This window comes from Pristiophorus japonicus, chromosome 10, assembly GCF_044704955.1.
Source record: "Pristiophorus japonicus isolate sPriJap1 chromosome 10, sPriJap1.hap1, whole genome shotgun sequence".
Lineage (NCBI taxonomy): Eukaryota > Metazoa > Chordata > Chondrichthyes > Pristiophoridae > Pristiophorus > Pristiophorus japonicus.
Genome location: NC_091986.1, coordinates 97,367,706 through 97,944,421, shown reverse-complemented (window position 1 = coordinate 97,944,421; position 576,716 = coordinate 97,367,706). Strand labels below are relative to the sequence as shown.

Here is a 576,716-nt window from a genome sequence, read left to right as displayed (position 1 = left end):
TTCCATAATCTATAGAATTTTGGAAGATAACAACCAATGCATCTACTATTTCCATGGCTACCTCTTTTAATACTCTGGGATGCAGATCATCAGGCCCAGGGGATTTATCTGCCTTCAGTTCCATTATTTTCTCCAGCACTATTTTCTTACTAATTATCATTTCCTTTCATTCCTCTTGCTCACTAGACCCTTGGTTCCCTTGCATTTCTGGGATGTTATTTGTGTCCTCTTCCGTGAAGACAGAACCAAAGTATTTATTTAATTGTGCTGCCATTTCCTTGTTCCCCATTACAAATTCGCCCATTTCCCTCTGTATAGGACCTACATTTGTCTTCACTAATCTTTTTCTTTTTACGTACTTGTAGAAACTTTTGCAGCCGGCTTTTATGTTCCTTGCAAGTTTACTCTCATAGTCTATTTTTTCCCTCTCAATCAATCTCTTGGTCCTTTTTTGCTGAATTCTAAACTGCTCCCAATCCTCAGGTTTGCTACTTCCTCTGGCAATTTTGTATAATTCCTCTTTGGATCTAATACTATCCTTAATTTATTTCATTAGTCATGGTTAGGCCACTTTTCATTTTGTGTTTTTACACCAGAAAGGAATGTATAATTGTTGCAATTCATGCATTTGTTCCTTAATTATTAGCCATTGCCGATCCACCATCATGCCTTTTAATTAATCTTCCCAATCTATCATAGCCAATTCACTCCTCATACCTTCGTAGTTTCCTTTGTTTAGATTTAGGACCCTAGTTTCGGATTGGACTACTTCACTTTCCATCTTAATAAAGAATTCAATCATGTTATGGTCACTCTTCCCTAAAGGACCCCGTACAACAAGACTGTTAATTAACCCCTTCTCATTATACAATACCCAATCTAGGATAGCCTGTTCCATAGTAGGCTTCACAACATACTGGTCTAAAAAAAATCTCATACACACTCCAGGAATTCATCTGCCACAGTATTAATACTAATTTGGTTTGGCCAGTCTATATGTAGACTAAAGTCACCTATGATTACTGTAGTACCCTTGCTACATGCATCTCTAATTTCCTGTTTGATAATGTCCCATACACTACCACTACTGTTTGGAGGTCTATAGACAACTCCCACCAATGCTTTCTGCTCGTTGGTGCTCCTTAGCTCCACCCAGACTGATTCTATATCTTGATTTTCAGAGCCAATATCCTTTCTCACTATTGTTCTGATTTCATCCTTTACTAACAACGCCACACCACCCCTTCTTCCTTTTTGCCTGTCCTTCCTAAATATCGAATATCCTTGGATATTCAGTTCCCAACCCTGGTCACCTGCAACCATGTCTCCGTAATTGCAACTATATCGTATCCGTTTACATATATTTGCGCTGTTAATTCGTCTACCTTATTACAGATGCTTCATGCATTCAGATATAATGCTTTTAAATTTGTCTTTTTAACATTATTAGACATCAACATTATTTTGTACTATAGCCCTATTTGTCTTATCGTTATTTTTTCTTACCTGGACCCTATTTGCTAGTGCACTCTTTTGTTTTTATGCTCTGTCCCTTCCTGACATAATCTGGTTATCCTTACCACAATCACTTTCCTGCATTGCTTCCTTTTCTTTTCTCTTTAGCATTCTAGATTGCTCTCTACTGCGACCATCCTCTCCCCGCCCCACCACCCCTCCCCGGTTTTATTTAGTTTAAAGCACTATCTGCCTCCCTAGTTAGTCGGTTCGCTAGAACTCTGGTCCCAGCATAGTTCAGGTGTAGTCTGTCCCCATGGAATAGCTCTCACTTTCTCGACTATTGGTGCCAGTGCCCCACCAATCGAAACCCACTTCTCCCACACCAACCTCTGAGAAGAACTGTCATTATGGGCATGGTCCCTTTAAGAAAACCGGCTGATGACGCCTCATCAAATGATGTCGCCTCATCAAATGATGTCATCAAACCAATTTCCTCTTAATTGGCCAGGAAGACTATAGGGTGGGCTTAACAAGTCCAATCAATGGAAGATTCGGGAGCGAGAGCAGCATGGAGCTAGGAGTGCGTTTTCCATTCTCCTTCAATCCCAGCCGCTCCGATCTCGCCTCGCGTGGAGAAATCGCGGCCGATATTAGGATAATTGATGTCCTCCATCATTACTACTCTATAGTTCTTGCATCTCTTTATAATTTCCTTGCAAATTTGCTCCTCTATATCCTTCCCAATGGTTGGTGGCCTATCGAATGCACCTAGTAGTGTAATGGCACCGCTATTGTTTCTTAACTCTAACCAAATAGATTCTGGGGCAAAATTCCCCTGTTGTGCACCTCCCATAAGCACCTCCGGGGAGCATTATCAATGAAAGTGTCCTCGCCCGGAGTAGTAGGGGCACTACCAACGTCCGCAAAATTGCACGGGAGTTAGCGGAGGCACGAATCCAGTAGCGCCCGGGCCACTGCGCCTCCAGCGATTACGTCATCACCGTGCGCGACAGCCACTTTTCACCCTATGGCGGCGCGTTTCTGGCCCACAGCAGGAAGTGGGCATTGCCCTGTGAGGCAGCTGTGGGTCATGCCCGCGCCAGCCTTATGGGCCATGAACTGGGCTGCAGGGCGAAAGTTAAAGGGGTGTTGTGCTGCGCCCTGCGTCGCCATCTTTTTTTTACCCCCCTTATCGGTCGGGCCATTATCCAATGATTTTGCAGGATCCGGGCCGCAATCGTGCAGCCTGACACTTTGTTTCAGTGCCGGGCTGCGGCCACGGCACCCCGCATCCCTGGTGGAGGCCATCGAAGGGCCTGCAGAGCATGCAGCTTCCCTCCCCTTTAATGGAAGGGGAGCGACTTTAAAAATTCATCAGTGCTACGCAGAGAGGCTGCCTGGCACACCGTGATGCACCCGGTTAGTGCCCCAAATCCTGCTCCGAAAGGAATTGGAGCACGTGACATTGCGCTCCATTTCCTGTGAGGGGCGGTAGCCACAATTTCGCTTCCGGGGTGGGACTTCGGCCCTCAACCGGGGCGATAGCTGTTTGATATGCTAACTATGGATGTACTCTATGTGTAGTCATTGTGAGATTGTATAAGATGGAGACTTGTTTATCTGATGTACTTTAATAAGGTTCACACCATGTACATACATGCTGGCACCACTAGATGATGCAACCGGTAAAGACTGGGGATTTCCTGCCCTGGTGGCAAGGCCCTGTATAAAAGGCTGCACACCATGCATGCACAGCACTCTCAAGTTTGGAATAAAAGACCAAGGTCACTACAGTTCAAGTACAACACATTGCCTTATGGAGTCATTCATAAGTACACTATAGACATAACAACTGGTGACGAGAATAAGGACTTACACGTGATCATGGCTACCTTTGGCACACTAAAAGACTTTGCAGAGGATGATGATTGGGATGCCTTCACGGAAAGGCTCAAGCAATATTTCATGGCAAATGACCTGGCAGGGGAAACGGACACATTGGCGGAGAAACGCAAGGCTATACTGCTAACCAGTTGTGGGCCCGAGGTCTACCGCCTCATTAGGGACTTGCTGGCACCCACGAAGGCCAAGGATAAGACATACAATGAGCTGATTGAACTAATTCGCTACCAACTTAAACCAAAAGGGAGCATCCTCACAGCCAGGTAAAGATTCTACACGCACTGCAGACCTGAGGGCCAGGAGATTGCAAAACATGCTGCTGACCTCAGGAGACTTGCGGCACTGTGTGATTTTGGCACGCATCTCAATGAAGCATTGCCAGACATCTTCATTATAGGAATTGACCACGAGGGCCTCTTTCACAAGCTACTATCTGCCGACACCACAGTCAACCTGCAGAAAGCCATCGGCACCAGTCAGGCATTCATGACCTCGACCTGCAGCACCAAGCAAATCATTCAGCCTGTGGACTCAAACCAGGCAAGTACTGTACACAAAATGGTGCCTTTCACAGGCAAGTCTGTAGAACGTGGCTCTGCCCAGGGCAGAGAACACAGACCTCAGGGTTCCAGAACTCAGAGTCCACCAAGAGGTGCTAATTGAATAGCACCATGTTGGCATTGTGGAGGAAACCATAGGGCTCACCAGTGTCGGTTTGCCGAGTACGTATGCAAAGCCTGTAACACGAAGGATCACCTCCAGTGCATGTGTAAAAGAAATACGACACCGTCTAGCAGAGGAGTCGGTAGATGACTTTGAATCCAGCGGAGAGTATGATGATTTGGCCAGAGAGGCAGCTCAGCCTGAAGAAGAAGTGTACGGAGTATATACCTGCACCACCAATTGTCCTCCAATGAAGATGGAAGTCGAGATAAATAGCGTTCCAGTCTTCATGGAAGTGGATGCAGGAGTGAGCCAGTCAGTGATGAGCCAGGATGCCTTCGAGAGGCTGTGAAATGAAAAACGATCCAAACTGGTTCCAGTCCAGGAAAAGTTGTGCACCTACACCAAGGAGCCAATCCCAGTCCTTGGTAGTGCGGATGTAAGTGTAATCCATAATGGCGTGGTGCATAAGTTACCTCCGTGGATTGTTGCAGGTGATGGCCCAACGCTACTCGGAGGAAGGTGTATGGGGAAGATCCAGTGAAAATGGGAAGACCTCTTCACTCCAGCAATCGATGTCCCCCATGCTCAGAGGCAGAGCAAAACCTCACCTTTGCTTGGGCCAGGCATCAGAGAACAGAGATGGTCACGGCAACATCACGAGGTGCAACGCTGAGGGACCAACACATGGGGTCCAACAAAGGATCGGATTTGGGTAAAGCTAGCAGGATTCTCTTAAAGGAGATCTGCAACCAACTGAAATTAAAGAGACATTGTATGCATGGCAATCAATGTAATGAACCGATTAAGATTGTGAGCAGAATGTTGTTGCGAGATGTCAGTACCAGTCCTAATATAAAGAACAAAATGTTATTGCGAGATGTCGGTAGTAGTCCTAATGTACATAATCAAATGTTGTTGTGAGATGTCGGGAATAGAATGTCCCCAAGAGCAGCAAGCGAGCGAATTCGGGAGGATAAGGGCACTGAGCCTGATACCCTGCCCCAGGTCTATCCCACGCTGCAGGCACCCGATGGCACCATTCACCTCGGACCTGGAAATGAAAATGGTGCCAATACGCGCAGTCGTCCACCGTTGTCCACTACCCAGGTGGAGACGGCGCAGCCCCCAGACCCAGTCGCTACCTCGGCCATGTCCGGGAGCGAAAGGTCAGAACCAACGAGTTCCCCAAACGGGACCTGGAACAGCCAAGTTCCCAACACCATGAGAGAGCAGGCAGAAGACTCTGCAGCCTTCAAAGGAGGACAGGGAGGCTACACACATCTGTGGCTCTGCCCACCACTAGGCAATGGCAATGGCCCTGAGTCCTGGCTCGGTGAGCGAACCAAGCCCTCCCTGCGATCAGGGGGCGCAGCGCCGCCATCAGACGATTAGAACCCCGTCCGGTTGCTCTGGAACCAGCGTCCTCACATACCTGTACTGCTACCTGAGTGCTGACCATGACTAAACCATGAATACAATCTACCCAATCCTGGCGCATGACCGTAAAGCGTAACAAATGTAAGTCACTGAACCTAGGTGCCATGATACAAACTAAAAAAAAAAATTTTTTTTCTTCCTTTCTTTGTACTTGCACTGTGTCTGACCCTGTATGTTAATGTAACGGGCCAGCTGCATGATCTCGCTGTGGGGTGGGTGGTGGAGGGGGGGGGGGTGAAATGGATGTATGTAGCCATGGACTCACACATGGATCACACCCAGAACCCTCTGGAACCTCTACTGCATCATCGAACCATCCAATCTGATAACTACTACCCAACGTTGTGGCAAAAGGACTTGGGGGTTAATAGGGAGTGGGCCAAGCCAAAGCACAGCCAAGGTGCAAGGGCTATTGGCACTTAAGTCTGGGGAGAGCTAAGTCAGAGCTCATAGTGCAAAGGTAATTGGCACAAAGGACTTGGGGGAGAGTGATGTTGTGTATGCTGACTATGGATGTACTCTATGTGTAGTCAATGTGAGATTGCATAAGATGAAGACTTATTTACCTGGTGTACTATCAATAAGGTTCACACCGTGTAGATACATGCTGGCACCACTAGAGGGTGCAACTGGTGGAGATCGGGGGTTTCCTGCCCTGGTGGCAGGGCCCTGTATAAAAGGCTGCACACCATGCTTGCACAGCACTCTGGAGTTTGGAATAAAGGACCAAGGTCACTACAGTTCAAGTACAACACATTGCCTTGTGGAGTCATTCATAAGTACACTATAGACATAACAATTTCGCCCCCTCTCTGACCCCCTCCAGCTCAGCCTCGCTCTCCAGATATGTAAAACTCTCCTTAATAAATACTGCCACCCTGCTGCGTTTCTTTTCGTCCCAATATTTCCTGAACACCTTATATCCAGGAATATTTAATACCCAATCCTGCCTTTTATTGAGCAAGGTCTCCATTATCGCCACAGCATCATATTCTCATATGGCCATTTGCGCCTGCAGCTCACCAACCTTATTTACCACGCTTCGTGTGTTTACATGCATGTACTCTAAACTTATCTTAGACTTTCTTGTATTCTCTCTTAATCTGATCCCACCTTGTACCGTACTATCTCTTAATCTAGTGCTATCTTTCTCTCCCACTACTTTGTGCACCTTGTTTCTCCTTTCTAATGCTATATCCAAGTCATCAAATGACCCTTTGGGATTGCGTTAAATAGTAACTTCCTATACAATTTATTTTCAACATTCAAATGGAACTTTTTCCAAAAAATAACTATAGAAGCCCATAATATCTAATAGGATTATTTGAGAGACTATTTCACAGGACATTTGGACAGTTTGGTTTGACATTTTTTGCTAGATACAAGTTTCACACAGCACAAAATGTCAGAGCATCCTCAGTTGATTACAGGGAAAGTTCTCCACCTTATCTCTTGATAAAATACTGAACTACTGATGAGTACTTTTTCATTGCCTGGAGCATTATCTTGCTTCTAACTGAATGTATTGATTTTTTAAATTGGCAATAAGCAATTGTATTATAATCTATTTCCTTTCTTAAACACAATATCTTAGTAATAAGGTTTATACTTCAAATGTTTCAATCCTTTGATGTGAAAGGAAGCAATTAAATATGCTACAGTAGGCAGGTGTAGCATGTGTTCAGTTTGTTAAAATTGAAAAAAGCTATTAATATTTCTTCAAAAAGTTCCCTGCTTGAAGGTTAGTGTCGCAGCACATACACACTGCCCTTTCTGATCCAGACAGATGGAATTAAAGTCTTATTTCTCTGATAATGATTAAGCGCTCCAAATGGAATCAGTTTGGGCAGTCTCAATCAAGCCCACAGCACAAAACCACCTCCCAATTCAGCACCGATTGGCGTGCAATTCAGAAGTCTAATTGAAAGCATCGACAAAAGATGTCTTCTGATGTGGGGGTTGTAGCACATTGTCTGGATAATGTGGGGGAACCCTTTGTTGCACACAGCCTGTTCCTTTTCCAAAGGTGGTCATGCCTGATGCGATCACTGAAAACGGAATGGAAAATGATTCTATTTTCCAGCACCTATGTGTACAAAAGCCAGTAATAAGCTACAACTCACTAAAGTTCTTTGAAGAAAGTAAGGGCTATACATTTTTCTGCTCAAAAAAAACACTCTTGTTTTCCTTCACAATGAAATTTTCAGACGAAATAATTTTGCAATTCATCAAGATATCAATTGTTCTAGTTATAAAAAAAAAGAAAAAGCAGTCATAAAGCACCTGTAGTAATGAACTATTAATTTTTTTGAAACAGCTAATGTCAAAAAGTCTAGTCATCCAGCTGTGGAGGGTGGAATATGCATGTTAAACACTAAACAGTGATTTAAAAAAATCCCATTTTATCCATGAGATTTGTATGCATTGTGCATGAAGGTTAGTGTCGCAGCACATATACACTAATTCCATCTGTCCGGATAGACCCAGCCTGGGAGCGGAGGACAGACCCCGCCCGGGAGCGAGGGAGAGAACAGGTGTGGTGGTGATTCCCAGCCCTTGTGTCCTGCCCTGTACTGCAGTCTTGCAACTTAGGCCTCCTGGCTGGACCTCCTGCGGCAACTGTGAAACATTCTGCCCAGGGCCGGCATCGAACCGGTCAAAGGGACTCTGGGCCGGCGCTGAACCGGTTGAAGGGACTCCGGGGCCGGTGTTGAACCAGCCGAAAGGACTCCGGGGCCTGCGTTGAACCGGCCGAAGGGACTCAATTTTTTAAACTTTTAATCAACTTTTAAACTTCTTAAACAATTCAGGAAAACTTTTACATTTTTAATCAATTTGGAGAACTTTTTTTCTTTTTTCTAACTTTTAAACAACTTGATTTACATTTTAGATTTTTAGCAACTTTATCAACCTTATCTATTTATTAAACCTTCAATCAACCTGTGTACATTTTTTTAAATAATTCAGAAATACTTTTAATCTCTTCAACTTTTCGTTGGTGAGGCCTATAAAAGGCACAGCAGGGAGTCCGGGGCCCAGCGTCGGCGGCAGTCGGGAGCAGCATCGAGGAGGTCCGTTGGTGAGGCCTATAAAAGGCGTACTTGTGCAGCTACAGGGAGAAGGCAAAAAAAGAAGTAGAAAGAAACAGAAAGGTGATGTCACAGCCAAGGGGGTAAGTGATTGGCTGGATTGCTGAGTAGTTTTTCATTTTTTCTCTTCTATAACAGTAAGTAACGAGTTAACATTGTTGTTGCCAATTTAAGGATATCTAAGGGTTAAGTCATGGCAGGAGAGCTCGGTCATGTGATATGCTCCTCCTGTACCATGTGGGAACTCAGGGACACTTCCAGTGTCGTTGACGACTACGTATGCGGGAAGTGTGTCCACCTCCAGCTCCTGACAGACCGCATTGCGAAATTGGAGTTGAGGGTGGATTCACTCTGGAGCATCTGCGATGCTGAGAATGACGTGAGTAGCACATGCAGCGAGCTGGTCTTAGCACAGCTGAAGGGTCCACAGCCAGCTAGGGAATGGAAGACCAACAGGAAGAGCAGTGCAAGGAAGGTAGTGCAGGGGTCCCCTGCGGTCATCCCCCTGCAAAACAGATACACCATTTTGAGTATTGTTGAGGGGGATGATTCATCAGGGGAGGGCAGCAGCAGCCAAGTTCATGGCACCTTGGCTGGCTCTGCTGCACAGGAGGGCAGGAAAAAGAGTGGGAGAGCGATAGTGACAGGGGATTCGATTGTAAGGGGAATAGATAGGCGTTTCTGTGGCCGCAACCGAGACTCCAGGATAGTATGTTGCCTCCCTGGTGCAAGGGTCAAGGATGTCTCGGAACGGGTGCAGGACATTCTAAAAATGGAGGGAGAACAGCCAGTTGTCGTGGTGCACATTGGTACCAACGACATAGGTAATAAAAGGGATGAGGTCCTACGAGACGAATTTAAGGAGCTAGGAGCTAAATTAAAACGTAGGACCTCAAAAGTAGTAATCTCAGGATTGCTACCAGTGCCACGTGCTAGTCAGAGTAGGAATCGCAGGATAGAGCAGATGAATATGTGGCTTGAGCAGTGGTGCAGCAGGGAGGGATTCAAATTCCTGGGGCATTGGAACCGGTTATGGGGGAGGTGGGACTGGTACAAACCGGACGGTCTGCACCTGGGCAGGACCAGAACCAATGTCCTAGGGGGAGTGTTTGCTAGTGCTGTTGGGGAGGAGTTAAACTAATATGGCAGGGGGATGGGAACCAATGCAGGGAGACAGAGGGAAACAAAAAGGAGACAAAAGCAAAAGACAGAAAGGAGATGAGTAAAAGTGGAGGGCAGAGAAACCCAAGGCAAAAAACAAAAAGGGCCACTGAATATAAAGGGGCTGCAGGAGGGGTCAAAACTAAAAATCATGGTTTAAAAACTAGGATTAAAACATTCTACCTAAACACACGCAGCATTAGAAATAAAGTAAATGAGTTGACGGCACAAATCATTACAAATGGGTATGATTTGGTGGCCATTACAGAAACGTGGTTGCAAGGTGGCCAAGACTGGGAATTAAACATACAGGGGTATCTGACGATTCGGAAAGATAGACAAGAAGGGAAAGGAGGTGGGGTAGCTCTGTTAATAAAGGATGATATCAGGGCAGTTGTGAGAGACGATATTGGCTCTAATGAACAAAATGTTGAATCATTGTGGGTGGAGATTAGAGATAGTAAGGGGAAAAAGTCACTGGTGGGCGTAGTTTATAGGCCCCCAAATAATCACTTCATGGTGGGGCGGGCAATAATCAAGGGAATAATGGAGGCATGTGAAAAAGGAATGGCAGTAGTCATGGGGGATTTTAACCTACATATCGATTGGTCAACTCAAATCGCACGGGGTAGCCTGGAGGAGGAATTCATAGAATGCATACGGGATTGTTTCTTAGAACAGTATGTTACAGAACCTACAAGGGAGCAAGCTATCTTAGATCTGGTCCTGTGTAATGAGACAGGAAAAATAAACGAACTCCTAGTAAAAGATCCTCTCGGAATGAGTGATCACAGTATGGTTGAATTTGTAATACAGATTGAGGGTGAGGAAGTTGTGTCAGAAACGAGCGTACTATGCTTAAACAAAGGGGACTACAGTGGGATGAGGGCAGAGTTGGCTAAAGTAGACTGGAAACACAGACTAAACGGTGGCACAATTGAGGAACAGTGGAGGACTTTTAAGGAGTTCTTTCATAGTGCTCAACAAAAAAATATTCCAGTGATAAAGAAGGGTGGTAAGAGAAGGGATAACCAGCCGTGGATAAACAAGGAAATAAAGGAGAGTATCAAATCAAAGACCAATGCGTATAAGGTGGCCAAGGTTAGTGGGAAACTAGAAGATTGGGAAAATTTTAAACAACAGCAAAGAATGACTAAAAAAGCAATAAAGAAAGGAAAGATAGATTACGAAGGTAAACTTGCGCAAAACATAAAAACACATAGCAAAAGCTTTTACAGATATATAAAACGGAAAAGAGTGACTAAAGTAAATGTTGGTCCCTTCGAAGGTGAGAAGGGGGATTTAATAATGGGAAATGTGGAAATGGCTGAGACTTTAAACAATTATTTTGCTTCGGTCTTCACAGTGGAAGACACAAAAACCATACCAAAAATTGCTGGTCATAGGAATGTGGGAAGGGAGGACTTTGAGACAATCACTATCACTAGGGAGGTAGTGCTGGACAGGCTAATGGGACTCAAGGTAGACAAGTCCCCTGGTCCTGATGAAATGCATCCCAGGGTATTAAAAGAGATGGCGGAAGTTATAGCAGATGCATTCGTTATAATCTACCAAAATTCTCTGGACTCTGGGGAGGTACCAGCGGATTGGAAAGCAGCTAATGTAACGCCTCTGTTTAAAAAAGGGGGCAGACAAAAGGCAGGTAACTATAGGCTGGTTAGTTTAACATCTGTAGTGGGGAAAATGCTTGAAACTATCATTAAGGAAGAAATAACGGGACATCTTGATAGGAATAGTGCAATCAAGCAGACGCAGCATGGATTCAAGAAGGGGAAATCATGTTTAACTAATTTACTGGAATTCTTTGAGGATATAACGAGCATGGTGGATAGAGGTGTACCGATGGATGTGGCATATTTAGATTTCCAAAAGGCATTCGATAAGGTGCCACACAAAAGGTTACTGCAGAAGATAGACGTACGCGGAGTCAGAGGAAATGTATTAGCATGGAAAGAGAATTGGCTGGCGAACAGAAAGCAGAGAGTCGGGATAAATGGGTCCTTTTCGGGTTGGAAATCGGTGGTTAGTGGTGTGCCACAGGGATCGGTGCTGGGACCACAACTGTTTACAATATACATAGATGACCTGGAAGAGGGGACAGAGTGCAGTGTATCAAAATTTGCAGATGACACAAAGATTAGTGGGAAAGCAGGTTGTGCAGAGGACACAGAAAGGCTGCAAAGAGATTTAGATAGGTTAAGCGAATGGGCTAAGGTTTGGCAGATGGAATACAATGTCGGAAAGTTGGGAAAAAAAACAGTAAAAGGGAATATTATTTGAATGGGGAGAAATTACAACATGCTGAGATGCAGAGGGACCTGGGGGTCCTTGTTCAGCTAAGCCCGTGTGGTTGCCGGTGTGCAGCGGCCACCCCACATTAAAAGAACTCATGCACAGGCATCTTCCATTTCGCTAATATGAAGTACCCTCATGGACAATTCCAATAGCAACAGGCTGGAACGCTGCACCACCATAGTTCCCCGGGAACTTAGACATTTTGACATTGACATCACCGCACTAAGCGAGACCCGGCAGGCAGGGGAAGGCCAGCTCAAGGAACATGGTGGAAGTTACACCTTTTTCTGGAAAGGAAAACCAGAGGAGGAACGCCGCCTTCATGGAGTCGGCTTTGCCGTCAAAAATGAACTGGTCGACCACCTCAAAGACTCCCCCTGCGGGGTTAACGAATGCCTCATAACTCTGCGCCTTACCCTATCCCGGAACCAATGTGCCACAGTCATCAGTGTGTACGCCCCTACACTCGATGTAACGGATGAGGCTAAAGAGGGTTTTTATTTCAACCTCGAGACATCCCTGTCCCGCGTCCCCACGGGCGACAAATTGATCCTCCTAGGTGACGATAATGACAGCCCTCTGGGGAGGCATGATTGGCAGATAGGCTGTAGAGAAAGCCAACTCCAGTGGTACCCTAGTGTAATGTCTGTAAGCTTGTAATGTTTATAGCGCCACACTGTGGATGTAGACATATTGTGTACTGCAACTACAGAGTTAATAATTAAACAGACCAGGCTGTTCCGGAGGCTTCCGACAGAGCTGCCTGCCATGTTAAAAGCTTTGTGTGCTGTGCTCTGTGAATATATCACATTTGGCGGCGAGATGGGATTTTACAGATGATTTAAAGCTGAAATTTTGTTGGTGAAGGATTCAGCCAGCTGACAGAGAGACTTTGGGAGCTTCTCTGTCTTTGGAAACAGGTACAAAATCAGAGGAAAAATACAGCATAGTGTGAACAGCTAAAAATTAAAAATGGCAGCACCCACAGGTGTAATGGGACATTTGGGTGAATATAGACACGACCGGGAATGGTTTAAAGCGTATGTGGATCGGCTAGTAATGTATTTCACTACAAATAACATAATTGAAGTTCTAGCCAATGCAGTCCAGAATCAGGCAATATTGGAACGGAAGCAAGCTACCTTCTTATCAGAGGCGGGTCCGGCATTGTACGAAATCCTTGTAAATCTGCTTGTGCCTGACGAGTCAAAGGACACAATGCTTAAAGAGATTTTAACGAAGCTGGAGCAGCACTATAACCCCAAACCATTAGAAATTGCTGAAAGCTATCATTTCGGGATATGGAATCAAAATTCTGATGGAAGTATCAGTGAATACATCGTAGCATTAAAAAAGCTATCGATGCACTGTAATTTCAGAAACTTTCAAAACCGAGCATTACGGGATCATTTTGTTTGTGGGGTGAAAAATGATGTGAACAGAAGGAAGTTATTGACGTTGGATGACTTGACTTTTGAGATTGCTTTTCAGATAGTGAGGTCGATGGCCATGGCTGAACAATATTCCCGAGAATTAAATAATAATTACGATCGTCAGTCAACCGAGGTGAATCGCTTGCGGATTCAAAATAAAAGGTGGTGGGGGCCCAAAGTTTCAGAAACTGGAAATTCTAACAGAGCGTTGAAGTTGTGCTTTAAGTGCCTGGGACAACACATTGCTCAAAGATATCCATACGTGAAGGCAGAGTGTTTCTTCTGCAGAAAGACTGGGCATCTTGCGAAGGCATGCCGACTGCAGGGTAAATCAGAGTTCAAAGCTATGAGTAGAAATCCCAAGAGACTACATAATATGGAAGAACAACAACAGGATGAGGAGATAGAAACATAGAAACATAGAAAATAGTTGCAGGATTAGGCCATTCAGCCCTTCGAGCCTGCACCGCCATTCAATAAGATCATGGCTGATCATTCCCTCAGTACCCCTTTCCTGCTTTCTCTCCATAACCCCTCGATCCCCTTAGCCGTAAGGGCCATATCTAACTCCCTCTTGAATATATCCAGTGAACTGGCATCAACAACTCTTTGCGGCAGGGAATTCCACAGGTTAACAACTCTCTGAGTGAAGAAGTTTCTCCTCATCTCAGTCCTAAATGACCTACCTCTTATCCTTAGACTATGTCCCCTGGTTCTGGACTTCCCCAACATCGGGAATATTCATCCTGCATCTAACCTGTCCAGTCCTGTCAGAATCTTATATGTTTCTATGAGATCCCCTCTCATCCGTCGAAACTCCAGTGAATAAAGGCCCAGTTGATCCAGTCTCTCCTCATATGACAGTCCAGCCACCCCTGGAATCAGTCTGCTGAACCTTCGCTGCACTCCCTCAATAGCAAAAACATCCTTCCTCAGATTAGGAGACCAAAATTGAACACAATATTCCAGGTGAGGCCTCACCAAGGCCCTGTACAACTACAGTAAGACCTCCTTGCTCCTATACTCAAATCCCCTAGCTATGAAGGCCAACATACCATTTGCCTTCTTCACCGCCTGCTGTACCTGCATGCCAACTTTCATTGACTGATGAACCATGACACCCAGGTCTCCCCTTTTCCTAATCTGCTGCTATTCAGATAATATTCTGCCTTCATGTTTTTGCCCTCAAAATGGATAACCTCACATTTATCCACATTATACTGCATCTGCCATGCATTTGCCCACTCACCTAACCTGTTCAAGTCACCCTGCAGCCTCTTAGCATCCTCCTCACAGCTCACACTGCCACCCAGTTTAGTGTCATCTGCAAACTTGGAGATATTACACTCAATTCCTTCATCTAAATCGTTAATGTATATTGTAAAGAGCTGAGGTCCCAGCACTGAGCCCTGCGGCACTCCACTGGTCACTGCCTGCCATTCTGAAAAGGACCCATTTATCCCGACTCTCTGCTTCCTGTCTGCCAACCAGTTCTCTATCCACGTCAGTACATTACCCCCAATACCAGGCACTTTGATTTTGCACACCAATCTCTTGTGCGGGACCTTGTCAAAAGCCTTTTGAAAGTCCAAATACACCACATCCACTGGTTTTCCCTTGTCTACTCTGCCAGTTACATCCTCAAAAAATTCCAGACGATTCGTCAAGCATGATTTCCCTTTCATAAATCCATGCTAACTTGGACCGATCCTGTCACTGCTTTCCAAATGCGACCTGTTCGCCATGCTAGCTGGTGGAAAGTCGTTCACTATACTGAATCTGACGTCGGCCTATATGACACAGGAGCTTGTTGACACGTCGAAGAAACTCACCTGCATCAACACCCATAAAGGACTGTTTGTCTACAACAGGTGCCCTCTTGGAATTTGTTCAGCTGCAGCCACATTTCAGAGGAATATGGAGAGTCTACTGAAGTCCATTCCTAGAACTGTTGTGTTTCAAGATGACATTCTGGTCACAGGTTGCGACACTACTGAACAATCTTGAAGTAGTCCTACATCGTCTGGACAAAGTGGGACTCAGACTGAAACGTTCGAAGTGTATCTTCATGGCACCTGAAGTTGAATTCCTGGGGAGGAAGATTGCTGCTGATGGCATCAGGCCTACTGATTCGAAAACCAAGGCCATCAAAAATGCACCCAGGCATCAGAATGTGACAGAGCTGCGTTCATTCCTTGGGCTACTCAACTATTTTGGTAATTTCTTACCCAGATTGAGCACTTTGTTCGAGCCACTGCACGTGCTCCTCAGAAAAGGCGACAACCGGGTCTGGGGTGTGTCTCAAGATAGAGCCTTTGAGAAAGCTAAGTATCTGCTCTGTTCAAACAAGTTGCTTGTTCATTATGATCCGTGTAAACATCTTGTATTGGCCTGTGATACTTCATCATATGGGGTTGGCTGTGTACTCCAACAAGCAAATGAGTCGGGTAAGCTACAACCTGTTGCGTATGCTTCGAGAAGTTTGTCAAAGGCGGAAAGAGCTCACCGCATGGTAGAAAAAGAAACTTTGGCCTGTGTGTATGGGGTCAAAAAGATGCATCAGTATCTGTTTTGGTCTTCGTTTTGAACTCGAAATGGATCACAAGCCACTCATTTAATTGTTTTCGGAAAACAAAGGTATTAATACCAATGCATCGTCCCGTATTCTGAGGTGGGCGTTGACATTGTCTGTCTATGATTATGTTATTCGTCATAGACCTGGCAGTGAGGATGAATTCCAGAGCTTAGGGCCCAGGCAACAGAAGGCACGGCCGCCGATGATGGAGCTATTATAATCAGGGATGCGCAAACGGCCAGAATTGGAGGAGCGAGGCCATGGAGGGATTTGAAAACAAGGATGAGAATTTTAAAATCGAAGCGAGGAGCAAGAGAAAAAGGAATTAACAGATTCTCATTTCAAAGGAGCATAAAAGGATATGGATTCTGCCATTCCCATTAGTGTATATTTATGGTTGCATTGTGCAACCAACAGGACATTTATAAAATAAACATTAGACAGGAAGTTCTATTTACCATAAATATAGTTTTTTGGAATCGTTTCCTCCACATTTACCAGCAATACAATTCCCTGCTAAATTTCTGGCAATTGTCCAAACTCCTGGCAGCCTATGCAATTCAGGTGGACGGGCATGGAGGAATACAGGGAGGCAGTGATCATATCCGATCCCCAATGCATTTCCCACTCATTCTTTGACAGTCGAGGAACACTTGAGCGCCGGCCTGTACAATCATTTTTTGCTGATTCAATGGATTTGGGCATGTGCCAGCCAAGAGGAAATTTGAGCTAAGTTTAGAAAGGCATTGTTTCTTGCAGGCTCAACACTGCTTCATGCATAAAATAATTTCACATTTTTGACTTTCAATGGAGCATGAAAAAGTCACAGGAGAACTTCTGACCATTCTTCTCTGTGCTGCTGAAAATTCTAAATAATTTCCCAAACATTTGCAGGTTGTTAAGAATGCCTCCCAGCTTGCAGAGTCCCACCCAAAATACCTCAGACTCAAATTTGTTCAAGATTACAGAGTATATACTGTTCCAAGTTTACACAGGCCTGTGGTAGCCCTTTCATACAGCACTCCTACTATGGCAGTGCAAGTTTAAGAAATTCAACAGTTTGGGACTGTCCGCTTCTGCCAAATATATTTCTGATTAAGAATGTAAGAGTTACACGTGATCAGGAGCACGAGGTTAACGGACAGCGAAACGGAAAGTATCAAAACCGACATAGATGTTGTGGGATTCAAGGTACCAATGGAAATCGACACGTGTGCATCAGTGAGTGTAGTACCGGAGTCATTGTATCTCGACAAATTGCGTGATTTCCAACTGGAGAAATCCAAGATGGAGATGCGAGGATACTCAGGAGAGAAAATTTCTGTGGTAAGTCATATCACCGTACCGGTGAAATATAAGGATCAATTTCAGAACTTGCCTCTAATAGTAGTGAAAGGAGACAAGTCTGCCTTACGAGGAAGAAATTAGTTGAGATTACTGAAGCTGGATTGGAGTGAGATTTTACGTGTGGAAGCGAGATTTTCATCAACGGATGAGGTTATCAAGAAGTATCTAAAGGTGTTCTGTGAAATGGGCAGTCCGATCCAAGGCTTCAAGGCGAGTGACAGGGTACAGAAGGATGTTAGATCGGTTTACTACAAGCCACGTTCCGTATCATATGCACTCAAGGAGAAAGTTCAGCAAGAACTCAAAAGACTAGAGACTGAGAACATTATTTGTATGATACATCGATGTAATTGGGCTACACCCATTGTTGTTGTACCTAAGTCTGATGGCAAGGTCAGATTGTGTGGTGATTATAAAGTAATCGTAAACCAGGTTCCCGAGGGTAATGCCCCAATACATTGCCAAATATAGAAGATTTGTTCACAAGACTGACAGGTAGTCAGATCTTCTCAAAACTGGATCTTACGGATGCCTACTTACAGCTTTAACGAGATGAGGAGTCCAAGTCATGTTTGACCATAAATACGCATCTGGGCCTATATCAATTTAATAGGCTACCGTTTGGAGTGTCTTCCATCCCTGCCATATTCCAAGGGGTGACGAACCAGATTTTGCAAGGTATTGAAGGAGCAGTATGTTATTTGGATGACATACTAATTTCAGCACCAAATAGGCAAATTCATAATAACATATTGAATGAAGTCCTCAAACGGCTAGAGAAGCACAGAGTATGAGTATCTGCTCGTAAGTGTGAGTTATTTAAAAACTCAGTGGAGTACTTGGGGTACAGAGTAGACAAAGATGGTTTACATCCAACCATGGAAAAATTGGATGCAATTAGAAATACACCCACTCCCAGGAATATCACTGAACTTCGTACATTCTTGGGTCTTTTGAACTATTATGGGAAGTTCCTACCAAATTTGGCTATAGTATTACATCCACTGAATGACCTATTGAAAAAACAGGTCCATTTGAAGTGGTCAAAAGAATGACATACTGCATTCAAAGAGTGTAAAAACAAATTGGTAGAGAGCACCTTGTTAGTTCACTATGACATATCGAAGAAGATTAAGCTAGCATGTAATGACTCTCCGTATGGAGTTGGGGCAGTAATCTCTCATGTATCACGTAGAGGGGAGGAGAGACCAATTGCTTTGCTTCACGCACTCTCAGTGCCAGTGAGAGTAATTATGTGCAAATTGAAAGGGAAGCTTTGGCATTAAGTTTTGGGGTCAAGACGTTTCACAAATACTTGTATGGTCGTAAGTTTACCATCGTTACGGACCTTAAGCCTCTAACAGCAATCCTCCATTCAAAGTCCCCAGTTCCAACATTAGCTGCAGTCCGAATGCAGAGATGGGCTTTGATTTTGTCAGCATATACATATGAGATTGAATACAGATGATCAGCTGATCACAGTAATGCTGATGCAATGTCTAGATTGCCTTCCCCATCACAAGTTACACCCAATAGGGAAGAAGTGTTTTATTTTTCATACATTGATGAACTGCCAGTTACAGCTGAAGAGATTGGTAGAGCAACCAAACATGACCCAGTGATGTCAAAGGTGTGTGATTATATTACAAATAGATAGCCAAACCATGTAACAGACAAATTTATACATCCATTCTTCATTCGTAGGAATGAATTATCAGTCGATAAAGATTGTATCTGAGGAAGGACGTTCTTGCTATTGAGGGAGTGCAGCGAAGGTTCACCAGACTAATTCCAGGCATGGCTGGACTTTCATATGAGGAGAGACAGGATCATCTGGGCCTTTATTCAATGGAGTTTAGAAGGATGAGAGGTAATCTCATAGAATCGTATATGATTCTGATGGGACTGGACAGGTTAAATGCGGGAAGAATGTTCCCGATGTTTTGGAAGTCCAGAACCAGGGGACATAGTCTAAGGATAAGAGGTAGGCCATTTAGGACTGAGATGAGGAGAAACTTCTTCACTCAGAGAGTTGTTAACCTGTGGAATTCCCTGCCGCAGAGAGTTGTTGATGCCAGTTCATTGGATATATTCAAGAGGGAGTTAGATATGGCCCTTATGGCTAAGGCGATCAAGGGGTATGGAGCGAAAGCAGGAAAGGGGTACTGAAGGAATGATCAGCCATGATCTTATTGAATGGCAGTGCAGGCTCGAAGGGCCGAATGGCCTACTTCTGCGCCTATTTTCTATGTTTCTATGTTTCTATGTGGGGTGCAAAAGTGGTTATACCAAATAAATTCAGGTCCAAATGATTAGGAAACCTCCATGACCAGCACCTGGGAATGTGATTGACCAAGAGTTTTGCACGCAGTTATTTATGGTGGCCAGGTCTTGATAAAGATATAGAGTACATCGTGAGTCAGTGTATGACATGTCAATCTAAAGCAAGCAAGCAACCACCATCAGTACCATTACAGCCATGGAAATGGCCTCCCAGGGTGTGGCAAAGGCTACATATCGATTTTGCTGAGTTAGAAGGACAACAATTGTCCATTGAGATTGATAGCCATTCGAAGTGGGTTGAGGTGTTCCCAATGTGGAAAATAGCAACAAGTAAAACATTGGACATTTTACAAAGATTATTTTCTTCATTTGGCCTCCCAAAAGAAATTGTTTAGGATAATGGACCACAATTTCATTCAGAAGAATTTGCACAATTCACGAGCAAAAATGGTGTGAAACATACCAAGGTTCCACCATACCACCCTGCTTCGAATGGTGCAGCAGAGCGCACTGTACAAATTGTAAAACGTGCCCTCATAAAACAAATGTTGGATCCAAATCCAAGGAAATGACAGTTGTCATTGGATCACAAATTGGCTAATTTTCTAATTATATATCGTAATACTCCTCATACAACTATTGGTAGAACACCAGCGGAGTTGTTTCTCAAACGACAGCCACGAACCAGATTCTCGTTGTTAAAACCAAATTTGGCACAGTCCGTAGAAGAAACAGAATTAAGACAGAAAGAGAATCATGATAGAGGTAGATTAAAAGAGAGAAGTGTGAAATTAAACCAGAAGGTGAGAGTGAAGAACCATCACCATAAATGGTTAAAGTAATTACTAGGAAGAGTGGTGAAGATATGTGGTCCTCGCGCATATTTGGTAAAGATGTTTGAGAATGGACAGGTTAGGTTTGTTCATATTGATCATATTTTACCTGCAGACATGGAAGGAGTTGAAGGTGGGAATGATTCAATTATTTCTGACTCATCAGATAGTTTTGATACACCAATAGCAAATCCTAAATCCAATGTACTGGAAACAAATCCAGGAGAGAATCAGAATGAAAGTCTGAGTCCGAGTCAGGAAAACAAAGAGCCTGAAGTTAGAGTGAGTTCAAAAGAAAATCAAGGAAATTCCGTTGAGGAAAACGTTCCTCAGGATGAGCCTTGAATGAGTTTAGATTCGACACCATGTTTGGAAGGTTCTGTTCGAGAGCGAAGGTATCCTCTTCGAAACAAAAAACAAGTGGTAAAGTTAAATTTGTAAATATGGAAAAAATATGTCTATATCCTGTGTTATGTATAAACATGAAAGTTATGTATGATGCTTGTTATGATGGCTTCTTCATTAAGGAGGGAGAAGTGTAATATCTGTAGGCTTGTAATGTTTGTAGCGCCACACTGTGGATGTGGACGTATTGTGTACTGCAACTACAGAGTTAATAATTAAACAGACCAGGCTGTTCCGGAGGCTTCCAACAGAGCTGCCTGCCATGTTAGAAGCTGTGTGTGCTGTGTTCTGTGAATATATCACACACTACTCCTGACAAAATATCTAGAACACGAACTCCTCATCACCAACACCCTGTTCCACCAGAGGGACAAATACAAGGCATCGTGGCAACACCCTCGCTCCAAACACTGGCACCTGCTCAACGATGTCATCATCCGAGCCAGGGATCGCAAGGATGTGCGCATCACCCGCGCCATGACAGGAGCTGACGACTGCTGGACGGACCATCACCTAATCCAATCCATCATCGATATAAACATAGCCGCAAAGCAGAGGGGACAACAGATGCAATGCCGCAAAAATGTTAATGCCGTGGCACTTAAAGACCCAGCTAAGAGAGCCCTATACAGCCACCGCCTCACAGCTAATCTGGCGTGCCTTGATGACCCTGAGATGCTGAGTGCCTACAGCACTTGGTCTGCCCTCCAGGTCTCCAAAACCAGTGCCTGTGAAGAGACACTTAGTTATTCAACCAGAAAACACCAGGGCGTTAGATGAAAATGATCAGGAGATTCAAGAACTAATAGATCGTAAGCGCAGAGCATTTCTGAGACTCAAGCAACAACCCAACTCAGAAACTGCAAGGCAACATTACAGACGGCTCAAGGCTGAGGTCCAACCAACAACCGGCGATCTAAAGAACAGGTGGTGGATGGAGAAAGCACAGGAGATACAACAACTGGCCGACAGCCACGATATGCGAGGATTCTTCATTGCAGTCAAGGCCACCTACAGTCGAAACTCCCAAGGTCACCCCACTCAGGCCAAGAATGGGGAAACACTCATCAAGAACATGGAGGCTGTCTGGGCCCGCTGGAAGGAGCACTTTGAGGATCTCCTCAATTGAGACTTTGCCTTTGACTTGAGTGTTCTCTACTCCATCCCGCAGCATGCGACCCGCCACTACCTCAGTGAAACTCCAACGCTGCACGAGGTAGGCAAAGCCATAAAACAGCTCAAGAATAACAAGGCTACGGTTGCGGATGGAATTCCTGCAGAGGCGCTAAAGTATGGTGAAGAGGCGCTGTTGGCATGGATACATGAACTCATCTCTCTCATTTGGAGGGAGGAGAGCATGCCGGGAGATCTCAGAGATGCAGTGATTGTGACCATCTTTAAAAAGGAGGACAAGTTCGACTGCAACAACTACAGGGGAATCTCCCACTATCAGCCACTGGGAAGGTTGTTGCTAGAGTTCTCCTCAACCATCTTCTCCCTGTGGCCGAGTAGCTCCTCCCAGAATCATAGTGCAGATTTCACTACGGGGCACAACGGACATGATCTTTGCAGCGCGACAGCTGCAGGGAAAATGCAGGGAGCAACGTCAGCCCTTATACATGGCCTTTTTTGATTTTACAAAGGCCTTTGACACTGTCAACCGTAAGGGCTTATGGAGCGTCCTCCTCCATTTTGTATGCCCCCAAAGGTTTATCAACATCCTTCGCTTGCTCCACGACGACATGCAGACCGTGATCCTTACCGGCTGTTCCATTACAGACCCAATCTACATTCGGACTGGGTCAAACAGGGCTGTGTCATCGCTCCAACCTTCTTCGCAATCTTCGTCGCTGCCATGCTCCACCTCACAGTCAACAAGCTCCCCGCTGGAGTGGAACTAAACGACAGAACCAGTGGAAACCTGTTCAACCTACGCTGCCTCCAGGCCAGGTCCAAGATCACCCCAACATCTGTCGTTGAACTGCAGTACGTGGACGATGCCTGCATCTGCGCACATCCTGAGGCTGAACTCCAGGATATAGTTGATGTATTCATCGAGGCATATGAAAGCATGGGCCTTACGCTTAACATTCGTAAGGCAAAGGTCCTCCACCAGCCTGTCTTCGCCGCACAGCACTGCACCCCAGTCATCAAGATTCACGGCACGGCCCTCGACAACGTGGACCATTTCCCATACCTCAGGAACCTCTTATCAACAAAGGCAGACATTGATGCAGAGATTCAGCATCGTCTCTAGTGCACCAGTGCATCTTTTGGCCACCTGAGGAAAAGATTCAAAGACCAGGCCTTCAAATCTACCACCAAGCTCATGGTCTACAGGGCTGTAGTAATTCCCGTCCTCCTGTATGGATCAGAGGCATGGATGATGTACAGAAGACACCTCTAGTCGTTGGAGATATATCACCGTCGATGTCTCCGCAAGATCCTGCAAATCCCCTGGGAGGACAGGCGCACCAACATCAGTGTCCTCGCCCAGGCTAACATCCCCAGCATTGAAGCACTGACCACACTCGATCAACTTCGCTGGGCAGGCCACATAGTTCGCATGCCAGACACGAGACTCCCTAAGCAATTGCTCTATGCGGAGCTCCGTCACGGCAAATGAGCCAAAGGTGAGCAGCGGAAATGTTACAAGGACACCCTCAAAGCTTCCCTGGTAAAGTGCGACATCACCACTGACACCTGGGAGTCCCTGGCCAAATTCCGCCCTAGGTGGAGAAAGTACATCCGGGAGGGCGCTGAGCTTTTCGAATCTCAATGCCATGAGCGTGAAGAGGTCAGGTGTAGGCAGCAGAAGGAGCATGTGACAAATCAGTCCCACCCCTCCCTTCCCCCAACGAATGTCTGTCCCACATGTGACAGGGTCTGTGGCTCTCGTATTGGACTGTTCAGCCACTAAAGGACTCACTTTAGGAATGGAAGCAAGTCTTCCTTGATTCCGAGGGACTGCCTATGATGATGATGGCATGGTATATGGAAATTATTCTTTGGAAGAACAATATGCAGGTAATCTTTATATATGAATTCTGATTTCTTGGAAAGTGTTTTCTATTTCTTATGTGCTTCCTCATATTTTTTCTTGCATATTAAGAAAGGATGTGTTGTGTAAGGAGAAATAGTCAGACTGAACACTGTGAGCTTAAAGTAAAGTGTGACCTTAGTCTTTTATTGCAGGTCTCCAGAGTGCCTCTCCAACCTGTGAAGCCTCCTTAAATACCTGTGCTCCCAAGAGATGATGAGATCCCTTGGGACTCCAGGAGATGAGCCCTCTGGTGGCTGTACAGAGTAAATACAAGTCCACATATATAACAGAAAGAACTTCCATTTCTATATTACTTGTCACATCCTCAGAATTCCCTGTAATGCTGTACAATTAATAAATGATTTTTGAAGTATATTCACTATTGTTTTGTAGGCAAACATAGCAGTCAATTTTCACCCGGGAAGGCCCTACAAAAGGCAATGAGGCAAATGACCAATTGGGTGACCACTTTGCAGAACACCTCCATTCAGTCCATAAGCATGACCCTGAGCTTCCGGTCGCTTGTCACTTTAGTTCTCCACTCCATTCCCACTCCGACATCTCTGTCTTGACCTCCTACACTGTTCCAATGAAGCTCAACACCAGCTCGAGAAACAGCACCTCATCTTTCATTTAGGCATTTTGCAGCCTTCTGGACTCAACATCAAGTTCAACAATTTCAGATAACCCCTGCCCAATTTTGGCTCCGTTTTCTCCCCCTGCCCCACCCTCACCCTGATTTTATGTTTTTTTTCTTTTTGTCTCCAATGGAAGTTGGTCATTAGTCTGCCATTCACACCCAATCTGGACTAACCTTTTTCTAATTTTTGCCATTACCATTTCAATTTGGCCCATCATCCCTTTTGTCTCTCTAATCTTTCCTGCCTTGCACCCGATCACAGACCTTTCCTTTTGTTCTTTCTTCCCCTCTCTCGTTCAGTGCTCCTTAAGAATGTTATTTTTGAACATTCGCCAGTTCTGATGAAGGGTCATCGACCTGAAACATTAACTCTGTTTTTCTCTCCACAGATGTTGCCTGACCCGCTGAGATTTCCAGCATTTTCTGTTTTTATTTCAGATTCCAGCATCCGCAGTATTTTGCTTTTGTATAAATGACCAGTTAATCTACTTAATGTTGTTTTTTGAAGGATAAATGTTGGCCAGGAGAACTCCCTAGCTCATGTTTGAATTGTGCCCTGGGATCTTTTACATCCATCTGAACAGGCAGACAGGGACCCAGTTTCACATCTCCTCTGAAAGACAGCACCTCTGAGAGTGCAGCACTCTCTCAGTATTGCATTGAAGTGTCAGACTCGATTATGTGCTCAATTCCAGGGGTGAGGCTTGAACCCCTGACCTAATTCGGAGTCAAGACTGTTACAACTGAGCCAAGTTGGCATTATATTGGCTAACTATCTATCAGCCAACTGATCAATGGACCGTACCTGTCCATCACACTTCAGATGCAATGTTCTGACTAAAAGAAAGAAAGAACTTGCATTTATATAGCATATTTCACAACATCAGGAGGATGCAAAACACTTTACTACCAATGAAGTACATTTGAAGTGTAGTCACTGTTGTAAAGTAGGAAACGTGGCAGACAATTTGTGCACAGCAAGGTCCCACAAATAACAATGGGATAATCTGTTTTTTAGTGATGTTGGTTGAGGAATAAATGTTGGCAAGGACACAGGTGAGAACTCCCCTGCTCTTCTTCGAAATAGTGGCATGAGATTATTTACGTCAATCTGAGAGAGCAAACGGGTTTTGATAGACGATACCTCCAATAGTGCAGCAGTCCCTCAGTACTGCACTGGAGTGTCAGCATAGATTATGTGCTCAAATTTCTGGAGTGATACTTGAACCCACAACTTTCTGACTCAGAGAAAAGATCATCATAGGCAGTCCCTCCGAATTGAGGAGGACTTGCTTCCACTCTTAACATGAGTTCTTAGGTGGCTGAACAGTCCAATACGAGAACCACAAACTCTGTCACAGGTGGGGCAGATAGTCATTGAGGGAAGGGTGGATGGGACTGGTTAGCCGCATGCTCTTTCCGCTGCCTGTGCTTGTTTTCTGCATGCTCTCGGCGATGAGACTCGAGGTGCTCAGCGCCCTCCCGGATGCACTTACTCCATTTATGGCGGTCACTGGCCTGGGACTCCCAGGTGTCAGTGGGGATGTTGCACTTTATCAGGGAGGCATTGCGGGTGTTCTTGTAACATTTCCTTGGCCTCCTTTGGCTCGTTTGCCGTGAAGGAGTTCCAAGTAGAGTGCTTGCTTTGGGAGTCTTGTGTCAGGCATGCAAACAATGTGGCCTGCCCAGCGGAGCTGATCAAGTGTGGTCAGTGCTTCAATGCTGGGGATGTTGGCCTGGCTGAGGATGCTGATGTTGAGACATCGTTGATGGTATCTCTCCAGCGACTTGAGGTGTCTGCTGTACATGGTCCATGCCTCTGAGCCATACAGGAGCACAGGTATTACTACAGCCCTGTAGGCCATGAGCTTGGTGGCAGTTTTGAGGGTCTGGTCTTCAAACACTCTTTTCCTCAGGCGGCCGAAGGCTGCACTGGCGCACTAGAGGCAGTGTTGAATCTCATCGTCAATGCCTGCTCTTGTTGATAAGAGGCTCCCAAGGTATGGGAAATGGTCCATGTTGTCCAGGGCCGTGCCATGGATCTTGATGACTGGGGGGCAGTGCTGTGCAGTGAGGACAGGCTGGTGGAGGACCTTTGTCTTACGGATGTTTAGCGCAAGGCCCATGTTTTCGTACGCCTCAGTAAAAACGTCGACTATGTCCTGGACTATGTCTATGACTACGTCGCTACAGTCCTTTTCAACTGCCTTTTCCCAGTGGCTGAGGAGCTCCTCCCAGAGTCGCAGTGCAGATATCGTCCCCTACAGGGCACAATGGACATGATTTTTGCAGCGCGACAGCTGCGGGAAAAATGTAGGGAACAGCGCCAGCCCTTATACATGGCCTTTGAAGCGGGCATTAAAGAGTTAAACATGTACTATGTTAGTGAGAGTAAAACACAAGTTGCTGATGTTGTATAATTATCAGGTGCAGCTATAAAATAATGGTGCGCATTCCTGTTATTCAGAGCTAAGGTTGTGAGCCTAGGAAGTGGCTTCCTGTTGTTATTCAGAACTAAGAAATAAATTCCTGTTAATGGCTGGATACAAATGTTCATACCCAAGGAGGATGCTGGAACAATTAACAAAGTTAAAATTAAACAATCTGTAACAAAGCGAAAAAAAATTGTCATGCGGTAGAAAGACTAACCAATGATAATGTAAATGATGACTTTGCAAAAATCTTGCATAAAGAAGCAGTTCCGAATGTGTTAAAATGAGAACGGTTGGTAGCATATTCAGTTGAGGAACTGGTGTAGCAGTATTTCCCTTGATTAAGCAATGAAATAATTATTTTCTCCACAACAGGCCTGTGTTGAGTGTCTTTGTCATACTCCACATTATTTTGGCGTAGTCAGCAGGATACGTTTGGGTGAATGACAGATGGATGTCTACAGGCCATCACGAGTGTGTGTATTTAAACTACTACTCAATAATCCGATGTAATCTGTTATGAAATGTGTCATTCGCCCGGAGTATCTGAATCTGTGAAAGGTCTGTAATGGTATAAAAGATTTGAGGATAGTTAAGAGGTCACAATAGTAATTATCAAAGTAGGATTGGCTTTGTAGGTTTGTAATTGCAGACCCTAGGTTCGAGGAAACCAGGTTGAAGGGGACAATGAACCAATGGAGGGGTAGACATACCAAACATAGATGGCATGCAAAGATATGTTAGATTGGGGGCCGGTAGGTTCACTGAGTAGGTATTTTGCCGACGACCATAAAAAATAGATAGTTACTATGTTAAGTGACGGATGAGATCCCAAAGAAGACCCCGCAAAACAAAAATTATGGTGGGAAAAACAAAAAGACGGCCAAAGAGGGTTTGATGGTGGTCAGTCAATGTTTGCAATATAAGACCATGGCCAGGCCTCAACTAGAAGAATTACGTAGGTGAACGGTAGAAATAAGTAGTTTAAAACAGCAGACGGAGGGACACTGTGGTCCCCTACGCAATGACCAGGATGACAAGATGGACAGTAAGAGAAATGATGTGCCCCCGCCCTATGAGAAAATAATCTCAGCTGCCCCGAAAGAGGACAGCAATGACGATGAAGACAAAACCTCCGTCGCACCCATGACAGTGACAGTAGGAGGTCCCAACACAGGGGCACACAAATATAGGGCCTTCACTCCCCTGGAAAAACAGGGCATACTTAAGGATTTGGGTGTATTAAAACCCTGCAACAGAAACAGAGTTTTGGAAGTTCCTGCAAGAAATGTATGACATTCATGATATGCATGAACGGAACGTTCACCAACGAGTAAGGGCAAAGTAGCCATGTGATAAATGGCATAACATTTTATGGACGGGACCTGGGTTCCCAACATAAATGCCGCCCGGGCTGCAAGGCAGGCTGCATACAACGGATTCAAGACCACTGTGCAGTCTGTCTTGGGACCATCACAGCCCAATTGGGGCCTTATAATGTTGGTAAAACAAAAGAAAAATGAGAATAATAATGAATATGGTGAGCGTTTATGGACAGCATATCAGGAGTCATCAGGCCAGGCCAACCCGGACTGGAACGATATCCCCTTCTGTAAAATGTTTAAAGGTGGGTTGTCGGCAGAGCATCAGAAAATTCTCAAAATGGGGGTAATAGCAGCCAATACATACGATGGATTGGTAAAATGGACATGTCAGGTAGATAGCGAGACAACAAAACAGATAAAGACCGAGGTGGCGGCCGTGAGAGTGTTATAATTATGGAAAGATGGGACTTTGAAAAAGCGAGTGTAGATCATCCCCACAGAAATGCCGGAACTGCGTCAGAACCGGCCATCTCAAGGACCATTGCTGGACAAAAGGGGGTGGGGTGGGGGGGGGGGGGCGGTGGCGGCAGGAAGGACAGGGACCAGATAAGGAAACCCCACGGGCTAACCTAACCGGAGCAACTAGGCAACAACTACTCCAGGCCTTGAAGGAATTGGGGCGTGATTGAAGGTCAGCGGCCCCCCTACGAAGTGAAGGTGACCCGCTTATTCACACGACAGCAGTGTTAGGGGGCCGGCAGTGTGATATGTTAATGGATACTGGGGCATTGGTCTCCATTACAGACATCCCCTTGCCAACTCATGACGGTAAGGGGGTGGAAGGGACCCATTTGACTGCCAAATTAAGCAAGTTTGTATTATTGGAAGTAGCTGGGATCTTACTACCGGCCCAATTTTATGTAATGCCCAATAATGAGGGTATGATACTAGGAATAGATTTATTGGATCAATTAGAGGCGCTGGTGGACCCCCGGGGAAAGAAGGTAATTTGGGTAAAGGCCAATGGGCAGGAGACGAGTGTGTCAGGGAGGCAAGATAGGTTCGATGGACATGCTAAAGTAGGAAGTGCCCAGATCATAACAAGGGATTGGGATGCGCTAGGACAGTGGGGGGCCGTCTGCCGGCACATCAGAGGAGTTTGGCCAACGTCCAAGCAAGACTGCGGGTTGGTGGGGGGAACCCTTTGCTGATCCCAGGACCCGAACATACCTCACATAAACAATATCCCATTAAACCAGAGTCAATGACCGCCGTAAAACAAATCATAAAGGAATTATTAAATAATGGGATACTTAGAGAAGTGGAAGGAACTAACAACTTCCCAACGTGGAAATGAGGCTGTGGACAATGCCGCTCGAGAAGCGCCCACATCTGCAGACATAAAGATAGAGTCAGTCTGTAGCATTACCACAGAGGACAACATAAACATAATTAAACTGCACACAGGCACGAATGAGGAAGAAAGAACAGAATGGGAGAGGAAGGGAGGATCACCTGGTATAGACTCCGTGTGGAGAAAGGACGGAAAGGTGTTGGCCCCTTCCTGCATTCGGCAAATGATCATGGAGTTACACCACGGCATTAACCATGACGGGCGTAACGCCATGATATCCAATATCTCACAGGATTGGTGGTGGCCGGGAATTGGGCGCGATGTTGCTCAACATTGTCAGCACTGTGTTACGTGCACCAACATAATCCGGGAAAAGCGATAAAAATAAGGATGGCGCACCAACCCCGCCCACGGGGACCATGGGAAAACATACAGATTGATTTTACTGGCCCCTAGTAAGCTCCAGGGGAAGGAAGTTACTGCTTGGTGATTATTGACCAGTTTACAAGGTGGGTGGAAGCATTCGCCACCAGCAATTGCACCGCAACCACGGTGGCCCGTATATTAGTGGAAGAGGTCATTCCTAGATGTGGGATTCCCATTCAGATAGATTCGGACCAAGGGACTCGTTTCACAGGAAAGGTAATGAAGGAAACTTGTAAAATACTGAACATTAAGCAGAAATCCCCAGAGTTCGGGAGTGGTAGAAAGAATGAATCGAACCCTCAAAACCTCCCTGAGTAAAGCAATCCAGGGAACCGGACAGGCATGGCCGGAACTCCTGCCCACCACATTGTGAGACTGCATGCTACACCGAACCACACAACAGGACTCACCCCTTACGAACTAATGACTGGATAAGCAATGAAACTCCCTGAGGGAATAGTTACAGGGGGAGTAGAGTTAGGACATTTACGTGATAGAATTAGGAAGTATGTGATGGAACTGAGTAGGCAGTGGAAAGGTATGCGACAAGAAGCGCAAGATAAGCAGGAAGAGGAAGACGAGGATAAAGGAACAAAACCGCCGGCAGTTGTATTTGAGGTGGGGGCAAGGGTAATAGTTAGGATATTACCAGAAAAACCTGGATTCGCTTCTCGATGGAGCGGACCCTATGAGGTACTGATTAGCGGAGACATGTGTGCATGCATAAATATGAAAAGTGGGGGCAGGTGGAAAAACTGGTCTAAACTGAAAGAATATAAGGGACCTGACCAATGACTGACCCCAAATTTGTACCAATATACCTCTCTGAATGGTATGCAGAGGCATACGACAGTTGGGTAAATGGACTAGTAGGCGGACTAATAGGAGGAATGTGTATCACATTTGTAATGTTAAGCATAGTCGTTGTGATAATCTGGCTGTGTGGGAGAGGACCCACGAGAGGAATAGGAATGGCCAAGTGGAAATGGAGTTGGTAAGGCTCTGACCCCAGTATGGGATGTCCCGATTGTGTTCCCCCAAACAGGTAACTCAAAAGGATGCGGTTATTGGCCTTGTTGGGCCTGCTGAGACTAGCCAGAGGAACAGAATACACAGTGACGCTGTCCAACAGATACGACAGTGAGAGTATGATTCCCGAGGATGAAAAGGGGATCACACACTGCTTCAAGAACCAGAAGAAACAATGTTGGGAGTGTCACCCTAATTCTCACCCCGTCTATAAAGGATCAGAGGGTGAGGATGGCGGCCAATGCGTTAGTCCGTCAGCCCCAGGGAGGTGGAAGGTTGGGTGTGGTCCGAGACATAAGTTGCCAGATTGTCCCTGGATAACCAAGACCAAAAGTGGGGGGGGGGGTGCACAGACCACCTATAAAGACCTCGTGTGCCTGAATAATCAAGCCATAGCAGATCAGGCAGCGCTTGGATGTTGGAGCTCAGAACTAAACCCTACACCCACGCCAGAAACCCCGAATCCACAACACCAGATTGTCCTCAAACAGAGGAAGGGGCAAGTGGAGGGCTGGTGATAAAGACAACAAAGGAAAAGATACACTTTGGAATACGCCAGAAGATAATCACGATATTTCTAAATCTGCCCGATCTAACAATCCCCAGTTTCTGCGGGTCAAAAACAGTAAGCGTGTATAAAAATCTGACACTGCAGGCTTAGATGGACCCGAGTCCAAGACCGTGAGGTTTATCACATTAAAAGGGAAGGTTAGACAAAAAAGGGAGATATTAGAAATGATGGGCGCGGGATATGCAGCCGGTGTAGTCACGGTAAACGCCATAGATCTCCAGATGGTAGAAGAGCAGGTTGACACACTCACCCAAACCCTAAGAGGGTTGCTGGAAAGGGGAAATGATAATGAGAAAATGCAGGCCCAATTGGGAGATGGGGACGAACGAGAATTGTTACAAGTGGCCCACACACTAAGGGATCATGCCAAGACAATTAACTTAATAAACCCGAATCAAAAGTACAATAGCGAAAGCAGACGAAATGCCGCGGTATGCGCCGGGTATGGAGCATGGATGATAAATACAGTAGAACATAACTTCGAACAGCTACAAAATGGGGCAGTCCCAGATTGGATAACCAATGATGTATTCAGGGAATGGACCTTGAGAAAAAGGGAAACCGATGTCTGTGAAATCAGGTGAAACAGCCATGCATTGGTTCCTAAAACTAAATGTGTAGCTGGTCATCAGATTGGCCCTGAAATTCCAGTTTGGCCTTCCCGCGGGCATGTTAGAGAAAAAACACGCACCTACCTTAAGCTGGTGCCCACGTTGGACTTTCCGATGCTGAGGCCTCCTTCGACTGTGATTCGCAGCACGTGCATGTCAATGCCTGCGCAGGCCTCGAGCTGGACTCACATGGTTCTGGGCAGCTAATCAGGTATGGTATCACAGTAATAGGAGTTCCGCAGGGTCCTAAACTCCTATTAATATGATTGTGATAGAGCCTGAAGCACCCAAAACACAGCCCCAAACACCCAAGACACTAATAAAAAATAGAAAATTATTACACTACATTCATTTTAATTAAAGTTATTAATGTCTTAAAAAAATAATTTCCTGATTTTTAAAAAAGTTTTTTAAAATAAACTTATTGTTATGGGGAGGGTTTTTAATGATAATATATGTTTTATTTTTATATGTTTTTGTGTTTTTTTAAAACACTTGCGCCTATAAAAGTAGACTATGCGCCTGCTTTTTCAGGCGCAAGATTTTTGAGGACATTTGTTAGCGTAAATATCGGAAATTTCCACTTAGCCAGACACTTGACAGATCGAAAATGCCGGTTTCCAGTGCATGCGCATTGCGCACTGGAAACCGGCATTTCCGATGCCTTCCCGGGTCCGTAGGAACTCCGTACAGACCCGAGAAGGCCGGAATTTCAGAATCACTTGGATTTGTACTGTCAATACCACAATATGATGTGACCAAGGGAAACCTCCTGTATAAAGTTGACAATATAGGAGAAATAAGAAACCAAACACAGGTCAGATACCACAAACTGCACCAATATGTTATTAAGAAGGGAGATGATACCAAGGGTATGTGCATTAAAGATTGTTATAAGAATAACCAGGTTGTTTTGTGCTGAGAGCATCCCAAATTTGATCAAGCTGACTGTGGATACAGCCGCACAGAAGGATGCATCCTGAGCATAAACCCGCTGATGCTGGATTTCAAGACAGCAGTAGTACCACGAAGTAACAGACAATGATGTGTCAGCACCACAGCCAGTAACATGACTGTGGGAGGAGTAACGCACTGCCCCATCACTAGCACCGACTTTTGCTTTACGACCAAAGAAGAGGATAATATTCAGGGACATATATGTCCAGAATTAAAAGAAGAAACTATCAGTGGAATGGTGGTAGACACTATAAAGGTGGGGTACGAGGGCTTCGAAGAGCCTCAGGGAAAACTCATTCCCAAACTAAGTGCGTTGGAGAAGAGTATCCGTGAGCAACGGCAAAAATACAAACCAAACCAACACGAATACCTGATATGAGTCGTGAGTGTCCCAATCCTATCGCCTTATCAATGAAATCAGGGTGGGAAACACACGAGTCTAGTAAGGTAAAAGAATTGGTCACGGTGGGTTAATAGAATAATCATATGACCAAAGTGGGGATTGAAGTGGTAATCAAAGAGTTAAAAATGTACTATGTTAGTGAGACAAAAACACAAGTTGCTGATGTGGCAAAATTATCAGGTGCAGCTATAAAACAATGGTGCGAGTTCCAGTTATTCAGAGCTCAGAAATAAATTCCTGTTAGTGGCAGGAGGCAGGATGCAGAATACATATGTTCATACCCAAGGAGGATGCTGGAACAATTAACACAGTTAAAATTAAACAATCTGTAACAAAGCGAAAAAAAATTGTTAAGCGATAGAAAGACTGACCAATGATAATGTAAATGATGACTTTGCAAAAATCTTATATAAAGAAGCAGCTCCAAATGTGTTCAAATGAGAACGGTTGGTAACACACTCAGTTGAGGAACTGGTGTAGCCAAATCTCCCTTGATCAAGCAATTAAACAATTATTTTCTCCACAACAGGCCTGTGTTGAGTGTCTTTGTCATACTCCACATCAGCCTTCTTCGACCTTACAAAGGTCTTTGACACTGTCAACCGCAAGGGTCTCCTCCGCTTTGGATGCCCCCAAAAGTTCTTCACCATCCTCTGCCTGCTCCACGACGACATGCAGGCCATGATCCTTACCAACGGATCCATTACAGACCCAATCCACGTCTGGACCGGTGTCAAGCAGGGCTGCGTCATCCCCCCAACCCTCTTCTCAATCTTCCTTGCTGCCATGTTTCATCTAACAGTCAACAAGCTCCTCGCTGGAGTGGAACTAAACTACAGAACCAGTGGGAACCTGTTCAACCTTTGCCGTCTCCAGGCCAGGTCCAAGACCACCCCAACCTCTGTTGTCGAGCTACAGTACACGGATGACACCTGCGTCTGCGCACATACAGAGGCTGAACTCCAGGACATTGTCAGAGATGAGAGGGATATCACTGAGCAACAGCTGACACCTAATCCAAACTTCTATGTCATTCTTTAAAAAATAAGGAAACAAAGGCATTCATTTGGAAAGTATAGACAAAACTCCCCAGCAACAAACAATATTATGACCACAATGTCGACAGGCTATTAATTGACCTTCCAACCAACAAAGCAAAGTTCTGATATCAATAGAAATTAATCTTTGAATGAATTGACTTTAATGATTACTTCCATGAATTAAACTTTGTAGTCCTAAAAATAACTTTAACAATAATACATTGCCCCTGAAAATGTACAATCATACTCCTGCTGTAACATTAGCAGAAGCCTGATAGGAATTCTGCAAATTAGGTCAGGATCTGGATATACTGGGCCTCAGCCCCAACATATGATTGGCGATATCTGCTCCAAACAAGGCCATTCACAGGGAGTGCGAGGCTACCAGGGAGGTGCAACGAGACCTGGGTATCATGGTACATCAGTCATTGAAAGTTGGCATGTAGGTACAGCAGGTGGTGAAGAAGGCAAATGGTATGTTGGCCTTCATAGCTAGGGGATTTGAGTATAGGAGCAGGGAGGTCTTACTGCATTTGTACAGGGCCTTGGTGAGGCCTCACCTGGAATATTGTGTTCAGTTTTGGTCTCCTCATCTGAGGAAGGATGTTCTTGCTATTGAGGGAGTGCAGTGAAGGTTCACTAGACTGATTGACAGGATGGCAGGACTGACATATGAGGAGAGACTGTATCGACTGGGCCTGTAGTCACTGGAGTTTAGAAGGATGAGAGTGGATCTCATAGAAACATATAAAATTCTGACAGGTCTGGACAGGTTAGATGCAGGAAGAATGTTCCCAATGTTGGGGAAGTCCAGAACCAAGGGACACAGTCTAAGGATAAGAGATAAGCCATTTAGGACTGAGATGAGGAAAAACTTATTCACTCAGAGAGTTGTTAACCTGTGGAATTCTCTACCACAGAGAGTTGTTGATGCCAATTCATTGGATATATTCAAGAGGGAGTTAGATATGGCCCTTACGGCTAAAGGGATCAAGGGGTATGGAGAGAATGCAGGAAAGGGGTACTAAGGTGAATGATCAGCTATGATCTTATTGAATGGTGGTGCAGGCTCGAAGGGCCGGATGGCCTAGTCCTGCACCTATTTTCTATGTTTCTATGTTTCTATTACCCCCAATACTATGTGCCTTAATTTTCACACTAATTTCTTGTATGGGACCTTGTCAAAAGCCATTTGAAAGTCTAAATACACCACATCTACTGGTTCTCCCTTATCCACTCTACGAGTTACATCCTCAAAAAATTCTAGAAGATTTTTCAAGCATGATTTCCCTTTCATAAATCCATGCTGACTTGGACCAATCCTGTCACTGCTTTCTAAATGCGCTGCTATTACATCTTTAATAATTGACTCCAGCAGTTTTTATGTTCCCTGCAAACTTACTCTCATACTCTACTTTCCACCTCCTAATGAAACCCTTAATCCTCCTCTGCTGAATTCTAAATTTCTCCCAGTCCTCAGGTTTGCTGTTTTTTCTGACAATTTGAGCCACCTTTCCTGTTTTATTTTTACACCAGACAGGGATGTACAATAGTTGTAATTCATCCATGTGATCTTTAAATATCTGCCATTGCTTATCCACCGTCAACCCTTTAAGTATCTTTCGCCAGTCTATCCTAGCCAAATCACATCTCACACCATCGAAGTTTCCTTTCTTTAAGTTCAGGACCCTAGTCTCTGAATTAACTGTGTCACTCTCCATCTTAATAAAGAATTCTACCATATTATGGTCACTATTCCCCAAGAGGCCAGGCATGACCAGATTGCTAATCAATCCTCTCTCGTTATACTAGGATGGCCTGCTCTCTCGTTGGTTCTTCGACATATTGGTCTAGAAAACCATCCCTTATACACTCCAAGAAATCCTCCTCCACAGTATTGCTATAGTTTGGTTAGCCCAATCAATATGTAGGTTAAAGTCACCCTTGATAACTGCTGTACCCTTATTGCACGTGTTCCAAATTTCCTGTTTGATGCCATCCCTAACCTCCCGACTACTGTTTGGTGGTCTGTACACAACTCCCACTAACGTTTTCTGCCCTTTGGTGTTTCACAGCTCTACCTATATAGGTTCCACATCATTCAAGCTAATGTCCTTCCTTATTATTGTGTTAACCTCCTCTTTAACCATTCATGCTACCCCACCTTCTTTTCCTTCCTATCTATCCTTCCTGAATATTGAATACCCCTTGATGTTGAGTTCCCAGCCTTGATTAACCTGGAGCAATGTCTCCGTAATCCCAATGACATCATACCCGTTAACAGCTATCTGCGCAGTTAATTCGTCCACTTTATTATGAATGCTCCTCGCATTGAGACTCAGAGCCTTCAGGTTTATTTTTTTAACACTCTTTGTCCTTTTAGAATTATGTTGTAATGTGGCACTTTTTGATTTTTGCCCTCTGCCCTCCACTCTTGCTTCTCTCCTTCCTACCTTTTGCTTCTGTCCCCTTTTTACTTCCCTCTGGCTCCCTGCATAGGTTCCCATCCCCCTGCCATATTAGTTTAACCCCTCCCCAACAGCACTAGCAAACACTCCACCTAGGACATAGGTTCCGGTTCCGCCCAGGTGCAGACCGTCCGGTTTGTACTGGTCCCACCTCCCCCAGAACCGGTTCCAATGCCCCAGGAATTTGAATCCCTCCTTCTTGCACCATTCCTCAAGCCACGTATTCATCTAAACTATCGTGAAATTCCTACTCTGACTAGCATGTGGCAATGGTAGCAATCCTGAGATTACTACCTTTGAGGTTCTACTTTTTAATTTAACTCCTAGCTCCCTAAATTCAGCTTGTGGGACCTCATCCCATTTTTACCTATATCGTTGGTACCTTTATACATCACGACAGCTGGCTGTTTCCCCTCCCCTTTCTGAATGCGCTGCAGCCGCTCCGAGATATTCTTGACCCTTGCACCAGGGAGACAACCTACCATCCTGGAGTCTCGTTTGCGGCTACAGAATCGCCTATCTATTCCCCTTACAATAGAATCCCCTATCACTATAGATCTCCCACTCTTTTTCCTGCCCTCCTGTGCAGCAGAGTCACCCATGATGCCATGAACTTGGCTACTGCTCCCTTCCCCTGATGAGTCATCTCCCCCAACAGTACCCAAAACTGTGTATCTGTTTTGGAGGGAAATGACCGCAGGGGACTCTGCACTACCTTCCTTCCACTACTCTGCCTGATGGTCACCCATTCCCTATCTGCCTGAGTAACTTTTACCTGCGGTGTGACCAATTCACTAAATGTGCTATTCATGACATCCTCAGCATCACGGATGCTCCAGATTGAGTCCATGCGCAGCTCCAGTGCCACAATGCGGTCTGTCAGGAGCTGAAGCTGGACACACTTCCTGCACACATAGTATCAGTGTCCCTGAGTTCCCAATGGCACAGGAGGAGCATGACATGGGTCTGGGCTCTCCTGCCATGACTTAACCCTTAGATTAACTTAATTTGGCAACAATGCCAATGGTTTCCTACTGATAAGAAATGAAGAAAAAGAAAATCTACTTACCAATCACCAGCCAATCACTTACCCACTTGGCTGTGATGTCACACTTGGATTTCTTTTTACTTCTTTGTTTACCTTCTGCCCTTGCACCTGCACCAGCTAGCCCCTCCGACTGCCGCTGGCTGCTCCTGTGGCCACTCCCCAATGGTCGTGCTCTTTTATGGGCCCCTCTGACTACAGCTGGCTGCTCCTGTGGCCACTCTCCGACAGTTGCGCTCTTTTATGGGCCCCTCCGACTGCCGCTGGCTGTTACCGTCAGAGCGCGCAACTTTTGGCAAATGGCGAACAGCGTTAGCGTTAACGATAACTCTGGCATTGCACAATAGAATTTGTGCACCGGTGCCAAAAATTATGACCCTCCAAAAAATTGTACCTTCTGTGCATGCGCAAGTTTTTTTTCCCCTTCTGGTCGATCAAAAACGCTAATGTAGGCAGGGAGTGCCCGCGCATACGCATTACACCCAGGGCTGAATCAGCCATTTTACAATTTGATTTTCACGATAGAGGATGAGGGGAGTAGGCAGAAAGCCAAAAGGTTCAGTCCAGAGGTAACAAGGTCCTTGTCGGTGCAGTAGAATGAAGATGGGCCAAATTAAACAAGAGGTGTGGATGTAAACTGTGCCCACCGGTCTTCAGAAAAATTTGGAGCAGAATAGCTGAGGAGGTCTCTGCCATTGACACTGTCTGAAGGAAACATAGAAACATAGAAACATAGAAAATAGGTGCAGGAGTAGGCCATTCAGCTCTTCGAGCCTGCACCACCATTCAATAAGATCATGGCTGATCATTCCCTCAGTACCCCTTTCTTGCTTTCTCTCCATACCCCTTGATCCCTTTAGCCGCCAGGACCATATCTAACTCCCTCTTGAATATATCCAACGAAGGACCCCCACACAGTGTCGGAAGAGGTTCAATGATCATTGCAGGGTCATTAAAGTAAGTACAATTTTTATTGATGCACTTCTTCATTACTTAAATTATAAATTGGACACACTATTTGTTCTCATGCTGTTGGTATAGATAGTCTTAGTGTTGCACCCTATTTGCCATGAATGATCTTTACACATTATTAAGATTGCTTTCTGAGATCTTAAAAGATGTTTCTATACTTTGATGTCTTCCTTGTGAACCACATGCAATTTCCAGGACCATTAAACAGAGGACTGTATTACATGTACACAGTATGGTATAAGTGCTTTGGTGGCTATCTGTGTATGCCACAGGAGCAGATGGGTTCTCTAGTAACCATTGTCATCTTTGCAGGGAAAGATGTCCCACAAACGCCGGGAACAGCAGCGGACAGGCGGCGGTCCGCACTGAACCATGCCATTAACAGACCACGAAGAGCGAATGGCCAGTCTGATTGGTGGAGGGCAACTGCCCGTGGGAGTGCTGACCCCCCTGTTAGATAGTGAGGGTAAGTCCTGACTAGGTTTGGGGCAATGAGATGTAGTGTCTGTGGACTAGGGTTGGGGCAATGTCATGCAGTGTCTCTGGACTACATACAATGGAGTAACGGCAGTCCTTCAAACGAGCCTGTGCTATCTGACCTTACTCATGTCACCTTGCCCTCCCCTGCTGTTAACCACTCATCTGTTGCTTTCTATTTCCAGATGAGGAGTCGCAGACGCCAAATGCTTCACTGCAAACCTCCACCTCAGGCTGTCATGTGGGGAAGGGGAAGGAGGAGGAGCAAGCTGAGGGAGAGAAGCGGATGGAGCAGCCTACTCCCGGGGAGCCGATGAACTCGACACCTTTTTTTCCATCGATCACCACCTCTTCCGAGGATGAAACATTCTCGGGCTTTGAGCCTTCCGAGGCTTCAGGTACAAGTGGCGTGCAGCAACGCACTTCCGGGGTTGAATCCCGTATGCCGTCTCTCTGGAAGATGAGTCGGTAACGTCGGTCTGCTGACAGACAGGTGGACGCACAACTGGACTTGGTGAGACTGCCCAAGGAGAGTTCCCAGCTCACCTGACAGCTCCTCGAGGTATTGGGTAGGATTCCCACAAGCATCGCGACACTCACTGCGACCATCACGGAGGTCGGGACACAGATTGTCCGTGCTATACATGGCCTCCACCAGTGACACTGGAATTCCCAGTGTCACACCCAGACCCACATCACCTGTGACTGGCGACATCGAGCAAGAGGTTCGCCACTCAGAAGCCGGGCCTTCCATACCCCGAGTTTCACCAGTGGATCCACACACGGCGTCTCCATTGTCTCTCCCCAAATACAGCAGGACTCTGGCCGCCTTGCTGCACGAACTCTTGATGCCAACTTGGGTAGGGTCATGATGCAAGGGAGGTGGGCTAGGGTGAGGGTGGGGGGGGGAGGGGGGGAAGAGCCGATGGTAAAAATGGTGCAGGGATTGTTGATTTGTTGTTTTGTTGCTGTTATTTTATGAAAGTTTTAAAAGTTTACAAATTCTGTTCAAGTTCAATGTTTAATAAATTTTATTTAAGTTTCAAAATCATGGTTAACAAGTTTGCAATGTTTATTAAATTATTTTGTTCATCTTAACCATTTCTGTGCTGTGTCTCATTTGCAGAATAAGAACATAAGAACATAAGAATTAGGAACAGGAGCAGGCCATCTAGCCCCTCAAGCCGGCTCCGCCATTTAACAAGATCATGGCTGATCTGGCCGTGGACTCAGCTCCACTTACCCGCCCGCTCCCCGTATCCCTTAATTCCCTTATTGGTTAAAAATCTATCTATCTGTGACTTGAATATATTCAATGAGCTAGCCTCAACTGCTTCCTTGGGCAGAGAATTCCACAGATTCACAACCCTCTGTGAGAAGAAATTCCTTCTCAAATCGGTTTTAAATTGGCTCCCCCGTATTTTGAGGCTGTGCCCCCTAGTTCTAGTCTCCCTGACCAGTGGAAACAACCTCTCTGCCTCTATCTTGTCTATCCCTTTCATTATTTTAAATGTTTCTATAAGATCACCCCTCATCCTTCTGAACTCCAACGAGTAAAGACCCAGTCTACTCAATCTATCATCATAAGGTAACCCCCTCATCTCCGGAATCAACCTCGTGAATCATCTCTGTACCCCCTCCAAAGCCAGTATATCCTTCCTTAAGTAAGGTGACCAAAACTGCACGCAGTACTCCAGGTGCGACCTCACCAATACCCTATACAGTTGCAGAAGGACCTCCCTGCTTTTGTACTCCATCCCTCTCGCAATGAAGGCCAACATTCCATTCGCCTTCCTGATTACCTGCTGCACCTGCAAACTAAATTTTTGGGATTCATGCACAAGGACCCCCAGGTCCCGCTGCACCTCAGCATGTTGTAATTTCTCCCCATTCAAATAATATTCCCTTTTACTGTTTTTTTTCCCCCAAGTTGAATGACCTCACACTTTCCGACATTGTATTCCATCTGCCAAACCTTAGCCCATTCGCTTAACCTATCTAAATCTCTTTGCAGCCTTTCTGTGTCCTCTACACAACCCGCTTTCCCACTAATCTTTGTGTCATCTGCAAATTTTGTTACACTACACTCTGTCCCCTCTTCCAGGTCATCTATGTATATTGTAAACAGTTGTGGTCCCAGCACCGATCCCTGTGGCACACCACTAACCACCGATTTCCAACCCAAAAAGGACCCATTTATCCCGACTCTCTGCTTTCTGTTCGCCAGCCAATTCTCTATCCATGCTAATAGATTTCCTCTGACTCCGCGTACCTTTATCTTCTGCAGTAACCTTTTGTGTGGCACCTTATCGAATGCCTTTTGAAAATCTAAATACACCACATCCATCGGTACACCTCTATCCACCATGCTCGTTATATCCTCAAAGAATTCCAGTAAATTAGTTAAACATGATTTCCCCTTCATGAATCCATCCTGCGTCTGCTTGATTGCACTATTCCTATCTAGATGTCCCGCTATTTCTTCCTTAATGATAGTTTCAAGCATTTTCCCCACTACAGATGTTAAATTAACCGGCCTATAGTTACCTGCCTTTTGTCTGCCTCCTTTTTTAAACAGAGGCGTTACATTAGCTGCTTTCCAATCCGCTGGTACCTCCCCAGAATCCAGAGAATTTTGGTAGATTATAACGAATGCATCTGCTATAACTTCCGCCATCTCTTTTAATACCCTGGGATGCATTTCATCAGGACCAGGGGACTTGTCTACCTTGAGTCCCATTAGCCTGTCCAGCACTACCCCCCTAGTGATAGTGATTGTCTCAAGATCCTTCCTTCCCACATTCCTGTGACCAGCAATTTTTGGCATGGTTTTTGTGTCTTCCACTGTGAAGACCGAAGCAAAATAATTGTTTAAGGTCTCAGCCATTTCCACATTTCCCATTATTAAATCCCCCTTTTCATCTTCTAAGGGACCAACACTTACTTTAGTCACTCTTTTCCATTTTATATATCTGTAAAAGCTTTTACTATCCGTTTTTATGTTTTGCGCAAGTTTACCTTCGTAATCTATCTTTCCTTTCTTTATTGCTTTCTTAGTCATTCTTTGCTGTCGTTTAAAATTTTCCCACTCTTCTATTTTCCCACTAACCTTGGCCACCTTATACGCATTGGTTTTTGATTTGATACTCTCCTTTATTTACTTGGTTATCGTATCCACGGCTGGTTATCCCTTCTCTTACCGCCCTTCTTTTTCACTGGAATATATTTTTGTTGAGCACTGTGAAAGAGCTCCTTAAAAGTCCTCCACTGTTCCTCAATTTTGCCACCGTTTAGTCTGTGTTTCCAGTCTACTTTAGCCAACTCTGCCCTCATCCCACTGTAGTCCCCTTTGTTTAAGCATAGTACGCTCGATTGAGACATTACTTCCTCATCCTCAATCTGTATTACAAATTCAATCATACTGTGATCACTCATTCCGAGAGGATCTTTTACTAGGAGATCGTTTATTATTCCTGTCTCATTACACAGGACCAGATCTAAGATAGCTTGCTCCCTTGTAGGTTCTGTAACATACTGTTCTAAGAAACAATCCCGTATGCATTCTATGAATTCCTCCTCCAGGCTACCCCGTGCGATTTGATTTGACCAATCGATATGTAGGTTAAAATCCCCCATAACTACTGCCGTTCCTTTTTCACATGCCTCCATTATTCCCTTGATTATTGCCCTCCCCACCGTGAAGTTATTATTTGGGGGCCTATAAACTACACCCACCAATGACTTTTTCCCCTTACTCTCTCTAATCTCCACCCACAGTGATTCAACATTTTGTTCATTAGAGCCAATATCATCTCTCACAACTGCCCTGATATCATCCTTTATTAACAGAGCTACCCCACCTCCTTTCCCTTCTTGTCTATCTTTCTGAATCATCAGATACCCCTGTATGTTTAATTCCCAGTCTTGGCCACCCTGCAACCACGTTTCTGAGAATAAGAGAGGGAATAGTCAACATGGTGGGATAGAGTGGCCAGGCAACGGTCAAACAGTGCTGTTTACTCTTCAAGCAAAGTGTTGAATTATGAGCTGCTGATGTAAGGCATTTACATCGGCGAAAGTTCCACGAAGCCTTCTCTGTGGTGGGGATGGTGGTGGCATGAGTTCCACGCCTGGCTCCTCTTCCTCGCCTTCCTCCTCCTCCTCCCCACTCTCCTGAGGTGCTCCTGCAGTATCCATTGGCAAATCCTGTCCCCTCATGATGGCTAATGCAGCACACCACAATGAGCTCAGCGACCTGCTGAGGGGAGTATTGCAGGCAGCCTCCAGAGTGGTCCAGGCATCGGAAGCGCTGCTTGAGCAGTCCAATTGCCTGTTCAACGATGTTGCGTGTGTCTGGCTCTCATTATCGTGATGCTCGGCTTCTGTCTGAGGGTTCTGGAGAGGGGTCATGAACCAGGTGGTGAGGTCGTAACCTTCGTCCCCCAGCATCAAGCTCTGGCCTTGTGGTTGATGCACAAACAGGCCTGAGACAGTGCTCTCACACATCATGGATGCTCCCTGGATATTGCCATGATGCGCTGAGTATGGTCGCAGACGATCAGTACTTTCGGTTTCGGTAAACCTCTGGATTGAGTTAAGGTGCTTTTACGCACATCGCCCTGCAGTCAATGGCACCCTGAACCTTAGGAAAGCCAGAAAATTGTCCAAAACATATAACCCTCTCATTTTGGGCCTCCTTGGTCATTGGGAAGTTTATGAAGTCTATCGTACGTGTGTACAGTGCAGTAGTCACCTGATGAATGCAGCAATGTGTCGCGAGCTGCAAGATGGAACATATGTCTCCTGCTGATGCCTGAAAGGTGCCGGAAGCATAGAAGGCAAGTGCCACAGTCACCTTTGTCATGTATGTAACCTCAATGTAACACCACTGTATTACTGTATACACTCAACCTAGACGCACACCTTGACAACAAGGGGTGACTTGTGGGAGACACACCTTACCTGATCACACAGGTATAAAAAGGGAGATCCCACACAGGGTCATCACTTGGAGTCTTGTGAATAAAGAGTTAAGGTCACAGAGTGACCTTGTTCCCATAATGTGCCTCATGTGGTTTCATGCTGAAGAGTAAGGACTTTACATTGGCGACGAGAAACGGGAATTCATGACCCACGAGAATGGCCACCGGTAGCACAGAGGAATGGTACTGTGTTGGGGAAGACTGGGACGATTTTGTTGAGAGGCTTCAGCAAAGCTTCGTTACAAAAGAATGGCTGGAGGATGCAGCGGCTGATAAGCGAAGGGCTCATCTTTTGACCAGCTGTGGACCAAAGACTTACGCGCTCATGAAGGACTTACTAGCACCCGAAAAGCCGGTGGACAAAACCTTTGAAGAACTTAGCAAATTGATCAGAGAGCACCTCAAACCGGCGAGTAGCATACATATGGCCTGACACAGATTCAACACCCCGATGTCAGGAAGGACAGAGCATACTGGATTTCATAGCGGACCGCTGGCGTTTGGCCAGCCTCTGTAAGTTCACAGATGCCTGCAGGGGGGAGATGCTAAGGGACGTCTTTATCAAGGGCATCGGTCATGCGGGGATTTTCCGCAAGTTAATTGAGACCAAGGATTTGACCTTGGAAGCGGCGGCGTTGCTAGCTCAAACTTTCATGGCGGGGGAGGAAGAGATGAAAATAATATATGCGCACAATTCTGCCCCTAACGCAGCGAGGGATCAGGGAGTCAACATCATCAATGTGGCTCAGAGCCCTGCAGACAGGCAGGGGCAATTCGACACACCCCAGGCAGCAATAGACCCCAGAGTAGGACTTGAACAGAAACTGAACGGACATTCACACCATCACAGCGGGCAATGCGGCCCGGGATGGGGCCATTGACACCCACTAATAGGGTACTTAAGAGTAGTCCCAGGGACAGTCAGCACAGAAAGCCTAGCCATAGTCCCTTTGTTCCCAACAATGGAAGCTTTAACTCATGCTGGAGGTGTGGGAGAAAACACCCAGCCAGATCTTGCAGATTTCAAGTTTGTCTGCAGGAACTACAATCTCAGTGGCCATTTAACTCGAATGTGCAGGAAGCCTGCAACCAGACTAATATATGAGGCGGATGGACCAGAAGAGGTCCTCTGAGGCAGGATGACTTTTGGGGCAAATCGATGGACGCCGAGGTTCAGCGGGTCCATGTGATGAATATTCAAAGGTCATACACCAAAACGCCACCCATGATGATGGAGGTTTTGTTAAATGGTATCCCTGTACACATGGAGCTGGACACTGGGGCCAGACAGTCACTCATGGGCATTCAGCAATTTGAGAAGCTATGGCCATTTAAAGCCAGTAGACCAAAATTAGTATGTGTTGAGACACTATTATGGACTTACACTAAAGAAATCATTCCGGTGCTAGGCAGTGCAATGTTGGCTGTCACACACAATGGGTTAGTGAATCGGCTGCCACTCTGGATTGTCCCAGGCAATGGTCCCGCACTGTTGGGGAGGAGCTGATTAGCTGAGATGAACTGGAAATGGGGGGATGTTCATGCAATGTCATCTGTGGAGCGAAGTTCGTGCTCACAAGTTCTGCAACAATTCGACTCACTATTCCAACCTGGCGTCGGGACTTTCAAAGGCACTAAAGTAGTGATACACATCACCCCGGACGCAGGCCAGTGCACCACAAAGCCAGAGCAGTGCACTACGTTATGTGGGAAAAGATTGAGAGCGAATTGGACCGGCTGTTGAGAGAGGGCATCATCTCGCCTATTTAATTCAGCGACTGGGCGAGCCCCATCGTTCCCATCCTAAAAGAGGATGGCTCTGTCAGGATCTGTGGCGACTACAAGGCCACCATCAATCGGGTGTCCCTACAAGACCAATACCCGCTCCCGAGAGCAGAGGACCTTTTCGCCATGCTGGCAGGCAGCAAGCTATTCAACAAGTTGGACCTCACTTCAGCCTATATGACCCAGGAATTGGCCGACGAATCCAAACTACTGACCACCATCACCACGCACAAGGGACTGTTTGTTTATAACAGATGCCCATTTGGCATTCGATCAGCGACCGCAATTTTTCAAAGAAACATGGAAAGCTTGCTTAAATCCATTCCTGGAACGATCGTTTTCCAGGACAACATCCTCATCATGGGTCGAGATACCGAGGAACACCTCCACAACCCGGAGAAGGTGCTATGCCGACTGGACTGGGTAGGCCTGCGACTCAAGAAGTCTAAATGTGTGTTTTGAGCTCCTGAGGTTGAGTTTCTGGGCAGGAGGGTTGCTGCAGATGGAATTCGGCCCACCGAATCCAAAACAGACAATTCAATGAGCACCCAGGCCCTGCAACACATCGGAGTTGCGTTCATTCCTGGGACTGCAGAACTATTTCGGGAACTTTCTGCCGAACTTGAGCACGTTGTTGGAGCCGCTCCATGTGCTCCTGTGTAAGGGTTGCGATTGGTTTTGGGGGGACTGTCAGGAACTGGCTTTTGATCGGGCGCGAAACCTACTTTGTTCAAACAAATTGTTGACCCTGTATGACCCTTGTAAAAAATTGGTTCTTACATGTGATGCATCGTCCTATGGGGTGGGGTGCGTGTTGCAGCAGGGCAATGCTGAGGGTCAACTACAACCTGTGGCTTATGCCTCCAGGTCACTCTCTCAAGCAGAACGGGAATATGGCATGGTTGAGAAGGAAGCGCTTGCATGTGTCTATGGCGTAAAAACAATGCATCAGTACTTCTTTGGTAGGAAGTTTGAGTTAGAGACGGACCACAAGCCATTAATATCCCTGTTATCTGACAGCAAGGCTATCAATGCCAACGCATCAGTTTGCATACAGCGATGGGCCCTCACGCTGGCTGCTTATAACTACTCCATCCGGCACCGGCCCGGCACTCAGCAGGCTTCCACTGGCCACCACTGAGTGGAGCAAAGTGCTGAGATGGTCATGGCTGTCGATGCTTTTGACAGCGCAGGCTCCCCCATCTCAGCTCGCTCGATCAAAATCTGGACAAACAGAGATCTCCTCCTATCCCTGATAAAGAAATGTGTCCTGACTGGGGATTGGGCGCCAGCACACGGAGCATGCCCTGAGGAGGTCAGACTGTTCCACAGACAGATGGATGAGCTCTCCATCCAAGCCGACTGCCTACTATGGGGCAGCCGGGTAGTTATGCCCCAGAAGGGCAAGGAGGCATTCATCCAGGAACTCCACAGCGAGCACCCAGGCATTGTGCTGATGAAGGCCACTGCCCAGTCACACCTTTGGTGCCCAGGAATTGATTCAGACCTGGAACACTGTGTTCGCAGGTGCACGACGTGTGCCCAGCTGAATAATGCCCCCATGGAGGCCCCGCTCAGCCCGTGGTCCTTTCCCACCAGGCCATGGTCACGCATTCATGTTGACTACGCAGGCCCGTTCATGGGTAAGATGTTCCTTATTTTGGTAGATGCGTACTCGAAATGGATCGAGTGCATCATTCTGAATTCATGCATGTCATCCACTACTGTGGAAAGCCTCCGTGCGATCTTTGCAACCCATGGCTTGCCGGACATCCTGGTTAGTGATAATGGCCCATGTTTCACAAGCTACGAATTCCGAGAGTTTACGTCGGGCAATTGCATCAACCACGTCAAGACTGCGCCGTTCAAGCTGGCCTCCAATGGCCAGGTGGAACGTGTGGTTCAAATCATTAAGCAAGGTATGCTCAGGATTCAAGGACCCTCCCTACAATGCCACCTATCGCGCCTCCTGCTGGCATATAGATCCGATCGCACTTGCTCATGGGGGTCCCGCCTGCAGAGCTTCTAATGAAATGGACACTCAAAACTCGGTTGTCCCTCATTCACCCCGTCCTAACCGACATAGTTGAGGGCAAGCGCAAGTCACAAAACGAGTGCCATGAGCGATGGGGGAGATGTATAGAAATAAATGGTCCTTTATTCATCCTCAATCACGCCATGGGGCCCAAATGGCTGGAGGGTACTGTAATTGACAAAGTGGGGAATAGGGTCATCGTGGTAAAACTCAACAATGGTCAGATATGCCTTAAGCATCTGGACCAAGTCAAAAAAAGGTTCACCATCGACACGGAGGAACGTGAAGAAGACCATGAGATGGAGCTCACAACACCGCCAGTGAACGAGCAATAAGAGCATTCAGAAGAATGCACAGTCCCTGCGGTCAGCCCGGAGAGGCCGGAATCACCACAGGTGACAGACACTCACGTCAGTGTCCAACAACCAGAGCCCCAACTGCGGCGCTCCACGAGGGAGCATAGACCACCTGAAAGACTAAACCTATGATCCTAATAAGACTTTGGGGGGGAAGATGATGTCATGTATGTAACCTCAATGTAACACCACTGTATTACTGTATACACTCAACCTAGATGCACACCTTGACCACAAGGGGTGAACTTGTGGGAGACACTCCTTACCTGATCACACAGGTATAAAAAGGGAGGTCCCATGCAGGGTCATCACTTGGAGTCTTGTGAATAAAGAGTTAAGGTCACAGAGTGACCTTGTTCCCAGAATGTGCCTTGTGTGGTTTCATGCTGTAGAGTAAGGACTTTACAACCTTCACCTCGACGGGCAGTGCAGTCCTGTTGCCGCTGGTAGGCTGTAGCTCTGCCTTTATGAGCTGGCATATTTCTGTGACCACCTCTTTTCAGAAGTGCAACCTTCTAATGCACTGTGCCTCAGAGAGCTGCAGATATGAGCGCTGTTCCCTGCAAATTAGTGAGGGGTAAGGTCTCCTCCCCATACGTCTGTGACCTCTTCGATTACGTTCAAAATGCTCATCAATAAGCCTTCTTGCAGCTCAACGCTGTATAGATATAGCAGGCAGGAATAATGGCTGACATAGTATAGCTCCCATTTTTTAAAATATCCTTAAATCTACTTTAAAACGAAGTGTAAACTCACATAAAACTTCACTGTGAAAATCGCAGCCGCCTACTCCCAATCCTTTTATGCACTGAACTTCTGCTCCATTTTTAAAATGGCGCTGTTAGCCCTGGGTTCGATTGCTTTTTGCTGGCGGTTTCCCGGTTGGACAGTAAATCGGGCGATATGCTCCAAAATTCCGCTCGGGGTGCAAGTGCAGGGTTGCACACCGATTGATGTCATCCAAATGGTGAAAACATCGGGCGGGCGCTAAGTTTTAGCGTGGCCGCAAAACCACTGCTGACAGTTCCGCCCGGGTGCAAAATGTTGTGCGCCTCGTTTAATGCCAAAACAAGTCATTTTTGCACTTCGCCCAGGCGCTAAACTGGTCGCAAACCCCTCGAATATCCAGCCCAATGTGTTAATAGCCACCAGCACAGAGAAGGAAAACCTGGGAATCTTAGAAGTATTCAGATGGTTCAATGACCATAATCTGAAGCTGAAGAGGAGTAAATGTGCATTTGTACAGAGTGAGGTGGTTTATCTAGGATTGTGGGTTGATGAAAATGGTCTAGAACCTGTTGAGGAGAAAGTGCAAGCCATCATGATGGCTCTGGAACTGAAAAATTTTACTGAATTACGATCTTTTTTATGCATGGTCCAATATTATGCTTGTTTCCTTCCTGGAATAGCAATGATGCTTGTACCACTCCATTATTTATTAAGGAAAGGTGTGCGCTGTATTTGGGACAGAAAGCAACAGAATGCATACGACACATGCAAGTGACACTTGAGCAGTAGTGCTCTTCTCATCCATTATAATCTGACTTGTGAACTAAGACTAGCATGTGATGCCTCGGATATGGTGTGGGAGTAGTGATCAGCCATGTTATGAATGATGGGCAGGAAAAAACGGTTGCCTATTGCATTGTGTGTGCTCAACAAAAGCAAACAAAATTATGCTCAGATTGAGAAAGAGGCTTTGGCAATTATATTTGGTATTAAAGGTTTCACCAGTTTTTTTTGGGATGTCAATTAATGCTAGTAACCGATCACAAACCATGATTAGCTATTCGAGGCCCAAAGGCAGCAATTCCATCTATGGCGGCTTCCAGGATGCAAAGATGGGCTATTTTTTATGTCTCAGTACGATTACAGAATTGAGTATCGTACATCGAAGCAGAATGCAGTGGCAGATGCTCTTTCAAGGTTGCCTCATGGAGATTCTGAAATTGGCAGTGAACAGTCAATCTTTACTCTAGATCTCGTTGATGAGGACTTTCCAGTTACCACCTCTGTTATTGCAGAGCACAGACAGAAAGATGCCACGTTACAGCAGGCCTATGAGCACACCCTGCGAGGGTGGTCTGACCATCAGACGCATTTAGACAAGGGAATAAAGCCCTTTTATCATCGTCGGCATGAATTATCATGTGTGCAGGGATGTCTAAAATGGGGCCTGAGAGTAGTCATTCCCAGCGGACTACAGGCCAATATCTTGACGGAACTTCACAGTGAGCATACTGGCAGCGTGGGCATGAAAGCAGTGGCCCGAAGTTTTGTTTATTGGCCTGGGTTGACTTAGAAGTATTAGTAAGTAAGCGTACTATCTTTCAAGACTGCAGGGCCATACCAGCTAAAATGCCACCTAAGGCCCTCATATTTTTTAGGCCCTCGACTTTAGGCCTTAATTTTTATATCATTAACCTTAATCTTTGTCACAAGGTTGGTTAAGCAATATCATATATAACTGCATAATTATATCTTCAGAGATATAAAATATTGTGTCCTTATAGCTCAAAGTGTGTATAAAATTCTGTGACAATCTTGAAACATGTATAAATATCCCCAAAACATTCACCCAGAATGTTATGTACGCTGTTCATAGGATAAATGCAAAATAATATCAGGTTTGATAATTGTGAATGCTTACGAAAGGATGAAGAATTTTCATTTATTTTTTGAAAGTGGAAATGTAGATGTCAAAGACAAATGTCAAAAGTATTTAGTAGAGTTAGGGCTAGAAATTCAAAAAATAGCGCTATGACCGGTTTGTGGGCAGTATTTGAGGATTTCAATTTTCTTTTTACCGCCGGAATACCACTATGGCGGTAGGCCACAAAATTTGCCAGACCGGCAGTAGCGGTAGCGGTAAAATACGGTCTTGCACGATGGAATTTGTGCGCCAGAGCCGAATTCAGCGATCTGAAAAAAAACTTACCTTCTGCATATGCGCCAATTTTTTTTTTTCTGATTTTATTTTTCCGATTTTTTTCCCCCTGCGATTCTGGTCAGGTGTCAGGCGCCATACGCCCAGCTCTCAATCTGCCATTTTTCAGAGACAGGAGAAGATGCAGTCCTGTTGCCGCTGGTAGGCTGTAGGTCTGCCTTTATGAGATGGCATTTTTCTGTGATCACCTCTTTTCGGAAGCGCAGCCTTCTAATGCACTGTGCCTCAGAAAGCTGCAGGTAAGAGCGCCGTTCCCTGTAACCTCATTGCGGGGTAAGGCCTCCTCCCCATATGTCTGCGAGCTCTTTGATTATGTTCAAATTGCTCTTGAATAAGCCTTCTTCCAGCTCTATGCTGCATAGAAAAAGTAGTCAGCAATATTGGCAGAGATATTATAGCCCCCATTCTTTTAAATGTCCTCAAATGTCCTCAAAATGTCCTCTAATGTCCCCAAATGTTCTTAAATGTGCTCAACTAGCCTCAAATAGCCTTAAGAACGAACTATGAACTCACATAAAGCTCATTGAGTAAAACGCAGCCTTCTCTCAAAATCCTTTTATGGACTGAACTTCTGCTCCGTTTTTCACAATGGTGTCGTTAGCACCGGGTGCGTCGTGGGTCCGAGCAGGTAAGACTTGAGTTTTCATGGCAGGATTTGGGCAGGCGGTAAAAATGGCGGTAGCGGCGAATTGCCCGCCCACGCCAATTGACGTCATAAAAACGGTGTAAAAAAAGGGCGGGCAGTATGTTTTACTGCTGGCGCATAACCCCGGCGTTTACCGCCCCCACCCCCAAAAAAAATCACTTTTTCCGCACAAAAACGACGGTAAAACGGCAATGAATGGGCGCAAACCTGCTGAATTTCTAGCCCTTAGTATGTATCCACATAGGTACCCCTAGATATCCCTCATAGAAACTACTAGGTGTAAAACAGGAATATTCCAAATTAAGTCTGAAAGATTATATTGGAATTATGTATTTGCTTTTTCGGGGAAGGCAGCTTCGATAAGCCCTTGTGAACCTTTGCTACTCTTTTTCCTATATTCTTATGTTATTCTGACCTGTGTTCTCAGGTCAAGTAGCTTTTGAGTCAAGACAGTCATCTCAATACTGCTTTCTTTTGGAAAAACTGATACACTAAAATACTTTCTAGTCTGGCTTTCTAAATTTTAAATTTTGCAGTTCATGTAACTATGTAAGGACTAAGCTTTGCCATCCCCTCGTTTTATTAACTTGGCAGTATTTATCCTCATAATGTCATCAGAATGACAACACATTATTTACTGTTAGGTTATTCATATATATGTGCCAAACAAACCATTTTTACAGTTTTTTTAAATGTCAGTAAATTTTGATGATATTATTCACGACTGTGCCACAGCTAAGGCCAGGAAGAAACCAGTCTTTGTTTGAAGAGACATATTCAGATAAGTTTTGTTTGATATCGCAGTTTAAGTAAGGAAGCAATCCATCTCTGCTTGAACTGTATGCTGTTTTTGTTGTTTTTTTTAATGTACATAGCTTTGATTTTTGTAATTTGTTTGCCACAGTCAAGGCCAGGAGCTAGATTTTACATTTTTGTGCAGATCGGCCAAAAATGGCGTAATTTCTGGCATGGTCGGTAAAAGTGGGTTTTCAGATCGCTAGCTTGTCGCCCATTTTCAAAAACCCTAGTCTCCATTTTTAAAATTGGGCGTTACTGCGAGCAATATGAAATGGGCGTTAGCGTTAAATCGCTCTGACCTTCTGCCGTAAAGTGCCACCGTCCTTAGCAATGGCATGGCAACGCTCGATTCCCACAATTCTGGAGGTCAAGGGTCATCATGACATGCGCATAAGAGGAGACAGAGAGAGAGAGGGAGCTGAGAGGGAGTGAAGGCGTGTGTGGGTGTAGTATAGTTGCTTTGGGAGGAAGGAGGGAGAGTTTTGAGCTTTATAGCTGTTACCAGCCAGATATTTTTGCAAATTTGTTGCCTATAATGGAGGAAGAGGAGGAGGCGACACAGCATGCTGTGGAGACTGACACTGGCGAGAGCAGTGAGCTGGGAGTGGAGCACATTGGAGGGCACAAAAGAGGGAGGAGGTACTTGGACGAGGCAAATGCCGCCTTCCTGCAGGAGATCGAGTCACGTTGGGGTGATTTGACACAGGGAGGGCATGGAAAGCCCACCCCAAAGGGCTACCAGAAGATATGGGCCGAGATAGGAACATAGAAACGTAGAAAATAGGTGCAGGAGTAGGCCATTCGGCCCTTCGAGCCTGCACCACCATTCAATAAGATCATGGCTGATCGTTCACCTCAGTACCCCTTTCCTGCTTTCTCTCCATACCCCTTGATCCCTTTAGCCGTAAGGGCTACATCTAACTTTCTCTTGAATATATCCAATGAACTGGCATCAACAACTCTCTGTGGTAGGGAATTCCACAGGTTAACAACTCTCTGAGTAAAGAAGTTTCTCCTCATCTCGGTTCTAAATGGCTTACCCCTTATCCTTAGACTATGTCCCCTTGATCTGGACTTCCCCAACATCGGGAACATTCTTCCTGCATCTAACCTGTCCAGTTCCGTCAGAATTTTATATGTTTCTATGAGATCCCCTCTCATCCTTCTAAACTCCAGTGAATACAGGCCCAGTCGATCCAGTCTCTCCTCATATGTCAGTCCTGCCATCCTGGGAATCAGTCTGCTGAACCTTCGCTGCAGTCCCTCAATAGTAAGAACGTCCTTCCTCAGATGAGGAGACCAAAACTGAACACAATATTCCAGGTGAGGCCTCAGCATGGTCCTGTACAACTGCAGTAAGACCTCCCTGCTCCTATACTCAAATCCCCTAGCTATGAAGGCCAAAATACCATTTGCCTTCTTCACCACCTGCTGTAACTGTATGCCAACTTTCAATGACTGATGTACCATGACACCCAGGTCTCTTTGCACCTCCCCTTTTCCTAATCTGCCGCCATTCAGATAATATTCTGCCTTCATGTTTTTGCCACCAAAGTGGATAACCTCACATTTATCCACATTATACTGCATCTGCCATGCGTTTGCCCACTCACCTAACCTGTCCAAGTCACCCTGCACCCTCTGAGCATCCTCCTCACAGCTCACATTGCCACCCAGTTTAGTATCAACTGCAAACTTGGAGATATTACACTCAATTCCTTCATCTAAATCATTAATATATATTATAAATAGCTGGGGTCCCAGCACTGAGCCCTGCGGCACCCCACTAGTCACTGCCTGCCATTCTGAAAAGGATCCATTTATCCCGACTCTCTGCTTCCTGCCTGCCAACCAGTTCGCTATCCACGTCAGTACATTACCCCCAATACCATGTGCTTTAATTTTTCACGCCAATCTCTTGTGCAGGACATTGTCAAAAGCCTTTTAAAATCCAAATTCACCACATCCACTGGTTCTGTCTTGTCCACTCTACCAGTTACTTACTCAAAAAATTCTAGAAGATTTGTCAAGCATGATTTCCCTTTCATAAATCCATGCTGATTTGGACTGATCCTGTCACTGCTTTCCAAATGCGCTGCTATTTCATCTTTAATAATTGATTCCAACATTTTCCCCACTACTGATGTCAGGCTAACCGGTCTATAACTATCTGTTTTCTCTCTCCCTCCTTTCTTTAAAAGTGGTGTTACATTAGCTACCCTCCAGTCCATAGGAACTGATCCAGAGTCGATAGACTGTTGGAAAATGATTACCAATGCATCCACTGTTTCTAGGGCGACTTCCTTAAGTACTCTGGGATACAGACTATCAGGCCGCGGAGATTTATTGGCCTTCAATCCCATCAATTTCCCTAACACAATTACCCGCCTAATAAGGATTTCCTTCAGTTCCTCCTTCTCACTAGACCCTCGGTCCCCTAGTATTTCCAGAAGGTTATTTGTGTCTTCCTTCGTGAAGACAGAACCAAAGTTTTTGTTCAACTGGAAGCCATTTCTTTGTTCCTCATTATAAATTCACCTGAATCTGACTGCAAGGGACCTACATTTGTCTTCACTAATCCTTTTCTCTTCACATATCTATAGAAGCTTTTGTAGCCAGTTTTTATGTTCCCAGCAAGCTTCCTCTCATACTCTATTTCCCCCCTCCTAATTAATCCCCTTGTCCTCCTCTGCTGAATTGTAAATTTCTCCCAGGTTTGCTGCTTTTTCTGGCCAATTTATATGCCTCTTCCTTGGATTTAACACTATCCTTAATTTCCCTTGTTAATCACGGTTGCGCCACCTTCCTAGTTTTATTTTTATTCCAGACCGGGATGTACAATTGTTGAAGTTCATCCATGTGATCTTTAAATGTTTGCCATTGCCTATCCACCGTCAACCCTTCAAATATCATTTGCCAGTCTATTCTAGCCATACCATCGAAGTTACCTTTCCTTAAGTTCAGGACCCTAGTCTCTGAACGTATTGTTTCACTCTCCAGCTTAATAAAGAATTCTACCATATTATGGTCACTCTTCCCCAAGTGGCCTCGCACAACAAGATTGCTAATTAGTCCTTTCTCATTACACATCACCAGGATGGCCAGCCCTCTAGTTGGTTCCTCGACATATTGGTCGAGAAAACCATCCCTAATACACTCCAGGAAATCCTCCTCCACAGCATTGCTACCAGTTTGTTTAGCCCAATCTATATGTCGATTAAAGTCGCCCATGATAACTGGTGTACCTTTATTGTACGCCTCCATAATTTCTTGTTTGATGCTGTCCCCAATCTCACTACTACTGTTTGGTGGTCTGTACATAACTCACTCCAGCATTTTCTACCCTAGCAGAGGTGGTCTTGTCGGCGACCAACGAGGTGCGTGAGGACAACCAATGCCGCAAGCGATGGAATGACCTTGTCGGATCCGCAAGAGTAAGTATTACATTTACTTACATGTACTTATATATTTATATAATTTGATTTGTAAGAGTCATAAGTAACTGTCATCAGATGTGAGGTATTTCACTTTTAACGGGAATGTTGTACTCAAAGCTTGCGGTCACGATGTGCATCTTTACATCTGTCAGTTATGTGTTGTATCAGTCTCTGTGACAGTACCTAGCAATGATCTCATGCCATGTCGACCTGTTACATTTTACAGAAGAAACTCTCGACGATTAGGTCCGAGCAGAGGCGAAGGGGTGGGGGGGCCACCAGTCACTAGCAACATCACTGAGATGTAGGAGCAGGTGCTCACACGTGGGGAGGCACCCACGGATGGCCATGCAGGCAGCTGCAGAACCTGAAGTGATGCCACGTGAGTAAAGTACACACCATTGCATGATCTAAAGTCAATTGATTCCACACCGACTCATATCCGAGCAATAATATATGAGAGAAAGTTTCTAAAATTGTCCTATTAATAATGCTGGCCTCATGAGAATCATTGCAATGCTCATGAAATGTGATGTCTGTGATGATTTTGGTAGCGGTGATGCTTTTGTCGTGCATATGCTGTGTGTAGCGCTGGACTCACCTTGTGACCCTAGCACCCCCTTCTCCTCTAATAACCTCATTTGTGTTTTGCAGCTCAGCCAGAAGCATGTCCCAAGGCAACACCACAGAGGCCATAAGGTGGGGGCGCGGGGCTGGACTCGGTGGACGATCCTATATCTGCTGCTGAGGAAATCCGATTCTCGCCCGTCAATCCGCTGGGTCTGTTCTCTACAGATGAGAGCACGGACTTTGAGGAATCTGCATCGCCAGGCTCCAGAAGCCATTCCACCCCAAGGCCATCTACATAAGAACATCAGAACATAAGAAATAGGAACAGGAGTAGGCCATATGGCACTCGAGCCTGCTCCACCATTCAATAAGATCATGGCTGATCTGATCATGGACTCAGCTCCAATTCCCCGCCCGCTCCCCATAATCCCTTATCCCCTTATCGATTAAGAGACTGTCTATCTTTGTCTTAAATTTATTCAATGTCCCAGCCGCAACAGCTCTCTGAGGCAGTGAATTCCTCAGATTTACAACTCTCTGAGAGAAGAAATTTCTCCTCATCTCTGTTTTAAATGGGTGGCCCCTTATTCTAAGATCATGCTCTCTAGTTGTAGTCTCCCCCATCAGTGGAAACATCCTCTCTGCATCCACCTTGTCAAGCCCCCTCATAATCTTATACGTTTCTATAAGATCACCTCTCATTCTTCTGAATTCCAATGAGTAGAGGCCCAACCTACTCAACCTTTCATCATAAGTCAACCCACTCATCTCCGGAATCAACCTAGTGAACCTTCTCTGAACTGCCTCCAAGGCAAATATATCCTATCGTAAAAATCTAGTGCTCCTCCGGCCATTCCCGCCTCCACTCTGGAGGTATCGGGCCCAAGCACCTCTCCACAGGGCACCCCATTTGCCCCCAGGAGGGTGCCGACCCCGCGGAGGTTTTGTGGACGCAGAAGGTCTGGTCCACGAGCGCCAGATGAGAGTGGAGAGATGGTTAAGTTGTCCAGGACAACTGTACATAGGTGACCAGATTCTAAATGCATTGGGCGGCATATCCCGATAGTTGGCCAGTATCTCCGGCACCATGACAGAGTACGTTCCGCCAATGGCGGAGGCCCTGAAGGCGATAGCCAGGAACACTGCAGGCACAGGCCTCCCAGTGGTCCCTGAGCACAGCACTCCACCCCTAGGTTCTGCACCCCCACTGACAATGACAGATTAGAGGCAGAACCAAGATTTTGCTTCTGGATCCGAGAATGATCCCACCTCGGTACTCCCCGCTCCCCTCCCTGTGCTGCCTTCATCCCCACCTAAGGAGCTCCTCGGCTAGGTGGCATGGAGTGAGGAGGGAAAGGGGTAGAGGTGGGGAGAAGGGGAAGGAAAGTGAGGTGCATGTGATGGCTTTGTTACATCTCCATCTCGGTTTATGCAATTTGTTGTAATGTATGGAGGGAGGGGGCCACCCTCCTGACTTGCATTTGTGTTCTTTGTTGCTGGACATGTTGACCATTTGATTGATATCAATGGTCAAAAAAGTGTGGGGTGGGTGTGGGGTGTTTTGGCCTGTGATACTTATGATTTCAGACCAATGGTCGTATTAAATGTTTTTTTATTAAAACCTTGTTGCGCATTGTACCAGATAGCTGGACCGTTACACACTGGTGATTCCTTAACATGAAAGGGTATAATTAAACTTAAATTGAATCAACTTAACCTTTAACTGGCACGAAGGTGATGCCCACCATTGATGCCTGAGCTGCACACACACAACAGTGTGCCAGCTTTGTCAATTACAGCAACGTTCTTTCAGGCAAATCGCTTATTTATGAGCTCCTGACGTAAGAGTCTTGCAGCTATGTAGCCACCACGGGCCCTTTCCTGTGGTCTGGAGGGGGGCGTGGGCATGGTTGCATAGTCAGCCTGATTGTCTGGCCCTAGGTCAGCATCCAGCCCCTCGTCCTCCTCTTCCTCTCTCCTGAGGTGGACTGTCAGTCCCTTCTGGCAATTCTTGCCTCTTCCTGATAGCCAAGTTGTGCAGCATGGAGCACACGACCACGAATTGAGCTACCTGATCAGGATTGTATTGTAGCTCCCCTCCTAGTGCTCCAGGCATCTAAAGTGCTGCTTAAGCACACTAATTGTTTTCTGGACCACATTACCTGTGTCTCTGTGGCTCTCATTGTATCGCTTCTCGGTCTTGGTGTGGGTGTCACGTAGGGGGCCATCAGCCAGATGGCTAGGCCATATCGGTTGTCACCAAGCATCCAGCATTGTCCTTGTGGCTGACTGTTAAACATATCAGAGACAGCGCTCTTACGCAGGATGTGAGCCTCATCGAAGCTGCCCGGACATTTGGCATTCACTGCCATTATTATCTGGTTGTGGTCAACAATTATAGTTGGACCTTCAGGGAGTGAAATGCTTTTCTGTTGTGAAAAACCTCTGGGTTCTGAGAAGGTGCCCGCATGGCGATGTGAGTATTGCTCCCTGAACTTTGGGGAACTTAGCAATGTGGTAGAATGCTCCAGCCCTGTCAGTCTGAGCCTCCATGGTCATGGGGAAGCTGATAAAGTCCATCCTACGTACGTACAGGGCCTCCGTGACCTGTCTAATGAAGCGATGTGTGGCATGGTGAGACAGAGGGGAAATGTCGACCGCGGAGACCCGAAAAGAACTGGATGCGTAGAACGACAGTGCTGCAGTGACCTTGACCTCAACGGACAGTGATATCCTGAAGGTGATGGCAGGCTGCAGATCTGGCCGACGAGCTGGCATATTTCAGTGATCACACTTTATGGAAGCGCAATCTCCGAAGGCAGGTATTCTTCGAGGTAAGACTGCTTCTCCCTGTAAATGTGGGGTGTGTATGGTCTGGACCTCCTCCTCAGTCAGGCACGTCTTAGATTGGGCACATAATGTTGGAGCCCATTATTAAAGAAGCAGTAGCCGGATATTTGGCAAAGCAAAATTCGGTCAGGCAGAGTCAGTATGGATTTCTGAAGGGCAAGTCATGTTTGACAAATTTGCTGGAGTTCTTTGAGAATGTAACGAACAGGGAGGATAAAGGGGAACCAGTGGATGTGGTGTATTTGGACTTCCAAAAGGCATTTGACAAGGTGCCACATAAAAGGTTACTGCACAAGATAAAAGTTCATGGGGTTGGGAGTAATATATTAGCATGTATTGAGGATTGGATAACTAACAGAGAACAGAGTGTCATGATAAATGGTTTATTCTCTGGTTGGCAACCAGTAATTAGTGGGGTACTGCAGGGATCAGTGCTGGGACCGCAACTATTTACAATCTATGTTAACGACTTGGAAGAAGGGACTGAGTATTACGTCGCCAAGTTTGCTGATGATACAAAGATGGGAGGAAAAGCAATGTGTGAGGAGGACACAAAAAATCTGCAAAAGGACATAGACAGGCTAAGTGAGTGGGCAAAAATTTGGCAGATGAAGTATAATGTTGGAAAGTGTGAGGTCATGCACATTGGCACAAAAAATCAAAGAGCAAGTTATTATTTAAATGGAGAAAAATTGCAAAGTGCTGCAGTACAGCGGGACCTGGGGGTATTTGTACATGAAACACAAAAGGATAGTATGCAGGTACAGCATGTGATCAGCAAGGCCAATGGTAGCTTGGTCTTTATTGCGAAGGGGATGGAGTATAAAAGCAGGGAAGTCTTGCTACAGCTATCCAAGGTATTGGTGAGGCCACAACTGGAATACTGCGTGCAGTTTTGGTTTCCATATCTACAAAAGGATATATGTGCTTTGGAAGCAGTTCAGAGAAGGTTCACTAGGTTGATTCCGGGGATGAGGGGGTTGAATTGTGAGGAAAGGTTGTGTAGGTTGGTCCTCTACTCATTGGAATTCAGAAGAATGAGAGGTGATCTTATCGAAACCTATAAGATTATGAGGGGGATTGACAAGATGGATGCAGAGAGAATGTTTCTGTAAAGTCCCTACTCTACAATATGAAACCACACGCGGCACATTCTGGGGACAAGGTCACTCCGTGACCTTAACTCTTTATTCACTGGACTCCAAAGACGATGACCCTGCGTGGGACCTCCCTTTTTATACCTGTGTGATCAGGTAAGGAGTGTCTCCCACAAGTTCACCCTTTTGTGGTCAAGGTGTGCATCTAAGTTGAGTGTATACAGTAATACAGTGGTGTTACATTGTGGTTACATACATGACATCACCTCCCCCCCCCGAAAGTCTTATTGGGATCATAGGTTTAGTCTTTCAGGTGGTCTACGCTCCCTCGTGGAGCGCCGCAGTTGGGGCTCTGGTTGTTAGACACTGACGTGAGTGTCTGTCACCTGTGGTGATTCCAGCCTGTCCAGGCTGACCGCAGGGACTGTGCATTCTTCTGAATGCTCTTATTGCTCGTTCACTGGCCGTGTTGTGAGTTCCATCTCATGGTCTTCTTCAGGTTCCTCCGTGTCGATGCTGAACCTTTTTTTGACTTGGTCCAGATGCTTAAGGCATATCTGACCATTGTTGAGTTTTACCACGATGACCCTATTCCCCTCTTTGTCAATTACAGTGCCCTCAAGCCATTTGGGCCCCATGGTGTGATTGAGGACGAATACAGGATCATTTATTTCTATACATCTCCCCCTCAAATTATGGTCATGGTACTCGTTTTGTGACTTGCGCTTGCCCTCAACTATGTCAGTCAGGACTGGGTGAATGAGGGACAACCGAGTTTTGAGTGTCCATTTCATTAGAAGCTCTGCGGGCGGGATCCCTGTGAGCGAGTGCGGTCGGGATCTATAGGCCAGCAGGAGACGTGATAGGCGGCATTGTCGGGAGGGTCCTTGAATCCTGATCATACCTTGCTTAATGATTTGGACCGCACGATCCGCCTGGCCATTGGAGGCCAGCTTGAACGGCGCAGTCCTAACGTGGTTGATGCCATTGCCCGACATAAACTCTCGGAATTCGTAGCTTGTGAAACATGGGCCATTATCACTAACCAGGATGTCCGGCAAGCCATGGGTTGCAAAGATCGCACGTAGGCTTTTCATGGTGGTGGATGACGTGCATGAATTCAGAAAGATGCACTCGATCCATTTTGAGTACGCATCTACCATAATAAGGAACATCTTATGCATGAACGGGCCTGCATAGTCAACATGAGTGCGTGACCATGACCTGGTGGGCCAGGGCCACGGGCTGAGCAGGGCCTCCATGGGGGCATTACTCAGCTGGGCACACGTCGTGCACTGCGAACACAGTGTTCCAGATCTGAATCAATTCCCGGCCACCAAGGGTGTGATTGGGCAATGGCCTTCATCAGCACAATGCCTGGGTGCTCGCTGTGGAGTTTCCTGATGAATGCATCCCTGCCCTTCTGGGGCATAACTACCCGGCTGCCCCATAGTAGGCAGTCGGCTTGGATGGAGTGCTCATCCATCCGTCTGTGGAACGGTCTGACCTCCTCAGGGCATGCTCCATGTAGGGGCGCCCAATCCCCAGCCAGGACACATTTCTTAGTCAGGGATAGGAGGGGATCTCTGTTTGTCCAGATTTTGATCTGGCGGGCTATGATGGCGGAGCCTGCACTGTCAAAGACATCGACAGTCATGACCATCTCGGCACTTTGCTCCGCTGCCCCCTCAGTGGTGGCCATTGGAAGCCTGCTGAGTGCGTCAGCGCAATTTTCAGTGACGGGCCGGTGCCGGATGGAGTAGTTATAAGCAGCCAGCGTGGGAGCCCATCGCTGTATGCGAGCTGATGCGTTGGCATTGATAGCCTTGCTGTCTGACAACAGGGATGTTAATGGCTTGTGGTCTGCCTCTAATTCAAACTTCCTACCAAAGAGGTACTGATGCATTTTTTTTGCACCATAGACACATGCAAGCGCTTCCTTCTTGACCATCCCATATCCCCGTTCTGCTTGAGAGAGCGACCTGGAGGCATAAGCAACAGGTTGTAGTTGACCCTCAGCATTGCCCTGCTGCAATATGCACCCAACCCCATAGGACGATGCATCACATGTAAGGACCAATTTTTTACAGGGTCATCAACTTGTTTCAACAAAGTAGGTTTCGCGCCCGATCAAAAGCCCGTTCCTGACATTCCCCCCAAAACCAATCGCAACCCTTACGCAGGAGCACGTGTAGCGGCTCCAACAACGTGCTCAAGTTCAGCAGAAAGTTCTCGAAATAGTTCAACAGTCCCAGGAATGAACGCAACTCCGATGTGTTGCAGGGCCTGGGTGCTCGTCGAATCGCCTCTGTTTTGGATTCGGTGAGCCGAATCCCATCTGCAGCAACCCTCCTGCCCAGAAACGCAACCTCAGGAGCTAAGAACACACATTTAGACTTCTTGAGTAGCAGGCCTACCTGGTCCCGTCGGCATAGCACCTCCTCCAGGTTGTGGGATTGTTCCTCGGTGTCTCGACCTGTGATGAGGATGTTGTCCTGGAATATAATCATTCCAGGAATGGATTTAAGCAGGCTTTCCATGTTTCGTTGAAAAATCGCGGCCGCTGATCGAATGCCAAACGGGCACCTGTTATAAACGAACAGTCCCTTGTGTGTGGTGATGGTGGTCAGTAGTTTAGATTCATCAGCCAGTTCCTGGGTAATATAGGCTGAAGTGAGGTCCAACTTGGTGAACAGCTTGCCGACTTCCAGCGTGGCAAGCTGTTCGGAGCGGGGATTTATCTTGTAGGGACACCCAATTGATGATGGCCTTGTAGTCGCCACAGATCCTGACAGAGCCATCCGCTTTTAGGACGGGAATGATGGGGCTCGCCCAGTCGCTTAATTCAACAAGCGAGATGATGCTCTCTCTCATCAGCCGGTCCAATTCGCTCTCGATCTTTTCCCACATTACATACGGCACCGCTCTGGCTTTGTGGTGCACTGGCCTGGCATCCGGGGTGATGTGTATCACTACTTTAGTGCCTTTGAAAGTCCCGACGCCAGGTTGAAATAGTGAATCGAATTGTTGTCGGACTTGTGAGCACGAACTTCGCTCCACAGATGATATTGCGTGAACATCCCCCCATTTCCAGTTCATCTCGGCTAACCAGCTCCTTCCCAACAGTGCGGGACTATTGCCCGGGACAATCCAGAGAGGCAGCCGATTCACTAACCCATTGTGTGTGACAGCCAACATTGCACTGCCTAGCACCGGAATGATTTCTTTAGTGTAAGTCCGTAATTGTGTCTCAATACGTGCTAATTTGGGTCTACTGGCTTTGAGTGGCCATAGCTTTTCAAATTGCTGAACGCCCATGAGTGACTGGCTGGCCCCAGTGTCCAGCTCCATGCATACTGGGATACCGTTTAATAAAACCCTCATCATCATTGGTGGCATTTTGGTGTATGAACTGTGAATATTCGCCACATGGACCCACTGAACCTCGGCGTCCATCAATTTGCCCCAAAAGTCATCCTGCCTCAAAGAACCTTCTTCTGGTCCATCTGCCTCATATATTAGTCTGGTTGCAGACTTCCTGCACATTCGAGCTAAGTGGCCACTGAGATTTCAGTTCCTGCAGACAAACTATTGAAATCTGCAAGATCTAGCTGAGTGTTTTCCCCCACACCTCCAGCATGAGTTAAAGTTTCCATTGTTGGGAACAAAGGGACTATGGCCAGGCATTCCGCGCTGACTGTCCCTTGGACTGCTCTTAAGTACCCTATTAGTGGGTGTCAATGGCCCCATCCCAGGCCGCATTTTCCACTGTGATGGCGTGAATGTCCATTCAGCCTGCCATTGTCTCTGTTGAAGTCCTACTCTGGGGTCTACTGCTGCCTGGGGAGTGTCGTACTGCCCCTGCCTGCCTGCGGGGCTCTGAGTCGCATTGATGATGTTGACTCCCTGATCCATCGCCGCGTTAGAGGCAGAATTGCGGCGTATATTATTTTTGTCTCTTCCTCCCCCGCCATGAAAGTTTGAGCTATCAACGCCGCCGCTTCCAAGGTCAAATCCTTGGTCTCAATTAATTTGCGGAAAATTCCCGCATGACCAATGCCCTTGATAAAGACGTCCCTTAGCATATCCCCCCTGCAGGCATCTGTGAACTTACAGAGGCTGGCCAAACGCCGGAGGTCCGCTACGAAGTCCGGTATGCTCTGTCCTTCACGATGTCGGTGGGTGTAGAATCTGTGTCGGGCCATATGTATGCTACTCGCCAGTTTGAAGTACTCCCCGATCAATTTGCTAAGTTCTGCAAAGGTTTTGTCCACCGGCTTTTCGGGTGCTAGTAAGTCCTTCATGAGCACGTAAGTCTTTGGTCTGCAGCTGGTCAAAAGATGAGCCCTTCGCTTGTCGGCCGCTGCATCCCCCAGCCATTCTTTTGTAACAAAGCTTTGCTGAAGCCTCTCGACAAAATCATCCCAGTCTTCCCCAACACAGTACCGTTCCTCTGTGCTACCGGTGGCCATTCTCATGCGTCTTGAATTCCTGTTTCTCGTCGCCAATGTAAAGTCCCTACTCTACAGTGTGAAAACACACGAGGCACATTCTAGGGACAAGGTCACTCTGTGACCTTAACTCTTTATTCACAGGACTCCAGAGACGATGACCTGCGTGGGACCTCCCTTTTTATACCTGTGTGATCAGGTAAGGAGTGTCTCCCACAAGTTCACCCCTTTTGGTCAAGGTGTGCATCTAGGTTGAGTGTATAAAATAATACAGTGGTGTTACATTGTGGTTACATACATGACAGTTTTCACTGATGGGAGAGACTAGAACTAGAGGGGCCGCTCATTAAAACAGAGATGAGGAGAAATTTCTTCTCTAAGAGGGTTGTAAATCTGTGGAATTCGCTGCATCAGAGAGCTGTGGAAGTTGGGACATTGAATAAATTTAAGACAGAAATCGACAGTTTCTTAAACGATAAGAGGTTATGGGGAGGAGCGGGGAAGTGGAGCTGAGTCCATGATCAGATCAGCCATGATCTTATTGAATGACGGAGCAGGCTCGAGGGGCCGTATGGCCGACTCCTGTTCCTATTTCTTATGTTCTTATGTTCTTTATGATGCTGTGCATTAGATGTTGTGCCAATTGCACTCTGCAGCATCTGCATAGTAATCAATGCAGGCTGAGAAATGGCTGGCCCTATTCCAATAAAAGTATAATGCCGATTGTTCAGAAGCAATACATTTCAACACTAAAAGACACCTATAGTAAAACCCAATCATCCACAGTCTGAAAAGATGTCTGTTCAGATGGTCACTTCACCTGAGAAGAACTCCAGTGTCAATGCAAACTCCTCCGAAGTTGAAGCAGCCTTTTCAATGAAGCGACCTGCGATTTGAAAAATGGCGTCCACACCGCTGTGATTAGTTCAGAACAGTTCCACTTTTTCAGAGCGGTGTTTTGTGCGAGCGATATTGTGGGTGAGATGTGTGCAAAAGTGACACTGGACGATATACTGGGCGTTAGTTTCAGCAAATGTGACCTTTACGACAAAAAAAAGTGGGCGGTCAGTATTATTGAATTTCGGCGTTAATTCTGTGCCAAAAGTAACACTGGGCGATATTATGATATTATGGCCGTTGGTTTCGCCCATTCTGATGATTCTGCCCAAAAAAAGTGGGCGGGCAATATTATTTTTTCCCTGCATAACGTACATGCCAAAAGTAATGCTCGGCGATATGTGTCTGAAAAATGGGTAAATGGGCGATATATGGGCATTACACCTCATTTCAGCGTTAAAATGGACGTTAAGTGGGCGGTATACATGCCAAAATAATGGAAAATCTAGCCCCAAGAACTTACAAGTCTTTGTTTGAAAATATGTATTCAGAGAATTTTTTATTTGATATCACAGTTTAAAGCCAGGAAGAAACCATTCCCTCTTTGAATTGTATGCTGCTTTTTAATGTACATAGTTTTAATTTTTGTTAGTTGTTAAATTTGGATAAATATACAATTTTATTTATTTGATGATTTTATGAATTGTATGCAATATATAGTATATATATATAGGCCCTTCCCTCCTATTAGCTTTAGGCCCCTCACAGCCTTAATCTGGCCCTGCATATGGGGTCATCTATGACTACAGAAGGTACCTTGGATGAATTCCGGGATATTTTCGCATGCCATGGCCTGCCCGAAGAAATGGTGCCAGATAATGGGCCGTAATTTCAGTCCACGCAATTTGTGAATTTTGCCAGACACAACAGTATCAAACACACATTGGAAGTACCATACCATGCTATTTCGAATGGTGCAGCTGAAAGGTTGGTCAGCATTGTCAAGGAGACTTTGCGGAAACAAGTTCTACAGACTGGATCATCGGTGTGCATGAAGCACAGGTTAGCGAATTTTCTTTTCAAATACAGAACTACACAGATTCTACAACAGTATACACACAACTGCTGAGTTATTGATGAAGCATAGGCTGAGGATGCGTCGCTGTTTATTGTGACCAAACTTATTGGATAAGGTAGAGAAGGCACAATCAGTGCACAAACGTCATTATCATGCCGGTATTAAAGAGCGGTGCTTTCAGATGGGTGATCAGGTCAGAGATCTCAGTCCATTGAAAAGGGACATTGATACAATTATTCGGGTATGTTGCACCAAGCAGTACTTGGTCAAAATTGGTGAATTCATCAGGAAGATTCATGTGGATCAAATGTTTCTAGCAAGTTACGCTAACGGGAGACACATGTGATTCGAATTTCTCCCCCATGTGTCAGATGTAGACCTCACCCTCTGGTGAGGAACACCCACTTTATCTTCCTCCACCTGCTTTTGTCCTCCATTGCATAGTGATTTATTTCTCCCACAAGAACAGCCCATGATTCCACTTCTATCTGACCCAGCAGAGCCAGCATATCTCCTCCTGCCCATTGGATCTAATTCTTGCCAATCTCTCCTTCCTCTGCGACAGTATCCATAGACACAGGGCCAATTTCTAGATATACAGAGCTGACAAGCAGCCCTATCTCTCTACCACCACCTTCAAATCCATGTCCACTTCCGCGTTGTCAAATTATGGCCTAGAAATCCGATAAGGCCTGAAAACAGGTGATGCCACCGAGGGGTGAGGTTTCCTCGCGCCCGTAAAAAGATTGTAGACAGCGCCATTATTTTGGTGCTACCTGCTGATTTGAATGATTGGAACGCACAGCTATCATTTTATAAAACAGTCTCAAGCCCTTAAAGGGGAACTGCCTTCTGAAAAAAAAAAATTAAATATAAGGCAGTTGCCATCTTTAGTAGAGATACGGCATTAACGGTAGGGAATTTCTATATATCTGATACCAAGTCATGAATGAGTTAGTAGTTTCTCCAGTTGAAACTGGGAAGCCAAAGGCAGCTTATGTAGCTACTTCCACAAGCGGCTACACTTACATCTTACAAAAAACATACAAAATTCTTACAGGGCTTGATAGAGTAGATGCAGGGAGGATGTTTCCCCTGGTTGGGGAGTCTAGAACTTGGGTCACAGTCTCAGAAAGGGTGTCGGCCATTTAGGACTGAGATAAGATAAATTTCTTCACTCAGAGCCTGATGAATCTTTGGAATTCTCTACCCCAGAGGGCAGTGGAGGCTCAGTCGTTGAGTGTATTCATGTCAGAGATCGATAGATTTTTGGATATTAAGAGCATCACGGGATATGGGGATAGTGCAGGAAAGTGAAGTTGAGGTAGAAGATCAGCCATGGCAGAGCAGGCTCGAGGGGCTGAATGGCCAAGTCCTGCTCCTAATTCTTATGTTCTTATGTTTTCAGGTTCCATCCTTCTCCCAAGCTACTCCAGAATCGGACAGAATCCAATCACAGTGTCCTGTTCAACTCTGATATGAGCTCTAAATCTCATATCTTATTCATCACTAAGACTGCTTACTTCCATCTGCACAACCTACAACCACTGAAACCCTTATTAATCTTTTATAAACTCTAGAATCAGCTTCTCCAGTGCTCTATTTGCTGGCATCCCCAGCTCAGGCTATAGACATTCCAATTCATCCAAAATTATACCAGTTAAATCCTGTTATACATTAAGTTCTACTTATCCATTATGCCATCCCTCATTAACCACTATGAGTTCCCTATTCCCCAATGCATCAAATTCAAAGGGGGAGACATTCGGTTATATCCCATTTGTGGGCGATAACTGAAGCGAGGGGGGACCTCCTGCACCCGGTGCAGAAGTCCCGCCCTGGTCGCGAAATTTTGGTTATCACCCCTCACAGGAAGTGGAGTGCACTGTCGCAAGCTCCACTTCATTTTGGGGAGGGATCGGGGGCATCGGGTAGTGCTGACGCATTTTAATGCCCCTCCCCTTCTGTTTAAGGGTAACCGCACAATGGGTGACTGGCCCGATTCATGATCCACGAGGTTGGCACGGGCATCACGCTGGCCAATGAGCGGGTCAGAAAAGGGCCACCACGGAGCGAAAAGGGGTCACCACAAACGGCGATGACATCATCGGCAGAGGCGCAGTGGTCCGAAGTACTACTGGCGGAGGCGCGGCGCTACCGTTTTCACGCCTCTGCTAACTACCACACAATTTCTCAGGAACGGTTAGCGCACCTCCCCACCCCTCCGACCGCGGGAAAAAACTCTAACGTGCCCCGCTAGCATGCCCGAAGATGCTAATGGGAGGCACAGAACAGGGGAAATTCAGCCCCAAAATTTTTATTCTCATTTACAAAGGCCGAGAAATTGGCCTGCTTAGCGCCTCCCGTTATCGCCTCCTAATGATTCCCAACTTTCAAAAATTAGCGCCCCAAATGGGACGCTCCCGAACATCTCCCCCCAAATCTTTCCTGACCTCCTCCCACCCTCGCTTCATAACCTCCTCCAGCCCAACAGGAGTAGATCATTCAGCCCCTCGAACTTGTTCCACCATTCAATTAGATCATAGTTGATCTGTTTAGTGAATGGATATGATGTAATTGGCATCATAGAGACAAGGCTCCAGGGTGACCAAGGCTGGGAACTCAACATCCAGGGGTATTCAGCATTTAGGAAGGATAGACAGAAAGGAAAAGGAGGTGAGGTGGCCTTGCTGGTTAAAGAGGAAATTAATGCAATAGTAAGGAAGGACATTAGCTTGGATGATGTGGAATCGGTATGGGTGGAGCTAAGGAATACCAAAGGGCAGAAAACGCTAGCGGGAGTTGTGTACAGGCCACCAAACAGTAGTAGTGAGGTTGGGGACAGCATCAAACACGAAATAAGGGATGTGTGCAATAAAGGTACAGCAGTTATCATGGGCGACTTTAATCTACATATAGATTGGGCTAACCAAACTGGTAGCAATGCGGTGGAGGAGGATTTCCTGGAGTGTATTAAGGATGGTTTTCTTGACCAATATGTCAAGGAACCAACTAGAGAGCTGGCCGTCCCAGACTGGGTGATGTGTAATGAGAAGGGACTAATTAGCAATCTTCTTGTGCGAGGCCCGTTGGGGAAGGGTGACCATAATATGGTAGAATTCTTTATTAAGATGGGGCGTGACACAGTTAGTTCAGAAACTAGTGTCCTGAACTTAAGGAAAGATAATTTCGACGGCGTGAGGCGTGAATTGGCTAGAATAGACTGTAAATGATACTGAAAGGGATGATGGTGGATAGGCAATGGCAAACAGTTATAGATCATATGGATGAACTTTAACAGTTGTACATCCCTGTCTGGAGTAAAAATAAAACAGGGAATGTGGCTCAACCGTGGCTAACAAGGGAAATTAAGGATAGTGTTAGATCCAAGGAAGAGGCATATAAATTGGCCAGAAAAAGCAGCAAACCTGAGGACTGGGAGAAATTTAGAATTCAGCAGAGGAGGACAAAGGGTTTAATTAGGAGGGGGAAAATAGAGTACGAGAGGAAGCATGCTGGGAACATAAAAACTGACTGCAAAAGCTTCTATAGATATGTGAAGAGAAAAAGATTAGTGAACACAAACGTAGGTCCCTTGCAGTTGGACTCAGGTGAATTTATAATGGGGAACAAAGAAATGGCAGACCAATTGAACAAATACTTTGGTTCTGTCTTCACGAAGGAAGACACAAATAACTTTCCGGATGTCCTAGAGGACCGAGGGTCTAGTGAGAAGGAGGAACTGAAGGATATCCTTATTCGGCGGGAAATTGTGTTCGGGAAATTGATGGGATTGAAAGCCGATAAATCCGCAGGGCTTGATTGTCTGCATCCCAGAGTACTTAAGGAAGTGGCCCGAGAAATAGTGGATGCATTGGTGATCATTTTCCAACAGTCTATTGACTCTGGATCAGTTCCTATGGACTAGAGGGTAGCTAATGTAACACCATTTTTTAAAAAAGGAGGGAGAGAGAAAACGGGTAATTACAGATCGGTTAAGCCTGACATCAGTAGTGGGGAAAATGTTGGAATCAATTATTACGGATGAAATAGCAGCGTATTTGGAAAGCAGTATCGGTCCAAGTCAGCATGGATTTATGAAAGGGAAATCATGCTTGACGAATCTTCTGGAATTTTTGGAGGATGTAACTAGCAGAGTGGACAAGGGAGAACCAGTGGATGTGGTGTATTTGGACTTTCAAAAGGCCTTTGACAGGTCCCACATAAGAGATTGGTGTGCAAAATCAAAGCACATGGTATTGGGGTAATGTACTGGCGTGGGTAGAGAATTGGTTGGCAGACAGGAAGCAGAGAGTCAGGATAAACGGGTCCTTTTCGGAATGGGAGGCAGTGACTAGTGGGGTGCCGCAGGGTTCAGTGTTAGGACCCTAGCTCTTTACAATATACATTAATGATTTGGATGAAGGAATTGAGTGTAATATCTCCAAGTTTGCAGATGACACTAAACTGGATGGTGGTGTGAGCTGTGAGGAGGATGCTAAGAGGCTGCAGGGTGATTTGGACAGGTTAGGTGAGTGGGCAAATGCATGGCAGATACAGTATAATGTGGATAAATGTGAGGTTATCCACTTTGGTGGCAAAAACACGAAGGCAGAATATTATCTGAATGGCGGCAGATTAGGAAAAGGAGAGGTGCAACGAGACCTGGGTGTCATGTTTCATCAGTCATTGAAAGTTGGCATGCAGGTACAGCAGGCGGTGAAGAAGGCAAATGGCATGTTGGCCTTCATAGCCACGGGTTTTGAGTATGGGAGCAGGGAGGTCTTACTGCAATTGTACAGGGCCTTGGTGAGGCCTCACCTGGAATAGTGTGTTCAGTTTTGGTCTCCTAATCTGAGGAAGGACGTTCTTGCTATTGAGGGAGTGCAGCGAAGGTTCACCAGACTGATTCCCGGGATGGCTGGACTGACATATGAGGAGAGACTGGATCAACTGGGCCTTTATACACTGGAGTTTAGAAGGATGAGAGGGCATCTCATAGAAATGTATAAGATTCTGACGGAACGGGATAGGTTAGATGCAGGAAGAATGTTCCTGATGTTGGGGAAGTCCAGAACCAAGGGACACAGTCTTAGGATAAGGGGTAGGCCGTTTAGGACTGAGATGAGGAGAAACTTCTTCACTCAGAGAGTTGTTAACTTGTGGAATTCCCTGCCACAGAGAGTTGTTGATGCCAGTTCATTGGATATATTCAAGAGGGAGTTAGATATGGCCCTTACGGCTAAAGCGATCAAGGGGTATGGAGAGAAAACAGGAAAGAGGTACTGAGGTGAATGATCAGCCATGATCTTATTGAATGGTGGTGCAGTCTCGAAGGGCCGAATGGCCTACTCCTACACCTATTTTCTATGTTTCTATGTTTCTATGTTTCTTAACTCCATCTACCCACCATGGTTCTGGAATAACCTTTCCTTACAAAACTCTATCAATTTTAGTTTTGAAATTTTCAATTGATCTCGCGTCAACAGCTTTTATGGGGAGAGAGTTCCTGATTTCCATTGCACTTTGTGTGAAGAAGTGTTTACTGACACTACTTCTGAAAGGCCCATCTCTAATTCTAACGCTATGCCCCTTTGTTCTGGAATCTCCCACGAGAGGAATAGTTTGGGTACGCAATTAACCCGCTCCCATTCAGTGCGTGGCAGGCAGTACGGTAAATTCATGCTGTCTGCTTCTTTAAATGGTTGCCTTTAAGTAGCGCAAGCCACTCGTGATATTAGGCCCCCTGCTGGTGTGTGCAGCACTACCACACTGTTCATTTGCTGCAATCACCAGCAGGGGGCCTGATATCACGAGTGGCTTGCGCTACTTAAAGGCAACCTGCTCCTCTTAAAGGAAAGGTGCATTATGGCTGCAAGAAGTGGTGGGAATCATTTGAAAACTGAATCTTTGCTCTGGTACTTTGAGCAACGGTTACATATGCGAGAGAGCGAGTACTGGAGGTCTTGATGGAAGAGGCTGAAAGAAGATGTCCTCCACAGGGGGACTGGAGGCCCTCCGGACATATGCTCTGGAGACAGTGGAAGAAGTAATGGTAGAGGTCAATGCCAGGAGTTTGGTCTAAGAACATGGATGCAGTGCAGGAAGAAATTTAATAATCTCACACGAGTTTTCAAGGTCAGTCAGTGCATCTTCAAATGCCATATCCTACCAACTACGCCACTAGCCTCATCCACTGCTCAATTGACCACACTCTCATCACCCACCTACCAACAATCTCTATCAATCAGTACTCAACCCTAAAAGTCATATGCTTTATCTCACCCTCATACACGTAACACTGTTCCAAGCCTTGCACCCACAACTCACAGCTTGCACCCACACACTGGCAGCTATTCAACCATGACAGGCACATCAACCAAACATATTGTGGGACACTCATTCTTTCTTGCAGGAGAAGGTGGCGCATAACAGAAGACAGCAACAAAGAACTGGAGGAGGACAAACCGCCTGCATGTCTTAACCCTCATGGAGGAGACAGCGTTGGCCATCATAGGAAGGGGCATTATTACTGAAGCCGTGGCAACTGGTGGGGCTGAAGCGATTGATGGGGAGGGTATCTGCATACCTAATGCTCCTTCCCTCATCACACATCTCCCTCATCCCGCAATCTCTTCTGACTTAGAAGCTGCAGATGGTGTCAGCATGCATTTCTTACTTTCTCCTCTTCCCTCACCATAACCCAACCCTTGTCACTGTTTCATTTCAGATACCCAAGTACTGGAACTTGCCCAATCAGTGGGGGAAGAGGAAGAAGACTGTGATGATGAAGAGACACCATCACTTGATCTTACTCTCGCATCCATCAGCTTAGATACCGACACTGTATGTAATTTAAAGGCTAAGATAAAGTTGGGATCTGCATGTGGTGAGACACCAGGCACAAGTGCTCAGGCGCCAGGGCTGGGGGTTGGGGAGGGCTGGGAAGGATATCGTAGATGCCAGCTCGGAGGGCAAGGTCGCACATTAGTTCTGCTGCAGAGAACTCAGATGAGGGCATCGATGGGCCAGGCTACAGAAGAAGGCTGATGGGTGTACGTAACCAAATGATTGATGCACTGGAAGGTCTGCCAGAAAGCCTGCGGTCAAGGAGCATGGAGGAGTCCAGCACCATCTTGGCACAGGACTTTGTGCAGACCTTGGAGGCCATCCTTTCCAACATGGAACGGGTGCTCACCTTCATCGATACACCTGTGGCACCCACCATGATGCAATGTCTGATGGCTGATGTCACAGCTTCCATTGTAGTACAAAAAGCTTCCATCAAAGGAGCTGCAGTGAAAGCTCAGATTGCTGACATCATGCTCTGTATACCACTGTTCAAAGGGACTTCCAGAGTGTCACAGCAGTCCATCAATCTGTTCTCCAAAAGATCAGTAGGATTACTGAGGTGCTGCCCCAGTAGCTCCATGTAGTACTGTGGTTCCTCAGGTTGAGAGCATTCGAGCTCCCACCCCTGCCACTCTGCCAGTGCTTTTGCTGTTGCCTGTTAACCAGCCAGTCCAGACTGCTCCAGGCCAGGCCAATATGGTGCAGTCTGAAGCCGGGCTTTCTAGTTCAAGAGCTGCTCGAGGTCATCTTCCGTGGCCATCGGCAGTCTCCTCAATTGGAGCTCAGAAACCTTCCAACAGCCATGCTGCAGCCACTGGGGAAGCACTGCGGAGCATTAGAAGAGGCAAAGACACATGGAAGACAGTCACTAAGGGAATGCAAAGGGTTGATTACTTTATTTTTTATGCATTATGTAATGATTGAATTTATAAATTTCGATTGGAATGTGCATTTTCTGGTGGTTTTTACTATTGCGTTGTTGGAAAGAGGGCGATATGGTGGTCAGTGACAGAGGAAAGTTAAGAAGTGTGGGACTATTGGTGAATGGGGAGGTGTGGTTCAGGTTACTGGTATCGCTCATTCATTGTTTCATCATGTAGTGCTCTGGACACAATCTCTTCTCATTTACAAGCTGCACATGGTGTACGCATGCACCTTTTACATCATCCCAACTCCCCTCACCACAAACTTACCCTTGTGCCTTTCTCATTTCAGATAGCCAAGAACTGTCACCTGGCCAGGCACTGGTGGAGAAGCAGGAAATAGAAGAGCAGCAAGGCAAGGATGATGAAGACACAGCACCGTAACTCAATTTCACACCAGCTCAGATACTGACACTCCGTGCACTTTAGATAAGTTAGAGGTGGGATCTGCACGTGATGAGAAACCGGGCATGAGTGGACTGCAGCCAGGGCAGGGAGAAGGTATAGCGCAGGTGCCAGCTCCCTGGAGGGCGAGGTCGCATGTGAGTTCTGCTGCACAGGACTCAGATGAGGACATCGATGGGGCGGCCTACAGAAGAATGCTGATGGGTATGCACAATGATGCGTATGCACAACAAAATGCTTCGTGAGTTGGCAGGCTTGCCAGAAAGCCTGAGTGTAATGTCAAGGTGCATTGAGGAGTCCAACCTTTCACAGGGATTGGAGCCCATTCTTTCCAGCATGGAATTCATGGCAACCTCCATTTTGAGAGTGTAGGGGAATCAAGGGATATGGAGATCAGGCAAGAAAGTGGAGTTGAGGTCGATGATCAGCCATGATCTAATTGAATGGCGGAACAGGCTCACGGGACTACATGACCTACTCCTGCTGCTATTTCTTATGTTTTTATGTTCTTATTAACGCACTTGTGGATCCAACCATCATGCAGCATTTGATGGACGATGTCTCAGCTTCCACTGCAGCACAAGCAGTAGCCACCCAATGTCTAAGTGCTGCAGTGGAAGCTCAGATTTCCATCATGCAGGCTCAGGTTGCTGCCATGCAAGCTCAAACTCCTGCCATCGTGGTTGCATTTACCAGTGCAGAAAGGGGTCTGCAGGATGTCGCAGCAGTCCAGCAATCTGCCCTCCAACAGATAGCTAGGATTGCTGAGGTGCTACCCCAGGGGCACCTCATGGAGCATGAACCTGCTGCCTTTACCAAACTTCCTCTAAAGTTCCCCCTGCCCAAGCCCTGAACTCCCATCTTTTTCCAGTTTCTCTCTGATCTCTCCTCATGCTCTCTCTGCGCTCATCTTGTCCATGAATTCCATTTCCTGCTCCCTCTAAACCCTATTCCCACTAAACTGCTGACCACCCAACTTCCTTTTCCGGCACCCATGATAGCTGATATTGTTAACAGTTCTCTCTCCTCGGGTATTGTCTCCATCTCTTTCAAATCTGCCGTCATCACCCCTCTCCTCAAAAAAACAGCCCTTGACCCCTCTGTCCTTGCAAACTTCCATCCAATCTCCAACCTCCACTTCCTCTCCAAAGTACTTGAATGTGTTGTCACCTCCCAAATCCGTGCCCATCTTCCCAGAACTCCATGTTTGAATCCCGCCAATCCGGTTTCTGCCCCTGCCATAGTACTGAAACGGCTCTCATCAAAGTCACAAACGACACCCTATGTAACCGTGACAAAGGTAAACTATCCCTCCTCGTCCATCTTGACCTATCTGCAGCCTTTGATACGGTTGACCACTCCATCTTCCTCCAATGCCTCTCCACCATCGTCCAGCTGGGTGGGACTGCACTCGCCTGGTTCCATTCTTATCTATCTAATCGTAGCCAGAGAATCATCTGCAATGGCTTCTCTTCTCGCTCCCGAATCATTACCTCTGTTCTCCCCCCAAACTTTATCCTTGGCCCTCTCCTATTTCTCATCTACATGCTCCTACCCCATGGCGACATCATCCAAAAACACAGCATTAGTTTCCATATGTAAGCTCTACCTCATCACCTTTTCTCTTGACCCCCGCCATGGTCTCTAACCGGTCAGACTGCTTGTTTGTCATCCGTTACTGGATGAGCAGAAAATTTCTTCAATTAAATATTCTTCGGTCCCCATGACAAACTCCGTTCCCTAGACATAGACTCCATCCCTCTCCCGAGCATCTGTCTGAGGCTGAACCACACTGTTTGCAACCTTGGTGTCATATTTGACCCTGAAATGAGCTTCCGACCACATATCTGCAGCATAACTAAGACGGCCTATTTCCACCTCCGTAACGTTGCTTGTCTCCGCCCCTGCCTCAGTCCATCTGCTGCTCAAAACCCTCATCCATGCCTTTGTTACCTCTGGACTTGAGTATTCCAATGCACTCCTTTGCTGGCCTCTCACGTTCTACTCTACATAAACTGGAAATCATCCAAAACTCAGCTGCCCGTGTCCTAAATCAGACCAAGTCCCGTTCACTATCACCCCTGTGCCCGATTAACTAATGCCTTGATTTTACAATTCTCCTCCTTGTTTTCAAATGCTTCCATGGCCTTGCCCCTCCCTATCTCTAATTTCCTCCAGCCCCACAACCCACTGAGATATCTATGCTCCTCTAATTCTGCCCTCTTGAGCATCCCTGATTATTATGGCTCAACTGTTAATACCGTGCCTTCAGCTGCCTGGGCCCTAAGCTCTGAAATTCCTTCCCTAAACCTCTCCGCCTCTCTATATTTCTTTCATCCTTTAAGATGCTCCTTAAAATCTATCTCTCTGACCAAGTTTTTTGTCATCTGCCCTAATTTCCTGTGTGCCTCCGTGTGAATTTTTTTAATATAACACTCCTGTGAAGTGCCTTGGGACGTTTTACTACATTAAAGGTGCTATATAAATACAAATTCTTGTTGTTGTCCTCTCTCAGGATGACAGCATTGGTACTCCAATCACAGCCACTCCGCCAGCGCACTTGCTGCTGCCTGTCAGCCAGCCAGCCCAGACTGAGGTGGTGCAGTCTAAAGCCAGTCCTTCTAGGCCCAGAGCTTCTCAAAGTCAACCTGCAAAGCCATCTGCAGTCTCACCCACTGAAAGGCAGCAGCCTTCCACCAGCCATGCTGCAGTCACTGGGGTAGAACTGCATAGGTGCACGAGGACAGGCAAAGGCTCACGAAGACAAGCACTAAGGGAATGCACAAGGGTGATTTGTTGACTTGGTTATGTAATATTGGGTAAGGTGTGGGGCTATTGCCGAATGGAAAATTGGGGTTACATTCACTGATATTGCAGTCGGATGAATCGATCACGGACAGCCCGGGCAGAAAGGGCTGTCTGTGTTGCCTCCTCCCTTCCCCTTCCTCCTCTTCCTCCTCCTCCTCCTCAGCTGATTACTGTATGTCTGGAGGCGACTGCGCCCACATGATGGCGAGGTTGTGGAGCATGCAGCAGACCACAACGAATCTTGACTCTCACTCTGGTGAGTACAGCAGGGAAGCCAATGGTCTGCTCTATCAGATTCCGTGTGGCAGCATTTGTTATATGCATGCTATCCCTGTGTGCATGGGTTCCACAGCGGAGTCATCAGCCAGGTGGTCAGTGGATAGCCCGTGTCGCCCAGTAGCCACCCTCTGGTTTGTCATGGTGGCTCAAAAACTGAGGGAACAGCGGGCTGGCACAGAATGAAAGCATCATGGCTGCTGCCAGGATGCTGGGCATTCACCATCATAGTTGCACACCAACTGCACATTCAACGAATAGTAACCTTTGCGGTTGCGGTACACTTCAGCATTTACATGTGGCACCCGCATAGCCACATGAATGCAAACGATGGCACCCTGCACCATGGAGAAGCACATTATCCTGGCAAAGCCACATGCACACTCCGTCTGCTTCTCTCTGGTCAGAGCAGATGATGAACTCCCCTCTCCTAGCATAAAAAGCATCTGTCACCTCTCTTATGCAGCAGCGGATGGCAAACTGGGAGCTTTTACAGATGTCGCCTGCTCTAGCTTGGCTGGATCCCGACATAAAGAAATTCAGGACCACAGTCACCTTCACAGCCATTGGTAGTGCTGCCCATGCTCTGGAGTGAGGCTTCAGGTCTGGTTGCAAGAGGTGGCAGAGTTCTGTGAGCACCCCCTTCATAAAGCGCAGATGCCTCAGACACTGCTCCTGGCTCAGGTTGAGGTAAGAGGATTGCTCTCGGAAGATCGTAGGTGGGTAAGGCCTCCTGTTGAGAACCCTACTCCCCCTCCTCTGACCTCTGCGAGCAGCTTTTCCTCTTCTTTGCTTCCTCTGCTCCATCTCTCTGTCATGCTGCAGGCCAAGGGAGATGACAACTACAGCATCATGATTGGGAGCAAGTGGTCTGACCAGAACCCCTGAAGTCAAAATCAAGGCCTTCTCCACTTGCAGCACCACTCCCTGTCACTTCACCAACTTGAAGCAACTCTGGAAAGCTCCAAACATTTCCACAAACTTACACAGAGCCAGTAGCAATTAATGAACAACTAATCTGAGCCCATTAAATATCACTGGTGGGAGAACCCTACTGCCGCTGAATGCATGTTCAGCTCTGCGTAGTTAAATTCAGACCCGCCAGAAACCTGGCGCACCTACCGCCTTTTTCGTGCCATCTTTGTGGCACCCACTCGATCCATATTCACTACATCTTTTTAATGGCTTCCTGTGGTAATGAGCGGCGGGAATTAGGAGTTTGCAAAGGTGTGGGTGGCTTGTTTGGAGCAGCATTACCATAGGGAAATTTAGCATTGTGGTCATGTACAGATAATAAGCCAACTGCATCCTGGCCTTCTTAAAGGCCAGAGTTTGCAGCTAGGCCCTGAGGAACGAAGGAGTTGTGTTGAAGGATGGCTGGTGCTGCTGGACCAAGAAGGGCAAGCCAATTTTCCGACGCTGAGCTGGAGACCCTGATTCAGGCTGTCAAGGGCAGGAGGCGAGTCCTTTATCCAGATGTGGGGAGACCCACTCGTGAGGTGTTTACAAATGCAAGGAGGCAGATTGGTGTGGCAGTCTCCGGGATCGCCATTCATAACCGGACCACGACGCAGTGCAGAAAAAATTTTAATTACATCACCCGTCTGATGAAAGTGAGTACCTGTATCACCAACTGCTGACCTTGCATCTGCGAGCCTCTCCTTCATCCTTCTCTTATTTCCCATCTTCACTGTTTTGTCACTGAAGCAGCATTTCATTGTTGACGCATCTATACATATATGTGTGTGTCTTCTCGCAATGGAGGCTCCCTTTCATCTCACACAACTGCATGTCAGCGACACACATTTGTGCACTCATTTCTGATGCGTCATCACAGTGGTACTTACCAACCATTCTTTGTTTTGTAGGCCAAACTGGCTCACAATAGAATGCAGCAAAGGAGGACTGGTGGTGGCGAGGCAGTTATACAGGTCCTCACACCCTTGGAGGAAAGGGTTGAGGCGCTCGTGGGCGGACATGGTGCCTTCCCTGTGGCCTGCGGTACCGCTGATGCCGATGTGGGTAAGTGAGGGCCCTCCTTTAATGCTATCTCTCTCTGAATGCGCCAGTGCCTACCGTGCCTTTCCTTCTGGAAGTCTGCTAGTTACAGCCTCCATGCATCAATTCCCTACCTCCCCCTCATGGCAGCCCAGCTCCCATTTATGCTTGCAGATGAGACGCCTCTGTGGCCTCTGGTACTGGCAACGTCATTGTGATCAGAAAGGGTAAGTGAGGCCCTCCTCTAATGCTCTCTCTCTCTGAATGCACCAGCGCCTACTGAAAGTGTGCTAGTTGCAGCCTCTATGCGTCAATCCCCTACATCCCCCTCATGGCAGCCCTTCTCCCATTTATGCTTGAAGATGAGAGACTGAATGGCAGCACAGGACAGAGAGAGCCAGCACCTGGCACACCAGCTACAGGCATGGAGACAACCCCAGGACCGAGTGGCAGCACAGGCAGCACCTGGCACACCGGTGCCAAGCATCGATCAGAACTTTGACGACATCAGCACAGAGATGTCTAATGAGAGCATTGAGGACATTGAGGGGTGCAGCCTTGCTGATACTGTGGAGCTGGAGCGCACTCCATTTTTTGGAGACCTCACTAATGAGGATGAGGAGGAGGAGGATACTGCCGGTAGCACTGCCTCACTGCTTCCACTTACACGCGCCAGCTCAGATACTGGGACTGCGTGGTCCGATCTAGTTCAGATAGTACAGGGGTCTGCACTGGGTGTTGCACCGGGGCCTAGTGGGCTGCAGCATGGTGACGGGGCTAGGCAAACTCAGGTGCCATCTCTCGGGGGTGCGAGTCCGCATTGGAGTTCTGCTGAGGAGGACTCAGACGATCCATCGATGTTGCGGCTTATGAGAGAAGGGTGGAGGCCATGCATTCCCAGATTTTGGGGGCACTGACAAGGGTGCCAGAGAGCCTGTCAGAAATGGTGAGGAGCATGGAGGAGTCTGCCTCCCGCATTGTCGACAGCTCTGCGCACACCATGGAGCCCATCATTACCAGTGTGCTGGCGATGGTGGACTCCCAGATTCCAGCTGTGTGGATCCAGCTGTGATGCCGCAACCTGCAGGTGATGTGGCAGCTGCCACTTCAGCACAGGTGCGAGGTTATGAGCGCATCGGTGCTGGATTGGAACCCTGGAAGCTCAGAATGCTTTACGCACACTGGGCAACAGGCGACGGAGCGTCAAACTCCTGCCATGTCTGCTGGCTTTGAGACTCTGGCTGCTCTCATGCAGTCTCAGCTCGATGCCACCCGACACCTCAGTGTTGCCTTCGCGGTTGGATCCACCTCGGGCCATGGGGGACCTTCCGGTGACGCGCCACACCACTGTCCTGAGCTCCCTCAGATTGGTGGTGGTGGTAGTGTGCCGACCACGGGGAGTGACTCAGGCTCCTCGGACCAGGAACCTGATGATGTGCTCTCTCAGGATCACACCATTCCTGACCCCAGACCTGTCATTCTGCCATGGCATCCAACCATGGTCTCGCTCAAGCCAAGCCAGACTGAACCCTCCCGGGAGGGTGCTGACCAGTCTGCAGCCAGGCCTTGCAGGCCCAAAGCTGGTCGAGGGCGTCTTGGAAGAACATTTGCAGCTTCCACACAGGGAACACAGCAGCCTTCCCAGATCCATGATGCAGCCACAGGAGAGACACTGAGGCTTAGTAGTCGGATAGGCACACGTAAGAGGGGTTATAAGGAGATGCACAAGGGTGAGAAATTATATTTTTGTGTAAGTTTTTTGGACTGTTTTTTATATTGTTGGCTTTTTGCACTGATCAAGATAATATCATAAATCTTTAATTTTTGCACCTCGATCTGGGCAGGTGTATCATTTGAAAGTGGGCAATTATGTGTGAAGGCACTGATTGGGATGGCCATGGAAAATAGGGGCTGAATGATTTTTTGTGGGGATGAAATTATCTGAATTGAGCAGCAATCAGACGTCTCTGCACCTCCCTTGCAGGCTTGTGATGGCGACGACGTCTCCTGGCAGGGTGGTGTCAGGGATCCTAGTCCTCCTCCTCTTCCTCATCCTCCTGCGTCTCCTCCTCCTCAGGTGGTACTGCTGGTTCGACCTCCAGCGGCTGGTCCCTCATGAGAGCCAGGTTGTGCAGCATGCAGCAGACCACCACAAATATGGAGACCCATTCAGGACAGTACTGCAAAGCGCCACAAGACTGGTCCTCTCTTTGAGGATCCCAATGCTGTGCTCGATGATACCTGGTGCCGTTGTTTGAGCGTCGTTGTAGGCATGCTCGGCCGCAGTCCTGGGGTTCCGCAGTGGAGTCAGCAGCCAAGTGGACAGGGGATAGCCCTTGTCTCCAAGCAGCCATCCACAATCCTGAATTGGCCCGGTGAAGACGGCAGGCACACTGCTCTTGCGCAGGATGAAGGATGAAGGAATTGTGGCTGCTGCCTGGGTACCTGGCATCAACTGCCAGGATCCTACGCTGGTGGTTGCACACCAGCTGCACATTTAGGGAGTGGAATCCTTTTCTGTTGATAAAGAGTTCGGGATGGTGTTGTGGCACCCTCAGGCCAACATGCGTGCAGTCAATGGCCCCCTGCACCCTGGGGAACCCTGCAATCTGGACAAATCTGGCCTGCCGCTCCACCTGCTTCTCCCTGGTCATGGGGAAAGAGATGTATTCAACGCTTTTCCTATACAGAGCATCGGTCACCTGCCAGATGGAGCGATGGGCAGAGAATTGGGAGATGTTCGATATGTCTGTAGTTGCAGACTGTGTAAAGTTGAGAGCTATGGTGACCTTGATTGAAACAGTGAGAGCTGTCCTGAGCCATGTGTGAGGCTGCAGATTTGGACACAGAACATTTCACAGCTCCCTCAGATTTCTAAATCTGAGCCTTCGCAAACATTGCTCATCACTGAGCTCCAGGAATGAAAACTGACATCAGTAGACCCTTTGACGATAGGGCCTCCTTCCCCCAGGTCTGTGCTGGGCCCCTGCGATGGCACCTGGCTGATTGTCTTCTCCCTGTTCCTGCTGATGGTCTGGAGCCTCTTCAGGATGTTGCTGGTAAGGCTTCTGGCCCCAGTATTTGGTGCGGGGTGGGGGGTCAGCGTCCCTCCTGGCCACCCTCTCTACAATGGAGGTCTATGGCCTTCTGCAGGCCCTTCTCCCTGTTGGGCAGCCATGGCTGCTGCCTCCCTTGCCCGCTGCCTCTGTACCCGTCGCTGACGGCGCCACCTTCTCCTGCATGCTGCCCTGCTTCTCACAAGGTGCACAAGGCATTGGCCTGCCAACACTGAGTCCATTCTGTCTGAAGGCTCGACCCTCACAAGCAGGCCTGTGTGTAGCAGAGAATGAGGCCAACAGGACATGACTAATCAGTGAGAGCGAGAACGTTTTCTAAACTCACAAAAAGTTCTGTAAAATCTGCTGCAGGTTTAGCAAATCTCCACAGATAAATCCAAAAAAGTTTGGAACACAAATACCCGATCGAGCAGCCCGACAAAGTGCAGCGACCCAAAAAGTTGGCGGGGGCATTGTCAGGAAAAAAGCAGCCTTTTCTATACTGAATATAGGTGGCGTGGCTGCTCAGCAGCGGTGCGCACTGTAATCCCGTCATCATGGCCGCAGGACCAATAATGCAGCGGAAGTCAGGGGTTTGGGGTGGAAGTGGACACCGCCCCCAAAACTCCCGCACTTAATATCTGTCCCAACTTGTGCCTCATTGTCATCTGATTCTGAATTCCTGTGTCTCTCTCCCTCCTGATGCAACTCACTTGGTGCAGAGCTTGAAACATCTAGGCCCTACTCTCCCTCACTAAACTTCTTTGTGTTGGTACATCACTCCCTGCTTTTAAAAGGCTCCTCAAATCTATTGTTTTGTTTGTAGATGAAACTATTCTCTAAATTCTTCTATTACTGTGTGATCTATCTTCTCCAATGTGAAGTGCCTTGGACTCTTTCATTTCTTTAAATGCACTCGAACAATTGCAAGTTTTGTTTGAAACAAGTTGTTATTTGAAATAAAAAGTACTTTGTTGGTTGTAAAATGCCTTGGGACTTCCAGTGGTCATGAAAGGCGCTATATAAATGCAAGTCTTTCTTTTTATCAGAATATCTACACACACCATGAGAAAAAAAAAATGTGATCTGATCGCTTATCGTTAATTTTGTAACCATATTTTCTCCATCAATTTTCCCCTCCCTTCCTCTTCTGAAGGGAATGACTCCTTACTGTCATCTGATTTCATAGACATTGCCCCTCTTCTATACCTTGCCGAAGCTGTCATTATTCATGTGTGAGTCTTGACAGTATCATCAGGCAATCTAACTCAATAAATAGTGATCAGGGCCAGGATCCCTGGTCAACTTTCACTTCTTTAATCCTGGGATACTGCAGCGAATTGGAGACTCCTGAGCATCACTATGGCTGAGAGCACTAGAGACTGGGGTAGAAATCAGGGACCTTCCTAGTCCATATGCTCAAATACTTTGTGGAAAACCTTGTTGAGATCACTGCGGAACTTGCTTAATATATTTGTTGTTTATATAATCTCAAAATTTTTTCAAACATGGAAACCAATAAAATGGATGAAATCTCCCATCTCCCATTGTTATGGTTTCAAAATAAAGCTTACTTAAATAAAGGTGAATTTTGCACTATAACATTTAGGTACAAAATTATTGAACAAAGTTATTTGTAACAAATGATACTTTCTTTGTACATCACTTTTTCTTACATAACAGTCACTGCACTCCAAAAGTAATTTATTGTTTGACATTTGGACAACATAAGGGAAATGTTGCTTTCTTTCTGTAATAATGTTTGAATTTATTGTATGAAGATATTCTGCTTGTGCTACTGGTATGACAGATGTTTTGTACTGATGGTAGACTAGAATCCATTCAAGCTAGCACACAATATATTAATGCCATTTGTTCTATAAATCAGTGATGATGAGAGCTACATTTTCCCAGAGGATTTATTTACAATAGAAACGTTTTCATTTATTTTGTTCTTGTATTGTACAAGAAGTTCACACTTGCTCTCAGATCATGATCTAATAGAGTATTTTTTAAAATTAATTAATGGGATGTGGGTGTCGCTGGCAATGCCAGCATTTATTGCCCATCCCTAATTGCCCTAGAGAAGACTGTGGTGAGCTGCCTTCAACCACTGCAGTCTGTATGGTGAAAGTGCTCCCACAGTGCTGTTAGGGAGGGAGTTCTACGATTTTGACCCAGTGACGTTGAAGGAACAGCGATATACTTCCAAGTCAGAATGGGGTGTGACTTAAAGGAGAACATGGAGGTGTTGGTGTTCCCATGTGCCTGCTGCCCTTGTCCTTCTAGGTGGTAGAGGTCGCGGGTTTGGGAGGTGCTGCCGAAGAAGCCTTGGCGAGTTGCTGCAGTGCATCTTGTAGATGGCACACACTGCAGCCACGGTACACTGGTGGTGGAAGGAGTGAATGTTTAAGGTGGTGGATGGGGTGTCAATCAAGCGGGCTGCTTTGTCCTGGACGGTGTCGAGCTTCTTGAGTGTTATTGGAGCTGCACTCATCGAGGCAAGTGGAGAATATTCCATCGCACTCCTGACATGTGCTTTGTAGATGGTGGAAAGGCTTTAGGAAGTCAGGAGGTGAAACACTTGCTGCAGACTACCCAACCTCTGACCTGCTCTTGTTGCCACAGTATTTATGTGGCTGCTCCAGTTAAATTTCTAGTCAATGGTGACCCCCAGGATGTTGATAGTGGGGGATTCGGCGATGGTAATGCCGTTGAATGTCAAGGGGCAGTGATCACACTCTCGCTTGTTGAAGATAGTCATTGCCTGGCACTCGTGTGGCGTGAATGTTCCTTATCAGCCCATGCTTGAATGTCACCCAAGTATAGCTGCATGCGGCATGGACTGCTCCATTATCTGAGGAGTTGTGAATGGCACTGAACACTGTGCAGTCATCAACAAACATCCCCACTTCTGACCTTATGATGGAGGGAAAATCATTGATGAAGCACCTGAAGATAGTTGGGCCTAGGACACAGCCCTGAGGAACTTCTGCAGCGATGTCCTGGGGCTGTGATGATTGACCTCCAACTACCACAACCATCTTCCTTTGTTCTAGGTAGGACTCCAACCAATGGAGAGTTTCCCCCCTGATTCCCATTGACTTCAGTTTTATTAGGGCTTCTTGATGCCACACTTGGTCAAATGCTGCCTTGATGTCAAGTACAGTCACTCTCACCTCACCTCTGGAATTCAGCTTTTTTGTCAATGTTTGGACCAAGGCTGTAATGAGGACTGGAGCTGAGTTGTCCTGGTGGAACCCAAACTGGTTATTGGTGAGTAAGTGCCACTTGATAGCACTGTCGATGACACCTTCCATCACTTTGCTGATGATTGAGAGTAGACTGAGGGAGTGGTAATTGGCCGGATTGGATTTGTCCTGCCTTTTGTGGACAGGACATACCTGGACAGTTTTTCACATTGTCGGATAGCTGCCAGTGTATTAGCTGTACTGGAACAGCTTGGCTAGAGGTGTGGCTAGTTCTAGAGCGCAAGTCTTCCGCACAACTGCTGGGTTGTTGTCGGGATCCATAGCCTTTGCTGTATCCAGTGCGCTCAGCCATTTCTTGATATCACGTGGAGTGAATCGAATTGGCTAAAGACTGGCTTCTGTGATGATGGGGACATCAGGAGGAGGCCGATATGGATCATCCACTCAGCACTTCTGGCTGAAGATGGTTGCAAACGCTTCAGCCTTGCCTTTTGCACTCACGTACTTGGCTCCGCCGTTGAGGGTGGGGATATTCATGAAGCATGTGCTGTATTACAGATTACGTAACACCTGAAGGTACATAAATTGATGATCCTATTGTGTTATGTAGTTGAGCACATAATCTAGGCTGATGGTGCTGCACTAAGGGAGTGCTATATTGTCTAAGGTGCTGCGCTCTCAGATGACATGTTAAACTGAAACCCTGTATGGCTGTTCAGGACGTAAATGATCCAATCACATTAGGGAGAGTGTTAAATCCAAGGAAGAGGCATATAAATTGGCCAGAAAAAACAGCAAACCTGAGGATTGGGAGAAATTTAGAATCCAGCAGAGGAGGACTAAGGGTTTAATTAGATGGGTGAAAATCGAGTACGAGAGTAAGTTTGCAGGGAACATAAAAACTGACTGCAAAAGCTTCTTTAGATATGTGAAGAGAAAAATATTAGTGAAGACTTGCAGTCAGAATCAGGTGAATTTGATAATGGGGAACAAGGAAATGGCAGACCAATTGAAGAAATACTTTGGTTCTGTCTTCACTAAGGAAGACAAAAATAACCTCCCGAAAATAATAGGGGACCAAGGGTCTAGTGAGAAGGAGGAACTGAAGGAAATCCCTATTAGTCAGGTAATTGTGTTAGGGAAATTGATGGGATTGAAGGCTGATAAATCCCCAGGGCCTGATAGTCTGCATCCCAGAAATACTTAAGGAAGTGGCCCTAGAAATAGTGGATGCATTGGCTGTCATTTTCCAACATTCTGTAGACTCTGGATTAGTTCCTATGGATTGGAGGGTAACTAATGTAACACCACTTTTTAAAAAAGGAGGAAGAGAAAACAGAGAATTATAGACCAGTTAGCCTGACATCGGTAGTGGGGAAAATGTTGGAATCAATTATTAAAGACGAAATAGCAGCGCATTTGGAAAGTCAGCATGGATTTATGAAAGGGAAATCATGCTTGGCAAATCTTCTAGAATTTTTTGAGGATGTAACGAATAGAGTGGACAAGGAAGAACCAGTGAATGTGATGTATTTGGACTTTCAAAAGGCTTTTGACAAGGTCCCACACAAGAGATTGGTGTGCATTAAAGCACATGGTATTGGGGGTAGTGTATTGACGTGGATAGAGAACTGGTTAGAAACATAGAAAATAGGTGCAGGAGTAGGCCATTCAGCCCTTCGAGCCTGCACCACCATTCACTATGGTCATGGCTGATCATTTTTGCAACTTTAGTACCCCATTCCTGCTCTCTCTCCATACCCCTTGATCCCTTTAGCTGCAAGGGCCATATCTAACTCCCCTTTGATATATCTAACAAACTGGCCTCAGAAACTTTCTGTGGTAGAGAATTCCACAGGTTTACAATTCTCTGAGTGAAGAAGTTTCTCCTCATCTCGGTCCTAAATGGCTTACCCCTTACCCTTAGACTGTGACCCCTGATTCTGGACTTCCCCAACATTGGGAACATTCTTCCTGCATCTAACCTGTCCAATCCCATCAGAATTTTATATGTTTCTATGAGATCCCCTCTCATTCTTCGAAATTCCAATGAATATAAGGCTAGTCGATCCAGTCTTTCTTCATATGTCAGTCCTGCCATCCCGGGAATCAGTCTGGTGAACCTTCGCTGCACTCCTCAATAGCAAGAATGTCCTTCCTCAGATTAGGAGACCAAAACTGGTTTCAATATTCAAGGTGTGGCCTCACCAAGGCCTTGTACAACTGCAGTAAGACCTCCCTGCTCCTATACTCAAATCCTCTTGCTATGAAGGCCAGCATGCCATTTGCCTTCTTCACCGCCTGCTGTACCTGCATGCCAACTTTCAATGACTGATGTACCATGACACCCAGGTCTTATTGCACCTCCCCTTTTCCTAATCTATCACCAGATAATATTCTGCCTTCCTGTTTTTGCCACCAAAGTGGATAACCTCACATTTATCTATATTATACTGCATTTGCCCACTCACCTAACCTGTCCAAGTCACCCTGCAGCCTCTTAGCATCCTCCTCACAGCTCACACTGCCACCCAGCTTAGTGTCATCTGCAAATTTGAGATATTACATTCAATTCCTTCGTCTAAATCATTAATGTATATTGTAAATAGCTGGGGTCCCAGCACTGAAGTAATCTGGTATTTCAGATAAGATTTAAATATAAGATCTTTGGATTAAAAATTAGATTGAACATGAAAACGAGCTTGGGGTTCATGATGCACGATCAGTCCACACCTGTTGAAAGGAATGCAGGCTGCTTGCTAATTACAATGATTGCAGCATTCAGCCCAGTGCTGAGTGCGCTGCTGAATATCTGAATACTCAACAGGAGGCTATCTCCAATTGAAACTAGACTCCACTTCTTAAAGGCAGTCTGCACCTGTTAAAGGGAAGGTGTATTCTGCCTGTAGCAGCTCATTGAACTGGTTGTGGAGGCAAGGGTAACTGAATAATGGCTCATTCACATTCACATTCACCTGTGCATGTTTAGGAGAAAGCATTGAATAGAGCGACAAAGTTGAAAATGGCAGGTCGTGCATCCAAATCAGCATTACACTCTCACTGATGTCACGATTTACCTACTCTGTATACGGCCGGCACACACATGCCCCGCTATCACTCTCAGCAAGATGGTGTTCAGCACAGGCAGTGCCGGAAGTGGGCGGAAGTGACGTGGATGCCACTTTTCGTTCAAAACCGGCCAAAACTACCAGCACTATGGGGCGAATTTTGCAACTTTTTCCTTTTGATTTGAATGAATGCAGCAATGCCAGCTGGTATTGGGCCCGAAGCATCAATATAGAAAGAAGATGCAAGGCACTAATTTTTAAAAAGGATTTATTATAAATTGAGGAAGATCTGAAGCCACTAATTCTTTGGATATAATCGACAATTTAATTGTTATGGACCCTTAAGCTAGTTTTCAATAAGACAACAATGTATGATTTGTGCCTTCTTCAACTGCACATGGCTCCCAATATTATGCTGCTTTTCTGTTCATACTTCCTGAGTTGGCATTATTCAGCAATTAAGTGAGCTTTACCAACTTCTTTGAGAAAAATCTGGTCATGTGATTTCAAGCAAACTATCAACTGGACCATTGCAATTTTTATCAGCCTTGTAGTTTTACTGCAGTGGATAATGGTCACATCTGAGAATTCATTTTACTTGCTGCTCTGATGAAAGACTTTAATGGCTTGCCAAAAATTGTATTAGTCCCAGTATATTTGCTACATAACTGGATTTAATTTACATTAAAAATTTAGACAGGCAAAGCTTTAATGACTAATTATCTTTGCTGATACAGTAAAGAACTATGATCAGTTCAAGGCTAGTTTGTAAAACCCTATCTCGGTTATCTTTACATTCAAAGTGTAGTTTTGCTATTATTGAAAATGTCTTTGTACAGAACCCTTAAGATTTAAAATATAAGCAATTAATTCCAACGTGAACATTTTCTCGTGTTGTGTTGAAAAATAGGATTATGGTTCACCTCCCCAACACACACCAAAATTTATGTTGTATTTTCTCTTGGTAAAATAATCTATGGCATGGACTGGTTGGACTGAATGGCCTGTTCTGTGCTGCATATTCTATGTAAGTGTGAAGTGAAAGTAACAATATAACTGTTCAAACATGAGCTTTGGTATTGTTGAGACTGACACAATAAACAGACCCACAAAACACTTTATGCTTTGACCTCTGTTTTCATTTTAGAGCCAGACAAGCACTAAACAAAGACTTTAATCTTTAAAACCGATCAACTTTACATTAGCAAGCAGCCGTACTGTTGCTCCATACAAAACAACTACAAACTGACAGGTATGTACAAAAATCAACAATTAAAACAATTCAAGGATGCCAGAAAGTATCAATCAAAAGCACAAGATACTGTTGATGAAGACAAAACTTGCATTATATAGAATACTGCTACATGCAGCTTGCTGAAAATTGTTGATTGGTTAGGAGTTGACCACTACTTGCAACGCATGTCTTATGAAAAAGCAATGATTACAAATTCCATTTGCTGAATTTTTAAATGTGCCACAACAGCATGGATTTGAGTTACAGCACGCAATAAAATAGCACTCATGAAGTCAAAAGTGCATCTGGGTGGATAATGCAAATGAAGATTTGGCAACAATTCAGCTCATAGACATAATATTGGCCAGTATTATTTATAATTCATATTAACCATGCTTTGTAAATGTGTGCACTTGATTATATTGACACTGCAATCAGTTAAACTTCTTCAGTGATTGAAATGCCATTCATCAAACTATTGTATGTGTGTTCACCAAGATGAGGGCAACAGTGCTCAGAAATGGATGGTTTCTATACTGCATCCAGTATACCGGTGTGGCATAATGGAGGTGTAATACAGGGCTGAAACTATATTGTCTCCTATATGCCTAAATTACAGTTTTAACATAGCTTTTCCCCACCTCAGTAAGATTTTTCAGGAGTAAGCTTTATATACTGAAGGATTTTCTGAAAGAGATTTAGGAGTGAGTTATGATGCGCATTTTTTCCCTTTTGAGAGGTGAGTACTAGGGGCGTCAGTTTAAGATGTGAATTAAAAATTTGTACTCCTGTTGTGCTTGAAATTAAACAAAAAATATACATTTGATTGGGTCAACACTATCCAACTTTCAGCACTTTATATAACCTGTAGTACTAAACAAGTCTAATGAAAGGTAGCATAGCACTATATATACACTAGTGAATGAGTTCAACAAACTTATCTGTTTTATTGCAAATAATGTTATGAAATTGGTGTACATTGGTGGTATTTTCACGAAGATTAGATCAAAGACACAGAAATGGTGCAAAAGCTAATTCCAGAGTAAAGGAACACTTAATTTTAATTGCAATGTGGACTATTCTACTGATAGGAATGATAATAATCACTGATATTTATCTTACTTTGGGAACCACTTCAGCTTCAGTCCTATTTCCTGTAGAATCCCACAAATGCTTATGCTTTCCTGTCAGGTTCACCATTTTAGGCGCAGCAGTGTCACAGCCGGTGTTTACACCTTGTCACCATTGCATGCAAAGGCTTATTTATAAATATGATTGCATTCAAGGATCATGTTACTGGCCCCATAGCACTTTTGGATAACTGGGGCAGTCATATTTGCTAAGCTATAAATATTAATTTCCACCAAATAAAGTGTTTTGAAATGGCAAGTATTTAAAATATATCAATACAAGTAGGGTTAAATACAGATGTTAAAGAATCTCCATTTACTTTTGATACATTTTGACAGAGTCAAAGTGGAATACTCTGTTAAAAGAGGAATAATCATTGAGAGATGTTTGCCTTTGTGTTGATTAATGTTAAACTTACTGGCTGTTTTATTTCATAATTTTTGCTGAAGATTCATATCTAATGGGAATAGATATGCCCACCCCAGGCTCATTTCAATTTGAACTCTTAATAGCTATTAGATAATAGAGGTTAAAATTGAGTTTGTAAGGGAAGCAACCCACTCTGCCAACTTGGGCAAAGATTCCTATTGTACCAGGAAATGTATATGGACTGGCTGATCATTTTGCTATATCTAGTGCACAAAGGAAATATTCCCCCTTGTCTCTGATGAGACTACTTTTATTCTGCATTGTAACTTGTAACATTAAGTATTTCAGTCAGGAAGTGCTCCTTGGCATTATAAAGAAAGCAAGCTAAAGTTTTGTTTCCAATTTGCCAAGTACAATAAGTAACCTCTTTGAAACTTGGTTCAACCTAAAATTCAATTAATATTGGTTAATGCACTAAAAATTCAAGGACAGTACTGGATAGTTCCATCATTAAACCTGTGTGAGCACATTATAGATTAATTTGGCAATCCCAGAAAGTTTTGAGTTCACTTTAATGTTTCTTTTTCTAGGTGAAAGGGAAGTGCAGATATAAAATATTTTTATGATCTTTTAAAAACTTTTATTTTGCTACTATTTCTCAGTTTTAGTTTTAAATAGTATTTGCCACCTAGGACAGAGGTTAATCCTGTTTCTTTTGGTAAAGTGACTGAGATGGGTTGGAAAGAATTGGTTAAATAATTGAATGGCAAATCAATGTTTTTCTTTCAGGTTGTCTGTAAGAATTTAAATCAATGGTGGTTGATATTGTTGATTCCAACTCAGATTAGTTTATTCACTGCTTTCAATATCTGTAGTATCTAATTGTAAAAAGGGGTTATATTAAAAAAATATATCTTTATAAAGAGGGGTTGATAAATGAAAAAAAGTATCCAGTAACCGACAAGTAGATTTGTTTGCATGAAAACAGGATATTCATCAGTAGTGGTAAATTTCTGGGTTTAGTTCATGAATGCACAATTCCTATAATTCATTAAGATTATAGGTATGGGTTTCTTTAAAGGTTTTTTTCAAAAGTGAAATAATGAACTGTCAACAGATCCATAGTTCATTTATCATACATCCCTAAAAATATTTCCCAATCAATTTCCAGTTAAATTTTTAACATTTTACTAAACTATTATGTTTTCATGGAATAAGACTAGACTCCATGGCCTGTTCTGTTATTGTTGCTCCATTGGTCTTGTAATGGCAGTGTGTGCAGTGATAATAACTTTGCTGAAGTGTGCATTATCCAGAGAGTGCAGTGTGTGTGTGGGGTTTGTCACATGTGTCTAATGTCTTTGTTTATTGTTGTGGAAAATGATTGTTGGGCCAGAGAAATTATCATTAATCAACGTCTAATCAATGGGTCATATAACATAATCCCTTTTGACCTCATATTTAAGGGAAGAATAGCAACAGTAACAATGATTAATCATTCCCATATTCTTACATTTCCTGCCACATTAATTGTAAAAATCTTCATAATAGCTGCTAAATTCAAAGCTGCATGGTCCCACAATTTCCTTTATTCAATTTATTTATTAGTTCAAAATTAAAAGCTTCCATTAGCCATCCTGTCAAAGCATGCCCAGGAACGGTTAACAAAACATGGTACATGAATGAAAGCAGACACAAAATAGACTGTCTTGGTGGAATCTTTAACATTTCAATTTCTTTAGTTCAATACTGGGTTTTATTTTGGTTTTATAATGTCCAATCTTTTATTTATAATTCTAATGAATTTCACCAAATAAACAAAGAACAGTCATAAATACTCTGATTACTCAGCTGTACTACTGTAAAATTTGTTGCACAGGTTTACCTTTAAAGCTGCCCATTAACCATGTTGCTTTGAGTATGAGTTCACCTGGGATCCTAGTTGCTATTGACAGACATCTCTAAAGGCAAGCAAATATCAGACAAACAACTTTATTGCACTAATTCAATTGAATTAAAGGCTTTCAAAGTTAGACACATTTAGGAAATTATGACAGAATTAAAATTCTGCTGTGCGATATTATATGAATACTTAACACGTTCATCTCAATTTTTTTAACAGAAGCTTAAACCTAGGTTAACGAGGAGGAACACAGGAATTTGATATGCTAAGATTTCATATGATAATTTCCAAGTTTAGATTACTTACTATTAAATTGTGGTAGTCAACATTATTTGAATGCGGTTACTCTCCACATACCATGGTTTAAAAAGTCAATCAATTAGGAAAACCCACCCTTTCCCTACCTTGCAAGAGCAACTCCTTATGTGTTTCCATGTCATTGAGCACAAGGAGAATCTCAAAATGAGGTTGAAGAGTGAGACTATTCTATTTAGCTTTGATGAATAAGAACAGGGTAGAAAAGTCTATCACTTGTGCCATGCTGAAGCAGAAACTACAGCTCATAAAAAAGGTTATTACAATAGTATTTTAGAAATGTTTGAAAGTGTAATAATAAATTCAAAAGCCTGAAAGTGAGGAAAATTTGAAAAACATTAAAACTTAATAGATAAAAAAGTATGAACATCAAAAATTCTGAACATTTGGACATGATAAAATATGAGTAGATTAGCACTAAACCTGGAAATTCAGAAAGGCACACCCAAAGAAAGTCAATGGCAATGATGCCCCTCTCTGCTTCCCAGCACCTTTCCAACATACCAGTCTGTGTGCAAGAGGACAGTAATATATGGTATGTTGATTATAACTTTATTTGAATAATGTTTCTTACTATACCAAAAGGTGAGTAATCTCTCTTCCCATTTTGTTAACTGCACATGCCATGGGTACCTCACATGGAAGAGGGAGGAAGTCATGGAAGAGCTGATTACAGCTCTGCCAAGCTGCATATCACTGGCTTTTGAAGTTATGTATATTTTTATCAGGCAAGATTTTAGTATATTGATGAAAAAGCCAAATTAGATTGTGTTGTTTAGACACTTAGAACATTGACTCAATGAACCTAGAGCTCTGTCTCCCAATGTATTGTGAGAACAATGGCAATCATAGGTCAATAAAGGGTACATGTGGAAAGATGACATGAATAGATGGCAAGATGCTATTTTTTTAAAAACTGAGCTTTGGTATGGATAATTTTAAATCAGATGTATTTTGGTTGTTTGTTTACTAAACACTTCTTGATCAAGAAATTTTAAAAGACCACATTCGCATCTTTGAAAAATGGGAGTTACAGAACTATCCTAAAAAAAGAAAAATATTTGTGATGATGGAGTTTGGACCAATTCTATCAGTGAGATCTTTCTGGTCTTGAGTATCACAGAATTTATGTGCCAGTATCAGAGATTCTGAAGATCATCAGCGTTGCTTACAAAAAGATTGTAATCTGAAAAATGTCCTCCCTTGAGGAAATGGGGAGATTTACCATTTTAAATACATTGACTCACATATCCTCCATTTTGCAATTTGCTTGCAGAAGTTGCAGGAATGTTATCATAGGAGCACATGGATTATAATTCAAAGTATAAGAATAAGGATCATAAGCATTACTAAAAGCTGAAGCATGTTTATCATTTTTTTATGATTTGTGTTTGTTGTTGCCAATTTTCACTTGATTGTCCTTACCTTTCATTTCCTACTGACATTGATTGACTCCTTGCTAGATAGAGTTCTGTGGGCACTGGTTAGCCTCTGGTTACTTTTGAGCCTTGACATTGAATGCTAGAGCATTATTAAACTGGGGGAGACAGGGGGGGAGGGGGCAGGGGGAGCGACCGGGTGGGGGCAGTGAGCATTACAGTCAAACCAATCCTGCACTCACCCAACTTCCACGTAAAGGCCCTTTACAGCAGAGACCACTGAATCACAATCCAGAAGAAGCAATCCTATCTCATTTATTTTAACTAGTTCAGGGGTGGAGAGGCCAATTGTAGCATCCCTTCCCTCTCTCCAACTAAGATGAGGCAACTCAGCACAGAGTCAGCAGAGAATCAAACCTTGGCCCAACAGATAAATATGGCTCAGTTTAATGCTGCTTGCAAAAGGAGCTTTTAGGGGAACTATGCTTATAGTTCGTTAATATTATTGTGCAGAATCAATGTTGTCTTGTAGATAAGAAAATGGTTGTGTACTACAATTATATTCTTCAAACTATGTATGCCGATGAAGGAGTGAATCTTAAAATGAGCTTAGCCTGAAGGAAACCTTTCCTGCGATTTCAAAATGAACTCCCTGCACCCTAATATTTCATAGAATCATAGAAACTTGTGGCACAGAAGGAAGCCATTCGACCCATCGTGTCTGTGCCAGCTGAAAAAGAGCTATCCAGCCTAATCCCACTTTCCAGCTCTTGATCCATAGCCCTGTAGATTACAAGACTTCAAGTGCATATCCAAATACTTTTTAAATATGATGAGCGTTTCTGCCTTTACCACCCTTCCAGACAGTGAGTTCCAGATCCCCAAAACCCTCTGGGTAAAAGAAGTTCTCCTCAACTCCCCTCTAATTCTTCAACCATTTGCTTAAAACATTTCCTTGGAACTTTAATATAAAAGACCAGTACAGCCTTATTAAACTTGATCTTATAACCTTTTTTATGAGTTGCATGAAGAGTGGCTGACATCAAAGTCTCAAGGCTAATCATTAAGCTATGAGTACCTCATATGGATAGATTCAATAAGAGCTGAAAAAACAGATGGGAGATCTGACTCAACAAGAACACTGTTTAAGCTTTATTACTATCAGGAACTTACAGCTTCAGCAAGAAGGAAATGTTTATTCTCAAGTGAAGTTTATGTTGTACACAGCTAGATATTATCAATGTTGTATTTGGAGTAGGGTGACAAGTAGGAGTGTATCTTTTGAATCTGTTGGAAATACAGCAGGTGCTTCTCTTTAAATGCTTGAGGGGACTACACGATAGAGCAGATGTCCAGAGAAATAAAAGTAAAATCAGGGGAATGTTTTAACACAATTTTGACACAGATAGTGACATATCCCCTCAATTGCTCTGAATGTTACTCTCTGTGATACTCTATAACTTGGCTGCTTTTGAAGATTGAATCAATAATACCATTTTTTGTCCTGTATTTTTGGTCTTACAGAGGATATGGGCAGAAGTAAAGATCCAATTTCCCAAAACTCATTCATTAATTAGGTGACCATCAATTTCTTTCCTGAGACCTCTACATAAAAGAGTTGCTCTAGACAACACATCTAATTTGAACTGAAATTAAGCCCCTCATGGAGCATAACACGGGACACAGCAAGTGGTGCCTACTGTCACTTGATATGGTGGCACCCTGCTTCCTGAAAATGGCCACTATGTTGTAGGATAAGGTGGTTCCATTCATGGGATTGGATTGCATTACTGCTAAGAAAAACCTACCACTAAATTCTCTATACTTTCAGTTGCTTGGTCAAAAAGCATTAGGCCTTTTACATCAGTGTCCTATTTCTAGATATGTATGCACAGCCTACAATTGTGCACTCATTTGCTTGCTGATATGCAAAATCATAGCTGTGTAACCACAATAGAGGTCAGTTTAAATCTCTTATCAAGCAGAGTCTAGTTGGAGCTCAGGACTCATGACATGGCATGCAGTGAACTCAATTCCCTGATCCTGAAACCATAATGAAAATCTTTTTCACTTGTAATTATACAGATTTCATGGTTTGTAGGATACAATGCACTGGTTATATATTTGGGAATGTGAGCATTGCACCAATTAACTACATTGCAACCACATTATCCAAATTTTTGATTTGTTTCAGGGCATGAGCTTACTTGTCGACTCCCAGCCTAAGGGCATTTGTGGTAATTATCAGAAAAAGACAGCAGGGGAGAGTGGCTTGTGAGAAAACGCCAAACAAATGTAGTTTTTGACATTCTAACAGTCAGTTGCTTTTTGTGGGAGCAAGATCAACCAATCTGAGCTCATTAACCTGATTTAAAAGGGGATGGTGTTTAGGAGAGCACAGTGCCACCACATTGAGTTATAGAGGCTCCATTAAAACCTCTGCATCTGGGATTTACAAACACGGTAGCCAATATCAATGCTAGTGCCTTAATTTTGTAGCTTTTAATATGCATAAATTTAAATGCAGCCACCTTGGCTTGAAGCACATCAGAATCTCTGCTTACTTGACCTCTCTTATCAATGTTGTGAATTTGCATGTTGTCAACTCTTGGTTGAACAGGAACCAGGTGTGACTGTTGAGGGCATGTAAAAGTCAGTGCAGAATTTAAAACCTGAAGAGGCCAGAGTGACCAAAAAGTTCCCAAGCTACATAAACACTGATGAATATCTTTCATTAAACAAAAAACTTGTGACACAGTCATCTTTGCAAAGTTTACCTTCTCGAGCAATGAAGCAGCACCCAATACAACTGATGGCTGTGGCAGAAGTAAAACAAAATAACAGAAGAGGTTTTCTGATTGGACATAATAAAGGAAGGTCACAAGATCCACTTGAAAAACCACTTAAAAGGGCTGGTATCATTTATGGCACATGAAGTATGATGAATGAAGAAATTTTTGGAGTTATGCAGCTTTCAAACTGAAGAGCATAAGCATTTCCGTTTAATATTATAGCTGAGGCAGAACCATTACTTAACTTGAAAGTTACAAAATACCAGAAAGTACTAAAAGATACAAAATCTTTTTGATCCGATTAAACAACAGGACTAAATTCACATTTCATTGCTTATAAAACATATAGTGCAGCTATGGCAATGAACTTCCACTATAACTGTATGCCAAACAGCATTGCTAATTATTTTGTAATAAATTTGGAAACAATCTTCATTCGCGGTACTGTCATGGTCACAAAAATAGAATAAAGCTGTCAACTTGCATAATGCAAAAAAATGCTGCCTGTGAATCAAGGCAGTCAGGCGCAACAACGAGAGAAAGTTACTCATTTCTTGTGAAAGAGTAGTGGCTTCACCAGCCCAGCCAGGATCTTGGGTAACTGTGTAGTTATAATCTCTGACATCATCTCTGGAAATTCCACACTCAGTGCCTGGGACTGAACAAAAGTATTCAAACAGAACTGATGCAGCTTCTTGACAAGCTGTTGAAAAGAAACAATGGAGTTACCAATTCTGACTGTGTTTTCTTTATCTGTTCAGCTTTCAACATTCCGAATAGTTTTTAATTGCACACCAATTTATATAAACAGAGATTACAATCAGAAATTACTGTTGGTGATCGTGTCAAACACTTAAGGGCTGGATTTTCGGCTCATTGGTGCTTTTGTTTTCACCCCAGAGGGACGGCAATAGCAGCAGTAAGCTGTTCCGGGTGGGCGGCCAGTTTCCAGTGTGCCGCCGGGGTTTTAGGGGCCAGTTTCGGCGGGGCGCGGAGCATTACTGCCCAGAAGAGGCGAGCTGGTATGCAACAGCCCTGGTTGCGACACTGGCTCGATTTTTGGCTTCCGCCCGATCCATAATGCTCCATAGAGCACTGTGCTGGGGCCGCCTGGAAAGCGGGCGGTCCGATCTGTAACGGCTGCAGCGAGATAAGTAATGTCAACCTCAGGTAAGTGTGATTGTTTTTTATTTTATTTTTTTGCTATTTATGTTGTGGTGGTGTGATTTATTTATTGGGAATGTTTTTGGTGGGGTTTTTTCAGGTTTCTTTTCTCCCCAGGCCTCTCTCAGAGCGCTCGAAGGCCGGCTGTTTAGCTCAGGATTTTTGCATGCTCAGCCAGCCTCGCACCCTAAGAGAGGTGTGCAACTCTGTCCCACACTCAGGGCCCAGCTGCCCAATTTTGCTGACTGAGATGCAAATTTTTCCCGGGCGCAAACTTTATCGCCCTGCCACCATTACCGCCCTGAAATGAGCAAAGCCGAAAATCTAGCCCGTAACACGTTTCCATGACAATCCCCTCTCCACGATTTAACTGCAAACATAGCTCTGCTTTTATTATAAATGTCCACTATAATAATGAGCAGAAGAAAAGTCATATGAACGTGTTAAGCATTTGTCCGTTGGTATCAGCAACAGTCATTTCTAATCTTAATTCTTTAAATACAGAGTGAAGCTTAATATTGTCAGAAGAAGGAATTCTGCACAAAACTCTTGCTTCCAGGCTGCCTCTGCAACGGTAAAGTGAAAAACAGGGCAATAAGAGGTGACTGACACACAGTGATATATATATGTCCAGGCACATTTAAAAAGCTGGGGCAATTTAGTATGCCCCATTTCCCCTTTACATTCCACAGCATAAATTATGTGGGAAATTATAATTAAGATTCAAAGGAAAAATTATTTTGATGAAACTTGCTTTTTTCAGTGTGTAAAATGACAAAGCAATCCAGTGAGTAGCTAAGCCATTTAGAGCAGTACGGTCATACGTTCAATCCTCAGTCTATGCGGAATCTGCTGATCTCAGTCAGCGTGGTAGTAGGAGCACTACAGTGGCCTCAGTGCCACTGGGTGAGAGAAAGGAAAATCAGTCAAAGTTTCCACACTCTTGACTGCTATCCAGTGATCTCTGCTGAAAGGATGAGTATGTAGACATCAGGTGAGGACAGGATAGAGCTTGACTATGATGATCCTGAGGTCAAGCAGCCTGCTGACACTCCAGGCTTGCACTTAAAAATGGTCAAGGTACCAGAGGTTGACTACTGCTCCTGGAACCATAGCAAGCACTCAATGTCTTCAGTTTTGGAGGAGAAAAGAAAACGGTGGAGAGAATTGGGAAAAAAGAGGGAAAAAAAAGGATTGATCATTCACATATTAACAGAGAATTTGGTTTTATTCATACAGCTGATACCACCAGCATCTCTCCTTGTGGAAAGTTCACTGGGTGTAGAGGGTGTAGAGTGTTTGAGCTCTGCTGGGAACGCTTATTAATAAATCCATAAAACATATGGCATGTGACACTAAGAATCCCTACTGACCATGACTAGTAGAAGACTAGTAAATGGAAGCTATTAAATACATATCTCATTAAACAACCACACCTACTTCATGCATCGAGTCCATGAGTTTGGTGAGCTGGTAAAGACGTTGAGAGCTGCTCTGTGCACCTTTCTCCTGCAGGTTAATAGCTCTGCTCAGCTCTCTAATGTAATCTCTCCGCATCTCTTCAAAGTACGATTGGCTTTTGAGGCCTTCCAAGGGAACTGAAAAATAAATGCCAGTTCCTACATAAATCTTTCTAAAAGAAATGTTATTACATGTCCTTGATAAAACATGTAGATATTGGCTGGAATGATCCTTTCTGCTGGCTTTAAAGATTTTTTGACACAAAATATGCAGTAAGCTGTTGCCTGCTGGTGTATCAGAACACTGTTTCCAAGTCGTTCTGTGCTTCCAGGAATCACCAGGGCCAAATTTCTGAGATGCTTTTTCAGTACATTGTTTCTGGCTACACCTTGTTGTTAAGCTATAGAGGGATATATTTTTCTCAGCACTTAAAGTTCAAGAACATTTTTGGAATAAAATCTAATTCATTGATAAGGTTCATTTTTCTACATTACATGCCTGGCAGAGAATCTTACCCACCACCAGCGGCCATTGGAAATTCAGGCATGCCTGAGCACAATTTTCCACTCATTAATTGAAATGGATCCACATCCCCCTTCCCCAATCCAAACCTATTTCCTTCTGCACCCGCCCCTGGAAAAAACTCTCCAAACTCTTTTACTACTGCACATATCAGCTCAAAACTGTCCAACCTTTGGCCCTCTTTTAACAATGACATTTCTGAAGCCACCGATCTGTTCAACCACACTCTCACCACCACCTTTGATGCCCTAGTCCCTAGTAAAAAGATTACTCTCTCCCACGCTGGCCGTTCCCCCTGGTACAGCCCTCATCTTCGCTCCCTCAAGTCAAAAAGGCGCAGACTTGAACGGATATGGCGGACAACTGCTTTAGCCATTTACCGCCAGATCTGGCTCGAACACATAAAACGTTATTGGTTCCTACTCGTGTCTACAAAAACTGCTCACTATTCCAGAATCATTCTAGTTTGCAAAAATAACCCCCAGCTACTATTCTCTACTGCTAATCGTCTCCTGAAACCCCTCTCCCCTGTCTCCACCACACTCACCTCCAACAACAAGTGCGAGGAGCTCATGGACTTTTTTGTCTCAAAGATTAAGACCATCCAATCAGCTGCCTCTGCCAGTTCCCTTCCTTCATCTATGCCCACAGAGCCAAATTCATCTGAGGCTCCCACCTGCCCTAGCCCTAAACTCATATCTTTCTCTAGTTTATCGTTGATCTCCCCTTTTGATCTCACCAAACTCATCTTGTCCATGAGACCCACTTCCTGCTCGCTTGACCCTATTCCCACTAAACTGCTGACCACCCAACTTCCTTTTTTGGCTTCCATGGTAGCCGACATGTTAACGGTTCTCTTTCCTCAGGTACAGTTCCCCTCGCCTTCAAATCTGCTGTCATCATCCCTCTCCTCAAAAAAACAACCCTTGACCCCACTTTGCTTGCTAGCTATCACCCCATCTCCAACTTCCCTTTCCTGTCCAAAGTACTTGAACATGTTGTCGCCTCCCAAATCCGTGACCATCTTTCCATGAATTCAATGTTTGAATCCTTCAATCTGGTTTACACCCCTGCCACAGTACCAAAACGGCTCTCATCAAAGTCACAAATGACATAATTTGTGAATGTGACAAAGGTAAACTATCCCTCCTCGTCCTTCTGGACCTGTCTGCAGCTTTTGACACAATTGACCACTCCATCCTCCTCCAATGCCTCTCCACCAATGTCCAGCTAGGTGGAACTGCACTTGCCTGGTTCCATTCTTATTAATCTAATCGTAGCAAGAAAATCTCCTTCAATGGCTTCTCTTCCCATTCCCGCATCGTTACCTCTGGTGTCCCCTGAGGATCTGTCCTTAGGCCCCTCTTATTTCTCATCTATATGGAGATATCATCCAAAAACATGGAGTCAGTTTCCACATGTATGCTGACGACACCCAGCTCTACCTGTCCACCACTTCTCTCAACCCCTGTTTGGTATCTAAATTGTCAGATTGCTTGTCCGACATCCAGTACTGGATGAGAGAAATTTTTTCCAATTAAATATTGGGAAGACGGAAGTCATTATCTTTGGTCCCTGCCACAAACTGCGTCCCTTAACCACTGACTCCATACCTCTCCCTAGCATCAATCTGAGGGTGAACAAGACTGTTCGCAGTCTAGGTGTCATATTTGACCCTGAAATGAGTTTCCTGCCACATATCCACAGCATAGCTAAAGCCGCCTTTTTCCACCTCATTTCCCACCTCTGCCTCAGCTCTACTGCTGCTGAAGCCCTCATTCATGCTTTTGTTACCTCTAGACTTGACTACTCCAACTCAAATATGGCTGGCTTCCCACATTCTACACTACATAAACTTGAGGTCATCCAAGACTTACTAACTCGCACCAAGTCACGATCACCCATCACCCCTGTGCTTTCTGACCTATATTGGCTCCCGGATAAACAATGCCTAGATTTTAAAATTCTCATCCTTGTTTACAAATCACTCCATGGCCTTGCCCTTCTCTATTTCTGTAATCTATTTCAACCTCACAATCCCACAAGATGTTTGCGCTCCTCAAATTCTGGCCTCTTGAACATCCCTCATTATAATTGCTCAACCATCGGTGGACGTGCCTTCAACTGCCTGGGCCCTAAGCTCTGGAACTCCCTCCCTAAACCTCTCCACCTCTCTATCTCTCTTTCCTCCTTTAAGACGCTCCTTAAAACCCATCTCTTTAAATAAGCTTTTGGTCATCTGCCTTAATTTCTTCTTTTGTGGCTCGGTCTTAAATTTATCTATTTATCTTGTAACACTGTTGTGAAGTGCTTTGGGATGTTTTACTACATTAAAGGCGTTATATAAATAATAGTTATTATTATTATTATGGTTGAGAAATCACAAAGGGACGTTTCCCCTAATGTTGAAAATGAACAGAGTGATCAGTTTCAGAAAAACTTTATCCCTGGTGTTAACGGGGAGACAGGGAGGGTGCAAGGAAGCCCGGTAAAGGGAAAAGTTCACTATTCTTTGTCTTGCATTAGCTAGGCCGGTTTTGATCCCTGTAAAAGACAATACCCCGTCCAACGCTTTCATCGGCTAATCACGTTAACACCAACACGCTTGCTATGAGTGGTGGGGACTGTATTTTTGAAGTGTAGTCACTGTTGTAATGTAGGAAACGCGGTAGCCAACTTGTGCACAGCAAAGTCTCACAAACAGCAATGAGATACATGAACAGATAATCTGTTTTAATGATTTTGGTTGAAGGATAAATATTGGCCAGGACACCAGGAGAACTCCCTGTTCTTCTTTGAAAAGTGCCATAGGATCTTTTATGTCCACCCGAGAGGCAGACGGGGCCACAGTTTAACATCTCATCCAAAAGATGACACCGCCGACAGTGCAGCGATTCCTCAATACTACACTGAAGTGTCAGCCTGGATTATGTGCTCAAATCCCTGGACTAGGTCTTGAACCCACATTCTTCTGACTTAGAAGTGAGAGATGAGCCATGGCTGACACATATCTTGTGTGATATTAATCACATGTTTCATGATTTGTACAATTTTACATAACTTATCCATACAAACTGTGCACAAGTGCTAATGATTTAGTGATAATACAATATCCAACTGGATAAGTGTACATGTAAGGAAAAATGCTGCTGCTGGGGCCTCACACACAGCTGGTGTTTGTAGCAAAATTGTGGCCGTACATCCTGTGATTTTTCTGATATATGCTGGCTGTGAGTGAAGCCACAAAAGTTACCCTATAATGTCCTATCTCCTTTCTCCACAGAGCAGGAAGAAATAAGTGGTCTTTGCCACATCCATGCCTAAGCACTGACTGTCATCACCTACACTTGCATTAAGCACTAGCACAGATACAGACACTTCATGACAATTAAATTAGTGAACTACTAGTGTTCATTCAGTGGCAGAAGTGAAAGTTAATGAGAATCCAGCAGGTATAGGGTGGAGGGCTGCTCTGCTGATCACCTTTCGAGAGTTTTCTGTGGAAACAGACCTTAATGGGCCTGCTTTCCAATGTCCAATTTACACTAATTGCCTTGGTTGCCTCCTCTGGCAGTTCATTCCATACGTTCACCAGTCTTCGTGTAAAACAGTTAACATAACTTGTCCCAGTACCTTTTCTCTTCTAAAGTTCCTCGGATTGAAAGCTTGTGGCAATCTCAAGCCTATTATCAGGATTCAATTTGTGTATTCTTCAAAAATCTTCAGTACTTGAATAATATCTCCCTTGAGCCTTTTCTTCTCCAAAGTAAATGGCTCCAAGCAATTCAAATTCTCCTTAAAGGTTAGCTGCGTCAAACTATTAACTTGTTTTTTTCTCTGCACTGCTTGCAATACAGTGACCAGATTTGTACCCAGTACTCAAGCTGGTGCCTCACAGTGCTATATGCAGACTCTTTATCACCTCATGGGATCTATGTTCCATCCCTGTGGATAAACATTCCAAGATCCAGTTTGCTGCCCTTACTGCAGCCTTACACTGCACATTGTTGTGTCTTGTACCCTAAAACAGGTTTTGGGCAGGTGGGTAGCAAGGTGAGTTGGAAACACACCCACTGTTCCAGAAATTAGGCTTGAGCTAATTTAACTCCCGGGCTTCACTTAAATCCCTCGGCTGACGTTCAGCCCAGAACAGGCAGGGGATTGATGGGAAATGACAGTAATCGTGCAGCCTAGAGGCTGCTTGCTCACACAAGGGGGCCAAAATTCAGAGTCTCAAAAATCGAGTGGCCGGCGCTCTGCGGTCAACAGGCCAACCCGATCTAAATTCAGGTCGTGGATTTTTCGGCCTGAACCTTAAAGTAAAATAAATACTTACCTATCCATTTTCAGCTCCATCTGTCGATCCCCTGCCACGCGGTGCCCCAGGCAGATTTTTCTGCTGATGCACCCTCTGAAGACAGTGTGCGTCTGGCAGTGTGGCCGCCCTTAAAGGGGAGGGTCCACTGCTGTGACCATAATGGAAACATTTTTGCTGGCTGATTTGCCCATCGGCCGGCAAAATACTGCCCCCAGGTTCGGCCGGGCCGCCAACAGGAGCCCTTGGGTGCCAGGCAGCTGGCCCAGCTGAAACCCTCCCTTGTGGCCCAATAGCCAAAGTAAAAAAATGATCGAATCTCTCCCCTTTAATGGAGGGGAGAGAGCGTGGTGACGCAGATGCGTTGTGACATCACTATGTTGATTGACAGTGGTGGACCATTTTCAGCCAGCCAGCCTGGCTTTGAGTCTAAGGCCCGCCCCCATTATGATCCAAGAGTTCTAGCGGTAACATTTAAAAACTCACAGATGCAGCAGCTTTCTGGTTCACCTGAATTTCGGCCTCAAGGTATAGTGGTGGAATCTGGCACCCTGTGCGGAGGGGAGCGGGCAGGTCGGAGGGCCTCCTCGTAGGACTGCTCCTGGGCATGGCCAAGGTGGCCATCAACCGGTCCAGGCAGCGGGAGGTCGAGGGGGTCGTTCAGCCCGACTGCCTGCCTCTCTTTTGCAGTTACATCCGTGCCAGGGTATCCCTGGAGGTGGAGCACATAGTCTCCACCGGTACGCTCGTGGCCTTCTGCGAGAGGTGGGCACTGGCGGGATTGGAGTGCATCATCACCCCCGACAACCAAATTTTAATTTGAGTTAAGTTTATTTAAAAAAAATTAGTGGTGGAATCAACTTCTGGGGCTGTCTCGTGGTGGTCTTGCTTTAGGAGGTCAGGGGTCTGCAGCAGGAAGGCCTTAGCTTTCCTTGTGGGACCAGAAATTTTCCTAGTCCTCCCAGTCCTACAAGGAAAGTAAAAAAAACTTACCTGTTGGGCTTTTTCTGGCCCCGGCTCCTCTTCCCGCTGTCTTCAGCGATCATATTTTTAACCTTGCGTGAAAAAGAAACGATATACACCAAATTTGGCACATCCTAGTAATTGTTTTTCCTGTTCTCTCAATGTAAACTATACCACGTCAAATATATGAGCCACATGCAATTTATGCTGCCATGATATGGAGGGTTGTAACATACTTTATAATATATACAAAACTCTTGCATACCATGAGAAGCTACTTAGATGGTAACCCTCCTTTTGAAATTCAGTCTGGGTGAGGACAGATATCCACCATAAATGTTTCAGATTCAAAATGGCCACTAGTACCGCACTAACTGATCCACCCCAATATCCTTCAATGTTTTCTAGCATCTTTGTTGCAGTAATTCTCACACCAGAATCCTTTCCAATCCCTTCTTCCCATTAACAACACGTTAGCAACCTTTAAAAGATAAAAAAGATGGTTAGACTGCTAAACATCCCAACTTCTGCATCTATATGCTGCATAGAATCCAATATGTTCAGCCTCCTTTCGACAGATACCGAGGTGGACCAACACACATTTCACTCCCTACTTCTAGCTCATAAGAATATTGCTTCCAATTTCCACACTACCCTCGCCTCCACATTGTCCATCTCCGACTCTTCCCTTCCGTTCCTCGACTTCTCTATCTCCATTTCTGGGGATAGGCTGTCGATCAGTATCTACTATAAGCCTTCAATATGTAGTTTGGGACCTGGAGTGTCAGGTCCCTCAGTGAAATACCTGTGAACTCATCCCTTCTTGATGTGGAAGTGGGTGAACCTCAATACGAGGGACTGCCTAATACTACTATACTATAAGCCCACTGACTCCCATATCTACCTTGATTACACTTGCTCCCTCCCCGCTTCCTGTCAGAACTCTATTCCATTCATGCAGTTTTTCCATCTCCGTCGCATCTGTTGCCACCTTCCACAACAGTGCTTACGATATGTCTTCATTTTTCCTCAGCTGAGGATTTCCCTCTGCTGTGGTTGACATGGCCTTCGACTGTGTCCGTCCTCATTTCCCGCACTTAAGTGCTCACCCCTGCTCCTCCCTCTCAGAACCACGATAGGGTTCCCTTGTCCTCACCTCCACATTCAACGGATCATCCTGTGCCATTTCCACCACCTCCAGTGTGATGCCACCACCAAACACATCTAGCCTTCCCCTTTCAGCATTCCGAAGGGACCATTCTCTCTGCAACACCCTGGTCCACACCTCAATCACCCCCAACACTATCTCCTCTTCCTATGGCAGCTTCCTATGCAAGCATAGGAGATGCAACAACTGCCACATTACCACTTCACTTCCCACCGTCCAGGGTACCAAGCACTCCTTTCAGGTGAAACAGCGATTTACTTGCACTTCTTTCAATTTACAAACTGTATTCACTGCTCACTATGTGGTGTCCTCTACATTGGGGAGAAAAATGCAGAACACCTCCATTCAGTCTGCAAATATAACCCTGAGCTTACGGTTGCTTGTCATTTTAATTCTTCATCCCACTCCCAAATCTGACCTCTGTCCTTAGTTTCCCACGCTGTTCTAAAGAAGCTCAATGGAAGCTCGATGAACAGCACCTTGGGTTGAATTTTCGGTTTTCTATAGCCTCAGTTAACGGCCAGAGAGGGTTAGAGCAAGCATTAGAGCTTAACGATCGATCGCACAGCTTTTATCGCCTCGACGGAAAATTCATTAGAGGTTCACCAAGGGCGCAAACCGCTAGCATCTGGCTGCTGGCGATCACTCTGATCATGATGTATTCCTGGTGCAATGCGCCGCTTAAGCCCGGTTGTTAAATTCGATGCATGCATCTCATTGAGTGCCCGCCAATAACAACAGTCGGTACAGGCTTGCAGGGTCGTTAACTGGTGGCTGCTTAAAGGGATGAGGAAGCACTTCCCTCGGAGGTCACAGTCAGCGCAACATTTACACAGCGCACGGTGGTGAGCCTCCGAGTTTGCAGCGGCAGACAGATATAACAGTACAGGTTGAAAACAAGAGATTTTGAAAACTTTAATGGGTGCATTACTATGTCGTGCCTTTAAGACTCGGCTTTTTCCGGGATCTGATTTGGAGTTCCGCGCATGTGCAATGGGTCCTCAAAATGTACTGATCAAATTTTCGTTATCGCCCCCCAGCTCTGGTGTGCAACGGCTGATTTATCATCCCTGTTCGCTCTTCAACCGATTCTGATAAATTTCTGGGTGGGAGGCACAACATTTTTCAAGGCGCTAAAAGTATCGCTCCGCCTGGATTAACGCTGCATCAGAGGCACGATTGAATTTTTCCCCCCTTATCTTTCGATTAGGCACTTTACAGCCTTCCGGACTCAAAATTGAATTCAACAATTTCAGATCGTAACTATTGCTCCCATTTTTTCAGATGGCAGCTGTTGGTAATGATTCTGGTATTGCCATTTACACCTCCTTTAGACCTATCTTTTGTTTTGATTCACTTGTCCCATTACCATCTCCTTTTACATTGCACCATCATCCCTTTTGTCATTTAATCTCTCCTGCCTTTCGCCTTATCACAGACCTTCATTTTGTTCTTTCTAACCCTCTTCCCTTTCCCTGCCTCTGTACTTGCTTAAAACCTGTTACATCTTGAACTTTTTCCAGTTCTGGTGAAAAGACATTGAGCTGAAATGTTAACTTTGTTTCTCTCACCCAGATGCTGCCTGACCTGCTGAGTATTTCTAGCATTTTCTGCTTTTATTTTAGATTTCCAGCATCTGCAGTGTTTCACTTTTGTAAAATATATCTAAGGATGTTTTGTTCAAAAAATAAAATATAATGGGGGAAAATTTTCTTTGTTAATTGAATCTGCTGTTGGGGTGGTTATTGTGTACCTAAAAATTAATGGAAGAATTCTTGTCTGCTTGATATTCCCTTTTTTTTTGCTGCAAGTATAAATTGATGGTTGGATTGTCTGCACAGCGAGCTGACCAGTGGAGTGTCAGAATTGATTAAAATGGACAGCAGTTGTTCAATGGGATAAGAAGGCAATTGCACAAGGGAGGGTTGGTCTTGCAGTTTAAATTCCTGAAAAATATAAGTGACAAGAGCGCAAAAGGCCAAATTTAATGACCATGCAATGGAAATGCTTATTCTGTGAAGTGTGAGAAAAGAGCTGTCCTTTATGATACAGAAAGACGCCTTCCCCAAAAATGATTTGTTGAGCAAGCTGAGAACAGAATGCTGTAAGTTCAGGCCTAGATTTTCTGCCTGAGCATAATTCAGCTGGGAAATTCACTGCGAGTTGATCCACTGGCTCCCCACCCCATTACTATTTCTGGGATTTCTCACTGGAGTGGTAGAGGATGTATAAAACATTCGCCCATATTCGCTGGGCATATTATAATAAGCAAATGAGAAAAATACACCATGCAAAATTTTTCTTGTCATATGCACCATAGCAACACTAGACACAAGGGATACCAGTTCATTCCTGGTGTCCATCGTTGCTATGGGTGGCATTGAGGCAATTTAAAATTTAAAATCCCCTGAACCCTACAGAATTGATTGCCGAGCAATGCCCCAAATTTTGGAGCTATCTCCAGCATTGCAATACATCTGCCTGCCACATAGACCTTCTGGCCTTGAGGTGATTTAAGTATTAAATGGACAGAAATTAAAGCTTGCTCCCATACAATCACTGTGCTCTTTGCCACCTGATTGTCTGGTTTCCATTGTGCCCAGACAATCCAGTATCTCCAGGGGCAGGAACAGGGGAATCTGTTCCATAAGTTATTTTTGTTTATTAACATCGTCATAGGGGATAAACTATAATATAGATTTTCTGCTCAAATTTGTCTGATTTGAAGATGACCCATCTAGAAGAATGGGCAGAGATCCATTTTGCCTGATCTTCACCCATTTTATGCATCGTGTACATTTCTCATTGCTGGAAGTGCCATCTGTTCTTCATTTTTTTTTCTACTGCCATTTAGGTTTTGTGGCAATTGTTCTGTTTTTTTTTCCTGCAGCTCAATTACTATAATAATTTCCCAATATCCTTTCTCAGTTTTCTAAAGGTTGAACCAGAAATGCTGTGTGCCCCCCTGCACACCTGCAGCTACAGATAGATGTTCACAAACCAAGCTTTGGCAGAGGATCAGTGTGTGTGAGGGCTCCAATTCACAAGAGAACTAGATGACACAATTACATTATGTGAATGCTTCACTCACTGTTTTGCTGGATGATGCTATGGAAACACTCCAATCGCATTATAGCATGATTTCAGTGGTATTGCATGAGAAGAAGAATGCCAGGGTGATCAATAGAGGCATAGATTGAATAGGGGCCCATGCCAAAATGCCACCTCCTGTGTCTGCAGTGATTGGTGCACCTACCTGGCAACGGTCGAAGGGAATTGTCTCCACAGGGTCCAGATCATCGGAGAGCCAAATGCAGAGCCGTGCCATCTGCTGCAAGGACATTCTCCTTTTAGGCATGCTGCGATACTGACCTAGGGGATGGTGTTTCGAGTGGCAAACTGGGCCATCCTGAATTGAACCACCTTAAGCAATGCCATCTCCACTAAAGCAAATAGGAATCAGATGCTGGGCTGCTCTCTCATTTGCCTGCAGATTTGTGCTTGTATATTAGGCTAACAAAGTGAAAGGAAACCTATCACTTCTTTTCCCTCTCCCCTTCCAGCCTTGGCAAAGGTTCTCAATAGGTAAAAGTGCTTTTGAGTCTTTCCTTTTCCTAAGACTGCAACAAATTTGATTCTCTATTCTGAAAACACCTTTTAATTGTCTGCATCCCTTTAAATTTTACCGATATTGCAATTTCCTCTCCCATCACTAGTGTGCTCCCTGCACATGTTCCCTTCTGCAACTATGCAGCTATAAATAATTATGACAACAGAGTGACTACATAAGATTGTGTGGAAGCAGCACACTTCATATTGGATGAGCTTTACATCTTCTTCTAAACATTCGCAAGTAAACTGCAACCATATCAAAAAATCTACCCTATTGTTCTTGGTATTTACAAAATGTGTAATTAATGTTAAACATAATCATTTATTAAAAGTGGTAAAACAAACAGGACAACACTGACTATTAATAATGCCAAACAATGCAACGATTAAATTTGCATTTTACAATGCTGCCTTGTTAAAATTGTACTTCATCAGATCAGTGTGTTAAAAGCTAAAAACAACCAATGTGATAAACCATTACTGTGCACATTGGATACCTGAGATGAAATGTTACTTGGGAAGCTGATAAATAGTATATTATACGAAGGGGCATTATCGAAACTCACTGAAATTCTGAGCTTTGAGGTAGCAACTGTTATTTAAGGGGGGATGAAAACAAACAACATCAGTTTGTGCATCATTAGGGCCAATTTTCACCCCCCGCCCACCCAGCAAGAATTAAGATGGTGGGGAGGGAAGAGATAGATTTGCACTGTGTTCTCAATGCATTCCTGCTTCGCCCATCATTTGTACTTACCTGACAGGCACGGGAAGGCTGCTCACTCCAGAGGAGTGGGGCCTAGTTAGGATGCAGTCACATCCTAATGACATCATCAGGGCGGCCCCACATTTTAACTGCAGGCCAGATTATGGCTCGCACGGTCTCCACCCACCAGCAAAAGCTGGTGGCAGCAAGGATCCAGGCCTTTAAAAAGTATTTTTAAAGGATACTTATGAATCCTTGGATGCATACAGCCTCACATGCCCTGGACCTCCCCCTCCCCTTATCTCAGATTTGCCGAGTGTTCTGTATTTAACCTCTTGCAACCTGTATTACACTACCACCAGAGGGCCTACCTGTTAGAGTCCCAAGGGATCCCAGCATCCCTTGGGAGCATGGTATATAAGCAGACCACCCACGGGGTACCTGCACTCTGGAATCTAATTAAAGGAGCTAGGGTCACACTTGCTCATTGTGCACAGTACTCAGTTTCATCCTTTATTGTGAACGCATCAATTGGCGACGAGATAACGAACAACCGCTCGAAAATGCAAAGAACAGTTGGTATCCTGGAGAAGTTCTCAGAAGGGGACGAGTGGGAGGCCTTCGTGGAGAGACTCGACCAATACTTTGTGGCCAATGAGCTGGAAGGGGACGAGAATGCTGCCAAACGAAGGGCGACCCTCCTTACTATCTGTGGGACAACAACTTATGGCCTCATGAAGAATCTCCTAGCTCCAGTGAAACCAACAGCTAACTCCTATGAAGAATTGTGTATGCTGGTCCGGGAGCACCTAAATCCTAAGGAAAGCGTTTTGATGGCAAGATATTGGTTCGACATGTGCCAACGGTCAGAGGGCCAGGAAATGGCGAGTTATGTCACCGAACTAAGGCGCCTCGCAGCACACTGCGAATTTGAGGGATTCCTAGAACAAATGCTTAGAGACTTTTTTGTACTGGGCATTGACCATGAGGTAATCCTTTGCAAACTGTTGACTGTTGAAACTCCGAATCTAAGTAAAGCCATAACGATAGCCCAGGCATTTATGTCCACCAGCGACAACAACAAACAGATTTTGCAAAGTAAATAAGTTTCGGCCAGTACTGTGCATAAAGTAATGTCATTTTCGAGCAGGAATATACATGGCAGAATGTACACGCCGGCTGCTGCTGCCCGACCACAGATGACCCAGAGTCCGTCATCAATCATTAATGCGAGACAGTTAACACCTTGTTGGCGCTGTGGAGGTGATCATTGGCCCCATCAATGCTGCTTCAAGCACGATGCGTGCAACGATTGCAGAACAATGGGACACCTCCAGCGAATGTGCAGGCGAGCTGCAAACCCTGCAAACCACCACGTTGCAGAGGAAGATCGATCCACTGTGGATCAGGCTGAATTGGAGTCTCATACCGAGGAGGCAGAGGTGTACGGGGAACACACGTTCACCATGAAATGTCCACAAATAATGTTGAAAGTTAAACTGAACGGAATTCCAGTATCTATGGAACTGGACACGGGTGCGAATCAGTCCATAATGATTAAAAAGGCCTTCGAAAGGCTGTGGGGCAACAAGGCATTCACATTAAACTAAGGACTTACACCAAGGAACTGATCCCTGTAACTGGCAGTGCAGAAGTCAAAGTCTCCTGTGATGGAACAGTACACGAACTGTGCCAGGGAATGGCCCCACGTTGTTAGGCAGAAACTGGCTGGGAAAACTCCGCTGGAACTGGGATGACATCGAGCGCTTTCGGCCGTCGACGACGCCTCATGTGCCCAGGTTCTGAGCAGGTTTCCATCGTTGTTCAAGCCAGGCATTGGAAGCTTCTCGGGGGTGAAAGTGCAGATCCATTTGGTTCCCGGTACGCGACCCATCCACCACAAGGCACGGGCGGTACCGTATATGCGTGAGAAAGTGGAAATTGAGCTGGACAGGCTGCAGCGAGAAGGCATCATCGTGCCGGTGGAATTCAACGAGTGGGCCAGTCCAATTGTTCCGGTTCTCAAGGGTGATGGCACAGTCAGAATTTGTGGGGACTATAAATTAACGATTAACCGTTTTTCACTACAGGACCAGTACCCACTACCCAAGGCAGATGACCTATTTGCGACCCTGGCTGGAGGAATGACGTTCACCAAGCTGGACCTGACCTCGGCCTACATGACATAGGAGCTGGAGGTGTCTTCGAAAGGCCTCACCTGCATCAACACGCACAAAGGTCTGTTCATCTACAACCGGTGCCCGTTCGGCAACCTTCCAACGGAACATGGAGAGCCTGCTAAAGTCGGTTCCTCGCACCGTGGTTTGCCAGGACAACATATTGGTTACAGGTCGGGACACCATGGAGCACTTGAAGAATCTGGAAGAGGTTCTTAGTCGGTTGGATCGTGTGGGACTCAGGTTGAAATGCTCGAAGTGTGTTTTCCTGGTGCAGGAGGTCGAGTTCTTGGGAAGAATCGCGGCAGACGGCATCAGACCCACCGACGCCAAGACGGAGGCCATCAAGAACGTGCTGTGACCACAGAACGTGACGGAGCTGCGGTTGTTCCTGGGACTCTTTAACTATTTCGGTAATTTCCTACCTGGGTTAAGCACCCTGCTAGAACCCCTGCATGCGCTACTGTGCAAAGGAGACGACTGGATATGGGGGAATTCACAAGAGGCTGCCTTTAAAAAAGCCAGGAATCTGTTGTGTTCAAACAAACTGCTTGTCTTGTATAACTTTTGTAAACGATTAGTGCCAGCTTGCGATGCGTCGTCATACGGGGTTGGGTGTGTGTTACAACAGGCTAACGAAACGGGGATTTTGCAACCGGTCAATTATGCGTCCAGGAGTTTGTCCAAGGCCGAAAGGGTCTACAGCATGATTGAAAAAGAGGCTCTGGTGTGCGTTTACGGGACTAAAGAAAATGCACCAGTACTTATTTGGCCCCAAGTTTGAGCTTGAAACTGACCACAAGCCGCTCATATTGCTGTTTTCTGAGAGCAACGGGCTCTGCCCGCATCCAAAGATGGGCGCTCACGCTGTCGGCATACAACTATGTAATCCGCCACAGACCGGGCACAGAGTACTGCGCTGATGCAGCAGCTGATACGGTAAAACCCTCTGCTCCAACCCACCCAGATGCATGACTAGAGCCAGCGCAGCCTGTGTACCTGTGCTCCCTAGAGTACGATGCCTGGAAGAGACCGTGCGTTACGATGGAGGTGGAGAAAGTGAAAGGGACCTACCTGCTAGATACTGGTGCTTCCAGCACCCTTGTATATGCAGATAACATAAGAATTTAAGAATTAGGAACAGGAGTAGGCCATCGAGCCCCTCGAGCCTGCTCCGCCATTCAACAAGATCATGGCTGATCTGGCCGTGGACTCAGCTCCACTTACCCGCCCGCTCCCCATAACCCTTAATTCCCTTATTGGTTAAAAATCTATCTATCTGTGATTTGAATACATTCAATGAGCTAGCCTCAACTGCTTCCCTGGGCAGAGAATTCCACAGATTCACAACCCTCTGGGAGAAGAAATTCCTTCTCAACTCGGTTTAAAATTGGCTCCCCCGTATTTTGAGGCTGTGCCCCCTAGTTCGAGTCTCCCCGACCAGTGGAAACAACCTCTCTGCCTCTATCTTGTCTATCCCTTTCATTATTTTAAATGTTTCTATAAGATCACCCCTCATCCTTCTGAACTCCAACGAGTAAAGACCCAGTCTCCTCAATCTATCATCATAAGGTAACCCCCTCATCTCCGGAATCAGCCCAGTGAATCGTCTCTGTACCCCCTCCAAAGCTCGTATATCCTTTCTTAAGTAAGGTGACCAAAACTGCACGCAGTACTCCAGGTGCGGCCTCACCAATACCCTGTACAGTTGCAGCAGGACCTTCCTGCTTTTGTACTCCATCCAGATACCTCACCTCTATCGAACGGGGTCCCGCACAGTCTCGTGGGGTTCACAGGCAATGAGCAAACTGGTTCGTTTTCCATCCCGCTCATCATTCAGTTAGGGACACTCAAAACCAAATGGAAGTGTGTCCTGATGAAATGGGAGCAGAAGGGAAAAGGGATCCTGGAAGCTGATTTTATAATTAGCCACCAGATCCTAGTGGATCTCAGGAACCACTGTCTATGGGGAGCCATAGGGACTGACAGGGAAGGTGAGGTGGCAGTGATCCCAGAAAAAGGGGCCAAGGGAACGTTGTGTACCGTGAAGCCAAAGGAGGGTTACGACTTGGAATTACTGATCAGTAACACCCCAGTGGAGAACCAGGCATATGTACGGGCACACCTTGCAGCATTTGCCACCCACAAACATGACTCTGGCAGGGTAACGGGGGTGGAAGTTAGTATAAAAGGGGACCCCATGACCCGACCACAGAATATAACTTCCCCAGGGAGGCAGAGGCAGATCTGACAACGGCACTGGGATCACTGGTAGAGCAAGGGGTGTTAAGACCGATAGCTACCCATGTGAACTCTCCACTGTGGCCGGTTAAGAAACCGGACAACTCATGGTGGGCCACCGTGGACTATCAAGAACTAAATAAGAATATCTCTGCCTGTGCACCCACTGTAGCAGCCGTAGCGGACCTCATAGGGAGTATTCCAGCATCCGCGACCACTTTCACGGTGCTGGACATTTCAAATGGGTTCTGGTCCATTCCTTTAAAACGGGAGGACCAGTACAAGTTCGCCTTTACCTTCAAGGGCCAACAATACACGTGGAACTGTCTTCCCCAGAGCTTCCACAACAGCCCCAGCACTTTTCACCAATGCATGGTGAACTGCTTAAAGGGCTTTAGCAGACCCCAGCAGTTGGTGCAGTATGTGGATGACCTGCTCCTGTTTACCGATCAGGGGGAGGAGCATGGCCCACTGCTGGCCGAGCTGCTGGAGCTGCTAAAAGAAAAAGGGTTTAAAGTAAACCCCAAGAAGGCACAGATCGGCCAGAAGGAAGTCAAATTCCTGGGGCTGACTGTGTGCGCTGGGGAAAGAGCCATAGACAAGGCTAGAAGGGAGGCAGTACAGGAGTTACCAGCCCCCAACACAGTGACAGGGGTAAGATCCTTTCTAGGACTCACCGGGTACTGCAGAGATTTTATTGAGGATTATGCAGCCACCGCAGCCCTTCTGCTCAGGCTCCTACACAAGGGTGTACTGTGGGACTGGGATGAGGATTGCGAGGCAGCATTTAATCAGCTCAAGAAGGACTTGCAGACCGCACCAGCCTTAGGAGCGATAGATGTAGGAAAGGAGCTTTTCCTGGAGGTGGCAGCCAGCGGGGACAGTTTGAGCTCAGTGCTGCTTCAAGAGCGGCACGGCCAGCTGAGACCGGTGGTTTACTCCTCCAGGATCCTCACAGATGTGGAGAAGGGGTACTCCAACTGTGAGAGACACCTCCTAGCCATACATTGGGCAGTGAAAAAATCCTTGATCTTCATGGGAGGGTCTCCTCTAATACTCCTAACCCACCTACTCAGATGCTTCGAGATGGGAGGATTAAGGACGAGACAGTGAGCAGTGCCTGCATTGCTTACTTGACCCTGCTCCTCTCCCAGATGGACCTCAGAGTAGAAGGCCCCCGCGAGCCAAGGCTCGCAGCCAACCTAATCTACCCAGGGAAAGCCCACAGGTGATCCATAGAAGGGGTATGGAAGGTGAACATTGGCCTTCGGGCGGGGTTACACCCTACAGGCCGGGACATCTACGTGGACGGGTCCAGCACGGTATCTTCTGGCGAACGACTCACTGGGTGCGGAGTCTATGACCCAAGGGCAGGTATTGCCCTGGCAATCAAGCTCCCCAGCACCATGAACACCCAGCATGCTGAACTGTCCGCCGTAACGTACGTGGTGACCCACCCCGAGCAATTCCCTACCCCGTACACGATTTGCTAGGACAGTATGTTCACCTGCAATTCATGTACGGAGTACCTGGCTATCTGGTCCCGTCGCGGATACACATCCGCTGATGGGAGACCCCTGGCAATCAAGCCCCTGCTGGAGAAAATCATGACAGCGGTGGGGGAAGAGGGAAAGATCTGCATGCATAAGGTGAAGGCCCATTCAAAAACTGAACCCCGTGCAGAGGGAAACCAACAGGCTGACAAACTGGCCAAAGAAGGTGCCCGCACAGGAATGTTCTGGGACCCCTATGACACCGGCCGCACAGCAGCGGCCAAGAATAAGAACAGGGCAGCAGAGTACAGGGATAGCTTTGGCCCCGGACTTATAAATAGTTCAGGCACAGGACCCGGTGCTGAAAGCTGTCCTGAATGTGCTAGCTCGAGGAGAGAGAGTAGAAGGTCTGTACGGCACAGCAGCCATTACCGTTAAGGAGGTGAACCGGGACCGGTTTGTCAGGAACCTGTCTGAACACCTCAGACAGATTCACTGACAGGCTGCTAGTAACATGGGCAGACAGCATCAGAGTAACCAATTGCTGCTAGAACCCAGCAAACACCACGAATGGGAGATAGGGGACCAGGTCATGGTGAGGAACTATGCTCAGGTAGGGGTTTTAGAAGCATTATATATGGGGCCATACAGCATTGTCGACAAGGCAAGCCCGATGGTCTATGCCATAAAGCTGCCCCGCCGTACTAAGTGGTTCCACATCAACCAGGGCAAGCTGTACAACCCAGGGTCAGCCAAGCACAGAAGGCAGCCGGGAGGGGTGAACCGTTCTCATGATGGAGGCCCTCCGTTGGCCACCCCCGATGGTGGAGGGCCCACAGGGAATGTTGCAGGCTCAGAAACTGTGCCCATAGGGGTGGCGAATTGCACTACTGGAGGGGCTGTCCCACCCACATTTGGGATTCGGATGCACCCCCAGTAATCGAAGCCCTGAGAAGGACCCTCCGTACACCACGGCCAAAGATACCATGGTCACCGGCATCTGAGCCTCAGCGATTCTACCCTAGGAGAAGGGCAGCCCGACAGGGAAGGCCAAAGGTCAGAAGTACAGAGGCCGCTCAGAGTAGGGACCCCCAGCCAGCCGCCTCCAGCGGTGAGGGTCTCACAGGAGCAGTAGCAACAAGCTGTCCCAGAGACATGGGTCTCCAGCTCACCGACTGCGGGGAAACCCGAGCATCCAGGCGGCTATCAGGCTGCACAAGGCATGGGCCTGACAGGGATTAACCTGGCCACCCGGAGACGGATGGTGGTTGTATATAGCTCTAATTTTTAGTTTAAGGCAGCTGACTGCACCATCTTACATTTTAAGGTTTAGTTTAGAATTGAGGGTAATGTTGCAGTAATGTTTAGGTAATTGTTTTGAGTTTGTCTTGTGTGTCAGCCAGCCTGACAGCAGTTCTCAAGGACAGGATCCAGACATTACCGGGTGATGGACAAACCTCAGGAGACCAAGTGATGTTGTTGAATTTTAATCTATGTTTTTTCCTTATGTAATGTGGTTGTACGTTGCCTACATGCTGGTCAATATAATATAATTGAAATGAAATGTAACTGTGCTGAAATGCAATTGTAGTGATTGAACCCCCTCCAAGCTGGGAGGATGTAAATGTAAAAAGTTTGTACCTGTAAAGGGAAAAGTGTGTATCTATGGTGATGTTGCATAAGTGTAATGCATATTTTGGATATTAATTTAGTTAATTTACGGGGAAGGTTATCTCTTGGAAGTCAGGAACTTTGCTCACCTGGAAGATGATACCATAAGTGATATGGTATCACAGGGGGGAGTGTAGAATTTACCAATATTTCGCAAAGATTCCTGGTACCTTTCCCGTGCAGAGGAGAAGAATCCCTTTCTGGACTTTTAAAATGGAAGGAAAAACTTCAGGACACAAATGAGTTTAAAGGGGCAGACGACGCCTGCAGGGGATAAAAGGGGGATGCATTCATGGAGATCCCCCCCGCCCCCCCCACCCCAGTGTTTGGACTCACAGGAAAGGGAATTTAATTTGGAACTATCTACCAGAAAGTTTGAAATCCTAAAGTGCACATGGAAGAAACTACAAACTTATATTGGAGCTAATCAAATTGTCTGGGAACTGTTTACCCTCGAAACTTGCCCCGAGAAAACATTAGCATTTAAACAATCGCCCATGGATGAAACATTATCACCCCACCCAGAAGACCCAAATGTCACATACATATTCCAACACCTTTTCAACAGGCATAGAAATATCTGGCTCAGGCCAGACTCGCACAATGGACAAGAGCTCATCAACTTCGAAAAGCCTATTAATGCCAGATAAAAACCACTTAATCAAGTTTCAGTTAGCTGGATTGCAAAATCGAAACAAAGAGCTGGGCAAAATTTGGTGGGAGATAAGGAAGCCTTTTTGGGGTATATCTATTCCCAGTTTTACCAGGGAAAGAGACAGACACAGCCACAAGCAGCCGGAGCTGGGCAGTGAAGAAATGGAGTAGTGAAGGAAACTACTGGAACTCATCAAGAACTGACCGAGCACGAGGTCCACGAAATGGAAGGTTGTCAGCAACCAAATTGACAACCACTCTACAATCGACTTCTGAACGACCCAATGGATGAAAAATGACCAAAAAGGACTAACTAAAACTATTCCTAACCAAAGAAAGTGGGTACTTACCCCATACATCCAAAACGCAACTTACTGCATCAACGGACGCACCCCAACTGAAGACTATGCAGTCCGAAGTCCTTTCCTCCGACCGGGGTACAGCTCGCCTAGAAGGCCAAGTGCAGCGAACCCCGAAACTGCGATTCACCGGCAACTGTCTAAAGGGATTGGTGAGCAGAGGCCCTGAACCCCCAGAGCTATAACTTAGTTAGTTAGGGGAATTGGGAGGGGGGAGGCTGGGATAACTTGTGTAAATGCATCTGCATTCTCTTCTTTACCCCGTTTAGAAGTTGAGCTGTATTCTTTTCCCCACAGGCTGTATTTTGACATTTTATTCAATGTGTTGTCCCCCTCAGTGTGTATTGGTATTACTATTCTGTGTGTGTTATTAAAGGTGTGCCTTTTACTTCTTTTTAAACACAATAAAGCCATCGCTACTTCCTACCTTGAAACCGATTGTCTGTCCAAGTCTGTCACAGTCCCTTCATAATTCCAGTGTCTAGAACCAAGGGTGTGGGAGCGATTCAGAACCGCTCATATAAGGTCAGAAGGGAAAGCTGACCCCGTGAAAACCACCCCTTACAGCTCCCGATATGGTGTTTGCCCGCTGCATTGGCTGTATGCAGTTGAAATCCTACATCGCACAACGTTTCATTACTTATTGTGAATATCTTGTAGCTCCGATCGCGATTGCGCGACTTTTCCTTGCTTATTGCATGTACACAACTCGGATCATCAGTTACACAGTTTAGAAACATAGAAACATAGAAACATAGAAAATAGGTGCAGGAGTAGGCCATTCGGCCCTTCTAGCCTGCACCGCCATTCAATGAGTTCATGGCTGAACATGCAACTTCAGTACCCCATTCCTGCTTTCTCACCATACCTCTTGATTCCCCTAGTAGTAAGGACTTCATCGAACTCCTTTTTGAATATATTTAGTGAATTGGCCTCAACAACTTTCTGTGGTAGAGAATTCCACAGGTTCACCACTCTCTGGGTGAAGAAATTCCTCCTCATTTGGTCCTAAATGGCTTCCCCCTTATCCTTAGACTGTGTCCCCTGGTTCTGGACTTCCCCAACATTGGGAACATTCTTCCTGCATCTAACCTGTCTAACCCCGTCAGAATTTTAAACGTTTCTATGAGGTCCCCTCTCATTCTTCTGAACTCCAGTGAATACAAGCCCAGTTGATCCAGTCTTTCTTGATATGTCAGTCCCGCCATCCCGGGAATCAGTCTGGTGAACCTTCGCTGCACTCCCTCAATAGCAAGAATGTCCTTCCTCAGGTTAGGAGACCAAAACTGTACACAATACTCCAGGTGTGGCCTCACCATGGCCCTGTACAATTGTAGCAACACCTCCCTGCCCCTGTACTCAAATCCCCTCGCTATGAAGGCCAACATGCCATTTGCTTTCTTAACCGCCTGCTGTACCTGCATGCCAACCTTCAATGACTGATGTACCATGACACCCAGGTCTCGCTGCACCTCCCCTTTTCCTAATCTGTTACCATTCAGATAATAGTCTGTCTCTCTGTTTTTACCACCAAAGTGGATAACCTCACATTTATCCACATTATACTTCATCTGCCATGCATTTGCCCACTCACCTAACCTATCGAAGTCGCTCTGCAGCCTCATAGCATCCTCCTCGCAGCTCACACTGCCACCCAACTTAGTGTCATCCGCAAATTTGGAGATACTACATTTAATCCCCTCGTCTAAATCATTAATGTACAGTGTAAACAGCTGGGGCCCCAGCACAGAACCTTGCGGTACCCCACTAGTCACTGCCTGCCATTCTGAAAAGTCCCCATTTACTCCTACTCTTTGCTTCCTGTCTGACAACCAGTTCTCAATCCATGTCAGCACACTACCCCCAATCCCATGTGCTTTAACTTTGCACATTAATCTCTTGTGTGGGACCTTGTCGAAAGCCTTCTGAAAGTCCAAATATACCACATCAACTGGTTCTCCCTTGTCCACTCTACTGGAAACATCCTCAAAAAATTCCAGAAGATTTGTCAAGCATGATTTCCCTTTCACAAATCCATGCTGACTTGGACCTATCATATTACCTCTTTCCAAATGCACTGCTATGACATCCTTAATAATTGATTCCATCATTTTACCCACTACCAATGTCAGGCTGTTAATTCCCTGTTATCTCTCTCCCTCCTTTTTTAAAAAGTGGGGTTACATTGGCTACCCTCCACTCCATAGGAACTGATCCAGAGTCAATGGAATGTTGGAAAATGACTGTCAATGCATCCACTATTTCCAAGGCCACCTCCTTAAGTACTCTGGGATGCAGTCCATCAGGCCTTGGGGATTTATCGGCCTTCAATCCCATCAATTTCCCCAACACAATTTCCCGACTAATAAGGATTTCCCTCAGTTCCTCCTCCTTACTAGACCCTCCGAACCCTTTTATATCCGGAAGGTTGTTTGTGTCCTCCTCAGTGAATACCGAACCAAAGTACTTGTTCAATTGGTCCGCCATTTCTTTCTTCCCCGTTATGACTTCCCCTGATTCTGACTGCAGGGGACCTACGTTTGTCTTTACTAACCTTTTTCTCTTTACATATCTATAGAAACTTTTGCAATCCTTCTTAATGTTCCCTGCAAGCTTCTTCTCGTACTCCATTTTCCCTGCCCTAATCAAACCCTTTGTCCTCCTCTGCTGAGTTCTAAATTTCTCCCAGTCCCCGGGTTCGCTGCTATTTCTGGCCAATTTGTATGCCACTTCCTTGGCTTTAATGCCATCCCTGATTTCGCTTGATAGCCACGGTTGAGCCACCTTCCCTTTTTTATTTTTATGCCAGAAAGGAATGTACAATTGTTGTAGTTCATTCATGCGGTCTCTAAATGTTTGGCATTGCCCATCCACAGTCAACCCCTTTAGTATCATTCGCCAATCTATCCTAGCCAATTCACTCCTCATACCTTCAAAGTTAGCCTTCTTTAAGTTCTGGACCATGGTCTCTGAATTAACTGTTTCATTCTCCATCCTAATGCAGAATTCCACCATATTATGGTCACTCTTCCCCAAGGGGCCTCGCACAACGAGATTGCTAATTAATCCTCTCTCATTACACAACACCCAGTCTAAGATGGCCTCCCCCCTAGTTGGTTCCTCGACATATTGGTCTAAAAAACCATCCCTTATGCACTCCAGGAAATCCTCCTCCACCGTATTGCTTCCAGTTTGGTTAACCCAATCTATGTGCATATTAAAGTCACCCATTATAACTGCTGCACCTTTATTGCACGCACCCCTAATTTCATGTTTGATGCCCTCCCCAACATCACTACTACTGTTTGGAGGTCTGTACACAACTCCCACTAACGTTTTTTGCCCTTTGATATTCTGCAGCTCTACCCAGATAGATTCCACATCATCCAAGCTAATGTCCTTCCGAACTATTGCCTGAATTTGCTCCTTAACCAGCAATGCTACCCCACCTCCTTTTCCTTTTATTCTATCTTTCCTGAATGTTGAATACCCCTGGATGTTGAGTTCCCAGCCCTGATCATCCTGGAGCCACGTCTCCGTAATCCCAATCACATCATATTTGTTAACATCTATTTGCACAGTTAATTCATCCACCTTATTGCGGATACTCCTTTCATTAAGACACAAAGCCTTCAGGCTTGTTTTTTAACACCCTTTGTCCTTTTAGAATTTTGCTGTACAGTGGCCCTTTTTGTTCTTTGCCTTGGGTTTCTCTGCCCTCCACTTTTCCTCATCTCCTTTCTGTCTTTTGCTTTTGCCTCCTTTTTGTTTCCCTCTGTCTCCCTGCATTGGTTCCCATCCCCCTGCCATATTAGTTTAAATCCTCCCCAACAGCACTAGCAAACACTCCCCCTAGGACATTGGTTCTCTCTAACTCACAGTTGCGATTACATTGCTTGAGTGTGTGGAACTGTCCCTTTAAGTGTGGTGGCTTGCAGGCTTCCTTTAAGAGAGCCTTGCTATCTTTACCCCAATCCTCTTCTCCGTTTGGTGCCACATGTTGCTCTATCAGCGCTACACCTTGTGGTCTGGCCGCCGCCATCTTTTTCTTCAGTGCATCATCTCGTGGTTCGGGCGCCATCTTTCCTCCATCCACGATGTCGACTGCGGTGATCCTCTTCTCCCCGGGTTCTGCCTCCAAAGCTGGGAAGTCGTCTCTGGGTCCGATTTTCTTTCTCCGGAGTCATGCCACTGGAGCCTGGAAGGTGTGTTCGGGTCGTCTCAGCTGGATCACCTCCACGCAGTTGTGCTGGGCGGTCTGTGCCTAGGGTGTTGTGCAGGTCTGCTCTCTGGTGCTGGATCCAATCTCACGTGAGGGCTTACTTTCCCTCTGAGTGCAGAGGACATTGATCGCTGGAGGGGCGAAGTCTTCCCACTTCCAATGGATCTTGTCCATCCACCTTCTTCCGAGTAGCGTTGGTCCATCACCTGCAACAATCCACAGAGATAACTTGTGCACCGCGACATCCTGGAGTACCTTAATGTCCGCACTACCAACGACTGGGATAAGTTCATCAGTGTAGGTGCACAGCTTTGCCTGAACCGGGACCAACTTGGGTCGTTCAGCTTGATTGTCCCATAGCCTCTCAAAGGCTTCTTGATTTATTACTGACTGGCTTGCCCCCATGTCCACTTCCATGAAGAGTAGAACACCACCTATTTCGACTTCCATCCTCAACGGGGAACACTTGGTGGTGCAGGTAAACATGCTATATACCTCATCATGGGGCTGAGCTGCCTCTCTGACTATCGTTTCATAATTCGCGCTGGATTCATGGCCAATCTGCAGACACTTCATCGACACAGTGAGTCATATTTCTCTTACACATTCGCTGGAGGTGGCCCTTTGTGCTGCAGCCTTTGCATTCTTAGTCTTTAAAACGGCATTGGTGAGCCCTGAGATTCCCTCCACAACACCAGCATGGTGCTACTCGATTAGTCCCCCTCTGAGTTAAGGGACTCGGGAGCCTGTTCTCTCTTCCCTGAGAAGGTTCGTGTTCTACCCTCCAGCCTCTAAAAGGCGCCACTCTGTCCACAGTACTTGCTTGGTTTGAGTCCTGAGGGTGAGTCATCTGCCTAGAGGTTATGAATGCCTGGCTCACAGGGATGGCCTTCTGCAGTGTGACTGTGGTATCTGCCGACAGTAGCTTATGAAGAAGACCCTCATGGCTGATTTCAATGACAAAAATGTCCTGCAGCACTTCGGTGAGGTGGTCACACTGCGCCGCCAGCCGCCTGAGGTCTGCAGCGTATTTTGCGATTTCCTGGCCTTCGGGCCGTTGGTGGGTATAGAACTGGTGTCTGGCTATGAGGATGCTCTCCTTGGGCTTGAGTTGCTAATGAATCAGTGTTACAAGCTCCACGTATGTCTTGGTCGTTGTTTTCGCAGGACCAGCAAGTCCCTGACGAGGCCACAGACGGTAGGCCCACAACTGGTTAGCAGGATGGCTCTGTGCTTGCCAGCCAGTGTGGCCGGTTTGTCTCCTGCCAGGTCGTTTGCTGTGAAGAAATGGTTGAACCTCTCCACAAAGGCATCCCAATCATCACAAACTGCTGCAACATATCAAAAGTAGCCATTTTTGTGTGAAAGTCCGTAATCTCATCGCCAATTGTTATATCCTTGGATGCCCTGATAATGATTCCATGAGGCAATGTGTTGTACTTGAACTGTAGTGACCTTAGTCCTTTATTGATAACTCCAGAGTGAGGATCACACCTGGTGGCCTGCCTTTTATACTAGGCCAGGCACACCTATACAGGTAACCTACAAGTCTCCCTCTGCTGTGCCCTCTGGTGGCACACCTTGTGACAGTACAAACAGTAGCCATGCAGGATACATGACAATTAACTTGTAATGTCCATAATGCTGCAGTTTTAGAAGTTGCCTGATTTTCTGGGGAAGGCCGGTTAGTTTAACATCTGTAGTGGGGAAAATGCTTGAAGCTATCATTAAGGAAGAAATAGCGGGACATTTAGATAGGAATAGTGCAATCAAGCAGACGCAACATGGATTCATAAAGGGGAAATCATGTTTAACCAATTTACAGGAATTCTTTGAGGATATAACGAGCATGGTGGATAGAAAATAGGAAACATAGAAAATAGAAACATAGAAAATAGGTGCAGGAGTAGGCCATTCAGCCCTTCTAGCCTGCACCGCCATTCAATGAGTTCATGGCTGAACATGCAACTTCAGTACCCCCTTCCTGCTTTCTCGATAGAGGTGTACCGATGGATGTGGTGTATTTAGATTTCCAAAAGGCATTCGATAAGGTGCCACACAAAAGATTACTGCAGAAGATAAAGGTATGCGGAGTCAGAGGAAATGTATTTGCATGGATAGAGAATTGGCTGGCTAACAGAAAGCAGAGAGTCGGGATAAACGGGTCCTTTTCGGGTTGGAAATCGGTGGTTAGTGTGTGCCACAGGGATCGGTGCTGGGACCACAACTGTTTACAATATACATAGATGACCTGGAAGAGGGGACAGAGTGTAGTGTAACAAAATTTGCAGATGACACAAAGATTAGTGGGAAAGCGGGTTGTGTAGAGGACACAGAGAGGCTGCAAAGAGATTTAGATAGGTTAAGCGAATGGGCTAAGGTTTGGCAGATGGAATACAATGTCGGAAAGTATGAGGTCATCCACCTTAGGGAAAAAAACAGTAAAAGGGAATATTATATGAATGGGAGAAATTACAACATGCTGAGGTGCAGAGAGACCTGGGGGTCCTTGTGCATGAAACTCTTTTTGGAGTTCACCTGCAGAAACATAAAACATTAAACGGTGCCACCCGACCTGGGTGACACTCCAGACATTTACAAGGCCCTTTTTTTTTCCCCCCTTTTTTTTGTTTTTTTTTTGTGTTTTTCTTTTTTTGTTTTTTTTTGGGCACTAAAATCGCAATTTTCCCCAGTGCCCCCTATAAAAGGGAAGGGGGACACTAAAAGCACCGGCAATTAAAACAAATTAAACTTAAAAACGTAAAATCAAATTAAAATTTGGTTGCCGGGCGTGATGATGCACTCCAGTCCCTCCGGTGCCCACCTCTCGCGGAAGGCCGCGAGCGTACCGGTGGACACCGCGTGCTCCATCTCCAAGGACACCCTGGACCGGATGTAAGAGCGGAAGAGAGGCAGGCAGTCAGGTTGAACGACCCCCTCAACCGCCCGCTGCCTGGACCGGCTGATGGCACCCTTGGCCGTGCCCAGGAGCAGTCCTACGAGGAGGCCTTCGGACCTACCCGCTCCCCTCCGCACAGGGTGCCCAAAGATCAGGAGAGTGGGACTGAAGTGCAGCCAGAATTTCAGGAGCAGCCCCTTCAAATAATAAAACAGGGGCTGCAACCTTGTGCATTCCATAAAAAAATGGAACACGGACTCTTCCAGACCGCAGAAATTGCAGGCGGCCTGGGAGTCCGTGAACCGGCTTAAACATTTGTTGCACGGCACTGCTCCGTGCACCACCCTCCAGGCCAAGTCCCCGATGAATAGTGGGAGGACCCCTGCGTAGAGTGCCCTCCATCGGGGACCCCCGCCTCCTCCGGACGGCAAGATGGTACGCCATGGCGTGTCCGGACGGCCGGCGAGGATGGCAAAGTTGAGGGTGTGCAGGAGCAGCCCGTACAGGAAACCCCTCCGTGCGGAACTGAAAGGCACGGAGGGGATTTCCCCGAGGCGGCTCAAGTTGTGAGGCGCCGGCCCCGAGGGAGGTTCCGGGGTTTGGCGCCGATGAGGAATTCCGTCCGGACGGGGGTCAGTTCGGACGGGATCTCCCCACGTGCTTGAGCCTCCTCGATGCACCTAACGGAGTCAGGGCCCAGAGCTGTTTTTAGCGACTCGATGGCATCGGCCGCGTGGCGGACGCTGGCAGAATTTAGGCGCCGCGCCAGCGTGTCTGGCGCCATCCAGCCCGCTCCTCCGCCATCGAGCAGGTCCCTGACTCTGGTCACCTCACCAGCCACAGCCCTCTCTTCCGACCGCCACATAAAACCTCGGCCGTGGAGGTACGGATTCCCGAGCAGCAGTTCCTGCAGGACGGCCGCCACTCCAGCCGGCGGAGAGCTGCGCTTGGTGGAGACTTTGTTCCAGACCCTGATGAGTTCCCTGTAAAAGACAGGCAGCTCCCGGAGGGCGGTCCTGGCACCCCCCAAGTTCACAAACAGGAGCTGCGTGTCATAATTGAGGTCGCGCTGCTGGCGGAAGAAATACCTCGCCAGAGCACACCACCTAGGAGGGGGCTCGACGTAAAGGTATCTCTGCAGGGTCTGAAGATGGAAAGTCGCGAGCTGGGCGCTGACGCACACCAACGACTGACCGCCCTCCTCAAGCGGGAGACTCAAGACCGCAGCAGAGACCCAGTGCTTCCTGTTGTTCCAGAAGAAGTCCACCAGCTTCTTCTGTATCTTGGCGACAAACGCAGGGGGAGGGGTCAAAGTGACCAGCCGGTACCACAGCATTGCGGCCACCAGCTGGTTTATGACTAGCGCTCGACCCCTGTAGGACAGCACTCGGAGCAGTCCCGTCCAGCGCCCTAGGCGAGCGGCGACCTTGGCCTCCAGCTCCTGCCAGTTCGCCGGCCAGGCTCCCTCGTCGGGGCTAAGGTAGACTCCCAGATAGAGGAGATGGGTCGTGCTCCAGGCAAAAGGCCTGAGCTCCTCCGGCAGGGAGTCCACCCGCCACTGACCCACCAGGAGTCCGGAACATTTCTCCCAGTTGATCCTGGCGGAGGACGCGGCCGAGTAAATCTCCTGGCACTCACGCATCCTCCGCAGGTCAGCGGGATCCTCTACCGCGAGGAGCACGTCATCGGCGTAAGCCGAGAGGACGACCTCCACGCCCGGCCCTTGCAGAGCCAGTCCCGTCAACCTCGTCCGCAAGAGGCGCAGGAAAGGCTCCACGCAAACGGCGTCCTTGTGCATGAATCCCAAAAAATTAGTTTGCAGGTGCAGCAGGTAATCAGGAAGGCGAATGGAATGTTGGCCTTCATTGCGAGAGGGATGGAGTACAAAAGCAGGGAGGTCCTTCTGCAACTGTATAGGGTATTGGTGAGGCCGCACCTGGAGTACTGCGTGCAGTTTTGGTCACCTTACTTAAGGAAGGATATACTAGCTTTGGAGGGGGTACAGAGACGATTCACGAGGCTGATTCCGGAGATGAGGGGGTTACCTTATGAAGATAGATTGAGGAGGCTGGGTCTTTACTCGTTGGAGTTCAGAAGGATGAGGGGTGATCTTATAGAAACATTTAAAATAATGAAAGGGATAGACAAGATAGAGGCAGAGAGGTTGTTTCCACTGGTCGGGGAGGCTAGAACTAGGCGGCACAGCCTCAAAATACGGGGGAGCCAATTTAAAACCGAGTTGAGAAGGAATTTCTTCTCCCAGAGGGTTGTGAATCTGTGGAATTCTCTGCCCAAGGAAGCAGTTGAGGCTAGCTCATTGAATGTATTCAAGTCACAGATAGATAGATTTTTAACCAATAAGGGAATTAAGGGTTACGGGGAGTGGGCGGGTAAGTGGAGCTGATTCCACGGCCAGATCAGCCATGATCTTGTTGAATGGCGGAGCAGGCTCGAGGGCCTAGATGGCCTACTCCTGTTCCTAATTCTTATGTTCTTATAAGTCCACCAGAGCTCCCGTATGAAACAGACAAGACCCTTTTTGTTACGTTTAGAATAACTCCACAAGACTGTATATCTTAAGCTCAAACTGCTGTGACCTTGGTGTCTTTATTGTAACTCCAGAATCAGGAGGCAGCATGGTAGACTGCCTTTTATATCTACTTGCCCAGGGTGTGCAGATGACCTGGCATGGCATGGGTGAGTCAGTCAGATCATTGCTGCACTACGGTCGAGCTGGTCTGATCGGACTGTTGGGCATGGTGGGTTCATCCTCGTGGTTGACCACGAGGTCAATTGCTGGTTCGGTGTGTGTGGATGGATCAGTGATGGTAATGTCCTCTTCAAACTGTTCTTGGTTGTCAGTGAACTGCAGTTTAGTCTGATCCAAGTGCTTTCTGCACGTTTGTCCATTGAAAAGTTTGACAAAAAATACTCTATTCCCCTCCTTGGCTAATATAGTACCAGCAACCCATTTGGGACCATGACCATAATTAAGAACAAACACAGGGTCATTAACTTCAATATCATGTGATACAGCTGCACAATCGTGGAACATGTTATGCCTGTGACGCCGGGTTTCTACAAGTTCATTGAGATCCGGGTGGACTAATGAGAGCCTGGTTTTGAGTGCTCTCTTCATTAGCAATTCTGCAGGGCGATCCCCGGTAAGTGAGTGGGGTCGCGTGCGGCAGCTGAGCAGAATCCGAGATAGCTGGGTTGGCAGGGAACTGTCCGTCACGCATTTCAAGCTCTGCTTCATGGTTTGGACTGCCCGTTCCGCTTGACCATTAGATGTGGGCTTGAACGGTGCAGACGTGACATGCTTGATGCTATTGCGGGTCATGAACTCGTTGAATTCCGAGCTGGTGAAGCATGGTCCATTGTCACTTACAAGGACGTCGGGCAAACCATGGCCCGAAGGCTTTCAATGGTGGCAGTGGACGTACCTGACGACATTATTGTACATTCAATCCATTTAGAGTAAGCGTCCACTGCTACTAGGAACATCTTCCCTTGAAATGGGGCAGCGAAATCTACGTGAACCATTGACCACAATTTGAAGGGCCATGACCACAGACTCAGTGGGGCCTCCCTTGGTGCATTGCTCAACTGTGAGCAAGTGTTGCATTGGTGTACGCATGACTCCAATTCCGAGTCAATGGCGGGCCACCAAACATGCGACCTGGTGATAGCCTTCATCATGACTATGCCTGGGTAGGTACTGTGAAGGTCGCGCATCAACGTTTCCCTGCCTTTTTTTGGCAGAATTATACGATTTCCCTATAGGAAGCAGTCCGAATGGATGGACATTTCATCCTTGCATCGGTGGTACGGCTTAATTTCGTCTTGCATTTCCCCTGGGACCGCCGACCAGCTCCCATTGAGGACACAGCTTTTTACTAGTGATAGCACCAGGTCCTGCTAGTCCAGGTCCTGATCTGGCGAGTCGGTGATGGGTGACCCCTCATTCTCAAAGGCATCCACTACAAGGAGCAAGTCTGTGGGTTACGCCATTTCCACCCCGGTGGTGGGCAATGGTAGCCGACTGAGGGTATCCGCACAGTTCTCAGTGCCTGGTATGTGGCGGATTACATGATCATACGCAGATAACTTTACTGCCCATCTTTGGATGCGGGACGAAGCATTGGTGTTAAATCCTTTGCTTTCTGAGAACAACGAAATGAGCGGTTTGTGGTCGGTTTCGAGCTCGAACCGGAGCCCAAATAGGTATTGGTGCATTTTCTTAACCCCACATACGCATGCTAATGCTTCTTTTTCAACCATATTGTAGGCTCTTTCAGCCTTAGATAAGCTTCTGGATGCATATGCAACCGGTGGCAGTTTGTCTGACCCATTGGTTTGCTGTAACACACAACCGACCCTGTACGAAGATGCATCACAAGCTAGTACTAAACGTTTACACTGGTCATACAATACAAGTAACTTGTTGGAACATAGCAGGTTTCTGGCCTTGTTAAAGGCTGTCTCTTGAGCTTTACCCCAAACCCAGTAAATGCAAGGGTTCCAGCAAAGTGCTCAACCCCGGTAGAAAGTTAGCAAAATAGTTGAGGAGTCCCAGGAAAGAATGCAGCTCTGTCACATTCTGTGATCTGGGTGCATTCTTGATGGCCTCCGTCTTGGAATCTGTGGGTCTGATGCCGTCCGCCGCAATCTTTCTCCCAAAAATTCGACCTCTGGCATCAGGAAAACACACTTGGTGCATTTCAACCTGAGTCCCACTTTGTCCAGTCACTTGAGAACCTCTTCCAGGTTGTGCAAGTGTTGCGTGGTGTTGCGGCCAGTGATCAAGATGTTGTCTTGGAACACCATAGTGCGCAGAACCGATTTCAGCAGTCTCTCCATGTTCCTCTGGAAGATGGTTGACGCCGAACGAATCCCAAATGGGCATCTGTGGTATATGAACAGTTCTCTGTGCGTGTTGATGCACATCAATTTTTTCGAAGGTTCAGCCAGCTGCTGTGTCATGTAAGCAGAGCTTAGATCCAGCTTGGTGAACGACTTCCCCCCGCTCGTGTTGCGAACAGGTCATCGGCTTTGGATAGTGGGTACTGGTCCTGTAACGAGACTCGGTTGATCGTTACCTTGTTGTCCCCACAGATTCTGACTGTCCCATCGCTCTTCAACACCGGAACAATTGGACTGGCCCACTCGTTGAACTCGACTGGCGATATGATCCCCTCTCGTTGAAGTCTGTTCAGCTCGATCTCGACTTTCTCTCACATCATGTATGGAACCGCTCGGGCCTTGTGATGAACGGGTCGTGCATCAGGGACTAGACTGATCTTACTTTGGCGCCTGTGAAGTTGCCGATGCCTAGCTCGAATAATGATGGGAATTTGTTCAGCACATGGGCGCACGAGGCGTCATCCTCCGAAGACAGTACTTTGATGTCGTCCCAGTTCCATCGGATCTTTCCTAGCCAGCTTCTGCCTAACAGCGTTGGGCCATCGCCTGGTACAATTCATAATGGTAAATCATGCACAGGTCCATTGTATGATACCTTCAAAGCCGCACTGCCAATGACTGGTATGAGCTCTTTGGTGTAAGTGTGCAGCTTGGTGTGGATCGGACTTAATTTTGGCCTTTGTGCCTTGTTGCCCCACAGTTTCTCAAAAGCCTTCTGGCTTATAATTGACTGACTCGCCCCCATGTCCAATTCCATGGAAATTGGAATGCTGTTTAATTTGACTTTCAACATTATTGGAGGACTTTTGGTGGTGAAGGTGTGTATCCCATACACTTCCTCTTCAGCATCGGGTTCAGTTGCCTCTCTTACTCATTCAGCATGATCCACGCTGGATTGGTCATCTTCTGCCGACTCTGCCACATGGTGAGTCGCAGCATGCCTGCACATTCGCTGGAGGTGCCCCATTGTTCCATAGCCCTTGTACACGTAGTGCTTGAATCGACATTGATGGGCTCGATGATTACCCCGGCAGTGCCAACACGGTGCTAATGGATTTGCATTCATGCCCCACGGCAGACTCTGAGTCATTCTAGGTCTGGCCTCTGTGGGCGTGTAGGCCCTACCATGTACAGTTCTACCTGCTGAAGGCATTATTTTATGCACAGTACTAGCCGATGAGTTCTGATGCTGCAACGATATCTGTTTAGTTTTATCCTTCGTGGACATAAAAGCCTGGGCTATCATGACGGCCTTGCTCAGATGTAGGGATTCGGCAGACAGCAGTTTGCGAAGAATGACCTCGTGGCCGATTCCAAGCACGAAAAAGTCCCGCAACATTTCCCCCAAAAGTCCAGTAAATACACACGGTCCCGCAAAGCGTCTTAGGTCGGCGACATAGCTCGCCACGTCCTGGTCCTTGGAGCGGTAGTGCGTATAAAAGCGATACCTGACCATCAAGATTCTCTCCTGCGGCTTGAGGTGTTCCCGAACCAGCTTGCACAACTCTTCATATTTCTTGTCCATTCGTTTCGTCGGTGCTAGCAGATTTTTGATGAGGCCATATATCGTGGACCCGCAAACGGTGAGGAGAATCGCCCTGCGCTTGATCGCGGTTTCTGCCTTTTCCAGCTTGTTGGCCACGAAGTACTGGTCAAGACGCTCAACGAATGCTTCCCAATCATCACGCTCAACAAATCTCTCAAGAATACCAACGGCAGCCATAACTGCATGAAAATTCGTGATCTGTTACTCGTTGCCAATTGATATGTTTAGAATAACTCCACAAGACTGTATATCTTAAGCTCAAACTGTTGTGATCTTGGTCTCTTTATTGTAACTCCAGAGTCAGTTCTTGTTGCCCAGTAGGCATCCTTTGGTTTGCCATTGTGGCTGAAAAGCAGCTGGCACAGCGAACTGTTGCAGAATGAAGGCATCATGACTGCTGCCAGGATACCGGGCATTCACCTGCATGATTCGCTGCCTATGGTCACACATCAATGAACTTTGAGTGAGTGGAATCCCTTTCAGTTCTTGTATCATGGCAGAGTTGACACGTGGCGTCCGCAAGTCGATGTGTGAGCAGTCAATGGCACCCTGCACCATGGGGAAGCCTAGAATCCGAGCGAATCCTTGTGCTCACTCCGCCTGCGGCTGTCTGGCAAGCGGGAATGTAATGTATTGAGCTCTCTTTGAACAGAGACTCTCAGTGAGCTCCATCATGCAACAGTGGATGGCAAACTGCAAGATGTTGCAAATATCTGCAGCTCCAGCCTGGAAGGAGCTTGACGCATAAAAGTCCATCCCCTTCACAGCCATCATCATCATAGGCAGTTCCTCGGAATCGAGGCAGACTTGCTTCCACTCCCTAAGTGAGTTCTTTGATGGCTGAACAGTCCGATATGAGAGCCACAGACATTCGTCGAGGGAAGGGGTGGGTGGGGCTGGTTTGTCGCACGCTTCTTCCGCTGCCTGCGCTTGGCCTCTTCACGCTCTTTGCGTTGCGACTCGAAGAACTCAACGCCCTCCCGGATGCACTTTCTCCACCTCAGGCGGTCTTCGGCCAAGGTCTCCCAGGTGTCAATGATGATGTCGCACTTTACCAGGAAGGCTTTGAGGGTGTCCTTATAACGTTTCAGCTGTCCTCCTTTGGCTCGTTTACCACGAAGGAGCTCTGCATAAAGCATTTGTTTAGGGAGTCTCGTATCTGGCATGCGAACTATGTGGCCTGCCAGTGAAGCTGATCGAGTGTGGTCAGTGCTTCAATACTGGGGATGTTAGCCTGGTCGAGGACACTGATGTTGGTGCGCCTGTCCTCCCAGGGGATTTGCAGGATCTTGCGGAAACATCGTTGGTGATATATCTCCAGCGACTTGAGGTGCCTTCTATACATCGTCCATGCCTCGGATCCATACAGGAGGGCGGGTATTACTACAGCCCTATAGACCATGAGCTTGCTGGTAGATTTGAGGGCCTGGTCTTCAAACACTCTTTTCCTCAGATGGCTGAAGACTGCACTAGCGCACTGGAGGCGATGTTGGATCTCCACATCAATGTCTACTCGTGGCTCCCGAGGTATGGAAAATGGTCCACGTTGTCACAGTGGACTTGATCTTCACAGCCACTGGCAATGTAGTCCTCGCCCTGCTCAGAGGTTGCAGTTGTGGCTGCAGCAGGTGGCAGATTTTAGTGAGGACACCCTTACTGAAGTGCAGATGTCTCTGAACACCTGGGTGGAATAGCCTCCTGCTGAGACCCCTTCACCCACTCCCTCTTCCAGCAGCTTATCCTGCTCTGCATTCTGTTCATTCTCCAAGTCATGCTGTATTCCAAGGGGAATGTCTACTCGTGCACACATGTCTGGCAGCAAATGGTTTGTGCAGAAGCCTTGAAGTCCACAAAAAATCATTCAGCATCTGCCACACCATTCCCTGTAGACCTTTTCAACTTGGAACAACTTGAAAGCACCAAACACTTGTAGAATCATACCAACAGCTAGAAGAAATCAACCAGCAATAATTTATAAGTTGTTGATTATCCCTCTAAATAGCACTCATGAGGGTCTTTCTTGCAGCTGAACATGTGTTTAGCTGTGTAAGCTGTGTAAGCTGGTGCGTTGAGCTCCAAAATGAGATCACTGGTGTCAAATCAGCTGATTAATGTCATGATTTGCCTGCTTTGCACACTTCTGCCAGGCATTAGCTACGCACTCATAAACACCCTTACCAATATGGCGCTCAGTGAGATTTGACCCAAAAATGTGCATGCACGCATGCATCAGACGCTATTCTGGTACGCAAACAGCATCTGTAGCGCCATACTGATTCAAATTTTACACCGAAAGACTTCAAACACCATTTTGGTTTTACTGGCTTACAGAATGGCCTACAAACTATTTCTGACCCTTATGGCATTAGCATGGGAGGTGGGACACAGCTGTGCCTCCATCAAGGGCTCACGAGATGCTCATGGTCGGTGATCTCTCGGAGCTCAGCCCTCAGAGGGCTCAGCTGTAGACTAGAATAACTTGGCATCTGCCAGGAAGTCAGGCTGAGCTTGATTTCTGGAATCATGGTTTAAAAACTAGGATTAAAACCTAAATGCACGCAGCATTCGAAATAAAGTAAATGAGTTGACGGCACAAATCATTACAAATGTGTATGATTTGGTGGCCATTACAGAAACATGGTTGCAGGGTCGCCAAGACTAGGAATTAATCATACAGGGGTATCTGATGATTCGGAAAGATAGACAAGAAGGGAAAGGAGGTGGGGTAGCTCTGTTAATAAAGGATGATATTAGGGCAGTTGTGATAGACGATATTGGCTCTAATGAACAAAATGTTGAATCATTGTGGGTGGAGATTAGAGATAGTAAGGGGAAAAAGTCACTGGTGGGTGTAGTTTATAGGCCCCCAAATAATAACTTTACGTGGGGCAGGCAATAATCAAGGGAATAATGGAGGCACGTGAAAAAGGAACAGCAGTAGTTATGGGGGATTTTAACCTACATATCGATTGGTCAACTCAAATCGCACAGGGTAGCCTGGAGGAGGAATTCATAGAATGCATACGGGATTGTTTCTTAGAACAGTATGTAACAGAGCCTACAAGGGAGCAAGCCATTTTGGATCTGGTCCTGTGTAACGAGACAGGAAAAATAAACGATCTCCTCGTAAAAGATCCTCTCGGAATGAGTGATCACAACATGGTTGAATTTGTAATACAGATTGAGGATGAGGAAGTTGTGTCAGAAATGAGCGTACTATGCTTAAACAAAGGGGACTACAGTGGGATGAGGGCAGAGTTGGCTAAAGTAGACTGGAAACACAGACTAAATGGTGGCACAATTGAGGAACAGTGGAGGACTTTTAAGGAGCTCTTTCATAGTGCTCAACAAAAATATATTCCAGTGAAAAAGAAGGGCGGTAAGAGAAGGGATAACCAGCCGTGGATAACCAAGGAAATAAAGGAGAGTATCAAATCAAAGACCAATGCGTATAAGGTGGCCAAGGTTGGTGGGAAACTAGAGAATTGGGAAAATTTTAAACAACAGCAAAGAATGACTAAAAAAGCAATAAAGAAAGGAAAGATAGATTACGAAGGTAAACTTGCGCAAAACATAAAAACAGATAGTAAAAGCTTTTACAGATATATAAAACGGAAAAGAGTGAATAAAGTAAATGTTGCTCCATTAGAAGATGAGAAGGGGGATTTAATAATGGGAAATGTGGAAATGGCTGAGACCTTAAACAATTATTTTGCTTCGGTCTTCACAGTGGAAGACACAAAAACCATGCCAAAAATTGCTGGTCACAGGAATGTGGGAAGGGAGGACCTTGAGATAATCATTATCACTAGGGGGGTAGTGCTGGACGGGCTAATGGGACTCAAGGTAGACAAGTCCCCTGGTCCTGATGAAATGCATCCCAGGGTATTAAAAGAGATGGCGGAAGTTATAGCAGATGCATTCGTTATAATCTACCAAAATTCTCTGGACTCTGCGGAGGTACCAGCGGATTGGAAAGCAGCTAATGTAATGCCTTTGTTTAAAAAAGGAGGCAGACAAAAGGCAGGTAACTATAGGCCGGTTAGTTTAACATCTGTAGTGGGGAAAATGCTTGAAACTATCATTAAGGAAGAAATAGCGGGACATCTAGATAGGAATAGTGCAATCAAGCAGACGCAGCATGGATTCATGAAGGGGAAATCATGTTTAACTAATTTACTGGAATTCTTTGAGGATATAACGAGCATGGTGGATAGAGGTGTACCGATGGATGTGGTGTATTTAGATTTCCAAAAGGCATTCGATAAGGTGCCAAACAAAAGGTTACTGCAGAAGATAGAGGTACGCGGAGTCAGAGGAAATCTATTAGCATGGATAGAGAATTGGCTGGCGAACAGAAAGCAGAGAGTCGGGATAAATGGGTCCTTTTCGGGTTGGAAATCGGTTGTTAGTGGTGTGCCACAGGGATCGGTGCTGGGACAACAACTGTTTACAATATACATAGATGACCTGGAAGAGGGGACAGAATGTAGTGTAACAACATTTGCAGATGACACAAAGATTAGTGGGAAAGCGGGTTGTGTAGAGGACACAGAGAGGCTGCAAAGAGATTTGGATAGGTTAAGCGAATGGGCTAAGGTTTGGCAGATGGAATACAATGTCGGAAAGTGTGAGGTCATCCACCTTAGGGAAAAAAACAGTAAAAGGGAATATTATTTGAATGGGAGAAATTACAACATGCTGAGGTGCAGAGGGACCTGGGGGTCCTTGTGCATGAATCCCAAAAAGTTAGTTTGCAGTTGCAGCAGGTAATCAGGAAGGCGAATGGAATGTTGGCCTTCATTGCGAGAGGGATGGAGTACAAAAGCAGGGAGGTCCTGCTGCAACTGTATAGGGTATTGGTAAGGCCGCACCTGGAGTACTGCGTGCAGTTTTGGTCACCTTACTTAAGGAAGGATATACTAGCTTTGGAGGGGGTACAGAGACGATTCACTAGGCTGATTCCGGAGATGAGGGGGTTATCTTATGATGATAGATTGAGTAGACTGGGTCTTTACTCGTTGGAGTTCAGAAGGATGAGGGGTGATCTTATGGAAACATTTAAAATAATGAAAGGGATAGACAAGATAGAGGCAGAGAGGTTGTTTCCACTGGTAGGGGAGACTAGAACTAGGGGGCACAGCCTCAAAATACGGGGGAGCCAATTTAAAACCGAGTTGAGAAGGAATTTCTTCTCCCAGAGGGTTGTGAATCTGTGGAATTCTCTGCCCAAGGAAGCAGTTGAGGCTAGCTCATTGAATGTATTCAAGTCACAGATAGATAGATTTTTAACCAATAAGGGAATTAAGGGTTACGGGGAGAGGGCAGGTAAGTGGAGCTGAGTCCATGGCCAGATCAGCCATGATCTTATTGAATGGCGGAGCAGGCTCGAGGGGCTAGATGGCCTGCTCCTGTTCCTAATTCTTATGTTCTTATGTTGTTATGTTCTAAGGCAGGCATTGGCTCAGGAAGTTATAAAGGTCCAGATATGTTTTCATCATTAGAGATGGCAACATTTTCCATTTCTGTTACATGGCTGCCCTGCAGCTCAGCACTACTTCTAATCTGTAGGAGAGCATATTCTGGGAGATTACTGAGTTAAGTGAAGCCCTTATATATTTGATCTCCCAGCCTTTCCAAGGTGGGGAAATAGAGACTGGGGCCTGCCTGGCTGCTAAATGAGAATCCCTGAGAGATGCTGTTACTAGTGTCATGAACACATTTGAAGGAGCAGGGAGCTCAGTTGCAGCAGCCATTGGGGTGACCACATGGTGCCAATGCAATGCCTGAAACCCCACACAAGTGCATACTGTACTCTATCATATTATCAGACATGTTTTTTGAAGCTGACTGGAAGGCAGTCCAATACCTTCGGCAACTGGGAGACAGAAATCATCTTTTTTAAATGCTGGGCCGCTGAAGTCTGCATCTTTGTCTTTTTAAGCAGAGCCAGCACATGAGCTGGCCCTCCAGTTAGCCCCCTCACACATATGGTCAAAGGGGATATGACTATGGTCTTGGAGGTCCTGAGCAACCTCCCCACCTCTCCAATTACAGACAGGCACCAGATTTTCTGTCTTCTCAGGGCAGATTGGTGCCGAAGATGTGCCGGCACTAGTGCTTGTGCCTGCCTGATCCATGCTCCCACTGACCCCACAAACTCCAGCAAGATCAATGCTGGACTGTACAAGTGGACACGGCCCTGACATAACCACTGAGATCACAATCTGCATTTATTTGCAGCCATAATATGTGTCACCTTATCTATCTAGTTGGTGTCTTGTCTCCTTGAGCTGACTGGTCTGTGCGATACAAGATAAACAATGATCAATGTACAAGTCAGGATTAGCTTCGGTCATTTGCCTGAGGAAGGTTTTTAACAAGTGATACTTTGTAAGGATATACATTAAATCAGTACATTTATCATATAGTATCAATTTAGAAAGAGTCCTGTTCCCAGTTTCTACACTCCCAAAAACTGTATTATTGGATATGGTTTGCAAGAGTTACCTCTCCCATTGACCAAAGTCTCTCTTCAATTGCATCGCAATAGCATTTTACATCAAGCGAGCAGTATCCTAGATACAGTAAAAAGCTGAAAAGATATATCACAGTAACATACATCATATCTCAGAAATTTAGACCAGCACTAAAAACCATAATTCATGCTTGACGATTGACTCAGTTGATAACAAACTGGAAGGGAAAATATCAATTGCTAAGTTAAGATAAAGTAATACTTGTGGATATGTATGAATACTTGCCAAAAAGAATTCCCATCACTGCACATGACTATTACTTTAGCAACTCTAATCGGGCCACAGTAAGCTCATATAAATGTTCTTAAAAGTGCCTATTTTTCTTACAGGAAAGAGGGAGAAAAAATAAGAAAAAGAGTTAGAGACAAAGAGAAAAAGTATAAGAGAACTATACGGATAGAAAAAGTTGGATACAGAAAGATTGGAAGATCAGCAGAAAGACTGGACGACATACACAAAAAATAAGAGGATGGGAAACAAACAAGAGACAGTTACAGGATGAGAGCGAGGCACTTTTTAAAGCTTTTGTTCATGAATTACAACACAGGAGATCAATTCCCAATGATATTTGACATACTTCAATGAGGTCCACCCCTAACAGATTTATTTCTAGATTCTAAAGCTTAAATTTCCCTAATTTTTCCTTATATCTCATCCCCTTTTCACTTGGAACTAATCTTGTTCTTTTCTATTCTTTTTCCAGTCTGTGTATGACTTTTTTATGGCATGGTAACTAAAACTGAACATATTAATTAAACTATGTTCTGGTCAGTTATTTCATAAAACTTTTCTATTATTTATGTAGACCTGTATGCTACTGTTCTGGCTTTATATCTTAGCATTTTAACCACTTTCCAATTTGCTTCACTCTATTGTCTGGGCATTGAAAGTGAACCTGTCAATGATAACTCTGACATCCCTTTCTCAGTTTCCCTGTACTCATTCTAATCCATTCATTGTATAATTAGAACCCTCATTTATTAATCTATATGCATTAATTTACAATTTTTAGCATTAAATTTAATTTGTCATGTGCTGTCCCAATTACATAACCAACCTCTTGCAAATATTTAATTGTGTGTGTTTTTTGCCAAATTCTTTCTATTTTTGTACCATCACAAAATTTAACAAGTTTTATCAGCTTGTAGTAAATATGGCAACTTTTATTCAGTATCTATTGATACAAGGATATTCCAATTTTGTATTTTTTAAATTAATTTCATGGTTCTAATATTGTACCACACGACAGGAAGGATGTTGAGAAAACAGAGAGGGTGCAGCCATGCAACGATGGCATCACCAATGATCTATCCCAAGTGAAAATAACTTGCTTTTAACTTAGAAGGGCTGATTTTCCTGAGCTCCATGGAAATGAACACGATGGGGTAAACTTTGACGTTGTGCAGTAGTGTAAAATGAGTGATAATGAATTAGCAGCCTGTTTTACATCTCTCGATTTTTATTTCCATTGAAGTCAATGAAAATAAAAATCGGGAGAGATGTAAGATGGGCTATCATTTCTCCATCACCAATCTTACACTATTGCACAAAGTGCAATACCCCGATGTATGGGCAATGCACTGGAATGGCACTGTGCCTAACCACTTCCCTGTGCCCTGATTTCTTCTTGGGACTAATTTTCATGTCATGGGCATTATGTGGGTGGGTACTAAGACCCCCTACTGGGGTCAGGCATGAGGGCATAAGAAATTGAAGACCCGTTGTAGGCCTTAAAGGCCTGTGGCTGCTTAAAGGGGTTGGATCATCTGGGAGTTTGGGGAGAACAATTCGAAAGTTCGTGAGTGTGGAAGCCTACAACTTGCAGCCAGACATCCTCAAGTGCTCTTAGAACTCATATGTGCCCGGAGATAATGTTTAAAGGAGCAGAACTTTCTGTCGGGAGTAAACAGTTTGCAATCTGTCAACATGCCAGTCCAGTAAGGAAGACTGTCTGTATAAGGGCACCTTACTTTGATGATGAGGCAACTGAACAGCTGTTGCAGGAATGCAGCAAAGGAGAGAGTTACTCTTCCCCACCATGGAAGGAAGATCATGAATGCCAACAATGGCAAAAAACTTAATGACCTCACCAGGAGGAACTGGGAACCTTTACACCATTTTAAAAATGTTTGTGAGTCATGTGGCAACAATTTAATGTTTCCTATCACTCAATTTAATTTGCCAGTATAAATAGCTTGATGTAAGGTTGGTACAGTCTCATGCACAATAAGGATTCACTCATTAGTCACAAGTCACACTCACTCCACATAACTATCTGCAAAGATCTGTACATAGAAACATAGAAAATAGGTGCAGGAATAGGCCATTCGGCCCTTCGAGCCTGCACCGCCATTCAATGGCTGATCATAACCTCAGTATCCCTTCCCTGCTTTCTCTCCATACCCCTTGATCCCTTTAGCCGCAAGGGCCATATCTAACTCTCTCTTGAATATATCCAACGAACTGGCATCAACAACTCTCTGCAGCAGAGGATTCCAAAGGTTAAGAACTCTCTGAGTGAAGAAGTTTCTCCTCATCTCGGTCCTAAATGGCTTACCCCTTATCCTTAGACTGTGTCCCCTGGTTCTGGACTTCCCCAACATCGGGAACATACTTCCTGCATCTAACCTGTCCAGTCTCGTCAGTATTTTATATGTTTCTATGAGATCCCCTCTCATTCTTCTAAACTCCAGTGAATACAGGCCCAGTCGATCGAGTCTCTCCTCATATGTCAGTCATGCCATCCCGGGAATCAGTCTGGTGAACCTTCGCTGCACTCCCTCAATAACAAGAACATCCTTCCTCAGATTAGGAGACCAAAACGGAACACAATATTCCAGGTGAGGCCTCACGAAGGCCTATACAACTGCAGTAAGACCTCCCTGCTCCTATACTCAAATTCCCTAGCTATGAAGGCCAACATGCCATTTGCCTTCTTCACCGCCTGCTGGACCTGCATGCCAACTTTCAATGACTGATGTACCATGACATCCAGGTCTCGTTGCATCTCCCCTTTTCCTAATCTGCTGCCATTCAGATAATATTCTGCTTTCGTGTTTTTGCCACCAAAGTGGATAACCTCACATTTATCCACATTATACTGCATCTGCCATGCATTTGCCCACTCACCTAATCTGTCCAACTCACCCTGCAGCCTCGAAGCTCACGCCACCACCCAGTTTAGTGTCACCTGCAAACTTGGAGATATTACACTCAATTCCTTCATTTAAATCATTGATGTATATTGTAAATAGCTGGGGTCCCAGCACTGAGCCCTGCGGCACCCCACTTGTCGCTGCCTGCCGTTCTGAAAAGGACCCATTTATCCCGACTCTTTGCTTCCTGTCTGCCAACCAGTTCTCTATCCACGTCAATACATTACCCTCGATACCATGTGCTTTAATTTTGCACATCAATCTCTTGTGTGGGACCTTGTCAAAGCCTTTTGAAAGTCCAAATGCACCACATTCATGGTTCTGCCTTGTTCACTCTACTAGTTACATCCTCAAAAAATTCTAGAAGATTTGTCAAGCATGATTTCTCTTTCATAAATCCATGCTGACTTGGACCGATCCTGTCACTGCTTTCCAAATGTGCTGTTATTTCATCTTTAATAATTGATTCCAACATTTTCCCCACCACTGTTCTCAGGGTAACCAGTCTATAATTCCCCGTTTTCTCTCGCCCTCCTTTCTTAAAAAGTGATGTCACATTAGCTACCCTCCAGTCCATAGGATCTGATCCAGAGTTGATAGACTGCTGGAAATTGATCACCAATGCATCCACTATTTCTAGGGCCACTTCCTTAAGTACTCTGGGATGCAAACTATCAGTCCCTGGGGATTTCTCAGCCTTCAGTCCCATCAATTTCCCTAACACAATTTCCTAACTAATAAGGATTTCCTTTAGTTCCTCCTTCTCCCTAGACCCTCTGACCCCTAGTATTTCTGGAAGGTTATTTGTGTCTTCCTTCGTGAAGACAGAACCAAAGTATTTGTTCAATTGGTCTGCCATTTCTTTGTTCCCCATTATAAATTCATCTGATTCTGACTGCAAGGGACCTACGTTTGTCTTCACTAATCTTTTTCTCTTCACATATCTATAGAAGCTTTTGCAGTTAGTTGTTATGTTTCCAGCAAGCTTCCTTCGTACTCTATTTTCCCCCTCCTAATTAAACCCTTTGTCCTGCTCTGCTGAATTCTAAATTTCTCCCAGTCCTCAGGTTTGCTGCTTTTTCTGGCCAATTTATATGCCTCTTCCTTGGATTTAAAACTATCCTTAATTTCCCTTGTTAGCCACGGTAGAGCCACCTTCCCCATTTTATTTTTACACCAGACCGGGATGTATAATTGTTAAAGTTCATCCATGTGATCCTTAAATGTCTGCCGTTGCCTATCCACCATCAACCCTTTAAGTATCATTTGCCAGTCTATTCTAGCCAATTCACGTCTCATACTGTCAAAGTTACCTTTCCTTAAGTACAGGACTCTAGTCTCTGAATTTACTGTGCCACTCTCCATCTTAATAAAGAATTCTACCATATTATGGTCACTCTTTCCCAAGGGGCCTCACACAACAAGATTGCTAATTAATCCTTTCTCATTACACATCACCCAGTCTAGGATGGCCATCCCTCTAATTGGTTCCTTGATATATTGGTCTAGAAAACCATCCCTAATACACTCCAGGAAATCCTCTTCCACCATATTGCTACCAGTTTGGTTAGCCCAATCTATATGTAGATTAAAGTCGCCCATGATAACTGCCATACCCTTATTGCATAATTTCTTGTTTGATGTTGTCCCCAACCTCACTACTACTGTTTGGTGGTCTGTACACAACTCCCACGAGCATTTTCTGCCCTTTGGCATTCCGCAGCTCTATCCATACAGATTCCACAGCATCCAAGCTAATGTCCTTCCTTACTATTGTGTTAATTTCCTCTTTAACCAGCAACGCTATCCCACCTCCTTTTCCTTTCTGTTTATCCTCCCTGAATGTTGAATACCCCTGGATGTTGAGTTCCCAGCCTTGGTCACCCTGGAGCCATGTCTCCGTAATGCCAATTATATCATATTCGTTAATAGCTGCCTGCGCAGTTAATTCGTCCACCTTATTACATGGAAGACCAGTAAAGCAGCATCACATTTACAATAACTGTAACTACTTCTGAATGTAAAGGAAAGAGGCACTGTCAATACTGTAGGGGGAACCATGATGGTGCAGTAAGTCATAGAAGAGTTACATGGCTCTGCAGGAGAAAGTAGCAATTACCATAAAGCAGGCTACAGCTACTGGAAGAAGACCGGCTCTACTTCAGGAAATTATCCAATAGAACTCAAGCAATGTAACTTGACAGAGGTAGTAAAAGATTATCAAGTGGGTGGGCTAGTTCCCACAGGGGTTTATTGTTCTCTTTCCTTTCACCCCTTCTAGGCCATGCAAAAGTGTCTGAAAATGCTAACTTCCATGAAGTTGAGAGAGATGTTGAATTGCAAAGTATATGCTCATTCCGAGCCAAAAGTGCAACCCTCTATATTGGGCCTCGGGCATCATCATTCAGGTTGAGGGATGGTTCTGTGTGCCTCCTGTATGCCCAAAATAGAAATAAAAATCAGTAGAGATGTAAAACAGGTTGATGACTCACTATCACCGGCATTACATTATCACACCAAGTCACGATTTGCCCCATTGGGTGAGGTGCCTATCAGCTTCCAGACCATGGTGACAGGAGTGGAGGAGCCCACATCCCACATGTATGAAGTGCTGATGATGCACAGCATTGAAAGCACACAGACATCCTCAGAATGAATGGTAGCTCCAGCACCATTTGTTGCACAGCACCTCATTGCTGAGGCCTTGTTGCCAATTTTATTTCTTTCATGAATGCTCATAGTGCTGCCATACAGTAGGCTGACCATACGTCCCTATTTTCTGGGGACAGTGCCCGGTTGAGATACTGTGGCCCCGGGCAAACAATGTCCCCAGAAGAATCCCCAATTCATAAAACTCATCCTCGAAGTGTACCCCTGGGCAGTGAATGTAGCCCCCTGAGCTATCAATTTGCTGCTCTAAGGTTAAGTTAAACAACAAGTTGTACAGTGGCCCAGAGTGGCACACTGCGCATGTGCAACTGGGCGGTCTTTCTACACGTGTGCCGGTTGTTGTTTCTACGGCCCCAAGTTTCCACATGATTTGTTCCTGATTTTTAGGAGCAACTGGTGGAGAATGGAGTATCTTAGAAATCGCAATTCTCCACATTTAAGTTTTCTGCAGTTCTAGTCATGTAGAACAGTTTCACTTTTGAACAGAATTTTTTTTTCAAAAGTGGGCGTGTCCGGCCACTGACGCCTGATTTGAAAGTTTCCACAGTGAAAACGTACTCCAAACTAACTTAGAATGGAACAAGTGAAGATTTTTGTAGGCCTGAAAACACCTTGTCTACACATTAAAAAATCAGGCGCAGGTTACAAATTAGGCGTAGGGAACGAGGTTTGGGGGTGTGGGGAAGGGAAGTCATTACATTCTATAATAAATCCTTAGTTATACTTATACAAATATTATACAAATAATTCCAACCTGAATAAAAATTTATAAGCAAAGAAAAGATTAAATAAACCATGTTCCTACCTGTGTGAAAGTGCTTCAGGCAGGCCTTTCAGGCAGGGAGAAGGCTGTAGGAAGCCTCACAAGTTGAAGCAGCCATTCCCGACGGCAGGGGGGGGGGAGGCAGTGAGGGCCCGACCGACGGCGGGGGTGGGGAGCCAGTGGGGGCCCGACCGATGGCAGCAGCCGTTCCCGACGGCAGGGGCGGGAAGGCAGTGAGGGCCCGACCGACGGCGGGGGGGGGGAGGCAGTGGGGGCCCGACCGATGGCAGCAGCCGTTCCCGACGGCAGGGGGGAGGGAGGCAGTGGGGGCCCGACCGACAGCAGCAGCCGTTCCCGACAGCAGGGGGGGGGGAGGCAGTGAGGGCCCGACCGATGGCAGCGGGGGGGAGGCAGGGAGAAGGCTGCAGGAAGCCTCAGAAGTTGAGGCAGCCATTCCCGACGGCATGGGGGGGCAGAGGCCCCTCCTGCCGTCGGTTGGGCCCATCGGGAAATGGCTGCCTCAACTTCTGAGGCTTCCTGCAGCCTTCTCACTGCTGCAAGAAGCCTCAGTGCTGATCATGGAAGGGCAATGTGGTTTTATTAAAAAATGTTAAAAATTGAACAGCTATGCCGAATGCCAATGTTTCCTTCACACTGCGCGTGCGCGAACGCTCCAACGCGCACGTGCAGGGTTGCCGGCACGAAAAAAACTCATTTAAATTGTACCCGCTCCCTCCTACTTACAAAATCGGCGCGAGTGGTAGGCTCCGACCCCTGGGCGCCGCTCCAAGCTGACATCGAGCTGCAAAGCGCTCGAGAATAGCGCGTTTTTTTTCAGGCGTCGTTTTCGGCGCAAAAAACGGGCGCCCAGCTCGGAGGGGCGCCTGTTTTGCCGCGTGTGGAAAGTTGGGGCCTACGTTTCCAGCTGGGCGCGTGCTGCTGGATTGTCAGTGCCTGGATTATTGGAAATGCCTGGGGGCCCAGTCACAGTCTGGGAGGTGAATCCTGGACACGGTAGGGGAGGGGTCAGAGCTGACCTCAGTCACTGGGGGTGTGCGCATCAGGTGTGACCTCAATCACTGCAGGGGAGGGGGGACGGGTCAGGTGTGACCTCAGTCACTGGGACGCAGGAAGAGGTGAAACACATTTGAATGCAGAACCTAATTGGTAACAATATTCCCTTTAATTTTATTTTGGGTGCGCGGCCCCTTTAACTGGCTGAGCGACCCATTCAAATTCCCGTGCATGTGCATTTTTTTCCTGTTGTAAAGCGGGCAAGCGGCCTGTGCAGGATCTTCAGGCAGCTGGGCGACCGCACAACTGAAAGGGAACATTGGTTGGCAGCTGCATGAACATGATGACATAAAATTTCTGCAATTATTTGACTGAGAAATTCCATATGTAAAACTATCAAGTTATTTTTAACTGAAAAGCATATTATTCGCCCATAATATACATTTCAGAATGTATTGGACACACGTTTGAATTATTTTCTTGATTTCTCTAATCAAGCAATCTTCCATTGATAAACTTTGATGTGAGAACATTATACAGATCCTTTAGCCAGATCACCTTTGCAGTCTCACTGTTTGCAATGGGAATAAATCACATAAAAGCAATCACTTTCAGAAAGATGTTCCTTAACTGGAAAAGAAAATACAGTTTAAATCATTCCATGATAGGCCAATAAAACAAAAAGTGCCATGATAGGCCGATTTAGAATAATTTTAAGAACTTAATTATTTGCACTGATTAGACATTAAGGGGCCGAAATTGCCCAGCGCAGAAAACGGGGCACACCTACCCTGTTTCAGCTGTTTTTATCAGCACTGTGGATGCGGTGGCCTCTTGAACGAAATTCCGCTCTTTGGCTTTTTTTTCCAGTGGGCCGGAAGTCGGTCATAATGGGGGCGAAAGTGTGGCGATGAGCGGAATTTCAGTAAGTAGAGAGGCGGAAGTTGGGGGCTGGGCAGAGTGTCCGCCACTGTCACTCATCAGCGGAGCACTGATGATGTAATCGCGCTAGCGCATCACCATGTCTCTCCCCTTCACTTAAAGGGGACAGCTGCTGCCATCAGGGAGGGTTTCGGCTGGGCCAGCGGCCTGGCACCCAAGACAGGGTGCCAGGCTGCCAATTGGCGACCCGGCCGAACCCCGGACATAATTGTCGGCCCGATACGGCAGTCGGCCGACAAAAAAAATGAAGATGGTGGCTGGGGCAGTAGGTCCTCCCCTTTGATGGCAGCTGCACCGCCATTGTACAAGCATCCAAGCAAAGTGCACCGGCAGAAAAAGCTGTCGGTGGCACCGGGAGCAAGATTTTCTTGGTGGAATTTCACAATCGGGGGTGGGGGGGGAGAACATCTTGGGACGGATCGGCAGTAGCGGAGCAGTAGTGGGGGGTAGCAGTTCACAGCCAGGATACCGCAGGAGCGGAATTGTCAAAATGGCGGCCATCCAAAAATCGATGACCATTCCATTCCGCAGCGTGGTGCTGATTTCCGTCGGTAACAGGCCTTAAGGGAAGGGACAATTTTGGCCTCTATTTGTTTGAGAATTTCAAGGTGTTACAGAGTAGAATTTCCTCTTTCAGTCGATCATTAGCAGGTTACCATTTGTAAAGGTGAAAAATTCTGATCACTAATGGTCTGTTTAAGTGTAGTGTATGACAGAGTGCAAAATGACATTTCAACTTGAATTACCCTATTAATGTGTCGCAACAGCCTGTACATTGTTTTCATCACAATGACTCCAAACACAACTGATGTGACAATGTTCAATGTTACCATGTGTTCGCAAAAAAATAAATAAAATGCGGAAAAACAGTAAGTGTTGGATATAAGTAACAGGTCCATCAGCAATTGAAACGAGAAAAGACAGGTCAATGTTTCAGGTAGGGTAGATTTTCTGGTCAGTGGAAATGTTTTTGGCGATGTCAGGCAAGCATGCAGGAACCAGGAAATTGGTAATCAATTTTGCTGGCTCCCCTGCTGGAATTGTGTAGTGCTTACATTTTTGACTGTTCTTTCAGGCTGCTGTAAAATGCTCCTATATAAGCTTCATTACCTTGTGCAGTGTTTAGTATATTATACTGCAGTAAGTCTTCGCATGATATCTGTTATGTCTTGAATAAAGAGTCAGATTAGATACTGCAAGCTCAAAGTAAGGTGTGACTGTAGTCCTTTATTACAGATCTCAGAGTGCCTCTCCAGCCTGTGAGGCCTCCTTATATACAGCTGCTCCCAAGGGATTGTGGGATCCCTTGGGACTCCAGGTGATAAGCCCTCTGGTGATTAGACATGGTATTTACAGGTTTACATACATAACAACACTCCCCTCCAAAGTCAATAGTGTAACTATTTACAATGTGAGTAGATCTGGGGCCTTCCTTTCCCTGGTTGATCGTCTCGGTGTAAATGCTGGTTTTGGTGAGTCGTTTGTTGGGCTGTTGCGCAGCTGGCCTTGCTGGGCTGCTGGGGGTGGTGAGTACTGCTGGGCTGCTGCGGGTGATGGGTTCTGCTTTGTGGTCAACCATTGGGTCAGTTGCCACTTGTGTGTGTGTTGGAGGGTCAAAAAAGGTAGAGTCTATTGTGGGTTGTTCTGGATAGTCTGTAAATCTGAGTTTGGTTTGATCCAAGTGTTTTTTGCAGGTAAGTCCATTTGAGAGTTTGACCACAAACACCCTACTCCCCTCTTTGGCCAAAACAGTGCCAGGAAGCCACTTGGGATCTTGTCCATAGTTCAACACAAATACAGGATAATTTATCTCAATTTCGCATGACACATTTGCGCGATCATATGTATTCTGTTGAAGCCGCCTGCTTGCTACCTGTTCGTGTAGATCAGGGTGGACCAGCAAGAGCCTTGTCTTAAGTGCCGTTTTCATGAGCAGTTCAGCGGGAGGGACCCCAGTGAGCGAGTGAGGTCTTGTGCGGTAACTAAGCAGACTCGGGATAAGCGAGTCTGCAATGAGCCTTGATTGTTTGAACTGCTCGTTCTACCTGACCGTTGGATGCTGGTTTAAACAGGGCAGATGTGACATGTTTGATCCCATTGCGGGTCATGAACTCCTTGAACTCAGCACTGGTAAAGCACGGCCCATTGTTACTTACAAGGACATCAGGCAGACCGTGCGTGGCAAACATAGACCGTAGGCTTTCAATGTGGCAGCAGACGTACTTGCCGACATTATCACACATTCAATCCATTTGAAGTATGCAGCTACAACCATTAAGAACATTTTTCCCAAGAATGGGCCTGCATAGTCGACATGTACCGTGGACCATGGATTGGAGGGCCAGGACCATAAACTTACTGGCGCCCCCCTGGGTGCATTGCTTAACTGTAAACATGTATTACATTTGTGCACGCAGGACACTGAGTCTGCATCGATATTGGGCCACCACACGTGCGATCTGGTTATCACCTTCATCATTACGATGCCTGGGTGGGTGCTGTGGAGATCACTAATGAAGCTGTCCCTGCCCTTGTTGGGGACCACTACCCGATTACCCCATAGGAGGCAGTCTGCCTGTTTAGACATTTCATCTCGGCGCCGCTGATACGACTTTATTTCTTCCTGCATCTCTAACGGGACACTAGACCAACTCCCGTGGAGCACACAGTTTTTTACTAAGGACAGTAAGGGATCCTGGCTCGTCCAGGTTTTAATCTGTCGGGCGGTAACAGGTGATTGCTCACTCTCGAATGCTTCCATTACCATAACTAAATCTGCGAGCTGTGCCATCTCCACCCCTGTGGTGAGCAATGGCTGCCTACTGAGAGCATCGGCACAGTTTTCTGGGGCAGATGGCATGTTGTATGCGGCCAACGTGAGCGTCCATCTCTGGATGCGGGCCGATGCATTCGTATTTATCCCCTTGCTTTCAGAAAAGTGGGATATAAGCGGCTTATGGTCGGTTTCCAATTCAAATTTGAGCCCGAACAGATTTTGATTCATTTTCTTTACCCCGTAAACACACGCTAACGCTTCTTTTTCGATCATACTGTAGACCCTCTCAGCCTTAGGCAGACTTCTGGATGCATAAGCAACTGGTTGCAATTTGCCAAATTCCTTAGCTTGTTGCAATACATACCCAGCCCCGTACGATGACACATCACATGCTAGTACCAAACGCTAACATGGATCATACAATACAAGCAATTTATTTGAACATAACAGTTTCCTAGCTTTCTCAAAGACATTTTCTTGGCTTTTACCCCATACCCATTCATCTCCTTCATGCAGTAAAGAGTGCAGGGGTACTAACAATGTGATAAGACCCGGTAAGAAATTAACAAAATAGTTCAGGATTCCTAGAAATGACCGCAGCTCCGTCATGTTCTGTGGTCTCGGTGCATTCTTGATTGCTTCTGTCTTCGAATCGGTGGGCCTGATGCCGTCTGCTGCGATTCTTCTCCCCAGGAACTCCACTTTAGGTGCCAGGGAAATGCACTTCGAGCGTTTTAGCCTGAGCCTCACACAATTAAGCCAACTATGAACCCCCTCCAGGTTCTGCAGGTGCTCAACGGTGTCCCGACCTGTAACCAAGATGTCGTCCTGGAAGACCACCGTGCATGGGGCCGACTTCAGTAAGCTTTCCATGTTCCTCTGGAAAATCGCCACGGCCGATCGAATGCCAAACGGGCATCTGTTGTAAGTGAAGAGACCTTTGTGCGTGTTGATGCAGGTGAGGCCTTTCGATGATTCCTCCAGCTCCTGCGTTATGTCGGCCAAGGTCAAGTCCAGCTTCGTGAAAGTTTTCCCTCCCACCAGCATCACAAATAGGTCATCTGTCTCCGGAGCGGGTATTGATCCTGTAATGAGAAACGATTGATAGTTACTTTGTAATCACCACAGATTCTGACGGTGCTGTCTTCCTTGAGAACTGGAACAATCGGACTGGCCCACTCATTGAATTCGGTCGGCGAAATTATGCCCTCTCGTTGCAGTCTGTCCAGCTTGATCTCCACCCTCTCTCTCATCATGTAAGATACCGCTCTCACCTTATGATGAATGGGTCGTGTCCCCGGAATCAAATGGATCTGCACTTTTGCTCCTTGGAACATCTGGATGACTGGTTCGAACAGCGAGGGGAAATTGTTTAGGCCCTGGGCACATGAACTGTCTGTTATATATGTAAACTTGTATATATCTTGTACAGCCACCAGAGGGCTCATCCCTTGGAGTCCCAAGGGATCCCACGATCCCTTGGGAGCACAGGTACTTAAGGAGGCCTCATAGGCTAGAGAGGCACTCTGGAGACCTGCAATAAAAGACTAAGGTCACACTTTACTTTGAGCTCACGGTATCCAGTCAGACTCTTTATTCATACATAACAACTGGCGACGAGATACAGATGACGAACCCAACGATGCAGTGAACAGTGGGAATCCTGGAGAAATTCTTGGAGGGAGATGATTGGGAAACCTTCGTGGAGCGACTCGACCAATACTTCATCGCCAACAAGCTGGAAGGAGAAGCAAACGCTGCCAAACGAAGGACGATTCTCCTCACTGTCTGCGGGGCACCGACGTATGGCCTCATGAAAAATCTGATTGCTCCAGCGAAACCCAGAGAGAAATCATGCGATGATTTGTGCACATTAGTCCGGGAGTATCTGAACCTGAAGGAAAGCGTTCTGATGGCGAGGTCCCGATTCTACAACTACAAAAGGTCTGAAGGCCAGGAAGTGGTGAGCTATGTCGCCGAGCTAAGACGCCTTGCAGGACATTACGAATTTGAAGGACATTTGGAGCAGATGCTCAGAGACTTCTTCGTACTTGGCATTGGCCATGAAGTGATACTTCGCAAACTTTTGACTGTAGAGACGCCAATATTGAGTAAGGTCATAGCGATAGCCCAGGTGTTCATTGCCACCAGTGACAATACTAAGCAAATCTCTCAGCACACAAGTGCTGCTGCTAGAACTGTGAACAAAGTGACATTGTTTTCAAATCGCAACGTACAGGACAGGCCCCACATGCCTGCAGCTGCATGTCTGCAGATGACTCAGAGTCCATCATCAAGGGTGATGAATGCAAGGCCATTAACACCTTATTGGTGCTGCGAGGGTAATCATTGTTTCCATTCATGCCACTTCAAAGGGTACGTTTGCAAGGGGTATGGAACAATGGGACCCCTCCAATGTATGTGCAGGCGAGCTGCAAACCCTGTTAATCGTGTAAACCACCATGTTGCAGAGGAGGACAGATCCATGGCAGATCATGATGAACCAGAACCTCAGACCGAGGAGGCAGAGGTATATGGGATGCACACATTTACCACAAAGTGTCCCCCGATAATGCTGAAGGTTGAATTAAAAGAACTTCCGGTATCAATGGAGCTGGACATGGGCACGAGCCAGTCCATTATGAGCAAAAAGACTTTCAAAAAATTGTGGTGCAGCAAGGCCTCAAGGCCAGTCCTGACTCCCATTCGCATGAAACTGAGAACTAACTAAAAGGAACTAATTCCCGTAATCGGCAGTGCTACTATAAAGATCACAAGCTACCACTCTGGGTGGTACCGGACGATGGTCCCAAGCTGCTCGGCAGGAGCTGGCTGGGAAAGATACGCTGGAACTGGCACGACGTCCGAGCGCTCTCGACCACTGACGACACTTCATGTGCCCAAGTCTTAAACACGTTCCCTTCGCTGTTCGAACCAGGCATCGGGACGTTCCAAGGAGCAAAAGTGCAGATCCACCTAATTCCGGGGGCACGCCCCATCCATCACAAGGCGAGAGCAGTACCGTACATGATGAGAGAAAGGGTAGAGATTGAGCTCAACCGGTTGCAAGGAGAGGGCATCATTTCACCGATCGAATTCAATGAGTGGGCCAGTCCGATTTTTCCAGTTCTCAAGGGAGATGGCACCATCAGAATCTGTGGTGATTACAAAGTTACTATCAATCATTTCTCCCTGCAGGATCAATATCCACTACCAAAGGCTGATGAGCTTTTTGCTATGTTGACTGGAGGAAAGACGTTCACGAACCTGGACTTGACCTCGGCCTACAGGACGCAGGAGCTGGAGGAATCATTGAAGGGCTTCACTTGCATCAACACATACAAAGGTCTCTTCATTTATAACAGATGCCCATTTGGAATTTGGTCAGCCGCGGCGATATTCCAGAGAAACATGGAAAGCTTACTGAAGTCGGTCTCGCACACTGTGGACTTCCAGGACGACATCTTGGTTACAGGTCGGGACACAGTCGAGCATCTGCAGAACCTGGAGGAGCTTCTTAGTCGACTCAACCGCGTGGGGCTCAGGTTAAAATGCTTGAAGTGTGTTATCCTGGCACCTGAAGTGGAGTTCCTGGGGAGAAGAATCGCGACGGATAGCATCAGGCCCACCGATTCGAAGACGGAGGCAATCGAGAATGCACCGAGGCCACAGAACGTGACGGAGCTGCGGTTGTTTCTAGGACTCTTGGACTACTTTGGTAACTTTTTACCGGGTCTCAGCGCACTGTTAGAACCACTGCATCTCTTACTGTGTAAAGGAGATGAATGGGTTTGGGGCAAAAGCCAAGCAAATGCCTTTCTAAAAGCTAGAAAATGTTTATGCTCAAACAAATTGCTTGTGTTGTATGATCCATGTAAGCGTTTGGTACTAACATGTGATGCAACAACCTAGTGATTCTGGGAAATTGCAATCGGTTGCTGATGCATCCAGAAATCTGCCTAAGGCTGAGAGAGCCTACAGCATGATTGAAAAAGAAGTGTTTGCGTGTGTCTATGGGGTAAAGAAAATGCATCAATATCTGTTTGGGCTAAAATTTGAAGTGGAAACTGACCATAAGCCACTAATATCCCTGCTTTCCGAGAGTAAGGGGATAAATACCAACACATCGGCCCGAATCCAGAGATGGGCGCTCACGTTGTCCGCATACAACTACGTCATCCGCCACAGGCCAGGCACAGGAAATTGTGCCACTGCTCTCAGTTGGCTGCCTTTGACCACCATGGGGGTGGAAATGGCGCAGCCCGCAGATTTAGTCATGGTTATGGAAGCATTCGAGAGTGAGCAATTACCCGTCACAGCCCGACAGATTAGAACCTGGACGAGCCAGGACCCCTTACTCTCCCGAGTAAAAAATTGTGTGCTTCATGGGAGCTGGTCCAGTGTCCCAGTGGAAATGCAGGAAGAGATAAAGCCGTACCAGCGGCGCAAAGATGAAATGTCTATACAGGCAGACTGCCTTCTGTGGGACAATCAGGTAGTGGTCACTTTCATCAGTGACCTCCACAGTACCCACCCAGGCATTGTAATAACGAAAGCGATAGCCAGATCCCATGTGTGGTGTCTCGGTATCGATGCGGACTTAAGAGTCCTGCATGCACAGATGTAACACATGCTCGCAGTTAAGCAATGCACCCAGAGAGGCGCCACTAAGTTTATCGTCTTAGCTCTCCAAACCGTGGTCCAGGATCCATGTCGACTGTGCAGGTCCGTTTTTGGGAAAAATGTTCTTTGTGGTTGTAGATGCGTACTCCAAATGTATTGAATATGAGATAATGACGGCAAACATGTCCGCTGCCACCACTGAAAGCCTGCGGGCCATGTTTGCCACGCACGGACTACCTGATGTCCTTGTGAGTGACAACAGGCCATGTTTTACCAGTATTGAGTTCAAAGAGTTCATGACCCGTAACGGAATTAAATATGTTACATCTGCCCCGTTCAAACCAGCATCCAATGGTCAGGCAGACAGAGCAGTGCAAACTATCAAGCAGGGTTTGAAGAGGGTAACTGAAGGCTCACTGCAGACTCGCCTATCCCGAGTCCTGCTTAGCTACCACACGAGACCCCACCCACTCTCTGGGATTCCACCTGCTGAACTGCTCATGAAAAGAGCACTTAAGACAAGGCTCTCGTTAGTTCACCCTGATCTACATGAACTGGTAGAGAGCAGGCAGCTTCAACAAAGTGCATATCATGATAGAGCAAATGTGTCACGTGAAATTGAAATCAATGATCCTGTATTTGTATTGAATTATGGACAAGGTCCCAAGTGGCTTCCTGGCAAAGAGGGGAGCAGGGTGTTTCAGGTCAAACTTTCAAATGAACTCATTCACCGGAAACACTTGGACCAAATCAAACTCAGATTCATGGACTATTCTGAGCAACCAACTTTGGACCCTACCTCCTTTGACCCTCCAAAATACACACCAGTGGCAACCGACATCATGGTTGGCCACGAAGCAGAACCCATCACCCGCAGCAGCCCAGCAGGACTCACCACACCAGGCAGCCCAGCAAGGCCAGCTGCACAGCAGCCCAGCGAGGGCCCAACAAACGATTCACCAAAACCAGCATTTGGCACCGAGACGATCAACCAGAGAAAGAAAGGCCCCAGATCGACTTACCTTGTAAATAGTTACACTGTTGACTTTGTAGGGGCGGGGGCCGGGGGGGGGCGCTGTGGAGTGCTGTTATCTATGTAAACATGTATATACCTTGTACAGCCACCAGAGGGCTCATCCCCTGGAGTCCCAAGGGATCCCACAATCCCTTGGGAGCACATGTACTTAAGGAGGCCTCACAGGCTTGAGAGGCATTCTGGAGACCTGCAAAAGACTAAGGTCACACTTTACTTTGAGTTCACGGTATCCAGTCAGACTCTTTAGTCATACATACGAAAGCGCTCTGACGTCATCCCAGTTCCAGCATATCTTTCCCAGCCAGCTGCTGCCAAACAGTGTGGGGCTATCGCCCGGTACCACCCAGAATGGTAACTCGTGCACCGCTCCATTCAAAGGAGACCTTTACGGTAACACTGCCGACTAAGGGAATCAGTTCCTTTGTGTATGTTCTCAGTTTAATACGAATGAGAGTCAGGACTGGCCTTGAGGCCTTGCTGCACCACAATTTATCGAAAGTCTTTTTGCTCATTATGGACTGGCTTGCGCCCGTGTCCAGCTCCATGGACACTGTGAGTCCAGTTAATTCAACCTTCAGCATTATTGGGGGACACTTTGTGGTAAATGTGTGCACTACATATACCTCTGCCTCCTCAGTCTGAGGCTCTGGTTTTTTAGTGATCCACCTCCTCTGTCCTCCTCTCCAACATGGTGGTTTGCAGGATTAGCAGGGTTTGCAGCTCGACTGCACATATGTGGGAGGTGTCCCATTGTTCCGTAGCCCTTGCAAACGCATCCTTTGAAGTGGCATGAATGGAAACGATGATCACCCCCGCAGCACCAACAAGGTGTTAATGGCCTTGTATTCACTCCCCTTGATGGTGGACTCGGAGTCATCTGCAGACGTGCAGCTGCAGGCATGTAAGTCCTGCCCTGTACATTTCAATTTGAAAACAAAGTTACTTTGTTCACAGTACTTGCAGTAGCATTAGAGTGCTGAGAGATTTGTTTGGTATTGTCACTGGTGGAGATAAGCACCTGGGTTATCGCTACAGCTTTACTCAAAGTTGGGGTCTCTACAGTCAAAAGTTTGCAAAGTTTTACTTCATGGCCAATGCCAAGTACAAAGAAGTCCCTGAGCATGTGCTCCAAGTGTCCTTCAAATTCGCAATGTGCCTGCAAGGCGCCTTAGCTCGGCGACGTAGCTCGCCACTTCCTGGCCTCCAGACCTATAGTGCATGTATAACCGATACCGCGCTATCAGAACACTTTCCTTCGGGTTTAGATGCTCCCGGACCAGTGTGCACAACTCATCATATGACTAGTCTGTGGGTTTCACTGGAGCGAGCAGATTTTTCATGAGGCAATACGTTGGTGCCCCGCAAACGGTGAGGAGGATCGCCCTTCGTTTGGCAGCGTTTGTTTCTCCTTCCAGCTCGTTGGCCACGAAGTATTGGTCGAGTTGCTCCACGAAGGTTTCCCAGTCATCTCCCTCCGAAAATTTCTCCAGGATGCCCACAGTCCTCTGCATTGTTGCGGTGGGGTTCCTCATCTGTATCTCGTCGCCAGTTGTCATGTCTTGAATAAAAAGTCAGACTAGATACTGCAAGCTCAAAGTAAGGTGTGAACGTAATCTTTTATTATAGATCCTAGAATGCCTCTCCAGCCTGTCAGGCCTCCTTATATACAGGTGCTCCCAAGGGATTGTAGGATCCCTTGGGACTCCTGTTGATAAGCCCTCTGATGGTTAGACATGGTATTTACAGGTTTACATACATAACAATATCCATTACATATAATTACATATAACTTCATCAGTGGGAACTGTGCGCTATAGGCAGCACTCCATATTGAAGAATCCATATCAAAGAGATATTTACATAAAGAGGACCTCCCAGATACAAATAAATTCCCTGTCTGTTTTCCATCAACTGAAGAATTATAAATTGAGTAGACCCTGTTTTGCACTTAATGTCCATACATAGAATTACATAGAATATACAGCACAGAATCAGACTATTTGATCCAATGGGTCCATGCTGGTGTTTATGCTCCACAGGAGCTTACTCCCACCCCTCTTTATCTAACCCTGTCAGCATAACCTTCTATTCCTTTCACTGACAGGATTACACATTGCGCACAACCTGCCCATGTGTATTGGGCATATTGAGGAGCTCCATGTGCAAGATGACTACAAAACAAAAAACATAGGGTAGGATTTAAGGCAAGCTTCTAGAACTGGCAGAAAGTGGGAAGTGTTGTTGCACAGGGAACTGTGGTGTGATCACAGATGTTCACCATATGTAGATAAATGACTTTGATTCTGAAATTGGAAGTCTGGTGCCAAAATTGCAGATGATACCATAGGAGGGGGCGGGGAGGAGGGTACAGCTAATAATGTGGAGGACTGCACTAAAATACAGGAAGACATAAACAGGCTTGCAAAGCGGATGGAGAAACGGTAAATGTATTTCAATAGAGCGAACTGTGAAATTTTTATTTTGATGGGGGAATAAGGAGGGCATTTATTCCTTGGAAGATAAAAAACTAGGGTGGAGGAGCATAGAGATCTGGGGATATAGATACATAGAACACTAAAAGTAGCTACACAAGTTGATAAGGCCATAAGGAATGCAAACAAAGTACTGCAGTTTATTTCTAGAGGAATAGAATACAAAATAATGAGGTAATGTAAAATTTATATGGAACCTTGGTTAGACCACACCGGGTGCAGTTCTGGTCTCCATGCTACAAAAAACACTCCATACTACAAATATGGAAGCACTGAAGAAAGTGGAAAAAGGCTTACAAGAATGTTACCACAATTGAGAAGATGCAACTATCAGGAAAGATTGAGCAGGCTGGGACTCGTCTCTGAAAAAGAGGACACTAAGGGGAGACCATTGAAAACAGAAACATCGAAACATAGAAAATAGGTGCAAGAGTAGGCCATTCGGCCCTTCGAGCCTGCACCACCATTCAATAAGATCATGGCTGATCATTCACCTCAGTACCCCTTTCCTGTTTTCTCTCCATACCCCTTGAACCCTTTAGCCGTAAGGGCCATATCTAACTCCCTCTTGAATATATCCAACGAAATGGGCATCAACAACTCTCTGCGGTAGGGAATTCCACAGGTTAACAACTCTCTGAGTGAAGAAGTTTCTCCTTATCTCAGTCCTAAATGGCTTACCCCTTATCCTTAGACTGTGTCCCCTGGTTCTGGACTTCCCCAACATTGGGAACAGTATTCCTGCATCTAACCTGTCCAGTCCCGTCAGAATTTTATATGTTTCTATGAGATCCCCTCTCAACCTGCTAAACTCCAGTGAATAAAGGCCCAGTCGATCCAGTCTCTCCTCATATGTCAGTCCTGCCATCCCAGGAATCAGTCTGGTGAACCTTCGCTGCACTCCCTCAATAGCAAGAACATCTTTCCTCAGATTAGGAGACCAAAACTGAACACAACATTCCAGGTGAGGCCTCACCAAGGCCCTGTACAAGTGCAGTAAGACCTCCCTGTTCCTATACACAAATCCTCTTGCTATGAAGGCCAACATACCACTTGCCTTCTTCACCGCCTGCTGTACCTGCATGCCATCTTTCAATGACTGATGTACCATGACATCCAGGTCTCGTTGCACCTCCCCTTTTCCTAATCTTCCGCCATTCAGATCATATTCTGCCTTCGTGTTTCTGCCTCCAAAGTGGATAACCTCACATTTATCCACATTATACTGCATCTGCCATGCACTTGCCCACTTACCTAACCTGTCCAAGTCACCCTGCAGCCTCTTAGTGTTCTCCTCACAGCTCACACCGCCACCCAGTTTAGTGTCATCTGCAAACTTGGAGATATTACACTCAATTCCTTCATCTAAATCGTTAATGTATATTGTAAAGAGCTGGGGTCCCAGCACTGAGCCCTGTGGCACCCCACTAGTCACTGCCTGCCATTCTGAAAAGGACCCGTTTATCCTGACTCTCTGCTTCCAGTCTGCCAACCAGTTCTCTATCCACGTCAGTACATTACCCCCAATACCATGTGCTTTAATTTTGCACACCAATCTCTTGTGTGGGACCTTGTCAAAAGCCTTTTGAAAGTCCAAATACACCACATCCACTGGTTCTACCTTGTCCACTCTATGAGTTACATCCTCAAAAAATTCCAGAAGATTTGTCAAGCATGATTTCCCTTTCATAAATCCATGCTGACATGGACCGATCCTGTCACTGCTTTCCAAATGCGCTGTTATTTCATCTTTAATAATTGATTCCAACATTTTCCCCACGACTGATGTCAGGCTAACCGGTCTATAATTACCCGTTTTCTCTCTCCTTCCCTTTTTAAAAAGTGGTGTTACACTAGCTACCCTCCAGTCCATAGGAACTGATCCAGAGTTGATAGACTGTTGGAAAATGATCACCAATGCATCCACTATTTCGAGGGCCACTTCCTTAAGTACTCTGGGATGCAGAATATCCGGCCCCAGGGATTTATCGGCCTTCAATCCCATCAATTTCCCTAACACAATTTCATGCCTAATAAGGATATCCTTCAGATCCTCCTTCTCACTAGCCCCTTGGTCCCCTCATATTCTGGAAGGTTATTTGTGTTTTCCTTTGTGAAGACAGAACCAAAGTATTTGTTCAACTGTTCTACTATTTTTTTGTTCCCCATTATAAATATGGAATCTGCATGGGTGGAGCTGCGGAATACCAGAGGGCAGAAAACACTTGTGGGAGTTGTGTACAGACCACCAAACAATAGTAGTGAGGTTGGGGACAGCAATAAAGGTACAGCAGTTATCATGGGTGACTTTAATCTACATATAGATTGGGCTAACCAAACTGGTAGCAATACGGTGGAGGAGGATTTCCTGGAGTGTATTTGGGACCATTTTCTGGACCAATATGTCGAGAAACCAACTAGAGGGCTGACCATCCTATACTGGGTGATGTGTAATGAGAAAGAACTAATTAGCAATCTTGTTGTGCGAGGCCCCTTGGGGAAGCGTGACCATAATATGGTAGAATTCTTTATTAAGATGGAGAGTGACGCGGTTAATTCAGAGACTAGCGTCCTGAACTTAAGGAAAGGTAACTTCAATAGTATGAGATGTGAATTGGCTACAATAGACTGGCAAATGAAACTTAAAGCGTTGAAGGTGGATAGGCAATAGTAAACATTTAAAGATCACATGGATGAACTTCGACAATTGTACATCCCTCTCTGGAGTAAATATAAAACGCGTAAGGTGGCTCAACCGTGGCTAACAAGGGAAATCAAGGATAGTGTTAAATCAAAGGAAGAGGCCTATAAATTGGCCATAAAAAGCAGCAAACCTGAGGACTGGGAGAAATTTAGAATTCAGCAGAGGAGGACAAAGGGTTTAATTAGGAGGGGGGAAATAGAGTATGAGGGGAAGCTTGCCGGGAACATAAAAACTGATTGCAAAAGCTTCTATAGATATGTGAAGAGAAAAAGATTAACGAAGACAAACGTCGGTCCCTTGCAGTCAGATTCAGGTGTATTTATAATGGGGAACATTAAAGTTATAAAGGAGTTCAATAAGGTGGATGTGGAGAAACTGTTTCCACCTGTGGGTGGAACAAGGGGGCATAAATATAAGATATTTACCCTAACCCTAACGGATCAAATAAAGAATTTAGGAGGAATTTCTTTAGAGAGTGGTGAGAATGTGGAACTTGCTGATACGTGGAGTGGTGGAAGCATAGAAACATAGGAAATAGGTGCAGGAGTAGACCATTCGACCCTTCGAGCCTGCACCACCATTCAATCAGATCATCGCTGATCGTTCCCTCAGTACCCCTTTCCTGCTTTCTCTCCATACCCCTTGATCCCTTTAGCCGTAAGGGCCATATCTAACCCTCTCTTGAATATATCCAATGAAGATAGCATTGATGCATTTAAGGGGAGGTTTCATGCCATATATGAGGGAGAAGGGAGTAGAGGGATACGGGGGCGGGGTGTGAAGAGATAATTAGAATGGGAATAGGCTTGTGTGGCGTTTAAACACTAGCATTGACAAATTGGGCCAAATGGCCTGTTTCTGTGCTGTGCATTCTATTAATTCTTTGTCTTGGTATCTAATTATGCCCTGTGAAGCATTTGGGATGGTCTTCTACATTAAAGGTACTATACAAATGCAAGTTGTTGTTGTTATTACTTGTGGGTAGGGCGCTCTAGAATACCAAATAGGACAACCCACCTCACACCCATTTGATGCAGTAGTACCTTCAATAACAACAACTTTTATTTACATTAATGCAGTAAAATATACCAAGGCGCTTCACAGGAGTGTTATCAAACAAAATTTGACACCGAGCCACATAGGAGATATTAGAACAGATGGCCAAAAGCTTGGTCAAAGAGATAGGTTTTAAGAAGCGTCTTAAAGGTGGAAAGAGGTAGTGAGGTGGAGAGGATTAGGGAGAGAACTCCAGAGCTTAGGGAGTTAGTAGCTGAAAGCATGGCTGCCAACGGTGGAGCGATTAAAATTGTGGATGCTCAAGAGGCCAGAATTGGAGGAACAGGTGTCTCGGTGGGGTGTAGAACTGGAGGACACTACTGAGATAGGGAGGGTTGAGGCCATGTAGGGGTTTGGAAACAAGGATGAGAATTTTAAATCGAGGTGTTGCTTAACCAGGAGCCAATGTAGTTCAGGGTGAACAGGGGTGATGGGTGAACGGGACTTAGTGAAAGTTAGGAAATGGGCAGCAGAGTTCTGATGACCTCAAGTTTACGGAGGGTAGAAAGTGGGGGCATGGCCAGGAGTGCGTTGGAATAGTCAAGTCTAGAGGAACAAGGGCATGGATGAGAAGTTCAGCAGCAAATAAACTGAGGCAGGGGCTATTGTGTATATAAGAACTCCATGAGGCTGAGTACTGTGAGCTAAACTGAGTGTGACCTTAGTCTTCTTTATTATAACTCCAGAGTGCCTAAACAACATGGCAGCCAACCTTTTATACTGGCCCTGCGCGTGTGTGCAGGTGACCATTAGGACTCCAACAGTCGCGCCCTCTGGTGGCAAGTATTGCATAGTTACATACATAACAGGGGCGGAGTCGAGTGATGTTACAGAGGTGAGAATAGGCAGTCTTAGATGTGGATGTATGTTCAAAAGCTCAGCTCAGGGTAAAATATGGCACCAAAGTTATGAACAGTCTGGTTCAGCCCCAGACAGTTGCCAGGGAGAGGAATAGAGCCAGCTGCTAGGGAATGGAGGTTGTGGCAGAGGACGAACCTTTCGTTGAAGAAAGGTTCTGCTCATCCAGTACTGGATGTCGGACAAGCAGTCTGACAATTTAGAGATCATGGAGGGGTCGAGACAATTGGTGGTGAGGTAGAGCTGGGTGCTATCAACGTACATGTGGAAACTGATGCTGTGTTTTCACTTCTACAGTCATCGATTTGAGGCATTGGTTGCTTCATCCACATTTATGTTGTAATTCACTGTTTTTTGCAAGCCTGACTGCATCACCAGTGAAAATAATTTTGTCCTCCACGTTTGGCCATTTAACTTTAAATGGCTTCACATGGTTTAAGCATTGACTTTCACTTTGCGAGCTTCAGTCGGGTAGTTCATAATTGTAGGATCAACCAGTAAGCGTGAGATTGGCTGTGCTCTTTGTTTCACTCTGCCACCTGCTTATTGACCTTGGAAAATCTACCCCATACCCCAGGACCTGAAAAGTTAGCCTATGTTGTCTCTTCATTTGTTGATGGACCTTCTGTGTATTTTCCGCATTTTCCATATTTGATTTGGATTAGTGAATCTCCTATGGTGGTGCTTATAGGAAATGAGAAGAATGCTGTATTATCAGGACAGGAGTGTCATCCCCATGTAACACAAAGGACAGAACTTTCAACTTTGGCAGTGGCATAGAACGGTCAGTAGTAGATCGGACGCCAGTCATATACCCCACCCAATTTTCATTTCCAATGACTTCAACGGAAAGCACAATCAGGTGGAATGTATAATATGTGGCTGATCCACTACTGCTGATCTTACATATCCTCTGAGTTGGAAGTTCCAGTGAATCTGTTAACTGGTATCTCTTTTTAAGGCCAGAAAATCTTATTATTATGTCGATACATCCTGAGATCGATAAGAGGCCAATTTTAGACTTAGACAGATTCTTCTGTTGAAGTTTCCCTGTAGATCGCTCTTTCTATACTTCCTAAAAAATGTGACAAAAGCATTTGTATGTGTGACAAAGTGTGATACCTGAAGTGGCAGTGGAAACATTGACCCCAATATTTATGGGGAGGTGGGGTGGGTGCAGGGGAGGACAAAATTGGCTGGAGAACATGTCAAGACCGGGAACGTAGAGGTCCTGCCGAATTTAACGGCGTCATCATTATAGGTGGTACGTTATCATAGTGATTGTGTTACTGAACTAATAATCCAGAGACATGAGTTCAAATCCCACCATGGCAGCTGGGGGAACTTAAATTCAATTAAATAAATCTGAAATTAAAAATCTGGTATCAGTTGCGAGCATGAAACTAGTGGTTTGTCATAAAATGCCATCTGTTTCACTAATCTGCCGTCCTTACCAAGTCTGGACTATATGTGACGCCAGACCCACAACAATGTGGTTGACTCTTAATTGCCCTTTGAAATGACCTAGCAAGCCACTCAGGTGTATCAAACTGCTACAACAAAGTCAGCACTGTGGGAGTACCTTCACCACATGGACTGCAGTGGTTCAGGAAGATGGCTCACCACCACCTTCTCAAGGGCAATTAGAGAAGGGCAGTAAATGCTGGTATTGCAGGCGAAGCCCATATCCCAGGAACTAATAAATAATTTTTTTTAATAATATTTTTCTTCCGTTTCCCACCTGCTAAGCGGCTAAATTGACAGGCTGGCTGACTGCCGGGTGGGGAAACCAATAGCAGGAGGCCGTACCCCGAGACCCTTGGGGACAGTTCCTGGCAACTGGGTGAGGGGAGGGGGGAAGGCCGTAGATTGGGGAGGGGAGAAAAAAGAGAGGCATTCAGGAGTGAGGAAGGCCAAAGATTGGTGCTTGGAGTGGGGGAGGGATACGAGGTTGTCTGTGACCGCAGCATGGAGCTGACATCAATGCTTGGTGGGGGGGCGAGGGGGTCTGTGATCGTGGTTTTGCAGGGGGGGGGGGTGGCGGAGAGAGGCTGGGATAAGTAGAGGGGAGGCCAAAGACTTAATTGAGAGACTAGGAGTAACACTCCTATGCCTCTTGGCCCACAAGGCGCTTACCTTCATGAGCCGATAGCTCCCATCTCCTTTTTACGGTCAGGTATCCCGAATGAAAGCAAAGAAAGACGTTATATAGCACCTATCAAGACCATCGGACATCCCAAAGTGCTTTACAGTCAATGAAGTACTTTTTGAAGTGTAGTCACTGTTGTAATGTAGGAAACGTGGGAATTTGCGCACAGCAAGCTCCCACAATCAGCAATGTGATAATGATCAGATAACCTGTTTTAGTGATGTTGATTGAGGGATAAATATTAGCCAGGACACCAAAAATTACTCCCCTGCTCTTCTTCAAAAGAGTGTCATGGGATCTTTTACATCTATCTGATAGATTAGACATGGCCTCGATTTAACATCTCATCTGAAAGATGGCACCTCTGAAAATGCAGCACTCTCTCAGTACCACACTGGAGTGTCAGCCTAGATTTTTGTGCTCAAGTCTCTGGAGTGGAACTCGAACCCACAGCCTTCTGACTCAGAGACATGCCAACTGCGGCACAACTGTTAAGCTTAAATCAGGCTCCCAATTGCACTGTGGTAGCCTGATTTAAATATGTTAATGATGTGTCCTGCCTCTCAATGGTGGGACAATTGCACGCCACAAAACTTGCCGACCTAAAAATAATGCGGTGGGTTGGGGATTTGTTCCACAATTTTTAAATTTTAATCTCATCTCCCACCCATCGTGGGGCTGCTAATATCCAGACCATAGTAAAACTTTTATTTGTATAGATTTTTAACATTTGCAATTTTGTTTTATATTTCCTCCCAAAAAGATGGTGCTCCTTCAAGAGCCAAATTGTCAAGTTAGGTAATAAATATGATTGCTCCTTTCAGAAGGGGATCCCACAAAGCTCTCTCATTCGTATGTTGGTCATGAGTTATTCAATCCTCCTCACCTGCAGGACCACACCCAACCATTAAAATGGTACGGGTCTTCCACAATTCATGCAAAACTCAGATTGGAGACATGAAAAGAAGTAAACACACACGCCACCGCACGGCCCCCGCCCCTCCCATTGGTTTCACACTCCTGGTTTGCCAGCAGATTTGCTTCTTTACTTCTTTGATCACCTACTATGGTGCTGATAGAAATAGCAAATGCACAGATTAACATCCTGGCTCAAAATTAAAGTTTATGAAAGTAAATTACACTTTAAGTGTGCCCCTCACTTCCATTTGCTCAGTTACAGAATGAAATGGACATACTCCATGATGTCACGGTCTTGGAATGTACCATCCGCCTTGTATTGGCATGAGAATGATCAATCTGGTTTTGAATCATTAATGATCTGTCTTACTTTTATTCAGTCTGTAATGTGGTTTTGCTATGCCTGACCAAAGGAACCAAAATCTGATTATTTTTAGCTTCCGTTTCTAAATTTGGGGAACATTTATTCATGTGGCCTACCGAGAGGAACTTAACACAGTCACTGTTGCTAATAGCTTTACTTTTCTTTAATGGAACAGATTTAAACATGGGAAAATATTTTGAAAAACAAAACTCTCCAATTAGCAGGTATTCATTTATTTGAACTAGCCTATATTATATAATAATTTATTTAAATATTTTATTTCAGTATTTCAATTTTAGATGCAAAATAGCATATATAATGCGAACTTGCAACATTCATTCAACATAAAAAAATCACATCATTATTTATAAATACTGAACTGTCAACACCAAGGGAATGCTAGAAGTGATACTTATGATCAATAACAGTAACATTGTTTGCAAACCCATATCAACAAATGGAACAGCATTCATTTTTAAAGACATTAAAATCAATCATAGTTTAAGTTAAAGTGAACAATTGTCATTTCCAATGAATAAAACTTAGCATGTTGGATAAAAGAGATAAGGGGGAGGCTAAGTTCAACAGCTCCCAAAAATGGGTGTGGGGATTGCGATGTGAGATTAACCCATGCCCATTGGATCCGATGCAAGCAGCACGGTAACTTTGTGCTGCCTGCTAATTTAAATGATTGCAGTCTAAACGCACTGTTGAGTGGCTGCACACCTCAGCAGGGGGCCCAAGTTTATGTGTGGCTAGCACCACTTAAAGCTAGCCTGCACTATTAAAAGCCACTTTTTAAAGGAGAGGTGTATTCTGCCTGGAACAGGTGTTGCAAGTGGCTGGGGAAGAGAGTCTGATCTGCAAGAGTGACTAATGGTGCAACAGGGGAAAGAGTGCATATTCCAAGGTTCTCAATCGTGGCACTGAACGTCATGATGGAGGAGGTGGATAGGAGGACAGAGATCCTCTAACCAAAGGGGGCCAAGAAGTGTTATATATGTGGACTTGTATTTACTCTGTACAGTTACCAGAGGGCTCATCCCCTGGAGTCCCAAGGGATTCCATAATCCCTTGGGAGCACGGGTATTTAAGGAGGCCTCACAGGTTGGAGAGGCATTCTGGAGACCTGCAATAAAAGACTAAGGTCACACTTTACTTTGAGCTCACAGTGTTCAGTCTGACTCTTTCTCCATACACAACAACTGGCGACAAGATATAAATAGCGAACCCAAAGATGCAGAGAACAGTGGGCATCCTGGAGAAATTTTCGGAGGGAGATGATTGGGAAACTTTTGTGGAGTGACTTAACCAATACTTTGTGGCCAACGAGCTAGATAGGGAAGAGAGCGCTGCCAAACGAAGGGCGATCCTCCTCACTGTCTGTGGGGCACCAACGTATGGCCTCATGAAGAATCTGCTCACTCCAGCGAAACCCACGGAGAAATCGTACGACGATTTGTGCACACTGGTCCAAGAGCATTTGAACCCGAAGGAAAGCGTTCTGATGGCAAGGTACCGGTTCTACACCTACAAAAGGTCTGAAGGCCAGGAAGTGGCGAGTTATTTCGCCGAGCAAAGAGGCCTTGAAGGACATTGTGAATTTGAAGGACATTTGGAGCACATGCTCAGAGACTTTTTCATACTTGGCATTGGCCATGAAACCATACTTCACAAACTTTTGATTGTAAAGACCCCAACCTTGAATAAGGCCATAGCGATAGCCCAGGCGTTCATTGCCACCAGTGACAATACGAAGCAAATCTCTCAGCACACAAGTACTGCTACAAGTACTGTGAACAAAGTGATGTTGTTTTCGAATCGTAACTTACAGGGCATGTACACATACCTGCAGCTGCACGTCCGCAGATGACTCAGAGTCCACCATCAAGGGTGCTGAATGCAAGGCCATGAACACCTTGTTGGTGCTGCGGGCGTGATCATCGTTTCCATTCATGTACATTTGCAAGGGCTGTGGAACAATGGGACAACTCCAACGAGTGTGCAGGCGAGCTGCTAAGCCTGTTAAACCTGAAAACCACCATGTTGCAGAGGAGGACAGATCCATGAAGGATCACAATGAATCAGAGCCTCAGACTGAGGAGGCAGAGGTAGATGGGGAGCACACATTTACCACAAAGTATCCCCCGATAATGCTGAATGTTAAACTAAATGGACTCCCGATGTCAATGGAGCTGGACACGGGTGCGAGCCAGTCCATCATGGGCAAAAAGACTTTCGAAAGGTTGTGGTGCAACAAGGCCTCAAGGCCAGTCTTAACTCCAGTTCGCACGAAACTAAGAACTTACACAAAAGAACTGATTCCTGTAATCGGCAGTGCTACCGTAAAGGTCTCCTACGATGGAGCGGTGCACAAGCTACCACTCTGGGTGGTACCGGGCGATGGTCCCACGCTGCTCGGCAGGAGCTGGCTGGGAAAGATACGCTGGAATGGGACAACGTCTGAGCGCTATCGCCCGCTGACGACACTTCGTGTGCCCAGGTCTTAAACAAATTTCCTTCGCTGTTCGAACCAGGCATCAGGAAATTCCAAGGAGCAAAAGTGCAGATCCACCAAATTCAGGGGGTGCAACCCATCCATCACAAGGCAAGAGCAGTACCGTACATAATGAGAGAAAGGGTACAGATTGAGCTAGACCGGCTGCAAAGAGAGGGCATCATTTCACCGATCGAGTTCAACGAGGGGGCCAGTCCAATCATTCCTGTCCTCAAGGGAGACGGCACTGTCAGAATCTGCGTTGATTACAAAGTAACTATCAGTCGTTTCTCCCTACAGGACCAATACCCACTATGAAAGGCCAACGACCTCTTTGCAACGCTGGCAGGAGGAAAGACATTCATGAAGCTGGATCTGACTTCAGCCTACATGACGCAGGAACTGGAGGAATCATCGAAGGCTCTCACCTGCATCAACACGCACAAGGGTCTTTTTGTTTATAACAGATGCCCGTTTGGAATCCGATCAGCGGCGACGATATTCCAGAGAAACATGGAAAATTTACTGAAGTCGGTCCCGCACACCGTGGTCTTCCAGGACGATATCTTGGTCACAGGTCAGAACACAGTCGAGCATCTGCAGAACCTGGAGGAGGTTCTTAGTCGACTCAACCACATGGGGCTCAGGTTAAAATGCTCGAAGTGCATTTTCCTGGCACGTGAAGTGGAGTTCTTGGGAAGGAGGATTGCGGTGGACGGCAGCAGGCCCACCAACGCGAAGACGGAGGCAATCGAGAAAGCACCGAGGCCACAGAACGTGACTGAGCTGGGGTCGTTTCTGGGACTCTTGAACTATTTTGGTAACTTCTTACCGGGTCTCAGCACACTGCTAGAACCACTACATGTCTTATTACGAAAAGGGGGCGAATGGGTTTGGGGCAAAAGCCAAGGAAATGCCTTTGTAAAAGCGAGAAAATTGTTATGCTCAAACAAATTGCTTGTGTTGTATGATCCATGTAAGCATTTGGTGCTAACATGTGATGCGTCATCATATGGCGTCGGGTGTGTACTGCAACAAGCTAATGATTTCGGGAAACTGCAACCGGTTGCTTATGTATCCAGGAGTCAGTGTAAGGCCGAGAGAGCCTACAGCATAATTGAAAAAGAAGCATTAGCGTGTGTCTATGGGGTAAAGAAAATGCATCAATACCTGTTTGGGCTAAAATTCGAATTGGAAACTGACCATAAGCCACTCACATCCCTGTTTTCCGAGAGTAAGGGGATAAATACCAATGCATCGGCCCGCATCCAGAGATGGGCGCTCACATTGTCCGCATACAACTACGCCATCCGCCACAGGCCAGGCACAGAAAACTGCGCCGATGTTCTCAGTAGGCTGCCATGTCCCACCACGAGGGTGGAATTGGCACAGCCCGCAGATCTAGCCATGGAAGCATTTGAGAGTGAGCAATCACCCGTCGCTGCCCGGCAGATCAAAACCTGGACAAGCCAGGACCCCTTATTATCTCTAATCAAAAGCTGTGTGCTTCACAGGAGCTGTTCCAGTGTCCCAGTGGAAATGCAGGAAGTGATAAAGCTGTTCCAGCGGCGCAAAGATGGAATGTCTATAGAGGCAGACTGCCTTTTGTGGGGCAATCGAGTAGTGGTCCCCAAGAAGGGCCGAGACACCTAAATCAATGACCTCCACAGTACCCACCCAGGCATTGTAATGATGAAAGCGATAGCCAGATCCCACGTGTGGTGGCCTGGTATCGATGCGGACTTAGAGTCCTGCGTTCACAGATGTAATACATGTTCACAGTTAAGCAATGCACCCAGGGAGGCGCCGCTAAGTTTATGGTTTTGGCCTTCCAGAGTACACGTCAACTCCCTGTTTTCCGACAGTAGGGGATAAATACCAACGCATCGGCCCGCATCCAGAGATGGGCGCTCACATTGTCTGCAAACAACGCCATCCGCCACAGGCCAGGCACAGAAAACTGCGCCGATGCTCTCAGTAGGCTGCCATGTCCCACCACGAGAGTGGAATTGGCACAGCCCGCAGATCTAGCCATGGAAGCATTTGAGAGTGAGCAATCACCCGTCACTGCCCGGCAGATCAAAACCTGGACAAGCCAGGACCCCTTATTATCTCTAATCAAAAGCCCTCTAGAGTACACGTCGACTATGAAGGCCCGTTCTTGAGTAAAATGTTCCTTGTGGTTGTAGATGCGTACTCAAAGTGGATTGAATGTGAGATAATGTTGGCTAGCACGTCTGCTGCCACTACTGAAAGCCTGTGGGCCATATTTGCCACTCACGGCTTACCCGATGTCCTGATGAGCGACAACGGGCCATGTTTTACCAGTGCTGAGTTCAAAAAATTTATGACCTGTAACGGGATCAAACATGTCACATCTGCCCCGTTTAAACCAGCGTCCAATGGTCAGGCTGAGAGAGCAGTGCAAACCATCAAGCAAGGCTTGAAGAGGGTAACTGAAGGCTCGCTGCAGACACACCTATCCCGAGTCCTGCTTAGCTACCGCACGAGATCCCACTCACTCACTGGGATCCCACCTGCTGAACTGCTCATGAAAAGAGCACTTAAGACAAGGCTCTCATTAGTTCACCCTGATTTACATGAAGAGGTAGAGAGCTGGGGGCTTCAACAAAGTGCATACCATGATAGCGCAAATGTGTCACGCCAGATTAAAACCAATGATCCTGTATTTGTATTAAATTATGGACAAGGTCCCAAGTGGCTTCCCGGCACTGTCGTGGCAAAAGAGGGGAGCAGGGTGTTTCAGGTCAAACTTTCAAATGGACTCATTCACCGGAAACATCTGGACCAAATCAAACTCAGATTCAAGGACTATCCTGAGCAACCCACCTTGGACCCTACCTTTTTTGATCCCCCAGCACACACATCAGTGGCAACCGGCACCACGGTTGACCACGAAGCAGAACACATCATCCACAGCAGCCCTGCAGGGCCCAACACACCAGGCAGCCCAGCAAAGCCAGCTGCACAGCAGCCCAGCGAGAGCCCAACAAATGATTCAACAACACCAGCTTTCACACCGAGTCGATCAACCAGGGCAAGAAGGGCCCCAGATCGACTCATATTGTAAATAGTTACACTGTTGACTTTGCGGGGGGAGTGTTGTTATATATGTAGATTTGTATTTACTCTGTACAGCCACCAAAGGGCTTATCCCCTGAAGTCCCAAGGGATCCCATAATCCCTTGGGAGCACAGGTATTTAAGGAGGCTTCACAGGTTGGAGAGGTACTCTGAAGACCTGCAATAAAAGATTGTCACACTTTACTTTGAGCTCACAGTGTTCAGTCTGACTCTTTCTCCATACACAGCAAGAAGCTCTCCAGGCAAATTCTGCAAAGGTAGTGGGAACAGGTAGCCATGGCGGTTAATGCCAGGAGTCAAGTCTTGAGCATCTTGAGCACCTGGGTGCAGTGCAGCAAGAAGTTCAATGATATTACATGAGTGGTCAAGGTCAATGAATTCATCTTCAAATGCCATATCCCACCAACTGCGCCACTAGCCTCAGACACTGCTCAATGCACAGCGACCCCATCACTCACCTACCAACAATCTGTATCAAACAGGACTCATATCTAACATTCATAGCTTCACCTCACCCTAACACACTTACCACTGCTGCAAGTCTCACACCCACATCTCACATTTGCGCGCACTGTCAGCTATTCAACCATGACAGGCATATCACCCAAACATATTGCACAACACTTACTGACGCACTTCCCTTTCTCTTGCAGGATAGGTTGGCGCATACTGGGAGGCAGCAGTAGCTAACTGGTGGGGGAGAGGCGCGCTTGTATCACCTTACCCTGATGGAGGTCGCCATCATTGGAGCAGCCATCGCTGAGCTGAGCCCATGGCCAGCGGCGGGACTGAAACCATCAAAAATGACGGTATCCTCATACCTAATCTGCCTTCTCACATTCCACTTCCCCCTCATCCCACAATGTCTTTTGATTTAAAACCTGCACTTGGCGTAAGCATGTACCTCTTACTTTCCCCCTCCCTGTACCACAACCCTACCCTTGTGCCTTTCTCCTTTCAAGTACCCAAGAATTGCAACCTGGTCAGGCAGCGGTGGAAGAGCAATGGGTGGAAGAGGAAGAAGGCAGCGATGGTGAAGACACACAGTCACTCGATTTCATACTCACAGCCACCAGCTTAGATATTGATACTCTGTGTAATTTGGAGGATAGCTTAGACGCATGATCTGCACATGGTGAGATACTGGGTGATACGTCCTTGCTATACAGTACAAATGCACACGAGGCCCATGCTTGAGAGGTCAGTCTGTGACCTGTCCTTTATTCCTTAGCACTCAAGTGGTGGAAGTGGGTGGAGCTTCCCCTTTTATATCTGAAGGACCAGGTTAGGAGTGTCTCCCACAAGTTCACCACCTAGTGGTCATTGTTCTCACAGTGTACAACTTAGGTCAGATTATACATGGGTTACAATGCTGGTTGAATACATGACACTGGGCATAGGTGACCTGCAGCCAACGTAGAGGGCAAGGGTAGCACAGGTGCCAGCTCCCCAGAGGGCGAGGTAGCACATGAGTTCTGCTGCAGAAGGCTCAGGTGAGCACTTTGATGGAGCGGCCTACAGAAGAATACTGATGGATATTAACAATGAAATGCTTAGTGCAGTGGGAAGTCTGCCAGAAAGCCTGCCTGCAGTGTCCAGCACATGGAAGAGTCTAGCACCAACTTGGCATAGGGCTTTGCACAGAGTTTAGAGGCCATCCTTTATAGCATGGAAGTGGTGGCCAATTCCGTTCGCACACTTGTAGACCTAAGCATGATGCAGTGTCTGATGATCGATGTCACAGCTTCCATTGTAGCACAAGCAGAAGTGACCCACGTCTGGGTGCTGCAGCAGAAACTCAGACCTCTGTTATGCAAGGTCAGCTTGCTGCCACAGATGTTCAGACTGCTGCCAACAGGGTTGTGGCTACCAGTGTTTAAAGGAGCTTGCAGGATGTCACAGCAGTCCAGCAATCGGTCCTCCAACAGATTACTAGGATTGCTGAGGCGCTGCCCCGGAACAGTGGCTCCATACAGCATGGACCTGCTGTCCTCTCTCAGGATGACAGCATTCATCCTCCCATCACTACCACTCTGCCACTGTCCTTGCTGTTGCCTGTCAGTCAGCCAGCCCAGACTGCTGCTGCCCATGCAATGATACTGCCATCCTTGCTGGGCCTTCGAGGCTCAGAGCTTCTCTAGGCCATCCTCCAAGGCCATCTGCAGTCTCCCCCAATAAAAGTCAGCAATCTTCCATCATCCATGCTGCAGACATTGGGACGACACTGTATAGTAGCACTAGGACAGGCAAAGGCACATGGAAGACAGGCACTAAGGGAATGCACGAGGGTGATTAGTTGACGTTTGTGTGCAATAAGGCATGATTTTATTTATAAATTTGATTCTGAATGTTTATTTTGTGGTGGCTTTTATTTTTGCATTGTGGCCAAGGGGATGCTGTGATGGTCAGTAACAGAGGAAAGGTAAAGTGTGGCACTGTTGGTGAATGTGGAATTGGGATTACATTTATTGGTTTCTCAATTGGATGAGTCGGTCATGGACAGCACAGCCAGAAAAGGGCTGTCTAGGTTGCGTCCTCCCTTTTTCCTCCTCCTCCTCTTGCTACTGTTCCTCATCCTCCTGCTCCTCAGCTGGTAGCTGTATAGCTGGTGGCAATGGCTGTGCCTTCATGATGGCGAGGTTGTGCAGCATGCAGCAAACCACCACAAATCTTGACACCCATTTTGCAGAATAGTGCAGAGCTCCTCCAGTGTGGTCCAGGCAGCTGAAGTATTGCTTGAGCACGCCAATGGTCTGCTCGATGATATTTCATGTGGCAGCATGGCTTTTGTTATATCCATGCTGCCCACGTGTGCATGGGTTGTGTGCTGGAGTCATGAGCCATGTTGTTAACGGATAGCCCTTGTCGCCTGGTAGCCACTCTCTGATTTGTTGTGGTGGCTCAAATGCAGATGGCACAACGGACTGCCACAGAATGAAGGCATCACCACTACTGGCAGGATATCGGGCATTGACCTGCATGATCGCACACTGACTGGATGTTGAGAGAGTGTAATTCCTTTCGGTTGCAGTAGATCTCAGTGTTTATATGCAAAGCGATGTGCGTGCAGTCAATGGCACTCTGCACCATGAGGAAGCCTGAAAACCTCATGAAGCTGTGTGCTCACTTCACCTGCTTGCCTCTGGCCAGAGAGAATGAAATGTATTCAGCTCTTTTGGAATACAGAGCCTCAATTACCTTCTTTATGCAACAATGGACGGCAAACTGGGAGACGCTGCAAGTATCTCCTGCTCCAGCCTGGAAGGAGTCCGACATATAAAAGTTAATGGTCACCGTTCCCTTTACAGCCACTGCCAATGGTGTCCTCACCCTGCTTTGAGGTTGCAGTCATATCTGCAGCAGGTGGCAGATTTCAGTGGGGACGTTCTTAGTGAAGCACAGATGTCTGACACACTGTTCCTTGCTGAGGTTCAGGTGGGAGTATTGCTCCTTGAGCATTCTGGGCGAATATGACCTCCTGCTGAGAGCCCTTCTGTAATAACTCAAGAGTCTGGTTACTGTAAACTCACAGATGTGCAACCTGATCCATCTTTATTCCAGACCAAGAGTTTCAGCATGACAAAGACACACAGCTTATATACAGGTGATCAAGTACACAAGCCACATGCGTACAGCCCGATGACCTCTGACCGCAGCGCCCTCTGGTGCCTGGTGACCCCCAAGCATTAAATATAACAACATCCCCCTTTTAAAATCTTAACAACAGTCTTTTTACAAATTGAGACGATCTGGGGCTTTCCTCTCACGAGTTGATCGTCTCAGTTCAACTTTGGCTCTGGGCGAGCGTTCTGAGTCCGTTGAGACTGAGGGCTGAGTAGCCGAACTGGTGGGAGTGGTCATGACCACATCAGAGACTGAAGGTTCAGAGTCAGTAATGTCAGCAGAGTCCTCTGATGAGTGAACAATGGTTGGTTGGTCACTGACTGCATCTTCCTCACTCGGTTCCAGTTCATCCGTGTGCCGCAGTTTAACCTGGTCAAGGTGTTTCCTGCGTGTTTGCCCATTCTTGAGCACGACAATAAACACTCTGTTACCCTCCTTGGCTGTAACAGTGCCGGCGATCCACTTTGGACCTTGACCATAGTTCAGTACATTATCCGGATCATTGACCAAGATGTCACGTGACACGGCAACACGATCATGACACCATTGCTGATGTTGACGTCTGTTTTCAACACGATCATTCAAATCAGGATGAACAAGAGAAAGCCTGTTCTTGAGATTTCTCTTCATCAGTTGTTCAGCAGGAGGAACCCCAGTAAGCGTATGAGGTCTTGACCTGTAACTGAGCAATATACATGACAACCGTTTCTGCAGTGAACCCTGAGTTACACGTTTCATACTTTGCTTGATCGTTTGAACGGCACGCTCTGCTTGACCATTAGAAGCAGGTTGAATGGAGCTTGTTATATATGTAAACCTGTAAATACCTTGTGTAACCACCAGAGGGCTCATCCCCTGGAGTCCCAATGGATTCCACAATCTCTTGGGAGCACCTGTACTCCAGAGGCACTCTGGAGACCTGCAATAAAAGACTAAGATCACACTTTACTTTGAGCTCACAGTGTCTGGTCAGACTCTTTATTCATACATAGCAGAGCTGATCTCACATGTCTGATGCCATTGAGTTTCATGAACTCCTGGAACTCAAGACATGTGAAGCAAGATCCGTTGTCGCTCACAACAATGTCAGGCAAACTATGAGTAGCAAACATGATACGAAGGCTCTCAATGGTAGCTGTAGATGTGCTGGATGACATAATAACACACTCTAACCACTTAGAATCTGCATCTACTACGGCAAAAAACATCTTTCCTAGGAACGGGCCCGCAAAATCAACGTGGATCCTCGACCATGGTTTGGATGGCCAAAACCAAAGACTCAGCGGAGATTCCGGTGGTACTTTACTTAGCTGCATGCAACTATTGCACTGATGCACGCATGATTCCAAATCAGAGTCAATTAGAGGCCACCATACATGAGACCTAAATGGACTTCATCATGACAATACCAGGATGAGTGCTATGAAGTTCACGTACAAATTTTTCTGTACCTTTCTTAGGCATGATTACACGATTACCCCACAGTAAACAGTCTGACTGAATGGACAGCTCATTCTTGTGACAGTTGTAAGATTTAGTCTCCTCACGCATCTCCATAGGCATTGCAGATCAATCACCACTGAGTACACACCGTTTCACAACCAATAAAATAGGCTCATGGCTGGTCCAGATCCTAACTTGTTGGACAGTGACAGGGGTTCCTTCACTCGCAAAAGCATCCATTACTAGCAGTAGCTTTGCAGATTAAGGCGTCTCCATCTCAGTTGTGGGTAAGGGCAGATGACTCAGTGCATCGGCACAATTCTCAGTACCAGGTCTATGACAGATGATGTAATCATAGGCAGACAATATCAGCGTCCACCTTTGAATGCTGAATAATGCATTGGTATTAATACCTTTGTTTTCCGCAAACAATGAAATGAGTGGCTTGTATCCGGGCCATCACTGAACTGGTCATCAACCACATGGTGAGCCGCACCATGCTTGCTCCGTTGTGGACACATCCTGTGAAGATGCCCCACTTTCGAACATCCATTGCTTGAGTATTGTCTAAACCGATATTGATGAGGCCAATGATTGTCCCCACAACGCCAACAGGGTGAAATCTGGATCGAACCAGTTGGTGGACTCTGAGCAGCGGCAGGTTTCGTGTAAGCAGCTCTGCCCGAAGACGACGCCATCTTGTTTACAGTACTTGCTGTGGAACGCCAACTCGTCGATGGTATCTGCCTCAAATTATCATCCGTCGTCATGCATGCCTGGGCAGTCGCGATGGCCTTTTTCAAAACCAGCGTCTCTGCAGCCAACAGCTTCCTGAGGATCGCATCATGGCTGATGCCTATCACGAAGAAATCACACAGCACGTCTTCCAGCATATTCCCAAACTTACATGGCTTAGCAAGACGTCACAGGTCGGCGTCAAATCCTGACACGTCCTGGCCCTCAGTATGAACATGCGTGTAGAAACGGTAGTGTGATATGATGATCCACTCTTTTGGCTTCAGATGGTTACCCACCAACGTACACAATTCCTCGTACCCTTTTTCCGCCAGACGTACAGGCGAGAGAAGATTCTTCATGAGGCCGTACATTTTCGGACCACAAACGGTGAGGAGAACTGCCCTGCACTTAAACTGCGTAGGCCTCTGCCTCCATGCCATTGGCCACAAAATACTGATCCAGGCCCAATCCCCGCCCTCCATGAATCTCTCCAGGATTCCAACAGTGACCATTGTGCATGCGAAGGTTCTTAAATTACCTCATCGCCAATTGTAATGACTCAAGAGTCTGGTTACTGTAAACTCACTCAGGTGCAACCTGATCCATCTTTATTCCAGACCAAGAGTGCTAACGTGACAAAGACACCCAGCTTATATACAGGTGACCAAGCACACATGCCACATGCATACAGCCCGATGACCTCCGACCGCGGCGCCCTCTGGTGTCTGGTGACCCCCAAGCATTAATACATAACAACTTCTCCCCCTCCCTCTTCCAGCAGCTTGCCCTGCTCTGTGTCACCTCGGTTAATTCTCCCCGTCATGCTGTAGGCCAAGTGGAATGCCTACTACTACACCCATGTCTGGGAGAAAGTGGTCTGTGCAGACACCTTAAAATCAGGACAAATCCCTTCAGCATTGCCACATTACTCCCTGTAGACTCTAGCAGCATTAAAGAGTTCTAGAAACCACCAAACATGTTTACAAATGCAGCAACAGCCAGTAGAAATCAATCAGCAACTAACCTGTAAGTAGTTGATGACCCCTTTAAATAGAGCTGCTATGGGGTCCTTTCTGCTGATGAAACTGTGTTCAGCTGTGTGAGCTTAAGAGAGAGCATTAGCTGGAGCACTGAGCTCCAAAATAGCAACGTGGTATCAAATCAGCGTTGCAAGCTGATTTGACATCACACTTTGCCTACTCTGCATACTTTCTGCGCGCGTGCGTTATCGTCCTACCCAAGATGATGTATGCACGCGCTGCAGATGCCATTTTGGAACCTTAACTTTGGGTGCTACAGAACCAAATTTTGCAGCCAAGATCTTTACTAAATGAGATGCATCTTTAGAATTGAACATTGCTTGTAATGATATCTTAAGAACTTTTGTGACTACTCATCACCTTGCCTCCTGCCTCAATGCTTTCAAAAGCATAACTGCGATTTTTCTTTTCAACTGCCTTTTTAGATCTTCTCCTTATTCCATTCTACCTGATCTCCTTTCCGAGTATCCATTTCCATTCATGCAATTTAGACTATCTTTCCAAAGTGAAAAATGCAATATAATACAAGTTACAATCAGACATCAAAAATTGTTTATAAAACAATACTATTAAATAGTGACTGATTGGCACAGACATACAGGAAATATTACAACTTCTGTTCCTTGCTGACTTATGCAGATGTTCCAGCACAACAGCTTAGAATTGTAAACATGCAAGTCTTTTGCTAGTTCATATGGAGGTAAGTAGCTAATCTGAAAATATTGCAATAGGATTTTTTTAATGTAATGGTAAGTGCTGAGGTGAATAATTTGAACGTAACCTTATTAATGCCTTTATTACCTAAAGGAATGAATTTACAAATGCTCTCCTGGCAGGTCTTCCTGCTTCCATGGTACACAAGTTGCAACTCATCCAGAATGAGGCTATTCCAGCTATTACCTGCTTTCCCTGGTCCTCACCAGGCTCCATTGGCCCCTGGTGCTCCTATAAATCAATATCAAGAACCTTATTGTCATCGTTAAATGTTCCACAGTTTTACCCTACTAAGCTCAATCATCTCTTTCATCTTTATGACCCTGTTTGTATCCTTCACAAATCTAAGACTGATCCACCTGTCATTAGTCATCCCCCTCTGGAATATTCATCACCTTGTCTCCTCCCTCACTGCTTTCAAAAGCACAACTGAGATTTTTATTTTCAACTTCTTTTTTAGATCCTTTCCTTATTCCATTCTACCTAGCCTCCTTTCCACCGTGTCCATTTTCACTTAAGCAATTTTGACTATCTTTCCGAAGTGAAAAGTGCAATATAATCCAAGTTACAATCATTATTATATGGTTCTCCTTTCAGCAAGTTAAATCAATTGAATTCTTCCCACATAAAAAACAGATGTTTCACATTATTGTTGTATTCCTTCCGAGACCTGTCATTAAGACCCTCAAAGTTACCATAGAAGCACTTAGCTGATATGAATTATGAGCCAATCAGTAAGCAGCTTCTTATAGTTCTAACTGAGAGGTATCTGAGATTCAGAAATAGAGGATGGTTATCTGATACCTTGTGGGCAGTACTAAATTTCTATTCTGAATAATCAGCACCATACCACTGCCCGATCACCACCCATCCATACAGTACTACCTCCCAATTAGTACTGTAGATTGGATGAGTGGTGATTGGGCAGTGGTATGGTGCTGATTATTATTTGGGCATGCAACTGATCTTAGCTGAATGGCCTTGTTGCAAGTTTGAAGCCACAAATGGCTGGTTTCCATGGAATTCGGACAAGACCATGAACATCTGATTTCTCCAAGAAGAATTCTTTTTAAAGAATTTCCTTCAATAGGTAGTGATCACATCTGAGAACACATCTTTATTAAGCTGAGTGCTCAGTCAAACCTACCCTGTGGCTCAACCAAAGAATAATTAGTCATTGTTTGCATTTGCTGTGGCTGTTATTTTTCACAATGGTCAGGAATATAGTACAACACTAGACAGTTCAAAGTACTTTGAGATCTCAGTGTAATTGACAATATCATGGTAAATCTCAGAGCCTACATTGACAGACAGTCAAACAGGGCATTATAGCAGTGAACTTTTAAAGATTTAAGTAGAGAATAATTCACAAGGCATGTGAAGATCCAACAAGTCCATTCAAATACATAATTCATAATGTAAATTCAATAAATTGAATGCTAGTTTGCTTTACTGTGTCAATTGCATCCACACTTACTTGTATTAAGGAGTATTAAGGTTTTCATGCATAAAAATTCCTCTTGGGTCACTTGAAGATGAATGAACTCTTGTGAGATTTGCCGCATTGCTATACACAAATCATACATTGCAGACTTCTGCATTCGTTGCCTGAAAAAGATAATCATCTCAGTAATCTTCACATAAAATGTACACAGCGTTCCCAACTCCAGTCATTTCTAAGCATGTATCAAGTAATTATGCAATTTCCTTTAAGTAATTATACAATTTTCCTTTAAGTAATTATACAATTACTGAATTCCCATGAAATCCTGGGATTCATAGTTCTCCTGTTGCCATGGTAGAAGCAGCACCATGCTTCACCTATATGGATTGCAAGCAGTGTGTAAAGCCGCCCTCATGTTACTTTGTGAGATTAACTCAGTTTAATCATTTCCAGATTAGCCAGCGCGCAGGGAATATGCCAGAGTAGTTGAGTGGGATATCTGGAACGTCAATAGCGTTTTAACGGCTGTTGCCTACATGAAAGCTGAGCTGCACATTTTCAAATTTCAAGCTTTTCAGAGAGCAGTTCAACATGGCAGCAAGAGAGAGGAGGAGGAATATTCCTTTTGAGGAATTAACTATATAAGAGTAACTCCAGGAGATGCTGCAAAGCAGGATTACTTTTTTTTCAGCTGAGGAGCTAGTACCATTCTTTGCTTACTATTTGCCTTCCTCTACTTATTTATTCACATTCACTGTCACAGACATACTCTGCAGCTCAGCAGCATCATTCTCAGGCTTAGATTTTCCTCTTCAGTTACACCAGTGCAACCTGGACAGGTGAGAGGAGGAGAATTGGGTGCAGAGCTGTTCCACTGGCTCTGAAAAATGAGTAGTTGGCTGGAAGGCCAGTTCAAATCTTCATTTAGCTACTGAACTCAGTCATATGTACCTTATTGGGCCTGCCACAAAGTACTTCTCATATCTAATGCAAGTATCAGCTTTGGCTCTATGGTAGCACTCTTGCACTTGAGCTGGAAGAGAATGGGTTCAAGCCCAAGACTTGAGCACATAGTTTAGGCTGACAGTTCAGTGCGGTCCTGCGCAATACTGCACTATTGGAGGTAATGTTAATCTAAGGACCTGTCTGACTGCTCAGGGATGTAAAAGATCCCACGGCATCTTTTTGAAGGAGAGCAGCAAGTTCTCCCGGTTTCCTGACCAACATTCATTCAAAAGTAATTAATTGGCTGTGAAGAGCTTTGAGGCATCATGACGACATGAAAACTGCTTACAGATAATAGAATACATTCATAGAAACTTACAGCACATCCCACATCCACGCTTTTGGTACATAACCCTGTAAGTTGCTCATCCTCAAGTACCTATTCAATGCTGTTTTTAAATTATTTATGAAATCAGCTTCCACAATTTTTCAGGTACAGCATTCCAGATCCCGACAACTTTCTGAGTGAAAAAATGTCTCCTCATCTCCCTTTAGATCTTTTCTCAATGATTTCGAATCTATGACCTCTAGTTATTGATCCATTTACCAGAGGGAATATGTTTTCCCTATTTACTCCATCAAAACTTCTCACCACCTTGAAAATCTCGATTGGGTCACCACTTAACCATCTCTGTTCCAAGGAGAATAGTCCTAACTTTTCCAACCTCTCCTCATAACTGAATTTCCTCATCCCTGGTAACATCCTGATAAAACTCATCTGTACCCTTTCTGAGGCCTTTACATCTCTCCTACCGTGTGGTGTCCAGAATTGTCCACAATACTCCAGCTAAGCCTAAGCAGTGATTTTGTAAGGTTGTAGAATGATCTCTTTGTTATTATATTCGATTCCTCTATTTATAAAACCAAGTAATCCATATGCTTTTTTGACCACATTATCAATTTGCCCTGCCACCTTTACATATTTGTGTATATGGACACCAAGGTCTCCCTGCTCATCCACATTTACAGCAGCATACTGTCTTTCCATATTAGTCCTCCCAAAGTGCATCACTTCACACTTCTCCACACTGAACTGCATTTTCCGTGCTTCTGCCCAGTTCACCACCCTGCCTATGTCAGCCTGAAGCCTATAACTATCCTCATCATGATCTACTACTTTACCAAGTTTCGTATCATCTGCAAATTTTATAATGCTGCTCCCCACACCCGAGTCTAGATCAATTATAAAAATTGCAACGAGTAATGGACCTAAAACTGACCCTTGGGAAACACCATTGCAAACCACCTCCCAGTCTGAAAATCATCCATTCACCAATATTTCCTGCAACTGAGCCAATATTGTATCCATACCGTCATTTTCCCTTTAATTCCATGGGCTTCCATCTTCTTAATAAGTCTTCGGTGTGGAATGCCTTCCAAAAGTCCAGAGATTCAACATCTACTGCACTGCCTTGATCAACCTATGTTACCTCATCAAAGAATTCAATCAAGTTGGTCAGACATGATTTGCTCTAACAAATCCATGCTGGCTCTCCATGATTAACTCATGTCTTTCCAAGTGGAAGTTAATTTTATCCCTTATAATGGTTTTTAATAAATTCCCCATCACCGACGTTAGGCTGAGTGGCCTGTAGTTTGCTGGTTTATCTCTCTCCTCTATATAAATGCTATGTAAATGCAAATGCTTTCCTTCTATAACTATTTCATGCAGTCATTTGAATGTGTGCCTTGCACCTTGCAGGGACTGGAGTTAAATATGGAGGAGTCCACGAGCCATATCATAGAAACAAAGAAACATAGAAAATAGGTGCAGGAGTAGGCCATTCAGCCCTTCGAGCCTGCACCGCCATTCAATGAGTTCATGGCTGAACATGAAACTTCAGTACCCCATTCCTGCTTTCTCGCCATACCCCTTGATCCCCCTAGTAGTAAGGACTACATCTAACTCCTTTTTGAATATATTTAGTGAATTGGCCTCAACAACTTTCTGTGGTAGAGAATTCCACAGGTTCACCACTCTCTGGGTGAAGAAGTTTCTCCTCATCTCGGTCCTAAATGGCTTACCCCTTATCCTTAGACTGTGACCCCTGGTTCTGGACTTCCCCATCATTGGAAACATTCTTCCTGCATCTAACCTATCTAAACCCGTCAGAATTTTAAACGTTTCTATGAAATCCCCTCTCATTCTTCTGAACTCCAGTGAATACAAGCCCAGTTGATCCAGTCTTTCTTGATATGTCAGTCCTGCCATCCCGGGAATCAGTCTGGTGAACCTTCGCTACACTCCCTCAATAGCAAGAATGTCCTTCCTCAAGTTAGGAGACCAAAACTGTACACAATACTCCATGTGTGGCCTCACCAAGGCCCTGTACAACTGTAGTAACACCTCCCTGCCCTTGTACTCAAATCCCCTCGCTATGAAGGCCAACATGCCATTTGCTTTCTTAACCGCCTGCTGTACCTGCATGCCAACCTTCAATGACTGATGTACCATGACACCCAGGTCTCGTTGCACCTCCCCTTTTCCTAATCTGTCACCACTCAGATAATAGTCTGTCTCTCTGTTTTTACCACCAAAGTGGATAACCTCACATTTATCCACATTATACTTCATCTGCCATACATTTGCCCACTCACCTAACCTATCCAAGTCACTCTGCAGCCTTATAGCATCCCCCTCGCAGCTCACACTGCCACCCAACTTAGTGTCATCCGCAAATTTGGAGATACTACATTTAATCCCCTTGCCTAAATCATTAATGTACAATATAAACAGCTGGGGCCCCAGCACAGAACCTTGCAGTACCCCACTAGTCACTGCCTGCCATTCTGAAAAGTACCCATTTACTCCTACTCTTTGCTTCCTGTCTGCCAACCAGTTCTCAATCCATGTCAGCACACGACCCCCAATCCCATGTGCTTTAACTTTGCACATTAATCTCATGTGTGGGACCTTGTCGAAAGCCTTCTGAAAGTCCAAATACACATCAACTGGTTCTCCCTTGTCCACTCTACTGGAAACATCGTCAAAAAATTCTAGAAGATTTGTCAAGCAAGATTTCCCTTTCACAAATGCATGCTGACTTGGACCTGTCATGTCACCTCTTTCCAAATGCGCTGCTATGACATCCTTAATAATTGATTCCATCATTTTACCCACTACCAATGTCAGGCTGACCGGTCTATAATTCAGTTTTCTCTCTCCCTCCTTTTTTAAAAAGTGGGGTTACATTGGCTACCCTCCACTCGATAGGAACTGATCCAGAGTCAATGGAATGTTGGAAAATATCTGTGATGCTTGACTGCCAAATCAATCTGCAGAGCATTATTGAGAGAATGGACACTCAGGGGCTGTCTGCAGCAGAGACCCCAGTAGGAGAATTCTGAATCCCAGGTTACAGATTCTCTCATGAATGTTTTGACTGGGGTTCCAGACTATAATGATCTTTAAGACCTTTGTAAGGTTATACTGTACGCACCAACCCCTGATGTCAAATTATTCAAACCTTTGTTTGAACACTTCAATCGTCTGTGCAAGCAGAATCTTAGTGGCTGCATGTGCTTCATCTGGTGCTCTTAAGCTCTTGTCCATGCTTGTCTCTAGTGCATCATGAGTCAGGGTTGTAGAGGATAATATCCTTGCTCCCTAGGAGCCAGTTGTCCAATAAGATGAAAGAATGATAACTGCACCTTGGTAGCAGGCATTCCCATGCATAAATGTTTGCCTGTGGAGACTAGCTGCACGTTGGTGGAATGGAACCCCTTTCCGTTCATGAAGACTTTGGAATTCAGGTCGAGACATTTAGCTGTGGGAGTATAATCAATAACTTTGGGGAAATGTGCCGCACAGAAAACCTGCAGTTCTCTTTCAAATTTCTGGCTACTTTCTGTGGCAAAATAGATGAAAGAGTTATCTCTAGTAAAGTGAGGCATATACTCACTGCTCTCAGAGTGGCATGTTGCCACATTGGTTTTCTTAGCTGTTGTCAGGGCAGATGACTGATATGCCTTTACAGGGGTGGGCTGTTCTCCCCAAGTATTGAAATGATTCAATCGTCATGATTTGGGATGGAATCTGCATCATGATTCAAGGGCAGATGGGAGTTTAGTTCTGTCACACTTCTGCTGGCAGAGTAGGTCTTCCAGCTCCCTCAGATTGGAGGCAGGCAGCAAGGCCATAAAGGACCCAACATGTTAACTGCCTGTTTTTTTCAGACCTCTTAGGCCCGCAGCAGTGATTGGATTTCCACCCACAGGTGCAAGGCATTGTCGTGTGACGGGTCTCCACCGGGGTACATCAGGCCTCAGATAATAGAAACATATGGGCTAGACTTTCCACTATGATCGCTATCGCTCATTTCCGGCCTTAGATCTATTTTATTTTTCAAGATCACTGGAATATCGGCCATTTTAAAAAACGCTAGTTTTGCCTTTTTAATTTGGGTGATAGCCATAGCGATATAAAATGGGCGATAGTGATGTATTCAGTCGTGCAAGGCTGGTGTCCATAGCAACGGTCATTCTGTGCATGTGTGTTTTTTTTCAGGCAAATAACTTTTCCCGCGATTTGGGAGATTAGGAGTCATTTGCGCTTGCTCAGAAGGCAAAGGGAGGGAGAGAGAGAAGGAAGGTTTGTGTGGAGTCATTTTTTTGAAGGAATTAATAAGCAGATAAGATGGAGATGGAGCACGAGGAGTCAGAGAGAGTGTTGGAGGGTGCAGGGAGAAGGAGGGCGAAAGCCTTCTCCGAAGAGGCGAACGAGGCCTTAGTCCATGAGGTGGAGACTCGTGGGGCCAATTAACCCGAGGTGGGTGTGGGAAACCTCCGCTCCCCCCCCCCCCAGATATATCAGGGAATATAGATATAGGTGGATATCGCCGCTATTGTGTCATCTGTGGCCCACGATAGATGAGAGGCAGACCAGTGCCGCAAGCGCTGGAACAGTCTTGTTTCATCCACTAGAGTAAGTACTAAATTATTAAATTTATAATTGTAATGATGCACTGACTCATTAATTAGAATGTAAATCTGCTGGATTGTAATTAAGCTGGGTAATCTTGGGTAGCTTCCCTGATAAGATTTGGATTGGAGTTGGAACCTGCACCCTTTCTAATGCTGCTGAGATACCTTAAACTTAATCAACAGTATTAATTATTATTTAAACGCTTTGATCGAAAATTGGGGCCAAAGGAATGACTGGGAACAGACAGACTGCAAACACTCGGCATTTTTACCACTTTAGTTTAGAAGGAGAATTATTAAATGATATCGCTGCTTGTGTGCTGTGAGTAACTTTTTAACTTGGGCACCATCTCCTTTTTGTTTAGGTTGGTGGATGGGGGCATGACTGAGCACTGAGGGGTCCAGTCAGCTTTGCCCAGACTGTGTGAGTCTCTCCGGCTGCTGCCAATCACACAGTGACCTAGCCTGGACAATGGGAGAACTGCCCTGCTCACTGTATGCCCAGGGACATGGTGCCCCCTCCCATTACGGTTTTGTCATTGCCAAGCTCACCAGCTCAACAGCGGTCCCAAGTCCGGCCCCTCGGGGACCTCCATCGATTCCAATAAACCTCATTCCCCCCCCTCAGCCGTCGAATGGCATGGCCCTTGAATGGCGTCTTTGCTGGAGATTGTATGCGAGAGGGTTGGTGTCAAGCATGAGTTTGAAACATGATATTAAATATTTTTTCTGAACGTAGATGTTATAACCATGCATCCATTGGATACAAACTGTATTAGCATATAACGTTAACGTTAACGATGAATAGCATGTGGGGTGACTAATTGTGGATTACAATATATGTTGTGTTTCTGTAATAGTACCTAGGCAATTAGCTTATGCCATGCTCGTGTCATGTTTGCAGAGGAAGATATCTAAGAATCAGGCGGAGCGGAGGCAACCTGGAAGAAGGCCTGCTGACCTTCACCCTATGACCAATCTGGAGGGGCGTGCCGCAGCCTTAGTGGGCACGCATAATTGTTCTGCCACCTGTGGTGGTGCAGATCCCGTTGTTACGCCATGTGAGTAATGTGTAAACCAATGGTAAACCAGTGGTAATTTAAAGTAATTTAATGCCAATTAATTATAATATATGAATGATGTAATGTTATGCATGCAGCTTTGTACTCTTCCATACTCTCATGTTAATCATATGTAATGTCTCTCATTCACACTTATTGCAGTAGTGTTGCTCCTCGTACATATGCCTGTGCAATGCAAGCATTCTCATGTCTCGCCTTCTCTTCTACTAATCTCAATTATGTTTTCCAGCTCTCCAGGCTCCCCAGATGCAACGTGAGGCCCCTGGAGCATGACCCCAATCGCTGCAGGTTATGTTGACCATGGGGGACGAACAAGAACAGATACGATCGAGGAGGAGGATAATGACCTTGGAGGGTCATCTGTGGTACCTGCGGCCACGTCATCCTCAGCGGAAGAAGTAGCGGGGCCAAGTGGCTTGCAGTAGGTCACTCCGAGTCATCCAGTGCCCACGCTGACCCCACGGAGGTTGGGTTGGCGAGGTAGGCACACGCTGCGACAGGTAGATGTCAACGAGGACATGGTGTCACTGTCGAGGGCGAGTGTCAACATAGGTCGAGAGCTCCTCTAGGTGATTGGTGGGTTGACCGGCAACATTGCCACACATTCTACCAGAATAACGGAGGGCATGGATCAGATGGTTGCGGCAATGGGGCGAACGACCGACTCTGTTGATGCCTTGCGGCACGCAATAGTTTCGGGATATGGCACTGCAACCCAAGGTGCTGTACCACCATCCAGCACGACAAATGCGAGACAGGAGGAAGAACTTCCTTCTGACTCGGAAGACGTTTCTTCGCAAACATCTTCTTCCCGATTCACTGAGGTAACGTCAACCCCAATCGCCCCCGTCCCCACAGCAGCAACCCTTTGCCATGCAGCTCTTTGTCGGCTGGTATGGACATGATGGGCCGAAATGGCCTCCTTCTGCGCTGTAAATTTCTATGTTTCTATGTTTCTAAGATGTCTTGGTCCCGTTACTAGGGGATTAAATGGGAAAGTGGGGGTTACAATGAGGGGAGTCAAGTTAGAGGAAGGAAGCGTGGCCGCAGGTAGGGAGGGGGTCGTATATTATTGTTTTATTATTATTTTTTTAAATTTGTTGATTGCTGACTGTTGGGGATGGTGGAAGGGTGTTCTCGTTATATTGCTGTTGAAGAAATTGTGTTCTCTGTTGGGGATTGGGTTGGGGGGAGTGTTATATATAGTTTGATATAAAAAATGTAAATCAGTTGTTAAATTATTAACATTTTTTATTTAACTTTATAATTGTTGAGAAGTGTCGTCTAATAACGTAAGGTAAAACATCAATACAAGGGTTACAAATAATGGCCAGGCCAGGCAAGGATGAAATGTAACGCAACTATAACTGTCACCAATGTAACTTCACGCAAAGCGTTCATTTATGAGCTGCTGATGCAACAGTTTTGCAGCTGTGTAACTACAACAGGCCTTTTCCAGTGGTGTGGGGGTGCATGGGGGCATTGGTTCATCACCAGGCTGATTGTCTTCCCCGATGTGCCCGCCCTCATCCTCCTCTTCCGTCTCCCCTCTCTCCTGAGGTGGACCGGTGGTCCCATCTGGCAACTATTATCTTCTCCTGATAACTAGGTTATGCAACATGCAGCACACCACAATAAACTCAGCGACCTGCTCAGGTATTGTGGTTGTATCCTGAGTGGTCCAGGCATCTGAAGTGCTGCTTCAGAATTCCAATTGCCTTTTCGACGATATTGTGTGTTGCTATATGGCTTTCATTGTAGCGCTTCTCGGTTTCTGTTTGGGACTTATGCAGGGGGGTCAAGAGCCAAGCTGGCAAGGCCATATCCTTTATTCCCTCAGCATCCAACTGTGACCTTGTGGCTGACTCTTAAACAGGTCAGAGACAGTGCTCTCACACGCAAGATGTGCGCATCATGGATGCTCCCTGGAAAATTTGCATTTACTACCATGATTATTTGCTTGTGGTTGACAACGAGCTGCAATTTCAGGGAGTGGAATCCCTTTCGGTTCCGTAACACTTCTGCATCCTGTAAAGGCGCTCGCAGGATGATGTACATACAGTCTATTGCTCACTCTACCTTGGGGAAGTTTGCTATTCTCAAGAACTCCAAAGCCCTCTCAGTCTGTGCCTCCCTGGTCATAGGGATGTTTATAAAGTCCATCCTGTGTACGCAAAGGGCTTCAGACACTTGTCGAATGCAGTAATGTGTGGCGTGCTGAGAGATACCGCAAATGTCACCAGCTGAAGCCTGAAAGGAGCCCGATGCATAGAAGGAAAGTGACGCAGTAACCTTAACCTCAACGGGCAGTGCGGTCCTGATGGTGCTGGTAGGCTGCAGATCTCTCTTAATTAGCTGGCATATGTCACTGATGATCTCCTTTTGAAATCATAGCCTTCTAACGCACGTGTTATCGGACAAGTCCAGGTATGATTGCTTATCCCTGTAAATGCGTTGGGTGTAACATCTCCTCCTCCTCAGCAGTCTGCCAACTCTTTGATTGGGTACATAATGCTCTTCAATATACCTTCTCCCATCTCTATTCTGCAGCATGTGAGTAGTCATCAATACTGGTTGAGAAATTATAGGCTCCATCACTATAAATCACCATAATTGCCCTAATCTGTCTTCATAAATTGTCCTCAACAAATACAATGTGATTAAATGATTGGCAAGATTCAAAAACGCTCTTGAAATCACTCACGAATTACTTCTCCTCACAATCACTTGCAGCAGCCTTTTATTAATCCTCCGAGTTACAAATTGGCGTCCATAGTGCCGAGTTAAAGTCAGATGATTGCAGCTTTTCTTCAACGTCTTTTTGGGCCAGCGATCATTTGGGCGAATTATGGGCAAAATGCGCAAAGTAGCACTCGACGATAATCTGGGCGATAATCGGGCGCTTGTTTCCAGTATAAACAGTATTCTGAGCCTTGCACGAGGATGACATCATCTTTATTTTTTTTAAACAGGCCGGGTGATGCAGCTCATTCCTGTACACCGAAAGTTGCGCCAGCGATAAGTGGGCAATAATCGGGCGCTAGTTTCCATTTTTCATCAAATATGGGCGATAGCCTGAACCTCAGTGCTTATATGGGTGCTAAATGGGCGATGATGTGCCGAAAGTCTAGTCCATAGAAACATAGAAATCTACAGCGCAGAAGGAGATCATTTCGGCCCATCATCTCCGCGCCGGCCACATGGCCCTCGGTCAGCAGCCCTCAAGGTTACATATAAATCTATGAACAATGGCAGAAAGATAAAGAGCATCTGGCCCAACCACACAACTGCGACACCCCTTGCACCGAAACATTCTACACTCCACCCCAACCGGAGCCATGTGATCTCCTGGGAGAGGCAAACAAATAAATAAAAACCCAGGCCAATTAGTGAAAAAAAATCTAGGAAAATTCCTCTCCGACGCATCCAGCCGATCAAAACTAGTCCAGGAGATCACTCTGGCCGTATTCGATTCCTTGAAGTACTTACCATCGTATCTGTGCCAGCCAACAAGAGGTTATCCAGTCTAATCCCACTTACCAGCTCTAGGCCCATAACCCTGCAGGTTACGGCACTTCAAGTGCACATCCAAGCACCTTTTAAATGTGGTGAGGGTTTCTGCCTCTACCACCCTTCCAGGCAGTGAGTTCCAGACCCTCATAACCCTCTGTGTGAAGAAGCTTCCCCTCAAATCACCTCTAAACCGTCCACCAACCTCTTTAAAACTATGCTCCCTCATAATTGACCCCTCCACCAAGGGAACTAGGCCCTTGCTATCCACTATATCTTGGCTCCTCAAAATTTTATACACCTCAATGAGGTCTCCTCTCAGCCTCCTCTGTTCCAAGGAGAACAAACCCAGCCTATCCAATCTCATAGTTAAGATTCTCCCTTCCAGGCAGCAACCTCGGAAATCTCCTCTGTATCCTCTCCAGTGCAATCACGTCCTTCCTATAATACGGCGACCAGAACTGCACGCAGTATTCCAGCTGTGGCCTAACCAGAGTATTATACAATTTAAGCATAACCTCCCTGCTCTTGTATTCTATGCCATGACCAATAAAGGCAAGCATTCCGTATGCCTTCTTAACCACCTTATCCACCTGGCCTGCTACTTTCAGGGATCTGTGGACAAGCACTTGATTTACATTTTAGACTTTTTTTTAATCAACTTATAACCAACTCTTAATCTATTTATTAAACCTTCAATCAACCTGTGTAACTTTAAAAAAAAATTTGGAAATACCTTTAAACTCTTAAACTTTTAAAACAACTTGGAAACCTTTGGGGAAGTTTTTAACCTTGAAAGAAACTTTCCAAAACATCCCTCAGAACCCGAGCGGACAGCTGACCTTCCAAATGCCTGCCCCCCAACCAAGCCTCGGGCCATCTACCATCAATGGCGCTACTCGGCATCGAGCTTGCAGCCAACATCATTCCGTAGGCAATTAGGCTCATACAGCAGTGCCTGGTCTGCAGTTGTCTTGGACCCCCTTGCCACTGGACCAAGACCTTGATCAGCTAAGCCCGTGTGGTTGCCGGTGTGCAGCGGCCACCCCACGTTAAAAAAACTCACGCACAGGCATCTTCCACTTCGCTAATATGAAGTTTGGGACCTGGAACGTCAGGACCCTCATGGATCATTCCAACAGCAACAGGCCGGAACGCCGCACCGCCATAGTTGCCCGGGAACTTAGACGTTTTGACATTGACATCGCTGCCCTAAGCGAAACCCGGCGGGCAGAGAAATGCGAGCTAAGGAACATGGTGGAAGTTACACCTCTTTCTGGAAAGGAAAACCAGAGGACGAACGCCACCTTCATGGAGTCGGCTTCGCCGTCAAAAATTAGCTGGTCGACCACCTCAAAGACGCCCCCTGCGGTGTTAACAACTGCCTCATGACCCTTCGCCTTACTCTATCCCAGAACCAATGCGCCACTTTCATCAATGTGTACACCCCAACACTCGATGCAACGTATGAGGCTAAAGAGGGTTTTTATTCCAACCATGAGACATCCATGTCCCGCATCCCCACGGGCGACAAATTGATCCTCCTAGGTGACTTTAATGCCAGGGTTGGCAAAGGCACAGCCCTCTGGGGAGGTGTGATTGCCAGAGAGGGGGTAGGGAAAGCCAACTCCAGTGGTACCCTACTCCTGATAAAATGTCTAGAACACAAATTCCTCATCACCAACACCCTGTTCCGCCAGAGGGACAAATACAAGGCATCGTGGCAACAATCGCGCTCTAAACACTGGCACCTGCTCGACTATGTCATCGTCCGAGCCAGGGATCGCAAGGGGAGGTACAGCGAGACCTGGGTGTCATGATTCATCAGTCATTGAAGGTTGGCATGCAGGTACAGCAGGTGGTGAAGAAGGCAAATGGTATGTTGGCCTTCATAGCAAGGGGATTTGAGTATAGGAGCAGGGAAGTCTTACTGCAGTTGTACAGGGCCTTGGTGAGGCTCCACCTGGGATATTGTGTTCAGTTTCAGTCTCCTAATCTGAGGAAGGATGTTCTTGCTATTGAGGGAGTGCAGCGAAGGTTCACCAGACTGATTCCGGGGATGGCAGGACTGACATATGAGGAGAGACTGGATCGACTGGGCCTGTATTCACTGGAGTTTAGAAGGATGAGAGGGGATCTCATAGAAACATATAAAATTCTGACGGGACTGGACAGGTTAGATGCAGGAAGAATGTTCCCAATGTTGGGGAAGTCCAGAACCAGGGACATAGTCTTAGGATAAGACCTCCAGGCCTCCATAACCAGTGCCTGTGAAGAGACACTTGGTTACTCAACCAGAAAACACCAGGATTGGTTTGATGAAAATGATCAGGAGATCCAAGAACTAATAGATCGTAAGCGCAGAGCATTTCTAAGCCTCAAGCAACAACCCAAATCAGGAGCTGCAAAGCAACGTTACAGATGGCTCAAGGTTGAGGTCCAACAAAACAAACGGGGACCTAAAGAACAGGTGGTGGATGGAGAAAGCACAAGAGATACAACAACTGGCCGACAGCCACGATATGCGAGGATTCTTCATTGCAGTCAAGGCCACCTACGGCCCAAACTCCCAAGGCCCCACCCCACTCCTGGCCGAGAACAGGGAAACACTCATCAAGGACATCGAGACTGTCCGGGCCCGCTGGAAGGCACTTTGGGGATCTCCTCAATCGAGACTCTGCCTTTGACTCGAGTGTTCTCAACTCCATCCTGCAGCATGCGACCCGCCACCACCTCAGTGAAACCCCAACGTTGCACGAAGTAGGCAAAGCCATAAAATAGCTCAAGAATAACAAGGCTACGGGTGCGGATGGAATCCCTGCTGAGACACTAAAGTATGACGGAGAGGGGCTGTTGGCGCAGATACATGACCTCATCTCTCTCATTTTGAGGGGGGAGAGCATGCCGGGAGATCTCAGACAGACAGTGATCGTGACCATCTTTAAAAGTCCAACTGCGGCAACTACAGGGGAATCTCCCTGCTATCAGCCACTGGGAAAGTTGTCGCTAGAGTTCTCCTCAACCGTCTTCTCCCTGCGGTGGAGGAGCTCCTCCCGGAATCACAATGCGGATTTCGTTCCCTACGGGGCACAACAGACATGATCTTTGCAGCGCGACAGCTGCAGGAAAAATGCAGGGAGCAGCGCCAGCCCTTATACATGGCCTTTTTCGATCTGACAAAGGCCTTTGATACTGTCAACTGTGATGGTCTATGGAGCGTCCTCCTCCATTTCGGATGCCCCCAAAAGTTTGTCAACATTCTTCGCCTGCTTCACGATGACATGCAGGCTGTGATCCTTACCAACAGATCCATTACAGACCCAATCCACATCCAGACCGGGGTCAAACAGGGCTGCGTCATCGCTCCAACTCTCTTCTTAATCTTCCTCGCCGCCATACTCCACCTCACAGTCAACAAGCTCCCCGCTGGAGTGGAACTAAACTACAGAATCAGTGGGAAGCTGTTTAACCTTCGTCATCTCCAGGCCAGGTCCAACCTCTGTCATTGAGCTGCAGTATGCGGACGACACTTGCGTCTGTGCACATTCTGAGGCTGAACTCCAGGATACAGTCAATGTATTCACCGAGGCATATGAAAGCATGGGTCTTACGCTTAACATCCGCAAGACAAAGGTCCTCCACCAGTCTGTCATTGCCGCACAGCACTGCATCCCATTCATCAAGATTCACGACGCGGCCTTCGACAACGTGGACCATTTCCCATATCTCAGGAGCCTTTTATCAACAAAGGCAGACATTGATGCGGAGGTTCAACATCGCCTCCAGTGCACCAGTGCAGCCTTTGGCCGCCGGAGGAAAAGAGTGTTCGGAGACCAGGCCCTCAAATCTACCACCAAGGTCAAGGTCTACAGGGCTGTAGTAATACCCGCCCTCCTGTATGGATCTGAGGCATGGACGATGTACAGAAGACACCTCAAGTCGCTGGAGATATATCACCAATGATATCGCCACAAGATCCTGCAAATCCCCTGGGAGGACAGGACATCAGTGTCCTCGCCCAGGTTAACATCCCCAGCATTGAAGCACTGACCACACTCGATCAGCTTCGCTGGGCAGGCCACATAGTTCGTATGCCAGACCGTTACAAGGACACCTTCAAAGCCTCCCTGGTAAAGTGTGACATCACCACTGATACCTGGGAGTCCCTGGCCGAAGACCGCCCTAGGTGGAGAAAGTGCATCCGGGAGGACATTAAGCTCTTCGAATCTCAACGCCGCGAGCAGGCAGAGGAAGGAGCGTGCGGCAAATCAGTCCCACCCCCACCTTCCCCAGACGAATGTCTATCCCACCTGTGACAGGGTCTGTGGCTCTTATATGGACTGTTCAGCCACCAATGGACTCACTTTAGGAGTGGAAGCAAGACTTCCTCGATTCTGAGGGACTGCCAATGATGATGGACAAGCCCTCCAAGGTCTCTTTATTCATCTACATTTCTAAGCGGCCTACCGTTTAATGTGTATACCCTTTCCTTACTAGCCCTCCCAAGTGCATTACCTCATACTTCTCCGAATTAAATTCCCTTTGCCACTATTTTGCCCACCTGACCAGTAGATTGATATCCTCCTGCAGTCCATAACTTTCCTCTTCATTATCAACCACACAGCCAATTTTAATGTAATCTGCAAACTTCTTAATCATACTCCGTATATTCAAATCTAAATCATTGATGTATACCACAAAAAGCAAGGGACCAAGTACTGAGCCCTGCGAACCCCACTGGAAACATCCTTCCAGTCACAAAAACATCTATCAACCATTAACCTTTGCTTCCTACCTCTAAGCCAATTTTGGAGCTAAAGGGACAAATACAGATGTGTTCAGGTCAGATCAGGTAGGACTTGGGTGTAGCCAGGTGAGGGGGAGAGGAAAATTGCCCCGAAGGAGTCTGCAGAAGATTTTCTGAAGATTAATCCCCGATGCTAGAACCCTGTGGAGAAAGACTGAACTGGTCTACTACAGCAGTCAGAGTCCGACCTGATTGAAGGGATGGTAGCCCAGATTTTCCGATCTCGCAGGAATCCCAGTACTTCTGGTACCACTGGTTGGGGTTGGTGGGGGGAAAGGGAAAATAGGAAAATAACTGCCTCCTGCTAAAGAATAGCAGAGCTGGTGATGCCAATGAAAGACATTTAAAAAATATATTTTAAGTCGCAAGATAATTGGTTTATATAGACAAGACGGTCCTTTCATTTCTGAATTCCCTTACCATTGCCGAAGCAACGCAATGCCATTCCTTACTGACAGAAAATATGTTGGCTGAATGTCAGCTTAGCTCAGTAGTAGCACTCTCTGTGTCAGTAGTTCATTGGTTTAAGGCCGACTGCAGGACTTCAGCACATGATCTCGATAGATAATTTAGTGCAGTAGTGATGGAGTGTTGCAATTGTCAGATGTGCAGCCTTTTGGATGAAACTGAGGTCCCGTCTGCCTGTTCAGGTGGGTGTAAAAATGCCATGGTGTTGTTTGAAGTAGAGGAGGGGCATTCTTCCAGCCATTATTTATCTCTCTCAACCAACTCCACCAAAAAACAGATTACCAAGCCTTTTATCCCATTTCTGTTTGTGCTGACAAAAAAATCAGAGTGACTGCACTTCAAAAGTAAATCATTGTGTTGTGATGTGCTTTGGGAAATGCTGAGGATGTGATAAGCACTATGGCCCCAAATTTCCCCAACCGCTTAGAGCGGCGTATCTCGATGCGGTGCGCTGACTTCCTGGAGGAGAAAAAGCAGCAAAAATCTACCTGTGAATTTGGCCGCTCCCTCGTCGTCAACATCCATTGGCATCGCGCAGCAGAGTGTGGGGGGGGGGGGGCGCAGAGCTTTGGCCATGCTTGCTCAGCGCGGCCGGAAGGGGGGCAGGGCTTGGGCCCAGCGCATTGTTCAGTGCCGGCAGGGGCACGCATGACTGTTTCAGTGTGCGCGCATGCGCAATGGGCGCTCCAGTCTGCGCGCATGCGCACTGTAATATGAAGCTTGGCAATCGGCTAATTAAAGGGAGAGCATCCTCAGAGTAAGTGGCTATGGAGCATATATAAAGGTGAGGTCTGAATATTAACTTTTGTGTGGCTGAGGGAGCGGAAAGGAGTGCTGGAGAGGTGTAAGAGAGGTGTAAGTGTGATCTTTGAACATTACCTGCATTTGAGTCCAATAGACAAATGGCGCAAGAGCGTGCAAAAAAATCCAAGAATTTCCTCCATGAGGAAGTGGAGAAATTAGTAATGGTTATTCAGGAGAAATGGCTGGAGCTGGATATAAGCAAGAGTGGGCCGTCAAACGACTTCCCCAAGGAAATGAGGAAAAGGTGGAACCTCGTTGCCGAAGAATACTCCGCTGGGGCCAACACCACAAGATCTGGAAGGCAGTGGAAGAAGAAATTGCAGGACATTGGTCAAGTAGTGAGTGTAAGTAATATCTTCATCTTTAAATTGAATTGCAGTGGAAAATGTGAGCATCTGTATGTGTCCCACCCATCAGAAGCACACCATGTCTGACAATTTATATTTTCATCTTTGCAGAAAAAATTGGCCCACAACAAGAGGGAGAGAACTAGAACAGGAGGAGGTCCGCCAAATCTGCACCAACTGATACCTCTGGAACAGAGGGTTGCTGCCTTGCTAACTTGCACTGGCAGAAAAAGAATAAGCTCTGCACAAGCTGGACCCACACGCGAGGATGAAGGTGAGTCATTAAAATGCATAGTGGCCTTTCAAACCAACCTGCTGACTGGCTTGCTACACATGAGACTACTCATGCCACCAATCTTGCCCCCTCCTGTGCTGCTAACCATTTGACTGTTGTGTTGTCTTTTGCAGAAGAAGACAACATTCCTCAAGATCCTGAGGATCCAGATGGTGCGCTCCAGACCAAGGTGGATGGGGGGAGGAGGGGTCCATGGAAATGTGTGCTCAGGAGAATGCTGACAGCGATATCGATCAGAACATATCGCAGGGCATCACACAGCCAGAACCCTCCATTAGCTCCTTGGCACCTTCCATAGGTTCACACCTTCCGAGGTCACGGGTCCGAGTGGTGGTCAGGAAATTCATCTTGGGACACCCAGTGCCCCACCGTCCCAGCCTGCGCCTCGCACTGGAGGGGTGCCACTAGGTAGACCCACAGTGAAGGGATGGAGAAGATGACCAGTCTCTCCTGAGAGGCAGCCCACAGCAGAAGTAAATCAGGTTTTTTCATTGGGTGAGGAGACTAATGCCCTCAAGATAACTCGTGGCGGCCATCACTGGGGTGCGTGATGAGGTCGCCACACTATCGGCTGAAATCTCTGCACTAAGATGGGAACTGAGGGTAGGCATTTCAGAGGGTGTGCAGACGATGGGAAATGCCATGAGGGAGCTGGCTTCTGCAATAAGGGCACAAAGGCCGGAGACTCAAATTTCACTCCCACGTCACTCCACGCACCAACCACCGGTCAGACCCAAGCCGGGCCCCCAACCCACCCCCCTATAAGGAAGTGCACTTTCCCTGAGATGTGGGTGAGGGATGGGTGCAGACTTTCTTTCCTGCTGTGGATGTTGTTGCTATTGTTGTTTGTATTGTTGAAGTGAACTCTAAAAATTCACAATAAAAGATATTTTGCATCCAAACTGAATCATCCTCCATTAGGACCATGCAACGTTTAGGGTTAACTGTAAAAAGTTAAAATCCCTCACCCCTACAGTCATTCGTGCCTGCTGCCCCTAGCCCTGGTGGGAAGGCTAGCCGGTGTGTTTGGCAGTCGGTAAGGTAGGACTGCTCTATTTTCTGTAGCTGATTTATCTTTCATTTATTTGTGGTGATGTTGTGCAGCTATTGTGCTGAAGATGTTGTAATGTTGTGCTGATGTGAAGGTCTTTAGAGCTTTCGAATCCTCTAACTCACCTTCCCACCCCACTATCTTTGGCTACCTGCGCTGATTTCTTGAATGTAGGTAAGGTTTTTCTGTGCCTACAAAAGTGGCCACATACACTGACCTAAGTTAGTTTGGAGTAACTTTCAGCTGGCCAAATTTGCTTCTATGGCCAGAAGAGGTGTAAGTGGCTGCTCACGCCCCCTTTTGGAGAGAACAAACTAAACTAAAAAAAAACCTAACTAACTGACTTACACTGGAGCAAGTTAAACGGGGAAATTTGCGATTTTTAAGTTACTCCAAAAAAAGCTACTTGCTCCAAAAAATGCAGGACAACTCTTGGGGAAATTTGAGCCCTATATACATGCAACTTCTTTCTCCTTTCAATTAGCCTTCAATTTACATTTAGGCTAGCTTATTCAATGTCTCCAGTTAATTCATAGAATCATACAGCATGGAAGGAGGCCATTCTACTCATCATGCCTGTACTGACTCTTCAAGAGCTATTCAATTAGACCCATTTCCCTGCTCAATACCCATAGGACTGCAAATATTTGCTTTTCAGGTATGTATCCACTTCCTTTTTGTAAGTTACTACTCGATTTCCACCACCCTTCCAGGTAGTGCTTTCCAGATCAAAGCAACTTGCAGCGTCAACAAAATTTTCCTTATTGCCCCTTCGGGTCTTCTGGCAGAAAATCTTGGCAGTGGCAGCGGAGATCGGGGAGCCAGCAGAATGATTCCCAGACATATTTTTCACTCCCTTCCACCCAGATAGTCTCCCAAACAAGAAATGTGGAAAGTACACTAAATTTTCTTTTATATTAATTTCTAGGATGTTTCCTTGCCCATGTTTGATCTGATGCCATGAGACTTCATGGGGTCCGGAGTCAATGTGGAGGACACCAGGGCCACTCTCTCTTGACTGTATTTCACTGTGCCACCACCTCTGGTGAGTTGTTCCTGCCGGTGAAACAGGACATATCCAGGAATGGTGATGAATGAGTCTGGGATATTGGCAGACAGATATGATTCTGTGAGTATGACTATGCCACTGTTGCTCTACCAATTTTGGCACAATTCTAGATGTTAATGAGAAGGACTCTGCAGGGTCAACTGGGCTGGGTGTGCCGTTGTCGTGCCGTGTCCGAAGCCGGTGCTAAGGTCGATGCCGGATGATCCGTCTCGTTTTATTCTTATTATTGTTTCTTGTAGCGGTTTGTTACAATTGAGTGGCTTTCTAGGCCATTTCAGAGGGCAGTTAAGAATGAACTGCATTGCTGTGGGTCTGGAGTCACATATAGGCCAGACCAGGTAAGGACAGCAGATTTCCTTCCCTAAAGGACATTAGCAAAGTAGATGGGTTTTTACAACAATACGGTAGTTTCATGGTCACCATTACTGATACTAGCTTTTTATTGTAGATTTATTTAATTAACTGAATTTAAATTCCCCAGCTGCTGTGGTGGGATTATGAACTTGCTTCCCAGATTATTAGTCCAGGCCTCTGGATTACTAGTCCAATAACATAACCACTATGCTACTGCTGATCCAAGCTGTAGACTTAAACAGAAAACATGTAATTGCTACCTGATATTAAATTACATTTTTTAAATATTAATTCTCATGATGTGGGCACTTCTGGCGAGACCTGCATTTAATCCCCACCTCTAGTTGCCCTGAGAAGGTGGTGGTGGGCATTCTTCTTTAACTCTCTTCGTTTGTTAGACTGCCCTTATAAACTACAAAAGGCTAACATTGCCATGCACGTACTGTGATTCTTGAAAATGAATATTGGCCCAGAAATCCTGGTCGGCTGCTTCCCACGGGCGATTGGGTAAAAAACTTAAAAAAAATGCGCACTTACCTGAAGCTGCTGCGCCCATGCGAGTTCCCGGTCCTGAGACCTCCCCTGACTGCGCTTCGCAGCGCGTGCACGTCAGGACGTGTGCAGATTTGGAGCTGCAGTCACATGGCTCTGGGCAGCCAATCAGGTAAAGTATGTTCTCATTCAAAATAATGGGAACTCCGCAAGTTGGAGTTCCCATTATTATGAATGAGAAACCCCCCCAAACACGCAAAACATTCAATAAAAAATAGAAAAAATACACTACATATTTAACAATAACTTAAGTTAAAGTTACTTATGTATTATTAAACAAATATATTTTCCCGATTTAAAAAAAAAGTTTTTTAAATTATGTTTTAAAATAAATTTAATGTAGTGGGCAGGGTTTTTAAAAAGTGTTTTTTTAATTTTATTTTTTATGTTTTGTGTATTTTAAAACCCTTACGCCTGTAAAAGCACGCTATGCGCCTGCTTTTATCAGGCACAAGAGCTTTGAGGACATTTGCTGGGCAAGATATGGGTAAATCCTGCAATCTTGCCCATGCAAATGTCCTGGCTGCTGAGATATGGAAGATCTGTCAAGCTCCAGCTTGATAGATCGGAAAAGCCAGTTTTCAGCGCATGTGCATTATGCCCTGAAAACCGGCTTTTGCGATGCCTTCCCGGGTCTGTACACTCTCAGTACGGACCCGGGAGGCCGGAATTTGTGCCCCATCATATTCTGTTATGTTATGTTGACCCAGCTAAGTTTGTAATATTCCCATGTTTAACTGAGTTAGTTATAAGTTGAATTCACCTCTGCTATTGTAATTTTGAAGCCAAATTATTTGCAATGATTATATTGATAATTGTATTAACCTTTCCTGCAAAGGACAGCAATATAAAATAGTTGTAAGCAACAAACCTTTGCAGTCCTTGATATATTTGAGATGAGCTCACAGTGAAATGAATCTTAGTCAATATTACACTTCATTCCATCTGATGGCAGAACTGTGACTAGATCTTTTAGTTGGGTCAATTTACGTGGGCTGACTCAAATCCAAACCAGGCATTGCAATATTTTATGGCCTGATGTACACAAAAAGCCATTATTATATTTAACAGTCTTGAAAGCTGCTTAGATTTTTTTTGCCTGATATGGAATTTATATTCTTTCTCCATAGAGACGCACAGGTGGGAACAATCAAGAATTCGGGACCCCAAATGTGCACAGAACTCCTGCTAGAATGTATCCAATGTAAACTGCATAACCTATCAACTCAGAACACAAGCCTACTGCTCATCCAGCTAGGACCAGCCTACCTGCTAGTTATTGGCTTGAAGAGCTATCTGGAGCTGAGTGGGAATAATTCCAGCCTGGCAGATGGAATATACATAATCTGATGTTTCATATCACAATACATCCTTACACACAAATCGAAATCAAATTAATTTTTCCTGCAATGTTATAAAATTCACCTACTCAGCTATATACTATTGAAAGCTGCGAAAAACCAAAGGGCAGAAAACGTTAGTAGGAGTTGTGTACAGACCACCAAACAGTAGTACTGAGGTTGGGGATGGCATCAGGAAATTAGGGATATGTGCAATAAAGGTACAGCAGTTATCATGGGTGACATTAATTTACATATAGATTGGGCTAACCAAACTGGTAGCAATACAGTGGAGGAGGATTTCCTGGAGTGTATAAGGGATGGTTTTCTAGACCAATATGTCGAGGAACCAACTAGAGAGCAGGCCATCCTAGATTGGGTCTTGTGTAATGAGAGAGGATTAATTAGCAATCTTATTGTGCAAGGCCCCTTGGGGAAGAGTGACCATAATATGGTAGAATTCTTCATTAAGATGGAGAGTGACACAGTTAATTCAGAGACTAGGGTCCTGAAATTAAAGAAAGGTAGTATGAGACATGAATTGGCTAGGATAGACTGGTGAATGATACTTAAAAGGTTGACGGTAGATAGTCAATGGCAGACATTTAAAGATCACATGGATGAACTACAACAATTGTACATCCCTGTCTAGCGTAAAAATAAAATGGGGAAGGTGGCTCAATCGTGGCTAAAAAGGGAAATTAGGATAGTGTTAAATCCAAGGAAAAGGCATATAAATTGGCCAGAAAAAACAGCAAACCTGAGGACTGAATTCAGCAGAGGAGGACTAAGGGTTTAATTAGGAGGGGGAAAATAGAGTATGAGAGTAAGTTTGCAGGGAACATAAAAATTGATATGTGAAGAAAAAAATATTCGTGAAGACTAATGTAGGTCCCTTGCAGTCAGAATCAGGTGAATTCATAATGGGGAACAAAGAAATGGCAGACCAATTGCACAAATACTTTGGTTCTGTCTTCACTAAGGAAGGCACGAATAACCTCCCGAAAATACTAGGGGACCGAGGGTCTAGCGAGAAGGAGGAACTGAGGGAAATCCTTATTAGTCAGGAAATGGTGTTAAGAAACTGATGGGATTTGAAGGCCGAGAAATACCCAGGGCCGGATAGTCTGCATCCCGGAGAACTTAAGGAAGTGGCCCTGGAAATAGTAGATGCATTGGTGGTCATTTTCCAACATTCCATGGACTCTGGATCAGTTCCTATGGATTGAAGGGTAGCTAATGTAACTCCACTTTAAAAAAAAAGGGAGAGAGAAAACAGGGAATGATAAATCGGTTAGCCTGACATCGGTAGTGGGGAAAATATTGGAATAAATTATTAAAGATGTAATAGCAGCGCATTTGGAAAGCAGTGACAGGATCGGTAAAAGTCAGCATGGATTTATGAAAGGGAAATCATGCTTTACAAATCTTCTAGAATTTTTTGAGGATGTAACTAGCAGAGTGGACAAGGGAGAACCAGTGGATGTGGTGTATTTGGACTTTCAAAAGGCTTTTCACAAGGTGCCACACAAGAGATTAGTGTGCAAAATTAAGGCACATGGTATTCGGGATAATGTATTGACGTGGATAGAGAACTGGTTGGCAGGCAGGAAGCAAAGAGTGGGAATAAATGGGTCCTTTTCAGAATGGCAGGCAGTGACTAGTGGGGTACCGCAAGGTTCAGTGCTGGGACCCCAGCTATTTACAATATATATTAATGATTTAGACGAAGGAATTGAATGTAATATCTCCACGTTTGCAGATGACACTCAGCTGGGTGGCAGTGTGAGCTGTGAGGAGGATGCTAAGAGGCTGCAGGGTGAGTGGGCAAATGCATGGCAGATGCAGTATAATGTGGATAAATGTGATGTTATCCACTTTGGTGACAAAAACAAGAAGGCAGATTATTATCTGAATGGTGACAGATTAGTAAAAGGGGGGGTGCAACGAGACCTGAGTGTCATGGTACATCAGTCATTGAAAGTAGGCACACAGGTACAGCAGGCAGTAAAGAAAGCAAATGACATGTTGGCCTTCATAGCGAGAGGATTTGAGTATAGGAGTAGGGAGGTCTTACTGCAGTTGTACAGGGCCTTGGTGAGACCACACTTGGAATATTGTGTTCAGTTTTGGTCTCCTAATCTGAGGAAGGACATTCTTGCTATTGAGGGAGTGTAGCGAAGGTTCACCAGACTGATTCCCGGGATGGCGGGACTGAATATGAAGAAAGACTGGATCGACTCGGCTTATATTCACTGGAATTTAGGAAAATGAGAGGGGATCTCATAGAAACATATAAAATTCTGACGGGACTGGACAGGTTAGATGCAGGTAGAATGTTCCCGATGTTGGGGAAGTCCAGAACCAGGGACCACAGTCTAAAAATAAGGGGTAAGCCATCAAGACCGAGATGAGGAGAAATTTTTTCACCCAGAGAATTGTGAGCCTATGAAATTCTCTACCACAGAAGGTTGTTGAGTCCAGTTCGTTGGATATATTCAAAAGAGAGTTAGATGTGGCCCTTACGGCTAAAGGGATTATGGGATATGGAGAGAAGGCAGGAGTGGGGTACTGAAGTTGCATGATCAGCCATGATCACATTGAATGGTGGTGCAGGTTCGAAGGGCTGAATGGCCTGCTCCTGCCATATTTTCTATGTTTCTATTAATAGGGGCAATTTCCAAATGCCTGCTTCTGGTACAGAACGAGCTTTTATTATTTTCCATCCATGAGCAAGACTCTATCCTGGGCCCTAACATTCAGAAAATCAGCCATTATTTGTGATAATGGAAAAAATATTATTCCTTTCTGCTGTGCAAAGTTATTTCAGTTGAAAATGCAGTCCTGATGCAATGGCAAATGGACTTCTGATCTTTGGGCACCGTGTGAACCTTCATGTTTCAAAGCTGACCTTGCACTGTAATAATATTGTGATCCTGACAATAAATTGTGCATCACGTGCTAGGTGCACACGAGGGTCAAGGAGCAAGTTATCCAGTGCTAGCAGCTTTGAAAGGCCTCTGGTTACCCTTAAAGCTGTCCTGCTACTGAGTGCAGAGCATATTGCAGCAAGTCGATAAAGCAGTCCAGGTGCCAGCTCTGAAGGTCCTGCTGAAGAAGGCCCTGTAAAGAAGTGTAGATCTTTGTTAACCAGAGTGGCATTCTCCGGTGAAGAACAGTTCTACAGCAGACTTGAAGAAGGTGGCTAAAAGAATGAATGCTACCTTATCTGCACCAATCTCTGGATCAGGTAAAGAGGAAACCTCTGAATTCTGACGAAAGGTCATCAACCTGAAACGTTAACTCTGTTTCTCTCTCCACAGATGCTGCCTGACCTGCTGAGTATTTCTAGCATTTTCTATTTACATTTCAGATTTCCAACATCTGCAGTATTTTGCTTTTGTTTTAAGTAAGAAACTTGCTGCTCTCCAAAGATTGTTGAAGTTAATATGATCATATTTTGTTGCATTTTACAATGTTGCCTTACAATGGCTGTTAACAATACTTTACTGTAAGCTTGGTTGAGCATCACAGAAAAAAAATGCACACTATTCTAACAACTGTTTATCTACTTTCCAAGTATACAGGAATGCTCATCTTTTAGTGGGGCATTGTGCATTAGTCCTGCAGACATTAAATATGGGAAGCAATAAATGCCAAGCTGAAGCAAGGTACCTGCACGCTACATCTTCACAGAATCATTTAAACATGGCTGCTGGACTTGGTACTTGGTTGACACATATGAAAAGCTGCTCCTCTGACAAATGCTCCAATTTTCTGTAACAATATGATGCTTGTTCCTGTCATCATACACACTATGGCCAGCAGGTTGATACATTGTGCAGGCAGAGAGCCCTTTTCCCAATGTCAGTTCTTTACCCCATTCTACTGTTACCGGAGATGGTTGCCCACAACAAACGGGAGAGAAGCCGCAGAGAAGGAGGCCACCTCAAAACCAAAACTGACTCACCTTGCGAAGAGACAGGACTAGAAAACTTTTGCCAGAGTCAATATGGAGGAAGCAAGAGATGGGGCAGCTGGAGACCTGCCCCTGGATGAGGATGTGTGCACAGCTTTTCTGCTTATTCTTTTCCCACTCCTTTACTCACTGCCACCACATTGGCAAATTAACTTTATCTGGCATTGCACAGAAAATAATCTGGCATGCACTTGGAATCCATGCTAATCCTAACACTTATCCCTTTTCTCTTTTTTGAGGACTGACCAATGATGAGGCTTGGGCCCAGGAATTCCCTATCTTCTTGCCACGAGTTAGTGCCGCAATCCTGGAACAAAATGGCCGCCGCCACTCTGACAGGGGACTCGGCGGCTGCCATTTTGGTGAGGGCCTTAGTGCTGCTGATAGTAGCGCTGGCCCTGGAGATGCCAATATTGCGACTTAATGTCACACTCTGCGAACTTCAACCTTAGCGCTGGGTCCAGAAAGTACCTCTGGGGTCAGAAGGAACATGAGTGTGTTAAAGGTTGCTGAGTAGGACAAGGAGCTAATGTTATGTAATGTGTTTCCCCCATTATTCCTGGAACTTGCTTCACTGCAGAAATGCAACTGACTGCCATGTATGGAAAATGCTGAAGAAAGGCAATCGTCTTTTTAGGTAGAATTTACTGAAATCTTTTCCTTTCTTCAATACATGGTTAATCAGTAGAAAGCTTCTTACTTTAAGTTGTAGCGATAATCAGGAGTAGAATCAGCAGTGCTGTGCAGCAGAAGAAAAGATGTACAGGGGGATCACAGATGAAAAACCTAAGTTCCTAAACCTAAGTGTCAATTTTGTGTGTTAGATCTTTGTGGCTATTTCATGCATCAGCCTCACTAAATGAATACCTGGCCCAATTATGTGGGATTTGTCCCAGGTTTGCTATTTTTCGTTGTGTGCTAATTTCGAATGGAAGCAAAGGAAATGCCATAGGCGAGGGAGCTCTTAAGTTGCCACTGGCTTTGTATTTTTTTTTGTAATGTTTATTGTACCTTTTGAAGTCAGCATTGTTTATTTATATTAGGCATCCTGTCTATATTTCTGAAATTTTTATTAACATTTTTGAGAAAAAAATGTACTATCCCTGATACGTCCTTATTATACAGTATAAATGCACACGAGGCCTGGTGTATGAACTGTATACGTGCTCCACATGAACTTGCTGAACTTCAGCTTCCAACGATTTCCCCCAGCGTTCATTTCTGCAATTTCTGCAGATATTTTGCTCACCTCTGCAAACTCCGGCTGAGTGTGTACCTCCACGCCTCCAGCATGAGCTGCTGTTTGAAACAAAAGGTCCCTTGCCAGTCGATCGTCCCTGACTGCCCCTGTTATTGCCCTTGAGTGCGCCATTAACAGGTGTTGATGACCCCATTACTAGCCGCATTGTCCCTTGCAATGGCGTGAATCACCGTTCAGCTTGCCATTGTCTCTGTCGAACTCCCCCTCTGGGTTCGACTACATGTTGGGGCATGCCCGACTGCCCTTTCCTGCCTGGAGAACTGCTTTAACAATGTTGAATCTCTGTCCCAACCATTCCTTAACACAGTACCTCTTGTCTGTTCTGCTCATGGCCATGCTCGCGTGGTTTAAATCCCAGTTTCTTGTCACCATTGATACGTCCTTACTATACAGTATAAATGCACACGAGGCCCATGATTGAGAGAAGGTCAGTCTGTGACCTGTCCTTTATTCCTTAGCACTCAAGTGATGGAAGTGGGTGGAGCTTCCCCTTTTATATCTGAAGGTCCAGGTTAGGAGTGTCTCCCACAAGTTCACCATCTAGTGGTCAGTGTTCTTACAGTGTGCAACTTAGGTCAGATTATACATGGGTTACAATGCTGGTTGAATACATGACATCACCCTCCCCCACCCCCAAAGTCTTATTGGGATCACAGGTTGAATCTCTCTGGTGGTTTACGCTCCCTTGTAGAGCGCCTGAGTTGGGGCTCCGGTTGTTGGGCGCTGGCCTGAGTGTCTGCTGTTTGCTGTGCCTCATGCCTATCCGGACTGTCCACAGTTACTGGGCTCTCCTCCCTTTGGTTCCGGTGTTCGGTCACCTGTGGTGGAGTGAACTCTACATCGTGTTCTTCCTCTGCTTCTTCTATGGGTTGCTGAACCTCCTTTTTGTTTTTCATCCACATTTTTGCGGCAGATTTGTCCATTGGTAAGTTGAACTACCAGAATCCTATTTCCGTCTTTGGCAACCACAGTGCCTGCGAGCCATTTGGGCCCTGCAGCGTAGTTGAGGACAAAAACAGGGTCATTTACATCAATACATCGCCCCCTCGCATTCCTGTCATGGTAGTCATATTGTGACTGGCGCCTGCTCTCGACAATTTCTTTCATGATGGGGTGTATAAGGGATAACCGGGTTTTGAGCATCCTTTTCATTAGCAGCTCTGCGGGTGGAACCCCTGTGAGCAAGTGTGGTCGGGATCTATAGGCCAACAGGAGGCGTGATAAGCGGCATTGTAGGGAACCCCCTTGGATTCTGAGCATCCCCTGTTTGATTATCTGCACAGCTCGTTCTGCCTGGCCGTTTGAGGCTGGCTTGAACGGTGCCGTTCTAACATGGTTAATTCCATTGCCTGCCATGAAGTCCTGGAATTCAGTGCTTGTGAAGCAGGGGCCATTGTCGCTGACCAAGATGTCCGGTAGACCGTGGGCGGCGAACATTGTCCGTAGACTTTCTGCCGTGGCAGAGGATGTGCTTGAATTTAAAATGTCACACTCGATCCATTTGGAGTAGGCGTCTACTACAATCAAAAACATTTTCCCCATGAAAGGACCTGCGTAGTCCACATGGATGCGTGACCAAGGCTTGGCGGGCCATGGCCAGGGGCTAAGGGGAACTTCCCTGGGCGCATTGCCCAGCTGGGCACACGTGTTGCACCTGCGAACACAAAGTTCCAGATCTGCGTCTATCTCTGGCCACCAAACGTGTGACCTGGCAATTGCCTTCATCATGACAATGCCCGGGTGCTCCTTGTGGAGTTCTCTGATGAACACCTCTCTGCCCATCCGGGGCATGACTACGCGGTTTCCCCACAGTAGGCAATCGGCCTGAATTGAGAGTTCATCCTTGCGCCTGTGAAATGGTTTAAATTTCTCAGGGCATGCCCTGTACATGGCTGCCTAGTCCCCATTCAGGACACATTTCTTGATTAGAGACATTAGCGGGTCTCTATTTGTCCAGACTTTAATCTGACGGGCTGTCACGGGTGAGCCTCCGTTTCTGAAAGTTTCAACAGCCATGACCATCTCAGCAGCATGCTCGGTAGCCCCCTTAGTGGTGGCTTGTGAGAGCCTGCTGAGTGCATCGGCGCAGTTTTCGGTGCCCGGTCTGTGCCGAATTGTGTAGTCATAGGCGGCTAACGTGAGTGCCCACCTCTGTATGCGGGCCGATGCGTTTGCATTTATGGCCTTGTTATCGGCCAAAAGGGACGTTAGGGGTTTGTGATCTGTCTCCAGCTCAAATTTCCTGCCAAACAGGTACTGGTGCATTTTCCTTACCGCATATACACATGTGAGCACCTCCTTTTCTACCATCCCATAGCCCCTTTCTGCCTGGGACAGACTTCTGGAGGCATAAGCTACCGGCTGTAACTGACCCTTGGCATTGACATGCTGCAACACATACCCGACACCATAGGACGACGCATCGCACATTAATACAAGTTTCTTACATGGGTCATATAGCGTTAACAGATTGTTGGAACATAACAAATTGCGTGCTCTATTAAAAGCCCTTTCCTGGCTGTCCCCCCAGACCCATTCGCGACCTTTGCGTAGGAGCACGTGTAGAAGCTCTAGCAGCGTGCTCAATTTGGGAAGAAAGTTACCAAAATAGTTCAGGAGCCCCAGGAATGAATGCAGCTCCATCGTGTTACGGGGTCTGGGTGCTCTCTGGATCGCTTCCATCTTGGACGCAGTAGGGCTGATCCCGTCTGCTGCTACCCTCATCCCCAGGAATTCTACCTCTGGAGCTAGGAAGAGGCACTTCGCCTTTTTCAGTCGCAGCCCTACCTGGTCCAGTCTGCGTAGCACCTCCTCCAGGTTGTGGAGGTGTTCTTCAGTATCGTAACCCGTAATGAGGATGTCGTCCTGAAAAACCACCCTGAAATCGACTTGAGGAGGCTTTCCATATTTCGTTGGAAGATCACGGCGGCCGAGTGAATCCCGAACGGACATCTGTTGTACTCAAACAACCCCTTGTGTGTCGTGATGGTGGTCAGCTTCTTCGACTCACTCGCCAGCTCCTGGGTCATGTAAGCTGAGGTCAGGTCCAATTTTGAAAAAAGTTTGCCACCGGATAGCGTCGCAAAGAGGTCCTCCGCTCTCGGTAGTGGGTACTGGTTTTGGAGTGACACCCGATTGATGGTGGCCTTGTAATCGCCACATATCCTGACCGACCCATCCGCCTTGAGCACCGGCACAATCGGGCTCGCCCAGTCACTGAATTCGACTGGCGAGATGATGCCTTCCCTCAGCAGGCGGTCCAATTCGCCTTCTATCTTTTCCCGTATCACGTACGGCACCGCTCTGGCCTTGTGGTGTACTGGCCTGGCGTCCGGGTTTATGTGAATCACTACCTTGGCCCCCATGAAAGTGCCAATGCCGGTTTGAAATAATGAGTCAAATTTGTTCAGGATCTGTGAGCATGATACTCGCTCCACAGAGGAAATTGCATTGACATCGCCCCATTTCCAGTTCATGACAGCAAGCCAACTCCTCCCCAGTAGTGCGGGACCGTCCCCTGGGACAATCCAGAGTGGCAACCTGTTCTTCGAATCTTTGTGGGTCATGACTACCGTGGCGCTGCCTAGCACCGGAATGATCTGCTTTGTGTAAGTCCGTAGCTGTGCGTCAATCGGCGATAATTTTGACCTCCTGGCCTTGGACGCCCACAACTTTTTGAACTGTTTGATACCCATCAGGGACTGGCTGGCCCCCGTGTCTAGCTCCATTGATACTGGGATGCCATTGAGGAGCACTTTCATCATTATCGGTGGCGTCCTGGTGTATGAACTGTATACGTGCTCCACATGAACTCGCTGAACTTCAGCTTCCAACGATTTCCCCCAGCGTTCATTTCTGCAATTTCTGCAGGTATTTTGCTCACCTCTGAAAACTCCGGCTGAGTGTGTGCCTCCACGCTTCCAGCATGAGCTGCTGTTTGAAACAAAAGGTCCCTTGCCAGTCGATCGTCCCTGACTGCCCCTGTTATTGCCCTTGAGTGCGCCATTAACAGGTGTTGATGACCCCATTACTGGCCGCATTGTCCCTTGCAATGGCGTGAATCACCGTTCAGCTTGCCATTGTCTCTGTCGAACTCCCCCTCTGGGTTCGACTACATGTTGGGGCATGCCCGACTGCCCTTTCCTGCCTGGCGAACTGTGTGCTGCTTTAACAATGTTGAATCTCTGTCCCAACCATTCCTTAACACAGTACCTCTTGTCTGTTCTGCTAGTGGCCATGCTCGCGTGGTTTAAATCCCAGTTTCTTGTCACCATTGATACGTCCTTACTATACAGTATAAATGCACACGAGGCCCATGATTGAGAGGTGGTCAGTCTGTGACCTGTCCTTTATTCCTTAGCACTCAAGTGATGGAAGTGGGTGGAGCTTCCCCTTTTATATCTGAAGGTCTAGGTTAGGAGTGTCTCCCACAAGTTCACCACCTCGTGGTCAGTGTTCTCACAGTGTACAACTTAGGTCAGATTATACATGGGTTACAATGCTGGTTGAATACATGACAATCCCTGTTTCCTTTGCTCTTTGCGATAGGTTCCTTTATGAAGTACTTCAATACTGCATTTCATAGTTGATGAAAAAAGAAATGCCAGAAAGATCAGTAACCAGATGATCATATTTGTGTACCTTGGCATACCTTCCTGTAATTGAAAAGGACAAATACCGCAACAGGGCGCCAGTTGGAGAGCAAGGACACTGTTGTGTATGCTGACTATGGATGTACTCAATGTGTAGTCGCTGTGTGATTGTATAAGATGGAGACTTGTTTATCTGATGTACTATCAATAAGGTTCACACCATGTACATACATGCTGGCACCACTAGAGGGTGCAACTGGTGGAGACCGCGGATTTCCTGCCCTGGTGACAGGGCCCTGTTTAAAAGGCTGCACACCATGGCAGCGCACTCTGGAGTTTGGAATAAAGTACCAAGGTCACTATAGCTCAAGTACAACACATTGCCTTGTGGAGTCATTCATAAGTACACTATAGACATAACAGATACCTGCAGCCGGCTTGCAACTTAAGGATGACACTGCCAGTGGTTTGCAAGGTCATTGTTGCCCTCAACTATTATATCTGTGGCTCACTCCTGGCTAGTACTGCAATATCAGTTTATGTGCTGCTTATACATGTATCAAAGAGGTGACTGCTGTGTCATTCAGCATGGCCACCACTTTCATCTCTTTTCCCGCCCAACAGCATGACATAGCTGCCCAGGAAAAACTCATTGCTCTGCTTCTCAAAGTGCAAAGTGGTCAGGAATGGCTGGAATTTAGCCAATCTGAAGCCTATCCTGGATATTCAGAAGTAATCATGCTTGTTTTACTGTGTCAGGTACGATGCACTGAAAGAACTGTAAAGTTGTATGAGGTATTGGCATGGGTGAGCAGCAGGTTGACAGGCAGCATTTGTAGTATTTAATTTGGAGTTATCTACCTGGTACATGGTACACAGCTGGGCAGTTTTACCTTACCTGGATGCTTAAGTTATGCCATCTTCTTCCCAAATTCTGCAGGTAATTGTATAATGCTCACAGCATTAAGCCTGGCTGCCACTTTCTGCCAGGCATGATGCAGGATGGATGCCTGGAGTACAAAACAGGCAAACCTTCCTCACACTCACCTCATACAGCATCATGACCACTTTGTCAAACTTTAAACAGAGCATGGATATCGAGTGCTCTGTTGTTGCTCGGAGATGCCATTTCATGCCTCTACTTTGCCTTTTCTTTGACATTTTTGCCACCTCTTTTTTCCCCATATGGCATTTAGAATAGCTGACATTTTTTTTCAAAATTATTTTCAACCTTTCTAAAGAAATTTTGCCCTGCTGTGCAGCTACCTGCCTTTATGTGGCTGCGTCGATTGAAATGTTCCCAGCACCCCTTGCTGGATGTTGTACCCACATTTCAATAGTGCTGCATATACATGGGCCAGTGTGAGCAGAAAGCATAGTCAAATGATTTAAATGACCTGACTGCATGAACTCAAACAAGGTTGTGCCGCCACACTATTCGCATGATATAACTTCACAGAAAAGCAGTTCAACACCATTGCAACAAGACCGCTACATCGGCCCTTCAATCTGTAACCTGTATTGAAATAATCAGCAACTAGCATCATGACTACCATTACACTAAATTAGTACAATGTTTTCATTGAATGTAAGGACATATCTACTTACTCATTGAATATAAGATCTGGAGCAAAGTACAGCATTTTTCCTTTGACATGTTTATATGATCGCCATCCCATTGCAAATACCATCAGGCCCATCCAAGAATACTGAATGAGGGTCATTTGATCATCTATGTGCAAATTCCGGAATCCTGTAAATACACAGGTAAATGTTAAAAAGAAATGTCCTTGTTGCTGGCATAATAATAAAACTGAGGATTTGTACCGTTATGTGTACAGTACATGGAGCTTACCAAAAACATAACAGCTGTACCTGTATTAGAATTACAAGTCAATAAATCAGCTTGCATTATCACTTCACTCAGTTTAAAAGTTTTAAATTGACAGATTACTCACCTTGAATTTAAAGCAACTCAATTTATCCAGATAAAGGTCCCACAGCTGAAAAGTCTGTGCCCCCAATGGCAGGAAACATGCCTCTTTGATATTCTAGGGCTATCACATGACTTCCTCCCTTGATATATATCGCTGTAGTGAGTACCACATGTACTCCATCTTATTCTCACTAGAATCATCTAACAATAATTATTTAAACATGTCCAAAATATTACGGTTAACCTCCGCCCTATCATCAATACAAATTGACCAACATTGCCTTTTCCTGTATCCAAAAGTTATTCTACTTATTCAAAATGCTTGGAAGAAGCAGAAAGATGCAGGTGCAATTTTCCTCTCCCTTTCCAACCGATTTTGAGTAGATGATCAGTGGGCTATCACTTCTGGGAATTCCCGCCGGAAGTGACAGCGGGCATCCCATACATCTGCCCAACTATTAAAATAGGTTTCAAATGACAGGAATACACTTTAAGACACATTCCTTATCATCTGTGCCATTGCAGTGCCGGGAGATATGCGCACCACATGCATTCCTGCTGCATAGTGTTGCTATGGTGTAGGATGTGGGATTTACATTTAAATGTCCCCAAGGAATGTAATCAATCATGGTTCCATTTCAGCTGTGCTGGAGGTAGTCAGCTCATTAAACTACGGAAAACACCTGAGGTCTGGTGCTGAGATTTCGCTCCCCCCAATGAATCATGCTCCCTGACTGAGGGAGTAATTCCATGTGAACCTGACGAACATATTGAAATGACACTAAGCCTAAGAAATTGGCTGGGGTCAGTGATGGACCTTTGTGAACAGTGTTTGTCATGCATGGCAGGAAAATATGTTCCATACTCTCAATATGTACAAGATATCTTCATTTGAGGTGGAAGAACTATCTTGTTTAACATGACTTGTCTAAGAGTTGCAACTGAAGTTGATTTTAGCGCCACAAACTCCAAAAGGCGAATTTTAAATCCCGGTGGGAAGCTGGCTGGATGAGCAGGCAGCCTGTCCAGGAGCGGCAGCGGGAGGCCCGGCCAATTTTAACCATTGAGCCCTAGTTATATCTGGCCGGTGGAAAGATGCAGCTGGCCGGCTGCCAGCAATTGAAGATCAGGCGTCCGGAAGGCTAGGTACTGGTACTCAGGTAAATCGCTGAGAGGGGTTTCATTAGGGTCTCATGGATGGGAAAGGGCAGGGTGGAGTGGGGAAGAGCCTGGGGTAGCAGAGACACAGACCTTTCTTGGGGACCCCAATGTGCATTACTGCTCATACTGGCCCCATGGAAGTGTTTAACAGTTACCTTACATAACATTCTTCTTCCTGCACACCAGGTTTCACTAAGGGTGGTGGCTGTGGTGGGTGCTCCACTCAGAAGGAAGTTAAATTGCTGTCACAGTACTATGTATGTCACAGGACCCCAATTTGCATAAATGTAGGAGACTCCAGTTTAATCCAGGTGGGCGCCTCATGTGGAAATAGAGTAGGAAAATGAAATGCTCCATTTTAAATCCCGCTGTGCCTGGTTTCCACCTGAAATTCCCCCTCAAGATTTCTGGAGGAAGATGTATAAACGCAGCACTGTTAGCCAAATTTGTAATAATTTTGTAAGACAACAGATTCTTGGAAATCCTACAGAAGGATTTTCTTCATGCTATGTAGTAAATTACTTCTGTACCATGTTCTGGTTTGTATTTTCTGGAATTAATTCTGTTGAATAGCAACAATGGATACTAACATTTTCTAACGAACTGGCTAAAGTCTGAAAATAAACCACCTAAAAATAGAAATTCAGATTTTAACATAAAAATGGACAAATAATAATCCTCAGAACTGCACTATTTTCAACAAATAATTTTGGTGACATGTGTATCATGCATATATCATCACCATAGGCAGTCCTTCGGGGTCAAGGAGGACTTGCTTCCACACATAAAATGAGTACTCAAGTGACTGATGAACTCATTTTAAATGGTGGAAGATGCCTGTGTGTGAATTCTTTTAATGTAAGGTGGCTATTGCACACCAGCCACCACATGGGCTTGACAGAGCAAGGTCTTGCTTGGTCCAGTGGCAAGGAGATCCAAGATGACTGGGGACCAGGCTCCCCACACAATGGGGGAGCTGACCAAAATGTCATTGCTTTAAAATTGCTGAGCCAGCTATTGATGAACTAACAAGGATCTGAACTGGTATAAGATGTGCATTGTCTTTAATCCAGCTGTGCAATTTGGAAAATTGTTTGGGATGTGGCATCAAGGGAATTAGCATGATGATGCCCTCTTCTTTGCTCTTAGGGTGAAGGTCAAGTAACAAACACTGGGTCGACCAGGCATGTGAGATGATCACAGAGATGGCAACTGCATGTAATATACACATTGCAATATGAGAGAAGAGAACTGTAAAGATGTGCAAGGAATGTCACTACATCCGACAAGAAGTTTAAAGGGCTCTCTATGACATACCTTTAAGTTTCAAGTGCTTTTATACATACAGATATATCTGTACTCTGATAGCAGTTAACATGCCTTAATATGATCAAATGCTACAAGAGGTAGACAAAGACATGCAATAACAATTAAGCTGAATTTTCTGAGTATCCACATATGGACATGACTGGAAGTTGCAAATAAAGTACATGCAAGTCTAGATGACTGTAAGTGCTGCAAGAATTGGAGAGAACAAGATTGGCATTTATGTGGTGCTAGTTAAGCTAGCATGCTTATGGAAATAGTACTGGTGGAAATAGTACTGGTCCATTCATGATGGCAAAGACAATGTGAAGCACACTTATGTTGTTATGATTAATGAACATATTTGTCATAATTGCAGGAGAAATTGGCATTTAATAATTGGGAAGGAGGCATAGTGGTATTACCACAGTGCAGAACCCTTACCTACTATGAGGAACCTCCTCTGGAAATGATCAGTATGTAGACTGTAGAATGGGGAATATGGCATGGGGTATGGGGCAAGATGAAGCTGTGGGGTGGCACCGGGCTGCTGGGCTGTACTTTACAATAAAATGACATTTTAATTGCAAGAAAGTTTGCAATTGTCTGGGGACACATGAAAGTCAATCTAACCTCAAACAATTTGCCATCAATTCTCTTGACAGAAAGATGAGAATCCATGGAAGAGGAAACATGTCCCTTGTACTGAGACCTCTCTCTCTCTCACACACAAAGAGGCTGCTTCCCCATGCCTACGGGTTATTCCACAGAGTGAGTTAGAACTAGCATCTATGCACACTTTGTTCATATCAATACCTGGCATAAGCACTAGTTCAGAAATAAGCACCGTGGAGGATGATTATGAGTTTAAGTAGAGATCACAGAATTAGAGACAAAGGGCAAGCGAGGGGCAGCGTTGTTAGGCAGAAAAATGAAGATTGGTACTAGTCAGAGGTTTAGCATGGTCACTGACCATATTGAGTTGCTTTGGCATTGAGACTTCAAAAGCTAGCTTTCAAACAAAATAATACTACCCAGAGGATATGATATAAATACAAATGTATACCAGTCACTTGTCTCTGTGCAGCACATATTGAAAGCTGATTTCAGTATTGTGATGGAGTCTTTGACACAGATTTTATCTGCCATATTCAACATGAGTGGAGTTGTTAAGCAGTAGGTACCGCACTGCACTCTGCCAATGAACATACAACAACATGAATGGCATCTGCAGTGGAGATCTTCGTGGTGCAGAATATACATAGTGGGAGGATCTCCATTGAATGCTCCCACTGTTGCTGTAGAGGTGTTGTGGTCCACACTCCATGATGTGAAAATGTTCATCTTTAATGCACTAGAAGAAAGAATGCAGACAACTATATGGGATTTATTGAATGACCACATTGCAGTTCAATGGTCTGTGCTTGACTAGATCCTCCGCTGTAATAGTTTCTTACTGCTCCTCAGTCTTTCCATGGTGACGCCTGTGTTCAAAGGAATTTTGCGCAGCATACAGCACACCAATATTTTTGAAACCTTCTCTGAGGCATATCATAAAAACCTCCAAACATCGGAAGCATGACATGAGCAGGCCAAATATTTGCTCTATGAGTCTCCTGGCTTATCCATGTGCCTTCCTGTAGTTCTGCTCTGCTGGAGTTTGAAGGCATGTACAGGCAAAACAAAATCCTTTCATTCGTATAATGCTTTATCATGTTGCAATGCACTTCAAATACAATGAATGACTTTGAAAGGCAATGACGTATTATTTGGGTAACCATAGCAGCCATTTTGCGCACAGAAAGATCAAACAATGGCAATGAGATAAATGAGCAGCCAACATGCTTCTGGTGGCGTTAATTGCGAGAGGAATGTTGACCAGACCAACTCACTGTTCTTTGAATAGTGCCGTGGAATTTTTACCATTCAACAAAACAAGCAGATAGGCTCTGGGTTTAATATCTTATCCAAAGGATGGCACCTCCAACAATTTGGCATTGCACCTCTCCATCGTGCACTCGAGTATTAACTTTCAATTCAGAGATGAGTGTAATACCAACTGAAATAAGTTGACACACAAGGTATCATGTTCACTGGTAGCAGCACATACAGTGAAACCTGTACAGACGCCCTCAAAAAACAGACATCTGCAAAAAAGTACAATTACTGACAGTCCCAAATAACTTACATTGTAATAGATACAAACTGCCCCTTGAAACCACAGACACTCCCAAATTATGGATAGTCTTCAATGCACCGTCCATTTACAAGATAAAACTGGACACGCAGCTATGTGCGAGGCAGCAGCAGGTGAAAATACAGCCAATCCCGGGATATTTGGCTCATCCAGTTTACTGTACATAAAATTACCGCTTTGAAAATAAGGACACCTGATGCAAGTCCCTTAGGTGTCTCTAATTTACAGGTTTCACTGTACATGGTTCTCAAGGAGCCTGACAATATAGAAGTCCTGATACTCCAAGGAAATTGGACAAATTGCACTTTGAAGTGCATGCTTTTCACGCTGTGGTTGCATACACCTGTATGATAATAGCACTGCAGTTCATAATGGGAGCCCAAATTCAGTGGTTGTTTTTTGACAGGTCTTCATTTGGCTCCTCCTCCTTGGACTATTAGTGATATCAGGGATGACATTCTTGTCTCCATGCCAATAGAGCAGTATTGACGCTCACTACATTAACTCTGAAGTTGATTTTTCCCTTAATGTGTGATTTTGTATTCCCTTTTCCTTAATCATTTAAAATTCTCCAAATTTGTTTGCTTGTCTTGGACGATTAGACTGTTTTTGAAGAAAATTCACTGCTTTTGAAGATAATTCACTTCTTATATGGATGTGGACATAATCTTGTCTCCCCAACATACTTCAGAGAAAAAGACACTGATATAAAGATATCTATTGGTAAATCACAGAACAGAGAGGCCTCTAGCATGTAGGGTGCAGTAAAAGATGCAGTCATTTCCTTAAACCATTTTGCGCAGTTCAGGCTGGTGACGTTCTTAAATGATTTTACTTCATATTGCTTGCTTACAAAACAACATCAGAAGATTTTACAAGTTTGCACTCGTTGCAAATTAATTTTAATGAAAGTAACATCGTGCAGGGCACACTGAACCTCATGGTCAAATTCCTGATGTGTGATCTCAGTGGATGAACAGGAGCACAAATTCAAAAAATCTGCCATATTGTTTCGGCATCCATTTTCTTTTATTACACTTTGAGAAGCACCTTGGAAAGTTTTTTTTTAATGTTAAAGCCTTAGGCACTATATAAATGCAAGTTGTTGTTATACTGTATTTCTCCGTCCATCTTGGGAAAGGCCTTATTGTAGCCAGTATAATCCTGAAGGGTTACAAAGGGACTAGGAAACAATTGTGTTATGTAACAGGGCATTTAAAAATATGTTGCAAAAAAGCCTGAAAACACATTGCCAACCTTTTAAAAATGGAGCAGACCATAGCAAATTGATACTGATGACAGGAGAAATAGAATTGAGTGGATGTGGTTTTAAGTATGGTTGTCACAGTGTGGGGAATTTCACAATCAATACTATAAGAATAAGGGCTTGGGATTGCAAGGCAAGTTTTTACCTTTTCCAATTTTTTCATCCTTATTCCTCTTTCCCCTGCTCCTCAACAAATTATGTTAATTCTTTACTGAGATACCTTTCCATAGGTGCCTATCAACTTCTGATACATCAGCCAAATGTATTTTCTTCACGTGTGAACAAAGGCATTTAATATTGGTAAGCTATTCTCTTCCAGGGGCATTGCAGCTAAGACCAATCCCAGCAGATATCTACTCCAGCACAGTTCTACCTGGAGTTGCTACGAGAGTGATCAGGAATAGGAATCCTTGCTGATTTTCCGATCCCTCATCCAGAGACATTAAAGTCAATTTTAGCAGCTAAGATCAGCATAGAACAGAGATCAAGGCTAGGACCTTTCAAGTCTGCATAGTTCAACTGATCAATGTTTGCTTATTCAGGGTTAAACCCATTCTGAAAGTAAATTGTAATTATATCAATACAAATGTGGTCATCGGAACATAGGAACAGGAGTAGGCCATTCAGCCCCTCGAGCCTGTTCCACCATTCATTTAGATGGTAGCTAACCTGTATCTCAACTCCATTTATCCGTGTTTGTTCCCTATTCCTTCATACCCTTATCGAACAAAACACTATCAATCTTAGTTTTTAAATTTTCAATTGATCTAGCTTCAACAGCTTTTGGGGGGGGTGAGACCAAATTTCCACTACCATTTGTGTGAAGAAGTGCTTCCTGAAATCACCCCTGAACAAGCTGGCTCTAATTTTAGGGTTATGCCCCCTTGTTCAGAACTCCTGCACCAGCAGTCATAGTTTCTCTCTATCTATCTTATCAAATCCTTTAATCATCTTCAACACCTCACAAAATAGCTCACCCATTAATCTTCAATACTCAAGGGAATACAAGCCTAGTCTCTGCAATCTTTACTCATAATTGAAACTCTTTAATTTTTACCTGCAATTTTCAAGTTGTGTTGCCACATTTTTGTCCAACTGAGCCTCTGCTTCCCACCGCACCCTACTCCCACCCCCACCCAAGTCATCAATTTGAGGCCAGGGCTCTTTTAACTCCTTGGCCGAATTTACACCCTTTTCGTCAGCTGTCACCAAAAACAGGCATAGAGGCAACTGGCCAGCAGGCAAAGATCGGACGGCCCAGAGACCCCTGTCAGCACTCAGGTAAGTTGCAGGGAAAGGGCTTAGCATGAGTAGGAAGGGGCAGGGGAGTGAGAATCCAGGGCAGCAGAGAGCCATATTTTCCTTATGGGACCCAGAGGAACTCTCCTGCTCCTCCTTGCCACACAAAATAAGTTTAAATCTTACCTTCTAGGACCTCCGCTTCTTACCTGCCAGGCTTGACTGAGTAGGGGTTAGCTGTACTGAGCACCCTGCTCAGCCATCAGTTAAAGTGCTATTTGGCCCCTAATAAAATCCTAGGACCCCAATTTGCATGTATTATGACCCTTTTGCCTGAATCAGGTGGGTCCTTCAGCTACCTAAATAAAAGGACTCTGTTTAAGCAAAGACAAACTGGAATTTTAACTGCGGCTGCTCTGTTCCTGCCGGGTGGGGTGGGTTATATGTTGGCAAGTACAAGGTAATGGCAGAAAATGGGGGTTGAAAAAGCCTTTATAAGAAATTCAATTGTGAATGTGCTTTCCAATCTGTAGCACTTATTTGATTCTGGTTAAAACAATCTTGAAGATTCGCTAATATGAACTCACCACCTGTTAGTCAGATTTTTTAGTTGTACGTTGCAGTGCTGTTAATCATATTAAAGGGTAAATCACTTGTTTTTAAATGTAATACTAGCTAGTTATTCAATTCAGTTATAATACCCTAACCATGACTAGGAACATCAGAGGGGGGCATAAAATGTAAAAGCCCATGTACAGTTTGTTCTGTCATGTGCATGACTAACCGGTTTAGTTTTGTGAGGGAGCATATGCTCGTTACTTCCAGTTCTCAAAGATAAATCCAAAATATCTTGCTGTGATTTATTTTCTATTTATTTGCTGTCGTTTGCCTGATTAGGTACATTTTGTAAACACCTAACCCCTCTTACAAAAGATTCCATTTACATTAACAGAGGAGAACCCTTGGAAAATATGCACTCTGAGAAAAGTTTACTTTGGAGGGCCAATTCTGCCATCCCATGCTTCCAGGCAGGGAGACACACTGCAGGAGGTCATCGCAGGAAATTTCATGCAATGTGCTTCTGCAAGCACAGTTCAATCACAGCTTTCAAAAGTGAGTTGGATAAGTACCTGAAGAAAATAAATGCAGGGCTACGGGGATAGGGCAGGGAAGTGGAACTAGCTGAAGTGCTCTTGCAGAACGCCAGCATGGACTCGACAGGCTGAATGGCCTTCTTCCATATTGTAACCATTCAATGATTCGATGATTCTAGGTTTGTGGAATCATCCCTAATATGCACAGAATTTCAATCCTGGACCTGCTGATCTCATGAACTCAAAGAGATTTTGTAGGAACAAGTAATATTACAAATGTCAAGTCATCTGTATACCAGAGCATCTTTAAACAATGATATCAATTGATTTACAGGGTATAGTTTGAAGGGAATAGTGACTTGACATCATTTTACATATAAGTCCTGGCTTAATCCATAATTAACAGTATTTATGTTGGCATCATTGCATTACTATTGATCTTGCTATTATTGTTACACACCTCTGGAAACTCTTTTGAACAATTTGGTAAATCATCTGTCTTGCAGTGAACATTTCCCAAGTTTGTGACAGCATTTGGCACTGTTTACTTCTTAAAAAATCCTTATTATCAGCTACCTCTCAAACGATAGCTGTGTTCATGGTTATCATTTCTTCCTAAATCTTTCTAGGCTGTAGTTGTCATCTGACAAATAATCCTGTCACCTCTAACCTCCAACCTCTCTCACACAATCACAACCTTTCTTATTTCTCTCTGTTTTATTTCAGTAATCCTCTGAACTTTCCATTCCTGTTTGTTCTTAGCACAGATACACCAATACATGTCCATCTTCATCTCTATATGCCTGCTATGTTAAAATTAAGATTCAATGCACCATCTCCTACTCTAATTCATTCTCCCCAGGATCTCAAACTGTGGAACTCCTCATCACCGTCAACCTTTCCTATTTCCTACAATCATCAGGCTTTTAAAACAACCAGTCAGCAATAATTGGTTACCATTTTCTAAGTTAACTTGTCTTCTCTTTTACTCTTTTCAACTATGGACGGCTTTGGCCTTCACTTTGACTTTCTAACAAAAATAATAAAAATATTTATTACAGTATAATTACTTTGAACTAATTCCATTATTATGACACGCTTACTACATTTATTGCAAGTGTTTTAAAGCTGTACCTTGACATCCTGACATGATTTTCTGGTATTGAATTAAAAGATAGCATGGTTTGCTTTTAAGAGATGGATCTTTAATGCATTTTTGATCTATGTTTGGGTTCAGAATTTGAAAGGTGGTGCGAAGGATTTAGTAGGTCCCCTGAAAAATTTTCTTCAGTATTCATTGCTTCTAAAGCTGTTAATACAAATTAATTAAATGAAAATTGTGACGATTATAAAAATGAAAGGAGATGAAATCCATCTTAGGCCATGGTGCAAGTCGGGCGATAATGAGTTGGCAGCCTTTTTCATTTTTTTTCCATTTAAGTTCATGAAAAATAGAATTGGCAGTGGTGTAAAGCAGGCGTTGGTGATGAATTTATTCCCCATGTGTCCAGAATGAGGGTGACAGCATTACCTGGCACAGGCAATTATGCGTCACTTCAAGACATGGCAAGAAACCAAAACAATATGGCAAATGGTAAGTTTATAAGAGGCTGGTGTGTGATCCATCTTGCATTGTCCCAGATAGAGTACTTGTATTATGCAGGACATCCAAAATATTGCAAGCAGTAAATTTGATCACCTGACCACTGTGGGCACAAATGACAGATACAATGCACAACTTGCAGAATAAAACTTTTGTAGAATCATGGACAATATGCACTATCTAGAATTGTGATTTGATTAAAAAAAAGCTTGGTAAGAAGCAGCTGCCACAAATGGAAGTGCAGGTACCTTTCCAGATACAAACTGCAGCTTTTGTGCTGACACCTCTTTTATCAGTGAGGCTGTGGAAGTGATGGCAAATACTTATGAGAGGGCTGATTCCATCCTGTCATCCAGCTAGTCAGTAGGGCAATGGAGACTGAAAGAGAGGAGATGGAATATCCCGAGGAAATTCTGGTCCATTTTGGGTGTGGAATTAATGGCACCTGAGTGGGTGGAGGAATTGAGCAGCCAGGCTTCCACCCCTGTCTGGTTATTGAAACATAGTCTAGTCAACAGGGCAACAAGAAATGGGTGCAGTTTCAAGAAAACTGATATATTATAGTTTTAATTTCAGATTTAATTTTAAAACATCTCTTATTTGGAACAATAGGTTCAGCATAAGCCTGAGATTGGAGGAGTTGAGACCTTTGCAATAAAGGTTTATTTTTTATTTTGCTGTTGTTATCATGTTGAGCTTGCCTTGGGAATTGTGACAATAACTAAACAGATGAATAGCAGCACTTGAGAAAAGACTTTTCGAGCAATGGAGCAAAGCTTAGTGTGATTGTTGCCAAAGGCAGGATGAAAGTAGCTGAAGATGGTTACCAGTGAAATTGTGCTAGGTTACAATAAATGATCAACTGGATGAATAGAGCACTAGTAAACATACACCATAACAAATTCAAAATTTTTTTTTCCAACAGAAATTAACAAAAAAGTTACCTTTGTTATTGTGATTTCAGCAATGTGTGTAGCATCTTTTGATGTTTTTAAAAGGGTTATTTTAAGTCAAATTATTTGATTGGCACCATCCGATCAGCTGCCTATGCCACTTCCCTACCTTCCTCTAGCCCACTGGGCCAAATTTCCTCCAAGGTTCCCTCCTGCCACTTCCTGCTCCCTCAACTCTATTCCCACTAAACTGCTGACCACCCAACTTCCCTCCCTGGCTCCCATGTTAGCTGATATTGTTAATGGTTCTCTTTCCTCAGATACTATCCCCCTCTCCTTCAAAACTGCTGTCATCCCCCCTATCCTCAAAATACCAACCCTGACCCCTCCCATCCTTGAAAACTACTGCCCCATCTCCAACCCTTTCCTCTCCAAAGTCCTTGAATGTGTTGTTGCCTCCCAAATCCATGCCCATCTTTACCGAAATCGCATGCTTGAATCCCTCCAATCAGATTCCCTGCCTTAGTACCGAAATAACTCTTATCAAAGTCACAAATGACATTCTATGTGACTGTGACAAAGATAAACTAATCCTCCTCGTCCTTCTCGACATGTCTGCAGCCTTTGACACGGTTGACCACTCCATCCTCCTCCAATGCCTCTCCACCATCGTCCAGCTGGATGGGACTGCACTCGCCTGATTCCATTCTTATCTATCTAATTTTAGCCAGAGAATCACCTGCAAAGGCTTCTCTTCATGCTCCTGTGCCATTACCTCTAGTGTCTCCCAAGGATCTATCCTTGGCCCCCTCCTACTTCTCATCCACATGCTGCCTCTTGGCAACATCATCTGCAAAGAGTGTCAGTTTCATCATGTACGCTGATGACACCCAGCTCTACCTCACCACCACTTCTCTCAACTCCTCCACTGTCTCTAAATTGTCAAACTGCTTATCCGACATCAAGTACTGGATGAGCAGAGATTTCCTTTAATTAAATATTGGGAAGACCAAAGCCATTTTATTTGGTCTCTGCCATAAACTCCCTTTCCCTGACAACTGTCTTGAGGCTAATCCTGACTGTTCGTAACCTTGAAGATGAGCTTCCGACCACATCCGCGCCATCACTAAGACCGCAACCATCTCCATAACATTGCCCGACTCCATCAGTGCCTCTGCTCATCTGCTGCTGAAACCCTCATCCATGCCTTTGTTACCTCTAGACATTACTAAAACAATGCACTCCTGGCTTGCCTCTCACGTTCCACCCTCTGCTGCCCGTATCCTAACTCGCACCAAATGCCATTCACCCATCACCCCTGTGCTCGCTGACCCACATTTGCTCCCGGTTAAGCAACGCCTCGTTTTTAAAATTCTCAACCTTGTTTTCAAATCTCTATATGGCCTCGCCCCTCCCAACTCTGTAATCTCCTCCAGCCCCACAAGCATCAGAGATATTTGTGCTCTTCTAATTTCGGCCACTTGAGCATCCCCGATTTCAATCACTCCACCATTAGTGGCTGTGCCTTCTGTTGCCTCGGTCTTAAGCTCTGGAACTCCCTCCATAAACCTCTCCACCTCTCTGTCCTCCTTTACGACAGTCCTTAAAACCTACCTCTTTGACCATGTCTGCCCTAATAGCTCCTTATATAGTCCAGTGTCAAAATTTTACAATGCCTCTGTGAAGCAGCTTGGGAGTTTTTCTCTGTTAACGGTGCTATATAAATAAAAATTTCTGTTGTTATTCATGAACAGCCCAAAAACATGGCAGTTTAGGTTTTCAGTTTGTCTTGGATGTTGTACATCAGTGAATTAATCTATCTATATGTTGCAATCTGGTATCCAGGGTATATCTGTCACACATCGAGTGCCACTTTAAAGTCACATTTTATTACAAATGAAAAATAATCTTAAAAACAGTATTGAAAAAGAGAAAGAAATTAAGACCTTTCCCCTTGATTTTATGACTTTTATAATATGGCCTCTTCCTAAGCCAGGAATTCATAAGCAGCTGCAAATCTGCAGAAACATTCATAAGAACATAAGAATTAGGAGCAGGAGTAGGCCATTTGGCCCCTCAAGTCTGCCCTGCCATTCAATAATATCATGGCTGATCTTCTACCTCAACTCCACTTTCCTGCACTATCCCCATATCCCTTAATATCCAAAAATCTATCAATCTCTGTCTTGAATATAGTCAATGACTGAGCCTCCTCAGCCCTCTGGGGTAGTGAATTCCAAAGATTCACCATGCTCTGAGGGAAGAAATTTCTCCTCATCTCAGTCCTAAATGGCTGACTCTTTATTCTGAGACTGTGACCCCTGGTTCTCGGCTCCATAGCCAGGGGAAACATTCTCCCTGCATCTACCCTGTCAAGCCCTGTAAGAATTCCTCAACAGTTAGCGATCAATTGATCTCAGGATGTGTCTATCGAGACAACTTCTCCAGAGGGAATAATGAAGCAGTGGTTTTTGATGGACATGCCACATTAAACAAAGCTTCTTCACCTTAGCAGCAAAATACTATACTGCCACCCATAGACTACTCATGAGCAAGGCCACAGGACATCAGAAGTACAGGCAAAAAACAATTCTGAATTCGACCTGTCAAAAAACCAAACTATTTTATTGGAGCATTGGAAGATAGGAACATTCAGCCCCTCAAATCTGCCTCGCCATTCATTTAGATCATAGTTGATCTGTACCTCAACTCCATTTACCTGCCTTTGCTCCATATTCCTTGATACCCTTACCTAACACAAATCTATTGATCTCAGTCTTAAAAATTTCAATTGACCCAGCATCCACAGCCTTTTGGGAAGAGAGTTTCAGATTCTCACTACATTTTGTGTGAAAAAGTGTTTCTTAATTTCATTAGTTCTAATTTTAAGATTGTGCCCCCTTGTTCTCGATTGTTCCACTAGAGGAAATAGTTTTTCCTGTATCTACCCTATTAAATATCTTTATCATTGAAAATACCTTTTTTATCATTCTGACGATTAGATCACCCCTCAACCTTCTAATATCAAGGGACTACAAACCTATAAGCCGACAAAAATCTATCAATCACAGTCTTGAATGCTCCAATTCTTCCAGCATCTACAGCATTTTGGGGGAGAGAATTCCAGATTTCTATTGCCCTTTGTGTGAACAAATGCTTCATGATTTCCCTCCTAAATGTCCTAGCTCTAATTTTAAGATTATGGCCCCTCTTTCTTGATTCTCCCATCAGTTTCTCGATATCTACCCTATCGAATCCTTTTAACATAAGAATTAGAAGCAGGAGTAGGCCATAAGGGCCCTCAAGTTTTTTCCACTATTCATTAAGATCATGACTGATCATGTACCTTGACTCTACGTTCCTGTCTGATCCACACATCCCTTGATTCTCCTAGAGTCCAAAAATCTATCCATCTCAGCCTTCAATATACTCAACGATTCAGTATCCACAGCCCTTTGGAGTAGAGAATTCCAAAGACTCACAACCCTCTATGTGAAGAAATTCCTCTTCATCTCAGTCTTAAATGGCTGACCGCTTATCTTGAGACTATGCCCCCTAATTCTAAACTCTCCAGCCAGGGGAAACAACCTCTCAGCATTTATCCTGCCAATGCCTCTCAGCATCTTATATGTTTCAATGAGATCACCTCTCATTCTTCTAAACTCCAGAGAGTATAGGCCCAATCTACTCAATCGCTCCTCATAGGACAACATGCTCATCACAGGAATCAATTTAGTGAACCTTTGTTGCACTGCCTCTAAGGCAAGTATATCCTTCCTCAGATAAGGAGCCCAAAACTGTGCACAGTAGAGAAGGATACCAAAACATTTTAAATACCTCAATCAGCTCACCATATAATGTTCTAGACTTTCGAGAATACAAGCCGAGTTTTGCATGCTGTCCTCATAATTTAACTCTCTTCAGCCTTGGTATCATTCTGGTAAATCTGCACTCAAAGGCTAAAATATCCTTCCTCAGGTGTGGTGTCCAAAACTGAATGCAGTACTCCATATGGGGTCTGACCAGACTCTATACAACTGCAGCATTACATTTCCCCTTTGTATTCCAGCCCCCTTGAGATAAAGGCAAACATTCCATTTTTGATTGTTTTTTGTACTTTACTATTAGCTTTAAATGATTTGCGTACTTGGATGTCTCCTCTACAGTATTAGTTTCATGCTATTTAGAAAATATTTTAATTTTTCTCTCTCAGATCTAAAGTGGATGACCTATACTTCCCCACATTGACCTCCAGCTGCCATAGCTTTTTTCCCACTCACTAACATATTACCACACTTAAGGAAACAATTAAAAAATCTAACTCAAAGTAGAAGCCGCTGAGGTGTGGCATACCTCCTGCCTGTAGGAGTCCCAGCCCTAGAAATGTGATAAAGCCCAAAAATGGGCAGTACCACCGCAGGCCAAGTTTAACTCCCACCTGTAAAAAGACACAGGCAGCACTGTTATTTTGGTTCTGCCTGCTGATATAAATGAGCTCCGGCGTTTCCAATTTCTAGGCCCCACATTTTGAATCTGAACAATATTTCCACAGGCAGAAGAGTCATCATTTCAGGATCCAGACAAACTTTCCAGTGATTTATAGCCATTGTTTACTTGTCCCAGACGTTGGTTTACAATTTTTTGTGACTAAAATGTTAATGCAACTGCAAATTTTGCTCTTCAGAGTGAAACACGTACCGCTCCTTTCCTTCTATTATTCGCCTGCCACTGTTTTGATTGGGGCCTTTAGATAGGCCAAAAACAGATAGTAGCCTCACTATGTAATGGAAATTGGAGTCCTCTGATATCAATAGGATCCTAATGCAATTTTCAAATACCAGTGGGAAAAACCCTGTGCTGTGCAAGCTCCACTCAGTGGTTTTCAAAATAGAGCAACCTAATCAAAAGTCCTTAAAGGGACACAAAAATACAGAAAACTCACAACACGGAAAAATGTTGGGCCAATCAGTCGTGGCTGTGTTTACCCTATCATCATCATAGGCTCTCCCTCGAAATTGAGGAAGACAAAAGTGAGTTCTCAGGTGACTGAACAGTCCAATATGGGAATTACAGTCTCTGTCACAGGTGTGACAGACAGTCATTGGAGGAAAGGGTGCATGGGGAGTCTGGTTTGCCGTACGCTCCTTCCGCTGCCTGCGCTTGTTTTCTGCATGCTCTTGGAGACGGGACTCAAGGTGCTCAGCGCCCTCCCAGATGCTCTTCTTCCATTTAGGGCGGTCTTTGGCCAGGGACTCCCAGGTGTCGGTGGGAATGTTGCACTTTATCAAGGTGGCTTTGAGGGTGTCCTTGAAACGTTTCCTCTGCCCACCTGGGGCTCGCTTGCCATGTAAGAGTTCTAAGTAGAGCGCTGGCTTTGGGAATCTTGTGTCGGGCATGCAAACAATGTGGCCTGCCCAACAGAGCTGGTCAAGTGTGGTCAGTGCTTCGATGCTGGGGATATTGGCCTGGTCGAGGACACTAACGTTGGTGCATCTGTCCTCCCAGGGGATTTGCAGGAATCTTGCGGAGACATCGTTGGTGGGATTTCTACTGTATATGGTCCATGTCTCTGAGCCGTACAGGAGGGCGGGTATTACTAAAGCCCTGTACACCAAAAGCTTGGTGCCAGATTTGAGGGCCTGACCTTCGAACACTTTTCCTCAGGCGGCCGAAGGCTGCGCTGGCACACTGGAGGCGGCGTTGAATCTCGTTGTCGATGTCTGCCTTTGCTGATAATCGGTTCCCGAGGTATGGAAAGTGGTCTAGCTTGCCCAAGGCCACGCCGTGGATCTTGATGACTGGGGGGGGGCAACGCTGTGTGGCGGGGACAGGTTGGTGGAGGACCTATGTCTTACGGATGTTTAGTGTAAGGCCCATGCTTTCGTATGCCTCAGTGAAAATGTTGACAATAACTTGGGGTTCAGCCTCTGAATGTGCGCAGATGCAAGCGTGTGCATATGAGCGATGTAACTATTTGTACTGCACTGTTTTTGACAGACGGTGACTATCAAGCCCTGCTCCCCACTTTGCCTGGATTGCAGTTTTTTGATAGATAGGCGACAAGCTCCGCCCCTGTCAAGCTCCACCCCTCCGGCCCGAATCATTCCATGCGCATGGTGCCAAGAAGCAGTACCTGAGGCACCGACTCTCTCCCCACCGGCCGGCGTGGTGCTGAGAGCAGCGGTCCTGAGCCCGGGAGTGACCACCGTGGGCCTGAGAGCAGTGATCCTGGGCCCAAGAGCGGCTGGCATGGGCCCGATAGCGAGAGAGAGGCTGGGGGGGTGGAGGGGTCGGTGGGGGGGAGAGAGAGCTGGGGGGGGGGGAGAGAGTGAGCTGGGGGGTGGGGGGGGAGAGTGAGCTGGGGAGGAGAGAAAGAGAGAGAGAGACTAGGGGGGGGGAGAGAGAGAGAGAGAGAGAGACTGGGGGGGGGGGGGAAAGAGGTGGAGGGGAGAGAGAGGCACAGGTGGCTGGGGGGAATAAGCACCGGTGCGGGGGAAGACAGATCACGTTCTTATAATCCCCTACATGGGACATCATTGGGGTGGCTGATATCCTAAGTCACGACACTATCACTATTCACTTCATATCCAATAAACATGTTGACAATCTGCACACAATGCCTGTCCCATCTACGGTGGGGTGAGGGGGATGTACTTAGACTGGGTAAGATACTTCAACTGGATTTTGCTCTTTTCTGGGGAGCTCTGTCCTTTGTCACTTCAGGAAGTCAAAGTGGATCGAAGTATAATTTGCAAAGTCAGTGAGACCTTGGGATGGACAGTTCCACTGACACATTCCTGTGAAACTTCAGGGTGTGGCTTATGCTCCAAGGGGACCAATCAGAAACAAAGGGTGGAGCATATTGGCCATTTTTGCAGTACAAATAAGGATGTCCATATATGAGCAGTGAGATGGAGCATTGCAGCCAGGAAGATCGGGAAGAGCGTTGGCGCAATGACACAGCCCTGCTTGACTCCGGTCCGGATGCGGATTGGGTCTGTGTTGCATCTGTTGGTCAGGATCACAGCTTGCATGTCGTCGTGAGCAGGCGGTGGATGGTGACAAACTTTTGGGGGCAGCCAAAATGGAGTAGGACACTCCATAGTCCCTCACGGTTGACAGTGTCTGTAATGTTCTTTACTCAATGGCACAAAACCCACACGAGGCACATTCTATGGACAAGATCACTCTATGACCTGAACCTTTATTCACAGGACCAAGAAGTGATGACCCTGCGTGGGACCTCCCTTTATGTACCTGGATGACCAGGTAAGGAATGTCTCCCACAAGTTCACCCCTGTGGTCAAGGTGTGCATTGCTTAAGTATATACAGCATTGCAGTGGTGTTACATAGAGGTTACATACATGACATCACCTCCCCCCCAAAGTCTTATTGGGATCATAGGTTAATCTTTCAGGTGGTCTACGCTCCCTCGTGGAGCGCCGCAGTTGGGGCTCTGGTTGTTGAGCCTTGGCTTGAGTGTCTGTCACCTGTGGTGATTCCGGCCTGTCCGGGCTGACCACCGAGACTGTGCATGTTGCTGAATGTTCTTGTTGCTCGTTCACTGGCGGTGGTGTGAGCATCATCTCATGATCTTCCTCGGTTTCCTCAGTGACCATGCTGAACCCTTTTTTTTACTTGGTCCAGATGCTTACGGCATATCTGCCCATTGTTAACTTTAACCACGATGACCCTGTTCCCCTCTTTGTCTATTACACTACCCTCAAGCCATTTGGGCCCCACGGCATAATTGAGGACAAATACAGGGTCATTTATTTCTATACATCTCCCTCTTGAATTTCGATCATCATACTCGTTTCGGGACTGGCGCTTGCCCTCAACTATGTCGGTCAGGACTGGGTGAATGAGGTACAACTGAGTTTTGAGTGTCCGTTTCATAAGTAGCTCAGCGGGCGGGACCCCCGTGAGCAAGTGCGGTCAGGACCTATAGGCCAGCAGGAGGCGCGATAGGCGGCATTGAAGGGAGGGTCCTTGAATCCTGAGCATGCCTTCTTTAATGATTTGGACCGCACGTTCCGCCTGGCCATTGGAGGCCGATTTGAACGGTGCTGTCCTGACATGGTTGATGCCATTGCCCGACATGAACTCTCGGAATTCGTAGCTCGTGAAATATGGGCCATTATCGCGAACAACGATGTCCAGCAAGCCGTGGGTTGCAAAGACCGCACGTAGATTCTCCACAGTGGTGGATGTCGTGCACGGAATCAAAATGATGCACTCAATCCATTTTGAGTACGCATCTACCACGATGAGAAACATTTTTCTTATGAACTGGCCCGCGTAGTCTACATGAATACATGACCATGGCCTGGTGGACCAGGGCTACGGGCTGATTGGGGCCTCCCTGGGGGCATTACCCAGCTGGGCACACGTTGTGCACCTGCGAACAGAGCGTTCCAGGTCTGAATCAATTCCCGGCCACCAAACATGTGACCGGGCAATGGCCTTCATCAGCACGATGCCTGGATGCTCACTGTGGTGTTCCCTAATGAATGCCTCCCTGCCCCTCTGGGGCATGACTACCCAGCTGCCCCATAGTAGGCAGTCAGCTTGGAAGGAGAGCTCATTCATCCGCCTGTGAAACGGTCTGACTTCCTCAGGGCATGCTCCGTGTGCCGGCACCCAATCCCCAGTCAGGACACATTTCTTCATCAGAGATAGGAGGGGATCTCTGTTTGACCAGATTTTGATCTGGCGGGCTGTGATGGGGGAGCCTGTGTTGTCAAAGGCATCAACGGCCATGACCATCTCAGTGCTTTGTTCCGCTGCTCCCTCGGTGGTGGCCAGTGGAAGCCTGCTGAGCGCGTCAGCGCAATTTTCAGTGCCAGGCCAGTGCCGGATGAAGTAGTCATAAGCAGCCAGCGTGAGAGCCCATCGCTGTATGCGGGCTGACGCGTTCGCATTGACAGCCTTGCTGTCTGATAACAGGGATTTAACGGCTTGTGGTCCGTTTCTAATTCGAACCTCCTGCCAAAAAGGTACCGATTCATTTTTTTCACACCATAGACACATGCAAGTGCCTCCTTCTCAACCATCCCATATCCCCGTTCCACTTGAGAGTGCGACCTGGAAGCATAAGCCACGGATTGTAGTTGGCCCTCAGCATTACTCTGCTGCAACACGCACCCAACCCCATAGGACGATGCATCACATGTCAGAACCAATTTCTTACAGCGGTCGTACAGGGTCAATAACTTATTTGAACAAATTAGGTTCCGTGCCCGATTGAAAGCCTGTTCTTGACAGTTCCCCCAAAACCAATCACAACCCTTATGCAGGAGCACGTGAAGCGGCTCCTAACAACGTGCTTAAGTTCGGCAGAAAGTTCCCGAAATAGTTCAAGAGTCCCAGAAATGAACGCAACTCCGATGTGTTGCCGGGCCTGGGCGCTCGTCAAATCGCCTGTTTTGGATTCGGTGGGCCGAATCGCATCTGCAGCAACCCTCCTGCCCAGGAACTCAACCTCAGGAGCCAAAACACACATTTAGACTTCTTGAGTCGCAGGCCTACCTGGTCCAGTCGGCGTAGCACCTCCTCCAGGTTGCGGAGGTGTTCCTCGGTGTCACGACCCGTGATAAGGATGTCGTCCTGAATTACGATTGTTCCGGTAATGGATTTCAGCAGGCTTTCCATGTTTCTTTGAAAAATCGCGGCTGCTGATTGAATGCCAAACGGGCACCTGTTGTAAACGAACAGTCCCTTGTGCGAAGTGATGGTGGTCAGTAGTTTAAATTCGTCAGCCAGTTCTTGGGTCATGTAGGCTGAAGTGAGATCCAACTTGGTAAACAGCTTGCCGCCTGCCAGCGTGGCGAAAAGATCCTCCGCTCTCGGGAGTGGGTATTGGTCGTGCAGGGACACTCGATTGATAGTGGCCTTGTCGTCGCCATAGATCCTGACAGAACCCCGCTTTTAGGACGGGAACGATGGGGCTCATCCAGTCGCTGAATTCAATGGGTGAGATGATGCACTCTCTCAGCAAACGGTCCAATTCGCTCTCAATTTTCTCCCGCATCACATACGGCACAGCTCTGGCTTTGTGGTGCACTGGTCTGGCGTCCAGGGTGATGCGTATCACTACTTTGTTACCTTTGAACGTCCTGACGCCAGGTTGGAATAGTGACTCAAATTGTTGTAGGACTTGTGAGCACGAACTTCGCTCCACAGATGACATTGCGTGCACATCCCCCCATTTCCAGTACATCTCAGCTAACCAGCTCTTTCCCAACAATGCGGGACCATTGCCCGAGACAATCCAGAGCGACAGCCGGTTCACTGATCCATTGTGTGTCACCGCCAACATTGCACTGCCTAGTACTGGAATGATTTATTTGGTATACGTCCGTAGTTGAGTCTCAATGCATTCTAGTTTGGGTCTACTGGCTTTGAGTGGCCATAGCTTTTCAAATTGTTGAACGCTCATGAGTGACTGGCTGGCCCCCGTGTCCAGCTCCATGCATACAGGGATGCCGTTTAATAAAACCTTCATCATCATTGGTGGCGTTCTGGTATATGAGCTGTGAATGTTTGCCAGATGAACCCGCTGAACTTCAGCATCCATTGATTTGCCCCAAGAGTCATCCTGCCTCACAGACCCCTCTTCTGGTCCATCCGCCTCGTAAATTAGCCTGGTTACAGGCTTCCTGCACATTTGAGCTAAATGGCCACTGAGGTTGCAATTTCTGCAGACAAATTGTTGAAACCTGCAAATCCTGGCAGAGTGTTTGCCCCCACACCTCCAACATGAGCTGAGATTCCCATTGTTGTGAACAAAGGAGCTATGACCTGGCATTCCTCGCTGATTGTCCCTTTGACTGCCCTTGAATACCCTGTTAGTGGGTGTCAATGGCCCCATCCCGGACCGCATTGTCCACTGTGATGGCGTAAATGCCCGTTCAGCCTGCCATTGTCTCTGTTAAATTCCTACTCTGGGTCTATTGCTGCCTGGGGTGTGTCGAACTGCCCTTGCTTGCCTGCGGGGCTCTGAGTTGCGTTTATGATATTGACTCCCTGATCCCCCGCCGCGTTGGAGGCAGAATTGCGCGCATATATTATTTTGGTTTCCTCCTCCCCCGCCATGAAAGTCTGAGCCATCAACGTCGCTGCTTCCAAAGTCAAGTCCTTGGTCTCAATTAACTTTTGGAAAAACCCCGCATGACTGATGCCCTCAAAAAAGAAGTCCCTTAACATCTCCCCACTGCAGGCGCCTGTGAACTTACAGAGGCTGGCCAAACGCTGGAGGTCTGCAACGAATTCTGGTATGCTCTGTCCTTCACGACATCGGTGGGTATAGAATCTGTGTCGGGCCATGTGTATGCTGCTCGCCGGTTTGAGGTGCTCACCTATTAGTTTGCTGAGCTCTTCAAAGGTTTTGTCCGCCGGCTTTTCGGGTGCTAGTAGGTCCTTCTTGAGCGTATATGTCTTAGGTCCGCAGCTAGTCAGCAGATGGACCCTTCACTTGTCGGCCGCTGCATCTCCCAGCCATTCTTTCATGACAAAGCTTTGCTGGAGCCTCCCAATGAAATTGTCCCAGTCCTCACCAACACAGTACCATTCCTCTGTGCCATTCTCGTGGATCGTTGATTCCCGTTTCTCATCGCCAATGTAATGTCCTTTACTCAATGGCACAAAACCCACACGAGGCACATTGTATGGACAAGATCACTCTATGACCTGAACCTTTATTCACAGGACCAAGAAGTGATGACCCTGCGTGGGACCTCCCTTTATATACCTGGATGACCAGGTAAGGAGTGTCTCCCACAGGTTCACCCCCTGTGGTCAAGGTGTGCATTGCTTAAGTATATACAGTATTGCAGTGGTGTTACATAGAGATTACATACATGACAGTGTCACATGCCTGTGTGAGGGCAAAGAAGGCCATGTACAAGGCTTGATGCTGTTCCCTGGATTTCTGTTGTAGTTGTCATGCGGTGAAGATCATGTTCGCCGGTCATCAAAATTCACGGTGAGGCCTTGGACAACGTGGACCATTTTCCATACCTCGGGAGCCTACTATCAGCAAGGGCAGACATCGACGATGAGGTCCAACACCGCCTCCAGCGTGCCAGCGCAGCCTTCGGTCGCCTGAGGAAGAGAGTGTTTGAAGACCAGGATCTCAAATATGGCACCAAGCTTATCGTCGACAGAGCAGTAGTGATACCCACCCTCCTATATGGCTCAGAGACGTGGACCATATACAGTAGACACCTCAAAGCCATGGAAAAGTACCACCAACGCTGCCTCTGCAAGATCCTGCAAATCCACTGGGAGGATCGACACACCACGTCAGTGTTCTCGCTCAGGCCAACATCCCCAGCATCAAAGCACTGACCACACTCGACCAGCTTCGTTGGGCGGGCCACATTGTCCACATGCCCAACATAAGACTCCCAAAGCAAGCGCTCTACTCAGAATTTCTACACGGCAGGTGTCCCCAGGTGGGCAGAGGAAACGTTTCAAGGACACCCTCAAAGCCTCCTTGATAAAGTGCAACATCCCCACCGGCACCTGGGAATCCCTGGCCAAAGACCGCCCTAATTGGAGGAAGAGCATCCGGGAGGGCGCTGAGCACCTTGAGTCTCATCGCTGAGAGCATGCAGAAAACAAGCGCAGGCAGTGGAAGGAGCGTTCGGCAAACCAGACTCCCCACCCACCCTTTTCTTCAACCACAGTCTGTCCCACCTGTGACAGAGACTGTAATTCCCATATTGGACTATACAATTACCGGAGAACTCACTTTTAGAATGGAAGCAAGTCTTCCTCGATTTCGAGGGACTGCCTATGATATGATGATGCAATTTTATGCTTTCATCTACACTGCCTACAAAACCACCTACCGTATATACTCGCGTATCATGCGACTTTTGAAGACCTAAATTGTAACCTAAATTTGGGGGGGTCGCATGATACGCGAGATACAAAATTTGCGGGTGTGAAGTGCTGGCCAAGATTAGGCTGTTAGGCTGTTAAGCAGACCGTATCCACGCTGAATCTCGGCATGCTCCAACAATCCTCTATGTAAAGACATTTCTCTTGGTTTCTCCTCTCACTCTCCATGATGGTTGTAAATTGAATATCCCTGGTTGATATTAGTTCCTCGATACTCATGACCAAATCATTAGTTTATGTGGAAAACAAGCCAAGTTCCTGCAGCACACCACTAACTACATCCTCCCAATGCAAAAACAAATCCATTTGACTCCTGCTGAAATTCTTCTCTTCAGGGGGAGAGAGAGTCGCGGAGGTCGGGGGGGAGAGAGAGTCGCGGAGGTCGGGGGGGGAGAGAGAGTCGCGGAGGTCGGGGGGGAGAGAGAGTCGCGGAGGTCGGGGGGGAGAGAGAGTCGCGTAGGTCGGGGGGGAGAGAGAGAGTCGCGTAGGTCGGGGGGGGGGGAGAGAGAGTCACGGAGGTCGGGGGGGAGAGAGAGTCGCGGAGGTCGGGGGGGGAGAGAGAGTCGCGGAGGTCGGGGGGGAGAGAGTCGCGTAAGTCGGGGGGGGGGGGAGAGAGAGTCACGGAGGTCGGGGGGGGAGAGAGAGTCGCGGAGGTCGGGGGGGAGAGAGAGTCGCGGAGGTCGGGGGGGGAGAGAGAGTCGCGGAGGTCGGGGGGGGGAGAGAGAGTCGCGGAGGTCGGGGGGGAGAGAGAGTCGCGGAGGTCGGGGGGGGAGAGAGAGTCGCGGAGGTCGGGGGGGAGAGAGAGTCGCGGAGGTCGGGGGGGGAGAGAGAGTCGCGGAGGTCGGGGGGGGAGAGAGAGTCGCGGAGGTCGGGGGGGGAGAGAGAGTCGCGGAGGTCGGGGGGGGAGAGTACGGAGAGAGAGCACGGTGAGAGAGCACGGGGAGAGAGTACGGAGAGAGAGCACGGAGAGAGAGTACGGAGAGAGAGCAGAATCCACTCGATGTTTCATGTTAAGGTCTGTATTCGATCTCAAAAAAGTGACTCGCATGATACATGAGATATATGGTAAAATCATGTTTTGGGGACGAAAATTTAGGGGTCGCATGATACGCGAGATCGCAGGATACGCGAGTATATACGGTATCTTTGTATCATTGGCAAATTTAATATGTGGCTTTCTATGCCATCATCTAAGCAGTTAATAAATACTGTGAATAGTTGAGGCCCCAACACAGATACCTATGGGACACCACTAGACACATCCTGCAAATTAGAATGCCTGCCCATTATCCTCACTCTCTGTCTCCTGCTGCTCAGCCAATTTCCTAACCAGGTCTATAATTTGCCTTCAATTTCACAGGCTGCAACCTAAGTTAACAATCTCTCATGAGGGGCTTTATCAAATGCTTTCTCGAAGTCCATATAAATAACATCTGTAGATATTTTCCAGTCTACTACTTTAGTCCCTTCCTCAAAATATTCAATCAGGTTTGTCAGGCATGACCTAACTTTTGAAAATTCATGCTAGTTCTCTCTGATCAGCTAAAAATTTTCAAGGTGTTCAGTCACCCTATACTTACTCTAGTAATTTCCTGACAACAGATGCTAGGCTAACTGGTCTATAATTCCATGGTATCCCTCTCTCACCATTCTTAAATAGCGAAGTGACATGCGCAATTTTACAATCTAAAGGAATGGTTCCAGAATCGAGAAAACTTTGGAAGATTATAGTTAAGATATCTGTATTGTGCTCACCTACTTCCTTTAAAACCCTGAGATGGAAACCATCTGACTCTTTAGTCCCATTATTTTCTTCATTACTGTTATTTTGCTTATGTTAATTTTGTTGAGTCCCTGATTCAATATTAGTTTCTTTGGGATTTCCGGCATGCTATCCTCTTCCTCCTGTGTAAATACTGACGCAAAGTCATTATTCAACATGTCCATCATTTCCTTATTATCACTGACAATATCACCGATATCAGTTTTCATATTGTGTGTTGATTTTGATATCCCTTGCAAGTTTCTTTTTATACTCCCTTTTGTAGCTCTTACTATCTGTTTTGTCATCCTTTACAGTTCCTTGTATCTTTCCCATTCGCCAGGATCTGTGCTATATTTTGCATTTTCTATGGTTTAACTTTTAGTTTTATATTGTCTCTTACCTCTTTAGTTGTTCATGGCTGTTTTTTTTGCCAAGTAGAGCTCTTGCCCCTCAGGAGTATAAACTGGTGCAGTTATATAATCCAGCACTTCACAGCTGCTAACCGGGGGCCTATACATAACTTCCACTACAGTCTTAAATTCTTTCATATTTCTTAATTTTAGCCCATAAAGTTTCCACTGCTTGCTTATCTCTTATTATATGCTCTCATATCATTGAAGTGATTTCATCCTTAATCACAAAGGCTACTCCTTCCCCTATATCATTTTCCCTATCTATCCTGTCGACCTTATAACCTGGTATATTTAGTTCCCAGTCCTGGTCATCTTGCAGCCATGTCTCAGTAATGGCTACCATGTCATACCCTCTAAGTTGAATTTGCGCATGTAGTTCATTCAGTTTATTCCTTATACTCTGTGCATTTGTATAAAGAACACTTATTTAGGCCACACATCTATGCCTGTCCTTCAGCGCTAATATTTTACTCACATGCTTCTTATTTACCTCTCCTGGTTTAATCACTTTACATCTTTTAGTTTTCTCTTTACCTGTTGTGCCTAAAGCACAATTTCTGACTTAGTCTACTCTCTTCCCTTTTGTTTGTTTTTGAACTATTTTTTGTACCACAATTTCCACCTGAGCCCCCCTCCCCCCATTTACTAGTTTAAAGTCCTTGTTACCACACTATTTATCCTTTCCGCTCGGACCCTAGTCCCAGACCAGTTCAGGTGGAGCCCATCCCAATGGTACAGTGCGTTCCTGTCCCAATACTGGTGCCAGTGCCCCATGAAATGGAATCTCTCTTTCCCATACCACTCCTTCAGCCATGTGCTCACCTCCTTAATCTACTTATCCTTACACTAATTTTCAAGTGGCTCAGGTAATAACCCAAAGATTATAATCCTTGAGTTCCTGATCTATTGGGAAGTACTGGCTTGGTGAAATAGATGATAAAAGTTTTTAAAGTTTGCAGAAAGTGGAGCTGGATGCTTGTAAGGCCTTGGATGATTAAGAAAGGTTTCTGAGAAGACAGAATGTGCTGGTCAAGCAACTTCTGTGGAGAGAGAAACAGAGTTCACATCTCAGGTCGCAATGCTGCCTGACCTGCTGAGTATTTCCATCATTATCGGCTTTTATTTCAGATTTCCATCATCCGCTCACAGAAGGAAGAGGAAGAAAGCAGAAGAAACGATGCAGCCCAGACACCCCTTTCTGGCCAGCATATCCAGGATGGAATCATCCGTCTGTGGTACCAGTGACCACAACCCCAATTCCCTTTTCAACATTTGCCCCACACCTTACCTTCCCTCTGTTACTGACCATCATAGCATCCTCATGGCCACAATGCTGAAATAAAAGCCACCACAAAGCAAATTTACAATCCAACTTTATGCATTTATCCATTCAATATGACATCAAAAAATCAACTCATCACCCTTATGCATTCCCTTAGTGACTGTCTTGTGTGTGCCTTTGCCTATCCTAGTGATGTCACACAGTTTTACTCCAGTGTCTGCAGCCTGGTTGGTGGAAGGCTGCTGACTTTCAGGCTGCGATTTCGCCAATGGGTGCGGGTTGAGTGCGGGCGGCATCGGTGGTGTGCTCCCACTTGCAGCCCGCCTTCAAACAGAAATCTTCCATGGCTGGTATTTGTTAAGTGTTAAGTCTATTAATGGGGCTTATTAAGCCTATTGTGTTCCTAACACAGATGAGGCTGCACACAGGGAGGTTAAAGTAACAGTGACCTCAGTCTTTAATAAGACATTCCAGAGTGAGGAACAGGCCTTAGAGGCCAGCTTATGTGCAGTGCTCCCAAGGGATGATGGGATCCCTTGGGACTTCAGGGATGAGCTCCCCGGTGGTGGAACATGGGAGTGCATGCTTTACAGATACACAACAAAGACGATTAACTGGAAGCGGGTCTGATGACATCATCTGATGACACGTCATCAGCCAGTTTCCTTAAAGGGACCATCCCAACTTTTTTGAAAGTTCTGTCAGTGTTTTACAGCATTGAGCTGCTGCAAACACTGACAAGCACTGCACAAAGGTGCATGGCTGCACACAGGCGCTCCCATGACTCCCTCCACAGCATGCAGGGAGATTCTCTTCCATTCCAATGGATGGAAGAGTCCACTCCAGGAGACCAATGCAGCCTGGTTGTACATTGCACAGGAGGGCACAAGCAGGCATGTTGTCTGGAGGAGTTGGCTGCAGTGGCACAAACCTTTCAATGATCTTAGTCAATCACAAAACGTTACTGCAAAGGGACAGTCAACCTCATCCTGCTGTGCCACTCATCACATCCCCATCACTCTGCCTTCCCTACCCTGCACATCCTTACTCACACCAAATTATCTTGCACTTCCACCCATCCCTCTCTATTTACAATAGCACTTCCCCATTTCGCTAGCCACCCCTCACACTCACCATTATTCATTGTCCAATCATACCCACTAGCAGTACGTAAGGGTAGGCACTTGGGTTTCAGCCAATGTTCATGTAGATTATCTGCTAATGTATTGACAAACATTGACATTTTTTATTTTGAAAACTTTGTGTTCTTGGACAGACTTGTGTGCAGCTTTGGAAGTGGCTTTGTAATGAATGGTCAGACTTAAAGGTGCCTTGCACAATGGCGATGAGTGTGAAAAGAATGGCTTGGGCATTGCAGGGATGCTTCATGGTGCTGGTGTGGTGTGGTGCCAATCTGGCGCATTATGTGGCAACCAGGGTACACAATGTCAAGTGATGTAAATGTAGCCATGGTGAGGCCATCACAGGACACAGGGCAGCAATGTGATCGGGTGCTGATGCCCTGTGTCCTGTGCAGCATCAGGTGATTGCGGAGAAGGTTGATGTTGTTGTTGGTGATGCTGGTGTGCCTGATGATGTTGGTATTGGGGCTGATTGTGGTGGAATTATGAGGCCCAAGGTGAGTCTTTTTCCAGGGCACCGATGCTGCTGGAATAGATGGCAGCTGAGGTTGAAATGACAGAAGTTATCTGTCAATTATGAGAGAGTTGCTCCAAGGAGGTGACAGTGGATAGAGAATTCACTGAAAAGACTTCCAACCTGCATACAGCTCAAAATTTCCTTCCAAATACTGAAGGCCTCAGCTTCTGACATTGGAAAGTGAACAGCTGTGAAATGGTAGCTTTTATACCAATTCTGCAGCTGTCAACTTGCCAAAGCTATAGAAAATCACTGAACCCGACTCCACTTATCTGACAAGTTTTAAGAAGGTCAGGAAACCTGACAAAAAGGTGGTAACATTTTAAGTGCCTGCTTTTAATCCTCTTAAATACTACTAAAGTACATGTTGAGTGCTTTAATGAACTGGCCCGCTGCCTGGCGTCGGGTTTGTGATCGGCACGCAGACCTGACAGGTGAGAAACTCACATGGAGGCGGGTTTAGTGCGGGATCCAGAACAGCTGTCAATCAGGGCCATTTTGACAATGAGCCCACCTCCAAACCAGCACTCGCAAGGCCGAGGAGATTTTAGCCTCAGCGGGGGGCACTGGAAATGGACTTACTGGTCTTCCATGGGGAGCTGGTGGCTGGGAATGTGAAATCAAGTGACGGTGTTTCTTCTTCTTTTCTTCTTCTTCTTCACTCTCCACTCTCTCTATTTGGTCCTCCACTGGCTAGGCAGGCTGCATTTCTTGGGTGTGTGAAATGAGGAAGGCACAAGGGTGGAGTTGTGGTGAGGGCAGGGTGGGAAAGCAAGAGGTGCATGCGAGAAGGAGGATAACGTACATGAGCAGCATCTTGTATCCTTTCAGCCCCCCTGCTGGCCAAGGGCTCAGCCATGCACTTGCAAGAATAGCCAGCACCATCTCCTCCAAGGAGGTGAGGTGATGTTAGGAATGAGAGATGTGCCTCATGTTACAGGTTGTTGGTAGGTGAGTGTGCAGGGGGGTGGGCATGGTGGGGGTTGTGCATTGAGCAGTGTGTGAGGCTAGTGGTGCAGTTGGTAGGAAACGGCTCTTGAAGATGCATTCACTGACCTTGACCATTGCTCTGAGGTCACATGAAGCTTCTTTGGGCACTGGAGTCAGATGGTGTGGACAACATTGCTGGCAGTGATGGCCTCGGTGATCTAGTCCCACATCCTGCTTTTTGTGAGGCCTCCTGGCCCCTGTCTGTAGAGGACTTCTCCTGCACAAAGCTGGAGTGCTATGTGAGAGACCCAGGAGGTCCCTTCCCTGGCTTGCTGAGCTATTTGTGTTAGTGCTAAAACACTTTTTACATTTTTTTATCTGCAGAAGGAAATTCACCTCCCATTTGGGAATTATTTTTAATGTTGTTTTTTTTCAGAAGGCAGTTGAGCTGTAAGGACTAAAAAGTGCCTTTTAAATTTATTTTTTATTTATTTCATTTTACGAAGGCAGTTCCCCTTTAAGGGGACGCATTGCTTTCTAAAATGACAGCCTTGCTTTAAGTGAAGGCTGTTCTTGCTGCAGTGATGCTACGGCCACGCTACATTGGGCCTTCTGCTGGGACTACCACAAAAACAGCCTTGCAAAGTGAGTTTAGCACTGCGGCAATGTGAATTGCCAAGCAGCAGCAATTTACTGCTGTTTCTAGCACTATTCATTTCCTTGGCTGTTTACTGCAACCGGCAGGTTTCCTGCAATTTCTAGGCTAATATCTCATATTTAAACTAGTTTCTATGGTCCCTTGTACTTGACACCTCAACTACTGACAATAGTCAGCTTCTATCTTCTCTGTTCCATCCCTTCCTTGTTTTAAACATTTCATTCATAATCCCCATAATCTGTGTTGTTCCAACAAAAAGTGACCCAACTTCTTATGTCTTCGTATTTGTATTTCCTCATACTACGCAGCGTCCAAGTGAATCTGCGTTGTACCCTCCCTAATGCCTTACTATCTTTCCCATAGTGTGGAGGAGAATACTACACAAAGTACTCGAACTGAAGTCTTATTCTGATTTTATATAGGCTCATCATTACTTCTTGGCTTTTATATTTTATGACGGAAAAATTGGGATCGGTAGCGCCTGTTTTTTTGGTGACTACGAGTGCTGTTAGAGATCCAAAATCGCATCTGTGGCACATGCACACTTGTGGGGTGAATTGCACCGGACATCATATTGGTGAGGGCATTAGTGTGCACGCAGTGAACATCCACTGGAAGTATGCAGAGCAGTCAGATCATGACGTCAATTGGTGTGCTGTGTTGACTTGAAGCCAGCGGTGCTATTTTGGAGATCAAAGCTCCAGCTAATGCTCTCTCTTAGCCTTGCACAGCTGAACAAGTGTTCAGCAGCAGGAAGGATGCCCTCCACCAGTACTATTTAAAGGGATCAACAGGTTAGTTGCTGGTTGATTTCTTCATTCTGTTGGCACAATTTTGCAAGTGTTTAGGGCTTATAGAAGTTATTTCAAGTTGCAAAAGTCTACAGGGAGTGCTATGGCAGGTGCTGAAGGACTTTTTCCTGAGCTCAAGGCTCCTGCACAAACCACTTGCTGCCAGACATGGATACGAGTAGAAATTCTCCTTAGAATGTAGTATGATGGGGAATGAATAGGGGCCACGCAGAGGAGGACAACCCTGCTGGAAAAGTGAGGAGGAGGAGGAGAAGGGCTTCCAGCAGGAGGCCATATCCACCCAGGATGTTCAGGAAGCAATACTCCTACCTATACCTCAGCGAGGAACAATGTGTCTCCACTTCAGTAAGGACATCCTCACTGAAATCTGCAACCTGCAGCAGCCACAATTGTAATATTAGAACAGGGCAAGGACCACATTGCCAGTGGCTGTGAAGGTGACCGTGGCCATGAACCTTTGAGTCGGGCACCTTCCAGGTTGGAGCTGGAGATATTTGCACCATCTCGCAGTTTGACATCCAATGATGCGTAAAGGAGGGCACGGAGGCTCTTTATTCAAGGAGAGCTGACTACATTTCAATCTCTCTTGCCAGAGAGCAGCAGATGGAGCGAACATGTGGCTTCGCCAGGATTGCAGGCAGCCCCATAGTTCAGGATGCCATTGACTGTCGCACATCACTTTGTAGGCACCACATTTCAACTCCATCACATACCAGAAGTGAAAGGAATTCCACTCCCTCAACGTTCAGCTGGTGTGTGACCACAGGCAGTGAATCATATGGGTCAAAGCCCGGTATCTTGGCAGCAGTCATGATGCCTTCATTCTGTGGCAGTTGCTGTATTGAGCCACCACTGCGAACCAAAGGGTGGCGACTGGGCGACATGGGAAATCCACTGATGACATGGCTCATGACTCCGGTGCGCAACCCATGCACACATGGGGAGCATGCATACATTGAAAGTAATGCTGCCACACAAAATGTAATAACGGAGACTACTGGCATGTAAAACAATTCTTCTGCTCTTGAGACCGCTCTGTGTTGTCTATCTGTAAAGCATGCACTCCCATGTTCCGCCACCGGGGAGCTCATCCCCTGAAGTCCCGAGAGATCCCAGCATCCCTTGGGAGCACTGCACATAAGCCGGCCCCTAAGGCTTGTTCCTCACTCTGGAGTGTCTTATTAAAGACTGAGGTCACTGTTACTTTAACCTCCCTGTGTGCAGTCTCATCTGTGTTAGGAACACAATAACTGGCGACGAGAATACGAATCCAACGCAAAGATGCAGCAAACTGTGGACATCCTGGAGAAGTTCTCCGAGGGTGAGGACTGGGAAGCCTATGTCAAACGGCTAGACCAGAACTTTGTAACCAATGAGCTGGACGGAGAAGGAAGCGCTGCAAAAAGGAGAGTGGTCCTCCTCACGGTCTGCGGGGCACCGACCTATAGCCTCATGAAGAATCTTCTGGCTCCGGTGAAACCCACAGATAAGTCATATGAGGAGCTGTGTACACTGGTTCAGGAGCAACTTAACCCGAGGGAGAGCGTGCTGATGGCGAGGTATCAATTCTACACATGCCAGCGAACTGAAGGTCAGGAAGTGGCGAGCTACATCGCCGAGCTAAGGCGACTTGCAGGACAATATGAGATTGATGGCTACCTGGAGCAAATGCTCAGAGACTTTTTTGTACTGGGCATTGGCCAGGAAACCATCCTATGAAAACTTTTGACTGTAGAGACACCGACCCTCAGTAAGGCCATTGCGATAGCACAGGCATTTATATCCACCAGTGATAACACCAAACAAATCTCTCAGCACACAAGTGCTAGCAATGTTCATAAATTAACTGACACTGTGTTTGCGAGCAGAAATGTACAGGGCAGAACCCACGAGTCTGCAACTGCCAGCTGTCTCAAGTCACCCAGATGACTCAGAGTCCCCAACAAAGGATGAATGCAAGGCAATTCACATCTTGTTGGCATTGTGGAGGCTTCCATTCAGCCTATTCATGCTGCTTCAAAGGGTATGTTTGCAAGAGCTGTGGAACAATGGGGCACCTCCAACGAGCTTGCAAATGAGCTGCAAGCTCTGCAAAACCTGCTAACCACCACGTGGCAGAGGAAGATCGGTCCATGGTGGCTCAAAGCAATTTTGAGCCTCAGAGAGGAGGCAGATGCTGAAGTACACGGGCTGCACACATTTTCGACGAAATGTCCACCTGTAATGCTAAATGTAAAATTGAAGGGCTGAATGGCCTACTCCTGCACCTATTTTCTATGTTTCTATGTTTCTATGAATGGCTTACCCATAGCCATGGAATTGGAAACTGGCGCGAGCCAATCCATCATGAGTAAAAAGATGTTTGAGAGACTGTGGTGCAACAAGGTATTCACACGAGCCCTGAGCCCTATCCACACGAAACTGAGAACGTACACCAAAGAGCTTAACACTGTCCTGGGCAGCGCCATGGTCAAGGTCACCGACAAGGGCACGGTGCACGAACTGCCACTCTGGATTGTCCCGGGTGATGGCCCCATACTGCTTGAAAGGAGCTGGCTTGGCAAAATCCGCTGGAACTGGGATGACATCTGAGCGCTATCACATGTCGATGAGGCCTCATGTACCCAAGTTCTTAACAAATTTCCTTCCCTTTTTGAGCCAGGCATTGGAAACTTTTCTGGGGCGAAGGTGCGGATCCACTTGGTCCCAGAGGCACGACCCATTCACCACAAGGCGCGAGCGGTACCTCACATTTTGAGGGAGAGAGTGGAAATGGAGCTGGACAGGCTGCAATGTGAGTGCAACGTCTCCCCAGTGGAATTCAGTGAGTGGGCCAGCCCGATTGTTCCAGTACTCAAAAGTGATGGCACGGTCAGGATTTGCGGCGATTATAAAGTAATTATTAATCGTTTCTCGCTACAGGACCAATACCCGCTACCTAAGGCAGATGACCTATTTGCGACGCTGGCAAGAGGCAAGACGTTCACCATGCTCGACCTGACTTCGGCCTACATGACGCAAGAGCTGTCGGAGTCTTCGAAGGGCCTCACCTGCATCAACACGCACAAGGGACAGTTCATCTACAACAGATGCCCGTTTGGAATTCGGTCGGCTGCAGCGATCTTCCAGAGAAACATGGAGAGCCTACTCAAGTCGGTACCACACATGGTGGTCTTTCAGGACGACATATTCGTCATGGGTCGGGACACCGCCGAGCACCTACAAAACCTGGAAGAGGTCCTCCAACGACTGGATCGCGTAGGGCTGTGGCTGAAGAGGTCGAAATGCGTCTTCATGGCAAAAGAAGTGGAGTTTTTGGGGCGGACGGCATTCGGCCCACAGACGCCAAGACAGAGGCTATCAGGAACGCGCCCAGGCCACAGAACGTCACGGAGCTGCGGTCGTTCCTGGGACTCCTCAACTATTTTGGCAACTTCCTACCAGGGTTAAGCACCCTTTTAGAGCCCCTACATGTGTTATTGTGCAAAGGTGAGAACTGGGTATGGGGAAAAAAACAAGTAATTGCTTTTGAGAAAGCCAGAAACATTTTATGCTCCAACAAGCTGCTTATATTGTATAATCCATGTAAAAGACTTGTGGTAGCATGTGATGCATCGTCGTATGGAGTTGGGTGTGTATTACAACAAGCTAACATTACGGGGAAGTTGCAACCTGTCGCCTATGCTTCCAGGAGCTTGTCTAAGGCCGAGAGGGCCTACAGCATGATTGAGAAAGAGGCATTAGCGTGTGTGTTCAGGGTAAAGAAAATGCATCAGTACCTGTTTGGCCTCAAATTTGAGCTGGAAACTGATCACAAGTCCCTCACATCCCTGTTCGCTGAAAACAAGGGGATAAATACTAATGCCTCAGCCCGCATACAAAGGTGGGCACTCGCGCTATCAGCGTATAACTATACCATCCGCCACAGGCCAGGCACCAAGAACTGTGCAGATGCTCTCAGTCGGCTACCATTGCCCACCACGGGGGTGGAAATAGCGCAGCCTGCAAACTTGTTGATGGTGGTGCAGACCGCAGACTTGTTGATGGTCATGGAAGCTTTTGAAAATGATAAATCACCTGTCACAGCCCGCCAGATTCGGACTTGAACCAGCCAAGATCCTCTGCTGTCCCCAATAAAAAACTGTGTACTGCATGGGAGCTGGGCCAGTATCCCTGTTCAAATGCAAAAGCCAGTCAAGCCGTTCCAGCGGCGAAAGGACGAGCTGTCCATTCAGGCCGACTGCCTGTTGTGGGGTAACCGTGTAGTGCTACCAAAAAAGGGCAGGGAGACGTTCATCTCGGATTTCCGCAGCACACACCTGGTATAGTAATGATGAAAGCGATAGCCAGATCCCACGTGTGGTGGCCTAGTATCGACTCTGACTTCGAGTCCTGTGTACGGCATTGCAGCGTATGTGCTTAGTTGAGCAACGCGCCCAGAGAGGCACCACTTAGTTTGTGATCCTGGCCCTCCAGACCATGGTCGAGGATCCATGTCGACTATGCGGGCCTGTTTCTCGGTAAAATGTTCCTGGTGGTGGTGGATGCTTTTTCAAAATGGATTGAATGTGAAATAATGTAGGGAAGCATCGCCACCACCACCATTGAAAGCCTGAGGGCCATGTTTGCACCCACGGCCTGCCTGACAAACTGGTCAGTGACAACGGGAAATGTTTCACCAATGTCAAATTTAAAGAATTCATGACCCGCAATGGGATCAAACATGTCACCTTGGCCCCATTTAAACCAGCCTCCAATGGGCAGGCAGAAAAGCCAGTACAAACAATCAAACTGAGCCTTAAACGAGTCAGAGAGAGCTCACTCCAAACTCACCTATCCCGGGTACTACTCAGCAACTGCAAGAGACCCCACTCACTCACGGTGGTGCCCCCGGCTGAGCTACTCATGAAAAGGACACTTAAAACCAGACTCTCACTGCTTCACCCCAAACTGCATGATCAGGTAGAGAGCAGGCAGCAGCAACAAAATGTAAACGATGTCGCGCCACTGTGTCACGGGAAATTGATCTGAATGATCCTGTGTATGTGCTAAACTATGGACATGGTCCCAAGTGGATCGCGGACACGGTGATAGCTAAAGAAGGGAATAGGATGTTTGTAGTGAAACTAGACAATGGCCAAATTTGCAGAAAGCACCTGGACCAAATGAGGCTGCGGTTCACAGACTGCCCTGAACAACCCACAGCAGACACCACCTTTTTCGAGCCCACAACACACACCCAAAGAATCAACGACACCACGTCAGACCAGGAAATCGAACCCATCACGCCCAACAGCCCAGCAAGGCCAGGCTTACCGAGCAGCCCTGCAGGACCAACAACACGCCAGCCCAGCGAGGGCACAGCCAACACACCAGAATAGACATTTGTACCGCGGCGGTCCACCAGGGAAAGAAAGGCTCCCGACCGCCTCACCTTGTAAATAGTTTTCACTTTGACTTTGGGTGGGGGGGGGGAGTGATGTTGTGTATCTGTAAAGCATGCACTCCCATGTTCCGCCACCAGGGAGCTCATCCCCTGAAGTCCCAAGGGATTCCAGCATCCCTTGGGAGCACTTGTATATAAGCCGGCCCCTAAGGCCTGTCCCTCACTCTGGAGTGTCTGATTAAAGACTGAGGTCACTGTTACTTTAACCTCCCTGTGTACAGCCTCATCTGTGTTAGGAACACAATACTCTGGAGGAGCCCTGCAGTACTCGGCATAGTGGGTGTCAAGAATTATTGTGGTCTGTTGTATGTTGCAAAACCTCTGTTCCATCGGCCGCTCCATCGACGTCCTCTGCAGCATAATTCATGTGTGACCTCACCCTCTAGTGATCTGGCACCTATGCTATCTTTTCCCCCTGCTCTCACTGCAGGCCACTCATGCTTGGTGCCTTACCACCTGCAAATCTCAGTTCTATGATTTCCTCTAAACTGCGCGCAGTGTCAGTATCTGAGCTGGTGGCTGTGAGTGTGAAATCGAGTGACAGTGTGTCTTCATCATCACCGTCTTCTTGCTCTTCCACCACTGCCTGGCCAGTTTGCAATTCTTGGCCATCTGAATGGAGAAAGGCTCAGGGATAAGGTTGTGGTGAGGGGAGGGTTAAAGTAAGTGGTACATGCTTACACCATCTGAAGCTTGTAAATCAGAGGAGATTGTGGGATGAAAGGGAAGTGGGATGTGAGATTGAGGGTTAGCTATGAGGATCACCTAATCTCCAATGGTTTCAGCACCATTGCTGGCCATGGCCTCAGCAATGCCTGTCCAATAATGGCCAGTACCTGCTCCTCTATGAAGGTTAGGACATGCTGGCTCCCTGCGGATACAGAAATCTCTCCTCCTTTCTACCTCGTCCACCAAGGCCTGCAGTGCAGCATCCGAAAACCTTGAAGCCCTCACTCTCCCATGTTGTGCCATTCTTCACTGTTTGCAAGGTCAGATTCACTTCCTGAACAACTGCCAGCACCTGCTCCAGCCACATGCACTTCCTCTTTAAGAGGTGCAGGCTAGCTTTAGTTATGCTTTTGGGCCCCCTGCTGATGTCTGCAGCCAATGAACAGCATGATTAGTGCTGGCTACACACTGAAATAATTCAAATGAGCAGACAGCACAAAGTTGGCGCACGCTGCAATCAATGACTGCGGGCTAATTGCGCATCGCGATCGGCGGACTCGTATATAGGGGCTATCGAATTTAACCCCCTATAGCTGTTGAGATAAAACCTAAAATTCTGTTAACAATTTTTTTTGCAGCCTATCAGCCTGAGGCCTTTAATGTCTGTGAACCTTTACTTTCAAGAACTTTTTGCCCAATCTATAGCGTTGAGCCTATTTCCATTCAGAGTATATTTACTGCTGTTATATGTTCACAAACTGACACTGAATTCTATCTGCCACTTTTAATCCCACCCACCCACCACAAAGGATGTGAAGGTTTTGAAGAGAGTACAAAATAAATTTACTGGAATGGTTCCAGGGATGTGAGTTTACAGTTACGTGGATAGACTGGAGAAGCTGGAGTTGTTCTCCTTAGAGCAGAGAAGGCCAAGAGGAATTTTGAAACAGGTGTTTACAACAACTTATATTTATATAGTGCCTTTAATGTAATAAAATGGCCCAAGGTGCTTCATTGGAGTGTTATATTAAAAAAGTATTTAACATCATAAAGTGTTTCCAATGGCTGAAGGGTTGATAACCAGCGGGCACTGATTTAAGGTGATTAGCAAAAGAATCAGAGGTAACGAGTGGTTAGAATTTGGAATGCATTGCCTGATAGGATGGTGGAAACAAATTCAAAAGTAGCCTTCTAAAGGGAAATGGATAAATACTTGAAGGAGAAAAAGCTGCAGGTATATAGGGAAAGAGCGGGGGAGTGGGACTAACTGGATTGCTCTTCGAAAGAGCCGACACAGACTCGTTGGACAGAATGGCGTCCTTCTGTGCTGAACTTATTCTATGATTTTATGATTTATCATTTATCCTTTGCAGTTTCCTTTGGTCTTTGAGAATTAACTATATTTTCTTTTGTGGTATATCTGCTCATTTCTAAACCAATCATTTCCAACTCCTCCCCTCCTCATCTTCTCTGTCTCCATTTCTGGGGATAGGCTATTGACAAATATCCACTATAAGCCCACTCACTTCCACAGCTACCTTGACTACATTTCCTCTCACTCTACTTCCTGTAAGGACTCTATTTCATTCTCCCAGTTTCTCTGTCCCCATCCTGTCTGTTCCGACGATGCCACATTCTATACCAGTGCTTACGATATGTCTTTCTTTTTCCTCAACCGTGGATTCCCCTCCACCATGGTTGACATGACCCTCGACCTTGTTTGTTCCATTTCCAGCACTTCTTCTCTCGCCCCTTCCCCTCCCTCCCAGAACCACAATAAGGTTCCCCTTATCCTCACCTTCCACCCCACCAGCCTCCATGCAATGAATCATCCTCCACCAATTCAGTCACCTTCAGCGTGATTCCACCACCAAACACATTTTCCCCTCCCCTTTCAGCATTGCGAAGAGACCGTTCCCTCTACAACACCCTGGTCCATTCATGTATCACCCCCAACACCTTCCCTTGCAAGCGCAGGAGATGCAACACCTGCCCCTTTAACTCTTTCCTTCCCACCGGCCAGGGCTCCAAACACTTCTTCCAGGTGAAGCAACAATATACTTGTGCTTCTTTCAATTTAGTAAACTGTATTCACTTCTCACGATGCAGTCTATTATACATTGGGGAGACCAAACAGGAATTGGTTGATCGCTTTGTGGAACACCTCTATTCGGTCCGCAAGTATCACCCCGAGCTTCCAGTCGCCTGTCATTTTAATTCTCCGAACCATTCCCACTCTGACCTCGGCCTCCTACACTGTTCCAATGAAGCTCAGTGGAAGCTTGAGGAGCAGCACCTCATCTTTCTATTAGGCACTTTACAGCCTTCTGGACTCAAAATTAAGTTCAACAATTTGAGATTACAATATCTGCCCCCATTTTTGGGGACAGCAGCTGTTGCTGATGATTCTGATTTTGCCATTTACACCTCCTCTCAATCCACCTTTTGTTTCTTTACTTGTCTCATTACCATCTGCTTTTGATTTGCACCATCATCCCTTTTGTCATTTAATCTTTCCTGCCTTCCACCATATCACAGATCTCCCATTTTGTTCTTTCCTCCCCTCCCGCTTTTCCCTGCCTTTATACTTGCCCTCAAATCTACCACCAAGCTCATGGTCTACAGGGCTATAGTAATACCCGCTCTCCAGTATGGATCTGAGGCATGGACGATGTATAGAAGGCACCTCAAGTCACTGGAGATATATCACCAATGTCTCCGCAAGATCCTGGGAGGACAGGCACACCAACATCAGTGTCCTCAACCAGGCTAACATCCCCAGTATTGAAGCACTGACCACACTCGATCAGCTTCGCTGGGCAGGCCACATAGTTTGCATGTCAGATACGAGACTCCCTAAGCAAATGCTTTATGTGGAGCTCCTTCATGGTAAACGAGCCAAAGGAGGACAGCGGAAACATTATAAGGACACCCTCAAAGCCTCCCTGATAAAGTGCAACATCACCACTGATACCTGGGAGACTCTGGCCGAAGACCGCCCGAGTTGGAGAAAGTACATCTGGGAGGGCGTTGAGCTCTTCGAATCTCAACGCAAAGAGCGTGAAGAGGTCAGGCACAGACAGCGGAAGGAACGTGCGGCAAACCAGCCCCATCGACCCCTTCCCTCAACGAATGTCTGTCCCGCCTGTAACAGGGTCTGTGGCTCTCGTATCGGACTGTTCAGCCATCAAAGAACTCACTTTGGGAGTGGAAGCAATTCTGAGGGACTGCCTATGATGATGATACTTGCTTAAAACCTGTTACATATCTAACCTTTTCCAATTCTGACCAAAGTTCATCGACCTGAAACATTAACCTACTGAGTATTTCCAGCATTTTCTATTTTTATTTCTGTTATCCTATCCTAGTTCCCTTGTGGTACCTTGTGAAAGGCTTTCTTAAATATCATGCACATAACAAAGTCAGCCCCTCCATTTCCCATGGTGCTGTTTTTCTTAAGTAAATTAATACTACATCTGAATCTATGGAAGCTATTATAGCATAGAATTTTAATACTTCACAAGAATTATAAACAAAATGAGTGTTGATTGGATTATGAAGGAACTGAACTGTTGACCTTGTTTTTAGAAACTATAATATGCATAATCTCGTGAAATGTGAGACTGAAAGAAATTAAGTTAGCTATTGTGGCTGAAGATGATGTAGCTGACAATGATACATCAAGCAACCAAATTGCATGCATCAGACTCCTTTCTATGAGTTTTAAGGCTGGCAGCTGAAGTATTTTAGTACAGCTGAACCTGAAAAGTAAACCATTCTAAATGCAGAATCCTCTGAACCTACTAAAATTGAACTTTAAAGTTAAAACTTTGAAATGAAAGACCAACAACCTGTCCAAAACACTTTCCCAATTCTACCTCCCCGTGCCAACTCCAACCAACTACACTATAAACTAACACAGCTGGCTATCAAAATCATCCTCATACCACTCACTGCTTCATCCAATGTGCCCAATGCACCATGTATAACGCATAGAGATTATGCAGTAGCGTGCATTCAACTCAAAGCCAGCTTGACACATAAAAGACTTGGATTAATATAGGGCATTTCATGACTACCAGACGTCTCACAGCACTTTATAGCCAATGAAGTACTTTTTGGCGTGTAGTCACTGTTGTAATGTAGGAAACCAATTTGCGCACAAGCAAGCAGCAATGTGATAATGACCAGATAATCTGTTTTTTTGTTATGTTGATTGAGGGATAAATATTGGCCAGGACACCGGGGATAACTCCCCTGCATTTCTTTGAAATAGTACCATGGGATCTTTTACGTCCATTTGAGAGAGCAGACGGGGCCTCGGTTTAACGTCTCATCCAAAAGACAGGACAACTGTAACACATTTGCATTGTTAACTGGGCAATTAAAGTGATGAGCAGAATTCAACCATTGAATATTGTTCTCCAAGCTACCAGTTAAAGGGATACTGGCTAGCTCGTTTAAAAAATATGGTACTCTGTTCAGGTAGGAGTAAAGGTTTTGGATATTGGAGGAAACGGAGCTATAACTGCAATGGTCATGAATAAAACTAAAATAATGATCTATGGCTTTGTGACCAAGCTAATTTGGCTTGTTTTCCTGCAGTATCCATATTAATGTTATCCTATCTGAACAGTCATTTTTATTTATTGTGAATACTTCGTTGGCTGTAAAGTGCTTTGGGACATCATGAAATGCGCTATATAAATGCTAGGCTGGGGTTGTGCTGAGATGGTGGTGGGTAGCAGGCTGTGGGATGGAGTCAAGGACACTCATGTCGAAGACAGAGTCTCGGTTAAGGAGATCTTCGAAATGCTACTTCAAATGGGTGCTGACTGCCTCTCTGTCCTTCATAAACACCTCATCATTCTTGGCCAGCAGTGGGGTAGGGCCTTGGGTGCTTGGGCCGTCGGTGGTCTTGACTGCGCTAGAGAATCCTTGCACATCGTGGTTGGTGGCTAACTGCTGGATCTCCTGTGCTTTCTCCACCAACCATCTGTTTTTTAGGTTGTGGGTTTTTTGTTGGACCTTGGCCTTCAGCCGCCTGTAGAGCTGCTTCCTTGCTCTCGTGTTGGGTTGCTGTTTTAAGTTCAGAAATGCCTTGCGCTTGCGGCTGATTAGCTCCTGGATTTCCTGGTTGTTCTTGTCAAACCAGTCTTGGTGTTTCCTGGTCGAGTGACCGAACGTCTCTTCGCAGGTGCTGATTATGGAGGCCTTGAGGGCAGACCAGGTGCTGTGGGCACTCTGCGTCTTTGGGTCATCGAGGGTTGCCAGGTTGGCTGTGAGACGCTGGCTGAATAGGGCTTTCTTATCAGGGTCTTTGAGTGCCACTGCGTCGACTTTCCTGCGGCATTGTTTGTGTTGCCTTCGCTGTTTTGGGGCTATGTTAATGTTAATGACGGAGCGGATTAGGTGGTGGTCCGTCCAGCAGTCCTGGCGTGGGTGATGCGCACGTCCTTGTGGTCCCTCGCTCGGATGATGATGTAGTCGAGCAGATGCCAGTGCTTGGAGCGAGGGTGTTGCCATGATGCCTTGTACTTGTCTCTCTGATGAAACAAGGTGTTGGTGATGACAAAGCCATGTTCTAGGCATTTTGTCAGAAGCAGGGTACCACTGCAGTAGGTTCTCATAAACCCCTCTCTACCGATCACACCTCCCCAGAGATGTGTGTCTTTTCCGACTCTGGCGTTGAAATCGCCAAGAAGGATCAGTTTGTCGTCCGTTGGGACGCGGATCAGGAAATGTTTGAGGCTGGAGTAGAATTCCTCTTTGGTCTCATCTGTAGCATCGAATGTTAGGGTGTAGGTGGCACGAGGTAGAAAAGGCTGACCATCAACTGAAGAATAATAAGGCAACAGGAGCAGATGGAACTCCTGCTGAAGCACTAAAGCATGGTGGAGAATTACTACTGGTACGAGTACATGACCTCATTTCTCTTATCGGGAAGGAGGAAAGTATGCCAGGAGATCTCAGGGACGCCATAATCGTGACCACCTTCAAAAAAGGGGTCAAATCCGACTGCGGTAACTACAGAGGAATCTCCCTGCTGTCGGCCACAGGGAAGATCATTGCAAGAGTCCTCCTCAATCATCTTCTCCCTGTGGCTGAAGAGCTCCTCCTAGAATCGCAATGTGGATTCTAACCACTAAGTGGTACAACGGACATGATCTTCACCGCGCGACAACTGCAAGAGGAATGCAGGAAACAGCACCAGCCCTTGTACATGGCCTTCTTTGACCTTATAAAGGCCTTTGACATTTTCAACTGTGAGGGATTATGGAACGTCCTCCTCTGTTTCGGCTGCCCTCAAAAGTTTATCACCATTCTCTGGATAGACATAGACATAGAAAATAGGTGCAGGAGTAGGCCATTCGGCCCTTCTAGCCTGCACCGCCATTCAATGAGTTCATGGCTGAACATTCAACTTCAGTACCCCATTCCTGCTTTCTCGCCATACCCCTTGATCCCCCTAGTAGTAAGGATGCTCCACGAAGACTATGCAGGCCGTGTTCCTGACCAATGGATCCTCCACAGACCCAACCCACATCTGGACCAGGGTCAAACAAGGCTTCGTCATTGCTCCAATGCTCTTTTCGATCCTCCTTGCTGCAATGCTTCATCTCACCCTTAGCAAGCTCCCTGCTGGAGTGGAGCTAAATTATAGAACAAATGGGAATCTGATCGACCTCCGCCGCCTCCAGGCTAGATCCAAGGTCATCCCATCCACTGTCATTGAACTACAGTACACAGATGATGCTTGCATCTGCGCACACTCGGAAGCTGAACTCCAAGCCATCATCAGCACCTTCACCGAGGCGTACGTGAGCATGGGCCTTACGCTAAACATCCGTGAGGCAAAGGTCCTTGACCAACCTGACCCTGCCACACAATACTGCCCCCCCGATGGTCAAAATCCACGACAAGGCTTTGGACAACATGGACCATTTTCTATACCTCGGTTGCCTACTATCAGCAAGAGCAGACATTGACGACGAGGTCCAACACCGCCGTCAGTGCTCCAGCACAGCCTTCGGTCGCCTGAGGAAGAGAATCTTTGAAGACCAGGACCTCAAATCCAGGACCTCAAATCCGGCACCAAGCTTATGGTCTACAGGGCATTAGTGATACCCGCCCTCCTATATGGCTCAGAGACATATGTACAGTAGGCACCTCAAAACACTGGAGAAGTACCACCAATGCTGCCTCCGCAGGATCCTGCAAATCCATTGGCAATACAGGCGCACCAATGTTAGTGTTCTCGCTCAGGCCAACATCCTCAGCATCGAAGCATTGACCACGTTTGATCAGCTCCGTTGGGCAGGCCACATTGTCTGCATACCTGACACGAGACTCCCAAAACAAGTGCTCTACGCGGAGCTTCAACACGGCAAGCAAGCCTCAGGTGGGCAGTGGAAGTGCTTCAAGGACATCCTGAAAGCCTCCTTGATAAAGTGCAACATCCCCACCAACTCCTGGGAATCCCTGGCCCACGACCGCCCAAAGTGGAAGAAGAGCATCTGGGAGAGGGCGCTGAGCACCTCGAGTCCCTTTGCCGAGATCAAGCAGAAACCAATTGTAGAAAGCGGAATGGGCATGCGTTAACCCAGGCTCCCCACCCACCCTTTCCCTCAACCACTGTCTGTCCCACCTGTGACCGAGATTGTAGGTCCCGCATTGGACTTCTCAGTCACCTGAGAATTTATTTTTAGAGTGGAAGCAAGTCATCCTCGACTCCAAGGGACTGCCTATGATGATAATATATAAATGCAAGGCTTTCAGTTTTCTTTGAGTCCAAACATGCTCCTTGAATTTTCTGGAGAAAGAATAGGCATGACACTATTTCTACTGGTGACTGTTAGAGAGCTGAGTGTCTGTAAATAACTTTTAAAGAAATTGTATACTTACAATGGGCCGGATTTTGCTGTAGAAATAACAATGAGGCTAACAGCACTTACCATTATTCACAGTGTAAATTGGAAATCAACTTCTGGCGTGCATACTTATGCAATTAAATGCGGAAATCAGAACGTTGCTGTCTGAGTTGCCCTGTTCCTCCAGAAGCTGCGTTATACTGGTATCTTGTCGAGAGACTTGGTATTGAAACACGTGGAAAGGCATGAGGTTGCTTTACTTATATGAGAGATACCCACTATCACACCAGAAAAAGTTAGGGCTTGTATATTCCAGTGTAAGTAAATTGGTATACACGGTGATAAGTCTTAATTACTACCAAACAACCTCTCTGGCAATGAAAATTAACTTTTACAATGTGGAGCCTCATTCTTTCAGATTTTAATTATTGTTGGAGATTTAAAAAAATAAAATTTCAAATAATTTAAAAAAAATATGTTTTCTTTCTGTCTCTTTTATTTCTCTCTCTTAACCCCAATCTTTTGTTCCCTCTCTTTATTTTGCTTTCTGTACCTAATTTGACTTGAATTAATTATTCTAACTGATGCTTCCTGATTCTGCGCTGCTCATTAATGATTCTTCAATCTAAATGGTTAAGGAGATACACAGTTGCTTGACCTGTTCACACAGGTCCTAGATCCCCTGTAGAGGGTGCTGAGCCATTTTGGCTCTCTAATTTACAGTAAGTTCTAGTGCAAAATCCCATAGAAAGTCTGTTGGAAAGTACAAGTGTAATGAACAGCTGGCACCATTCGTTTACCACTGAGAGCAAAATCTGGCCTCATAGCCTCAGGATAAGCGATGGGCCATTTAGAACTGAAATGAGGATAAATTTCTTCACTCAGAGGGTTGTAAATATTTGGAATAGCTGTGGCTGCTCTGTTGATGACTATATTCACGACTGAGATTGATAGAGGTGATGTAGAAATTCAGCCATGATCTTATTGAAAGGCTCAAGGGGTCATATGGCCTATTCCTGCTTCTATTTCTTATGTTCTTATTGTCTTTTGTAGCTCTAGCAGGTTAAAGTGCATTGGAGAACTTTTGAAACATATATAGTACAATTTTAAAATATAATAGGCCAATAGTTGATAATGCCATAGAATCAGTAAATATGATTATATGCAGCAATCACCAATTAATTAACACCTTTGAGTTCATAAGAACAGTGTTCAGCTAATCCACATTGCCAGTAAGGAATCCACGCTGAAAGAAAGTGTGGGTCTGAGATAGCAGTACATCATATATCCCTCATTTTCTGACCCATGTTCCCTGTGAGCATGGCTCCTCATTGGGATTATTAGTCTTTATATCTAAAAAAATACGTGGTTCAACTACATTCTAATTTCCTCTTTCTATGAAGGACTTAACTGCCCTATAAAATTGTATTAAATCCTGCAACCCGCTATACAATTTACAAGTTGTTATTTAGAAACCATATAACCTATTTTTAAAACCTGAAAAAATCTAATCGGATGTTGTGTGAGTTTCGAATTGGACATTGTTGAGATAATTCGCTCTGTAATTGCAGTGCCAATGTGACCACTGCCAACCTCCAAGGTAAATGGGATTCTATGCTTTTTAATTTTTTTGTGAGGGTATGAAATTCTTTTATTTTGTCCCCTGTTTTTGTTGGTTGGGTCACATTTGACTTGTGGAGGTAACAGCAAGAAGCCAGGAGACCTTCTTCAAGGCTTTCACTAATGTTGTTCTCAGCCAGGCATCAGAGAGCAGCCCAGTGATAACATACCCTTTAATGTTTCTGTCCTTCTTGTGGGAGGTCCTCTGGCTTTCATCAAATGTTACCCACAGCAGCACAGCTTTAAGCTTGTCCCTGATAATGCGGGCGATCAAAACAAGACCTGTGCCCACCCACCTCTATTTCCTTGACAGTGTATGTTGGTGTTTCGACATGCTCCGCTACTAGGCCGAGAATAAATCTGTTTTCAAAAATGCATTCTTAGGGTTTGATACTTATCAATTTCACCAAGTATGAAAGCGTTAACACAATTTGCATTGAAGATAGGAGGGCTGATTTTAACTGTTGGTATAGAAAAATAAATTGCTTGGGGAAATGGGTTGTGCAGTGTAGGGAAACCAAAATAGCACATTGGTGCAAGTAAGGGATGCTCTGCTCAGGTTGGGAATTAAGACACATTTATAAGGTGAAGTACAGACAGCTTTAATTTTGCATCTGGTCATATTTTAACTCACCTAGGAGTACTTGATGGTGACAGTGGGCTCCACGAAGTGTTCCACTGTCCAGCAATTAAACCCATCACCTTGATGACCATAACTTCACCACAAAGGAAAAAGCAAACACGGTGGAGTGTATACTATGTTGTCTAATGATTGTAACTTTATCGCTTAAACTCATATTGTTACCTGGTACAGATTTGGCCCATTTAACAACAGCTACAAGTTGCCTCTCGCATAGCCTGTTCAGGCTAGTTAGCAGATAGTTAGGCGAGTCTGGTTGACTGTTATCATAGCCTGCATAAACAACTTCTGGTTCAATTATCTGTAAAATGGAAACGAGTGTCGGCGTGAACTGGACCCCTCGAGCTGAATGTAATGTGATCTTTGGTATTGAAACTGGACTGACACTTGTTAGTGTCATTTCAGACTGCAGAGAAGATGGGTTGTTTCCGATGTTCTTTAGTTTACTGAATTTCCTTAGTTTTCGAGCTGAAAAACAAAAGATAATTGCCTGTTCAATGTCTGAACTTTCAACACAATATCCATTATCGTTCAGTTTACAGACTTATACTTCACAATTATCCAAACCAACATATACTTTTGTTGAATTTTGTTTAATCTCACTTTTCACAGCTGTCTCGGTATCCGAATTCAGTTTCCTTTGAATCTACAAATGAATAAGTTGTGGTCTCTTAAACATAATGGCAAATCACATTTTATGTTAAAATATATAATGAGAAATAAACTGTGATGTTGCCAGGCATCAGCACTTTGACTCTGGCGAGGCAAAAGTCACATGAGACTATGTGGCTGAAATCAAAGGCATTTATATTACAAGGAGTAAGCTTCATATAACTTTACTTAAGGAGAAAGAAAACATGGGAGAGTGCTTTCAATTTAAAATACATTTCCAACTAGGCATTGCTTAAAAAGGAAATTTAAATATCTCTTACCTCTTAGGAGAAGTCCTTATTTTCATTTCAATTTTTCAGACTCTGAATCTGGGTCTCCCCTCTCTGCAGGGAGCCACTCTGACGATATCAGCTATGGGAGTGGCAGTGACTGCCTTCATAGAGAACCCTGTACATCAGCATCAGACCAGTCGATGGGAAACAGATGAGCTGAGAAAAGCCAGTGACAGTTGGGTAAACAGGTGCACCCAGCTGGTATTGACTTTTTCAGGCTCGAATGTCTCTCGATAACTGCCTGAAAACTTTCTTTCGTTACAAAAACATTGAGGTAAATTTGATAAAAATAACAAAAGGGAATGTATTAGCTGACGAGTGCAGGAAGTCAGGAGAGGGAAAAAAAACAGCATGTTGCCGTCAGGGAGAAAACCCTCTGATGCCTGGCAATATTATCTGTCAAACTTCATTGCATGTAACATATAGTTTGTATATATGTCATCCAGTTTTGCCATCTCGGTAAAGATTTTCACATATAATGCACACTGATTTGTAAAGGTAGATTTTACAAATTCACACTCCAAGCCCAAAGTTCCACGTGCTGAAAGTGTGATTTGATAAATTCTACCCAATATTGCGCATCAATATTTTAGCTCCATTTTCGGTCTAAAATAAAAGAATATTTTATACCGAAATCATCTTAAGTTCTGCATTCAAAGTAATTTTCACCTTTAGTCACTTATAGTGCGCAGCAGGAGCCAAAGCTAATTTCGCAATGCATGTTATATAGGAAAATGATGGAGATAACTTTGCGCAGTCCTGATATTCAAGACAAAAAAAATCTCAATCTATTTTTAATTAACTCTCAGTTGTTGTGAAAGAAAAACATGGACTTCTCCAACTGTTTTGTTTAGAATTATTTATTATTCCAGGGGCCGGCACTGTTTTTGGTCAAAAAAAAAATTGGCAAAAAGCCTGTTTTGCAATCATTGTACTGAAATTCGAGCAAAGCACACACCATTCCTAAATGCCAAACGTGAGAACTGCAATGTCATTAGTGGCAAAGATAAATATTAGCCAATTGCGATACATCTGCATTAAAGATATTTTGCGCTTCTGAAGCAGCCAAAGAGCCACTTGGCCCGTATAAATTTTTAAAAGCTTGCTGCGGAGCACACGATTGCTGGTTAAAAAAAGCTAAATGGTAGTAGCGCAAAGCCAGTTTTAATGAAGAGGGTCTGCAAGTGCTGGTAGGCACCATCATGAAGTGACGCAACCACATTTTTTTCATGGGGGAGGCCAAACCCCCCAGCTTGTAAAGTAGGCACAAAACATGGCAGTTTTTCAGCACTGTCTTCACGACTCAGAGGACGACCTGGCAGGAGGTCTGGAAGAAGGTGGACAAAGTTAAGGCATGAATATTGTTGTAAAGTAGGAGCACAAGACATATCTGCACATGAAGGAAAGTTGCAGTTGTACAAGATAATGCAAAAATGCTTCACTGACACAGATGTTAGCAAGAATATAGCAAGTAAGGTATTAGAAGGGAAAGTAGCAGAGTCATGCAAATTACATTACTTCATGCTGGGAAAATAATTGTACTGCAGAAAGGCATTTCCCTGGGCCAAATCATTGCTTCTCAAGCCTCAGTGCTCCAATGTTTAAAGGCAAAACTTACACAGAGTAAAAAGGCAACAAGTGGTGGAATCCAGATCTGTAGGTACTGAAGGTCAGTGGCAGAGCCAGTGGGAGGGTCAGGGGGCTCATGACACCCCCAATCATTTTGAGCTTGGCCAATTTTGCGTGTCAGGACTCGGCCAAAAATTACTGAAAACAATTTATTCCAGTGCAGCGTGGCATTGGAGGACGTTATCGTGGCTGTTCTGCGCCAAGTCAGCCAAATCTGGACATTTACCCAACCCACACCCCCCCACAATCTTCGACCTCAACTTCGCCCCTGCCGAAGGTCAGCTCATTTCAGCTGAGACACTAGTGGCAGCAGTACAATTGGCCTCAGCTCCCGTCCTGCCCACCTGTGCTATGGAGGGGAAAGTTAATCAGAATTCCCAACTCCAGATTTCTTTCCAGTGTTGTCTTTTGGAAATGCATGTGTGTGGATATCAGGAAACAACAGGATCGGATTTAGCTGATGCCAGCTTCAGTTGAATATTCTGCTGCATTCACTGTCAAGGTTCACACATGAATAAGGCCCATTAAAGAACCTATGACCCCATTCCCCACAAGGTTGTAACTGCTCCAAGAGAAACTAATAATTGTTAAAATGCTGCTCTTCTGAGGTCTATAAAAGATCTTTCACACAAGCCTGTGTGAATCTTCAGATGTGTATAACTGCAGATGGTAAGAAAGTACCTTTGGTATGGATGTATTCCCAATGAATTGAAATGAAAATTCCTGTTTTGTGGTGACTAGGGACCCTGAAAAATTGAGTTGTGAAACATGATAGCCCGGCCTTCTTTTGTGTCTGTAGATGACTGCTTCAGGTAGGAATAAAGCTGTGCATGGGACAAGGACCACAATGCATCTAGTCAAGGTCAAAATGTTGTAAATGAACATGATCATTCACACTATGCCAACCATTTTCCACTAAGCAGTTCAGTTGTAACATGTTTTCTCCATAAAACCCTCCCAGAAATACTAATAGTTTATATTAAAATGGAGTTTGAGACAACAGATGCGCTCAGATAAGACAGCATGGTGGAGCAACTGTTAAAGGTGTCAAAATGAAGTAGGTTGAACAGATTCACAGAAAGTGGACTCACTCAGAAAACATACTGGAAGAGATCCACAAATTAAATTAGAAAACAAAACCTTCCCATATATTGAATCAGGTGATCCATGGAGAGCAAGGGAGTTTTCTGTACTAATATAAAATGGGTATGAGGCTCTTGCAATGGCTTAGTGAGCAAATGCACCACATGGTTCCAGGTTCAATCCTTGCTCTGTGCTGAGTTAGCATGTTTAGTGATACAGACATTATAGTGCATAGATTTGGCAGAGGAGACAATACCACTTTGAATGTTTGGCTTAGTCCCAGGCACAATTAATTGTAGGGAGATGAAACAGTGAAACACCCAGTGGGAAAGCTATTTAGTTCTACATTATATCTGGTCTATTATAATGTGATACATATACAACTGCACTCGGATGGTATGATCGAGGAGAGAACAGTAGCATGGCATCACAGGCATGATACAGTATTCAGAGGAGGATCAATACTTTTTGTATTAATAAATGAACAGCTCATGTTTCTGGTTGGCCAATTCTAGCTCCACCTCTTATTTGAACCTTGATCTAACCTCACTATGTAAGGTACACTCAGAGAAACACTGTACAAAGGGTAAATTCATGGAAATAAATTGGATGTCTAGCTCTTTTCCAGATGAGTCTATTCAACACGAAATGAAGGGGTCGAAATTGGCCCTTTGTGTGATGCCCATTAGTGCCTCCAGGGGCGCTAACAGGGCACAAAACACTTTTCGGCTGGGGGGTGCTACCTGCTCCCACGAAATTGCATAAGAGCTAGCGGAGGTACTGCTCCAGGCCGCCGCGCAACGTGCGATGAAGTAATCGGCATGCGCAGTGACTCCTTAGCGCCGTGGGCTGACCTCTTTCCACCCCGTGGCGGTGACATCTGCTCGCGGGGCGGAAGTTAAAGGGGAGGTTGCGAGCACCCCACGCTGTCATCTTGGCGGTTTTGCCAACTCACCGGTCGGCCCGAGTTCTTCGCCCCTTGCGTGGTCCAGGCCACCATATTGCAGCATGCATAGCGACCTTCCACTTTAAGTGAAGGGGATGGACATTGAACTATGTCAGCACCACCATGAGCATCCGCGTAGCGCTGGCGATCACGTCCCAAGAGGAAGTGGAGCGCGTGAGATTGCGCTACACTTCCTCTGAGGGGTGGTAACCACAATTTCGTGGCCGTGGCGGGATGTCTGCGCTGGGCGCAGGAAGTCCTGCCCCGAGCCGGTTACTGCCCCCAATCGGGGCTCTGGGGAATTTCCCCCCGTAAGAACTTTACATAATATTTATCTCGATTTGGAGGGTTAGCACATTTTTAGAGCATGTGTCTGATTAGGTTTTCTTCAGTTACAAAAATGTGAAGCGGATCAGCTATAAATTGAGAAAGCAGTAACAACTAAACTCTATGTTACTTAAAGTTTGCACTACGTCAGGGGGCCAATACCTGAGGAGGGAGAAGTTAACCTATTGGATTCTCTACTGATCTACAAGAATTCTTATCAGCTGCTTTGGGATATGGACCATCAAAATTAGACCAATCCACTCAGTCTCTGAGAGAACTTCAAGGCTGCAGTAGAGCAAAACACATTGATGTCTGGTTGTCACAACACTTCTTTAGTTTGTATAGCTTCCAGATTGCAGAGGGACCTTATTCAGTAAAAGATATAAATCTCTGAGGCGGAATGAATATCTGATATTACTAAGAAATACTCACCCAGAGAAACATGCATCTCAGCTGATGCTGAACAACTTGCCAAATAGCACATTACAACAAGCTATTCAGTATAGCAAGGTTTACACTGATTTCCTGAATGTGAAACACTTGTAGAGACAATCAATAAGGCTTCTGCTAATCATCTTCAAAATTCTTGATTATAATTTATCTGAGACACTGGTTATTGGAAAGGCTGGAGCCCAAGATCACAAACAAAAGAAACTCAATAGTGGCAGAACAATATTTTGAATGGACTTTGTGACATATGAGGAGGCAATGAATTACTGTAATCCAGTAAACTGCAGGAAACACTGATAATAATGTGGACTTGGATCATTAATTCAATGCTACTTAAAATCTTGTGCCAGCAAACTTTCTGAATTAAAAATATTTCAAAATACTCCACATAAATCAGAGATTATTCAGTGCAGAAGGAGGCCATTTGGCCCATCCTGCCTGTGCTGGTACTAACTCAACATTGGAGATATCTATTGCAATCCTATTTCTCTGCTCTTCCCTTCATATCCATCAATATTTTTCTACTCTAAACTTCCCTTAATCTCAGTGAAAACAAAATGGGGGACTAGTCCCTGTGGCAATTGTTATTTGAGATGCTGGGGGAACCAATTTCCGGGCATAATCACCAGCGTCCAATCAGCCACGGAGTGCGGCAGCTGGCAATTTTGCAACCGATGACTTCTGAGTGCCCAGGGCATCAACCTAAGTATATTAAGTAGAGGTCTTATGCCTGCTTCAGGATCCCAATGTCAAATTGGACAAAAACTGGGTGGAGGATGTGCGCGTATGCGTGCTCAGTTGTCTGCGTCTACAGCAGCCTAATCAGCAGTGTTTAAGGTACTTAATAGGGACTGCTGGAGGCCACAGAAGAACAGGCAAGATTTTCAGATTTTACATACCATAATGTGGATGCCTGTCAGGTTTTACTGAGTGGAGATTCCACGGTGGGCTCTCCAATCAGTAGGCTGTTAAAACTGAATCAAGATCCTAGTAACATCAGAGGAGCCAGATTTACAATTATTTATGATGCACCTGCCTGAGTTAGTTGGGTGCCACAATCACCCAAGAAAATAATGGTATTAAAATGGCTGCAGGCGATAAAAGAGTGGAAAGTCCACCATTTCGATTTTGACTCCTGGGTGCCAAAATTGGCCTGTTGTGCGTCTCCCGTTTGTGCCTCCAGGGAGTGCTAATGGCGCAAAAGTGTTTTTGTTCATGGGGGGATGGCTACCGGCCCCCGCAAAACTGCGTGGGAGTTAGTGGAGGTGCGAATTCTGTAGTGGCACGCCCTCGCTAATAGCACCCAGGGCTGTGCGTATCCAGCGATGACATCCTCACTGTGTGTGACGACCCCTTTTCGCTTTGCGGCGGCCTGTTTCCACCCCATAGCAGAAATTGGGCAACGTCTCGTGATGCTGCCTCGGGCGTAGTCAGCGGCGGCAGCCTTATGGGTTGCGATCCGGGCCACGCTCCGCTCGAGGGGCAAAAGTTAATGCCATGCGCCGCCATTTAAAAAAATCTGACTCACCAGTCATGCTGTTGTCTGGTGATGTTGCGGGGTCCATGCCACGATCGTGCAGCCTAGAACTCTGTTTCGGTGCTGGACTGCACCCACACACTCTGCATCCCTGGTGGCCGAGTGGAGGCCATCAAAAGGTCTGCAGAGCTCGCAGCGTCCCTCTCCTTTAATGGAAGGGGAGGAGCCTTGAAACACATCAGCGCTGCCCAGAGAGGCTGTGTAGCGCTCCGACGCTCACCCGTGTAGTGCCCCCGATCCTGCCCCAGGAGGAAGTAGAACGTGCGCCATTGCGCTCCACTTCCTCTCAGGGGCGGTGACCCCAATTTAGGTCATGGGGCGGGACTTCTGTGCTGGCTGCAAGAAGTTCTGCCCCCAAATGAGGTGGTACCCAATTTCTAGGCTCTGGTACACTTGATTTCCGGGAGGGCATTAAAATTTCCCCGTAAGTCCCTATTAAAGGCAAAGAAATCTTCTGAATTTTCCCATATCCCAAATGATATAAAGTTGAAGTGTAAAAGCTGAGTTAATAATTATACCATCTAACTAAGCATAGGAACACAAGGAAGCAAGAATCATGAGAAATGCCTTATCGTCTTTCAAACTGATTCGTCACAGAGATCATGAACAACCTGCACTGGACTCTGCCTGACTTATGGTTACTGCTAAACGATGAGAATATTTGTTTTTCAAATATAACAACCTACAACCAATAGAAAGTCCAATAAAAAGTTTGAAGGAATTATGCTAATTAAATGACCTAATAATAAGAAATGAATCATTCAACATTTGTTAATGATTTCTTTTGTTTTTATTGGCAGTAACTCAAGAAATATGGCACGGTAAAGCACAAATGTGCTCCATTTCAGAGAGAAGGAAACTCTTTTTTTGGTAAAATAATTTTATTAATGGGTAGAGGATATTGTATTAATCATCAGCAAATTACTTAGAATTTCTGTGCATCGACTTTCCTTAGTTAATAGATAGAAAAATAAATTTCAGAAATTAGCAGGGAAGCTAAGGAAGGTGAAAACTTCAATGAATGCCACTGAAAAAAATTTTAATATAAGTTTCCTAAAAGGTAAATGTAGGGATGTGAGGAGTAATTTTCTGAGTTCTCCCACTAATTTGAGCTTGTGCTGTGCTTGACTTTCCTACTATTGTGGTTGGAGCATTGTGCACAGTCCACGTTCAAATTTCTGAATTCACTCCCGCTGAGTAAAGCTCCCCGCTGGAAAACATGAAGTTAGAAAATGATTCCTGTGCTGCCAAAGAAAAATTTGACCAATGTTTTTGTTATAAGGAGAACAGATATACCACATATCTTGACACTTCAGGAATAACGAAGCATCATGAATTTTGGTTACTATGCAAGCTGCTTTCTACCAATTGCAAGGGGCCATTCAATCACTTGAATTGTTGTATGCAAATTAACTAGGCATGGAAAAGTAGATTGTTTATACTATCAGCCTACTGACTGCACTTTTGTGGTGAGCGGAGATGAGTGACCTCTCTGGGTTGATATCCAGCGTGATACTTATTTCTGATGGAAAGTGGAGTGGCTACCGCTTCCCCCGCCCCACCCCCTCACCTCCAACCCCCAACCCCGATCTCCCCCGCAATTGCAACTAGCCAGTTCTACTGGAAGGGAGTTATAAGTCAGGCTAATGACCTGTTCACATAAAAAGGGACTTTGTTACGGAAACAACTGCTGGATGTAAAGCAGTGGAAGACACAGACTGCCTAATGTGCCTTTAGGCACAAAAGAGAAGAAGACTGGCTACACTAATATATAATCATCTACCCTCTTCTGGTCGGAGCTCCCTGATGTCTGTGACAACCGGGTGCCTTGCAAGATTGTTGAAGCAGTGACGACTGTGGCCCTTAGAGGCTGATCCTGCTCTTGAAGCTGCAGATAAAGTCTTTTTATGGGATCGACATCATGACATGTTCATTTTAAGGTACTTTAGATAATTTTATGGATGTAAGTGCCACTAATAACCATCCAAGCAGTATTACTGTAAACTCCAATGAGCAGCTTCTTAATTCACCACCTGTGGTGTGTTAAGACCCCTCATCAGCGCATAGCTGCAATGTGCAGAGTTTAGTTTCTACACAACAAAAATGAGGCATTTTATCCATATTGGTAGAACTGGTTAGAAAATAATGTACTATGCCTGCAAAAGTAGGAGGACAAGACTCAGGTAGAACTCAGTGTGGAGGAGCCTGTGCCCAGATTGGCAGCAATATTTGGAACTGGCCTGAATTTCCTTTAAGCTACGTACTAAGAATATTTTGTGGGACAATAGCAGCTGATATGTAGGACTCCAGTAATGACCAATCCAACCCATTCCTGTGATGGCTTTAAGAATATCCAAATCTGAAAGTGGGCAGCTCTTTACAGAACATGATATGCTGTTTGTCATACAGTTTTGTTAATATGTAGATGGAGACATTGCCATTGGTGCTGTCACAAAGCTACTGTATTACATTACTATAATGTGCTCCTTGTCTCCACAGATTAGCCAGGACCATTTGGAATTCAAGAATTTGTGAATTAAATTAAAAGAGGCCTGGATAATGTGGCTAGGAAGAGCTTATTACCCCTAGCTGAGAGGTCAATAATGAGGGGGCATAGATTTAAAGTCATTGGTAGAAGGATTAGAGGGGAGTTGAGGAGAACTTTTTTCACCCAGAGGGTGATGGGGCACTGGACTCACTGTCTGAAAGGATGGGGGAGGCACAAACCCTGATAACATTTAAAAAGCACTTGGCTATGCACTGGAAATGCAGTAACCTATAGGACTACAGACCTAGAGCTGGAAAGTGGGATTAGACTGGATATTTCTTTTTCGTCTGGCTCAAGACACAATGGACCAAATGGCCTCCTACTGTGCCGTAAATTTCTATGATTCTATGAACATGCCCTACAATTCCCCACACCATAAACAAAATGTTTGAAGGCAAATTGCAGAGGCCAGTGATGGGCATTAGATGTGGTAACTGAGGCACCGATGGAGCAACACAGTGGCATCAAATTTCTTCAGGCCCTGGAGAGCATTCTTGGCATAAATCAGCTAGAAGTGCAGTGTAGGGGATGGAAAAAATTGTACAGGACCTGGAAATTAAGAATCTCCCCCGCCCCGAAGAGCTGCTATAAAGAATTTCTACTGGGGCCAGAGGAGGGATGTGCTCCTTTATGTCAGAAGTGAGGGGGTAAGCAGGTGGTTCTTTCATCGGAATTCCTGTGCCTATGCCTTCGGAACGCGCTTTGCAATCTAGACACCAGAAAGCAACAGGTATCCAGGCCCATGGATGGTTTAAGTGAGCCTCATTGAGGTGAGCAATCCTAGTGCTTGACATGGAAACCCCAGAAAACTGATAGCAGGTCCATGGCAAATTGGTCCTCTTATAAAGAGGGCCAATTGCCTTTACTCTGACATTCTACTAAGTTGGTGTGACTAACTGGCCCCCTGATTGACTCGTTAGTGCTGCACCTTGCTCCCCCAACAGTAGATGCACAAGTTGTATCCATACTAGTGGCGATGCCTGCTGGCAATATTTAAACTGTATAACCTCACCCTGATCCATGAATGTCTGGTGGGCTCAGGATCGGAGATCAGCAAATGCAATGGGATTCGTACTCTGGTGGATGATGGAAGCCCAATAGATAGTGTGTATTTAGACTGTCAAAAAGCCTGTGTCAAAATGTCAAAAGTTTGCTAATTAAGGTAGCATCTTGTGGGATTTGTGGGCAGATATTAGTCTGCATAAAGAATTGATTGCTTTCAGGTAGATAGAAGGCACTATAGTTTTAGGGCTATTGCTCATTACCACTTTATTAATGATTTGAATGAAGCTATCGGAGAATCCATCTGTAAGTTTGCCGATGAAACAACAACATACGTTGGGGTAAGGACCTTTGTTGAAAAAAAATAGACTGAAAGACGATCTAGGCATAGTGGGGGAATGGGCTTGTGTTTGGCAATATCTTTTAATATAAAAAAATGCATTTGGGCTGAAGCAATTCTAAGCATGTATTCACCATGCAGGATTGTGTATTCAATACTAAGGAGTGGGAGAAGGTCTTGGGGGTTATAGTACACAAGTCCATTTGTAGACAATTTGCATATGCAAATACATTAATGTCTGCTCCAGGCCTGGGTAAAGGATGCCTATTTTTTTCTTTTCTCATATGACGTGCAGCGCATTTCTGGCCAGAAATGTATGTGAGCTTTCTATCTGCTATATTGGGGCTTATTGGTCTGGAAAAAGCGTGGCTGAATTTAAAAGCCAACATTTTTTCCAATGCCGGAGAAATCACTTCCTCTTGGTTGGAAAGATCCAATAGCCATGACATTCATGGCTGCTATCAATTTCACATTTACAAATATAACGACTGTGACTCACTAATGATCTCTTTAAATCAGTTTTCTGTCGTGAACATACTTGTGATAATCCCTAAACCTCCTTTTCTGCTCCGATAGTGCTAGGAATACCATGTAGGAAATTCTAAAGCCCCTCCTTAGGACACAATACAGTGCAAGTTGTTTCTGTTGATTGCATCTTTCTTCTAAACTGAGAGGGTGAAGGCTGCTTCTGTAAATGTAACTGTTATGCCATTAGCTTTAACATAATCACGGTTTAATGTATATTAAAGCCTAGATCTCCAGCAGAGTATGCCATGAAAATATTCAACATTTTCAATGGGCCTAAAGTTAACTGATTCTGATCGCAATAATTAGTTAATGTGATGTTTCTAATCCACTTGTATCAAAAATATGCTACTCTATTGTCTTTGTCAGAATTTGCAAAGTTGTTTTGATGCAAAGACTGCCAATTTTGCACACAGCAATAAACGATGTAATGTTACTAGCAGTTTAGATACCATGCTCTAATTTTAGAATGAACAACAACAACTTGCATTTATATAGCACCTTTAACATAATAAAACGTCCCAAGGCACTTCACAGGTGCGAACATCAAAGAAAGTTTGATACCGAGCCACATAAGGGAACATTAGATCATAACCACTGCTCTCATTTTTTCGGACAGCAGGTGCTGGTAATGGTTCTGCTCTTTCCATTCACATCTCCACTAGACACATCTTTTGGTTCTTTACTTGCCCCGTTACCACCCTCTTTTTCCTTGCATTATCATCTCTTTGTCATTTAATCACTGCTGCCTTCTACCCTATCTCAGACCTTCCCTTTTGTTCTTTCCTCCTTCTCCTGCTCTTCTCTGCCTCTCTACTTGCTTAAAAAGTCCCAGGTTTCGTTCCCAGGTTGAATTATCTGATCTCAAGTGGAACAGAAGTTCGAGCACTGCAATAAGTCTCAGTGGCCCTGGGATAGAAACAGGAAAAAAGATCAACCAGTCCTTATTACTGTCTAATGATCCATGCTGGAAGTTGTACATGTGTAGATACTGGAAGAAAACAGGATAGGGCTGGGGATTGTGCCCTCTGTGGAAAAATTGCCTTCCAACGCTCACTATCTAGTTTCGCAAATGTAGAATGGACATTTGGGTGAGGTACTGGAGGGCTGCATTAGCGTGAGTCAATACCTTCAATGGAGGAGGTGAGAATTTTGGAAACTGTCTAGTTTGATTTTCCTTGTTGCTGCAATTGTTACCATTTTGAAATAAGAACAAATGGAGAATACATGCTCGGAGATGATTTGGGTACTCCTCTAGGTCCTTATTTCCTTATATCCATATATAAAATGATTTCCCTTGTGTCAGATAATGTATCAATAACAGTTATATTGAGAAAATAATATTTTATTTTGCACTGTATGTTTAAGTAAAGGGCTTAATTTTCCCCAAAGCATTTTTTTGGCGTACTTGAAGAGTTACGCCGCATTTTTTTGGGCCTAAGTATGCCAAAAAAAATATTCTAAGTTTCCCCGTTGGATTTCTTCATTTTAGTGAGGCTGCAAAGTGAAGCATACAGCCATCTCCCAACTCCGAACACATTAAAATAATTCAAAAACAGATAGTAGCAACTTACCTCCAGCCCCGCCCGAAGGGCTTGCTGGTCTCTCTCTCTCTCTGACCGAGAATGGGACCGGACCGGGAGAGTGGGGACCGAACCAGCAAGCTCTTCGGGCGGGGCTGGAGGTAAGTTGCTGCTATCTGTTTTTGAATTCTTTTAATGTGTTGGGAGCTGGCTGTATGCTTCACTTTGCATTGTGTTTTTCAATTCTTTTAGTGTGTCCGAGCATCTGTTGCGCCGATTTCTTTACCTGCGCCGATTTTCTTACTCTCTGGAAGATTTTTCTGCAAAGGCCACATATGCTGGCCAAAGTAGAACTGGAATAACTCTCAGCTAGCTAAACTTCCCTAAATGGCCATAATTGGCATAGGTGGCTGGTTACGCCCCCTTTGGCTGAAAAAAAAACTGACCTAAAAAAATCATAACTAACTGGTGCAAATTGATTGGGGAAACTGTGGTTTTTCAACTTAGGCCAAAAAGAGCAGCCTGCTCCAAAAAAAACGGCGCAAATCACTGGGGAAAATTGAGCCCATAAAATGGTCATTGTGGGTTGTGTTGAAAATGATGGATTGCTTGCAAATCTGAAATCACACTGAATATTAATGACTTCTTATAATTACATAAATCACAGCAGGTTTATGTTTAGTTGAAAACATACAGCATATTTATGACTACATATTAGTCAAACACATAGGAGTTATTAAACTCTTCTACAAAAAGTGTCTTATTGTGTGAATATTTAGTCGACATTAAAATGAGGAAAATGTCAGCTTGGCTTATTTGAATTTTCCGGCTTTTCTTTAATAGTTGAGTGAACTGTTCCTTACTCATTGTGTGCTTATTCAGTATAGATTAAATCAATGTAGAAAATAAATAGTGGTAATTACTCATAAAGTAGCATGACACTAAAATGAATCACACCACAATATGAGGTAAATGTGGGGTAACATTTTCACACACAGCCATGAGTATTATTTGTACACATGAAAGTGTGTGTTTTAGTTTGCTTTAGTACTGATGTTTGATGCTTTGAAACTGATGCTGGGAGCAAACATTTTGAGGGGTATTTTAACCCCCAAAAACGAGTGGGTTTCGGTCGGGTGGGAAGATAAAATGTAAAAAATTTAAAACCCGAGCCCAACCCAACACAAACCCACCAACTTCCAGTTTTAACGGAGGCGGGATGAGGGATGGGCGAACAATCTGCTTTCAGAAGGTGGTTTGGTTGGTAAAAATCTTTTAGAGGAGACTGTGTGCCTCCATTTTAACATGATTTCTATTTTTATCCCATGTCAGCCTCGGGTTAAAACATAGAAACATAGAAAATAGGTGCAGGAGTAGGCCATTCGGCCCTTGGAGCCTGCACCACCATTCAATAAGATCATGGCTGATCATTCATCTCAGTACCTCTCTCCTGCTTTCTCTCAATACCTTTAGCCATAAGGGCCATATCTAACTCCCTCTTGAATATATCCAATGAACTGGCATCAACAACTCTCTGCGGTAGAGAATTCCACAGGTTAACAACTCTCTGAGTGAAGAAGTTTCTCCTCATCTCAGTCCTAAATGGCTTACCCCTTATCCTTAGACTGTGACCCCTGGTCCTGGACTTCCCCAACATTGGAAACATTCTTCCTGCATTTAACCTGTCTAAACCCATCAGAATTTTAAACCTTTCTATGAGATTCCCTCTCATTCTTCTGAACTCCAGTGAATACAAGCCCAGTTGATCCAGTCTTTCTTGATATGTCAGTCCCGCCATCCCGGGAATCAGTCTGGTGAACCTTCGCTGCACTCCCTCAATAGCAAGAATGTCCTTCCTCAAGTTAGGAGACCAAAACTGTACACAATACTCCAGGTGTGGCCTCACCAAGGCCCTGTACAACTGTAGCAACACCTCCCTGCTCCTATACTCAAATCCCCTCGCTATGAAGGCCAACATGCCATTTGCTTTCTTAACCGCCTGCTGTACCTGCATGCCAACCTTCTATGACTGATGTACCATGACACCCAGCTCTCGTTGCACCTCCCTTTTTCCTAATCTGTCACCATTCAGATAATAGTCTGTCTCTCTGTTTTTACCACCAAAGTGGATAACCTCACATTTATCCACATTATACTTCATCTGCCATGCATTTGCCCACTCACCTAACCTATCCAAGTCACTCCTGCAGCCTCATAGCATCCTCCTCGCAGCTCACACTGCCACCCAACTTAGTGTCATCTGCAAATTTGGAGATACTACATTTAATCTCCTCGTCTAAATCATTAATGTACAATGTAAACAGCTGGGGCCCCAGCACAGAACCTTGCGGTACCCCACTAGTCACTGCCTGCTCAGTCAGGAAAACCAGCAGGTACAAGCAGGCGAGAAGGGTTGGATCCATAAGATAAGTGCCTTTACAGCACTGTATGTGGGCCAGGAGGAACAGGAGTGTTCCCCCATCCCATCAAGCTATTCAGTAAACCCCTGTACGATATGTCCGACCCCCCACCTCCACGATCTCCAACCCCCGATCTACACCTCGCAATTAACCCCCGATCTCCCCTCAATCCCCCACAATCACCCTCATCACAATCTCCTCCCCCAATCTCTCCGCTTCACCACTACAAGACCTATAAACTCTACGGCTACAGTCTTGTGCCGCAGGCTCTCCTGCCCAACAGGCAACCAGCCTATCAATCAGGCTAGCTGTCGGGTGGGATGGTTGGGAAAAAAAAATAAAACACACCTTGTAATTAAATCTACAGGACTTTTGGGGAAACCCATACTTCCGGGTGTCCCGTCGATAACTCCTCCCCCCAGCTCCGAATGTGCACCTCGGTAAATATCAGGGCCCTTGTGTAGAATGTTTCCTTTAGTGACATCATGAAGTTTTACTGGAGTGACATAATGAAGAGAGCAAACTTACAGTGAGCAGCCCTTTTGAAGTCTATGAGGACAGGATAGTTCAGATAAAGAAATTGAACACTGCCTTACAAGGCAGTGCTCCATATAGCAACCTAGCCAAGAAATGGTGATACTCACCAAATGTGAATGAGCCAATGCTATTCCTAATCTATGTACATAAAACACAAGAATAAGAAAAGGCAATTTGACCCACTCAGACTCATCCTACATCAAAGAACTTTTTGCAATACTCTTTCACCTTGCAAGAATAAGTGCATACATATACACACCGCCCCTGTACTATGCAGACACATTAAAAAATATTAAGAGGGATCATCGTATTTTCCCCTCTTTGAATAATCTTTACACTGGTTACTATAACTTAAAATTTTGGGCCTGCCCAGCTTTTGCCCTTAGAATGGGGCAGTTAAAATGGAGTGAGCCTTTCCCAGCCATTTTGGTCAGGAAGTCGGCTAGTGGCATGTTAATGAGGCCTGGCTGTTAACATCGTCTGGGCCTCCCAGACGGGCCTGCTGCTCGTGAGGCTGCTTTCCCATCTGGAGTTGAAATTCCGCTATCTACCTCACTTCAAAACTAATCTTGGAAACACACAATGTGAAACAGTACATCAATCATTTGTATGAAAGACTTTTTACATCCTATAATAACTAATGTATAGACGAGAAATTACTTTTGGCCTTGATAATGAATGGACATTTAATGCATGCATCTGAAATTCCTCTGTCTTATTTTAAATGGGTTAATGCTTCTGTTAAAATAGAGAGATGAATGTCATACCAATGCATTGTATTTATCCACGAATATGATTAATTGAAATTTCTCGCCTTATATTCTTAAAATTTGTCTGGTCTGCTATAAGTCCTCGCAAAGCTGAGTGGTTTGTGGTAACCAAGTGACAACTAGATCTTTTCAAACAACTCTCTCCTGTCATTTGTTTGTAATGATATGGTTTCCAGATTAGCAATTTCTAACCTCTTCTCACTGATTGTTGTACCCACTTTTTAAATTTTACAGTTATTAAGTACTAACCTCAGCTACAATGGCTAAAGCTACTAATGGTCAGAAAACTATTTTTGTGTTGGAGATGGATGGAAAAGCTACCAAAAAAAAAAATTCAGCTGCTATTATAGCTTCAGGCTCCACTTGACAGAGGCTGTGGTGTTTATTCTTCACTTCCTAATGGGTTTATAGTGGCCTCTCACACAATTCTTCTCAGCTTTGCCACTCTCTGCTTACCATACAGCTCACGACTCATCATGCGCCCTGTTCATTGTAGATCCCAAATACCCAGCTCACAGGTCCATCTGAAGGCCCACTTCCCAGCCTGCCCAAGTAATCTGCTTCCTGGCTTACCCAAGTGCCCAATTTCACTGCCATGAATTTCGACTTGACAATGCTGTGAGTAAGTCTGAGCAAAAAGACACCCTAAATAGCTAATGAAACGCAAGCACCAGGAAAGCAGAAAATATCAGTTTGAAATAGTTCGGGCTCAATCCAAGCACCTTGTACAGATTGGCTAGGGTGAAGGTCATGGAAGAAGACAGAGAATCCAAGTTCACTGGTAACTTTGAGGTAGCACCTCAGTCAGCTTTCATATGCATTTAGGTTGCCCTTTCCCAGGGGATCTGGCTCCAAGGGCAGTTGAAAGTAGCCTTAGGAGGGAAGAAATGGGTGTAACTTTAAGGCTGCCTCATGCCAAGATTCAAATAACAACTGTTGCTGGAACATGCTTGTGGTTGTCTATTTTTTTCCTGGGTGTAAATTACTTCCAGCTGTTTGTAAATCATATCACTGCTCTCCATGTCAGCTTAAGGCTTTGTCCATTATGTCTTCTTTCCCTTTGGAATTTACTCTTTGCCTGTCAATTGAATTTAAAGTATCCCCCAATTATTTATCCAACTCATTAATAAACAAAGTATATTGGATATCAGTAAACAGTTTTAGTTTATTGTTCAGCAGTTATCATGGGCGACTTTAATCTACTTATAGATTGGGCTAACCAAATTGGTAGCAATACGGTGGAGGAGGATTTCCTGGAGTGTATTATGGATGGTTTTCTAGACCAAAATGTCGAGGAACCAACTAGAGGGCTGACCATCCTAGACTGGGTGATGTGTAATGAGAAAGGACTAATTAGCAATCTTGTGCGAGGCCCCTTGGGAAAGAGTGACCATAATATGGTAGAATTCTTTAGGGTTGACGGTGGATAGGCAATGGCAAACATTTAAAGATCACATGGATGAACTTCAACAATTATACATCCCGGTCTGGAGTAAAAATAAAACAGAGAAGGTGGCTCAACCGTGGCTAACAAGGGAAATCAAGGATAGTGTTAAATCAAAGGAAGAGGCATATAAACAGGCCAGAAAAAGCAGCAAACCTGAGGAATAGAAAAAATTTAGAATTCAGCAGAGGAGGACAAAGAGTTTAATTAGGAGGGTGAAAATAGAGTATGAGAGGAAGCTTGCTGGGAACATAAAAACTGACTGCAAAAGCTTCTGTAGATATGTGAAGAGAAAAAGATTAAAGATTGCAGTCAGAATCAGGTGAATTTATAATGGGGAACAAAGAAATGGTAGACCAATTGAACAAATACTTTGTTCTGTCTTCACGAAGGAAGACACAAATAACCTTCCAGAAATAGTAGGGGACAGAGGGTCTAGTGAGAAGGAGGAACTGAAGGAAATCCTTATTAGTCAGGAAATTGATGGGATTGAGGGCTGATAAATCCCCAGGACCTGATATTCTGCATCCCAGAGTACTTATGGAAGTGGCCCTAGAAATAGTGGATGCATTGGTGATCATTTTGCAGCAGTCTATCAACTCTGGATCAGTTCCTACGGACTGGAGGGTAGCTAATGTAACACCACTTTTTAAGAAAGGAGGGAGAGAGAAAATGGGGAATTATGGACTGGTTAGCCTGACATCAGTTGTGAGGAAAATGTTGGAATCAATTATTAAAGATGAATTATCAGTGCATTTGGAAAGCAGTAACAGGATTGGTCCAAGTCAGCATGGATTTATGAAAGGGAAATTATGCTTGACAATTCTTCTCGAATTTTTTGAGGATGTAATTAATAGAGTAGACAAAGGAGAACCAGTGGAAGTGGTGCATTTGGACTTTTAAAAGGCTTTTGACAAAGTCCCATACAAGAGAGTGGTGTGCAAAATTAAAGCACATGGTATTGGGGGTAATTGGGTGGCAGTCGGAGAGGCTGGAGTTCAGGGCGTTGGTGAGGCATATGAAGGCCCAACGGCAGAGGAGAGGCGGCGGCAGTCAGAGGCGAAAGTTTGGGGCATTGGTGAGGCCTATAAAGGCCCAGCGGCAGAGAAGAGGCGGCGGCAGCAGAAAGGCGGGAGTTCGGGGCATTGGTGAGGCCTATAAAGGCCCAGCGGCAGAGAAGAGACGGCGGCAGAGGAGAGGCCAGCTGGTATAGCTGCAGCGGGGAGAGAAGGCAAAAAAGAAATAGAAAGAAATCGAAAGGTGATGTCACAGCCAAGGGGGTAAGTGATTGGCTGGTGATTGGTAAGTAGCTTTACTTTTATTTTTTCTTTTCTTTATCAGTAAGTAACCTTTAGCATTGTTGTTGCCAAATTAAGTTTATCTAAGGGTTAAGTAATGGCAGGAGAGCTCGGACATGTGTTATGCTCCTCCTGTACTATGTGGGAAGTCAGGGGCGCTTCCGGTGACCCTGACGACTATGTGTGCGGGAAGTGCATCCGCTTACAGCTCCTGACGGACCGCATTGCAGCACTGGAGCTGCGGGTGGATGAACTCTGGTGCATCCACGATGCTGAGAATTACGTGAATAGCACGTTTAGCGAGTTGGTCTTACTGCAGATAAAGGGTACACAGCCAGATAGTAAATGGGTGACCAACAGGAAGAGGAGTGCAAGGAAAGTAGTGCAGGGTTCCCCTGCAGTCATCCCCCTGCAAAACAGATACACCGCTTTGGGTACTGTTGAGGGGGATGACTCACGCAGAGAGTTGTTAACCTGTGGAATTCTCTGCCGCAGAGAGTTGTTGATGCCAGTTCATTTGGATATATTCAAGAGGGAGTTAGATATGGCCCTTACGACTAAGGGGATCAAGGGGTATGGAGAGAAAGCAGGAAAGGGGAACTGAGGGAATGATCAGCCATGATCTTATTGAATGGTGGTGCAGGCTCGAAGGGCCAAATGGCATGGCCATGCACCTATTTTCTATGTTTCTATGTATTGACATGGATAGAGAAGTGGTTGGCAGACAGGAAGCAGAGAGTCGGGATAAACGGGTCCTTTTCAGAATGGCAGACAGTGACTACTGGGGTGCTGCAGGGCTCAATGCTGGGACCCCTGCTATTTACAATATACATCAATGATTTAGATGAAGGAATTGAGTGTAATATCTCCAAGTTTGCAGATGACACTAAGCTGGGTGGCGGTGTGAGCTGTGAGGAGGATGCTAAGCGGCTACAGAGTGACTTGGACAGGTTAGGTGAGTGGGCAAATGCATGGCAGATGCAGCATAATGTGAGTAAATGTGAGGTTATCCACTTTGGTGGCAAAAACACGAGGGCAGAATATTATTTGAATGGCGGCAGATTAGGAAAAGGCGAGATGCAATGAGACCTGGGTGTCATGGTACATTAGTCATTGAAAGTTGGCATGCAGGTACAGCAGGCGGTGAAGAAGGCAAATGGCATGTTGGCCTTCATAGCTAGAGGATTTGAGTATAGGAGCAGGGAGATCTTACTGCAGTTGTACAGGGCCTTGGTGAGGCCTCACCTGGAATATTGTGTTCAATTTTGGTCTCCTAATCTGAGGAAGGATGTTCTTGCTATTGAGGGAGTGCAGCGAAGGTTCACCAGACTGATTCCCGGGATGGCAGGACTGACATATGAGGAGAGACTGGATCGACTGGGCCTGTATTCACTGGAGTTTAGAAGGATGAGAGGGGATCTCAGAGAAACATATAAAATACTGACGGGACTGGACAGGTTAGATGCAGGAAGAGTGTTCCCGATGTTGGGGAAGTCCAGAACCAAGGGAGACAGTCTAAGGATAAGGGGTAAGCCATTTAGGACCGAGATGAGGAGAAACTTCTTCACTCAGAGAGTTGTTAACCTGTGGAATTCTCTTCCGCAGAGAGTTGTTGATGCCAGTTCATTGGATATATTCAAGAGGGAGTTAGATATGGCCCTTACGGCTAAAGGGATCAAGGGGTATAGAGAGAAAGCAGGAGAGAGGTACTGAGCTGAATGATCAGCCATGATCTTATTGAATGGTGATGCAGGCTCGAAGGGCCGAATGGCCTACTCCTTAACCTATTTTCTATGTTTGGTCCTGATTTTAACTCCCTGCAAAAACCTGGCAGGGTCCAATTAAAATAAGGGCCAGGACTTACCCACTGTGAACCCGCCACCTCCGCATTGTGTCCTGATGTTAAAATGTTCTACTAAGCAGGCGAAAGAGACACCCGCAGGAAGGCAGCAGGGTCCTTCTTTAAATATGCAGATCGGGACCCATCTGAAATTGGCATCGGAGGCCTGAGCTAGGCAGCAGTGACAGCTTCCCCATCAGACCACATCTCTTAGGCCCAGGAGGTAAGTTCAAACATTTTGTGGGCCAGGAGGAGCAGGATCTCCACTTGAGGCTTCCAGCCCGCGAGCTTGTGCTCCCGTCTAATAAGAACATAAGAATTAGGAACAGGAGTAGGCCATCTAGCCCCTCGAGCCTGCTCCGCCATTCAATAAGATCATGGCTGATCTGGTCGTGGACTCAGCTCCACTTACCCGCCCTCTCCCCATAACCCTTAATTCCCTTATTGCTTAAAAATCTATCTATCTTTGACTTGAAAACATTCAATGTGCTAGCCTCAACTGCTTCCTTGGGCAGAGAATTCCACAGATTCACAACCCTCTGGGAGAAGAAATTCTTTCTCAACTCGGTTTTAAATTGGCTCCTCCGTATTTTGAGGCTGTGCCCCCTAGTTCTAGTCTCCCCCACCAATGGAAACAACCTCTCTGCCTCTATCTTGTCTATCCCTTTCATGATTTTAAATGTTTCTATAAGATCACCCCTCATCCTTCTGAACTCCAAGGAGTAAAGACCCAGTCTACTCAATCTATCATCATAAGGTAACCCCCTCATTTCTGGAATCAGCCTAGTGAATCGTCTCTGTACCCCTTCCAAAGCTATTATATCCTTCCTTAAGTAAGGTGACCAAAACTGCACGCAGTACTCCAGGTGCGGCCTTACCAATACCTTATACAGTTGCAGCAACATCTCCCTGCTTTTGTACTCCATCCCTTTCGCAATGAAGGCCAACATTCCATTTGCCTTCCTGATTACCTGCTGCACCTGCAAACTAACCTTTTGGGATTCATGCACAAGGACCCCCAGGTCCCTCTGCACCACAGCATGTTGCAATTTCTCCCCATTCAAATAATATTCCCTTTTACTGTTTTTTTTCCCCAAGGTGGATGACCTCACACTTTCTGACATTGTATTCCATCTGCCAAACCTTAGCCCATTCGCTTAACCTATCCAAATCTCCTTGCAGCCTCTCTGAGTCCTCTACACAACCCGCTTTCCCACTAATCTTAGTGTCATCTGCAAATTTTGTTGCACTACACTCTGTCCCCTCTTTTAGGTCATCTATGTATATTGTAAACAGTTGTGGTCCCAGTACTGATCCCTGTGGCACACCACTAAACACTGATTTCCAACCGGAAAAGGACCCATTTATCCCAACTCTCTGCTTTCTGTTCGCCAGCCAATTCTCTATCCATGCTAATACATTTCCTCTGACTCCACGTACCTTTATCTTCTGCAGTAACCTTTTGTGTGGCACCTTATCGAATGCCTTTTGGAAATCTAAATACACCATATCCATCGGTACACCTCTATCCACCATGCTCGTTATATCCTCAAAGAATTCCAGTACATTAGTTAAACATGATTTCCCTTTCATGAATCCATGCTGCGTCTGCTTGATTGCACTATTCCTATCCAGATGTCCCGCTATTTCTTCCTTAATGATAGTTTCAAGCATTTTCCCCACTACAGATGTTAAACTAACCGGCCTATAGTTACCTGCCTTTTGCCTGCCCCCTTTTTTAAACAGAGGCGTTACATTAGCTGCTTTCCAATCCGCTGGTATCTCCCCAGAGTCCAGAGAATTTTGGTAGATTATAACAAATGCATCTGCTATAACTTCCGCCATCTCTTTTAATACCCTGGGATGCATTTCATCAGGACCAGGGGACTTGTCTACCTTCAGTCCCATTAGTCTGTCCAGCACTACCTCCCTAGTGATAGTGATCATCTCAAGGTCCTCCCTTCCCACATTCCTATTACCAGCAATTTTTGGCATGGTTTTTGTGTCTTCCACTGTGAAGACAGAAGCAAAATAATTGTTTAAGGTCTCAGCCATTTCCACATTTCCCATTATTAAATCCCCCTTTTCATCTTCTAAGGGACAAACATTTACTTTAGTCACTCTTTTCCGTTTTATATATCTGTAAAAGCTTTTACTATCTGTTTTTATGTTTTGCGCAAGTTTACCTTCGTAATCTATCTTCCCTTTCTTTATTGCTTTTTTAGTCATTCTTTGCTGTTGCTTAAAATTTTCCCAATCCTCTAGTTTCCCACTAGTCTGCCAGGACACCGATTAAAGTTATGGTGATGAGGCCCAATAGTTAAGATCGGATGGGCCTCCTCTTCCTTGGATACCCCGGGTATGTCACCCGATTTGGGGCTCGCAGGCACTGTACCCGCTCCTCCTTTAAAACTGGGGTCTGCATTTCAAAATAATTTATTGCATGTGAGTTTCTTTAAGCATTTCTGAGACATGTGAGAGACATACAGAGAGAGTGGGAGACAAATAGGAGAGAGATAGGGACAAAGAGAGATTTACAAAAAGGGAGAGTGAATGGGGTCAATTTTGACTTTCGGCAGCCGACCAGCAGAGTGTGTGTGCAGGTCAGCAGCCCAGTTGGGAGGCAAAGTGGTCCCCATAATTTTGAGGTTCTGGCCTCATTTAAATTTGGCAGGCAAGCAGCAGGGTGCCAAACAAGCGTTCTGATGCAGCTCGTCAGATTCAGCAAAGGAAAACAGGCCAAAGCTGCCCCACCAGGAAGGTAAGTTGTGGGGCGGGGTGGGGTGGGAAGTCATGCACCTTGGTCCTCCGAGGCCCACAAAAATAATTCAACTTACCTTTGCTGGGCCTTTTCTGTTCCATCACCCGATGAACTGGTTGCCGCCTGCACTGTGCAAGCTCCGACCAGTTCCCACCGAAAATGCTAATTGGGGTCCTAATTACATCATGGTACCCCTATTTCAATATTAAAAGGGGCCTATCACCTGAAACAGGTGAAGCTTTGGACACCTAGGACTAGGCTCCTTTTTAAATAGCGCTGGCCGTATCGTTAACAGAGCAATAACGCTACCGACCCTATTTTAAGGTCATTAATGCCAGACGAAGGGAGTGAAAATCGAACTCAAAGAGTGAGGAAAAGGGTCAGATAACAATAAGAGGAAGAGTGGAAGGCAAAAAGAGAAGGTGAGAAGCAGAACATCGGGACTGAATTTCCACAGAGGTTCTGCTACTCGACCATCGTAACTTTGACAGGAGAGCCGGAAAAATCCTGAAAAAAGAACATAAAACGGTTTATGCCATTTATCTGCCGCTTCGCCAGCTCTTCTTCCAAAGTTATGGTGGACGAGCGAGGGAATCCTCATGGAAATTCTTAGTTACAGCAAGGGAGGCATGTTTTTCATTTTTGACCTTGAGCAACAGCACAGAAGATTAACTAGCCATGGTTTAAGAATACTGATACTGCTTAATACAACAAATAGGATTTCAATAGATATCCTTGGTCTCACTTCAACATGTCTGCAGCCTTTCAAGGTTTCTGATAATACTAAAAACACTTTTCAGTCCAATTGCTGTTAGAAAACAGATTCATTCCCTAAATAGCCATTAAAACATGTCCCAGAAAATTGTATGACCCACCACATTCCATTGTGTAACATTTTTTGGGAGAAAATTGGATGATATAGTGGGTTAGAATATTGCCCTTTTACCTCTAGGAACTGTACTCCAATTTAGCAAAGACAAATAGGACAGGAATCTCCACACTCTTTGTTGGCTGCTAAAACAAATATTCTAGGCTATGACGCTATAATTCTTACATCCTCGAGTTACCACAATACTGCATTAATGGCCTTGAATTCGCAGCCCCTACTGGCACTTACTAGGTGAACATGCGCAGTAGGGGCTCCTCGAGTTCCGGGTTTAGGCATGCAAAGCGCATGCGCTTAAACCCGGAACTTACAATCTGTCACAAATCCTCTTGACAGATCGCACACATCTGGAAGGAAAGAGCCACCGCGGGTGGAGAGTCAGGCTATTTGCCCAACTCCTACCCAGCGAATGCCCTTGAAATTCTTACAACTGATAAAAGCAGGCATTAGGCCTGCTTTTTTCAGCATAAGACTTTTAAAGGACAGAAAAATAAAATTTTTTCAATGCTTTAAACATTTATAATCATGTTAAATAAGGTAAGTTTATTCTTAGACGCTTTAAAATATGTTTTAAAAAAATTTGAAAAATTAAATTTTCGTTTCAAAATATTAATTCAATTCCATTTTGATTAATTTTAAATAGGTAATGTTTTAAAAAAATTGTATTTTAAATGTTTGTGTGTTATTATAGCGTCATAGCCGAGAATATTTGTTTTAGCCGCCAACAAAGAGTGTGGAGATTCCATCCATACTTATGGTGATTCCGTACCATAATCTTTAAATTGGTATTAAAAATATGTTCAATTGAAATAAACATTCAATATTCATCTGTGTTAGAATATACTGAATTAAATAAAACTAATCTTTTATCATGAAACATTGTAATATACCTTCTCTTTCTTTCTAGAACTTTTCCCAGATTTAAAGTAACAACTTTGACATTGGGCTGTGATAGCATGGCAGGGCAGATTTTCAGAGCCTTACCATTTCCTGGTGTTGGATAGGAACAGCACACCTGTATTGGGTCATTTATATGGGCCAGGGTAAGCTCACCCCTGGCATAGCCAATGCCAACAGAAATAGCAGAAAGTAAGGTGCAGCTACAGGCATCTCAGGGCTGAACTGTGTGCGTGGCATCGCAAATCAGGAACTTCTAGCTGGTGATGGAGATCAACAGCCAATAAAAATCCCAATTGGACCTGGTGTGTTTCAAGTGACCTACCTTTAATACGGCCACAGCACCATGTTTTCTGGATACCTGTGTGCTAAGGTGAGAGTTCACAACAGGAAATGAGGTGGGAGCTCAGGGACACCGCCACCTCATTTAAATGGCTCCAACTGGCCTATTCTTACTACAGACACAAGCAAGACTGCCTTCTCCCCCAAACAATCACCACCACTTGCCCTCCCCCCAGAAAAACTCTTGGAAATCCCGGGCTACAGCATAGGGGCAGAGATCTAATAAACTGGGGGGGCCGAAATTCAGGGTCTCAAAGTGACCAGTTGATGCCTGTTTGCGGCGGCCATTCCTAAAAATCGAATGGCCGCCGCTTTGGGGTCAACAGGTCGACACAACCTAAATTCAGGTTGGGGCTTTTTCGGTCTGGATCCTATTCCGCCCAAGTAGTTGCACCGCCAATTTAAAGCAATAAAAAAATACTTACCAACCATTTTTAGCCGAATCCCTCGATCCCCCGCCGCGCCTCGGCAGTTTTTCTGCTGGTGCACTATCTCCGAACTGAGTGCAGCCGGTAGTGCGACTGCCCTTAAAGGGGAGGGCCCACTGCCACGGCCGCAATGCAAAATGTTTTGCTGGCCGACTAGCTGATCGGCCGGCAAAATACTGGCCCCGGGTTTGGTCGGACCGTCAAAACCCTCCCTGGTGGCCCAGTGGCCAAAGTTAAAAAATGATCGCATCTCTCCCCTTTAATGGCGGGGAGAGAGCATGATGATGCATATGCGCTGTGACATCACCACATTGATCGACAGCGGCGGATGGCCCAACCGACTCATTTTCAGCCAGTCAGCCTGGCTTTGAGTCTAAGGCCGGCCCCATTATGATTCATTTCCTGCAGGACTTTGAAAAAAATTCAAAGTCCTGAAAATGGATCTACTCACCGCACCAGCAGTATCAGCTAAAAATTCATAGGTGTGCCAGCTTTCTGGTGCACCTGAATTTCGGCCCCAGGTCTCTGATTCCTTTTCTTGAACTTTGTGCCAGAGGAAATATCTATTTCCGAGGGATGAAGGTCAGGAAAATAGGCCCTGTTAAATCTAGCATTTAGTTGAACATTCCTTTAAACAAGAAAGCTGCACTTCAAATGCCTTAGATTAATACACACACAACATTCATTCAGTAGCTAGCTGCTCGTGTTATTTTGTGAGTGTAACATTCTGTCTTAGTTTTTCCCTTTTCCCAGTGCCATGCACCACACAACTCAGAGAACTGGTGGATGACCTGTTCCCAAGCTCTGAAACGGATGCTAGAAGGTAAGGGAGTGGTTGGGCATGGAATTCTGTCCAATTTTCCTCCTATTCTGCGGGTAAGCATCTGGTCTTCACGTAGTGCTTTTCCAGAACGAGATGCATGTCATTAGGAACTTAGTAGTTTGAAAGGTAGCAGGTGTAAGCCCATGTCCCACCACTGTGAGGTGCCTTCTGTAACACCATGCCACTAACAAGCATATTCTTATGATTATATCTGCTTAGTAAAACAATGGTTTAAAGTGAGTGATTTTCACTTATCTGGAAGAAACCATTAACTACTTTGGAAAGACTGCTACCAGTTATTTATCATTGAACAATGTTCCATTGCTTGTCGCTGGCTGGAGTAACTGGAAATCTAAGTATTCTCTTTGTTTTAAGTTTGTTTTCTTCTTTACACAATAATACTGAACAACCATTGCTGTATAGAGAATTTGTCCATCTAATCACTAACAAAAGCTATTTTAATGAAGTCTGCTGATTAAAATGTAAAGCTTTTTTACTGTGTGATAGAATCTACTAAAGAGATCTCTAAATCAGGTGAGGCAGGAGTTGTCCGACAGCAGGTGGTGTCACCTTCCCTTTGGCTGAAAATCGTTACTGCCAATCAACAGCTTCCTGCAGCTGGCTTATGTACTAATGTTGTGCAGGTGCTGCTTCAGGCATGTTATCAGGTGAATACTGCTGGTGTACCATCGGGAAACAACACAGTTGCCCAGGTTAGAACTCAAATTTAGCCATGCACACAAACAAAATAACATAAAAGCTGTAACTTCTTAAAACTCGCATATAAAAATGCATCTTCAGGGCAGGTCAGCTATATTTCTGTGGGAACCGGAATCACATATAGTCCAGACTGGGTGAGGGCAGCAGAGGTCCTTCCCTAAAGGACACTAGTGAACGGGACACTCCAGGACATAGTCGACGTATTTACTGAAGCGTACAGAAGCATGGGCCTTACGCTAAACATCCATAAGACAAAGGTCCTCCACCAGCCTGTCCTCACCGCACAGCACTGCCCCCCCAGTCATCAAGATCCACGGCGCGGCCCTGGACACCGTGGACCACTTCCCCTATCTCGGAAGCCTCCTATCAACAAGAGCAGGCATCGACGGCGAGATCCAACACCACCTCCAGTGCGCCAGTGCAGCCTTCGGCCGCCTGAGGAAAAGAATGTTTGAAGACCAGGCCCTCCAAACTGTCACCAAGCTCATGGTCTACAGGGCTGTAGTAATACCTGTCCTCCTGTATGGCTCAGAGACATGGACCATGTACAGCAGACACCTCAAGTTGCTGAAGAAATATCACCAACGATGTCTCCGCAAGATCCTACAAATCCCCTGGGAGGACAGGCGCACCAACATCAGCGTCCCCACTCAGGCTAACATCCCCAGCATTGAAGCACTGACCACACTCGATCAGCTCCGCTGGGCAGGCCACATAGTCTGCATGCCAGACACGAGACTTCCAAAGCAAGTGCTCTACTCGGAGCTCTTTCATGGCAAACGAGCCAAAGGTGAGCAGCGGAAACGCTACAAGGACACCATCAAAGCCTCCCTGATAAAGTGCAGCATTCCCACTGACACCTGGGACCCCTGGCCCAAGACCGCCCTAAGTGGAGGAAGTGCATCCGAGAGGGCGCTGAGCACCTGGAGTCTTGATGCCGAGATCAATCGCAGACAGCGGAATGAGCATGCGGCAAACCAGTCCCACCCACCCCTTCCCTCAATGACTATCTGTCCCACCTGTGACAGAGTCTGTGGCTCTTGTATTGGACTGTTCAGCCACCTCAGGATATTTTAAGAGTGGAAGCAAGTCTTCCTTGATCCTGAGGGACTGCCTATGATGATGATGATGATGGACATTAAGGCACAGATTTTTACAACAGCTTCATAGATACTGTTACTAACACCAGCTTTTTATTGCCAGAGTTTTTTCAAAGTGAATTCAAATTCTCAAACTGCGATGGTGAGATTTAAACTCATATCTTCTGAGATAATTAGTCCAGGCCTCTGGATTACTCATCCAGTAACAAAACCTCAATCTACTGACCGTTGTTTACAACAGACAAAATGAGGAGAGTGCAATAATCCTATTGTAGTTACCATGTATGGAATCATAGAATGATAGAATGATAAAGCACAAAACAGGGCCATTCGGCCCATCGTGCCTGTGCCAGCTCTTTGGAAAAGCTATCCAATTAATCCTACTCCCCTGCTCTTTCCTCATAGCCCTGCAAAGTTTTCCTTCAAGTATTTATCCAATTCTCTTTTGAATGTTACTATTAAATCTGCTCCACCATCTGTGGCTGCTGTGGGAGTCTGTGGCTCTCATATGGGACTGTTCAGCCACCAAAGAACTCATTTCAAGAGTGGAAGCAAGTCTTCCTCGATTTCGAGAGACTGCCTATGATGATGATGATGATGATGATGACTGTTAATATGGGTGTCTAGTCCAAAGCTGAACCCATTGCAAAATCAGGCAGTAACATAATAGAACATCAAGCCCCTTATCGCTCCAATCAGGAGAAAGACCATTATTTAAATCTCACTTTAAATGTACCATACAGGAGGGCAGGTATTATTACAGCCCTGTAGACCATTGGCTCAGAGACATGGACCATGTACAGTAGACACCTCAAGTTGCTGAAGAAATATCACCAACGATGTCTCTGCAAGATCCTACAAATCCCCTGGGAGGACAGGTGCACCAACATTAGTGTCTTCAACCAGGCCAACATCCCCAGCATTGAAGTACTGACCACACTTGATCAGCTCCGCTGGGCAGGCCACATTGTCCACATGCCAGACACGAGACTCCCAAAGCAAGCTACTCAGAACTCCTTCACGGCAAACAAGTCAAAGGTGGTCAGAGGAAGCGTTACAAGGGCACCCTCAAAGCCTCCCTGATAAAGTGCAACATCCCCACTGATACCTGGGAGTCCCTGGCCAAAGACCTCACTAAGTGGAGGAAGTGCATCTGGGAGGGCACTGAACACCTCGAGTCTCGTCGCCGAGAGCATGCAGAAATCAAGCGCAGACAGCGGAAAGAACGTGCAGCAAATCTGTCCCACCCTCCCTTACCCTCAATAACTATCTGTCCCATCTGTGACAGGGACTGTGTGGCTCTCGTATTGGACTGTTCAGCCACCAAAGGACTCATTTTAAGAGTGGAAGCTAGTCTTCCTCGATTCCGAGGGACTGCCTGTGATGATGATTGGAGTACTTGATGCAACCACTAGGTGCAAAGCAGAAAAAGAATTAATTTCCCGAGCACTACCAATCTGAAATTAAACATTTGAGCCCCAAATTTCTTGTCTGCCACAATGGCAGCAGGAATTTGGCAGGGCAGGACTTCCACCCACCCTATTGTTGTGCGCCTGATGCCTGTCCCTTTCCCAGGGTCAGAAAATGTAAACAAATCAGACTGGCACTGGGATCATTTAAGGCAGCAGTGGGCATCCATCTCAGGTGGAAGGGGGGAAATTGCTGTGGTGCTTTGCCTCGGTACAAGTGGGTCCTGAGGAACATTTTAAAAGCTTTTGAAAAGTGCTCTGCTTTCTATTATGTCCGTTCCTACTTCTGACAGAATTTTTGATGGGTGTAAAAAGGGACAGTTTATCTGATTGCCCCGTCAACCCAGATCATGCCGATTTCCCAACACACTGACGCAGGAAATTTGGGGCCCTGAAAAACAATTGTCCTGATTTCTTTTTTATTGTGTACGTACACTGGGTTACACAATAGACCAGTCACCAAACAGTATTTAATCATCATCAGCATAGGCAGTCCCTCGAAATGAGGATGACTTGCTTCCACGCCAAAAAAAAAGGATGAGTTCACAGGTGTTTCGAATGAAGAACCCGAACTATATCTCAAGGATGGAAGATGCCTGTGCGTGGATTTTTTTAATGTAAGTTGGCCGTTGCACACCAGCCACCACACGGGCTTGACAGAGCTAGGTCTTGGTCCAGTGGCAAGGATTACCCAAGACAACTGGAGACCTGCTCTGCTGCACGGTTCTAGTGCACACACATATCGCAGTGTGGGCTGGCCCGTGCTGCCCCTGGGCCCCTGTCCCCGAACTCACGCCTCCCCTGGGCCCCGATCACATCCCTCTACAGACTCTCACAACTCCTTCGCCCTGATTTTGCCGCTCATGCTGCATCTGCCCATGCTCCAATCACCGACCTGGACCTTACTGATGTCACTCTTCGCTGCCATTGCCCTCCTGTACCTTTTGTGGCCTGCCTCCACGCTGTTCCCGGGGCCGCACGCCACTCCTTTTATGGCCCCGACCTGCCGCTGATTAATAGTATTTAATAGTATTGATATGTACCTCAACTCCTGACTTTGACTAGTGATAGTTTTTGTAACATGCAACATATTACTGAAAGGCAAGGTAAAACTATGAAAAATCCTAAATGCAAACTAATGCATTGTGTGCCAAGAACAGATCACTGCCTAGTTTTGAGGCTGAAATGCATGTCCAACTTACATGGTCATGTCCATCTCATCTCTATGCCATTTGGTTGGCTGAAAAGAAAAATCTTTGGAGCAAGGTTTTAGCCAATCAAATAGCAATTACTGTAAAGTTGCCCCCATATTGAAAATATATGCTATGAATTGGAAAATGGGTTACAATAGCTATGGGTACTTAGGCCCTGAAATGACCCTTTGTCCCAACTGGGGGCAGTAACATTCCGGGGCCGGGACTTTTGCGTAGCGCTAATGTGCTATGGTGCCCCACCCCTTCAATTAAAGGGGAGGGCCACTGCGCACTCTGCTGGCTCTTTAGTGGTGCCACTAGGCCACCAGGTATGCGATCGACCGAGCCAGGAGCCCGGCACCCAAAATGGAGTGTCGGGCTACATGATGGCGGCCCAGTCGACGCGAGGGCCGCCACTGTCGGGCTGACACAAGAGTTGGCCGACAAATAAAAATGGTGGCCTGAGGCGCTAAAGGCCTCTTTAAGGGGCGCCCCGGCGGCGGATGTCCGCCAGCTTCGCGACCCACGGAGCAATTTCCCCCAGGGCGTGCAAAAGGGTCGGCGCGCACGGCAATGATGTCATCACCAGTTGTGTGCTGGCCCACGGTTCTAATCGCGGGGCATGCCGCTGCCTGGACAGTGCCTCGAACCTCTGGGGCAATTTCCCTGGAGGTACTAGCATCCCCCCTCCCAGGCAAAAACACCATTGTGCCTGGCTAGTGCCCCCTGGAGGCAATATCGGGGCTATAAAAAGACAAAATTTTGGCACCATAGTTAATTGTCACAAAATGTAGGAAGGTTTGAATAGGTGGAATAGAGTGTAAGAAAGATAATAAAATTAAAATTAAGACCTAAATCAAATTGGATAGATAAAGAGGGGAAAAGAGTAAATGAAGAACAAAGGGACAGGAAAACGGTTCATCTTTTTAATTCCGACATAATATTACATTAGATGTTTATTTTAGTTATCTAGAGTTAATTTTACTGAAATAATGCTATTTATGTTTGTGTAGTTTTAGCACTGTAATAATATTTTTGAACATCACAGTGTACGAGTTCAAAATAAACAAAAGCAATTAGACCAGGCTGTCAGGAGTTTCCCTGAACCGCCTGGAAGTCTAAGGGTTAAATAATATTGCTGATAATTCCAGAAGAAAAACCTATAACAAACCAAACACCAATGCTAAAAGTAATAAACAACCTTAGCACCTAACCAACCTTTTCTTAGACAATAGGCCAAATTGTCAAAAATCTAATTTATTTATATCAACTTTATTTTTACAAAAAAGCTGTGTTTCCACACTGTGTAATTTAGTTAAAGCTGTAATTGGAGATTTATTTATGATCAATGTACTCTGTGACTAGTCTAGACAATTTAAAAAAATGCCATTTTGGGCAATTGTTTTGTACTTTATAAATGTGTTACAAAATCTTGTGCTGAATTCTGCAAAACAGGTTGTTTGCAAAAGAATGCAAAAGAAGAAAAAAATGTTTTTTAAAATGCATCTGCTATTGTGACACCTTTCGTGGTAGGTGCTTTATGCCTGGGAATGCTCAGTGATGTGTGCATCTTAGTCACCATTGCAAATTGGAAATAGCATATCTTAACTCTGGTGGCCTCGGAGGTTTTATGGAAAAATGGGGGGGGGGGGGGGAAAAGAGGCCAATGACACTTAGATGTATTTTTAGTACTGTCCTTGGGATTTATGGCAAGTTAAATCTGTTGCAAATTATTGTTCTCCAAAATGACATTTTATAACTTTATGATTATAGATGTTGAGAGGAAAACACTACAGAAAGATTAAACAAAATTTGAGATAAAATAGCATTGTAAGAAACTAAGCTAACACCACAAAAAATAGAAAGAAAGAACTTGAATTTATATAATGCCTTTCATAACCTCGAGAGATCCCAAAGCGTTTTACAGCCAATGAGATACCTTTTGAAGTATAGTCACTGTTGTAATACAGGGAAGCGAAGCAGCCAAATGCCAGAAACAGCAATGAGATAAATGACCTGATAATCTGTTTCTTGCGATGTTGTTTAGGGATAAATGTTGGCCAGGACATCAGGAGAACGTCCCTACTCTTAAAATAGTGCTAAAGGATCTTTTACATCACCCGAGAGAGCAGACGGAGCCATGGTTTAACGAATCAGCTGGAAGACAGCATCTCTGGCAGTGCAGCATTGCCTCAGCGCTGCATTGAGGTGGCACCTGTTTCTACAGTGGGGTTGTCAAACCATGATCTTCTGATTCAGATGCAACACTGCTACCGCTGTGTGAAGGCTGACATGGGTATGTAATTAAAATGATAAAATCCTGAAAAACACTTTCAATTTTATTATCCATTTCAATTTCCTTCCTTCCTTTCAGTGGACTAATTTAATGATCGCTTCCATCATAAAGACTGTCTATTTCCACCTTTGTAAAATTTTGGCCATCTCCACCATGCCTCAACCCCTCTACTAAAACCCCCATCAATACTTTTATAATCTCTAGACTTGACTATTCTAATGCTCTCCTAGCTGGCCATCCATCTTCTACCCTCCACCTTCCATAAACTTGAGTTCATTTAAAACTCTACTGTGCATATCTTAACCCACACAAAGTCACCCATCACCACTGTGCGCACTGACATACACTGGCTCCCTGTTCACCAAAGCCAAGCTTTTAACATTTTCATCCTCATGTTCAAATCCGTCCATATCTCTCCCTATCTCTGTGACCTCCTCCAGCCCTAGAATCCTCCAAAAACTCTGCATTCCTGCAAATCTGCTTCTTGTGCATTCCCGACTTCCTTTGCCCCCACCATTGGCGGTCGTGCCTTTAGTAGCTAGGCCCTAAGCTCTGCAATTCCTTCCCTAAACCTTCACCTCCCTGCCTCTCTCTCCTCCTTAAAACCTACCTCTTGTGACTAACCAAGCTTTTAGTCACCCGTCCTAATATCCTAATACCTCCTTCTTTGATTCGGTGTCAATTTTTGTCTGAGTACAATCATGTGAAATGCCTTGGGACAATTTCCTATGATGAAAAAGGTGCTATACATCAAGTTGTTGTGGTTGATCTTCTGCTAAAGCTGTGGTGGGAGATCGAAAGAACTTCATGGAAATTCCAGGCGTATATGTTCAATTTATGAATATATGTTCAATTAGGTGGAAAAATTAACTTGGCTAGAGGGGAGTTTTATTACACTTCAAACTGCATTGCTGAAGTAAGATTCAGAATGGCAAATATCTGAACAATAGGCTTTAACTCTCAGAGTTGGTAATTATTTGTTCTGCTGACCATATGACATTTCTAGATTCCTTTTTTAATTTATAAAGTTACCATTACCTTGGGAATTGACATGAAATGAATATGTTTTATGGAGTCTAATGGGATATCAATTTCAAACTAATTTTAATACTTTTGAGGGAACAATTTTTAATAAGCTGTTCTGTATTTATTTTATCAGACATTGTAAAGTTCAAAGTATCTTAATGTAAACGCAACGCTATGTTATATAACTTTATTTTTTATAGGGCTTTAATTAAATTGTAAGTCAAATGTTCAACAATGGCATGCTGTCTCTTTAACTACAATCAATACATGAGAAGTAGACAGCTATGTCACATAACACAATCACCTCCTACGTCCTTGTTTACAGACAACTTGATTTCTTTTTCTTGGCAAGATAATTTCATTTTTTAGTCACAGCAGGAGTCTGTGAAATGTAATTTAGTACCATGAGCAGGTACACGCTGCCCTAACTGTGGTTCATGTTTAAAGCAGGGTCGTTAAGCTCCTTTGCATCTCAGAACCACTAAACAAAACACATCTCACGTATACCGAACATCAATATAAAATATGTCAGCCGCATTGCTTGCCTAATCCTGGCTGATTCAACAATGAAAAGATCTGTTACCAATGTTAATATTGTGAGATACATAGAAGAAACAAATGGCTCAAGATTTACTTTTGCTGCACTAGTGTAAAACAAATCATGGGAGGTGTACAGCAATTCCCACATGTCTTTTGGATGGACCCCACCAGCATCATGATCCTACTAAACTTAACTTTTGTTTTCTGTAAAAAAAACATTAAGAGGTGATCTCCTGTCTGTTATCCCAGTAGGGAATCTTCCCTTTTGGCTGTGCATATTTTCTGGACATTTTTAATAGTTGGAAACTTGTGTGCAGCGCATACCCAAATCTAAAATATATGCCATTGTTAGCTGAGATTCCCATTGGCAGCTGAAATCAGAAAATTAGCCCTTTACTTTCATCCATCTCCAGAAGCAGCTTTCTATTTGGTGCTTGGGATTTAATTAATGGTGAGGCAATTGAGAGAGGCCACTCAACTGTACTGTCCTCTCTTTTTACCTTCTTGCATGATCATATCCAACCAACCAATGTCCTGGGTAGTTGCGACAACTCAAGTGAAAGGGTCTTATCAAAACTATAAGCCTCATTGTTGCAATCGAGCCCTTTCATTAAGCTGGGATAGTCCTATCTCAATAAAGTTCCCCCTTTACTCCTCCTGGACAACAAGAGAAAGAGAGAGAAAATCATTGTTAGTGGCACTGGCATATTCTACAGCCAGGCAGATACAAGGGAAAGAAGTCAATACCAAAAAAAGAGAGAAAATAAAGAGAAAGAAAGAGAAGAGAAAGGTAAGTTCACTAATGTAAGCTTCGTAATGCAATTGCAGATCTTACTGAAGTCAGAGCCCAGTAAGCACTTTGGCCATTTAGCTGAATGTGCATGCATGGAGTTCTGCTTCCCTTTACATTACAATGTTGCCAATGGGCAGAATAAATCCCCATATGCATTACTCTGCATTACTCTGTTGGTACTGCTCCTGTAGATGGGATCTATTTTTACAATGATTCATGCTGCTTTCATTGTTTATTCACATTGTGAAGTTCAAGAAAGCCGAATTTCCACATGCATAGACAATCCCATGGAGGACGTACAGCTCACCTGCCTCGTACTGCCAGTATTATTCTCAGTGACTGAAAAAAACTACCAAGACAGTTTCTTTCAATCCTTAAAATCTGAATGGTGATATAGGAGGCCACCAAAAGTTTGCTTTTAACTTTAACAACACAGCTTTTCTGCACATGGCTTTGCATGGCTACTTTCAAGCTACAGTCAATGCTCATTCTTACTGGTGCGAGACAACCTTTTTGATTCAGTGATGTGTATTTGCCAATGTTTTTACTACACTCTTTTGGTGTTGGTTCCGTGCCCAAGAGGACACAACACTGGCAAAATCGAGACTGCGCCCGTCCTTGTTGCAAGCGAGCCTGTGGCTGACCTTGGAACATAGGAACAGGAGTAGGCCATTCAGCTGTATCTTAACTCCTTGGGCTAGACTTTCCATTATTATCGGGCGATATTTCTGGTGTTAATGGTTGTTTTACTTTTCAAGATTGCTGGAATAGCACCCATTTTTAAAACCGTTAGTTTCGCCTTTTTAATTTGGGCGATAGCCGTAGCGATATGAAATGGGCGATAGCGATGTATTCAGTCGTGCAAGGCCGGCGTACAGAGCAATGGCCATTCTGCGCATGTGTGGTTTTTTTTCCAGGCAATTAACTTTTCCCGCGATTCAGGCGGTCAGGGGTCATCTGCACATGCTCAGAAGACAAAGGGAGGGAGAAAGAGACCACATGTGTCTTTGGAGCTGCGCAGGAAGGTTGTGTCAAGGCTATCAAAAAGAAAAACCGGATACTCAATTTTTTTTAAATGCAGATGGATTACAAGGAGTCGGGAGTGAGTGATGTTGGTGAGGTGGCAGATGTGGATGAGGAAGGGAGTGATTTGGAGGAGGTTGGAGGGAGAAGGATGGCTAAATACTTCTCCAATGAGTCAAACAAAGTCCTTGTCCATGAGTGGAGACTCGGTGGGGCCAATTAACCCGGGGTGGTCATGGAAAACCACTCCCCTCCTCCACGTATATCAAAGAATCTGGGCGGAGATCGGCAAAGTTGTTTCATCGGCGACCCACGACGTTAGAGAGCCAAAGCAGTGCCGCAAGCACTGGAACAACCTGGTTGAGTCTGCAAGAGTAAGTATTACATTTCTAATTGTAATGATGCAGACTCATTAATTAAAATGTAAATCTGCCGGATTGTACTTAAGCTGGGTAATCTTGGTGTCACGCATTAGTTCATGATGATGAACCACAATCTTATTAAATTTATTCTCTGAATGTAGATATTATAACCATGCATCAATTGCATACAAAGCATATTAGCATATAACATTAACGATGAATAGCATGGGCGGTGACTAATTGTGGATTATAATATCTGTGTGTTCCATAATAGTACCTAGGCAATTGCCTTATGCCATGCTCTTGTCACCTTTACAGAAGCAAATATCTAAGAATCACGCCGAGTGCAGGCGGACAGGAGGAAGGCCTGCTGATCTATACCAACTAACCAACCTGGAAGAGCAGGCCTCAGCACTTATCGGTGCTCCTAATTGGTCCACCACCCATGGTGGTGCTGATCCCATTGTTGCGCCATGTGAGTAATGTATAAACCATTGGTAATTTAAAGTAATTTAATGCCATTTGAGTATAATATATGAATGATGTAATGTTATGTAATTAATACTGGGATCATGAAATCTTACTGTAATGCCATGCAGCTTCTGTACTCTCATGTTAATTATATGTGACATCTGTCGGTGATATTTATTGCAGTAGTGTTGCTCCTCTTACATATGCCTGTGCAGTGTAAGTATTCTCATGTCACCCTGGCCGCCCCTTCTCTTCTACTAACCTCAATTATGTTTTCCAGCTCCCCGGACTCCCCAGGCGCAATGCAGGAACGTGGAGGCCCCTAGAGCGTCACCTCTTCTGGTACAGGTCGTGCTGACCACAGAAGAGACAACTGAGGAGGATGATGAGCCTCAACCATGCTGCTCAGTGCCGGTTGAGGCCTCAACTCAAGGGTCTAATGTACCTGCGGCCACGTCTTCATCAACTGATGAAGTAGTGGGGCCAAGCATCTTGTAGCAGGGCACTCCGAGTCGTCCAGCACCTACGCCGACCCCGCGGAGGTTGGTTCGGCGAGGTAGGGCTGCGCAATGACAGGTGGATGTCAACCTGGACATGGTCTCACTGTCGAGGGTGAGCGTCGACATTGGTCGAGAGCTCTTCCAGCTGACAGGTGGATTGACCGCTAACATTGCCGAACTCTCTGCGCACACTTGAGAGGAATGGTGCAGATGGTTGCAGCAATGCGGAGAATGGCCGATTCCGTCGATGCCATGCGGCAGATGGTGGTCTCAGGATACGGCACTGCACCCCAAAGTGCCGTATCACCTATGTCGACAAATACGAGTCAGGAAGAAGCAGTTGCTTCTGACTCAAACTGACTCAGATGATTCTTCGGAAACGTCTTCTCCAGCTTCCCAAGGTTTGACTCTGCCATTGTCACCAGCCCTCCCCCCCCCCACAGCAGCAGCGCTCGAGGTGCTCTGCTGCAAGACGGCTTGGTGTTAATGCAGGCAGAAGGGGGAGTGTAAGTGGAAAGGGGGGGGGGGGGTCCAGACCAGGCGGGGGTTAGAGGCAGAGGGAAGCATGGGCACAGGTGTCGGGGTGGGTGTGTGGGGCCTTATTCTTGTTTTTGTTATTAAATTGGTGACTGTTGGCGGGGTTGTTGTTGTTGGAGTATTATTAAAAAATTGTTGGCCGTTTAGGGGGGTGGGTGGGTGTGTGGGTGGGTATTTGTGTCCTGTTATATTTTAATTGTTATTGAAAAATTGTTATTAAAAATTTGTTGACTGTTGGAAGTGGGGGGGAAGATGGGTATTTATTTTCAATTATTTATTTAATGTATATGTTTGTTTTTTCACTTTTATAGTTTGTTTAAATTTTTTTTAAGTGTTAAATTATTAAAGATTTTTATCTAACTTACAATTGTTGTGCAGTGTCTTCTAATAACAAAGGTTAAACATCAATACAAGGGCTGCAAACAATGGCCAGACCAAGCCAGGCAAGGATGAAATGTAACAAGTATAACTGTCACCAACGTAACTTCATGCAAAGCATCATTTATGAGCTGCTGACGCAACGGTCTTGCAGCTGCATAACTACCACGGGGCTTTTCCTGCGGTGTGGGGCGGGGGGGGGGGGCATGGGTTCATCGCCAGGCCGATTGCCCTCCCCGAGGTCCTTCATCCTCCTCCTCCTGCTCTTCTTCTGCCTCCCCTCTCTCCTGAGGTGGACCAGCAGTCCCATCTGGCAATTCTTGTCCCCTCCTGATAGCTAAGTTATGCAACATGCAGCACACCACAATGAACTCAGCAACCTGCTCAGGATGGTATTGTCGGTTACCTCCTGAGTGGTCCAGGCACTCCAATTGTTTCAGCAGTCCAATTGTCTTTTCAACGCTATTGCATGTGGCTATATGGCTTTCATTGTAGCGCCTCTCGGCTTCTATCTGAGTCTTTCACAGGGGTGTCATGAGCCAGCTGGCAAGGCCATATCCTTTATCCCCCAGCATCCAACTGTGACCTTGTGGCTGACTCGTAAACAGGTAAGAGACAGTGTTCTCACGCAAAATGTGCGCATCATGAATGCTACCTGGAAAATTTGCATTTACTGCCATGATTATTTGCTTGTGGTTGACAACGAGCTGCAATCCCTTTCGGTTACGGTAAACCTCTGCATCCTCTAAAGCTGCTCGCGATGTGCATACAGTCTATTGCATCCTGCACCTTGGGGAAGATGCTATTCTCAAGACCGCCAAAGCTCTCTCACTCCCGGTCACAGGGAAGTTTATAAAGTTCATCCTATGAGCGCAAAGGGCTTCAGATTATAGCTCCGCTGTATCTTAACTCCTTCACTTGGTTCCATTACCTGTATTACCCTTGCCTAACAAAAATCTTAGCAATCTAAATTTTGAAATATTCAATTGATCTAGCCTCAACAGCTTTTTGGCGGACAGAGTTCCAGATTACCACTACCCTTTGTGTGATGATGTGCTCCCAGAACGGCCCAGCTCTAATTTTCATGGTTATACCCCTTTGATCTGGACTCCCCACCAGTGTATATCTTCTCTCTACCCAAATCCTTTCATTATCTCAAATACCTCAATTAGATCACTCCCTAATCTTCTGTATTCAAGGGAATACAAGCCGAGTCTAAACAACCTGTCTTCATAATTGAACCCTTTTAGTCCCAGTAAACTCGACAAATTTTGCAAGGCTAACCTCTCTCATTTTAATAGGATTCCAGTGCATGAAAATGGATGCAAGAAGCCTGGCCAGAAACATGGTTGACTGGGGGAGGCAAATCTGTTGAAGCAGGAGCTCTTACAGGGTCACTGCTCAATACTAAAAGGAAGAGGAGATTTTGTGGGCAGAGGTGCATGCCAGAGAAATGTCTGCAAGCACGACAATGGGGAAAGCTCCCCCTTATTGAGGAAGCCTTAGAGGTCTTGTTGCAGAGGCCCAGCAAAGGCGACTGGTTATCTCTGGAGCATAAGTCCACTCTCCTGCCAAAGCAGAGGTTAAAACTACTTGGATGGAGACAGCTGGAAGAATGAGTGGAGTCCTATTGACCTGCAAATATTTGAGGAAGATTTTAATGGTATCAGGCAGACTGCCAGCGTATATGTGTCCAAATGAAATTTGTGATCTATGGAAACTCATGGAGACAGCCTGCAAAGCTCAGAAACATCCTTTCCTGTCCACGCTTTAATTCATCATCATAGGTGGTCCCTCGAATCGAGGATGACTTGCTTCCACGTCAAAAAGTTCACAGGTGTTTCAATGAAGGACCTAAAATTCCAGGTCCCGAACTAAATCTTGAAGGGTGGAAGATGTCTGTGTCTTTAATTACAGAGAAGCCAAAGGGCACACATTTTGTGATGCACATAGGTAGCTTTCCCTGTTGTACCTAAATATTGAAAGATGTACTTAGAACTGACAGTGCCTCAAGAACAGATATGCATACTGAATTGGAATGCACGCATATGCGTGATAGATGTAAACTGACCACAAAAATGACTATTTATCCATCTGCTCCAGCAATCTCTAACATCTGGCTGTCTTGTGTGTACTTCAGTAGAAGGCAGCCATCATATGTGGATGTACTCTGGTGAGGAACCGCACAACATGAGATAGCTGTCATCCTTTGTGGAAATAGCCTACATTTTTGAGGCCCGTAGAGTTGAGGAGAGAGAGAGTTGGTAGTGTATTGTCATTATTCAGCAAGTATCCTTTTTGTTCTCACTGTTACCCTCACACAGTAATAGAGACATAGACTGGGAAATTTCTCAGAGTTGCTCCCACTCTATCAGTGTTATTTCACTAGAAGTGTGGCGGAAACACCATTTGCATGCCAGCGGAAAGGAAACAGCTCTGAGGAATTTCACAGCCTATGTTCCTTCTCACTTATCTCTAAACCTTGAGTATTTTGAACAGCTGTGCTGGGGTATAGAGGGAGCACCCTTTCTGACTGCTCCAAACAGCAGTGTGCACTAGTTGAGACTTGAGCTTCATTGTAATTATATTAAATTGCTATTTAGGGGTTTCTCAATAGGGTCATCAGCCAGTACTACCGAGGATAGTCCTAGTCTCCTGACTGCCATTCGCTCAGTCTGTGTGAAATAATGTGGGCACTGTGGACTGCTGCATAATGATGGCATCATAGGTGCTTCCTGAATAATGGATATTTACTAGTATTATCTTTTTATGGTCAGACACCACTGAACAATAATTGAATGGAAGCCATTTATGTTTACTTATTAATGGGGTTCATGTGAAGAGCCTTTGTGTTCATGTACTATGCTCTGACTCTTGCTAACCCTGCCAGCCAGTGATAGTTCAGTGCACTATCTAGCTGGTGCCCCTATTCCACAGAGAATGTGATGAAGATGATGCAGCCCTGATTTTCATTACTCTAACATTGGCGGCTGTGCCTTTAATTGTCTATGTCCTAAGCTCTGAAATTCCCTCACTAAACCTATCCGCCTCTCCACCTCTTTTAAGACACTCCTTAAAATCTGTCTTTGGCCAAGTTTTTTCTCACCTTTTCTAATCTCCCCTTCTTTGGCGAGGTGTCAACTTTTGACTGATTACACACCTGTGAAGCACTTTGGGATGTTTTACTACATTTTAGGCACTATATAAATGCAAGTTGTTGATGATGCTCCTTTCAAACATAGCATCTGTGACTAGCTTGAGGCATCTATGGCCAAACTGGCAGATGTCACCTGTAGTTTTGAAGAATCCAACAATATAAATGCTTAATTCTGTTGTAACCTTTGTAGCTACAGGAAGAGCTGTCCTTGTTGCAGAAATTTCCTGCAAGTCAGCCTGGAGCAGATGGTGTAGCGCTATGACAGCCTACCCAAGAAAGCAGAGGTGGTATAAGCAGATCTCCTCTGCCGTGTCCAACAAGTGATGTCACGATGTATAAAATGAACTAATTTTCCTCATTTAAATCATGCAGCGCTAGAGGAACCCCTGAAGGAATGCCAACTATTTGGGGTTATGACGTTGGGGAAAAAAAAGTTCTTATGCAGAAATGGCAGTGCCCACAACATTAGAAGTTAATACAAGCAGCAAAATGCAACTACACATTAGTGCTTGCTGGTGAAAGAAACAACTTCTACAGGCCAGGCCAATCAAACAATCATGCCCCCATTTTGAGTGGGTGAGGTGAGAGCTTGCCCCCAAAAAGTGAAATTTGGCATGGGACTTCAGGGATAAAATTTACAGATTGAAATGAGGCTGGCAATGGCCACCAGCACAGTCGCACCTTGCCAACTATTATTCAGTGCAAAGTGTAGTGCACTGGTTATCAGTATGCAATCCTGATCTGCTCTCAACTCAGTGAGGCGCTACTGGCATCCTGGAACCTCTCAAAATCAGGGCTCAGAAGTACAGTATAAAACATTAAATTGGTATAATACTGGAATTACATACTTCTGACAGTAGCTGTGGGTTAACAACATGAGTTAAAGTTATAATTACAGTGATTTGAAAATTCAGGCTCAAGATAGACTTGGCGGAATGCCTACAGTGAAAAACAAGTGTTCTTCATCTTAATTATTTGCTGTTGATTTTCGTGGGTTATGTCTCTAATTGCCTAGTCAAGAGGTATGTACACAATGCTGTTAACAAAACATGTCCTCTTCCACTACACATAATAAAAAGCTGCAGGCCAGCTCATTCAAGTTATGAAGTTTACTGTTAAATCAGATACTTAACCTAGCACTAAGTTACTTTCTATCCTGCTTATGGTTTTTCCGTATCAGAACGATTATAATACATGACCTATCAGATAGTAATTTCATCAAAATATCTTATCTCCCTTCAAAAAAATTTTGTATTCTCATGAATGTGTATTGTGATTGTTAAAATGATACTTTAATTTTGACAACTTAGACTTAGTGCACATTCATAAAATCTATTCCTATCAACATGGAACCTTGGCCACTGGGAGCACATAACAGTAAACTGCAGGAGTGCTTCCCATGATTTTCCAGAAATCATGGAGATCTTGTCTCTGATTTCCCAATATTTGTTCTTGGGGGTGCAAGGCTGTATGCCAGGAGCTTGATTTGATATAATCAACCCGCTAGTGTACTGCTATGGAACAAAAGCTTTCAATAAATAAAAATTGATTATGTTTATTGAGAGGTAACAGTTCCACAGAGACCTTTTACCCGTAGAAGATTGCAAAATAGGTTTTGGATGAAGAAGGCCCAAGGGCAATTTCATCTCATCCTTCCAGAAGACCAATCCATTATCAGTGGCATAGGTGAAAGGTCACCGCCCATTGTGCAATGCACCACCAAGGTTGAAAAGTATAGAAATAAATCAAGAAATAATAAGACGATGCCAAGCTTGAGATCTAATATAATGTATGCTCAAAAATTAAAATATAATATACAGAAAAGTAGGCACGCCAACTATATCACTGCTGCCTAAAGCCATTCTGCTGTGGAAGTGCTGAGAAATAGTTGTAGTTCCTAAAGCTGCATTATTTTAAAATATTTGTATTTGATTTGGACGCCAAACATTTGGCAAACTATATGAACTAATTGTGTTGGTACTAAAGTTAGCACCTGTCCTAATAGTATTTACGAAGTAGAATCTAGTATGTCGATATCAAGTTCTTCTGCCTGAAGCAAATAACCTTTTAGTGCCCAAGCAATTTACTAGGCCCTTTGCTGGTCTTTCTCTTAGTAAAGATGGTCATGTTCTGTTAATTGAAAATGAATAGTTTCGAAAATAATGCGGTTAAATATTAACATACGGTACACAGTGCTGTGTGTTTGAGGCACAATGTGTTCATCTTCTGCAATCCAAGTTTGAGTTTAGTTCTTTAACCCTGAGAAAAGGGATAAAGTCTCTCTCTGCTCTCTCAGCTGTTGAGGTTTGCGAGTACAGTGTGTGCTGGCAGTCTCAATCCAAGCTGCACAACATCAAAGAGCTTCGTTCTGAGAAGCTCAAGAGTCAGGTAGTGGACATTGAAGGCATTGTGTTGGCAAAGCTGGGCAAATGGTTGCAAGCCCTGGGAAAGGAATGAGTGAAGATCCGTCCTGCAGCAACCAGGCATCTTAACTTTTAGACCCGCCACCCGCTCTGGCCAGCACTATCAATCTTTCTTTCGTCATTATAAAAATTCAGCACAGGTCAGGAATTGAACTTGCAACCTGCATGGCTTAGTGCAACTTTGGGTGGTGCCTTTACTCACTGGGTCATCAGGAGCTAATCATTAACTTTTACTTAAAAGAAAAATCTGTTTTGTAACAGGCTGTCTTTTCATTTCTATCAATTGGAAAGCATTGATTGTTCTGTCAGCTTTACTCAATTGATAGAAAGTGATTGCACATGCGCATCTCTCAAGATTACAATGATGCTGGTGGGCAGCATGGCTACAGCTGCCCTCCAGCACCACTCTGAAAATGCTGTCGGCGCTGCTCCAGTAAATGAAATGTAAAAACAGCATAAGGGGAACAGACAAAAATTGCAGTGAGCCAATCTGACAAATTGGATTCATACTTCACCAGATAGCCAGTTAACTCAGACAAAGACCCCCATTTAGACAAATGCACAGCTACTAAACATCAGGGGAAATGCATAGATCTTTGGGTTTTTATAAAGTACCTACCTATTTACTGCCAACCACTCTCTTCCAATCACTGGTATCATCAGTTCATGCAAAAGGGAGGAGCATAAACAACTGCCATGATTTCCAAAATAGTATTGCATATATGTACAAAAAGAATACACAGACAAATTGTGCCACTGCACACATACAATTAATTTATTTAAAAGGCAGGCCATTCCAACCCAAATGGTCCAAGTTAGCTAGATTTGCTTTCAATGCTCACCACTTGCAAATCATGAGTCCAGTTCATTATTAGTGAGCTATTAGCCACCTTGTGGAAAATGGTGTAGAAATTGCAGTAAGTGGTCTGAGTACTGCTGGATGAATATGAAAATTGCAATTTTCACCCAGATCTATGTTCATATCAGAGTGCAGGCTGGGAAGTGGCCATACAGTTTGTTGGTAGTTAAATGGCCATTCCCAATGATCACAAGGAATTTCTTTAAAAAAAAATCTATTTCAGAATTCTATGAATGTCTATAGAGATTCCCTCAGAATTTTAAGATGGTGAAATGTCAAAAAAACATTTGGAAACCCTGCTATCCATATTGTGATTTTTAGTATTTTTATTCATTAAAAATGGAATTGTAAAAGAAAATACTGAAAACTTGGGTGGCATACCTTCATTTTCCTCCAGCCCTGCACATTCCCCAGTAATGGCACACCACTGATACAAGAGATAGGGGGAGTGAGATGCAGGAGTGTGATTAGCTTGCACTATTATTAAAAAAATTATTGTGCCACACTTCATGTTTATAATTATATTTAGCTTATTCATAGGTATATAGAATCCTACTTAAAATGTGTTATATAGATAGCATGGCACACTGGAGAACATTAGCAGCAAAGGTTAAACTATTCAGTGAAATATCACACTTACTATCAATTCCAGTTTCCACTTGTGTGAATTACAGGTTCACTGGGCAAGGAATATATATTTTTAGTTCCATAAAATAATATGCATTCACTTATAATGCTACATGTATACATCAAAGTGTTCAATATAATCTTACTAGGATGCAGAATATATTAGATCAGATTTACCTGTTTTGACTTAAATCGAAGAACTTTTTTCTCTTACCTCCCAACACCATTCCAGCTTGATAGCACTTTCTGAGACGGCAGGCTGGACAGTTCTTCCTCCGAATTTTGTCAATGATGCAGTCATTCCTTCCAGCGCATAGATACTTATGTTGCCCTGAAAGTGAGAAGTGAGTTGATGTTATTGTTTCCAAAAACTGTTAAAATATACATTTATGCATCTCAACAGAAGATAAAGGACATGAAATGAGATACAACTAACACTAGATAAATCAAAGGTAAATATTTAGCATTCCTACTAGTAGCCTTTCTTGACATCAATGGAAATAAAAATTGGGAGAAATGTAAAACTTGCTGCCAACTCTCTATCACCATTTTATACTGTCACACAAAGTCGAGGGGCGATTTTCCCAGATATTTTAGGCGCTAAAGAGCATCCAAGGTGGCTTCTTAAGCTGAAACCTGTTTTAGCCCATGATTAGCAAAAGATGCCATATTGGTAAAGGAGTTGATGCGCGCACAAGGAACTGCCGCCCAGAGGATCATTAAGGGGCTGATTGCCACTTAACTTGTCTGCTAGCGCTCATTAAGGAAGCTGCATGGCATTTTGGTGGATAGCGCTTGACCTAACGTCCTCTCCTGACAGCGAGCAGCTGATTGGGAGTAAAGAAATCGTTACATAGGATTTCAAGCGCTACTTAAAGATATATCACCTTTTACTGTTCACTTGCTGCTGGAGGTTTGAAGGGGAGTTTGAAACAGATTGGGAAACTTTCTGTGCCACTTTATCAAGACTTCACCAACAATCTATCAACATTTACTCTGGAAATTCTCTGAGAACTTCACCTAAAAAGAGTAAGTGTTGTGCTACTCTACATTATTGGACACCTTATAGGAGTCAATAGGGGAAAGGGAGTGCTTGGTCATCGGCACTTTGCTAGGGGTCCCCCTTGGTCTGTAGGAAGAATGACAGGAGGACATGAGGCCAGGCAGAGCAGCACTAGTTGCTTCAGGAGCGAGGGATAGGATGGCAAGATGGACTCCTTCTCTCCTGCAAGTACAGGACATCCATTCTCCTCTGCACCTCCTCCACTAGGACCTCCAGTGCCACATCTGAGAACTGAAAACCACATACTGAAATATGCCACTGTGTGTTAGCTAGCCTACTGCACACCTTCAGTGGAATTAAGTGAGTGGAGTCTATGCATACTGCTCCACAAAAATTGCATCTAATCAGCGTTTGAATGCTAAATGTGCAGCTGTCTGTTTCAGCACCTCCAGGCATATTCAAGTTATGGTAATCAACAATTTGGACCAAAATAACAGGCTAAAACCAGACTTTCTTATTAGCACAGCACCTATTTACTATCTGTTTTCACCCTTTCACCAAAATAATCCCCAGGATCTACCACATCCAGTTTGTTGATCCAATATCTTGCATGACTAAGCTGCACTGTATCACAATATTATGGGCTCAATTTTCACCGAGCACGATTTCTGGTGTACATGCCCAAGTTGCGCCGCTTCATTATGTGAGTAGATGCGCCAGGAAAAAATCTTCGTCTCGGGAGCTGGAGCCTGCGGGCTGCATTGAAAAAAAGTGCTGGGATTTCTGCACACGCGCAGTGCAAAAAAGTGACGTTCCGGACGTCTCTGAAATGGCCGCGGATGCGCAGTAGCGCTCCGAGTTGGGAAACGGCCATTTTTAAAGGTGCCTTCATGATCCGCTGCGGCGGCTCAGTGTCTTCCCGCCACTCGCTGTGTGGTCCCCCGCCCGATATGCCGGCCAGCTCGCTCGCTCCCGAGCCTCTCCGGTTCCGAGTGCGTGCCGGTCCAGGTCCTCTCCACTTCCCGACCCTATCCCAGACCGAATGGCCTCCAATGTACTTACCTGCGCCGATTTCTTTAACTCTCCGCAAGGGTTTTCTTGAGTGCCACATACGCTGGCCTAAGTAAAAATGGAGTAACTATTAGCTGCACAAAGTTGCCTAAATGGCCAAAACTGTCGTAGGTGGCTGGTAACGCCCCCTTTTGAGCAAAAAAAAACTTACCTAAAAAAAAAGTAACTAAGTCAGTTACACTGGTGCAAATTGATTGGGGAAACTGGGGATTTTTATGTTAAAGCAGAAAAAGCAGCCTACTCCAAAAAAAATAAAGCAAATACTGGGGAAAATTGAGCCTGATAAGCTGGATCAGTCCTGCTGGGATTGCTGTTAGTGCCAGTAACACTTATACAGGTAAGACCAAGGACAGATTTCACCACATCATTACCAGTTTAAAATTGCAGCACACATTGATTGTGAGAGTGAGGATCTCCAAATAATAATTATACGCCTCCAGCATTTAAAACTACACAAACAGACACTTGCTGTGCTGACATGGTGCAACTGATGTGCTGTGAATTTGAAACAATGCATACATTTGAATTAAATACAAAACCCTTAAAATATTACTTAGATCCAGGAAAATGTTCTTCCCTGGCTGACTGGTGTATAATAAATTTTCAACTCATGCACTGTGATACTGAAGCGAAGATTAATATAAGCTGTACCGATATCAGAAATGGCTTTATTACCGAAATATTTATTAATAAAAACAATTTAATTATTTATAAATGCAAACACTTTACTTCCTAGAATGTTGCTCTTTTTTCTATCAATTGCATGTTATTCTAACAATTAGTTTTTTCTTTTTTAATATTTTTTCTGCGTACCAGATCCCATTATCCTTTTTGAAAATGACCAGCAGCAAATAACTGACGATGAAGACAGTTTTGTGCATCGGGCAGAAAGGGGCTTCTGACCAATGAGCAAAATTGTCAGTGCAACGATATCTCTGATTCACAGCTTACTCAACAGGTGCTATATTGCTCAGTTTCTTGGAACAATGCTTCACATAATCTTAAAGTAGTGTGATTTAGGACTGCTTCAAACCAGTTTGTGTACTTAATTATCTGCTGTGAGTTACATTAACTGAAGCAGCTTATATAATGATCCCCAGGTGCCAGGTGTCTATCTGTGTGCATCATAATTACACTAATGTTGTTACAGTTGACAGCTGTCAGCAAAAGAGCACACCAAGAAGGTGAGCTCATTCATGATACACTAAAGCTTCAATTTTCCTGGTGAAACCTGTTCAATTTGGAAAGGCTTCTGCTGATTCTCTGCCACACCACCTCCCCCCGCAAAAAAATGGCAGCTTTTGGAGGAAACCATGGGTTCTGTCAAAACCTGGATCTGTCCACTTTGAGCCCACCTCAGATAAAGGTGGAAGGTGGAAGGGTGGGGTGTAATGGTCCCCAGTATTTCTACCATGTTTCTTCCCCCTAGAAAACATCACTTGTATAAAAGGGTCAGTGGTGGGCTCAATATAGTTTTCAAGAGGGGAAAGGATCATGAAAGCTAGAGTGCAGTGAAGGTAGCATTCCTGCAGAACTTGTGAAGACTAGATTCGTTTATATTGAGTTATTGGGTGGTTGCTGCTATTTGCTAAGAATTTAAAGCAGAAAAGTTATTGTAATAGTAATACATTTCTCCCTTGGAATTCCATTGTTTCTGCGCTCTGAGGAAGAGGATGAGATGGACAGGGAGAAAAAAGGAGAGAAGCTCGGAGAATCCAGCACCATTTCTGCCCTTGGTTCATTTTTTAAAATTAATTCATGAGATGTGGACGTCACTGACAAGGTCAACATTTATTACATATCCCTGATTGCCCTTGAGAAAGTGGTTTTGAGCTGCCTTCGAACTGCTGCAGTCCGTGAGGTAAAGGCACTCTGAGTGCTGTTAGGGAGGGAGTTACAGGACTTTGACCCAGCGACAATGAAGGAACGGTGATATATTTCAAAGTCAGGATGGTGTATGACTTGGAGGGAAAACTTGCAGGTGGTGGCGTTCCAATGCACCTGCTGTCCATGTCCTTCTAGGTGACAGAGGTTGCGGGTTTGGGAGGTGATGTCGAAGAAGTCTTGGTGAGTTGCTGCAGTGCATCTTGTAGATGGTACACACTGCAGCCACTTTATGTGGTGGTAGAGGGAGTGAATGGTTAATGTGGTGGATGGGGTGCCAATCAAGTGGGTTGTTTTGTCTTGGATTGTGTCAAGCTTCTTGAGTGTTGTTGGGGCTGCAAACACCCAGACAAGTGGATAGTATTCCATCACAATTCTGAATATATGCCTTGTGGATGGTGGAAAGGCCTTGGAGAGTCAGGAGGTGAGTCACTAGCCACAGAATACCCAGGCTCTGACCTGCTCTTGTAGCCACAGTATTTATCTGGCTCGTTCAGTTAAGTTTCTGGTCAATGGTAACCCCTAGTATGTTGATGGTGGAGGATTTGGCGATGGTAATCTCACTGAATGTCAAGGGGAGGTGGCTAGACTATCTTATTGGAGTGGCTATTGCCTTGCACTTCTGTGGTGTGAATGTTACTTGCCACTTATCAGCCCAAGCCTGAATGTTGTGCAGGTTTTGCTGCATGCGGGCACAGACTGCTTCATTATCTGAGGAGGTGTGAATAGAACTGAACACTATGAAATCATCAGTGAACATCCTTTTAGGATGGAGGGAAGGTCACTGATGAAGCAGTTGAAGATGGTTGGGCCTAGGACACTGCACTGAGGAACTCCTGCAGCTATGTCCTGGGGCTTAGATGATTGGCCTCCAACAATCTAACATTTTCTTTTGCGCTAGATAGGACTCCAGCCAGTGGAGAGTTTTCCTCCTGATTCCCATTGACTTCAATTTTACCAGGGCTCTTTGATGCCATACTCAGTCAAATGCTACCTTGATGCCAAGAGCAGTTACTCTCACCTCCCCTCTAGAATTCAGCTCTTTTGTCCATGTTTGGTCCAAGGCTGTAATGAGATTTGGAGCTGAGTAGTCATGGTGGAACCCAAGCAAAGCATTGTTGAGTAGGTTATTGGTGAGTAAGTGCTGATTAGTAGAACTGTCGACGACACCTTCCATCACTTCGCTGATGATTGAGAATAGGCTGATAGGGTGGTAATTGGCCGGACTGAATTTGTCCTTCTTTTTGTGGACGGGACATACCTGGGCAGTTTTCCACATTGTCGGTTAGATGCCAGTGTTTTAGCTGTATTGGAACAGCTTGGCTAGAGGTGCGGCTAGTTTTGGAGCACAAGTCTTCAGCACGACAGCTGGGCTGTTGTCGGGGCCCATAGCCTTTGCTGTATCCAGTGCACTCAGCCATTTCTTGATATTAAATGGAGTGAATCAAATTGGCTGATGACTGGCTTCTGTGATGGTGGGGACCTCAGGAGAAGGCCGATACGGATCATCCACTCCGCACTTCTGGATAAAGATCATTGCAAATGCTTCAACCTTGTCTTAATCATCTCCTCCCAGCTCCTCCTGCTCATTGATACTCTCACTTTGAGATGTACACTTTGCCTTACTATGTGTATTCTCCTGAGTGGGTGTATCTGGGCTGGTGGTCGAACAGGGTGCTATAGTAGAGTTGCGGAATCAGATGCAGTAATGGAGCTACCAGACCGCTTACCATATCTTTTTTTTGTAAAGGGCCAGCACCTCCGAGGTCATTCATTTTAGGTGGGTGAACTTGTGATTCAGAAAGAGTGAATGATAGGAGGTCAGAATACTCTAACCAATCTCAGTACTGCAGGAGACCCATTCAATTAGCAACTTGAATCTGACAGCTCACCCCCAACTTCTCCATCCTTGGTCAATCAGAAGCCATCCTCACACCACCTCCCTAGTATGTTTTCCCAGGAGTTGTAGAGCTTCCCCTTCAATCCCACTTAAGGACCTGACAATTGCCCTTCCTCCACCTGTGGCACTTCACTGTCACTGAGTCCTTTGCAAATAATAAGATGATATCAAAAGGCTAGGGATTCATTCAAAATTAAATGTCACCAAGGTATCTTCAAACATTCCATGGTGATCATACTTTCAGGTGCAGGGTCTGAAGCATTTACTTTTCACTCAATCACCACCACCCTTGCAGTCAGAAAGTGGGATATGGAACGTTGGAATGCTGGGAGAGAGATGTGTGGCTCTGGTGGGTTGGGGGACAGCTGTTGTTGAGGTCTCTGATGCATATTAATTGCTTTACGTGCTGCATCATCCTCCTCTGGGATTGTTGTGTTGGGTTCCAAAATCATTGCCTTCCTTACCTTTATCTTTGCTGACAACGCGGCCATGGAAGAACATCTTGTGTTCTTGACACAGCAGGGATCGTGATGCTGGCCCACCTCCTGCCATTGTCCTCTCCCTGTGCTTTTGTTTTGTCTCAGCCTCCTTAAGACCGGCAATGGCTCCTGGATCTTTCAGCTGCAGCAGCCTTTTAACTGCTGAAGCTACACCTGATTTCCTTCCCCTCCAGCGAAGATGAACTACTTGGCAGCAGGATTCCCATCTTAAACCCACCCGGCATACTTAATTAGTCCACCCCAAGGGATCGTGAAGATGGGCCCCACCATGCTTCTGATTGGCCAAGGAAAATCCAGGGCCGAGTTAATTATCAGCCAATAGTTACATAAATCTTCCACTTCAAATATTTAAGGATCAAATTTTAGAATGATAGCTGTAAAGCAGAGCTTTGTTCATTATGTTGCTATGCTGTTCTCTATAATACTGTGTTATGTTGTTCTTAAAGCCAACTGCTCTGTATATAACAATGCAACATTGAAATCACTGAGATTGCTGGCACAATTTAAACAATTGAAAACTTCTACAATTAGCATGAATCAATCACACTATTATTCCTTTAACAAAAGACACTGCAAATATATATTTCACAATTCTCTATGTACATACTCAATTATTAGATTTTGCACTGAACAAACAAGAGGAAGTTTAAAACAGAATTTTTAATTTACAGTAAATTGACAGAATACTGCATTTATCCAAAAACCTTCCCTTTACAGAGAATTGTTTCTTCAAGTAAAAAATATTTCCTAATTATCTTCTTTTTAACCGAATTATCAAAAATGTATATTTACTTTAGGAAGCTGTTGCACATTTGAACTGACTGCTCTCATACATTCAGGTTTCTTGGTGTGACTGTGATTGAACTGGGAGTAATGCAGATCAAGGGATTAAAGCAACTTGTTTTGAGGGATTAGTTAGGTGTATGTATGGGAGAGGAGGCCACAAATACTAGTGGCCATGTAGATTCAGCTCACTGTCTTCATGGTCAGTTGGGTGGGTTTCAGTGCTGTGTTGGTTTCAAATCTGCTGAGTGAACCTCCAAAAATGGGCTCCGGGCTGATTGTTATTTCTTCAGTTGTGTCCTAGCATGGACGATGTACAGAAGACACATCAAGTTGCTGGAGATATATCACCAACGATGTCTCCGCAAGATCCTACAAATCCCCTGGGAGGACAGACGCACTAACATCAGTGTCCTCACCCAGGTAAACATCCCCAGCATTGAAGCACTAACCACACTCAATCAGCTTCGCTGGGAAGTCCACTTAGTTCGCATGCCAGACACGAGACTCCCTAAGCAATTGCTCTATGCGGAGCTCCTTCATGGCAAACGAGCCAAAGGTGGACAGCGGAAACATTATAAGGACACCCTCAAAGCCTCCCTGGTGAAGTGCGACATCACCACTGACAACTGGGAGACCCTGGCCGAAGACCACCCTAGGTGGAGAAAGTGCATCTGCGAGGGCGTTGAGCTCTTCGAATAGCAACGCTGCGAGCGTGAAGAGGTCAGGCGCAGGCAGTGGAAGGAGCATGCGGCAAATCAGTCCCACCACCCCCCCCTTCCCCCGACGAATGTCTGTCCCACCCGTGACAGGGCCTATGGCTCTCGTGATGTACTGTTCAGCCACCAAATAACTCACTTTAGTAGTGGAAGCAAGTCTTCCTCGATTCCGAGGGACTGCCTATGATGATGTGTCCTAGCCAATATTTATCCCTCAATCAACATAACAAAAACAGTTTACCTGGTCATTATTGTTATGTTCATAATAACTCCACAAGACTGTATACTGTAAGCTCAAACTATTGTGACCTTGGTCTCTTTAATGTAACTCCAAAGTTTGGAAGCAGCATGGTAGACTGCCTTTTATAGCTGCTTGCCCAGGATGTACGGGTGACCCTTGGGTCTCCAACAGGTGCGCCCCCTGGTGGCAAGTCTAACCCACAAGTAAAGTTTAAATACATAACATCGCTCCCCCCCGCAAAGTCTTAGATACAAGTTAGTTACAAGTTGATGCGATCCGGGGCCCTTCGATCCCGGGTTGATCACCTGAGTTGAAGTCCTGGTATGGGTGAGTTGGTCGGATCATTGCTGCACTGCAGCGCGGCTGGTCTGATCAGACTGTTGGGCATGGTGGATTCATCCTCGTGATTGACAGCGAGATCGATTGCTGGTTGGGTGTGTGTTGGTGGATCAATGATGGTAATGTCCTCTTCAAACTGCTCTTGGTTATCAGTGAATCGTAGTTTGGTCTGATCCAAATGCTTTCTACACCTTTGTCCATTCAAAAGTTTGACAACAAACACTCTATTTCCCTCCTTGGCTAACACAGTGCCAGCAACCCATTTGGGACCATGACCATAATTAAGAATAAACACAGGGTCATTAACCTCAATGTCACGTGATACAGCTGTGCGATCGTGGTACACATTATGCCGGTGACGCCGGATTTCTACATGATCATTGAGATCTGGGTGGATTAAGGAGAGCCTGGTTTTGAGTGCTCTCTTTATTAACAATTCTGCAGGGGGAACACCAGTAAGCGAGTGGGGTCATATTCGGTAGTTAAGCAGAACCCGAGATAACCGGGTCTGCAGGGAACCGTCCGACACGCGTTTCAAGCTCTACTTGATAGTTTGACCTGACCGCTCCGCTTGACCATTGAATGCGGGCTTAAACGGGGCAGACCTGACATGCTTGATGCCATTGTGGGTCATGAACTCGTTGAATTCCGAACTGCTGAAACATGGTCCATTGTAACAAGGATGTCAGGCAAACCATGGGTGGCGAATATGGCCCGGAGGCTTTCAATGGTGGCAGTGTGTAAGAATAAAAGTGTTTATTAATGATTAAAAATTGATTCTGTGTATGTATAAATGTTAAAGGTGTAGCTTATAGATTGTTTGTGTTGAAACAGAATGGAAGCCCACAGGTTGCCAGCATGAGCTGAGTTTTGAAACAAAAGAAACAAAATGAATGCCCCCAGAGAGGTGCCGCATGGCTTTTGTGTATTGGCCTCCAGACAGCCACCTGTGTGAGGAGAGCCAATAAGAAACTGCCCTAGAGCCAGGGTCCAATCGTGGGCCTTTTCTGAGGACAATGGACTTTAGGGATTTAAAAACTCAAGCCACACAGGTTGCTTTCTCTCTCTTCTCTCCCTGCTGGACATACGGCAAAAGACCTCCTATTGAAGACCAGCCAAAGCAGCATGCCGTGTGTCCAAACCAGCCAGTAAAAGGAACGTAACTTATATCACTTTTTATTATAACCTCATTGTATCTCTGTTGTAACTAAGGTAGATCTATAGGATATTTGACCACTGCTGCTAATGTGCATGTGTGTATGTTTTTAATAAACTCTTCTAATTGTTTGAAAGAATCATCTCACTGCCAAATGTGAGCCCAAAGAGATTCAGAAATCCTACAAGTGGACGTACATGATGACATTATTAATACATTCAATCCATTTAGAGTAAGCGTCCACTGCTACTTGGAACATCTTTCCTAGAAAGGGATCAGTGAAATCTACATGGACCCTGGACCACAGTACGCATGACTCCAATTCCGAGTCAATGCCGGGCCACCAAATATGCGACCTGGCGATAGCCTTCATCATGGCTATGCCTGGGTGGGTAATGTGTAGGTCACGTATAAACGTTTCCCTGCCTTTTTTTGGCAAAACTATGTGATTCCCCCATAGGAGGCAATCCGAATGGATGAACATTTCATCCTTGCGTCGGTAAAGCAGCTTAATTTCATCTTGCATTTCCCCGGGAACAGCCGACCAGCTCCCATTAAGGACGCAGCTTTTTACTAGTGATAGCACAAGGTCCTGGCTAGTCCAGGTCCTGATCTGGCGAGCCATGACAGGTGACCCCTCGCTCTCAAAAACATCCATTACAAGAAGCAAGTCTGCGGGTTGCACCATTTCCACCCCAGTAGTGGGCAATGGTAGCCGACTGAGGGCATCAGCACAATTCTCAGTGCCTGGTCTGTGGCGGATTACATAGTCATATGCAGATAATGTTAGTGTCCATCTTTGGATGCGGGACAAAGCATTGGTGTTAATACCTTTGCTTTCTGAAAACAGCGAAATGAGCGGTTTGTGGTCGGATTCGAGCTCGAACCGGAGTCCAAATAGGCATTCGTGCATTTTCTTAACCCCGTAAACGCATGCTATTGCTTCTTTCTCAACCAGACTGTAGGCGCTTTCAGCCTTAGATAAACTTCTAGACGCATATGCAACCAGTTGCCGTTTGCCTGACACATTGGCTTGCTGTAACACACAACCGACCCCATACGAAGATGCATCACAAGCTAGTACTAAACATTTACACGGGTCATACAATACAAGTAACTTGTTAGAACAGAGCAGGTTTCTGGCCTTGTTAAAGACTGTCTCTTGAGATTTACTCCAAACCCAGTCGTCACCCTTGCGTAGCAATAAATGCAAGGGTTCCAGCAAAGTGCTCAACCCCGGTAGAAAGTTATCAAAATAGTTCAGGAGTCCCAGGAATGAACGCAGCTCCGTCACATTCTGTGGTCTGGGTGCATTCTTGATGGCCTCCGTCTTGGAGTCCGTGGGTCTGATGCCGTCTGCCGCAATCTTTCTCCCCGAAAATTCGCCAGGAAAACACACTTGGAGCATTTCAGCCAAAGTCTCACTCTGTCCAGTCGCTTTAGAACCTCTTCCAGGTTATGCAAGTATTCGGTGGTGTTGCGACCAGTGATCAGGATGACATATTGGAACACCACGGTGTGCAGAACCGATTTCAGCAGACTCTCCATATTCCTCTGGAAAATGGCCGCAGCCGAGCGAATCCCAAAAGGGTATCTGTGGTATATGAACAGTCCTTTGTACGTGTTGATGCACGTCAATTTTTTCGAAGGTTCAGCCAGCCCCTGTATTATGTAAGCAGAGGTTAGATCCAGCTTGGTGAACGACTTCTCCCCGCTAGTGTTGCGAACAGGTCATCCGCTTTGGGTAGTGGGTACTGGTCCGGTATCGAGACTCGGTTGATCGTTACCTTGTAGTCCCCGCAGATTCTGATCATCCCATCGCTTTTCAACACCAGGACAATTGGACTGGCCCACTCGTTGAATTTGAATTTGATATGATTCCCTCTCATTGAAGTCCGTCCAGCTCGATCTCAACTTTCTCTCTCATCAAATATGGAACCGCTCGGGCCTTGTGATGAACGGGCCGTGCATCAAGGATTAGATGGATCTGCACTTTGGCGCCTGTGAAGTTGCCGATGCCTGGCTCAAATAACGACGGGAATTTGTTTAGCATTTGGGCGCATGAGGCATCATCCACCGAAGAGAGTGCTTTGATGTCATCCCAGTTCCATCAGATTTTTCCTAGCCAGCTTCTGCCGAACAGCGTTGGGCTATCGCCTGGTACAATCCATAGTGATAAATCATGCACAGTTCCATTGTACGATACCTTCACTGCCACACTGCCAGTGACTGCTTGGTGTAAATTGGGCTTAGTTTTGGCCTTTGTGCTTTGTTGCCCCAGTTTCTAAAAAGCCTACTGACTCATAATTGACTGTCTCGCCCCCGTGTCCAATTCCATGGAAACTGGAGTGCCGTTTAATTTGACTTTCAACATTATCAGGGAGCTTTTGGTGGTGAAGGTGTGTACCCCTTATACTTCCACTTCAGCCTCAGGTTGTGTTGCCTCTCTTACTCGTTCAGCGTGATCCATGCCAGATTGGTCATCTTCTGCCGATTTTGCCACGTGATGAGTCGCATTACATTTGCACATTCGCTGGAGGTGCCCCATTGTTCCACAGTCCTTGCACACGTAGTGCTTGAATTGACATTGATAGGCTCTATGACTGTTCCCACAGCACCAACATGGTGTTAATGGATTCACATTCTTGCCCCACAGCGGACTCTGAGTCATTCTAGGTCTGGCCTTTGCAGGCGTGAAGACCCTGCCATGTACAGTTCTGCCTGCTGAAGTCGTTATTTTATGCACAGTACTTGCTGGTGAGCTTCGATGCTGCAAAGATATCTGTTTAGTGTTATCGTTCGTGGACATAAAGGCCTGGGCTATCTTGATGGCCTTGCTCAAATCTAGGAATTGGGCAGACAGCAGTTTGCAAAGAATAACCTCGTAGCCGATTCCAAGCACGAAAAAGTCCTGCAACATTTCCCACAAAAATCCAGCAAATACGCACTGTCCCGCAAGGCGTCTTAGGTCGGCGACATAGCTCGCCACATCCTGGCCCTCGGAGCGGTGGTGCATATAAAAGCGATACACCTGGCCATTAAGATGCTCTCCTTCAGCTTGAGGTGTTCCCGAATCAGCATGCACAACTCTGCATATGTCTTCTCTGTTGGTTTTGTCGGTGCTCGCAGATTTTTGATGAGGCCATATATCGTGGACCCACAAACGGTGAGGAGAATCGCCCTGCGCTTGACCGCTTTACTGTCCTCATCCAGCTCATTGGCCACGAAGCACTGGTCAAGATGCTCAACGAAGGCTTTCCAATTATCACCCTCAACAAATTTCTCAAGAATACCAATGGCAGCCATAATCGCGTGAAAGTTTGTGAATAACTCCACAAGACTGTCTACTGTAAGCTCAAACTGCTGTGACCTTGGTCTCTTTAATGTAACTCCAGAGTGAGGAAGCAGCGTGGTAGATTGCCTTTTATACCTGCTTGCCCAGGGTGTGCAAGTGACCCTTAGTTCTCCAACAGGTGCGTCCCCTGGTGGCAAGTCTTACACACTAGTAAAGTTTACATACATAACAATTATTACATTGCTATCTATGCAAGCCTGCTATGCACAAATTGGCTGCCACATTTCCCACATTACAACAGTGACTACACTCCAAAAAGTACTTCATTGGCTGGGAAGCTATTTGAGACGTCTGGTGGTTGTGAAAGGCATTATATAAATAAGTCTTTCTTTAGTTCCAGGCGGAAGCTGAACATATGTTCTGATTCATAGGAACTCATCATCATAGGCAGTCCCTCGGAATCGAGGAAGATTTGTTTCCACTCTTAAAATGAGTCCTTAGGTGGTTGAACAGTTCAATATGAGAGCCACAGTCCCTGTCACAGGTGGGACAGATAGTCATTGAGGCAAAGGATGGGTGGGACGGGTTTGCCGCATGCTCTTTCCACTGCCTGCGCTTGATTTCTGCATGCTCTTGACTCGAGGTGCTCAGTGCCCTCCACTTAGGGCAGTCTTTGGCCAGGGACTCCCAGGTGTCAGTGGGGATGTTGCACTTTTTCAAGGAGGCCTTGAGGGTGTCCTTGTAATGTTTCCTCTGGCCACCTTTGGCTTGTTTGCTGTGAAGGAGTTCTGAGTAGAGCGCTTGCTTTGGGAGTCTCGTGTCTGGCATGCGAACGATGTGGCCTGCCCAGCGGAGCTGATCAAGTGTGATCAGTGCCTCAATGCTGGGGATGTTGGCCGGTCAAGGATGCTAATGTTGGTGCATCTGTCCTCCCAGGGGCTTTGTAGGATCTTGCAGAGACATTGTCGGTGGTATTTCTCCAGCGACTTGAGGTGTCTACTGTACATGGTCCACGTCTCTGTACCATACAGGAGGGCAGGTATTATTACAGCCCTGTAGACCTTGAGCTTGGTGACAGTTTTGAGGGCCTAATCTTCAAACATTCTTTTTCTCAGGCAGCCAAAGGCTGCACTGGCGCACTGGAGGCGGTGTTGAATCCCGTCTTCAATGTCTGCTCTTGTTGATAAGAGGCTCCCGAGGTATGGGAAACGGTTCACATTGTCCAGGGCCGCGCCGTGGATCTTGATGACTGGGGGGCAATGCTGTGCGGCGAGGACAGGCTGGTGGAGGACCTTAGTCTTATGGATATTTAGCGTAAGGCCCATGCTTTTGTACGCCTCAGTAAATACGTCGACTATGTCCTGGAGTTCAACCTCTGAATATGCAGGCGCGTCCGCGTACTGTAGCTCGACGACAGAGGTTGGGGTGGTCTTGGACCTGGCCTGGAGACGGCGAAGGTTGAATAGGTTCCCACTGGTTCTGTAGTTTAGTTCCACTCCAGTGGGGAGCTTGTTGACTGTGAGGGAGAGCATGGCAGCGAGGAATATTGAGAAGAGGGTTGGGGCAATGACACAGCCCTGTTTGACCCCGGTCCGGACGTGGATTGGGTCTGTAGTGGATCCGTTGGTAAAGATCACGGCCTGCATGTCATCGTGGAGCAGGCGGAGGATGGTGACGAACTTTTGGGGGCATCTGAAACAGAGGAGGATGCTCCATAGACCCTCGCGGTTGACAGTGTCAAAGGCCTTTGCAAGGTCGAAGGCGGCTACGTAATAAGGGCTGGTGCTGTTCCCTGCATTTTTCCTGCAGCTGTCGCACTGCGAAAATAATGTCCGTTGTGCCCCGCAGGAGACGAAATCTGCACTGTGACTCCGGGAGGAGCTCCTCAGCCATAGGGAGAAGACGGTTGAGGAGGACTCTAGTAACGACTTTCCAAGTGGCTGATAACAGGGAGATTCTTCTGTTGTTGCTACTGTCGGACTTGTCCCCTTTTTTAAAGATGGTCACGATCACTGCATCTCTGATATATCCCAGCATGCTCTCCTCCCTCCAGAGAGAGATGAGGTCATGTATTCGCGCCAACAGTGCCTCTCCGCCATACTTCAGTGCCTCAGCAGGGATTCCCTCCGCTCCTGTTGCCTGTTGTTCTGAAGATGTCTTATGGCTTTTTCTACCTCGTGCAGTGTTGGGATTTTACTAAGGTGGTGGCAGGTAGCATGCTGCGGGATGGAGTCGAGAACACTCGCGTCAAAGGCAGAGTCTCAATTGAGGAGATCTTCGAAGTGCCCCTTCCAGCGGGCCCTGACTGCCTCGGTGTCCTTGATGAGTGTTTCCCCATTGTTGGCCGACAGTGGGGTGGGGCCTTGGGTGTTTGGACCGTAGATGGCCTTGATTGCAATGAAGAATCCTCACACATCATGGCTGTCGGCCAGCTGCTGTATTTCCTGTGCTTTCTCCATCCACCATCTGTTCTTTAGGTTCCGGGTTTTTTGTTGGACCTCTGCCATGAGCCGTCTGTAATGCTGCTTTGCTGCTTCTGAGTTGGGTTGTTGTTTAAGGCTCAGAAATGCCCTGCGCTTGCAATCTATTAGCTCTTGGATCACCTGATCATTCTCATCAAACCAATCCTGGTGTTTCCTGGTTGAGTGACCGAGCGTCTCTTTGCAGGCACTGGTTATGGAGGCCTGTAGAGCAGACCAAGCGCTGTGGGCATTCTGCATCTCGAGGTCATCAACACGCACCAGGTTAGCTGTGAGGTGCTGATTGTATCGGGCTCTCTTAGCTGGGTCCTTAAGTGCCCCGGCGTTGAATTTTTGTGGCACTGCTTCTGCTTCTGCTTATCCCTTCCTCTTTGGGGCTATGTTGATGTTAATGATGCATTGGATTAGGCGGTGGTCCGTCCAGCAGTCGTCAGCTCCTGTCATGGCACAGGTGATGTGCATATCCTTGCGATCCCTGGCTTGGACGATGACATAGTCAAGCAGGTGCCAGTGTTTGGACCGAGGATGTTGCCACGATGCTTTGTATTTGTCCCTCTGGCGGAACAAGGTGTTCGTGATGACAAATTCATGTTCTAGACATTTTGTCAGGAGTAGGGTACCACTGGAGATGGTTTTCCCTACCCACTCTCTGCCAATCACGCCACCCCAGAGGTCTGTGTCCTTGCCAACCCTGGCGTTGAATCACCAAGGAGGATCAGTTTGTCGTCATCGGGAACATGAGATTTTTCGAGGTTGGAGTAAAAACTCTCCTTGGTCTCATCTGTTGCATCGAGTGTTGGGGCATACGCACTGATGACTGTGGCATATTGATTTCGGGATAGGGTGAGTTGAAGTGTCATGAGGCATTCGTTAACCCCTCAGGGGGAGTCTTTGAGGCGGTTGACCAGCTCGTTTTTGATGGCGAAGCCGACACCGTGGAGGCGACGTTCTTCCTCTGGTTTCCCTTTCCAGAAGAAGATGTAACCTCCACCTTGTTCCTTGAGCTGGCTTTCCCCTGCCCGTCGGATCTCGCTTAGGGCGGCAACGTTGCTATCAAAGTGCCCAAGTTCCCGGGCAACTATGATGGTGCAGCGTTCCAGTCTGTCGCTGCTGGAGTTGTCCATGTGGATCCTGAAGTTCCAGGTCCAGAACTTCATGATAGAGGCGTGGAAGTGCCTGTGCATGAGTTCTTTTAATGTGGGTGGCCATTGCACATCGGCTACCACACGGGCTTAGCTGAGCAAGGTCTTGATCCAGTGACAAGGGGGTCCAAGACAACTGGAGACCAGGCACTACTGTATGAGCCTAGTTGCCTACGGTGAGATGTTGGCCGCAGGCTCGGCGCTGAGTGGCACCCTTGATGGTAGGTGGTCTGAGGCTTGGTTTGGGGCAGGCACTTGGAGGGTCAGTGACCCACTGGGGTTCAGTGTGGGAGGTCAGGGGGGTCACACCATGGTACTCATCATGTGCTGGAGGAGGAGAAGAGGCCAGGTCACCAGTGGGGAAGGAGAGCTCCAGTCATCGCTGAAGGAGGAGGGGAGGCCAACTGCCATCGGAGAAGAGGAGACCCGGTCGCCGTTGAGGAGGAGGTCACCTGTGGGAAAGGAGAGGTCCAGCCATCGTCGAGGAGGCCCAGACGCTGTCGAGGAGGAGAGGCCCATCTGCCACCACTGGAGGTGTGAAGGGGTGTTACTGCTTCGTGCGCCGCTGCTGGTGCCTCCAATTAGGTCCACGCTGTTCCTCCGCTCTCTGCTTTATGATCCTTATAGTCCAGGTCGCCGCCACAGGAGGCCCGGCCATCGTTGCTGATGGGTGGTGTGGTGGGAAGCCTGAGGTAGGCCCGAACTTGTGAAATTCGCAGGGTTGGGTTTAGAGTAAGGGTTTAAGCGTTTAAGACCCCCTATTGGCGATGTGTAATGTAAGATGGCTGCCGGCGTGGCAGCTCCTGAGGAAGCTCCCCTGCTGAACAACTCCCATCTTCTGCCATCCAGCAACTTTCCACCCTCAGCCTCCCCCCGTCCCCCCCACATAGAAACTGTAGTTGACCATTCAGCCCCTTGAGCCATTCAATTAAATCATGTTTGATCTATATCTTAACTCCATCTAGCCTCATGGTTCTGTAAACCTTAATACCCTTGCCTAACAAAAATCCATCAATTTCAGTTTGGAAACTTTCAATTGACCTAGCCTCAACAGCTTTTTGGGGGAGAGAGTTTCAGATTTCCACTCCTCGGATATGTCTCACATGTGCTTCATAGAATCATAGAAATTTAAAGCATGGAAGGAGGCCATTTCGGCCCATCATGTCCGTGCCAGCCAACAAGAGGCTTTCCAGCCTAATCCCACTTTCCAGCTCTAGGTCCGTAGCCCTGCAGGTTACAGCACTTCAAGTACTTTATAAATGTGAGAATCTAAGTACTTTATAAATGTGAGGATTTCTGCCTCTACCATCTTTTCAGGCAGTGAGTTTCAGACCCCAACAACCCTCTGGGTGAAGAAATTTCCCCTCAAATCTCCTCTAAACCTTCTAGAAATGACTTTAAATTTATGCACCCTGGTTGTTGACCCCTCTGTTAAGGGAAATAGGCCCTTTCTATCCACTATATCTGTTATGTCTTTAGATGCTCTGATAATGACTCCACGAGGCAATGTATTGTACTTCAACTGTAGTGACCTTAGTCCATTTAATAGAACTCCAGAGTGAGGATCACACAGGGTGACCTGCCTTTTATCCTAGGCCTGGCACACCTGCACAGGTAATCTACAAGTATCCCACTGCAGTGCCCTCTGGTATCACACCTTAGTGACCATAGAGCTGGGGTACAAGTTTCCCATAGTAGTGCCCTCTGGGGCACATCATATGTAATAGTACAGGCAGTAATATGTCTAGATATATGACATCACTCTCCCCCAAGTCCTTAGTGCAAATTGCCTTCATGCATTGACTGTGCTCTGGGCTTAGCTCTGTCTGGTTGACACTTGGGGGATTGTTTCCAGCTTGGGTGAGTAAGTGGTGTTTCGTTGGCAGTAGAGGTGCTGGTGGTTTTTGTTTGTGAGTCCATGACCACTCCATTCTCTCCCCCCCACATATAGATTATGCCAGTGGCTAGTTACATTTATATACATTTGTGGTACAATTGTGAGGCAAGTACATTTGACTGCTGAGGTACATTCTTGATACATACTTGGACTCGGTGCTGGTGTCAGCATCGGTGCATGAGGACAAACTAGTTCCAGAACTGATGGGTGGTGTCCAGGTAGTCTGGTGGCTGCGCGGTGCCCAGTGCTGGCAGTGGGAACCCGGTTGGCTCAAGGTGCCTGCTCTTGGGGCCTTTGCCGTTGCTCCTAGCGTTGGGCAGGTTCACAGATGCCTGTGACCTCCCTGTCCTTTCCTTGCGCCCCGGGTCGCTGCTGCTCCCTGAGAGGCAGTCACCTGGCAGTGCGCAGGGAACTGCTGACTTACTTGCCTAGGCGTTCTTTGAGTTGTCCCGGTCCCATTTGGGAGGACCGTTGCGGGTGACCCTTCATTCCCGGGTGTAGCCTTAGGGACGATAGGGTTTGGGGGCTGCGCCTTAGCACAGTTTGCTCTTTCAGGTTCATGGCAGTTGGTGCCATCGGGTGCCTGAGAGGTGGAGCCGATCAGGGGCAGGGTATCGATAATGGTGCCGTTGCCCTCCTGAGATCGCTTGCTCTGCATCTTGTCTATTTTAGCTGCTGTGGCCACCACTCTGGTCCCAGGGATGCAGGCTACAGCATCGGGTAGCCCACTGGACCTGTGTGCTCCCGATGGGTGTTTGCTCGCTACATGATCAGAATATAGTTGAAATCCTACATCGCACAACGTTTCATTACTCATTGTAGATAAACTGTATCGCACGACTTTTCTTTGCTTATTGCTTATATAAAACTCTGATCATCAATTACAAGCTTTACATTTGACTCACAGTTGTTATTACATTGTGTGAGAATGTGGAACTGTCCCTTTAAGTGTGGTGAGTTGCTGGCCTCCTTTACGAGGGCCTTGCTATCTTTACCCCAAACCTCTTCTTCGATTGGTACCACATGTTGCTCCATCAGCGTTGCACCTTGTGGTCTGGCCGCCGCCATCTTTTTCTTCAGCGCTTCACCTCGTGGTTTGGGCGTCATCTTTCTTCCATCCACGATGTCGGCTGCTGTGATCCTCTTCTCCCCGGGTTCTGCCACTGAAGCTGGGAAGTCGCCTCTGGATCTGATTTTCTTCCTCCGGAGTCCTGCTACTAGAGCCTGGAAGGTGCGTTCAGGTTGTCTCAGCTGGATCGTCTCCATGTAGTCGTGTTGAGCGGTCTGTGGCTCGGGTGATGTGCTGGTCTGCTCTCTGGTGCCAGATCCAACCTCTGGTGAGGGCTTGCTTTGCCTCTGAGCATGGGGAATGTCGATCGCTGGAGGGATGAAATATTCACAGCTCCAATGGATCTTCTTCATCCGAGTAGCGTTGGTGCATCACCTGCAACAATCCACAGTGGTAACTTGTGCACTGCGCCATCATGGAGTACCTTTACATCTGCACTACCAACGACTGGGATAAGTTCATTGGTGTAGATGCGCAGCTTTGCCTGAACCGCGACCAACTTCGGTCATTCAGCTTGATTGTCCCATAGCCTCTCAAAGGCTTCTTGATTCATTACTGACTGGCTCGCCCCCGTGACAACTTCCATGAAGACAGGAACGCTGTTTATCTCGACTCCCATTCTCAACGGGGAATAGTCTGTGGTGCAGGTAAACATGCCGTACACCTCATCATGGGGCTGAGCTGCCTATCGCTTCATTATCCGCACTGGATTCATGGCCATCTGCAGATTCTTCATCAACACAGTGAGTCGTATTTCTTTTATACATTTGCTGGAGGTGGCCCTTTGTGCTGCAGCTTTTACATACATAGTCCTTAAAACGGCACTGGTGAGCCTTATGATTCCCTCCACAATGCCAGCTTGGTGCTACTCGAATCGCCCCCCTCGGCGGACTCTGAGTTAAAGGACTCGGGGGCCTGTTCTCTCTCTCCTGAGGAGATTCATGTTCTACAGTCCAGCCTCTAAAAGGCGCCATTCTGTGTGTGGTACTTGCCGGGTTTGAGTCCTGAGGATGAATCATCCACTTAGAACCGTAGGTCGAGGTCATGAATGCCTGGCTCACGGAGATGGCCTTCTGAGTGTGACTGTGGTATCCGCAGATAGTAGCTTATGAAGAAGGTCCTCATGGGCGATTGTGATGACAAAGATATCCCACAGTGCTTCGGTAAGGTGGTCGCCGAAATCACACGGTGCCGCCAGCCTCCTGAGGTCTGCAGCATATTTCCTAGCCTTCGGGCCATCGGTGGGCATAAAACTGGTGTCTGGCTGTGAGGCTGTTCTCCTTGGACTGGAGTTGTTCTTGGATCAGCGTTACAAGCTCCTCGTATGTCTTGGTTGTTGTCTTCGCTGGTGCCAGCAAGTCCCTGACGAGGCCATAGACAGTGGGCCCACAACTGGTTAGCAGGATAGCTCTGCACTTTTCAGCCAGTGTGGCCGGGTTGTCGCCTGCCAGGTCGATTGCTGTGAAGAAATGGTCGAGCCTCTCCACAAAGGCATCCCAATCATCACCATCCGCGAACTGCTGAAATGTGCCAAGGTTAGCCATTTTCACGTGAAAGTCCATAATCTCATCGCCAATTGTTATGTTTTTAGATGCTCTGATATCATGTATCTAGACATGTTACTACCTGTACTATTACATATGATGTGCCACCAGAGGGCACTACTATGGGAAACTTGTACCCCAGCTGTATGGTCACTAAGGTGTGCCACCAGAGGGCACTGCAATAGGAGACTTGTAGGTTACCTGTACAGGTGTGCCAGGCCTAGTATAAAAGGCAGGCCACCCTGTGTGATCCTCACTCTGGAGTTCTATTAAATGGACTAAGGTCACTACAGTTGAAGTACAATACATTGCCTCGTGGAGTCATTATCAGAGCATCTAAAGACATAACAATATCTAGGCCCCATATAGTTTTATACACCTCAATGAGGTCTCCCCTCAGTCTCCTCTGTTCCAAAGAAAACAAACCCAGCCTATCCAAATTGTCCTCATAGCTAAGATTCTCCACTCCTGGCAACATCCTCATAAATTTCCTCTGTACCCTCTCCAGTGCAATCACATCCTTCCTGTAATGTGGTGACCAGAACGGCAGGCAGTACTCTAGCTGTGGTCTAACTAGCGTTTTATACATCAAGCATAATCCCCCTGCTCTTGATTTCTATCCCTCGGCTAATAAAGGCAAGCATTCCATATGCCTTCTTAACTGTTAAATATGTATGTAAACCTCACCAATATGTAAGACTTTCCACTAGGGGACACACCTGTGGGAGACCCAAGGGTCACCTTTGCACCCTGGGGCAAGCAGGTACAAACGGTGATTCACCATGCTGCTTCTCCACTCTGGAGTCTGAATAAAGAGACTAAGGTCACAACAGTTTGAGCTTGCAATACAGTCCTGTGGATTTACTTTGAACACAACAAATTGGCGACGAGTAACAGATCACGAACTTTCACGCGGTAATGGCTGCTGTTGGTATTCGAGAGATTTGTTGAGGGTGATAATTGGGAAGCCTTCCTTGAGCACCTTGACCAGTACTTCGTGGCCAAGGAACTGGACAAGGCTGAGATGGCGATCAAGCGCAGGGCGATTCTCCTCAGTCTATGTGGGTCTTCGATATATGGCCTCCTCAAAAATTTGCTGGCACTGGTCAAACCAATGGACAAGTCTTACACAGAGCTGTGTACACTGGTTAGGGAACACCTCAAGCTGAAGCAGAGCATCTTGATGGCCAGGTATCGCTTTTAAACACACCATCGCTCCGAGGGCCAGAACGTGGCAAGTTTTGTCGAAGACCTAAGACACCTTGCGGGACAGTACGAATTTGCAGGATCCTTGGGGGAAATGTTGCGGGACTTTTTCATGCTTGGAATCAGCCACAAGGTCATTCTTCGCAAACTGCTATCTGCCGAATCCTTAGATCTGAGCAAGGCCATCATGATAGCCCAAGCCTTCATATTCACGAGCGATAACACGAAACAGTTATCTTCACAGAGAGAACAGTGGCAGAGAGGGAGCAGCATCACAAGGGGAGGTCGGCGGGTGAGTGGGACTACAAGGGCAGCGGCTGAGAGGGCGCAGTTGCAGAGAGGGAGCAGCATTGTGAGAGGAGGTCGGCGGGTGATGGGGCTACAAGGGCGGCGGCTGAAAGGGAGCAACGGCAGAGAGGGGGCAGCATCGCGAGAGGAGGTTGGTGGGTGAGCAGGGCTACAAGGGCGGCGGCTGAGAGGGAGCAGCGGCAGAGAGGGAGCAGCATCGTGAAAGGAGGTTGGCGGGTGAGAGCGGGACTACAAGGGCGGTGGCTGAGAGGGAGCAGTGGCAGAGAGGGAGCAGCGGAGGCAGGAAGTAAACAAAGAAGTAAAAAATAATCGAGGTGTGACGTCACAGCCAAGAGGGTAAGAATAGTTTTTCTTTTTTTTTCTTTTTCTTTTCTTATCAGTAGGAAACCTTTGTCATTGTTGCGAAATTAAGTAAATTAAGTAATTTAAGGGTTAAGTCATGCCAGTTGAGCATAGTGCCGTGCCATGCTCCTCCTGTGCTATATGGAAAATCAGGGACACTGTGCAGGACGTGTGTCCAGCTGCAGCTCCTGACAGAATGCATTGCAGCACTGGAGCTGCACATGGATTCACTCTGGAGCATCCGCGATGCTGAGGATGTTGTAAATAGCATGTTTAGTGAGTTGGTCACACCACAGGTAAAGGTTACTCAGGCAGACAGGGAATGGGTGACCATCAGGCAGAGCAGTGGAAGGAAGGTAGTGCAATGGTCCCCTGCGATCAACCCCTCCAAAACAGATACACCACCTTGGGTGCTGTTGGGGGGGTTGACTCATCAGGGGAGGGCTTCAGCAGCCACGTTCATGGCATCATGGGTGGCTGTGTTGCAGAGGAGAGCAGGAAAAAGAGTTGGAGAGCTATAGTGGTAGGGGATTCTATTGTAAGGGGAATAGATAGAAGTTTCTGCGGCCGCAATCGAGACTCCAGGATGGTATGTTGCCTACCTGGTGCAAGGGTCAAGGATGTCTCGGAGTGGCTGCAGGACATTTTGGAGAGGGAGGGTGAACAGCCAGTTGTCCTGGTGCATATACGTACCAAAGATATAGGTAAAAAATGGGATGAGGTCCTACAAGCTGAAGTTAGGGAGCGAGGAATTAAATTAAAAAGCGGGACCTCAAAGGCAGCAATGGATTGCTACCAGTGCCACATGCTACTCAGAGTAGAAATAGCAGGATAGCTAAGATGAATACTAAGATGTGGCTTGAGGAGTGGTGCAGGAGGGAGGGATTCAAATTCCTGGGACATTGGAACTGGTTCTGGAGGAGGTGGGACCAGTACAAACTGGACAGTCTGCACCTGGGCAGGACCGGAACCAATGTCCTAGGGGGGGTGTTTGCTAGTGCTGTTGGGGAGTGGTTAAACTAATATGGCAGGGGGATGGGAACCTATGCAGGGAGACAGAGGGAAATAAAATGGAGGCAGAAGCAAAAGATAGAAAGAAGAAAAGTAAAAGTGGACGGCAGAGAAACCCAAGGCAAAAATCAAAAAGGGCCACATTATAGCAAAATTCTAAAGGGACAAAGTGCGTTAAAAAGACAAGCCTGAAGGCTCTCTGCCTCAATGCAATGAGTATTCGGAATAAGGTGGACGAATTAACTGCGCAGGCAGCTATTAACGATTATGATATAATTGGGATTACGGAGACATGGCTCCAGGGTGAACAAGGCTGGGAACTCAACATCCAGGAGTATTCAACATTCAGGAAGGATAGACAGAAAGGAAAAGGAGGTGGGATAGCGTTGCTGGTTAAAGAGGAAATTAACGCAATAGTAAGGAAGGACATTAGCCTGGATGATGTGGAATCTGTATGGGTAGAGCTGCGGAATACCAAAGGGCAGAAAACGCTAGTGGGAGTTGTGTACAGACCACAAAACAGTAGTCGTGAGGTTGGGGACAGCATCAAACAAGAAATTAGGGATGCATGCAATAAAGATACAGCTGTTATCAAGGGAGACTTTGATCTATATATACATTGGGCAAACCAAACTAGTAGCAATATGGTGGAGGAGGATTTCCTGGAGTGTATTAGGGATGGTTTTCTAGACCAAGATATCAAGGAACCAACTAGAGGGCTGGCCATCCTCGACTGGGTGATGTGTAATGAGAAAGGACTAATTAGCAATCTTGTTGTGTGAGGCCCATTGGGGAAGTGTGACCATAATATGGTAGAATTCTTTATTAAGATGGAGAGTGACACAGTTAATTCAGAGACTAGGGTTCTGAACTTAAGGAAAGGTAACTCGATGGTATGAGATGTGAATTGGCTAGAATAGACTGGCGAATGATACTTAAAGGGTTGACGGTGGATAGGCAATGGCAGACATTTAAAGATCACGTGGATGAACTTCAACAAGTGCACAACCTGTCTGGAGTAAAAATAAAACGGGGAAGATGGCTCAACCATGGCTAACAAGGGAAATTAGGGATAGTGTTAAATCTAAGAGGCATATAAATTAGCCAGAAAAAGCAGCAAAGCTGAGGACTGGGAGAAATTTAGAATTCAGCAGAGGAGGACAAAAGGGCTTAGTTCGGAGAAGGAAAATAGAGTATGAGAGGAACCTTGCTGGGAACATAAAAACTGACTGCAACAGATTCTATAGATATGTGAAGAGAAAAAGATTAGTGAAAACAAACGTAGGTCCCTTGCAATCAGAATTCAGGTGAATTTATAATGGGGAACAAAGAAATGGCAGACCAATTGAACAAATACTTTGGTTCTGTCTTCAAGAAGGAAAACACAAATAACCTTCCGGAAATACTCGGGGACCAAGGATCTAACGAGAAGGAGGAACTTATTAGTCAGGAAATTGTGTTAGGGAAATTGATGGGATTGAAGGCCGATAAATCCTCAGGGCCTGATAGTCTGCATCCCAGAGTAATTAAGGAAGTGGCCCTAGAAATAGTAGATGCATTGGTGGTCATTTTCCAACATTCCATGAACTCTGGATCAGTTCCTATGGACTGAAGGGTAGCTAATGTAACACCACTTTTTAAAAAAGGAGGGAGAGAGAAAACAGGGAATTATAGACCGGTCAGCCTGACATCGGTAGTGGGGAAAATGTTGGAATCAATTATTAAAGACAAAATAGCAGCGCATTTGGAAAGCAGTGACAGGATCGGTCCAAGTCAGCATGGATTTATGAAAGGGAAATCATGCTTGACAAATCTTCTGGAATTTTTTGAGGATGTAACTAGTAGAGTGGACAAAGGAGAAGCAGTGGATGTGGTGTATTTGGACTTTCAAAAGGCTTTTGACAAGGTCCCACACAAGAGATTGATGTGCAAAATTAAAGCACATGGTATTGGGGGTAATGTATTGACGTGGATAGAGAACTGGTTGGCAGACAGGAAGCAGAGAGTCGGGATAAACGGGTCCTTTTCAAAATAGCAGGCATTGACTAGTGGGGTGCCGCAGGGCTCAGTGCTGGGACCCCAGCTATTTACAACATACAGCAATGATTTAGATGAAGGAATTGAGTGTAATATCTCCAAGTTTGCAGATGACACTAAGCTAGGTGGTGGTATGAGCTATGAGGAGGATGCCAAGAGGCTGCAGGGTGACTTGGACAGGTTAGGTGAGTGGGCAAATGCATGGCAGATGCAGTATAATGTGGATAAATGTGAAGTTATCCACTTTGGTGGCAAAAACATGAAGGCAGAATATTATCTGAATGGCGAATAGGAAAAGGGGAGGTGCAACGAGACCTGGGTGTCATGGTACATCAGTCATTGAAAGTTGGCATGCAGGTACAGCAGGCGGTGAAGAAGACAAATGGTATGTTGGTCTTCATAGCTGGGGGATTTGAGTATCGGAGCAGGGAGGTCTTACTGCAGTTGCACAGGGCCTTGCTGAGGCCTCACCTGGAATATTGTGTTCAGTTTTAGTCTCCTCATCTGAGGAAGGACATTCTTGCTATTGAGGGAGTGTAGTGAAGGTTCACCGGACTGATTCCTGGGATGGCAGGACTGACATATGAGGAGAGACTGGATCGACTGGGCCTGTATTCACTGGAGTTTAGAAGAATGAGAGGGGATCTCATAGAAACATATAAAATTCTGACGGGACTGGACAGGTTAGATGCAGCAAGAATGTTCCTAATGTTGGGGAAGTCCAGAACCAGGGGTCACAGTCTAAGTATAAGGGGTAAGCCATTCAAGACCGAGATGAGGAGAAACTTCTTCACTCAAAGAATTGTAAACCTGTGGAATTTTCTACCGCAGAGAGTTGTTGATGCCAGTTCGTTAGATATATTCAAGAGGGAGTTAGATATGGCCCTTATGGCTAAAGGGATCAAGGGCTATGGAAAGAAAGCAGGAGAGGGGTACTGAGGTGAATGATCAGCCATGATCTTACTGAATGGTGGTGCAGGCTCGTAGTGCCGAATGGCCTACTCCTGCAACTATTTTCTACATTTCTATGTTTCTATGAATCGAAGCTCACCGGCAAGTACTGTGCATAAAATAATGTTTTCAGCAGGCAGAACTGTACAGGGCAGGGCCACATGACCGCAGAGGCCAGACCTAGGCCTCTCCTGACTCAAAGTCCGCCGAGGGGCTTGAATGCGTATCCATTAGCACCATGTTGGCGCTGCGGGGGCTGTCATAGAGCTCATCAATGTCGATTCAAGCCCTATGTGTGCAAGGGCTGTGGAACAATGGGGCACCTCCAGCGAATGTGCAAACGACCTGTGACTCACCACGTGGCAGAGTCAGGAGAGGACGACCGATCCAGCGAGGACCATGCTGAACGAGCAGGAGAGGCAACTCAACCTGAGGATGAAGAGGAAGTATATGGGATACACACCTTCACCACCAAAAGCCCTCCAATAATGTTAAAAGTTGAACTCATGGCACTCCAGTCTCCATGGAATTAGACACAGGGGCATGTCAATCAGTTATGAGCCAGAAGGCATTCGAGAAACTGTGGGGCGACAAAGCACAGCGACCCCAAGCTGATCCCGATTCAGGCAAAGCTGCGCAACTACACCAAGGAACTGATACCAGTTATTGGTAGTGCGGACATAAGAGTATCCCATGAGGGAGCAGTGCACGATTTACTACTGTGGATTGTTTCAGGTGATGGGCCAATGCTGCTTGGTGGAAGGTGGGGAAGATTCGATGGAACTGGGAAGACCTCTGCGTACCTTCTCCAGCGAACGAGGTCTTCCCTGCTCAAAGGATGAGCAAACCCCCACCTTCAGCTGAACCAAGCATCGAAGTACAGATTCATTTGCAGATCTCCGAGGCACAGGCCGCTCATCACGACCACAAGGAGTTGAAGTTCAACTGAGCAGCGGTACAGGCACGGTATCCACCACCCAAAGCCGACAACTTCTTTGAGACGATGGAAGAGGCTCCAGGTCGACCATGCAGAGTGGGACTCCAGCCGAATCGATCTGAATGCCTCTTCCCGACGCGAGAGGCTAAATCCCTGGGGAGCAAGATCACAGCAGTCGGCATCATGGACACGGATGAGAGTGCATTCAGACCACAGGTCGAGAGAGCATCCAGACCACAAGACGAAAGTGCGTCCAGACCACGGGATGTCGCCGCAATGAAACAGAGGAATGTGTTGCCCAGCAAGGAAGACAACTGGGTTTGGGTCAAAGGTAAAGGGGCAGCTGCTGAGATGGCCAGGAACCCACTACATTCCAATAAGTTGTTTGCACTATGTAACCCATGTGAGTGTTCTTTCGCGGCCAATGATGTACTATCATATGGGGTCTGCGGTACCTTACAGCAAGCCAAAAGTAGCAGGCAAACACCAACTGGTCGTATATGTATCTGACAAAGTACTTGTAACAAGTGATGTGTTATCACACGGGGTCGGGTGTGTTGTACAGCAAGCCAAAGTAGCGGGCGAACCCCAACCAGTTGTATATGTATCTAACAAAGTATTCGTAGCAAGTGATGTGTTACCGCACGGGGTCGGGAGTGTTGTGCAGCAAGCCAAAGTAGCAGGCGAGCCCCAACTGGTTGTACATGTATCCAATAAGTTAACCAAGGCAGCAGCTTGGGTCCACGGGACAAAAGAGATGTACCAAAGAAGGTCCCAATATTTGCTCAACTCAGACAAGCTGCCCATCCCACAGTTTTGGGAGAGCAGAGGCACCATTATTGGTGCGTTGTTTTGAGAATGTCTAACACTGCCTGTGCACTGTAACATGATCCGCCATGGGCCAGGCACTGAGAACGGCGCTAATGCCCTCAGTTGGCCACCGTTGCCCACCACCGGGGTGGAAACGGTGCAGCCTGCAGACCCACTTGTGGTCGTGGCAGTGCTAGAAAGCGAGGGGTCAACCGTAACGGCCCCCCAGTTTAGGACCTGGACCAGCCACGTTGCCACCTTCCAATGGTGAACCGCAAGACGGGATGTTACAGCCTATCCGTCGCAAAGACGAAAGGCCCATCCCTTCAGATTGGCCCCTATGGGGCAACCCTACAACGTTGCAAAGAAAGGCAGGGCGGCTACACACAGTCGGTGATCCAGGGCCTTCATACCAGGGCCCAGGATCCACGGGGATCAGGAGGCCTTCCGCCACTACTGAAAGTCTCAAGCCATATCAACCATCCTGAGCTTGCCAGACCTTAGGGTCAGCGAAAATAGTCTGGAGCCCAAATCACAAAGCCAAGCACCACACGTCTCACGGTAGACTCCCTACAGACCCGTCTATCCCAGGTGTTACGCAGTCACCAGACAGAAGCACTCAGAACCAAGCCTTCCGTATGCCCTGAGCAGAGAATGTACCATGATCATATGGTTCCTCCATGAGACATCAGAATAAATGATGTAGACCATGTTCAGGGTGCCTTATGGGCCGCTAGCACTGTATTAGCCAAAGCGGGGGAATGGAGTGCGTGTGATAAAATGGAGCGTTTGATTGTGAAACCATGTACTGGGCAAACGCAGAAAGCATTTGGACCAGACCAAACTGCGAACTACAGATAACCAGGAACCACTGTGAAAGGACCTGGTGCCCAGCGATCCACTAACACGATCGACCTCGTCAACCACGAGGATGAACCCACCACATCAGGACTCCAACCCAGGCGATTGACCCGGGGACGCAGGGCACCAGATCGCCTCAACTTGCAAATAACTTGTACATAAGACTTTGGGGGGTAGTGATGTTATGTGTGTTTGTAAACCTCACCAGTATGTAAGACTTGCCACTAGTGGGCACACCTGTGGGAGACCTAAGGGTCACCTGTGCACCCTGGGGCAAGTAGGTATAAAAGGTGATTTACCATGCTGCTTCTCCACTCTGAAGTCTGAATAAAGAGACTAAGGTCACAACAGTTTGAGCTTGCAATACAGTTCTGTGGATTTACTCTGAACACAACATTAACCACCTTATCTACCTGGCCTGCTACCTTCAGGGATCTGTGGACATGCACTCCAATGTCCCTTTTGTTCCTCTACACTTCTCAGTGTCCTACCATTTAAAGTGTATTCCCTTTTCTTGTTCGCCCTCCCCAAATGCATTACCTCACACTTCTCTGGATTAAATTCCATTTGCCACTATTCTGTCCACCTGACCAGTTCATTGATATCTTCCTGCAGTCTATAGCTTTCTTCTTCATGATCAACCACACAGCCGATTTTCGTATAATCTACAAACTTCTTAATCATACCCCCTATATTCAAGTCTAGATCATTGATGTATACCACAAAAAGCAAGGGACCTGGTACTGAGCCCTGCGGAACCCCACTGGATACAGCCTTCCAGTCACAAAACACCCATCAACCATTATCCTCTGCTTCCTGCCTTTGAGCCAAATTTGGATCCAACTTGCCACTTTGCCCTGGATCCCATGGGCTTTTACTTTTGTGACCAGTCTGCCATGTGGGACCTTATCTGAAGCTTTGCTGAAATCCATATACACTACATCAAACGCACTACCCTCATCGACCCTCCTTGTTACCTCCTCAAAAAATTCAATCAGGTTAGTCAGACACAACCTTCCCTTCACAAATCTGTGCTGACTGTCCTTGATTAATCTGTGTCTTTCTAAATGAAGAGTTATCCTGTCCTTCAGAATTTTTCCAATAATTTTCCTACCACTGAGGTTAGGCTGACTGGCCAGTAATTACTCAGTCTATTCCTTTCTCCCTTCTTGAACAAAGGTACCACAATAGCAGTTCTCCAGTCCTCTGGCACCTCACCTGAAGCCAGAAAGGATTGGACCATGATGGTCAAAGCCTCTGCTATTTCCTCTTTTGTTTAACAGCCTGGGATACAATTCATCTGGGCCTGGGGACTTATCCACTTTCAAAGCTGCTAAACCCCTAAATACCTCCTCTCTCACTATGTTTATTTCATCTAATATTTCACAACTCCTACCTGATAGCAGTGTCTGCATCATCCTTCTCCTTTGTGAGAACAGACGCAAATTATTCATTAAGAACCATATCCAAATTTCCTGACTCCACACACAGATTACCTTCATGGTCTCTAATAGGCCCTACCCTTTCTTTAGTTATCCTCTTGCTCTTAATATATTTATAAAACATTTTTGGATTTTCCTTGATTTTACTTGCCAATAATTTTTCATGCTCTCTCTTTGCTTTCCTAATATTCTTTTTAATTTCACCCTTGCACTTTCTATACTCCTCCAGAGATTCTGCAGTATTTAGCCCTCAATTTCTGTCATAAGCCTCCTTTTTTCCTGTTGCAAGTTTAGGGTCTGCCTTAATTTGGGTACAATGTTCTCATCACTCCTGTGAATGGTCTGAATGCCTTACATACAGGACTATGCCCATACTGCCCAATGTTTTATTATATTAATAATGTAACTCGAGGTATAACAATAGGACCCCCTTGTGATCTGAGGTGGATATTGTGTCTTTCGCAGGTGCCATTAGGTGTGCTCCAATCTTTAAGTAGGTGGTCTGAAAAACACTTTAGTGAGTTGAGGCCTGATCTGAATTGCTAAGCGACTTCATTTTCCAAACAGCAAGTGAACATACAGAGTAACAGTTAAAGCAAATTTAAGAGCTGGATTTTGTGGGGCATCAGTGGGCATGATCGATGGTGAGTCAGGTGGAAAAGTGTTTTTTTTCCCCAGGGGGTTGGGACGCTGCCCTGGACCTGCCGCCACATGCCTTTCCCAAATCAAAGCACTGAGCAGACCCGACATGCAGCAGCAGGGGAGGCGACTGAAATCATTAGTAGCTTGTTAAGCCACTTATCAATAGTTTTATTTACAGCTTTTTGATTTTGACAGGTAACCCACCGGGTTTTCCGTTATGTCTAGACCTCATCTGTGATGCTGAGGCGGGAGGTCAGTAGCCACTGAATCAGCTGACAAGTTGACAGCTTCAACTATTTTTGGAAAACATAAAATCAAATGCCCCCTTATTAAAAGGGGCACTAGAACTGACAAATTAACAAATTAATCTTTGGAACATTAAACCAATCAAATTAGAATTTGGTTGCCGGGGTGATGATGCACTCCAGTCCCTCTGGTGTCCACCTCTCGCAGAATGCCGTGAGCATACCGGTGGACACTGCGTGCTCTATCTCCAGGGACACCCTCGCTCGGATGTAACTGTGGAAGAGAGGCAGGCAGTTGGGCTGAACGACCCCCTTGACCGCCCACTGCCTGGATCGGTTAATGGGCACCTTGGCCAGGAGCAGTCCTACAAGGAGGCCTTCCAGCCTGCCCACTCCCCTCCACACAGTGGCAGCTTCAACTGTTAAGTCAAAGCTCCCAGCTGATTAAGAAATGTTCCCTTAACCATTACCTTCTCTAAACTGCATTTCCACTACAGATTCAGGATACTGCAAGTCTTTGCACAACTCTCCATGCAGTCTGACCTCATTACCTCTTCCACCATTGACAGATGGCTTGTCATCTTTACTTCACCAGCAGCTATTCCATCAGCATGGGTGCCCTTGAAACTCTCTCACCTTAGTCCTCAGAATCCCACCACAATCAGCCCCAACACCAGCATCACCAGACACCAGCAGTACCAGGCACACCAGCAGCACCAACAACAATGACAACCTAAGCGGTGGAGGGGCAAGATCCGGCCATCACCAAAGAACATGCCTCGATTCATTCATGTCAGGTTCTGAAACCACTTCAAATCAATCCTTTTGGGAACTCACAGTTGTACCTGATTTGGGGAGGGCTGTTGGACGTGGTGAGGTTTTCTAGGCTAAGAGTTGAAGTGATAATAGTACACTTCTGGCTACCTGTTGGTCTCTTCTGAGGGTGTATTAATAGTAAGTTGTGCAGGTATTTGATGGAGAAGTTCTGATCTTCATTCCCGGTCATGGATTTTTCTAGGGGCTAGGGACCAGATCAACATTATTTGGATTTGGGCTACGCAGGAGTAATTTTGGAAATTTGGGAGGCTGAGTCCTCCTTTTTGGTTTGGGAGCCGAAAGTGCTTGAGAATTACTTGTGGGTTTTGCCCACACAGGCATTTGGAGATGCAACTGTTCAGGTCACAGAATGGGCAGGCTGGTATCTTGATGGGCAGCTTTTGAAACTGGTAGATGAGGAGGGGGTGAATGTTCATTTTTATTGCATTCAAGAGTGAGCTAGGTCATCATACATACTGTTTAGTACGGGGGATTCTTTTTATGCAGGATTAAGTTTCAGAGTGATATTTATGCAAAGGTATCCAAAGTTGAACTCTAACCATTGTAAGAGGTAAAACTGCTGCATTTGTGTGGTGATGTCTTACATGAGAGAATAGTTGAGTTTATAGTCAGAAAGTCACCCAAATTGTTTGATCGTTTGAAAGTTGCTCGAAGAGACTTAGTTGGATTGGTAACATATGTTAGTATGTTGTTAATGTACAGAATATTTTGTGCTCAGTTCCTCCTGCCTCTACTCTGTGGATTCAAGGTTTACTCTGATGTATGTCATCAGGGGAATATATGGCCACATAGGAAGCCTTAAGGCCCAAGGCAGAAAATGGTTCACGAGGTCTTAAATATAAAATCCAAGAGGTAATGATGAGCTTATGACAATAACAACTTGCATTTATATAGCACCTTTAACATAGAAAATCATCCTAAAGTGCTTCACGGAAGCATCATCATGCAAAAATGGATGCTGAGCCAAAAAAAGGAAGTATTAGGAGGGGTGACTAAAAGCTTGGTCAAATAGGTGGGTTTTAAGGAGAGGCTTCAAGGAGAGAGAGGTGAAGATTTGGAGTGGTTTATGGAGGGAAATTCAGAGTGTGGAGTCGAGGCAGCTGAAGGCACAGTCGCCAATGGTAGGATGAAGGGAGTTTTGGGATACACAAGAGGCCAGAGTCAGAGGAACACAGCTCTCAGGGGATGTAGGGCTGGAAGAGGGTTCAGAGATGGGGGCGGGTGGGTGGGGGGGGAATGAGGGCTTGAAGGGATTTAAACACAAAGATGAGAATTTTAAATTTGAGGAGTTGGGGGACTGGGAGCCAATGTTATTTAGAGAGCACAGTGGTAATGGAACTTGGTGCAGGATAGGATCGGGCAATTGCTTTAAATGAGCTGAGGTTTATGGAAGTTGGAGGATGGGAGACGGGCCAGTAGAACATTGACATAGTTAAGTCTGCAGGTGACAAAGTCATGGATGAAGGTTTCAGCAGCAGAGGGGCTGAGGCAGGAGCAGAGGTGGGATGTGCAGAGAGGTAGAAGTAGGCAGTCTTTGTGATGGAGAGTATATGGGGTCAGAAGCTCAGTTCAGGGTCATATCAGATGCCAAGGTTGCAAACCATCTGGTACAACTCCAGGAGGAGGATGGAATTGGCGAGGGTATGGAGTTTGTGATGGGGGCCAAGGATGAAGGCTTTGGTCTTCCCAATGTTTAAGTGGAGGAAATTGCAGCTCATTTAGGGCAGAATATAACTAACAGTCTGACAACACAGAGGCAGTGGAGGGGTCAAGAGAACTAATGGAGTGCTAGAGCTAGATATCGTTAGCATACATGTGGAATCTTACCCAATGACTTTGGATGATGTCACCAAGGGGCAGCATGTAGATCAAGAAGAGGAGAGGGCGAAGGATAGTTCCTTGGGGGGCTCCAGAACTGTGCGAGGGCAGGAAGAAAAACCCATTGCTGTACATGCTCTGGCTATGATTGGATAGGTAAGAGTTGTACCAAGTGAGGAGAGTCCCACTGAGCTGGAGAACAGAGGAGAGGCATGGAAGGAGGATGGTATGGTAAATCGTGTCAAAGGTCTCAAAGAGATTGAGAGAATGAAAGGGATTTTGGACTATGGTCACTGTCACAGAGTAGTCATCTGTGAGTTTTGCTAGGGCTTTTCCGACATGGGAGGAAACTTGATTGGAGAGATTCAAACCTGGAGTTGCGGGAATGATGGGCACAGATTTGAGATACGACAACATATTCAAGGCTTATATAAATTTTTGATAACACCTTGAGTATTGTGTGCAATATTGGTCTTCACACAATAGAAATAATATTAAGGCATTATAGAGAGTACAAGTGCGATTTACTGGGATGCTACCTGGTAGAGAATTTCATTAACGAAGAAAGAATAGAATGCAGAATATGGGGCAAGACAATAGAAGTGTTTAAAATTATGAAAGGATAGGATAGGGTAGATAGATGAAGACTATTTCTATTAGCTGAGGTGTCTAGAGAGGCAGATACAAGATTAATTTAGAATAGAGAACAAGCGAAATGGGTTTACACAGTTTAGATGGTGCAGAATTCACTTCCAGGTTCAGTGGTCGAGGTTGAGACAGAAACTATTTCAACATTCAAAATTAGTTTGGGTAGGTGGATGAATGCGAAAAGGGGATATAGGGCTATGTGAACAGGGCGGGTACATGTGATTAGGACTATTTGCTAACATGGAGGATAAATGTCAACAAGGACTGATTGGACCGAATAGCTTGTTTGGGGGTTGTAATTATCTACACAGATCAGAAAGTTAGAATACTAGTCACCATTTCTAATATAGACATCTAGGGGCCGAAACTGCCCTCCGACCGAAAGGGGGCGCACTCACCAAACTTGAAGATTTTTCTCCGCCCCAATCCATGGGGCGGAGAGTGGAGCAAAATTCAGCTCTTTGTAGCTTTCTTTTGTTACGTGCGGTGAAGTCGAGTTGCGGTGGGGCGGAAGTGCATGTCCCGCGTCGTGCTGACGCGCAGCAATGTCTCTCCCCTTTTAAACTGCAAAGTCTGCAGCCACATCAGTGGCACTCACTGGGCCACCAAGGAGGGTTTTGGCTGGGCCAGAGGTCCGGCACCCACTGGTAGCTCAGCCGAACCCGTGGCCGCCATTGTTGGGCCGACCTCAGAACCAGCCGACAATTAAAATAAAATGGCAGCCACGGCAGTGCGCCTTCCCAGCTACGGGCAGCTTCCCGCAGGGTAAAGCTGTCGGGGGCACTGAGTGGCGGCCGATCCACTCCCGTGGGGCAATTACCCACACAGGGCAGAAAGGGGTTTGGCGTCAGTCGGTAAGGGAACACTGGTGAGGTGGGAATGTCCACCCTCCCTCAAAAAATGAGGACAATGTTGCAATTGTTGGTGACTGCGCCGATCGAGCTGTGAATGTTTTCCGCACTGTCACCATCTCTTTGAGCCGGTAACGGCTCTTTAAAAAAGGGGCAATTTCGGCCCCCTGACCTATAAGGTAAAACTTTGCCATGCCTCCATCTCACCTTCACGTCAACCCAGTATCGGTGCTGACAGAATTCATGAGTGTTAGAAGGTCCAGTCCTAATTCTTTCAAAACCAGCAATAAACATCTCATGCCAAAAATATGACAAGGAAACCATTTCCTTGTTCAATGTCAATTTTGTTCTGCAGTATTCAGAGATTTATAATATACTGGACTGTCACCAGTATCCTGATCTTGGGCCCGACATTGGCCATGACTTGCATCAATTTTTTTGGAGCAAGTTGTTTTTTCTGGCGTAAGTTAGAAAATGCCATTTTTCCCCCAAAATTTGCTCCAGAGTAAGTCAGTTAGGTACGATTTTTTTTTAGGTCCGTTTTTTTTCAAAAGGGGGTATTCCCAGACACTTACTATAGTTTTGGCCATTTATGCCACTTTGGCCAGCAAAAATGTACTCAAAATCCACTTAGGTCAGCATATGTGGCCAGCTCTGAAAAACCTTGCGAGCAGTTAAGAAAAAGCAGCACACATTAGGCAGGCATTAGGGCAGGGATAGAGGAGGGAAGGGAACTGGAGAGGACCTCAACAACCAAGCACCAAACATTAAGGAAAAGCTCAAAATACAATTAAAAAAAAGTAAATCCTACCTTATCTTTAAAGTCTGCCGGGAAAGGCAGCGGGCCAACCTGTGCATGAGGTCATTCAGCCTGGGATAGGGGAGGGAAGACGTGCACCGGAGAAATCACAGCTCCTGGGTGTGGAAGTCTCGGGGCGGGGGGGGGGGGTGTGTGTGGGGGGGCACTGAGCGACCGGAGGAATCACAGCTCGTGGATCTGGAAATATCATCTCTCTCCCCCCCACCCCAAAACTCCCCTCCTCCCCCCCGACCCCAAAACTCTCCTCCTCCCCCCTCCCCATCCTCCTCCCCCCCTCCCCAATCAAAAGTTTCAAGCACAACCACTAAATAAAAAATAAAAGCAAAGTCCTTACATGCCTGGGAACTCAGCGGGCCGGCCGGCCGGTGCAGGAGTCACCTTGGCTGGGGATAGGATGCGGTGAGCTCGGGTGTCCCTTCATCTGGGGATAGGGGCTGCGAGCATCGGGTCCTGCTCACAGCTCACAGCACGCGCTGGGAGAACACGAGCATGTGCGCAGCTCTCACTGAGCATGCGCGCAGGTGCCGGCAGTGCTTTGTGCGCTGGCCTGTTGCTCCACTCTCTCCTTCAGCCTCCACACCATGGCACAACTCCAGGGACACTGAAGAGCGGCCAGGATGGGGCCCCTTTTTTCTGGCGCCCTTTCCAGAGTGCAAAGTCGGCGCGCTTGAGGTCAGTGCACCGAAAAAAGGGGTTGGGCTATGTTGGGCCCCATGTATGTATTTCCACTATTGGACTGGATGGATCGAAGCTTTTCACAACATCTAATATCTGACTGTAGATGATAATAGTTAATCCTTAAATACATTACTTAATTTTCTAACTTAACCCTGCTTTATTGGCGGTGAAGGCCCATCACTTAATAAAATTTATTGTTTATAGTACATTTTACGCTTTGAAAGTGCAAGTAATTTTACAAGATATAACATTAATTTCAGCATCTTAAATATTACATAAATTGGATTTTTTTAATATTAAAGTTGTAGGGGTAGAAATTCATCTGGGCCCGTTCTTGGGCCCAAAATCAGTGTTGCACAGGCAGCACCTGCTCAATGGGCACATCTAGGAAGGATAATTGTTTAGGGGCCCTTGTTATCATTAAAAAAAACATAAGAACATAAGAATTAGGAACAGGAGTAGGCCATCTAACCCCTCGAGCCTGCTCCGCCATTCAATAAAATCATGGCTGATCTGGCCATGGACTCAGCTCCACTTACCCTCCCACTCTCCGTAACCCTTAATTCCCTTATTGGTTAAAAATCTATCTATCTGTGACTTGAATACATTCAATGAGCTAGCCTCAACTGCTTCCTTGGGCAGAGAATTCCACAGATTCACAACCCTCTGGGAGAAGAAATTCCTTCTCAACTCGGTTTTAAATTGGCTCCCCCGTATTTTGAGGCTGTGCCCTCTAGTTCTAGTCTCCCCGAGCAGCGGAAACAACCTCTCTGCCTCAATCTTGTCGACCCCTTTCATTATTTTAAATGTTTCTATAAGATCACCCCTCATCCTTCTGAACTCCAACGAGTAAAGACCCAGTCTACTCAATCTATCATCATAAGGTAACCCCCTCATCTCCGGAATCAGCCTAGTGAATCGTCTCTGCACCCCCTCCAAAGCCAGTATATCCTTCCTTAAGTAAGGTGACCAAAACCGCACGCAGTACTCCAGGTGCGGCCTTATCAATACCCTATACAGTTGCAGCAGGACCTCCCTGCTTTTGTACTCCATCCCTCTCGCAATGAAGGCCAACATTTCATTCGCCTTCCTGATTACCTGCTGCACCTGCAAACTAACTTTTTGGGATTCATGCACAAGGACGGACTACAAAATCTTCGCCAGGGCGATGTCTGCTCGCCTTGGTGCCGTGCTGGACCACATGATCCACCCCGACCAGTCCTACACGGTCCCGGGCCGGACAATCCACGATAACATCCATCTGGTCCGGGACCTCATCCATTGTTCCCAGGAGGCTGGTCTGTCGGTCGCCTTCCTATCCCTCGACCAAGAGAAGGCGTTCGACAGGGTGGATCACGACTATCTGCTCGGAACTCTGCGCGCTTTCGGGTTCGGGACGCATTTCGTCGCCCGGATCCGACTTTTGTACGCCGCCGCGGAGTGTCTGATTAAGGTTAACGGGTCCTTGACGGCGCCCCTTCGCTTTAGGAGAGGGGTGCGCCAGGGATGCCCCATGTCCGGCCAGTTATATGCCGTTTGCGTGGAGCCTTTCCTGCGCCTCTTGCGGACGAGGTTGACGGGACTGGCTCTGCAAGGGCCGGGCGTGGAGGTCGTCCTCTCGGCTTACGCCGATGACGTGCTCCTCGCGGTAGAGGATCCCGCTGACCTGCGGAGGATGCGTGAGTGCCAGGAGATTTACTCGGCCGCGTCCTCCGCCAGGATCAACTGGGAGAAATGTTCCGGACTCCTGGTGGGTCAGTGGCGGGTGGACTCCCTGCCGGAGGAGCTCAGGCCTTTTGCCTGGAGCACGACCCATCTCCTCTATCTGGGAGTCTACGTTAGCCCCGACGAGGGAGCCTGGCCGGCGAACTGGCAGGAGCTGGAGGCCAAGGTCGCCGCTCGCCTAGGGCGCTGGACAGGACTGCTCCGAGTGCTGTCCTACAGGGGTCGAGCGCTAGTCATAAACCAGCTGGTGGCCGCAATGTTGTGGTACCGGCTGGTCACTTTGACCCCTCCCCCTGCGTTTGTCGCCAAGATACAGAAGAAGCTGGTGGACTTCTTCTGGAACAACAGGAAGCACTGGGTCTCTGCCGCGGTCCTGAGTCTCCCGCTTGAGGAGGGCGGTTAGTCGTTGGTGTGCGTCAGCGCCCAGCTCGCGACTTTCCGTCTTCAGACCCTGCAGAGATACCTTTACGTCGAGCCCCCTCCTAGGTGGTGTGCTCTGGCGAGGTATTTCTTCCGCCAGCAGCTCGACCTCAATTATGACACGCAGCTCCTGTTTGTGAACTTGGGGGGGTGCTAGGATCGCCCTCCGGGAGCTGCCTGTCTTTTACAGGGAACTCATCAGGGTCTGGAACAAAGTCTCCACCAAGCGCAGCTCTCCGCCGGCTGGAGTGGCGGCCGTCCTGCAGGAACCGCTGCTCGGGAATCCGTACCTCCACGGCCGAGGTTTTATGTGGCGGTCGGAAGAGAGGGCTGTGGCTGGTGAGGTGACCAGGGTCAGGGACCTGCTCGATGGCGGAGGAGCGGGCTGGATGGCGCCAGACACGCTGGCGCGGCGCCTAAATTCTGCCAACGTCCGCCACGCGGCCGATGCCATCGAGTCGCTAAAAACAGCTCTGGGCCCTGACTCCGTTAGGTGCATCGAGGAGGCTCAAGCACGTGGGGAGATCCCGTCCGAACTGACCCCCGTCCGGACGGAATTCCTCATCGGCGCTAAACCTCGGAACCTCCCTCGGGGGCCGGCGCCTCACAACTTGAGCCGCCTCGGGGAAATCCCCTCTGTGCCTTTCAGTTCCGCGCGGAGGGGTTTCCTGTACGGGCTGCTCCTGCACACCCTCAACTTTGCAATCCTCGCCGGCCGTCCGGACACGCCATGGCGTACCATCTTGCCGTCCGGAGGAGGCGGGGGTCCCCGATGGAGGGCACTCTACGCAGGGGTCCTCCCACTATTCATCGGGGACTTGGCCTGGAGGGTGGTGCACGGAGCAGTGCCATGCAACAAATGTTTAAGCCGGTTCACGGACTCCCAGGCCGCCTGCAATTTCTGCGGTCTGGAGGAGTCCGTGTTCCATGTTTTTATTGAGTGCACGAGGTTGCAGCCCCTGTTCCATTATTTGAAGGGGCTGCTCCTGAAATTCTGGCTGCACTTCAGTCCCACTCTCCTGATCTTTGGGCACCCTGTGCGGAGGGGAGCGGGTAGGTCCGAGGGCCTCCTCGTAGGACTGCTCCTGGGCACGGCCAAGGGTGCCATCAGCCGGTCCAGGCAGCGGGCGGTCGAGGGGGTCGTTCAACCTGACTGCCTGCCTCTCTTCCGCTCTTACATCCGGTCCAGGGTGTCCTTGGAGATGGAGCACGCGGTGTCCACCGGTACGCTCGCGGCCTTCCGCGAGAGGTGGGCACCGGAGGGACTGGAGTGCATCATCACGCCCGGCAACCAAATTTTAATTTGATTTTACGTTTTAAAGTTTAATTTGTTTTCATTGCCGGTGCTTTTAGTGTCCCCCTCCCCTTTTGTAGGGGGCACTGGAAAAATTTGATTTTAGCGCCCCAAAAAAAAAAAAACCCCCCAAAAAAAAGGGGCCTTGAAAATGTCTGCTGTGTCACCCAGGTCGGGTGGCATGGTTTTAATGTTTTATGTTTTCGCAGGTTAACTCAAAAGAGTTTCATGCACAAGGACAGACTACAAAATCTTCGCCAGGGCGATGTCTGCTCGCCTTGGTGCCGTGCTGGACCACATGATCCACCCCGACCAGTCCTACACGGTCCCGGGCCGGACAATCCACGATAACATCCATCTGGTCCGGGACCTCATCCATTGTTCCCAGGAGGCTGGTCTGTCGGTCGCCTTCCTATCCCTCGACCAAGAGAAGGCGTTCGACAGGGTGGATCACGACTATCTGCTCGGAACTCTGCGCGCTTTCGGGTTCGGGACGCATTTCGTCGCCCGGATCCGACTTTTGTACGCCGCCGCGGAGTGTCTGATTAAGGTTAACGGGTCCTTGACGGCGCCCCTTCGCTTTAGGAGAGGGGTACGCCAGGGATGCCCCATGTCCGGCCAGTTATACGCCGTTTGCATGGAGCCTTTCCTGCACCTCTTGCGGACGAGGTTGACGGGACTGGCTCTGCAAGGGCCGGGCGTGGAGGTCGTCCTCTCGGCTTACGCCGATGACGTGCTCCTCGCGGTAGAGGATCCCGCTGACCTGCGGAGGATGCGTGAGTGCCAGGAGATTTACTCGGCCGCGTCCTCCGCCAGGATCAACTGGGAGAAATGTTCCGGACTCCTGGTGGGTCAGTGGCGGGTGGACGCCCTGCCAGAGGAGCTCAGGCCTTTTGCCTGGAGCACGACCCATCTCCTCTATCTGGGAGTCTACCTTAGCCCCGACGAGGGAGCCTGGCCGGCGAACTGGCAGGAGCTGGAGGCCAAGGTCGCCGCTCGCCTAGGGCGCTGGACAGGACTGCTCCGAGTGCTGTCCTACAGGGGTCGAGCGCTAGTCATAAACCAGCTGGTGGCCGCAATGTTGTGGTACCGGCTGGTCACTTTGACCCCTCCCCCTGCGTTTGTCGCCAAGATACAGAAGAAGCTGGTGGACTTCTTCTGGAACAACAGGAAGCACTGGGTCTCTGCTGCGGTCTTGAGTCTCCCGCTTGAGGAGGGCGGTCAGTCGTTGGTGTGCGTCAGCGCCCAGCTCGTGACTTTCCGTCTTCAGACCCTGCAGAGATACCTTTACGTCGAGCCCCCTCCTAGGTGGTGCGCTCTGGCGAGGTATTTCTTCCGCCAGCAGCGCGACCTCAATTATGACACGCAGCTCCTGTTTGTGAACTTGGGGGGTGCCAGGACCGCCCTCCGGGAGCTGCTTGTCTTTTACAGGGAACTCATCAGGGTCTGGAACAAAGTCTCCACCAAGCGCAGCTCTCCGCCGGCTGGAGTGGCGGCCGTCCTGCAGGAACCGCTGCTCGGGAATCCGTACCTCCACGGCCGAGGTTTTATGTGGCGGTCGGAAGAGAGGGCTGTGGCTGGTGAGGTGACCAGGGTCAGGGACCTGCTCGATGGCAGAGGAGCGGGCTGGATGGCGCCAGACACGCTGGCGCGGCGCCTTAATTCTGCCAACGTCCGCCACGCGGCCGATGCCATCGAGTCGCTAAAAACAGCTCTGGGCCCTGACTCCGTTAGGTGCATCGAGGAGGCTCAAGCACGTGGGGAGATCCCGTCCGAACTGACCCCCGTCCGGACGGAATTCCTCATCGGCGCCAAACCCCGGAACCTCCCTCGGGGGCCGGCGCCTCACAACTTGAGCCGCCTCGGGGAAATCCCCTCCGTGCCTTTCAGTTCCGCGCGGAGGGGTTTCCTGTACGGGCTGCTCCTGCACACCCTCAGCTTTGCCATCCTCGCCGGCCATCCGGACACGCCATGGCGTACCATCTTGCCGTCCGGAGGAGGCGGGGGTCCCCGATGGAGGGCACTCTACGCAGGGGTCCTCCCACTATTCATCGGGGACTTGGCCTGGAGGGTGGTGCACGGAGCAGTGCCGTGCAACAAATTTTTAAGCCGGTTCACGGACTCCCAGGCCGCCTGCAATTTCTGCGGTCTGGAAGAGTCCGTGTTCCATGTTTTTATTGAGTGCACAAGGTTGCAGCCCCTGTTTTATTATTTGAAGGGGCTGCTCCTGAAATTCTGGCTGCACTTCAGTCCCACTCTCCTGATCTTTGGGCACCCTGTGCGGAGGGGAGCGGGTAGGTCCGAAGGCCTCCTCGTAGGACTGCTCCTGGGCACGGCCAAGGGTGCCATCAGCCGGTCCAGGCAGCGGGCGGTCGAGGGGGTCGTTCAACCTGACTGCCTGCCTCTCTTCCGCTCTTACATCCGGTCCAGGGTGTCCTTGGAGATGGAGCACGCGGTGTCCACCGGTACGCTCGCGGCCTTCCGCGAGAGGTGGGCACCGGAGGGACTGGAGTGCATCATCACGCCCGGCAACCAAATTTTAATTTGATTTTACGTTTTAAAGTTTAATTTGTTTTAATTGCCGGTGTTTTTAGTGTCCCCTTCCCTTTTATAGGGGGCACCGGAGAAATTGTGATTTTAGTGCCCAAAAAAAACAAAACAAAAACACAAAAAAAAAAGGAAAAAAAGGGCCTTGTAAATGTCTGGTGTGTCACCCAGGTCGGGTGGCACAGTTTAATGTTTATGTTTTGCAGGTAGACTCTAAAAAAAAAAAAAGAGTTTCATGCACAAGGAGGCTCAAGCACGTGGGGAGATCCCGTCCGAACTGACCCCCGTCCGGACGGAATTCCTCATCGGCGCCAAACCCCGGAACCTCCCTCGGGGGCCGGCGCCTCACAACTTGAGCCGCCTCGGGGAAATCCCCTCCGTGCCTTTCAGTTCCACGAGAAGGGGTTTCTTGTACTGGCTGCTCCTGCACACTCTCAACTTTGCCATCCTCGCCGGCCGTCCGGACACGCCATGGCGTACCATCTTGCCGTCCGGAGGAGACGGGGGTCCCCGATGGAGGGCACTCTACACATGGGTCCTCCCACTATTCATCGGGGACTTGGCCTGGAGGGTGGTGCACGGAGCAGTGCCGTGCAACAAATTTTTAAGCCGGTTCACGGACTCCCAGGCCGCCTGCAATTTCTGCGGTCTGGAGGAGTCCGTGTTCCATGTTTTTATTGAGTGCACGAGATTGCAGCCCCTGTTCCATTATTTGAAGGGGCTGCTCCTGAAATTCTGGCTGCACTTCAGTCCCACTCTCCTGATCTTTGGGCACCCTGTGCGGAGGGGAGCGGGTAGGTCCGAGGGCCTCCTCGTAGGACTGCTCCTGGGCACGGCCAAGGGTGCCATCAGCCGGTCCAGGCAGCGGGCGGTCGAGGGGGTCGTTCAACCTGACTGCCTGCCTCTCTTCCGCTCTTACATCCGGTCCAGGGTGTCCTTGGAGATGGAGCATGCGGTGTCCACCGGTACGCTCGCGGCCTTCCGCGAGAGGTGGGAACCGGACGGACTGGAGTGCATCATCACGCCCGGCAACCAAATTTTAATTTGATTTTACGTTTTAAAGTTTAATTTGTTTTAATTGCCGGTGCTTTTAGTGTCCCCTTCCCTTTTATAGGGGGCACTGGGGAAAAAAGGTGATTTTAGTGCCCAAAAAAAAAACCCCAAAAAAAGAAAAACACACAAAAAAAAAACCAAAAAAGAAAAAAAAAAGGGCCTTGTAAATGTCTGGTGTGTCATCCAGGTCGGGTGGCACGGTTTAATGTTTTATGTTTTATAGGTAGACTCTAAAAGAGTTTCATGCATAAGGACCCCCAGGTCCCTCTGCACCTCAGCATGTTGTAATTTCTCCCCATTCAAATAATATTCCCTTTTACTGTTTTTTTTCCCCAAGGTGGATGACCTCACACTTTCCGACATTGTATTCCATCTGCCAAACCTTAGCCCATTCACTTAACCTATCTAAATCTCTTTGCAGCCTCTCTGTGTCCTCTATACAACCCGCTTTCCCACTAATCTTTGTGTCATCTGCAAATTTTGTTACACTACACTCTGTCCCCTCTTCCAGGTCATCTATGTATATTGTAAACAGTTGTGGTCCCAGCACCGATCCCTGTGGCACACCACTAACCACCGATTTCCAACCCGAAAAGGACCCATTTATCCCGACTCTGCTTTCTGTTAGCCAGCAAATTCTCTATCCATGCTAATACATTTCCTCTGACTCCGCATACCTCTATCTTCTGCAGTAACCTTTTGTGTGGCACCTTATCGAATGCCTTTTGGAAATCTAAATACACCACATCCATCGGTACACCTCTATCCACCATGCTCGTTATATCCTCAAAGAATTCCAGTAAATTAGTTAAACATGATTTCCCCTTCATGAATCCATGCTGCGTCTGCTTGATTGCACTATTCCTATCTAGATGTCCCATTATTTCTTCCTTAATGATAGCTTCAAGCATTTTCCCCACTACAGATGTTAAACTAACCGGCCTGTAGTTACCTGCCTTTTGTCTGCCCCCTTTTTTAAACAGAGGCGTTACATTAGCTGCTTTCCAATCCGTTGGTACCTCCCCAGAGTCCAGGGAATTTTGGTAGATTATAACGAATGCATCTGCTATAACTTCCGCCATCTCTTTTAATACCCTGGGATGCATTTCATCAGGACCAGGGGACTTTTCTACCTTGAGTCCCATTAGCCTGTCCAGCACTACCCCCCTAGTGATAGTGATTGTCTCAAGGTCCTCCCTTCCCACATTCCTATGACCAGCAATTTTTGGTATGGTTTTTGTGTCTTCCACTGTGAAGACCGAAGCAAAATAATTGTTTAAAGTGTCAGCCATTTCCACATTTCCCATTATTAAATCCTACTTCTCATCTTCTAAGGGACCAACATTTACTTTAGTCACTCTTTTCCGTTTTATATATCTGTAAAAGCTTTTGCTATCTGTTTTTATGTTTTGCGCAAGTTTACCTTCGTAATCTATCTTTCCTTTTTTATTGCTTTTTTAGTCATTCTTTGCTGTTGTTTAAAATTTTCCCAATCTTCTAGTTTCCCACTAACCTTGGCCACCTTATACACATTGGTCTTTTATTTGATACTCTCCTTTATTTCCTTGGTTATCCACGGCTGGTTATCCCTTCTCTTACCACCCTTCTTTATCACTGGAATATTTTTTTGTTGAGCACTATGAAAGAACTCCTTAAAAGTCCTCCACTGTTCCTCAATTGTGCCACCGTTTAGTCTGTGTTTCCAGTCTACTTTAGCCAACTCTGCCCTCATCCCACTGTAGTCCCCTTTGTTTAAGCATAGTACGCTCGTTTCTGACACAACTTCCTCACCCTCAATCTGTATTACAAATTCAACCATACTGTGATCACTCATTCCGAGAGGATCTTTTACTAGGAGATCGTTTATTTTTCCTGTCTCATTACACAGGACCAGATCTAAGATAGCTTGCTCCCTTGTAGATTCTGTAACATACTGTTCTAAGAAACAATCCCATATGCATTCTATGAATTCTTCCTCCAGGCTACCCCGTGCGATTTGAGTTGATCAATCGATATGTAGATTAAAATCCCCCATGACTACTGCCGTTCCTTTTTCACATGCCTCCATTATTCCCTTGATCATTGCCCGCCCCACCGTGAAGTTATTATTTGGGGGCCTATAAACTACGCCCACCATTGACTTTTTCCCCTTACTATCTCTAATCTCCACCCACAATGATTCAACATTTTGTTCATTGGAGCCAATATCGTCTCTCACAACTGCCCTGATATCATCCTTTATTAACAGAGCTACCCCACCTCCTTTCCCTTCTTGTCTATCTTTCCGAATCATCAGATACCCCTGTATGTTTAATTCCCAGTCTTGGCCACCCTGCAACCATGTTTCTGTAATGGCTACCAAATCATACCCATTTGTAATGATTTGTGCCGTCAACTCATTTACTTTATTTCGAATGCTGCGTGCATTTAGGTAGAGTGTTTTAATCCTAGTTTTTAAACCATGATTTTTAGTTTTGACGCCTCCTGCAGCCCCTTTATATTCAGTGGCCCTTTTTGTTTTTTGCCTTGGGTTTCTCTGCCCTCCACTTTTACTCATCTCCTTTCTGTCTTTTACTTTTGTCTCCTTTTTGTTTCCCTCTGTCTCCCTGCATTGGTTCCCATCCCCCTGCCATATTAGTTTAACTCCTCCCCAACAGCACTAGCAAACACTCCCCCTAGGACATTGGTTCCGGTCCTGCCCAGGTGCAGAACGTCCGGTTTGTACTGGGACCACCTCCCCTAGAACCTGTTCCAATGCCCCAGGAATTTGAATCCCTCCCTGCTGCACCACTGCTCAAGCCACGTATTAATCTGCGCTATCCTGCGATTCCTACTCTGACTAGCACGTGGCACTGGTAGCAATCCCGAGATTACTACTTTTGAGGTCCTACGTTTTAATTTAGCTCCTAGCTCCTTAAATTCGTCTCGTAGGACCTCATCCCTTTTTTTACCTATGTCGTTGGTACCAATGTGCACCACGACAACTGGCTGTTCTCCCTCCCTTTTTAGAATGTCCTGTACCCGCTCTGAGACATCCTTGACCCTTGCACCAGGGAGGCAACATACCATCCTGGAGTCTCGGTTGCGGCCGCAGAAACGCCTATCTAGTTCCCTTACAATCGAATCCCCCATCACTATCGCTCTCCCACTCTTTTTCTGCCCTCCTGTGCAGCAGAGCCAGCCACGGTTCCATGAACTTGGCTGCTGCTGCCCTCCCCTGATGAGTCATCCCCCTCAACAGTACTCAAAACGGTGTATCTGTTTTGCAGGGGGATGACCGCAGGGGACCCCTGCACTACCTTCCTTGCACTGCTCTTCCTGCTGGTCTTCCATTCCCTAGCTGGCTGTGGACCCTTCAGCTGTGGTAAGACCAGCTCACTACACGTGCTACTCAGGTCATTCTCAGCATCGTGGATGCTCCAGAGTGAATCCACCCTCAGCTCTAATTCCGCAATGCGGACACACTTCCCGGACACGTAGTTGTCAGGGACATCGGAAGTGTCCCTGAGTTCCCACATGGTGCAGGAGGAGCATATCACGTGACCGAGGTCTCCTGCCATGACTTAACCCTTAGATACACTTAAATTATCAACAACAATATTAACAGGTTACTTACTGTTTTTGGAGAGAAAAAAGAAAAACTACTCACCAATGCAGCCAATCACTTACCCCCTTGGCTGTGACGTCACCTTTCCGTTTCTTTCTACTTCTTTTTTGCCTTCTCCCTGTAGCTGCACAAGTACGCCTTTTATAGGCCTCACCAACGGACCTCCTTGACGCTGCTCCCGGACTCCCTGCTGTGCCTTTTATAGGCCTCACCAACGGACCTGCTCGACGCTGCTCCCGCTAAATACACGGGTTGTCAGTGCTGCTAGTGGTATTACCAGCTTATCTAATTGGAGGGGTGGGGGAGGGAGGCATGAAGGTCAGGCATCCCTCACGCTCTTTCAAGTCAGCCTGCACCTCTTAAAGGGAAGGTGCATTTTGACTGCTAACAATTATCACTGAAGATTACTCACAATGACAGGTAAAGGAGAAGCTGTAAGGGCCCTATGGTTCTTAGATGCTGAACTGGAGGTATTAATGGAGGAGGTATGTCCTCTTCCCACCAGGTGACAGGAAGGTAACAAGACAGGGTGCTTTGTAGCAGTAGGCAGAGGGGGCAAAGCAGATCAGCACCAGGAGCATCGCACCACTAACCTGCCTGCTGTGCCGGAAGAAGCTTAATGTTCTGACCAGATTTGCTAAGGTAAGACTCCTAAGTCAGATCTTGCATTACTTTTTGATTAACCCTGTGTTACCTGTAGCGCCAGCACTCACAAACCACACTCCCCCAATTTCCACTCACTGAAGCCACACTCTACCCCTGCTACTCTCCTCATTATGACTTCCTTCACCACCTGACATATCTATTACCCTTCACACAACAGAACCACTATTCTACATTGACAGGCACACCCTCAAAGCATTTCACTTGGCTAACACGCTCCCTTCTTTCTTGAAGGACACCCTCACAAGCAATAACAGGACAAGAGGAGGTAAAACATTCATTAGCATCATCTCCCCAGTAAAGGAGGACATTATGGAGATTATGGTGTTGGGCCACATCAGGGGAGTGGTGAGTGGCAAGGCTGGAAGATGCATTTTGTAGGGTTCTTGACTATATGCTTTCAGCAGCCACTCATCTGCCTCTACTTATCCTTGCAACAAATATAAAGTGCTCTGTGGTCGAGAAGCTGGAAGAAGGCAGAACTCAGGAAGATATAGTGCACAGGAGCTTGAGAAGGGACAAAGTATAGCTCTGGAAGCAGTTTTCCAGACCAAATTCTCTCGTGTTCACCCTGCTGCAGAAGGCACAGGTGAAGACCTCAAGGGCATATAAAAAGCCTGATTTTTATAAACCAAACATTTTAGGTGCACTGGATGAGCTGAAATTTCCTCCAACTAAATACTGGGAACACCAAAGCCAGTGTGTTCAGGCCCTGCCACCAACTCCATTTCTGATCCACTGACTCCATCCCTCTCCTTGGCAACTCTCTGAGGCTAAACCAGACTGTTCACAACCTTCGTGAGGTATTGGACCCCAAGATGAGCTTCCGACCACATATCTGCACGATTTCCACCTCTAACATTGCCTGACTCCGCTCCTGCCTCTACTCATCTGATACTGAAACCCTCATCCATGCCTTTGTTACCTCTAGACTTGCCTATTCCAATGCACTCCTGGCTGGCCTCCCATCTTCCTCCCTCCATAAACTTAAGCTCATCCAATACTCGGCAGCCCATATCCTAACTCACACCAAGTACCGCTCACCCATCAGCCCGTGCTTGCTGACCTAAATTGCCATTTGATTAAGCAATGCCTTGATTTTATATTTCTCATCCTTGGTTTCAAATCCTTCCATGGCCTTACCCCTCCCTATCTTTGTAATCTCCACAAGCCATATAACCCTTCGAGATATATGCGCTCCTCCAATTCTGGCCTCTTGCATATCCCCAATTTTAATCACTCCACCATTGGCGGCCATGTCTTCAGTTGCTGAGGCCCTAAACTCTGGAATTTCCTCCCTAAACCTCTCCAACTCTCCCTCACTTTCCTCCTTTAAGATGCTCCTTAAAACCTACCTCTTTTATCATGCATTTGGTCATCTGCCCTAATATCTCCTTATGTGGCTCGGTGTCAAATTTTGTTTGCTAATGCTGCTGTGAAGCATCTCAGGATATTTTACTACATTAAAGGTGCTACAAAAATGCAAGTTATTGTTTTTGTTGGGCAGTCAGTCAGTCAGCTTCGGCACAATGGCACAACTCATGGAGGAGTTCAGCTCCAACTTATGTGGCATTGTCAAGCCAGGCATTGAGACCATGTAGCCAGCTCTATGAGCATTGCAGTGGGGCCCATAATGCTGGAGCCTCTGATGACAGCTGTGAGCTCAGACTGCTGCATATTGGCTTCCCTTGCCAGCCTCTGACCTAGCGCTCTTGTTGGCTCCACACAATCAGTTGGCCCAGGCTGCCTGGGTTGATGCTGAGACACAGCAGTCTGCAGTCAGGTCCACAACAGCCAGGGCTACTCAAGGTTGCCCACCATTTCAAAGGCCCTTGGTGGATGATCTGCAGCCCTCCATCTCCCAGGTTCCAGCAAAAAGGAAACCACCGCATGGGAGCACTACGCTACACTAGGTAAACAAGCACAGAGGGTAGGCACTAAGGGATTTCAGTAGGTTGATTTCAGTTCAGTATTAAGAGAACAAATATTTGTTCAATCCAGAATGGGCAATGTACAACATGTGAAGTAAAGGAATAAAGAAGGTTTATTTTGCATTCATATTCTTAGTTATGTATCAGGAACACCCATGAGATAGTAGTATTTGAGGACATTCGGAAGGTAAGTGGAAGTTAGGTGGGACTGTTGATGTGCTGGAGAGGGAAGGGATTGCTCCAGATAATCTGTTGTCTTACAGCTCTGGCAGCTAGCAGCACTGCTCACATTGATCTTCTTCATTCTCTGTTTCCTTGTCCCTGTCTTTGTCTTCCTTTTCCACTGGTTCCTCCTGTGGCAGCCCTAAGGCTTGTAGAAAACCATGACAAAGTTGGAAACTCACTCAGGTAAGTACTGTAGGACTCCTCCACAATGATCTAGACATCAGAAGCTTTGTTTGAGGACACCTATGGTTTGTTCAATGAGAGCTCTTCTTGTGTAGACCTCATTGTATCAGCACTCCACATCTGTGCCCAGGTTTCTGACAGGAGTCATGAGCCAAGTGTAGAGAAGATACCCTCTGCTCCAAGGAGCCAACCTGACTGCTGCTGGTCTGGGAGGAAGGCAGGGAGCATTAGTTCAGTATGAAGATATCATGACTACAGCCAGGAACCGGGCATACATCTGCATTATCAGTTGCGTGTGGTCACACATGCTCAGGGAGTGAAACCTATTCCTGTTATAATACATGACTAGTTCTTGAAGGGGAGAACAGGGGAGAGGTTGGACCTATACTGATTGGAGTTTAGAAGAATGAGAGGTAATCTTATTGAAACATAAAGGATACTACTGAGGGGGCTCAACAAGGTAGAGGCAGAGAGGATGTTTCCCTCATGGGGGAATTTAGAACTAGGGGACATAGTTTCAGAATAAGCGGTCACGCATTTAGAACTGAGATGAGGAGGAATTTCTTCTCTCAGTATCGTGAATCTTTGGAATTTTCTACCGTGGAGAGCTGTGGAGGCTGGGACATTAAATATATTTAAGGTGGAGATAGATAAATTTTTGAATGATAAGGGAGAGAAGGGTTATGGGGAGCGGGCAGAGAAGTAGAGCTGAGCCCAGGATCAGATCAGCTATGATCTTATTAAATGGCGGAGCAGGCTTGAGCGGCCAGATGGCCTACTCCTGCTCCTATTTTTTATGTTCTAACACAGTCAATGTTTGCAGACAATTATGCGCTGCACCTCGTAAATCCAGCAATGTAGGAAAATCCAAGAGCTCTCTCACGCTGATCAGTACTGTCATGTATCCGACATAGCTACTGATTGCACTATTACAAGGTGTGCCACCAGAGGGCACCGCAGTGGGAGACTTGCAGGTTACCTGTGCCTGGCCTTGTATAAAAGGCAGGCCACCATGTGTGATCCTCACTCTGGAGTTATCAATAAAGGACTAAGGTCACTACAGTTCAAGTACAACACATTGCCTGTGGAATCATTATCAGAGCATCTAAAGACATAACAATTGGCGCCGAGATTACGGACCTTCACGCGAAAATGGCTACCCTTGGTACGTTGCAGCAGTTCACTGATGGTGATGATTGGGATGCCTTTGTGGAAAGGCTCAACCATTTCTTCACAGCAATCCGGCCCTGACGAGGCCATAGACAGTGGGCCCACACTGACTGATAAGCGCAGAGCTATCCTGCTAACCAGTTGTGGGCCCACTGTCTATGGCCTCGTCAGGGACTTACTGGCACCATCGAAGACAACGAGGTGTTTGTAATGCTGATCCATGAGCAACTCAAGCCCAAAGAGGGCATCCTCACAGCCAGACACTGGTTCTATACACACTGATGGCCCGAAGGCCAGGAAATTGCAAAATATGCTGCAGACCTCAAGAGGCTGGCGGCACCGTGTGATTTCGGTAACCACCTCACCGAAGCACTGCGGGACATCTTGGTCATTGGAATCGGCCACGAGGGCCTTCTTCATAAGCTACTGTCTGTGGACACCACAGTCACACTGCAGAAGGCCATCTCCATGAGCCAGGTATTCATGACCTCGACCTGCAGCTCTAGGCAGGTGACTCATCCTCAGGACTCAAACCCGGCAAGTGCTGTGCACAGAGTGGCGCCTTTTAGAGGCTGGACTGTAGAACGTGAACCTTCTCAGAGAAGAGAGAACAGGCCCCCGGGTCTCTTAACTCAGTCCGCCTGGATAGGGGTTGCGGGGGGCTAATCGAGTAGCACCATGTTGGCGTTGCAGAGGGAATCACAGGGCTCACCAGTGCTGCTTTAAAGACTATGTGTAAAGATTACAGCACAAAGGGCCACCTCCAGCGAATGTGTAAAAGAAATATGACTCACTGTGTCGATGAAGAGTCTGCAGATGGCCATGAATCCAGCGCGGATTATGAAACGATAGTCAGAGAGGCAGCTCAGCCCCACGATGAGGTATATGGCATGTTTACCTGCACCACCGAGTGTTCCCCGTTGAGGATGGAAGTCGAGATAAATGGTGTTCCAGTCTTCATGGAAGTGGACATGGGGGCAAGCCAGTCAGTAATGAGTCAAGAAGCCTTTGAGAGGCTATGGAATAATCAAGCTGAACGACCCAAGTTGGTCCCGGTTCAGGCAAAGCTGCGCACCTACACCGATGAACTTATCCCAGTCGTTGGTAGTGTGGATGTAAAGGTACTCCATGATGGCACGGTGCACAAGTTACCACTGTGGATTGTTACAGGTGATGGACCAACGCTACTCAGAAGAAGGTGGATGGAGAAGATCCATTGGAGTTCGGAAGACTTCATCCCTCCAGCGATTGACGTCCTCCGCGCTCAGAGGCAAAGCAAGCCCTCACCTGAGGGTGGATCCGGCACCAGAGAGCAGATTAGCACAGCACCCGAGGCACAGACCACTCAGCACGACTGCGTGGAGATGATCCAGCTAAGATTACCTGAACGCACCTTCCAGGCTCCAGTAGCAGAACTCCAGAGGAAGAAAATCGGTCCAAAGGCGACTTCCCAGCTTCGGTGGCAGAACCCGGGGAGAAGAGGATCACTGCAGTCGACATCGGGGATGGAGGAAAGTGACAAGGCTCTCTTAAAGGAGGCCTGCAACCCACCACACTTAAAGGGACAGTTCCACATTTTCAATCAATGTCAGAGCAACTGTGAGTTAGATGTAAAAATGTGCAATTGATGATCAGAATTGTGTACATGTAATGAGCAAAGAAAAGGCGTGATCGGAGCTACAGGTTTTGGTAATGAGTAATGAAATGTTGTGCAATTGTAGGATTTCAACTGCATACAGTCAATGCAGCGGGCAGACACCTAACGGGAGCACACCGGTCCAGCTAGCTACCGAATGTAGTAGCCTGCATCCCTGGGACCAGAGTTATGCACCACGGAGTGTGGCCACCAGCAGCCAATACACACGAGCTGCAGAGCAAGCGATCTCAGGAGGGCAACGGCACCGGTATCGATACCCTGCCCCTGATCGGCTCCACCTCTCAAGCACCCGATGGTACCAACTGCCACGAGACTGAAAGAGCAAACTGTGCCAAGATGCAGGCCCCAGACCCCATCGCCACCAAGATCATGCCTGGGAATGAAGGGTCACCCCCAACAGTTCTCCCAAATGGGACTGGGACCAGCCAGGGTCCTAAACCAAACAACGCCCAGGCAAGCGAGTCAGCAGTTCCCTGTGCACTGCTAGACAACGGCTCCTCAGGGAGCAGCAGTGACCCAGGGCGCAAGGAAAGGACAGGGAGGTCATAGGCATCTGTGAACCTGCCTGACGCTAAGAACAACGACAAAAGCCCCGAGAGCAGGCAACTTGAGCAAACCGGGTTTTCACTGCCAGCACTGGGCACCGCGACCAGACTACCTGGACACCATCCAGCAGTTCTGGAACTAGCTTGTCCTTACGTACCTGTGCTGACACCCATACCGATTCCCAGTACGTATCAAGAATGTATCTCACCAGTCGAATGTACTTGCCTCACAACTGAACCACAAATGTAATGATAATGCAATTTTTTTTTTTCTGGACTTGAATGTATATGAATGTAATGAGCCTCCGGCATAATCTATATGTGGAGGGGGTGGTGGGAGGGGAGGGGAGGGGGGAAGAGAGAATGGAGTGGTCATGGACACACAAACAGAAACCACCAGCACTCTACTGCCAATGAAATACCAACCACTCACCCAAGATAGAAACGACTCACCAAAAGTCAACCAGATAGAGCTAAGCCCCGAGCATAGTCAATGCAGAGGCGATTTGACTAAAGGCTTTGGAGAGAGTGATGTCATGTATCCTACATGATTACTGCTTCTACTATTACAAGGTGTGCCACCAGAGGGCACCGCAGTGGGAGACTTGCAGGTTACCTGTACAGGTGTGCCTGGTCGAGTATAAAAGGCAGGCCACCATGTGTGATCCTCACTCTGGAGTTATCAACAAAGGACTAAGGTCACTACAGTTCAAGGACAACACATTGCCTCGTGGAATCATTATCAGAGCATCTGAAGACATAACAGGTAGCCTGTATGGAAGAATATGATGGATTGCTGTCTCCTTGCAAAGAGGGTACCTGTCGCCTGGCTGATGACCATATGGACAGCAAATATTGCTGATGTCACATGTTACAGCCTGGAATGAGCCTTTGCCGAAGAATGAGAGCCACCGTTACCTTCACAGAAACAGACTGAGTGCGCCCTAATGTTTGGCTCCAATTCTTGCTGCAACAAGGTGACATAGGCCAGTGACTGCTTGCCTGCTGAAGCGGAGCCTCCACATACACTGCTCATCCATCATGTTCAGATATGACCTTCTGTTCCGGAGGACCCGCATCATTTAAGGCCTCCTGTGCCCTTCCCTCTTTTGCCCATTTCTTTGAGCCTGTGCAGGTCTGTGCTGCCTTGGTTGGTGTGGCAGCCTCAATGGCAATTTCAGCAATAGCCCCATTGTTCCCAGTACAGGTACTCTTGCATCCAGTAAAGTACAGTAGTGCAGCTGTAGTCAGAAGTTAGCTCTCCAACAGCTCAGTAATATCAAAATCTTCCTAAACTCAGCCAAAACAACTAAAACATGGCTCCAAAAATCCCCAGCAGCCGAAGAGAACTATCCAGAGACTTACCTTTTATTGGAGGCAATTTTAATTCCCAAGCTGCAGCCTAGTTCCTGAGTGTTCCCGCCATATTTTGCTGGGCAGGCTTAAGAATGAACTAATCAAACGCTCTCAGCCATTAAATTCCTGAAGGGCTCAATGAAAGTGTAGGACCCTATTTAAATATTGCAATGAGCCCAGCATTCATTTTGGGCAGCTAGCAGTTATACCCAAAGGGCTCCTTTACCAATATGGTAATCCCTGTATTTCATGCGCACTTCTGCTGTGGGACGTCCGATTTCAAAATTGGTTTATTAAAGACCCATTTAAGCCCTAAAATCTGTGTGAAAAGCAATTGAATTTTCACCCCATACTTCCCTTAAATCTTCAGTATTTTTCACGTTTTTGATTACCAGAAGTTCGGATTGTTCCTCCAGACATCTGCATTAACCTGTAAATTCAGAAACTAGAACTTCGGGCTACATTCCAACAAATGGGCACAAATTATGCTCTATAAAATGTGCTTAGAATCAAACTGGCAAAACACAGGGAAAATTATATGCTTGGGTCTTCAAAAATTTGCTCAAGCATTGATCAACTGTTTTAAGAGATGAATACGATGCTTCTTGCTCGTTTGTGTACCATCATATTTACACTTCAGTTATAATTAGTCCAGTTCTCTTTATTACCCTGAGTGTAAAAAACTGATGGGAGAAACAGGTGTGTGGAAAAATGTTTTTTACAAGGAATAAAGATTACTGATGTTTTGGTTAATAATCTACCAATCTACTTCACTTTCATTATCTGTACAAGCGTCACATCCCCAAACTGGTGGACCCTTCGATTCTAGGGGCAAAATTCCCCTGTTGTCGCCTCCTGTTAGTGCCTCCAGGAGGGCGCTAACGGAAAAGTGTTTTTGCCCGGGGGGGGGGGAGGCGGTGGGGCGCTACTGGCTCCTGCAAAATTGCAGGGAGTTAGCAGAGATGCAAATCAAGCAGCGCCGAACCCGCTGGTAGCTCCCTGGGCTGCTGCTCCTCCGGCGATGACGTCAGCACCATGCATGGCGACCCTTTCTGGCTCAGCTGTGACCGTTTCTGCCCCGGCGGAACTTGGGCAGCGCCCCATGAGGCCACTGTGGGCAGAGCCCGTGCCAACCTCGTAGGTCGCAAACCGAGCCACACACCTATAGCGAGTTGGAAGTTAAAGGGGAGGTGCGATGCACCACCCACTGGCATCTTTTTTTTTAAACCCACTTACCGCTCGAGCCATTGGACGATGCTTTCGCGGGGTCCGAGCTGCGATCATGCAGTCCGGCACCACCACGGCAGCCCGCATCTCTGGTGGCCCAGTAGAGGCCATCAAAGTGCCTGCAGAGCTCGCAGCACTCTCCCCTTTAACGGAAGGAGAGGGGCATTGAAACGCGTCAGTATTATGTAGAGAGGCCACGTAGCACTCCTCGATGCGCCTGGATAGAGCCTACGATCCTGTCCCGAGAGGAAGTAGAGCATGCGACTTTGCATTCCACTTTCTGTTACCCCAATTTCGCATCCGGGGCGGGACTTCTGCGCCAGGTGCAGAATGTCCGGCCTCATGAAGGTTATCGCCCCCAACCCGAACGCTAGCCAATTTTGGCCCCTCTGACTCCTCAACGTGGGGCCTGAAATAAAAACAGAAAATTTTGGAAGGACATGGCAGGTTTGTAAGTACTTATAAATAGCAAACATGGATTAATGATTCAAGTGTAGATCCTTTATCAGACCTCACAACAGAGGGTCTAACCCAAAACATTAACCCATCTTTTCTCTTTATACTTAATGAGACCTGCTGTGTATTTCTGGCATGCATGTTAGGTTTTATTCCAGATTGCCAACATGTCCTCACAGGTAATCACTGTTTAGTAGGACCACAGATCCATTGCTTGAATCCAACGTCCACATGCCAGGCAATTGTGAAAATTGTTCTGTTTATAATTAGGTGTGGAACCACCAAGCTGGTAGCAGCAGCAGGAAAAAAGAATTTCCAATGTTGCCCTGACTGTTCTTACCAACCTGTGGCTATTGTGACTTCCCATAGCAGGCTTGGCCTCTTGTTTTCACTCCACCCTACATTGGCAGCGCGGGCGTACATATGTGGAAAAGCTTTGCTTTTTAGTTTGATTAGGAACATTATTGGGCAGGAGAATGAGCTGGCTCAGGGCAGTGATAAACAATTGTTTGGACACATGGGTTTCAGGTATCGAGCCTGTATGTTTGTTTTCTCCTCATTTTCAAATTCATCCTGGACTCAAACCAAATGTAAAGGTGAGGCTGAGCCAGTTCAGGAGCTCATTAAGTTTCGTTCGCAAAACGAACATCAGATTTGTTCAAATTTACATAAGAATCCAACTTCCCATTTATAACCTAAATGAGGAACTGGATGAAAGAACTTCCCAGCCAAAGGCAAGATCTTTTGAAAGGAAGCACTCTAAGCTGTAATGCTTTTTGAAGTTATTGCAGTTATCCTCTATATTAGTGGCTCAGCCACTGTCCTAACTTAATGACTATGAACTCTGCTGAGAAATGACCTTGCAGCTAACTGCAGTAATGATTTATGCATTTTACTGTACATTTCCCATTTCTGCTTTCATTGGTTGCCATCATCTGTAGTTCTTTAAAAATTAAAGTTGCAAAGAATTATGATCAACTTTAATGTCCTTTTCTCTTTCCTATCCAATTTTGCTGCGATTGTTGATGGCATCACTGAGGATATAATGCTGACAGTATGAAGGAGCTCAATATCTAGACAGTTAAATGACATGGTCAGTGAAGCACCCTAGAGTAAATGACTATTTAGTTCTTTCACACTGTTACGACTCAGTTCAGTTGAAATCTCGCAGTCTCATCTTAGCCGTGAATGTATTAATACATTTCATATGGAATTGCTTTGCCTACTCTCTTATGAAGGTGTTAACCCATTTATTGTCAATGAATTAATTAGAATAGTGAACAGAGGAATTTTATACAAACACATTAAAATTATTGCATAGTGAGACTTCCTCCCTACTAACTCCCCAAGCCAGTTTCCCCAATGATATAATCACTGATTTTTACCTGAAAGAAAAATATTTTTAAAAATACAAAATCAACTGAAATAGAAAAAGAAAGTAAGAACAATGTGGGAGTAAATCAAATGCTGTAAGGTCTCTATTTCTCAGTCATATCGAACATGAACCTAATCTTCTTATGTCCATAGCTAGTGATCTACATGGCGTGTAATGATTTGTGTTCAGTACTTTGAAATAGTTATAAAATAACACTTATATCTGCCTAATACTACTTTTGGGGAATATAAAGTTCTTTTCATAAATTTTACATTTCAGGCAATAATATTTCCTCTGTTCATTGATTGTAGTAAATGTGTGCATAAAAAAAGTGTTAATGATTTGACTATAAATCATGAACAGAGAAATTCTCTCCCCAGGAAGTTTCACCTCCGTTCTCATTTTAGGTGTAATTTTGAAACACGTTTTAGGAAAAAAAACTTCCTTCTACTGGGCAAGGAAATTGATCTTTCTCTCGTAGAACAATTTTAGTTCCTTTATACATAATCTTAAATATATTTGAATCTGTAAATAGTTTTAAGAAGTGAGATGCAATAAATTCTAAAATGTTAGAATTAGATTATTACTGTATTGTTACCAAGCAGTCAAAACCCACCTAACCCAATCCTCAAATCTAAGATGTTTATATCCAATCAATTTGTTGTTATTTTTCAACACCAGAGAGTAAAGTATTTGATTTCTCATCTATTTTTTATTATATTTATTGCACAGGTCAGCTGTGAATTTGACCATTGGTGTTAGTTTTAGAACCAAACTTCTGTTTGCCAATTGTTTCTTCAGGTTCTAATCGGATTGGGAGTTATTTATCCATTAGGACCGTTGCCTAACAAATGCCATTTAAATACAGATCATAAAAGCTATTAAAATAGTTACAAAAATAAAAATAAATTTAGATCTCGAGTTGGCAGTACTGGAAGATGATACCAAACTGATTGAGCTATTGCAACAGTCCAATGAGGTGACTGCTGCCAATGAACTGGAAGTAGTTGCACATGTGCAGTTCCAGTGGGGTTTTTTTTGTTTGTTGTCACCAGACTTCCCAAAATGAGGAGTAAAGAAGTGGATTTTTATAAATCTTGTTCAATTGTAGTTTAATTTATTAATTGTGTGAATTGTAGAATTTATTCAGGTATGAGTCACTTATTCGTGCACTAAATTGTGGTTGGTCAGAGACGGCAGTTTTCAGGTGGGGGATAGGTTGGCCCCAGCACCGTCTATTTTGCCTATGGGTAGTTGGGTTTGAGGCTACGGGAATGGATGGAATCCCTGCTGAGGCACTGAAGTATGGCGGAGAGGTACTGTTGGCGCAAACACATGACCTCATCTCTCTCATCTGGAGGGAGGAGAGCATGCCAGAAAATCTCAGAGATGCAGTGATCGTGACCATCTTTAAAAAAGGGGACAAGTCCGACTGCGGTAACTACAGAGGAATCACCCTGCTATCAACCACTGCGAAAATCGTCGCTAGAGTCCTCCTCAACCATCTTCTCCCTGAGGCCGAGGAGCTCCTCCCGGAGTCGCAGTGCGGATTTTGTCCCCTACGGGGCACCAGCTTCTGGTTTGTTGGCAGCAGTCACACTGTAGCTCAAAAATTTTACAAGGAAGGAATAAGAAAATACAAATCATTTTGAGACAGTGAAATATGCCCAGTCAAAGAAAATTTTTAAAAATCACCTGGCTCCAACAGAGAACATTTTTACAAAATTTGTAATTCTTCTAATATTTAGTTTGTTTTTCAAGTAATAGAAGGAACAGTTTAAGGAATATTTGAAAGATATTTTAGTGTAAGTGTGTGTTTTGTGCCACTTTATCTTACAAATGAGGGAATACCAACACTCCTGGCAACTGATAGGTCTTCATAGAAAACCCACCAATGTTCCTTAAAAACGTCGGTTTCATCATCATTAACAAGGGAAATGAATTGTTAAAAAATTCAAGGCACATATTGCTAGAAACACCAAGAGGTCTAAGAAAACACATGCGATCCATTTACAGCTAACGGTAGAGCTCCCGCTCGGTTGTGCTATTTTCTTTCGGTGCAATTCACCCAAATTTGGTGTAAACCTCGTAAATGATCGTGGAATTTTAAGTGCAGATTACGTTCAGCACAAATCAGGTTTCCACGATCTTCTGCATTAATTTTAAAAACATTGCGCTGGAAGCAGGCACTGCCCACAAAACTGGCTATGCCCCCAGGCTGAATTAATCACCATTGAGAGTTTCTGCTAATTGCGCTCGTTTGCGGGCCTTCGAGAAAGTTCCAAACATTAAGCTGGTTCTTTTGTGCGCAAGGACATTAACGGGCATGTTTTATTTTTGGTGCTAACCCATTTTCAGCTGTATTAATAAAACTGCACCAAGACAGATTCTTGATCTATAGGGGAGTAAAGAGTTATGGGGAACAGGCGAGAAAGTAGAGTTGAGGCCAAGATCAGATCAGCAGGCTCGAGAGGCCATATGGCCTACTTTTGCTCCTATTTCTTATGTTCTTATGTTCTTATGTAAAATAAGCTCAAAATTGCACTAGTTTTGAGAAGTGTTTTTTTTCTTGGGTTTCCACTCAAATTCATTTGCATATCAGCAAACGCAAAATTTGACATGAAGCAGTGTAATCGGGCAGTATTTGAAAACATAATTTTTTAATCAAAATTTTGCTTTAAAATTATTCCTTGATATATTTCAGAGTGGTAACTTGGTGCAGTTTTATTAATACAGCTGAAAATGGGTTAGCACCAAAAATAAGCATTTTTAATCAGTATCAATCCAGGACCTGTGAGTAACCCAATTTTAAGATTACTGAAAATGACTGAGAACAAGTGTCAGGAAAAATATTTTTTTTAAGTTTACATTGCGTTCATTTCAAATTTGTCCTCCGATCCTTCTTTCTTGGTGTACTTTGATTTAATAATCTGGTTTTACCTTATCTATCCCATTAAAAACACCAACTGTTCAATCAGCTTATCAGAAAAAGCCACTTTTACTGATGGTACTTGGCTTTTACTATGTCTGTCTTTCCAATTTGAATAGCATATCTAGGAACCTATAAAAAATCTTCTACAAATACATGTATAAAAAGCACAAAATATAAAAGACATGTCCTGATCCACAAAGAAAAACAAATAAATGACATTTCTTCTGACTGTGACTCTATTGCCTTAATCAATTACAATAAAAAAAAACATCAAAATCAAGTTTATAAAGTAAACAAGCTTCATTCTGAGACAATTTCTCCAATATAGTATCAGCTATTTATAAGACTTTCCACACAACTTTTTTCTCCTCATCTATGTCCTTGACAGTAGAAGCTGTACTTCCATCGGACAATTCATCCACTGTTACACTTATTGTTTACAATCTCATTCCATAACTAGTCCCCCCATGCTGTAAGTTTTTTTTCTGGGTACTTCACAATACTATACCTTCCACTTCTCAAAGGCAGCATAAATTCACTGATAAACAAATAATGGGGCTGAATTCGAGGCCCCTACGAGGTGTGCACGAATTTCAGGTTTAGGCTTGTATCAATCTTAAGTGAATGGGCCCGTCAATTTCTTACACCTGATAAAAGCAGGCATAAGACCTGCTTTTATCAGCATAAGACTTTTAAAGGACAGAAAAATAATTTTTTTTCAATAATTAAACATTTAAAAACCTGTGAAATAAGGTACGTTTACTTTTAGATCCTTTAAAATATGTACATTTATTTTTCAAAAAATAAATGTTTCGTTTTAAATAATTAAATTCCATTTTGATTAATTTTAAATGTGATGTTTTAAAAAATGCATTTTAAGTGATTGTGTATTTTTGGGGGTACTCCTATTCATAGTTATGGTGATTCCACTCACCACAAGTATGAATGGGATTATTCCTACTTCGATTGGTTGGGCCTGCCCATGTGATTCCAGGGACGCTTGCGAAATGCTTGGGCCCCTGAGATATGTGGGCCTCTACACCGGCCCACGCATAGAGGCAGAGGACCACAAGTCACTGATCATCCTAAACCACCAGATAAGTTTGTTGATTTTTTTCCGGTCGGGGCTTACGCAGGCGGGAAGCCTCCAACTGCAATTTCCGCACCTGACAGTTTTTTTCAGTAATTTGCAATAGACTAAAGAACACCCAATTACACATGTATGTAGAAAGAAAAGGAATAACATGGGCAGTGGTACAGCATATGATTCTTATTTCTATTTGAGGAGTTGATCAATGTTCCCCTTTTACTGTCATTTGTAGCTATTTTGGCAACCCACTGAAAGAAATTAAAAATGTAAGCCATATCACTCAATACATGATATTCTATATAGGGCTAGAAATTCTCTACCTTAGCACCATCCATTTGTGCCTCTAACCTGGTGAAAAATTACGGCTCTTCTCTAACGCGGGGCTCGGCGGCCGCCATTTTGTTGAGGGCCAATAGCAGCGCTAACCCTGGAGATGCAGAGGGTGACATCAGTCAGTGTTCAATGCCGACGTAACATCACGCTCTGCAAACTTCGACGTTGGCGCTGAGCTCAGCACTGACATTGCTGGCAGTGACGGCCTCGGTAATATGGTCCCACATCCTTCTTTCTGGAAAGTCTCCTGGCCCCTGTGAATACAGGACCTCTCTGTGTTGACACTCTGCACAAAGCTGGAATGCTGCGTGCAAGACACTGGATGCCCCTCCCCTGGCTTCTAAGTCATTTGTCTTAGTGCTGAATCACGTTTCCCACTTTTTTAGGTACGGACGGGAATTTAGCATTTGGAAATTTTTTTTCAAATGTAAATTTTTTTTCAGAAGGCAATTGAGCTATAAAGGCTGAAAACTGCATATTTTTATATCGTTTTAATTTTAATTATTTCAGAAGGCATTGCCCTTTTAAGAACACGACAATACATTGCCCTTTTAACATCCCACAATGCTTTGCAAAATTACAGCCTCACTTTCAGAAGCTGCAACGCCACTTCCGAACACCACATTGGCGGGATGAACGGCAGCAGGAGGACGTTACACAGTCAGTTTAGCACTGGACTAATAATCATTAGTCCTCAGCGCAAAATTTTCAATCTGACCATTAATACTATTTTCCACAGCCATGGTTGTACCGGCAGTTTTTGTGTTGCAATCGAATTTTTCGGCCTAAGTCCTGTGGTTGGGAGTCAGTGATGTTGGTCATCGATTTAAAATTCTCATTTAGAGAACTCATTTTACACAGAGGGTTGTTGGAATATGAAATGTTTTGACTCAGGGAATAGTTGAGGCAGAAACCACTCTCTCTTTTAAGAGAAAATTGGATAAACATTTGAAGCAGATAAGCACCCTGTATGGTACTTATTTGAAGCACCATACAGGGCAATGGTAAGAGATCAGCACAGTAGGATTAGTTTTGGATTGTTCTAGCTAAGGGCCAGCACAGACTCAATTGACCGAATGGCCTTCTCCTATGCTGCAAATAAAAGGGAGCATTCAAGGATAGCAGATTAAATCTTAACTCCCACAAGCCAGTTTCCGGCCGGTTTGCTGGGTGGGGCAAAAGGAATGTCAATCAGAGTGGGATGCATTGCATTTAGTTCCCTTGCTGCCCCAATTTGGCACCTATGCCTTGTACTTTGAGTAAACAGATAGAGTTGTTCAGGAAGGATTTGTATCCTATTCACTTCATCAACAGTTGCAATACTGCCTGTGATGAGTGCACAACAGGTGAAAATGCATCAAACAGAAAGTTGAAGAAACACAGGCCTAGAAATTCGAGTCATTTGCACCTCCTGTTAATACCCTGGGGGGCACTAACGGGATGCAAACGACTTTGCGATCAGGCGCAGCACCACTAACGACTCCCACTAAATTTGGCTGGATTTTAGCAACTGCAGTAACCTTTAGTGCCTCTCTTTGCTGCACCGGCGATGTTGACATCATCACCGTGCACAAAGCCTCATTGGCGCCCCGGACCCTAAATTGGGTGTCGCGGTAGCATCCCTGCTCCTTGGTGGTCCAGGTTGGACCCTTTTTTTGCTGCAGATTATACAGCTTTGGCCCTTCCTTTTAATTTAGGGAAGAGCCCCTACTATGTGGCAGCGCTATGCGGCCCAGGGCACGGCGCTGCGCCCCGCTCCCAAGACTACCACCCCGCTACCACCCCAGAAAGGAAGTGCAGTGCTTCAGTTAGCGCTCCACTTCCTTTCAGGGGCGATAACCCCAATTTTTCATGAGAGGCACCTCACGCCTTGCGAGTGTTACAGCCCCCCCCGGTACCGAATTCTTTCCTGACAGTATTCAAGTACACTAAATATGCATTTGGCTAACAGGTTACAAAGAAGCTCTGAAGATTCTGAATATAGCGTAATAAAATATCTTGGGGTAGAAATTAGCCTGGGCCTATTATTGGCAGTGCAGTGTGGAGGCAGTGCAGGCCCGAATAAGCACCAATAGAAATTGGTCTCCAAGTCTCATATGAATAATTGAGACGAGTTGCCAGTGCATGTCATGTCTGCATAGACAGGCGAGCCCGACAGGAAGAACAACTTTGGGCCGCCTGCCTCTCTGGCAGTGGTCCTCAGCTAAGTTCCAGGAGGGGACAACGTGGGAGCTGATCGCAAGTACTGTGGAGTCAGGGAAGCATTCCTGCTTCTCCTGGCTCCACAGATAGCTTGTTTTTAAATGTTTAAATGAAATCTTACTTTTAGTTGGCAGCTGCAGAGGCCACTGAAGATTCCTGAGCGGGATAGGCCCAATACTTTCTTCATCAAGCATTACACCCCACATATTCAAAGGGCCTAAAAAGTAGGCCCCACAAATTTAGCAGTGGGATCATTGCCTTCACAGGCTGCCACATTCCTAAATTGGCATGTTATTTGCCTGTTACACCCAAAAACAGGTGCAATGCATTCCAATTTCAACCCCTTACATATTTGAGGCTGTAAAACATAAAGCAAGTTTTTTACAAATAGTTCTAGACAGCATATCCCAATGAATGAAGGTGAACTGTGTGTAATGTCACATAAATTGATAAAAGGAAAAGAAAATCAGGCAGGGTGTAAAATGGCTGCTGATTTGCTATCACCTGTTGTGTGCGACCGCCCAAGGTGAATGTCACCACCATTGTGCATTTTTCCTATTCCTGATACATCAGAAGTAAAATGTGCATTAAACAATGAGGATATAACTGGGTTTTACGGTTCTTTGTGGAATGCTTAAAGGAAAAACAAATCATGTAGTTGTATCCAGTGGAAAACACAACTTAAAGAAGTTGTTTCAGCTTCACGAACTATTGACAGGGCTATGTCATCAGTGCCTCTTATAAATATTAAACAGTAACAAATGCATTTAGCATTTTTTTAAATTAAGATTTATATTAAGCTTTGCAATCATAATAAGGTGTGTTATAGATATTGCATTAATACAAATATTATGGACCGAGATATTGGTAAAAACCTGTCGGTGCTGCCAAAAATGGTGGCGCTGGCAGGACCGGTTAATTGGCGCTGGTGGCATCCGCCTCGGCAGGAGGTCCGTAACATGGCCGTAACATCATTGCAGCAAGAACAGCCTTCTCTTAAAGCAAGGCTGTCATTTTAAAAAGCAGTTGAGTCCCTTAAAGGAGAACTGCCGTCACAAATGAAAAAAGTGAAAAAATGCTGAATTGCCTTCCGCACCTTAAAAAAAATGCCAAAAGTGCTTCTGCAGTAACACAAATGACTCAGCAATGTAGGCAAGGGAAATCCAGAGTCTCCCACACTATACTCCAGCTTTGTGTAGGGGGTCAACACTGCCAGGAGGCCCTCCAGAAAGAAGGATGTGGGTCCAGATCATCGAGGCCATTACTGCCATCAGTGTCACTCCCAGGACCTGGCTCCAGCACCCAAAGAAGTTTCATTACTTCAGTCCAGTGGTCAAGGTCAGCAAATACCTCTTCAAAAGCCATCTCCTACCAAATGCACCACTAGCCTCACACACTTCTCAATGCAAACCGCCCCCCGCACCCCCCCCCCCCCCCGCCCCCCTACCAACAATCTGTACCAAACACAAGACACACTTCTCATTCCTGGCTTCACCTCACCCTGTTGTTGGAGGAGACATTGCTGGCCATTGTTGGCAGGGGCATGGCTGAGCCCTTGGCCAGAGGGAAGGTAAGGTGTGGGACAAATGTTGAAAGGGGAATTGTTTGTGGTCACTGGTACCGCAGGTGGATGATTTCATCCCAGATATCCTGGCCAGAAAGGGCTGACTGGGTTTCATCCTTCTGTTTCCTCTTCCCTCTGAGAGCAGATGCTGTAAATTTGAAATAAAAGCAGAAATTGCAGGAAATACTCAGCAGATCAGGCAACAGCTCGACCTGAGACATAACATCTGTTTCTCTCTCCGGAGATGTTGCCTGACCTGCTGAATATTTCCAGCCTTTTCTGGTTTCTCAGAGGCCTTTCTTTACCATCCCAGGTCATTGGAAAAAAACTTTTAACATGTATTGCAGCAAGCCACTACTTCAATAAAATCCCCCAAAATCCAGTCTAAAAGCCTAAATGCAGACTTACCTAAAAGATATGTGTGTCCCTTTAAGAAATGCTGACAGCACCTGTCAGTTTGTTGCATGCTTGCTTTTCAGAGTGAGCTTAGGAACAGTGCGGAACTCAGCGCTAAGGTTCAAGTTCACCTAGGTAGCGTCACCGACTGACATCACCCTCTCCCCAGTTTATATTTACAGAGCCATCGCTCTTACCGGCAGCGCTGCCAGCCCTCGGACAATGGTGGACGCTGCTTGACCCACCACCAGCTGCCGAAAGAGCGTCCACTGCCATTTTTTCGTGACGTTATGCCGGTAACAGGTGGCATAAAACACCTGAATTTTTAGCCCGTAATCTTTTCCTATTCACTATCAAAACTCTTAATTTGATAAACTCTAGTAAATCTCCTTTAACCTTCTCTGCTCCAGTGGAATTAATCCTAGTATCGCAAATCTCTCCTCATAACTATAGTTTCTAATCCCTGGCATCATTCTAGTGGATCTAAATTGTGTGCTGTGTTGTAGCAAATGTAAAATTAAAGTGGATAAGGCCAGGGAAAGCATGAAGACATGGGCAGGAGAGGAGGGACCGAGGGAGAGCCAGAGTACTGGAACATGGAAGATGCATGTGCTGTGCACCTCAGTCACAGTTCTGGGATTATTCCTTCACCAAATGAATCAACAAGAATAACAACCTGCATTTCTAACAGCATCTTTAACATAGTAAGTAACGTAGTCCAAGGTGCCGAAATCTAAAAATAATTCTCTAAAAAATCTTATGCATTACTATTCCAGGTAGCTTTAATTATTCACTGGAAAAACAATGTCAGCATGCTTTTCACATTGCGTCTTAGCCTTAATTCTCTTCTATACAACCAATGCTTACAGTTCCAATGTTGATCTTAATGACACCTAATAGTGCAGCACTGTGTATATAATGAATATTGAAAATATTTTTTTTTCCAAATAGCTTATGTAAAAAAAATGAAAGCTGTCCTTCCTAAATAAGGATTAAAATGGAGAAAGACAGATAGTCTGTCTATGAGAAGGAGAGAAATGTCAGTGGTACAGTTACTTTGATGGCTTCAACAGTTAATGCAGGTTGATAGATGGGAATATGCTTTTCAACTGCTGTCAGCTTTTGAGAATCAATGCAACTGGAAAGTTGTGAATTTCCCTGAGATGAAGCTTGTTTCATGGAGAATTAATGCAGTTTGCTGTGTGGTGTGTAAGTTAAGGTGAAATCTTCAAAGACTCCATATTCATAAGGACTCCGATATTATCCAGGATTATCTCACAGTCCTCAGTTCTCTATTCTGCCTCACCACTGACATTTCCCAGGGTATACAGGGGCATCAGAGACTGTGCGGGTGATTCTCAGTTGCTGCCCACTCATTTCTCGCTGTTAAATATACATCACCCAGTGGGAAATCAGAGGGAGAGAGCAGAAGGGAACCTTAGCCAATCCTTGGATACCCAAGGACTGCCTGATATACCCTAATACCACGCCTAACAGTCATTCCTGTGGCTGCATCATGGGTCTGGGACCTACAGCTGTCCTTCTAGGATGCCCATGGAACACCTCTGAGCCTGGAAGGGCCGAGTGCAGACTTGTCAGCACCCTCCTGGGAGGGTGCGTCCTCACATATATGGAGGTGCCTGACGCCTCCCCTGCAATCTCCCTCCATGCATTTATCTACTGCTTGTCTGCCAGGTCTCCCCACATCAGGAAACAGTATTATTTTTCTGTCCTCCACACCATCCATCAGCGTCTCCAGATCAATGAACCCATTGCTTTCCAAACTCCTTACTCTTTCCTCCCTCCCCAGGGCCTTGCCTTTAAAAAGACCAGGCAGCAGCTGGCTTGTTAGAAACCCTTACCTGCATGCTGAATTTCTCAGTGGTGATAACGCTCAAATTAAGACAGCCACACTGCTGAAAATTCCACTTTGGAAGGGTTCATTAGTGCTGGAATCCATTTATTCAGGAGGAGCACTCCCACTCTTCTTGTCCTCACAAAAATAAAATAAGATTTGGAGCCCTTTTGTGGAGCAGCCACCAGAGATCCCTTTAAGGGCCACCAGTTAGGCTGCTCACTGTCTGCTGCAAATGTTCTGAGCCTGCATGACACGGCCTCAGCCTATTTGTATTTCAAATTAATTGTGATTCTACAATTGTGTAGGACACTAATTTGCATATTTAAACAGACTCCCATTTACAAGCTTTCCTGAAAATTGTACGCATTCTCTCGCACTGTCCTGGGGTTCCGCAGTGGAGTGAGCAGCCAAGTCGACAGGGCATATCCCTTGTCCCCAAGCAGCCAATCGCAATCCTGATTCGGGCCGATGAAGACGGCGGGCACACTGGTGAATGAATCATGGCTGCTGCCTGGGTATCTCGCATCAACTGCCAGGATCCGACGCTGGTGGTCACACACGAGTTGGACGTTCAGAGAGTGGAAACCTTTGCGGTTGACAAAGATCTCTGGGTGATGATGTGGCGCCCTCAGCCCAACGTGTGTGCAGTCAATGGCACCCTGCAACCTCAGGAAGCCTGCCATTCGGGGAAATCCGGCCTGCTGCCCCACCTGTTTGTTCCTTGTCATCGGGAAGATGTACTGGACCCTTCTCCTGTACAGTGCATCTGTGACCTGCCGGATGCACCGATGTACCGAGAATTGGGAGACGTTGCCAATGTCTGCAGTGGCAGACTAGAAAGACCCCGTCACGTAAAAATTCAAGGCAATGGTGACCGTGGTCTCCCATGGTGAGGCCGTGTTTGAGGCTGCAGAGCTCCCTCAGTACTTCCGTCCAAAATCAGAGCCTTCGCAATCATTGCTCATCAGTGAGCTGGAGGAAGGAGAATTGAGGTCTGTAGACCCTTTGAGAGTATGGCCTCCTTCCCCCACATCTGTGTTGGCCACCTCTCCTAGCAGCTGCCTGCTGGCCATCTCCCTGGTCCTCCTCATTCTCGGGCTCCAGTAGAGACTCTTGCTTTATGCTTTAAATTCAACTCAAAACTTAATTACATTGTTTTCCTGGCAAAGGGCCCTGATCCCAGCAACACTCCAGCGGTGTTGCATTCGAGCACCGACTCGAATACCTGGCAGGGGCATGGCCGGAAGAACCCCTACCTTTTTTATAGCCGAAAATCCAGGTGGTGTCCCGATTTCCAGTGGCCCGGCCGCTGATTCCCTTTCCGCACAAAACTTTTCCTTTTACTCTGGCTTCACCCTGTCGTTTCCGGCGGACGTGCACGCCACTCAAATCCCCCCTGAGCCGAATATGGCTCGGGGAGGGAAAATCTTCCGGTCGCCCAAACCCCGCGGTAGCCGTCTCTTCGGGGACGGTAAATTTCAGTCCCCAGGTGTCAGCTGGAGTGTTTGCTAATGACATCACAGTGATTATGCTTTCATGCCTGCAGACATGAAGATAAAAAGACTTGGATTTATATAGCGCCTTTCATGACCACCGGACGTCACAACCGCTTCACAGTCAATGAAGTACTTTTGGAATGTAGTCACTGTTGTAATGTGGGAAACGTGGCAGCCAATTTGCGCACAAGCAAGCTCTCACAAACAGCAATGTATTAATGACCAGATAATCTGTGTTTTTGTTATGTTGATTTGAGGGATAAATATTGGCCAGGCCACCAGGGATAACTCCTCTGCTCTTCAAAATAGTGCCATGGGATCTTTTACATCCACTTGAGAGTAAACGGAGCCTCGGTTTAACATCTCATCCGAAAGACGACAACTCCGACAGTGCAGTGCTCCCTCCACACTGCACTAGAGTGTCAGCCTAGATTTTTTTTTTGTGCTCAAGTCCCTGGAGTGGCACGATGAAACCATAACCTCCTGACTCAGAAGCGAGAGTGCTACCCAGTGAGCCACAGCTGATGTTAGTTATGGCTGACTATCCTAGATTTGGTGTCAATATTGCAGGTTTGGAATGCATACATATGCTTGAAAGAGTATGGGGGAATGATTTACCCACCCTGTTCATTGGGTTGCAAGCAGCATGTTAAATTGGTGCTTCCTGCTTTTTTAAATGTGCAGTTCATTGGTTGCACGCATCAGCAGCAGGCCCGATATTGCAAGTGGCTAGCGCTATCTAACGGCAGCCGGCACCTCCAAAATGGGAGGTGCATTGTGGCTGCAAGAAGTGGTGGGAGTTTTCTCAAAAATCAATCTGTGCTCTGATACTGGGAGCAATGGATGAACATGCAAGAGAGGGAGCACCAAGGTTTTTAGATACTGCACTGGAGGTCTTGGTGGAAGAGGTGGAAAAAAGGAGAGATGTCCTGTATCTGCTGTAGAGCAGGGGACTGTCCAGGCATTTGCTTAGGAGGTAGCGGAAAAAAGTAGCGGCAAAGTCCAATGCCAGGAGAATTGCTCTAAGAGTGTGGATACAGTGCAGGAACAAGTTTAATGATCTGACATGAGTTATCAAGTTGAGTGAGTTCATCTTCAAATGGCATATCTAACCAACTGCATGACTATCCTCATCCACTGCTCAATTCTCTGCACCCCTACCACCCACCTACCAACAATCTCTATCAATCAGTACTCAACCCTATAACTTGAACGCTTTACCTCACCCTCACACACTTAGCACTGTTGCAAACCTCGCACCCGCAACTCAGTCACAGACACTGGCAGCTATTCACGACTGCCACATCAACCAAAAATATTGCAGGACACTCACTGATGCACTTTCCTCTTTCTTGCAGGAGAAGATGGCATATAACAGCAGGCAGTCAGAAAGAATTGGAGGAGGATAAGCACATCTGCGGATTTTAACCCCCTTGGATGAGACAGTGCTAGCCATCATGGGAAGGGCCACTGGTAGTGATGAAGCGATCGACGATGAGGTTATCTGCAGGCCTAATCTTACTTCCTTCATCGCACGTCTCCCTCATCCAACAATGTTTTCTGGCTTAGAAGCGGCAGATGGTGTAAGCATATACTTCTTACTTTCCCCTTTCCCCTCATTACAACCTACCCCTTGTCCCTTTTTTATTTCAGATAGCCAAGGACTGAAACCTGCCCAGTCAGTGGAGGAAGATGAAAACAGTGAAGATGACGAAACACCATCACTCAATCTTGCACTCGTAGCTCAGAAATTGACAGTGTGCATATAATTTAATGGCTAGGATAGAGGAAGGATCTGCACGTGGCGAGATACTGGGCACAAGTGCGCTGCAGCCAGGGCAAGGGGAAAGAATAGCGCAGGTGCCAGCTCACCAGAGGGCAAATGTGCATACTTGTTCTATTGCAGAGGAGTCAGCTGAGGATTTCAATGGGCCAGGCTACGGAAGAAGACTGATGGATGTAAACATCTAAATGCTTGGTGCTTGGTACACTGGAACGCCTGCGCTCAATGTCGAGGGGCATGGAGGGGCCTGGCTCCAATTTGGCACATTACTTTGTGCAGAGTCTGGAGCCCATCTTTTCCAACATGGAACAGGTGGTTACTTCCATCAGCACACCTGTGAAGCCCACCATGAGGCAACATCTGATGACCGATGTCATAGCTCCCACTGCAGCAGAAACAGTTGCCATCAAAGTTCTGAGTACTGCAGTGGAAGGTCAGACTGCTGCCATCATGGCTCTGGATACCACGATAAAAAGGGGCTTTCAGGGCGTCACAGCAGTCCATCAATCTGTTCTCCAACAGATCACTAGGATTGTTGAGGCACTGCCCCGGGAGAGTGGCAGTGGCTCTATGGACCACAAACCTGCTGTCCTCTTTCAGGATGACAGTATTCCTGTTCCCATCTCCGCCACTTTGCCAGTGCCCTTGCTGTTGCCTGTCAGCCAGCCAGCCCAGACATAAGAACATAAGAAATAGAAGCAGGAGTAGGCCATTTGGCCCCTCGAGCCTGTTCCGCCATTCAATAAGATCATAGCTGATCTGATCATGGATTCGGCTCCACTTCCCTGCCCGCTCCCCATAACCCTTTACTCCTTTATTGCTCAAAAATCTGTCTATTTCCATCTTAAATATATTCAATGACCCAACCTCCACAGCTCTCTGGGGCAGAGAATTCCATAGATTTACAACCATCTGAGAGAAAAAAATTCTTATCTCAGTTTTAAATGGGCGGCTCCTTTATTCTAAGACATAGGGCTAAAACCTCCATTTTTGTGGTTATCGCCCAAAAATGGGCCATATTTTCAGTGTGGGCGTTAAAGGGTTTTCAGATCGCCAGCTTCTCGCCCATTCTCAAAGCACCTAGTCTCCACTTTTGAAAATGGACGTTACCGTGAGCGATATAAAATGGGTGGTAGCGTTTAATTTTTTTTGACCTTCTGCTGTAAAGTGTGGCCGTCTTTAGCAACGGCATGGCAACGCTCGATTCCTGTGATTCAGGAGGTCAAGGGTCATCATGACATGCGCAGAAAAGGAAAGAGAGAGAGAGAGGGAGCTCAGAGGGACTGAAGGCATGTCTGGGTATGGTGTGGCTGCTTTGGGAGGAAGGAGGGAGACTTTAGAGCGTCACAGCAAGTAGGTAAACAAAAAGGTAGCTACTACCAGCCACTTATTTGCCCGATTTTGTCCTATAATGGAGGGAGACTGAGGAGGCAACACAGCACGCTGTGGAGACTGACGCTGGAGAGAGCAGTGAGCTGGGAGAGGACCACATTGGAGGGCACAAAGGAGCGAGGAGGTTCTCGGATGAGGCAAATGCCTTCCTCCAGGAGGTCAAATCACACTGGGGTGATTTGACACAGGGAGGGCGTGGGAAGCCCACCCCAAAGGCATACCAGAAGATATGGACCAAGATAGCAGAGGTGGTCTCATCGGTGACCAACGAGGTGCATGAGGGCAACCAATGCCGCAAACGATGGAACGACCTTGTGGGATCCGCAAGAGTAAGTATTACATTTATTTACATGTACTTATGTATTTATATAATTTGATAGTCACTCATGACTGTTACAATCATCAGATGTGAGGTCTTTCACTTTTACCGGGAATGTTTTACTCAAAGCCTGCGGTCACGGTGTACGTCTTTCGGTAAAGAATGATCATTTTCATAACTGACAGATGTAATCATGATTATTATGTGTTGTATCAGTCTCTATGACAGTACCTAGCAATGATATGATGCAATTATCTCATGTCGTGTTGTCCTGTCACCTTTTACAGAAGAAGCTATCGACAATGAGGTCCGTGCAGAGTTGAACGGGTGGGGGGGCCATCGGTCCCCAGCGACATCCCAGAGATGGAGGAGCATGTACTCGCATTCATGGGGAAGCACACCCGGACAGCCTCGGACGCATCTGCAGACCTTGAAGTGATGCCACGTGAGTAAAGCTTACACCATTGCATGATGTAAAGTCAATAGATGCCATGCCCACTCATATCCGAACAATCACATATGATAGATGATTTCTAAAATTGTCATAGAAATAATGATGGCGTAATGAAAATCATTGGAATATAAATGTGTTGATGGTCATGAAATGTGATATCTGCGGTGATTTTGAGAGCGGTGGTGCTTTTGTCGTGCATATGCTGTGTGTAGCGCTGGACTCACCTTGTCACCCTAGCACCCCTTCTCCTCCAATAACCTCATTTGTGTTTTGCAGCTCAGCCAGCAGCACGTCCCAAGGCAAGACCACAGAGGCCAGAAGATGGGGGCGTGGGATAGGAGTCGACGGACGATCCTACATCTGGTGCTGAGGAGCTCCGATTCTTGCCGGTCAATCTGCTGGGTCTGTTCTCCACGGATGAGAGTGCGGACTTCAAAGAACCTGCATCGCCACGCTCCAGAAGCCATTCCACTCCAAGGCCATCTAGTGGTCCTCCGGTCATTCCTGCCTCCACTCTGGAGGTACCAGCTCCAAATACCTCGCCACAGGGCACCCTATTTGTCCCCAGGACGGCGCCGACCCCGCGGATGCGGCAGATCTGTTCCACAAGCGTCACATGACAGCGGAGAGAATGTACAGTTGTCCAGGAGGACTGTAGACATTGGTGACCAGCTCATCGAAGTTTTGGGGAGCATATTCCGACTGCTGGCCACCATGACCGAGTACATTCCACGGATGGCAGAGGCCCTGGATGCGATAGCCAGGAACACTGTTGCCACAGGCCTCCCAGTGGTCCCAGAGCGCGGTACTCTCACCTTCCACACCACCACTGCGAACGACAGATGAGAGCAAGGACCAAGATCCTGCTTCTGCATCAGAGAACGTTGCCCCCTCAGCACCCTCTGCTCCCATACCTGTGCAACGACCGCATCTGCCTTCATCCCCCCCCAATGAGGCACCGCCTGAGGAGCTCCTCAGCCAGGCGCCGTGGAGCGAGGAAGGGAAGAGGTAGAGATGGGGAGAAGAAGGGAAGGGGGTAAGGAAAGTGAGGTGCTTGTCCGCAGGTGATGGCTTTGTTATATTTCCATCTGGGTGTATGCAATTTGTTGCAATGTATGGGGACTGGAGACCATGCTCCTGCTTTGCCTTTGTATTCTGTGTTACTGGACATGTTGAACATGTGATTTATGTTGAACATGTGATTTATGTCAATGGTGGAAAAAGTGGGGTGTGGGCGGGAATTGGGTGTTATTGCCTGTGATACTTATGATTTCAGACCAATATTGTTATAACATTTTTGTTATTGAACATAACTTTGTTGCGCATTGTCTCAAAGCTGCACCATTACATACTGGTGATTCCTTAACATGAAAGAGTTAAATACAACTTAACATCTATCAACATAAACTTTAACTGGCACCAAGGTGATGGGCACCATTGATGTCTGAGCTGCACACACACAGCAGTGTGTCAGCTCTGTCACTCACATCAATGCTCTTTCAGGCAAATCGTTCAAATATCAGCTCCTCACGTAAGAGTGGGATTTAAAAAATGCCAGCCACACCGCTGGCGTTCGTTCAGAACAATTCCACATTTTTGGGCGTTTTTTGGGCGAGCGATATTGTGGACGATATTTGTGCGAGGTGATGAAATCGACACTGTGCGATCTCATGGCCGCTAGTTTTGTTAAATATGCTCTTCATGACCAAAAAAGTGGGCGGGCGGTATTATTGAATCTCGGCGTTAAATCAGTGCGGAAATTAACGCTGGGCGATATTATGGGCGTTGATTTCGCCCATTCTGATGATTCCGCTCAAAAAAAATGGGCGGGCGGTAATATTTTTTTCCCGGCGTTAAGCACATGGGGAAAGTAATGCTCGCCAATAAGTTTCCTAAAAATGGGCGTCAGTTTCCATTTAGTGGTTAAATGGGCGATATCTGGGCGTTATACGTCATTTCAGCGGTAAAATGGGCATTAAGTGGGCGTTAAGTTGCAAAAAAGTGGAGGTTCTAGCCCCATAGTCTCCTAGTTTTAGTTTCCCCTATGAGTGGAAATATGCTCTCTGAATCCACCTTGTCGAGCCCCTTTATTATCTTATAAGTTTCAATAAGATCATCTCTCATTCTTCTGAATTCCAATGAGTACAGGCCAAACCTACCTTCATAAGTCAACCCCCCCCTCATCTCCAGAATCAACCTAGTGAACCTCCTCATCTCTGGAATCAACCTAGTGAACCTAACTAGGTTGCTAGTTTACTTTCATAATGTAGCCCTCTCTTAATCATTTTTTTAGTCGTTCTCTGCTGGCTTTTAAAAATTTCCCAATCCTCTGGCCTCCCACTAGTCTTGGCCACATTGTATGCCTTTGTTTTCAATTTGATACCCTCCAGTCTGCTGCTGCTCATGCCGAGATGATGCAGTCTAAAGTTGGGCCTTCGAGGCCCAGAACTGCTCAAGGTAACCCTCCAAGGCCATATGCAATTGAAGGTCTGCAGCCTTGCACCACCCATGCTGCAGCAACTAGGGAAGTGCCTCGTAGGAACACTAGGAGATGCAAAGTCACACGGAAGACAGGTACTAACAGAATGCACAAGAGTAATTGTTTTATTTTTGTATGCATTATGTAATGATTGATTTTCTAAGTTTGTATTGGACTATGCATTGTCTGGTGGTTTTTATTTTTGTGTTGTTGGAAAGGACAATGTGATGGTCAGTGATAGAGGAAAGGTAAAAAGCGAGGAATAGTTAGTGAATGGGGAGATCTGGTTGAGGTTACTTGTATCACTCATGAAGTATTTGATCACGTAGAAGCTGTTGTATTCCTCCACTTCCACTTCCTTCCTCTTTATATTCCTCCACTTCCTGTTGCACTTCCTCCTCCTCTTCCTCATGCTTCTGCTCCTCAGCTTCTCACCTGATAGGTGGAGGCAAGGGCTGTTCCTTCATAATGGCCCGTTGTGCAGCATGGAACATACTACCAAAAATCTTTATACCCGCTCATCTGAGTACTGCTGGGCTCCTCCGGAGCAGTCCAGGAAGCGGAAACGTTACTTGAGAATGCAGATGATGTCTTCTGTAATATTCCTTGTGGTAACATGGGTCTCATTGTAGGCCTGCTGTGCACATGGGTGTGGGTTTCAGACCGGAGTCATGAACCATGTCATGCGTGGAGGACCCTAGTCGCCCAATAGCCAGCCTTTGACTTGCTGTGGTGGGTCAAATACAGAGGATTGGCACAGAATGAAGAAATCATGACTACTGCCAGGATAACAGGCATTCACCTGCATGATATGCTACCTTATGATGAGGCACATGTAAGACAATATGACTGCAGTCAAAATGGCATCCTGCACCATGAGGATCCTGCAATCCATGTGAAGCCTCATGCTCGCTCCACCTGTTTGTCTCTGGCAAAAGGGAATGAGCTGAGGTTGCCTCTCTCTGTTCATGAGTCTCAGTGACCTCCCTTATGCAGCAGGGTACTGCAAATTGCAAGATGTTGCTTATATCACCAGCAGCAGCCAGGAAGGAGCCAGATGCATAAAGGTTAAGAGCCACGGCCACCTTGACAGCCACAGATAATGTTGTCCTTGCCCTACTTTGAGGTTGCAATTGTGGCTGCAGCAGTTGGCAGATTTCTGTCATGCCCTCTTGTGAAGTGAAGATGTCTCATGCATTGGTCCTTGCTGAAGTTGAGTTCAGAGAATTGTTCCCTTAAGGCCCTCTGGGGATATGGTCTTCTGTTGAGAACCTTTCTCCCTTCCTCCTCCCTCTTCTAGCAGCTTGTCCTGCTCTGTGTGGCCTCCCTTCATTCTCCCAGTCATGCTCAATTCCCAGAGGAAGCCCTACTAGGACACCCATGTCTGGAAGCAACTTATTTCAGCACAAGCTTTTAAATCAACAAAAAAGTATTTCAGCACCAGCCAGACCACTTCCTGTAGACTATTCAAACTTTAGAGAAGTATAGGAAAGCTACAAAAATGACTACAATTGCACCAGCAGCCAGGAGAAATAATCCAGCAACTAACCTGTAAGTAGTTCATGATCCCTTTAAATAGCACTGATGGGTATGGTCCTTCGTTTCATTTAACACATGTTCAGCTGTGCGAGTTTAAGACAGGGCATAGGCTGGAGCGTGGAGTTCCAAAATAGCAATGCTGTTGTCAACTCAGCGTTGCATACAGATTGACATCATAATCTGTCTGCTCTACCTCCTGCCAGCAGTCGTTAAATGTGCACGCACAAACACCTTTACCAAGATGGTGTCTGGCACACTTTCTGGTATACGCGCATATCTCTGATCTCATTTTCAAGCATTAGAAGGCCAAATAGTGCCTAAAAATGGACACGACACAGCCCAATTTCTCCAATTTTGTATTTAAACATTCGTCAGTACGAGGCTGTTGGTTTGTATAAAGCATAAGAGGGCAGAAATTGCTACAAAGTGGGGAAGGGGGAAAATTGGAGAATACTTGGCAAGCTGAGCTGTAATTTGGGATCTGTTGGATTTCTGTTGGATTGATTACAAAAAACTAGGAAGTTGTATTCCAGACTGGCACCTGACCTCTCTGCACATCTCTTTGATGGAACTTCACCAGTTTGGGGCACACCGGGTGATCGCTGGATTTCCCTAGGAATTCCACTCGATGCACTGTTTATAGGCCCAATGGGACCTCCATGTGCTGTGCGTATGCATAGTTCCCATTGTAGGCCTAATGTGGGGCCTGCAGCTGTAAAGACAAATGACAATTGACTCCAGAGGATTCATTGCCATTGCTGAAGGGGCCTAACAGTGGTTCAAACTTAAAACCCATTTTCTGGCCCTTTTGTCTTCAGCTCAATAAAAGAGTCTTTGGCTCCCTTCTAGGGTCAGGGGTCAGGTTACCCTGTTGTGCATCCTACAGGCTCCTGCAGCCCACCTGATTATGCAATTTGAGTTGGGGTCAGCAGTGGGTCACATCAGGGAATGGAAGTCCCAACCCGCCACACTTCTGCCAGCTCTACCATGTCCACATAATTTGCAGGCTCAGATTATTTGTAAAGCTTTGTAATGCCTATAAGGATATAACTTTGTCAATTTCAGTTAAGTTGCTATATTACAGCAGTGACTATACTTCATAAAGTACTTCATTGGCTATAAAATGCATTGGGATGTCCTGTGGTCATGAAAGGAGCTATATAAATACAAGTCTTTCTTTATCAACGTTACTGTTGTCGAAGTGTGGCTCAAAATCTAAGTTCAAGACAAGTATTGGATGGCTACGGAAAGGAATGACCATTTAGTCCTGGAAGAAGGGAAATTCCAAAAACCTGAAACGGTGCTCGAAGCAGCCAGAATATTTTGATGTTCTGTTTGTGACTTAAATTCTGACTCTCGTTCAAGTTCTGCAGTTGAAGATTTGAGAAAAGAAATAAGAAATAAGAAAGACTTTATATAGCACCTTTTACAATTTCAGGATGTCCCAAAGTGCTTTACAGGCAATTAAGCACTTTTGAAGTGTCGTCACTGTTGTAATGTAAGAAACACGGCAGCCAATTTTCACACAGCAAGGTCCCACAAACAGCAATGTGATAATGACCAGTTAATTATCAAATGAACTAGATCTGTTTTTAGTGATGCTGGTTGAGTGAAAAATATTTTCCAGGACACCAGGAAGAAGTCTCCTGCTCTTCTACGAAATAGCGAATGGGATCTTTTACATCCACCTGAGAGGGCAGATAGGGCCTCGGTTTAATATCTCATCCGAAAGACGGTACCTCCGACGATGCAGCACTCGGACTTAAACCCATGATCTTCTGATTCAGAGGCAGATTGCTACCACTGAGGCATGGCTGACAGCTACAGGAGAATAAATTAATCTGTTATGGTCTTTAAGTTGATTATCGTTGTAAATTACATTGTTTTGTATTGCCGGTTTCTTGTGCTTTTTAAATTATAAATAAGCACCGTAGTTATTTTAGTAATTTAAAGTTCTCACCTATGTGGTGATACTTCATCTAAAAGATGATTAAAACATCGCCTGGGTCTACATAAAATATAGTAAGTAATTTGGGTTAGCACTGAGTCAAGCATCATCAGGAACATCAGACTACATAGAGTTACAACTTCTGGAGCAATATGGACAAAGTCTGCTTGCAGGAAAGACTGCAACAGTTGAAAGAGAAAACAGTAGTTAAAAAAACCCCTATCTGTTGATCTCACTAAGACTGAATGTTTCAGCATTGAAATGCAATTGAACTCCAGAATACTGAAGCACTGCCGATGATCTGGTCAGACAATGGGACATTTGTAGCTTAAGTGATGCTTGAAACTTTTCTTTCTTGACATCCACTTTTCAAGTTTTTTTCTTCATCTGTTAATTTTCACATAGAAACATAGAACATAGGAGCAGTAGTCGGCCATTTCGCCCTTCGAATCTGCACCGCCATTCAATATGATCATGGCTGATCCTCTATCTCAACACCATATTCCCGCTTTTTCCCCATACCCCCTGATGCCTTTTGTTTCTAGAAATCTATCTATCTCCCTCAGTGACTCGGCCTCCACAGCCTTCTGTGGTAGAGAATTCCACAGGTTCACCACCCTCTGAGTGAAAAAAATTCTCATCTCGGTCCTAAATTTCCTACCCCGTATCCTGAGACTGTGTCCCCTTGTTCTAGACTTCCCAGCCAGGGGAAACATCCTCCCTGCATCCAGTCTATCCAACCCAGTCAGAATTTTATACGTTTCAATGAGATCCCCTCTCATTCTTCTAAACGCTAGTGAATACAGGCCTTGTCGACCCAATCTCTCCTCATATGACAGTCCTGCCATCCCAGGAATCAGTCTGGTGAACCTTTGCTGCACTCCCTCTATGGCAATTATATCCTTTCTTAGGTAAGGAGACCAAAACTGCACACACTACTCCAGAGCAATGTCTCACCAAGGCTCTGTATACCTGTAGTAAGGCATCCTTGCTGCTGTACTCAAATCCTCTTGCAATTAAGGCCAACATACCATTTGCCTTCCTAACTGCTTGCTGCACCTGCATGTTTGCTTTCAATGACTGGTGTACAAGGACACCAGGTGTACAAGGACACCAGGTGTACAAGGACACCAGGTGTACAAGGACACCAGGTGTACAAGGACACCAGGTGTACAAGGACACCAGGTCCCTATGTTCATCAACACTTCCCAAGCCATCACCATTTAAATAATACTTTGCCCTTATGTTTTTCATACCAAAGTGGATAACTTCACATTTATCCACATTATACTGCATGTGTCATGTGTTTTCCCAATCACTCAACCTATCTAAATCGCCTTACTGCGTCTTTGCATCCTCCTCACAACTCACAATCATACCTAGTTTTGTGTCGTCAGCAAACATGGAAATATTACATTTGGTTCCCTCATCCAAATCATTTATCTATATTGTGAACAGCTGGGACCCAAGCACTGATACCCCACTAGTCACTGCCTGCCACCCTGAAAAAGATCCGTTTATTCCTACTCTCTGTTTCCTGTCAATTAACCAATTTTCAATCCATGCCAATACATTACCCCCAATCCTCTGTGCTTTAATTTTGCACACTAACCTCTTATGTGGGACTTTATCAAATGTCTTCTGAAAATCCAAATACACTACATCCACTGGTTCTCGCTTATTTATTCTATCAGTTACATCTGCAAAAAACTCCAGTAGGTTTGTCAAACATAATTTTCCTTTCATAAATCCATGTTGATTTTGTTTAGTCTCGTTGATATTATCTAAGTGTGCCGTTATCACATCCTTTATAATAGACTCCAGCATTTTCCCTACTACTGGTGTCAGTCTAACCGATCTGTAGTTCCTCATTTTCTCTCTCTCTCTCCTTTTTTAAATAGTGGGGTTACATTTGCCACCCTCCAATCTGCAGGAACTGTTTCATAATCTATAGAATTTTGGAAGATGGCAACCAATTCATGTATTATTTCCATGGCTACCTCTTTTAGTACTCTGGGATGCAGATCATCAGACCCTCGGGATTTATCTGCCTTCCCCAGCACTATTTTCTTACTAATTATAATTTCCTTTAATTCCTCTTGCTCACTACACCCTTGGTTCCCCAGCATTTCTGGGGCATTATTTATGTCCTCTTAACGTGATGACAGAACCAAAGTATTTATTTAATTGTTCTGTCATTTCCTTGTTCCCCATCACAAATTCTCCCATTTCTGTCTGTAAAGGACCTACATTTGTCTTCACTAATCTTTTTCTTTTTACGTACTTGTAGAAACTTTTGCAACTTTACACATACTCTATTTTCCCCCTCTTAATCAATCTCTTGGTCCTTTTTTGCTGAATTCTAAACTGCTCCCAATCCTCAGGCTTGCTACTTTTTCTGGCAACTTTGTATAACTCCTCTTTGGATCTAATACTATCCTTAATTTCTTTTGTTAGCCATGGTTGGGCCACTTTTCTTTTTGTGTTTTTACGCCAGAAAGGAATGTATAACTGTTGCAATTCATTCATTCATCCCTTAAATATTAGCCATTGCCTATCTACCATCATGCCTTTTAATGAATCTTCCCAATCTATCATGACCAATTCATTCTTCATACCTTCGTAGTTTCCTTTGTTTAGATTTAGGACCCTAGTTTCGGATTGGACTACTTCACTTTCCATCTTAATAAAGAATTCAATCATGTTATGGTCATTCTTCCCTAAAGGACCCCGCACAACAAGACTGTTAATTAACCCCTTCTCATTACACAATACCTAATCTAGGATAGCCTGTTCCCTAATAGGCTCCTCAACATACTGGTCTAAAAAAAACATCTCGTACACACTCCAACAATTCATCTGCCACAGTATTATTACTAATTTGGTTTGGCCAGTCTATATGTAAATTAAAGTCATCTACGATTACTGTAGTACCCTTGCTATGTGCATTTCTAATTTCCTGTTTGATGCCATCCCCTACATTACCACTACTTAACTCCACCCAAGCTGATTCTACATCGTGATTTTCTGAGCCAATATCCTTTCTCACTATTGCTCTGATTTCATCCTTTACTAACAAATCCCCCCCCTCCACCGCGCTCTTCCTTTTTGCCTGTCCTTCCTAAATATCGAATATCCTTGGATATTCAGTTCCCAACCCTGGTCACCCTGCAATCATGTCTTCGTAATTACAACTATATCGTATCCGTTTACATCTATTTGCGCTGTTAATTTGTCTACCTTATTACAGATGCTTCATGCATTCAGATACAATTCTTTTAAATTTGTCTTTTTAACATTATTAGACATCTTAACATTATTTTGTACTATACCCTATTTGTCTTATCGCTATTTTTTCTTACCTGGACCCTATTTGTTAGTGCACTCTTTTGTTTGTATGCTGTGTCCCTTCCTGACACAATCTGGTTATCCTTACCACAATCACTTTCCTGCATTGCTTCCTTTTCTCTTCTCTTTAGCATTTAGATTGCTCTCTACTGCGACCATCCTCTCCCCCCCCCCCCCCCATTTAGTTTAAAGCCCTGTCCACTCCCTAGTTAGTCGGTTCATTAGAACTCTGGTCCCAGCATAGTTCAGGAGTAGTCCGTCCCCACAGAACAGCTCTCTCTTTCCCGAGTATTGGTGCCAGTGCCCCACAAATCAAAACCCACTTCTCCCACACCAACCTCTGAGCCACGATTCATCTCCCTGATTCTATTGACCCTTTTCCAATTTGCTCGTGGCTCAGGTAACGATGCAGAGATTATTACCTTGTGGTTCTCCTTTTCAATTTAGTCCCTAGCTGTTCAAACTCTCTCAGCAGCAGAACTTCTTTCTTAGTCCTACCTATGTCATTGGTACCTACGTGTACCACGACAACAGGATTCTCTCCCTCCCACTCCAAGTTCTTCTCCAGCCCGGAGGAGATGACCTTTACCCTAGCACCGGGTAGGCAACACAGCCTTCGGGACGCACGCTCTCGGCTGCAGAGAACCCTATCTATCCCCCTAACTCTACTACAACCACCTGCCTCTTTACTCTCCCCACTTGAATGGCTTTCTGCACCACAGTGCCTTGGTCAATCTGCTCATTCACCCCGCAGTCTGCACACTTGTCCTCAATGGTTGCAAGAACCTCAACTCTATTGGACAAGTCCAGGGACTGAGGCTCCTGCAATACTAGCTCTTGGATGCCCTTACCTGCTTCACCCGGTGTCACACTCTCCGGTCCCTGACCACGTGTCAATTCTAAAGTATTTAATCTAGAGGGTGTAGCTACCTCCTGGAGCAAAAGATCCAAGTAACTTTCTGCCTCCCTGATATCTCGCAATGTCTGTAGTTCGGAGACCAGTTCCTCAACTCGGAGCCGAAGTTCATCGAGTCACAGACATTTACCGCAGATGTAATTGCCCTGGACCAAAACGTCCAGAAGCTCCCACATATTGCAGCATGAACATATCTCCTGTTTTCCCATTATTTTATTTTATTAATTAGTTTAGTGTTAATCAAGTATTTACCCTATATAGTTTATTAAATTAGTTAAACAAATAAAGGTTAGTATTTAGTTATATGTTATATGTTAATTTTTAAAAAACTTAGCCTACAATCACTACCACTATTTTTGTAGAAAACAATAAATCAATTAAAGGGGGGGACACACCAAACATTTTCAGACAAGTGCCCCTTCATTTTTTTTTGAGGGCACTGAAACACAAATTATACAAGTGCCCCCTGGCAAAAAGTGGGGGGGGGCACTAAAACCTGGCACAATAAACAAATTAAACTTTAAACATATAAAATCAAATTAAAATTTGGTTGCCAGGGATGATGATGCACTCCAGTCCCTCCGGCGCCCACCTCTCGCGAAAGGCCGCGAGCGTACCGGTGGACACCGCGTGCTCCATCTCCAGGGACACGCTGGCTTGGATATAACCGCGGAAGAGAGGCAGGCAGTCGGGCTGAACGACCCCCTCGACTGCCCGCTGCCTGGATCGGTTGATGGCCCTCTTGGCCGTGCCCAGGAGCAGTCCTACGAGAAGGCCCTCGGACCTGCCCGCTCTCTTCCGCACTGGGTGCCCAAAGATCAGGAGTGTGGGACTGAAGTGCAACCAGAATTTGGGGAGCAGCACCTTCAGATATTGGACTAGGGGCTGCAACCTCGCACATTCCATAAAAACATGGAACACAGACTCTTCCAGACCTCAGAAATTGCAGGCGGCCTGGGAGCCCATGAACCGACTTAAAAATTTATTGCATGGGACTGCTCCATGCACCACCCTCCAGGCCAAGTCCCCAATAAGTAAGGGGAGGACTCCCGCGTAGGGTGCACTCCATTGGGACTACAATCACTACCAATCACTTACCTGCCTTACCTGTGATGTCACACAGCAGAGTTCTCCTCACCCGGAGCTGTGCGATCTCCTGGGAGAGGCAATAAAGCAGATAAAAACCCAGGCCAATTGAGGAAAAAATCTGGGAAAATTCCTCTCCGACCCAACCAGGCGATCGAAACTAGTCCAGGAGATTACACTGGCCGTACAATGGTATATAATTCTTACTTCTAACAGAGCGATATATACACAAAATACAGGTCACAACAGAAAAGGCTAAACTACATGCATATATAAAAAAAGGAACAGGGGCAGATTGAGGCATGTTTCATAAATGAGTCTGATGGCACAAAATGTTAAAATTTACTGCAAGCTTTACTATAAGGATTTCAATTTGTGGCAGCAGTGACCTACTTATGGCCAGTTCCATGTTTATAAAGTAGACACTGCAAATCATGTTCTGCTTGATCTTGCTATTAATTTGCGTTGGGTAAGGGCACAAAAAATGGTCGATCCATTAACTGTTCACAAACTTGAGATATTCCACCATGCATTTGCATTTTAAGTGAAATATAGTTCTTCAGGCAAAATTTTCCAAGTAGCCAGGTAAGTGGGGAGTATTGTGCAGTATTTACACGGAGAACAATTTTGGCACTTAAAGGGAAAAGTACATCCTCACCCTTTCCCTTTTATGTGCTTTGAAATTTGTTGGATCAAACTGAAAATATGTGGGGAGGCCAGAAGTGAAAGGAGTGTCTGTGTTGCTCAGTGGCCATGTCAATTTGACATACCCAAAAAATTCAATAAAATCAGGCTTGTATTGCAAAGTAAGAGGAAACAAATTCAGTAATAGTACTTTGTTGAACTCACTTTGAACAAACCATGATTAAAGCTGATTCTCATATGTATCTATAAATATCGTATATTTTAAAATGAAATGCTAAAGATAACTAATGTTAAAAGTTTTTCTGTTTTTTCTGGTATGGTTGTAGCTCCATGAATTTTATTTGTTATATGGAGTTCGTATGTAGAGGAAGGAACCTGTTTTACTCCCTTGTTTAACTTACTTTCGCAAATGTCATTTTGATTTTAAAGATAAAATTGTGTACTCGTGCCTTGCTGTTTTTGCTAAAATTTGATGATTTTATATAACATTCTTTTAGACATGTTTCTATTCATATTATGTTCTTAAATTGCTTTCTTTGGCAAGTTTTTAAAATTTAACGCAGTTTTCCTGCAATAACAGCTGTGTGTGATGCTAGAAGTCTGCACTGGCACCATTGCGACATTCCTGACTGGTACTGCTTGTGCTCGAACAGGAATACAAATACCAGAGATAAGTGCTGACTTGCTACTAACAGCCTATAATGAATTTGGCAGCCAGGGAAACCAACATTTTATGTGGACTTGTGCTTTTGGTGTCTAAAAGGGATCTACTTTGTTGCAGCGCCTGCGGCCTGGTGTGGATTATAATGTAAAGTTATCAGGAATTTACGGAGCGATACTGTCTTTTATCTTCTTAGCATTTTCAAGAAAAGGAAAACAAGGCAATAATTAATGTGCCATCTTTGCCACAGAAATTTAGTTGCCAAGAAGAAATATGACAACAGTCTCAATGGTCAATTTGTAGGTATCGCCACAGGCAGAGACACTTGGGAATGTTATGTGGTTTCTACAAGACATCTGCAGCAATGTAGAATTATTTAAGTAAGACTAAAAGTGAGATGAATCCTGCTAACTCACCCTTCAAAGAGGTACTGTTTGGGGAAGGAGGAGAGTCAGAACAGTTGTTTGACATTTCTGTTACAATAAATCACTTCTAAGCGACACTACCATGCATGGATCAATTTACGTCATTGTGTTGTGTGTTTGTAGATAAATGAGAAAGAGTTGTTGAACCCATTTCATGAAAACAGTGGTCCTTTAAATTGGTAGCTAACCTTTGACAGATTTTAAAAATAGAACGAGGTGACAGCTTGCAGGTTCAGTGAAACTAGTATCTCCTGTTTTATTTTGATTTTCCCTCACACTATGGGCCCAAGTTTCCACAAGTAAAAAAACGGGCGCCCCTCTGAGCTGGGCGCCCATTTTTCGCGCCTAAAACGACGCCTAAAAAAATCCTCGGTATTCTCCACCTACTTACAGGTCCTCTGGCCCTCGGCGCAGCCAGCACGAGCTGTGGGGGGGGCAGAGCCAGGTCCCTGCGCTGAAAACAGTGCCGGGACCTCTGCACATGCGCGCGACAGTCGGCATGCAAATGCAGTAAGCTCCAGGCGCTGAACTGTGTGGGAGGGGCCCGAAGCACGCAGCCCCTAGCCCTGGCTGAATGGCCTCACTGGGGCTGCGTGAATAAGGCTCCTCCCATGGCCAGCTCCTGCTTCCCCCCCCGCCCCCCGACCAGACCCGACACCCGCTTCCCCGCCCCCCCCCGACCAGACCCGACCCGACACCCGCTCCCCACCCCCCCCGCCACCGACCAGACCCGACCCGACACCCGCTCCCCCCCCCGCCGACCAGACCCGACCCGACACCCGCTCCCCCCCTCTCTCCCTCCCCCTCTCTCTCTCTCCCTCCCTCCCCCTCTCTCTCTCTCCCTCCCTCCCTCCCCCTCTCTCTCTCTCCCTCCCTCCCTCCCCCTCTCTCTCTCTCCCTCCCTCCCTCCCCCTCTCTCTCTCTCCCTCCCTCCCTCCCCCTCTCTCTCTCTCCCTCCCTCCCTCCCCCTCTCTCTCTCTCCCTCCCTCCCCCTCTCTCTCTCTCCCTCCCTCCCTCCCCCTCTCTCTCCCTCCCCCCCTCTCTCTCTCTCCCTCCCTCCCTCCCCCTCTCTATCTCTCTCCCTCCCTCCTTCCCCCTCTCTCTCTCTCCCTCCCTCCCCCTCTCTCTCTCTCCCTCCCTCCCCCTCTCTCTCTCCCTCCCTCCCTCCCCCTCTCTCTCTCCCTCCCTCCCTCCCCCTCTCTCTCTCCCTCCCTCCCTCCCTCCCTCCCCCTCTCTCTCTCTCCCTCCCTCCCCCTCTCTCTCTCTCTCCCTCCCCCTCTCTCTCTCTCTCTCCCTCCCTCCCCCTCTCTCTCTCACTCTCCCTCTCTCTCTCCCCCTCCCCCCCACTCAGCGACACAAACGGCTTTCTCTCCCCCCCCCCTCCCCTCCCCTCCCGCTCAGCGGCACGAACGGCTTTCTCCCCACCCCCCTCCCGCTCAGCGGCACGAACAGCTGCAGAATTCTCCCTGGCTGAAGCACTTTCACACAGGTAGGAAGATGGTTTATTTAATCTTTTCTTGGCTTATAAATGTTTATTCAGGTTGGATTTATTTGTATAATATTTGTAGAAGTATAAATAAGGATTTATTGTAGAATTTAATGAGTTCCCTTCCCCCCCCCCCCCCCCCACCTCATTCTGGACGCCTAATTTGTAACCTGCGCCTGATTTTTTAATGTGTAGAACAGGTTTTTTCAGTTCTACAAAAATCTTCACTGGCTCCATTCTACTTTAGTTTGGAGTACGTTTTCACTGTGGAAACTTTCAAATCAGGCGTCAGTGGCCGGACACGCCCCCTTTTGAAGAAAAAATTCTGTTCTAAAGTAGAACTGTTCTACCTGACTAGAACTGCAGAAAAAAAAATGTGGAGAATTGCGATTTCTAAAATAGTCCGTTCTCCACCAGTTGCTCCTAAAAATCAGGCGCGAATCATGTGGAAACTTGGGCCCTATGATACTGAAAAAAAATCACTGGTATTAAATAATTAATTGAAACATTAGGACGAACATAATTACTGAAATATCAAAGTTAACTACTAAATTAGACACACAGTATATATCTTTTAAGCATTCCTCACCAATGATAATTTCCAGGCTCTATTTTCCACCTTTTTTAAGTTTAACTTTTTTTTCACGAAGCTGTGCTTCTGCTTCTCTGGTCCTACTCAGAGTAAGGAACTCATTTCTTAAAAATGCCTATCTTTGGTGCAAAATGGGTTTAATAATAATAACTTTTATTTATATAGCGCCTTTAACGAAGTGAAACATCCCAAGGTACTTCACAACAGTGTTACAAGACAAACAGATACATTTAACACCGAGCCACAGAAGAAATTAAGGCAGATGATCAAAAGCTTGTTTAAAGAGGTAGGTTTTAATGAGTATCTTAAAGGTAGAGAGGCCTAGAAGTTTGTCAGACAGGAAGCAAAGAGTAGGAGTAAATGGGTACTTTTCAGAATGGCAGGCAGTGACTAGTGGGGTACCGCAAGGTTCTGTGCTGGGGCCCCAGCTGTTTAGATTGTACATTAATGAATTAGACGAGGGGATTAAATGTAGTATCTCCAAATTTGCGGATGACACTAAGTTGAGTGGCAGTGTGAGCTGCGAGGAGGATGCTATGAGGATGCAGAGTGACTTGGATAGGTTAGGTGAGTGGGCAAATGCATGGCAGATGAAGTATAATGTGGATAAATGTGAGGTTATCCACTTTGGTTGTAAAAACAGAGAGACAGACTATTATCTGAATGGTGATAGATTAGGAAAAGGGAAAGTGCAACGAGTCCTGGATGTCATGGTACATCAGTCACTGAAGGTTGGCATGCAGGTACAGCAGGCGTTTAAGAAAGCAAATGGCATGTTGGCCTTCATAGCGAAGAGATTTGAGTACAGGGGCAGGGAGGTGTTGCTACAGTTGTACAGGGCCTTGGTGAGGCCACACCTGGAGTATTGTATCCAGTTTTGGTCTCCGAACTTGAGGAAGGACATTCTTGCTATTGAGGAAGTGCAGCGAAGGTTCACCAGACTGATTCCCGGGATGGCGGGACTGACATATCAAGAAAGACTGGATCAACTGGGCTTGTATTCACTGGAGTTCAGAAGAATGAGAGGGGATCTCATCGAAATGTTTAAAATTCTGATGGGTTTAGACAGGTTAGATGCAGGAAGAATGTTCCCAATGTTGGGGAAGTCCAGAACCAGGGGTCACAGTCTAAGGATAAGGGGTAAGCCATTTAGGACCGAGATGAGGAGAAACTTCTTCACCCAGAGAGTGGTGAACCTGTGGAATTCTCTACCACAGAAAGTTGTTGAGGCCAATTCACTAAATATATTCAAAAAGGAGTTAGATGTAGTCCTTACTACTAGGGGGATCAAGGGGTATGGCGAGAAAGCAGGAATGGGGTACTGAAGTTGCATGTTCAGCCATGAACTCATTGAATGGCGGTGCAGGCTAGAAGGGCCGAATGGCCTACTCCTGCACCTATTTTCTATGTTTCTATGTTTCTATGTTTAGGGAGGGAGTTCCAGAGCTTAGAGCCAAGGCAGCTGAAGGCACGTCCACTGATGGTTGAGCAGTTATAATGAGGGATGTTCAAAAGGCCAGAATTTGAGGAGCGCAGACATCTTGTGGGATTGTGAGACTGAAAAAGATTACAGAGCTAGGGAGGAGCAAGTCCATGGAGTAATTTGTAAACAAGGATGAGAATTTTGAAATAGAGGCGTTGTTTAACTGGGAACCAATGTAGGTCAGAAAGCATAGGGGTGATGGGTGATTTTGATTTGGTGCGGGTTAGTACATGGGCTGCTGAGTTTTGGATGACTTCAAGTTTACGTAGTGTGGAATGTGGAAGGCCGGCAGGAGTGAGTTGGAGTAGTCAAATCTAGAGGTAACAACGCATGAATGAGGGTTTCAGCAGCAGAAGAGCTGAGGCAAGCAATGTTATAGAGGTGGAAAAAGGCGGTTTTAGTTATGCCACGGGTATGTGGCTGGAAACTCATTTTAGGGTCAAATATGACATCTAGTTTGCGAACAGTCTAGTTTCAAGTCTCGTTCTCAAGACAATTGAAAGCAAGGCTTTCGGGGAGGAGGGGAGGATACAGGAGAGCGCGGTAGAGGGGGAAGGGGGAACATGTCAAGGCCGGCGATGCAGAGGTCCTGCCAAATTTAATGGCAGGACCTCATTATAATTTTTTTGTTTGTTTCATGCCTAGCAGCCAGCCAAATTGACAGACTAGCCATCTGCAGGGCAGGAAAACCCTTGGGGATGGATCCCTGCAATTGCGACCTCTGGAAAGGCTGCAGATCATGGTTGCGGGGGGGAGGTCACTGATCACAACAGGGACTAGAGACAGGCTGTGAGCAGTATAAGGGAGGTCTAAATCTTCCTTGAGGGGTCAGGGTAAGTACTCCTGCTCCTCCCAGCCCACAAGGAGTGCTAGCACTCACCTTCTAGAGCCGGCAGCTCCTGTCTCCCTTTTACTGCCAGGTTTCCTGAGCCCTGAGAAACCAAGCAGGCAGCAGTTAAATTTAAAACAGGATCCCAATTGCACTGTAGGAGCCTAATTTGAATATGTTATGTAAGTGCCCTGCTGCACCAAGATGGGACACTCGCGCAGCTCGAAACTCACCACCGTACAAATATCAAGAGGTGCGTACGTGGTACATTCCCCATTTTGTAGAGTTTGACCCACCCCGACCTCCACTCGCCATCATGTTGTGGTGGGGGGGTGGGGGAGCGTGGTTGCTATTGAGGCACAAGAGTCTGAAAATGGACCTCACAGTGTAATAGATACAAGCAAGGGAATAATTTCCTGTTTGCTACAAAATTCTAAACATATTATATGCCAGGCATTTCATTGTAAATCAGCAACAATGGAAATATCCCCCAGAGCAATGTTTAATGCATCTAAACCCGGAAGAAATATTGCTCCCTTCTGCTTACCACCACCTGGATGAGTAAATATTTTTGTGGTGTTCAAAGTGATTAAAAAGGGGATAGATACAATATAACCAAAGCAATGCATATCAATATTCAATATATTGAAATACTATGGTTACTGGGACTGTTACATTTATTGAGATAAGTTGATATTTTGCTCACATTAATGTACAAAATTGTAGAAATGCGTTACTCATCAAGTATCAGCTGTGGCTCAGTGGTAGCACTCTTGCTTCTGTGCCAGAAGAGGCTGGGTTCAAGCTCCACTCCAGAGACTTGAGCTCTTAATCTAGTCTGACACTCAAGTTCAGTACTGAGGGAGTCCTGCATTGTCAGATGTGCTGTCTTTAAGACGGAATATTAAACCGAAGCCCTGTTGCCTCAGATGGACGTCAAAAATTCCATGGCACTATTGGAAGAAGAGTGGGAGAGTTCTTCTTGCGTCGTGACCAACATTTATCCCAGACCGAACATCACTAAAACAAATTAATTGGTTATTTATTTAATTTCTGTTTGTGGGAATTTGCTGTTTTTCCTACATTACAATCGTGACTACACTTCAAAAGTGGCCCTTTAAAAGAAGGGGAGGAACGTTGTGATCAGTCAGCGTGCGTTGTGTGGCTAACTAAGGAAATAAGGGATGGTATCAAATTGAAAACAAGGGAATACAATGTGGCCAAGACTAATGGGAGGCCAGAGGATTGGAAAACTTTTAAAAGCCAGCAAAGAATGACTAAAAAAAGAGGGAAGGTAGATTATGAAAGTAAACTAGCATGAAATATAAAAACAGATAGTAAGAGTTTCTACAGGTACATAAAAAGGAAAAGAGTAGCTAAAGTAAATGTTGGTCCACCAGAAGATGAGACTGGGGAATTAATAATGGAGAACAGGGAAATAGCAGAGACACTGTATCGGTCTTCACAGTAGAAAACACTAAAAACATCCCAATAGTGGATAATCAAGGGGCTATAGGGAGGGAGGAACTTAATACAATCACTATCACTAATGTAGTAGTACTCGGTAAAATAATGTGACTAAAGGTGGACAATTCCCTTGGACCCGATGGCTTACATCCCAGGGTCTTAAAAAGAAGTAGCTGCAGAGATAATGGATGCATTGGTTGTAATCTACCAAAATTCTCCCGATTCTGGGCCGGTCCCAGCGGATTGGAAAACCGCAAATATAACCCCCCAATTTAAAAAAGGAGGCAAACAAAAAGCAGGAAACTATAGACCAGTTAGCCTAACATCTGTTGTTGGAAAATGCTGGGGTCCATTATTAAGGAAGCAATAGTGGTACATTTGGAAAAGCATAATTCAATCAAGCAGAGTCAACATGATTTTATGAAAGGGAAATCATGTTTGACAAATTTGCTGGAGTTCTTTGAGGATGTAACGAGCAAGATGGATAAGGGAGAACCAGTGGATGTGGTGTATTTGGATTTCCAGAATCCACTCGATAAGGTGCCACATAAAAGGTTAATGCATAACATAAAAGTTCATGGGGTTGGGGGTAATATATTAGCATGGATAGAGGATTGGCTAATTAACAGAAAACAGAGAGTCGGGGTAAATGGGTCATTTTCCGGTTGGCAAACAGTAACTAGTGGGGTGCTGCAGGGATCAGGGCTGGGGCCTCAACTATTTACAATCTACATTAATGACTTGGATGAAAGGACCGAGTGTAATGTAGCCAAGTTTGCTGATGAACAAAGATGGGTGGGAAAGCAATTTGTGAGGAGGACACAACAAATCTGCAAAGGGATATAGACAGGCTAAATGAGTGGGCAAACATTTGGCAGATGGAGTATAATGTGGGAAAATGTGAGGTTATCCACTTTGGCAGAAAAAATAGAAAAGCAAATTATAATTTAAATGGAGAAAAATTGCAAAGTGCTGCAATACAGAGGGACCTGGGGGTCCTTGTGCATGAAACACAAAAAGTTACTATGCAGGCACAGCAAGTAATCAGGAAGACAAATGGAATTTTGGCCTTTATTGCAAGGGGAATGGAGTATTAAAGCAGAGAAGTCCTGCTACAACTGTACAGGGTACTGGTGAGCCACACCTGGAGTACTGTGTATAGTTTTGATCTCCATATTTAAGGAAGGATATACTTGCATTGGAAGCTGTTCAGAGAAGGTTCTCTAGGTTGATTCCGGATATGAGGGGGTTGATTTATAAAGATAGGTTGAGTAGGTTGGGATTATACTCATTGGAGTTCAGAAGAATGAAAGGTGATCTTATTGAAACATATAAGATAATGAGGGGGCTCGACAAGGTGGATATTTCCACTCATAGGGGAAACTAAAACTTGGGGACATAGTCTCAGAATAAAGGGCCACCCATTTAAAACTGAGATGAGGAGAAATTTCTTCTCTCAGAGGATTGTAAATCTGTGGAATTCACTGCCCCAGAGAGCTGTGGAGGCTGGGTCACTGAATATATTTAAGGCGGAGATCGACAGATTTTTGAGCGATAAGGGAATAAAGAGTTATGGGGTATGGGCAGGGAGGTGGAGTTGAGTCCATGATCAGATCAGCCATGATATTAAATGGCGGCGCAGGCTCAAGGGGCCAGGTGGCCTACTCCTGCTCCTATTTCTTATGTTTCTTATGTTCTGATTTTCAAACGAGGCCAATTCCCGGAGATTTAGCCGCCCGACTTGCCGGACGCTACATTTCCGGATAATTCGAATTGCGCGCCCCAATACCAGACACGGGACAATTTCGACCCCTAAAATTTTGTTAGGTGTGGTTTCATAATATATTTAACAACATGGTGGGAAAAAGCCATACAATCAACATCACTTGTGTTTGAAATTGTAATTGTATGTTAATATTTTGTTATTTTAACTTGAACTTGAATTATATTTGTGCAATATATCATAGCATAGAATTTCCACTTCAGGCACAATCGGCAATCTGGGTGTAAATTACGCTCAAAATTGCGCTAGTTTTGAGAAGTGTTTTTTTTCTTGAGTTTCTGCTGAAACTGATTTGCATATCGCCGAACACAAAATTTGCCATAAACCAGTGCAATCGAGCAGCATTTTAAAACATAATTTTTGTTAAAATTTGCTTTGAAAAATATTCCTTGATATATTTTGAATTGGTAACTTAGTTAAATTTGCTTATAACAGCCGAAAATGGGTTTATCACAAAAAATAAGCATTTTTAATCAGAGTCAATCCACCACCTGCAAGTAATCCAATTTTAAATGACTGAAAATGGCTTTTGAAAATCATACAGAACCATTTGCTGGTTATATTGGGGTACAGTAATCAGTTTCTTAGTAAATTTGAAAAAATGACATTCAAAAAGCTTTTAAAACATGCTTATTGATGTCCTTGCACCCAAAAGAACGAGCTTAATTTTTGAAGCCTTCTCGAAGGTCTACAAATGAACGCAATTAGCGGAAACTTCCAATGGTGATTAATTCATCCTGGGGTGTGGTCAGTTTTATGGGTGGGGCCAGCTTCCATTGCAATGTTTATTAAACAGCCACAACTGGCACTAAACGTAATTTACATTTAAAGTTCTGCAATCTTTTGCGCCAGTTACACCGATATCGGGCAAATTGCATCGAAGAAAACAGCGCAATTGAGCGGAAACTCTACCCTCATTACTTTACATTTAATAAGGGATATTCTGAATGACTGACAGAGCTTGAGTTTTCTTTGGGAAATTGTAATGTAAATATCAGTCACCGTAAAGGTGCAAAATTCTAGTGAGAACATTTTAAGCTGGACTACAATTTCTATAGAATTAACTAATTATACTTAGCATCTTTCAGTATATCACTTGTTCTTGGTACTATTCTTGTTTATAGAAGTGTTCAAAGTTCAGTTAAAAAGCTCAAGATACTTGATACTTGTCTGAATGCAGCTTTTTTAACTTTAGAGGACCATACCGACTAAATTTCTTTAACATACATGGAATTCTGAAAAACAATTTAAGAATTGTACTATAATCAGTTGCAAACTTTCACAACCATATCAGGATAGTTGTGTACATGAACAGTAAGCTAAACTGGCAGAACTAACATCCCTGGCTTTTATAGAACATTAGCGTCAATTAAAGAGCAATTTAACCTCTGTTCCACTTTAAAGGACAAGCTCAGCTTTTTACACAAGTAGACGTAATATCATCTGTGCCTGTATCATGTGCTTGTGCCACAGGTATTAAATATACAGCGGCTGAATATCCTGGGTTGGGGAGGGCAGTAAAGATGATTTCTGCTGGAGACGCTAAGATTTTGGGATGGAACCCAGTTCTGCAGGATTTCCAATTTGACCAAAGTACCCCTTTAAGTTCTGGTACAGGTGGGAGGGAGGAAGAGGTTGAAACTTCACCCTGCCACCTGCCACCCACCACCCCCACCAATCAGTGGAGCATGTCTAGGGAGTCCCTGGGCTGCCCAAGGAATTGCATCCAGTCGGCCCTTATAAGGCCTCAAAAGAACTCTTGTCAGGCCAACTGAGCCTCTAGAAAAGCTGCAAATTCTCAAAAGGCAAGATAATTAACCCCAGCGGGGTTCATTTCAGGCTCAAAGTATCTATTTGTACTAATAAAAAATGTGGTAAATTCCACATAGGAGACAGTTTCTTGAGTAATAGTAATCACATGACTGTGATGTCATTTTCCAATAATTTCACTGGCCAATGTAACCACAGCATTTCTTTCCAGCAGTCATAACATGACAGTTCTGCTTGTTCTGTGTTTGATTGACAGGGCCTTAGACCAATGCTGATTAAAGGCAGGCTATGTGGGGCAAAAAAATGGCAAATTTCAGTTCATGCACTAATACTCTTAAATTCAAATTCAGTACCTGTTAGTCTAAGTCCACAAGGAACAGCAGTGTACATGTTGTAAACTCTTATAATCTTTGTTGGGAATGCCTACTAAAGAGACCATTTGGAACCAGTTTGAAAGCCTCTGAGTATTTCTGGAGACAGAGCAGGGACTAAATTGGTTAGCCTCTGAAAATGGGAGCGCCAATCTCGATATGCGATTCGATGTAACGCAGTCAGCATAACTGCATAATGCCAGGCTGTAGAAGAACGCTGATAAGGGTACACAACAAAATGCTTGGTTCCTTCCAAGGCAGAGCAGACCGCAAGGGCACATGGATTATTGCTAGGGCTGCTGCTGTTCCAGCCATGGCATAAACTTGTTCGCATGGCGACCCCTTTACATTAACATGAAGACCACCAACATGCAAATCACAGCTTCTGGCAGATAAAAATTAAGTTAAGAACTTGCATATCATCTGAATTTCAAGTAATCAGATAATATTTTTGGCCCATTTCTGCCAGAAAACAAAGATCCTTTGGCTCTTGCATGGGGCTTTAACTGTGCCAGCCCCATTAATGGAACTGTTACCTTTAAGGCCTGAATGGCTCTCGGCCATTCTGTTCCTCTGTCAGATAGAGTGGGGGGAAAATTGCGGTCGGAGACTTCCTTCGTACGAACGCCTCTGACCCGAAAAACATCTACGAAAGTACCTCGTGGTCCCGGAAGAACGTAGGATCCCGGTCGGAGGCCTGGATGCACTGCACAGCGCATGGCAAGATGCCTTTCAGGTACGTACATGCTGGAGTCACGTGGACCAGGACCACCAATCACTATGCAGTATTCTCATTGATAAAAATGGGAGCTCTGTTTGTACGGACTCCCATTACTATCAATGAGAAAAACCCGAAACAAAGCATAATAAATAAATAAAACACCTCATATATATTTAAAATTAATTGAAATTAAATATAAAATGTTTTAGAAAAAATATATATTTTGGAATTTTTTTAATGTGTTTTAATAGTGTTAAAAATTAAATTACCTTAATGGACAAGGTTTATAATATAAAAATGAGTGTTTAAATGTAATTTTTATATGTGTTAAAACTCTTACGTTGGTAAATATAAGTTATGTGCCTGCTTTTAACCAAGCATAAAAGTTTGAAGGACATTTGCTGGGCATGAGATGGGCAAATAGCCCAGTCTCACCTGCGCGTACGTCCTTCTCCCAAGGATGCGGAGGATCCATCAAGAGAAATCTTGATCGATGGAAAAAGCCGGTTTTCAGCGCATGTGTATCGCACCTGAAAACCGGCTTTTGCGAGGCCTCGCCAGCTCCCTGCGCACCAATCATCATCATCATAGGCAGTAACCTTGAAATCGAAGACTTGCTTCCACTCTAAAAGTAAGTTCTCGGGTGACTGTACAGTCCAATATGAGAATTACAGTCTCCGTCACAGGTGGAACAGACAGTGGTTGAAGGAAAGGGTGGGTGGGGAGTCTGGTTTGCTATACGCTCCTTCCGCGGTCTATGTTTGATTTCTGCACGCTCTCGGGGTGCTCAGAGCCCTCCCGGATGCTCTTCCTCTACTTAGGGCGGTCTTGGGCCAGGAATTCCCAGGTGCCGGTGGGGATGTTGCACTTTATCAAGGACACCCTCAAATCTAACTCATGATTCAAAGACCCTCGATGGGTTTCAGCACAAGATAAAAGCAAATGGTTGCACATACTTGGTGTTCTCAAGTCCAATATGAAGAAGCTAACCAACATCCAAGGTTGCGATTTAAGAGTGCTGAAATATTTTGGTCGGAATTTTCTGGCATCCATGCGGGCGGGATTGGAGGCGGGTCGGGAGAAAAAATTGAAATAACTTGGGACAGGTCGGCAACCCACTGTCAGCCAACCTCCACGTGCCTTTTACTCGGGCGCATTTGCCAGCGCAGCCGCAACTCGAACGGCAGAGACGGCCGAGCTAATTTATATCATTATTAAGTTGCTGTCAGACCTTTAGTGTCTTTTTAACCCTACTTTTCAAATTTCACTGGATGACCACGGGAATCACGCAGCTCAGGAACAATGCCAGTGAACCCGAGGCCGCAGTTCAGTGGCCACTGATGGAACTCATTAGTAACAGCATGAAGAGCATGCTCTCACCTGATTCCTGGTTACTTTCCTCAGGCAGATGCTGTTGCTGAGTGCATTGTCAGCACAGATTTAACTTTCTAGAGGTTGCAAGTGTTTCCAGCAGAATCGGGATTCACTGACACCTCATTGGTAGAACCTATCACACTATTGACAGATTGCTTCTTTCATCTTTACTTGAATGCTATTCCATCAGCATGGGTGCCATTTATTCTGTCTCACATTGGTCCTCAGAATTGGACCACAATGAGCCCAACACCAGCAGCACCAGGCACGCCATCAGCTCCAGCAACAACACCACCACCAACCTTCTCCTCAACCACCTGATGCTCCACAGGACAGAGGGCATCAGTGCAGGGCTGCACCATGCTGGAGGCACAGAGTATGCAGGCAGAGGATGAGCTTCCTCAACATGACGGAGCAGCAGTGCCAAAGGAGGCTCAGGCTATCATGCCAGTTCGTCGCAGACATTTGTAGATTGCTGGAGCAAGACCTGCAGCCCAGAGGAACAGCAAGACTCACTTTACCAGTGGCTGTCAAAGTCACCAAAGCCCATAACTTCTTCCCCTCAGGCTCCTTCCAAGGATCTGCAGCAGACATTTGCAGCATCTTGCAATTGGCTGCCCACAGATTCATCACACAGGTCACCAATGCCCTACAGAGTGATGGGAATGTGATGAGAGGCACAGCAGGACCAAGTTGAATTTGGCTTTGTACTCATCTTTCCTGATCTCATGAGATCATTGAAATGTTTCCGGTACTGCACCCAGGTCCTCCTGACAACATCCCTGCTGTTCACCTCTCTGCTATCTCAAGCCAGGCTCACATGGTCTGCTGGGGAGATCTCGTCTGCCCATCAGAAGGGAAGTGAACCTCCTTGTGTGCTCTCACTCCCTCCATAAGCATATGGAGGGAGACATCTGAGAACCTGGGTGCAGCCCTCTGTCTCTGTGCAGTCATGCTTGCAAGGCTTAGCAAGACCCAAATACAGTGCCTGCACAATCCTAGATGAACCTTCAAATGTAATTTTGCAAAGATTCCTTTAAATATCCTGGCTGAAAACATCGTCAGATCCGCACTATTTAATAAGGCCAAGTAACTCGAAGGGCTGCCTTAATAGGAAAAGTCGATTCAGGAGTGGGATGGAATGAAGGATGGGCTTGCGCCATGCCACGCTGCTTGCCAATATCCGACCCTCCCAGGTACAGAAAATTCCGGCTTTTGTGTTTATTCCTAATTTTTTTAATTCCTCTTGGGATACAATAGAACCGTTTTTACCAGCCAGATGTCACAATTGAAAACCAATCGTCATGCTTCAAAGTTTCCAAACCAAGCCACTGAGAAATCCACTTCTGTTTGCTCAATATGGAATGCACAGACTCTTCCTTCGGATACAAGGGGTGCCTTCCTGAGTCCGCACCCAGCCAAACTGGGTTACCTTGTTGCAGGAACATTGAAAAATCGGGCAGATGGGTGCGCAAGTCTGTAAAGGAACTTGGCTGATTCTCCATCCATTTAAAGGTTCCTCTACAACCCTATTTTCTGATATTCACTGCGCTCAGGAATACAGCCTCATTAAAATATTTAAATGATCGCCTTCTGAGAGTAGGCTGGTCACACCCACTCCCCCTTCCTGCCTCCGTTAAAATTGGTGGTCATGCCTGACATGGTCCATGCTCCGAGCAGTTGTGTGATCAGGGCTGGCAGATCTCAGGGAAAGGTTTTAGTCAACCGTGATGGAGGATTTGGCAGAACTTCAGTTGTGCGGTGGTTGGTCCTCAGCCAGGCTGATGGAACAGTTGCAGAACATTCAACATCAAAGCTTGGGACTTCGGAGCCAAGACATTGAGCCTACATTTTCTGATTAGCATTATTTTAATGAGAGCAGTAAAATAACACTGATGAGAAAAGCTAGTTTGGGCTCCAAACCAGTAACTTGACCACAATGTTGGAATGTCCGAATCATAAATCTGCATAAGACTCACTTTAAAACTGAATTCTCCATATAGATACACTTACATCAATGAGCCGTACTGATTCCTTCAGCATTCTCACATCCCAAAATGTACTATCCCAGCCAGATGTGGCTCTTCGAACAATGATGCTGTTACCATAATGAAATTGAAGAAAAATGAACTTACATTTATATAAAACCTTTCATGCATGGTCTCACAAACAGCAAATGTTTTGGTGGCATTGGCTGAGGGATGAATGTTGGCTAGGGCACTGGGACAACTCCCTGCTCTACTTCAAATAATGCATGGGATCTTTCAGAAAAAGGCCAGAGGGGAGATGACGAGAACTTTTTTTACGCAGCAAGTTGTTATGATTTGGAATACACTGCTGGAAAGGGTAGTCGAAGCAGATTCAATAAAAATATTTAAAAAGGGAATTAGACATAGACGTGAAAAGGAAATATTTGCAAGGTTGTGGTGAAAGAGCAGGGGAATCGGACCAATTGAGATAGCTCTTCAAAGAGCCGGCATAGGCCGTATGACCTACTTCTATGCTGTATGATTCTGTGACATCCACTTGAACAGGCAGATGGGACCTTGATTTAGGTCTTGTCCTTCTAAGAATGCAATACTGCCTCAGAGTCAAGAGTCAGAAATGCAACGGCACAAATATCTTTTGACTTCCCCAAATGTCCATCGAGGTGTGCTTTGCCATTTTTAAAAAATTCATAATTGGCATTTTAGTATCCCCATCTTTTCTTTTGTATATTGTCCAATCATATTTTCTTTAAATGATTTAGAACAGATTTTCCATCATTATGCTTACTCTAACCTAGATTTACTTCATCTAGATTTCAATATGATCCTCAGTCTTCAATGTAAAATATCTCGGTAGAATCCTCTTTTGCATAATTAGACCTTTCACCTTTGAGACCTTGCTTTGAATCTCGCACAGTCAAAGGGTGGAAAGGTTCTGTTTACTGGTCATGAAGCCCTATTTGAAATAAATTTAGGCTCCTTCAACCTAGTTTTTTTTATCAGAAACAAGCCCATAGGCAGCAACTGTATATAATGTATACAAACTGGCAGCCTCATCGAAATACAACAAGGATGGTTGGTGTGAGATTTGGAAAAATTCACATTGGTGCATTTCTTAGCTCTGAGCATGCTCACCTCATCAAGTACACACAGAAGCCCAGCTTTTCCAATCAGCATTATTTTAACAACAGCAGTAACTCACTTAAAGTCAGTGGATTGCTATCGGTGTTAAATTAACGCTCATTAGAAAAACAAGGTTTAGCATTCAAAATGAAACAAAATCTCTTGGAAAAATCTTTTTCTTAGGTACTGCTTCAGCTTACTATGAAATTTATCTTTCCAATTTTTCATTTTATTAACTCAAAATCCGCTTTCCTGTAATTGAATTAATTTGGTCATTCCCTAATCCCATCAATGATACTTTGGCATATATTAACATTCAAAAGCATTACCATCACCGAATCCCCCACTATCAACATCGGCCCAGTCAGCATTGACCAGTAACTCAACTGGACCAGCTACCTAAATGATGTGTCTACTATAGCAAGTTAGAGACTGGCTAGTCTGCAGCAAGTGGCTCACCTCCTGACTCCCCAAAGTCTCTCCACCATCTGCAAGACACAAGTTAGGAGTGTGATGGGATACTGTCCGCTTGCCTGGATGGATGCAGCTCCAAAAATACTCAAGAATCTCAACACCATCCAGTACAAAGCAATCTTTTTGATCGGCATCCCAGCCAACAGCTAAAACATCCAGGGGGGGGAATTTGAATGGTTTCTTGGCCTTGGCACGGTGGGGGGGCGCGGGGGGCACTATTGGCTCCCGCAAAATTGCATGGGAGTTAGCGGGGGACGCAGATCTGGACATATGAGCGATTTTCAGGAAATTGAAATTTTTTCAAAGTTCCAACAGAAGCGGGGGCGGGAGATCAACAGGAAGGAGCTGAATTTCGATCTGGACTGGGACTCCGCCGCTGTCAATCAGCAGTGGAGTGGTGGTGGCGTCACAGCGCATGTGCGGCACCACACTCTCTCCCCTCCGTTAAAGGGGAGAGAATCTGTCAGTTTTCATCTTCGGCCACTGGGCCAGCAGGGAGGGTTTCGGCTGGGCCAGTGAACTGGCACCCAAGAGGAGGTGGCAGGCTGCCCGTTGGCGGCCCGGTCGAACCCGTGGGCACTATCTTGCTGGCCGATCGGGAAGTCAGCCCGCAAAAATTAATACATAGTGGCCGCGGCAGTGGGCCCTCCTCTTGAAGGGCCGTCGCGCTGCTGAGCCACACTCACTGCAGATAAAGTGCACCGACACAGAAAGCTGTCGGGGGCACCGCACGGCGGGGGATCGATTTTTTAACCTGAATTTTGGTCGGTGCATTTCTCAGGTGAGGGAAATCGTCGGTACACGTTCTGATGATGCGCTTGCGGCGGTCATCAGTATTGGGGTGGAAACAGGTCCAGGCCGTAAAATCTCTGCCCTGAATTTGGGTCGGGTCGGCCAGTTGACCACAAAGCGGCGGCCATGGGATTGTCTCGCATAGCCGCCGCAAACAGGCAATATTGGGTCTTTCTGAGACCCTGAATTTCGGCCTCAAGATATTTACAAAATATATCAAATAAGAAATTATTGGAATGTGGTTAGAATGTGGAAATTGCTACCATAGGGAGTAGTTGAGGTGAATAGCAACAATGCATTTAAGGGGACGCTAGATAAATACATGAGGGAGAAAGGAACAGAAGAATAGGCCAATAGGGTTCAGATGAAGTAAGGTAGGGGGAGGCTCATCTGGAGCATAAACAGTGGCATGGACCAGAGGGTCAAATGGCCTATTTCTAGTCTGCAAATTCTGTGTAATTCTACATAGCATTGGTGGAGGCAAAACCATTGTAGAACAGTTGTAGTCTCATGAAGCCCGAAATTGAAGAAGGCCTCCGCCCGCCCAAGTGCCGCCCAAAGGACCGCCGATGGCCGCTGAGGTACCTCACGGTATTTTCGGCAGAATTTTCATCGGTGAGGTGCCTCAAAGGTCGGCGGGCGGCAAATGAGCAACTTACGCTGCCAATCTGGGCAGCAGCTGGCGGGAGCTCCCATTTTCGGCGGCATAGATGCTTGCCGCCCAAGTGCCGCCGAGGATGGAGTTGGGCCCACGGAGGGTCGAAGAGCTGAAAAGCAAAAACATTAAAAAAAAAACATCTGAAGACCTTCAGGGAACCCCATCCAGGTAAGTCACTGTAAAGAAAAAAATTACAAAACGTGTACTAACTTTTTTATCACCATCTTCCTACCTACTGTCGGGGATAGACCAGCCTCCAGCCAGCAGTCCACCCCCGTTCTGCCACTGACTGCCATTGACCCCCGCCTGCATGAATATCGCAGCTTGGTGGGCGGGAGGTCAGTTGCGCGACTCAGCCGTCCACTGATGTCAGCAGGCGCTTCCTGGCGGCTCTCCCCTCCCGCTTGCTCCAGCCCGCTCCAGACTACGTCGAAAGTGGCACTGGGCGATTCGACCAGAGGAATGTCAGTGGCAGTGGGCGGCAGTTGGCGGTAAGTTCTTCAATGTCGGGCCTCAAGTATCCTTAAAGTCTTGTGTATTTAAAAAAAATAATAAACATGACGGTATTGCATTCAACGAATTAAAATTCAATTGCCAGCTAATTCTAGCACCCCACTGTTAGAGTCAATGATATTTTGAATTGTAGTAACTGCAGTAGAATTACCTGTTAGTTTAGTGATTCAGCTCAGACAATAGTTGTGCTTTTGGTTTCTTTGTGGTATTTCGTTATGCAGCATTTTTTTCTATGGAGTCTCTGTATAGGTGAAAAGGTATGGCCCGTTCTCTTGTGCCTGATTATGAGGTACTAACATTCAAATTTAACCAGATTTTGAAGTGCTTTAAATGATCCTAACATTGTCACAAATTTAATTAAATTAAACATAAGGAAAAAGTATTCAACGGCAATATCAAATTAGACATCCATAATTGTTTTAATCTTAATTCACAAAATAAAACACTGAAATTTATCAATAGAATGAGCTAGCCTGCACTGCAGGTACATTCACATTCTGTAGTTTAAATTAGTCTACATTTCTCTTATCTAGAATGCAAAAAAGCTAAACAGAGATGAGCATAATGCCCATAATTTTAGATCACTAACTCATGTTAGCACTTATTCTGCAGTATAGTCTTTCTTCTTTCAAAAGAAACAATTAACTAACTGAGAAAATAAAGCTTACTATTCCAAACAATATATATATAGGTCTATCGTCTGACTGGGCATTAAGGCACTTTGGACATTTGCATTGTGTAGCTCCATTCAGGTATTGATTGTGCTTTATTTTCAGCTCCACTGGCTTTTAATTCACTGCCAGTGATAAGTTAAACCTCCACAATCACTTGACGCTTCTGTTAAGTACATCAACATGCAGAAAACTAACCCTTTGACCCCTATAAGTAACTGAATTATAACACTGTTGCCAGAGTTGATTGGAAAATGGTACATCTAACCAAAACAAAAATCAATGGTTTACTGAGCAGGACATACAGCTGGTGGAGGACCAGGCTATTGCCATATTTGAAACTGTTGGCAATCCCCCAAATCTAAGCATTTGAATGAAAGCTTGTGACGAGATCACTTAGGTCTAAACACAGAAGGCTGGAATTTCCTGTGGAGGCATAATCACAAAGTTACACCCAACAATTATGCCAATTTGTATTTACATTTTGCCAATGTCTATTTACACTCAAATTTCCTGCCAATCTCATTAACATACACTGAAATGTGAAAGTGCATGTTAACAAGCGGAAATCAGTGTAATAAACAACCGTGATCTTGTTGGGTGGCGGAGCAGGCTCGAGGGGCTAGATGGCCTACTCCTGTTCCTAATTCTTATGTTCTTATGACCCAAGGAAAACATGTGACTCACAACATATATATACCTTCTTCGAGTATGAAAATCACAGTTTCAAGTCATGCACATTAGGTGAATCATGTTTAAGAACATGCAATTTTGGAAGCTTTTCAATTTTTAATGTGACTTATACTGATGACATAACCATGTATTCAGAGAAACAGAAAATATAATACAGGTCTCAGTGAGGATAATTTTATTTTAAATTGCTCAAAAAAGTCACAATAAAACAACAGAAAATTAACTTTATTTCTAGCTGTGCCTAAAATTTGGGGTATAATTTTACACCTGTTTTGAACCAGCGTTACTATCAGCGTTACTGCAGGAAATTTGTATGTACAGCTCTTTAGCCTGCAAATGAAGCCATAATAATGAGCCGCGATGCGTTCAGGTGTAGGAACTGATAGATGGGCGTAAAAGCGCGAGGAAATACGGGCGAAGCGTAATTACGCGTGTAACACAATTGTGCATGAGTTTCCTCGAATTCTTACACTGGGTCTTTGCTTTACGCCTTAATTACATTTGTCTCTGGGTGCAGTTACACAGGAAATTCCACCCCAAACTCCAGAGATAACACAAGGTCAGGGACTGTTTTAGTAATGTGAATAAATGTAGCCTAGAGAGAGTTGTGCACAACTGCAAAGCCAGCAGAGTTGTGGGGATAAATCCATCTCACTCAGTGAGCTGACACTAACAGAGTTGGGAATAACAAGCTTTTTTATTATAGAAAGCCTTCAAAGGGTTGAAGAGGCCGACTTCGGAGATACCACCACTGAATCTGGCAAATTCCAGTCCCATGCACACTAAGCTATCTTCAATGTACGATATGTATATAATTTTAAATAGACAACATTAATACAAATGTTAATACTATCAATGCAGATCAGATCATATGCAATGCATGATTTCCTATCAATAAATTCTGTATTATTCTCTAATAAAGGGTTATATGGGACTTGACAAACACTCCCAATATGCACCACTTATTTATTCCCAAAGGCAAACCTGAACTATGTAGTGACGGCATTGCTACAAACACCATTTTTACAAGCACCAACACAGAGATTTAAGCACCTGAAGGAAACCAGTTAACATATCACCATTTCATAAGCAATTATCTGGCACAGAGGATGTAGCAATACCAGAGTAGGAAAGCGAATTGATGAAATCTGTGTTCAGTTACAGGCGTTGTAGACTTTAGAGTTATATGGAGCAGCAGGTGGGTGATAAAATCATTGTTATGTCCCCAATAGATTCAAGTATGTGGACTCTTCAAAATGCTATTTCTAGTATGCTATACAGCAGATTGGCTGTATTAGAGTCCAGTATGCAGGGATTCATGTCCAAAAGAATATAGTGCAATCATCAGAGATTGTGGATGGAGCAAAATATGGATGAAGAGTACTCTGTTATGATTCTAGTAGTGTTGGACAGGGTGCCTACCTTCTAGACAGCTCTGTGGGTAAAGGTGGCTGATGTTGGAGAGGGATGGTGATCATCCCTAAGGCAGATTTGGTGGAAGTGAAGGACATCATTCAGTTCTGGTCTCAGCCACATCAATGACAGCATTTAACAAAACTGCGCAAAGGCTGTGTCATGCTAGGCAGAAGACTGGTTCTCATCTGAATGAACTATTGGTTAAGACACAGAGACCACACATTTGGCCATACATCGAACCCCCTGAAGACAATAAGACAATTCAGGCTATTCTGTGCTCTGATGCACACTGTATTACTGCCAACCCTTCAGTTGTGCTCACACACTAGAGTGCACTTTTTGATTTGGATGCGATTTCTTCCACTGGCACCGCTACTACAGGCGAAACACAAAGGGAACAGACAGGAATATGTACATACTCAGTGAAGAGAACCACACGATCACATGCGTAAAATCAGAACACATACAAATTCAAATATTTGGAAAATAAATTATTTGACACACCTTGGCATATTTATCATTCATTTTTATTGTTTACATGTCAACAATGTTAGCCAACGATACTGGTGAATACTGTTGGGGCTATTTTAGTCACTTATATTTGGTAACACTATACATACATGCAGCTACAACAGGAGTTTTCACTTCCATAAAATTCATTAGGGGAAAATTTTTGCAAATTAGTTCTCTGGATACAAAACTTCCAGCATCAGAATTGCATATTGGGAATTCAATGGCACTGATCTCCACGTCTGAATTCCCAATATGTACACACATCAGCACAAAAATTTTCATTGGGTGAGTTCATTCATAAAATCTACCACTATAGCAAGGTTGTGCGGTATGAAGTAAACCACAAAGAATTATGCATATTCTATGATTCATTTGTAGGAAAACTTTAGAACAATCGGGGTACTTAAATCGCGACTTTAGTCATTCCAAAAAAATAAAACTTACATTTAAATAATTTTATAATTGGTAAATGCTTCATCTACATTCAGTGACATTTTCCTCATGCAATACAGACTCAAATCGGCTATTTTGTGTGCACAAGGGAGGTGCATCATGGAAGTACAGGTTGAGCGTCCAAAATCCAGAGTTCCGGAATCCGGAATTTTCCGAAAACTGGACTCCGGGACGATCCGTGGCAGGGTCGTCCGGAATCTGTAAAATGTTCCGGAGTCCAGACTGGATGACCCTGCCAACCTCGGGGCCTCGCTGTTGCCCGACCTAAGGCCTCACCTTGTCGCCGCTTGCCTTGATGCCCCCTCGCCGGCCTGCCCGAACACCTCCTTGGTGGGGCCCCGCCCAACGTCGACATCCTTGGCAGGGCCCGCCAGCCCAACAACATCCTTGGTGGGGCCCCGTCCGACAACGACCTCCTTGGCGGGACCCGCCAGCCTGACAGCAAGCTCAGCGGGGCCCACCCGACGACCACCTTGGCGGGGCCTCAGCCGACAACAACCTCGCCGGGGCCCGCCCGAACACCTGCACGGCAGCGGGGCCCACCCGAACACCCTCTTCTTGGCAGAGCCCATCCCAACACTTCCACAGCGGCGGGGCCCACCCACACGCCTTCTTCTCGGTAGAGCCCGCCCCAACACCTCCACGGTGGCTGGGCCCCGCCTGATGACCTCCTGGATGGGGCTGGCGACCCAAACAGCTCCTCGGAGAGCAACCCCCCACTCCTCTTTCTGACGTTCTGAAATCTGGAAATACCCAAACCTGGGCTCGATTGTTTCCGGATTTCAGATGTCAGAAATACGTTCCGAAGTCTGGAAAAACATGAAAACCAGATTCGGGCACTCAACAACACCAACCTTCTCCGCAAGTACCTGATGCTGCACAGGGCAGAGGGCATCAGCAATCGACCACATGGTTGCCCGGGATGCCAGTGATGGCCTCACCAGACCTAGATTTACTTCACTTGATGCTGTACACCCTGGCTGCCACATGATGCACCAGGTTGGTACCACTCCACAACAACACCATAAAGCATCCCTACAATGCCCAAGCCATTCCTTTCACACTCACCATTATGGGGTGGTACCCTTATGTCTGACCATTCACAGCAACTCACTAAGCCACTTCCAAAGGTTCACACAAATCTGTCCAAGAATGCAAAGTGTTCAAAATAAAGATTTCAATGTTTGACAACACATTAGCAGAAACTCTATATGAACATTGGTTAAAAGACCTAAATACCTACCCTTGTGTGTTGATAGTTGGTATGATTGGATAAGGATGAGGGTGAATGTGAGGTGTGGCTAGTGAGATAGGGATGTAATAATGTAGATTGAGAGAGATGGGTGGAAGTGTAAGGTAAGTTGGTGTGAGTAAGGATGTGCAGGGGTAGGGTAGGGAAGAGTGATGGGGATGTGATAAGTGGCACAGCAGGATGAGGCTGAGTGTGGCTTTGCAGTAACGTTTTGTGATCTACTGAGATCATTGAAAGGTTTGTGCCACGGCAGCCAGCTCCTCCTGAAGACATGCCTGCTTGTGCTCTCCTGTGCAATGTATAACCAGGCTGCGTTGGTGTCCTGGGGAGGTCTCTTCCGCCCATTGGAAGGGATGAGAACCTGCCTGCGTGCAGCACCTCATTGCTGTAGAACACTGACAGCACAAATGTCAAAATCAATGTGGCCATGGTCCCTGTAAGGAAACTGGATGACGACATGTCATCAGATCTGCTTCCTTCAACTGGCCGGGAATCTCACACAGCGGGCTTAACAAGCCCCATCAATGGAAGATTCTTCACACAGAGCGCGATGGAGTCAGGAGCCTGGACTCATCACGGCTGGCGAGATCGCGGACTAAGAGTGTACCATGATAATCCAGTTCTTGAGAACCAAGCAGAGAATTTAAATAACTTTGAAGTGTGAGAAATGGGGAACTAATGACAAAATAAAAAGATTTTTTAATGTTTCTCAGAGTTTAGAACAGTTTAATTTATTAAATAAGAATTCTGAGCTAATGTTGTTGTCTGGAATGAGAAGATTTTTGTGATGTTGAGAGGGGATGATATTTTCGGTGAGGTCAGAGGCTGATGCTTATTAGGCTGAAATATAAATCCACTGTGGGAAGTGAGGGGGAGGACAGATGTCGTTCGAATGATTGGGTATGATAATAGTCTAGGAGAACGAAGAGAGGAGAAAAAAACAAATAAATATTTTTCTTAACACCTTAACAAATGTTGCAAATTCACTGGGGTCATTTTAACTCCCCATCTCCCCACCCCCTCTCCTCCCGGCCTGGTGGAAACCAGGCAGGGGGCAGTTAAAATGGAGCGTAGGACTTACTCATTCCTTTCCCGCCCTGATCTGGCCAACTGCAACTTTAAATTGCAGAGGGCAAGGACACCCATCCCAAACTGGTGGGTTCTTATTTAAATATGCAATGCTCTGCTATTTCAACCTGAGGCCTGAATGGAGGAGCAGTGGTGGCTTTCCAGCCAGGCCTAATCTGCTGGGAACAGGAGCCAGAGTCAGTAGCGGTTCAGCAAGGTAATTAAAAAAAATGATTTGGTTTTTTGTGGGCCAGTAGTGCTCCCCTTCCCCCACATGGAAATATTAGATCTCCCCCGACCATGATTGATTGAGCACTTAGCTTGCACTACCAAATATTGAACTTCAATATTCTTATCGCCATGATTACCATCCAGCGGATGAGTTGGCTACATTCTGCCCTAATGAATCAGGCTTCACATTTTAAAAATTCATACAATGACGGAGGACACCAAAGACAGGGATTGTGACAGTCAGTTTCTGGGAAAGATCCATAAGCATTAACACAAGAGCTGCAGTAGGAGTAGATTGGGTCAGTCTGATTGAGTAAGGTGACAGTGTGGCACGAAGGAACATTTCTTTATTTCCTATTGTAACAGAAATGTTAACCCATTTATTTTTAAACAGGTTAATGCCTCTGCTAAAATAGCAGAGGAAGTACAGATGAATACGAGTATCCCACAGAGTATTTGAAGGTGCTGGATTCCTTTGTTTGTACCATTTAATATTTTGCACATCTTAATGAGGCATCCCTTTAAACCTGCTGCTCCCCCAGTCTATTACTGCAATCTTCTGTGATACTTGGCTTTTAAAGGCTACAATCTAATTTCCAAGCATGCTCCTCGTGTTTTACTCAGGATTTGCGCTGGAGATTCTGTAAGGGATATGCAAATGATCTGCACACAGAAAGTCTGATGGATTCATGTCTGTATGGCACCGATGAGCACAACAGAACAGAATCATAGGGCTGGATTCTCTCGGGTCGCACACGCACGGTGTGGGAGATGACGGGAAACCCGGTGGTTCAAGCTTTAACTCCACATCGGCGTGCGAAGTATAGGGTGGGATTGACAGGCTGGCTTCCAGTGGGGCAGGGAATGCTGACCAGGACACTGCAGGATCAGGTAGATGCTGGGCCCAGGATGGTAGGGTTCCAAGCCATTGGGGGGGGGGGAGGGAGGGCAAGCACAGGGGGGGAGATTTCCCTCCCCCCAGGAGGGGGTCTGATCCCCGACCCAAGGGCTGAGTCGTGATCCCCGGAGGAGGAGGGTGTTCCAAACCTGGGGGTGGTGGGGGGGAGGGGGGAAGATCAAACCCTGACCCCAGGGGGTGCGGGCTGCCGGTGGTGAGAGAGCATGGGGGGGCTGGTAGGAAGCAGTCCTGCTCCTCCTGGCTCACAAGGATTGCTCCCTGAGGCTGGGGCCACCTCATCGCAGCTATTCGGAATCCTGAGCCCCTGCAGTAAAACCTGTAAAGCAGGTTAAAGTAGAGAATTCAAGCCTCATTATCATATTTAAAACACCAACCCGCCTCCTAGCAGTGAGTTGGCTGCCCACTCCCCGTCCCGCCTCAGTAAAAGTGAAAGTAGGCAGGCTGGAGGTGGGTTGGGGTCGGTTTTTAGATTTTGAGAACTTTCACTTACCCCACCTCCATCCCATCCGTTCTTTCCTGTGAAAATTCCAGCCATAGAAATTCTAACACAGAAGACGGCCAATGAGCTAATTGTGCCTGTGCTACTGTTAGCTCCCCAGCAGAGCTATCGATTCTAATTTCACTTCCGTTCTTTCCTTAAATTCTTCAATATTTTTCCTTTTTTAAGTATTTATCTGATTTACTCTTAAATGTCATAATTAGCTTCAATAACTACTTGCAGAAATGCATTCAAAATTCTAATAACTTTTTAAATCAAATAATTCTTTTAACCTGCTCCTTTGTGCTTTTAGTAGTAATCCTAAATGTATGCCTCCCTGTTACTGATTCACTGATCACTATTTTCCCTTTCAAACCCTTTAAAACTTTTGAGCACTTTCAGTAGATCGGCCTTTGATGTTCTCTCCTCGAGTGAAGATAGTCTTCGTTTTTTAGATCTTTCATCCTAGAAAAAAATCCTCTCATCCCAACTGTCATCCTAGTAAATCTATGTTGCACTTTTTCGTACTTTAACTGTGGCCTAATGGTTTTAACAGATTCACTAACACCTCCTTGCTCTTGAATTTATTGCCCCCATATGTAAAACATAGATTCTCATTTGCCATTTTATGGCTATCACCATATACACTCCTGCTTTTAAAAATCTGTGCATCAATATCCCTAGATCGCTTTGTTCTTACACTCAATTTAGAATTTAACGATTTAGGTTACATTTCCATCCTTTATTTCTCCTGAAATATACAACCTTATATTTATCTACATTTCTCACAGATCTATCCACTCCCCTGACCTGACAATGTCCTCCTGCAGTCTCCTGCGTTCTTCCTCATTTAGTGATAGTGGTAGATTTTTATATCAGTCCCGCTCTGCCCAAATCCAAATCATTTATGTACGTTGGGAACAAGTTAAGTCCCAACATGGATCCCTGGGGCACACTTCCAGCCACGCCTTGGCATTTGAGAAACATCCATTTACTCCGACTCTCTACCTTTTATGCTGCAATCTTTGTTCTATTTATTCTGCCGCTTTACTTTTAATACTTAGGCCTTAATTTATTCAACAAGTGGGACTTTAACAGTCATTTTGACTTTGAATAATAGTGTAAAACGGAGATATCAGATCAGCCGCCCTTTATACTTCTCTCCCGATTTCCATTTGGAAATGAAAATTGGTAGAGATGTATAATGAGCCGCTGATACAATGGGGAGAATTTTAATACCCAATAACTGGTGGGTTTGGGTCGGGTGAGATGCGAAAATTTTTTAAATCTCAAACCCAAACCCAACCCACCTTGGAAACAAGGCAGCTAAAGGGATGCAAGAACTGCAGTCAGGGAGCAGTGGCTGGAGGAGGAACAGCAGCGGCCAAAAAAGGCCCAGTGGCAGTCCGGGGATGGTGGCAGTTGGGGAGCAGCGGCCGGAGCAGGAGCAGCGGTGGCCTATAAAGGCTTAGCGGCAGTCCGGGGTCGGTGGCAGTCGGAGAGCAGCAGCCAGAGTAAGAGCTAGCTGTAGCTGGGTCAAAAGTAAGAAAGAAATAAAAAGTAATCAAATTGTGATGCCACAGACAAGAGGGTAAGTGATTGGCTGGTTGAGTGGTGAGTAGTTTTCTTTTTCTTTATCTTTTTTCTTTTTCTGAGCAATAAGAAACCTTGTCATTGTGCCAAATTAAATAATTTAAGCGTTAAGTCATGGCAGGAGAGCCGAGACCCGTGTCATGCTCCTCCTGTGCTGGGTAGGAAATCAGGGACGATTCCAGTGTCCCTGACTACTATGTGTGTAGGAAGTGTATCCAGCTGCAGCTCCTGATGGACCACATTGCGGCACTAGAGCTGCGGGTGGATTCACTCTGGAGCATCCGCGATGCTGAGGATGTCATGAATAGCATGTTTAGTGAGTGGTCACACCGCAGGGAAAGGTTACACAGGCAGGTAGGGAATGGGTGACCATCAGGAAGAGCAGTGGAAGGAAGGTAGTGCAGGGGTCCCCTCCGATCATCTCCCTCCAAAACAGATATACCACCTTAGGTACTGTTGGGGGTGATGGCTCATCAGGGGAGGGCAGCAGCAGCCAAGTTCATGGCACCATGGGTGGCTCTGCTGCGCAGAAGGGCAGGAAAAAGAGTGGGATAGCTACAGTGGTAGGGGATTCTATTATAAGGGGAACAGATAGATGTTTCTGCGACCACAATTGAGACTCCAGGATGGTATGGCCTCCCTGGTGTAAGGGTCAAGGATGTCTCGGAACGGCTGCAGGGCATTCTGGAGGGGTAGGGTGAACAGCGAGTTGTCGTGCTGCATATAGGTACCAACATTATAGGTAAAAAATGGGATGTGGTCCTACAAGCTGAATTTAGGGAGCTAGGAGTTAAATTAAAAAGTAGGACCTCAAAGGTAGTAATCTCAGGATTGCTACTATTGCCACGTGCTAGTCACAGTAGAAATAGCAGGAGAGGTAAGATGAATACGTGGTTTGAGGGATGGTGCAAGAGGAAGGGATTCAAATTCCTGGGACATTGGAACCTGTTCTGGGGGAGGTGGCAAGAGTACAAACCAGATGGTCTGCACCTGGGCAGGACTGGAACCGATGTCCTAGGGGGAGTGTTTACTAGTGCTGTTCGGGAGCGTTTAAACTAATATGACAGGGGATGGGAATCTATGCAGGGAGACAGATGGAAGTAAAATGGGGGCAGAAGTAAAAGGTAGAATGAAGATAAGGAAAAGTGGAGGGCAGAGAAATCAAAGGCAAAAATCAAAAAGGGTCATGTTACAGCATAATTTTAAAAGGACAAAGAGTGTTAAAAAAAACAAGCCTGAAGGCTGTGTGTCTCAATACGAGGAGCATGCGGAATAAGGCGGATGAATTAACTGTCCAGCTAGTTGTTAACGGATATGATGTAATTGGGATTACGGAGACATGGCTCCAGGGTGACCAAGGCTGGGAATTCAACATCCAGGGGTATTCAATATTCAGGAAGGATAGACAGAAAGGAAAAGGAGGTGAGGTTGCGTTGCTGGTTAAAGAGGTGATTAACGCAATAGTAAGGAAGGACATTAGCTTGGATGATGCGGAATCTGTATGGGCAGAGCTGCAAAACACCAAAGGGCAGAAAATGATAGTGGGAGTTGTGTACAGACCACCAAACAGTAGTAGTGAGGTTGAGGATGGCATCAAACAGGAAATTAGGGATGCGTGCAATAAAGGTACAGCAGTTATCATGGGTGACTTTAATATACATATAGATTAGGCTAACCAAACTGGTAGCAATAAGGTGGAGGAGGATTTCTTGGAGTGTATAAGGGATGGTTTTCTAGACCAATATGTCAAGGAGCCAACTAGAGAGCTGGCCATCCTAAACTGGGTGTTGTGTAATGAGAGAGGATTCATTAGCAATCTTGTTGTGTGAGGCCCCTTGAGGAAAAGTGATCATAATATGGTAGAATTCTTCATTAAGAATTCAGTTAATTCAGAGACTAGGGTCCTGAACTTAAAGAAAGGTAACTTTGATGGTGTGAATTGGCTAGGATAGACTGGTGAATGATACTTAAAGGGTTGGCGGTGGATAGGCAATTGCAGACATTTAAAGATCACATGGATGAACTTCAACAATTGTACATCCCTGTCTGGTGTAAAAGTAAAATGGGGAAGATGGCTCAACTGTGGCCACCAAGGGAAATTAGGGATAGTGTTAAATCCAAGAGGCATATAAATTGGCCAGAAAAAGCAGCAAACCTGAGGACTGGGAGAAATTTAGAATTCAGCTGAGGAGGACAAAGGGTTTAATTAGAAGGGGGAAAATAGAGTACGAGAGTAAGCTTGCAGGGAACATAAAAACTGATTGCAAAAGCTTCTATAGCTACGTGAAGAGAAAAAGATTAGTGAAGACAAATGTAGGTCCATTGCAGTCAGAATCAGGTGAATTTATAATGGGGAACAACAACATGGCAGACCAATTGAACAAATACTTTGGTTCTGTCTTCACTAAGGAAGACACAAATAACCTTCCGGAAATACTAGGGGACCGAGGGTCTAGCGAGAAAGAGGAACTGAAGGAAATCCTTATTAGTCAGGAAATTGTGTTAAGAAAATTGATGGGATTGAAGGCCAATAAATCTCCAGGACCTGATAGTCTGCATCCCAGAGTACTTAAGGAAGTGACCCTAGAAATAGTGGATGCATTGGTGATCATTTTCCAACATTCGATCAACTCTGGATCAGTTCCTATGGACTGGAGGGTAGCTAATGTAACACCACTTTTTAAAAAAGGAGCGAGAGAGAAAACAGGGAATTATAGATCGGTTACCCTGACATCGGTAGTGGGGAAAATGTTGGAATCAATTATTAAAGATGAAATAGCAGCGCATTTGGAAAGCAGTGACAGGATCGGTCCAAGTCAGCATGGATTTATGAAAGGGAAATCATGCTTGACAAATCTTCTAGAATTTTTTGAGGATGTAACCAGTAGAGTGGACAAGGGAGAACCAGTGGATGTGGTGTATTTGGACTTTCAAAAGGCTTCTGACAAGGTCCCACACAAGAGATTAGTGTGCAAAATTAAAGCACATGGTATTGGGGTAATGTACTGACGTGGATAATGGTTGGCAGACAGAAAGCAAAGAGTAGGAATAAGCGGGTCCTTTTCAGAATGGCAGGCAGTGACTAGTGGGATACTGCAAAGTTCAGTGTTGGGACCCCAGCTATTTACAATATACATCAATGATTTAGACGAAGGAATTGAATGTAATATCTCCAAGTTTGCAAATGACACTAAGCTGCTTGGCAGTGTGAGCTGTGAGGGGGATGCTAAGAAGCTGCAGGGTGAGTTGGACAGGTTAGGTGAGTGGACAAATGCATGGCAGATGCAATATAATGTAGATAAATGTGAGGTTACCCACTTTGTTGGCAAATACAGGAAGGCAGAATATTATCTGAATGGTGACAGATTAGTAAAAGGGGAGGTGCAACGAGACCTGGGTGTCATGGTACATCAGTCATTGAAAGCTGGCATGCAGGTACAGCAGGTGATGAAGAAGGCAAATGGCATGTTGGCCTTCATAGCGAGAGGATATGAGTATTCGAGCAGGGAGGTCTTACTGCAGTTGTACAGGGCCTTGGTGAGGCCACACCTTGAATAGTTTTGGTCTCCTAATCTGAGGAAGAACATTCTTGTGATTGAGGGAGTGCAGCGAAGGTTCACCAGATGGCAGGACTGACATATGAAGAAAGACTGGATCGACGAGGCTTATATTCACTGGAATTTAGAAGAATGAGAGGGGATCTCATAGAAACATATAAAATTCTGACGGGACTGGACAGGTTAGATGCAGGAAGAATGTTCTTGATGTTGGTGAAGTCCAGAACCAGGGGTCGCAGTCTAAGGATAAGGGGTAAGCCATTTAGGACTGAGATGAGGAGAAACGTCTTCACTCAGAGAATTGTGAACCTGTGGAATTCCCCACCACAGAAAGCTGTTGAGGCCAATTCATTAGGTATATTCAAAAGAAAGTTAAATGTGACCCTTACGGCTAAGGGGATCAAGGCGAATGGAGAGAAAGCAGGAATGGGGTACTGAAGTTGCATGATCAGTCATGATCGTATTGAATGGTGGTGCAGGCACAAAGGGCCAAATGGCCTACTCCTGCACCTATTTTCCATTGGAAGAGCTAAGTGCCTTTACAACACTGTTTGTGGGCCAGGAGGAGGAGAATGGCTGCTTGCCCTTGACTCACCAAGCAAGCATCTTTCTGACCCCCAGGATCGGACCCCATCCCCAATATCGCTGCCCCGCTTCAGCCCCCAGGATCGACACCCCCAACCGCCACCCCCACCCTCCGGCCAGGATCGCCAACCGCCTCTCCCAGGATCGCATACTCCCCCAGGACCATCAATCCTTCTCTACAGGATCACCACGCCCAGTATCACCGACCCACCGGCGATTCCCCATCCCCAGGATCGCCGTCCGCCCCGCCCTCCCTCCCACCCCCCCCCCCCCCCAAGATCGACACCCTACCCCCCAGGATCACCGAACTCCGACCCCCCCCACCCCCAAGGATAACCAACCCCCCCGGCAAGTATTGGACCCCACCCCCCCACACCCAGAATCGGCGACACCCCCCCCCCACCCCAGGATCGCCAAAGCCCCCTTCCAGGATTGGACCCCGCCCCCAGTATCACCGATCTGCCGGCGCTCCCCTCCACCCCCAGATCGCTGTCCGCCCCTCCCTCCCCACACCTAGGATCAGCGCCACCCCCCCACGCTCTAGATCGCTAACCCCTCGCACCCCCCGACAACCAGGATCACCAACCTCCCCCTTGAATTGGAACCCCTCCCCCCCCATGCTATCATTACCTCAGCAGCAGGTTCCCTCTCGCTCCTGGGGTGTGCCTCCTCCTGCCAAACCTATCAGACTGGCTTCCGGGCGGGGAACCTACTAGTCAAAACTGGACAGCGTGTGTCGAACCACAACGCCTCCCCCCTGCTTGAAAAATCCATCCATTAAATATCGCAGCCGATATTTCCTGTTTTACACTGTCGCTTCAAGTCAACATTACCCCATAACTTGAAAATGCAAATGCACCTCTTGCACTGTATTCCCTTCGTCACTTGTGCCTGGAAACGAGAAGGTCCAGCTATCTACTTTGAATTATAAGGCACATACAGAGTTACATGTTAATTTTGTTCATCTAAATCTGAAACCTTATTGTAAACTTCTATCACAGTTTATATTTGATTATAAATAGATAGCATCACTTTACTGTAGTCAAATCTCTGGAAACAAAGTTATGGACCCTACAGGAGAGATCAAATGATTTTTTTTAAACCACTCGAGAAATAAATAAATTGTAAGTCAATTTCAGGGCATGCTTGATGAGCTGCAGTTCTTTTTGCATGGAACCAATGATAATGCAACAGCACCGATGTGAAACAGTGTAGAATGTGACCAATGTAGCTGCTTCACACTATTTGGTAAGCTCGGAAGAGAAACTGGCTCTTCTCTGACTTTCCATACAACTTTGGAGATGCATGAGAAAAAATATTCTTGGTCTAAACTTTGTTGCGAAAATGATGGGTCAAAAATTGCGGTCGAAGGCTTTCCACAGGTGGATGCCTCCGACCAATATTTCTTTTACGAAAGTACCTGGTGGTCCCAGAGGAACGAGCACTCCTGGTCCAAAGCCTAGATGCAGAGCCCAGAGCAGAGGCCCACGCAACCCAGGAACATAAGCGCAACCTGGGATCACGTGGACCTGGACCACCAATGAACATGGAGTATTCTCATTGAAAAAAATGGTGAGTTCCGTTTGTACACAATAACTAAAAAAAACACCTCACATATTTAAAATTAATTGAAATTAAGTTAAATTAAACGTTTTCAGAAAAAAATAATTTTTTTGAAAATGTTTTATAAATGTTTTAATAGGGTTAAAAATAAACTTGTCTTAACGGACCAGGCGTAAGATTTTTGAGGACATTCGCTGGGCGAGAGTTAGGCAAATAGCCAAAAACTCCGCCCGCGAGGGCCCTTCTCCGGGGATGCATTGGAACTGTTGTAAGAAATTTTGACTATTCGCAAGTGCTGGATTTCGGCGCATGCGCTTTGAGCGCCTGAACCTGGAACTTGCGGGGCTTCTTTGGGCACGTGTGCACATCGTATGCACCCGGAGAGGCCACAATCTCAGGACCAGTACATTTTTGCCATAATAAAACTGCACAAACCTGTTGTTATGACAAGTGCATAGTTTTAAGATAAACATTTCTGCTACATAGATTTTACATTTTATAGTTTTATTTTAATTATAGTTCCAGATGAGTTTGTATTATTACAGAACAAATATAATTGAAAAATGAAAGTTTTAAGTGGTGAGCACTGTATTGCAGAGTTTCCACTTGTGATCAGTATCCAGAGATGCATGTTGGAAGTGCATGTATGTAAATATTGGATCATGACAGGATTGTCTTCGATTGTGATAGTCCTTGTGGCCAAATAGCTTGTCAATATTCACTCTCCAGCGTCTCATGGAGAATGCTCACTTGTGCAGGTTACCAGTGCACTATTACCTTCAGAAGAGTAAGGGCAGGGAAATAAAATATACTTTTTTCTTTGACTTACTTTTTCTTTCTAATGTAATTTGACATCAAGGGCCATATAGGGCAAGAGGGGCGGTAGCGGCAGAGCGCTGCACAATGTCCCATGCGATGCTGCCGGACTTACATGCTCCTTCCATCCCTTAAAGGGAAGGGCCATTGCTGAGGGCGTTGCTAGATGACGAATATACTTGTCGGTGACGGCACCTGCTCACTGTGATGTTGGAAAATTCAAAAACCAGCAGAGAGGGGTGAGAAATCTTTCTTGTCCTACCTGACCACTAATCCCTAAACTACCACTCCCCAAGCGACCAGCTGACCTCACAACGCCTCCTGCAGCTGCTGTTGTTGATGCTGCATGGGGCGGAAGCGAATTTAGGTTCTGGGGCGGTAATGGGGCCCTGCGCACCTGATGATGTCACGATCTTCGGGGCGTTGGAGATCGCGGAGTTAAGGTTTACTGCCAGCGCTAACCTGCAAGGGAAGTTCACAGGCATCGGCACTTTCACTGCACCCGGTCGGAAATCTGTTGTCGCCCCCCACAGAGGTGCTAACGAGAGGTGCAAAGGAGGCAATTTCTCCCCCGAAGCTCTCGACAGCAGGAAGAGAGATTACATTGGCTTCTCTTTCACCAGAGAGAAGACGAGCGTGCATGTGGCTTTGCCAGGATAGTCAGCTTCCCAATGGTGCAGGGTGCCATCAACTACAACCACATGGCTTTGCAGGCACTGCATAACAATCCTGAGATCTTCCGTGACCGCAAAGGCTACCACTCTCTTAACATGCTGTTGGTGTGCGGCCACACACAGTGAATCCTCAACATCAATGCGCGCTATCCTAGCAGTAACCACAATGCCTTTATCCTGCACCAGACAGGTGTACCAGCACTCTTCCAGCGACCACATCAAGATCGAGGGTGGCTGCTCGGAGACAAGGGCTATCCGTTCTCCACCTGGCTCATGACTTCCCTCCGCAACCCCGCATTCATACCCATAATGAGAGCCATGCTGCCAGCAGTATCATCGAGCAGACCATCGGCCTGCTGAAGCAATGGCTCCGCTGCCTTGACTGCTCGGGAGGAGCCTTCCAGTACTCGCCAGAGCGGATGTCCATTTCGTGGTGGTCTGCAGCATGCTCCACAACTTGGCCATCATGAGGGTGCAACCTTTGCCTCTAGGGATTGCAGGACCACCTCAGGAGGAGGACGAGGTAGAGGAGGATGAGGAGGAGGAAGACAAGGAGGAGGAGGGAACAGGAGGGAGGGCAGAGGCAGCGAGACAATCGGCCTTCTGGATGGACTGTCTGTGACCGGCTCATCAGACTGCGATTCAAATGAATGAAACCAGAGATCCCCATTGCTCACCACATCCCTGTCACACTATCCCTGTCTCACGCCATATCACAGCGTCCTCCTGAGCACAAAGTTGAAATGAGAGAGATCACAAAATATTCCAAACACCATTCATAAATTTATCTATAAACATATCACACATATCACTTGAATTCTAATAACTAATGACACTTGTGCCTGCCATAGTTGAATAGCTGTCTTTGTGTGCAAGATGTGGGTGTGAGTGTTTCTAGGTAGAGATTGTTGGTGGGTGAGTGCTGGGGGTGTGGTGCATTGAGCAGTGTGTGAAGCTTGTGGTACAGATGGTGGTCTGTAGCATTTGTTGAAGCCTTCCCTTACCCTGACTACCCATGTGAGCTCGTTAAACGTCCTCCTGCACTGTGTGGGGGGCCTGGGGACCACAATACTGCCCATGACGTGGTGTGCCACCTCCCTCCACCTACTCTGGCAAATTTGTGGCAAGAGCCTCCTGCCAGTTGGCTGTGTTCAGGACCGCCCACCTTCTCTCCACCGCTAAAACCAATGCCTCCAAAGCTTCATTGGAAAACATCCAGGCTCTCTCCCTGTGATGGCGATCTGCCATCAGGATTTGTAAATAAATGCTCCTTCTCCTTGTCCTTCTTCTTATGGTTGTTGAGGCAGCTGCACACCCAACAATGCTGAGAATGAGGTGCTGCAGCATCAATGAACCTCCTCTTTCATTACTTGTGTTTATACTGCCCCAGATATTGGTCCATCTTTTCAGTGTAATGCCAATGAGTTTGGGTTTTTAAATTAGAATCATAACTGCAATCATTTTAATAAGGAGTGAGGACGAACTTTGTGTGCAGCCTGGCCGATTTTCATTCGGCGCTACTTAAATATTTTTAGTCTAAACACTGTCTATAATGAATTTCTAGCCTGAGGTCCCATATGCACAGCCGAATATTAATCCTAATATATTTTTAATAAAACTTCCAAAGGAATAATGCTTACCTCCTGGAATGTATTTTCTTTAAAAAAAAAACTTGATTTTATAAACAGTGCTCCCAAAATGGTTCTCTCAGATACCCAGAGCCAGATACTTCGGTCAAGTCAGCGTAATCTTTGGACATGTAACAAGCCTGCTTCAGACTCCAGTGGGCACTAATCTATTGATTTTTCCTGCTATTGTGGACAGTTTGAAGCAAAGCTATAAATGTATTTCGAGAGACAAATAAAAAACATTTTGAAATGTAGTAAAAAGTATAGAATTTATTTTATCTACCAGTCTGTTATTTGGAATTGTTTGATATCAAGTTCTGATTGAGAGAACTTGATTTAAGCAAAAGGCAGAAAACACGGCAGTTTTGGACAGAGTGATCAAAGAGTCAAGGACATGAAAATTTGACTTCCTTGGATTGTTGCCAGCACAATGAGTCTTTTAGTTTGAAGTACTTCACAATGAGCTTGAAATAGTTTTGTACTATACTTTCCCAGCCAGATACTGTATTTAGAAATCTTATAAAACCTTTTTCTGGTTCAGAAGTACAGGACACTCTCTTGCTGTTTAAACATACACGCCCCAAGTTTCCACATGATTTGCTCCTGATTTTTAGGAGCAACTGGTGCAGAACGGAGTATCTTAGAAATCGCAATTCTCCACATTTACGTTTTCTGCAGTTCTAGTCAGGTAGAACAGTTTCACTTTTGAACAGAATTTTTTTTTCAAAAGGGGGCGTGTCCGGCCACTGACGCCTGATTTGAAAGTTTCCACATTGAAAACGTACTCCAAACTAACTTAGAATGGAGCAAGTGAAGATTTTTGTAGGCTTGAAAAAACCTTGTCTACACATTAAAAAATCAGGCGCAGGTTACAAATTAGGCGTCGGGAACGAGGTGGGGGGGAGGGGAGGGGGAAGGGAAGTCATTAAATTCTACAATAAATCCTTAGTTATACTTATACAAATATTATACAAATAAATCCAACCTGAATAAAAATTTATAAGCAAAGAAAAGATTAAATAAACCATGTTCCTACCTGTGTGAAAGTGCTTCAGGCAGGCCTTTCAGGCAGCGGTTTGCCGTCGGGACCGACCGACGGCAGGGGGAGGGAGAAAGCTGCAAGAAGCCTGAGTGCTTGAGGCAGCCGTTTGCCATCGGGCCTGACCGACGGCAGGGGGAGGGAGGGAGGGAGAATGCTGCAGGAAGCCTCATTACTTGAGACAGCGGTTTGCCGTCGGACCCGATGGACGGCAGGGGGAGAAAGCTGCAAGAAGCCTCAGTGCTGATCAATCTGGTCTTATTTGGTTTTATCTGGTTTTATTAAAAAATGTTAAAAATTGAACAGCTACAAAAAATTTGAATAGTCTCAAACAAGTGCATGTGTCTCGTTTATCACAGTCTATCTTTAATTACAGAATGCACTCCCTCACACACAGAAATATCAAGAAAATTAAAATACAAGCCTTTGCAAGGGTTCAATAAACAAATTTTCACTTTTTCTGCAGCACTTTTTAAAATGGCCAAGTGCCAATGTTTACTTCAGACTGCACGTGCGCGAACGCTCCAACGCGCACGCGCAGGGTTGCCAGCACCAAAAAAACTCATTTAAATTGTACCCGCCCCCTCCTACTTACAAAATCGTCACGAGTGGTAGGCTCCGCCCCCTGTGCGCCACGCCAAGCAGACATCGAGCTGCAAGGCGCTCGAGAATACCGCGTTTTTTTTCAGGCGCCGTTTTCGGCGCGAAAAACGGGCGCCCAGCTTGGAGGGGTGCCTGTTTTGCCGTGTGTGGAAACTTGGGGCCACAGATGCTACATTTTTCAGGAAAATTTTATATTAATGGGTTGAACAGTTTCTCATTAAACAATTAAGTTATAAATAGTGCATGTTTTACAAGATGCAGTATATCCTATAGTGATATGGTAAGAGGCCATATTGTTCCAAAGCAAATCATACATGTTAGGTAGTTCCTATGGGAGGAAAGCATTAATTTTGGTGCAGCATTCTTGAATTTCATATCTTTTACTTACTTCACAAAAATTCATATTTTTGAATGATTTGCAAACTGTTCTGTGGTTTTTGTCATTCTACGTGCAAGCTTTAAAAATTGCATTGTTGAAAACAAAGAGTAGCCTGTGTGTTCTATGATGTCCCAGCAGGAGACAGACTACAGCACACAGATAACAATTATTTATTCTCTCCTCCCTCAAACACCTGTTTGAAATACCACAATGAGAGATTTTTTTTTTAACACACTATCTAGATAATGAACATTTTTATAATACAGTGAACATTCAATAATTAGAAATATTATTTCATGAGTTCAATATTCATAGTATTTAAATGCAGACAGAGCCACTATTGGGGCATGCTACACTTGGAAGGTAGGAGTAAAGGAACAAATCAAAATGATCTCTACATCTTGAGGCACCTTATAAGAATTTTTGTCACATCTCCACAACTCAAGAAATGATCCATTAGCTAAGGTTTTATCAGTGCTGCAGCAAACCTTGTCATTAGAAATGCTAGGGAGGGTCTGAATTATGTAAATTATTGTCTTTGAAATCACGTTGTAATGGTACTGATGCTATAATGCACAATGTGAAGAGAGCACTGTGCTAGATATATTTTCACAATCTCCAATCATTTCTTTTGCAGCTACATTGCAGTGTTTTTTAAAAATAAAAGTCAGGCAAGGGGAAATGGTATCTTGGCTGTACCAGCTTTCATGTGTGTTCAACAACCTGATTTTACCAATGCCATTGTGTAATAAATATCAAACTCTGATTGAATCTAGCTATTTTGTGTATTATAATTGAGGATCCATTTACTGGTATGGTGTTGGTAAAATCATGACATTATTGTGCTCGTCACAATATCTATAGATAATAGGGCCAAATTTACAAATGCCTCACCTACTGGCCTTCCATATTGGGGAATCGCGAGTAATGTGGCCATGGTTTCCTGATATACCTGGCTGTCAGGTGAGACTCGTCATTGGTAGTGTACATTTATAAAATCAGTCCTGATATTTTCAATATGCCGTTCTCACACATGATGTTGTGTATCAGGTTGCCCCTAACATCAAACGCTATTTTAATTAATTATGTTCATGTGTCTACAGAACAAAACTTGGCCCAAAAATTCCAGGGTCCCTGCTCCGCCTCTGGAAATGTGTTGGAGCTAGGTGCGCAGTAACCAACAGGAGATTACACAGACCCAATCCCAAATCGCAGAGTTATGGTTTTAGCAATGTTTGGGATTGGCAATTCACACCTGTAGAGGCAGCAGTCAGACTGGCACCCTGCCGTTCTCACAAGGCGACACTAAAGCCCAGGAAAGACTCACTAAATAATTCCAGTTGTTGATTTTAAATGCTCCTTGGGCATCAAATGGCCATCCTTTTAAAGATACAGTAATTGATTCCCTGTGTATCATTTACCATTGCTTCGAGCCAGCTTGGGTCCTTCTACCCCAGCTACTGATATCTCTCCCTATTGGCTACCAATCACCCCTACAGCTACTGAACCCCACCCTCTCCCTCCCTATCCAACAGAAACTACTGAACCCCCCACCGCACCCACCAGACACTACTGAACCCCCCCCCCACCCAACAGACATTACTGAAACCCCCTCTCTCCCCCACCCACCAGACACTACTGAACCCCCCCATCCCCCCCCCACCAGACACCACTGAACCCCACCCTCTCCCCTCCACCAGATACTACTGAACCCCCCTTCCCTCCCCACCAGACACTACTGAACCCCCTTCCCCCCACCAGACATTACTGAACTCCCCTTCCCCCCCCCAACAGACATTACTGAACCCCACCCTCTCCCCCCCACCCACCAGACACTACTGAACCACCCCCCCCACCCAACAGACATTAATGAAACCCCCCTTCTCCCCCCCACCCAACAGACATTACTGAACCCCCTCTCCCCCCCACCTACCAAATAATACTGAACCCCACCAGACACTACTGAACCCCACCTCCCCTTCTCCCCCCACCTACCTTCCAACTCGGCCACCTCACTTCCTACATTACAAGTGACTACACTTCAAAAGTACTTCATTTGCTGTAAAGTGCTTTGGGATGTCCTGAGGTCTTTCTTTTTTTCTTTTCTTTTTCTCACTTACCTGAAGGCTGCTGTTAGCGTTGCAGCGGCCCGATCTTCAAACACACTTTGCTGGAGGAGCTGCCTCTTACTCTCCAATATCAGGGGTGCCTCAGGCCTCACCATTCAGGCGCAGGGTGCCACCCCCACACCGTGTACCCAAAAATGAGTGTCCCAAATTTCTAGGCCATTTTATTTTTACAAAGGAACTATTCTGTCAGGAAAGAGCCCATTCGCAAATCTGTTCTTTATTTCAGTTATGCAGTCCTATCTTACCCCTGATTTTAAAGCAGGCAAGGTGTAAATCGGACACCCGATCTGAACCTGCCCCATTCCCGATGAGCTTATAATTCCTCCTCCACTAGACTGCCAAGGATGAGACAGACACATCGCTTGCATCAGCAGATTATCACACAGGGTCATTTACTCCAATACAATAGAAAGCTGGGAATAAACATGAACATTTTAAACAGAAATCAAAGAACAATTAAAAACACTTCAGTTGCTGTGGTTCTAGTCACAGACAGCAACCACTTATCTGACATCCCATTATTCTGGCATAGCTAAACTGCTGGTGTGATTACACGGAGCAATGTTTTGTCTGTGTGTATAATGATGCAACAATATTTTTAAAGGGACATATGCAGAACATTACAAGTTTATAGCACAGAGGGAGGCTATTCAGTCCATTGTGCTGGAGGAAACAAAGGCATGGATGAGGGCTTCAGCAGCAGAAGAGCTGAAGCCCTCATCCTTGTTAAGGGCTTGAGGCCAAGTGAGGCTGTGGGCCTTTATTCCTCTTATTGGATACATAAGAACATAAAAAATAGGAAAAAGTAGGGAATTCCTGCTACAACTGGTGAGACCACATCTGGAGTACTGCGTACAGTCTTGGTCTCCTTATTTAAGGAGAGATATACTTATATTGGAGGAAGTTCAGAGAAGGTTCATGAGATTGATTCCTGAGATGAATGGATTGTCTTATGAAGAAAGATTGAGCAGGTTGGGCCTATACTCATTGGAGTTTAGAAGAATGAGAGGTGATCTTATTGAAACATATAAGATTCTGAATGTGCTTGACAGGGTAGATGCAAAGAGGATGTTTCCCCTCATGGAGGAATCTAAAACTAGGATGCAGAGTTTCAGAATAAGGGGTTGCCCATTTAAAATGGAGATGAGGAGGAATTTCTTCTCTCAGAGGGTCGTGAATCTTTGGAATTCTCTACCCCAGAGAGCTGTGGAGGCTGGGTTATTGAATATATTTAAGGTGGAGATAGACAGATTTTTGAACGATAAGGGCATTAAGTGTTATGGGGAGCGGGCAGGGAAGTGGAGTTGAGGCCAAGATCAGATCAGCCATGATCTTATAGAATGGCGGAGTAGGCTCGAGGGGCCAAATGGCCTACTCCTGCTCTATTTCTTAAGTGTCTGTGCCAGCTCTTTACTAGAACAATCCTAAACTAATTCCACTACCCTGCTCTCTCCTCATACACCTCTATCTTCCTCTGCTTTAAATATTTATCTATTTTTTTCTTAAAAGGTGCAATAGTCTCTGCCTCAATCATTCCCTACGGCAAAGCAATCCGTACTCCAACAATCCTCTATGCAAAGAAGTTTCTCCTAATCTCTCTCTTCACTTCTTTAGTTATCATTTTAAATTATTGACACCTCTTCATTCACTCTCCAACCAGAGGTGTTGGTCTTTCCCTACTCATGCTATCAAAACTCTTCATTGTTTTAAAAGCCTCTAATAAATCTCCCCTTAGCCTTCGCTGCGCCAATGAAAATAGTCTGACTATCTCAAATGATTCCTCCGAGCTATGAATTTCCATCCCTGGCATCATCCTGGTGTAGAATGCTGTAAACATTCTATCGACCTGAAATGTAATTGTAAGCAGTGGAAATAGACAAATGGTGGGCTGGAGTTGGGGCTGGGGCAGAATTCCAGAAGCTAGGAGTTCCCACTCTTGAGCCTGGATGGGAACGTGTCATATAAGTGGTGGCTGGTATATCAAATGAAATGAGGTTACCTGCTGCACCAAAAGGTGCTTGTGGGCTCCACTGGTGAAAACTAGGTCTGGTAAATGATCTGGACCCTCATGGATAATCAAAGGTAAACAGGGTTGGGCTGGGGTTGAGTCTGGGCAATTATCTCAATGGGTGGGAATCCAATAGAATTTCTGCAGGCATGGTGTAGACAGGCACCAAGGAAATGCCCCAAATGGTACATCCATCCACCCACAGCTCCATACAAACAAGATGTCCTCCAACTGACCCCACAAATCTCGGCGGTAGTTCATGGTGCAATTCTAACAAAAATTTGGTGTAGTAAATAAGAGACAGAACTGTTGGTTAAAAAGATCAACTATTAAAAGTTTTAACCACCAGCAAAAATTAGCTGCTATGGTCCTATCTGGTTATCATCCTGGCATAATTAAGACCTGACTTCTTCCAATATGACTAAACCAATGATTTTCAACTCGAGAAGTACTGCTGCAAAGGTGAAGAGGAATTTCCACAAGAGTGATGAGAATCCACAAGGCCTACTGTATTTTACTGTGTGTTTAAAGTATACCTTAGGTGTATGTTGACATTTTTGGTGTACTCATGCTAAAAAGGAAAGCTAAAGCGCCTGCTGTGGGCTTGTACTGACACACGCAATGTCAACTCTTAAAAAGTCCTACTTTATTTTGCAGTGCAAGTTGTTAAAAAAACTGCTCAACTTTTGAAAATATTTGTAAACTCTATCACCAAAGGATGCTACATTCTACCTTTTGAGAGGAACTGATTGTCAGTTCTCCTCAGTCAAAAGAAGCTGATTGATTCAGAGGATGGCAAGCAAGGCTCCATGTAAATGTTCCGGTGCTTATGTGCAAATCTTTCATTCTTCCAGTCATGGTGATGTAAGTGAGCCATGTAACTGTAGCTCCTCCCTCACCTTGCTGCTAAAATGTTGTCAGGCATGGCACCAATAGTGCAATAGAAAGATTGCATAGCATCCAAAATGTCCAATCAGACAATTGGATCTTTGCTACTTAATATCTGACTGGAATGAAACCTAAATTTTAGGGGGCCAGCACAAGATGAAGATCTAACCCTCTGTGTATCTCTTTTGAAACTTCTTTGTAAGATATGTAATTATATATCCTGCAAAACTTCAACTGTAGATATATAGATCAATAGATATGCAAATATAATTTCCAGCATAAAATGAGCAGATTATATCACAAACCTGCTGCCAGGCTAAGTACAGAATAGAAAAACCTGTATTACTTAATATACAAAAGAGTTCTACCTTCAACAGCCCTCTTGAAGAAAACCTTACAACTTCCACATGTAAGAACTCCATAGTGACATCCCGAGGCTTCATCACCGCAGATGAGACACAGTTTCTGCAGACTCAGGCCAGGGGCAAAGTGAGAAACATGGCCTCTTCCATTCTCTGGCCTTTAAAGAAGAGAAAAGAACAGATTTGAAAGTGGATTGCCGCACCATTAAAAATAATTACAACAAAGCATTCGTTTTACATACAGCTTTGGTGAAAATTTGCCAATCTTGTGTCACTTTACTTTCTATAGTTACATTCAGGTCATATACTTGTGGATGAACAGATTCACTTTCAAAGTGAAAATTATGCTGGTATAGTAGACTCCTATTAAACAGCAGTCTTTTAATTGACAAAAATCAGCTAATTGGCAGATTTTCTTTTGAAGTCCATTTTTGCATTGAATTATGTTTTACTTTGTTTGATTATCTGTCTTCTGGCCAGTGCCAATTAAGTTTTTTTTAAAAAACGGCTGTGCAATGGTGGAAAAACAGAAGTATCTTTGATCACTTCTCTGATCCAGTAATCACAATCATTATTGGGATGAAGCTCATTTATTATGCTGGACTTACATAAAACAGAGCTATGAGGTAAAGACTGACTTATAATAATCCGTTCAAGTCACCCAGAATTTAATATTTTAGTTCTCATCGGGAAAATGTCGAAAGCAGCAAGTTAGGAGCAATGAACAGGTCAAAATTAATCCAGCTATTTTGACATTAAATAAGAATTCAACATTCTTGAGTTAGCTAATGGTACATAACATTTTTACATATGAGCTACCCAGTTTAATTAAATATAAAATCATGTACTGCACTTAGCTAAGCCTCGTGTTGGACATGTTTTAGCTCAGTTGAACCAGTTCTTTCTGCTACTTTGAGAATTAATTTGCACATTTGTGATTCAACTGGAAAACAAACAGTACACTCCAAGGACCAAATGTGGCATTTCATGCTCAGGGTAATCTATATGTACTTTATTTGAATTATTAAGGAAGGGTACAGTGTATCATATAAAAAGTAACATCGTCTCCCATGACATAAGCTTTGACCAAATATTGACCTATACTAAAACATTACTGGCATGTTATCATCAATACAATATGTGATACATGAAGATCAGCTTAAAATTGGTAATTCACAGTGAGGTATTGTGTCATAATAGAGATACTGGCAGATGGACTTGAGAGATCCTACATAACATCCACATAAAGGATACATAATTGAGAGAGACAGAAGGAGACAAAGTAAACAGAGTTGTGCATCATACTTTCTGTTTCTATTGACCACTTAGAAAGAACAGTACAAAGACATCATAGTTTCTCGCTAAAGCAATATACAAAGAATGGCACATTAACAACTTGTTTGTTAACAACTATGTTTGTATCTTTTTATATAGTTAGAAGTCCTGCATTCCACTCTTATCTATTTTGAAAACACTTTTGTTTTTTTTGTTTGTAGACTACTGTGAATCATTGTAAAAATTGAAGGATTCTGTCAATTTGAGATAAAGTTCTAAAAGTTCCAAACTAAAATCTCTTCTGGATAGAAAATTCTACCACAAACATTTCTAGCTCCTATGATTAAAATACAGTTTTCTTTTCATTATAATTTCAGCCATAATTTTCACAGAAAAAACAACAAATTGTGTAGTTACAGAATAATATATCAGATCATGGGGGTTTAGAAATGTATAAAAGCCACATTATTCCATTGGATTCCGTAATTAGTAGGGTGATACTCATTTTTTCACAAAAATTGCAAGATCTTGCTTTTTGTGACGTTCCTGAATTATTGATGAAAATGTGGGTATGCAAGATTTTGTAACATTCTGTAAGATTTTGATAGCATCAATGAACAAAAAGCATCCAGTAATGATGCATCTGCAATAAAGATCTTTTAATACTACTCAAACCACTAATGAGTCACTTAACCAGTATTAAAACGGAAAGGTTTGTTGATGCAGCTGTGCAGTGCATAATTATTGCAAGCAATGGTAAAATTACGTTATAAAGCAAAATTTACAGGCCAAGCTCTAGTTATCCCAATGTGCTCTGTAATGGAGCATAGAAATGACATACTTGGTGATGTACCAAAGAAAGAAGTGCAAGGGCACATCATAAACATGGTAAACTCTCTGCCAATCAAGAAAAGGCATTGTATGGAAGTCAGAAAAAAGGTGCATGATGTAAGGCGTGAATATTCCAACTCAGCATGCCAAGGCTATCGTAGACCCTTTTGCCAGAAAGATTTTGGAAGATGCAGGACTTTGGAGTTTGGAGGAGCATTCAGAACTCATAAGTGCTCAGTGTTCTATGCTCAGATAGATCAGTGAGCCTCATAAGAAAGATGCCTCTATCTGCTAGATGAGAGAAGCAGCAGCCAGATGAAACTGGCACTTTTTTTTATCACTCTAACAGTTCATTCTGGTACTATTCTTCCCGACCTCCCCCATTTCATGCTGGCACTCATATCTACCCATTAAGCTCACTAATGCTCATACTTTTCTCCCTCCTACCCTGAATTTAAGTTATCACTCTTCATCCCCTTCCTCCCTCCCAGTTCACACTGGTGCTCTCATCATCTCCCCCATTATTGCTACTGGTGGCTACTATCTCTTGTTGCTGTTCCAAGGTATTGAACTCTGCTACACACTGTGGATAAGAATTTCTAATCTCACAAAATTTCCAGCCAACAGCATACAGTGATAGTCAATCTCCTGCAACAAAAAGAGGAAGTGGATGATAGGAGAAGTGTTAAAGGGAGGAGGTTGGAGCAGCACTGGAAGGATAGTAGGAGATGGTTTTTATCCGGAAATATGGACAAGGAAATGCTGCTCTGAACACCCACTGGTTTGGCCAATGAGGCTGGCCAAGTCTACTTGAAATCTTGGTGTCATATTTGATCATGAGTTGAGCTTCCTACATCATATCCTATCCATCACTAAGACCACCCATTTCCACCTCCATAGCATTGCCCGTCTCCAACCTTGTCCCAGCTTCTAAGAACATAAGAAATAGGAACAGGAGTAGGCCATACAGCCCCTCAAGCCTGCTCCGCAATTCAATAAGATCATGGCTGATTTGATCATGGATTCAGCTCCACTTCCCTGCCCGCTCCCCATAACCCCTTATCTCCTTATCATTTAAGAAACTGTCTATTTCTGTCAAATGTATTCAATATCCCAACTTCCACAGCTCTCTGAGACAGCGAATTCCACAGATTTACAACCCTCAGAGAAGAAATTTCTCCTCATCTCTGTTTTCATGGCCCCTTATTCTAAGATCGTGCTCTCTAGTTCTAGTTTCCCCCATCAATGGAAACATCCTCTCTGCATCCACCTTGTACAAGCCCCCTCATAATCTTATACGTTTCGATAAGATCACCTCTCATTCTTCTGAATTCCAATAAGTACAGGCCCAACCTACTCAACCTTTCCTCATAAGTCAACCCCCTCATCCCTGGAATCAACCTAGTGAACCTTCTCTGAACTGCCTCCAAAGCAAGTAAATCCTTTTGTGAATATGGAAACCAAAACTGCACGCAGTATTCCAGGTGTGGCCTCACCAATACCTTATATAGCTGAAGCAAGACTTCCCTGCTTTTATACTGCATCCCCTTTGCAATAAAGGTCAAGATACCATTGGCCTTCCTGATCTTTGCTGTACATGCATACTATCCTTTTGCATTTCATGCACAAGGACCCCTAGGTCCCGCTGTACTGCGACACTTTGCAATCTTTCTCTATTTAAATAATAACTTGCTCTTTGATTTTTTTCTGCCAAAGTGCATGGCCTCACACTTTCTAACATTATGCTCCATCTGCCAAATTTTTGCCCACTCACTTAGCCTGTCTATGTCCTTTTCCAGGTTTTTTGTGTCCTCCTCACACATTGCTTTTCCTCCCATCTTTGTATCGTCAGCAAACTTGGCTACGTTACACTCAGTCCCCTCTTCCAAGTCGGTAATATAGATTGTAAATAGTTGGGGTCCCAGCACTGATCTCTGCGGCACCCCACTAGTTACTGGTTGCCAACCAGAGAATGAACCATTTATCCCAACTCTCTGTTTTCTGTTAGTTAGCTAATCCTCTATCCATGCTAATATATTACCCCCAACCCCATCAATTTTTATCTTGTGCAGTAACCTTTTATGTGGCAACTTGTCAAATGCCTTCTGGAAGTCCAAATACACCACATCCACTGATTCCCCTTTATCCACCCTGTTCGTTACATCCTCGAAGAACTCCAGCAAATTTGTCAAACATGACTTCCCCTTCATAAATCCATGCTAACTCTGTCTGACTGAATTTTGCTTTTGCAAATGTCCTGCTACTGCTTCTTTAATAATGGACTCCAACATTTTCCCAACCACAGATGTTAGGCTAACTAATCTATAGTTTCCTGCCATTTGTCTGCCTCCTTTGTTAAATAGGGCCGTTACATTTGCAGTTTTCTAATCTGCTGGGACCTCCCCAGAATCCAGGGAATTTTGGTAAATTACAACCAATGCATCCACAATCCCTGCTGCTACTTCTCTTAAGACCCTAGGATACAAGCCACCAGGTCCACGGGATTTATCTGCCTTTAGTCCCATTATGTTACTGAGTACCACCTCCTTAGTGATTGTGATTGTGTTTAAGTTCCTCCCTCCCTATAGCCCCTTGGCTATCCACTGTTGGAATATTATTAGTATCCTCTACCATAAAGACTGATACAAAATATTTGTTCAGAGTTTCTGCCATCTCCATGTTCCCCATTACTAATTCCCCAGTCTCGTCCTCTAAGGGACCAACATTTACTTTAGCCACTCTTTTCCTTTTTATATACCTATAGAAACTCTTGCTATCTGTTTTTATATTTTGTGCTAGTATCTGCTACATCCGTGCCTTTGTTAGCTCTAGACATGACTATTCCAAACAACACCCTCTGGCCGGCCTCCCTAGTTATATACTACGTAAACTTGAGGTCATCCAAAACTCTGGCGCCCATGTCCTAACTCACACCAAGTCATATTCACATATCTCCCCTATACTCGCTGACCTACATTGGCTCCCAGCTATGCAATGCCTCGATTTTAAAATTCTCATCCTTGTTTTCAAATCCCTCCATGGCCTCACTCCTCCTCTGTAATCTCTTCCACCCTATAATCCCCCAAGATCTCTGCGTTATGCCAATTCTGGCCTCTTGAACATCCCTGATTTTACTCGCTCCACCATTGGTGGCCATGTCTGCAGCTGTCTAGGTCCTAAGCTCTGGAATTCCCTCACTAAATCTCTCCACCTCGCTACTTCTCTTTCCTCCTTTAAGATGCTCCTTCAAACCTAGCTCTTTGACCAAGTTTTTTGTAATCTGCCCTAACATCTTATATGGCTTGGTATCAATTGTGTTTTTGATAATGCTCCTGTGAAGCGCCTTGGGATGTTATATTACGTTAAAGGTGCAATATAAATGTAAGTTGTTGTTGCTGTCCAATAGATAACAGCAATGCCCTGATCCAAGATGAGGTCTCTGTCCATGGCAATATTGTACAGATTCCTACTTTCTCTGGGATAGATTATAAAGCACCCCATTAGCATTTAAAGTGTTGCTTTATTTATCGGCTTTCATGACCACTGGACGTCTCAAACTGCTTTACAACCAATTAAGTACTTTTGGAGTGTGGTCACTGTTGTAATGTGGGAAAATCGGCAGCCAATTTGCGCACAGCAACTCTCATAAACAGCAATATGATAAAGACCAGATCAACTATTTTTATTATGTTGATTGAGGAATAAATATTGGCTAGGACACCAGGGATAACTCCCCTGCTCTTTTTCAAAAGTGCCATCTTTTACATCCACCTGAGAGAGCAGACAGGGCCTCAGTTTAACATCTCATCTGAAAGACAGCATCTCTGACAATGTAGCACTCCCTTAGAGTGTGAGTCTAGATTTATGTGCTCAAGTCCTGGAGTGAGATTTGAACCCACTACTTTTTGACTCACAGGTGAGTGTGCTACCCACTGAGCTACAGCTAACACTATCTGAAAATTCAGTGTTTGAACTCCAAGGGTCCGAAATTGCCCTACGCAGTGTTTGTGGCAGTCATTTCACCAATGGAGAATTTTTGCACTGGTGCGGGATGCGCCGACCCCAGTATGGATTTGGGCTCTTTGTGCAAAAAAATGATGACTGCTCTAACCCGGCATTCCCCCGGCATTTGCGTGTCGCTGATGTGTCAGCGTTGCATCGCAACATCCCTCACCTTCTCTTGAAGGGGAGGGACTCTGCGATCTGAGCATCACATTCAGTGCCGTCCACTGGGCCACCAGAGAGGATGCCGGCCTGCCTGTTCGCGGCCCGGCTGAACCAACAGCCACCATTATCAGGCCGATTGAGGAGGTAACCAGGAGGGTCGATGTGGGCAGTGCGTATGATGTAGTGTATATGGATTTTAGCAAAGCTGTTGATAAGGTCCCACATGGTAGACTGGTCACAAAAGTAAAAGCCCATGGGATTCAGGGCAAAGTGAAAAGTTGGATCCAAAATTGGCTCAGAGGCAGGAAGCAAAAGGTAATGGTTGATGGGTGTTTTTGTGACTGGAAGGCTGTATCCAGTGGGGTTCCGCAGGGCTCAGTGCTGGGTCACTTGCTTTTTGTGATGTATATCAATAACTTGGGACTTGAATGTTGGGAGTATGATTAAGAAGTTTGCAGATGACACTAAAATAGGCTGTGTGGTTGATAATGAAGAAGAAAGCTGCGGACTGCAGGAAGATATCAATGGACTGGTCAGGTGGGCAGAACAGTGGCAAATGGAATTCGATCTGGATAAGTGTGAGGTAATGCATTTGGGGAGGTCAAACAAGGCAAGGGAATACACATTAAATTGTATAACACTGAAAAGTTTAGAGGAACAAAGGGACCTTGGAGTAGATGTCCACAGATCCCTGAAGGTAGCAGGTCAGATAGATAAGGTGGTTAAGAAGGCATATGGAATACTTGCCTTTATTAGTCAAGGCATGGAATACAAAAACAAGGAGGTTATGCTTGAACTGTATAAAACACTAGTTAGGCCACGGCTGGAGTACTGTGTGCAGTTCTGGTCACCACATTACAGGAAAGATGTGATTGCACTGGAAAGGGTGCAGAGGAGATTTACAAGAATGTTGCCTGGACTGGAGAATTTTGGCTATGAGGAAAGATTGGAGATGCTGGGTCTGTTTTCTTTGGAACAGAGGAGGCTGAGGGGAGACCTGATTGAGGTGCATTAAATTATGAGGGGCCTAGATAGAGTGGATAGGAAGGACCTGTTTTCCTTGGTGGTGGGGTCAACAACCAGAGGCATCGATTTAAAGTAATTGGGGAGAGATTTAGGGGAGATATGAGATTAGAGAGGAAATTTCTTCATCCAGAGGGTGATGAGGATCTGGAACTCACTTCCTGAAACGGTGGAAGAGGCAGAAAGCCTCACCACATTTAAAAAATTCTTGGATGTGCACTTAAAGTGCCGTAAACTACAGGGCTACGGACCAAGAGCTGGAAATTGGGATTAGGCTGGATATCTCTTGGTTGGCCAGCGCAGACACGATGGGCCGAAATGGCCTCCTTCTAAGATTCTATGACACAAAAAAGATGGTGGCCGCTGCAGCAGCACCTCCCCTTTAAGGGCAGCCAGGGCGCCACAGCCACGTGCGAGAAGCTGTTGGTGGCATCGCCCCATGCAGACATTGCTCCCGTGGATCAATTTCCCCCACGCGGTGCAAAGGGGTCGGTGCGGGGATAAGGGGTTGCCGCGCACACCGATGACGTCATTGGCGTGCGCTGTGCCGAGGCAGTAATCGCGGGGCACGCGCAAACCACTTTTTGCCGACAGAGCCCCGGGGGCAAATCCGCGCAGGTCGATGTGGTAGCCACGCCGCTTACTAATGTATTAGCGCTCCGGTAGAACCAGGCGACAGCACTAACTGACCTTGCGCAAAGGAGCAATTTCGGTCCCTAAATGTTTACTCAATGAGGTTCTTGGTTCACACATTCCTCATGGTGTTTATTCTCAGGGGTTGTGCTGAGCTATCTTCAACCATGTTGTGCCTTGCAACACAGATCTTCAAGGAGATCTATTCTTGCTTCTTCTTCAAAAAAAAGCAATGCATGCTCCTGGAAAATGTGTTTGGCAGGTATTACTTTCTGGTGGTGGCTGTACGCCATTTGTGTGTTGATGGAACATTATCCTTAAGTATGCCACAGGGTTGGGAGGTGCACAATCAACAAATATTTGTTGCCTCTGATGCTGCTGCTTCTGTTGATCAGTGCTCAAGTGTATGTCGGTAGGTGTGTGGTGACCTGCTTAAAGGACTGCTACATGGCAAACTGATTGACCCCAGTGATGTCTCCTGTAAGTGCCTGCAAGGTCACAAGTTGAGGATGTTGGTAACCTTCATTATTGGTAGTGCAGTATGGATGATTGACTGTCCCTGCTGGTCTCCTTAGACCAGATGACAGAATTCAGTCACCACCTTTGTGTTGAACTTCACTGCATTGTACTGCACTGTGCCTGTGTCATGCCCAGGTAGCATTGCATGATTATTGCAGTATGTTCACTGCCTGGGATAGTTGCTGGGTCAGAGAGTAGGGGTTAAAGGTTGTTACTCAGACTGGCAAAAGGTGGGAACTGGAGTTCCACAAGGATCGGTGCTGGGATCACTGTTTTTCACCATTTACATAAATGATTTGGAGTCGGAAGCACAATTTAAATATTTACGGACAACACAAAATTGGGGGTTATAATTAATAGGAAGACTGCGACAAAATACAAGAAGACATTAATAAACTTGCAGATTGGGCATGTTAACTTCAATATAGATAAGTGTGAGGTGGTACATTTTGGTAGGAAGAATAAGGAGGCCACATACTCCTTGGAAACTAAGGGACCGAAATTGCCCCGCTCCCCAATTGGGGGCGGTAAACTTGCAGGCGGGACTTTTATCGGCCGGCCCAGAAGTCCCGCCCCCAATGCGAAATTTTAAACGTGTGCCACTCCAAGGCAGCGGAGCGCTGTAATTTAAAGGGGAGGGCCGCTGCGCACTCTGCAGGCCCTTTGGTGGCCACCACCGGGGCACCATGGAAGCAATTGATTAGGCCAGAAGCCCGGCACCCATAACGGTGTACCCAGCTGCATGATGGCGGGCCGGTCATCGCGAGGGCCGTCATTGTCGGGCCGATGAGTCGGCTGACAAAAGAACATTGTGGTCCGTGGCACAAAAGGCCTCCCCTTTAAAGGGCGCCCTGCCCCATGGGGCACAAAGAGGTCAGCGTGGGGCAGTAAGGAGTTGGCACGGACGACGATGACGTCATCGCCAGGCATGCCCTGGCCCAGGGCGCAGCGCTATCGGCATATTGCACCCCAAACCTTAGGGGCAATTTCCCGGGAGGCCCAATAATCCCCCTCGCCCGGGTGAAAACTTCATTGTGCCCTATTAGTGCCCCCCAGAGGCACAAATGGGGCTATAACAAGTGGCAATTTCAGCCCATAAGTGTCCAATTGGGGTGGAGGAGCAGAGGGAGCTAGGGGGACAGATACACAAATCAAAAAGTTGTGACTCAGGTTAATAAGGTCATATAAAATGCAAACAAAGCACTGAGGTTCATTTCTAGTTGGATAGAGTTGAAAATCAGAGAAGTTATTTTAAACTTGTACAGAACCTTGGTTGGACCGCACTGTGAACAGTTCTGGGGGCCGAAATTGTCCTCCGCCCAAAACGGGGCGCACCTTCCGATTTTAACGTGTTCCATCTGCACCAATGCATTGGGGCGGACAATCTGCCAATTTTCAGCATTTTGCTTCTTGTTTCCAATCGGAGCGGTGTTGGTGTCGGGAGAGGGGCGAACATGGAGGCGGGTCAGAGCAGCGGAAGTGGGGATGGGTTGGAGCGGCCATCACTCTGAGTTATCAGTGCATTGCGCTGACGCGTCACAACATCCCTCCCCTTCAGTTAAAGGGCAAGGCTGCTGCGAATTCTGCAGGCGCTTTAGTGGCAAAAACTGGGCAAGAGGGGGTGCCGGGTTGCCTGTTGGCGGCCCGGCCGAACCCGTGGCCCTCATTGTCGGGCCAACCTGGCAGTCGGCTGACAATTAAAATAAAATGGTGGCCGTGGCAGTGTGCCCTCCCCTTTAAAGGAAGACGCGCCGCCCAGCCACAAGAAGCTTCCCAGCGGGAAAAGCTGTCGGGGACACCAACTGGCAGCCGATCCGCTTCTGCGGGGCAATTTCCCACGGGGCAATTTCCCATGCAGGGTGGAAACAGGGTTACCGCCAGTCGGTAAGGGATCGACGGGGCAGCAACACAGGCGGAATGGAGACATTATATCAAAATGGCAGCCCCTGCACGACAACTGAGCGGTGAGTGCTTACCAACCCCTGGTCGCTGCTTTCACGCGGCTACAGCTCTTATTGAAAGAGGCAATTTCAGCCCCGTGGTCTCCATATTCTAAAAAGGATATAGTGGCATTGGAGAAGGTGCAAAAACATTTTATTTAGGTTTAATCTTTCTTTCTGATATCATCTATCAGGTAAGACTGAACAGGCTGGTGCTCTTTGCTCTAGAAAAGAGAAGACTAAGGGGTAACCTTTAAGATTATGAAAGGTTTTAATAGGGTAAACATAGAGAAGATGTTTCCACTTGCTGGGGAGACCATAATTAGGGGCCATAAGTATAAGATAGTCACTAATAAATCCAATAGGGAATACTGAAGAAAAGAAAAGTTTACATTTATACAGCACCTTTCAGGAACTCCGGATGTCCCAAAGGCTTTACAGCAATTCTTTACCCAGAGAGTGATTAGAATATGGAAGTCACTACCAGTTGAGGTGAATGGCAGAGATGCATTTAAGGGGAAGCTCGAGGGAGAAAGGAATAGAAGGATATGTTGATGGGGTTAGATTAAGAAGGGTGGGAGGAGACGGGTGTGGAGCATAAACACTGGCATGGACCTCTTGGACTGAATGGTCTGTTTCTGTGTTGTAAATACTATGTAATACTTTGTAATGTTGAGTGGCTCCTATACGCTCAGTGCTTCCCGATGCCCTCTCCTCCTCTTCATTCACTTAGAGAAACCCAACAACTCAACTGTACTGTGACTGCTTTCACCCCTTCATCACACTGATATGTTCATTACTAACTTTTCAATCAACCTATAATGATACATAATTGTGCACGAGTTCCATTGACTAGCTTTGAACAAGACCTTAACAGCCCAAAGCAGCTTTACTTTTAGCTTTTTACTCTTAGGTGCCACATAAAAGGTTATTACACAAGATAAGAGATCATGGGATTGGAGGTAACGTATTAGCATGGATAGAGGATTGTTTCATGGACAGAAAACAGAGAGTAGGGATAAACAGGTCTTTTTCAGTTTGGCAGGTGGTAACTAGTGGGGTGCCGCAAGGATCAGTGCTGAGGCTTCAGCTATTTACAATCTATATGAATGACTTAGATAAAGGGACCAAGTGTAATGTATCCAAGTTTGCTGATAATACAAAGCTAGGTGGGACAGTAAGCTGTGAGGAGAATACAAAGCATCTGCAAAGGGATATAGATGGACTAAGTGAGTGGGCAGTAAGGTGGCAGATGGAGTATAATGTAGGGAAATATGAGGTTACTCACTTTGGGAGGAAGAATAGAAAAACAGAATATTTTTTAAAATGGTAAAAAACTTTTAAATGTTGGTGTTCAAAAAGATTTGGGTGTCCTTGTGCAAGAAACACAGAAAGCTGACATGCAGGTACAGCAAGCAATAAGGAAGGCAAATGGCATGTTTTCTTTTTTTGCAAGGAGGATGGAGTATACGAGTAAGGAAGTCTTGCTACAATTGTACAGGGCCTTGGTGGGACCACACCTGGAGTACTGTGCACAGTTTTGGTCTCCTTATCTAAGGAAGGATATATTTGCCTTGGAGGTGGTACACTGGATTGATTCCTGGAATGAGAAGGATGTCTTATGATGAGAGATTGTACAGAATGGGTCTATACTCTCTGGAGTTAAGAAGAATGAGAGGTGATCTCATTGAAACATACAAGAATCTGAAGGGGACTGACAGGGTAGATCCTGAGCTGTTGTTTCCTCTACCTAGACTGTTTAGAACTAGGGGGGGCACAGTCTCAAGATAAGGGATAGGCCATTTAAGACAGAGATGAGGAATAATTTCTTCAATCAGAGGGCTGTGAATCTTTGGAATTTTCTGCCACAGAGGGCTATGGATGCTGAGTCTCTAAATAGCTTCAAGGCTGAGATAGATAGATTTTTGGAGTCTAGGGGTATCAAGGAATATGGAAATCTGGCAGGAAAGTGGAATTGAGGTTGATGATCAGCCATGATCTGATTGAATGGTGGAGCAGGCTCGATGGGCCTTATGGCTCCTATTTCTTATGTTCTTATATTATTTTCAATAAAGTTTATTAATCAATCTATTTTTGGAAGAGTAGGAATCATTGGAGAAATGCTAAATACAGATGAATACTCCATTAGCACTTTCCTCCCAAATGCCACCATTTTCAAGCATGCCTCCTTTTCAATATATTTACCATAAATATGTGGAAAAAGGACAGGAAAGACCATCTGGTAAATCCTGCCTGTCCATCCAGATATGGCACAGTGTTACAAACTTGGCTCAACTGTAGATATCTTCATGGGTTCAATTACTACATCAGTTGCTTGTTCTTAATTTGAGTATAATCACGAATTATAAGAGACTAAATCTTCTGTTTTTTCTCCGCAGCCTAATTCCAATATGAGCTCCCGTCAAAATTGACGATCTCCCTATCGAAGAGAAGAATCTGCCAATGACCCCAGCTGAAGTCACATGAGTTATCACAGCAGCAATGAATGTGAATGATCACTGCAATATTAAACTATCTTTCATTGTTCTCAGCACATTGGTTCAGACACCCTATCTGAAACTTAATCTATACCTGCCAGTCTTGCTTAATAAACTGATTGTAGCTGTCTTTAACCCCTTGAAAGCTATATTTAGCTCAATAGTAGCATTTTTTAAACCTATATTGCACCAAAGTCCCACTGTAGTGGAATAGTCAGTAATCCCAAAACATGACATGCAGCCTATGTGCACCATTAACCCAATCCTGAGTCACACAATCTCTTGGGAGAGACAAAACAAGAGCAAAAAAACATAGGCAAATTTTTTTAAATAATTTTTGGAAATTCCTCTCCGACCCCTGAAGGCAATCAAGCAAACTCCAGTAACTTATATCAGTAATTCCCACTACCTTCTATAACTTCCTCCACTCTTATGAACCGATCCAGCTCTCTTTTGAAGAACTACAGTAAATCTATACTTGCCACATGGTTTGGTAATCTGTTCCAGAGGAAAATGACACTCTATAAAAAAGAACATCTAACCTATTTGCATTCTTATTTTATAGTCATGGCTCCTAGTTCTTCCATCCCCATGCAGCTCAAATAATCTATCTACCTAGACAAAATCTGTTCATTTCATCATTTTAAAAACCCATGAAGTCTACATTTCTTCAATCAAAACACCCCCAATTCCTTGAGACTATTGAACAGAGAACTTTTGGCTCCAAGGGACAATATGATGAACAACAAAGACAGCAATTATAAACAAGTTAATGATCATTATGCAATGATACTGTAAAATCCATTACATTCTCATCTTAATGTCAGATTTTTAGGATTTTTTTATCCTAGACTTTTCAAATTGTCAGTTCGACCAGCTCTGACTTATTTTCTTAAAATAAATGAACAAAAGAAATATTAAGCAAACATGCTGGGGGCAATTTTCATGCTGAGTGTTAATCGGGAAGCCGATGGGTGAGGCATACACGGCAGTTGTCTGGAGGAGTCAGCAAGGTACGCAATTGCTTTGGTCTTGGGTCCTAATTTTAATGTGGTTGGCAAGCTGCAAACACGAATCGCATTATCCAATAGGCAGCTTGCCAATCTGGAGGCAGGAAATCAGGCGAGGTTTCCAAATGTGAAGAGCTTGCAGCATCTTGATTGGAAGGGGTATTAGCATTAGAATGAAAAGAAGCAGCACTTTTGAGAAACAGGTAACATGCTTGCAGAGCAGACAGCATCAATACATTACATTTGAAAGCCATTATGATGAAAAATCCCCAAGCTACTGCAATAAAAAATTCTCCCAAAACTGCATCCAGCTTTCCCTGACTGCAGCTGAGGATCCCTTTAATTTTTACTGGAAATGGCTGCCTCCTGATTTATACGGAGGTCGGAGTGGAGCAGGTCGGGAGCAGCGAGGCCCATAAAAGGGGGCCCAGCAGTCGGGAGCTAGCTGGTGCAGGGGCAGAAGGTAAACAAAGAAGTAAAACAAAATTAAAGTTTTACGTCACAGCCAAGCGGGTAAGTGATTTGCTGGTGCATTGGTGAGTATTTAATCTTTTTCTTTTTCTTTTTCTTTTCTTATCAGTAGGTAACCTTTGGCATTGTTGTCAAATTAAGTTAATTTAAGGGCTAAGTCATGGCAGGAGAGCCCAGACCCATGTCATGCTCCTCCTGTGCTATGTGGGAAGTCAGGGACACTACTATGTGTGCAGGAAGTGTGTCCAGCTGCAGCTCCTGACAGACCGCATGGATTCACTCTGGAGCATCCGCGATGCTGAGGATGTCATGAATAGCACGTTTAGTGAGTTGGTCGCACCACAGTTAAAGGTTACACAGGCAGATAGGGAATGGGTGACCATCAGGCAGAGCAGTGGAAGGAAGGTAGTGCAGGGGTCACCTGTGGTCATCTCCCTCCAAAACAGATATACCGTTTTGGGTACTATTGGGGGAGATGACTCATCAGGAGAAGGCAGCAGCAGCCAAGGTCATGGCACCATGGGTGGCTCTGCTGCACAGGAGACTAGGAAAAAGAGTGGGAGAGCTATAGTGGTCGGGGATTCTATTGTAAGGGGAATAGATAGGCATTTCTGCGGCCACAATCAATACTCCAGGATGGTATGTTGCCTCCCTGGTTCAAGGGTCAAGGATGTCTCGGAGTGGTTGGAGGGCACTTTGAGGGGAGGGTGAACAACCAGTTGTCGTGGTGCATATAGGTACCAACATTATAGGTAAAAAATGGGATGAGGTCCTACAAGCTGAATTTAGGGAGCTAGGAGTTAAATTAAAAAGGAGAACCTCAAAGGTAGTAATCTCAGGATTGCTACCAGTGCCACGTGCTAGTCAGAGTAGAAATTGCAGGATTGTTAAGATGAATACGTGGCTAGAGGAATGGTGCAAGAGGGAGGGATTCAAATTGATGGGACATTGGAACTGGTTCTGGGGAAGGTGGGACCAGTACAAACCGGACGGTCTGCACCTGGGCAGGACCAGAACAAATGTCCTGGGGGGAGTGTTTGCTAGTGCTGTTGGGGAGGGTTTAAACTAATATGACAGGGGGATGGGAATCTATGCAGGGAGACAGAGGGAAGTAGAATGAGGGCAGAAGCAAAAGGAAGAAAGGAGATAAGGAAAGGTGGAGGGCATAGAAATCAAAGGCAAAAATCAAAAAGTGCTACATTACAACATAATTCTAAAAGGACAAAGTGTGTTAAAAAAAAAGACTGAAGGCTCTATGTCGCAATGCGAGGAGCATTTGTAATAAGGTGGATGAATTAACTGCGCAGATAGCTGTTAACGGATATGATGTAATTGAGATTACGGAGACATGGCTCCAGGGTGACCAAGGCTGGGAACTCAACATCCAGAGGTATTTAATATTCAGGAAGGATAGACAGAAAGGAAAAGGAGGTGGGGTAGCGTTGCTGGTTAGAGAGGTGATGAATGCAATAGGAAGGAAGGACATTAGCTTGGATGATGTGGAATCTGTTTGGGTAGAGCTGCGAAACACCAAAGGGCAGAAAACGATAGTGGGAGTTGTGTACAGACCACCAAACAGTGGAAGTAAAGTTGGGGATGGCATCAAACAGGAAATTAGGGATGCGTGCAATACAGCAGTTATCATGGGTGACTTTAATCTACATATAGATTGGGCTAACCAAACTGGCAGCAATATGGTGGCGGAGGATTTCCTGGATTGTATAAGGGATCGTTTTCGAGACCAATATGTCGAGGAACCAACTAGAGAGCTGGCCATCCTAGACTGGGTGATGTGTAACGAGAAAGGATTAATTAGCAATCTTGTTGTGCGAGGCCCCTTGGGGAAGAGTAACCATAATATGGTAGAATTCTTCATTAAGATGGAGAGTGACACAGTTAATTCAGAGACTAGGGTCCTGAACTTAAAGAAAGGTAACTTCGATGGTGTGAGATGTGAATTGGCTAGGATAAACTGGTGTATGATGTAGACATTGGATAGGCAATGGCAGACATTTAAAGATCACATGGATGAACTGCAACAATTGTACATCCCTGTCTGGTGTAAAAATAAAACAGGGAAGGTGGCTCAACTGTGGCAACAAGGGAAATTAGGGATAGTGTTAAATTCAAGGAAGAGGCATATAAATTAGCCAGAAAAAGCAGCAAACCTGAGGACTGGGAGAAATTTAGAATTCAGCAGAGGAGGACAAAGGGCTTAATTAGGAGGGGGAAAATAGGAGTGTGAGAGTAAGTTTGCAGGGAACATAAAAACTGACTGCAAAAGCTTCTATAGATATGTGAAGAGAAAAGGATTTGTGAATACAAATGTAGGTCCCTTGCAGTCAGAATCAGTTGAATTTATAATGGGCAACAACAAAATGGAAGACCAATTGAAGAAATACTTTGGTTCTATCTTCACGAAGGAAGACACAAATAACCTTCTGGAAATACTAGGGGACCGAGGGTTTAGCGAGAAGGAGGAACTGAAGGTAATCCTTATTAGTCAGGAAATGGTGTTAGGGAAATTGATGGGATTGATGGCCGATAAATCCCTAGGGCCTGATAGTCTGCATCCCAGAGTACTTAAGGAAGTGGCCCTAGAAATAGTGGAAGCATTGGTGGTAATTTTCCAACATTCTATAGACTCTGGATCAATTCTTATGGATTGGAGGGTAGTTAATCTAACAGCACTTTGTTAAAAAAGGAGGGAGAGAGAAAACAGGGCATTATAGACCGGTTAGCCTGACATCGGTAGTGGGGAAAACGTTGGAATCAATTATTAAAGATGTAATAGCAGCGCATTTGGAAAGCAGTGACAGGATCGGTCCTAGTCAGCATGGATCTGTGAAAGGGAAATCATGCTTGACACATCTTCTAGAATTTTTTGAGGATGTAACTAGTAGAGTGGACAAGGGAGAACCAGTGGATGTGGTGTATTTGGACTTTCAAAAGGCTTTTGAAAAGGTCTCACACAAGAGATTAGTGTGAAAAATTAAAGCACAAGATATTGGTGATAATGTATTGATGTGGATAGAGAACTGGTTGGCAGACAGGAAGCAAAGAGTAGGAATAAATGGGTCCTTTTCAGAATGGCAGGCAGTGACTAGTGGGATACCACAAGGTTCAGCGCTGGGACCCCAGCTATTTACAATATACATGAACGATTTAGATGAAGGAATTGAACGTAATATCTCCAAGTTTGCAGATGACACTAAGCTAGTTGGCAGTGTGAGCTGTGAGGAGGATGCTAAGAGGCTGCAGGATGACTTGGACAGGTTAGGTGAGTGGGCAAATACATGGCAGATGCAGTATAATGTAGATAAATGTGAGGTTATCCACTTTGGTGGTAAAAACAGGAAGGCAGATTATTATCTGAATCGTGACAGATTTGTAAAAGGGGAGGTGCAACGAGACGTGGGTGTCATGATACATCAGTCATTGAAAGTTGGCGTAGAGATATAGCAGGCGGTGAAGGCGGCAAATGGCATGTTGGCCTTCATAGCTAGGGGATTTGAGTATAGGAGCAGGGACGTCTTACTACAGTTGTACAGGGCCTTGGCGAGGCCACACCTTGAATATTGTGTACAGTTTTGGTCTCTTAATCTGAGAAAGGACATTCTTGCTATTGAGGGAGTGCAGCGAAGGTTCACCAGACTGATTCCCGGGATGGCAGGACCAACATATGAAGAAAGACTGGATCTTATATTCACTGGAATTTAGCAGAATGAGAGGGGATCTCATAGAAACATATAAAATTCTGACGGGATTGGACAGGTTCGATGCAGGATGTTAGTTCCCGATGTTGGGCAAGTCCAGAACCAGGGGTCACAGTCTAAAGATAAGGGGTAAGCCATTTTGGACCGAAACGAGGAGAAACTTCTTCACTCAGAGAATTGTGAACCTGTGGAATTCTCTACCACAGAAAGTTGTTGATGCCAGTTGGTTAGATATATTCAAAAGGGAGTTAAATGTGGCTCTTATGGCTAAAGGGATCAAGGGGTATGGAGAGAAAACAGGAATGGGGTACTGAAGTTGCATGATCATATTGAATGGTGGTGCAGGCTCGAAGGGCCGAATGGCCTACTCGTGCACCTATTTTCTATGTTTCTATGTTTCTACGTTTCCTGCTCACAGTTAGTGGATGGGAGCAGGATATCGATGTAGTCAGGTGGGGCAAATTAAAACGGTGTCAGGGGTCCGAACAGTGTCATTTGATCCGGATTTACATATACATATGAGTTTCCCGCAGACTTCAGGAGGAGCTCTGGCCAGCAGAATTGAGCAATATTGAAACAGACGGCACCTCGGCAGTTGGTTGAAGCTTTCACCAGTCTTTCAATTGTGGTCCTGGTACTGCCTCGTTTTTACACTCAAACAGATCGTTAGTGACACAGAAAATATGTGTGCTACTATTATATATTAAAGTGCAAATTGTCTATCAAGCAGCTCATCTTGCCATTCTTATGCATATCATATCATTATTTTTTTAACATGATTCCCTACAATTGATTTGTAAAAGTAGAAGCGTGTACAAACTAGTGCAGCCTCTTGGTAACGCGTTGTCACCACTTTTATTCCCACCCCATCAAAGTGAAGCAAAAAATAAGTATTCTTCTTGTCACAATGTGATGTTACCTTGCTGAAAAAGAAGACAGTTTGGATTTATATAAAATATTAAATAGCATAGATCAGCTAAATCTAGATGATGACTTCAAAATAAGCTAGCAAAGTAGGACCAGAAAAAAGACGGCTGAAATTTCTGCAGGTTGGGGGTTCCGGCTGAAGATTGGCTGAACCACCGCCGCAGACCCCCGCCCTTAACAAATAAATGACACAAACAGCTTAAAATGGCTATTCATGTCATTTCTCAGAGGCTCCTGCCAATCTTCCACCACAGTTATGGTGGAGGATCAGGCGAATCCGATGGAAATTCTCCCCATAAATTTTACATTTAAAACAGATTTTAAGAAGTGTTTCTTTATTCAAACTGATACATTTTCGGAATAGTTTTTCAGGTCATGTTGTAGAGACAAAGGGGGAAAAATTCGGGTCGTTTCCGCCTCCTGGGCACGGCACCACGACCAACTCCCGCAAAATTCCATGGTAGTTTAGCGGCGGCACTAACCGATAGCATCATCACCATGCGCAGCAACCCGGTTTTCGCCCCGGAGTGAAAATTCGCTCGTGCCTCGTGAAGCTGCCACGGGGCAAAAATTAAAGGGGAGGTGCAGCAGTGAAAAATAAAATGGCTGACTTACCAGTCGCGGCCTTCTTGATTGTATATCGCGGGGTCCGTGCCGCAATCTTGCAGCCCGGCATTCCGCTTGTGTGCTGGGCTGCTGCCATAGCAACCCACTCTCTGGTGGTCCAGTGATGGCTCCGTTTCCCTCCCACAGAGTCGGCAGCTTAGCCCTCCCCTTTAATAGAACGGGAGTACCCTGTCTTCCCGCCAGCGCTCGGCATTCCACCACGTAACGCTGAAAATTTTGCATCCCTTTGCACCTCAGTCCCGCCCCTGTGGAGTGCGGGATTTTGTGTTCAACTTCCTCTTGGGGGTGGTAAGCCCAATATAATTCGCGGGGAGGTACTTTTGCGACTGGCGCAGGAACACCTGCCTCGCGGCTGTTACCGCTCCCTGAATTTTCGGTCGAAAGCGTTATCGATGTTTAAATGCTGTTCAATGCTAATATGGGAAACCTGATGAGGAATGAGCTTCGTTGGGCTAAATGTAATTCTTTTGTCCTTGAAATCTTATAATCTAGTGAATGGTTAAATAGATTTTTGTGTGCAGTTGCCACTTGTGATAAAGGTATTCCAATCTAAAAATATATTTGTAGAGTGTGCCTCTTTAAGAACATAGAGCTAACACAAAAACAACAACACACTGCCCACAGGGTACAGTAAAAACACAATTCTATGTTAGAGATTAATGATTAATAGTTTAGGAACAAGCATGAGGCATTCTTTATTCTTTACAAAACAGAAACATCTGAAACAAAATAGAATAATATTACACAAGTGCTGCCACTGATTGTGTGCTAACAGACCATTCTAAAAGCTGGAATAGGGAGCACACAGGTTTAGTTCTGAGGCCAACAGGAGAGAATACAAAATCACTTAGAAAAGGCTGTAAAAGTTTTGTTTTTATTTTAAAAGCAATGATTTCGTTTTTCAGAGGTCTTTGAGGAAAAGGTTAACAACATTCAGTTTGTAAAAAAAAACCTGACCTCTATGAGACTTTGTTGAAAGAAAATAACACAAAGAGGTACAGTTTGATTACAGCTAATTATGTAATGTGGCTAAAATTCCAGTCGGAGACTTCCGACCCGAATTTTTTTACGAAAATAACTGGTGGTTCCAGAGGCACCTTCGATTGTGGTCGGAGGCCTTCATTCGATGCGCAGCATATGGGGAGAGGACCTCCCTGTACGTACAAAAGAGCTGGGGTTAGATTTTACACTTTTGTGCAGATCGCCTCAAAATGGGCGTTATTTCCATGGGTGTGGGCGATAAAAATGGGTTTTCAGATCGCTGACTTCTTGCCCATTCTCAAAGCACCAAGTCTCCATTTTTGAAATTGGGTGTTACCGCGAGCGATATGAAATGGGCGGTAGCGTTAAATCTCTCTGACCTTCTGCCGTAAAGTGTCGCCGTCCTTAGCAACATAGAAACAGAGAAAATAGGTGCAGGAGTAGGCCATTTGGCCCTTCGAGCCTGCATCACCATTCAATAAAACCATGGCTGATCATTCCCTCAGTACCCCTTTTCTGCTTTTTCTCCATACCCCTTGATCCCTTTAGCCGTAAGGGCCATAACTAACTCCCTCTTGAATATATCCAATGATATATTCAACAGCATGGCAACACTCGATTCCCACAATTCAGGAAGTCAAGGGTCATCATGACATGCGGAGACAGAGAGCGAGGGAGTTGAGAGGGACTGAAGGCGTGTGTGGGTGTGGTGTGGCTGCTTTGGGAGGAAGAAAGAAGAGCTTAGAACTTTAGAGCAAATAGGAAAACAAAAATTAGCTGTTACCAGCCACATATTTGCCCGAATTTGGCCTATAATGGAGGGAGAGCAGGAGGCATCACAGCACGCTGTGGAGACTAAAGCTGACGAGTGCAATGAGCTGGGAGAGGACCACATTGGAGGGTGCTAAAGAGCGAGGAGGTTCTCAGATGAGGCAAATGCCTCCCTCCTGCAGGAGATCGAGTTACGCTGGGGTGGTTTGAAACAGGGAGGGTGTGGGAAGTCCACCCTACCAGGAGATATGCACCGAGATAGCAGAGATGGTCTTGTCTGCGACCAACGAGGTGAGTGAGGGCAACCAATGCCGCAAACGATGGAAGGGCCTTGTGGGATCCACAAGAGTAATGTATTACATTTATTTACATGTACTTATGTAATATATAATTTGATTTGTAACAGTATGAGTGACTATCAGCAGAGGTGAGGTCTTTCACTTTTACCGGGAATGTTGTAATCAAAGCCTGCGGTCACGGTGTACGTCTTTAGGTAAAGAATGATAATTATCATAATAATCATGATTACGTCTGTCGGTTATGTGTTGTATCAGTCTCTGTGACAGTACCTAGCAATGATCTCATGCAATGACCTCATGCCACGTCGTCCTGTCACCTTTTACAGAAGAAGCTATCGACGATCAGGTCCGTGCAGAGGTGAACGGGTGGGGGGCCACCAGTCCCCAGCAGCATCACTGAGATACAGGAGCGGGTGCTCGCACTCGTGGGGAAGCAACACCCGGACAGCCACGGAAGTATTTGCAGACCCTGAAGTGAAGCAACGTGAGTAAAGTTTACACCATTGCGTGATGTAAATTCAATAGATGCCACACCCACTCATATCCGAACAATCATATATGATAGATGATTTCTAAAATTGTCCTACAAATAATGCTGGCCTAATGAAAATCATTGCAATGCAAATGTGTTGATGGTCATGAAATGTGATGTCTGAGATGATTTTGATAGCGGTGGTGCTTTTGTCATGCATATGCTGTGTGTAGCGCTGGAATCACCTTCTGACCCTGGCACCCCCTTCTCATCTAATAACCACATTTGTGTTTTGCAGCTCAGCCAGCAGCACAGCCCCAGGCAAGACCACAAAGGCCAGAAGGTGGGGGCGCGGGGCTGGACTCGCCAGACGATCCCACATCTGGTGCTAATCCGCTGGGTCTGTTCTCTACGGATGAGAGCGCGGACTTCGAGGAACCTGTATCGCCACGCTCCAGAAGCCATTCCAACCCAAGGCCATCTAGTACTTCTTCGGTCATTCCTGCCACCACTCTGGAGGTACTGGCCCCAAGCACCTCGACACAGGGCACGCCATTTGTCCCCAGGATGGCGCCGATCCCGCGGAGGCCTCGTGGACTCGGCAGGTCTGGTCCACGAGCGCCACATGAGAGCGGAGCGATGGTACAATTGTCCAGGTGGACTGTAGACATTGGTGACCAGCTCATCGAAGCATTGGGGGGCATATCCCGACAGCTTGCCACCATGACTGAGTACATTCCGCGGATGGCAGATACCCTGGAGACGATAGCCAGGAACACTGCTGGTACAGGCCTCCCAGTGGTCCCAGAGTGCTGCACTCCTGCCCTAGGTTCCGCACCACCACTGCGAACGACAGATGAGAGGCAGGACCAAGATCCTGCTTCTGCATCAGAGAATATTCCCCCCTCGGCACCCCCTATTCCCGTACCCATGCAACCACCGTCTCTGCCTTCATCCTCCCCAATGAGGCACCGCCTGAGGAGCTCTTCAGCCAGGCACAGTGGAGTGAGATAGGGGAAGGGGTTGAGGTGGGGAGAAGGAGAGGGGGGAAGGAAAGTGAGATGCATGTCCGCAGGTGATGGCTGTATTATATCTCCATCTGGGTGTATACAATTTGTTGTAATGTATGGGGGGAAAGAACCACCCTCCTGCTTTGCCTTTGTATTCTGTGTTGCTGGATATGTTGATCATTTCATTGACGTCAATGGTGGAAAAAGTGGGGTGTGGGCGGGGGTTGGGTGTTTTTGCCTGTGATACTTATGATTTCAGACCAATGTTGGTCTAAAGATTTTTTTATTAACATAACCTTGTTGCGCACTGCCCCAGATAGCTGGACTGTTACACACTGGTGATTCCTTAACATGAAAGTGTTAAATAAAACTTAACTTCAATCAACGTAAATGTTAACTAGCACCAAGGTGATGGGCACCATTGATGTCTGAGCTGCACAAACACAGCAGTGTGTCAGCGTTGTCACTCACAGCAACGTTCTTTCAGGCAAATTGTTCAAATATCAGCTCCTCACATAAGAGTCTTGCAGCTATGTAGCCACCACGGGCCCTTTCCTGTGGTCTGGAGGAGGTCGTGGGCATGGTTGCATAGCCAGCCTGATTGTCTGTCCCTAGGTCAGCATCCAGCCCCTCGTCCTCCTCTTCCTCTCTCTCTTGAGGTGGAGCATCAGTCTCTTCTGGCAATTCTTGGCCCCTCCTGATAGCCAGGTTGTGTAGCACGGAGCACACGACCACGAATTTACCTACTTGCTCAGGGTTGTATTGTAGCTCCCCTCCTGAGTGACCCAGAAATCTGAAGCGCTGCTTAAGCATAGTTATTGTTTTCTGGACCACATTGCGTGTGGCTCTGTGGCTCTGGTTGTATTGCTTCTCGGCCTCGGTATGGGTGTCACGCAGGGGGGTCATCAGCCAGGTGGCTAGGCCATATCGGTTATCACCAAGCATCCAGCATTGTCCTTGTGGCTGACTCTTAAAGATGTCAGTGACAACGCTCTCACGCACGACAGACCGCATGACGGTACTGGAGCTGCGGATGGACTCACTCTGGAGCATGTGCGATGCAGAGAATGTTGTGGATAGCACATTTAGTGAGTTGGTCACACCGCAGGTAAGGGTTAGGACAGATAGTGAATGGGTGACCAAGAGACAAGGCAAGAGCAGGAAGGTAGTGCAGGAGTCCCTTGCAGTCATCTCCCTCCAAAACAGATATACCGTTTTGGACACTGTTGGTGGAGATGACTTACCAGGGGAAGGCACCAGCAGCCAGGTTCATGGCACCGTGGATGGCTCTGCTGCACAGAAGGGTGGGAAAAAGAATGGGAGAGCTATAGTGATAGAGGACTCTATTGTAAGGGGAATAGATAGGAGTTTCTGCGGCCGCAACCGAGACTCCAGGATGGTATGTTGCCTCCCTGGTGCAAGGGTCAAGGATGTCTCGGAGTGGCTGCACAGCATTCTGGAGAGGGAGGGTGAATAGCCAGGTGTTGTGGTACATGTAGGTACCAACGATATCGATAAGAAGCGGGAAGAGGTCCTACAAGCTGAATTTAGGGCGCTAGGAGTTAAATTAAAAAGTAGGACCTCAAAGGTAGTAATCTCTGGATTGCTACCAGTACCATGTGCTAATCAGAGTAGAGGAAGCAGGATAGTTAGAATAAATACGTGGCTTGAGCAGTGGTGCAAGAGGGAGGGATTCAAATTCCTGGGACACTGGAACCAGTTCTGGGGGAAGTGGGACCTGCATAAAAGGGACGGTCTGCACTTGGGCAGGACTGGAACTGATGTCCAAGGGGTAATATTTGCTAATGCAGTTCAGGAGTGTTTAAACTAATATGGAAGGGGGATGGGAACCTATGCAGCGAGATAGGGCGAAGTAATATGGAGTCAGAAACAGATAGTAGAAAGGTAAAAAGCAATAGTGGAAGGCCGAGTAAACAAAGGCAAGAAACAAAAAGGGCCACACTACATCATAATTCTAAAAGGACAAAGGGTATTAAAAAAAACAAGCCTGAAGGCATTGTGTCTTAATGCAAGGAGTATCTGTAATAAGGTGGATGAATTAACTGTGCAAATAGATGTAAACAGATATGATGTGATTGGGATTACGGAGATGTGGCTTCAGGATGATCAGGGCTGGGAACTAAACATCCATGGGTATTCAACATTCAGGAAGGATAGAATAAAAGGAAAAGGAGGTGGGGTAGCATTGCTGGTTAAAGAGGAGATTAATGAAATAGTTAGGAAGGACATTAGCTTGGATGATGTGGAATCTATATGGGTAGAGCTGCAGAACACCAAAGGGCAAAAAACGTTAATGGGAGTTGTGTACATACCTCCAAACAGTAGTAGTGATTTTGGGGAAGGCATCAAACAGGAAATTAGGGGTGCATGCAATAAAGGTGCAGCAGTTATCATGGGTGACTTTAATATGCATATAGATTGGGCTAACCAAACTGGAAGCAATACGGTGGAGGAGGATTTCCTGGAGTGCATAAGGGATGGTTTTCTAGACCAATATGTCGAGGAACCAACTAGGGGGGAGGCCATCTTAGACTGGGTGTTGTGTAATGAGAGAGGATTAATTAGCAATCTCGTTATGTGAGGCCCCTTGGGTAAGCGTGACCATAATATGGTGGAATTCTACATTAGGATGGAGAATGAAACAGTTAATTCAGAGACCATAGTCCAGAACTTAAAGAAGGGTAACTTTGAAGGTATGAGGCGTGAATTGGCTAGCATAGATTGGCGAATGATACGAAGGGGTTTACTGTGGATGGGCAATGGCAGACATTTAGAGACCGCATGGATGAACTACAACAATTGTACATCCCTGTCTGGCGTAAAAATAAAAAAGGGAAGATGGCTCAACCGTGGCTATCAAGGGAAATCAGGGATAGTATTAAAGCCAAGGAAGTGGCATACAAATTGGCCAGAAATAGCAGTGAACCCGGGGACTTGGAGAAATTTAGAACTCAGCAGAGGAGGACAAAGGGTTTGATTAGGGCAGGGAAAATAGAGTACGAGAGGAAGTTTGCAGGGAACATTAAGACGGACTGCAAAAGTTTCTATAGATATGTGAAGAGAAAATGATTAGCAAAGACAAATCAGGGGAAGTCATAACGGGGAACAAAGAAATGACAGAATAATTGAACAAGTACTTTGGTTCGGCATTCACTAAGGAGGACACAAACAACCTTCCGGAAATAAAAGGGGTAAGAGAGTCTAGTAAGAAGGAGGAATTGAGGGAAATCCTTATTAGTCGGGAAATTGTGTTGGGGAAATTGATGGGATTGTAGGCCGATAAATCCCCAGGGCCTGATGGACTGCATCCCAGAGTACTTAAGGAGGTGGCCTTGGAAATAGCGGATGCATTGACAGTCATTTTCCAACATTCCATAGACTCTGGATCAGTTCCTATGGAGTGGAGGGTAGCCAATGTAACCCCACTTTCTAAAAAAGGAGGGAGAGAGAAAACAGGGAATTATAGACCAGTCAGCCTGACATCGGTAGTGGTTAAAATGATGGAATCAATTATTAAGGATGTCATAGCAGCACATTTGGAAAGAGGTGACATGACAGGTCCAAGTCAGCATGGATTTGTGAAAGGGAAATCATGCTTGACAAATCTTCTGGAATTTTTTGAGGATGTTTCCAGTAGAGTGGACAAGGGAGAACCAGTTGATATGGTGTATTTGGACTTTCAGAAGGTTTTCGACAAGGTCCCACACAAGAGATTAATGTGCAAAGTTAAAGCACAAGGGATTGGGGGTAGTGTGCTGACGTGGATTGAGAACTGGTTGTCAGACAGCAAGCAAGGAGTAGGAGTAAATGGGTACTTTTCAGAATGGCAGGCAGTGACTAGTGGGGCACCGCAAGGTTCTGTGCTGGGGCCCCAGCTGTTTACATTGTACATTAATGATTTAGACGAGGGGATTAAATGTAGTATCTCCAAATTTGCATATGACACTAAGTTGGGTGGCAATGTGAGCTGCGAGGAGGATGCTATGAGGCTGCAGAGTGACTTGGATAGGTTAGGTGAGTGGGCAAATGCATGGCAGATGAAGTATAATGTGGATAAATGTGAGGTTATCCACTTTGGTGGTAAAAACAGAGAGACAGACTATTATCTGAATGGTGACAGATTAAGAAAAGGGGAGGTGCAACGAGACCTGGATGTCATGGTACATCAGTCATTGAAGGTTCGCATGCAGGTACGGCAGGCGGTTAAGAAAGCAAATGGCATGTTGGCCTTCATAGCGAGGGGATTTGAGTAGAGGGGCAGGGAGGTGTTGCTACAGTTGTACAGGGCCTTGGTGAGGCCACACCTGGAGTATTGTGTACAGTTTTGGTCTCCTAACTTGAGGAAGGACATTCTTGCTATTGAGGGAGTGCAGCGAAGGTTCACCAGACTGATTCCCGGGTTGGCGGGACTGACATATCAAGAAAGACTGGATCAACTGGGCAAGTATTCACTGGAGTTCAGAAGAATGAGAGGGGATCTCATCGAAATGTTTAAAATTCTGATGGGTTTAGACAGGTTAGATGCAGGAAGAATGTTCCCAATGTTGGGGAAGTCCAGAACCAGGGGTCATAGTCTAAGGATAAGGGGTAAGCCATTTAGGACCGAGATGAGGAGAAACTTCTTCACCCAGAGAGTGGTGAACCTGTGGAATTCACTACCACAGAAAGTTGTTGAGGCCAATTCACTAAATATATTCAAAAAGGAGTTGGATGTAGTCCGTACTACTAGGGGGATCAAGGGGTATGACGAGAAAGCAGGAATGGGGTACTGAAGTCGCATGTTCAGCCATGAACTCATTGAATGGCGGTGCAGGCTCGAAGGGCCGAATGGCTTACTCTTGCACCTATTTTGTACGTTTCTAGGATGTGAGCCACATCGAAGCTGCCCAGACATTTGGCATTCACTGCCATTATGATCTGGTTGTGGTCGATAACTAGTTGGACCTTCAGGGAGTGAAATCCATTTCTATTACGAATAAGCTGCGGGTCCTGAGAAGGTGCCCGCATGGCGATGTGAGTGCACTGTATTGCTCCCTGCATCCTGGGGGTACTTAGCAATGTGGTAGGATGCTCCAGCCCAGTCAGTCTGAGCCTCCGTGGTCATGGGGAAGCTGATAAAGTCCATCCTTCACCCGTACAGGGCCCCCATGACCTGTCTAATGCAGCGATGGGTGGCATGGTGAAACAGAAGGGAAATATCGACTGTGGAGGCCCGAAAGGAACTGGAAGCGTAGAAAGACAGTGCCGTGGTGACCTTTGTTATATATGTGAACTTATATTTACTCTGTACAGCCACCAGAGGGCTCATCCCCTGGAATCCCAAGGGATCCCATAATCCCTTGGGGGTACAGGTATTTAAGAAGGCCTCACAGGTTGGAGAGGCACTCTGGAGACCTGCAATAAAAGACTAAGGTCACGCTTTACTTTGAGCTCACAGTATTCAGTCTGATTCTTTCTCCATACATAACAACTGGCGACGAGATACAGATAGAAAACCCAAAGATGCAGAGAACAGTGGGCATCCTGGAGAAATTCTCGGAGGGAGATGATTGGGAAACTTTTGTGGAGTGACTCGACCAATACTTTGTGGCCAACGAGCTAGATGGGGAAGAGAATGCTGCCAAATGAAGGGCGATCCTCCTCACCGTCTGTGGGGCACCAACATATGGCCTCATGAAAAATCTGCTCACTTCAGCGAAAGCCACAGAGAAATCATACGACGATTTGTGCACACCGGTCCAAGAGCATTTGAACCCGAAGGAAAGCGTTCTGATGGCGAGGTACCGGTTCTACACCGAGAAAAGGTCTGAAGGCCAGGAAGTGGTGAGTTATGTCGCCGAGTTAAGAAGCCTTGCAGGACATTTGGAGCACATGCTCAGAGACTTTTTTGCACTTGGCATTGGCCACAAAGCCATACTTCACAAACTATTGACTGTAGAGACCCCAACCTTGAGTAAGGCCATAGCGATAGCCCAGGCGTTCATTGCCACCAGAGACAATACGAAGCAAATCTCTCAGCACACAAGTGCTGCTACAAGTACTGTGAACAAAAATATGTTGTTTTTGAATCGTAACACACAGGGCAGGTCACACATACCTGCAGCTACACATCCACAGATGTCTCAGAATCCACCATCAAGGGTGATGAATGCAAGGCCATTAACACCTTGTTGTGCTGCAGGGGTGATCATCGTTTCCATTCATGCCGATTCAAAGGGTACATTTGCAAGGGCTGTGGAACAATGGGACACTTCTAACGACTGTGCAGGTGAGCTGCAAATCCTGTTAAACCTGCAAATCACCATGTTGCAGAGGAGGACAGATCCACGGAGGATCACGACGAACCAGAGCCTCAGACCGAGGAAGCAGAGGTATATGGGGTGTACACATTCACCACAAATTGTCCCCCGATTATGCTGAATGTTGAACTAAATGGACTCCCGGTGTCAATGGAGCTGGACACGGGCACGAGCCAGTCCATCATGGGAAAAAGACTTTCAAAAGACTGTGGTGCTACATGGCCTCAAGGCCAATCTTAACTCCAGCTCGCACGAAGCTAAGAACTTACACAAAAGAACTGATTCCTGTAATCGGCAGTCTACTGTAAAGGTTTCCAATGATGGAGTGGTGCACAAGCTATCACTCTGAATGGTACCAGGCGACAGTCCCACGCTGCTCGGCAGGAGCTGGCTGGGAAAGATATGCTGGAACTGGGATGACGTATGAACACGATCGCCCGCTGACGACACTTCATGTGCCTAGATCTTAAACAAATTTCCTTCGCTGTTCGAACCAGACATCGGGAAATTCCAAGGAGCAAAAGTGCAGATCCACCCAATTACAGGTGCGCGACCCATCCATCACAAGGCGAGAGCAGTACTGTACATGATGAGAGAAAGGGTAGAGATCGAGCTAGACTGGCAGCAAAGAGAGGGCATCATTTCACCGATCGAGTTCAAAGAGTGGGCCAGTCCGATCGTTCCTGCCCTCAAGGGATACGGCACCGTCAGAATCTGTGGTGATTACAAAGTAACTATCAATCGTTTCTCCCTGCAGGACCAATACCCATTACCAAAGGGCGACGACCTCTTTGCAACGTTGGCAGGAGGAAAGACGTTCACGAAGCTGGATCTGACTTCAGCCTACATGAGGCAGGAACTGGATGAATTATCAAAGGTCCTCACCTGCATCAACATGCACAAAGGTCTTTTTGTTGAGAACAGATGCCCGTTTGGAATCAGATCAGTGGCGGTGATATTCCAGAGAAACATGAAAAGCTTACTGAAGTCAGTCCCGCACATTGTGGTCTTCCAGGGCGACATCTTGGTCACAGGTCAGAACACAGTCGAGCATCTGCAGCACCTGGAGGAGGTTCTTGGTCGACTCAACCTCGTGGGGCTCAGGTTAAAACGCTCGAAATGCTCTTTCCTGAAGTGGAGTTCTTGGGAAGGAGGATTGGGAAGGAGGGCATCAGGCCCACCAACGCGAAGACGGAGGCAATCGAGAACGCACCAAGGCCAGAGAATGTGACGAAGCTGCTATCGTTTCAGGGACCCCTGAACTACTTTGGTAACTTCTTCCCGGGTCTTAGCACACTTTTAGAACCACTGCATGTTTTCCTATGAAAAGGGGATGAATGGGTTTGGGGCAAAAGCCAAGAAAATGCCTTTGTAAAAGCGAGAAAATTGTTATGCTCAAACAAATTGCTCATGTTGGATGACTTCTGTGGGACAATCGAGCAGTGGTCCCCAAGAAGGGCAGAGACACCATCATCAATGACCTCCACAGTACCCACCCAGGCATCGTAATGATGAAAGCTATAGCCAGATACCATGTGTGGTGGCCCGGTATCGATGTGGATTTAGAGTCCCGCATTTACAGATGTAATACATGCTCGCAGTCAAGCAATGCACCCAGGGAGGTGGCGTTAAGTTTATGGTCTTGGTCCTCCAAACCATGGTCTAGGGTACACGTGCAGGCCCGTTCTTGGGTAAAATGTTCCTTGAGGTTGTAGATGCATATTCCAAGTGGATTGAATGTGAGATAATGTTGGCTCGCACGTCTGCTGCCACTACTGAAAGACTGCGGGCCATGTTTGCCACTCACGGCTTACCCGATGTCCTGGTGAGCGACAATGGGCCATGTTTTACCAGTGCTGAGTTCAAAGAATTCATGACCTGTAACGGAATCAAACATGTCACATCTGCCCCGTTTAAACCAACATCCAATGGTCAGGCAGAGAGAGCAGTGCAAACCATCAAGCAAGGCTTCAAGAGGGTAACTGAAGGCTCGCTGCAGACTCACCTGTCCCGAGTCCTGCTTAGCTACCGCACGAGATCCCATTCGCTCACTGGGATCCCACCTGCTGAACTGCTCATGAAAAGAGCACTACAGACAAGGCTCTTGTTAGTTCATCTTGATCTACATGAACAGGTAGAGAGCAGGCGGCTTCAATACAGTGCATACCATGATAGCGCAAATGTGTCACGCGAGATTGAAAGCAATGATCCTGTATTTGTATTGAATTATGGACAAGGTCCCAAGTGGCTTCCCGGCACTGTCGTGGCTAAAGAGAGGAGCAGGCAGCCCAGCCCAGCAAGGCCAGCTGCACAACAGCCCAGCGAGGGCCCAACAAATGATTCAACAATACCAGCTTTCACACCAAGATGATCAACCAGGACAACCCAGATCGACACACATTGTAAATAGTTACACTATTGACTTTGGGGGAAGAGTGTTGTTCTCTATGTGAACTTTGTATTTACTCTGTACAGCCACCAGAGGGCTCATCCCCCGGAGTCCCAAGGGATCCCATAATCCCTTGGGAGCACAGGTATTTAAGGAGGCCTCACAAGTTGGAGAGGCACTCTGGAGACCTGCAATAAAAGAATAAGATCACACTTTACTTTGAGCTCACAGTGTTCAGTCTGACTCTTTCTCCATACATAACAACCTTGACCTCGACCGACACTGATGTCCTGCTGTCAGGTTGCATATGTGGCCTGTTGAGCTCACATATTTCATTGATCACCACTTTGTGGAAGCGCAGTCTCCGAAGACAGGTATGGTCGGACATGTCGAGGTAAGACCTCTTTTCCCTGTACGTGCGGGGTGTGTGTGGTCTGGCCCTCCTCCTCATTCTTGCACGTCTTAAATTGGGCACAAAATGACGTGCATCACACATTGAGCTATCTGCACTCTGCAGCATCTGCGTATTAATCGATGCAGGCTGAGAAATGGCTGGCCCCATTGCAATGAAAGTATAATAGTGATTGATCAGAAGCAATAATTTCCTCACTAAAATACATCTCGAGTAAACTCCCAATAGTCCTGTAATGTCTGTAAGCTTGTAATGTTGTAGTTCCACACTGTGCATGTGGATGTATTATGTACTGCAAGTGCAGGGTTAATAATACAGACCCAGGCAGAGTTCCGGAGACTTCCGAGAAAGCAGCCTGCCATGTTAGGAAGCTGTGTGTGCTGTGCTCTGTGAATATATCACATTTGGCGACTAAGATGGGATTTTTGAGATGATTTAAAGCTTAAATTTTGTTGGGGAAGGATTCAGCCAGCCGACAGAGAGACTTTGGAAGTTTGTCTTTGCAAAAAAAGCTACAAAATCCGAGGTAAAATACATCACACGGTGTGAACAGCTAGAGATTAAAATGGCAGATGTATTGGGATATTTGGATGAATATAGACATGACCAGGAACATTTTAAAGTGTATGTGGATCGGCTAGAATTGTATTTCACTGCAAACAACATAATCAAAGTCCCAGACAATGCAGTCAAGAACCGGGCTGTGTTGGAACATAAGAAAGTGATCTTCTTATCGATGGCAGGTCCGGCATTATATGAAACCCTTGTAAATCTGCTTGTGCCTGACGAGCCAAAGGACACAACGCTTAAAGAGATTTTAATGAAGCTGGAGCAGCACTATAACCCCAAACCATTAGAAATTGCTGAAGGCTATCGTTTCAGGATTTGGAATCAAAAGGCTGATGAAAGTATCAGTGATTACATCACAGCATTAAAAAACCTATCGATGCACTGTAATTTTGGAAACTTTCAAAACCGAGCATTACGGGATCGTTTTGTTTGTGGGGTGAAAAATGATGCGATCAGAAGGAAGTTATTGACGACAGATGACTTGACTTTTGAGATTGCTTGTCAGACAGCGAGGTCGATGAGCATGGCCAAACAATATTCCCGAGAATTAAATAATAAATACGGTCGTCAGTCAACCAAGGTAAATCACCTGCAGGTTCAAAATAAAAGACGGGTATGCCCCAAAGTCTCAGAAACTGGACTTTCTAACAGAGCGTTGAAGTCATGCTATAGGTGCCTGGGACAACACATTGCTCAAAGTTGTCCATACGTGAAGGCAGAGTGTTTCTTCTGCAGAAAGACTGGGCATCTTGCGAAGGCATGCCGACTGAAAGGTAAACCAGTTTTTAAAGCTATGAGTCCAGCGTTCAAAGCTATGAATAGAAATCCAAAGAAACTACACAGCATGGAAGAACAACAGCAGGAGGAGGAGAGGTTAGAACTCCACGTCATTAGGAGCACGAGGTTAACAGACAGCGATTCGGAAAGCATCAAAATCCACATAGATGTTGCGGGATTCAAGATACCAATGGAAATTGACACGGGTGCATCCGTGAGTGTAGTACCAGAGTCACTGTACCGCGACAAGTTGCATGATTTTCAACTGGAAAAATCCAAGATAGAGCTGCAAGGCTACTCAGGAGAGAAAATTCCTGTGGTAGGTTGTATCACCGTACCGGTGAAGTATAAAGATCAATTTCAGAACTTGCCTCTAATAGTAGTGAAAGGAGACAAGTCTGCCTTACTTGGAAGAAATTTGTTGAGTTCACTGAAGCTGGATTGGAGTAAGATTTTCTGTGTGGAAGCGAGATTTTCATCAACAGATGAGGTTATCAAGAAGTATCCGAAACTGTTTTGTGAAATGGGCAGTCCGATCCAAGGCTTCAAAGCGAGTGTCAGGGTGTAGAAGGATGCTAGATCGGTTTACTACAAGCCACGTTCCATACCATATGCACTCAAGGAGAAAGTTGAGCAAGAACTCAAAAGACTAGAGACTGAGAACATTATTTGTAAATAGATCGATGTAATTGGGCTACACCCATTGTTGTTGTACCTAAGTCCAATGGTAAGGTAAGATTGTGTGGTGATTATAAGGTAAACTTAAACCAGGTTCTAGAAGGTAATGTCCCCAATACATTGCCGAATATAGAAGATTTATTCACAACACTGACAGGTGGTCAGATCTTCACAAAACTGGATTTTACGGATGCCTACTTACAGCTTGAACTAGATGAGGAGTCCAAATCATGCTTGACCATAAATACTCAGTTAGGCCTATATCAATTTAATAGGCTACCGTTTGGAGTGTCTACCATCCCTGCCATATTCCAAGGGGTGATGAACCAGATTTTGCAAGGTATTGAAGGGATAGTATGTTATTTGGATGACATACTAATTTCAGCACCAAATAGGCAAATTCATAATAACATTTTGAATGAAGTCCTCAAACGGCTAGAGAAGCACAGAGTACGAGTGTCTGCTCGTAAGTGTGAGTTATTTAAAAACTCAGTGGAGTACTTCGGGTACAGAGTAGACAAAGATGGTTTACATCCAACCATGGAAAAATTGGATGCAATTAGAAATGCAACCACTCCCAGGAATATCACTGAACTGCGTTCATTCTTGGGTCTTTTGAACTATTGTGGGAAGTTCCTACCAAATTTGGCTACAGTATTACATCCACTGAATGAACTTTTGAAAAAACAGGTCCATTGGAAGTGGTCAAAAGAATGCGATGCAGCATTCAAGAAGTGTAAAAGCAAATTGGTAGAGAACACCATGTTAGTTCACTATGACATATCTAAGGAAATTAAGCTAACATGTGATGCCTCTCCATATGGAGTTGGGGCAGTAATCTCTCATGTCGTAAGAAGTGGGGAGGAGAGACCAATTGCTTTTGCTTCACGCACTCTCAGTGCCAGTGGGAGTAATTATGCGCAAATTGAAAGGGAAGCTTTGGCATTAATTTTTGGGGTCAAGAAGTTTCACAAATACTTGTATGGTTGTAAGTTTACCATCGTTATGGACCATAAGCCTCTAACAGCAATCCTCCATCAAAAGTCCCCAGTTCCAACATTAGTTGCAGCCCGAATGCAGAGATGGGCTTTGATTTTGTCAATATATACATGTGATATTGAATACAGATGATCAGCTGATCACAGTAATGCTGATGCAATGTCTAGATTGCCTTCCCCATCACAAGTTACACCTGATAGGGAAGAAGTGTTTTATTTTTCATACATTGATGAACTACCAGTCACAGCTGAAGAGATTGGTAGAGCAACCAAACGTGACCCAGTGATGTCAAAGGTGTATGAGTATATTGCAAATGGATGGCCAAACCAGGTAACAAACAAAGATACACATCCATTCTTCATTCATCGGAATGAATTATCAGTCGATAAATATTGTATCATGTGGGGTACAAGAGTGGTTATTCCAAATAAATTCAGGTCCAAATTATGAGGAGACCTCCATGACCAGCAGCTGGGAATGTGCTTGACCAAGAGTTTTGCACGCAGTTACTTATGGTGGCCAGGTCTTGATAAAGATATAGAGTACATTGTGAGTCAGTGTACGACATGTCAATCAGTAACCAAGAAACCACCACCAGTACCATTACAGCTGTGGACATGGCCTCCCAGGTTGTGGCAAAGACTACATATTGATTTTGCTGAGTTAGAAGGACAACAATTGTTCATTGTGATTGATAGCCATTCGAAGTGGGTTGAGGTGTTCCCAATGTGGAAAATAACAACAAGTAAAACATTGGACATTTTACAAAAATTATTTTCTTCATTTGGCCTCTCTGAAGAGATTGCTTTGGATAATGGATCACAATTTCGTTCAGAAGAATTTGCACAATTCACGAACAAAAATGGTGTGAAACATACCAAGGTTCCACCATACCACCCTGCTTCGAATGGTGCAGCAGAGCGCACTGTACAAATTAGAAAACGTGCCCTCATAAAACAAATGTTAGATCCAAATCCAAGGAAACAACAGTTGTCATTGGATCACAAATTGGCTAATTTTTTGATTACATATTGAAATACTCCTTATACAACTACTGGTAGAACACCAGCAGAGTAGGTTCTCAAACGACAGCCACAAACCAGATTCTCGTTGCTAAAGCCAAATTTGGCACAGTCCGTAGAAAAGACACAATTAAGACAGAAAGAGAATCATGATAAAGGTAGCGTAAAAGAGAGAAGTGTGAAATTAAACCAGAAGGTGAGAGTGAAGAACCATCACCATAAATGGTTAAAGTGGTTACCAGGAAGAGTGGTGAAGATATGTGGTCCTCACACATATTGTTAAAGATGTTTGATAATGGACAGGTTAGGTTTGTTCATATTGATCATATTTTACCGACAGACATGGAAGGAGTTGAAGGTGGGAATGATTCAATTATTTCTGACTCATCAGATAGTTTTGATATAACAGTAGCAAATCCTAAATCCAATGTACTGGTTCTAAATCCAGGAGAGAATCAGAATGAAAGTCTGAGTCCGAGACAGGAAAATAAAGAGCCTGAAGTTAGAGTGAGTTCAAATGAAAATCAAGGAATTTCCATGGAGGAAAATGTTCCTCGGGATGAGCCTCGAATGAGTGTGAAATCAACACCATGTTTGGAAGGTTCTGTTCGAGAGCGAAGGTATCCTCTTCGAAACAGAAAACAAGTGGTAAAGTTAAATTTGTAAATATGGAAAAAAATAAGTTTATATCCTGTGTTATGTATAAACATGAAAGTTATGTATGATGCTTGTTATGATGGCTTCTTCATTAAGGAGGGAGAAGTGTAATGTCTGTCAGCTTGTAATGTTGTAGCTCCACACTGTGGATGTGGACGTATTGTGTACTGCAAGTGCAGGGTTAATAATAAACAGACCCAGGCAGAATTCCGGAGACTTCCGAGAGAGCTGCCTGCCATGTTAGGAAGCTGTGTGTGCTGTGCTCTGTGAATATATCACGAGTCCAGAGTCTGAAAATATGTCTGTTGAGATGGTCACTTCACCTGAAACGAACTCCAGTGTCAATCCAAACTCCCCCGAAGTTGAAGCAGCCTTTTGAATGAAGCGACCTGCGATTTTAAAAATGGCAGCCACACCGCTGGCTTTAGTTCAGAACAGTTCCACTTTTTCTGGGTGGTTTTTTGGGCGAGCGATATTGTGGCCGATATGTGTGCGAGGTGGTGAAAGTGACAGTGGGCGATCTCCTGGGCATTAGTTTCGGCAAATGTGATCTTTACCACAAAAAAAATGGGCGGGCGGTATTATTGAATCTCAGTGTTAATTCTGTGCGGAAACTAAGGCTGGGCGATATTATGAGTGTTGATTTCGCCCATTCTGATGATTCTGCCCAAAAAAAGTGGGCAGGCGGTATTATTTTTTCCTGGCATTACACACATGGGGAAAGTAACGCTCGGCGATAAGTTTCCAAAAAATGCCCTCAGTTTCCATTTTGTGGCTAAGTGGGCACTATATGGGCGTTATATATCATTTCAACGGTAAAATGGACGTTAAGTAGGCGTTAAGCATGCAAAAATGTGGAAAATCTAGTCCCTGGAGTCACGTGGGCCTGGATCACCAATCACTCTGCAGTATTCTCATTGATAATAATGGGAACTCTGTTTTTACTATCAATGAGAATAAACCCCTAAAACAAGAAACACAACATAATAAATAAAAAAAACACCTCACATATTTAAAATTAATTGAAATTAAAGTTAATCAAATGTTTTAGAAAAAATATATATTTTTTGGAATTTTTTTAATGTGTTTAATAGGGTTTAAAATAAACTTACCTTAATGGACAGGATTTTTACTGTAAAAATGTGTATTTAAATTACATTTTTATATGTTTTAAAACTCTTACACTGGTAAAAGTAGGCTATGCACCAGCTTTCACCAGGTGTAAGTGTTTGAAGGACATCCACTGGGCATGAGTTGGGCAAATAGCCTAATCTCACCCGCACGAATGTTCTTCTCCCGGAGATGTTCAGGATCACACCCCGAAAACCAACTTTTGCGAGGCCTCACCATGTCCATCCGCCCTTCGTACGGACCTGGGTGAGGCCAGAATTTTAGCCCCAATATATTTGGGGTATCATTGTAATTTGGTTCAAAACTGGTTAATTAAACCAAATACGATGTTAAATTGAAAAATAAACATAGGTTAAAAAAAACAAAATTACTGTTCTCAGCATATACATTGTAACAGCCTAAATTAAATATTTTTAAGTTATTATTTTAAATTTGGGCAAGTCACTTAAATTTGGGAGTCACTGCCCATTTTGAAATATTATTCTCTGAAATTCTGAGTCCTGCAATAATGGAACTTTATGGCAAGAGAGCTGCCAATAAAGCAACCTAGATCATGTGGCACAGATAGTGAATGGCAACTGCTTAACCCCTCGGGTCTCTCTCCAATGCAGGGTGATGTTTAATGACCTCAAAAGGTCACCAAAAGTAAGTGCGAATGCTACAAGCTGGCTTTAATGTTTAATGTATAGTTTGTATATTTTGGACAGTACTTATATGTACTTTAAAGATGCATTCCCTAATCCAAGGGTATCACCCTATGCGAAGTGTTCTATACTGACACCTACACAGGGAAGACTTAAATTAAGTGGATGCGCCATTGCTGCAATTCATGCATGCTTATTAAGACATGACTACTTTGATGGAAATTACATAAGTGATGAGATTTTTAAGTAGTTTTCAAATTAAACAGTCCATGACTGACAATAACAAGAATTATTTTGTTGTGCAGGTAAAGATTTCACACAATTCGAGAGAAGGGCAGGCTACAGGAGCAGGGACAGCAAGTGGAGGAGGCAAAGTAAGTCTTGAGAACACAGCTAATTCTGGAGATGGAGATGTGAGAGGACCTACACCCACAGAAGGTTTGTGCTAAGTGCTAATAGTCAGTTTCTATTTTGAGGCTCATATTCTGAGGAGTCACTTAGATGTGACTAACAGGAAGGAAAATGTGTACCGCAAGAGACTCATTACATTTTTATTCTTCTTATCTTCACAGAAGCTGGGAACTAGAAAGATGTTGCAGAAGGAGAAAAGGAAACAATAATGGCGCTGTTAACATTGGGCAACGCCTGCAGAAATTGGTCCAATCCATCATGAACCCTGTCACTTGCACTCACTGTCCCAGATAGGTTCACTCAGGGTGATACAGATAGCCTAGATGAGTAATTGACATAGGATGATTCACAACTGACAATGAGCCAGAGAATGAGATATAGGAGGTGTAGAATGATGTAGCTGAAAGGAGCCGAATGAGATGTCAGACTCTAGCTGGTGAGCATTTAGACAATGATCTCAGGGGCCCTACAATGAAAGGACAGAGCATCTGATTCAAATGAAGGTACTGCAAAGACTCTCTGATCGAACGCCAAATTTGGGATGACTAGAGCGGGCCTCTCTACAACAATAAGTATCCTGGAGCAAGTGGTAACGCCAGGAACTTCTGCATATGTCCCACAGAAAAAAGGGTTCTTAATATATAAATCCATGTGTCATGTTTGTAGCCACCAGATGGCGTCATTGTTGGAGGCCACAGAGCAGTATGCACATGGTGCTGCTCAGGTATAAAAGGCCAGTCATTTTGAGAGTCAGGCACTTTGGGCCTAAATAAAGCAGAGCCAAGGTTGTACCTTGCTTAGTTATACAGTACTCAGTTTGAATCTTTATTGCATACATAACATTTGGCGACAAGAATACAAGAACCTTTGTTTGCAAAATGAGCACGATTGGATTTTTAGAGCAATTTTGGAGGGAGAAGATTGGTCAGACTTTGTGAGCCGTTTGAACCAGAACCAGAACCAGTGGCCAACAAAATGAAGGGGGTCGACGATGCAGATCAGCACCAGGCCGTGTTCCTCACTGTGTGCAGTTCAAAGATCTACGGTCTGATAAAGAATCTACTCATGCCTAGTGATCCAACGGAGAAAACATACAAGGAGTTGTGTACATTGGTACAGGAGCACCTCAAGCCAGGCGATGGCATCATCATCTCGAGATACAGGTTTTATACATACGTTCAATCGGAGGGTCAGAGCACGGCAGAATTCGTTGCCGACCTGAGACGTCTAGCGAGACCGTGCGAGTTCAGGCGGTGTTGGCAGATATGCTGCAGGACTTCTTTGTTATCGGTATCAGCCACGAGGTGAACCTGCGCAAACTTCTGGCAGTGGAAGAGTTGGATTTAAAAAGGGCCATCCAGATCGCTCAATCATGTATGACAACAGAGAGGAATTAAAACCAAATATCGGTGAAGAACTGAACCTCGGCAAGTACTATAAATGCGATTGATTCAGCGTTTGGCAGAGCGGCACATGGCAGGGCCTATCCAGTTGCTTTCGCGAAACCTGTGGCTGCCCAAAATACGCCAGCAGGAATGTATCTGACTTCTCTGTGTTGGCATTGTGGGGGAAATCATCGGCATCAACAGTGCCGATGTAAGCAATATAGTTGCAAAGGCTGTCTGAGAGTGGGGCATCTCCAGTGCAAGTGTCCGCAACTGAGCAAGCAAGCTGCGACACACCATGTGGAGGATGAGAGTCAGACTAGCGCGGATCCAGATACGCAATCCAAGATGCCAGAGGAGGAAGTGTATGGACTGTACTCCTTCATAACCAAGAATAAATCAATTTTGATTAATGTGAGTTTAACGGAATACTGGTATTGATGGAACTGGACACGGGGGCAAGTCAGTCGATCATGATCGAGAGGGCATTTACTAAGCTGTGGGATACCAAGTCTGTGAGGCCCAGGATGAGCCTTGTTAACGCCAAGCTGCGCACATACACCAAAGAACTGATGAAGGTGATTGGCAGTGCACAAATTAATGTGTCATATAAAGGTGCGGTTCACAAGTTACCGCTGTGGATTGTTCCAGGCAATGGCCCAACGCTGTTCGGCAAGAGCTGGTTGGCGAAAATCAGATGCGACTGGAACAACATAAAGGCGTTGTCATTGGAGGAAAATGCATGTGCCCAAGTATTGAGCAAGTTCCCTTCGCTGTTCGAACCGGGTATTGGCAACTTCATGGGAGGCAATGTGCAGATCCACGTGGATTCAGATGCACGACCCATCCAACATAAAGCTCAGGCACTGTCATATATGATGAGGGAGGAGGTCAAAATTGAACTGGACAGACTCCGGCGTGAAGGGATCATATCACCGGTCGAATTTAATGAACGGGCCAGCCCATTGTTCCTGCGCTGAAAAGTGATGGCACAGTCAGAATCTGTGGAGACTACAAGGCTATGATCAACAAGGTTTCGTAACAAGATCAATACCCGTTACCGAAGGCTGATGACTGGTTTGCGACGCTAGCTAGAGGGAAGTCGTTCACAAAACTGGACTTGAAGTCAGCATATATGACACAGTAGTTGGTCGAGGCATCGAAGAGACTTACGTGCATTAACACGCACAAAGGACTGTATATTTACCACAGGTGCCCTTTCGGAATTCGCTCGGCTGCAGCAATATTCCAGAGGAATAAGGAAAGTCGACTGAAGTCTGTTCCCAGAACCGTCGTGTTCCAAGATGACATCCTGATCACCGGTCGTGACTCCAAGGAATATCTGAACAACCTGGAAAAGTATCTACTGCGTTTGGATAGAGTGGGACTCAGACTGAAACACTCGAAATGCGTCTTCATGGAACCGGAGGTTGAATTCCTCGGGAGGAAAATCACCGCTAATGGCATCAGACCTACTGACGTGAAAACCAAGGCCATCAAGAATGCACACAAGCCGCAGACTATGATGGAGTTGGGTTCGTTCCTGGGTCTACTCAACTATTTTGGTAACTTCCTAACTAAATTGAGCATTTTACTAGTATCACTGCACATGCTATTGAGAAAAGGCGACAACTGGGTGTGGGGCGCATCGCAAGACAGAGCTTTCTAGAAAGCCACCAATCTGCTTTGCTCGAATAAGCTGCTGGTATATTATGACCCATGTAAACGTTTAGTTTTGGCCTGTGATGTTTCGTCATTTGGAATTGGTTGCGCACTCCAACAAGCCAATGAGTCGGGGAAATTTCAACCTGTCGCGTATGCATCCAAAAGTTTGTCTAAAGCAGAAAGAGCTTACAGCATGGTAAAAAAAGGCATATAAATTGGCCAGAAAAAGCAGCAAACCTGAAGACTGGGAGAAAGTTAGAATTCAGCAGAGGAGGACAAAGGGTTTAATTAGGTGGGGGAAAATAGAGTATGAGAGGAAGCTTGCTGGGAACATAAAAACTGACCGCAAAAGCTTTTATAAATATGTGAAGAGGAAAAGATTAGTGAAGACAAACGTAGGTCCCTTGCAGTCAGAATCAGGTGAATTTATAATGGGGAACAAAGAAGTGGCAGACCAGTTGAACAAATAATTTGGTTCTATCTTCACGAAGGAAGACACAAAGAACCTTTTGGAAATACTAGGGGATCGCGAGTCTAGTGAGAAGGAGGAACTGAAGGAAATCCTTATTAATTGGGAAATTGTGTAAGGAAAATTGGTGGGATTGAAGGCCGATAAATCCCCAGGGCCTGATAGTCTGCATCCCAGAGTACTTAAGGAAGTGGCCCTAGAAATAGTGGATGCATTGGTGATCATTTTCCAACAGTCTATCGATTCTGGATCAGTTCCTATGGACTGGAATGTAGCTAATATAACACCACTTTCTAAAAAAGGAGAGAGAGAGAAAATGGGTAATTGTAGACCGGTTAGCCTGACATCAGTAGTGGGGAAAATGCTGGAATCAATTACTAAAGATGAAATAGCAGCGCATTTGGAAAGCAGTGACAGGATCAGTCCAAGTCAGCATGGATTTATGAAAGGGAAAACATGCTTGACAAATCTTCTAGAATTTTTTGAGGATGTAACTAGTAGAGTGGACAAGGGAGAACCAGTGGATGTGATGTATTTGGACTTTCAAAAGGCTTTTGACAAGGTCCCACACAAGAGATTGGTGTGCAAAATTAAAGCAGATGCTATTGGGGGGTAATGTACTGACGTGGATAGAGAACTGGTTGGCAGACAGGAAGCAAAGAGTCGGGATAAACGAGTCCTTTTCAGAATGGCAGGCAGTGACTAGTGGGGTGATGCAGGGCTCAGTGCTGGGACCCCAGCTATTTACAATATACATCAATGTTTTAGATGAAGAAATTGAGTGTAATATCTCCAGGTTTGCAGATGACACTAAGCTGGGTAATGGTGTGAGCTGTGAGGAGGTTGCTAAGAGGCTGCAGAGTGATTGGACAGGTTAGGTGAGTGGACAAATGCATGGCAGATGCAGTATAATGTGGATGAATGTGAGGTTATCCACTTCGGTGACAAAAATACAAAGGCAGAATATTATCTGAATGGTGGCAGATTAGGAAAAGGGGAGGTGCAACGAGACCTGGGTGTCATGGTACATCAGTCATTGAAAGTTGGCATGCAGGTACAGCAGGCGGTGAAGAAGACAAATGGCATGTTGGCCTTCATTGCGAGGGGATTTGAGAATAAGAGCAGGGAGGTCTTACTGCAGTTGTACAGGGCCTTGCTGAGGCCTCACCTGGAATATTGTGTTTAGTTTTGGTCTCCTAATCTGAGGAAGGATGTTCTTGCTATTGAGGGAGTGCAGCGAAGGTTCACCAGACTGATTCCCAGGAAGGCTGGACTGACATATGAGGAGAGACTGGATTGACTGGGCCTGTATTCACTGGAGTTTAGAAGGATGAGAGGGGATCTCATAGAAACATATAAAATTCTGTCGGGACTGGACAGGTTAGATGCAGGAAGAATGTTCCCTATGTTGGGGAAGTCCAGAACCAGGGGACACAGTCTAAGGATAAGGGGTAAGCCATTTAGGACTGAGATGAGGAAAAACTTCTTCACTCAGAGAGTTGGTAACCTGTGGAATTCTCTACCGCAGAGAATTGTTGATGCCAGTTCGTTGGATATATGAAAGAGGAAGTTAGATATGGCCCTTACAGCTAAAGGGATCAAGAGGTATGGAGAGAAAGCAGGAAAGGGATACTGAGGTGAATGATCAGCCAAGATCTTATTGAATGGCGATGCAGGCTCATAGGGCCGAATGGTCTACTCCTGCCCGTATTTTCTATGTTTCTATGTTTCGATGAAGCTTTAGCATGTGTGTACGTTGTTAAAAAGATGCATCAATACCTGTTCGGTCTGACGTTTGAATTAGAGACTGATCACAAGCCACTCATTTAATTGTTTTCCGAGAGCAAAGGTATCAATACCAACGTTTCATCCCGCATCCAAAGGTGGGCGCTGACATTATCTGCCTTTAATTATGTCATTCGCCACAGACCTGGCACAGAGAATTGTGCCGATGCTTTGAGCCAGTTGCCATTGCCCACACCGGAGGTGGAAACGCTACAACTGGCGGATCTAATGTTAATCATGGATGCTTTTGAGAGTGAAGGAACCTCTGTCACAGCTCAACAAGTTAAGACCTGGACCAGCCAGGACCCGATTTTATCGGTGGGAAAGGCTTGAATCCTCAAAGGGGATTGGTCTGCCATACCTAAGCAAATGTGTGAGGAGGCCAAACCGTACATTCGTCGCAAGGATGAACTGTCTATTCAAGCTGATTGCATATTGTGGGGCAATCGTTTTGTAATGCCCAAGAAAGGGAGAGAGAAGTTCGTGCGTGAGTTACACAGCAACATCTAAGGAAAAATAACTTTGATGGTATGAGACGTGAATTGGCTAGAATAGACTGGCGAAAGATAGTTAAAGGGTTGACGGTGGATAGGCAATGGCAAACATTTAAAGACCACATGGATGAACTTCAACAATTTTTATCCCAGTCTGGAGTAAAAATAAAACAGGGAAGGTGGCTCAACCGTGGCTAACAAGGGAAATTAGGGATAGTGTTAAATCCAAAGAAGAGGCATATAAATTGGGCAAAAAAAGCAGCAAACCTAAGGACTGAGAGAAATTTAGAATTCAGCAGAGGAGGACAAAGGGTTTAATTAGGAGGGGGAAAATAGAGTATGAGAGGAAGCTTGCTGAGAACATAAAAACTGACTGCAAAAGCCTCTATAGATATGTGAAGAGAAAAAAATTAGTGAAGACAAACATAGGTCCCTTGCAGTCAGAATCAGGTGAATTTATAATGGGCAACAAAGAAATGGCAGACCAATTGAACAAATACTTTGGTTCTGTCTTCACTAAGGAGGACACAAATAAGGGGACCGAGGGTCTAGCGAGAAGGAGGAACTGAAGGAAATCCTTATCAGCCAGGAAATTGTGTTCGGGAAATTGATGGGATTGAAGGCCGATAAATTCCCAGGGATTGATAGTCTGTATCCCAGAGTACTTAAGGAAGTGGCTATAGAAATAGTGGATGCATTGGTGATCATTTTCCAACAGTCTATCGACTCTGGAATCAGTTCCTATGGACTGGAGGGTAGCTAAGGTAACACCACTTTTTAAAAAAGGAGAGAGAGAGAAAGCGGGTAATTATAGACCGGTTAGCCTGACATCAGTAGTGGGGAAAATGCTGGAATCAATTATTAAAGATGAAATAGTTTGGAAAGCTATTTGGAAAGCAGTGACAGGATCGGTCCAAGTCAGCATGGATTTATGAAAGGGAAATCAGGTTTGACAAATCTTCTAGAATTTTTTGAGGATGTAACTAGTAGAGTGGACAAGGGAGAACCAGTGGATGTGGTGCATTTGGACTTTCAAAAGACTTCTTGACAAGGTCCCAAACAGGAGATTGGTGTGCAAAATTAAAGCACATGGTATTGGGGGTAATGTATTGACGTGGATAGAGAACTCGTTGGCAGACAGAAACCAGAGAGTTGGGATAAATGGGTCCTTTTCAGAATGGCAGGCAGTGACTAGTGGGGTGCCGCAGGGCTCAGTGCTGGGACTCCAGCTATTTACAATATACATCAATGATTTAGATGAAGGAATTGAGAGTAATATCTCCAAGTTTGCAGATGACACTAAGCCAGGTGGCGGTGTGACCTATGAGGAGGATGCCAAGAGGCTGCAGGGTGATTTGGACAAGTTAGGTGAGTGGGCAAATGCATGGCAGATGCAGTATAATGTGGATAAGTGTGAGGTTATCCATTTTGGTGGCAAAAACACAAAGGCAGAATATTATCTGAATGGTGGCAGATTAGGAAAAGGGGAGATGCAACGAGACCTGGATGTCATGGTACATCAATCATTGAAGGTTGGCATGCAGGTACAGCAGGCGGTGAAGAAGGCAAATGGCATGTTGGCCTTCATAGCTGGGGGATTTGAGTATAGGAGCAATGCGGTCCTGCTGCAGCTGTACAGGGCCTTGGTGAGGCCTCACCTGGAATATTGTGTTCAGTTTTGGTCTCCTAATCTGAGGAAGGATGTTCTTGCTATTGAGGGAATGCAGCGAAGGTTCACCAGACTGATTCCCGGGATGGCAGGACTGACATATGAGGAGAGACTGGATCGGCTGGGCCTGTATTCACTGGAGGTTAGAAGAATGAGAGGGGATCTCATAAAAACATATAAAATTCTGACGGGACTGGACAGGTTAGATGCAGGAAGAATGTTCCCTATGTTGGGGGAGTCCAGAACCAGGGGTCATAGTCTAATGATAAGGGATAAGCCATTTAGGACCAAGATGTGGAGAAACTTCTTCACTCAGAGAGTTGTTAACCTGTGGAATTCTCTTCCGCAGAGAGTTGTTGATGCCAGTTTGTTGGACATCTTCATGAGGGAGTTGGATATGGCCCTTATGGCTAAAGGGATGAAGGGGTATGGAGAGAAGGCAGGAAAAGGGTACTGATCTTATTGAATGGTGGTGTTGGCTCGAACGGCCGAATGACCTACTCCTGCATCTATTTTCTATGTTTCTACGTTTTTATATATAGTGATGATGAAGGCCATCGCCAGGTCCCATGTATGGTGGTCAGGAATTGATTCTGTGCTGGAAGCATGCGTGCATCAGTGCAACACTTGCATGCAGCTCAGCAAAGCACCAGCGGAATTGCTGGAGAGTCTGTGGTCGTGGCCATCCAAACCTTGGTCCAGGATCCATGTAGATTTTGCAGGTCCCTTCCTGGGCAAGATGTTTTTAGTAGTGGTGGATGCTTAGTCGAAGTGGATAGAACGCATAATCATGTCATCCAGTACATCCACGGCAACCATAGAGAATCTCAATGTCATGTTCACCTGACAAAGTGGTGAGTGACAATGGGTCATGCTTCTCCAGTCAGGAGTTTCAGGAGTTTGTGAAACTTAATGGCATAAAACATGTAAGGTCAGTACCGTTCAAGCCTGCATCCACAGGCAAGCTGAATGTGCAGTACAAATTATCAAGCAAAGCATGAGGAGATTAATCCAAGGGTCATTGCAGACCCGCTTGTCCTGCATACTGCTGAGTTACAGGACAGGACCCCACACACTCACAGGGGTCTCGCCTGCTGAATTCATGATGAAAAGAGGTCTAAAGACCAAGCTATCTGGTACACCTGAATTTAAAATAATCATGTTGAATACAGAAGACAAAGTCAACAAGGGGACCACAATCGCGCAAGTGTGTCACACGAGATTTCTGTTAATGATCCTGTATATGTATTGAACTATGGTCAGGGTCCCAAATGGTTCGCTAGTACAGTCATGGCCAAGGAGGGCAACAGAGTATTCATTATTAAGCTCAAGAATGGGCAAACTTGTAGGAAACACACGGGTCAGGCAAAGCTGAGGCATACAGACGAGCCAGAACAGTCGGACGAAGAAACCATCGATGACCAACCAACCTACCAGCAGTCTTCAGAGGACTCAAGGATCATCAGTGAACCCGCAATTTCCATCACGGACCTGTTCAATAAAAATGGACCTGCAATTCCTGACATGGCCACTGTTACTCCCAACAAGTTAGTCATCCAGCCATCTGCCACAACAGACCCCGCACACTCACCCAAGGCTTGAATCGAACTGAGACAGTCAATCCGGGAGCGCAAAGCACCAGACCGTCTCTACCTGTGAAAGACTGTGATAAGATCTCAGAAGTGCTGCTCAGGTATAAAAGGCCAGCCATTTTGAGAGTCAGGCACTTTGGGCCTAAATAGAGCCAAGGTTGTACCTTGCTTAGTTAAACAGTAGTCGGTTTGAATCTTTATTGCATACATAACACCATAGATATACTGAAGCATGAAATTCATAGATAATATACTTTGGTAATTGGGAATGTATCGAAGGGTCTTGATCTTTTGTGGTGCTGTGTTATCAGCCTGGCCTCCCAGATTGTCTATTGTTCCTTCTCCCCTTCCTCCTCGAGCAAATAAATAATAAAAGGGAAATCCCCATGGGGAAAAACATTTTTTCAGATTTTCTTTCAGGTTAGAGAAACTCCCTAATCAAGAAACAGCCATGCGGGAGACTTCCAAACGAAGCTGGGAGCCTCCAAATTAAAGAGAAAGAAAATTATAAACCTCTATCTAACAGGGGTCAATGAAGCACAGCAAATCACCTTTAAAATCTTAGCATCAGTCTTCCGCAGCTGCTGTTCTAAGTTACCCCTGTTTTATAATGGTATAAATTAGATTGGCAGATTCTATTAAAATTGACAGATGCAATTTAGCACTTATGGGGCTGGATTTTCTTTCCAGCTGCAGGGTAGCAGGGGAGTGCGACTTCCACCTACCGCTTCGGTCCTGCCGCAATCCCAATCTCCTTTCCTGGATTAGGTTCATTGGTCAGGCAGATGCATTCCTGGTAAGATTCTTGCTGAAAAGAGGAAACTGAAGCTTCAGTATCACAAAAGATCACCAAGGCCCTCAAAGATAGGAGTATGGAGGAAAGACTGGAGAGAGAGGAGGTTTCCAGGAGTCTCTCTCCTGACATAGGGGTCACTAACACTGCCACTCCAGATCCAGCACCACCTTCCACTCGGCAGTTCTGGGGAGCGATGGTAACAGCGGCAAATGGAAGGGAAATGACATGGGAATTCAGGTCCTGTGCCCTCACCAGCATTTACATATGGCAGGTGGATACCAGTGTACCATTGTGAGCGGGGACAGGAAAAGCGAGGTGGGCTAGGATAGTGGAGTAAAATCCAGCTGATGTCATCCTGGTCTAAACCCATAATTTTCTTGGCTCCATCTTAGCTATGGTGAATGCATCTCACATTATCCCTCACTTCCAGCAGAATTTAGGGTGGAACTCAAAGGTGTAAAACTGGCATATCCTCTCAAAATTCCAATTCACCAAGCCTTCCCTCCCCACAGTGAGATTCACCAGGTTTACACCTTACCAAACCAGTGAAATTTCGGTCCCTATGTTTATAATCATGGGATGTGATATTTTGTAACATCACTAAATCATTTGACTGTATTACAGTTCCTAAATATACTGCAAACCAGTTATTATTCTTTTTTGACATTTATTCATTGGGTAATAGAAAGTGTGATGTAGTCACGCAGTTTGTTCAATATCCAGTATTAGATGAGCAGAAACTTCCTCCAATTAAATATTAGGAAAATCAAAGCCATTGTCTTCGGTCTCTGTCTCAAACTTCATTCCCTAGCCACAGAATTGATCCACTCTCTCCATCACCAAGACTGCCTACCTCCTTAATATCAGTCATTTCCAACCCTGCCTCAACCCATCGGCTGCTAAAAATGCTCGTCCATGCCTTTATTATCTCCAAACGGAGAACAAAATTGAGGCTGTTGAAGAGAAGGGGACTTCAGCGCCCTTCATTCCGCAACATCCTTCTCCATTCTTCCTTCCCTACCACTTTTCTGCCTTCCCTGATTACCTCAGCACAATAATCCCTTTAATCTCTAACCCTGCAAGATCTGAATACTGCATTCAGTCACCCCCCTTCATCTTTTGAGAAAGATTTTGCATCGCCATTGCTACAGTTGTCACCACCATCTATGCTGCAGCCTTGGATTATCTGTGGCTCATTCTTGGATTGTTTGTCAGCTGGCAGGACTCCATTCTCTATCCCACCCCACAAGAAAGCTTTGAAAGCCCACCATTATGCGGGCCAATGGTGATCTGATCAGTTGTCTGTTCCCGGCATTTTGGTACCCACCATCACTGGTCTCTAAAGTTATGATCAACTTACACACACCATGATTCTGGGCTATAAAACGCACAATAGGGATGTAGAAAAACAAAATATATTGGAGTTACAGAGAAACTAGGAGAAGAAAGAAGCAGAGATTGGGAGACAGAGGCAGACAGAGATTGGAACTACAGACAGATATATTGGAGAAACAAAGAAACAGAGATTTGGGCCAGTGAAAGGCAGAGAGAGAGACAGAGGGATTAAGGGACAGAGAAGTTGGTGATTTGACAGGATTGGAGACAGAGAGGGGTTTAGGAAGCAGAAATTGAAGAGCAAGAAACAAAAACATTTGGGGACAGAGACTAAGAGTGGGAGACAGAGACAGAGAGATAAGTGTGAAGACAAGTAGATAGATACATCAAATAGAAAAAGAGATTATGGTATAGAAATAGGCATTTATTAGACAAACTTAGGGCTCAATTTCCCTCTTTGCCGATTTTTGGCGCTCATGAGGATTAACGACTGATTTTTTTGTACCCAATTGTGCCGAAAAAAAAGTACAACCTTCGCCAAAGTTAAATTTCATTTTGGTGTTGTGGTACCCAAATTTAAATCTCGGGGTGGAGCTTCAAGTCTACAGCAACAGCTGAAGTTGCCAGGGTAACGAGAGACACGCTGAGGGCTGAAGTTCCCCAGCGACTTGAAGTTCTACGGCAGGGAAGCAGGGGAGCAGGGGTGGTGCGGGGGAGGGGGTGGGGGGAATTCAGCCCAGGGTTCCAGCAGGACCGGAGCGGGGGAGCGGGGCATTCGGTCTGGGATTGCAGCGGGATCAGGGGAGCAGGGAGCATTCGGCCCGGGATTGCAGCGGGACTGGGGGAGCGGGGGCTACATTCAGCCCGGGATTGCAGCAGGACCGGGGGAGCATAGCGGGGGGAGGGGGCATTCGGCCTGGGAATGCAGCGCGATCGGGAGCGTGGTCCTTTTGGACTAGGGTTATAGCGGGACCAGTAGAGGGGGGACAACACCAAAACAAGTGATCTATAATATAAAAGAGATGAAAAAAGAACATACTTTAACTATAAACTATCTTTATGAGCAAAACTAAACTGCAAAGATACAGTCCTGAGTATTGATTTTCTTACGTTAATGTAGGGTTTTTCTGAACGGTACTTAAGTCCACTCTGCGCCGTCCTTATAAAAATCAGTGTTGGAGAAATTCGCTTAAATGGCCAAAAACGCCACGTAATCCGGTTTTCAACCAGACCAGCGGCAAAAAATCTACCGTACAAAAAATCCGGTGCTGACAGTCGCCGCTGGCGTACAAATTTTGAGGAAAGTTGCAAATTCATGGTTACTCCAAAAGAAATCAGTGGTGCCAAAAAAACGGCGCCCAATGGTGGCAAAAATAGAGCCCATAGAAAGAGATTGCTGCAAAAGACAGACTTAGATCAAGCTCAAACAGACAGGGGACGCATACAAGAACAATCTAGGGAGATACTACAGTCAAGGAACATGGATAGAAAATACATAGAAACATAGAAAATAGGTGCAGGGGTCGGCCATTCAGCCCTTCAAGTCTGCACCACCATTCAATATGATCATGGCTGATCATGCACTTCAGTACCCCATTCCTGCTTTCTCTCCATACCCGCTTTCTCTCCATACCCTGTGATCCCTTTAGCCATAAGGGCCACATCTATATCCCTTTTCAGTATATCTCACGAATGGCCTCAACAACTTTCTGTGGTAGAGAAATTCCACATGATCACAACTCTCTGAGTGAAGAAGTTTCTTCTCATTTCGGTCCTAAATGGCTTAACCCTTATCCTTAGACTGTGACCCCTGGTTCTGGACTTCCCCAATATCGGGAACATTCTTCCTGCATCTAACCTGTTCAATCCCGTCAGAATTTTATATGTTTCTATGAGATCCCCTCTCATTCTTCTAAATTCCATTGAATATAAGCCTAGTCGATCCAGTCTTTCTTCATATGTCAGTCCTGTCATCCTGGACATCAGTCTGCTGAACCTTCGCTGCACTCCCTCAATAGCAAGAATGTCCTTCCTCAGATTAGGAGACCAAAACTGTACACAATATTCAAGGTGTGGCCTCACCAAGGCCCTGTACAATTGTAGTAAGACCTCCCTGCTCCTATACTCAAATCCTCTCGCTATGAAGGCCAACATGCCATTTGCCTTCTTCACCGCCTGCTGTACCTGTATGCCAACTTTCAATGACTGATGTATCATGACACCCAGATCTCATTGCACCTCCCCGTTTACTAATCTATCACCATTCAGATAATAATCTGCCTTCCTGTTTTTAACCACCAAAGTGGATAACCTCACATTTATCTACATTATACCGCATCTGCCATGTATTTGCCCACTCAGCTAACCTGTCCAAGTCACCCTGCAGCCTCTTAGCATCCTCTCACAGCTCACACTGCCACCCAGCTTAGTGTCATCTGCAAGCTTGGAGATATTACATTCAATTCTTTCGTCTAAATCATTAATGTATATTGCGGTACCCCATTAGTCACTGCCTGCCATTTTGAAAAGGACCCGTTTATTCCTATTCTTTGCTTCCTGTCTGCCAACTAGTTCTCTATCCACATCAGTACATTACCCCCAATACCATGAGCTTTAATTTTGCACACTAATCTTTTGTGTGGGACCTTGTCAAAAGCCTTTTGAAAGTCTAAATACACTACATCCACTGGTTCCCCCTTGTCCACTCTACTAGTTACATCCTCAAAAAATTCCAGAAGATTTGTCAAACATGATTTCCCTTTCATAAATCCATGCTGACTTGGACCGATCCTGTCACTGCTTTCCAAATGCGCTGCTATTATATCTTTAATAACTGATTCCAACATTTCCCCACTACTGATGTCAGGCTAACCGGTTTTTAATTCCCTGTTTTCACTCTCCCTCCTTTTTAAAAAAGTGGTGTTATATTAGCTACCCTCCAATCCATCGGAACTGATCCAGAGTCTATAGAATGTTGGAAAATGACCACCAATGCATCCACTATTTCTAGGGCCACTTCCTTAAGTACTCTGGGATGCAGACTATCAATCCCTGGGGATTTATCGGCCTTTAATCCCATCAATTTTCCTAACACAATTTCCTGACTAATGAGGATTTTCTTCAGTTCCTCCTTCTCGCTAGACCCTCGGTCCCCTAGTATTTCCGGAAGGTTATTTGTGTCTTCCTTAGTGAAGACAGAACAAAAGTATTTGTTCAAATACTCTGCCATTTATTTGTTGCCCATTATAAATTCACCTGATTCTGACTGTAAGGGACATAAACAAACATCCAGGAAATAGGGATAGGGACACATCAGGGTAACAAGGATAGAGAAATCAGGCACAATAACTTAGAAATCTACAGACATTCAGACAAAATTCAAGCCACAGGCAGAAACACAAAAAAAGAATGATGATAAAAAGACATGAGGATTAGGGGACATTCCTACAGCAGAAAAAATACAAAGATATCTCAGACAAAAACATATCTTCAAATATGGAGCACATAGCTCACAGTGACACAAACATCAAATCAACAGAGGATACAAAGTCATGGCAGATCACCTGATCGAATTGCCTTTTTGCCTTCTAAGGCTACTTCATCTGAACCATGCTACACTTGTCTTGATTCCCATGTGCAACTCCAGGGCAGATTGACTCGTAATTAAAAAAAACTAAGGAAGTAAAATGCTGGTCTAGGCTTAGCAATGTGATTTATTTGCACCATTTTATGCCAACGATTATTAAAAGCCTGTTCAAATTATGACTATTAAACAATTCCCTTAGTATGGTTATTTTTTCCCAATAATCCTCTTTATGAACAATTTACAAAAAAAACAAGGCAATTAGATGTTTTACTCTGAGCAATCTCTATGGGTTTTAGAATGTACACTGGAAATCTTTAGTGCGCTGAAGACCAATTATATCACATTATCCACATAAAGTTTTGCAATATTTCATTTTGGAATATACAGGCTTTTTTCCCCTCTATGTAAGTTAGCAAAGAATATTGGTGATAGCCTTATGGGGCTGTCCAAATTCAGATGAGAATCATCAAGCTGTTCAAAAATTCTCCATCCATTTTCTGTGAGGTGGAAAATTGAATTTTTGGGAGTATTCTGGGTTTTAGGCAAATTACTTGCCATTCTTAAACAACAACAATAATTTGCATTCATATAACACCTTTCACTTAGTAAAAACATCCCAAGGCATTTCACAGGAGTATTATCAGACAAAATTTGACATCAAGCCATACAAGGAGATATTAGGACAGGTAACCAACAGGAGAGTTAGGCAGGGAAATTAATGGAGGGAAGTCCAAAGTTCAGGGCCTAGGCTGCTGAAGACCGAATAAATCCCATATTAAAATGCCCAGAAATATTGGTAGATTTTCAACTTGCCACCCAGACATAAAATTAGCATTAAGGATCGATTGCCCATTATAGAGAATGCCTGATTTTCATTTCCGTTGAAATCTCTGCCAATCCTCATATCAGCTTTATACCCAGGTGGCAAGATACAAATCTATCCCATTTTTCTGCAGTCATGAAATTCATCAGCTTAGTCAATCATTAGAAGATTATGAACTATATGTCTACTCAGATTAGATTTACAAACCTCACCACCTGCAAGGCAGGAAAGAAAAATATTCGTATTTTCGTATGATCTTTTTGAATGGCGGAGCAGGCTCGAGGGGCTTGATGGCCTACTCCTGTTCCTAATTCTTATGTTCTTATGTTTTTATAACACCATATTGGTAACACAATGCACTATTCAATATTGTTTGACTATTTCAAATATTTATAGCAGTAGACTAAAGGGGTAGATTTTCGACATGCCACCCGGATACAAAACTGGTATTGATATCACTAGAAATCAAAAATCAGGTGGTTTCTATACCGGGTTTTCATTCTGCAATGCCAGCTTTACATTTAGACAGCAAGTTGAAAATCTATCACTCAACTTGCATATATCAATGAACACTAAACTAAGTTAAGCTTTTATAATTAAACCCTGTCAGTGGTATTATTTTGCTGCATTGATAGAGTGATGCTGAATTTATACAAGACCATGCCATAACTGAAGTGTTGCAAGCAGTTCTGGCCGCCCCATTATAGAAAGGACACTGAAGCCATGGAAAGGGTGCAGCAAAGAGTCACTAGAACGATACCAGGAATGAAAGGTTATAATTATAAAGAAAAGATTGAAAATTTACTTTTGCTTCACTGAAATAGAGAAAGCTAAGAGGGGATCAATTGACATTTTCAAAATTATGAATGGTTTTGAGAGGGTAAAGAATGAAATATTGTTTTTGCTAGTTCATGAATCAGTAACAAGGGGATAGTTCAGAATTATTACTAAAAGAGCAAAGGAAAAGCTAGAAGCACAAACATAGAATATTTGTAGGTTAATAAAATGGCTGCACTTTATTTCAATGTAGCCCCAATAGTTCATTTTAGCAATGCCACATTAAGACAATGTGCTGATAGGTATATAGTACTTGAGTTAGTTAAATGTAATCAAGGGCATGGTGTTCATAAGGCCAATGCATTGTGCTTATTAGAATAGCAGTGTACATGCAGGGTCCAAATTACAGGCCTAAATAAATGTCTTAAGGATCAGTGATTGACACGAGTCTTCCTAGCTGCAAGTGACCTTCAGTCATTCCCCTCACCCCCCCCACCCCCACCAAGCTAAGGACCGAGAGTATTGCCACAAAATTTAGAGCCGTAGCGCCCGTTTTTTAGGCACCACAAATGCCATTAGCGATCCAAAATGGTGTGCTTGGCGGCACGCACACTTCTGGTGCGAGTCGCGCTAGACATCATATTGGTGAGAGCGATAACTTCAACAGAAGTGCAGCAGGAACCCTAGCAGAGTTACGGCAACAGAGCAGGAGCAGCTCCGAGGAAATTCCGGGCTATACCTGTAGTGGCAAACACTTGGAATGGACTTCCCAATGGAGTGGTGGAGGCAAAAGCCCTGGAATCATTATAGAAACAATTGGATGCTGCATTATAGGTAGTTTCTGGATGGATGAAATATGTGTCTATTTGTCTTTCTCATCCATAACTATTTTGTGATCTTGTGAAGGTCATGTAATGAATGTAATGACTCAAAAGACTAGTTACTGTAAACTGCCTCAGGTGTAAACCTGATCCAACTTTATTCGCACCCAAAATAACCCGCGTGACATGGTACCTGCGCTTATATACCAGTGACCGCACACGTGCGTGTACAGCCCGATGACCTCCGACAGTGACGCCCCCTGGTGTCTGGTGACCCCAAGCATAAATACATAACATCCCCTTTCAAGATCTTAATATCAGTCTTTTTTACAAATTAAGACGGTCTGGGACTTTCCGCTCACGAGTTGATCGTCTCAGTTCAACCTCAGTTCTAGGCAAGCATTCTGAGTCAGTTGTGACTGAAGGCTGAGTAACCGATCTGATGGGAGTGGTAATGACCACATCATAGCCTGGAGGTCCAGTTTCAATAATGACAGCAAAGTGCTCTGATGAATGAACATTGGTTGGTTGGTCACTGACTGCATCTTCCTCAAGCGGTTCCAGTTCTTTCGTGTGCCGCAGTTTTATCTGATCAACATGTTTCCTGCATGTTTGCCCATTCTTGAGCATGACAATAAACACTCTGTTACCCTCCTTGGCTGTCACAGTACCGGAGATCCACTTTGGACCTTGACCATAGTTCAGTACATAAACCGGATCGTTGACAGAGATGTCACGTGACACAGTAGCACGATCGTGATACCCTTACTGACTTTGACATCTTGTTTTCAACAAGATCATTCAAATCAGGATGAAGAGAGAGCTTGGTCTTGAGACTTCTCTTCATCAGTAGTTCAGCAGGGGAGACCTCAGTAAGCATATGAAGTCTGGTCCTGTAACTGAGCAGTATACAGGACAAGTGAGTCTGCAGTGAACACTGAGTTATACGTTTCATACTCTGCTTGATCGTTTGAACAGCGCGCTTTGCTTGACCATTAGAAGCAGGTTGAAAGGGGCTGATCTCACATGTTTAATACCATTGAGTTTCATGAACTCTTGAAACTCCAGACTTGTGAAGCAAGATCCGTTGTCACTCACAACAATGTTAGGCAAACAATGAGTAGCAAATATGACACGAAGGCTCTTAATAGTAGCTGTAGACATACTAGATGACATAATAATACACTCTATCCACTTTGAATATGCATCCACCACAACAAAAAACATCTTTCCCAGGAAAGGGCCCACAAAATCGATGTGGATCCTCGACCATGGTTTAGATGGCCATGACCAAAGACTCAGCGGAGGTTCCGCTGGTACTTTACTTAGCTGCATGCAAATATTGCATTGATGCACACATGATTCCAGATCAGAGTCAATTCCAGGCCACGATATATGAGCCCTAGCAATGGCTTTCATCATGACAATACCGGGATGCGTGCTATGTAGTTCAAGTACAAATTTTTTTCTACCTTTCTTAGGCATAACAATGCGATTACCCCACAGTAAACAATCTGACTGAATGGACAGTTCATCTTTGCAACAGTTGTAAGGTTTGGTCTCGTCACACATTTCCATAGGCATTGCAGACCAATCACCACTGAGGACACAACGTTTCACAACCGATAAAATAGGGTCATGGCTGGTCCAGATCCTAACTTGTTGAGCAGTGACAGGTGTTCCTTCACTCTCAAAAGCATCCATTACGAAGAGTAGATCTGCAGGTTGAGGCGTCTCCATCTCAGGTGTGGGCAATGGCAGACGAATCAGTGCATCAGCACAATTCTCAGTACAAGGTCTATGATGAATAACATAATCATAGGCAGACAATGTCAATGTCCACCTCTGGATACGGGATGATGCATTGGTATTAATCCCTTTGTTTTCCGAAAACAATGAAATGAGTAATTTGTGATCTGTTTCGAGTTCAAAACGAAGACCAAACAGGTACTGATGCATCTTTTTGACCCCATATACACAGGCCAAAGCTTCTTTTTCTATCATGCAGTAAGCTCTTTCCGCCTTTGACAAACTTCTCGAAGCATACGCAACAGGTTGTAACTTACGCGACTCATCTGCTTGTCGGAGTACACAGCCAACTCCATATGATGAAGCATCACAGGCCAATGCAAGACGCTTACATGGATCATAGTGAGCAAGCAACTTGTTTGAACAGAGCAGATTTTGAGCTTTCTCAAAGGCTCTATCTTGAGACACACCCCAGACCCAGTTGTCACTTTTTCTGAGCAGCACGTGCAGTGGCTCGAACAAAGTGCTCAACCTGGGTAAGAAATTACCAAAGTAATTGAGTAGCCCAAGGAATGAACGCAGCTCCATCACATTCTGAGGCCTGGGTGCATCTTGATAGCCTTGGTTTTCGAATCAGTAGGCCTAATGCCATCAGCAGCAATCTTCCTCCCCAGGAATTCAACTTCAGGTGCCATGAATACACACTTCGAACGTTTCAGCCTGAGTCCCACTTTATCCAGACAATGTAAGGCTTATTCAAGATTGTTCAGATGTTCAGTAGGGTCACGACCTGTGACCAGAATGTCATTTTGAAACACGACAGTTCTAGGAATGGACTTCAGTAGACTCTCCATATTTCTCTGAAATATGGCTGCAGCCGAACGAATTCCAAAAGGACACCTGTTGTAGACAAACAGTCCTTTTTGGGTGTTAATGCAGGTGAGTTTCTTCAAAGTGTCAACAAGCTCCTGTGTCATATAGGCTGACATGAGATCCAGTTTAGTGAATGACTTTCCACCAGCTAGCATGGCGAACAGGTCATCAGCTTTCAGTAACCGGTGCTGATCCTGTTTCAAAAATCAGTTAGTCGTAACCTGGTAGTCTCCACAAATCCTGACAGTGTCATCACTCTTCAACACAGGAACAATAGGACTGGCCCACTCGTTAAACTCTACCGGTGATATGACCCCTTCACGTTGGAGTCTGTCAAGCTCAATTTCAACCTTCTCCCTCATCATGTAGGGAACAGATTGAGCCTTATGATAGACAGGCCGTGCATCAGAATCCAGATGAATCTGCACCTTGGCTCCAGTAAAATTACCAATACCCGGTTCAAACAAAGAAGGAAACTTCTTCAACACTTGAGCACACGAAGTGTCATTCACCGATGACAATACTTTGATATCATTCTAATTCCACTTGATTTTCTCAAGCCAATTCCTGCCAAACAGCGTTGGATCATTATCTGGGACGATCCATAATGATAGATCATGAATCACACCTTCATATGTCACCTTGACTACTGCACTGCCAATCACCGGATGAGTTTCTTTGTGTAAGTACTGGACTCAGCTTAGGCTTCACAGCCTCAGTGTCCCACAGCTTGTCGAATGTCCTTTGGATCATTATCGACTGACTCGCACCCGATTCCAGCTCCATTGATACAGGCACACCATTCAGCTTCACATTAACGATTATTGGCTGGCTCTTTCCCAAGAACGAATACAGACCTCGGGTTGTGTATCCGGGCCAGCACTGGACTGGTCATCATCAGCAATGTGATGAGCATTAGCATGCTTGCACAGTTGTGAGCACATTCTCTGAAGATGCCCCACTTTCGAACAGCCATTACAGGAGTACTGTTTAAACCGACACTGATGAGGGCGATAATTGCCCCCACAATGCCAACAGGGTGAAATCGGATTCGTACCAGTTGGCGGATTTAAGCAGCTACAGGTTTCACATAAGCAGTCGAGTAGGCCCTGCCATAACAGCTCTGCCAGACAATGACACAATTTTGTTTACAGTACTTGCCGTGGAGCTCCGACTCTTTGATGATATCTGCCTCAAATTATCATCAGTTGTCATGCATGCCTGGGCAGTCACGATGGTCTTGCTCAAATCCAGCTTCTCTTTGGCTAATAACTTCCGAAGAATCATATCATGGTTGATATTCATCACGAAGAAATCTCGCAGCATGTCTTCCAACATGTTCCCAAACTTGCCCAGCTCAGCAACACGTCGCAGGTTGGCGACGAATCCTGACACATCCTGGCCCTCAGCACAAAAAAGCGTGTAGAAGCAATAGCGTGAAATGATGATCCCTTCTTTTGACTTAAGATGGTCATGCACCAAAGCACACAAATCCCAATTTTCTTTGTCCGTTGGACGTAAAAGCGCGAGAAGATTCTTCATGAGGCCATAAATCTTTGGACCATAAACGGTGAGGAAAACCGCTCTGCGCCGAACTGCATCAGCCTCTCCCTCCATTTTGTTGGCCACAAAATACTGATTCAGGCGGTCGATAAAATCCGCCCAATCCTCACCATCCGCGAATCTCTCCAGATTTCCAATAGTGCCCGTTGTACATGCAAAGTTCTTAAGTTACCTCGTCGCCAAATGTAATGAATGTAATGACTCAAAAGATTAGTTACTGTAAACTGCCTCAGGTGTAAACCTGATCCAACTTTATTCATGCCCAAAGTAACCCGTGTGACATGGTACCCACGCTTATATGACAGTGACAGCACACGTGCACGTACAGCCCAATGACCATCGACAGTGTTGCCCCCTGGTGTCTGATGACCCCAAGCATAAATACATAACAGGTCAGATGATCAAATGCCTTCACTGCCCATTTCATATGAGTAAGCAGCACTAATGGAGTAAACAAAAATCCCAGACTTCTCCATGGAGACAATACACTCGAGATTTCTAATTAAGGGTATAGTAAATTCACATGCTTGTAATAAAGGCTGAAAAATATAAATTATTTTTACATTCTTGAATTTAGCATCTTGCAAATCCAGTGAGAGACCTACTCTTGGGTTCAATGAAGGCTACTTCCGGAATGTGATGGTGTACTCTAAAGTAGTGCACCATGCTGAATTGATCCTATTATCTCTTGGCCAATATGGTGGATAATGATAAGCAAATTTAACAGGAATACCAGCGGAAAATTGTCCTCCACTGCCTTTCTGTCTGTAACCTAGCCCTATAATTTGTAAATAAACTACCAAACTGAACTGTTTAACATACATACCAATTAGTTTTAACCCAATAGCTAATGGCTGAAGGGTCAATAATGAGAGGGCACAGATTTAAGTTGATTGGCAAAAGAAACAGAGATGACAGGAGGAAAAATGTTTTTACACGAATGGTTAGGATTTGGAATGCACTGCCTGATAGGGTGGTTGATGCAAATTCAATAGTAGCCTTCGAAAGAGAATTAGATAAATACTTCAAGGAGAAAAAATTGCAGGAATATGGGGAAAGAGCGGGCAAGTGGGACTAACTAGATTGCTCTTCGAAAGAGCAAACGCAGACTTGATGGGCTGAATGGCCTCCTTCTGTGCTGTTCTTTTCTATGATTCTATGATTCTATGACAACAGGAGCCATTAACATCACACTTTAATGCACATTGTTATAAATTACCTTATTGGCAAAACTAGTTATCACTCAAAATTGCTTTTAAATGATTATGTGTTGTATAGAAATATGAACTATATTTTGACAGTTCTCCTCATGCACAGGAAGGTATTTCAGAGCACTTAATGTAAGGAAAAATAATGGACACTGATTGAGAAGAAAGGGAGAAAGTTTTGGGGGTGAAAGCATGGTTGAAGAAAAGGGTTTTGAATTTGGATGGAGATAGCAAGGCACAAGGAACTGGATAGTGGGGGCTTATAGAGGATATAAATAATGAAAAAGCAGCCACCAATGGTAGAATAGAGGGAGCTGGGTACAAGGAGGAACCTGATGTCAGAGGAGCATGTGGGGAATGCACAGGTGGTGGAGATTGCAAAAGTAGGGAGGAATATGGAGACATTTGAAAACAAAGATGAGAATCAGAGCATGAAGAGCCAGTGGAACTCGGAAAGAATGGGGGAGGTTGGGAATGGGATCTTTATTCAAGTGAGGATGCATTATTTAACATTCAAAATGATTCGTATTTTCTGGCGGCTGGAGGTAAGCTTGGAGAGCATTTGAGAAGCTAATCCTTGAGATGATAAAAGACATGAACTAGGGACTTGATGGTGCTGCTGGAGATGAGGCCCAACATATTATTGCAAATGTGGAGGTAAATAGTCTTTGAAATAGAACAGACATGAGGGGGATGCCCAACATGGGGTCACGTAGCATGCAACAATTACACACATCCTACCTTAGCCTGAGGTGGGAAAGTCAATAGAGTCAAAGCCAAAGGCAATAGGTGCTGATGGGAACTTAAAAGAATGGCTTAATTTTTGTTGACATTAAATAGGATGACATTTTTGGCTCATCTAGTTCTTATCATTGTTCAGTTAGAGACTGTAGCAAGAGCCTTTCAATCAATGGGGGCCATGCAGAGGTAGAGCTGGAAGTCATTGCTTATATGTAGAAGCTGATGTCATGTTTTCCAGCTGATATCACTGAAGGGAAACACACAAGTAATGAAAAAGAAGGGAACCAAAGATGAAACCCTGAGATGACTGTGAAGGTAGAGCCATTGAAAGCAATGTAATGTGTCCAGTATTAGCGTAACCAGAAAAGGACAGTGTCGTGGAGGTGGTCTTTATGTAAGCGGCATTGTGGGAGGATTGAGTGTTCAATGCTATTCAATGTAATGGAGACATCAAGCAAGTAGAGTACAATGACAGCCACACCTGCACAGAATGTTGTTTGCGACTTTGATCAGGAGGTTAGATTGAAGTGTGTCAAAAAATATGTGGTTGGAGTGTAGTTGTGTGACAACACTGTACTTGGAATAGTTCAGATATTTCTGGCACTGTATAAACAAAGATTTATTTTACTCAAGTGAGAGCAATGCATGTGGTAGGAAAAATAATGCAGCATTGGAAGTGCAAAGATTCATATATTTACTACATTAAGAATTGAAAAGAAAACAGACCATTTCTTATGAGCATTCACTAGCATGCCACTGCATGTGTGCATTAAGTCTATTTTGTGATGATGTACAGCTTTGAAATCTTCCTCTGCATAATAAATAGTAGTTCAAGTGCATTGGGTGGGTGAAGCATTTTGTCCAAACTAGTGAATTGCACTAAAATAATTTGTCTGATACCAGTCGTGATCATGCTGCTATAGAAGCAGATTATGACAGATCAAGTTGTAATGTTGAAGCCAAAATTAAAAAGAAAACAACTTGATAGCATAACTAAGATACAAGCTTGGACAATAGATTCATCTTGAAAAACAAATGCTTAAGAAATAAGAAATTCAATATTTTTCCCTATTTTTTCTCCTAACCTTTGTTAACCTAAAGTTAATTCGAAATGCAGAGCAGAAACCACGATGGTCACTAATTCAAAAATCTATCATGCTCAACATTGAACCTTGTAAGGAACAAATCTCAAGAATATTGAGCCTTGGTAAATCCCAGCTTCAATTAGTAATAGACCCACTACCATCAAATTATACACACTCAACATATTCATTTCTGGAAGCTAACCAGAGACAGTAAGTTAGTCAAAACAAGGTGAACTCTTTTCATAAAATATTTATAAGCAATAGGATAGCTTCGAATAAGATAAAGGATTTTGCACTATTTATACTTTGTAAATGCACTTCTCGCTGCCCCAGACACCATAGCCTGGCCATTAAGACCTGCATGATACAAATGACGATATTTCTTATGAGGACGGTGTGGGGAGAACACCTGGCCCCATTTAGCTCCAACCTTTAATGGCACTAGTGAGATTGAAAATTTGTATGAGCATTCATGGGTTTGAGCCCCTGCTGCATTGTTTCCAATACGTTTGCTGCTATAAAAACTGTTACAGCACAGAAAGGTTTTAAGAGAGATGGTTGCTGTCCAAATAGATAGAGTTACATAACCTGAGAAGAACCAGATGTCAATATGTTTCAGTAGACCTCTTGGGATGGATGTCATTATATGCAAAATGAAAATGTAATGGTCCGTTTTATATTTGGGGGAATGCTGAAAACTTCGAAATGTGCTATAATTCTTGCAAGAACTTTTGGACAATGTCTACAACATGGAAATAATCCAAATATGATTTCTAGAAAGAGTCATTACTGTGATTGTAAAAATGTAGTTATTGCATGTGATTGCAATTTTTGACAACTCAGAACCATTTCCTCAAAAAAGAATAATAAACTCATTAATATTTGCATAATATATGTCTGACTTTTAAATGTCATATAAAATATTATAATTTGCATTTCATATGCATGATGGTAATGCTAGGTTGAATTCATTAGTGCTTTTGCAGCGAGCAGCCCCTGTTCCACTAAATTTCTATATATTCTGAAAACTAGTAACACTTTGACCATTCCTGTGCACCTTCTAAGTTTTAGCTTCTTTGCGGATCGAGGCATTGTGGAGTAACAATCTTGGCAATGGAAAATGGAGCTATCAAGGAGTTACAGTGCAGTGAAAAAGAAAAGGAGGAATGAGTCACAGAAAGAAAAATAACATTGGAGTAAATGGGTGCTAAAAACCAGGAGATCAAGACAGAAAAAGCAAAAGATGTGATATGAACAAAGAATTCAGGAAAACAAAACACACAGAAGAGAACGCTAAAGAAATAGAAATAATCAAAATGAAAGATAATTCAAGGAAGTCAAAAATTCAAGAACAGGAATGGAGAGAAAAAGCGAAAGGAGGGGAAGAAAGCAGAAAAAGTAACATATAAGATATAGAGAAAAAGATAACAAAAGAAAGGATAACAAAAGATGAAATCAAATGAAAACCAAAACACAAAGAACAGAACAAAAAGAGAAAAACAACTGAAATCTTTGAAGTGTAGCAGCACTCAACAAACGTCATCTAAAACAACAATATCCATTTTAAAGAACAGTAATAACAAAAACCAGAAGAGTATAAAAGAAATTAAAAAGCATAGAAATATCTGAAAATATAATTTTGAAAATAAACAGGCTTATAATACCAAATAAACAGATATAGTACTGTATATGACAGACTTAGTCCATCTGGCTGACACGTTTGCATCTGGCTTAGGCTATACCAACTGAAAGAGCTAAAAGCTATCTTATCATCTACTATCCAACAACACTGCTGTTTACAATTCACATCAACTATTTTACTTTGAAATCAAAAACACAATTTTTTAATTTGGGGATAACACCAAATTGGGGGAGATAGTCAATACTGAGGAGAACTGAAACAAGTTACAGGAGGACATTAATAAACTTGCAGAATGGGCATATAATTGGCAAATGAAGTTCAACATTGATAAATGTGAGCTATTACATTTGGTAGGAAGAATAGGGAGGTCACTTATTACTTGGAAGGTGAGAGACTAGGTGGGATAGAGGAACAAAGGGATCTTGGGAGTTCAAATACACAAATCGCTAAAGTTGCGAGGCCATTAAAAAAAAAACAAGCACTAGGGTTTATTTCTAGAGGTATAGAATTTAAAATAGGGAAGTTATGCTAAACCTGTAACGAACCTTGGCTAAGACCACACTTAAAGAGTACTGTGTACAGTTCTGGTCACCATATTATAAAAAGCATATAGAAGCCCTGGCGAGGTTGCAGAGAAGCTTTACAAGGATGATACCAGAAATGCGATGGTATACATATCAGGAAAAAATGAACAGGCTGGGTCTCTCCTCTCTTGAAAAAAGAAGGCTGAGCAGTGACCTAAAATTCTGAAAGGTTTTGATAGAGTTGATACAGAAAGAATGTTTCCACTTATGGGGATGAGTGTAACTGTGCCGAATTGTATAGTCATAGGCGGCTAACGTGAGTGCCCACCTCTGTATGCGGGTCGATGCGTTTGCATTTATGGCCTTGTTGTCGGCCAAAAGGGACGTTAGGGGTTTGTGATCTGTCTCTAGCTCAAATTTCCTGCCAAACAGGTACTGGTGCATTTTCTTTACAGCATATACACATGCGAGCGCCTCCTTTTCTACCATCCCGTAACCCCTTTCTGTCTGGGACAGACTCCTGGAGGCATAAGCTACCGGCTGTAACTGATCCTTGACATTGACATGCTGCAACACACACCCGACACCATAGGATGACGCATCGCACGTTAACACAAGTTTCTTACATGGGTCGTATAGTGTTAACAGAGTGTTGGAACATAACAAATTGCGTGCTCTATTAAAAGCTCTTTACTGGCTGTCCCCCCAGACCCCTTCGCAACCTTTGCGTAGGAGCACGTGTAGCGGCTCTAGCAGCGTGCTCAATTTGGGAAGAAAGTTACCAAAATAGTTCAGGAGCCCCAGGAACGAACACAGCTCCATCATGTGGAGTGGTTGAGATGATTAACATAGGTGCTTTTAAGGGGAAGCTAGCTAAGTATCTGAGGAGAAAGGAACAGAATTATAGAAATTACAAGTACAGAAAGAGACCATACAGCCCAATGCAGCTGTGCTGGTGCTAGCTCTCGAAATAGAGCTATCGACTTTTTTCTCAATGATGTCACAATGTCTGGGGCGCAGGAGATCGGGGTGTTAAGTGTAGCGCCAGAGCTAACCCGGCATACAAGTTCGCGGACGTCAATACTTTCACCGCGCCCAGTCGGTATGCCGTTAGTGCATCTGAGGTACAAAGGAGGCCAATTTCTCCCCCTTTATGTTTTTATTTTTGAATGAGTTGGCAATTGCACCAAATAATGTATAGTTTTGTGCTGTGGATTTACAGGCTTTGGGAACTGAGTTGAGACATGCCCAAATCAAACTCACAAAGGATCCTTGCCACTATCAAAGTGTTTCATCCCAACTGGCTGGAGTAGAGTCGAATCCAGCTCTTAGAAATTAAAATCCAGATTGAACCTGCCTTATCTGGAGCTCCCTTATCCGGAACCACCCCTTGTCTGGAACCATTCTCGGCCACCGGTTGGCGCATGTGCAGAACTCCGACATGAACAAATTGAAGTCCTTCCTCACTGCCGACTCCCGCAATCACTGGCCTGACCCCGCGATCCACCGCCCCCCGACCCATGATCTCTCTGTCGCACTCTCAGCCCCAAGCCAGACAGCCCCAATATCCCCTTGCACAGTACCTGTACTATTCAATTTAACGTGACCACCCCTCGTCCGGAAAAATCCCTTATACGGAACAGGCCAGCTCCCGAAGGTTCCGGATAAAAGAGGTTCAACCTGTACAACATTGTAACCCACTCTGCCACTTGTGAAAGACAGAACCATTCCACAATAATGTACCTGACACCAACTTACATGACATACATTAGTACTGATTAACAAATAACTCAGTAGATGCCCAATACTAATTGTCTTTATATTATAGTTTGACATGTTATGCTATACATGCCAGCTGTTGTATTATTTGCAATTTCAAAAAATACTTAATTTTGATATTATTGTGCAATAACATACTGCCCAGTGAAATTCCTGATAATCTTGGGAAAATGTCGATTTTCCTTTTCTCAATCCATGTGATTATATTATTTTGAATTTTTAATGTCACAGAGGATGGTTATTCTAAAATCCTGTGAATAACTTGTACTCCAGGTATGTTTGATAGCATTTTAATGATGGATTTATACATGTTAAATTTTAAAAGTGAAATGGGTGCGTGAGTTCTGTATCAGTCAAATTTACAATTTATTACTTATTAACAACATTTTTTGTGTATTTTGTGCTCACCGATCCAAAGCATGTTAATGCTGGGGAACAAAGCATTTTCCTTTCAGGCACCATGCATCAGATTCAAGCACTCCCAGATCACTTACATCATGGTTAGGTATAGAGTACAGCTCCTTTTACTCTGCCCCAAACGTATGCCTAAGTATCAGTCTCAGCAGTTCACCTCTATTGCACTTGTGAGAATTTTGTTCATTTTTCACACCTAGCATCTTATGGACTTTATGATGTGTGATTGCCAATTTTATGCCAATTAGTGGGTTGAATTAGTAGCAATTTTGTCTGTTGGTTCATGTTTACTGGATTGAGACATTTCAAATAGAATACTTTAACCCCACCTATTTGGGCTTGATTTGCACCATTTTAAATTGATATTATGCTGTAGCGATGATGTCATGGACTGTTTGATTTCAACTGTCGGTAGCAAACAGTTGAGATAATTTGTAGTCTTGTTGGAGTAATGCTAATGCAATGATTTAGTAATTATAATAATATTTAATTCAGTATTTATAAAATACCTAATATTATGAAGTAGTTATGCTTGTATGTTATATGGCTGTAATTTAATCTAGGGCTGTTACTGATGATACCTAATCTGCCCAAATTTATTACATCATCAGCCCTTCAATTAAAATTACAATCCCAATTTAATGATCCATTACTTCATGTATTTTATTTTATTATTCATGATAATAATAAAACTTGTATATTTATTTCATAAGCCATAATCCTGTGGAAAGTTATACAGCACACTTCAAACACAAAAAATGGAGCACTATAAGTAGACATTAAATTTCAAACTATACTCAAGACTATTTAATTGATATCATCTTTCATGGCTGATTAGTGCTTAATGTGCATAAGCTTCCTTTGCAGCACATTTTTTTTAAGGACAATGTACAGCTCAGTGGTATTTAGAGTTTTCTTTTAATTAGGAACCAATTCTGCACTTGTTCCATAAACTAGGTAAGTATGATTCCCCACTGTGGAGCTGTCTGACATATTATGTTTGCCTTAATTTAATTTAACTGAGGACAAGCTCATTTAATCAGCTATAGACTCGGATGTAGACTGAAGATTGTAATCACATGACTTCAGAAGACACAACAGTCAACACTTCCTTCTGTTAGACTTATGATTCATTGCAGCTCTGTTGAGACAACAGGTGGCTCATTTGTTTGTATAATTAAAATACATAGATTGGTGTTTTTGTATAAATGCAGCCTTGTGTTGCTGTTTCTCAGCAGTTGTGAAAGAACTACTATTAGTGTTATATGCATATTGCTGTTAACCTTTGCTTTATCTTGTGTTGTGTTTTAAAGCCCACGTACTCTACCAACTCTAATTTAGTTCTAAACCATTTCCCAAAATAGCCTTAGCTTGAAAAAAAAATCTCTAGCAGACTGCAAACTTCCCTCAGGGATACAACCTGTGTTAAGGCATCTGGCTCTGTAGCAGATGCAGTTATTGAAATGGAATCAGGTTATATTTATGTAGCGGTTATATTTTATTATTTATCTTTTAAAAATTGTCACAAATATTGTTCTCATGAAAGTGAAATGTGTCACAGCCAAAAATTATTGTCGTACTCTTTCACCAAGTGTCAGAAATAAAGGCCCCGATATTCATGGAGAGGCGGAGAGGATGTGGGGGAGTGAGAAAACGGTCAGCAAACGCGTCGAGGCTAGGGACATGGATGTCCTGTCGCATTTAACAGTAGGACCTCATTATAATTCTTTTCTTCTGTTTTCCGCCTGGTAGGTAGCCAAATTGACAGTCTGGCCGACTGCCAGGTGGGAAAACCAACAGCACGAGGTTGCAGCCGGGGACTCTTTGGGACGGTTCCCGGCAATTGGTTCGCAGGAAAGCCGGAGATTGGAGATTGGGAGGGTGGGGAGGGCATTGGCCACGATCGCAGCTTGGAGAGGATATCAGTGCTTGGTGGAGGATGGAAGGAGACAGAGGCCATCAAGGGAAGGGGGCAGGTCGGTGATCAGTGCTTGTACGGGGGGAGGGAGATCAGCCATGGTTGCGGCATGGAGAGGACATTGGTGCTTGGGGGGGTGGGAAGTCTGCAATCGCGCCAGGTGGGAGAGAAGCGCCGCAATCAGCAGAGGGGAGGCTGAAGGCTTCCTTGACAGGACACGGGGTGCATTCCTGTTCCTCCTGGCCCACAAAGTGTGCTATGAAAGGCGTTTACCTTCTTGAGCCAGCAGCTCCCACCTGCCTTTCACTGCCAGGTTTCCAGAGCCCTGGGAAACCTGCACAGCAACTGTTAAGTAACCTGTTTCGGACTCTGGTGCTGACTTGTTCACAGATAATGAAACATATGCCACATCGATCATCATTCAGTCCATCAGAAACCTTGTCTCCTGCAACAAACTCAAAACCGAATCAGAGTGATGCTATGCTCCAGCACATGAGCCACTTCCTCCAAACAGAGTGGCCCAAGAAAATTCCAGCAGAGCTGAAAACATGACACAAACTTTGCGATGAATTTTCCATTTGGAACAATGGCTGCCTAGCTCGTAGTGATAGAGCAGGCATTCCCAAGTTGCTTCAACAGCACGTTCTCTCATTGGCACATGATGGACACCCTGGCATTGTCCACATGAAGCAGAAATGTTACAATTCAGTATGGTGGCCTGGGATTGACACTCGCATCGAGGAGTTTGTCTCGCACTGCAAAGCCTGCAGTCTGAGCAAAAAGACCACAAACATCTGACCAGCATCAATGATGCCCATTCCATGGCCACAAAAACCATGGCAACAACTTCAATTGGATATCTTCAGTCCAGCTGAAGCAGCTCCACAACACCAATGTTTCCTTGTTGTAGTACATGACCTGCATTCCAAATGGCCAGAAATCGCTAAAACAAGTTCAGTGACCTCATCAACGATCGTCACTATTCTGCAGCATATGTTCACAAAATGGGGCCTCCCAGAGGTCATAATCACTGACAATGGAGCACAGTTTATGTCCGACCAGTTCGTGAATTTCCTTACTCATCACGCTATCGAGCATTGCCTTACTGCTCGGTACAATCCCAAAGCAACAGAGATGTTGACCGTTTTAACCGCGTCATCAAAGAGGTTTTGAAAGCCAAACTCACAGCAGGCCAAACATTTGACGAAGCGGTTCAAACCATTCGCCGCACAAACCATTCGACAAAGCACTCGCTAATGGGGAAGATACCCGCTGAGCTTATGATTGGGCAGAATCTTCACTGGCTACTGTACATTCTCAAACCCCCAGCCAAACCTCGTGCGAAGAGACCAGCAGGATGGAACAGTGGCACCATTCAGTTTCCCAACCAAAACCTAGAGTAAACACCACAATCTCTACGCCGGTCTCAGCGTATCAGAACATAACCTGGCTATCTCAAGAACTTTGTCTGTACATAGACTGTGGTTTTAAAAAGGGGGGAAATATGTTGTCTTCATACTCTATTTATTTGTTACAGCTCACTGGACGGGCATTAGGACCCTGCGGGAGCTATTCACAGTTGCTGTACTCATTCTGGTTCATGCTGGTTTGAGACTCCATTTTGGATTGTATAAATGCACAGTTAAGTTAAGTTACATTTCTCCTGGTTCAGTTGTCAGTTATTTATGCGTACACAACAGCTACCATAGAAGCAAATAAATTACACCACGGAAGAAGGTCATTCAAGCCCAATGCATTTGTGTTGGTGCTAACCCTTCAACTAAAGCTACCTAGTCACATTTTCCTGTCTTTTCTCCTTATCCTTTTATATTGTTCCTTTTTAAATACTTATCCATCTTTTTTTATTTAAAAAAAAGTTGATAGCACCCTCGTCTGGGTTCAAGGTTGTGGGTTCAAGTCCCATTCAAGAATCTTGAGCACAAAAATTTAGGCTGATACTCCAGTACAGTACTGAGGGAATGCTGCAGTGTTGGAGGTTCCGTCTTTCAAATGAGATGTTAAACCGAGGCCCTGTCTGCCCCCTCAGGTAGACGTAAAAAAGTCCCATGGCACTATTTCGAAGAACAGCAGGGGAGTTATCTTTGGGGTCCTCGCCAATATTTATCCTTCAATCAACATCACTAAAAAAACAGATTATCTGTTCATTATCACATTGCTCTTTGTGGGAGCTTGCTGTGTGTTTCCTATATTACAACAGTGACTACATTTCAAAAAGTACTTAATTGGCTGTAAAGCCCTTTGGGATGTCCGATGGTCGTGAAAGGCGCTATATAAATGGAAGTCCTTCTTTTTAAAAATTTATTGTATTCTCTGCCTCAAGAGTCATGTCTGGTCAAATATTGTCATGTTTTAATAACCCTCTGTATGAAAAAAATCTTCTAGCTTTCCCTTTGTTTTTTTAGTGAGAATTCTGATCTATCCCCTTGTTACAGATTCATAAACCATTCAAAATAATCTTTCATTCTTTACCCTCTGAAAACCATTCATAATTTAAAAATCATCAATTGATTCCCCCTTAACTTTCTCCATTGAACTGAAAAAGAAAATCAACCTTTTTATCATTATAACCTTTCACTAAAGCATCTTCCTAGTGAAGCTTTGCTGCACCCTTTCCATGACTCCAATATCCTTTCTGTAATGTGGTGCAGTTGTGATATAACCAATGTCTTCTATACATTTAACATCACTTCCCTGCTTCATATTTAATGGCTATGCGTAATACCTTCATGTATTCTGTAAATTTCTTTGTCTCATTTAATTTTTCTCTTGCACCCTACTGTTTTTATTTGTTCCTTCACTTCAGGAATTTATGCGAACAAGTTGACAGTGTGCGACCAGACAAAACTAGAGCAGGTACAGGAGGTTAAAAAAACATGGAAACTGCATAACTGTAGCTGTTAACAATGTAAGATGTAACAAATACAGTAAAAGTTGACTTTAATATACAGCTGAATAATTAATAAAAATTTGGAGGCTGAATGTTTGAATTAAATTTATGTTGGCAACTGCTTAGGAATAAAATGAAAAACAACTCTGAGGTATTGCAGCATTGAAAGTCTAACCTTTGTTTTTTGTCTTGATTGTGGGTAGCAGGTCCAAACCTTTAAATACTAACCCTCAAACATTAAGGACAAGCTTTTCTCATTTGTGGAGAAATAGTAAAAAAAACTTTTTTTATAGATTTTAATTTTAGCTCCGTATTAAAATGGCAGCTGATCACAAATTTTTTGCGAGGAATTTTCTATCTAAATGATCAATGAATTAGTGAGAATGAGGAAATAAGCCATTCATGGCACAGCTGTAATAATACCTCTTTATACTTCTCAGACAGCTAGATAGCTGTAACTGATTGATATAACTGATGAAAAGTCTGGTAACAAGGTTCTGCAGTCTGGAGCAATTGCTTCAAAAAAATGGAGAAAATCCTAATTTAGTCAGAAGACTTAGTTGTCCCAAAAAATGTCCAGTTTGATCCCTAATAGCCTCTTCTCACATGGATTAATCATTATTAAATTGGTTTGAAAATAAATTTGTACAGTTTTTACATTTTAAAGTGCAGACCCAAACAATGATACCTGGCACTGCTTGTGTTCGTTGGCACGAGGACTGTTAAGACTTTGTCCGACATGCATTTTATCCTCCTCTATTGACCAGGAAACGGACACCCATTTAGTAAATGGGTAGAATGTTTTGCCTTGTGAGATTGGGTCAGTAATGTGCCAAGCCACCTGTTGCATATATATATATATATATGTTTATAAATGTCTAGATGTTAATATGGCACATGCAAATAGAAATCAATGAGGAATTAGATTAGGAATATTGGATATTGAAGTAAAATGAGAAATCTGGAATGTGCATCAAGAAAAGAAAGTAGAAAATAGCAAAAAGAAAATAAGACGCAAAAATTACAGAAGACCTATGCTCTTCAACAGGTCAGACATCAGTTCTATAACACAATACTGATCAAGTATTACGTTCACCACTCACGTGGCCGAAATTGACCTCCTCCCCAAATGGGGCACAGCTTCTGAAATAAATGATTATTCATGGGGCAGAGAATAGAGCAAAATTGGCATCTTTGAAGTTTTTAATTTTTAGGGGCAGTGTATGGGGTGGCTGAAGGGCGGAAGTGGATCGGGAGTGGGGCAGAAAGCGGGCGGTGTCATCAGTGCCGCGCTGAGCATGTCAGCATGACGCAGACATGCCACGTTGCACTGACGCATAGCAATGTCCCTCCCCTTCTGTTATTTATGTAAACTTTACTAGTCTGTAAGACTTGCCACCAGGGGACGCACCTGTTGGAGACCCAAGGGTCACCTGCACACCCCTGGCAAGCAGGTATAAAATGCAGTCTACCATGCTGCTTCCTTACTCTGGAGTTACATTAAAGAGACCAAGGTCATGACAGTTTGAGCTTACAGTACACAGTCTTGTGGAGTTATTTTGAACATAACAACTGGCGACGAGTAACAAATCGCAAATTTTCATGCTGTTATGGCTGCCATTGGTATTCTTGAGAGATTTGTTGAGGGTGATGATTGGGAAGCCTTCATTGAGCATCTTGATCAGTACTTTGTGGCCAATGAGCTGGATATGGAAGAGACCGCGGTCAAGCTCAGGGCGATTCTCCTCACCGTTTGTGGGTTCACAATATATGGCCGCATAAAAGATCTGCTAGCACCGACGAAACCAATGGAGGAGACATGTGCAGAGTTGTGCACGCTGGTTCGGGAACACCTCAAGCCAAAGGAGAGCATCTTAATGGCCAGGTATCGCTTTTACATGCACCATCGCTCCGGGGGCCAGAACGTGGCGAGCTATGGCGCCGACCTAAGACGCCTTGCGGAACCGTGGGTATTTGCTGGATTTTTGGGGGAAATGTTGCGGGACTTTTTCGTGCTTGGAATCGGCCACGAGGTCATTCTTTGCAAACTGCTGCCTGCTGAATCCCTAGATCTGAGCAAGGCCACCACGATAGCCCAGGCTTTCATGTCCACGAACGATAACACTAAATAGATATCTTTGCAGCATCAAACCTCACAGGCAAGTACTGTGCATAAAATAACGTCTTCAGCAGGCAGAACTGTATATGGCAGGGCCTACACGCCTGTGGGTCATGAATGCGAATCCATTAACACCATGTTGGCGCTGTGGGGATAATCATTGGTCCCATCAATGTCGATTCAAGCACTATGTGTGCAAGGGCTGTGGAACAATAGGGCATCTTCAGCGAATGTGCAAACGTACTGCGACTCACCACGTGACAGAGTCGGCAGAGGATGACCAATCCGGAGCGGATCACGCTAAACGAGTAAGAGAGGCAACTCAACCCGAGGCTGAAGAGGAAATGTATGGGATACACACCTTCACCACCAAAAGCCCTCCGATAATATTGAAAGTCAAATTAAACAGCATTCCAGTTTCCATGGAATTGGACATGGGGGCGAGTCAGTCAATTATGAGCCAGAAGGCATTTGAGAAACTATGGGGCAACAAGGCACAAAGGCCAAAACTAAGCCCAATTCACACCAAGCTGCGCACTTACACCAAAGAGCTCATATCAGTCATTGGCAGTGCGGAAGTGAAGGTATCATACGATGGAACTGCGCATGATTTATCACTATGGATTGTACCAGGCGATGGCCCAACGCTGTTTGGCAGAAGCTGGCTAGGAAAGATCTGATGGAACTGGGACAACAGCAAAGAACTGTCTTCGGTGGATGACGCCTCGTGCTAAACAAATTCCCGTCGTTATTTGAGCCAGGCATCGGCAACTTCACAGGCGCCAAAGTGCAGATCCATCTAGTCCCTGATGAACGGCACGTTCATCACAAGGCCCGAGCGGTTCCATATATGATGCGAGAAAAAGTTGAAATCGAGCTGGACAGACTTCAACGAGAGGGGATCATATCACCAGTTGAGTTCAACGAGTGGGCCAGTCCAATTGTTCCGGTGTTGAAAAGCGATGGGACAGTCAGAATCTGCGGGGACTGCAAGGTAACGATCAACTGAGTCTCGTTACAGGACCAGTACCCACTACCCAAAGTGGATGACCTGTTCACAACGCTAGTAGGGGGGAAGTCGTTCACCAAGCTGGATCTAGCCTCTGCTTACATGACACAGAAACTGGCTGAACCTTGAAAAAAATTGACATGCATCAACACGCACAAAGGACTGTTCATATACCACAGGTGCCCTTTTGGGATTTGCTCAGTTGTGGCCATCTTCCAGAGGAACATGGAGAGTCTACTGAAATCAGTTCCACACACCATAGTGTTTCAAGATGATCACTGGTCGTAACACCACCAAACACTTGCACAACCTGGAAGAGGTTCGAAAGCGACTGGACAGAATGGAACTCAAGCTGAAACGCTCCAAGTGTGTTTTCCTGGTGCCAGAGGTCGAATTTCTGGGGAGAAAGATTGCGGCGAACAGCATCAGACCCACGGACTCCAAGACGGAGGCCATCAAGAATGCACCCAGACCATAGAATGTGACGGAGCTGCGTTCGTTCCTGGAACTCCTCAACTATTTTGGTAACTTTCTACCAGGGTTGAAGACTTTGCTGGAACCCTTGCATTTATTGCTATGCAAGGGTGACGGCTGGGTGTGGGGTAAATTTCAATAGACAGCCTTTAATAAAGCCAGAAACCTGCTATGTTCTGACAAGTTATTTATATTGTATGACCCGTGTAAACGTTTAGTACTAGCTTGTGATGCATCTTCGTACGGGGTCGGTTGTGTGTTGCAGCAAGTCTATGTGCTAGGCAAACTGCAATCCGTTGCATCCAGAAGTTTATCTAAGGCTGAAAGAGCCTACAGTATGGTTGAGAAAGAAGCATTAGCATGCATATACGAGGTTAAGAAAATGCACCAGTACCTATTTGGACTCCGGTTCGAGCTCGAAACCGACCACTAACAGCTCATTTCACTGTTCTCAGAAAGCAAGGGTATTAACACCAATATTTCGTCCCATATCCAAAGATGGGCACTAACATTATCTGCGTATGACTATGTTATCCGCCGCAGTCCAGGCACTGAGAACTGTGCTGATGCCCTCAGTCGGCTAGCATTGCCCACTACTGGGGTGGAAATGGCGCAACCAGCAGACTTGCTTCTTGTAATGGATATTTTTGAGAGCGATGGGTCACCCGTCACGGCTCGCCAGATCAGGACCTGGACTAGCCAGGACCCTGTGCTATCACTAGTAAAAAGTTGCGTCCTTAATGGGAGCTGGTCGGCTGTTCCCGTGGAAATGCAAGACGAAATTAAGCTGTTTTACCGATGCGAGGATGAAATGTCTCTCCATTCGGATTGTCTCCTATGGGGGAATCACATAGTTTTGCCAAAAAAAGGCAGGGAAACTTTTATACGCGACCTACACAGTACCCACCCAGGCATAGTAATGATGAAAGCTGTCGCCAGGTCACACGTTTGGTGGCCTGGCATTGATTCGGAATTGGAGTCATGTGTACACCAATGTAACACTTGCTCACAGTTGAGCAATGCACCAAGGGAGGCCCCGCTGAGTCTGTGGTCATGGCCCTCCAAACCTTGGTCCAGGGTCCACGTAGATTTTGCTGGCCACTTTCTAGCAGTGGCCGCTTAATCTAAATAGATTGAATGTATAATAATATCATGTACGTCCACTGCCACCATTGAAAGCCTCCGGGCCATGTTCTCCACCCATGGCTTGCCCAACGTCCTTGTTGGTGACAATGGACCATGTTTCACCTGCTCGGAATTCAATGAGTTCATGACCCGCAATGGCATCAAGCATGTCAGGTCTGCCCCGTTTAAGCCCGCATTCAATGGTCAAGTGGAATGGGCAATCCAAGCTATCAAGCAGAGCTTGAAACGCGTGACAGACGGTTCCCTGCAGACCCGGTTATCTCGAATTCTGCTCAGCTACCGGACGCAACCCCACTCGCTTACTGGTGTTCCCTCTGCAGAATTGTTAATGAAGAGAGCACTCAAAACCAGGCTCTCCTTAGTCCACCCCGATCTCAAATGATCATGTAGAAACCCAGCGTCACCGGCATAATGTGTACCACGATCGCGCGGCTGTATCACGTGACATTAAGGTTAATGACCCTGTGTTTGTTCTTAATTATGGTCATGGTCCCAAATGGGTTGCTGGCACTGTGTTAGCCAAGGAGGGGAATAGAGTGTTTGTTGTTAAACTTTTGAATGGACAAACGTGCAGAAAGCATTTGGATCAGACCAAACTGCGATTCACTGACAACAAAGAATAGTTTGAAGAGGACATTACCATCGTTGATCCACCAACACACACCCAACCAGCAATCGACCTCGCAGTCAACCACGAGGATGAACCCACCATGCCCGACAGTCCGATCAGACCAGCTGCACTGCAATGCAGCAATGATCTGACCAACTCACCCATGCCAGGACTTCAACTCAGGCGATCAACCCGGGAACATAGAGCTCCGGATCGCCTCAACTTGTAAATAGCTTGTATCTAAGACTTTGGCCGGGGGGGGGGGGGGGGGGGGGGGGGCGGGAGTGATGTTAGGTATATAAACTTTACTAGTGTGTAAAACTTGCCACCAGGGGGCACACCTATTGGAGACCCAAGGGTCAGCTGCACACCCCGGGCAAGCAGGTATAAAAGGCAGTCTACCATGCTGCTTCCTCACTCTGGAGTTACATTCAAGAGACCAAGGTCACAACAATTTGAGCTTACAGTACACAGTCTTATGGAGTTATTTTGAACATAACACCTTCAATTAAAAGGGAGGGCCGCTGCGAGCTCTGCAGCTACTTTAGTGGCATCCACTGGGCCACCAGGGAGGGTTTCAGCTGGGCCGGCTGCCCGGTATCCAAGAGGGGGTGCCAGGCTGCCTGTTGGTAGCCCGGCCGAACTCGGGGCCAACAATGTCGAGCCTACTTCAGAGTTGGCTGACAATGAAAATAACATGGCGGCCACGGCTGAGCGCCCTCCCCTTTAAGGGTGGACGTGCTGCCCAGCCACTGGCAGCTTCCTGCCAGGAAAAGCTGTCGGGGCATCGAGTGGCGGCAATTTCCCTCAAGGGGGGGGAAAGGGGTCGGCGCGTGTCCGATGGGGCGGGAACACGGGAGGGGAGGAAAGCCATTTCTGTCACTCCCGGCCCAGGGGCAATTTCTAATGGGTCAGTCCACACACCTGCCCCCGGTCAGAAAGGCCTTATCACCCCATTACCTCCTCTTCAAGGCGGTAATGTACCTGAAGGAGGGGGGCAATTTCGGCCCAGTTTTGTTTTATGTTTGTCCATTTCCACTCTTGGGCTAATATGTAGTTCTTTGTGTACAATGTATAGCATAAAACATGTCGCAGTTACTATATTAATAATATCAGTTATGTTGCTTTTGTATGGGAAGGAAGACTAATAGGTAAATGCTGTAGAAAAACTCATAATTATGTGTGCCTTTTATTGATCACAGCATGCCATATTACAAAATCATTCATACAAAACCACTACAACCTTTCCATGTTGGCCAAAAGACAGTGATGACAGCTATAGATAATTTTATTAAACAATTAATAGTTGTCACAGACCCAGCAATATGAATTTAGAATTAGGGTTTCATACACAGTTATATAATTTATGATCTAAGGGCGTTAAATCCAAATAATTATTACATCATCTTTAAAAATGCTGATTTTATTGTATTCCTGGCAGCAAGGTTTACCAAAATGTCTGCACATAAACAAACATTTAATACAGGAATGGATCTCCCCTAGGGTTGCTCATGGGAAAACAGAGGAGACAATGGTCCTGATTTTAACTTAGGGTGGATTTTGGACAGGTAGGTAATCGGGTAAGTTCAAAATTCACCCGCTGCCCCAGAAAACAGGTCCAGGGTATTTTAATTAAAATCTCACAGGTGAGTTTCCCACCCAATATACTGACACAACTGGGAATTCGTCCACTCACAAACTGCAATTCCTGGCGAGTCAACCAGAGGCCTATTTAAAGCGGAAATACACCTCATAAATTCCTTCCTGCAAGTTTTCACAGTTTAATTGCTGGTAAAGGAAATTGCTCAGAAATGATTCAGAGTCAAGCCCTCAGATTCTCTGAAGCCGCCCTGGAAGTCCTGCTGGAAGAGGTCAGGGTGAGGAGCAAGGGGGTAGAAATTCACCTCCACCGGAAACGGGTTACATCCACCATTTTTCCTGTGTTTTCACCGCTGCGGTGAATGCAGTGGCCTCTTGCGCGAAATTCAGCTCTTTGTCTCTTTTATTCGAGCGGAGCGGAAGTCGGTCATAATGGGGTGGAAGTGGGGACCACCGGAAAAACCGAGGAGAATTTCGTGTGCGGCAGCCATTCGACAAGAAATTGGCGTCCATTCAACACCGCTGCGTGGCCGCCGTTTTCTGAAGGTAACAGGCCTTAACGGGAGGCTGAATTTCGGCCCCAAGTTCTCTTTCCAGCCACTAGAAGGAGGATTCCAAAACACCAATTCATCAAGCATGGAAATACACTGTGGAGATTGTAGGCTCCAGAAGCATCATCCCAGGACCTGCATGCATACAGGAAGTGCTTCATTGACCTCTTAAGAATTACATGGATGAGTACTGCTCTTAATTTTTCGTCATCAGCTGTGGCTCAGTGGGTAACATACTCACCTCTGAGTCATGAAGATTGTGGATTCAAATCCCACACCAGGGACTTGAGCACATAAATCTAGGCTGAAACTCCAGTGCAATGCTGAGGGAGTACTGCACTGTCGGAGGTGCCATCTTTTGGATGAGATATTAAACCGAGGCTGAGGAGTAAGAGATGAGGACTTCAGGGACCCAGCAGCGAGAAGAAAACCTCTGGCCTCACACAGATGTTGTACGAGGTATTGGAAGTAATTCCAAGGCACTTCACCACCCTGGCTGAAAATGGATGATGAGTCCACTTCCAACCTGTGTGGTGTCACCCCCCACGGCATCAGCATTTTAATGTTTACCTTGGAGAATGTGGCCAGCTGCAGGGGCAGTGAAGCCAGGCCATCACAACAGGAGTCAATTTTCACAATCTTTGCAGCTTTGGTGGAAACTCAGACAGTTGCCCTACAAACTCTGGGCTCAAACCTGTGCTCCGGCTTGGGGAGACAGACATCCACCTCAGGTAGATTGATGGAGCAAATGGATAGGCGCTTTCAAGTTGGCATTCTTCTCCTGCAGTCAGCTCTCGCGCAGGCGAATGAAAGTGATAAGCCTCAACCCCATGGGACTGGCCCTCTCTCATGATGTCAGCACATCCTATTCTTCACCACCCCCCCCCCCTTTGACCAATACCGACCTTTGCTTGTGCCTGACAAGCCAAAGGACACATCTCTTAAGCAGAGAACAGCACAACAGCTACGTGACCTTGGAAATTGCTGAAAGTTATTGTTTTGGAAAACGAGATCAATTAACCAAAAAAAATATCAGTGAGTACATTGTAGCATTAAAGAAGTGATCTATTCACTGTAATTTCGGAAACTTTCAGGACCGAGCATTCCGTGACCGCTTTGTCTGTGGGATGAAAAATGATGTAATCAGAAGAAAGTTATTGACAACGCCTAACTTGTCTTTTGATTTAGCGTGTCAGGCAGCTATGTCAATGAACATGGCCGACCAATATTCCCGAGAATTTCATGTTATTTTCAGTCATCAGACAACCGAGGTGAATCACTTGCAGGTTAAAAGTAAAAGGCGGTTAGGCCCCAAAGTCTCAGAAACTGGAAATAATAAGAGCATTGAAGTCCTGCTATCAGTGCCTGGGACAACACAGTGCTCAAAGTTGTCCATATGTGAAGGCAGAGTGTTTCTTCTGCAGGAAAACTGGACATCTTGCGAAGGCATGCCGGCTGAAGAATAAACCAGTTTTCAAAGCTATGAGTAGAAATCCCCAGAGACTACATAGCATGGAAGAAAAACAACAGGACGAGGAGATGTTAGAGCTAAACATCATCAGGAGCACGAGGTTAGCTGACAGTGATTCTAAAAGTATCATTATCCACATAGAGGTTGCAGAAATCCATTGCAGATACCCATGGAAATCAACACTGGTGCATCCGTAAGTGTAGTACCAGAGTCGCTATACCTCGACAAATTGCGTGATTTCCCATTGGAGAAATCCAAGATAGAGCTGCGAGGCTTCTCGGGAGAGAATATTCCTGTGGTAGGTTGTATCACTGTACTGGTGAAATACAAGGATTAATTCCAGAGCTTGCCTCTAATCGTAGTGGCAGGAGACAAGCCTGCCTTACAAGGAAGAAATTGGTTGGGATCACTGAAGCTGGATTGGAGTGAGATTTTTCGTGTTGAAACGAGATTTGCATCAAAGGATGATGTCATCAAGAATTATCAGAAAGTGTTCTGCGAAACAGGCAGTCCGATCCAAGGCTTCAAGGCAAGTGTCAGGGTACAGAACAACGCTAGTTCGGTTTATTGCAAGCCACGTTCCGTACAATATGCACTCAAGGAGAAATTTGAGTAAGAATTCAAAAGACTAGAGACTGAGAACATTATTTCAAAGATAGATCGATGTAATTGGGCTATACCCATTGTTGTTGTACCTAAGTCCGATGGTAAGGCAAGATTGTGTGGTGATTATAAAGTAACCATAAACCAGGTTCGAGAGGGTAATCTCCCCAATACATTGCCGAATATAGAAGATTTGTTCACAACATTGACAGGTGGTCAGATCTTCTCAAAACTGGATCTTACAAATGCTTAGTTATAGCTTGAACTAGATGAGAAGTCCAAGTCATGCTTGACTCTAAATACTCATCTGGGCCTGTATCAATTTAATAGCCTACCATTTGGAGTGTCTTCCGCCCCTGCCATATTCCAAGGGGTGATGAACCAGATTTTGCAAGGTATTGAAGGGATAGTACGTTATTTGGATGACATACAAATTTCAGCACCAAATAGGCAAATTCATAATAACATACTGAATGAAGTCCTCAAATGACTAGAGAAGCACAGAGTGCGTGTGTCTGCTCGTAAGTGTGAGTTATTTCAAAACTCAGTGGAGTACTTAGGGTACAGAGTAGACAAATATGATTTATATCCAACCAAGGGAAAGCTGGATGCAATCAGAAATGCACCCACTCCCAAGAATGTCAGTGAACTTCAATCATTTTGGGGTCTTTTGAACGATTATGGGAAGTTCCTACCAAATTTAGCTACAGTATTACATCCACTGAATGAACTATTAACAAAACAGGTCCATTGGAAGTGGTCAGAAGAATGCGACGCAGCATTCAAGGAGTGTAAAAGCAAATTGGTGGAGAGCACCATGTTAGTTCAGTATCGAATGAGATCAAGCTAGCACGTGATCCCTCTCCATATGGAGTTGGGGGCAGTGATCTCTCATGTATTACGTGGTGGGGAGGAGAGAAAAATTGCTTTTGCTTCACGCACTCTCAGTGCCAGAGAGCTTACCATCATTACAGACCATAAACCTCTAACAGCAATCCTCGATCCAAAGTCCCCAGTTCCAACATTAGCTGCAGGCCAAATGCAGAGATGGGCTTTGATTTTGTCAGCATATATATATGATATTGAATACAGATGATCAGCTGATCACAGTAATGCTGATGCTATGTCTAGATTGCCTTCCCCATCACAAGTTACATCCAATAGGGGAGTAGTGTTCTATTTTTCATACATGGATGAACTGCCAGTCACAGCTGAAGAGATTGGTCGAGCAACCAAACGTGACCCAGTGATGTCAAAGGTGTATGATTATATTGCAAATGGATGGCCAAACCAAGTTATAGACAAAGATATTCATCCATTCTTCATTCGTAGGAATGAATTATCAGTCGATAAAGATTGCATCATGTGGGGTGCAAGAGTGGTTATACCAAATAAATTCAGGTCCAAATTATTTGGAGACATCCATGACCAGCACCTGGAAATGTGCTTGACCAAGAGTTTTATACGCAGTTACTTATGGTGGCCAGGTCTTGATAAAGATATAGAGTATATCGTCAGTCAGCGTACGACATGTCAATCGGTAAGCAAGCAACCACCATCAGTACCATTACAGCCATGAAAATGGCCTCCCAGGAAGTGACAAAGGCTATATATCGATTTTGCTGAGTTAGAAGGACAACAATTGTTCATTGTTATTGATAGCCATTCGAAGCGGGTTGAGGTGTTTCCAATGTGGAAACTAACAACAAGTAAAACATTAGATATTTTATGAAGATTATTTTCTTCATTTGGCCTTCCAGATGAAATTGTTTCTGATAATGGACCACAATTTCATTCAAAAGAATTTGCACAGTTAACGAGCAAAATTGGTGTGAAACATACCAAGGTTCCACTGTACCACCCTGCTTCAATTGGTGCAGCAGAGCGCACTGTGCAAATTGTAAAACGTGCCCTCATCAAACAGATGTTGGATCCAAATCCAAAGAAATGATTGGACCACAAATTGGCTAATTTCCTAATTACCTATCTTAATACTCCTCACACAACTACTGGTAGAACACCAGCTGAGTTGTTTCTCAAATGACAGCCATGAACCAGATTCTCGTTGTTAAGACCAAACTTGGCACAGTTCGTAGAAGAGACACAATTAAGACAGAAAGAGAATCATGATAGAGGTAGAGTAAAAGAAAGACGTGTGATATTAGATCAGAAGGCGAGAGTGAAGAACCATCATCATAAATGGTTAAAGTGGTTACCAGGAAGACTGGTGAAGATATGTGGTCCTTGCACATATTTGGTCAAGATATTTGATCATGGACAGGTTAGGTTTGTTCACATTGATCATATTTTACCCACAGACATGGAAGTAGTTGAAGGTGGGAGTAATTCCATTATTTCTGATTCATCAGATAGTTTTGATACACCAGTAGCATATCCTATATCCAATGTACTGGAAACAAATCCAAGAGAAAGTCAGAATTTAAGTTTGAGTCCGAGTCAGGCAAACAAACAGTCTGAAGTTAGAGAGAGTTCAATTGGAAATCAAGGGCATCCCTTGGAGGAAAACTTTCTTCAGGATCAGCCTCGAATGAGCTTAAATTCGACACCATGTTTGAAAGGTTCTGTTCGAGAGCGAAGGTATCCTCTTCGAAACAGAAAACAAGTGGTTCAGCTTGATTTGTAAATATGACAAAATAAGTCCATATCTTTTGTTATGTATAACCATGCAAGTTATGTATGATGATTGTTTGTTATAATTACTTCTTCATTAAGGAGGGAGAAGTGTAATGCCTGTAGCTCCACATTGTGGACTCCTGTGACACTGCAGCCAGTGCTGTTTATAATAAAGGGACCAGGTCATCTGACTGGTGACTTAGAAACATAGAAAATAGGTGCAGGAGCAGGCCATTCAGCCCTTCTAGCCTGCACCGCCATTCAATGAGTTCATGGCTGAACATGAAACTTCAGTACCCCATTCCTGCTTTCACGCCATACCCCTTGATCCCCGAGTAGTAAGGACTTCATCTAACTCCCTTTTGAATATATTTGGTGAATTGGCCTCAACTACTTTCTGTGGTAGAGAATTCCACAGGTTCACCACTCTCTGGGTGAAGAAGTTTCTCCTCATCTCGGTCCTAAATGGCTTACCCCTTATCCTTAGACTGTGACCCCTGGCTCTGGACTTCCCCAACATTGGGAACATTCTTCCTGCATCCAACCTGTCCAAACCAGTCAGAATTTTAAACGTTTCTATGAGGTCCCCTCTCATTCTTCTGAACTCCAGTGAATACAAGCCCAGTTGATCCAGTCTTTCTTGATAGGTCAGTCCCACCATCCCGGCAATCAGTCTAGTGAATCTTCGCTGCACTCCCTCAATAGCAAGAATGTCCTTCCTCAAGTTAGGAGATCAAAACTGTACACAATACTCCAGGTGTGGCCTCACCAAGGCCCTGTACAACTGTAGCAACACCTCCCTGCCCCTGTACTCAAATCCCCTCGCTATGAAGGCCAACATGCCATTTGCTTTCTTAACCGCCTGCTGTACCTGCATGCCAACCTTCAATGACTGATGTACCATGACACCCAGGTCTCGTTGCACCTTCCCTTTTCCTAATCTGTCACCATTCAAATAGTCTGTCTCTCTGTTTTTACCACCAAAGTGGATAACCTCACATTTATCCACATTATACTTCATCTGCCACGCATCTGCCCACTCACCTAACCTATCCAAGTCACTCTGCAGCCTCAAAGCATCCTCCTCGCAGTTCACCCAATTTAGTGTCATCCGCAAATTTGGAGATACTACAATTAATCCCCTTGTCTAAATCATTAATGTACAATGTAAACAGCTGGGGCCCCAGCACAGAACCTTGCGGTACCCCACTAGTCACTGCCTGCCATTCTGAAAAGTACCCATTTACTCCTACTCTTTGCTTCCTGTCTGACAACCAGTTCTCAATCCACGTCAGCACACTACCCCCAATCCCATGTGCTTTAACTTTGCACATTAATCTCCTGTGTGGGACCTTGTCGAAAGCCTTCTGAAAGTCCAAATATACCACATCAACTGGTTCTCCTTTGTCCACTTTACTGGAAACATCCTCAAAAAATTCCAGAAGATTTGTCAAGCATGATCTCCCCCTCACAAATCCATGCTGACTTGGACCTATCATGTCACCATTTTCCAAATGCGCTGCTATGACATCCTTAATAATTGATTCCATCATTTTACCCACTACTGAGGTCAGGCTGACCGGTCTATAATTCCCTGCTTTCTCTCTCCCTCCTTTTTTAAAAAGTGGGGTTACATTGGATCAGTTCCTATCGAGTGGAGGGTAGCCAGAGTCAATGGAATGTTGGAAAATGACTGTCAATGCATCCGCTATTTCCAAGGCCACCTCCTTAAGTACTCTGGGATGCAGTCCATCAGGTCCTGGGGATTTATCGGCCTTCAATCCCATCAATTTCCCCAACACAATTTCCTGACTAATAAAGATTTCCCTCAGTTCCTCCTCCTTACTAGACCCTCTGACCCCTTTTATATCCGGAAGGTTGTTGGTGTCCTCCTTAGTGAATACTGAACCAAAGTACTTGTTCAATTGGTCTGCCATTTCTTTGTTCCCCGTTATGACTTCCCCTGATTCTGACTGCAGGGGACCTACGTTTGTCTTTACTAACCTTTTTCTCTTTACATACACTTCTGGGAGATTCTACCATCTTAAGGCTGTGTGTGCTGTGAGCTCCCTGAAAATATCACAATGTGCTTGACAGAGACTCCACCATTGAGTGGGGCCAGCAGCCGAGGGGAGGCCAGGATGTTGCTGGTGGGAGGAAGGCTTGAATGTTGCTGGAGGAATGGAGGCCCGGACGTCATTGGTGGAGTGAAGGCCCAAACGTCGCCGGAGGGATGGAGGCCCGAAGGGGGGGAAGGCTTGTGCGTGAGAGCGAGGAGTGAAGGTAGGGCCAAAACCTGTGTTTGGAGCTGTTTGGAGGCTCACCGCCGTTGGGATCGCCAGGGATCGGTTGGAGCAGTTGAGTTGGCCAGTAGGGAGCGAGAAGCGAGAGTCCTCTATAAGCCATCCTCTAACGTTGCTGGATGGGTGGGTGTTTGCAGAATGAAGGTGTAATTTTCCATAACTATGCTAAATGTAACTGAATTATGATCACTGCCACCAATATGTTCTCCCACTGATACCCCTTCCAGCTGCCCAGCTTCATTCCTTAAAACAAAGTCCAGGACCACCCCCACTCTTGTAGAGAGCTTGATAGGCACTGGCTAAAAAAGTTCTCCTAAATACATTTTAAGAATTCTGTACCCTCTATAACTTTTACACTGATTCTATCCCAGTTATTATTAGGGGAGTTGAAACCCGCTAATATTACTGCCCTATTGTTTTTGCACTTCTCAGAAATTTGCCTACATATTTGCTCTTCTATCTCCCTATTACTGTTTGGGGGTCTATAGTACACTCCCAGCAGTGTGATCGGCCAACAAAGCCTCCTCCTGCACTGCACAAGGAAGTAACTCGCCCTAAAGAACCTGTGGGCTGACTAAAGCCTTGTATGAACAGCCCCCGTCACCTGCTGTTTGTCTTGGTTGTTTAGGCTACTGCTCCTCATCCTCATCCACATGTTCATCCATCCAAAGGAGTGAAGTAATAACAGCATCCATAATAAACAGTGAATGCTTAATCAGGGTAGGTAAGTCAGATTAAAAAATCAAAAAGCAGCAAAGTAGAAGCTCAGTACTGCCTTTAACAATTGGGCTATAAATTCGGTAGCACCCCAAATTTTGAAAAGTTGAAAAAGTAGCGGCAGGCGTTAATCATTCTCTCCTCCAGCGATATTCAGTTTTAGTGCTCCAAGAGGGAAGTGGATTGCTAAATCAAGCGCTAACCACTTCTCTTAAGGTGCTAAAGTCCGAGAGCAGGGCGATAACAGCAGAGTGCTAAACAATTTTGAGCGCATTGAAACAGTATGAGAGGCTGCTTTCCTCACTTAAAGGGAAGGGCTAATGATGCTGCACAAGCTAGTTGTCGGCAGTTCTGTTTTGCAAGGTGACCTGCTCGACTGCCATCACAGCCCCAAACACTCTCACAAAGTGGAGGGCTTGGTCATTCTGCACCAGTGAAACATGAAAAACTTTGCGCAGGCACCAGAGTGGTGCAAATAATAAAGGTTGTGCTAACTGAAAACCACTCTCTTTAATACTGCTACCAAAGCGGCCAGCCGAGTTCATAATGCCTCCTCTTGCTGCCGTTGTTGCCGTGAGACAATAGAGCAAGGGGCGAGAGTCAATATTACATCTCGGGCGCTAACAGGGCACTGTGCACTTTATGACATCACGATCTGCGAGGTGCAGGGGCCATCAGCGCTAAACCAGCATTAAAATTCATGGGCGCCCTTGCATTCGCCGTGCCGAGTCGCTAACCCCTTAGTGCCCCACCACGTGCTAACCAGAGGTGCTAACCGAATGAATTTCTCGGCCAATACTATTCCTAATAGCACACAGCTCACAATGACCTAAGTGGCTGCAGGTGAGTGCCTCTTTAAATTCAGCTTGCAGTCCTGTTAGTCAGTTTGTGAAGCCAATCCTGCTGGGCTTTACTTAGCAGGTTTGCTGATAGACGGCACTTCTGACCTGCCCAGTTAAAATTGCATATGACATCATCGAACCCTTATTCGAATTTATTAATGAGGTACCTGCAGTTTCTTACCAGTGAGTTTTCAACCAGAGTCAACTCTGAAGTTAAAATGGTGGTTGGCTGTTTTCCAGCAGGAATGGGGCAGTAATCCAGTTTTTCCGATTTTAACTGCTCACCTGTCCTGGTGCTGCCTGGCAGGTTTGGTTAGAATCAGGGCCAGTTGTTTTGAAAGGTCAGGAGAGTTATATTATGTAACACAATATATTATTCTGGTGCCAAGATGACATGGAGTTTAATGGATCTTTTGCTTTAAGGCCTAAAGTATATTGGTTTGAATAGTCAGTTCGAGGCTATTTACTGTTAGATACATCTTAAAGTCAATGAACAGCTAATTTTTTTCTTACTGCTTAGGAAGGTCGTGTCTGACTAACTTGATTGAATTTTGAGAGGAGGTAACAAGGAGGGTTGATGAGGGTAGTGTGTTTGATGTCGTGTATATGGATTTTAGCAAGGCTTTTGATAAGGTCCCACATGGCAGACTGGTCACGAAAGTAAAAGCCATAGGATCCAGGGTAAAGTGGCAAGTTGGATCCAAAAGTAGCTCAGAGGCAGGAAGCAAAAGGTAATGGTTGATGGGTATTTTTGTGACTGGAAGGATGTTTCCAGTGGGGTTCCGTAGGGCTCAGTACTAGGTCCCTTGCTTTTTGTGGGAAATATCAATGATTTAGACTTGAAATTAGGGGGCATGATTAAGAAGTTTGCAGATGATACAAAAATTGGCTGTGTGATTGATAATGAAGAAGAAATCTGTAGACTGCAGGAAGATATCAATCAACTGGTCAGAACAGTGGCAAATGGAATTTAATCAGGAGATGTGTGAGGTAATGCATTTGGGGAGGGCTAACAAGGCAAGGTAAGGTAATACACATTAAATGGTATGACACTGAGAAGTGCAGAGAATCAAAGGGACCTTGGAGTGCAGGTCCACAGATACATGAAGGTAGCAGGCCAGGTAGATAAGGTGGTTAAGAAGGCATACGGAATACTTGCATTTATTAGAAAAGGCATAGAATACAAGAGCAGGGGGTTTATGCTTGAAATGTATAAAACACTGGTTAGGCCACAGCTAGAGTACTGTGTGCAGTGTTGGTCACCAAATTACAGGAAAGATGTGATTGCACCAGAGATGGTACAGAGGAGATTTACAAGGATGGTGCCTGGACTGTAGAATTTTAGCGATGAGGAAAGATTGGATAGGCTGGATTTGAATTCTTCAATGTGTCTATTTGTACTGTCCTTTTTCCGTCCTTCTGCGCCTGCCTCCCCTCGAGACTCTGCCGATGATGCCTCCCACCAAAAACCAGAAGTGGGACTCTGTAATCAGTCCGATCACGTTGTAGATACCTCGAGTTGTAGCTGTTGATCCTCTGCGAGCCTGCTCCTCTGACTCGACCACGTTGTTGATTCCTGTGAGCCTCCAAGCGACCGAGGGAGAGAGGGAAAGAGCCTGGGCGGGGAGAGAATCGGCGGACGGGGAGAGAGCTGAGTGGCGGTGGCGGCGAGGAGAGCGAGAGCTCCTGTGGAGGGAGGGGGGAAGAGAGAGGGATCCTGGGGGGGGGGGGGGGGGGGAGAAAAGGGGGAGAGACAGAGAGCCTCGGGGGTGAGATCCAGGGGAGGGGTGGGGGAAGAGAGAGAATCTGGGAGGGGAGGGGAGGAGAGAGAGGGAGAGATCCTGGTGGGGGGGGGGGGGGAGGAGGGGGAGAAGAGAGAGAGAGAGAGAGAGAGATCCTGAGGGGGGGGGGGGAAAGAGAGAAGGAGAAAGCTTGGAAGGGGGGGGGTAGAAAGAGAGAGATGGCCTGGGGGGAGTGGCGGGGCGTGATCCTAGGGGGGCAGGAAGAGAGAGAGCCTGGGGGGAGGTGCAGGGGGAGAGGGAGAGAGAGCCTGGGGTGGGGGGGGGGAGAGGAGAAAGAGGAGAGGTCCTGGGATGGGGGGGGGGGGTGGAGAGAGAGGGAGAGTGAGTGAGAGCCTGGGGGGGTGAGGGGGAGGGAAAGAGAGGAAGAGATCCTGGGGTGGGGGGGGAGAGAGAGAGAGAGAGAGAGAGAGAGAGAGAGAGAGAGAGAGAGGGGGTGGGGGGGAAGAGAGAGAGAGAGAGAGAGAGAGAGAGAGAGAGAGAGAGAGAGAGAGAGAGAGAGAGAGACTGGGGGAAGAGGGTGCTAGAGCCTGGCCGGGGGTGGGGATGGGAGAGGGAGAGGGAGAGGGAGTGGGGGGGGGGGGGGGGAAGGAGGGGAGAAAGAGGGAGAGTTCCTGGAGGAGTGAGGAGAGAAAGAGAGAGCCTGGGGGGGGCGGAGAGGAGTGGAGGGATAGAGAGCCTGGAAGGAGGTGGGGGGGGGGGGCTGCGGGTAAGATCATGTGCTTATGCTGACATCAGGGACTTCAGCTGGCATTTGGTTGCTTTTGGGTAGATCTATCTATCTTCTATGGCTTCTGAAGTCAAAATGGCTCAAGTTACAATTTGTGAAGTCAGTCAGAATTTGGGCTGGGCAGTTCCAAGTACACACTACACAATAAAATTCAATGGTGTAGCTTATCCTCCAAAGGGGACCAATCAGCAATAGGTGCAATGAAATTGGAGAGTCAATCAAAGACAAGTGTGGTACAAATAGACACAAATACAAAAGCAAAATACTGCGGATGCTGGAATCTGGAATAAAAACAGAAAATGCTGGAAATCTCAGCGGGTCAGGCAGCAGCTGTGGAGAGAAAAAGAGTTAACATTATGGGTCGATGATGCTTCGTCAGAACTGGAGAGTGTTCGGAAAGAACAGATTCTTAACAAGCACTGAAAGGGGGAGGGGAAGAAAGAACAAAAGGGAAGGTCTGTGATAGGGTGGAAGACAGAAAAGATTAGAGACACAAAAGGGATGATGGCCCAAATTCAAATGGTAATGCCAGGAGTCAGGAAAACATTAGTCAAGATAGGGTGTGAATGCAGTTGGTCATTATCCCACCACAAATAGATGCATCCTGTTTTCTTTGGAAAAGAGGAGGCTGAGGGGAGACCTTATTGAAGTGCATAAAATTATGAGGGGCCTGGAAAGAGTGGATAGAAAGGACCTATTTCCCTTAGCAGAGGGGTCTACAACCAGGGGGCATAAATTTAAAGTAATTGGCAGGAGGTTTAGAGAAGATTTGAGGGGAAACGTTTGGTGGGGATCTGGAACTCACTACCTAAAAGGGTGGTAGAGACAGAAACCCTCACCACATTTAAAAAGTACTTGGATGTGCACTTGAAGTGCCATAACTTACAAGGCTACGGACCAAGAGCTGGAAAGTGGGATTAGGCTGGATAGCTCTTTGTCGACCAGCGCAGACACGAGCAGGAGTAGGCCATTAGGCCCCTCGAGCCTGCTCCGCCATTTAATAAGATCATGGTTGATCTGATCATGAACTCAGCTCCACTTCCCTGCCTGCTCCCCATAACCCTTTATTCGCTTATCTCTCAAAAATCTGACTATCTCCGCCTTAAATATATTCAATGACCCAGCCGATGGGATTCTATGATTCTATTTTCTTAAGATGCTATTTCTCCAATGGTACATCCACTACATGTTTAGTTGTAGATTGATTCTGTGTTAAAGAATATAATAATGCAGTCAAATAGAGACAAAATGATATAAACTTTCATTTCTGATAGGCACACTTTTACTTTGAGAACTTTTTATGTAGATAGATAGATTTATTTTGTTCTCTCATATACATTTCCCAAAATACACATCTTCAAAGCAAACCGCAATCTCCCTGAGAACCAAGGGGACGTGAAACATACTTGAGACAATGATGTGGATAATCATGAAATATTGGCATAAACAGAAAGGATTAATATTTTTGTAATGACATGAGAGTTAGAATCAAGTTGCGTAAAACACTGAGGACTATAGTCCATTATTTGTAACATCATAAGCTTCACAAAAAGTCCATATGTATTTTTTCATAATTGTCAAATCAGTATTTTGAATTTGTAATAAAACCATTAGCCGATGACTTTGAATTACTATTGTTTTCTACACATTGTATAAAAAAATAAGAATTTTGAAATAGTTCAAAATAATTTCACATACAATCCATTGCTAAATCATATCGCTTTATTATATTACTAATGTGTCGCATTGGGGCAATTTATTAATTATAATTTTTGATAAAAAATCTTAATTTATACCTATGTATTGCACTCATAAAATGTTCATTTCATCCTCAATAAAATATTGCCATTAAATTATCTTGGTTATAAAGTCACAATTTTGCTAAAACACAATTGAAATATCTATAGTATTACTATACTTTGACTGGACAGTGGCATTTCTGATTATTTTTAAACAGTAAGTACTACCTGTGCTAATGCATTGAAATCCTGCCCCCCAACAACTCCTCCATGAATTGGAGGCAGGGGTCCCCATACCCTATACAAGTCTCATTAATTTCTCCTAAGTTACCTTTAACAAAGACTTAACAGTCATTAACTAAGAACCTTCTCATACATTTTCTTTAACGCATTATAAAATGAAAGTATTTGGAATAGCAGTAGAAATGAATAAAAAAGTACATTATGAATTTCTATCAATCTTTTTCACTTAAACTTCATACTCAAAGGAAAATATGGTGGTTAAATTTGATAAGTCCCGAAAACACGATGCACGATCTCTTTGTCCATTGAAAGTAATGGAAGCAGCACATGAAATTCTAGCTGTCCACTCAATAATATGATTGAAGCATTGAGCCCAGTGCTGAACACGCTACTGGTTGGCTCAGTGCTCAACAGGGGGCTTGATATCATGGGAAATATGCTCTGTATTTAAAGATTACCTACAAAGTGAAACGTTGTCTGTGTTTTTTTAAAGGGGAGGTGCTTTGTGAAAAAAGTATCTCATTGTAAGCAAAGGGCAAGTTAGCAATGTCACAACAGAGCAGAGAAAAGGCACCTTCGTTCTCGGACGTAGCACTGGTGCAGGGGGTCGATAGGAGGAGACAGGTCCTCAATCCACAGGGTGTTAGGAGGCCTTCCGGACAGACTGTACAAAGGCACTGGGAGTAGATAGCTGTCAATGCCACCAGTCTTTCCTCCAGGACTTCGATCCAGTGCCAGAAGGTTCATGACCTCACATGGGTGGTTAAGGTCAGCATCTTCAAATGCCATATCCCACCATCTGCACCACTAGCCTCACATACTGCTCAATGCATCATACCCCCATCACTCACCTACCAACAATCTCCATCAATCATGACTCTCAATACCTCACAATCATAGCTTCACCTCACCCTCAAACACTTAACACTGTTGCAAGACTCATCTCACACCTTGCACACGGTGCCAGCTATTCAACCATGACAGGCACATCACCAAAACACATTGCACCACCACACTCATTGACACACTTCCCTTTCTCTTGCAGGCCAAGGTCACCAGCAGCAGCGAAGAGGCCGCGGGCAAGCACAGCTCCAGAACCTGACTCAGCTGGAGGAGGCAGTTCTTGCTATAATTGGAGGGGCCGGCACTGATGCCATGCCAATCAGCAAGACTGAAAGCAATGCTGACGATATACTCATACCTATTCATTCTTCGCACATCTCACTTCCCCGTTATCCCACAATTTCTTCTCACTTATAAGCTGATCATGTAAGCATGCACATCTTGCTTTCCCCCCTCATCACCTCACCACAATCTGACCCTTTAGCCTTGCTCCTTTCAGATACGCTAGAACTGCCAGCAGCCCAACCTGTGCAGGAAGAAGTAGAGGAGGAGAGTGATACAAAAGAGACAAAATCACTCGATCTGGCACTCCCAGGCACCAGCTCAGAAAATGGCACTGTGCGAATTTTAGAGGAGGGCATAGAAGTCGGATCTGCATGTAGTGAGTCGCTGGACATGAGTGGCCTGCAACAAGAGCCGGGAAAAAAAGCAGTGAAAGTGCCAGCTCCCCGGAGCACGAGGGCACATAAGAGTTCTGCTGCAGAGAACTCAGATGAGGACTTTGATGGGATGGCCTGCAGAAGAAGGGTGATAGGCATGCTCACAGAAATGCTTGATGCAATGGCAGGCCTGCCAGAGAGCCTCTTGTTAGTGTCAAGGAGCATGGTGGTATATGACTCCGACCTTCCCCAGGGCTTTGCAGAAAGCTTGGAGCCCACGATTTCCAGGATGGAAGTGATGGGCAACTCCATTAGAACATTTGTGGAACCAACCATAATGCTGGGTATGAAGGGTCCAGTACATCTCCTTCCCGATAACAAGGGACAAACAGGTGGAGCGGCAGGCAGGATTTGTCTGAATGGCAGGTTTCCTGAGGGTGCAAGGTGCCATTAACTGCACACACATTGGGCTAAGGGTGCCACATCATCACCCCGAGATCTTAGGCTTCCACTTGCTGAATGTGCAGCTCGTGTGACCACCAGTGTCGAATCCTGGCAGTTGATGCGAGGTACCCAGGCAGCAGCCATGATTCGTTCATTCTGCACCAGACCAGTGTGCCTGTCGTATTCACCGGCCCGAATCAGGATTGCGGTTGGCTGTTTGGGGACAAGGGATATCCCCTATCCACTTGGCTACTCACTCCACTGTGGAACCCCAGGACAGTGCCACAGCATGCAGACAATGACGCTCATTGTGCCACCAGGTGCATCATCGAGCAGTGCATAGGAATCCTTAAGCAGAGGTTCCAGTGCCTGGACCGCTCTGGTGGCACTTTGCAGTAATCTCCTCAATGGGTCTCCATAATCGTTGTGGTCTGTTGCATGCTGCACAACCTGGGCAGCCACTGGAGGTTGAGCCAGCAGCACCACAAGAGGAGGAGGAGGAGGATGATCCCCGTCGCCTCAAAGCTAGGAGGTGTTGTCCACATTGCAACCCTGGAAGGGAGATGCAGCTTCGTCCTTTAGCTGCTTGCTTCAGATAATCCCATCCACACATGACCCTTCAGGTTCCACTTTCAATGGCCATCGCAATGAGTACCTTAACGCAGAATTGCCCACACCTGGCCAGATATATGTGCCAAAAATAAAGATTTATCAAATTATCCAAATCACTACAAAAAACAGAACATAAAGAATATAATAATACTGTAATCACTTTTTACACCTGTGCATCTCACTAAACACCTGTTACATGTGACTACCCAAATGCTATGGCAGTCATCCCTGCACCTGCATCATGGGTCCGGGAAGGCTGCTGTGGTTCTTGTCTGGGACCTACAGCTGTCCTTCTAGGATGCCCTGGAAGGCCTCTGGGCCTGGAAGGGCCGGGTGCAGATTGGCCAGCACCCTCCTGGGAGGGTGCATCCTCACATATATGGAGGTGCCCGACACCTCCCCTGCAATCTTCCTCCATGCAATTTTGTATTGGCTGTCTGCCAGGTCTCCTCACGTCAGGAAACAGTATTCTTCTTCTGTCATCCACACATCAGTGTCTCCATTTCCATATCAGTGAATGTGTTGGCTCTCCATGCACCTCTTACACCAGCCATCCTTCCAAACTCCTTCCAAACTCCAGGCCTTGCCTTAAATCTTGGCCTTTAAAAAGGCCAGGGAGCAGCTGGCTCATTAGAAACCCTTACCTGCATGCTGAATTTCTCAGTGGTGATAACGCTCAAATTAAGACAGCCACACCGCTGAAAAATCCACTTTAGAAAGGTTTATTTGCGCTGGAACCCATTTGTTCACTTTTGGAGCTGATTATGGGGTGGCCCAGCCACCCCAAAAGAATTTTGGCACTAATGGCCACAAAAAGGTGGGGGAGCACCAGCTTTCCAGCGGCACTGAATTTCGGGCCCAGAATACCTCATCAAATTGAAAAAGTACTTGGATATGCAATTGAAGTCCCGTAACCTACAAGGCTACGGACCAAGAGCTGGAAAGTGGGATTAGGCTGGATAGCTCTTTTTCGGCCAGCACGGACACAATGAGTGAATGGGCTCCTTCTGTGCCATAAATTTCTATGATTCTATGAACATTTGAAATTCCCATATCACTTCATATCCATTTATAACAAGCATGATAATTTGTATCACTTAAATGCCCCGAGCACACTATGAAGGTTAGCTTCTACTTTTACCAGTAGTGTAACTGAACCATTATCAATCGTAACTGAACATGCAACCAATGATGATGCTTGTAGACCACTGTAAATTTTTCGCAATTGATGCAGCAAAATGATTGTACTTGCAATTAAGTATCCCAGAATTCAAATTAGTTTGCAGTGAGATTGTAAAGAGACAGTTTTGAAATGGACAAAATGACAACAAAAGCTGGTAAAATTTATTTGTGAAATCTCTGTAAACAACATTAGAATTCTATGTTAAAGGTTAGGAGAACTACATATGAAATCATTCAGCTTGTTGCCTGAAAGACCTGACTGGTGAGAATTTCCACTACCGCAGCAGTCTCACCACTAACTCCAGCAAATTTCCTAGCATTGGTCTTATGCAAATTATTTGGGGGAACTCCTGTTCATGATGTCAAATGCACAACTCTGAAACTTGCAGCAGCTTAAAGGTGCCTGCTGCCACCCAGGAGTACGGGACAATCTGAAATCAATTGCTCTGTAATCAACTTCACTCATTGGCGTATGTCATTTAAATATTGCTGCTTCTAGCAGCACTGAATATCAATTAGCATCTAGCATGACTAGCATCCAGAATTGCTAGGTCGATAATTATGAATTATGTCACTCTGTCATTACTATCTTATTTGAATATACCTGGACACTTCCAGTGTCTGGCATAAGTGACAGCAGGTAAAGGCACAGAGTGCGTAGAGACCCAGTGGTACAGGTTCTGCCCTCGCCTGCTGAGTAACACCAGAAAACTAGTGTCATTTAGGTGGAAAGTCCTGCCTAATATGTAGTTCTCATTAAAGAGAAGGTTCTGAAACCGAATGCAAAATATACATTTGCTTTAAAATGTATTGCAACATCTATGTCATTCTATGATCAAATTCCAAAAAGATTTCAGTCAGTCAGCTGCAAGTGTGAATATCTTACTATTACATATACAAGTTTGTAATACATTTATTTTAAATGATTGCATATGAATAGTTAATTCTTCAATTCATGGCAGAATGAATATTCTAGGTGTTTAAATTATAGCAGCTTCCTTGTGCGAATGTTTATAGAGATTTTACAACCCACATACATCCCAACAAGTCTACAGCACAACATAAACTCAAATTGGGTTTATACATTTATAATTCCTTATGATGCAGAGGCTTATTTCCCATTCTTCTAAATGTAGATTTCAGTAGCAGCATACAAGTCTAAATATTCTGTGCTGCACTGCCTTCCAATATACACTGACAGTGGGAAAGGTATCTTGGCATCAACATAGACTCAGGAAGTTTACCCCATAAAGTCCAATGACATCCTCCGTACGTAAGAAAATTCAAGCAGTGAAGAACAACTGGATCATCTTGTGCACGATAAGTGAGTTAAAGGATCCTGTGTTATCTGGAGAAGAGTTGGGAAGGGGTTTAAATTTACACTGAAGGCAAGGGGTGTTCAGTGCCGAGGAATAGAATATGTTCTTAGTTAAGGCATCCAGCAATCCTAAGTCAGGCATATTGAAGCTTTGATGCGTGGTGAAGTTCCCTCTACTCCAGATATACCTAATCTCTGAGGAATATCCTGAGTGCACCAGTGTGATTTTCATTTTTTGTATTTTTTAAATTTTATTTTTTTTGTTCTCATCAATATGAGGATTAGGTAACAGAACATTTTTTATTTCATGTATCATTGACAGCATCAAGTACTTGAAACCTAGTATAACAAGTTTTCGTTGTAGCAGAAATATCCATCTAATTCATCCCAACAGCAAGTCTAAACTGCTAACTTCAGAAGAGTGCCCCCACTACTGCACCACTGTCAAATTTCAATTTCCCACACCAGCCCTTCTTGTGGCCTCTCCGGGTAAGATCGTCAATTTAGTGCTAAATTAGTGCTATCTTTCGTGGGATGATACTCCACCAGAAGCTCAGTTGTGACTGTGATACATTTCACATTGGGCTCTTCTAACTAGAGGACAGAGAGACTATGGGGCCAATTTTCATCAAGGCCTCCGCTCGTCCAAGTGCCACCCAAAGTGCCACTGAGGTACCTGATGGTACTTTGGGCAGGATATTCATCGCCGAGGTCCCTCGAAGGTCAGCTGGCGGCAAATGGACGACGAACGCCGCCAATCTGGGCAGCAGTGGGTGGGAGGTCTCATTCTCGGTGGCAGAGGCACTTGCCGCCCAAGTGCCGCTGAGGATGGAATCAGGCCCACGGAGGGTCGAAGACCTGGAAAAAAAATTCAGCAGTAAAAAATTTTTTTAAACTATCGGATGACCTCCAGGGGACTTTGTGCAGGTAAGTCGCTGTGGAAATTTTTTAATAAAATGTTCACTTACCTTTTTTTCAGGTTCTTCATACTCACCGTCGAGGACAGACCAGCCTCTCACAGCGGTCCACCCCCGTTCTACCGCCGAGTCCCGCTGACTCCCGCCTGCATCAATATGGGAGCTCGGCGGGTGGGAGTTCAGTTGCACCACTCAGCCGTCCGCTCCCGGCAGCTCTCCCGTCCTGCCTGCTCCAGGCCACCTCAAAAGTGGCACTGGGCGGATCAAGAAGAGCAATGTCGGTGGCAATGGGTGGTAGTCGACGGCAGCGGGCAATGAGTTAATGAATTTCGGCCCCTATAATCCCAAAAGACTACATTGGATTCAAATCCAGGCCCCCAAGTGAAAAGGCAGTATGCTAACCTCATGGCACCACTTAGTTTCCTACAACAAATTTTCTTATCACTTTTACTAAACATCTTTGTTGTCTCTCAGTGAGATAGACAATTTAGTGTCTTTCATCAATGAAGTATGGGCAGCTCTGTGCTATTGATTTTTTCTCATTTTGAATTACATTGAAACTTCCCAAACAGTTGGGATAATTGTAGCCAGCAACGAAAGAAATAGTCTAACCCATTGCACTACCCTAGCTTCACCTAACAATATACAATAAATAAATCCTGAACTGGTTCAATATAATGGGTCTGATGTTCCTCAGTTTGTAGAAATCAGGCTTAGAGGCTCTTGCTTGAACATTTAACCGATTCACAAATGAAATTACCATAGCAAATGGCATTCTTAAATGGAAAGTATGAGAAATGTGAGTAAAAAGTAACAATCATGGCCATTTACAATAATCTTTATTCCATATGTTTGAAGTGGTTAAACAATCACTTAACCCATATAAATTTGAAAAGTGATAGGATACAGCTGTGGAATGTAGAATATTGGTGGAAATGATTCAACAACAAAAGTAGAAGGTTGGTTTCAATGAGAAGGCTTTGCAAGTGCCATGAACATAGACAATGCTAGATGGCAGCACAATTTTAATGGGGGAGGACAGCTTCTTAATAATACAAAGAAGATGCCAGCATTCCAAATGTCACTGAAAGGTTTAATTCTGACTCCCCCACTCAGAAGAAATTGTAGGAGGGAAAGAAGATTAATCAAAAAGAGAAGTACGATGATAATACATGAATATTACTGCAAAACAGGGGCACACAAACTATTTTCACATCTGGAAAAGTTTCAGATGTAAGATAATCTTCATGGGTCAAATCACCCGACAACTCCAACTTTTAAAGCCAAAACTCTCACATGATAGGAGGGCACAATGTACAACAGATGCTGAACCTCATGCTGGATGAGGAAAAAAATCATTTGTTTGGCTGAGAGTTTGAAATGGATTGAGCCTGTGGTGATTGAAATACCATAAAGGGCATGTGGTAAATTAATTAACTATATTAATCATATATTCTAAGATTTCTATGGCATGTTTCATGAATGCATTCATAAGTATTGGTTATGTACAAGGGCATAATTATGCATGTGATGATAAGCCTCAACTTTTAATTTCAGAAGAGCAAAATTAATAAGCAATTGGATAAGTGTTTTTTTATCTACTGATAATATACTATCTGTTGTCTTTATAAATCAATCAAAGTCAACCACCAGCCACATCCAAGGAGCACCACAGACCTAGGCAGCTATTGTCATCACCCCATTCAAATCTGGAAACATCACAGATAAACACACTACAGGAGATGTTGATAGTGATGAAAATGCAGTGCAGGGTGAGGCACTGAGCACAGGTGAAGCACGGAGCTCTGGTGAGAAAAGGATAGCAGCCATGACACTTAATGAGGGCAAGAATCTAGCTCGCAAAGGAAGGTAGTCCACTACTGATTTATATGGGAATTCAAACTTTAGTGCTCCTGCTTTCATACAGATTCGTTTTTTTTTTAATTATTTTTTATTTCATATTATTATTTATTTTAATCCAATTTCGTTCCAGATCAACTCTAATGCCAAAGATCACTTTGCGCCAATGTGTTTGATCTTAGGCCAAAAGGCCGAGAGGTGAAGTTGCACCGTTCCTGGAAATATTGCAATACCAGGTCAGTGCATGGAATGGACGGGGCATGCCCCTGATCCAGCTCCCTGTCCAAAAATCAATTCAATATCATGTCCCCATAGGGGATATTAAACTGATAAGAACAGATACTATACTTGATCTTAGCCAAAAGGCCGAGAAGTCATACAGATACTGTTTTTTTTTTTTAAATTCGTTGCCAATCTTTCCAATTCTTTGTCAAATCACAAACGCCAGAGGTCACCTTGCACACATCAAGGATCACTCTGCGCCAATGCTCTTAGCCAAAAGGCCTAGAGCCACTGCACCGTTCCTGGAAGTACTGCAATACCAGGTTCGTGCCATGGAGGTGGATGGGTCAGGCCCCCCACACACCTCCGTGGAGGTGGATGGTTCAAGCCACCCCACCCACCTCCTATTTCCAAAAAGCATAGGAGAATCACCTTCCTGATCCAGGGAGAACCACGTTGGGGTCATGGTTACTCCCCTGTCAGGTCAGTTACGCATGATCTTAGCCAAAAGGCCGACAGATACTGTTAGAACAACATGACCATATTAAGAAGTCATTTGCCTCCTTAAACATGACACTGGAAGGTAGTCTTGATAGTTTAGAGGAGTCCAACTTTTAGCTATGCACGGTCATCACATGAGTAGCATGAAGTTCATAACACAAAGAACAAACATAGGAGCAAAACACATTAAATACACATACCACTAGCACTTCACCACTGAATTTCATTCACTCGGACTATATCATCTGTCATTCTTTTGCCATGCAGAAAATAAAATATCAGTATCTAAAAGCCAAACAAACCATATTGCTACACAGCAAAAAAAAAAATGGGGATGACAAACAGCCTATCCAATCTTTCATGTCTTCCTGCCTACTTTGGCTGTTCTGTTACTTATTCTTGCTGCAGCAAATGTAGCTAGGGTGCATGCTACTGGCTACTGGGCTTCAATTATTTCCTTAATGGGGCAAAGAGTCAGACTCGAGATGCCCGTATGGATGCCTGGAAGGTTTGAGACAGTGGTGCTCTTTGCTGATCCTGGCTGTACATTATAGGTGGTTGATGTCCCTGCAGGTTTTTGTCCACCAGGTCCACACCCCAGTCACAAAATCTCTGCTGTGTTTAAGCTTCCTTAAGCAGTCTTTCTTCACCATGTCCAGTTAGCTAGTTCTATTATCGTAGATTTATTGTGTGATGTAGTACCTGCTGTGACTTAGGAGCCTCCTATGCCCTCTGTGTTCTCAGATCTCTCTCGCTCTCTACTTTATCAATCACAAAATGTCTGACGGACTACTGCACCCATGCTTGTACTCAAAATACTGCAGTACTAATCACTGTTGTCCCACTACTTGTAATTCTTCAAGTATATAATCCTCACTTATGCCAATGTTAAACTCAGCTTTCAATGTGTATCCATGGTTATGGAACCTTGCACTGTTTTGCTCATTCATAACCGTTAACATGGTCTTACAAGTTCAATTCACCTTATTTTCCAATTTTTCTCAGTAAAACTTCATGCCAAAAGCAGGGATAACTAAATGTGTTGCCTCTTTCTTCTATCACTCTTTACTTACATCTAGCTTTTCATAAATTTTCACAAACAAGAAAGTCAGTCATCACTGCAAACGTAATATAATTCTAAAGTGGCTTATTGTTTAACTAAAATATTTTCCAAGGTACCAAACTCATAAAATTAACGTTATGCTGATAGGAATAAACTTATTAAATCCTTTTAAATTCCCTATAAAGTAACAAGTATTTCTTCTAATTATACTGCCAGAGCCAGAGTCAGAGCCTTCATTTGTTGTTCGCGTTTAAGAATTTCAATGCCTGCCTTGACTAGTCAACCATAAATAATGCGATGGAAAACCACTTTCCTATTTTACCCTAAATCTAATACACGAAAGAGAAGGATCCGGAGCCGGGGTGTAGATGAAAACGTTTCAATGTTACAAGTTGCATTCATCCACAAATAATGGCTCAAAGTTTATGATAGGGACGGCACTGGTGAGTACACTACGGAATTTTATTCACCAGTGCAACTGCCTATATCTTGTTAAAAATATTACATTAATATTTAGCCTGGATGAAATCAGAATTTTGTGAATTGGTAGAAGCAAAGATAATCTGGGAACAATATAATTTATGAATATGCCCGGGACTAAAATTCTACATGTGATTAGTTCAACATATTGTGTGAAGAAGTCGTTTCACTGCTACCTACATATGAACATCAGTATTTAGTTAAGATCAGTAACCAGTGGAATAAAGACTGTTTGCTGATATCAGAAAACAGTCAACAGATGGCATCGATCAGGTGGAAAAGTTTTTTAAAAAATAAATTTAAGCCCAATTGTAAAATCAAATTATTTTGACTGCATTTAAAAAGTTAGAAGAAACGTTGTCCTTAGCTTTTGACCTTAGCCATTCTAACCTTTTAGGTGAATTATGTCTCAATAGTTTTCCAATAGAGACCTCAACGAAAGTTAATCGTTTTCTCGAGCGCTGTTGGGTTTGTTTCATTTAAAAATATATATGATAGCACCAGCGAATCAAAGAATTTACCGACAGTTTCTCAAACGGGAAATCCCTCGACTATCTGAAAACGATGTATTAATAAAACTGTGCTGCTTACCTTGTCAACGCACTGTACTGGGAGTAACCTTGCGAATAATTGTCTGTCATTGCTTTCGTTCCACCTTGATAACCCAAATAGGTAATGGGTTGGTACCAGGTCACAGGAGCTGAAGAAGTAGACGGCATGGTATCATCTTGAACTAAGAAGCTGCAATTGAGTCCTGATTCATGGTGTGAGAGACCATAGGAATCTACAGGTTCAGTCTTAAACATTACAGCATCTTCAAGTGGCTCGCCTCTCATGATGGGTCTTTGTTGTTGAGGGGAAACGGAATAGTCAGTATATGGGGAATAGCCAGTGGGCATATAACCGAACGTGTTGCTGGGTTCCTGGCTCATGTTCATTGTCGGATGCGATTCGGGTTGGATATTCCTTTCACCTTTTGAATTGGGGGAGCCGCCAGTCTCGGCAAAACCGTACGAGCTGGAGATGTCCGGGATGTAAGGAGCGTGGTCGCAATCATCCGCGGTAAGAAGTTGATGAGTACGTGCGGCCAGATAGATCGGATTGAGTGGCAGGAAAGGAAAACGGAAAATATTCAGTGGTGACACCTGGCCGCGGGGGTTTAGGTGACAGCCATCATCTCTGTCTTGGCAGATTTCTGATTTCATGGACTGCAGAGTCGCGGCCGCTCCGCCGTGCTCGATTAAACTTAGACTTTCTCCATGGCACACTTTGCGCAATTTGGGCTCTGTGGGAATATTCCTATCTGTGTTGATCAGCGACCAGGAAGTCACAGGGTCAGCGGGGATGGATTGCTTTCCCGCCCCAAGCCCTTCAGAGCTTGTTTCACTTAAACTTAAATCGCAATTTGTCCACGTAGTAGGCTCCGCCGCGTCACTGAGATTGGACCCAGAAGAAAAGCCCATGCTGACCAGATGCTTTGGGGGAATATTGCTTTTCTCCGAGTCAGTCCCAAGCTTCCTGTCCAAAGCTGTTGTCAGTTCAGTCTGGGGGAGCAGGTCATCCATATACAGCCCCATTGAGTCCGAAACCGCCTTCAGTAAGTCTGTTGAGCACCCGTCTCTGGAACTAGTTTCAGAAGAATAAGGCAGAACCTTGTCCGCTGTTTCCTTCTCGTCCATGTTTTTCATGCCTCCTTGCTCCATCCCACTGGATGTAGAATGCAGAAACCAGCTGCTCTTCGCTTTCTGGTCGTAGTGTTGATTCTCGAGTGTGAACTCCGCCAACCGCGACTCTGCAACTTTACTCATGCACCAACTCCATCCCACGTATCTGCTCACCTCACTGTCAAAGGCGTCAGGGCACATCTTAACACCAACTTTCATTTCCCATCCAACTGTACAACTTTTAACTGTCTAACTCATTTTAATTAAAACTGACACGGTTAAAGACCGAGCACTAAAACAAACACGGTAAGTCACAGATGTATCAAGTTAATAATTTAAGGATTTCAATATTTGTTTTCAATATGAACTGTGCAGCCTAAGCATTTCCTAACTCAGATTTATTTTTAAAAGTTCGCAAATATTTGGACACCCGAGCCCGCTGACTATTTTATAACAAATCCAAATAAACCCAATTGAACGCCCCCTCCTCTCCTCTCTCTTCGCGTACATCACAAATATTTACTGCAGTCTAATTATTGCAGATGCCAGTTGGGGTAAAGTATTTAACTAACTCTAGTGTTGTTGGCAGAGTTTTATTTTAAGCGATAGTCACATGTGAAGAATATCAGTATCATCTCCTCGCTCTTAACTAAGGTGTTTGTTTTAAATTCGTTTCGCTCGGCTTCAGAATTCCTACCTGAACGTATGAACGCGGGATCGCCGCCGTCTTGCTCTCTCGTTTTGTGTCTCCTTCCCCTCACTGTCTCGGCACTCCCTCTATCACGTGTTAATGAAGATGTGAGACTTTACGTACTGTGCAGCGATCATCACACGTCACAAAAAGTTTACTCCTGAAAATTTTAACTTACAAGGTAGAAACATCCGGAGTCATTTCTCCTCCTCTCTTGTCAAATCGGCTTTGTCTCTTTACTTCCCCACCAAGTGCGTCGTGCTTGTCAATTTCACGTCAATACATTAGACCATTGAAAAAGCCAAGCCATTCAAGCAGGCACTGATACACTCGGGCTGAATTAAGGTGAAAGTGTCGCTAACTTCATGCGCGTTTTCAGATTTATAAAAAGTCGCACGGGGGTCGTTTAGGATACAAATCCTAAACTGCACTTTAGTACTTTCTAAATTTAACACGTTCTCGAAGTAGTAATACATTTGTTCAAGGGGGAGGAGCAGACACCTGCCATTGAATTGAGCCACAAAAGGGATACGGCGGTAGCTGCCCATAGCTGAAAAAAAAGGGGAATACAGAATATCGGATTTAATTCGTGTTACACTTATCAGTAGCGGTAATGTAAACATCCAATGTTGTGTGTCAAAAGGAACTATTGTCTGCTTTGGTCAAAGTGCACTGGAATTGTATTGAACTATGGTAGCTAGTGCTTGTACTGCAGAATAGGAAAGTTTTGGGGGTGAGGGTCAACAATGGATCATATAAAATGGCTGTATTTAACAGAAGGACAAGGGGAGGGATTTAACATTTTTTTCTCTTGTAAAATAACATACTGTTACCGAAGATCTGCAAGCGTGACGTGTGAAATAACAACGGGTGCACTTACATGTCCTTCGACTCTAGTTGTCGTTACAACAGCGCTCGTCGAGACGATTTTAGATAATGAATATTTCCCAATTAAGGGACGAATGAACTGTTAAAGGAAAGAATATAATCTCAATGCAACAAAAAAGTGCAATTACAACCAGTTATTGGATTTATATAATAAAGATAATATTGAAATAGTTGTGAAAGAAATAGTTGAAAGTATAGTGCACACTTCTAAAACAATACTTTTGTCCAGTGTTCCGCCATTTCTCCCCTCTTCGAAAAGCACGAACAATGCTGAAGTTCACATCCAAGTGTACCTACTGCCCCCAGTGCTCCCTTCCAAACAAATGGTCATTTTTCACTTGTGAGCTCAATAGGTCACGTCATCGTGGAGGGGCTTGATACTGTCCGGTCCCAACATTTTCCACTAAGGGAATCGTTGGATAGTGATTGGGAGCAGGATCTCTTAACTGTTTGTCCCTCCCTAACTGGGGGACTTGAAGCCTGTTGCAGTATTACTTTGGCTGGTAATTCACTTGTGAAGCTACCCATTTGGGGACGTTTTTGTCATGCTTACAATTCATGTGCGAAATGTAGTCATGGAGTTTCGATCGTGGGCGCAACCTGAAAGTTGTCCCTGGAGATGCACCAATTTTGCCAATCGTGAAAACGCCCAAGTATCCTCCCGATCTCATTAGAATAAACCCAAACTCAAAATGGCTGTAAATTGTTATAAACCAGCCAAAACCGTTGTGTGTGCTACGAGTGCCCTTAGAGCTTCAAAGGGCGTCTGCGGCACGCGTGCACACTTGTGAGATGAATCGCACTGCACGCCATATTGGTGAGGGCGTTAGTGTGTGCGCAGTGGACGTCCGCCAGAGGTATACAGAGCAAGCAGGTCATAAAGTCAATCAGCATGCAATGCTGATTTGACGCCAGTGCAATGTTCTCTCTAATTTTATTTGGCGCGGGGCTGTGCAGGCCATTCAAAATATCGCGCATATGCGTTCTTTTCAATTGAAAAGCCGACGGCTTAAAGAGAACGCGATGCCACTGCTGCCATCAACGCTCCAGCCATCGCCCTCTCTAAAGCTTGCATAGCTGAATATGTATTCATCAGCAGGAAGGACCCCCACCAGCGCTATTTTAAGGGATCATCAATTACAGGTTAGTTGCTGGTTGATTACTTCTGGCTGTTGCTAAGCTTCTACAAGTGTTTGATGCTTTCTACAGTTGTTTAACGTTGTTAAAGTCTACAGGAAGTGGAGTGGCAGGTGCTGAAGGACTTTCTCCTGATTTCAAGACTTCTGCACAAAACACTTGCTGCCATACATGGGTGTACGAGTAAGAATTTCCCTTGGAATACAGCATAACTGGGAGAATAAACAGAGGCCACGCAGAGCAGGACAAACTGCTAGAAGAGGGGAGGGGAGGGGGTGGAGAAGTGGTCTCAGCAGTAGTCCATCTCCACCTAGGATGTTCAAGAAGCAATTTTCCTACTTCAACCTCAGCAAGGAACAATGTATGAGACGTCTGCGCTACAGTAAGGATGTCCACACTGAAATCTGCAGCCACAGTCTCAGAGCAGGATAAGGACCACATTGCCAGCGAAGGTGACTGTGGCGATGAACTTTGTGTGTCTGGCTCCTTCCAGGCTGGAGCTGGAGATATTTGTAACATCTCGCAGTTTGCTGTCCACTGTTGCGTATTCAAAGAGAGCTGACTACATTTCATTCTCTCTTGACAGAGACAAGCGGGCAGAGTGAGCATGCGACTTCACTAGGATTGCAGGCTTTCCCGTGGTGCAGGGCATTTTTTGAGAACGGCTGAGCAGGAGGAGGAAGAGGTCACGATGAGGCAACCTCGGCAACCCTTTCTGGCCGGGCTATCCATGAAGAACTCGGCTACAATGTAAAATTAAATGCCTTCACAAAATAAGCATTCCAAACCAAATTTATAAATCAAATCATGCCATGTTTCATACAACGCTAAACTAATCACCCATGTGCATTTCCTTCATGCCTGTCTCCCATGCGCCTTTGCCTGTCCTAGTGCTCCTAAGCAGTGCTACCCCAATGGCTGCAGCTTGGCTGATGGAAGGCTGCTGACTTTCAGTGGAGGAGACTGCAGATGGCCTTTGAGGATGACCTCTAGCTGCTCTTAGCTGTAGTCTGCAACACATGGGCATGGACAGCAGCAGTCTGGGATGGCTGGCTGACATGCAACAACAAGGACACTAGCTGAGTGGCATTGGTGGGAGGACCAAAGCTGTTATCCTCAATGAGGACAGCAGGTTCGAGCTCCACTGAGCCATTTTCACTCTGCCATGGAGGCGCTTCAACAATTATAATAATTTATTGGAAGACAGCTTGCTGGACTGCTGTGATTTGCTGCTAGCCCCTTTAAACACTGTAATTCAGAGCCATGACGGCAACAGTCTGAGGTTCCACTGCTGCACTCAGACATTGGATCGCTGCTTCTTGTGCTACAATGGAAGCCGAGACATTGGCCATCAGATGCTGCATCATGGTTGGGCTCATAAGTGTGCTAATGGAGTTGGCCACCACTTCCATGCTAAAAATCATGGGCTCCAAGTTCTGCGCAAAGCCCTATGGCAAGTTGGTGCTGGACTCCTCCATGTTCCTGAAATTGCATGCAAGCTTTCTGGCAGGCTTCCCAATGCACCAAGCATTTTGTTGTGTACACCCATCAGCCGCCTTCTGTAGTCTGCCCCATTGAAGTCCTTATCTGAGTCCTCTGCAGCAGAACCCATGTGCAACTTGGCGCTCCAATGAACTGGCACCTGTGCTATCCTTGCCCCCTGCCTAACCGCAGGCCAATCGTGTCTGTTGTCTCACCACATGAAGATCCCGCGGCTAAGCTATCCTCTAAATTATGTGCAGTGTCAGTATCTGAGCTGGTGGCTGTGAGTGTGAAATCGAGTGATGGTGTGTCTTCATCATCGCTGTCTTCTTGCTCTTCCACCATTTCCTGGGCAGGTTGCAGTTCTTGGGTATCTGAAAGGAGAAAAGCACAAGGGTAATACTGTGGTGAGGGGAGGGGGAAAGTAAGAGCTGCAAGCTTACACCATCTGCAGCTTGTAAATCAGAGAAATTGTAGGATGAGGGGGAAGTGGGATGTGAGAAGGAGGATTAGGTATGAGGAAACCGTCATCTTCAATGGTATCAGTCCCACCACTCGCCACGGCCCCAACAATGGCCATTCTAATAATGGCCAGCACCGTGAAGACCTGCAAGCATGCCTATCCCCCACCAGTTCATTCCTGCTGCCTCTGGTTGTGCGCCACCTTGTCCTGCAAGAGAGAGGGAAGTGTGTCAGTGAGTGTGGTGCAATCTGTTTGGGAGATGTGGCTGTCATGGTTGAATAGCTGGCAGTCTGTGCAAACTGCGATATGTGAATGTGAAGCTTGCAACAATGCTAAGTGAGTGGCAGTGAGGTAAAGCTATGAATGTAAGGTAGGAGTCCTGATTGATAGAGATTGTTAGTAGGTGAGTGATGAGAGTGCATTGAGCAGTGGCTGAGGCTGGTGGTGCAGTTAGTAGGAAATGGCAGTTGAAGATGCATTCACTGAGCTTGACTACGCATGTGAGGTCGTTGAACTTCTTGCAGCACTGGATCCAGGCCCTCCAGTGCTTGGCTCTTGGCATTGACTGCCACGGTAATCATCTCCCACTCTTTTTGAGCATGTGTCTTATTGTCTCCTGGCACCCTGTGGATACAGCACAGCTCTCTTCCTTTCCACTCACTCTATCAGGGTCTTCGGTGCAGCGTCGGAAAACCTTGGAACCCACTTGCTCCCACGTTGTGCCATCCCTCACTGTTTCGAAGGTCAGTTTCAGTTCCTGAACAACTTCCAGCATCTGCTCCAGCCAGAATGCACATCCCCTTTAAGAGCAGCAGGCTAGCTTTAACTGGTACAAGCCCCTCACGATTTTGGGACCCCTGCTGATGTGTGCAGCCCATCAACAGCCTGGTTAGTGCTGTCTGCTTGCTGAAATAATTGAAATGAGCAGGCAGCACGAATTTGGCATGCTGCCTGAAGTTGGCGTGCTGCCTACATTATATTGAACGGGCGCAGGTTAATCATGCATTGCTATCCCCATGCCCGCTTTTGGCGGTTGTTGAATTTAGCCCCCCTGGGGTCCAAGGAAGCGCCAAACTCACACCAATAAATTTCTTCTTTGAGTCTTAAAATTTAACGTTTCATCACATTCACCCATCATTCATGCACATCAGGCACAGCATGTTTTGGTGAATCTTTTCATTCTTTAATGTAGACTTATACTTTGCCATAAAAATGCATTAAAAAAACCAGAAAATACAGAGCCGGTCTCAGTGAGGATAAATGATATAAAAAATGCTGAAAAAATTGCAATTAAAAGACAAAAAAATTATTTGTTTCCTGCTGCATTTGAAAATCTGGTTACAATGTTGAGAGACCTCTGAACAAATTCAATTGGAGACGACTCCCATTTCATTTGGGTGCGTGGCCATTTCTATGGGCAGAGATTTGTTTTGATGGAAGGTTTGATGGACAGGCCTAGAAGATTAGGTGAATTGGGCATATTGTATTAAAATTTTGTGATCTTTGAAGCTACATCATTTAACAGACTTAACACACACAATGGATCCAACTGTGACTTGCCTGGTCTCTATGGCTTTGTGTCATACCATACAGTCTACCATGCAGGCCATGATCCTTACCAACGGATCCATTACAGACCCAATCCACGTCCGGACTGGGGTCAAGCAGGACTGTGTCATCGCTCCAACCCTCTTCTCAATCTTCCTCGCTGCCATGCTCCACCTCACAGTCAACAAGCTCCTCGCTGGAATGGAACTAAACTACAGAACCAGTGGGAACCTGTTCAACCTTCATCAACTCCAGGCCAGGTCCAAGACTACCTTAACGTCTGTCGTCGAGCTACAGTACGCGGACGACGCCTGTGTCTGCGCACACACTGAGGCTGAACTCCAAGTCATAGTCAACGTATTTACTGAGGCGCACGAAAGCATGGGCCTTTCGCTAAACATCCATAAGACAAAGGTCCTCCACCAGCCTGCCCTCACTGCACAGCACTCCCCCGCCCCCCCAATCATCAAGGTTCATGGCCCGGCCCTGGACAACATGGACCATTTCGCATAACTCGGGGGCCTCTTATCAACAAGAGCAGACATTGACGACGAGATTCAACACTGCCTCTAGTGCGCCAGCACAGTCTTCGGCCACCTGAGGAAAAGAGTGTTTGAAGATTACGCCCTCAAATCCACCACCAAGCTCATGGTCGACAGGGCTGTAGTAATACCCGCCCTCCTGTATGGCTCAGAGACATGGACCATGTACAGTAGACACCTCAAGTCAGTGGAAATATACCATCAACTATGTCTCTGCAAGATCCTACAAATCCCCAGGGAGGACGGACGCACCAACGTTAGCGTCCTCGACCAGGCCAACATCCCCAGCATTGAAGCACTGACCACACTTGATCAGCTCCGCTGGGCAGACCACATCGTTTACATGCCAGACACGAGGCTCCCAAAGGAAGCGCTCTACTCGGAACTCCTTCACGGCAAGCGAGCCAAAGGTGGGCAGAGGAAACATTACAAGGACACCCTCAAAGCCTCCTTGATAAAGTGCAACATCCCCACTGACACCTGAAAATCCTGGCCAAAGACCACCCTAAGTGGAGGACGTGCATCTGGGAGGGCACTGAGCACCTCGAGTCTCATCACTGAGAGCATGCAGAAATCAAATGCAGGCAACGGAAAGAGCGTGCGGCAAACCAGTCCCACCCACCCTTTCCCTCACCGACTATCTGTCCCACCTGTGACAGAGACAGTGGTTCACGTATTGGACTGTTTAGCCACCTGAGGATTCATTTTTAGAGTGGAAGCAAGTCTTCCTCGATTTCGAGGGACTGCCTATGATGATGATGATGATTACTGGACCATCTTCAGAGTTCATTATATTTTATTGTTACCATCAAAGTTTCAAAGTTTTGTGAGATTATTTATTTCTATTTTAAAATCAGGCAATTGATCTTAAGCCAATGGCTATGTTCGGAAGCCATTCTGATTGTATGCGTACCTAATCAAGATAATTGAGATAAGGACGTTTCACAATATGCAATGGCATAGGCAGCATTTGAGATCAAGCAAGACTATGGTAGGGATGTAGCTGAGTTGCAATTTTATGGTAAGTGATCATGTGGGGGCCCTTAGTATCAGCCTCAGTGTGTCCAGTAAATAATAATTGAAAAGCTCCCAGGAAGAATTGAAAACATTTCCCTGGCTGCAGTGGCTGTTGAGCATGTTCACCCTGGGTCTTCCATAACTTTTGATCAAAGTCAATGGCAATATTGTGCAAAATACAATATACCACTGTCATTTTACTCTCATTCGCTAGGGCATTTTGTAAGACCTGAATGGTCCAACCATCTGAAGCATTGGTTCAACACCCAAAATCCCTGCTCAGTGGCTGGTTTCAAATGTGCATTGTCATATCTGTTCTCTGCTGGAATATAGGATTATGCAGAGCAATTATTAATTATGGTTGCATCAAATAGCCCATATCTCTGCGAAGCCAGCATCCAGCTTTCCTTATTCTTAAAAGACCCATGTTAGGTTTGATTGCATCAGAATGAAAGCAACACATAGACCCCCAGGAAAGTATGCATTGACATGTATATTTTTCTGGTAGTAACATAGAAACATAGAAACATAGAAAATAGGTGCAGGAGCAGGCCATTCAACCCTTCTAGCCTGCACCGCCATTCAATGAGTTCATGGCTGAACATGAAACTTCAGTACCCCCTTCCTGCTTTCTCGCCATACCCCTTGATCCCCCGAGTAGTAAGGACTTCATCTAACTCCCTTTTGAATATATTTAGTGAATTGGCCTCAACCACTTTCTGTGGCAGAGAATTCCACAGGTTCTCTGGGTGAAGAAGTCTCTCCTCATCTCGGTCCTAAATGGCTTACCCCTTATCCTTAGACTGTGACCCCTGGTTGGAGATTATCACATTGCTGTTTGGGAGAACTTGCTATGTGCAAATTCTTACATTACAACAGTGACTACATTTCAAAAATATTTAATTGGCTGTAAAGCGCATTGGAATGAGCTGAAGTTATGAAAAGCGCTGTATAAATGCTTTATTTATTTATTTATTTAGTTGTATACCATTTGCACATTGGTACAATAATGGCACTTCCTGTTTAAGTACGCTACAGGATTGTTGGTAAGTTTTGATGGCTACATGCCTACAGTGATCGATGACCTTTATCCCTCAATTAACATAACTAAAACAGATGATCTGGTCATTATCACATTGCTGTTTGGGAGAACTTGCTATGTGCAAATTCTTACATGACAACAGTGACTACATTTCAAAAATATTTTAATTGGCTGTAAAGCGCATTGGAATGAGCTGAAGTTATGAAAAGCGCTGTATAAATGCTTTATTTATTTATTTATTTTGGACATGCTAGAAATTTGGACAAATGGTTACTGCTTTAGCTGCTGCAAAAAATGGTTGTTGTTGATCTGTATGCAGCTGGATGCATGAAAAAACAGAGCTTCAGTAACCTGCTTAATGGAGCAATGCACAGGAAACTGTCTGACTCCTGTGATATTACTTGAGAATGCCTGGAATCTCACTGTAACACAAAGTTGAGGACATTTGGGGCATTAGCTGCCACCAACAGTGCAGGGTGGCTAATAGATTGTTCTTGCAGATTTTCTTGAACCAGATGGCACATCTCAGTCACAGCCTTCCTGCTGAACCTGAGCCACTTTTGGCACAGCTTCTTCATAATGACCATAGCTGACTCTGTTGCAGTAGATCCACTGCCTGGGGTAGTTCCTGGTGAGAGTCATACACCTCTGATGGCCCCTTTTACTCTGAGGCCATAGTGACCTCCTCCTCCTCCAAGAGGGAAATCAAGCAATGACATTTGAATCCATGCTGTGCATTGTTGTATATGTTCTCTGCTGGAATACAGAGTTATGCGGAGCTGCACTATATAATTCTGTTACTAGTGTGCTGATAGTTTCAACTCCTAACAGCTGTTAAACTGATTAATAACAAGTCTGACCTGACATTAAGGGAGATGATTTCCTCAGTTTGTGCTACTGGCGAGAAACTTCACCAGCCAGCTGTGCACATCAAGAAATCGTGGGCATACGGCCCATGATTTTACATCAATTAAAATGATTGAAATGGAAATCGTGGTCTGGTGGCTGAGCTTCCGAGCTGGTAGCACAAACTCAAAAAATGTACCTTAATTACCCATTTTTGCCAGAGCCTTCTTGTGTTTCCAATAATTGGCATTTAACAAGACCTTAACCAAGAGTAACATTTTTAATACTATTTGCTAAGATTCATTACTCCTGTTTTGATGAATTAATAACAATGTTAAATATGGGCAGAAACCTGCTTTCATTGTCTGTTAGAGGTCCACCCCTTTTCTAGAAATATCTATGTTTTGATTTATCAAAAGGAGAAATTTTAAATCCTTTATTAGTACAACAGATTTTAAGGATTGCCGATATAATTACCAGAGGAAAGCAAAGTGTGAAATGATAAACATATTCTAAACCATCCTTTTGTTTAAGAAATAAAGCATAAATTAAGTGGACAGATCATTAGCATGAAATGAATGTTACCAACTATAAAAGAGTAAAGACGTGCATAGACTATGGAAATGAAGAAAGTTTAACAAAGTTTCCAAAAATCCACAAATGGCCCAGGGTTGTAGAAAATTGATTAATAACTTCAAAGGCGTGGCAACAAAAAGTGGAATCCAATGCAACACAGAAGCCTGAGAATATAAAACACACTCAAATGGCCCGAGTGAATTCAATAGCACTTCTATGCACACCTTGAGCAAGAAATCTTCCCCAGAGTCTCAGCAGCCTGGTAGGTATGAAATAAAGTTTTAAAAAAATAATTTCAGTTTCCTAAACAGTCAATGAAAGTAGTTTGCTAGTCATACATGTCAATTGTGACTCAGTGGTAGCACTCTTGCTTGAGTCAGAAAGTTGTGGATTCAAGCCCCACTCCAGAAATTTGAGCACATAATCCAGGCTGCCAGTGCAGCACTGAGGGAGGGTGTAATTGTCAGAGGTGCCGTCTTTTGGATGAGTCATTAACTGAGGCCCTATCTGCTCTCTCAGATGGACATCAAAATAGTGCCATGGGATATTTTGAAGAGTAGGATAGTTATAATATTCATCCCTCAACCAACATCACTAAAACAGATTATCTGGTCATTATCACATTGTTGTTTGAGGGGCCTTGTTTTTTGCAAATTGGATGTTGCGTTTCCTAAATTTAAACAGTGACTACACTTTAAAAGTACTTATTTAGCTGTATGGAGATTTGGGGTGTCCTGAGGTCGTAAAAGGTGCTATATAAATGCAAGCCAATCTGCTCATTACTCCTGTATGCATCCAGCAACAATCCTTCATTCTTCTCCAGGCTGCCATCATTCAGTGTTATCTTTTATTCCTCTGAAGGCTGCACTGCAGGAGTTTTGAGTCCAGCATCTGATTCTCAAAATGGAATGCAGCTTCATTTTAACCAACGCATTCTGAAAGACTTCGCACCATTGGCTCAGATTAAGGTATGGTTCCATTATAACATAATTCTAGAAAGAAACCACTTAATTATTTGGAATCTTTAGCAATGCTGATGGTAACTAAATATTCTCTCTGTCCTACTTGCTGCTTTTAGTCCTATTGGAATGGATCTTTTGGCCATTTGTGGCTCTGTAGTAGCCCTCTCACCTCTGGGTCATAAGATTGTGGGTTGAAGTCCCACTCCTGAAACTTGAGCAAAAATCTAGGTTGACACCCCAGTGCATTACTGAGGGAGTTCTGCACTGTCAGAGCTGCTGTCTTTCGGATGAGATGTTAAACCAAGATCCCATCTGTCCTCTCAGGTGAACATAAAAGATTCCATGGCACTATTTCAAAGAAGATCAAGGGAGTTCTCCCAGGAATGCTAGCCAATATTTATCCCTCAACCAACATCAGTGAAACAGATTATCTGGTCATTTATCTCATTGCTGTTTGTGGGTGCTTGCTGTTCGCAAATTGGCTACCAGGTGCCAGATTTTCAGCTTTCAGGTTTTATTGGCGAAAACGGTAGCGATACATGAAGCTTACCGTTTTCGTTGTGCTACCATTTTTAGGACGAACTTTCAGGTTTTACGTAGGGCGCAACGGTAAGGGGGGCATTGCACGAGGATTCGCAGCGCAAAAACGCATGTTTCACCAAATTTAGTCTTGGGCCGGGAGCGCTGCGAGAAATGTCTTGGGAGGAGGAAAATATTTTTTCCAAAAAACATTCAAAAAACATTTACAAGACACTTATCTATCGAATTGCTGAAAAAAAACATCAATTTACTTTTATGCAGGTTTTCATACTTATCGCTGCTGGCAGGGCTGCACCGACAGGTTTGGTATTCTGGGCGTGGCGTACGGGTCGAGAGAGAGCCGAAAGTCTGATGGTAACGCAATCCGCGGCGTTGCAAGTCATGCACCTTTCCTCGGTGGTATGTCCCATCGTCGCCGCAAACAACGAGCCGAAGATCCTGGCTGGGCTTTGCGACCAGGTTTTCGCCATGGAGGGTCAAATCGCGGCAAGAACCCGGTCACAAACTTCTCAAAAATCCGGCTCCACGTTTCCTACATTAAACAGTGGCTTCACTTCAAAAGTACTACATTGACTGTAAAGTGCTTTGAGATGTCCTAATATCGTGAAAGGCACTATGTAAATGTCGACTGGGTCTTCAGTGCATTGGGTACTCACTCTCTCCTCGGTGGAAGTGGAACAATTTCTGGAAAGTTGATCAATTGTGATTATAGTTTCACTGATATAAGAGATTTATTGCCATGTTAAACTGATCTCAGCATTTGCAAATCAGTGTCATTACTGCCCAAATGTGACATAAGTTCTCGACTGCAAATTCTTATATAAAAGCATGTAAATGTAAAAATTACATTCATTCAGGGAATCACTTACATAATCTTCCAGAGGAATGTTTAGCAAATGCTATTCTCTATTTGAAAACAAACACACTGGGGTAGAGTTTCCCCTAGGTTCACCCAAAATTGGCTAAATAAGCACAAAAGATCAAGGAATTTCAAGCGCAAGTTGTAGCCAGCGCAAATTGAGTTTCCATGATCTTTTGCGTTGGTTTAATAAACTTCGCGCCGGAAGCCGGCCCTATACACGCCCCAATGCAAATTAATTACCATGGAGAGTTTTTGCTAATTGTGCCCATTTGATGGCCTTCGAGGAAGCTCTTCAAATTAAGCTGCGTTTTAGGCACAAGAGCACTAATAGGCACCTTTTAAAAGCTGCTAAATATATAAAAATAAACATTTACTAAGAAACTGACTACTGTACTACATTGAAAATGTTTCTGTATAGTTTTTTAAAGTCATTTCCAATTATTTAAAATTGGATTACTCATAGGAGGTGGACCAGACAGTCTTATTAAAATACTTATTTTTTTATGATAAATCCATTTTCAGCTGCATTAATCAAACAGCACCAAGTTACCACTCTTAACTATATCAAGGAATATTTTTAATGCAAGGAAGAGAAAGTAAACATTTGCATTCTAAAACGCTGCCCGATTGCACTAATTCACATTTGGTAGCTAATGTAACCCCACTTTTTAAAAAAGGAGGGAGAGAGAAAACAGGGAATTATAGATCGGTTAGCCTGACATCGGTAGTGGGAAAAATGCTGGAATCAATTATTAAAGATCTAATAGCAGCGCATTTGGAAAGAGTGACAGGATCAGTCCAAGTCAGCATAGATTTATGAAACGGAAATCGTGCTTGACAAATCTTCTAGAATTTTTCGAGGATGTAACTAGTAGAGTGGGGATAATGGAGAACCAGTGTATGTGGTGTATTTGGACTTTCAAAAGGCTTTTGACAAGGTCCCACACAAGAGATTAGTGTGCAAAGGTAGGCAGTAAAGAAAGCAAATGGCATGTTGGCCTTCATAGCGAGAGAATTTGAGTTTATGAGCAGGGAGGTCTTGCTGTATTTGTACAGGGGCTTGGTGAGACCACAGCTTGAGTATTTTGTGCAGTTTTGGTCTCCTAATCTGAGGAAGGACATTCTTGCTATTGAGGGAGTGCAGCGAAGGTTCACTAGACTGATTCCTGGGATGGCTGGACTGACATACGAAGAAAGACTGGATCGACTAGGCTTATATTCACTGGAATATAGAAGAATGAAAGGGGATCTCATAGAAGCATATAAAATTCTGACGGGATTGGACAGGTTAGATGTAGGAAGAATGTTTCCGATGTTGGGGAAGTTCAGAATGCAGGACTAAGGATAAGGGATAAGCCATATAGGACCGAGATGAGGAGGAACCTTTTCACCCAGAGAATTGTGAACCTATGAAATTCTCTACCACAGAAAGTTGTTGAGTCCATTTCGTTGGATATATTCAAAAGGGAGTTAGATGTGACCCTTACAGCTAAAGAGATCAGGTGGTATGGAGAGAAGGCAGGAGTGGGGTACTGAAGTTGCATGATCAGCAATGATCATATTGAATGGTGGTGCAGACTCAAAGGGCCGAATATCCTGCTCCTGCACCTGTTTTTTATGTTTCTATATTTGGCGACATGCAAATGAATTTGAGCGGAAACTTGAACAAAAAATTCAATTCTGAAAACTAGTGCCCGGATTGCCGATTGTCCCAAAGCGGAAACTTTACCCCACATAATTTGAAGAAACTTGGGAGCATCGTGTCCAGATATAATTATATGATAATGACGCAAATAACATCATAGTTATGTCATCATAACAATGTCTCATGATCAAGTATAGTGCAATCTAAATAGTTGATCATGAATTTGATGCTTAATGCAGAATAAAAATTTGGTCTTTATTTGGAACTGATCTTAATATATTTAATTCTTAGTTACTTGCCACTTTTGGCACTTGTGCAGTATATTTTGTGTCACACCAATGCAAACTTGGAACATAATACAAAAAATTGCCATGATAGTACAACCACTTGAGGAGAAAGTCCTGCACTGCTGATGCTCCACACTGAAGCTGAAGCTCAGAATGCTTTTTATAATTTTTTAATTTTTAAAGTTGAAAAAATTTCTGGCAGCCTTCTGTACATTTCTTCTTCATTTAATTTCCAATGATTGAAAAAAGCTGACTGTTTCTGTCATCTCCCTTGAATCATTAGAACCCTCACTGGCAGTAGAAGGGTGGTAATCAGTATTTGGCATGAGCAATTGAGTATGCAGAGTTGAGCTTCAATCTCCCACTCAACAGTGATGTGAGCAGGTAGTATACCAATGGCTTCTACTCACATCATAGTTGGAAATGCAGTTGATAGCGTACCAGTGTAACTGGGACATTACAAAATAGTTGGGGATGCACTTGATGGAAGGGCAGATTGCAATTTTACCCTCTCCCCTCTTGGATTTGGGCTTGTATCTACTCCAGAGTGATGTATTGAAAGTCTCCGACATCCAATGGTTGTAAGACTCCCAAACCGTACCGATTTTGAACAGTTTCAATCTAAGTGAAATACATTTATATAATATTTCTATCTAAAATTTTAATACAGGTATTAACCCATTTATTTCCACTGTTGTTACTTAACTTGGTCTGTTAATACCTAAACATAATTTTTCAAATGCAATGGCAGTTTAGTTACCCTTCCTCTTCATTACCTTTTTGCTCAATTAAAATCGGTTATGATTTCTTTCTTGATTTAGAACATAGGAGCCAACTCTCCATTCTAGGATTTGCCATGGTGGATTTGGTTGATACACAAACTGGTCTTCTGTATTAATCTCCTGACAAACCGCATTGTGGCACTGGAGCTGTGGATGGATTCACTCTGGAGCATCTGTGATGCTGAGGATGTTGTGAATAGCACGTTTAGTGAGTTGGTCACACTGCAGGTAAAGGTTACACAGCCAGATAGGGAATGGGTGACCATCAGGCAGAGCAATGGAAGGAAGGTAGTGCAGGGGTCCCTTATGGACATCTCCCTCCAAAACAGATACACCGATTTGTTACTGTTGGAGGAGATGACTCATCAGGGGAAGGCAGCAGCAGCCAAGTCCATGGCACCAGGGGTGGCTCTGCTGCACAGGAGGGCAGGAAAAAGAGTGGGAGAGCTATAGTGATAGGGGATTCTATTGTAAGGGGAATAGAGAGGCTATTCTGCTGCACATATATGGAGAAAGAGTCAGACTGAACACTGTGAGCTCAAAGTAAAGTGTGACCTTAGTCTTGTATTGCAGGTCTCCAGAGTGCCTCTCCAACTTGTGAGGCCTCCTTAAATACCTGTGCTCCCAAGGGATTATGGGATCCCTTGGGACTCCAGGGGATGAACCCTCTGGTGGCTGTATAGAGAAAATACAAGTTCACATATATAATAACACTCACCCACAAAGTCAATAGTGTAACTATTTACAATGTGAGTCGATCTGGGGCCCTTCTTGCCCTGGTTGATCGTCTCGGTGTGAAAGCTGGTATTCTTGAATCATTTGTTGGGCCCTCGCTGGGCTGCTGTGCAGCTGGCCTTGCTGGGCTGTCTGGTGTGTTGGGTCCTGTTGGGCTGCTGTGGATGATGAGTTCTGCTTCGTGGTCAACCGTGGTGCCGGTTGCCACTGGTGTGTATGTTGGGGGGGTAAAAAAAGGTAGGGTCCAAGGTGGGTTGCTCAGGATAGTCCATGAATCTGAGTTTGATTTGGTCCAAGTGTTTCCGGTGAATGAGTCCATTTGAAAGTTTGACCCGAAACACCCTGCTCCCCTCTTTGGCCATGACAGTGCCGGGAAGCCACTTGGGATCTTGTCCATAATTCAATACAAATACAGGATCATTGATTTCAATCTCGCGTGACACATTTGCGCTATCATGGTATGCACTTTGTTGAAGCCACTGCTCTCTACCTGTTCATGTAGATCAGGGTGAACTAACGAGAGCCTTGTCTTAAGTGCTCTTTTCACGAGCAGCTCAGCAGGTGGGATCCTAGTGAGTGAGTGGGGTCTCGTGCGGTAGCTAAGCAGGACTCGGGATAGGCGAGTCTGCAGCGAGCTTTCAGTTCCCCTCTTCAAGCCTTGCTTGATGGTTTGCACTGCTCTCTCTGCCTCCCCATTGAATGCTGGTTTAAATGGGGCAGATGTGACATGTTAGATCCCGTTACGGGTCATGAATTCTTTGAACTCAGCACTGGTAAAACATGGCCTGTTGTCGCTCACCAGGGATAAGCCGTGAGTGGCAAACATGGCCCGCAGGCTTTCAGTAGTGGCAGCGGACGTGCTAGCTGACATAATCTCACATTAAATCCACTTGGAATACGCGTCTACAACTACAAGGAACATTTTACCCAAGAACGGGCCTGCATAGTCGACGTGTACCCCAGACCATGGTTTGGAGGGCCAAGACCATAAACTTAGTGGCATCTCCCTAGTACATTGCTTAACTGCGAGCATGTATTACATCTGTGAACGCAGGACTGTAAATCCGCATCGATACTGGGCCACCATACATGGGATCTGTCTATCGCTTTCATCATTATGATGCCTGGATGTTACTGTGGAGGTCATTGATAAAGGTCCCTCTGCCCTTCTTGGGGACCACCACACAAATGCCTGAATAGACATTTCATCTTTGCGCCACTGGAGCGCTTAATCTCTTCCTGCATTTCCACTTGGACACTGGACCAGCTCTCGTGAAGCATACAGCTTTTGATGAGAGATAATAAGGGGTCCTGGCTTGTCCAGGTTTTGATCTGCCGGACAGTGACGGGTGATTGCTCGCTCTCAAATGCTTCCATAACCATGGCTAGATCTGCGGGCTGTGCCATTTCCATCCATGTAGTGGGCAATGGTAGCCTACTGAGAGCATAGGCGCACTTTTCTGCGCCTGACCTGTGGCGGATGGTATAGTTGTGTGTGGACAACGTGAGCACACATCCCTGGATGCGGGCCGATGTGTTGGTATTTATCCCTTTACTATCGGAAAACAGGGATATGAGTGGCTTATGGTCAGTTTCCAATTCGAATTTTAGCCCAAACAGGTATTGATGCATTTTCTTTACCCCATCGACACACGCTAACACTTCTTTCTCAATCATGCTGTCGGCTCTCTCAGCCTTAGACAGACTCCTGGATGTATAAGCAACCGGTTGCAATTTCCCAGAATCATTAGCTTGTTACAATACACACCCGACGCCATATGACGACGCATCACATGCTAGTACCAAACGCTTACATGTATCATACAGCACAAGCAATTTGTTTGAGCGTAACAATTTTCTCGCTTTTACAAAGGCATTTTTTTTGCTTTTGCCCCAAACTCATTCATCCCCTTTTCATAGTAAAACATACAGTGGTTATAACAGTGTGCTAAGACCCGGTAAGAAGTTACCAAAGTAGTTCAAGAGTCCCAGAAACAACTACAGCTGCGTCACGTTCTGTGGCCTCAGTGCGTTCTTGATTGCCTCTGTCTTCGCCTTGGTGGGCCTGATGCCATCTGCCGCAATCCTCCTTCACAAGAACTCCACTACAGGCGCCAGGAAAACGCACTTCGACAATTTTAACCTGAGCCCCACGTGGTTGAGTCGATTAAGAATCTCCTCCAGGTGCTGCAGATGCTCGACTGTGTTCCGACCTGTGACCAAGATGTCATCCTGGAAGACCACGGTGTGCGGGATCGACTTTAGTAAGCTTTCCATGTTTCTCGGGAATATCATCGCTGCTGATCGGATTCCAAACAGGCATCTGTTATAAACAAAAAGATCTTTGTGCGTGTTGATGCAGGTGAGAGCCTTTGATGGTTCCTCCAGTTCCTGCATCATGTAGGCTGAAGTCAGATCCAGCTTCATGAACGTCTTTCCTCCCGCCAGCGTTGCAAAGAGGTCATCGGCCTTTGGTAGTGGGTATTGGTCCTGCAGGGAGAAACGATTGATAGTTACTTTTTAATCGCCACAGATTCTGACGCCATCTCCCTTGAGGACAGGAACAATTGGACTGGCCCACTCGTTGAACCCGATCGGGGAAATTATGCCCTCTCTTTGCAGCCGGTCAAGCTCGATCTCTACCCTTTTTCTCATCATGTACGGTACTGCTCTCGCCTTGTGATGGATGGGTTGCACCCCCGGAATTAGGCAGAATTAGGTGCTCTTTGGAATTTCCCGATGCCTGGTTCGAACAGCAAAGGAAATTTGTTTAAGACCTGGGCACATGAAGTGTCGTCAGTGGGCGATAGCGCTCGTACGTCGTCCCAGTTCCAGCGTATCTTTGCCAGCCAGCTCCTGCCGAGCAGCGTGGGACCATTGCCCGGTACCACCAAGAGTGGTAGCTTGTGCATGACTCCACCGTAGGAGACCTTTCTGGTAGCACTGCCGATTACAGGAATCAGTCCTTTTGTGTAAGTTCTTAGTTTCGTGTCAACTGGATTTAAAACTGACCTTGAGGCCTTGTTGCACCACAATCTTTCAAAAGTCTTTTTGCCCATGATGGTCTGGCTCATGCCCGTGTCCAGCTCCATTGACACCGGGAGTCCATTTAGTTCAACATTCAGCATTATCAGGGCACACTTTGTGATAAATGTATGCTCCCCATATACCTCTGCCTCCTCGGTCTCAGGCTCTGGTTCGTCGTGATCCTCTGTGGATCTGTCCTCCTCTGTCACATGGTGGTTTGCAGATTTAACAGGATTTGCAGCTCGCCTGCACACTCGTTGGAGGTGTCCCATTGTTCCACAGCCCTTGCAAACGTGCCCTTTGAATCGGCATGAATGGAAACGATGATCACGCCCTCAGCGCCAACAAGGTGTTAATGGCCTTGCATTCATCACTCTTGATGGTGGACTCTGAGACATCTGTGGATGTGTAGCTGCAGTTTTGTGTGACCTGCCCTGTACGTTACGATTCGAAAACAACATCACTTTGTTCACAATACTTGTAGCAGCACTTGTGTGCTAAGAGATTTGCTTTGTATTGTCACTGGTGGCAATGAACGCCTGGGCTATTGCTATGCCCTGACTAAAGGTTGTGGTCTCTACAGTCAAAAGTTTGCGAAGTATGGTTTTGTGGCCAATGCCAAGTACGAAAAAGTCTCTGAGCATGTGCTCCAAATGTCCTCAAATTCGCAATGTCCTGCAAGGCGTCTTAGCTCGGCGGCATAACTCGCCACTTCCTGGCCTTCAGACCTTTTGTAGGTGTAGAACTGGTACCTTGCCATCAGAACGCTTTCCTTCGAATTCAAATGCTCTCGGACCAGTGTGCACAAATCGGCGTACGATTTCTCTGGAGGTTTCGCTGGAGTGAGCAGATTCTTCATGAGGCCATACGTTGGTGCCCCACAGATGGTGAGGAGGATCGCCTTTCATTTGGCAGCGTTCTCTTCCCCATCTAGCTCATTGGCTACAAAGCATTGGTCGAGTCACTCCACAAAAGTTTCCCAATCATCTCCCTCCGAGAATTTCTCCAGGATGCCCACTGTTCTCTGCATCTTTGTGTTCTCTATCTGTATCTCATCGCGAGTTCTTATGTATGGAGAAAGAGTCAGACTGAACACTGTGAGCTCAAAGTAAAGTGTGACCTTCGTCTTTTATTGCAGGTCCCCAGAGTGCCTCTCCAACCTGTGAGGCCTCCTTAAATACCTGTGATTGCAAGGGATTATGGGATCCCTTGGGACTCCAGGGGATGAACCCTCTGGTGGCTGTACAGCTTAAATACAAGTTCACATATATAAGAGTATGTTGCTTCCTTGGTGCAATGGTCAAGGATGTCTCAGAGCGGCTGCAGAGCATTCTGGAGCGGGAGGGTGAACAACCAGCTGTCGTGGCATATATAGGTACCAACGATATAGGTAAAAAATGGGATGAGGTACTACAAGCTGAATTTAGGGAGCTAGGAGTTAAATTAAAAAGTAGGACCTCAAAGGTAGTAATCTCAGGATTGCTACCAGTGCCACATGCTAGTCAGAATAGGAATTGCACGATAGCTCAGGAGAATATGTGGCTTGAGGAATGGTGCAAGGGAGAGGGATTCAAATTCCTGGGATATTGGAACCGGTTCTGGGGGAGGTGGGACCCGTACAAACCGGACGATCTGCACCTGGGCAGGACTGGAACCGATGTCCTAGGTGGAGTGTTTGCTAGTGCTGTTGGGGAGGGTTTAAACTAAAATGGCAGGGGGAATGGGAATCTATACAGGGAGGAATAGGGAAGTAAAAATGGGGCAAAAGGAAAAGGTAGGAAGGAGAAAAGCAACAGTGAAGGGCAGAGAAATCAAGGACAAAAATCAAAAAGGGCCACATTACATTATCATCATCATAGGCGATCCCTCGAAGCGAGGATGACTTGCTTCCACGCCAAACAAGGATAAGTTCACAGATGTTTCAATGAAGGGCTTAGTATTCCAGGTCCCGAACTAAATCCTGTAGGGTGGAAGATGCCTGTGCGTGGATTTTTTTAACATGTGGTGGCTGTTGCGCACCAGCCACCACACAGGCTTGACAGAGCTAGGTCTTGGTCCAGTGGCAAGGATTGGCCATGACGACTGGAGACCAGCTCTGCTGCATGGACTTAGTGCGCACCTATATCACAGTGTGGGCTGGCCTGTGCTGCCCTGGTGGGGTAGCGTTACTGGTTAAAAAGGAGATTAACACAATAGTAAGGAAGGACATTAGCTTGGATGATATGGAATGTATATGTGTAAAACTGCAAAACACCAAAGGGCAGAAAACATCAGTGGAAGTTGTGTACAGATCACCAAACAGTAGTATGGAGGTTGGGTATGGCATCAAACAGGAAATTAGGAATGTGTGCAATAAGGGTACAGCAGTTATCATAGGTGACTTTGATTTACATATTGATTGGGATAAACAAACTGGTAGCAATGCTGTGGAGGAAGATTTCCTGGAATGTATAAGAGGTAGTTTTCTAGACCAATATGTCGAGGAACCAATGAGAGAGCAGGCCACCCTAGGCTGGGTCTTGTGTAATGAGAGAGGATTAATTCGCAATCTGGTCGTGCGGGGTCCTTTGGGAAAGAGTGACCATAATATGGTAGAATTCTTCATTAAGATGGAGAGTGACACAGTTAATTCAGAGACTAGGGTCCCGAACTTAAAAAAAGGAAACTTCGACGGTATGAGACATGAATTGGCCAAGATAGACTGGAGAATGATACTTAAAGGGTTGACGGTGGTTAGGCGATGGCAGACATTTAAATATCACATGCATGAACTACAAAAATTGTACATCCCTGTGTGGCATAATAATAAAAAAGGGAAGGTGGCTCAACCATGGCTAACAAAGGAAATTAGGGAAAGTGTTAAATCCATGGAAAAGGCATATACATTGGCCAGAAAAAGCAGCAAACCTGAGGACTGGGAGAAATTTAGAATTCAGCAGAGAAGGACTAATTAGGAGGGGGAAAATAGAGTATTAGAGTAAGCTTGCAGGAAACATAAAAACTGATTGCAAAAGCTTCTATAGATATGTGAAGAGAAAAAGATTAGTGAAGACTAATGTTGGTCCCTTGTAATCAGAATCAGATGAATTCATAATGGGGAGCAAGGAAATGGCAGACCGATTGAACAAATACTTTGTGTTATATCTTGGATAAAGAGTTAGACTAGATACTGAAAGCTCAAAGTAAGTGTGGCCATAGTCCTTTATTACAGATCTTGGAGTGCCTCTCCAGCCTGTGAAGCCTCCTTATATACAGGTGCTCCCAAGGGATTGTGGGATTCCCTTGGGACTCCAGGGGATAAGCCCTATGGTGGTTAGACATGGCAATTACAGGTTTACATACATAACAACATAACTATTTACAATGTGAGTCGATCTGGGGCCTTCCTTTCCCTGGTTGATCGCCTCGGTGCAAATGCGAATGTTGGTGAGTCGTTTGTTGTGCCTTTGCTGGGCTGCTGCGCAGCTGGCCTTGCTGGACTGCTGGGGGTGGTGAGTTTTGCTGGGCTGCTGCGGGTGATGGGTTCTGTTTCGTGATCAACCGCTGGGTCGGTTGCCACATGTGTGTGTTGGAGGGTTGAAAAAGGTAGAGTCTATTGTGGGTTATTCTGGATAGTCCGTAAATCTGAGTTTGGTTTTGTCCAAGTGTTTTCTGCAGGTGAGTCCATTTGCGAGTTTGACCACAAACACCCTACTCGCCTCTTTGGCCAAAACAGTGTCAGCAATCCACTTGGGACCTTCTCCATAGTTCAACACAAATACAGGATCATTTACTTCAATTTCGTGTGGCACATTTGCGCGATCATGATACGTATTCTGTTGAAGCCGCCTGCTCTCTCCCTGTTCGTATAGATCAGGATGGACTAAGGAGAGCCTTATCTTAAGTGCCTTTTTCATCAGCAGTTCAGCAGGAGGGACCCCGGTGAGCAAGTGGGGTCTTGTGCGGTAACTAAGCAGGACTCGGGATAAGAGAGTCTGCATTGAGCCTTCAGTTACCCTTTTCAAGCTCTGCTTGATTGTTTTGAACTGCTCATTCTGCCTGACTGTTGGACGCTGGCTTAAAAGGGGCAGACATGACATGTTTGACCCCATTGTGGGTCATGAATTCCTTGAATTCGGCACTGGTAAAGCACGGCCCATTGTCACTTACAAGGACATCAGGCAGGCCATACGTGGCAAACATGGCCTGTAGGCTTTCAATGGTGGCAGTGGTCATGCTTGCCGACATTATCTCACATTCAATCCACTTGGAGTAGGCATCTACAATCACTAAAAACATTTTTCCAAAGAATGGGCCTGCATAGTCGACATGAACCCTAGACCACGGTTTGGTGGGCCAAGACCATAAACTTAGTGGTGTCTCCCTGGGTACATTGCTTAACTGGGAACATGTATTACATTTGTGCAGACAGGACTCTAAGTCTGCAACAATACCGGGCCACCACATGTGGGATCTGGCTATCCCTTTCATCATTACAATGCCTGGGTGGGTACTGTGGAGATCACTAATGAAAGAGTTCCTGCCCTTTTTTGGCATAACTACCCGATTACCCCATAGGAGGCAGTCTGCCTGTATAGACATTTCATCTTTGCACCTTAGGTACGGCTTTATTTCTTCCTGCATCTCTAACGGGACACTAGACCAAATCCCGTGGAGCATACAGTTTTTTACTAAGGACAGTAAGGGGTCCTGGCTCGTCCAGGTTCTAATCTGTCGGGCGGTAGCAGGTGATTGCTCACTCTCGAATGCTTCCATTGCCATAACTAAATCTGCGGGCTGTGCAATCTCCACCCCTGTGGTGGGCAATGGTAGCCTGCTGAGAGCATTGGCACAGTTTTCTGTGCTTGGCCTGTGGCAGATGGCATAGTTGTATGCGGACAACATGAGCGCTCATCTCTGGATGTGGGCCGATGCATTCGTATTTATCCCCTTATTTTCAGAAAAGTGGGATATAAGCGGCTTATGATCGGTTTCTAATTCAAATTTGAGCATCTTCTTTACCCCATAAACACACGCTAACACTTTTTCAATCATACTGTAGGCCCTCTCGGCCTTAGATAGACTTCTGGATGCATAAGCAACCGGTTGCAATTTCCCAAATTCATTATCTTGTTGCAATACACACGCGACCCCGTACGATGACGCATCACATGCTAGTACCAAACGTTTACATGGATCGTACAACACAAGCAATTTGTTTGAACGTAACAGCTTCCTAGCTTTCGCAAAGGCATTTTCTTGGCTTTTACCCCATACCCATTCATCTCCTTTTCGCAGTAAAGAGTGCAGGAGTTCTAACAATGTGTTAAGACCTGGTAAGAGGTTACCAAAATAGTTCAGGAGTCCTAGAAATGACTGCAGCTCCATCACGTTCTGTGGTCTTGGTGCGTTTTTGATTGCCTTCATCTTCGAATCAGTGGGCATGATGCTCTCCACCGTGATTCTTCTCCCCAGGAACTCCACTTCAGGCACCAGGAAAATGCACTTCGAGCATTTTAGCACAAGCCCCACATGATTAAGCCGATTAAGAACCTCCTCCAGGTTCTGCAGGTGCTCGACAGTGTCCCGACCTGTAACCAAGATCTCATCCTGGAAGACCACGGTGCACGGGACCGACTTCAGCAAGCTTTCCATGTTCCTCTGCAATATCGCCATGGCCGATCGAATCCCAAACGGGCATCTGTTGTAAATGAAAAGACCTTTGTGCGTGTTGATGCAGGTGAGGCCTTTTGAAAATTCCTCCAGCTCCTGCGTCATGTAGGCCGAGGTCAGGTCCAGCTTCGTGAACGTTTTCCCTCCCGCCAGCGTTGCAAATAGGTCATCTGCCTTTGGTAGCGGGTATTGATCCTGCAGATCAAAACAATTGATAGTTACTTTGTAATCACCACAGATTCTGACGGTGCCATCTCCCTTGAGGAATGGAACAATCGGACTGGCCCACTCATTGAATTCGATCGGCGAAATGATGCCCTCTCATTGCAGCCTGTCCAGCTAGATTTCCACCCTTTCTCTCATCATGTAAGGTACCGCTCTCACCTTGTGATGGATGGGTCTCGCCCCCGCAATCAAATGAATCTGCACTTTTGCTCTTTGGAACTTCCCAATGCCTGGTTCGAACAGCGAGGGGAACTTGCTTCGGACCGGGGCACATGAGTTGTCGTCGACGGACGAAAGCGCTCAGACGTCATCCCAGTTCTAGCGTATCTATCCCTGCCAGCTCCTGCCAAACAGCGTGGGGCCATCGCCCGGTACCAAATCGTGCACCGCTCCATCGTAGGAGATCTTTGCGGTAGCACTGTCAATTACGGGAATCAGTTCCTTTGTGTACGTTCTCACTTTAGTATGAATGGGAGTCAGGACTGGCTTTGAAGCCTTGTTGCACCACAACTTATCGAAAGGATTTTTATTCATTATGGACTGGCTTGCACCTGTGTCCTGCTCCATGGACACCGGGAATCCATTTAATTCAACCTTCAGCATTACCGGAGGATACTTTGTGGTAAATGTGTGCACCCCATATACCTCTGCCTCCTCAGTCTGAGGCTCTGGTTCATCATGATCCACCGTGGATCTGTCCTCCTCTGCAACATGGTGGTTTGCAGGATTAGCAGGGTTTGCAGCTCGCCTGCACATACGTTGGAGGTGTCCCATTGTTCTACAGCCCTTGCAAATGTATCCTTTGAAGTGGCATGAATGGAATCGATGATCACCCCCGCAGCACCAACAAGCTGTTAATTGCCTTGTATTCACCACCCTTGATGGTGGACTCTGAGTCATCTGCAGACATGCAGCTGCAGGCGTGTAAGTCCTGCCCTGTACATTATGATTCAAAAACAATGTTACTTTGTTCACAGTACTTGCAGCAGCACTAGTGTGCTGGGAAATTTGTTTGGTATTGTCACTGGTGGAGATACACGCCTGGGCTATCGCTATGGCTTTACTTAAGGTTGGGGTCTCTACAGTCAAAAGTTTGCGAAATATTACTTCATGGCAAATGCCAAGTATAAAGAAGTCCCTGAGCATATGCTCCAAATGTCCTTCAAATTCGAAATGTCCTGCAAGGCGCTTTAGCTCGGCGACGTAGCTCGCCACTTCCTGGCCTTCAGACCACTTGTACGTGTAGAATCGATACCTCGCCATCAGAACGCTTTCCTTCGGGTTTAGATGCACCCGGACCAGTGTGCACAACTTATCGTGCAACTTGTCTGTGTGTTTTGCTGGAGCGAGCAGGCTTTTCATGAGGCCATACATTGGTGCCCCGCAAAAAGTGAGGAGGATCGCCCTTCATTTGGCAGTGTTCCCTTCTCCTTCCAGCTTGTTGGCCACGAAGTATTGGTCAAGTCGCTCCACGAAGGTTTCCCAATCATCTCCCTCTGAAAATTTCTCCAGGATGCCTACAGTTCTCTGCATTGTTGCGTTGGGGTTCGTCATCTGTATCTCGTCGCCAGTTGTTATATCTTGGATAAAGAGTCAGGCTAGATACTGCAAGCTCAAAGTAAGTGTGATCATAGTCCTTTATTACAGATCTCAGAAGTCCTTTATTACAGATCTCAGAGTGCCTCTCCAGCCTGTGAGGCCTCCTTATATACAGGTGCTCCCAAGGAATTATGGGATCCCTTGGGACTCCAGGGGATAAGCCCTCTGGTGGTTAGACAGGGTTTTTACAGGTTTACATATATAACACTTTGGTTCTGTCTTTACTAAGGAAGACACGAATAACCTCCCGAAAATAGGGGACCGAGGGTCTAGCAAGAAGGGGTAACTGAGGGAAATCCTTATTAGTCAGGAAATTGTGTTAGGGAAATTGAAGGGACTGAAAGCCGATAAATCCCCAGGGCCTGATAGTCTGCATCCCAGAGTAGTTAAGGAAGTGGCCCTAGAAATAGTAGATGCATTGGTGATCATTTGTCAACATTCCATGGACTCTGGTTCAATTCCTATGGATTGGAGGGTAGCTAATGTAACACCACTTTTTAAAAAAGGAGGAAGAGCGAAAACAGAGAATTATAGACCAGTTTGCCTGACATCGGTGGTGGGGAAAATGCTGGAATCAATTACTAAAGATGTAATAGCAGCGCATTTGGAAAGCAGTCTCAGGATTGGTCCAAGTCAGCATGGATTTATGAAAGGGAAATCATGCTTGACAAATCTTTTAGAATTTTTTGAGGATGTAACTAGTAGAGTGGACAAGGGAGAACCAGTGGATGTGGTGTATTTGGACTTTCAAAAGGCTTTTGACAAGGTCCCACACAAGAGATTAGTGTGCAAAATTAAAGCACATGGTATTGGGGGTCCTTTTCAGAATGGCAGGCAGTGACTAGTGGAGTGTCGCAGGGTTCAGTGCTGGGACCTGAAGGGTTGCAAAATTCGTGGGAAACCCCTCCAGTGTTTAGACTCATTGGAAAGGAAATTTAAATTGGAACTATCTACCAGAAAGTTTGAAATCCTAAAGTACACATGGAAGAAACTACGAACTTTAATCGAATTTGGGATTTTACGAGACAAATTTAGTCTGTGTGGGCAGGGCTAGAGAACTAAAGGATGACAATCCTACAAAGAAACCAGTTTGAGTATTGAAGCTGTCTGGGGTATTGAAACTAAAGTAAATTGTCTGGAGAATTATGGATACTCGAAAACCCTTCTCCACAAGAGACATTAACATAGCAACAATTAACCCAGAGATAGCTAACCATCATCCAGCCTATACATAACAACAAAGGCCCATCCAGCCCGCATAAAAAAACCCAAGCACAGATAGACCTTGCAAATACCAAGCTAATATTTCCAGCAAGAAACAAATTTAGAAGATCGACACACCCGAGACAGGGTAACATTTTAATGAGCCCACCAAAATATGATAAAGAAATATCAAGCCCACCAAAAATTAAACAAAGAATCTGGGCTGATTTGGCGCGAAGATTAGAACAGCTCAAAACTTATAACTGGGCCCTACTTTAACAAAGGGTATGCCTTATGCATGCTACTGCCTCAGGAGACACTGCTAGGGATGCTTAACAGAAGGTACGCACACAGCAGCATAGCATCATAGAGGATCAAGAAGGGAGAGAGACCACCGCAGCAGTTGTAACTAACTTCTCCAGCCTCGACATCCTGAAATCAAAAAGGAAGGAAGAGCATCACCATTGCGGCAGCAACCAACCACAGCCAATGTGGTACCACCAAAAGCACCGCCATCGACCAATTTCGAAACAAAACTCCACGAGGAAGAAACCGAAGAATCAAAAGTTTCCACTCTACAACCTAGGCCTGACTACCAACAGGTGAAAATATTATCTAAAAAGACTTTGAAACCTATTTCTAATGAAAGAAAACAGGTACTTACCCCATAAGTCCAAAACACGCCCTACCTCATCAGCGGACACCACCCAACTGAAGATTGCGCAGTAAGAAGTCTTCTCTGATGTTCGGGGTATGGCAAGCAGAACCTACAGAATCCAGTGAATCCCGAAATCGCGAATCACTGCTAACTACCAGTAAAGGATTGGTAAGCATAGTCCCTGTTTGCCCTGGAGTCTAATCTAGTCAGTGTTAGGTATTGGGAGGTGGGACGTATATTATTCACAGTAACCCCTTTGAATGTGTGATGTTGTGTTCTTTATTTGAGTAATTATAAGTTTGACATTGTATTTTCTTGTCTTTAATAAAACCAGTTGTCTCTTGCATTTTATCACATCCCCCAAATAAATCCAGAGTCTAGAACCCAGGGAGTGGGAGCGATTCGAACCGCTCAGAAGGTCAGAGGTGAACCTGACCCCCGAGACCACCCCTTACAAAATGGCAACTGTGGCAGGACTCTGGTATAAGGGATGTGATGCAGAGAGTGCTGGTTTGGAAGGAAGAACCAAAATGGAAAAGAGGATTTCCTCCTATGTGTATAAGAAAGTGAATGTCATTAAAGACTGGGTGCTTGGTCTATTGCGCGCTGAGCATCCAGGAGATGCTGCAGCCCAGTGGACAGCAAACAAAGACCACAAAGAATCAGTAGAAAAGGCAATTTGGTTGGTCTGTCTACAGCGACAGGTCCAACTCCTAGACAACACCGTTGAGTCACTACAGGCAGAACTATGGGAATGTGCAGAGACATCACAGGAAAGGGCTGTGGCAGACGAAAGGTTATGGGGAGAACTCCGTAAGCTAAAACATGGA

General features: G+C 45.2%; 1 protein-coding gene and 2 pseudogenes across 2 annotated transcripts; all 3 read right to left on the bottom strand.

The window, feature by feature from the left end:
* Positions 1-91,300: 91,300 nt before the first annotated feature.
* Positions 91,301-548,227, bottom strand: LOC139275036 (progesterone receptor-like). 2 transcript variants are annotated; one of them, XM_070891938.1, is made up of 9 exons: positions 548,175-548,227; positions 546,405-547,655; positions 442,349-442,500; positions 311,848-311,964; positions 265,025-265,327; positions 217,098-217,242; positions 184,084-184,214; positions 101,893-102,050; positions 91,301-99,991 (listed from the first exon to the last, which is right to left on the bottom strand). In XM_070891938.1, exons 2-9 carry the CDS (start codon positions 547,619-547,621, stop codon positions 99,836-99,838), a joined length of 2,379 nt encoding a protein of 792 aa, XP_070748039.1. In that variant the 5' UTR covers positions 547,622-547,655; positions 548,175-548,227; the 3' UTR covers positions 91,301-99,835. The 2 variants fall into 2 exon arrangements, with proteins under 2 accessions (XP_070748039.1, XP_070748040.1); XM_070891939.1 differs by lacking the exons at positions 442,349-442,500; positions 546,405-547,655; positions 548,175-548,227 and adding an exon at positions 313,318-313,395.
* LOC139275464 (U2 spliceosomal RNA) lies at positions 543,747-543,925 on the bottom strand (annotated as a pseudogene).
* LOC139275431 (U2 spliceosomal RNA) lies at positions 544,056-544,295 on the bottom strand (annotated as a pseudogene).
* Positions 548,228-576,716: the final 28,489 nt, after the last annotated feature.

Bases quoted from the DNA above. Each gene is read 5' to 3' on its own strand.
- LOC139275036 (XM_070891938.1), bottom strand. From the start codon at position 547,621: ATGAGTAAAGTTGCAGAGTCGCGGTTGGCGGAGTTCACACTCGAGAAT. The intron at 217,243-265,024 runs GTAACAATATGA...GTGTATTTACAG, and splicing joins ATGGGCCAAATCTGTACCAG to GATTCCGGAATTTGCACATA. The intron at 99,992-101,892 runs GTAGGTGTGGTT...TCTTTTCAACAG, and splicing joins TCATGGACTCGATGCATGAA to CTTGTCAAGAAGCTGCATCA.